Source organism: Balaenoptera acutorostrata, chromosome 17 (genome assembly GCF_949987535.1).
Source record: "Balaenoptera acutorostrata chromosome 17, mBalAcu1.1, whole genome shotgun sequence".
Lineage (NCBI taxonomy): Eukaryota > Metazoa > Chordata > Mammalia > Artiodactyla > Balaenopteridae > Balaenoptera > Balaenoptera acutorostrata.
In genome coordinates, this window is record NC_080080.1 from 30,852,978 (window position 1) to 31,429,693 (window position 576,716).

At 37.1% G+C, this 576,716-nt stretch overlaps 2 protein-coding genes across 12 annotated transcripts in view; one reads left to right on the forward strand and one right to left on the reverse strand.

Annotated features, from left to right (window-relative positions):
- ABRA (actin binding Rho activating protein) overlaps positions 1-4,008 on the forward strand; it is a 7,377-nt gene extending 3,369 nt beyond the window's left edge. Inside the window, exon 2 of the mRNA XM_007188770.2 lies at positions 3,409-4,008. Coding sequence (XP_007188832.1) covers positions 3,409-3,928 — 520 coding nt within the window. The 3' untranslated portion in view covers positions 3,929-4,008. The remainder of the gene's footprint in view (positions 1-3,408) is intronic.
- Positions 4,009-11,799: 7,791 nt separating this feature from the next.
- On the reverse strand, positions 11,800-470,069 carry OXR1 (oxidation resistance 1). 11 transcript variants are annotated; one of them, XM_057531884.1, is made up of 20 exons: positions 469,858-470,068; positions 443,850-443,922; positions 434,655-434,706; positions 388,563-388,736; positions 364,332-364,397; positions 253,731-253,927; positions 90,662-90,744; positions 86,324-86,431; positions 84,787-84,900; positions 76,656-76,808; positions 68,950-69,134; positions 65,409-66,169; positions 61,828-61,996; positions 58,448-58,610; positions 28,882-28,962; positions 26,795-26,920; positions 25,860-26,012; positions 17,081-17,176; positions 15,610-15,683; positions 11,800-13,719 (listed from the first exon to the last, which is right to left on the reverse strand). In XM_057531884.1, exons 4-20 carry the CDS (start codon positions 388,583-388,585, stop codon positions 13,584-13,586), a joined length of 2,688 nt encoding a protein of 895 aa, XP_057387867.1. In that variant the 5' UTR covers positions 388,586-388,736; positions 434,655-434,706; positions 443,850-443,922; positions 469,858-470,068; the 3' UTR covers positions 11,800-13,583. The 11 variants fall into 11 exon arrangements, with proteins under 11 accessions (XP_057387867.1, XP_057387871.1, XP_057387868.1 ...); XM_057531888.1 differs by lacking the exon at positions 28,882-28,962 and having other exon boundaries at positions 469,858-470,069; XM_057531885.1 differs by lacking the exon at positions 443,850-443,922.
- Between the last annotated feature and the right edge of the window lie 106,647 nt (positions 470,070-576,716).

The following is a 576,716-nucleotide window of genomic DNA, read 5'->3' on the forward strand; positions in this document are numbered from 1 at the left end:
ATGGATAACAGAGACAAATCAGGTTTGGTAGAAAGTAGAAATATTCTTTACCAGTAGAGTTTTACTAACTGGGGCTTTACAATGAAAATGATTTCTATTTTATGCTTTATTTTTTAAATATTCAGTGTTTTGATTGTATAGCTATGTGACTTGTTTGGTCCAGCTCCTTTAGACAAAGGAAATTTTACTTCCCATACAGTAATGATGCAATATTGAAATGACAATCACTCATCTATCCTCTCCTCCAAGTTCTGTTTGGCAAAAATACTAATGGTTGAGCATGACGGTGCATTTTATAGAAAAGGGAACTGAGCGCAGAGATGTATACAAGTCATAGAGCTAGTAAGTGATGACATTGGGAAGGCTGATGCTAGAGCCTGCATTCTTAACCACTGTGTTAGACTGATTCTCTGAGGACAGAATGGACTCAAGAAATCAAATGGAGATCAAAGCATCAGCTTAATTAGTGGAATCCCAATAACTCCCAAAATGTAGTGTTTTGGTACAACTATACTGAAGATATTTGCTAGATATGAAGGGGAAAGTATGGCTTTCTAATATTTGCCCCCAATTCTCGAGCTTGGAACCCTTTCCATGGACTCTGAGGACAGTTGCCCATCTGCAAGGAGAAGCACAGGCTTGGCTCCCAAACCTGGTTGATAACAGAAAGGAGAGCACAGTTTTGAATTCAGTCACCCTGCTTCTGATAAATGTGACCCCGTAGATATCAATCTCCCATTAACCAAATTGCCTATACTTCCTGTGGCGAAGGGCAAGCAAACCAGTGGACAGAGGAGCAGATTCTCCCCAGAACTTCCCTGAGAAGTTGGAAAGGGTGGCGGAAGTTCTTCAGTTTACTGACAGAGAAGTGTTCTAGCCTAAGATATGGATGTGGTGCCAGTCTTTGAGTATCGCTTTGCTTCTATCAATGTATACGAGATTGTCTTTCTAAAGCTCAATCTAAACTATTATTCACATTTTTACTTGAAATTTAGAAAAACAGGATAAGCTGATATATTAAGTCTTACATTCATTGATCAGGAGGATACTCAGGGTATAAGACTTTCTAATCCTGATTTAAACCTGAAACTTCCATACTTTTTAAAAATTGGAAATACTAAGACAATATAGAACGTTTATAAGATAGAGAAAATTAAATACTCATTAAGATAAATTTTCTTCTAGTACTTCTTTAAAACAACCTTGTCTATTTCCTAATTCTTGCTAATAGTACCAATTCTTTTGCTTTCCTTTTCTCTTATTACTGGGAATTACAGTTTGACCCTATAACAAATGGAAATTAAGATTTAGTAGGTGCTTTTTTAGATGTTTCTCTTCTTCACAGAGTTATTACCTCACCAACCCCAACCCTTATCCCAAATGACATAGTGTCAACACTCAGGGAATTTAAGTTCCTAATTAAAATTAGAAGAAAAAATACAACATCAATGAATGAGAGACCCATATAACATACAGTTTAAACAAATTACCTCTGGATGATAATTTGAATATTTTTCTATTTTTCTGCTTCTTGTAAATTTTAAAATCAATACAGTTGATGCAAAACAACATGGGTTTGAACTATGTGGGTCCACTTATAAGCGGATTTTTAAAATAAATGCTTGCAACAGTATTACACAATCCATGGTTGGTTGAATCTATGGAGGTGGAACCATGGATACAGTATAAGTGTAGAGTTACAATCGGATTTTCAAGTGCTTGAAAGATCAGAACCCCTCCCCCACCATTGTTCCCTTGAACAACCCGATGAGGATCCTGTAGTACTGTAGTATTTACTATAAAAAAAAAATCCATGTATAAGTGGACCCGCGCAGTTCAAGTCTGTGTTGTTCAAGGGTCAACTGTAATACCAGCATGAAAGAGAATTTTGAAAAAGAAAAAAAATCCACTGCCATCTAGATACCAACATAATTATTTTCAATTGTGCACATGCTCTTGATTTCTTCAGCCTGGTGTGTACATTTTACATTTTACATGGTTAGAATTGTACGTGGTTAGAATTTACATGGTTAGAATTTTACATGGTTAGAATTGTACCATATATACTCAAATGTGGTTTACTCTGATGATTTTCATGAATGTCTTTTAGTGGTTATTCGCCATTCTTTTTTCATTATTGAATATTCAACTAGTACCTAAGAGAGTGTCTGGCACACAGTAGTTGTCATAAGTACTTTAAGAGGGGATGGAAGGAATGTCAAAGTGCCCAGAAGCTCCTTAAAGGGAGGATGTATTATGTTTTATACTATAGGACAGAACCACAGCTGGTGCTCAGGAGACGAAAAGTATGAGTTAATAAATCATGCTATTCTTTTCACTTTCTTCTGAGATGTTTCAAGTCGCTTCTCCAGCAAGATGTTCCAGCCTCAAATGAGGCTGAGCTTTGGGTTTTGCCAGGATGACCCTGGGCTTGCTATTGAAGACTATGTCTGCCATGGATTGCCATCATTCCAAGGGCACTAGGTGTTTACTCTCCTTTGATCATGAGATCAAGCAGCCCATAATCTGAGCAGCTGAACAGGGACAGTCTATGGAGATGCAGATGAAGACGAGGACCAGCAGGGTTGAGGGAAATGCATTCCACTTCAGGGCAGTGTAGCTCCTAGCACTTTTCCATACATGTATGATTTTTTAAAGTTGTGTTACACAATTGTGTAAACAGTTTTTGTATGCTTTTTCCCAATTAACTTTGTCATGTACTTTTGTCCATGTGGTTACAAAGAATAGCAGTGTTATACTCAGCAGTGTACTCCTAGTTTGAATTCTACTGCAATAGTGAAACAATGCAGCAAGTGTAGGACACAAACCACGGGAATTAGTGAAAGGTCGCCATCTAGTGGATGTCCTTCCTCTTCGAAGAAAACAGTGCTGGCGCAAGTATGCTTGCCTCTCTATCCAGAGTGTTAGCCCCCTGCATCTGAATGACCAGACTGCAGAAAGTGAGTTTGGATAGTGAGGAAGACCCACATCTGACCCGTTCCTGGGTTTTGAACAGCAAATTGTGAGAGTTCAGATAGAAGGGGCTATTGAGTTCGAGCATGCCATTCCGATAAGCAAATTCAACCCTGCTCTACATCTCCCACTTCCAATGCTTCCACACATGAAGCCACTCGGAGCTGGGGGGAAGTATGGGTGAGTCACTTGTACGGATGAGGAATACAAATTTCTGACTTTTAGGTAGTCCAAGAGTTCATGCTTTACTCATAAAGGCAAAGAGACCTAGAAAAAATTATTCTCTTATTTTTTTGAATTGTTCATATTTCTTTTATAATGAAACAATTATAGAGTTACATTAAGATGCATATGTACAAGAAGTACAAACAGAAAGCAACCCTTGGGTGTTAAAATATCAATATTTTGATTCTTCATCCTCTCTCTCTCTTTTAGGGCAAACAGATTCACAGAGAAACTCAACTGCAAAGCCTGGCAAAAATACAGCCAAGTGGGCAACCTGACAGAAAGATGGCAACACTGGGCTGATGAACACAGACAATCTCAGAAGCTCAATCCTTTCAGTGAAGAGTTTGATTATGAGCTGGCCATGTCCACCTGCCTGCACAAAGGAGATGAAGGCTACGGCTGTCCCAAGGAAGGAACCAAAACTGCCGAAAGGGCCAAGAGAGCCAAGGAGCACGTCTACAGAGAAATCATGGACATGTGCTTCATCATCCGAACGATGGCTCACCACAGACAGGACGGCAAGATCCAGGTTACTTTTGGAGATCTCTTTGACAGATACGTTCATATTTCAGATAAAGTTGTGGGCATTCTCATGCGTGCCAGGAAGCATGGACTGGTTGACTTCGAAGGAGAGATGTTATGGCAAGGCCGGGATGACCATGTTGTGATTACTCTACTGACTGAACCTTCAACCGCACGGGCCAAACTTGACCCACTCTTGTCTTAATGCTAAATGCGGATGTAGTGAAAAGTAAAATGCAAACTGCTCTGTAATAAGTTGGTAAATATTAAACAATTTTTACATGATTGACTTTTTTGGCACTCTATTTAAGCACACACAAAGCATTTCAGAAAGCACATCGAGGACTATTCGTATACAACAGTATAAATATTTGAAATTCTATTTACCCTTTTAGGCAAAAATGTTTGACTATTCTTTGCAAAACTACTATAAATCTTTAAATAAATAATTATATCTAAGAAAAATGCTGACTTCAGGGAAATATCAGCAAAACATATTACAATGTGTCATTGTTCAGGAAAAAAAAATTCCAGCAAGTTTGGCAAAACTAAATTTAAAATTTTCTAGGAAGCTTGACTTTGTACCATTATTTTTATCACTTCAAAAACAAGCACACAAAATAAGCACACAAATAAAAAGTTGTATTCAAATAAGATGCTGAAATTTCTCTGTGGACTTTGAATTTAATAGGTTTCCAACAGAAATTAGCCACCTTTCTCTGATGTGATTTGCACAAATCACATAAAAAGACATTGCTGGTGGTCTTAGAGCCAGCAGAGAAGGCGGTTTTGTTCACTTTCTCTATGAAAGCAGAGCAAAGGTAAGACATTTAGATTTACCTGCCTTTGCAGGACTTCTTGGGGAAGTTTTATTTTTTCTCAAAACCTTAATGAGTCGTGCTGTTTGAAGTAGAAATACAGAAAATGCTACAATGAATTGGAATGTTGAGTGTAGAAGAATCTGATAGAATCATGGGTAGATGAGAAACAGACTTGAGACATTTTAATTTACTTCATGCTGTAATAAATTTTTTGAAATATCTGAAAGTCCTAAAGCAGCAATATTAGTCCTGCCAAAGTGAAAAAAGTATAGCTTAATGATGACAGACAAATTTATTTGGCACTAATCTGTTACTTGTCAATTGTTCTCAATTAGATTTAATGTGCCTTGTATTATTTTAAAAACAAATTGAATAAAAAATGTGAGATTACAATTCTTACAGAATTCAATGGAAGTTACTAAATGATATTATAGCACTTTGGTGTTAGATACAGAAATTAATGTCAAAGCACAATACCTCAAAGTAATAGACACTCATAATTGTTAGGCGTTAGGTTTAATATAAAGTATGGATTAAACTACCATAAGAGTTATCCTTGTTTTCATGTATGAGTCTCTTTCAAACTGAAAGTTCCAAAAATCTTCTTAAAGAAGAAAGTTTATACATTTTTGTTTCCATAATAGATTTGTTAAATTACAAATTAATGACTAATATTTCTAAGTAGGATTTCATATAAGATGTATACTTTTATCACAACAGTGAAACCTATGTCAAAATTTAAAAACATGGCACAAGAATAAAAGATACTTTCTTGTATTTTATGTTCTTGTTTTTATATTACTATTTTGAAGTTATATTCCACAATACCACTTTCTGGTGTTTGAAATACAAAATTATAGAGTGCAACTAGGGTTACTTCTAGAATCGGTGGAATATTTAGACAAAGAGCACATATTCAACTCTGGACAGTAACAGTTTATGCAAGCATCGATGCAGATCATTCAAAGTTCAGTTTGTCTGAATTTGAGGATGGAATTTAAAAGTCTTCTTCTCAGAGAGCTTACATTAACACTCTTCTGAATAAGGTGTGACTGTAAACTCAGAAAGTTTTCTTAGAGGAAAATGCCTGCTATATGACAGATTTTTATCTTAAAAAAACTCCATGATAGGAAAAATCCATGGTTGAAAACCTTAAGGCTTTTAGACAAAAAAAGGTGAGTAGAACTCAGGTGGCAAACATGTTAATGAAAGTCCTCATATTTTCATAGTCACCAAATAACATATGAAATAATTATATATAAAGTAAATATACTATCAATAGCACTTTACCTTTGGCGATTCTAAATTCCCAGTAACGGATAAGTGTACAGTTGGTTTCCAAATCTTCAGGATTTTTTTCCCAAACTTTCAATCGGATGTTTAAAGAGCTTGGGGTTACTGAAAGGTACATTTTTGCTTTTTTAACCTTTACTGTATGGACCTCCAAATGTTTGATGCCTTTTAATTTCTTTAACTTGAAGTTTTATGACTTCCTGATTCCCAAGTTCACCTTATCACTTTGCCCACTTACATCAGCAGGAGGGAAGTCTGCACTCAGACTTTCTTTCTCGCCAACACTGTGTTGGAAAATGAGGCTGCACCTATATTTTTACTTCTGCTTTTACTTTCCCTTCCCCAACTCAAGTTCTTTTTTTTTTTTTAAATGAATTTTTATTTTTGATATATATATTTTTAAATAAATTTATTTATTTATTTTTGGCTGCGTTGGGTTTTGTTGCTGTACGCAGGCTTTCTCTAGCTGTGGTGAGCAGGGGCTACTCTTTGTTGTGGTGCGTGGGCTTCTCATTGCAGTGGCTTCTCTTGTTGAGGAGCACAGGCTCTAGGTGCACGGGCTTCAGAAGTTGTGGCATGCGGGCTCAGCAGTTGTGGCTTGTGGGCTCTAGAGCGCAGGCTCAGTAGTTGTGGCTCACGGACTTGGTTACTCCGCGGCATGTGGGATCTTCCCAGACCAGGGCTTGAACCCGTGTCCCCTGCATTGGCAGGCAGATTCTCAACCACTGCTCCACCAGGGAAGCCCCCCCCCCTTTTTTAATACTACCAACAGATATATTAGGTACTGTTTCTCACATGATATGGGAATAATTCTGTGTAAAGTAGAATTTCGTTTCAATGGGAACTCATGCTAGAGAAAGTATCGCTGTACTTTATTGTCACTATTTTCAGGGATTACAGAAGCAGGGAACCATCTGGCCCATGTTAAAGTGGCCTCTTAATGCAGATGCCTGCTAGAATATGCATTTTCATTCCCAGTACCGAGGATGTTTCTCGATACACAGTAAGAACACAATGTCTGCAGAAGTATTTAATTTATAAATGCGCCGTATGACCTAACTTCTTGGCCTAGAGGTTTTCAGAGTGCTGTGGTTCAATATCATCCCAGCAAGGATTATCTCATGGCACTGTGTGCCCAGATTTGGGGGACACCCCTGTATCTAACAAAATCACATTGCATTTACTTTTTGACCAATAAATTCCAATCCCCAAATTTCCTTTTAAGATACAACTCAAACAATATGAAAATACATATGCATAACATAGTATACTATTTTTAATTGTAAAATAATGCAATAACCTAATACATATAGGAAAATGGCTGAAAAAAGCATGGTACATACACATGGATGCAGCTCTGAAAAAAGTAAGGAAAAGGTTGCAGGGGAGATTAAGATGGCAGAGAGTAGGAGAATGCTGAGTTCACCTCACCCCAGGAACACATCAAAAATACAACTTCACATAGAGCAATTCTCACTGAAAACAAACTGGAGACTGGTAGAAAGGCTATTCTACAACGAAGCCTCTAAAGAAAGATTCACACAGAGCCAGGTAGGAAGGGAGGAGAAGCTGTCAGATCAGGGCCTGCGCCCTGAGCAGGGAACACAAAGAGGAGGGGGATATATCACAAGCTCGGGGATCCTGCCTTGGAGTGAGGGGCTCGAGACACATATTGGGCACCCCTAGACTTGGAGTCCGACACTGGGAAGATGAGCCCCTTTAGCTGGTTTGAAAACCAGTGCACCTTACCAGAGGGCTGTTAAGAACCGAGACTCTGCTAGTGAAGAGTGCCCACGTGCTTGATTACTTCCAGGAACAAGCCAGAGGAAGCAGTAAATTAGACTCAGTAAAACAGGTGAATGGGTGAGCGTATGGAGGGAGCAGGGCGATGGTCAGGAGAGGAGAAAGAAAGCAAATAGTTCTTTTGTAAACACTCTAGTACATATATTTTGGTAAACAAATATACACAATTACTGTTGGGTACATAGCAAGGAATGAAATTTGCCGGCCAAATTTAGCTTTAGTAGAACACCGCCAAAAAATGTTTTCCAAAGTTATTCCACTTCACATTCCTTTTTAAATAGCGTTTATTGGCTGTTTTAATACTCCTAGGAATTGCCAAAGTCTTCTGCCTTTTTTGTCTTTTGAGTCGTAGTCATTTGTATATTGTGTATATGAGACCTTCATTAGATGTGTGTATTACAAAAACCTTCTACTCTGTTGGTTGCCTTTTCATTTTTAATCATATCTTTTTTTTTTTTTTTTTTTTTTTTTTATTAATGGTTGTGTTGGGTCTTCGTTTCCGTGCGAGGGCCTTCTCTAGTTGTGGCAAGCGGGGGCCACTCTTCATCACGGTGCGCGGGCCTCTCACTATCGCGGCCTCTCTTGTTGCGGAGCACAGGCTCCAGACGCGCAGGCTCAGTAATTGTGGCTCATGGGCCCAGCCGCTCCGCAGCATGTGGGATCTTCCCAGACCAGGGCTCGAACCCGTGTCCCCTGCATTGGCAGGCAGATTCTCAACCACTGCGCCACCAGGGAAGCCCTTTAATCATGTCTTTTGATGAAAAGCTCTTAAAATTTTAATGTAGTATAATTTACCATTTTTTTCCTTTATAGTTAGTGCTTTTCTGTCCAATTTATGTGTATCCTAAAGTCATGATGATATGCTCCTATATTTTTCAACTAAAAGCATTATTTTTTTACCTTTAACATTTAGATCTACAATCTGTAATTAATTTTTGTATGTGGTACGAGATGGGTCAAGATTTTTTGTTCCATACAGACATCCGATTAATCCAGCATCATTTACTGAAAAGACCATTCTCTCCACTAAGCAGCAGCATCATCTTTTTAAAAAATCAGTCTGTTTCTAGACTCTTGACTTTAATCCATTCTTTTGTATATCCTTTGACCAATACCACACTGTTGTAAACACCTTTTTAATAGATCATGATTGTCTAGTATTTAAGACCACAGCCTCATTCTTCACTGTTGCCTCAGCTGTTCTTTGCCTTTAGATTTCCATATAAATTATAGACCAGCTTAATTTCCACAAATAAACCTGGCTGAGATTTTCCCTGCCAATACAGATTGATTTTAGAGAACTGACATCTTTCAGTTTTGTCTTTATATCATGAGCATGGTATATCCTTCCTACTTATCTTTTTGTTATATATCCAATTTTTTCAATGGTATTGCAAAATGACAGTATTTTAAGCTTCATTTTCTAATTGTTGGTTTAGAAAGAATAAAAAGAAAGGTTTTTACTCTTTTTTTTAATATTGAACTTGTCTTTAGTGACCTTGGTAAATCAACTGATTTCAATAGTTTGATCATTTTGGAATTTTCTATGTCCACAATTGTGTCCTATACAAATGACATTTAAAGTCTTTTCTTCCCAGTCCTTATGCCTTTTCTTTATCTTGCTTTATTGAACTGGTTGGAACTTCCAGGATAATGTTGAATAGAAGTGATGAAAGCAGTTATCATTGTTACGTTTCCTACTTCTGGGAGGAAACTTTCCATAATTCACCATTAAAGATGATGCTTCCTGTACATTTTTCAAGGATAATTTTTTATCAGATTGAGGAAGATCCCTTCTTTCCTAATTTGCTAAGTTTTTATCATAAACAGGCACTGAAATTGATCAAATGCTTCTTTTGCTTCTATAGAGATGATCATGGATTTTTTTTCTTTAAATGTGGAAAATAATACCAATTTTTTTTTTTTTAAGTATTTGTTTATTTATTTATTTATGGCTGTGTTGGGTCTTCGTTTCTGTGCGAGGGCTTTCTCCAGTTGTGGCAAGCGGGGGCCACTCCTCATCACGGTGCGCGGGCCTCTCACTGTCGCGGCCTCTCTTCTTGCGGAGCACAGGCTCCAGATGCGCAGGCTCAGTAATTGTGGCTCACGGGCCCAGTTGCTCCGCGGCACGTGGGATCTTCCCAGACCAGGGCTCGAACCCGTGTCCCCTGCATTGGCAGGCAGACTCTCAACCACTGCGCCACCAGGGAAGCCCCAATAATACCAATTTAAAAATAACTACTGTTGCCTTCCTGGAATAAACTCAATTTGGTTGTAATATATTATTCTTTCATACATTGCTAAATTTGATTTGTGAATATTTTACGTAGGATTTTGTATCTATGCTCATACCATGCTGTTCTGTAATTTTTTTGGTAAGGATTGTAAAGTTTTGGTATCAAGGTGGTGATAGCCTCAATAACATAAGTTCTCCCTTTTCTCAGTACCCTGGAAGAGTTCATGTAAGACTGATACTTTATTTTTCCTTAAATACTTAAAAGGATTACCCAGTGGAAGCATACAGACCTGAGTTTTTTGTGGGAAGGATTTTTTTTATTAATTAAGAGATTCAGTTTAATACAAAAATTTTATTTCTTCTTGGGTCATTTTTAATAAATTCTGTTTTCCAAAACATTTTTCTGTTTCATCTACATTGTCAAGTTTATTGATGCAAAGTTCTTCACAACATCTTATCTCTTTAAGGTTCAATGGCTCCAGCGATGTCTCCCTTTAAATTCTTAACAGTGATTTGTCTTTTTCTTAATCTTGCTCGTGGTTTACAATTTCATTATTCTCAGAATTTCTGTTCTGTATGCTTGTTTTAAATTTTACTGATTTTTGCTCACATCTTTATTTCGTTTTTCCTTCTATTTTCATTAGGTTAAATTTGTTACTGCTCTTCTAGCTGCTTGAGATGGAAGCTTACAGCCTTTTCTTCTGTCTGTCACTTAATATTACTATACCCCCAAAACCTATCTCAAGAATTCTCGGGCTTCCCGGGTGGCGCAGTGGTTGGGAGTCTGCCTGCTAATGCAGGGGACACAGGTTCCAGCCCTGGTCTGGGAAGATCCCACATGCCGCAGAGCAGCTGGGCCCGTGAGCCACAACTACTGAGCCTGCGCATCTGGAGCCTGTGCTCCACAACAAGAGAGGCCGCGATAGTGAGAGGCCCGCACACCGCGATGAAGAGTGGCCCCCGCTTGCCACAACTAGAGAAAGCCCTCGCACAGAAACGAAGACCCAACACAGCCATAAATAAATAAAAAAAAGAATTCTCTTTTCACTCAGTCTATAATCTCCAAGGGCATCTCATCCACAGGTTATGGCTTCAACATCTACCTATATGTTGTTGATTTAAACTTTTTTTAATCTATCAGAACAGAATATTAATTCCCCCCTGCCCCCAATCTGTTCTCTAGTTTCTCATGTTATACTATAATAAGGTCCACAACTAACCTACCTTCCCTATCTGCTGCTTGTTTCTACTCTTTGTACATCACCCATCTCGATGAATAATATATTCCTAACAAAAAAACCTGAGAGCTATCCTTAACTCTTTCTGACACCCAATTAATAACCATATCTTGTTAATCCTAATTCCTAAATCCCTTTCAAATCCATGCCTCCTTTCTTATCACTATTGCTACTATTCTTGTTCAGACCTCAACATTCTCTCTCTGGACTTTTCAACAGTCTTATTAGTCTCCTTGTCTCTAATTTGTTTCTCTACTAATCTACTTTGCACAGACATCATTCTAAAGTGGAAATCTGATCATAACATTCTTGCACTCAAATTTTCTTAATCGCTCCTATGAGATTAAAAAAATCTAAATTTCTTGACACTGCACAACAACAGAGCTCTTTATGAAATTAGTCTTACCTTGCTATGCACTCCCCACCAAGAAAACCAGGGACATAATTTAAAAATAACAAATGACTTGCATTTCCTCATGTGCCAAGTACCCAAGTATATCCCCATTTTTTAAACTGTGCTGTTCCCTCTGCTTGAATGCATCCTTCCATCATTATTACTATTACCACCACCACACCATCACCATCGCGCCTAGAACCATTTTTCACATATAAAAGATAGTAGTACATTTAATCAGACTTCTTAAATATAAAAATAACTTGATTATTCAATAAATCCAAACTCAAATTTATATTTATGTATTTAATTTTATTTGGTATACACCACTATGACCTTACTGTAATTGAAATCCAATACAGGATTTTTTTATGATTAGTCAACTCCACAAAGACAATAATACTGCTGTGGAAGACCAAAGGGGGAAAAAAACTGATATATTTATTTACAGTTCCCTATATTGTAAACATTTAATCTATACACTGTTAGTAACTTTTAATGAGAGCTTTACTTAAACAAGGAAACGATGCCCTGTATTTCTATTCATATTCGGCAATAGCATATTAAATAGATTATCAGATTTTCTTTTTCATTAGCATTATGCTTTCTTTAGATAATTATCTAAACTTTCAAAAGATCTAAATATATCCAAGTACTATACAACTAAATCTACTTAAGCCAACATATTTGGCTTATAATTTCATTTTTAGAATAATTTAAAGTGCTATAAACAACCTGGCAATCAACACTTTCTATAAGAACAAAACTACCTTTAAACATTAATTTACAAGATAATATACAATGTTTACCTGGAATAGCTGAAATTTCAGCACAAGGTCACTGTCACATGTATAATGGCAGGATTTTTTTTTTTTTTTTGCATTACATGAAGCTTTGAAATTAACTGATGAATTATTGCCGCAATGGCTTATTATTGGTTTCCTACAAAAGAGGATAAGAACTACTGATATATTTTATCTCTTCTTTGTTTTTTTGAGGTCACTTGACAGTAAGTTTGCATATTCAACAAGTCTACTGAGTTACAATATTCTACTATAATCATTGCCCTTTTATAACAGCAAATGCTAATGGTGATTAATAACATATACCACTCAAAAAAAAATCACAAGTTTTTTTTTTTTTCTTCTTTTAAACAGGAACCTTATTTTGGGAGTTGGTGTGCAACAAGGCTAAAACAACAGAACTATAAAACAGTATACCTGACACAATATGTTGACAAAATATGCATCTGTTTCTTAGTTTTTGTAGTTATGATAATGCCCTGCTAAGCTACAGATATGTAAATAGTATATTTTCTTGCTTGATATATTAAATTCAGTAGAATCATCAAGTTCTCATTCTCCTTTGTCATTTTATAACTCTTTATCAGATAATTCAACGATGAAAGCATATGCCCAAACCTGCAGATCATGTGCACTGTGGTCTATTACAATCGGAATTCTCAAATTTCATTTTTATTAAAATGAAATTGAGAATACAGGCAAAATTAATAAAGAGAATGTTGTACTGTGAATTAAAACTAGAACTCAGTGGTCTATGAAGTATGCATTGTTTTGGCATGTGTTTTTTCCTAAGAATAACTAAGCTGAGCATGTCCAAAAGCCACCTGTGCCAACCTCACAGATACAGTAGTACCTAGTCTTCATTCCCTCAATATCCCAGGTTAGACTACTCTACTAAAACAATCAATATAGTTTAAAAAATAATAAACCAAAATAGGTTCAACAAAAGAGCACCATACTATTAGGAGACTGAGAAAACATGGATTATAGATGAGGTGGTCACTATGATCAAAATGCTACCAAAATTCTGACAAACCCTAAGCTGTTACACTGCAGGGACCCACGCCATGGTCTAACCCTAAAGACCTCTGGGACAGAAACATGATTTTAAAAATAAATTCCAAAATTATAGCTGTAAGAAATGGTGATATGAACTATTTTTAAAGCATGAGTTACATGTTACATTGTATTGCTTCTTGAACTTTCCAAACAATGCTTGTTTGTCCATGTCAGGTTTGGGCCATTATCCTGCTAAGAGAGAGAGCATTATATTCATTCAAAAGCCCAGATTTCAATGTCCTGGATAAAGAAGTCTTCCTTCTTAGAAAGTGTATGATTTCCAAATGTTTTACAAGAATGGCTTCTTCCATGGTAGAGATCTCCATCAAGCCACAGGGCAAATTCTCCCCTGTAATACATAGAAGAAAATAGTTCTAACGAAAATCTTTTAATAAAAGAATAATTGCAGAGGTTGTAAAATATTAATTTAATGAGATACTTCAATATTCAACAACTCTAAAAATCTTTTTTTCAAAACCATTCCCTACTCCTTTCCACACAAAGTGGCACAAGGCAACTTTGTTTTGTTCATATCCCATTATAAAATCACTTAACAATATAGATCAAGGAGTAAGATGAACCCTCTAAAATTATAGAATTAGCTTTTGAGGCAGGTACTACTCTGTTATTCTTTGCCTGGTATTATGAATTTCTTTTTGCTGTTCGGTTTTAATATATTTAACATGAGTTTCTTAGAGACATGAAAACTCCCTATCATCTAAAATAAAATGTTTGGTTTATGTTAAGGGTTCAATCTCTAACTCACAGCTGAGGAAACTTTAGACTTGAGTTGTTCAAGGTCCCACATGTGATTTATGTTGAAGAATTTGAATCAGGTCTATCTGACTCCAAAGCCTATATTCAGTCCATCACATGATTTTGATTTCTTTGGGGCTCCTGTTTGGAATTCTGGAATATCCAGTTCTTATAGCTCCCATTTTCTGAGACTGTACGCACCTTCAAAGACTGTAAACTTGTCTTAATTTGTTATCAACTGACCCAATGGTTAGTTTAGCTTGCTGGAATCATGTTGCATCATTAACACTAAGTTCCAGCAAATATCTAATGACATTGTGTACATTACTTTCAAAGACTGAAGGCACCCTTAACAGCTTGAAATTATAAGCCACTTGCTTGTGAGGCTTTCCTGGAGAGCTAACTCAATCACATGTAAGACCACCATTGGAGTAGGGCCGAATGACTGCCTTCTCCCCAAACAAAAAAGGTGTAATTGGAACATATAAACATTATAAGCTGATTCCAACAACTAAAAATAACATGGTTTTTAGTTACCTGGTTATGTCCTTCAGAGAAGGCTACCATAACCATGGTTAATTTTTAATCACTGAAATCATGTCTTCCAAATACCTATCTACAGAGAAGTTGTAAGAGAATTTGTTAGAATCACTCAGGATGATGAATATTCAGGCTAACAAGATTCTGTGACCTGAATGAATTATTATTATATATCCTCAAATGTGGGAAACAAATAACACTTCTATAAGTTTGGGAACTATTTAGCATACATTATTCTGTTCCTGAAGGATAGAGAGAAATAACAAATGAAGGAGGTTGTGTTTGCTAAGGGCTAGTTGAGAAGTCTAGGCTAGGAGGCAGTAGAGCAAGCTACCTCCAAACACCATGAAGACTAAATGAAGTTGGAATACCAGAACAAAAAAACAAAGTTTCTCACAATGCTTGCTATGCCAAAAGAATCAAATCAAACTGCTGATTACTCATACTCTTAAAAAAAAAGAAAACAAGCCCTGAAAATTTGGGGGCGGGGGCGGTCACTAACATTTTTAACAGGAAAACAGATTTCTATTGTCTAAAATATCAATCCAAATAGTCTCCAGGGTAGAATAACATGAAAAATTTTAGACCTTTTTTATAAATTGAGAGAAAGAACATATCACCACGGTTTTTTGAAAATTTGAGAAGCTCTAAGGGATTAGTGTATTTCTCTTTCAACTATCAAGAAGTCACTAGACTTTAAAAGAAGGGTTTTTAATCAAAAGGGAATCAACTAAACAGCATTTTGAGATGAGCAATATTCTACCAAGAGTTTCAAATACTACACTCAAGCACCTTCTTGCAAATATTATACTTTCTTAGTCATAATATATAAATTAGGATTCTAATGTCAAAACTTTCCAAAGATAGCTGATTTTATAAATAACACAAATTAATTTTTAAAGTTTCTTTCAAAATCTCACAGTTAAATGTTGAAGAGACTTACCCTCCACCACCAAAAGCTAGTGAATCCATGTCTCCTTTGATAAAAAACATATTATCTCCTGTCCACTTAAAGACCTACAAAAATGACAAAAGCTTTAAATATGTAGATGAAAATATCACTATCTATGTGAATTTCTCTTTTCTGACTACAAGAGTTCGATGGTTAATGAGAAAAGTTAAGAAAGTAGAAAATTAGTTAAAAACTGAGTAGATATTAACTTTTATTTTAGCATCAAATATAAATGTACATTAATTTGATAATGTTTTAACATTTTGATATAGGGCCAAGGTCTTTTCTTTGGGTATGAATTTGCCTATCATTATTCTCACAGAAGCCTATAGCACGTGTTTATGCTTTCCAGTTTCAATTTCTTTAAAGAGGAGTGAACATAAAAACACTTGAGAAATTCAAGGGTAAAACTTCTAGATGTTAATATTCTTAAATATTTTTAACCTTTCATGGAAGTTCTACCTAAACCTAATACAACATCAATTTCTAGCACCTCACCTTTATAAAAATTTTCCGAAGTATTCATTATAGTTTTCAATAAAATAAACTTTAGCACTCACTTTTTCATAGATATATAACATTTGTTTAATTACATTATTAGTTACCAGGTAGAAACAGCATCATAAAAAAGGATTGGAAACAAGTACAACTGAAACTTCAAAAATCTGTAACAACTACAAGCTTCCAGGTAGCTGTAGGCATCAGTTGATGTTTTATGGAAGGAATGGAAAGCACTAGTTAATCTGGTGAGCCACTTAAACCCAAATTTGTTAAGAGAGTTTGTTCCTATTTTGTTCATTATAGAAATTGTTCCTAAAGACAATTCTTTTTAAGACCAACTGTGTTGATTCCTATTTTCAAGGTTATAATTTCATCTCTTAGGTACTGTCTGACATGCTGAACCTGACTGTACCAGAGACTCTGAGATTGCACTCAATGCTTGAAACAGTTACACATTCACTAAAATACATGTAGTAAATTTCAGATCTCATTGGTATTAGAATGTATCTAATTTTAGTCAAGTCACAATAAAGAAAACGAAATCAGGTAATCACTTTTGATTTAACCCCAAATAATTTATTTTTTAAGTTTTCAAGACTGACATCATTAAACTTATTTAGTCATTAAAAGTATCTAGAAATTTTACAATGATAATTAATAAACAAAACAGTAATAATGATGTATACTCCTTACTGAGCCCATGATGTCTTTCTGGTACCACGCCAAGTGTTACACATATATGATTCTCATTTAATTTTTAAACAACCTTGTTACATTTTATGATCCCCATTCTAACCACAGGAAAGTTGAAGCTCACAATGGTCAAAAAAGTGCTTGGTTATCAGTTAGTAAAAGGCAGAGACTGAGAGTCAAATGCAAGTATGCAGGACTCCAAAGTGAATGTTCTGTTCAAGATGCCACCTCTTCACAAACTGAATATAACTGGAATAACTGTTCTTACCTCAAATTCTGGACAGAACGTAAAAACAAAGGTCTCTCCAGTACCATAAAAGCCATCACTTACTTTAAGTGGTTCAGATGCCAATGCACCAAAAACCTAAGGATAAAAAAGGCATGTTCAATGACATCACTATTAATTTGTTTCGGTAAGCATTGTCCCATTATATATGTTTAAGTAAAATACAAAAAGTTTAATATAGCATAGTTTTGTCTACTTGTACTTAAAAAGTGAAACATGACCAGTTGTCACACAATTCATATTATTGTCAGGTACAAAGCATATCAGTTTCTCAGTGGGAAAAAACCAGATTTTTCCTAGTTTTGAAATCTAAAAACATGTCTATTATAACAAAAAGATAATCTAAAAAAGTGGTAGCCACATTTCAGCATGACAATGTACACACAGTGAGGACAACATGCTGTTGTGGTACTGTAGCACTTACGACAGCAAAAACCCTTCAGTATGGGTAAACATTCTACTACTAAAAAGGTATGCCAGTTTCCTCTTCATTAGACAGTAAATTCCATGAGGACAGAACTTCAGTCTGAATTGTTTGGTCCTGTAATGCCTTGGCTTTACATAGTACACGACACACAGTAGATACCCTAAAAAAAGAACAAGAGGCCTGGACAAGTCATTTCTTCTGGGTCTAAGGTTCCAGATCACGAAATGGCAAAGTAGAGTTTGATGATCTCTATAGTCACTATCTCTCCTGACATTCTACTTCCATACTCAATTTTTAAAACAGACTTTTCTTATTGTAAGGTGTGTATGTACATACATATATATAAAATATAATCACACAGCTCAATTTGGAATCATCACAAAGCAAAGTCCCATTTAACCTTCATGCAGACCTAGAAACAGGACATTACCAGCACCCCAGAAACTCTGGACCACCACCTCCACCTCCCAAAAGGAAGCTACTAGGTCTGACAATAACAAAGATGTGTTTTGCCCATTTATGAACTTGCTGTTTTAGGAATAACCAAACTTTCTCTTCCTTATCTGGGACTTTGTTCTTGGTCTCATCCTCGACACAATTATCTTTATTTATTTATTCTGTAAATTTTATTTAATTTTTTGCTATTTTTTTAAAAACATCTTTATTGGAGTATAATTGCTTTACGATGGTGTGTTAGTTTCTGCTGTATAACAAATTGAATCAGCTATACACATACATATATCTCCGTATCGCCTCCCTCTTGCATCTCCCTCCCTCCCACCCTCCCTGTCTCACCCCTCTAGGTGGTCACAAAGCACCGAGCTGATCTCCCTGTGCTATGCGGCTGCTTCCCACTAGCTATCTATTTTACATTTGGTAGTGTATATATGTCCATGCCACTCTCTCACCTCATCCCAGCTTACCCTTCCCCCTCCCGGTGTCCTCAAGTCCATTCTCTATGTCTGCGTCTTTATTCCTGTCCTGCCCCTAGGTTCTTCAGAACCATTTTTTCTTTTTACATTCCGTATATATGTGTTAGCATACGGTATTTGTTTTTCTCTTTCTGACTTAGTTCACTCTGTATGACAGTCTCTAGGTCTCCCCACATCACTACAGATAACTCAATTTTGTTTCTTTTTATGGCTGAGTAATATTCCATTGTATATATGTGCCACATCTCCTTTATCCATTCATCTGTCAATGGACACTTAGGTTGCTTCCAAGTCCTGGCTATTGTAAATAGAGCTGCAATGAACATTGTGGTACATGTCTCTTTTTGAATTATGGTTTTCTCAGGGTATATGCCCAGTAGTGGGATTGCTGGGTCGTATGGTACCTCTATTTTTAGTTTTATAAGGAACCTCCATACTACTGTTCTCCATAGTGGCTGTATCAATTTACATTCCCACCAACAGTGCAAGAGGGTTCCCTTTTCTCCACACCCTCACCAGCAATTATTGTCTGTAGAATTTTTGATGATGGCCATTCTGACTGGTGTGAGGCGATACCTCATTGCAGTTTTGATTTTCATTTCTCTAATGATTAATGATGTTGAGCATCCTTTCAGGTGTTTGTTGGCAATCTGTATATCTTCTTTGGAGAAATGTCTATTTAAGTCTTCTGCCCATTTTTGGATTGGGTTGTTTGTTTTTTTGATATTGAGTTGCATGAACTGCCTGTATATTTTGGAGACTAATCCTTTGTCAGTTGCTTCATTTGCAAATATTTTCTCCCATTCTGAAGGCTGTCTTTTCGTCTTGTTTATGGTTTCCTTTGCTGTGCAAAAGCTTTTAAGTTTCATTAGGTCCCATTTGTTTGTGTTTTTATTTCCATTTCTCTAGGAGGTGGGTCAAAAAGGATCTTGCTGTGATTTATGTCATACAGTGTTCTGCCTATGTTTTCCTCTAAGAGTTTTGTAGTGTATGGCTTTACATTTAGGTCTTTAATCCATTTTGAATTTATTTTTGTGTATGGTGTTAGGAAGTGTTCTAATTTCATTCTTTTACATGTAGCTGTCCAGTTTTCCCAGCACCACTTATTGAAGAGGCTGTCTTTTCTCCACTGTATATTCTTGCCTCCTTTATCAAAGATAAGGTGACCATATGCGTGTGGGATTATCTCTGGGCTTTCTATCCTGTTCCATTGATCTATATTTCTGTTTTTCTACCACTACCATACTGTCTTGATTACTGCAGCTTTGTAGTATAGTCTGAAGTCAGGGACTCTGATTCCTCCAGCTCTGTTTTTCTTTCTCAAGATTGCTTTGGCTATCAGAGTGTTTTGTGTTTCCACACAAATTGTGAAATTTTTTGTTCTAGTTCTGTGAAAAATGCCATTGGTAGTTTGATAGGTATTGCAATAGATCTGTAGATTGCTTTGGGTAGTATAGTCATTTTCACAATGTTGATTCTTCCAATCCAAGAACATGGTATATCTCTCCATCTGTTTGTATCTTCTTTAATTTCTCTCATCAGTGTCTTACAGTTTTTGGCATACAGGTCTTTTGTCTCTTTAGGTAGGTTTATTCCTAGGTATTTTATTCTTTTTGTTGCAATGATAAATGGGAGTGTTTCCTTAATTTCTCTTTCAGATTTTTCATCATTAGTGTATAGGAATGCAAGAGATTTCTGTGCATTAATTTTGTATCCTGCTACTTTACCAAATTCATTGATGAGCTCTAGTTTTCTGGTAGCATCTTCAGGATTCTCTATGTATAGTATCATGTCATCTGCAAACAGTGACAGATTTACTTCTTCTCTTCCGATTTGGAGACCTTTTATTTCTTTTCCTTCTCTGATTGCTGTGGCTAAAACTTTCAAAACTATGCTGAATAACAGTGGTCAGAGTCTTGTTCCTGATCTTAGTGGAAATGGTTTCAGTTTTTCACCATTGAGAACAATGTTGGCTGTAGGTTTGTCATATATGGCCTTTATTATGGTGAGGTAAGTTCCCTCTATGCCTATTTTCTGGAGAGTTTTTATCATGGGTGCTGAATTTTGTCAGAAGCTTTTTCTGCATCTATTGAGATGATCATATGGTTTTTCTCCTTCAATGTGTTAATATGGTTTATCACATTGATTGAGTTGCGTATACTGAAGAATCCTTGCATTCCTGGGATAAACCCCACTTGATCATGGTGTATGATCCTTTTAATGTGCTATTGGATTCTGTTTGCTAGTATTTTGTTGAGGATTTTTGCATCGATGTTCATCAGTGATATTGGTCTGTAGTTTTCTTTTTTTGTGACATCTTTGGTTTTGGTATCAGGGTGATGGTGGCCTCGTAGAATGAGTTTGGGAGTGTTCCGCCCTCTGCTATATTTTGCAAGAGTCTGAGAAGGACAGGTGTTAGCTCTTCTCAAAATGTTGATAGAATTTGCCTGTGAAGCCATCTGGTCCTGGGCTTTTGTTTGTTGGAAGATTTTTAATCACATTCTCAATTTCAGTGCTTGTGATTGGTCTGTTTATATTTTCTATTTCTTCCTGGTTCAGTCTTGGGAGGTTGTGCTTTTCTAAGAATATGTCCATATTTTCCAGGTTGTCCATTTTATTGGCATAGAGTTGCTTGTAGTAATCTCTCATGATTCTTTGTATTTCTGCAGTGTCAGTTGTTACTTCTCCTTTTTCATTTCTGATTCTATTGATTTGAGTCTTCTCCCTTTTTTTCTTGATGAGTCTGGCTAGTGGTTTATCAATTTTTTTAATCTTCTCAAAGAACCAGATTTTAGTTTTATTGATCTTAGCTACTGTTTCCTTCATTTCTTTCTCACATATTTCTGATCTGATCTTTATGATTTCTTTCCTTCTGCTAACTTTGGGGTTTTTTTGGTTCTTCTTTCTCTAATTGCTTTAGCTGTAAGGTCAGGTTGTTTATTTGAGATGTTTCTTGTTTCTTGAGGTAGGACTGTATTGCTATAAACTTCCCTCTTAGAACTGCTTTTGCTGCATCCCATAGGTTTTGGGTTGTCGTGTTTTCATTGTCATTTGTTTCTAGGTATTTTCTGTTTTTCTCTTTGATTTCTTCAGTGACCTCTTGGTTATTTAAGAGTGTACTGTTTAGCCTCCATGTGTTTGTATTTTTCACAGATTTTTTTCCTGTAATTGATATCTAGTTTCATAGTGTTGTGGTCGGAAAAGATACTTGATACGATTTCAATTTTCTTAAATTTACCAAGGCTTGATTTGTGACGCAACATATGATCTATCCTGGAGAATGTCCATGAGCACTTGAGAAGAAAGTGTATTGTGCTGTTTTTGGATGGAATGTCCTATAAATATCAATTAAGTCCATCTTGTTTAAAGTATCACTTAAAGCTTGTGTTTCCTTATTTATTTTCATTTTGGATGATCTGTCCATTGGTGAAAGTGGGGTGTTAAAGTCCCCTGCTATGATTGTGCTACTGTCGATTACCCCTTTTATGGCTGTTAGCATTTGCCTTACGTATTGAGGTGCTCCTATGTTGGGTGCATAAATATTTACAATTGTTATATCTTCTTCTTGGATTGATCCCTTGATCATTATGTAGTGTCCTTCTTTGTCTCTTGTCATAGTCTTTGTTTTAAAGTCTATTTTGTCTGATATGAGGATTGCTACTACAGCTTTCTTTTGATTTCCATTTGCATGGAATATCTTTTTCCATTCCCTCACTTTCAGTCTGTATGTGTCCCTAGGTCTGAAGTGAGTCTCTTGTAGACAGCATATGTACGGGTCTTGTTTTTGTATCCGTTTAGCCAGTCTATGTCTTTTGGTTGCAGCATTTAATCCTTTTACATTTAAGGTAGTTATCGGTATGTATGTTCCTATTACCATTTTCTTAATTGTTTTGGGTCTGTTATTGTAGGTGTTTTCCTTCTCTTGTGTTTCCTGCCTAGAGAAGTTCCTTTAGCATTTGTTGTAGCGCTGGTTTGGTGGTGCTGAATTCTCTTAGCTTTTGCTTGTCTGTAAAGGTTTTAATTTCTCCATCAAAACTGAATGAGATCCTTGCTGGGTAATCCTGGTTGTAGGTTTTTCCCTTTCATCACTTTAAATATGTCCTGCCACTCCCTTCTGGCTTACAGAGTTTCTGCTGAAAGATCAGCTGTTAACCTTATGGGGATTCCCTTGTATGTTATTTGTTGCTTTTCCCTTGCTGCTTTCAATATTTTTCTTTGTATTTAATTTTTGATAGCTTGATTAATATGTTTCTTGGAGTGTTCCTCCTTGGATTTATCCTGTATGGGACTCTCTGCGCTTCCTGGACTTGACTATTTCCTTTCCTATATTAGGGAAGTTTTCAAGTATAATCTCTTTAAATATTTTCTCAGCCCCTTTTTTTTTCCTCTTCTTCTTCTGGGACCCCTATAATTCAAAAGTTGGTGCATTTAATATTATCTCAAAGGTCTCTGAGACTGTCCTCAATTCTTCTAATTCTTTTTTCTTTATTCTGCTCTGTGGTAGTTATTTCCTCTCTTTTATCTTCCAGGTCACTTCTCTGTTCTTCTGCCTCAGGTATTCTGCTATTGATTCCTTCTAGAGAATTTTTAATTATATTTACTGTTTTGTTCATCATTGTTTGTTTGCTCTTTAGTTCTTCTGGGTCCTTGTTAAACGTTTCTTGTATTTTCTCCATTCTATTTCCAAGATTTTGGATCATCTTTACTATCATTACTCGGAATTCCTTTCCAGGTAGACTGCCTATTTCCTCTTCATTTGTTTGGTCTGGTGGGTTTTTACCTTGCTCCTTCATCTGCTGTGTATTTCTCTGTTTTCTCATTTTGCTTAACTTACTGTGTTTGAGGTCTCCTTTTCGCAGCCTGCAGGTTCATAGTTCCCGTTAGTTTTGGTGTCTGCCCCCAGTCAGTGAGGTTGGTTCAGTGGATTTTGCAGGCTTCCTGGTGAAGGGGACTAATGCCTGTGTTCTGGTGGATGAGGCTGCATCTTGTCTTTCTGGTGGGCAGGACCGCGTCTGGTGGTGTGTTTTGGGGTGTCTGTGAACTTGTTATTTTAGGCAGCCTCTCTGCTAATGGGTGGGGTTGTGTTCCTGTCTTGCTAGTTGTTTGGCATAGGGTGTCCAGCACTGTAGCTTGGTGGTCGTTGAGTGGAGCTGGGTCTTCATGTTGAGATGGAGATCTCTGGGAGAGCTTTCGCCGTTTGATATTACATGGGGCTGGGAGGTCTCTGATGGACCAATGTCCTGAACTCAGCTCTCTAACCTCAGAGGCTCAGGCCTGACACTTGGCCAGAGCACCAAGACCCTGATAGCCACATGGCTTAGAAGAAAAGGGAGAAAAAAAAAGAAAGAAAGAAAAACAAATTAAAATAAAGTTATTAAAATAAAAAATATATTATTAAAAATAAAAAAATAAATTAAAAAAGAAAGAAAGAAGAGAGCAACCAAACCAAAAAACAAATCCACCAATGATAACAAGTGCTACAAACTATACTAAAAAAAACCACAACAAAGCAAAAAAAAGACAGAACCCTAGGTCAAATGGTAAAATCAAAGCTATACAGACAAAATCACACAAATAAGCATATACATACACACTCACTAAAGGAGAAAAGAAAAAAAAATATATATATATATAAAAGAAGAAAAAAGGAAGAGAGCACCAAATCAATAACAAATCTACCAATGATAATAAGCTCTAAATACTAAACTAAGGTAAACATAAAACCAGAAACAAATTAGATGCAGAAATCAAACCCCAAGTCTACAGTTGCTCCCAAAGTCCACCTCTTCAATTTTGGGATGATTCACTGTCTATTCAGGTATTCCACAGATGCAGGGTATATCAATTTGATTGTGGAGATTTAATCCACTGCTCCTGAGGCTGCATGGAAAGATTTCCCTTTCTCTTCTTTGTTCGCACAGCTCCTGGGGTTCAGCTTTGGATATGGCTCCGCCTCTGCGTGTAGGTTGCTGAAGGCATCTGTTCCCCACCCAGACAGGACGGGGTTAAAGTAGCAGCTGATTAGGGGGCTCTGGCTCACTCAGGCCAGGGGGGAGGGTGGGGTACGGAATGTGGGGCAAGCCTGTGGCAGCAGAGGCCGACGTGACATTCCAACAGCCTGAGGCACGCTGTGCGTTCTCCCGGGGAAGTTGTCCCTGGATCACGGGACCCTAGTAGTGGCGGGCTGCACAGGCTCCCGAGAGGGGAGGTGTGGATAGTGACCTGTGCTTTCATACAGGCTTCTTGGTGGCTGCAGCAGCAGCCTTAGCATTCCATACCCATCTCTGTGGTCTGCACTGATAGCTGCGTCTCGCGCCCGTCTCTGGAGCTCGTTTAGGCAGTGCTCTGAATCCCCTCTCCTTGCGCACCCCGAAACAATGGTCTCTTGCCTCTTAGGCAGGTCCAGACTTTTTCCCAGACTCCCTCCTGGCTAGCTGTGGTGCACTAGTCCCCTTCAGGCTGTGTTCATGCAGCGAACCCCAGTCCTCTCCCTGGGATCTGACCTCTGAAAGCCGGAGCCTCAGCTCCCAGCCCCCACCCGCCCTAGCCGGTGAGCAGACAAGCCTCTCAGGCTGGTGAGTGCTGGTCGGCAGCAATGCCCTGTGCAGGAATCTCTCCGCTTTGCCTTCTGCACCCCTGCTGCTGCACTCTCCTCCGTGTCTCTGAAGCTTCCCCCCACCCACCTGCCATCTCTGCCAGTGAAGGGGCTTCCTAGTGTGTGGAAACTTTTCCTCCTTCACAGCTCCCTCCCAGAGGTGCAGGTCCCATCCCTATTCTTTTGTTTATGTTTTTTTTTTTTTTTCTTTTGCCCTACCCAGGTACGTGGGGAGTTTCTTGCCTTTTGGGAAGTCTGAGGTCTTCTGCCAGAGTTCAGTAGGTGTTCTGTAGGAGCTGCTCCTCATGTAGATGTATTTTTTATGTATTTGTGGGGAGGAAGGTTATCTCCACGTCTTACTCCTCCGCCATCTAGAAGCTATCTCTCACGATTATCTTTAACTTTCTAAAATTTACCCACATTTCAAGACTGTCAATTTCCACTATTTCCCTGAACCTCATTCTTATCTCCCTGAGATAGGAATGAACAATCTAAACACCCCTTTTACTTTTTGTAGGTTCTAACTATACTAGGCATATTTTGCTTGGCTTTAGAGATACTCGCATACTTTAGTATTCTTTTCTACCAGATTATAATTCCTTTGATGGCAGGAACTGTTTAATTATTCATGTTCATATCTATCCCTCTGTAGGACTCAGCATTGCCTTGCATATCAAAAGTACTCAATAATTACCAGTTAAACTTAATAAAATGTACTAATGAAAATTTTTATCAAAAGAACATGCTAACGTTACTGTTACTACCATCTCTTAAAAGGTAAGGTGTCTGTGTTGTTATTTTTCATACCTGCCCATCACTGTCTTTAATCACCATCAGCACTGGAGTGTCTAAACCTGTCATTGTTCGATAAAGGGTCTTCAAGCTTGTACCATGCTTCCCAGTACCATAAACAAGAGTCCATGGATAGCCAATTGTTCTTGGTGGAAGATGCTTGGTAAGCTTTGAAAAATAAATTGTTAACACATACTCAATAGTTGCTTATTGTTAATCTGTACGATACTAATGCCAGTTGGAATTTAATAGTACTTTATAAAATGCAGCCTACAAAAATAACAGTAGAAAATATCATTGTCAAAGATACTGAGATGCTTGAAGAATAACTGTACATTTCTCAGTATGATATATTAATTGTTCATTAGGAAAAGAAACAGTCATACCAAACAATATACAGATTAGAATAGAGGCAAGAAACATGGATTAATTATTGTTTGCATCCTCTGTATCAAATTAACAAAAATATTTGACAAACTGTTAGCTTGATTATTAATAACCTCTCAAATCCAGAGGCAGACTATCAGAATTAGAAATCAAGTTTCAATATGTTATAACTGTATGGCTTTGAACATTTACGTAACCTCTTGGCACCCAAGTTTCTTCACTTACAAAATGTGACAATAAGAGCATCCAACTCCTATGGGGGCTGCAACAACTACATTAGATTACCCATATAAAGCAAGTAACTGGCACACAATAAGAAATTAAATACTGGCCATTATATTGTCTCACCTAAATTGCTACTGTTATTTATTTTAACATCTGCTTACCCAAATCTCCTAATACCTTCTATTACATTAGTTGCTATATTTTGTTTACTTTTTCTTCATTGAAGACTAAGACTAGGAACAATAGCCCTGCTTCTTCAGTTTTCAAAACAACTGAAAACAGGCTATTTTATTCTCTTGGCACACACTCAGAAATGCCCATATGTGGGTATGTCATACCTTTTCAATTTGATCTGGCAGTAAGAGTTCACTGGGATCACTTAGGTTTGGTCGAAAAGATTCAGATTCCAGGTCTGCTTTCACTGGAGTAACCTGCTTTGAATTTATATCTTCCCTTGTAGTAATCTAAAGAAGTAAACAGGAGCAACATATTAATACAGAACGGCAACAAACCTTCAAAAATTTTAGCCTTTTGAGAGAAATAAAACCTTATACCTTAAAAAAGGTGGCTAAAGCTTTAATTTAGGATTTTAGAATAGGAAAAAGATGCTCCATCTAATAACAATGGCATGTCCAATGCAGAAAAAGTTTTTTTATAAGCAGACATTTTTCTCATCTACTACATGAGGAAGGACAGGTATTGAACGATAAACTCCACATTTCTGGTAAAAAGAGGTTAAGTTGCATGGAAACTTTAATTTTTCTGTTCAAGGGCAAAAAATGAGCCAGCTAGCTTGCTTTTTATCTGTGCTATTTAAAATATGTGAGATTATTTTTTCATGGTAAACATAAAATTTGCCAAAAGTAATTAGGAAAACTTCCTGGGTGCCAAAATTTTAATTAAAAAAATAGTACAAAACAGAAAGTATAATGTTTCATTGGTGTGCATGTGTATGTGAATTTATCTGCTTCATTGAAAAGGTTATCATTATTTTTAGAAACGCCTTTTTAATTTTTACTTTCTAAACATGAAATTTTTTTATCTAGCTGAACCAAACAATACATTTAAAAGTTAACTTTTTCACAAACCTATTTTTTAAATTAGAACAATGTGATGCACTAAAAAGTATGTATGCTTTTGCTTGATGGAAATGATCTCACTGATATTCTTAAAATGATAAAAATGTTGATTAAATCAAAACAAATTCTTGTACAATTTATTCTGTTGGCACTTTTTCCTATTAATTTTATTTTCATATGTAAAATGGAATAATATTAGAAAATAAAATATATGAAACAACAGTGATATTCTTAAAGTGACAGAAACGTTGATTAACTTAAATTCCTGTACAATTTATTCTGTTGGCACTTTTTCATATTAATTTTATTTTAATATATAAAATGCAGTAATATTAGAAAATAAAATATATGAAACTACTGTTGATGAAACTTTGAAATTGGAAAACAGAATTCTATTGCAGCAGATAACTAAAATGCAGCAATTCTCGACGACTGTGATTCCACGCAGGAATGAAATCTTGCTAAATTATTTTGTTCCTTTAACAGATTTCTTACCAAACTTAAACAACATATATTTTCAACCAATACATGTTCTAGAACTGTATTGTTTTTTGATGAAAACTATATTAATTCTTTCACATCATCATCATATTTTACCCTTATTTTGATGATGTGAAAGCTTAAAAAAAATCCAAGGCAGCATGAGAAGCATTAAAAGAAAAGAAAAAAATTCAGGAGTTCTAGCAAAGCCATGAAAGCATATCTCATTAAGAAGAGGAAAACACACAGTAATACACAAAGCTGAAAAATGAGGTCAAATATATAGTTCTTATTCCTGAAAAATCACAAAGATTATTTCACAGAATTTTAAATAATTTATCTAGTTGTAGTGCCTAATCTATACTATTCCAAAGTATTTCTAATACCAACCAGGAAAACCTCAAGGACAAAAACAATTCGTCTCATTATGATATTTGATGTAGGGTTGATACAACTGAAATAGCCTTAAAGAAGAGAACCTTGCTTTCTTTTAAATTTTTAAACATTTTCCCACAGTACCACATCTTTCGGATTCCATTTAGTAAAGATTCAACCTCAAATCCAAGACATTCTTCCAATGTAAAATGAAAACTCCTCATCAATCTAAGAAATACAGTACTGAGAACAGTTCTAAAATAACAGAAAATTCCTCTGAACATTTTTCAAATGAAAAGATGCCAGAAAAGATAGTCCTACAGCTCTTCAAGTCAATACTGTACTCTTTAATACAAAAGGAATTTTCTGATGGGGTATTTTAGTGCTGCAGTCAAAACGAATCCTTCAGAAAAGAGATTTGCCCTGACAAAAGACACTGAAAACAGGGAATATTCAATCTCTGGAGGGGTTTAAACTACTGAAGGGGGCACCTGGAGACGTCTGCAGAGTGTGCGCAGTTCTTCAGTATTTAGAGCATCGATCCTGCGGTGATACTCAGCCACTGACACTACCTGAATATGGAGACAGGAAGACAATAATTCCACTGACAGTTGAGAAAAACAGCCAAAACAAAACAAAAATTGGAGAAATTTAAATGGGAAAGAGAACTGTAATCAGGATTTCTTTCCCCACTCCATGCTGAAAATCCAAGAGATTTATATATTAAACTATGGTGAAATACACATGAATGAATTTAACTTATTAACTACTACATCCAACTAACTACTAGTACACAACTTAAGGTTTATTTATAACTACTAGTACACAACTTAAGGTTCATATAGACAGAATTTGACTGAATAAATAGAATTACAGTCGTTTATAAAAGAAACGCTATATAAAACATAACATGCTTTGCTAACATCAAAGATAACATCTAAAATCTGTCTTGCAGTTTACAAAGAAAATGGTAGTTTCAACTCTCCCCTTCAAATCAGTTTAACTCAAACGTTACATCCTAATGGCAATGCTGGAAAAACTTCTTCTAGGCAAAGGTAACAAACATACCCATGCTATATGATCTGTATCAGAACAGAGAAGTGGGGGAGCAAGAAAAAGATATGAAGTACATTTTAAAACCGAAGACAGTAAGAAAAATAAGCTCCAGAAATAGAAAATTAGATTTTTAAAAGCATATCTAATAGCATTCTCAGGCATGTCCACTTAGTCTTTCTAAATGATCCTGAACGGAAAGTTTTTGCCTTTCCTCTGCAGTAATTCTTTGTAGTTGGTACTGTAGCAGTTATTTGTGACTAAAACGTAATGACTTTCCTACACTCTAAATTTCTAAGGGCAATTCTATATCTTCTGTAATTGCCTAGACCAGTCTCTTGCACGGTGCTGAATTTGAAAGCCATGTTTGACAGATAAATATTATTATAAAAAGCCCACGAAAACAGACAAGTTTCCTCAGACTGACACAACAGCTACAGCTTTTTCAGATCATGACATAATTCCCAAAACAGTAAGCATAATATAGTGAACTCTGGTGGTGCTATAAGTATGTGCTGAATTCTCCTGACCTATGACAAATTCCTCTTGTGATCAATCAATTATGTGTAGAGGTTCTGGCCACAAAATGCAGTTAAACCAACTGACCCATAAAAGGTTTAGATTTTTAAACTAACCTAGGTTTTAAAAGGTTCTTGTTCCAGTCAACTAAAACGAATTAGCTACTTCTATGAAGAGCTGCAAACTTGTTGAAAGCAATGAAAGACATGAGGTTAGAAAAAAGGAAAAGAAACCAAACAGATTTTCCATTCTGGCCATTATTATTAGATTGACTTTTGAAAAGCGAGAATGCTTGCAATATGATAGCTGACTCTCTACTTACAAAGAAACCCAAAGTAGTTATGATTTCAAGCTCTGGGGAATCAGATGGACCTAGGTTTTCCCCCTTCCTTATCTATTTCTCCATAAAACAGTGGAAATAATAATAGTACATACTAAATAGGGTTTTTGTGTAAATAAAACAAAGAAATGAAATGCACATAAAGGATTGAGTATAGTGCCCACCACAGACTAAATAGGGGTTAACACTACTTTTACTTAATTTTCCAGCAATTACCCTAAGGACTAAAGGATAATGTTGAAGAGTCTCCATATTTGTTTTTGGTTTTTATTTTTGATATTAAAGTATTTCAGTTTTAAGAACTCAACCATTTTGTATACGTTGTCTATTCTGAAAGTTTAATTTAAAAATATTAAAGATTTTTCAATTAAGAACAACAGAATTTTCAATAAAGATGAAAGAAAAATTAGGTACTAAAAGTAAAAAAAATAAAAATCACAGCTTGCTTTTCTAAGACCAGCAAAAGAAATCTCTACAAAATATTTAATGACCAGTTATATCTTTCTTCCTTTTTCCTATGGCATTCAGTCTGAACGAGAGTTTCCTAGACAAGAATTTTCAAATTATATGACTTAACTATTCCTCTGCATTCTTTCTATTCCTCTACTCAACACTGATCTTACACTGAAAGCTCTTCCTTTTACCATATAAAACACAGTTCCTGGATGAAAGTAAAATTGAATTTGCTCACAAAAGGGATCAGTTATAATCTAATTGTATCAACATCACTTAGAGTAGGAATCATCAGTGAGGGAACCATAAAATGCCATCATAAGTATAAGCTTATAACATCTGGTAGTCATAGTTTCTTTAATGTCACAAATCTACTTTCCTCATTCATTTTGTTTTTTAAACTGTATTCCTTTCTGGAACTTATAAACTCACCACTTCCTTACCTTTAAATATTTACTCATGCTGTGATGAATGATGATATACAATATTGTCAAAAGAATAGGTGAACTAATAAAGAAAAAGGATTTGAAATCAAATGACTATGATCTTGGGTGGCCTCAGCCTGCAGCAGCTTCAAGCAGGATTTCGGTTCCCCGGCCAGAGACTGAAGTCGGGCCTCGGCAGTGAGAGCGTTGAATCCTAGCCACTAGACCACCAGGGACAGTGGCCAGTGACAAGGTCCCTGGCTCGTCGGCTTTGTAGAAATGAATTCCCAGAGATGAAAAGTAGTGAAACAAGTAAAGTGTTTATTAGGAGGAAAAAGGGTACGTATGAATAGACTCACATGGGTGGACTCAGAGAGTCGAGAGTCGTGTGCTCGTAGTAGTTTACCTCACTTGTATGGGGCATTTCTTCTGGGTTCCCTTTGGCCAATTATCTTGCTTTGCCTGGTTCTGAGTCTGTAACTGGTTTATCTCAGGGTCCTCCCATGTGTGCACTGCATCTCTTAGCCAAGATGGAATTCTAGAGAAGAGGCCTATGGGTAGGTTGACATCACTTACTATGGGGGTGATGCCCCCTCCCTTTTTGACCTCTGTGGAGCCTTTCTGCGCACGTGTAGTGGGAAAGGTCTCCTTGACTCTGAGAATGAGAAATATGTGGTCCCTTTATCTTTCATGTGGGAGGGCTTAGCTTCTCCTTCCTCCTGCTATTGTATTCATCTTGGAGAATCTGTCCACAGAGGATAAACTCCAGCTGCTCAGCCTGGGGCCCATCTATCTCCTGCCTCAACTAGAGAAATATACTACCTCCTCTCAAAACAAATGAATAAAGAGATATAGATTCCTAGTATATATGGTGGATCTGGAATTAGTCTCAAATTAATTTTTAACCCCTTGCTAAATCATACTCCATGTACAGAATGTATTATTTTACCCAAAAGATTAAACCTAAGTGGAAAATGGACAGATTGCTACAAAATGTCCTGTATCACACTCCCAATTATTAAAGGTACACAGTTGAGGAAATCAAGACCTTCTAACTAAAACTGTATTCACTGTCTGGCTAAAAAGTCATTTCCTGAGGAGCAAAGTGGTTTGCATATACTGCTAAGTCCCATCTGCAGAAACTAAATACTAATGAACTACCCTCTGCAGAATTAAGTGCTACTCTCTAGTCTCTTCAGTTTTTGACAAAGGACTCTCACAAAGTGAGAGCATTTATTTTCAACAAATTACAAATGTAAAGGCAGAATTAAATCTACCCATCGCTATTACAAAGAGACTAATAACAACAACAACCAGAACAGAAGCTGAAAATAGAGGAAATGTATAGTTGCTGCAAATCCCATGAATAAGAACATGCTCTCCTAGAAAGAAAAGAGCTTCAGTCTAACATCGGTCTAACAGTCCTCCTTCCAGGATATTCCAGTATTTCCCCCTGAGATTACACCATAAACAAGCCAAAAACCTCCCTTCCCCCAACTGCCTTGCAGACTAAAAAAGATATCTGTGAATGTGTAATTTTTATTTCTCACTTATGCCTTACTTTTATTCCTTAGTAAAGGAAGATGGGGTAGAAAGAAAAATGTTACTTAACAATGCCATTTATATTTACTTTGGAATCCAAAAATATTTTTAAAAAGGAGGAAATTAAAGTTGAGCTGTTGTAGCTAACAAAAAAGGGCATACAACAGCATCCTGAAGTTACATAACATTCTGTTCTATATTTCATAATATATGACAAAGTCTTATCACAAAATAAGACCTGGATTATGTTAAAACTCCTTTTTGCCTTAAATTAAAACTACTGTTTTCAAAATACACTTCCGTAACTTAAATAAAATATAAAAGGAGCAAATAGAGAATCATAAATTAGGTAACTAGAAAGTAGAATTAATAGAGGGGAAAAAAGGATTAAATCCAGAATGAATACAAAACAGAATACATTACTGAAGTTTTGATTTGAAGAAATCTTTTATATTTAAAATTACATCCTGTTAAGTATATCCGCAGATGACTCACATAGAATTTCATAAGAAGGCAGATATATTCACTGTTCTTTTAGTCAAAAAGAAACCTGTTAACTACTCAAAACCATTCAATTACAATATGTATATATTATACTAGCCTCATGGAACAATAAACGTAAGAAGTGAATCTCACAAAAAGGGAATAATCTTGTTTTCCCCACAGCATATCAGGGGAAAAGAACACTCATTACATAATCTTGAGATATATTAATTCACTATTATAGTTGGGGACTTCAAAACTCCTCTATCAGTAATTTGCAAATCCGGCAGAAAATCAGTAAGGACATTGCTGAACTGAACAGTATTCTCAATTAGTTGGATCTAATTGACATGTATAGAATACTCCATCCAACAACAGCTGAATACATATTCTTCTCAAGCTCACATGGAACATTCACTCAGATAGAACACATTCTGGAACATAAAACATACCTTAACCAATATAAATCATAAAGTATGCTCTCAGACCACAATGACATTAAACTAGAAATCAGTAACAGAAATAGTGCGAAAATCCCAAATTACTTTAGAACAACACACTGCTAATTAACACATAATCATTAAAGTCTTGGGAGACATTTAAAATATTCTGAACTAAATAAAAACAAAAATATAACTTACCAAAATTTTGGGATACAGTGAAAGCAGGAATTAAGAGGAAAATTTATAGCACTGAATGCATATGTAAGAAAAGAGAAAGATCTAAAATCAATAATCTCAGCTTCCATTTTAGGAAACTAGAAAAAGAAGAGCAAATTAAATCTGAAGTCGAAGAAAAGAAATAATAGAAAAAAATCAGAGTAGAAATCAGTGAAATTGAAAACAGAAAATCAATAGAGAAAACTCAACAAAACCAAAAACTAGTTCTTTGCAAAGATCAATACAATTGATAAACCTCTAGCCAGGCTAACTGAAATAAGAAAAAGAACACACAAATAAATTATATCATAAATGAAGACAGGCCATCATTATTGACAATAAAGGAAAATAAAGGAATATTATAAACAACTCTAAACCTATGAATTTGAAAACCTAGATGAAATGGACCAATTCCTTGAAAGACACAAACCACTAAACTCACACAGAAGAAACAAATCATCTGAACAGCCCTATAGCTACTAAATAAATTGAATTAGTAATTAATAGCCTTGCAAAACAGAAAGTACCAGGCCCAGTTCTAGCCAACTAAAATGAATTAGCTACCAGTAAACATCAAGGTAACTCTATCAAAAGCTATGCAAACTTGTTGAGTGCTATGATAGACATGATAATAGAAGAAAGGAAAAACTGAACAGATTTTCATTCTGGCCAATATAATTATGTTGACTTTTGCAAAGCAAAAATGCATACACCACAGCAGCTGATTTTGTACTTACAAAGAAACCCAAAGTGTTATGATCTCTAGCTCTGGAGCATCTTCAGTGAATCCAGATAGATTCACTAGTGAATTCAATTAAACATTTAAGGAAGAAATTATACTAACTCTCTACAATCTCTTCCAGAAAAACAGAAGCAGAGAAAATACTTCCCAATTCATTCTATGAGGCCAGCACTACCCTAATAAAAAATAAACAAAGACATTGTAAGACAAACTACAGACCAATATCTCTCATGAACATACATGCAAAAAAACCTCAACAAAATATTACCAAATTGAATCCAACAACGTATAAAAAAGATTTCTATACAATGACCAAGTGGGATTTAATTCCAGGTATGCAAGGGATATGCAAGGTATTTCAACATTTGAAAATCAACTGATATAATCTATTACACATAAATAGATGCAGAAAAAGCATTAGTCAAAATCTAACATTCATTATAAAAACTCCCAGCAACCTAGAAATAGAGGGTAACTCCTGCAACTTGATAAAGAACTTCTAACGAAAAAATCCTACAATTAACATCATACATAATGGTGAAAAATGAAATACTTTCCCACTCCTGTTCAACATTGTACTGGAAGACCTAGCTAATGCAGTAAAACAAGAAAAGGAAATAAAAGGTATACAGATTGGGAAGGATGGAATAAAACTCTTAGTAGACGACATAATTGTCTATAAAGAAAATTCTAAAGAATCATCCAAAAACTACTGGAATTAATAAGCAATCATAGTAGGCTTGCAGGATACAAGGTTATATACAAAAGTCAACTGCTTTTCTATATATCAGCAATGAGTAATTGGAATCTGCAATGTAAAACCATACTGTTTATATTAGTATGGAAAAAGATGAAATACATGAAGAAAAGTACAAAATTTTGAAGAAAGAAATCAAAGAAGATTTAAATAAATGAAGAGATATTTCATGTTCATATATATGGATAGGAAGACAATACTGTCAAGATATCAGTTTTTCCCAACTTGGTCTACAGACTCAACACGATTCCAATAAAAATCCCACCAAGTTATTCTGTGGATATAGGCAAACTGATTATTTAAAGTTTATGTAGAAAGATCCCAATGCCAACACAATAATGAAGGAAAAGAACAAAACTGAATGACTGACACTATTCAACTTCAAGACTTACTATAAAGTAATCAAGATTGTGATACTGGCAAAAGAACAAACAGATCAGTGGAATGGAAGAGAGCACCTACATATAGACTCACACAAATACAGTCAGTTGATTTTTGACAAAGAAGCAAAGATCATGCAATGAAGAATGGATGGTCTTCTACCAAATAGTGGTGGAACAACTGGACAACCACACACAAAAAAGTTAATCTAGACAAAGTCCTTATACTTTTCACAAAAATTAACTCAAAATGGATCATCAACCTAAATGTAAAATGCAAAACTATAAAACAACTAGAAGATAATACAGATAAAAATCTAGGTGAAGATGGGTTTGAAGATGCATTTTTAGATAGAACACCAAAAGCATGATCCATAAAAAAAAACTAGTAAGTTGGATTTCATTATAATTAAAAACGTCTGCTCTGTAACAGACACTGTCAAGAGAATAAAAAAATAATCCACAGACTGGGAGAAAATCTTTGCAAAATACATTGCTGATAAATATGTTATCCAAAATATACAAAGAGCTCTTAAAAAACAACAAGAGAACAAACAAAACATGAACTAAAGATCTGGACATGTAAGAATATGAAAAGATGCTCTATGTCCATATGTCATCAGAAAAATGCAAATTCAAATAACAATGGGATACCACTATGCACCTATTTAGAATGAAAGCACTGACAATATTAAATGCTGGTGAGGATGTAGAGCAGCAGGAACTCTCATTCATTGTTGGTAGAGCACAAAATGGTACAGCCACTTTGGAAAACAGTTTGGCAGTTTTTGTTACAAAACTATACATACTCTTATTATACAATCCAGCAGTCACACTCCTTGGTATTTACCTAAATGAGCTGAAAACTTAGGTCCACATAAAATCTGCACATGAATGTTTATAACAACCTTTTATTTAGTATAAGTGTCAAAACTTGGAAGTAACCAAAATGTCCTTTTATAGGTGAATAGATAAACTGTGGTACACTGAGAAAATGGAATGTTAAGTGTCAGCACTAAAAAGAAATGAGCTATCAAGCCTTGAAAAGACAGGGAGGAACCTTAAATGCATTTTACTAACTGAAAGAAGCCAATATGAAAAAGCTACATATGATACGATTCCAACTAGATGATACTCTGGGAAAGGCAAAACTATAGAAAGATTAAAAACATCAGTGGTTCTCAGGTAGAGGGAAGGAGGGATGAACAGATGGAGCATAGGGCATTTTGAAGGCAATGAAACTACATTGTATCATCCTGTAATGGCAGATACATGTCATTCCATAGAATGTGTAACAAAAAGAATGAACCCTAATGTAAACTACAGACTTTGGGTGATAATAATGTATATTAGCTCATAAATTATAACATGTACCACATTAATACAAGATGTAAATAACAGGGGTACTGTGTTTGGAGAGAAAGGGGTATATGGGAGCTCTCTGTACTTCCCATTCAATTTTTCTGTAAATCTAAAATCTAATATCTCTAAAAAATAAAATCTATTAATTAAAGAAAAACAGGGAAATGGCAAACACAAAATTCAAGGAGGTAATAACCAATTTGGAGGTGACATGAGATGAGATAGAGAAAGAACACACAGGATGATGCACTTTCATTGGTAACGTTCTAGTTCTTAAGCTGGGTGGTGAATGAGTGAGTGGGATCACAAATACTCATTTTATCATTATGTCTCACAACTTACATATGTAATAAGTATGCTTTTCAACTACTAAGTCAAATAAATAAAGAAAAAATATTCTACACTGAATATGTGTATATGTCCTTTTTTCAATTATGTTGTGACATAATTAGTAAGCAGATGTTTTATACAATAAGGCATAAACACTAGTTAAAAAACTTCCCATGAATATGTACTATAGGTAGGCAACATAGTATAGTAGGTTTAGCTGTAGAACTCTGTCTTAATTCTGATTCTGTTTAATAGACGTTCCTACATATGCCTGAGGGATTGGTTCCAGAAACCTTCACAGAAACCAAAACCCATGGATGCTCAGGTCCCTTATAGAAAATGGCACAGTATTTGCATATAATCTATGCATATCCTCTCTTTAAATCATCTATATATTACTTATAATACCTAATACAATGTAAATGCTATGTAAATAGTTGTCAGCATTGTGGCAACTTCAAGTTTTGCTTTTTGGAACTTTCTGGGATTTTTTTCCCAAATATTGTTAATCTCTGGTTGGTTGAATCTGTGAATGCAGAACCATCGAATGCAGAACTGCTGGATAAGGAAGTCTGATTATATTAGTTTTGTGAACTTGAGCAACCGTACTTAACCTCTCAATTTCTGGTCTTTCAAATGGAAATAATAATCATATCTTAGGTACTTTATGAGGAATAAATAATAGTATGTGTAAAAAATATATATAAAGTAGAAAATGATACAGCAAATGTACAAAATAAATGTTAATCCCCTTCTCCCAGTCCCAGTTATAGTCTGAAGATTTTGAGAGCATGTATAGCAAAGAATTTAAGGGCACAGCTTACAGCCAGAACAGAATGCCTGGATTTAAACCACAGCTCTGACCTTTATTGGTCAGAGTACGGCTGTTATATGCCTGTTTTGTAAAACGAAGGTGAAAGCAGCAATATTTCACAGGTTGAGGATTAAGTAAAAAACTCATGGTAAGTGTACAGTGTTAGTATAAGTAATTATTAATATTTTAATCAGTATTATAATCATTAGCTGAGGTCACTGAAAAGAGTTTTACATTTAAATTTGTTCTTCTTAAAATTCTACCTGTGAGCTAATTTCTATACAGATGTAAGTAATTCATCATGTCATGTGTTTTCAAATATAAAAGCCTAAAATACAAAAAAAAAAATTCATCTTGTCATATGAGCGCCTAAAAACAACAAAAAAAGGAAAAGATGAGAAAATTCAGTGAAGTATTGATAGAAAAAAATGATGTTGTTATTTAATATTTTGTGACTTTAATCTGATTAAACTTATACCCTTATAAAATGAGCTTATAACCTTCACATAAATTACAATTTATTGACAGACACTAAAAAGGCAGGATATAGTATATGGGTATATCAAATACATAAATAGCTTCAAGTAAATGATTAGAGATTAAAGTTTAGGTTATTTATCGGAATAAACTCTAAAACAGCCTTTAAAAATAAAGAAAACATAGCAAGATGGCTGAGCAGAAAGACCCTGAGCACATGAGCACACCAAAATTACAACTATTTACAGAACAACTATCAGTGAAACAGACCAGAACCTATCACAAAAGATCTTTTACAACTATAGATATAATGAAGATGGGCAGTAGGGGTGGAGTCATGGTACAGTCAAGACCATACCTCCGGTAGGTGAACCAGAAACAGAAGAATAATTATTGCAGAAGTTCTCCCCAAGGAGTCTGAGCCCCACATCAGGCTCCCAAACCCAGGGGTCCTGTGTTGGAAAGACAAGCCCCCAGAATGTTCGACTTTGAAGGCAAGTGGGGCTTCCTTTTGGGAGACCCAGAGGGTTGTAGGAAATACAGACTTCACTCTTAAGAGGGTGTACACACTCTGGGACTGGGGACAGAAGCAGTAATTTGAAAGGAGCCTGAGTTAGACCTGCCTGTTGATCTTGGAGAGTCTCCTGGAGAGGCAGGAGGCAAAAGGAGCTTACCTTGGGGACACATACCCTGGCAGAAGCCATCTTTGGGAGCTTGTTCTACCATGGGGACATTGATGCTGGCAAGTGCCATTTGCAATCTTCCCATTACCTTATTAGCACCTGAACCCAGCCCTGCCCACCAAACCTATAGGCACCAGTACCAGGTGCCTCAGGCCAAGCAACTAACTGAGCAGGGACACAGCACCACCCAACAGCAGACAGGCTGCCTTAAGAACCCCTGAGCCCACAGCCTCCCCTGTACATTGCCCAGCCTACCAGAGGGCCCACCAACCAGTACACAGGCACTAGACCTGGGACCAAGGTAATGATCATGATATGATCAAAGAACTCAGGAGAAAAACGGATGAACAGAGTGAGAAATCATAAGTGTTTAACAAAGAGTTAGAAAATATAAAAGAACAACCAAACAGAGGTGAAGAATCCAGAAAGTAAAATGAAAAATACACTAGAAGGAATCAACATTAGACTAAATGACACAGAGGAATGGATAAGCGAGCTGGAAGACAAGAGTAGTGGAAATCACAGAAGTGGAACAGAAAAAAAGAGAAAGGATAAAAAGCAATGAGGACACTAAGTGACCTCTAGGACAACATCAAGTGTGCTAACGTTCGCATTCTAGGAGTCACAGAAGAAGAGAGAAAGGGGCGGAGAAAATACCTGAAGACATAATCATTGAAGACTTCCCTAACCTAGGAAAGGAAACAGACATCCAGGTCTAGGACACACAGAGTTCCAAACATGATCAACCCAAAGAGGACCACAGCAAGACACACTGTAATTATAATGGCAAAAATTTAAAATAAAGAGAATATTAAAGGCAGCAAGGTAAAAGCAACAACTTATATACAAGGAACTCCCGTAAGACTATGAGCTGAATTTTTAGTAGAAACACTGCAGGATAGAAGGAAGTAGCACGACATATTTTAAATGATGAAAGGGAAAAACCTACAACTGAGAATACTTTACCTGGCAAGGCTCTCAATCAGATTTGATGGAGACATTAAAAGTTTTACCGACAAGCAAAACGTAAAAGTGTTCACCAAATCAGCTTTACAAGAAATGTTAAACGGGCTTCTCTAAGTGAAAAAGAAAAGGCCACAACTGGAAACATGAAAATTACTAAAGAAAAAAGCTCACTGGTAAAGGCAAATAGGTAGTAAATCAACTGCGTAAAAGCTAGTAGGAAGGTTAAAAGACAAAAGTAGTAAAACCATCTACATCCATGATAAACACTTAAGGGATACTCAAAAGAAAAAAGTGTTAAATATGTCAAAAACAGCACACGTGAAGAGAGGAGTAAAAATGCAGGGTTGTTGAAATGCATTTGAAATTAAGAGAACAGCAATTTAAAATAATCACATACATACATAGATTGCTAGCTCACTCTGTGTGTGTGTGTGTGTGTGTGTGTGTGTGTGTGTGTGTATAAAAACCACAAACCAAAAATCTATAACAGATACACAAAAATGAGAAGGGCATCTGCACGTTAACACTAAAGATAGTTATCAAATCACAACGGAAGAGAACAAAAGAAAGGAACAAAAAAGAACTGCAAAAACAATTAACAAAATGGCAATAAGTACATACAGATCAATAATTACTTTAAATGTAAATGGACTAAATGCTCCAATCGAAAGTCATGAAGTGGTTGAATGCATACAAAAACAAGACCTGTATATACGCTGTCTTAAGAAGTCAAACACACACAGACTGATAATGAGGAGATAGAAAAACATATTCTATGCAAAAGGAAATCAAAAGAAAGTCAGGGTAGCACTACTTCTATCAGACAAAATACTTTAAAACAAGGCTGTTACAAGACACAAAGAAGGGCCTTACATAATGATCAAGGGATCAATCCAGGAAGAAGATACAGCAACTGTAAATATATATGCACCCAACATAGGACCACCTAGCACAGAAAATATTAACAGAAATAAAGGAAGAAACTGACAGTAACACAGTAATAGCAGAGGCCATTAACACCCCACTTACATCATCCTGACAGAAAATCAATATGGGAACACTGGCCTTAAATGACACATTAGACCAGATGAAGTTAATAGATATATATGGAATACTGCATCCAAAAGCAGCAGAGTATACATTCTTTTCAAGTGCACATGAAACATTTTCCAAGATACCTCACATGCTAGGCCACAAAACAAGCCTCAGTAAATTTAAGAAAATTGAAATCATATCACGCATCTTATCTGACCAGAGTGATATGAGACTAGAAATTGACTACAAGAAAAAAAGCTGCAAAAAACACAAATATATGGAGGCTAAACAATATCCTACTAAACAAACAATGGATCACTGAAGAAATCAAAAAATACCTGGAGACAGATGAAAATGAAACACAATGATCCAAAATCTATAGGATGCAAAAGCAGTTAAAAAAGGGAAGTATATAGCAATACAAGCTTACCTCAGGAAACAAGAAAAATCTCCAATAAACAACCTAACCTTACACCTAAAAGAACTAGAAAAAGAACAAACAAAACACAGAGTTAGTAGAAGGAAATAAATCATAAAGATAGAAGCAGAAATAAATGAAATGGAGACTAAAAAAAAAAAAATAGAAAAGATTAGTGAAACTAAGAGATGGTTCTTTGAAAAGATACATAAAACTGATGAACCTTTAGCCTGACTCATCAAGGAAAAAAGAGAGAAGGCCCAATTCAATAAAATCAGAAATGAAAAAGGAAGAGAAATCATAACAGATTACTGCAGACAGCTATATGACAATAAAATGGACAACCTAGAAGAAATGGACAAATTCCTACAAATGTACAATCTCCCAAGCATAAACCAGGAAGAAAGAGAAAATGTGAACAGACCAAATACCAGTAATGACACTGAATTAGTAATAAAAGTTCCCATCAAACAAACGTCTAGGGCCAGACGGCTTAACAGGTGAATTGTACCAAACATTTAGCAAAGAGTTAACACCTACCCTTCTCAAACTATTCCAAAACACTGAAGAGAAAAGAACACTTCTGAATTCATTCTATGAGGCCAGCATTACCCTGATACTGAAACCAAAGATATCACACACACAAAAAATTACAGGCCAATATCACTGATAAACATTGGTACAAAAATCCTCAACAAAATATTAGAAAACCAAATCCAACAAAACATTAAAAGGATCATACACCATGAGTAAGTGGGATTTATCCCAGGGACGAAAGGATGGCTCAATATCTGCAAATCAATCAGTGTGATATACCACATTAACAAACTGAAGAATAAAAACCATATGACCATCTTGCTAGATGCAGAAAAAGCTTTTGACAAAATTCAACATTCATTTATGATAAAAACACTCCAGAAAGTGGGTATAGAGGGAACATACCTCAACATAATAAAGGCCATGTATGAGAAGCTCACAGCTAATATTACACTCAATGGTGAAAAGCTGAAAGCACTTCCTCTAAGATAAGGAATAAGACAAGGATGCCCAATCTTGTCACTTTTATTGAACACAGTACTGGAAATCTTAACTATAGCAATTAAACAAGGGGAAAAAAAAAGAGATACAAATTGGAAAGGAAGAAGTAAAACTGTCACTATTTGCAGATGGTATGATACTATACATAGAAAATCCTTAAGATGCCACCAAAAGACTACTATAGATCATCAATGAATTTGGTAAAGTTGCAGGATACTAAATTAATATAGAGAAATCTATTTCATTTCTATACACCAACAACAAGCTATCAGAAAGAGAAATTAAGGGAACAATCTCATTTACCATCACATTAAAAATAATAAAATACCTAGGAATAACCTTATCTAAGGAGGTAATGGTCCTATACTTGAAAAACTGTAGTACACTGATGAAAGAAATTGAAGATGACACAAACAGATGGAAAGATACACTGTGTTCATGGACTGAAAGAATTAATATTGTTAAAATGACTATACTACCCAAGGCAATCTACAGATTCAATGCAATTCCTATCAAAATTCCAATGGCATTTTTCAGAGAACTAGAACAAATATTTTAAAAATTTGTATGGAAACACCAAAGACCCCAAATAGCCAAAACAATCTTGAGAAAGAAGAACAGAGTTGGTGGTGTCACTCTCCCCGACTTCAGATTATACTAAAATGCTACAGTAATCAATACAGTATGGTAGTGGCACAAAAACAGACACATAGATCAATGGAACAGAACAGAGACCCCAAATATTAACCCACATATGGTCAATTTATCTATTACAAAGAAGGCAAGAATATACAATGGGGAATAGACAGTCTCTTCAATAAATGGTACTGGGAAAACTAGATACCTGCATGTAAAAGAATGAAATTAGAACATTTTCTCACACCACATACAAAAATAAACTCAAAATGGATTAAAGAACTAAATGTAAGACCAGAAACCATAAAATTACTAGAAGAAAACTACCAGGCAGAACACTATTTGACATACATCTTGGCATTATTTTTTTGGATCCATCTCCTCAGGCGAAGGAAACAAAAGCAAAAATAAACACACAGGACCTAACTAAACTTAAAGCTTTGGCACAGCAGAGGAAACCACTGACAAAATGAAGACAGCCTACTGAATGGGAGAAAATACTTGCAAATAATATGACTGATAAGTGGTTAATATCCAAAATACATGAACAGCTCATACAACTCAGTATCAAAAAACCAAAAAACCCAATTAAAATATGGACAGAAGTCCAGAATAGACATTTTTCCACAGAAGACCTAGAGATGGCCAACAGGCACATGAGAAGATGCTCAACATTGCTAATCATCAGGGAAATGCAAGTCAAAACCACAATGAGATATCACCTCACACCTGTCAAAATGGGTATCATCAAAAAGAACACAAATTGGGCTTCCCTGGTGGCGCAGTGGTTGAGAATCTGACTGCCAATGCAGGGGACATGGGTTGGAGCCCTGGTCTGGGAAGATCCCACATGCCGTGGAGCAACTGGGCCCGTGAGCCACAACTGCTGAGCCTGCGTGTCTGGAGCCTGTGCTCCACAACAAGAGAGGCCGCGATAGTGAGAGGCCCGCGCACCGCGATGAAGAGTGGCCCCCCGCTTGCCGCAACTGGAGAAAGCCCTCGCACGAAACGAAGACCCAACACAGCCATAAATTAAAAAATAAATAGAATTAAAAAAAAAAAAAAAGAACACAAATTAGCAAATGCTGGCGAGGATGTGGAGAAAAGGGAACCCTGGCACACTTTTGGTGGGAATATAAATTGGTGCAGCCATTGTGGAAAACAGAATGGAGGTTCCTCAGAGAACTAAAAAGAGAACTGCAATTCTATTCCTGGGTATATACCCAAAGAAAACAAAAACACTTAGAAAAGATATATGCACTCCAATTTTCCTAACAGCATTATTTACAATTTAGCCAAGATATGGAAGTTACCTGTGTCCATCAACAGATGAATTCCTAAATATGTGCTGTATATACATATACAACAGACAGTAAAACATTAAAAACAAAAAAAAATTTTGCCATTTGCAACATGGATGAACCTAGAGGGTATTATGCTTAGTGAAATAAGTTAGAGACAAATGAATACTGTATGTTATCACTTATATGTGGAGTCTAAAAAATAAAGTAGTGAATATAATAAAAAAGAAACAGACTCACAGATATAGAGAACAAACTAATGGTTATCAGTGGGAAGAGGTGATACAGGGGTAGGGGTTTAGGATGCAGAAACTACTATGTATAAAATAAATAGGCTACAAGTATATATTGTACAGCACAGGGAACATAGCCGGTATTTTATAATAATTATCAATGGATTATAATCTACAAAAATTTTGAATCACTATGTTGTACACCTGAAAATAATATAATACTGTAAATCAACTATACCTCAATAAAAAACGTATAAGGAAAAGATAAAGTTAAGCATGTTTCATCAACATCGTTCTCACCCAAGCTAACTGGCAAAGGTTTAACTTTATTCCATGTATTTTGGAGCATATTCTAACTATTAGTCCTATTAGTTATTATCTTTGAGACTTTAATTCATTTACAAAATGAAAATAATCTATCTCTGGTTACACAGTTACTGAGCATTTAGAAAACTGTCTTAGTTTACATAAATATATGGCCATATCAATACTAGCTTTAAGACTATTTATTACTTAAGTAATACCATTCTACTAATCAGTTGAGTAAAGTTATGAAGAACTGTAAGAAGTTACAAAATACGAAGTCCAAAAGTGAGAAATTTTATTTGTTCTAAAATATTTGTTATACTCCTAGAAAAATTATTTTTTATTTTCAGTTTTAAAGTGGAAGAGCTCCCTCTCTGGCAGAATCTTAGAGGAAATTTCAATCTACAAAACAAGTAAAAAAAACCTGCTATCGTTTTAATCCGTATTTTCTTAAGCCTTTCTCCTACCCTACAGCTTCTAGGATTTCTACTCCAAAGCAAGGAAAACAGCTAGAAAACTGGGACTTGAGCTTGTCTACACACCAAAACACATCATAATGTATTGTACCATTTTATAAAACTCTCAAAGACATCCTGGTGAGGTAATGAATATGCCAGGGTCTAGCTGTCTCTGTGCTCCATGACAACTTAGTTCAGTAAACCACTCCATATGAATTTTCACCTTTAAAATGGGAAGTAATACTACTGACTTTGTAAGGTTATTGTGAAGGTTAAGTGAAACAACATATATAAACTCTATGTGCAGAGCTGAGGACCAGTGAGAAGCATGCTCTCATATCTGAAAAAATCACATAACAGCTTCCTATGAGGTTAAAAAGGAATTGGTGACTGTAAGTGTGTGATGTACATTATAATGACCTATAAAGTTCAAAATATCCACATTTTGCCTGCATTTGTAATAAATTAAACTATATTACAGTATTAGCAAACTAATGATAAATGTTAATTCAAACTGCACATCAAAAGAATACATGCATAGCATCACTGTTCTTGGTTTAAAAAAAAAAAGCTATGTTAATTGGCTAATCTGATAACCTGATCAGAATTTTAACAAATCCAATCATTTCAGATGCCTAATCCCCTCTGTGCTGATGTTTCATAAACAAAAACTTGAAATCATTCAACTTAAAAATAAAAAGACATAACAAAGTACTCTCGAGCCAAGTTACAACACCACCAATGGAAATCATTTTGATATTTTACATGTTTTACATTTAAGGGTGGCAAGCTGCTTTGGGGGCATCTTCCAAAGTCACTCCTGGTTCTAAGTATATATCTAGTCTCATTTAAATCATCTATAATCTCAGTAAAAATAAAATTAATATTCATAAGGCAAGATATAATCCTAAATTACCAAAGAAAAAACAACTGGCAATACATTTTCTAACAAATAATGCATACATACTTATACTGAAAAATATCTAGGATTCTTAAAATAGTAAGGTTGAGTAAGATATTTCTTTATTAGAATATCATTTAAAGTTCTGTATTAGGCAACAATGCTTGAAACTTTTTGGAAAGCTTAAGAAAGACTTTTCTTAGATTGCTAAAATAATAGTCTTAAAACACAAAATTATAAATGTATTTAGTCTGGGATCCAGTCAATAAAAATTAAAGTTAATTCACTACGATAGTTCTACTAAATTTATTTTTAAGCAAAACAAAAATTCCAAATATTTTCCTACAAAGTTAAATTAAAAATTAAGGCAGTAATAAAGGTTTGATAACTTCCTGTTGATGTAGAACAGGAAAACCAAAACACTTTCACAAACAAAAATTACAGTCCCTTATTCATTTCCTTTTTGAAGATATTTATGATGAGCAGAAATAGCTTAAATTAAGGTACGCTTTTATAATCATACAATTTTGTATTCTATAAATATTCTCTATACTTAAACTTTTAAATTATACAATTTTGCAGAATGTCACCATAAAAAGACTAATAAATATAGAAATTGAAATCATCGATTAAGATTTACCAGAGTATATTTTTGATTAATTGGTTGATGCCTTCTCCCCTTTTTCCCATACCAGAGACGAGACATTTCCTTTCCAGGGCAAATTAAGTTACATCAAATCTCCTAAGAACTGTTTTAAAAAGCATTCTTCCTCTGTCAAAAATACATTTCTAGCACAGGAGCCCTACTACAGTGACAAAACAGTTTGCTGGAGACAAAGATTTGATTGACAAGACAGAGAGCTAATCACCAAGTAGTATCCATTGCAAAGATAGTCCTGAGTGGAGACTGTAAAGCTGGGGAGGGAAGAGAGGATTTCCCATGTTTAAGTTTGGTTGCACTGTACCCAAATGTGCAGAGAAAGGACTCAAAAGCTTAAAGATACAGAGCATGTATTTCCAAATACCAGTACACTACGAAATATACTAAAAATAAACCAGTCATAAAAAAGTAATCAGTACAGTTTCCAGAGTCCCTCCCAAAGTACACAAATGATTTCAATTAACATTTTACTATTTGCTCATAGTCATAAAATTCTGTTCCTCATTTACATCTAAGAGTCCTATAAAATTTCATCTTACATGTATTTTTTAAGCAGTAAAACATCCTTTGAGGACTCTTCAATCCTCAAACTTTTAGAATGACTATGTAAAAATGAAGCCAATCTACTACAAATAAATCCTATACAGATATTCAGTGTGACCTGAAAATTCCTTTTAGTATTAACACAGTCCATTTTTAAACTGCATTTTCTAACATCTAGTTTCTTGAAAAAATACTTATATTTATTATGCCTATGTATATACTTCACTAACCAGGGGTATCCTGAATATAAGTGAATTTTTAAGATTAAATATTATTATGACTATAAACTATAATTACCTATATTACCTCAGTTTTAACTAGAATATCAATGCCATATGATACACTGAATATTTCTTCCATTTTAAGTTAAAACTGCTCCTCCCCCTTTACCTTGTTGTGTGTACACACAAAGCTGTGCACACAATGCCACCCTTCACACACTCACAGCTACCTTTCTAGTATATACAACGCTGCACCATACCCACACCCCCCCATCTCCTTCCTGCACATTCCAGCATGTGCATGCACAAGACACAGCACACCCCCTGATGAATATCCACCCTGCCATGCCACTCATACCAGTCACCCCCCTAACTCCCCCACCAGCTCCACCACACTTACCCTAAGATCTCTCTACCACAGTCCTTTGTAGGCACACTACACCCATCTCCACACCAGCTTTACAACACAGGGTTCTATTATATACACAGTGAACTGTGGTCGCCAACCCCCACCCCTGCACTCCCTCTGCACACACCAACAGCATTAAATAATTTGGTGGTGGTGGGGTGCTCTTTTGAAAACCTATCATTACTTCCAGCTGGATTTTCTAGAATTAGAAATATTATATGCATACCAAAATGTGGTTTAAATGCGATTTTAAAAAATATACACACATGCACCATGCACAGGATAGCCTATTTTGTTGGTTGTCTTACTCAGCATACACCTCCACACCTTCTTCCTAATACAGTTTTGATTTTGCTAAGGTGTCTTTTCAGCCATGTGTTTCTGAGAAGGCTGGCTCCATGCCTAGACAGGATGGGTTCTTAAAGATCTAAACCAGTGGCTCTCAAATTTTAGCCTACACCAGAATCACTTGGAACATTTGTTAAAACAGAATACTGGGCTCCAAAACCAGTTTCTGATAAGTAGACTGCAATGGAGCCTGAGAATGTATTTTTTTATTTTTATTTTTTATTTTTTGGCTGCGCTGCGGCTTGTGGTATTTTAGTTCCCTGAGCAGGGATCGAACCTGGGCCCTTGGCAGTGAGAGCGCAGAGTCCCAACCACTGGACCATCAGGGAATTCCCTGTACTTTTTAAACAAATTCCTAGATACTACTGCTGCTGGTCGTGGTCTGGGGACCACACTTTGAAAAACAACTAAACTACAATGAGATATCACTTCACGCCGGTCAGAATGGCTATTATCAAAAAGACAAGATATAACAAGCATTGGCGAGAATATGGAGAAAAGGGAAACCCTTGTGCACTATTGGTGGGACTGTACATAGGTGTAGCTACCATGGAAAACAGTATATTTTTTGAGGTTCCCCCAAAAATTAAAAATAGAACTACCATATGATCTAGCAATTCCACTCCTGGGTATTTATCTGAAGAATGAAAACACAAATTTTAAAAGATACATGCACTGCCATGTTCACTGCAACATTATTTACAATAGCCAAGATATAGGAACAACCTAAGTGTCCATCAATGGATGAATGGATGAAGAAAATGTGGTATAGATACACAGTGGAATACTACGTAGGCAAAAAAAAAGGAAAAGACTGAAATATTGCCATTTGAGACAACATGGATGGACCCTGAGTTCATTAGCTAAGTGAAATAAGTCAGACAGAGAAAGACAAATATCATATGACCTCATTTATATGTGGAATTTAAAACAACAACAAAAAATGAAGCCCATAGATACAGGAAACAGATTGGTGGTTGCTGGGGGGGTGGGGGGTGGCATTGGGGAGGGCAAAATGAGTGAAGGGGGGTCAAAGGTACAAACTTCCAATTATAAAATAAGTCATGAGGATATAATACATATCATGGTGAATATAGTTAATAATACTGCATTACATATTTGAAAGTTGCTAAGAGAATAAATAGATCTTAAAAGTCTTTATCACAAAAAAGATTAACTAGACTTACTGTGGTGATCATTTCACAGTATATACAAATATCAAATCATAATGCTGTACACCTGAAACTAATATGTTATATGTTATTTATACCTCAATTGAAAAAGAAAAATCAACAGGTCTAAGCTATTTTAAGTGTGATTTTCTGTTTCTTGAAGCCAAATGCTTCCATTTAATAAATACAATACCTACCTAGCAGACATAAAATGAACTCAGTAAATCTCTTTCTTGCCCTTTCTTTTTTCATAATACTCAGAAAACATAATGCTAGGTCATTTAAATTTGTCTAGACACCCCAGGGCTTGAAGCAGATGTCAATTTAGCATTAAAAATGTAAAATGACAGGCTATAAAATGAAGCACTTTTAAAAACATAACCAGCGTAAAGGTTGAACATAATCTGTTCTCATAATTCACATATTCAACTTAATAATGTTTCTTCCTTTACTTTCTTTATCAGGGCTGAAATTACTGAAAGACCTTATACCTGATATCCTCTAAGTTGGGAGTGGTCTACTAGAAGCAATAATACATTATCTACCCTACTCAATATTGAAAGTAATATTTTAATTTTTAAAATCATCAAACAGTCTGTCATTCATTCATCCCTTCTCACAATATCAATTAGACATTTTGTGCTTTAATAGAAATTTTATAGTCTATAGCTTTTGGCTAGTAACTGAGATAGATTATTAATAGGGAAAGCAAAGCATTGGTTCAATACTTTCCTGAGGTAGTTAACATCAGTAATAGTCAAAACAGGCCATAATGACTCCTGGGTGCTAAATGCTAATATGAAAAAACATAATAATAGCCTAGAACCAGAGACCTACTCTACAGCACAGTGCCTATAATAATACTGTACTATATACTTGAAAATTTGCTAAGAAGGTAAATCTTATGTTAAGTGTTCTTATTACAAAATAATAACTATAAAGAGGTGAGAAGAAACTTCTGGAGATGATGAATGTTTATGGCATAGATTGTGGTGATGGTTGCATGGATATATACTTGTCTCCAAACTCATCAAGTTGTATACATTAAATGTGCACAGCTTTTTGTATATCAATCATACCTCAATAAAGAGGTTTAAAAAATACTCAATATAGAAATATTACATAAGACAATTTGTATTAACTCATAAATTCTAATTGTTTTTAATGCTTTTGATTTATGAATTTTTCAGATTTACTAAATTTCTTTGGCATTATGATTTGTAATCCTATGTGATTAGATCAATGTAAAAAAAAGTATATTCTTCTTTAATTGCTTTTATCTGAGAAATGTGACCTTTACGTAGTGACTTAGAGATAGAGACTACTTTCATTTTGAACAAAATCAATTCTGTATGGATTTTGCAGGCTAGGCTAAGAGATCAGGAATTTTGTTTTATATATTGACTCAATTTTAATTTTGACATTACTTGTGCTTTAATTTAAAAAACAAAACAAAAAAACAACCCATGTGTTTAAGAAAATGAACACCAGAATACTCATTGTCTGGCAGCTTAAGAAGTAAAACATTAACCAAACAATTGAAGCTTCTTGATACTGGTGCTTCTTAGAAGTTGCAGCAATACCAAACTGTTAGTCTTCTCTGAGAAACCTAATAAACAACCACGGCAATAACTCTACTTAATTAGTGACAACTAAGAAAACAGAACTGATTCCACATGATGATTACCACATCCTACTGGAAAACCAAATCAATAAGCATATAATATGATACATTTTATAGCCTAAATTGCTAAGATTAGGTTAAATATATTAAATTTATATAATTAAAATGGAGAACACTAAAAATTAATGTCAAAATGGGAAGATCCTATAAATGATTTATAAAATTATCTACGCCAGAAAGCAGATTCTAAAATACTTGGAATAACTACAAAACCTTTGTACAGGTTTATTTAATAAGTAGCCAATATACTTACATTTCCACTTTCACTTAAATGAAAGCTTTGATTATTTGAGAAAATGTGAGTAATGTCAAGCACCTAAAAATGAACAAGTCATATCAGAAACCAAACACTGAATGGAACATATTTTTATCAGTACTTTGGCAAGTGTAAGAAGTAAGAAGTAAACCAGAGTAATCTTCTAATATCAATCATTGCTTTTAAAAATGAAAAGCACTAATATGTTATATAATTTACTATGGGCATATAATTTTAGTAAATCCATATTTTAAAATTTAATCAACAAGGATAAACCTGGGGATACAATCTTAGTAAACTTGTATTTTAAAATTTAACCAACAAACAAGCCTGGGAGGTAAACTTTTAAATAAATCAATTAAAGCTAATTTAATAAAGTCAATTTCCTAGTTGTTTTGACCACTGGATGTTTTAATTAGTAGGTCTGGAGTATGAGAGATACTGCATTACAAGTGGTATAAAATTAACTTTAGAGATGAAAAAAAATTGAAAACTTTTTCTGCCAGCTCTTATCCCAAAAGGAGTGGAATGTCAACCCAAAGGAAGTGGTACAACAAGCAATTTTAACTTCAAAAGTTCTACTTTTGAGGCATGTCATCAAGCAGCAAGACTGGTACACTCAACACATGTGATAAGCTGAAACCTAAAACTTTCAGAGGACTCTAGTATAGTGCCTCCTGAAGTTGGTATTTGGGGTGGAGGGTGATAAAGCCTGAGGGGTGCAGTTATGTGCCATGGTACCTGGTGATAGGATAAAACTGATCTGTATTACTGTAGCATCATTTATATTTCATGATAAGAATTTTAAAAGTTTTTTACGTACATCAGATAAATTAAGAAGATAAATGCAAAATTCACATGAACCTTAAAAATAAAACAGGCTTCAAAGATATTTCAGGCTTACTGTGGTAGGCACTGCTTTAGACTATACCATTGGACACTTGGGTACTTGTCAAGTACATCCAACTTTAAAGCGCATTTGATAGATAAGTTCAAGAGGCACAGATCAATGAAAAAAAAAGTACGTAAGGCCTGGTATACTTCTTGATTTCCCTTTCCTTGTAGTGCCTCTGAGTACATAAGGTGATAGGAGTCCTTTGGTATGTAAGGGAGCTATGCCTGAAGTAACTATGTCAGGATTGCTACTATTGATAAGAAATCTTTTTAAAAATCAAAGCATAAAATGATTAAAGAAACTTTCTCCACTGTGAAGCAAATTTATGTTTTTGGTGTGCAGATGCAACACCAAAATAAGGGGAATATTTTGAAAATGTTTTATACATTGTAACTTGCATGACAGACACTTGAAAATTAAAGTATGTTATGACCAATATAGTCTCAAAGTACCTTTTGTCTTAGCATTATATATGTTTAACACAACACCCAAAGTGGTGGCTTGGGGTAGTACAGTAGTTATTCCACCTCTAATGTACAATGTAATCACCTGAGGAGCTTTAAAAGAATACTGATAAGTAGGTCCCACCCCAGGGGTTCTGATTTAATTGCTCTGAGGTGACCCTGAGTATTAAGATTTTTGAAAGCTCCCCCAGATGATTCAAAGGTTCTGCCTAGGTTGAGAACTTGGTGTGGTAAAAGAGTATAGTCTCTGAATTACAGATTAACCACTTTGAGGATTTTAGCTAAAATTAAGCTTAAGAAACAAGCTTAGAGAAATTATCTGTAAAATAAAGATAATAGCCTATGATTAAGTGGGTTGCACTAGATCTAAATATTGATTTATAGGAAATTCAAGGCAGAAGAACATGTCAGTAAGACTGTGGGGATGTGATCAGCAAAATCCAGACTATGGGACATTCTACAGGAAAAATATGATTTCTTAAAAGCTAAAATTACAAGGTAAAAAAGCAAAGCAAGGCAAACAAATGGAGGGAGAACCTACATCTACAGAGAATTAAGAGACATTTTAACTAATCAAAACATCTAAACATTAGCTGGATGCCGATTCAAACAGCAAACAGTAAAAATACATTCATATTACGTGTATCTTAAACATTTTTATCACATCTGAAGAAATGTGAACTGGGGAAAAGGAAGGATTACAGATAAAATCAGTTGAGAAAGCTGAGTGGCACATGCAAATTCACTATACTACTAATCTCTATATTTATGCATTAATCAAATCAAAGCACAGTCATCAGCAAACAGTATGGGTCAAAATAGGCATCTTTTCCCACCTTTACCTGACACTGCTGAAATGCCATTAGTGTATTTTCCTTTTCAGTGAACATCCATAAAACCACTCCCCATCAAAAAGCAAGTAATATTTCTCACAAAACTGCAAAGGCCCACATAAAACATTATCCTCAGTAAACATGCTCTACTGACTTCTTGCACTGAATACTGGCAGAAACCAGAAGACTCTACAATTGTTCCTTTTCAGTCGCAAGGTAGGGTTATTAAACTACCAACAGCAGAAGAATTCATAATTAAGAAACTCAAGACAGTATGGTTAAAAAAGAAACAATGTTGAGGTAAGCTGACGTTTTATGCTAACTATATTTATATTGACTAATGACTAAACTAGAACAATAAAGAGTACATATTAAATAACATCAATCTGTTACACATCTTCAGTTACATGTACAGTATTTCTAGATTCTTTCTCTCAATATTCAGGAATCTTAGTTCTAATGTATCTTAAGGGATTCTTACTCCTGACAATCTTAAAATTTTATCTTTTCTCTTTGCTAGTAAAGGTAGGTTTCTGCTGCTCTCACTTCTCTCTGGAATTCACTGTACAAATCTCTAATACTGCTCTCCTTTTTTTCCTTTTCTCATCATTTCTAATTCTTGAATTCCAACCTTTTCTAATTATCTTCAGTAGAACTGACTTTCAATTTGCACATTTGGGATCTGAAATTGTTTCAAATATTATAGAATTTTTCTTGCTACAAAAGGTGCACATTTTAGTAATCTGGGGTGCCACAGTGAACGAATCCTTTTAGGGTAATGATGAGGATAGTGTAAGATCAAAGAAGAGTTACTAAAGTCAAACAGAAGTACCAGGGAAAATAATCCTGGTAGAGGATTAAAAAGGAAGATAATAATAATAAATAATTATATTTAATTATATTTAAATATTAATATCTGATAATAAATTTTCATGTTATCATAGTATATAGAAAAAATATGTTGTTATTAATGTGCACTGGAAGGAAGAACAAAGACAAATGTATTAAACTTACAAAGGCATGTTTCTTTAAACTCACTAAGAGAAAGGACTTTCTAACAGAACTGTCCTAAACTGAAAAGTACTGCCCTTTGAGGTAGTAAGTTTCTTATCACTAAATATATTAAAGCAGAACCAAGAATAGTGTAAAATGTAAAATGAGAGAGGCTGAACTGTCAGTTAATTCCAACTTCCAGAGTCTATGGCTTTATGACAAAATATTTACTACAAGTGACATTAAGAACTTATTTTAGGATACAGATCAATTTTTAATAAGTACAAGTTTCATTATTTGTTTTAATCTATGTCCAAATTTATTCATTAATGCTGTAAGTATTTATCGAGGATGAATTATATGCCTGTACTGTTCTTAGCTCTGCAGATACTGTATGAAACCCATAAAACCCTGCCCTCATGCCACTTACAGAGGTAGGGGGACAGGAAGGAAACAGAAGAGAAGTAGTAGAGGAGGTGAGTTTATCATATGCAAAAGTTTCCCCAATGTATAAATTTCATGTTAGCATGAAATAAATTCATAATAAATTCATCCTAAATTCTAAGTCACCTCTTCTCTGGCCGTAGGTAGAAATTTTTAATTACTCTTATTTTATATACATCTCTAGTCAAATTCCTTTTTTAAAAAACATCCTTTTAACATTTAAAATACTTTTTATGTCATTTTACATTTCTTCAAACCCATAGAATGTACAACACCAAGAGTGAGCCCTAAGGTAAACAACAGACTTTTGATGGAAAAAAAAAAGCAACAACAACTTTTTAGGTACTTAGTAGCTATCAGGCACTAGACCAACACTACACAAGAGAAATACAATGCAATACATATGCAATTACAAATTTTCTAGTGGACACATGAAAAAAGGAAAAAAAGTTAAATCAATTTTAATATATTTACTTCACCCAATATATCCAAAATATTATCATTTCAACATAATCAATATAAAAATTAATGATATCTTACGTTTTTTTCTTTCAATTCTAAATCTTTAAAATCCAGTATATATTTTATATTTACAGATTATCTCTATTTGGACTAGCCACATTTCAAGTGCTCTACAGCTACAAGTGGCTAAGGGCTATTGTATCTATAGGAATTAGTATATTTAACTACATCTCAATGCAGACACCAAATTTCATAGGAAATACCTGAACTTACTTAGATCATATTTAGATTTCATGAAACTTATAGTTGAAAGAATAGATTCATATATCCAAGTTGTTCCAAACATATTTAAACGTCATCCAATACTGAATCAAGTATCGGTTTTTACATTTAAATTAATTAAAAGTAAATAGAATTAAAACTTCAATTCCTTAGTTGCATTAGCCACATTTCAAGCACTCGATAGCCACATGTCACTAGTGGCTACTGTATTAGATAGTGCAACAAAATGTTTCTAGACAATGCAGCAAAAAAAGTTTTTAAAATTAAATTTTTTATCATCCATTTTCTTTTTATTTGAATCAATTCTAGTTGAAAACAAGTGAGGAGACTTTTTTTCTTTAGAAATCATAACTTGCAGAGTCTTCCACAAGAACTGAGGCAGTTCCTTTGAATCAAAATGTCAATACTCAAAAAAATAATAATAAAAGTCTATTATTTCCAAAGTTAAGTATTCCAATCCGAAAGGAGAGAAAACTCTCAACTCCCTTACTTGACTGAAAATATTGCCATCCACCTTGCCACCCAAGTTAGAAACTTCACCATTACCTAATTGTCACTAAATCCTGTCTTATTAGCTAGGTAATACCTTTTTAAAAAACTTTATTTTATCCCCTTCCACTCTACCTTCTATTGTTACTACCTTTGATCACCTGGGCTATTTTAAAAGTATCCTAAAGCTAATTTTAAATACATAGGGATTATTTTGCACATGTGAACACCCATGTAAATCATCACCAAGAATAAAGTACAGACCATCTCCAGTACTCTACATAAAGTTCCCTCCTGCCCCTAGCCAAGCCCTAAACTCCCAGAAACAGGTAGTCTGGTGGACTTTTGACTAGTTTTGCCCTTATGAATTTTATGTAAATGGAATTATACAGTATATAGTCTTTTATGTCTGGCTTGGCTTCTTTTATTAAACTATTATCTTTGAGACTCATCCATGTTGTTGTTACCAATAGAACCTTTTTATTGCTATATTATTTGGAATTATATAAATATTCTGAAATTTATTTATCCAATCTCCTGCTGATAGGCATTCAGGTTGTTTCCAGTTTGCAGCTATTGTCAATAAAGCTGGTAAGATTAATAATGTTGGTTTAAATATTAAAATAACTCAAAATAAATGCTCAAAATATGTTAAACTCTTTTCCTCCATTATGTTGTAGTCACAGTAGAAACGGATGCTGTATATACTACACAGAATGGACTTAGGCACATACAAAATCAGGTTTGCATTTTAAACAAAAGACATGCCATGTATACCTTCAATCATTATACATGTTAAGTACATACACAATATATTCATCACATAAACAACTGCAAACATTAACACCACATGGATAACAAAATTTGATTCAGTTTATTATTACATTTTAGCATCTGCTTTGTATTTTCTAATGCACGAAGAGATTAATCCAGGCAACCATAACAAGAGAGAAACCGGATACTGTCATCCTATCAATCCCACAAGACAAAGCATGTAAAAACATAATATGTAATATTAAAAGATGGATCTAAGAGGGGTTATAAAAAGTTGATTAGTGTTAATCTGACCATTTAGACAAGCTCAGTAAATCTGAGCACATAAAACTTTCATTACTTAGTAAAATTAGCATCAGCTTATTTCCCTAGCATTACTGCTAAACTGATGTCAAGGTAATGCTTTATGAGCTTATTAGAAAGGAGTGCTAATTTGCATGAATGTGTTAAATAACTGCTGTACCGCCTCCATGCAGGAGATAACATTAAAACAAATCAGATCTGAAATAAGTATTTTATGAAAATTAGTATAACAGCAGTTTATATTATTCTAAAGTTCATTCAATCTTTTATTGAGCATTTTATTGCTATAGGTTGCTTCTCTAGTATTTTAAAGCAAAAGGAAAATGACAAATAGGAATAAACCAAAGTTACTAATCAGATTTATTCAATAAACATGTATATACATGGACAGTGAACCTTTAAAAAATTACTCTTTTGTACAAAGATCACTTGTACTTTGCCTGTAACTACTATAAAACTATAAATTCACACAAAGCAAAAAGATAAGTGAAATCTTCACATTTTCCCCCTTACCTCCCATTCTCTAGCTGCTGCTTCATTAGTAGAATCCTCATTTGTTTCAGATTCTTCAATCTTTTTTACTACTATAAATCCAGGTTCTCTGGTATATTCACCAGTATCTTCTGCATATATTTCTGGACTCCACTGAATGAAGAAGGCATACAAGTGGTCTGTCCTGTTAGAACAAGCAATTATTAGTAATAGACCTAGTATTCTGTGCTGTTAGCTAGAATTTAAAAACTATATTTGTTAAATATTTTCACAAAAGTTGAAGACTTAAAATACACAAAATATATACCATGCTTTATTTAAAAATAAAACAAAGCCCACTACCAGGAAGACATTAACTTAAAATTTTTTGGCTGTGTTCTGTCAAGCTCTGAGAAAACTACATTAGGATTTTCTTTAGCATGGTTTTGACAAGCTCAGATGCTGTCCACAATACTGTTTCTTTTCTTTAAAGAAACTTAGTAATGGAAAGGAGAACTGAACCCACCATTTTGATTTCATTCACACAATGATCTAATTATCTAAAATATAAGTAAACAACTTACTAATTTTGAAACCTGGACATTATACAGATTTTTTCCAAGTTAATAGAAATTTAGTATGTTTAACTTTTAAATACCAGGAACACAGTGTATTATTGGTTCAGGGATGATCCAACCTTTTAACGCTCTTGTTCCCCTTTTCAATTCTGTTTACTAGAGTAAAGCCTAAATCCCTGATAAACATTATTTGAGGGTCAGCAACACATTTCAAATATGTATGTTTTGTTGGCTTTAATTAGCATGGATAATTGAAAAGTGATTATAAAACTCTCCACTAGCACATACCAATCAATAACCACTGTTCTGGAAATTGTTTCTAATTTAATAAAATTTTTTAATAATGTCATTTCTTATGTGGCAACTAACACTTTAAAAAGGTATTAAGTATCATCTTTCAGATAATTTGTCTCTATGAAACCAATCAATTGTTTTTTCATAAATTACTTAGATACAATACAGTTCAAAATTCTAATAAAACTAATTTTTAATGAACATTAGCCAAGGTGCAAGGACAACATTAAAATGGAAAATTCCATGCAAAAATAAAACCAACAGTAATGAGAATAACAAATCCTTACATTATTTTTAACTAAAGATATAATAGGGTTGAATATTTCATTGTAATCATCTTGGTATCGTTGGCAGATCTGAGTATCTGGCTCTTTGCCTTTCATGTACTCATGAATTATGCAAATCATACCATATTTTAAAATTATTCTAATCACATTTTGTTGAATGCTGAATGTTGTTGTTGTATATTTAGGTGAGGGGGGAGAGAGAAGAATTTTATTATTATATTCCTGAAAGCAACAGTCTTCAGAGCAACATATAAAGACTTTCCAAGAGGTACACAGACACATAAGATAGTTCTAAGGGAAGTAATCTCTTATATTCTGCTTCCATATGTTAATCTTATACTAAGATTATACTAAGCTGCCTGAGAACAGTGTGGTCAAGATATCTTACAGATTGCCTGTTCTCTGCTTTCACTAAAGCACTATCATCAGTCACCCAGAATTTTACATGCCATAAACTGTGAAAACTTCCTGGTTGCCCAAAGTTGGTACTGAGATGGGGAAAAGTTTTAAAAGACTGGATAACAAGTCCTTTGGCATATCAGGTGGTTTCTAATTCACTGATTTCCATAAAACTGGAGGAGTTTTTAATGAAGTTGTTCACTAATGGTCACTAAAAATAATTCTGATGAAAGGTAAGTAATTTTGGAATATAAATAGAAACATGTTTAAAGAATTGAGTGACATTATTATAATAAAAATTTTCAGTCTCACAGACTTTTTTATGAACAAAGCTTCTCAATACTTGTAATAAAAAGAAAAAAGGGAGGGGGTAGAACTGAGGGGCTGAATCCTATCTCATCATTTCAATGAACAATATTCATCAATGGATACATAAACTAATTGGAGGAAAGCCCTAAATATTTTATTAAGGCATTTCCTATATTTTACTTTTTTATATGTAATAATTATGACAATTTATAATTTATGTTGCTTTGATGAATTGTTTATTAGTAATAACTGTAATGATAAAATTTTCTTGTGTTTAATTAACATTTGGAATAATGCAGTTGTTGACAGACAATTTTCTCTTTGATTTCCACATGTATTGTGAGCAGAGGCATTGTGTATCTTTGTTCAGCACTACCTTTTCAAGTATGTTAGAACAGGAAACAAAGCATAGCATAGTTTTAGAAGGCAGAAATAGTACCTTACTCTGGAGCAAAGGGTAACCATGCTTACTGTATATTATAAAAGGTTTAAGTTCCCTAAACTTATGGTTCCTCTTCTTTAACATAACCCATGGCACATGTAGCTGTCACTTGGCCTTCTTCACATCCAACTGTGGGGACTGAAGCTCAAAGAACTCATACAAGTGCTGGTACTGTGACTGCTGCTACTGTGACTCTGTTTTCTGCCAGCATGCATTAAACTGAGGCAGGCCAACTTGTTAGAAAGGTAGGGTAAGCCTTAGACCCTTTACTCTTTTGACAATAATCACAGAAAATTTTTAAATAAAGGTAATTCCAGTACACACACACACACACACACATACAGATAAATGTGTAAGTATAGGTAATTTGTTGCAAAAAATGTAAAAGGGAATAAAAATATAGTACCTTAGAGTAAGATTCTATGAGGAGGTATAATTGAAATACAAATTCAAAGAGAAAAAGTAACGATGCAAATTCTAACTGTTAAAGAGCACATTCAAGTGGTGTTTAAATGGATAATGGTAGAGGGCAAACTGTTACAATGTTTAGATCCTACTGGGTATATTTAAAATATAAATGCAAGTTTTAACTTAAAATGTCAATATTTACAATGCAGTGATGACAGACATCCTTTAGAATTGCTTAAACTTAAGATGAAAAATTTTACTGTGTAGTGGGTATAAAAAATACTTTGAGGACCACATCCTTTTAGTAGCTAATTTAGTGCTATTTATTATATAGTAGGCATTCAGTAAGCATTTGATGACATTTTTAAGAAAGAAATTATACATCATTACCTGCCTTGAGGTAGGGGCTGTACCAGTTAATATTTTGATGAACCTTCTTGATCTAAGACATTTTAAGTCAGTTTCTTTACTACTAAAACTAGGTATATGTTCACATTTTTTGCATCAAACCATGAAGGGGACTAAAATTAGAAATGGGGTAAATTAAAGAGTGTAAAAGAGGAGCTAAATGATTTTGAATAGATTTAATGTCAGGTTTTAATCATAAACTATTTCAATACTTTGCTACAGGTGGGATGTATTATACGAAATAATTTCAATTCAAGGAATCTCAATAATGTTTTGAAGATTCTGTTGTTGTTTTACCTTTCTTGTGGCACAGCAAACCAATATTCATGTTTCTTATCTCTCTGTGCATACTGTTGCATCGTTGCACTTGCTTGAGATACAAATGTTTTCCTCATAGGTTTTCCAACTCTGAGACATAAGAATTTATATAATCGATGCCTCCTCTTTTCTTTTAAAAGTGCAGAACCTAGAATTGAGACACAAACAGTGTTTATTCAATTCTCATACACCATGCTTGAATGATTTAAAATAATTTAGATTAAGTAATGCTTATCTCCAAACTTCTGACAAATAATTACAGAATAAAACGTCAACTTACTGAATTCTCTTAAGTAGCTTGTATTTTTTCCCATCAGAGGCAAAGTGACAAGTACAGCAGGACTAATGAACTAACAGGCAAAGTATGAGCTGACGTTACGTGTTAAGTGTTAGGGAAAAGGCTTTGAAAGATCCAGGAACTGTTGTCAAATTTCTGTTTGTGACAACCGCACTAAAGTAATCACGTACACATGCGCAATTTTCTGCATGTTCTTTATCAGCCTTCTAGAACAATATCTAAATAAGTCTGTAGAATTTTCAAAGGTTTACTGTAATATGGTTGTTACAGACAAAAATTTAGTAAAAAATCTTGTGAAGCTTTTATATGCATATGAAGGTGTGATAAAAACAACAATATGCTAGATTCAGCCATCAGTTTGGACAGCCTGAATTATCTCTAACCCGTCCAACCACAGATGCTGACATATGACACACTGAGAGTCTGACAACATGGTTCAATTCAGGAATCTAGACATTAATTAGCTTACGAAGGTGGCATACTGTGGAAGAAAAAGCACTTAGTTATAGTCAGGAGATCTGGGTACTAGTCATGGCTTTTTTTCTGTGTAATACTGCGCAAGGTACATAATCTATCTGAGCCCCAACATTCCCATCAGGTTAAAAGAGTGAACTTTTACCATTCTTCCTACAATTATATTTGTACATTTTTATATTTATATATTTACAGTTTTATAACTTTTATGATATTATAAAGTCACTAAAGATCAGAAACTTTAAATATTTCCCTATTATAGGATCTCAAGTTACTTAAAATTAGTTACTTAAAACTAAGTTTCTTGTCCCCCCCCTCCATACACAGGTACAAAAAGAAGAAACCAAACGGTAACAATCCAGGAATACCTATCTAAACTATCTACCAATTTTTCTCCTTTTAGTATTTTGTCATAATGGGATGTCCCTCCCATCAAACCCTGCACCCAAACAAACCCAATAAAATAAAAGTAGTCTACTACATTATTGGGTCAAACGGAAATGCCTCATTTTATCTTTTTCAAAGATTTCAAAATACAAGACAACTAGCAGACACAAACATATCAAATAAAGATATTTATGCCAGTATTCTTTACAACGTCAAAGAAATATCTTAATAATATGAATTGTTAATAACAACTGAATGTCTTAATACAGAAATGGCTAAATTACAGAGCCATTAAAAACCATGAAAGAATTATATGGATTCAAGTTGACCCTTGAACACCACGGGTTTGAACTGCACAGGACCACTTATATGCAGATCTCCTTCAAATAATACATACTATAATACTACAATACATGGTTGGTTGAATCCATGTATGCAGAACCACAGATATGGAGGGCTGACTGTAAACTTATACATAGATTTTCGAATGTGGGAGAGGGGTGTGTGTCACCCCTTAACCCCTGAGTCGTTCAAAGGTCAACTGTATAATGACATGGGAAAATGTTTATTACATAATATACTAAGTAAAAAAAGCAAGAAACAACATATAATCCCGATTTTATATGAATAATACACATAAGTAAAGATACATACAAAAACTAGCAAAATTGTATGTGTCTGTGTGTATGTATATACACATACACACTAAAGATCAAAGATAAATACACCAAATATTAACAATGATCGTTTCTAGGTGATGAACTCAAAGTAATTTTTATAAATTTTCTAAAAACTTCCTACATTTGTCAAATGTTCTTTAATGAACATTCATTAGTCCTGAATAAAGAAAAAAATTACAAAAGAAAAAATATTCAATCTTTTATAGAACTTGCTTTGAGTAAATGAATTCATGAACATCTACTGAATATAATCCTTAGGTCTTCAGTATACCTAAATTAGACAATGCAAAGAAAATTCAGTGTTTTTAAAAACGGAATCAAACCTTTGTGTGTTGCTCGTAGGAATGTAAAATGGTGCAGCCACTGTGGAAAACAGCTCAATGGTTCATCAAAAAATTAAACACAGAATTACCATAGGATCCAGCAAATCCACTTCTGGTATATATCCAAAAAATTGAAAGAAGGAAATCGAACAGATTATTTGTACACCAATGTTCATAGCAGCATTATTCACAACGGCCAAAAGGTGGAAACAACCCAAATGTCCATCAACAAATGAACATATAAAGAAAATGTGCTGTGTACAGTAGAATATTACTCAGCTTTAAATAGGAAGAAATTTCTGACATGGTACAACACAGATGAAACTTGAGGGCACTATGCTAAGGGAAATAAGCCACACACACAAAAGGGAAAATATGGTATAATTCCACTTATATGAGGTACTTAGGGTAGAGACACAAATTCACAGAGACAAAAAGTAGAATGGTGGTTGTCAGGGACTGTAGGGAGGAGAGACTGGAAGTTACTGTTTAATGGGTACAGAGTTTCAGTTCAGGAAGATGAAAAAGTTCTGGAAATGGATAGTGGCGATGGTTGTACAACAATGTGAATGTACTTAATGCCACTAAATTTTACATTAAAAATGGTTAAACTGCTAATTTTTATTTTATGTATATTTTAACAATTAAAATTTTTTAATTAAAAAAACTGAAAGTTAATATGTAAATTGGATTAATCTAGAATCAATACTCCGAAAGAATATGAGAAATGTTAGCTAAGATACTTGAGCTATACACCTTTTAACCCATAATGTACTAAGCGGAAGCACTGTATATTAGAAATAAAAGACAAACTATTACTATAATTTTCATAAGTAAGTAGTATGAAAAAACAAAATGGTGTTTTAATTTATCCTTAGTACTGCTTTTTAAAGGAAAACATTTAATCAGACAATGATGGAACTTGTGGATACTTGAAAGAATTTCAGAAATAGATTTTTATGTCTAACTGCATTTTTAAAAAATGATGGGATTACAACTTCGGCAATTGCAAATTGCAATTAGGATATTACATATGCAATTTTAAAAGGTATTCTAATGACGAAACATACCAAGAACTAAAAGAGAAATGGAGAAATCAGAGGCATTATGGAACTTGGGTGCACTTTCAAGAAATAAATTGTTTAAAGACAGAATGCAGTGAGTGAGGAATGTTTAAACATGGTGGAAAAGATGCTCATTATGTGTACAACCCACTGTGGGATAAGAAAAGATAGGAGAAACCAGAGACTATGTACTTGTCCCCAGAGAAACATCAGTCAAGGGCTACTAGATCATCCTTCAGAGTGGCCTAAGATACAGCAGCTTTTGAGTCAGTGAGGAAAGACGGAGACAATATACAATAAGATAAACTAACTTTATATATTCCTTAACACTTACCTTCTATATTGGTTGTTGCTATTTTATGCTTAATTTCTTTTTGTGACACCTGTTGAATATTTTCCCTTTGCTGTTTAGTTTGTTGCATTGTATGGGTTTTCCAGAGTTTCCGTAGCTCTTCTACCTCAGTCTCTGAGTCCTGATTTTGTTCCTTTCTTTGTTTTCCTTTGTTGACAACTGGCTTTTGTTTAAATTCTATCGCTTCCTCACAGGGCATACCTTCTTTTTCACCTTCTTCATGGTGTAATGAATTCTCATTAAGAAGAAAATCCTGGTCTGCATTACCTTTTATACCTGTGCTTTGTTCTTTAGGACCTGATATTTCTTGAAGATTATCTGTAGTCTGATCTCCTTCCTTAGTAGCCATTTCAAGATTATTTAAATCAGTTTTAAGAGAAAGAGTCCCAACTTCACTGGTAGTATGTCCAGAATCGGATTTTAAGTGGTCAGGAGTACTAGCAGCCTCTGTTATGACTGTCAAACATTCTACTCCACTCTGACTGACGGTTTGCACAGATTCTGATGACGCACCAGATGATTTATCTTGTCGCAGCTCATCTGAAGAAACAAGCTCCTCTCGTATAGGAGAGAGTTCTGATTCCGTGAACACATCTTCAGAAAGAGACTCCTCGGTGCTCCTAGGAGCAGTGCTGGCACTATCATTACCTGCATCGCGAATTCTTGAGTCTATTTCATCAGTATTAGTTCTTGTCATTTTCTTTAAATGGCAGAAGTCCCTTCCCGATAACTGATCTATCTCTCTGTCAGTAAACAAAATTTAAAGTTATTACTTTTTAAATTGTAGAATTTTATTTTCCACAAACTTAACACTGAATTAATATCACTAAAAAAGGCTTTCCTAAAAGGATGTAGCATACATCTCTTAACAGCATATCAAAAATTTGATTGATTCCTATAGACCATGTAATTAAGTCAAGTTTTGCATCAACTGCTTAAGATCTGGGAAATATCAATGTAAGATTTCCTGAATTGATCTACCTGAAGAGAAGTTGAAGATACAAGTTCTGGGTGAAGCTATAATTCTAAACTAAAATTTATTCACTGATGAAATATGCAAATAAAATTTTGATTAAAATTTTAAATGTCTTAATAAAATAAAAATACACTGACTGATATTACACACACACACACACAGTGCTTATTTACATTTAAATAGAAATTAAACTAAAATAAATGACTCAAATGCAAAGCTAAAAACCAACCTGAATAGAACTGAGGCAAAAGTGCTTAGAGGTTAGATATTAGTTAGCTGAATGGTTCATCATTACTTCTAGATTTCCATGTTTAATGGCATTTGTATATGCAAGCACTAATGTTCAATGGTTAGACAGTTTAAGTTCTGGAAGGAGACAGTGTAAACACTATATGAAATACAAGTCTGCAATTCAAAATGATGGCTAAAAGTAGTTTCTGATAAACGGAAATTGCATGAGTTCTTAGTGGAAAAAGTATTAACATTTATGCAAGTCTGAGAATAGGAAAGACTGGAAGTAAGCCGACGCACAATTTATTGGCTACCTCTGGATGGTGAAGTTGGGTCACTCTTTTCCTCTTATTCTAGTACTTGATATTTTTTATAATGATATGCATAATTTTCATTGTGCACAGGATAGGTAAAATTTATTTTTAAAAAAGTATTAATTAGTTGAAGTCCAGTCCCTACCTCTGCTTCCCTTGTACTGACTGATTCACCTTAAGAAATGTATGTAAGCATCTAATCTGTGCTATTAAATGTGTAATAGTGTCATCTACTGGTGAGCCCCTAAAACTGCATATATAGGGTCTTGGAACTTGGCAAAAGTTTTGAGAAACTGTACCTGTAGATTTAATAAGACCCTTAGGTATGAGATAAAGTTAAGTAAACCTAACAGTATATAGATTTAGATACGTGTTGCAACCTTATTTTTTTATGTCAATGATGCTGCTATTGCTCAATATAGTTCCTGAACAATACCTTTGCGATTAACTTCCCAAGCAGTGTAAGACAGAAGAAAACCAATCAAATCTTACACCTCATTTTTACCATACATGACATTATCTGAGTTGTTGCCAAATATTGTTTTTAATCAATTCATAAGGCAGCAATGAAAGATATTTCTTTTGGAGTAACTTTTTTAAAGGTTTGGATCAAATAGATGGTCTTTCCAGGTGACGTTGTGAATGATAAAACAGTGATTTACAAGAGGAAGGGCCCTATAGCATCTGTGTAGAATAGTTACGGATCATTCAGCATAACAGAATCCCAAAGTATCCTAATACAAATGGAAAAGCAGGGCAAGATAAAATGGATCTCACCAATGACTGGCAACATATACATACATATAATCTTCTTGTTTCTCTTTTAATCTAATCCTTCACTCCTTCACCTTTGTCTTACCCCTCCACCTGCCACAATAATCTTTATTTGCTGAGACTGATTTTGGCTGATGATATATTAAATAGCTAACATAGAGGCAATCCTAGGAATAATCTGCACCTCTAAGGATGAGACCAAGCCAAAACAGTATCTACTGGGGGGCCGTTATAATGGAGACTGTTTATATAAAAGATTTTATTCTACCATAGGTATTCTAACAACTCATGTAGTCTGCCTCAGAAACAAAAATAATTTGCTCTCCGTCTCTTTTGTAAGTAGTTCTGTCTCACAGGGGTTAATTTTAAAACAACCATTATCATCCCTGTGGGCTATTATAGGGATAGAAATCTCAGTATCAGTTAAACTGAAGCCAGTTTTTAAACTGTTCACAAAGTCATGTATGGAGGAATGGGGGAGTTCTTTTCTATCACACATCAATTTTCTTCTTTTGTCCTTCCCTTCCTTTGTTTGTATACCTGTCTTTTATTTTCTTCTCCTTTTATTTCTTATCCTTCCCTTTTCTCTCTGTTATTCCTTTAGTTAAACACATTACTTTCAAAGGCTATGCTGACCTGTAGCCTCACATCTATGTTACCTGAAACACACAAATTCCCTAACCAGTATATTCCAAGGTTAACTCTTTAAATTTGTGCAATCGGTGGGTCTTCTTCCCTGTATTTTATACTTTTCTGAGAGAAGGGTGCAAACATATAAATCAATAAAAGACAAAGCTGCTCTGGCTTTATTAATGTCAGGTCTTTGCTCACGTGACCTCCCCCAAATCCCACACCCAACTCTTCAGGCTCTTCTAAGGAAAATTTGAAAGCTACCCTTGATTACTTATATTACCTTAAATTACTAATAAAAATAATTTGAATTTACCTGAATAAAATGGGCTGGTAAACATTGAATTAAATGAGTACTATAGGTTACTTTTAAATATCAGGTTCTCTGACCAAATATACAAATATAAACCTAAAACAATTCTTAACTATTCTAGTGCAGTAAGAATAATCTTTTCAATACTACATATATTTCTGTTTCATTAATGATAAAATGAAAAGCAGCTATAAGAAAACTATTAAAAAATACTTCAGAGTTATTAGACCAGGGTCAACTATCTAGATGAAATAAAATTGCAAGGAGTATAAATATCACTCTTACATGGGTAAGGATTCCTTTATTTTGCTATCGAAAATTTCTTTGTACATTGCAGCTGACATCACCTCTTCCATTGGACACATGATGCCATATTCCTCACAGCCATTCTCTTGAACCAAGGGGTCAGTTTTATGTGGATCAAACATTATATTATTTGGTGTAACTAGCAACACACCACTGACTGTGCCCTAAGATGAAAAAAGAAAATAGTGTTTAATCTTCAAAGTTTAAATTTTCAAAAATTATTCTAGATATTTTTATTTCCGACGTTAGGCCACCTACCACATATAAAAGTAGTATAGTCAAGCACTATGGCATTCTCATGAAAATGTTTTTAATAACACTCAAATTTTCCCAGTAAATTCTCCTTGTTAGCAGAGGCAAAATACAAAGAATATCATATTCACCTTCAATCAATCAAGTCAGGAATTAAAATTTGCAGCCTCAGTAAAATGCTGAGTTATATCAGCAAGATAACTTCAGTAATATAAGAAGGACTGTAAAGTCCTTCAAGGCATGAGCCATGTTTTACATTAACTTGCATACAGCCTCCTGTGTTCTTCCGTCACTACAGGTATCAAATCGTTTCATGCACACACTGCAGGTTTAATAAATAATGTGCTGATAACTCAATCCATTATAAAAGGAAAATTGTATAATCTGTTTAAAATATCTTAAAAAAAAAAAATCTCTATTTCACTCGATTCTGCTACTGCCTAGTTATGTGACCTCTGACAAGCAAAGCCCCTGGGGCTGTTTCTTCATCTGTAAAATTAGGTAGATTAGATTACTTCTAAGGCATACAGTAATTATTTTATCATGAAAAGCTATGAAATTTTAAATATATTTATACAAATAGTGATACAAATATAAAGAGTCCAACCCTCTCATCTTACAAATGAGCAAACTGAAGTACGTAAGAAGCTGATCCCACTACTATTAGCTAATGTTTCTTGAATGCTTTGTATGTACCATGCTTTATATATATTATTGTTCATTTATATATATTATTGTTCAATTATAGCTCTGAGATGAGAATACAGGTGGGGAAATTAAAATTGAGAGAGGCTAGGCAATTTGTCCTAAATAATAAATAACACAGCTAACTAATAAGTGGCAGGACCAAGATCCAAAATCCAAGCAGTCCATGCTTTTTCCTATAATATCTTCACATCTGAGTTACAAACAATAATCACTTCAACTCAAGTACCAAATATTCCTTAATCCTATTTATTTATTTTTATTGAAGTATAGTTAATTTACAATGTTGTGTTAATTTTTGCTGTACAGTAAAGTGATTCAGTTATGTATACATTCTTTCTTAATCCCATTTTCAAACTCCCATTCCACTACATCCTGTAAGAATAAAAATAAAGAGCCAGACAGAATTCTAAAACTAAACCAAATAATTACTTCAAAGTTGTCTTTTTTTTCTGAAGCTATCAATAGAAAAACTTAAATCTTGCTTGATTTGGTATCACACCCTCTTTCCAAGTCCATATTCAGCTCTGTGAATTTATCTGATTTAACTTTAAGAATGTAAAACTTGAGTTATGACAGACACTAACTTTAGAAACAAAAAAATAAAAAGAAAAATCCTACTAAAAATGGTCACCCAATCACAAATGAAAAAAAGTTATTGCCAATGTTCAAGATTATAAAATACGCTTATTATTTACAGTAACTGCATGAAATACTGGAGAGAAGAATACGTGTGTGTGTGCATTTTGGTGGGGGAAAGGGAATCAATCTCAAACTCTGACTAGCATTTCTTTTAGTTCAGACCATGGACCTCCTAAATAAGGAGGAACTTTATGTAAACCACAGCCTAATCATCTTTTGATCAATATTTTATTTTATTATTTTTTAACATCTTTATTGGAGTATAATTGCTTTACAACGTTGCGTGACTTTCTGCTGTATAACGAAGTGAATCAGCTATATGTATACATATATCCCCATACCCCCTCCCTTTTGTGTTTCCCTCCCACCCTCCCTATCCCACCCCTTGATCAATATTTTAAACAGATTCATGTACATTATGTATTCCTGGATCACATGCCAACTCAAATCAATGAGGGATGATAAAATATGTTGCAGGGACATTTACACTGCCAGGGATAATCCAAGAAATAAATAATCAAGAGTAGAGTATATACAACATAAAAAAGCTGAAAGATTTCCAATCTTTAATACCTTCCTCTATCTCACCATGTCTACAAGCAAGTTATTTGAGAAATGAAACCAAACAATCAGTAAGGATTAAGGAAAGCAAACTTCAGGTTCTCTGAAAGACTTCTGGTCATTCTTGATTTTATAAATTTCATCTGAGCATTAGTTTTAAATGATGATATAATATTTGGTTCACTGGCATAACACTACATCTTTTGCTTTAGAGGATTTTCATTAAAGACAATGATTACTAGGTATTATAGAAAAGGCCCAGTGTAATAGTAATACTTTAATTCACTATACACATGAGTACTATAATCTTAGTAGTGTAATTATAGAAACCATTTGAAAAGCCTCTCAAAACCGTACTTCTACTACTTGGATTACAAGGGGCTTGAAGCCCTATAGCTTAACACTGGAATGATCAATCTGCTAATGCTACATTCCAGGAATTCACCCTTATTTGCTACTATTGAAGGATGCACTGATATATTCTTCAAGCTTCTTTCCCTCTGCCTTTAGCTGGAGCTCTTTGAGGTATTCTGTGAGATGTCAGGTGCCTCCATAAATCAAGAGAGACAGCCATGAGAAACATTACAACACAAAATTCACAAAAATCTCTTCAGAAAGTAGCCTCTCAAATTCATTTGGCCAAGATCAAGTCTGAAATCATAAACTCATACTAAACCATTACCATTTCATTCTTTTTAAATACTGTTTCATAAATGTAGACATATTTTCAGGAGCAAGAGCATACTGTAAGTAAGAGATTTCCAATTAGCATATCTTAATCCACATGACCTTCAGAAACTTTAAGCACCTACTTCCCTTTAGTATTAGTAACTTCCAATTCTTTATGTGCAATTACTTGACTAATCTTCCAAGAAGGAATTACTTCTATTAGAAAATAAAGTCTATTTCTAAAAGAAAAGTTACCACTTACATTACAATATTTCTGTAAATACTAAAAGATAGAAGACTATGATTTGGGAACTCATCCCAGGAGAAATAAAAGCTTGTACTGATTTTTTTTTCAGTCTTAAGTCCACAGGAGTTTAACCATTACAATAATTGATAAATTTCCATAATTTTATATAATCTTTACTACAATCAACCTGTAAGAAGAAGAAAGAAGATGACTTGTATGAGAAAGCATCTTTTCCTGATTACTTTCTTATAAGAGATTATGTTCCAAGGACACCAGTGCAAGCCATTCCTAACCCTGCCAATGACTTTATCTTTTCTTTGATTCTTAAACAAAATTGTTATTCAAATACTTCCAACTAAAATTTTGCTTCTAGCCAAGAACTAATTCTGCCTAAAGCTACTAAAACACATAAAATACATGAAATAACTCTTTTCCGATACTATAATGCTGAATAAGGGGAAACAAACAAGATGAGATCTACAAATGCCCCAGCACACTGGGTGGAGTTTCCTGGCCACAGACAGAGACAGGAAAGGAGAGAACACTCCCTACTGAGAAAGCTTTGGAGATCTACAGAGGATCCTTTTCCAAGGTTCCAGCTGAGGACTGATTGCCACCTGTGTGAAAGCAACTATCCAAGGATGAGAAAAAAAGCACTCAAAAGAAGCTGAGAAAACAATCCCTAGAGTCCACAGAGTCAGAAATAGTTTGTGTTCTCACCAACCAGAGCAAAAACCCTTGTAATTTACAGCACCTCAATATTCAGAAGGGTATTGTCTCAGTAAGGGGAAAACTAGTTAAAGACTTAAAAGCTGCTCTGGTCATGCCTGACAAAACTTAAAAGCAAGCCATGACAGGATGAAGCTGTTTCCAAGAAACAACCGTGTCACAGAAAAATGCGCAAGAATATGTATAGAAATACAAAAATATCCAGCACCCAACAAGATAAAAATCCATAATATCTGGTATCCAATTAAAAATTACTAGGCATGCAAACAAACAGGAAAATATGGCTCACAGCAATAACAAAAATCAATTAACTGAAACAAACCCAAAAGTGGAAGAGAGAAAAGAATTGGTAGAAAAAGACATTAAAACAATTATTTTAACTATAGTCCATATATTCAAGAATATAGAAGAAAGATTTTGCGTGGTAAGTAGGGACATGGAAGACATAAGCGACCCAGTTTAAACTTAGAGGGGAAAAATACACTGGATAGAATACCAGATTAGATTTGGCAGAAAAATAAATTACTGAACTTAAAGATACAGCAATTGAAATTGTCCAAAATGGAGAGAGAGGAAAAAAAAGAGCAGAGTATCAGTAAGCTATGAAGCACAACATCAAGCAACCTAAAATACGCATAACTGGAGTTTCCAAAGAAGAGGAGATAATGGGGGAGAAAAAACATTTGAAGAGATATGGCCAAAATTTTTCCAAATTCGATGAAAACTATAAACCTACAGATCCAAGAAGCTGAACGAACCCCAAGTAAAACAAATATGAAACGCACACCAAGGCACATCATAATTAAACTGCTCAACAATATCAGAAAAACAAACAACCCAATCAAAAAATGGGCAGAAGACCTAAACAGACATTTCTCCAAAGAAGACATAGAGATAGCCAAAGGCACATGAAAAAGATGCTCAACATCGTTAATTATTAGAGAAATGCAAATCAAAACTACAGTGAGATATCTCCTCACACCAGTCAGAATGGCCATCATCAAAAAAATCTACAAACAGTAAATGCTGGAGAGGGTGTGGAGAAAAGCGAACCCTCCTACACTGTTGGTGGGAATGTAAATTGGCACTATGGAGAACAGTATGGAGGTTCCTTAAAAAAGTAAAAACAGAGCTACTATATGATCCGGCAATCGCACTACTGGGCATATATCTGGAGAAAAACATGGTTTGAAAAGATACATGCAGCACCCCAATGATCACTGCAGCACTGTTTACAACAGCCAAGACAAGGAAGCAACCTAAATGTGCATCAACAGATGAACGGATAAAGAAGATGTGGTACATATATACAATGGAATATTACTCAGCCATTAAAAAGAATGAAATAATGCTGTCTGCAGCAACATGGATGGACCTGGAGATTATCATACTAAGTGAAGTAAGTCAGACAGAGAAAGACAAATATATATTGCTTATATGCGGAATCTAAAAAAAAAAACAAAACATACAAATGAACTTATTTACAAAACAGAAACAGACTCACAGACATAGAGAACAAACTTATGGTTACCAGCGGGGAAAGGTGGGGAGGGAGGGATAGACTGGGAGTTTGGGAGTGATCTGTACACACTACTATATTTAAAATAGATAACCAACACTGTATACTACAGGGAACTCTGCTCAATATTCTGTAATAACCTAAATGGGAAAAGAATTTTAAAAAGAATGTGTATGTAAAAAAATAATAACAATAAAATTAAAAATAATAATCAATTTGCTCAAAATCAGTGATAAAGACATCATCTTAAATGCAAACAAAGAAAAAAAAATATTTTATACAGCACACCAAATACAAAAATAATAGAAGACTTCTCTTCAGAAACAGTGCAAGCCAGAAAACAGTAGAAATTTGAAAGAAACATCTTTAAAGTTCTGAAAGGAAAAGAAAACCCTGTCAACCTAAAATTCTATGCCCTGTGAAAATATCTTTAAAAATTAAAGAAAATACCAAAGCTATACGAATAGCAAATAAGCAAATGAAAAGATGCTCAGTATCGTAAGTCATTAGGGAAATGTAAATTAAATGAGTTACCACTAAAGACCAATAAGCGTAACTAAAATCTAAAACACTGACCATGGTGAATGCTGGTGAGGATGGGGAGCAACAGCAGCTCTCAGTCACTGCCAGCAGGAATGGAGAATAACAGCCACTTTTGGAAGGCAGGTTGGTAGTCTCCAACAGAGCTAAACACAGTCTTAGCACACGATCTAACAATCACATGCCTTAGTATTCAACCAAAGGAAATAAAAACTTATACAAAACCTGCATATTAATGTTTATAGCAGCTATCTTCATAAGTGTCCAAACTTGGAAGCAACCAAGATGCCCTTCAGTAGGTGAATGGATAAACTGTTGTACTGTACACCCACAGCGATAAAAACAAATGAGCTGTCAAGCCATGAAAGATATGGAAGGCTCTTAAATGCACATTGCTAAGTGAAAGAAACCACTCTGAAATCATTCAATCATACTTTATGATTCTAACTGCATGACACTCTGTAAAAGGCAAAACTATGGAGACAGCAAAAAGATCAGTAGTTTCCAGGGGTCCAGAGGAAGGGATGGATGAACAGACAGAGCCCAGAGGATTTGGGAGGCAATGAAACTATTTTGCACGATACTGTAATGGTGGATACATGTCATCATACATTTCTCAAAACCCACAGAATGTATGACACAAAGAGTGAGTTCTGATGTAAACTATGGAAACCCACTTTAAGTATAAGACACAGTCTAAAAGTAAAAAAATGGAAGAGATAACTCAAGTTAACACTAACTGAACAGAAGCTATGTGACTACATTTGTATCCATCAAACCAGATTTCATAGCAAAGAGTTTTACCAAGAATAGTATTTCATAATTAAACAAATCAATTCATCAAGACAATATAAGAATCCAAAACATTTTTATACCTAACCACAGAGTTTCAAAATACACACAAAAAACTGATAGAACTAGAAGGGGAAATAGACAAATCCACAATTATAGAGGTATTTCAACATCCTTCTGTCAATAATTGATAGAACAAAAAGACAGAAAATCAATAGTAACACTCAACTTGATTTAATTGACATTTATAAACTATTTCTCACAACAACAGCAGAACACCCATTCTTTCCAAGTACACATGTAACATGTATCAAGATATACCACATTCTGCACCATAAAACGTTAAGCCTACAAATAGTAGTATGTTCTCTAACCACATGGAAAAACATTAGAAATCAGTAACAGAAAGATATCTTGAAAAACACCAAATATTTGGAAACTAAGAAACTTCTAAATATTCCATGGGCCAAAAAAGAAATAAAGAGAAAGTATTATGAACTGAATGAAAATGAAAATACAACATATCAAGACTGTGGATTCAGTTAAAACAGTACATAGGGGGAAATTTATAGCACTAAACACCTATTTCAAATACCCATAATTTATGAATTACGACTATAAAGAAATGGTTCTCACGTGTGACTTCTCAAGTGGGTATCATACTATAATTACTTTCTTAGCAACACATGGAGTTTATTTTGAACACTATTGTACTTTACTATAATTCCCTTTGCAGACTAGAAGTTCTCTGCTTTAGAAAAGCAGCAACATGTGGTAGATAAAACACAGATTCAAACTGGGTTTGAATTCTAGCCAGGATAGAGAAACCCTGGACTCGTTAACCTTTTCTGAAAGTTTTTTTTTTTTTTTTTCCTGTGAAGAAGGAATAGGACTGCCTATTTCACAAGATTATTTTAAATTGATCATCATGTGCTGATGCTGATGACTAAAAATGTAAATGCAAAACTGTCATATTTTAGTAATAAATAAAAAATGATTAAAAGTTTTTTCTAAAGTTTTATCCATTACCTTGCCACTGGTAATATATCTGCAATTAATTTTAAGAAATTTCTCAGTAAATGCTTCTTCCTCCTCAGAAGTTGAAGATACAACTCGTGCAGGTCGAATACCAGTAAAAGCAGATGAGAGAGTTTCTTCTTTCGGGTGGACTACATCAGGAGTCTTTAAAAAAAAAAAAAAAGATAAAGACACTTCAGAGAACTAAATAAAACTAAGCACATTGTTAAATGCAAATGAATAGCTCTCCCCAGTAAGTGTTTTTCCTTCTCATCACATTCTGTAGATCAGCTCAAAACGTTTTTATGTAAAAAAATATGGGAAAGAATGTCACTTCTTTTACATTTGGTAAAGATCTCTAATACAGCTTAAACTTAAATTTTCAATTACTTTTTTAATGGGAATATATATATACTGGTTATAATATATATATGTGTGTGTGTGTATGTACACACACACATACACATTCAGTTGCTCCTGAATCAAATCACTGGTCCTGATCATTTAATATATCCCTCAGGTGCTGGGAGCAGAGAAAAGGTGAGTGCTTGTCTGTGAAACCTAGGAATTCAGCAGAATCCATTCACTGAAGAGCCTGTTAAAATCTCAAGCTATAAAGAATTTATCAGTACCATTTTACAAAGTATTAATTAGTTAGATCATAGATTCTTTTTTTTTTTTTTCCCTACTTTATTTATTTATTTATTTATTTTTGGCTGTGTTGGGTCTTCGGTTCGTGCGAGGGCTTTCTCCAGTTGCGGCAAGCGGGGGCCACTCTTCATTGCGGTGCGGGGACCGCTCTTCATCGCGGTGCGCGGGCCTTTCACTATCGCGGCCCCTCCCGTTGCGGGGCACAGGCTCCAGACGCGCAGGCTCAGCAGCTGTGGCTCACGGGCCCAGCCGCTCCGCGGCATGTGGGATCTTCCCAGACCAGGGCTCGAACCCGTGTCCCCTGCATTGGCAGGCGGATTCTCAACCACTGCGCCACCAGGGAAGCCCAAATCATAGATTCTTAACTTTTTTGATGCCATGGACCATTCCCACAGTGAAGCCTATAGACCTCCTTTTCAGAATGTTTTTTTTTTTGAATACTCAAAATAAATACAGAATTACAAAGAAAAACAATTATATTGAAACAATTATCAAAATACTTTTTAATCAGAGATATATTTATTTATAGATATATATGCTTCTTTATTAATACATTAAATAACAAGATCTAGTGATGACTCATAACGATAATTTTGAAGTACATGGCCATAAACAACATTCTGTGATATCTACAACAACTCTAAATTGATTTGAAAATATGTCAGTTCTATTGGGGACAAAGTCACAGGTATCCCTGGTGCTTTTCTATAGTTTGCTGCTTATATTCTTAATCTTTAAAAATGTTAGATTTCACTTAAAATTTTTTCTAGCCAAGTTCACAGAACTCATAGTTTTCCCAAAGTTCAATATTCTGTACAAATGTAGGAAGGTTCGACAGATGCCTTTTAATCTTTGTTTTAAATACCTCCACAGAGGCATTTCATACCTTATAAGTAAATGCACAATGCCTTATATAATAGTTTTCATAGTAGCAAGGTTCTTCAGAGCTTTGAACTAAAATCTGCCACTTTGTAATTAACACCTAATAGTTATGATTTGGCCTTCTGTAATAATAAACAAGACTGCTTCCTCTTCAGTCTCACAGACTTTGAGATACTTAAAAAGAACTATCAAATTTTAACCTAACTTTTTCTACTCTAATAAATGGATCTAATTCCTTAAATTCTGTCCTATATAGGACAGAATTTTTAGACTTCCTTTCTAAATTTCATATACCCTTCCTAAAATATAGGGCTGAATCCCAAGCACTTGGGCAGATACTCAACAGACATTTTTTGAAGGTAGACCAGTTCAGAACACTGCAAAACAGCTACATTTAATATAGTTATATTTTTTAAAAACCTAAAATGGAATTATATTTTAACAGCTACATGACACTGTTATAGCATTATTATCAACCTTTTCATTTTGTGACGCAAACTAATAACTTTACATTCATCCTGTTGTCTCTGGCAGTTACTGTATCTAAGAGTTTTACATCATATATAAATTCATTTAGCACAGATAATTAAATAAGGGACATTAATAATAATATTAATTGATATTTATGAATACCTTTATATTTAAGTATATTATAAAGACCATTTCATTTTCAAATCACTCATAAGGTATATACTATTACCTTAATTTTTTTTTTTATTCTTTTTTTTTTTTAATAAAGTCTCTTTATTCTTTTTTTAATTAATTAATTAATTAATTTATGGTTGTGTTGGGTCTTCGTTTCTGTGCGAGGGCTTCCTCTAGTTGTGGCAAGTGGGGTCCACTCTTCATCGCGGTGCGCGGGCCTCTCACTATCGCGGCCTCTCTTGTTGGGGAGCACAGGCTCCAGACGCGCAGGCTCAGCAATTGTGGCTCACGGGCCTAGTCGCTCCACGGCATGTGGGATCTTCCCAGACCAGGGCTCGAACCCGTGTCCCCTGCATTGGCAGGCAGATTCTCAACCACTGCGCCACCAGGGAAGCCCTATTACCTTAATTTTTAAGGAAACGTATGCTTGGCCAAATTCAGTAACTTGCCCAATGAGTAAGATGAACCTGAGAAGAAAACCCAGGTTGCCAACACATGAACTAGTGAGCTTAACTGCACTACTATATGCTTTCCATTTCAAACATTCTTCTAAAAGATTGCGTGCAGAGGGGGAAAAATAAAGCCAATACAGAGCCATCAGAGGGCCCCCTGCAAGCTGGCACAAAGCAATACACAAATTTTGTCTATGACTGTTCAGTTACTCCCAAATCAGGTGACAACAGTATCTACTAAATAACCATATTATTCACAGAAACTGTATCAAGGTACATTGTCAAATATTTTCCTTAAAGATATACCTCACAGAACAACATGATCTCTGAGGTTCCCTCAAAGTCTCAAATTCTACAACTCAGTATCAATAGCAATCCCAACTTGTCAAAGTAATCCTATTAAAAATAATACATGAGATTAGCTTAACGAATGCTCAAACTATAGCACAAAAGAGTATTTCTTTAAAAGGGATCAAAGTTGTTCAGAGAAATCATAATCAGACCTCATTTTAACTTACATACATGTACATGATCCAAAGTATCAGTATCTCTGTACCTCTGTGAATTTACAGATTCTGTTTCTTAATAAGGTGATTTGAATAAGCTTATTTGAGTGCTTTCTGAAGCTTCTTTGTGCAATTTTGTTTTAGCCACTAGGGATGGAAAGGTCCTTAAAAATATAGGATTATAAACATTTATTTACCAAGCCTCAATTGTCACCTCAATTGTTCAAATGTGCAGAAGGAAGCAATGCTATGACAAGTGACCCAAAAAGGTTGACTTATGGTCATCTTTTTTGTACAATATGATTAAATATTATGTAATATAATTTGTAGAGTATTATTATAAATCATTACCATAAGCTAATTAACAACTCCAAACTCTCCTTTTCCCATGTTGCCTTGGTTTTATGGAGTTTTTGTTCTTTAGTGATTGAAAATATGTAGAAATGTTCTCTGGTAACATGTAGGTAAGGCATACAAAATTTGAGGAGGAAAAACCATACAGGCAGAGAAATACCAACATTTATATTTATTTCATACAACATATATAATATATAATCTAAAAGAAAATGTTTATTTTTAAAGCAATGCATACTATGTTTCTTCACTCAATCCAATAAATATGATGGGTACCATTTACTTCCTATAAATTGTTATGTTTAACTATCACTCTCAGAATTTATTTAAACTCCACTTCTTAAGAATTTGAGGATCTTAAAACAAACATACAGAATAAAATACAATACAAATAAAAAATAAAAATATCAGAGTGAAGAAAAAATAAAATGCAATTTTAAGTGTTGTACTTGGAGTTTTGGATCTGACACTGAGCTTTTTAGTAACCAGGTTAAAAAGCAAAGAAGGATCAATTTTTGAATTCTAATTATGAGAACAATGCTTGCTTTCAGAATCTAGAAGAAAACTCTCACCCAGTAATATAACTATTTATTTGTGATGTTACAAATATAGAGATTTCTTCTATATAAAGAAATGTTTTCCTAAAATCTATATAAATACAAAGTCCTACTATGAAGTTCTATGTTTTCACATATTTGAAATATAAAATTTTGTTCTAAGAATGTAAGACTAAGGTATAATTATAGCACCATCATTTAAAACGTACATATTAAAAAATTATAATTCCCTAATAAACTGCTGGTATTTAAGTTTAAAAGCACCAAAGCTAAATTATATTATATAATATACAGGTAACATATAATTCATGTGTTATTTATACATACGGCATTTATAGTTGGTTAACTTTATTTTAATATAATATGTAATATATAAGCTTATGTTTATTATATAATAAAGTATATATACTTACATACGAAAATTTAGGTTTAAAAGCATGAAATTTAAAATTATAATTTATATATTATATCAGATAAAATATATTTTATATATTATATATTTTAGTGATTTTAAATTTATTTTAAGTTTAAATATATAATATTATACACAGAGAGAGAGAGGAAGGAGGTGGAAGTAAGGAGGAAGGGAAAGATGGGAGAGGCATGTTTGTGACTAGTTTAAGGATGGCATATGTGAGAACAATTTTTGAAGCATATGCTATATTTAATCTCTTCAAACTATATTGATATTTCTAACTAAAATTTTTTTTAACTTCTTGCATGTGTGCTATTACTTTAATGTCTGTTTTCAGGTATATAAGTTCAGGATGTCAATGAATTATGTGATTAGTATGATTAAAATAGAGGGAGGTTTATTTTATTAGATTTCACAAATATTCTCAAGATCCCCAAAACCCTGTAAGAAATTAACATCACTCTTTTATATATTATCTCATCTATATGTGAAGAGAATAGTCACTGACTGTCTTTTTAAAAAAAATCTTATTTGACTAGAGCTAGAAAATCTTCTAAAGTTCCCTGACTAAACAATGTGGTTCTCTTGAAATTTTATAAAAGGCAATGTTATGACTTCACTGTGTCACCCAAGAAGATATGCTGAAGTCCTAACCCCCTACCTCAGGATGCGATCTTATTTGGAAATCAGCTTTTCACAGATGAAGTGAGTTAAGCTGAAGTCACACAGGAGGAGTAGAGGGGACCCTTAATCTAATTTAACTGGTTTCCTTATCTGAAGAGGAGACCACTATGTGAAGACACAAACACACAAGGAGAAGACAGCCATGTGACTACAAAGGCAGAAACTGGAGTAATCTGTCCAACAGGACAAGGAATGACAAGGATTGTGGGCAAACACCAGATGACAGAAGAGGCAAAGAAGGATCCTTCCCCACAAGGTGCTTGCCAAAATCTTGATTCCAGACATCTAGCCTCCAGAACTGTGAGGTAAGTTTCTGATTTAAACCACCCATTTTGTAATCCTAGGAAACTAATACAGGCAAATAATAATTTTTTAAGTTACATAAACAGAAGAACAACATATTAAAAAGTCCAGAGAATCTTAAATATTGGAAAAAAAAAAAAGCAATGCTTTTGTTCACCTTTTAATCATTTTAAGCAATACTTCTGATTATCTGCTTTACTTTTATTTTTGCTTTGGTAAGCAAAAATTTGCTACATTACTTCCACATAGCTCTTTACTACAAACTTTCTAGTTTCTACAATTTGGGACACATATATTTTAATTTTAGATTGTATGTCTCAGTCACAGAGAATCTGTACTGCTAATCCTTACCCTTTCATAAATTAGTTCAAAAAGTGGTTAAGAATATAACACAAAACCTGAATGTAGACTGTCAGGGTTTAAATCTCAGCTCTACCACTCATTAAGTATGTGATCTTGTGTAAATTACTCATTCTCTCTATGCCTTAGTTTCCTCATTAATAAATGCATAGTAAGTACTTTTTAAATGTGAATAGTAACTGTAGCAGAATAATTGCCTATGCTTTAAAAGAAGCTTTTAATGTGCCTAAACTCTATTAATGCTTTATATATTTTCTCCTGTAAGGCCTTCTAGGCCTTCCATAGAATCTCTTAGTAGTAGTTTTTTCAAAATTATATTTTCTTATTACCATGAAATATAATTTCAAAATTATATTTTCTTACCACATTATAAGTACTCTACTTTTCTTATTATCTTTTACATTTATTAGGGTATACTAAAGAGTGTTTTATATTAAAGAGAATACAACTATCTGCTATCCCATCTTTCAGTGGAGTATAGTAACATAAGCAGAAATTAAAAACTATTTAAAACCATTTCACTTTTCCATATTATTTATTTTAAATATTTTTTCCTCTGAATTCCATCCTAAATATATCACACTAGTAGTTCTAGCCTAAAATGGCATTAGCATAATAAATACATTTAAGATGCAGAGAGGAGAAATCAAAGGAGGTAAACAAACAAAAAAGGTTTTTATATTTACAAAAGAATGTTACATTAAAAAAATTTTACAAAATGATGATAGTGCAAAAGTGACAGGTTTTACTATACTCACAATGATTGAATATTACTTATCTTTTTGGGTTGGATCCAATTATTTACTGATCAATAGTAGTTTCTGAGCTATCAATTTCCAGCTATAAAGTGCTAGTAAAAAAACCTGGGCTCTGGACTCAGACTATCTGCGTTGGAATCCTAATTCAGGTAAGTAGTCTAGCTTTTCACAATTTTGCTTTAGGGTATGGAACACAAGCTAAATTAACCGAAGGCTACACTGCTCTCCTTTGTCATTGCCCCTTATGAATATATCTCTTTGTTAAGTCCCATGGGAAAATGGCATGGCCATGTTCAAAAAGGTCCAATAATCGTTTGGTCCAGTATCATTAGACACTGACTTCCATTTTCGTCGATGATGAGAATAAATGTAATATATTACTTTCATGTAGCTGTATTCTAAAGTAGTTGTCATTTTTATAAGATAGCCAACAAATAAAACATTTGAAAAAGACCCCATTTCTCCCTCCCTCCCTCTCTCACCACAAACACACAGAAAAAAGTCCCTAGGCAAGGAGACAAATAGTTATTAATAATATCATGTCCTTTACTCCATGAGAGAAGTGGAACTAGTCTAATACTAGAGCTTAGAAACTAATAATTCCTAATAATTTATAGGCAAATTAACATTAATAATTTGTGTTTTGTTACCAGTATGCGATTTGGTATCCTTAACTTTGAGTGCAAATTGAGGCAGAGAAAAGGATGTCTCCTACAATCAGCATAGCAACACAGAAGAATCTCCCACAGGAGTCTAGCCAGTTAATGGAGAAATAACCTTTTACATGTAAACATAATCATTAGGTCATTATGAAAATGGGAAATTATGATTAGTATTAATTTACACAGGAAAGGCACAAAAAACATAATTCCTGTCAGAGGGATTTTAATCAAAATTATTAAATAAAGTTTTCTTCCTTGGAATTCATTTGTAAAATGTAACATATAGAACATCTATTCCTTTAAAATGCTAGATAAATTAGTATACTATTAGTTACTCCGAATTAATATTCTGAAGAACAACTAAGATAATAAATTTTTTTCTTTTCTTTTTTTGTTTGTTTTGGCAGTGCCGTGCAGCATGTGGGGTCTTAGTTCCCCGACCAGGGATCGAACCCACACCCCCTGCAGTGGAAGTGCGAAGTCTTAACCACTGGACTGCCAGGGAAGTCCCCATAAATTATTTTTTTAAAGTGTGCCAAAAATGAACTCAAGAGTTTTAAGTAGTATATAAACATTCACAGAAACTCAAATAAAAATCAAATTGGACATGGACTTCCTATCATGATACACTCATGTTTGGTAAGTAAAATTCCTTTCTTAGTTAAATTATTATATGATATTTATAAAAGGGCTGATGAATATCTTTCGATTACTACTACCACCAACAGTAATCAATTTAAGCTGTCTGATTTAATAAGAATGTTTCACTTTAAAAACCGGGATTTACAAATTTAATTAACAAACTAAAAAGGTAAAATTTCGTTCAAGCCATAGGCAAAGTAGGATTAAAAAAATGATGATATATACAAATACAGTGACATTTCTTGATAGCTTTGAAAAGAAGGGAAACTTACAGTGGTCTTATCAAGTTCAGCCTCGGATGATGTTGGTGACAGAGGACTTATGGGGCTTAGAGACGGGGAGCTCTCAACACTGGAGACATATTCAGGATCAGGAACATATAAAACCTGGAAGAAAATATTCATATAAAGATTTAGTCAAACTAAAATATTAATAATCAGATGGTATTCTCTAAGCAAGCACCATTAACAATGACCTTCAGAAATCAATTTTAAAAATTAAAACCTTCAGATTAAAAGAATGTTTATTACCGAAATAACTGTAACAAAATTTTAAAAAAGATATTTAAATTTAATTTAGATAAGTTTGATAACACAAACTGTGGACAATAGTGAAGGGAAACAATAATTCTTATAAATTATGGGTGTTCCTCTTAAAGGACAATTTGTCAACAGCCAGCAAAATTTAAAATGCGCATATCCTTTAACTGAGCTATTTTACTTCTAGGACTTGACTTTATAGATATACGTGCATATAAAGAAAAAGAGAAACAAACAAGAGTGTTTCCTAGAGCAATGTTTACAATAGCAAAAAAGTAGAAAGTCTAAAGCTTACTGTGCTTGGTTAAACCATAATACAGGCACACCTCGTTTTACTGTGTCACCTTACTGGACTTCGCAGATATTGCATTTTTTACAAACTGAAAGATTGTGGCAACCCTGTGTCAAGCAAGTCTATCAGTGCCATTTTTCCACTGCATTTGCTCACTTCCTGTCTCTGGGTTACATTTTGGTGATTCTTCCAACATTTCAAACTTTTCATTATTATTATATTTGTTATGGTGATCTGTGATCAGTGACTGCTGCAAAAAGATTATGACTCTCTGAAAACTCAGATGATGGTTACCATTTTTTAGCAATAAAGTACTTTTAAATTAAGGTATGTACTTTTTTTAGACATAATGCTATTGCACACTTAGCAGACTACAGTGTAGTGTAAATATAACTTTTATACACACTAGGAAACCAAATAATTCTATGACTCGCTTTATTGTGATATCTGCTTTACTGCAGTGGTCTGGAACCAAATCCACAATATTTCCAAGGCATGCCTATATATTAATAGAGTGCAATACTTTACATACATGAAAAAGTTTGAGATTGAGTTATGCTTAAATAGAACATTTTTCTAGAATCAACATTATTTTTTTTTTAAAAGAAGAAAGAAAGGCTAGAATATTTTTGGAAGGGGATACATATTGGTAACTGTGGTTGCTTCTGGAAAAAGGAAACTGTAAGTCTGAGATAAACTACCTTTAAAAAAGTTTGAATTTTTTATCAGGTACATGTACTGCTTTGAATATTTTTTAAAGCTCTTTAAAACTATATTTGAAAAGACAACAGTTATTTTCAATATGTATTAAGAAAAATTCACATGGATATAAGTGACATTTAATTTTCTCTTCTAGAACCAATGTGATTTGTTCAAAGTATGCATAAAATTACTCTTCTTAAGTTAACTATATTGCAATGGATACTTTCTGTCTTACAACTTATGCTTCTAACCATCAATGCATTAAAAAAAAGATACCTGTCCAGTAACAACTGCACGGGAGAATAACTTATTTAACTGAACAAGTTCGTTGGGCGTTGTATCAAATTTCAGGGCTATACTATTCAAAGAATCCCTTGATTCAACCTGTTTAAGAGAAAAAAAAAAATTAATCTGTTAAAACAGAAAAACTAAACGATGAGGTTTAATGATCATTAATATGTCTATGGACCAATTTTACATTTGACTAATAAGTGGTATTTCCATCTTTAGAGATAGGATAACTTGACAAATTTTGTGCTTGTTAGCAACTGATCTCAACCTATTATGATACAGAGTATATGCTTTATCATAATACATCACAATTACATGTAGGCCTCTACTTCAAGCAATTTCAAAATACAAAATATAATTTCCAAAACACAAACAAGTGATTTTTATTTTACAAAGATTTTAAAACAATATAGTTTGTACAACATATATAACTTCTAGAAACTAATTTTACGTTAGCAAAGTATGCCTGTATTAAAACTTAAAGTGCTGTTTCTAATGATCTTTACATAATCTGCCATTTAAATGGATAAATTAGAAAATATATTTGAACCAAAGCTGAGGAATATGTTTTTGAATCAGTATATATTAATGATCATATTTATAGAAATCTTAAATCATGGGATTTAATTGTCAATTATCCTGAAAGAAAAAGTCATTTGATCAGTCAACGTGTTCCTTTAGAGTTCTCTATACATAAAGCATTATGAGAGCTCTGTAGAGAATGATGAACTCCAACGAAGTGGTTTTAGTGCATAAGGTATTTACAATCTAGTTAGAAAATAAGAAAGACAAAAAAGGTTATATAAAAGATGAAGAGCAATTTAAGTGAAATAACAAATGCAACAGAAGCTCTGAGCAGACAGAGCAACATATTTGCTCCAAATTGTCCAAGAAAGACTTTATGGAAAAGATTTAAAGCTATCTTGAAGAAGGGGTAGGAATTTGAGAAGTAGAGAGAAGGGAAGAACATTCAAAGTGAAGAGAATAGAACTGACATATCAGGAGACAGAAAAGAACAAAACACATTTGTGGGATACTATCTCTTCCTCCTAAACCATCCAGGGTACACTCATGAATTTAGGATTTTAGGAAGGTAAGTCGAGCCAAATCTCAAAAAAGGATGAGATTGAAAGGGCATTTTGTATTAGACTGTAAAAGACTTCGAAAATCAGGAAAAGTAGATATGTATGTGGGGGTAAAAAAAAAAAAACACCAATAAATATATATTTTTTCTTTAATGGTTTTGTAAAACCAAATTGATGCCAAAGACACCGACTAATAATCTAGCTCTGCTCTCTTCTCCCATGCAAACTTTCTCATCTATGAAATGAGATGGTATGTCACCTACCTTATTGAGATAATGGATGTAAAAGCTCTCTATAAACCAATTTTACTTTGCAGAAACATCTGGAAGTTTACAAATTTCATATTAATTAACACACATTTCATCTTCACAGTGATCCTATCAGTTGTGGTAATGAAAGTAATAAAAACACCAATATGAAGCAAGGAAGTTACATGTCCGAGTGGCATCTTAGATTAGTGGCTACAGGTCTATGATTAATGAGACAAGAGAATGGATGCAGAAAAACCAATGTAATACTAAAGCAGCAGATCATCTTTAAGGTAATACAAATGTAAAGAAAGAGATAACGGTATAAGATTTTCAGGTAAGACTCAAAAGAAAACAGGAATGGATTGAATGAGGTTGTAATACAGCAGTAGTTGTACTGTGTCAGAGGTGCAAACATTAATGATCAACTGATGCTAAAAAATTCCAACCTGGATGAACAACAGATTGAAGGAAAATGGAAACAAGAAAATAAAGCATTGGGCAATGATGAAGAAAAAATTGGTAAAAGGTTTGCTATAATTTGTTAAATATGAAGTGGTGGTAGGAAATGTAAGCATCTAGAAAGGTAGAAATAGAAAAAAGTTTGGGTCTTACTTCATATAGTAAAGTTCTTAAGCTCTCCAAGTTGCAGAATGTAAATGGGAAAGTGAAAAGATACAAGGAACCACTCACATTTGGAATCAACAAGAGCAGAACAACCAGTGAAAGAGGTGTAAGATACAGTCAAAATGTTAGCAAGAACAGGGCAATGAAGCATAATGATAGCAAAATGTAGTACAATTAGTTTCAAGAACAAATTGAGAAAGGAGAGTATATAATCAAAGAAATAATGGCTGATAATTTTCCAGAATTTATGAATGGCATGATTCCTTAGAGTGAAGAAACACAATAAGTAAGATAAAAATTTGTCTGAAGCTAGATTTATCACAGTGGCACTACAGAACTGTAAGGACAAGAAGGAAACTTCAAAAAACAATCTAAAAAAAGAAGACTGCCTAGAAATGAACAAAAATAAAAAGGCAACAGAAGGGCATAAGATGATAGATAACTACATTCAAAGTGTTGACAGAAAATAACTGTTAACCTAATAATCTATAGGCAGCTCAACTACCAGGAATGAGGGTGCAATGAAGACTTTTCAGACACTGCCTGATTATCCATTCACAGATCCTCACTGAAAGATACATTAAAGAACACTGAGAAGGAAAGTAAAACCAGAAAGAAGGAACAGGGAGTGTTATGCAACAACAAAGAAAAAGCCACCAGGTTTAATAATTAGAAAATCATTAGTGACCTTGGACAAGGCTTTCGATAGAATGGTACAGGGATATTAAATTAACTAGGAAGAAAATGGTTATGTATAGCATTTTCAAGGTCTACTTGATCCTGCTGAAAATAATTTTATAGTTAAAAACTGTGCGTGTATGTGCATATGTGCATATATAAACACATACGTAATATATATATATGATTTTAACTTTAAAGCTACCTAAGGTACAATGACTAATTTATACTATATTTAGGTTAAATATTTACATTAAATCATCTCTAGATTACTTATAATACCTAATACAATGTATGTAAATAGTGGCCAGTACGGGAAATTCAAGTTTTGCTTTTTGGAACTTTCTGGAATGTTTTTCCCCCCAATATTTCCATCCATGGTTGGCTGAATCCGTTGATGCAGAACCCAAGGATACAAATGGCCAAGTTTCAATGAACCTTTGCCCAAAATAATGGTTCTTAATTTAAATTTAAATTTGCTACCGATAACACAAGTTTTATTGAATTACAAGAAAAAAATTGGTAAACTCCTGAATTCAAAACCAACTAAATTTTTGTAATTCTTCAAAACCACAGGATTACATATGTACATAACATCTTATGCCTCATGCCTACAGTCTTATGTCTTAATAAACGCTGATGAATACATCAAACTACATTACTCAATATTTTACTGTCTGAATTTATATTCTCAATTTCTCAATCATGCAGAGAAGGTACAAGCACACTCAAGTTTATAATATGTTTAAGAGGAGATTCTTTTGATAGTAGTAAATATAATTCTACCCTAAATTATCTGGTTTCAAACCTTTTTAAAATACTTAAAATCTCAAATTGTCAATTATACAGTATATGAAAATAAAGTATAACTCAAGGCTTTGATAATTTGTTCAATTTTTAGAATTTATGAAAAATAATCAAGACTCAAACCAAGATTGGAAGGCTTCATGATGACACAAATGTACAAATTGTTTCAACTTGCTATTTTCTTCTTAATACAGTTACAATAACATATTAGAAAAACACAAAATTAAGCTCAGTTAAAATAACAGCTTTTTAACATGTTATAATTAACTAACAACATTTACATTCAATCAAAGAAGCAGCACACCACAGACTAAAGTAGATTTCTCACTTCAGTTTTCCATAGTAACCAGAAATACGAAAAGCTGACGGCAAGGAAATTTGAGGGTCATTTCAAGAACATAGAAACTAAGCTAAAAATCAGTGCAAATAATCTAATGTGAGAGGTTATTCTGGAAAATTAATATCAACTTGTTTTTTCCGTATTCTATCTGCCATTTTCATTATCGTTAGCGCTGCTGGGAATATAATGAAGATCACATTTCTAAAAAAGTAAATATTTCCCTAAAAGTCTAACCTAATAAAAAATTATTGTACCACAGGAATTTTAACTCCAAGTAAATTATCATTTTGTTAAATTTGTTAGAATAATTATCTTTATATCACACTTAATAAAATTTTTCTTTAAGGAAAAAAAAATCCTAAAATACAGTTAAGAACTGAAGTATCATTATTATTAGTAAAACAGTTATCGAAAGTGGTGTACAGATTTTTAAAATACGGCAATTAGGAACCTTTGTCTTATTTACAGCATAAACAAAGAATGTCTCAAATAAGACTATCACAAAGAGAAATCAGCTTTTTCAAAACAAATAACTTACAGTATATTCAGTAGTCCCTTTGGGTTTCTGAAAAGACATTCTTCTCCCATCTTTCTTGTCTAGGGTCTTCTTTTGGCCAGTGTCTGAAAAAAAAAAAATGATGCAAAACTCTATTAAATTCATTTTCCTTTCACAGTAATGTCAAGGACTGCTAAATAGAGCTCACTGGGCAGATATCTACTGGATTCACCAGTAATACAGCTTGCTACTTAAGATTCTCTACTCTAAAATACAACCGAGTATTCAAAATAAGTAAATGTACTTCCTTCCTGCTTGCTTTACGAACTGACCAGTATGAAACACTATAATAACTGGAAGTCAATTCAAAACCTAAGTAACTGTCAGCTGAAAGGAAGGTATTAAAAAGTAAATTAAGGGCCATATCTTTCAACATATCTAACCTGATTATAATAAAGATATATTTGAAGATTATTATTATTATTAACCAAACCAAGTCTGAAATATGTAACATTAATCTTCACAGAAGAAAATGTCTCTACTTCTACAATCATAGTAAAAGACAGTCGTCTCTATGGAATTGTATTAAATTACTGAATTCCTTACATATACCATGAAGTAGATTAAGATACTCTTTCATATATAAACATACTTTTATGCACTTCATTTCAGATAGAGTGCCACCTATTTTTCACTTGCTTATCAAGACATTTCACTTGAACACATCATTACCACCAAGTTTATGGTATCTGTTTTAGTTCAAATTTTGCATTAATGTTAATCTTCTCATCTATACTTCATGTGACAAAGACTGCACTGAACTTATAAAATACCACTCCTACCTAAACAATTTTAAATAAAATCAATCTCTAAAAAACTAATAAAAAACTCAAAACTGAGTAAGATAGTAAACATAGCAAAATGCTATACTCACACTCAATTTTTACAAGATTAAAACAGTAATTTTCAAAGAAAAATTAGTTCTACCTAAGCCTAAAGAATCTAGAAAATATCTACTTCATTGTTCTCCACCTATCCAATCTTAATTGACATTTTGACCATACTAGAGTTTGTTTATATGTATCTAATTAGCTCAGTTGGGTGAATGGTTCTAATGAAGCATTAACAATAACAAAAATAATATTAATAATCAAGTCTGAATCCGAAAGAGGTCAGTTAGCTCTGCAATACTTAAAAAGGCTGTCCTAAAACCTTCCTGATCACCCAGGCTAAGCCAGATCTCTGTTATTAGTCACAGAGCATCTTTGTCTCCTTCACAGCATCTGGCACAGTTTAAAGTTTCTTTTTACATCTCTCCCACTAAACTGTAACCTGTAAAACACCGGGCTTGCTTTGTTCACAACGACTTCTCAGTGCCTAACAAAGAGCCTGACACAAGGCAAGCATCACATTTGAATGAACTAATGTTTTGAAGCTACAACTTGAACTGTACCTAGAACTGCCACAATTCTTATAGTCATTTTTTTTTTTAAAGAAAAGTGGACAAAGGAAAAAAATATATATATACCGTCTGGCTGTAGAAAAACAGGCATTTTTCTAAAGGTATGGTGAGAATGCAAAATGGTACAATTCTTAGGAAAAGACAATATTTTTGCTTATCACTATATTCTAATTTTTTCTCCAATGAACAGCATATATGTGAATTTGATTTTTTGTGATAAAACATTAAAACTATTTTTAAATAAATTTTAAAAATTAATTTATTTCTGCTATTTCATAAACAGCAGGAGTCAAAAACACTTTCCTCATTTTGCAATTTAAAAGCAATGCAAAATACAATTACAGATTACTTTTAACTAGTAATATATATCCCTTCTTAATTGATTTCAGGAGTAAACATTAGTCTACACTTATTTGTCTAACAGTAGTTTTTCAATCCGTTAAAGAGTTCATTAAACATTTAATCACAATTAAGTTTGCAACTGCACTACCATTTTCAAAAGTTTGCCATGGAGTGCAGTTCAGAGGAAAGAAACTAATATACCAGTTTTCTGCAGTTTAAAGTTTCAAACAAATTGAAAGCATTCACTTTAATAATTTAAAATTGTAAAATAGATTGTAATAATATTATAAAAATAGTTCTAAAATTATTTTAATAACCAATATTAAAACATGTATTCACAAATATAAGTACCAGAGTACAATGAAATACACTGATCATTCTTTTCTATCAATATGAAAATATAATCACAATACTTGAGAGTTGAAAGTGATCACAGTTGTTACCTAGTCCAGTCTCTTACTTGGTAACTTTATAATACCCTTTCTTACATGGTAACTTAATAATACCCTTTTAAAGACAGTTGCCAGCAAACGTGAATCTAGATTGGGAGTATGGAAAGGAGAGGTCCTATTTTTCTTCTTTACAAAAATTATCACAGTTTACGGGCTTCCCTGGTGGCGCAGTGGTTGAGAATCTGCCTGCTAATGCAGGGGACACGGGTTCGAGCCCTGGTCTGGGAAGATCCCACATGCCACGGAGCAGCTGGGCCCGTGAGCCACAACTACTGAGCCTGCGCGTCTGGAGCCTGTGCCCCGCAACGGGAGGGGCCGCGATAGTGAGAGGCCCGCGCACCGCGATGAAGAGCGGTCCCTGCACCACGATGAAGAGTGGCCCCCACTTGCCGTAACTAGAGAAAGCCCTCGCACAAACCGAAGACCCAACACAGCCAAAAAAAAATAAAGAAAGAAAGAAAGAAATAAAAATAAAAGTAGCTATAAAATTTAAAAAAAAAATTATCACAGTTTAGAAATGCATAGATATTTGTCATTTGACAATCAAAATAATAGTTAACATTTACCAAGTGCCTAGCATATTCCAGGCACTGTTCTAAGGACTTTATATTTACTTATTGTCTTACCTAATTCATCAACCTTATAAAGTGGGTATCATTATTATCCCCATTTTACAACTGAGAAAACCAAGGCACAATTTTGGTTATCAAAATGAAGGAGTATTACTGGCATTTAATGGGTATAGGCCGTGGATACTGCTAAACATTGTGTGCTAAACAATGCACGCAACAGTCTCCCCAAAAAAGAACAATGTCACAAAATGTCAACACTGCTGAGGCTGAGAAACAATGCTATATACCCAGCACCTAATACAGTAGTAAACATGACATATGGTAGGTGTTCAATAAATATCTGATAAATAAATGAATACATATGACTTTCCCTGAGATATAATTATCTGGTATAGTGGAAATAGCAGGGAGTTAGATTTTACTCCATCATTACCGGAAGCAAAAACTTAATATATGTAATCTAAAAAAAGAAATTCCTATCTAGACTGCATCCTACAAGTTTTGATACACTGTATTTTAATAATTCCATCCAAAATATTTTACGGCTTCTACCCTAATTTCTTCTTTTGCTATTTAGAGAATATTGTTTAATTTGCCAATCTATGAAAATTTAAAATTTTTATCTTTTGGTTACTGATTTCTAGCTTAATTGTACTGTGGTGAAAGAAAATACTCTTAAATAGTTAAAACCTATAAAATTCGTTGAAACTTGCTCTATAATCACATATAAATTTAGTAAATGCTCCATACGTGCTTGAAAAGAATGTGTATTCTGTACTGTAGGGTAGTGTTATATGCGTGTTTGTGTGTATGTGTGGATATGCATACATACACACACACACTCCTATCTCCACATCCATGAGATTAAGTTTGCTGATTGTGTTGTTTAAATGTTCTACATCCATATTGGTTTGCTTCTGCATGCTTATTCTTTAAATTACTGATAGAGACTGTTAAAATCTCCCACTATGATTGTGGGTTATTCAGGTCCTCCTAAGTCTCCTTACTTTGCTTTCTATATTTTGAGACCGTGATATTAGGTTCATACAAATGAAGAACCAAACACCTACTAATTGTTTTAGATTACATCTTCCCGGTATACTGAAACTTTTCTTACAATATTTTTTGCCTTAAAGTTTGACATACTCTTTAACTATTATGTTAGTGGTCATCCCATAGGTTACAGCCTAAATTACTAATTTTTCACTATCTAATATTAACTAGCACTTTTATCATCTTTCTGGATAATGTAAGGATGTTAAAAACTATGTGCCTTTACCAAGACTTATATGCAATTGTTATTACATACTTTAATTACATGTATGTGTATTTAAAAACACTGTAAGACATTATTATTCTTCTAGACAGTCAACATTCATTTAGTTTTGCCCTCGTATTTACCATTTTAATTGCATCTCTGGGTAATTTCACAGGGGATGGATTCTAAGCTGGTAGGTATTTTCCCCTGCCATTTAGTTTCCACTGTTTCTGTTGAGAAATCAACTGTCAATCTTATCGCTACATCATTGACTACTTGTTCTGACTGCTTTTAAGATTTTTCATCTTTAGTGAGATTTGTATTGATTCCACTAGGGGCCTGTAAGGATGCCTGAATCTGTGAATTAAAGTATTTCATCAGTCTTGGAGTTTTCAGCCATTCTCTCATTAAATAATACTTTTGCCCCCCTTCTCTCCTTTCATTTGGGGACTCAAATATACACACGTTAGAACTTCTAATTAAAACTTTTTTTTCTTTTTTGGCTGTGTTGGGTCTTCATTGCTGGGCATGGGTTTTCTCTAGTTGTGGCAAGCAGGGGCTACTCTTCGTTGTGGTGCGCAGGCTTCTCACTGAGGTGGCTTCTCTTGTTGTGGAGTGACATGTAGGCTCAGTAGCAGCAGCACGCGGGCCCTAGAGCAACCGGGCTTCAGTAATTGCGGCACATGAGCTCAGTAGCTGCAGTGCATGGGCTCTAGGGCGCGCGGACTTCAGTAGTTGTGGTGTGCAGGCTTAGCAGTTGTGATGCGTGGGCTCAGTAGTTGTGGCTCATGGGCTCTAGAGCGGAGGCTCAGTAGTTGCGGCGCACGGGCTTAGTTGCTCCGTGGCATGTGGGATCTTCCCGGACAGGGATTGAACCCATGTCCCCTGCACTGGCAGGCAGATTCTTAACCACTGTGCCACCAGGGAAGTCCCAAGAACTTCTAATTATATTTTGTATTAAGCTTACCCCCTCCTTTATTTTCCACTTTTTTGTCCCTCTCTCTTTATTCTGGATATTTTCTTCTGACCTATCTTTCAATTCACTAATTCTCTCTTCTGTGGTGGCTAATTTGCTGTTAAATTCATCCACAAAGATCCTAATTAAGACCTTTAGATTTTGTTAATCTAAAAAATTAATTACATTTTTCAATTCTAGAATATCCATTTTTCTTTTTTATAGTTTGTCCCTCTACAAAACTCTCAGTTAGCTCAAAATTCTCAACACAGCTATTTCAAATCTGATAACTACAAGATACAGAGTTCCTGTGGGTCTGTTTCTATTTTCTTGTTTTTTCTGCTATCTTGTCAGGTGCCTAATTATATTTTATATACTAGATACTAAATTTGAAAAATGGTCTATAGACAGAATTTGACACAAAGAAAGCTGTATTTCTCCAGGAAAGATGTTTGCTTCTGCCAAATACTTGAGGACACTAGCAATACCAGATCTTATTAATGCAGTTACAGGAATGATAATTTAAAGCTGAGCTACCATCCTATGAGAGCCTAGCCACTTCAGTTTTTCTGTATCCTAAGGTACAGCATTTTGGGGTCCTAAGTGAGAGGAGTTCACCCCTCTCCTGTGGTGGGTCTTGTACTCTGTCCCTGTCTCCTTATACCCAACAGGCTACCAAAAGCACCTCTTAATCTCTCAGCTGTTGCTTCTGGAATCAACACAACCCCCAGGGAAAAAAAGCAATCCCAAATTGGAGCTGCTCCTCCTTGGGCCTCTGTCAGCACTCAGATCCTAATCTAGTCATATCAGTTAGCATTCTAATACCCACAATAAAATTTGTTTTGTTTCCACTCAGCTATTTATTTATAATTGAAGTATAGTTGATTTACAATATTGTGTTAGTTTCTGATATACAGCAAAGTGATTTAGTTATACATATATATACATATTCATTTTCATATTCTTTTCCATTGTGGTTTATAACAGGATATTGAATATAGTTCCCTGTGCTATATAGTAGGACCTTGTTTATCTATTTTATATATAGTAGTTTATTTCTGCTAATCCCGAACTCCTAATTTGTCCCTCCCCCACCTCCCTTACCCTTTGGTAACCGTAAGTTTGTTTTCTAAGCCTATGAGTCTGCCTCTGTTTTGTATATAAGTTCATTTGTATCATATTTTAGATTCCACATATAAGTAATATCATATGGTATTTGTCTTTCTCTTTCTGACTTACTTCACTTAGTATCATAATCTGTAGGTCCATCCAAGTTGCTGCAAATGGCATTATTTCATTCTTTTTTATGGCTGAGTAGTATTTTATTGGGCATATATACCACATCCTCTTTATCCATTCATCTGTTGATAGGCATTTAGGTTGCTTCCATGTCTTGGCTATTGTAAATAGTGCTGCTGTGAACACTGAGGCGCATGTATCTTTCGAAATTAGAATTTTCACCAGATATATGCCCAGGAGTCAGACTGCTGAATCATACGACAACTCTATTTTTAGTTTACTAAGGAAATTTCACATGGTTTTCCACAGTGGCTGCACCAATTTACATTCCCACCAACAGCGTAGGAGAGTTCCCTTTTCTCCACATCCTCTCCAGGATTTGTTACTTGTAGACTTTTTAATGACTGGCCCAGCTTTTTAAATTGTTCTCAACAGGACAGTCTGAATTACCTAGCTTGCTATTACCAGATGGAGAAGTTCCAAAAGATTTTTAAGTAGAGAAATGAGAAAGCAGTATCAGACTTTAAATTAAAAGTCATGTTGGTAATAGAACGGGAAAGGCAAACTGGAAGAAGAAAGCAAGGCTGAAAACCAACAATGAAAACTGTATGAGGTTTTAATATACGAAAAGACACCTAGTATAACTGAATATGGTAATTTTGGTAGTAGCTACTGATAAAAAGTTTGATGATTTAAAAATATTGACATAGACCTTCAAGATGGCGGAAGAGTAAGACGTGGTGATTACCTTCCTCCGCACAAAAACATCAGAAATACATCTACATGTGGAGCAACGCCTACAGAACACCTACTGAATGCTGGCAGAAGACCTCAGACTTCCCAAAAGGAAAGAAACTTGCACGTACCTGGAAAGGGCAAAAAAAAACAAAAACAAAAACAGAGACAAAAGAATAGGGACAGGACCTGCATCTCGGGGAGGGAGCTGTGAAGGAGGAAAAGTTTCCACACACTAGGAAGCCTCTTCACTGGCGGAGATGGGGTGTGGCGGGGGGGGGAAGCTTCGGAGCCATGGAGGAGAGCACAGCAACAGGGGTGCAGAGGGCAAAGCAAAGAGATTAACGCACAAAGGATCAGTGACAACCAGCACTCACCAGCCCAAGAGGCTTGTCTGCTCACCCGCCGGGGTGGGCGGGGGCTGGGAGCTGAGGCTCAGGCTTCGGAGGGAGGATCCCAGGGAGAGGACTGGGGTTGGCTGCGTGAACACAGCCTGAAGGGGGCTAGTGCGCCACAGCTAGCTGGGAGGGAGTCTGGGAAAAAGTCTGGACCTGCCTAAGAGGCAAGAGACCATTGTTTCGGGGTGCACAGGAGAGGGGATTCAGAGCACCACTTAAACGAGCTCCAGAGACCGGCACAAGCCGCGGCTATCAGCGCGGACACCAGAGACGGGCATGAAACACTAAGGCTGCTGCTGCCGCCACCAAGAAGCCTGTGTGCAAGCACAGGTCACTATCCACACCTCCCCTCCTGGGAGCCTGTGCAGCCCGCCACTGCCAGGGTCCCGTGATCCAGGGACAACTTCCCTGGGAGAACACACGGCGCACCTCAGGCTGGTGCAACGTCATGCCGGCCTCTGACACCGCAGGCTCGCCCCGCACTCCGTACCCCTCCCTCTCCCCAGCCTGAGTGAGCCAGAGCCCCTTAATCAGCTGCTACTTTAACCCCATCCGGTCTGAGTGAAGAACAGACACCCTCAGGCAACCTACACGCAGAGGCAGGGCCAAATCCAAAGCTGGACCCCAGGAGCTGTGCAAACAAAGAAGAGAAAGAGAAATCTTTCTATGCAGCCTCAGGAGCAGCAAATTAAATCTCCACAATCAACTTGATGTACCCTGTATACCTGAATAGACAATGAATCATCCCAAAATTGAGGCGGTGGACTTTGGAAGCAACGATATATATATTTTTTTCCTTTTTCTCTTTTTGTGAGTGTAGATGTGTATGCTTCTTTGTGTGATTCTGTCTGTATAGCTTTGCTTTTACCATCTGTCCTAGCGTTCTGTCTGTCCGTTTTTTTGTTTTTTTTTTAGTATAGTTTTTAGCTCTTGTTCTTATTGGTGGATTTGTTTTTTGGTTTGGTTGCTCTCTTCTTTCTTTTTTTTTCTTTTTTTTTATTACATTTTAATTTTTTTATTTTTAATAACTATTTTATATTTTTTATTTGAATAACTTTTTCTTTTCTCTTTCTTTCTTTTTCTCTCTCTCTCCCCCTCCTTTTTCTTCTGAGCCATGTGGCTGATAGGGTCTTGGTGCTGCAGCTGGGTGTCAGGCCTGTGCCTCTGAGGTGGGAGAGCTGAGTTCAGGACACTGGTCCACCAGAGACCTCCTGGCTCCACATAATATCAAATGATGAAAGCTCTCCCAGAGATCTCCATCTCAACGTGAAGACCCAGCTCCACTCAACGACCAGCAAGCTACAGTGCTGGACACCCTATGCCAAACAACTAGCAAGACAGGAACACAACTCCACCAATTAGAAGAGAAGCTGCCTAAAATCGTAACAAATTCGCAGACACCCCGAAACACACCACCAGATGCAGTCCTGCCCACCAGAAAGACAAGATCCAGCCTCACCCACTTGAACACAGGCACAAGTCCCCTCCAGCAGAAAGGCTACACAAGCTACTGAACCAACCTTACCCACTGGGGGCAGACACCAAAAATAACGGCAACTACAAACCTGCAGGCTGCAAAAAGGAGACCCCAAACACAGTTAAGTTAAGCAAAATGAGAAGACAGAGAAACACACAGCAGATGAAGGAGCAAGGTAAAAACCCACCAGACCAAACAAATGAAGAGGAAATAGGCAGTCTACCTGAAAAAGAATTAAGCATAAGGATAGTAAAGATGATCCAAAATCTTGGAAATAGAATGGAGAAAATACAAGAAACGCTGAACAAGTACCTAGAAGAACTAAAGAGCAGACAAACAATGATGAACCACACAATAAATGAAATTAAAAGTTCTCTAGAAGGAATCAATAGCAGAACAACTGAGGCAGAACGGAAAAGTGAACTGGAAGATAAAATAATGGAAATAACTACTGCAGAGCAGAATAAACAAAAAAGAAAAGAATTGAGCACAGTCTCAGACACCTCTGGGACAATGTTAAACGCACCAACATTCGAATTATAGTGGTCCCAGAAGAAGAAGAGAAAAAGAAAGGGACTGAGAAAATATCTGAAGAGATTACAGTTGAAAGCTTCCCTAACATAGGAAAGGAAATAGTCAATCAAGTCCAGGAAGCACAGAGAGTCCCATACAGGATAAATCCAAGGAGAAACACACCAAGACACATACTAATCTATCAAAAATTAAATACAAAGAACAAATATTAAAAGCAACAAAGGAAAAACAACAAATAACATACAAGGGAATCCCCATAAGGTTAACAGCTGATCTTTCAGCAGAAACTCTACAAGCCAGAAGGGAGTGGCAGGACGTATTTAAAGTGATGAAAGGGAAAAACCTACAACCAAGATTACTCTACCCAGCAAGGATCTCACTCAGATTTGATGGAGAAATTAAAACCTTTACAGACAAGCACAAGCTAAGAGAATTCAACACCACCAAACCAGCTCTACAACAAATGCTAAAGCAACTTCTCTCGGCAGGAAACACAAGAGAAGGAAAAGACCTACAATAACAAACCCAAAACAATTAAGAAAATGGTAATAGGAACATACGTATCGATAACTACCTTAAATGTAAATGGATTAAATGTTCCAACCCAAAGACATAGACTGGCTGAACGGATATAAAAACAAGACCCATATATATGCTGTCTACAAGAGACCCACTTCAGACCTAGGGACACATACAGACTGAAAGTGAGGGGATGGAAAAAGATATTCCATGCAAATGGCAATCAGAAGAAAGCTGGAGTAGCAATTCTCGTATCAGACAAAATCGACTTTAAAATAAAGACTATGACAAGAGACAAAGAAGGACACTACATAATGATCAAGGGATCAATCCAAGAAGAAGATATAACAATTGTAAATATTTATGCACCCAACATAGGAGCACCTCAAAACATAAGGCAAATGCTAACAGCCATAAAAGGGGAAATTGACAGTAACACAATCATAGTAGGGGACTTTACCACCCCACTTTCACCAATGGACAGATCATCCAAAATGAAAATAAATAAGGGAACACAAGCTTTAAATAATACATTAAATAAGATGGAACTTAACTGATAAAGGACATTCCATCCAAAATCAACAGAATACACTTTCTTCTCAAGTGCTCATGGAACATTCTCCAGGATAGATCACATCCTGGGTCAGAAATCAAGCCTTGGTAAATTTAAGAAAACAGAAATTGTATCAAGTATCTTTTCCGGCCACAACGCTATGAGACTAGATGTCAATTACAGGAAAAAAATCTGAAAAATACGAACACATGGAGCCTATACAATACATTACTTAATAACCAAGAGGTCACTGAAGAAATCAAAGAGGAAATCAAAAAATACCTAGAAACAAATGACAATGAAAACACGATGACCCAAAACCTATGGGATGCAGCAAAAGCAGTTCTAAGAGGGAAGTTTATAGCAATACAATCCTACCTCAAGACACAAGAAACATCTCACATAAACAACCTAACCTTACAGCTAAAGCAATTAGAGAAAGAAGAACAAAAAAACCCCCAAAGTTAGCAGAAGGAAAGAAATCATAAAGATCAGATCAGAAATATGTGAGAAAGAAATGAAGGAAACAGTAGCTAAGATCAATAAAACTAAAATCTGGTTCTTTGAGAAGATAAACAAAACTGATAAACCTTTAGCCAGACTCATCAAGAAAAAAAGGGAGAAGACTCAAATCAACAGAATTAGAAATGAAAAAGGAGAAGTAACAACTGACACTGCAGAAACACAAAGGATCATGAGAGATTACTACAAGCAACTCTATGCCAATAAAATGGACAACCTGCAAGAAATGGACAAATTCTTAGAAAGGTATAATCTTCCAAGACTGAACCAGGAAGGAATAGAAAACATAAACAGACCAATCACAAGCACTGAAATTGAGACTGTGATTAAAAATCTTCCAACAAACAAAAGCCCAGAACCAGATGGCTTCACAGGTGAGTTCTATCAAACATTTAGAGAAGAGCTAACACCTATCCTTCTCAAACTCTTCCAAAATATAGCAAAGGGAGGAACACTCCCAAACTCATTCTATGAGGCCACCATCACCCTGATACCAAAACCAAACAAAGATGTCACAAAGAAAGAAAACTACAGGCCAATTATCACTGATGAACATAGATGCAAAAATCCTCAACAAAATACTAGAAAACAGAATCCAACAGCACATTAAAAGGATTATACACCATGATCAAGTGGGGTTTATCCCAGGAATGCAAGAATTCCTCAGTATACACAATTCAATCAATGTAATACACCATATTAACAAATTGAAGGATAAAAACCATATGATCATCTCAACAGATGCAGAAAAAACTTCCGACAAAATTCAACACCCATTTATGATAAAAACCCTCCAGAAAGTAGGCATAGAGGGAACTTACCTCAACATAATAAAGGCCATATATGATAAACCCACAGTCAACATCATTCTCAATGGTGAAAAACTGAAATCATTTTCACTAAGATTAGGAACAAGACAAGGTTGCCCACTCTCACCACGATTATTCAACACAGTTTTGGAAATTCTAGCCACAGCAATCAGAGAAGAAAAAGAAATAAAAGGAATCCAAATTGGAAAAGAAGATGTAAAGCAGTCACTGTTTGCAGATGACACGATACTATACATAAAGAATCCTAAAGACTCTACCAGAAAACTCTAGAGCTAATCAACGAATTTGCTAAAGGAGAAGGATACAAAATTAATGCACAGAAATCTCTTGCATTCCTATATACTAATGATGAAAAATCAGAAAGAGAAATTAAGGAAACACTCCCATTTACCACTGCAACAAAAAGAATAAAATACCGAGGAATAAACCTACCTAAGGAAGCAAAGTACCTGTGTGCAGAAAACTATAAGACACTCATGAAAGAAAGTAAAGACAATACAAACAGATGGAGAGATATACCATGTTCTTGGATTGGAAGAATCCACATTGTGAAAATGACTAGGGTACCCAAAGCAATATCCAGATTCAATGCAATTCCTATCAAACTACCAATGGTATTTTTCACAGAACTAGAACAGAAAATTTCAGTTTGTAGGGAAACACAGAAGACCCCGAATAGCCAAAGCAATCTTGAGAAAGAAAAACAGAGCTGGAGGAATCAGGCTCCTGGACTTCAGACTATACTACAGAGTTACAGTAATCAAGACAGTATGTTACTGGCACAAAAACAGAAATATAGATCAATGGAACAGGATAGAAACCCCAGAGATAAGCCCAACACACACATGGTCACCTTATTTTTGATAAAGGAGGCAAGAATATACAATGGAGAAAAGACAGCCTCTTCAATAAGTGGTGCTGGGAAAACTGGACAGCTACATGTAAAAGAATGAAATTAGAACACTCCCTAACACCATACACAAAAATAAACTCAAAATGGATTAAAGACCTAAATGTAAGGCCAGACACTATAAAACTCACAGAGGAAAACATAGGCAGAACACTTTATGACATAAATCACAGCAAGATCCTTTTTGACCCACCAACTAGAGACATGGAAATAAAACCAAAAATAAACAAATGGGACCTAATGAAACTTAAAAGCTTTTGCACAGCAAGGAAAACAATAAAAAAGATGAAAAGACAGCCCTCAGAATGGGAGAAAATATTTGCAAATGAAGCAACTGACAAAGGATTAGTCTCCAAAATTTACAAACAGCTCATGCAACTCAATATCAAGAAAACAAACAACCCAATCCAAAAATGGGCAGAAGACTTAAATAGACATTTCTCCAAAGGAGATATACAGATGGCCAACAAACACATGAAAGGATGCTCAACATCACTAATCATTAGAGAAATGCAAAGCAAAACCACAATGAGGTATCACCTCACACCAGTCAGAATGGCCATCATCAAAAAATCTAGAAACAATAAATGCTGGAGAGAGTGTGGAGAAAAGGCAACCCTCTTGCACTGTTGGTGGGAATGTAAATTGATACAGCCACTATGGAGAACAGTATGGAGGTTCCTTAAAAAACTAAAAACAGAACTACCATAATACCCAGCAATCCCACTACTGGGCATATACCCTGAGAAAACCATAATTCATAAAGAGTCATGTACCACAATGTTCACTGCAGCTCTACTTACAATAGCTAGGACATGGAAGCAACCTAAGTGTCCATCAACAGATGAATGGATAAAGAAGATGTGGAACATATATACAATGGAATATTGCTCAGCCATAAAAAAGAAACAAAACTGAGTTATTTGTAGTGAGGTGGATGGACCTAGAGTCTGTCATACAGAGTGAAGTCAGAAAGAGAGAAACAAATACCGTATGCTAACACATATATATGAATCTAAAAAAAAAAAAAAAAAGGTTCTGAGAACCTAGCAGCAGGACAGGAATAAAGACGCAGATGTAGAGAATGGACTTGAGGACACGGGGAGGGGGAAGGGTAAGCTGGGACAAAGTGAGAGAGTGGCATGGACATATATCCACTACCAAATGTAAAATAGATAGCTAGTGGGAAGCAGCCGCATAGCACAGGGTGATCAGCTCGGTGCTTTGTGACCACCTAGAGGGGTGGGATAAGGAGGGTGGGAGGGAGATGCAAGAGGGAGTAAATATGGGGATATATGTATATATATATATAGCTGATTCACTTTGTTATAAAGCAGAAAGTAACACACCATTGTAAAGCAATTATACTCCAATAAAGATGTTAAAAAAATAAAATTAAATTAAAAATAAAAATATTGAGCTGGGAGTCAATGTTTTCAAACACAATAATATAGATTTTAAACTTTGAAAAGCATCTTCTAAACTAAAAAAATATGGTGATTACTGGTTTTCTAATTAACTGATCCCATCTATAGTAAAATAGTACAGGAAAAAATGCCTGTATTTTCAACTTTTCACTTGTTATTGACTGCTTATCCATAGTCAAAACAAAAATAAACTTTAAAAAATCCCTCAATTTTTCTTGAACTTTGTAACCATCCTCCTCTAGATATCAGCCTGTGTTTCTGCTTCTTTTCATAGTTGAACTTTTGGAAATAAGAGTCTACTTTCACTGTCTTTACTCCATCACCTCTTACTGATTCCACAATGTACTGCAATGTCTTCTGTCTTCCCAGTTCCCTAAACCTGCAAAGGAGAATAAACTAAAGGGCAAATTTGATAGTCTTTTTCAATTTTATTTTATTTGAACTTTATGAAGCACCCAACTAATTCCTTATCAATGCTCACCTTTCCTTTTATTTAGTAACATCTCACACTCCTTGGTTTCTAACCCGTTTTTTGTTCCCCTTTAATGCTCCCTTCCTCTACCCAGCCAAGGAATTTTTGGGTTGTGTGTGGCTCACTTCTAAGTGAAAAGATCCATGATACAGAGTGCTATAGAGCTTTGCTATGTAAAATTGTGTTCCGAGGACCAGCAGCATTGGCATCACCTGGGAGCTTACTGTGAAGGCAGGATCTCGGGTTTCACTCCAGAACTACTGATTCACCGTTGCATGCACAATAAATTTGAGAAGGACTGTTAGTAGAGCTTTTGAAAGGATTAAACTTGCAGACTGAATAACTGACAGAAGAAACAGCCTTCCTTATACAACTCCCTACCCGTGACAGTAACACTAGCATCTTCCAATCTCTGTCAAACTAATTGTTTTCTAAGGTAGTCATTGTGATAGACTACCTTACAGTTACTAAACACTCTGTATTCCTCCCTGGGGAGGAATATAAAATACACTGTACCATCCCACTGATGTCAGACTTGGCTATGTGACTTGCTTTTCCCAAGGAAACATGAACAGAAACCATGAGTCTTTCAGGTAGAAGTGTTAAGACCCAACATTAAACTTCTAAGCTCTTTTTTCCTTCTATCTCAAGACCAGGGCTGTTCCATACAGTGACTACTCTCTAAAAGGCTATTACACGTACACATACCTGTGCACACACATCTAGTCATTCCTGTTCCTGCTCCTGGTTAAATTAAAGTGCTTGGAAAATAAAAGTTCTTCAGGAATTCATGCATAAAAACCAAGTCACCTACTAGGGGAAAAAGAAAACAGTCTAGCTTGCTTAAGACCTCTTTACTGAAACATTATTCAATGCCACAAGAATGAAATTATACTAAAAACTCTAGGAATGATCAAAGGAGTAGCAGGGAGTACTGAACAATTATGTAGTGGAAAAACTATTTGTGACTGTTATGCTATATAAGTATGAGAATTGTAAATATGATGTAATAAATATCAGGAGGTGGGGAGAAGAAATACGGGAGATGACACTGCTCATGTTACCTCAAAGAGTTAAAGAAACCCCACCTAAAACTGAAACAAGAATGTAACAATAATACCAATCTCTTAATATTTTTGCAGATTCTGCTTAACTTTAGACACACCATTTAGGAAATACTTTCTTAAGGCAAACAAATATCTTTCAGTCACTCTTTCCTTCTAACCATCTATCCATCATTTTATACGTATATATTCATAAAATAGATCTTAACAATAATGCCTACCCTAATATTAATGACATCACTATATAGTTGGATTGGAGGTGGCTTTTAAGCTTTAATCTTTATTATGTATGACTTCTTCATAGTTAGCATGCATTAATTTTACCAAAGTTTATAATCTAGCACCTACCCCTCAGTTAAGACAAACCATCAGATAACTGCATATTTGGGTTAACTGTTTTCGTTGTGTATAGAACTGTTTTTACTACCTTGCATTTTGTTGTCACACCACTGAACTACATTAAAGAACGGTGTTAAAAAATAGCTTTTTGAAATTAGAATCTGTATTTACTATAAAGATGATGAGGACACTTTTTGCTATATTAGAATTTCATGAGAATTTTTTCTCTTTATTCTATCAGGAAAAGTTGTGTTTTTCTTACCTGCCTAAGCAACGGGTTTATCTTTATCTTAGAGACACTGTGATTTATGTCTGATCACATTTCCCTTTTTCACTGATTGCTAGAAAACAAAGGCTAATTTTTGGCCTTTCTCTAATACATTAATTTGGTCTTAAAACATGCCCTTTTTTTGTACTAATATTCATTCATTCAAAAAAATGTATCAAGAGTCTCAATGTAAGTTTGCTGATGGCCATTAGGGAGTCTTTATAAACACAGAAAAAAACTATTTGCAGTTACTTTACTTTTTAATTAATGTTTGATTTATTGAAGTACAAATAAAAAAATCTAGTTTTCCTTTAAGCCTTCAACTATAAGTGTATTCTATTTATAAAACTAGTAAATTTAACACACTTTCTAAGGTGCTTTTGATAGTTAATCAACTCAAACAGAAAACAAACTAAATATCCTTAAATACAAACGAGTAATTAAATTCTCTCACATATATATACTAAATTGTATTTATAAATCTACTATCGTAAACACTTTAATTGCCTCTAACAAGAAAACCTTTCTAAAAACTTAACTCTAGTAAATACATTACAATAAAGTGTTAAATATAATGAATGTTAAGTTCTCTTAAACATTCCAATAGTTTCAAAATTTAGCCAAATACTTGCACCTTTTAACTTAAAATCACTCAAAAAAAATTACATAAGTATTCATCTTCAATTAGATTCTTAGACTAATTTGCATGCACTCTAATAGGCCTAATTCTCTGAAATATAACAAATATTTTAGAGACCAAATACACTGATTATTCCTAAACTTAATACAAAAATACTAAGCATTTAACAAACTTCATCATTTCCGTATTTACTTCTAACCTTAACAAGGGTAAAAGACTTACCCACTAAAGAAAGCAGTGATTCTCAAAGTGTGGTCCCCAGATCAGCAGCACTGGCATTACTTTAGAAGTTGTCAGAAATGCAAATTATGGGTCCTGGCTCAGAAGTACTGAATCAGAAACTCTAGAGGAGGGGTCCAACATTTTTAACAAGCCTTCGGGTGATTCTGAGGCACACTAAAGTCTGAGACTCATTGCTTTATTGTAGCCTCAACTACTCAGAGGCAGTTTTGTCCTAAAACACAGATAATATAAAAGCCTTGAGTTCAGCCATCCAGTGAGGTGAGCAGCAATTCTAAAATGGGCAAATCTACTTCATGCTTGAGAACCAATGGACAAAGGAAACAATATTAAGACCTCAAACTTAGCTGGATTTACCATCAGAGCAGATTGAGGTTGTTTATCAAGAAGAGATTCTTCTCCCTCTCACCTTAGGAAATGAGACTAAGACTGCAGACATCTAGAGTTATCCTCTTCCATGAGTAACCAGCACCATGAGTTGTTTTTTTAATAGTAACAACTGGGACTCCAAATCCTATACAGGCACTTGGTCTTCTCTGGGTTCAAGATAAACTATTATCTAACTCTTCCAGACAATCTGCATCTGCAATTTCCAACCTAAAATATATCTAAGTTTTCTTACACCTTCCTTGGATTTTACGTTTTCATCTCATTTTAATATCTTTCTGATTCTAAAGAAATTTCAGTGACTATCAATCCTATCCTTTACCTAATTTAACTTGTTTTAACTTTAACATCACACATGATAGAATTTTGCATTCTTCTCACATTTTTCCCCGTCTGACATAACTTACAAATAGGAAGATAACACTCAAATGGATTCTATATCCCTTATTTCTTTGCTGGCCCAGATTCTTTGTTAGGAAAATGGGATAATAATAGTACCTATCTCACAGAGTTGTTATTAGGATTAAATAAAAATTTCTGCTGGTGCCTGCTCCCTAGAAAATGTTCTTAGCCACTCTTATTCTTGTCATTTCCCCAAAAGATATCGTTTTAATTGGTAAAAGTAAATGAAAAGAAACTTCAAATAGGAGTGAGATGTATTTAAAGTATACTGTCACCAAGTGGGAGAACAGAGTTGACATAACAGGGAAGTTTATGATAAAAACTATGCTACAATTAAGTTGAAACTCTAAATATGTTAAATTTTTTTTACTTATTACCATGTGATCTAGTAACTGGTGACTTTTAAAGGTTACCCAATACAGGCTTATGGTGATGCCTCCAAACCTGATCTATACTCAAGGTCTAAAAGTTTTTTTGAATCAGAACATAATTTACTCTTTAAGCAGCAGCAAAAATTGTGTCATAGTGTATATTCTTTGTAATTGTTATTAACTAGAGCAATGGTGTGATAAGCTCCTTAATGTGTCTAAGTCCCAATTAGATTTTCCTGAGGGGACTATAATGTTGGAGTCAGCAAACACTGAAAACTGGTAAAAGCAAAAGCAGCCACCTTGGAGAGGAGTGAAGGCATCAGTTAACACTGTCAGGTAAGCAGTTTGTTTATAGAAAGAGTTAAAATCAGAAACATATGACCAAAGTTTTATCTGGTCCATCCTTAAACTGTCAATGGTAAAACTATTTTATCAACATCTTTACTGAACATGAAACGGTGAGGGGTAAGATCACAAACAACAAATGGAGTCCTGGAGTGTAGCCGATCTACAAGTATAGAAATGTCTGCACAAGACATACTGCTACAACACACAGGACATTTTAAAGAACTGAAGGAAGGGTGACAAATAACAGGGAACTTAAGCAGCTGTTATAAAAATCTAAAATAAAGGTAGTCACAAGCAGAAAGAGTAGAAGAAATCCTTTAAACAGACTAACAAATACTCATTCCAAAGGACACAAATGTAAAGAAAAACCCTATACCCAAAACCTATCTGGTAGGCAGCTGCCAAGAAAAGAGCTCTCATTTTAAGCAAAGGCTGCCTAAAAATTAATGAAGAACCATTTATTTTTTATCTGTATGTATACATGTTGCCTCTCAAAGGAGTCAACTGAGGAAGCTATACTTATTCTAAGAGTGAGAGGGGGTAATCAAGTTATTGCTGGGGTATTCATCTTTTGAACTACCTTCAGAACTCTGTAGGCATAACTTTATAGACTTACAATGTTTTTAACCCCAAATGCTATTTAATTTGTAGCTTTACCATCTATCAGTTTCACTAATTCTGTTCCAAATGAAAAAAGAGCTCCAGAGTCAAGAACCTCTGAGATCATCCAATCAACCTCATTTAAAACAAGAAAATATACACCCAAAGAGATTAAGTAATTTATACAAATTCTTTCAGCTAGTTAATGCTAGAAAGTACCTGTCCACTGACCTTGGTCATAAACTGACATCACAAGGCCTTTCTAACTTGTGTCAGAGATTTGGGGGCACCATGAATATTAAAGAAAGTGCCATGAGTTCATAAGGCGGCTTCAACAGAAGAGGAATTTGTATAGTATTTTGAAGCTGTAACTCTGAAGGAGCGTGTTTGATATAGCAGTGTGCTCAATAAATGTTTCTGAATCAATGAATCAGATGTATATATTTGGGCATATTTGTTAAAGTATTCATCATATCCCTTTCCAGGTTAAGTTACACCACATATTTCTCAGTTCTTCATCTACCTAGAGGCCAGTCACATTTCAATTGTTTTCAATTAGTCAACTGAGGTCTCATAAAGAAAAAAAAAAAATCCTTTATTCAAACACTTTAAAGTTCTAGTCCTCATCCCTGGTCCCACTTTTCAGAGGATTCTGCATCTGGTTAATATCCTTCAAAGCAGAAACCAAGCATCCCCTTTTTCATTTTTCTAATCCCATAAACAAGAATTGTGAAGAAAAGATATTATGTAAAGTGAAGAAAAGTTAATAAAAGGGACCATGCTAAAATTACATTTTAATATTCAAGTTTCTTCAAAGCTTAAATTACACACACACACACACACACAGATCAACAGATGTCCTCACAGTTTCAGTTCTTTAAAATGAATGTCAGGATGTGGGTTATGGATAGATTTTATATTCTTTGTACTTTTCTCTATTTTCTAAACTAACACACATAATTTACTCTCATAACACCAAAATGCATATTAAAACAGGTAACAAGAATAAAATATGATTAGGAGAGGTCTGCCACTTATTAACTAGGGGAAGCCAACGACATTGGAGAAGTTACCATATGCATGATGCAAATACCGCTTCAGCAAGTGCTTTTAAAAATTCCGTAATATATCAATATCCTCTCATTATGACTGATTCTGTTTTTTAAAGGGCAGTACAACGCCACTACGACGAAAGAAAACTTAACAGGCAGTAGAAATGATAACTGAGGAAAGTTTCCAGGTTCTGCCACCTCAAGACAACACGCAGCCTTTCAAAATACACGACACAAAAATCCACTGGGTTCCCGTGTACGCTAAACATTTCCTTTTCCAAAGCCGTATTAAGTGCTTATGTGAATTCTAACAGTTGGCAAATATCAAATAAAAACAATGACCCAAACCAAACCCAAGTCAAGCACAGCGTTCTTAATGATTTCTAAGAGGGAAAACACGAGCGTCACAATTGGTTCAATATTCACCTCTTCACGGGGAGGGAAAAACGAAGGGATCCTACCCTTGAAATAGTTGGCGGGGTAAGGAAAGTCGAGCATAGGTGAAGAAAGCAGGAAGAGCAGAGCAGGAAGAGCTACGACGCAGACACGAGCAAGTCTTCCGTCCCCAGAGCAGAGCGAGTCCTCCGCTCCTCGCCCCGGTCCCGACGCCATCCCGGCCCGGGCACACCTGCCAACGCCCGGCCCGCGCCCCCCGCCCACCCTGTTCACGCCGGCGGCCCGCGGGGCCTCGCCCCCCGCGCAGCGCCCACCCCTCCACCTCCCCCCCCGCCCTCAGCCCGGGTCGGCCGCGCGGGACGCGAAGGAAGGCTGGGCTCACCGGGTCCCTCCGGGCTGGACGGCGCCGGGGGCCGGTGGGGCGGGGACCCGCACCCGGGGTCCCCCTGGGCGGGCTCCCTCAGGTAATCCTCGAAGCGCACCTGCCGGGCTTCGCCGCCACCCCCGAACCCCCGCAGGCGGTTGGCTGTGCCTCGCAGAAGGCGCCCGCTCTTCCCCGTGAACGTGGTCAGGTAGTCCATGCTGCCGCCGGGCAGGCGCCGAGGAGGCCAACGGTTTCCGCCGAGACGGCCACTCGGTGCTCGCCCACCCACGCGCCCAAGCCGACACTGGGGGCGGTGGCTCCGCACGCCTCACAGGAGGCGGGGATGGGGAAGGGGAGGGGACGTCCGGAACTTGGCCCCGGGGCGGACCATCAGGGAACTAGGCGTCGGGGGAAAAGAAGCTGGACAAAAGTTTTGAAAAGTTTTTCTTGTTGCTTCCAAACGCCAGTTCGGGCCAAACTTAGCTTATAAAGTATATACATACTTCCTGGAACAGAGGCAGCGTCGAAAAGCGGCGGCCTTGTAGCAAGCCGAACCGGACCTACCCGCTTCCCCCCACGTGCCTGGCTCCAATGGAGCAGGCCTGCCCCGCCCTACCCCGCCCAGCCCCGACCCGACCGGACTTTCGGGACTGCTGGGGAAAGGGGAGGAGGCCGAGCTTTGGAACCCGAGGGCAGAGCCGGGTATAAGGATGACCCTGGTGAGGCTCTGCTGGATTTGCAGAGAGTTTGGGGGCCTAGGAGGGCAGTGTCCAAAAGTTTCTGTGTGTCCAAAAGTTTCTGTGAGTCTATGTGTGTTAGGGGGAGGGGCACAATCCACAGGAAACTTTTGCAGTTTGAAATTTTGGGGGGCGGGGTGGGTGAGAGGAAGGAGAGAATGTTAAGTTTTAAGGTAAAACTGCAGTCGTAGTTAACATGAAACAACCCAGATAAAATGCTTCCTAGGAAGCCTTATGAGACCATCTTTGTAAAATAAAGCATTAATCGTCACGTTCGAAGTTCTCCGTGGCATTATGAACTGATGTTAGAGTTTGACATTCCATGACTCTGGTCCTGTAAGGCAAGGTAATTAGGGCTTCAGTGTGCAACTTTATCCTCCTTTAAGCAGAGAAGGAGCAATGACATTTGACGGACGTTTACTACCCGATTTTGTTTCCTGTGAGATCTGGTTATTCTCTTCCCTTCACACCTGTTTATAGCTCTTTTAGTTTTTCCCATGCGGTAAATAAACTGTCTTTCTTGGAATTACCAATTTATTAGTGCATTTGTAGAAAAGGTTTGAATTAGGAAGTTGAAGAGCTAATCATACCAAACAATGGAGTCCAGAAAACATCTTTCAGGAACTTAAGCATTTTGCCAAACCATTAAAGATTATCCTCCGCCCTGCACCGCCCCCCCCCCCCCCCGCTTTTAAATTATTTGACTGATCTTTTTCCCACCATCACCATTTTCAGCTTAAATTCTTAATAGGTTGGACAAACTTCACCATTCTAACATCAGCATCACCTTTATACTTGGTTAAATGTATAGACTGTCCGGGCTGTACCCCCAGCGTGTGATTCACAGTTTCTGAATAAGGACCCAGGAATATGCATATTCAGCAACCATCCCTGTGTTCAGATGTGCTTAGGAAAGCACTGCTCCAGACTTCCTTCTGTACCTCCTTGGAACCCATGTGGTAGAGTGGTAAGTGGCTGCCAGTTTTTCTGCGATTTCCATTTGATAAGGAAGGAAGCATTACCAAGCTTAGCACCACTTCCAAGATCTCAGAGGGGCTCAGTAAGCTTTAAAAATTGAATTTCAATGACTTAAGTCTAATCCTGATTAACTACAGTGAAATCCTTTTTCTAAAATATATTTTACATCTTCAAATTTGCCATTAGTTTGTGATGATCATATCCAAAATAGTGGTTGAGTTTTTTATACCTGATTAAAGCTGCACTTTTACATCTAACCTTAGCAGGAACCTGTACTCTACCAGTTCAAATACAGGTTTACAAGCAGTTAACCCATCAGTTTTTTCTGCTTCTGTTTCATGGAAAGCTAGAGCTGCTGGATAAAAATGTATAACTTTGATGATTAAGTGCTTTACAAGTTTTTATTTAAACTCAGCTAAGCCCTAATGTCTCTAAAATCCTTTTACTCATTTCATCAGCTTTCCTTTTTATTCTTCCCATTTGTTGTCTGACCCATCGCCATCCTCCTGAAGTTACCAAATTCGTTACTCAAACATGTTACTTGGTCTTCTAAATGACTCAAAATCATAGGCCATGAAATATAAACACTCTCACTTTTCTTCCCCTTTCCTTTTTAATCTACAAGCTCATCTCCATATATTGCCTCAGAAGGAAGGAAGTCCTTACTCTTGTCCATGCCTCTCCTTCTCCAAATTAATTCTTGGCCTTAGTCTGGTGTATGTTGTCTGTGACTTGTCAGCCTTATTATTCCTTTGCGTTTTATTATTTTTTCTCTCTCCACTCTGGTTCCTTCCTCCTTATCATGCCATATCACCACATATATTCCTCTCATCCTTTAAGAAAAAAAAAAATATTGTCCTTATATATCGTGCATGCCTCCTCCAGCAACCCTTTGCCTTATTTTTAAAATAACTTTATTGACATATGATTTTACAAACCATATAATTCATCTGTTAAAAGTATACAATTCAATGGTTGTTAGTATATTTACACAGTTGTTAAACCATCACCTAAATCTAATTTTTGAACATTTCTATTACCCGCCAAAGAAACTTCTTGTCCGTTTCTAGTATTCCCTAGTCCCACCACAGGCAAAGACAACCACTAATCTACTTTTTGTCTCTATGGATTTGCCTTTTATAAACATTTCACATAAATGGAATCATACAATATCTGGTCTTTGGTGTCTGACTTCTTTCACTTAGCCTAATGTTTCTGAGGCTTATTCATGTTGTAGCAGGTATTAGTATGTCATTCCTTTTTATTGCCAAATAATATTATAGGGATATATCATATTTTATTTATCCATTTATAAGTTGATAGATATTTGTATTATTCCCACTTTTTGGCTATTATGAGTAATGTTGCTATGAACATCTATGTACACATTTTTTTGTGGACATATGTTTTCATTTCTCTCTATACCCAGAAGTTGAATTGCTGGATTTATTTTTTTGGTATATAACATATTCTAAGTTTAAGGTATATAATGTGATGATTTGATAGGAGTATATATTGCAAAATGATTACCACAGTAGAGTTAATTAACATTTCTATAAACTCGTATGATTACCTTTTTTTGTATATGTGCTATGAGAACATTTAAGATCTACTCTCTTAGCAACTTCCAACTATACAGTATTGTTAACTATAGTCACCATGTTATATGTTAGATCCCCACAAGTTATTCAACTTAAAATTGGAAATTTATACCATTTGAGCAACATCTCACCATTTCCCCCAACCTCCAGACCCTGGCAACCACTATTCTACTCTCTGTTTCTATGAGTTCAGTTTTTTTTAGATTCCACATGTAAGTGAGATCATACAGTATGTGTCTTTGTCTGACTTATTTCACTTAATATAATGCCCTCAAGGTCCATCCATGTTGTTGCAAATAGTATTATTTCCTTTTTATGGCTGAATAATATTCCATTGTTTATCTATATCACATCTTATTTATCCATTCATCCATTGATGGATATTTAGGTTGTTTCCATGTCTTAGCTATTGTGAATAAAGCTGCAGTGAACATGGGGATGCAGATATCTCTTCGAGACAGTGATTACATTTCCTATGGATATATAGCCAGAAGTAGAATTGATGGATCATACAGTAGTTCTATTTTAATTTTTTGTGGAACTTCCATACTGTTTTCCATAGTGGCTGTACCAATTTACATCCCCACCAACAGTGCATGAGGGTTCCCTTTTCTCCACACCTTGCTAACACTTATCTCCTACCTTTTTGATAACAGCCATTCTAATAGGTGTGGGGTGATCTCATTGTGGTTTTGATTTGCATTTCCCTGATGATTAGTGATGCTGAACATCTTTTCACGTAACTGTTGGCCATTTGTATGTCTTCTTTGGAAAAATGTCTATTCAGATCCTCTGCCCAGTTTTTAATTCAATTGTTGGTTTTTTGCTACTGAGTTTTATGAGTTCCATATATATTTTGGATATTAACCCCTTATCAGATAAGTGGTTTGCAAATATTTTCTGCCATTCCTTAGGTTTGCTTTTTATTTTGTTGATTATTTCTTTTACTGTGATGTAGTCCCACTGGTTTATTTTTGTTTCTGTTGCCTGTGCTTTTTGGTGTCATATCCAAAAAGGCACTGCTAAGACCAATGTCAAGGAACATTTTCCCTGTTTTCTTTTAGGAGTTTTATGGTTTTAGGTCTCACATTTGAGTCTTTAACTTGTTTCAAGTTAATTTTTGTGTATGTTGGAAGATAGGGGTCGAATTTCGTTCTTCTGCATGTGACTATCCAGTTTTCCCGGCAACATTTATTAAAGAAACTGTATTCTTGGCTCCCTTATAGTTGATGGTATATGCATGATTTATTTCTGGGTTCTTGATTCTGTTCCATTGATCTATGTGTCTGTTTTTATGCCAGTACCCCACTGTTTTGATTACTATGACTTCGTAATAAATTTGAAATCAGCAAGTGTGATGCATCAGCTTTGTTCCTTTCTCAGGATTGCTTTGGCGGTTTGGGGTCTTCTGCAGCTCCATATGAATTTTAGCATTGTCTGTCCTATTTCTATGAAAAATGCCATCAGAATTTTGATAGGGATCACATTGAATATGTAGAACACTTTGGGTAGTACGGACATTTTAACAATATTAATTCTTCCAACTCATGAACACAGGATACCTTTCCATTATTTGTGTCTTATTCAATTTCTTTCATCAATGTCTTACAGTTTTCAAAGTAGAAATCTTTCACCTCCTTGGTTAAATTTATTGCTAAGTATTTTATTGTTTTTGATGCTATTGTAAATGGGATTGTGTTCTTTATTTCTTTTCCAGATAGTTCTTAGCATATATGAATACAACAAACTGACTTTCTCTGTCAATTTGTATCCTGCAACTTTATGAAATTATTTATTAGTTCTAACAGTACTTTTATGGAGTCTTTAGGATTTTTCTATATACAAGATCATATCATCTGTAACTTTACCTCTTCCTTTCCAATCTGGATGCCTTTTCTTTGTCTTGCCTAAGTGCTCTGGCTGGATCTTCCACTACTATGTTGAATAAGAGTGGTGACAGTGGGCACCCTAGTCTTCTTCCTGATCTTAGAAGAAAAGCTTTCAACCTTTCATTGCTGAGTGTGATTTTAGCTGTGGGCTTATCATATATATGGCCTTTATTATTTTGAGGTACATTCCTTCTGTATCCAATTTATTGAGAGTTTTTGTCATGGAAGGATACTGAGTTTTGTCAAATGGTTTTTCTGTATCTACTGAGATGATCATATTAGTTTTATTTTTCATTTTAATAATGTGGTATATAACATTTATTGATTTGCATATGTTGAATCATTCCTGCATCCCAGGAATAAATCCCACTGTTTGCTAGTATTCTGGTAAGAATTTATGCATCTATATTCATCAGAGATAAGTGTCCTGTAGTTTTCTTTGGTGTTAATTCTTCTTTAAATGTTTGGTAGAATTCACCAGTGAAACCATCTGGTCCTGGGCCTTTCTTTTTGGGGATGTTTTGATTATGGATCCATACTTCTTACTCATTATTGATCTGTTCAGATTTTCTGTTACTTTATGATTCAGTTTTAGGTTTAATTTTTCTAGCAATTTATCCATTTTTCCTAAGTTATCCAATTTATTGGCATGTAATTGTTCATAGTAGTCTCTTATGAACGTTTATATTTGTATGTTATCAGTTGTTTTAGTTTAGACTGTATTAGAAATAATTTCCCTATCTCTGCTCTGTATTTTTTTAAAAGGTATTAGAAAAATGTAAATGCAAAAAGGAAAAGAAAGAGCAAAATAACTTGGGAGAAACCTAAGCCTGTTGCTAGTTATTATTTTTATACCAAAATGCCAGTTTCCAGCTTCAGTCTGTAGCTGGTAATTGGATAGTATTATTTTTGTTTTTTCTTGTTGGAGGGGCTATGGGGGTATTGAACTTTGGGCTCTATCAATACAAGACAAAATGAAGCATGGCAATAAAAATAGAACCTGCCTATAAGTCCATCCATCTCTCTTAGACAAAGTTCTGGGCAGCAATGCCAAGTTCTTATCAATATTCCACTTGTTTCAGCTGGGGTACATGAGCAGAAAACTGGTAAGTGCTAGCATAATATCTGAAAGGAAGAGAACCTACTCCTCTTCTTAAAGTGTATGGGGGTTCCTTGACTCCCCACCTCCCCATCCCAAACAACATTTGGGAAAGATGCTAATAGTACCAGGCAAATTAGCCAAAATCCAGACTGCATATAGGAAGAGAAACCCAAACCTGGATGGTCAATCCTTAAATGATCCAGCACTAGCCAGATAGGTTTGATTTTCAAAAGAGTCATGCACTGGCCATTCTCTCCCACTGCAGATCTACTGTTAGTTCTCACAAGGCAACAGAAACATCAGTAGAACCAGATTCTGTGCTGTTCTAACAGGCATGAAGAAAAGTTTGACCACTTCCAGCTACCTCTCAAGACAGAAGCAGACTAAGCCCACCTAACCCACTCCCCACTCCCTACCCAGGGCCTCTTACAGGAGCTAAGCTGGCTCTACAACCAACACCATGAGCAGTAGTGGCATGAAAAACATTTAATGAATGAAGTGAACAAAGACTGGTTGGAAGCCACTTTGTGCCTACGCTACTAATTTTCTGGAGTTAAGGAAGAAAGGGGTGGGGAGGAGATTCTTAAAACATACAGAGAAAGGTACAACAGCATTGTTAGGCTGCATGATACATAAACACATGCATTTATGTTTGGTCATTAAACCCTACGTGTTGTGTGACATGAAACCTCCCAGCTTTTAGTTTCTCCCCTCTTTAATCATCTCCAACACTGCAGCTGGGTAATCTCAAATCCATAGATCTAATTGTTGCCTTTCCTCTACTTTAAAAACATTCCTGTTCACAGCAGTAATGTCCTGCTGATAATGAGAATCAGCTGTGGAACATTTAAAAAAATACAGATTTCTCTACTATACCCCAGAGATCCTGATTCCGGGGTTGTAGGGTGGGGCTCAGGAACCTCATTTTTTGATTATGAGTCGTGTTTGAGATCTGCTCCTTTACAGTTCTTCTAAGTGCTTTGCATATTTAGTTCACGCAAATCACACATTTACTTCTGAAATAGGGCCACAAGACTAGTTTTGACAAACACTGAGCAAAAGTGATGTGTTTTACACTCACATGTGTAAAGAAACAGCCTCTTTTTAGAGCAGCCAATGCTCTACACTCCATATGCCTCTGCCCCTGCCTCAGCAACCAAGGATACTACCTGCTTCAGGTGGCACAGCTATGAGATGGTGGAGCCGTCTCCAATAACCTGGATGCCTGAGAAACTACGTGGATCAGAGTCCCTCCCCGCAACTTCAGTCTGAATTGGACATGTAATATGAGCGAGAAATAAAGAAATAAACACTATTACAGTAAGCCACTGAGGTTTAGGGGTTCATTTGGCACCATAGCAGAAGCTTAGCCAAACTTGACTGATACAAGGATTTGCAAATGCTTAATTTACATTGATTTTTATCATATATTCCAAGTTAATATACAAAAGACTTCCTGATTTATGTTGTCAAATTCATGCATTTTGTTTTTCAGGCCTCTCTTGCCATTTCTATATTCTGACGAGTATTCTCAGATTCCAAGAATATTTATGAATTTACCATTTAAATGATGTATGTGAATAAGAATTTTCTTGACATTTCACAGCCAAAAGCAAGCAAACAAACCAAAACACAGTGAGTAGAATGCTGAGGTGCTGATGCTAAAAAGAACCCATCAATCATCCATCACTCCCAGTTTAAAACTTTAGTTTCATTCATATCAGCCTAATTCTCTCAATAAATGTCTTTATGATCAGAAAATATTATAAATTTGAACTTGTAAAATAAATGTATGCTCATAAAGTAACAGTTTTATGTTTTATATATTGGTTTTAGGTAAAACTATATTAGAAGAAGTTTAAAAAGAATTGCTTTTAGAGCTATAAAGAGTAAGTCTCAATTCTCTTTCACATGCTGCCCTTAATTTAGTAATAGCAACCCTGTTAGACCTGAGAGAGACCTTGGTGTTTATCTATTTGAGCCTCTTACATTTGCTGATTTGTTAGCTAAGACCCAGAGAAGTCAAGCGAATCTCTCAAGGTCACACACTTGGATAAGAGCAGAGCCAGAAGAACCCAGGGCTTTTCTACAGGGAGTGCTGCCACATGAAGTACTCCATCTTTGACTTGAGCAATGAGCTGTGACTCTCAATTCACCCAAACATTTGTTAAAGTGGCAGGATGTCCCATAAAGTGTTTTCCAGATGTGAGAGCTAGGTCAAACTATTTACTTTCGAGATGTAGCTTTCTTATCTATAAAATAAGAGCAAATAATACCTATCTTGTAGCTCTATTTTGATTAGAAAGGATATCACACATGTTCAGTGTTAGACTCATTGTCCCTTGGCCTTGAGTAAACAAATTTAGATTTATTGCCTTCAAATTTCAGCCTATACTTCTAGATCAGGGTTCAACAAAGTATGGCTTATGGATCAAATCTGGCCTGGTACCTGTTTTTATCAATTCAGTCTTACTGGAACACAGCCACACCAGTTCATTTATGTATTGTCTATAGCTGCTTTTATGCTACAACAGCAGAGATGACTAGTTGTGACAGAGACCTTATGACCCAAAAGCCCCAAATATTTACTTCCATGCTGTTTTCAGAAAAACTCTGCTGACCCATGTTCTAGATTGCTGAGATCATTTTGAAACTACTCTTGATTCTTTCACTGAAGTATCGTTCAAGTAGCTCTTCCCCTGACTCAGCCACAAATTTATCTCTATTCAAGTTGTTCCTAAAAATATTTGGGACATGGGCAAGGAGAGTCCCAGGGCACAGCACAAGAGAGTGCCTTCATGGTTGACAATGATTACCACTCACTGGACACACTTATCTGAAGAAGTATGAATCCACTAAATGATACCATCACCCAGTTTTCATTTATCAACAATGTCATGTATTTGTCAAATGCCTTTCTAATGTACAGAAGAAGATGAGGTACACACTCCACATGATCACTGTTTTCCCCCTCCCAATGGGTTTCAAACCTTTGTTGTTTCTGTATCCTTCAACTCCATTTCAGCCCCATCCTTTGAAATTTGAATTATTCATCTAACTATAGTTTTCTGGCAGATCTCCTATTATCCTGGTAAAGACTGGTTATCTGTCAACAAATCTGATTTTTCTTCCTGGGCATACTATATTTCCCAGCTTTCTTTTTGATCACGGTGCCCAAGTGACTGAGTTCTAGCCAATGAAAGGATTGCAAAAGTGATGTGTGTGGGCTTCCCTGGTGGCGCAGTGGTTAAGCATCCGCCTGCCAATGCAGGGGACACAGGTTCGAGCCTTGGTCCGCGAAGATCCCACATGCAGCGGAGCAACTAAGCCTGGGCTCCACAACTACTGAGCCAGCGTGCCACAACTACTGAAGCCCATGTGCCTAGAGCCCATGCTCCGCAACAAGAGAAGGCACTGCAGTGAGAAGCCCATGCAGCGCAACGTAGAGTAGCAACGAAGACCCAACGCAGCCAAAAATAATAAATAAATAAAATAAATAAATTAAAAAAAAAAAAAAAAAAAAAAAAAAAAGTGATGTGTGCTACTTCCAGGCCTGGCCCACAAGAGCATCCCACTGATGACCCTTCATGGTCTTTTCCTTTCACAGCCTGGAAGCAGATAAGCAGGAAAACCCAAGAAGCCATTTGTTAAAGATGGTAGAGCCACGAGATAGAAGGAACCTGGGTCCCTGAATCTACTCTTAGAGGGGAGCCACCATTCAGGAACACCAATCTTGGACTTGAACAAGAAATAAATTACTCTTGTATTTAAGTCATTATATATATTTGAGGTTTGTTTGTTACAAAAGGGAGTATAATTTTCACAAATACACTATCATTCTCATCATATTACTACCAAAGGGTCTGTGACCACATAGCAAAATATCCTGATAATCAAGTTTTCTGGACAAAGAGGTTAAAAGTTATGCAAAGTGGATGTCAGTGGTCTTTCACTATATCCTCACCTACCTTAGCCTATAAATCTCCATGTCACAGTTTTTGTTTTGTATTTTCTAGTAGCTCAATCTTTTTTTTTTTTTTTTAAATAATGCTCAGGGGTTTGTTTATTGATTCAATCAGTCAACAGATGTGGGGCCCTGACTAGGCACCAGGAAGATGCTAAACCAGACAGACAACCTTCTGCCTCTAGTGCTTCCTGATTTGTATTCGTGAATAACTCAGTGAACACTGCCTAGCCTCAGTTTCCTCAGCTATCACACTGGGGTAGCAATGGTGACCTAGTGTTTAATGAAAACAGTGTAAGTTCATGTCATTTGACACAGGCCTGACATATGATCAGTGCTCTGTTGGGGAGGAAGAAAACTTTCCTCTACCCTTCTAGGTTCTCCTGGCTAGATTATTAAATTGACATGTAGCTCATTCATTCTTAATTGAGAAAAAGCAAAATAGGCACAGTTGTTCTGCCTGTTAATAATCGGTTCAACGAAGCACATCTTCCTCAAGAAGAGAGCCTCATACCGGCTTCTTATTCTCCTTTATTCTAAGACTGCCCTTTTCACAGAATGATCCTAGTTGGCTAGTTCCTTTAGTGTTTCTGAAACCTCGCTCTGTGTTTTGACCTTTCTAACACTCTTTACAGTTTTAGGCCATCCTTTTAGTTGTCCTGGTTAATATGCCCTTCCTACTTTTATCTCTTCTAGGAACTAAACTCAAGAGAACATGTTAAGTCACACTGATTTCTCCCCATTTTGCTTTCTCAATAAGAGTATTGATGACTTTGATTGTTTGGAATGCTATCATCTCTCATGCAGGCTTCAGTTTTAATCTTTGAACTTAGATTAAAACGTCTTATTTATTGTCTGTCTCTCCGTACTAGCATTCAACAAGTACAGGGACCCCCTTCACTGCTTAGAACGTGGCCTGGTGCATCATAGGCGCTCAGGCATTGTATCTATTGAATGAATGAATGAATGAAATCATGTCCATCTTTTCTCTAGATTGGATCCCAACCCAGTTTTCTACAACCCAAGAATCAGAGGTAATTAAGTATAGCTTACTCCCTCTCTTCATTATTAAGGAGTACGAACTATCCAACACTTTTCTCTCAAACTGTGGTTCTCAGCCTTAGCTACACATTTTAGGACCTCTGTGGGTCTTCTGAAATCCCAGTGCTCAGGCCACCTTCCCGATCAATGAAATCCAAATCTCTTAGAGGTAGGATACAGACATCAGGGAGGACACTGCCTAGGTGATTTCATTGCATAGCCAAGATTGAGAATCACTGCTGGGTTCCTGTTGTTTCTGTAATACAGTCTTTCCTGTTAGTGAAAATTAAGTCCAGAGACCAGTAACTATTATAACACCATCTTGTGAGGGATCCTAAGGTAATAATAATGAATATATATCAATTGCTTACTATGCCAGGCATTGTACTAAGGGTTTTTCATACATTATTTCCTTTAGATCTCATGTCAACCCTGAGGGGAAAGTTAATGAACCCTCCCTTTGTAAACAAGGTTACTGGTAACCTCAGAGAGATAAAGGAAAACAACACTGTCAGTCAAGTCAGTTATGAGTCTCTTGGGTGTTTGCTCTTAATTTAGTGATAACTACAGCACAGGGGTTTTCAATCATGGGCAATTTTGTCTCCCAGTAGGGTTACTAAATAAAATATAGGACTCCCAGTTAAATTTGAATTTCAGATAAACAATGAATAGATTTTTAGTACAATTCTATACCAAATGTTGCATGGGACATACTTATACCAAAAAGTTATGTGCTGTTTATCAGAAATTCAAATTTACCTCGGGGTCCTCTAATTTTACTTGCTAAATCTGGCAACTCTACCCCAAGGGAACATTTAGCAATGTTTGGAGATATTTTGGGTTGTCAAACTGAGGGTGTGCTACTGGCATACAGTAGGTTGAGGCCAAGGATGCTGCTTAAGACCTTACAATGCTCAGGACAGCTCCCACAACGAAGAGTTACCCAGCTTCAAATGCCAATAGCGCCCAGGTGGAGAAACCCAGATCTAGTAGATGCTGGGAAAGATAACTGCATTATGCCTCAGGCAACTTCTATAGTTTGTCCTCAAACAGCCTTATTTCATCCTCTGCCTAGCTAAAGTAATATTTAATATTCTTTTACATTTGCATTTTAGTTAATGTTGTGCATGGAGATAGCATGTTTCTCTTGATCCTGACACCTCTCCATCTCATTACAGAGAAGATGCGGGGCAGGCTATGGCCACTTCCTGCCATATCTTTCTGTGCTTTCTCTTTCAGCCCCACATTTGCACTTACTGTTCCAAAATCTGTGTGGTCCCAGTTAAGACACCCTACTCTCTGAAGTCCTGTTTGCACCAATTTGACTTAGCTGCAATTAGCACAGAAAAATCTGGGACTGAAAGGTGTCATAAAAGCCCAGATGGCAAAGGGAGAAGATAGCTGCATGCAAAATAGTTTATTGCTAATAGAATGATGCTTCTGAAGATAGCAAAATTTTATGTTGTGAATACCATTAGCATGAATGGCAAGTATTTGATAACTTCTACAGGTGTGCTACCTTCAGATGTTTTCTCAAAACTTTAGCAAAAGAACATTGAAATGAATTTTACCTCAGTGATTTTATAGAACATGCATTATAAGCCTCTCATGAATAAAAATCTAAGTCAATTTATTTTATAATATGCATATTTTCTAGTTTGATTTTGGAATCTGTAAAAAGCATGCTGGGTATTCTTTCAAGTATTGTGACCGAACATAGGGTGTATTTGGTACAAAGTTTTAACTATTTCTTCAAGAGCTTAACCATTGAATCATGTGCCAGAATTTGAATTTCAAAAGATTTAATTTGTCTTTTTCAGGTGTAACTTTAATACACTCACCTTAGGGTGTTCCTAAAAATTGATTTGCAAGGTAACAGATGTCAATTTTATGCCACAAAAGGTTAGAGCTTGAGTTACTTCCCAAAGTAAAGATCACTTGCCAATCAGGCTTTTAAAAATATATACTTATTTCTATTATTTCTATATAGAGGATTACTGTGTTTTAAAATCATCATACTCACTACTTATCTCTCGCAAAAAGAAGAGACCATGAGTTTTGGATAATATAAAAAGAGCTCTATCCAAAGGTCCTCTTTTTTTTTTTTTTTTTTTTAAAGGATTTTCTTATTTATTTATTTATTTATTTATTTTTGGCTGTGTTGGGTCTTCGGTTCGTGCGAGGGCTTTCTCCAGTTGCGGCAAGCGGGGGCCACTCTTCATCGCGGTGCGGGGACCGCTCTTCATTGCGGTGCGCGGGCCTTTCTCTATCGCGGCCCCTCCCGTCGCGGGGCACAGGCTCCAGACGCGCAGGCTCAGCAATTGTGGCTCACGGGCCCAGCTGCTCCGCGGCATGTGGGATCTTCCCAGACCAGGGCTCGAACCCGTGTCCCCTGCATTAGCAGGCAGATTCTCAACCACTGCGCCACCAGGGAAGCCCCAAAGGTCCTCTTATCCTAAGGTCCCAATAAGGATTATCCGCATTAGCTAGGGATAATCATAATTATCACAAAAATCTAATATACATATACAGTTAGTTGAAATATACACACACACACATATATACACACACATGCACTTCACTGTATGTGTAGTATAATTGGTTCTTAATAAATATGAATTCTTTCCACTCCTCCAAAATTTTGAATGTTTATGAGACATGTACTTGGTATTTCCAGACACACTTTATGTGTCTGTCTCTGAAACTACTAGTTGACTGTCTACGTTAGTATGACTTCACTACTCTACTGTCTCCTGGTTCATTTCAGAAACATCCTGAACGAACACATCAACTCTTCAACAGAAAGCATCAACCGACAGTTTACACACCGGAGCTCTTTGAACCCCTTGCCTCAAAATCCTCATCTTATTCTATCAATTCTAAACTATCATACCATGATTCTTACCCAGTCCTAACCAAGTTGTTACACTGGAAGACCTGCTTTAAATCAAATTTGAAAATCTCAAAAATCTCAGCTATTACTGCCCCTGACTTCTCCTCACCCCCAACACAAGGCACTTAAAAGGCTCTGTTGAGGTGGTATTCTCTCTACCTCAATAAACTCAGTTTTGTCTTACCAAAAGGTAGTCTTAGGGGAGCCAGCTTTTGACATTTCCATTAGATTATGAATTCCTAGAGGGTTATCTATGTCTCATTAATCTTATCTGCGGTTTTTTACAGGGTTCTTCTGGGCAGATGGTTATCAAAGTGTTATCTTCAGACCAGTATCATCAGCATCATCTGGGATCTTGTAAGAAATACAAATTCTCAGGCTCAAGCTCAGCTCCACTGAATCAGAGGATGGGCAGAGCCCAGAAATCTGTGTTTTAACTAGCTCTCCAGGTAATCCTGATGTACTCTTAGGTTTGAGAACTACTGTAGATCACAGCAGATGGTCAATACACAGCAAGTGTATGGAAAAAAGTGTGATGAGTCTCAAGTGGAGGTATGGTAATTCCTAGTTAAAATAGATAAAGTACAACATGGCTTTTTGGAGGAAGTGACAATTGCGACTTGAAGGATTAGTAGAATTAGTAGAATGTAGTTAACTTTGGCTGAAGAAAGTAGGGTTTAAGGGTGTTGAGCTGGAGAACAGAAATTGGAAAGAGGCTGAAGCTAAATTGTGAATGTCTAAGGAATTTGGACTTTTTTGTACTGATAGCAGAGGGTCACTGATAGTAACAATGCACTTAGGGATACAGTATTGTAAGGGAAAAATAATTCTGTGCTTCAGTGGAAAAACTATGCAGTGTCTAGAGTACACTCTTCTGGGTTATCTGCTTTTGATTCTATGGAACCTAATTTACAACTCTATAAAGTGTAAAAGCTGAGAGCTATGCAAAATTATTCTTGTCTATAAACAAAGACATTCTTGTTTATGCAAATTCTGTCCAACAGACTTTGAATTGACTTTCTTCACCGACAGTGGAAGAATGTGTCCCCATCTGCACATTCATTCCAATAAGCCTGTTCTATGTCTGTTTGGATTCTCCTTTAAATTGGTTGTAACATCTTACTGCTTCCGTAATTAATGAGTTAAATAAAATATTTAACGTGTTAATTTTTATATCTGTCTTGATGTTACCTTTTTTGGGGGATAATTATCCTTAGACAGTACTCTCTGACCATCTTATTTCTCTAATAGAACCTATTTGGGATATACACACATGCGTAGACACATACATCAAAGCTTTTTATTTAATATAATGATATTCTTTTAAAATAGCAAAAGGATCTACTATTTTTGCTATATTTATTAATTCTTTGGGCTATGAAACTTTGCATCGTGCTTCCTATAAAGTTCATCTACAGTAATAAAGGTATTTTAGAGCTTTGGAAATATTGTTTTATTTTATAATAATAAACAATTTTAACAGTGGCAACAAGGTTAGCAGAACAAACAAGCTGAAGGGTACAGAGGTGTGTGGAACATGTTTGCAGAATGCCAAAAAAACACAGTTTGCCAATCCAAAAATGGGCAGAAGACCTAAATAGACATTTCTTCAAAGAAGACATACAGATGGCCAAGAAGCACATGAAAAGCTGCTCAACATCACTAATTATTAGAGAAATGCAAATCAAAACTGTAATGAGGTATCACCTCACACTGGTCCCAATGGCCATCATCAGAAAGTCTACAAATAGTAAGTGCTGGAGAGGGTGTGGAGAAAAGGGAACCCTCCTGCACCATTGCTGGGAATGTAAATTGGTGCAGCCACTATGGAGAACAGTATGGAGGGTCCTTAAAAAACTAAAACTAGAGTTGCCATATGATCCAGCAATCCCACTCCTGGGCATATATCCAGAAAAGATGAGAACTCTAATTTGAAAAGATACATGCACCCCAATGTTCATAGCAGCACTATTTACAATAGCCAAGACATGGAAGCAACCTAAATGTCCATGATGAATGGATAAAGAAGATGTGGTATATATACACAATGGAATACTACTCAACCATAAAAAAGAATGAAATAATGCCATTTGCAGCAACATGGATGGACCTAGAGATTATGATATTAAGTGAAGTAAGTGAGAAAGAGAAAGACAAATACCATATGATATCAGTTACATGTGGAATCTAAAATATGACACAAATAAACTTATTTACAAAACAAAAACAGACTCATAGACATAGAAAACAAACTTATGGTTACCAAAGGGAAAAGGTGGGGGGGATAAATTAGGAGTTTGGGATTAGCAGATACAAACTACTATATATAAAATAGATAAACAACAAGGTCCTACTGTATACCACTGGGAGCTATATTCAATATCTTTTAATAAACTATAATGGAAAAGAATTTGAAAAAGAATATATATATAACTGAACCGCTTTGCTGCACACCAGAAACTGACACAACATTGTAAATCAGCTATGCTTCAAAAAAAAAAGAAAAAAGATCATGGTTTGACGAACAGGTTTTTGTTTGTACTGAAGGCTAATGAGCAATATATAAAATTTCATGCAGAGGCTGCCCTCGTGAAAAGAACAGAGCAAGAAATACTAGCCGATTGGGCATCTACCAGGAAGAATAGGAAGAGAGAGAGAAAAGAACTTGTGTCTAAACAATCAAAAACCACACACATCTAACAAAGCAGCTTCCTATAAATAGGGAGGCTCTCGGGGCACAGCCTAAATTAGAGAAGTGTAAGGAGCGGCACCTGAGTGTCAGTCACTCTCTGATTCAGAGTCAGAACCAAAATTCCCTCCACTATCCCATTACTCATTTATTCCTCCAAATACATATTCATCAAAGGAAAACCTTAGATGCTCTAGGTTATTCCATAAAATCCAAACCAACAGACCAAAATATAGTGCCATGTAGGGAAAACTACTTGTGGTTCAAATGGGAAGGTTTCTGGAAGCAAATTCTTGCTCATCCACTGACTCACTCCATAAACACAAGGCACCTACTAAACCAGTCAGGGTCAGTTGTTCACCTGTAAACAGTATAATGTCTACATCTGGGGTTGTTGGCAGAGTTTATTATTTAGTCTCTGAGAACCATTCTTAGGTATCTAGAGGAAGGAGCCAGAAAATATAAAACATATTACCACAAATACTGCCACTTAATAAGCTGCAAAAGTACTTGGTTCCTCTTTTTAACAGCTTGTGGAATTCTCTTTTGCACCCTTTTCCAGAAACAAAAAATGATATGCTGGGCTTCCCTGGTGGCACAGTTGTTGAGAATCTGCCTGCCAATGCAGGGGACACGGGTTCGAGCCCTGGTCTGGGAAGATCCCACATGCCGCGGAGCGACTAGGCCCGTGAGCCACAATTGCTGAGCCTGCAGCAAGAGAGGCCGCGACAGTGAGAGGCCCACGCACCGCGATGAAGAGTGGCCCCCACTTGCCGCAACTAGAGAAAGCCCTCACACAGAAACGAAGACCCAACACAGCCATAAATAATAAATAAATAAATAAAAATTAAAAAAGAAAAAAAAATGATATGCTTTGCAGTGGTTAAGTACATCAAGGGTTTATATGATGTTGAAAGGAATGCCTTTCTATATGACAAATACATACCAGCTTAAAGGGTTTCCTATTGATCACATAACATCAAAAGGCCTTAGTCTGCACTTACAGGCATAGAACTCTCAACAGAACGAGATCAGTACAGGACTCTCTATTAAATGCTTGATTTGGAATGACTATGTAGCTCAACATTCCATCAGTCAACCATTAAAGTGAAGAATGCCACAAGAGAGGAAACACAGGGCTAGAACAGAGGCATCGCCAACTGCTTTTTCTTGTTTTTAAACACAGCTAAGGCATTAAATCTAGACCAATGGTCCAAAGTATTCACAGAGTATAACATCTACCACAGAATCATTTTTGAGAAAGGGAGCTTGGCAGATTTTTTTAAGTCTTCTGGTTTTTACCAAGACTATATCTAAAATTGCCCATAGACCAAAAAATGTGTGCTATTATTTAAATCCTTTGGAGAAAGATTCTCTGACAGTCTGTGAAATGATTAACCCTTTCTACTGTGAGACTTCTTTTAGTTATTTCTACAATTTCTAGGGCATAAGTCCATTTATTTTGATTTTTAAAAAATATTTATTTATTTATATTTATTTGGCTGCATTGGGTCTTAGTTGAGGCATGCAGGCTTCTCTCTAGTTGTGGCATGCAGGCTTAGTTGGCCCGCAGCACGTGAGATCTCAGTTCCCCAACCAGGGGTCGAACCTGCATCCCCTGCATTGGAAGGCAGATTCTTAACCACTGGACCACCAGGGAAGTCCCTATTTTGATATTTTTTTATAAATTTATGAAATATTCTAACATTCAAAAGTAGATAGAAGAGCAGAATGACAGATACAACAATTTTCAAGATTTTGCCACATTTGTATCACTTACTGCTACTGTATTTACCGTGACATTTTAAAGCAAATTCCAGCCATATTATTTCACCTCTACATATCCATATCTTGGTATACATGCCTAAATTTTAAATGATTTGGACATTCATCATTAACCATTAGGTGCTATTATCATACCTAATAAAATTAGAGCTCAGAATCCAAGAACTAGTCCGTGCCCAATTTCCCCAATAGGTGAAAATGTCTTTTTACAGTTGGCTTGTTGAATCATGATCCAAACAAGGTCTACCTATTAAAATTAGTTAAATCTCTAGTCACCTAGACCAGTGCTGCTCAAACTCTAATGTGCAAATGAATCACTTAGGGATCTTAAGATTCAGTAGGACTTGGGGCAGGACCTGAGATACTGTCTGTCTAACAATCTCCCAGGTGGTGTCAGTGTTGCTGGACTCAAAATGGGCCACATTTGAAGTGTAAGATCTGAGCAAAGGCTCCACTGGTTTTTGTTTGTTTGTTTTTTGCATGCTATTGGCTTGATGCAGAAACAGGTCAGTGATACTGGGCTATGTCCCATGGTCTGAATTTCCATGTTTGTTTTCGTGTGATATTATTTAACTTGTTCCTCTTCCATTACCATTACTTTCTGTAAATAATGTTCACTCTAAAACTTGAATAGGTTCAAGCTCACCTCTTTTCATACGAATATCTTAAGGAGTATTATCTGATTCAAATCACTGTTCAATCTGCATGAATATCATATGCTTTATGGTGACTGTTGTGTTAAAAAGCTGGCTCTAGAGTCAGATTTCTATGATTCAACTTCACCTCCATCAGTTACTGTTTATATGACTTTGGACATGGTAATTTTCTCCAAGCCAGTTTTCTCATCGGTAAAATGGGTTTAATAATACTATCCTCTTAGGGGCTTCCCTGGTGGCGCAGTGGTTGGGAGTCTGCCTGCCAATGCAGGGGACACGGGTTCGAGCCCTGGTCTGGGAAGATCCCACATGCCGCGGAGCAACTGGGCCCGTGAGCCACAACTACTGAGCCTGCGCGTCTGCAGCCTGTGCCCCGCAACAAGAGAGGCCGCGACAGTGAAAGGCCCGCGCACCACGATGAAGAGTGGCCCCCACTCGCCGCAACTAGAGAAAGCCCTTGCACAGAAACGAAGACCCAACACAGCCAAAAATAAATAAATAAAATAAATAAATAAATAAAAACAAGTGGATGAAAACTCTAAGAGGCAGTAATTTTAAAATAATAATAATACTATCCTCTTATAGAGTAACTGTGAAGAATGGCACATGACAATTGTTCAATAAGTGCAAGCTATTATTATTGTTATTGATTTTGTAATCTTTTTACTCCAAGTTAAAGTATTTTAGTTTCTGGGATTTTTCTTCTAAGTCCTAAAACTAACTTTTCAGCTCTTTGTTCATTTTTAGGCTCCCGTATAAATCAGCTATAGCTTTTGTCTTCTTTTGTACAGTGCAGACTACAGAACTAGGAAGGACCCTAAGGGAGAGAATATTACTAGTTTTTGGAGGATTTCCTTTTCATGCTTTAATTTCTTTTTCATGGTATCATGGCTTACAAAGCCTACAAATAAGACTTTTAAAAATCTTATATCAACTCATCCGAGTAAGCCTTTCAAAAGCATCAGTTCTTGGCAGTTCACGATAGAAATTTAGGTAATAAAATTGTATAATATGAAATGTTCCAAATCAACCATCTTAAGTGGATGCTGCAAAACTAAGGAAACTTGTTGTTCATTCATATAAATCCTATATAAATTATAGAGCTTTTTAGTGTGTTACCAGTAAGAAACGTTTTGATACTAGGACTAGGGTTTAGTCAGAGAGTAAGTCTTCAAGATTACTGAAGTTGAGCTGATGGGACACTCTGATATTTCCTTATCGTTCTTTTAGCATGTGAAGTTTGGAGAGAATTCCCAAATTAAACTTGATACTTTGGGAAATCTAAGAAGCTAGGGAAGGAAGCCTAGGTCAATCCAAAACAGCACAGTACATTTTGAATTTTTTTTTATGACTGACTGTATGAACATAGCACATGATTTATATGGACAAGAAGTCTGCAACTGTAAGTTGAAGCCATGACTAGTAAATTATTCCTTTCCTTATAATAAATTCCATCAGCACAGAGTCACTTAGAGTCATCTTTCATAGCAAGCAAGCGCTAGCCCGGATGATCAGGGCCAAAAATAAATTCGGCAATGGGCCCAATATTGTTCTACACTTTGCTCTTTTTTCTTTTCCTTTTGAGTCTGATTTTCTCAGATGTCTTTCCTATGAGACAATGAATATATTTGTTTCAGAGATGTATTCTCTTAGTTTAATGATATGGAAAGTAAGACAGGAAGGTAGAATTGGCAAAGAGTACTAGCAGCAAAGCAAAATAACTGAAGAGAATATTTTGAAAGTCAATTACTTTTGAAGAGTTATTAGCAAGACAGCCATATGGTAATAGATGAGTAGTGATATTACCATAATTTTATAATTATGCAGTGTTTTGGAATCAGTATTTACATGTAATGCAAGTAAAGAATAACTAGAAATTGTATGGTAGACTATATAATTATGTCTAACTTAACAAAACACAGCAAAAATTTAAATGAAAAAAAGGGTGGTATATAAAAAGTGTCCCCCCCTTTTTCTGTAGCTATAATATATACACATACACATATAGCACCTAAACCACATGTTACATATACATACACAGACATACACGTAACACCTAAACCAGATCAATACAGTATTAGCATTAGCTAACAGTGACAAGCCATCTATTATCAGATAACAGAGCATTTTATTGGACAACTTCTTCCATTTTCAGACATTTGATTGCGTTTAGCCTGAAATTATTGATTAAAAGCCAAACATAAAAAGGAATTAGATGGAATAAGACCACCTAGAAATAAAGTTGCATTTTATAAACATATTTAGAATTTAGGCCATAGCAGTTTTCCAAATCATCCATATAAAGATAAAAGGCACAGAAGATGTGTTATGTGAGCAATCACTCCAACAATGAATGACATTGCAAAGCTAGGTATGTACTCATATGATCACACCTGAAGGCGATATCTGTTTCCAAATTAAGCATGAAGGACACTCTTATTTGCCCACAACCTTTTACTAAAATCTGAAGGGTAGGCCTAATCGGATCACGTTGTATCTTTCTTCACTGTTAATATTTGCAAGATCTACATCTCCTAGGAAACCTTCTGCCTTTGCAAACTGTATTTAGGTTTAGGGACCATATCAATAACATTTTCTCAATGAGGGTAGGTATTTTCTGTCTTCTTGTCTAGGATATGAACTAAAATATCCCATTAATAATAAAATGCCTCTGATTTTATTTCCTTTTCCAAACTGCAAGTCTTTAGCATATTTTTTTGGTACTGTATCCTGATGAGAGGCATAGTATTATATAAAGTGTTATAATAAACAGCAGACATAGCAATTTTCTCAGAACAGAGAACTAAAACTTTACTGAAGGAATTCTTTTCAGTTGGTGATTAAATCACTGTATCAGTAATATGTTCCAAGTAAATGTGTGTTGAAAATTATTGAATATTTATATGTTCTTATTAAGATCAAATCTTTCTTAGTAGACTGATGATGATCTTCTATGACATGATTTAGCTCATTACTGGCACATAGTAGCCATTCAATAAATATTTGAATTAAGTTAATAAGTACCAACAGAACACAATGAAAACATATTACATGTTCACTAAATGCTCTCAATCTAGACTCATAGCCATGAAATATTCTACCTTTTACAATTCAACTTATAACTACTTAAAATTAAAGCCACAAAGATATTTTGATATATTTTTTGTGTGTGTGCCCAAAAAAGAGATAGATAAATGCAAAACAAAGTGCATAACAATTCAAGGGTGACTACTTCTAAAGACACTTAATTTATCTTAATTTCATGTTCCACCCATACTTATAAAAACAACAGTTGTTAACATCCTCACATAACGCTGTCAAGAATCACTATCAGATAGTTGTAAGATTTTAGAAAACTACAGGTTATAATTGTGTATGTGTAGACTCCAGTCTAAAAAACTTCAAACATTTCCACAAGCTCCCAGCTCTCTTTCCTGCCCTTCATCTCTTACCACTCACATGTTGATCTTCCCTACCTTTCATTGTTGAACCTGTATTCGAGATATTTAATCAGTATTTTCTCCTCCTCCCATGGTTTCCATGCCTGATAACGATTTCCTTTGATCCAGAAGCATCTCCCTTGCTCTCTTGGCCTCGTGGTGTATTCCTCCAGGTTTCACACTTGAGGTCAGGTTCCATTTCATACAGCAAAAGGCCAGAAGAAAATCCTCCAGAGGGAACTGGTCTAATCTTTTCTTGAGCATAATGCTACAGATTATTTGAGAAATTTCCATTTAACTGTCCTGTCCACTTACTGAATACTGGCTCAGCTGTGATCCATGTACAAGCAAGAGGCCTATGGCTCTCCACCCCTCTCCACTCTGCCCCAGGGTCATAAGATAGCTCCTGAGTAAAATAAAACAGTCCAGGAAGTTAAACACAAAAGACAACTTCTGGGTAGTGATCTCAAATCTTTCAGTGAAATAAGTGTCTTTACTACTCTTAGATCTATCCTAGCTCTTAAGGGTCCAGTTGTTTCAATTAGTAGTGTTGCTATAGAGTTCTACTGTTCCTGATATATTTCACTGATAAACTATTTGGCTATTTCTGAATCTGGATCTATATGAGAAGGTTATTGCATGGATGGCTTCAGGACAATTAGTTGATCTCTGAGGTTTAACTTTAATTCTAATTTTGATTACATAGTAATACTCTTGAAACTAAAATTTAACATGATTCCATTGAAAGATACATTTCAATGTAGACCACTGTCAGCCTGACAAAGGATAAATGTTTTTTCACTAGAAAAGTCTGAAGTTCTTGTAATCTTGAATACAAAAAAATACCATTTGGTTTACTTTTAAAATTCAGTCCCCCACTCCCACTCCTTTGTTTGAAAAAAAAATTTTTTTTTTAAAGCTAGCTATCCACATCAGGGATTTCCAGACAGAAATATTTTAACTGTCTTGTCCTACACCAGGCATATCTGACCCAACTTTTTTTTTTTTTTTTTTTATAAATTTATTTATTTATTTATTTATTATTTATTTTTGGCTGTGTTGGGTCTTCGTTTCTGTGCGAGAGCTTTCTCCAGTTGTGGCAAGCGGGGGTCACTCTTCATCACGGTGCGCGGGCCTCTCACTGTCGCGGCCTCTCCCGTTGCGGAGCACAGGCTCCAGACGCGCAGGCTCAGTAGTTGTGGCACACGGGCTTAGTTGCTCCGCGGCATGTGGGATCTTCCCAGACCAGGGCTCGAACCCGTGTCCCCTGCATTGGCAGGCGGACTCTTAACCACTGTGCCACCAGGGAAGCCCGACCCAACTTTTAAAACACTCTGAGACCACATTTGGATTGCACCATGACTGGTCGAAAGGCAAGAGCATGGAGGTCATGGATGTAAGAATGGTTTGCAGCTGGTATATTTTAAGGTTAAATTTTTATCACCTATTGGTATATTGTTTAAATGCCCACCATGGATTTTTAAATAATTTATGCTTATTTTACTCTCACCGATGACCAGAGAAGTGGAAAGGCATGCATTAGAGTCTCCTTCTTCTAAAGCATAAAACTCCTTCCCTTCTATTACCTTCTTAATAAAACTACCTTATATTTATATATTCCATTTTGCTTTTCAATTTGCTGAAACTCTCATTTATTTTCCCCTAGTCAATGCTGCTCTGTCCAAGACTGCAACTACCAAATATCCATTCTTCCCTTCTTCCTTCCTGATTCTATTTGGAATGACAGTATGTTTAGCAAAAAAGCTAATTTTTCACATTCTTTTTCAAGTAGCTTTGGGACACAGTTCTGGACACTGAGACATGAGCTGAAGTCTGCTAGAAGTTCTTCTTCACTGATATAGGTGCCCCTCCTTTCTGCCTCTACCTTCCTCCTGTCTGGAAGATGGATGTGATGGCAAGAGCTATAGCACATCACTTAGAACCATGAGGAAAAGGCTAAGAAAATTTCAAAGAGACCCCAGCCTTGACATCCCGAACCTATACCAGTGATTGCCTATTTCTGGACTTCTTTGCACAGGAGAAAACTAAAGCTATATGTGTTTAGATAAGTGTCATCAGGAGTCCTTATGCACAGAAAAATGCCAACTCCTTTCTATTAGAGTAGGAATTTGAATTTAGGTTCTCAGTTTCCAGCTCTGTAACCTTTCCATTGTCTTTTCTAGATTATGGTGTCTGCTAATCCAAGACTATAAATTTGACTTGTTCTTATTCCTAGCACTCGTGAAATACAGCATTCAATATCAAGTTTTAGGCATGAAAAAAAGGGTAGTGTCATATCTTGGATTTTAATTGGTTACCTCTGTAGCCCTAAGCAAAAAAGCAAAGCAGCCTAAGGCTGTTTTTCCCCCGTTTCTCACCAATTTTTTTTTTTTTTTTAAATGAGCTTCTTTTGCCTCCTGGCACTCAGTAACCTTTGGTATCTACCATTCAACGCCTATCTAGGTCTGCCCTTTCCTCAGGGCTTTTAAGCTCTCGGTTACACTCTCTTCCACCTCTCCACCACCAATCAAAGCTGATGTGATTAGAGGAGAAATGTAGACTTACTGTTAAGGAAGTAATTTATGGGGATGTAAGTATCATTTTAAGAGAATATTTGCATTTCATAAGAGGGACTTGAAAATCCAGCTGAACTTCTAAAATTGGAAAGCACCGAAGAGTCGTTTGTGGGTGAGAGGTCTCCCTGGTGCCCTCATCTAAACCCAGCAGCTACTCCTCTCCCCAGCTCAGCCCCTTGAACTTCCTCATACACCCTCCGCCCACAGCCAGCACAGGTGGCAACACAGCATAAAGCAGGGACTTCGTGTTCACTGTTAAGATCTGCTAAGTCCTAGAAGAGTGCTAGAAACAGGGAAGGCAAGAAATGTGTTTTTGATAATTCTGTAAGTTAAAAAAATATCCTTTGTAGCTATTTTAACTATGTAATACAAATTGGGTAATTAAACGTTTTTCATGTTTTAATGTATGTTTGGCAGGCTATAAACACTCTAATAAATATTCTTCCTTGTACCTTCCTCTTTTCTCATTTGCTGTCATGTCACTTGGCGTAAAAAACCTACTTCCTCTTTAAGATCATTCTATCATAGTCTTTACATCCCTTCCTTGTGTATATCAGTTCTGTGGTGCCTATCAAGTGAAAAAAAAAAAAAAAAAAGGAAGCAAAAACAAAGCACACTCAAGCAAAGGACTTGGTTTCTAGCCTCAGATGTACAACTCACAGGCTAACTGGTCTTGGACACAGCATTTACCATGCCTCTGCCTCCGATTTCTTAGCTGAAAAATGGTGAGGTAGATTCACTTTGGTAAGGTCCTTTTCAGGATTCTATGATTTAAGCCCACATTTACACATATGTCATTAATCTTTGCAAGAACCTTGTGGGGAAGGAGGAAAATGTTACCCCCATGTTGCAGATGAAGAAATGAGGGGTAAAAGAGGTTCAATGACTTTGTCTACTGTTGCACACCTGGCAGGTAGCAGTGCAAGGAACTAAACCCAGGTATTAGCTGACTTTTACATCTGCAGAGAAAGGTAAGCCACCATTTTCCTACGCAAAGAGGAGACAAGGGAGGTCAGATGAGTGAGATGTTAAGGGTCACCTACAAGTTCCTAGACAGAGGCAGGGGTTTCACTCTCTTAAGACATGGGATTGTAATGTGTAGATATACATACTGTATTAGATCACGCTGACTAAGGGAAATTATTACTATTTTCCCCCAGGATAACAAATCTGCTTTAGACCTTATAGTTGTTGAATATCACTTAGGGATGGAGGATCCCACCACACAAGTTAAAAAGAAAAAGGAAAGTAGTTTATTAAAAATAATGTTTACCCTCTTCTTCGCACAGAATAATGATGGTTAATGAATACTTACTTGTTTTATAATTTAAGAAATGCTTTTGTGCTGATATATGTTGGCTCTCTATATTTTAGGGGATAATATAAATTTTAGACATATATCTTTGTTGGTATTCTTGACATAATATTACATGCTAATCAACAGAACATATGCATTTATGAGTTTAAAATTATTATTCTATTAAGCAGGGAAAAATAGAATATGGGCACTGGCAATGACAATGATTTCTTTCCCCAACTGTGCCATCTTCTATTTTTACCAAATCCTTCAGGGGACATGGCAGTAGCTGGATGCGTAGAACCCTCAACTAGTAGGCAGATGATCTAAACTTTATTCCCGGGACTTGCACTGACTCACTCTGTGACCATGTGTCTATCAGTTGATCTCCTCTAAGTTCTCAGATCTTAAAAATTAGGGGTGTTTTCTAATGCACTAACCTCTGAGAAATGTGTGAACGGAGGTATAACTGTGTTTGAAAAATGGAAAAAGGATCAAGGCGGGGAAAGCTTAAGACTTGAGTCTTAGTCAACTTAGCATGAGGCATAACTAGTATCTTTTAAAAAGAATTTAAATGTCATTTCACTATTTCTAAATATTATCTTCTCTCCTTCAATCTTGCCTCTTTCTCATTTGGAGGGAAAAGGGGAATGAAGAAAAAGGAGGATTCATCTTCCCTTCACCCTCTCGGACCTCATAAGTCTGATTCTGCTCTTCCATAATGATCCGGTTGAGTGTTATTTGAAGGGTTAGTGCAGTTACACATTAAATGGAAGGAGGAATTCCTCATTTTTGAGAAAGGAGAAAGCCTCACATATTTCAAACTTCTCTTCAGAGCTTGCTTCACTCCTTCCATTTGTTCACCACTTGCTGAATGTTGCACGTTATGCTCAGCTCCAAGGACACAAAGATAGTGAAGATGTGCTATCTGACCCAAGGAACAGCCCACAGATGAGAGGCAGTAGATACTTAAACGATTATTATACCACAGGACGTTGAGTGTGAAGTGAAAGAGGACAGCATAGAGGAGACTGGAGCATCTAGAGAGAGTCAAAAAAGTGGTTTATCCGTTAACCTTGGTAGGCAATGGAAGCAAGAAAAAAAGGTCATTTTCCAGACACTGTAAGTTTTACAGTAATGGGTTTTAAAAAAATGAACATTTAATCAAGCTGAATTGTACACCAGGCAATGTACTAGGCAGCAGTAAAATCTATAAAAGCATCAGTTTTGGAGTTGGATAGATAAAATTACAACTCCATTTCTGGCTACCCGTGTGACCTTGGGCAAGCTGCCTGACCTCTCAAAATCTGTTTCTTCATTTAATGGAGATTATAGAAGTATCTATACCTCGTAAGTTTGTATAAAAGTATCTACACCTCATAAGGTTGTATGAAGATTAATACACATAAGCACTCAGCCCAGTCTCTGGCACCTGGTAAGATGGTAAGTGTTCAGTAAATACTAGTTATTATTGAGTACTCTATATACAGTTTCTCACTGAAATCTTGCAACAGTCCAGTGGACAGGCATTCCTAAAATCAGGTCAATACGAAGAGGATATAGAGACAGGAGATGCTAGGAAGATAGGTTCCAAACCAGGAAAGACTGTGTGCGCCATGATAAGGAGTTGGCATATATGTAGCAGCCAATGGAAAATCTAAGAGGATTTTTAAAAGAGAGAACCAATCAGTTCTTAGTTTTAGAAGGATCATTAAGATGGCAGTGTGGATAATAGGTTGGAAGGGCATGAAGAAAGAAGGAAGGTTAGAAGTCCAGTTAGGAATTCCTTGTAGTAAATCACTCCGAGTAATAATAGCACGGGAAATTCTAAATGCAACACTACAGACCTTTAGAAAAAATGGCTGGCAGATCCCATGCCCCTCCAACCTCCACCTCTTCCTATATCCTGTCATGGCAAAAGCTTTAGGACTTGCCTTAAGGCTAATGTTTTCAGCTTTGGCTTGCACCAGCATTGACAGTCTTTTCAGATTGGTTGTCTTTGTTACCAAGTGGCATGAGGTTTTAATCATCTCTGAAAAGGCAGCAAGTAAGTCCCTTGCTGGTACTGGAAGAATTCAGTACCAGTGTGATTGTTCCTTGGCTGTAGGGGAGAAGTAGAAAGCAAAACCTCTAAAATCATTTGGGTAGATTGCTAACCTTTATCATTTTTGTCATCTTCATATGTTGATGATGTCATCATCATCATCAATCTACTCAACGGTAGTAAATCATACACAATAGTAGAGTTGATATAAAATGCAAACAGAATATCTCACTTTACATTAATTTACCACCACATACCTAGTTTTTCATCTTTTTCTATTTCAAAAAGCCAATTTTCCTTATCCCAGCATTTAATATTTCTGCTATAAAACAGTAGTCCCCTTCCCCTATTTATGTTTAAGATTATCAACAGTAAAATGTGTGCTTTGAAAGAGAAAGGAATACAAGGGAAGTTTAAAACAATTTGATGGCCACTCTTCTCTCAAAAAAAACAGAAGCCAGATAATTCAGAAGGACTGCTCTCTTGATTATGGACCAGCGTCTGAATGTAGACCTTGAGAAATGTATGAGAAACCAAGTTTTGAAATACCATCTTTTCTATCCTGAAGTCTTCCCTTTCTGCATGTGCTCTGATCCAGTTTTGATTAACAAGACATGCTTTATCAGAGTTGCCTTGATTTCAGTTGTTTGCATAACATGTACATGTACTTTGAGATAAATGCTGTTGCTGATGTGAGACGTAACTATCTGGAGAAAAGAGTCAAGACCTAGAGGGAAAAAAAGGGTCTGAGCATTTTCTAGTTTTCAGTATTTGCAATTTTGAAATAATAAAAGAAAATACGTGTGCTAGCCCTTAAGTTACTGAGTACATTAAAAATCATGTTGCATCTGAAATATGTTAATTATTACACATACTTAAAAATTGGCTTGAAATATTTACATGACAATTAGAAACTGTAAATATCCTAAAAATTTTTTGAAACCATGGAGTATTAATTTAATGTGTTTGAAACTGAGAAAACGTTATCACAACAATAGTGAAAAATAACTGAGATCTTTTCTTCAAGTTTAAGACTTGGTGGTGGCGGTTGTTTTGATTATTACAAGGATCTACAATGTTAAATGAGGAAATCAGCCTTAACTTGGAAGATAAAGCAGAAGGGAAAAAAAGACATCCTTAAATGAAACACTTATCTCAAGTTTTAAAAAAGTGTATGAGTTTTAAAAAACTAAGAAAATGAGATACTTTTAAAGTAAAAAAAAATTATAACCAAGATTTAATCATCCAGACAGATGTGTTAAGAAACCAGAAGACCAAAGGAGAAATAAACAAATTAATTTAAAAATATGAAAAAGGACTTAATTAAAAGAGAAAAGCTGTCAAACTTCAATCAAGGCCATGTCATACAGAGAATGACATTTGTAGGAATACAATTGAAAATATAAATATAGTAAGCAAGAAAGAGGAAATACTAGTTAAAAATGTAATCATCAAATCTACAAAAGGGAAAAAGGGTTTTCTTAGCTAATAGGCTGAGACAGTAAATATCATACCTCTACATAACTTAATTTTTAAAAATTAAAAAAAAGAATATGTGGTTAACTGCATAACCTTGACTTGCCTCTAATAAGCAAGCTTAATATCTGTAGCCCTGAGATATTTCTAATATGTCCAGATTGTTTATTCAATTTTTAAAATATATTTTTGCCTTGAAAGAATTTATGCTACAAAACACACACACACACACACACACACACACACACACACACACGTGCTATTAGAGCAAACCTCTTCTTTTATTCATTGTAGCAGTTCTTTTTTGTTTCTCTTTTTTTCAGCAATGAGCAGCCTTTAGATATACCAAAGTCCCAAGTTCATTTCAATTCTGGGTTAAAAGACAGTTTTGACTCTTGGACAATATTGATGATGCACGTGGAATCAGATGACATGAATGTCTGTAGGTGGGGGAAGGGTTGCTTTGTAGACATCTTTGTAGGCAAGTTATGTAACATTTTTATACCACAGTTTCCTTCCCTGTAAAATGGAAATAAAGTTAGCCCTGTCTACTTCATGGGGATGTTAAGGAATTTTAAGTAAAATGAGGATGCATGTAAAGGTTTTTATAAATTATGCAGTGAAGAGCAAATTCAAGTTATTCTCTACTAGAAACAGTAGTAGATTTACACTTGAGACACACTTAAAGAAGAAATACAATTCCAATGCTCTTAGGCATAAATGAAGGTTAATTATGAGTGTACATCATGTCACTGGCGAACTCTGAGACCTCATCTTGTACTACTACTCTGTCTAGTCGTGTTCTTTCTGTTCTGTGAACAAACCAAATTCGTTTTCACCTCCCAACCTTTGCACTTGCTATCTCTCTATCTGGTTAGCTATTCTCCTGGTTCCTTGTATAGCTTCTCATCATTTGGGTCTCAACTCTAATGACACATTCTCAGAGATACGCCCCCATCATTATCCAAGCTAACTGTATCTCTGCCCACCCCACTCCAGTCTCATGTGACCACATAACACTATACTATTTTCTTCTTAACATTTATTATTTAAATACCTTATTTCTTTTTTACTTGTTTGTGGAGAAATCACCACCATGTAAGGGCACAGTGTCCTTTTTACAGAGAACCTTAGTAACAACCAAGCAGTCTGTCACTAAGCTAGATCAGACTGCCAACACTTTGGATGACAGTCAGGAAGTTCATAGTGACCTTGCCAAATGAGAGACATGGTCAGCTGGAAACCTGACTTTCCAGAGGAACAAGGTGGGTAGGGAAGGATGTGAAATTGACAATTTTCCATATGATGCATTTGGATAAGTAATGATAGATATCCTTTTACTAATTAAATTCAATATGTATTTATACATCCTTCAGATAACTGATTTGCCTGTAATTTCTATTCTATAGCATACGTAATGCTATTTTAAAATATCCTCTCTCACTGAGTCCCATAATCAAAAGCAAAACTGTGACATGTCACATTTATTGCTGGCATTCCCCAACCTCCTCTTTCAAAAAGTGTTTCTTGAGGCATTTAATCCCTTTCCACTCACTATTTACATACTTGCCCCATGACTCACTCTCCAAGGCCCTGCTTTCAGCTGTCAGCAGATCTCTATTTGCTGTTTCTTCTTCTAAATTCCAATTCGGAATTATACATAACCCAACCATGACACTTAACGAAATGCATAATTATAACTGTCTGCATATGTGTCTGTCCCGCTCGTTAAATTCTACTTGCATTACCAAATATGGAGTCCCTGTACTTACTTATTACAGAATATAGTAAACATTCAATAAATGCTTTCATTTTATATTTTTCCACAGTGTTGCCTTTCTTTTTTTAACCATTGCCCATATGTTACTTTATTATTACTATTTGAATGTCAACATGAGTGGAATTGGGGTCATTTGTACATTTTTCTATGTTAAAAATTCATACCTTCTTTTTAGAAAAAAAATTCAAAAAGTGATGGAGGAAAGAGGCTTCACTGTGTCCTGGCTGTGCTAAGCCAGGCAACTCTCAATTTTTCACTTAAGTGGAAGAAAATTGAAGAAATTAATTAATTGATTAATTGAAGAAAATTTTAATTAATTGAAGAAAATCCCAGAGAACAGCTGAATCTACATATAGTTCTATTTTTCCAATTAATCTACTTAGTCACTTAATTAAGGACGTGGAGTGGTCTGAACACAGATTCCCGGAGCCAGGTCTTGGGTTTGAATCCTGATTCTGACCCTTAACTTAGCTTGTTTGACTTTAGGTAAATTTCTTAATCTACCTGCATTTTAACTTCCTCGTTTGTAAAATGGGGGTAATAATTGTACCCAATGAATAGGGTTGATCCAAGGATACAGTCAACAAATATTTATTTAGGACATATTATATACCAGGCTCTGCTCTGGGTACAAGGAATAGAATATGAAAAAAAAAGACAAAAAAATCCTTCTTCACAGGGTTTGCACTCCAGTTAGCAAAATAAATACAAACACACATACATGTGTTAGTGATAAGTGCTAAGGAAAAAAAATAATAAACAAAGAAAGGTATGAACTGTGATGGGGCTGGAGGGATTTAAAGTTTTAGATAAGGTGACCAGGGAAGTTCACACTGAAAAGTCCTGATAAAAGACTGAAGAACGCAAGGGAGCTGGCCACGTCTGTCTCTATGGGAGAGCCTCCGAGGCAGAGGGAACAGTACTTGTAAAAGCCTTGAGGAAGAAAGAAGTTTGTCTGGTGTGTTCAAGGGACAGCAAAAAGCCCAGTGTAGCTGGAGTGCAGTGAATTGTAGGAAGTTGTGTGTGTGTGTGTACTAGTGTCGGGGTGTCAGGTAGGGCCCTGTGCACCACGATGAGGACTTCAGCTTGGCTTTTACTCTGAGAGAGAAGAGCCCTTGAAGAGGTTTGGGCACACAGGAAAGACACAGTGAGATTCATGTTTTAACTGCATTCCTCCAGGTGCCTTACTGAAAGCTGACTGGTAGAGGGGCGATGGGGGAAAGCAAGGGCAGAGGCAGGGAGACCTATTGCCATAATGCAGTTGAAAGGTGATGGTGTCTGGACCTAGAAGGAAGTAGCACAGGTGGTTAAGAGTTGGGCAGATTCTGGATTTATTTTGAGAATAGAGCTAGCAGAATCTCTGGGCTGATCAGATATAGAGTGGAAGAGGAAAAGGAAGAGTAGCAACGTTTCTGGCCTGAACGACTAGAAAAAGGGTGCTTCCATGAACTGAAATACTAATAAATGCTTAATGCATGATTTATGTAATTTTGCTAAAATGTGTTAACCTGTTAATGAGTTAATAAATGGTACAGATGAACCTATTTGCTGGGCAGGAATAGAGACGCAGATGTAGACAACGGATGTGTGGACACAGGGGGAGGAAGGGAGGGTGGGATGAATCGAGAGATTAGGATTGACATACATACACTACCATGTGTAAAATAGATAGCTAGTGGGAACCTGCTGTATAGCACAGGAGGCTCAGCTCGGTGCTCTGTGATGACCTAGATGGGTGGGATGGGGGTGGAGGGAGGTCCAAGAGGGAGGGGATATAGGTATACATATAGCTGATTCACTTGTTGTACAGCAGAAACTAACACAACATTGTAAGGCAATTATACTCCAATATATATATATATATATATATATATATATATATATGTAAAGCACTTAGTATAGTACTTAGTACCAAGTCAGCCCAATATAGGTGTTTGTTGTCAACTACTAATGAATTGAGATGGGAAATGTATTAACCCCCAGAATATTATTAGATGGGAAAATGTTCACAGTAGAGTTAAAACTTTTGGTCTTTGGAAATAAAGTGACTGAAATGAGATACTGAAAGGCTCTCCGTTGGATGTTAAAGTATAGGAGATAAACAGGATTTTCAAGTAATGACCACAATTCCCTCTCCTTCAATTCCCCCTTTTCACCTGCACGTGCCTTTAATACAGTATTTTTCTCTTTTTTACTCCTACCTCTTGAAAGTATCCCTAACTTCAAAAAACAACACATGCACAAAACATATTAACCTTCCAAAAAAAAATCTTTGTGCTTTATACTCACTATAGCAATGGAATTTACATTCAACAATACTATTTTAAGTACCATGGAAGTACTTGTATTTTGAAGATACAACGATGACATTTATTTTTTATTGTTATTTTATGTTCTTGAAACTGTGAAAGCCAATACAATGAAATGTAAGTATTAGAGAATGCTCAAATACATACAAATATCCTAACCAGCTTTTTTTTTTTTTTAAAGCACTTTTGGTTTCTATGCAAAGGTTTGGTTTCTATGTTCTTCTATAGAATTCATTTTTCACTGGCGAATTGTAAGATGACATTTCAAGCTAAAAATATCTGGAATCTTCCTGACGGCAGAAAAAGGGTCCTGGCTATGGAAATAACTATGTGACTGATTCCATTTGATTCAATTAACTTTGCATAATTTCATTTCTCCTTTGTGAATATCTGGGATCAGGGAGTAGGGCCCTTCCATAATTACTATTATGACTTACAGTATTTTTTTCCCCCAGTGGGCATTAGCTTATACCTATAACTCTCCTTCTGTAGGAAGTATGACTCTATTAAAATGTATGCTCATGTGCCGATTCTATTTCAGTTTAAGTCTTTATGTATAACAGGGCCTGGTAAATAAATAACACTGGGGACCCAATAAATAGACAATACGGTTTGGCTGCTTCGACCAGACCAAGCAACTAAAACAAACACAGAAAGAACAATAACTGCTGGAAACCCCACCCCACCCCCTCCCACCGTGTTTTCCTCTGAAGGTGAGGAGTTAGACAAAACTCTTTGTCATATACTGATTCCAAAATCCACTGTTAAACACGCTTATGTTATTTTTTCCAAAGGCTTACTGTAATTTACAGATCGATATGGCTCTTAAATGGAAGGAAGAAAGACAGGAAAAGAACTGGGGAATCTAAGTAACCTCTTTTATTTTTAAAGCCACAGAGGTGCTGTGGGCTGTAGTTCTGCTAATTCAGTAAAGGATACAAGTTCTCAGAGACTGGCGTGCATTCAGCACTGGGACTCAAAATAGCTTGAACGCTGCAAGTTGGAAGTTCTCTGAAGACAGATTTCACAGTTCTCCTTTTAATTCAGGCAGTGAGTTAATGGGTCATATCATCATCTCCAATGATAATTAAAATGCAGAATTTACTCTCTTTAATTTGGGATAAATTCTATAATTTCTCCTTCTTTCCTCTTCCCAACCATCTAATGTTTTGTTTAATGTTGATGCTACAATTGATAGCTGAACAGTACTTCATGGTTTATCAAGTGCTCTTATATACATTTCGTATTCAATATCTTTACTGGTCCAATATTTTTTACAAATCGTCCTAACAACATCATGGTGAAGGAATTATTCATATGATTTCTATTCTTTAGATATGTAATTTGAAACTCTGAAAACAATTCTGGATCACTAAGTACATATAGTTTAAAGGAGCAGAACCATAACTTGAACCACGTCTTTAATTTTAAAAAACTGTACCCTTGGGCTTCCCTGGTGGCGCAGTGGTTGAGACTCTGCCTGCCAATGCAGGGGACACGGGTTCGAGCCCTGGTCTGGGAAGATCCCACATGCCGCGGAGCAACTAGGCCCGTGAGCCACAATTACTGAGCCTGCGCGTCTGGAGCCTGTGCTCCGCAACAGGAGAGGCCACGATAATGAGAGGCCCACGCACCGCGATGAAGAGTGGCCCCCGCTTGCCGCAACTAGAGGAAGCCCTCGCACAGAAACGAGGACCCAACACAGCCAAAAATAAAAAACAAACACACAAACAAAAAACGGTGTGCTCCTATTTAAAAAAAAAAACTGTACCCTTTCCATTTCATTACAGTTAAATATTGGTAATTATATTACTAAAAATTCTCTGAGTATTTTCCAGAGGTTTTCAGTCAAGACAGTTGCCCAAGAACAGGGAGAACCACAGCGCAAGGGAATTAGGGTGGAGGAAGGTACTGAGAAGAGACCAAAATTGGCCATGGATAAGCTACATAACAGAAAGAGAATACTCTTACAGAGTTTGAATGTGAAATGCACAGCATTTAGCACATTATACAAGTAATGCATTTATCTATAATTTTTACTGCCATATTTCATCAAGACTGCATTTATTATAAGATGCACCACCAAGAGAAAAAACAAAAAACAAAAAACAAAACCCTGTCAATTAAACCATGATAAGCCATTGATCATAAGATATTTTGAGATTTTAAAAAATCAAAATGTGAAAAAAGGTACATCTTAGAATCCAGGAAATATAGTACTGGTAACTGCGGAGGGTATGGGAATTCTCAAAATCAGTCAATATAACCTAACTAGACAATCAATAAGCATTTATTAAGTGCCTATGGATGGGTATAAAGAAGCGAAATGCATAATCTCAGTGAAGAGGCTTAAGTGCTACATATGAAATATTAATTGCTATCCTTCAGTTTCACAATGATGACCACTGGTTGGAGAAAACAAATCTGCCTGTGCAAAAAAGATGTCTGGGTGTGCAAGTGCCAGGGGGTTATGAGGTATAGGAAGGAGGAGGAGATAGAGGAATAAAGAGGAGGAAGCAGCTGGGGGAGGGGAGGATGGCTTGGAGGACCGGTAGGAAGAATGGAAGGAGGGGTCTAACCTCTCCAGGAGCTTCACTGAAATTCATGAGTGGTCTGAATCCTGTGCGCACAGATCTCCTGATCCTATTAATTGCTGGGCTGTATGTGAAATGATTCTTTGAAACAACAGCTTTGAAAAAGGGCTTCAAACATTTTTGTAACATCTAGAGTCTAACCCTGAAAATTCTTCCATTCTTGTATACTGTTTAAATCACAAAGACTGAAAACTTGGACACTTTTGATACCTCTCAAATTTGAGCTAAATGTAACTGCTTAAACATTGGGCATTGCTTGGAAATTAAATTTTGTTATGACTGGTTATCAACATTCTTGATGACTTAAAAGTTTTAGATTCTGTGATTAACGTTAAAAAGTTGTTTGGGCTGAAACCAATCATCTAAATATTTAACTTGGGCATTTTGCATATTATTATGATTATAAGCACAAAATCTGTGTGCTGAACTGGAAAAATGAAATTAGATTGTTTATTTCTAATTAAAAACATTTCTGTTTCTGCAGTGAGATTTTCATAAATAAATTACCCTGTAATATGAAATAATTGCTTTTGCAATTAACCAAATAAGAAGAAAAGATACTCAACCTTTTAGCCATGCATTATATGCTCATAAATTTATTGCTAATTTGAAAGGGATAATATCCTGTAGCATCATTAGGCTTCAAGACTAAGTGATAAACTATATTATACATTCTGATACTGTTACATAGTTGCTTGTGATTGAGGAAAAAGTAACCTAGCAATGGTAATTACTTCTTTTAAAAGGAACAACTATAAATAAATAATAATGCAGAGCAATTTCATTTTTAAAAGTCAATAATAAATTCCATCTGCTGCACGCCATTAAAAATCAAAGAGGTTACTTATGTGCCTCAGATCTTTTTATATCTTTATGCCTTCCATTTAGAAGTATAGGTCGACCCATCAATGATAATGTTATTTTGACTTGTTTGACCAAAACTTAAAAAAAAAAAAGACAAAAACCTCCTATTGATTTCCCTCCGCATTTCTGTGGAGCCTAAAAGACTTATTTCAATAAAATGCCAAAGGAAAACAAAGATATTTAAGCAAACTTTTAAGAGGATGGTTAGGAGAGCCTAATGAAATGCATTACCAGTCTTTGAAACCCAGAGAACACGCATAAGCGTGTGACTTAATCACTATCATTACCCTAGTTGTGCACAACCTTTCAGTTAAGGGCAAGATAAGGCAATATGGAAATCTTACTGACAAATTTCATTTCCTATGAATGAATGAAAGAAGTCACTAATGACATATATAAATGGCCACTGGACATGAAAACAGACCCAATATCACTATGTTTGAATCTATTTCTGGTAGGGCCTCCATATAGAATCACAGCAGCTGCACCTACAGCAAATCCTAGACAAATAATGTAGTTGCACAGAAAGTCTTTTTCATATCCTATATTCAGATTAGTATTTTAACAGAGTCACTCCCTCCTGATTGCCCCCAGCAAACATTCCCTTCCTGGAGGTAGTAACCAACAGATCCATATAGCTCATCTGGATTTTGAAAATATAACAAAGTCACCTTTCTCTGACCTTCTAAAATGACTTGTTTAAAGCTGAGAGCACTTACACATACCTTTACGTGCGCAGAACATTTCTGAGGTCCTCCCTTCAACCCCTACTCAGCCAGCAAAGTGCTGCTCTCAGGAAGAGAGGACGGGGATTTTGGTTCCTGTGCTTCCCCGGGTAATACAACACTTCCTTTCTGGGAGAGTGCCCTCTACTCCCGGCCCTGACCTCTGGTGGCAGTGTTCGAGTCTCAAAGGTTTCTGTTTCTGCACACGGTAAACCCACTGTATCGCCTCCTGGCTGCGTAAGCCTCCCTCTTGGTTCACTGAACATTCTCGAAACAGTGCCAGCATGCTCTACATAATACACTACTAAGTGGACCCTCTAAGTCTATCATGGAGTGAGATAACAGAACTCAGTATCTAACTTCTGTACGTTTCTTATCTTAAAGTGAATCAATGGCTCAGCCACCTTTAACAAATCTCTATTATGTACTCCTAACAGCACTGAGACTCAGCAGATCTGATAAGGCTGGGTCCTAACCTGATTGGTGTTTTATACCTTTACAGATATTTAAATGCTGTTAGCTCACTGTCCAAACCTAAGTTTGATTTTTTTTTTTTTCTCCAGAACCTCCATCTGCATTGTCATGATATAGTACACACTACTTTGCATTACAGTTATTTCCTTCTGTGTTTTTGCCCTGTTAGGACAAGAAGAGAGAACGTAACAGCACCTGTAATAGTGTGGAAACTTAGTAACTGAATGAATGAATGAGTCATAATAACTCCCTCTCCCTACCTGCCGCCCACCTCCCCTTAATTCACATTCTGTGTCAGTCCTTTAAAAGCAAGTGGCACGGTCCACAGCCTGGCTCTATTTGACTCCCTGTGCATACACTTAAACTTGAGAATCCTGGAGAAGATTTTGGTGGATGTTTCCCTTTTATTCTCCCCGGTCCTCACATTTTTATGGAATCCTTCAATGGCAGCTCACTGAGATATAAACATATGATAATACTGTATTCTATTTGGTGCGTAGGGATTATTATCATCAGGAAGAGAAAATGTCAACTCAGTAGATAAAAACCCTTCGCAAGTCCAAGGTCTACTGACTGCCAAAATAGGCGGGCTCCAGGGGCAAGTTAAAAAAATATACAAGTCATTGAAAACTGCGTGCAGTACATTGTGATGAACTGACAATGATTATAAAGAAAACGGAGTTCATATTACCACCAGTTCATGACACTGGCATCTCTATGTAATACAGTAAGACCAAGATTTTGCGTGCAGCACAGAACTTACGGCCTTTGCCAAGTTCTGACAGTTCCATAATAAGCTATTCATTGGCTAGTAAAGAACCGGATCAAACCAACATGATTTCAGAGGAAAATGGTATAAACTGGCAATATAATTCATTCTCAAATGAAAATTATGATATCTCATCTTCTCTATGGAGCTACCGTTGTATCCACCACAAACTATTTGGCTCCTTTAAGGGTTCCAGCAGTATTCCATATGAATGCTATTAATTAAATAAGACAACCTATGTAAAACTTCTGGTAAAGTTCCTGGCACTCCGCTATAAGTGTTTTAACAGCTATTAATTTCTATTCCATTCCTTAACGATACGACTGGCTTATTCCAGTCCTAGATACCATTCTACATAAGAGTAATGCTAATGCTAAACAATGCCTTACATGTAGGTAAGGCTTTATCATTTACAAGTGCTTCAACTAATATTCTCTAGTTATACACACAACCACCCTGGGAGATGTTGCTTATTCTCAAAGTTTTGTGGAGTTAGCTATGTATAGAAACTTAATGACAATGTATCCTTGCAGCTTTATATGGTGAGCAAAAAGAGAGGGCAGAAGTGTTTTGAAGTTGCTCTAATGTTCACCTTCAAATAATTTAGCATAGCTGCAGACTCCTGGAAACAACAGCAAGCAGGTAGAAAGCAGGAATGAACTGGCTCTTTTTTTAAATCAAGACTTTATATTAGAAGAAGAGACTCACAAAAAACCCTAGACAAAACATAAACATATGGTTTTCAGGATCTGCAGAAAAAGGAAAAGGGGGGCTTTTATACATTTACATCTCACATAGATGGTAATGCTATCTATATCTGCATTGTGTTTGAATTCAAATAATAGAAGTATAAAGACGTACACACATATCAAATACACTTGTAAACTGGCCATATGAAAAGTACTTGTATAAACAAATATCCATATCTATATACATTTCATATCTACACAAGACATATTTCCCAGTATTTTGTCATTTGCGCTTTCGTATTTGCTTTCACTAGGAATCTGATAGGAACTAGATTTGACTCACTTGTCAGCTAAGTGTAGTTCTTTCAAGGTTTTGTAAGACCAAGTCAATCTTTTAATTGTGCTTAGAACCGTCCGTTAGGCAACTGATGACATAGTTTCCAAAGAATAAATACTGGCTCTTGGGCATTGCTTCCTCTTAGCTGTCCATCAACTTTGGGATCCAGGCTGCTAAGAAGCTCTGTTTTTAAAATATTTTTAGTGCTGTGGTCAGGAATGCCACTGCTTCTACATAACCTCCAGTTTTTATTCTAGATTCTTTTTCCAGTTTTTTAAAAATGTATTTCCTATCTTACTTCTTGATTGATTTGCCTTATATTATACATCATGTAGTTTGATCAATTCGTGATAATGAGACATTTTATTTCGTTGAAAGGTTTTTTTTTCTTCAATTTTATTGTGGTAAGAACATAACGTTCTTACCACACAGTCTAGTTCTTATCAGATTCCTAATGTGAGCAAATAAGAAAGAGCAAATGACAACATACTGGGACATACGTACTTTGTGTAGATATGACACATATATAGATATTTGTTTACATAGGTACTTTTCATATGACCATTTCACAAGTGTGTTTGATATATGTGTGTCTCTTATTTGAATTCCAACACTTAACATGTTAACATGTAAAATTTTGCATACAGTACATTATTGTTCATTATAATGTGACTTTTTTCCTTATTAATTTATTTTATTTTTTATTGAAGTATAGTTGATTTACAAAGTTGTGTTAGTTTCAAATATACAGCAAAGTGATTCAGCTATATATATACACACACACATATATATATATATTCTTTTTCAGATTCTTTTCCACTATAGGTTATTACAAGATACTGAATTTAGTTCCCTGTGCTATACAGTAGGTCCTTGTTGTTTACTTTATATACAGTGGTGTGTATATGTTAATCCCAAACTCCCAATTTATGCCTCCCTCCCTTTCCCCTTTGGTAACCATAAGTTTGTTTTCTATGGCTGTGGGTCTATTTCTGTATTGTAAATAAGTTCATTTGTATCATTTTTTAAAGATTCCACATACAAGTGATATCATATGATACTCGTTTTTCTCTTTCTGACTTACTTCACTTAGTATGATAATCTCTAGGTCCATCCATGTAGCTGCAAATGGCAAAATTTCATTCTTTTCTATGGCTGAGTAATATTCCATTCTATATATATACCACATCTTCTTTATCCATTCATCTGTTGATGGACATTTAGGTTGCTTCCATGTCCTGGCTATTGTAAATAGTGCTGCTATGAACATTGGGGTGCATGTATCTTTTCAAATTACGTTTTCTCTGGATTGCTGGATCATGCGGCAGCTTTATTTTTAGTTTTTTAAGGAACCTCCATACTGTTCTCCATAGTGGCTGCACCAATTTACATTCCCGCCAACAGTGTAGGAGGGTTCCTTTTTCTCCATACCCTCTCCAGCAAATAATGTGACTTTAAATGTAAAAATTTGTTGTTTTATTTCTATGAGATGGATAAATCTGCTTGATTACACAATTAGGGCTTGTTCAAACTGAACTTTTTTTTGAAGATGGTAAGGATAGGATCCTTTGCTAAAGGAAAATTAATGAAAAAATAGTCTTTCCAGTACTTGGGTAATTTCAGAATCTTGTGGTCTTCCTATTTATAGATGTTAATTGTTGGCAGGTAGGATTATAAAAGCACTTTTGCTAATATCACATTACAATGCCAAGGATACAACCTTAACTTGAGATGTGAATTTTACTTGTGGCGTGCACCCTTATCAAAATGCATGCTACAGAACACAAAAAGAACACTTTCCTCCTCAGGTGAACTGCCAAACAAATGTGGTTAAGATGTTGAGTGATCAGTGGTGTCAGTTCTAAAACAAAGGTTTCCCAGGGGATGAATGCAAGGAAAGGCAATGTTCCCTGGTGGAGAGAAAATATCCACTTCTCTATGAGAAAGGCTACTTATCAAGTATTTAATTTTCTTTTAGAAGAGAAAGGGTGTTTAAGAGTGATTTTTAAAAGAAAATTTGAACTGCTTACAGTAGCGATTATTGTTGGGTATATGTAGGGTATTTCAAGTGTACTAGTCTTCATGGAAATAAATGCCTCATAAGTTTAGTTTGCCTAAAAGAGCTTTCACCAAACCAGATCAGGTAGCACGTAACAAAATTAATGCTGTTTACTGAGCAACTAGTGTTTGAGGGAAGCCTTTGCCAAACACTGGAGTTACAGTGGCGATTCAGTAACCTGATATACACAGTCTTTTTAATTTTCTTCTTTCTCCTTGTGAACATACTTTCTGACTGAAGGGAAAAAAGCCCCAAGTTCTGTGTTTTTCCCTTGGGAAAAATGTCTCCCATTGAGCAGGGAGCACAATTTCTGTTCTATTTTCCCCTCCTGTTATATTTCTCAGCAATCTGCACTAAATGGTCAGCTTGTCTCCTTTCTCTGGGCTGTATCAGCTAACGTAAATATTGCAGAGTGATCAACAGTTAAGACTCTGGAGCCAGTCTGCCTGGGTTCCAGCCTCCACTTTCCAGCCATGAGGCCTGGGGTAAATTATTAACCTCTCTGCCTCTCAGTTTTCTCACCTGTAAAACTAGGATTTTAATACTTCCTACCTCATAGGGCTGCTATGAGGATTAAGTGCTTTAATACATAAGAGAAACTCAGAATAGTACTTGGCATGGAATAAGTACTCAATAAATGCTAGCTTGTTAAATTATCATTATAAAGAGAAAGCTATAAAAGTAGGTGTAGGTATTTCACATATTGCCAGCCGTATCAAGATAAGCCATGTTAATACAACATTCTTTATAATATAGAAATTTATTAGGATGAACTCTTCAAAACAAAGCTTTCCTTAACTACCTGATTTTGAAATTTCAAAATTGTCATAAGAAAAGAGATGCAGAAAGGAAATAAAGGAAAAAAACCCTCAGTTCATAATGACAAATGAGTTTTAAGCTTGATTTCAAGCTCCTATAATAAAGTCTAACCAAGAAAATGAATGATTCCACACATAAAAAGTTACACAGTACATGAAAATTATTATAGCCTAAAAGAATTATGTTAAGGTTAGTGTTTGATTAAAATAGTTACATCAATCAGTGGTGCCTTGGGACTTCCCTGGTGGCGCAGTGGTTAAGAATCCGCCTGCCAATGCAGGGGACACGGGTTCGAGCCCTGGTCCAGGAGGATCCCACATGCCGTGGAGCAACTAAGCCCGTGCGCCACAACTACCGAGCCTGTGCTCTAGAGCCCGTGAGCCACAACTACTGAGCCCGCGTGCCACAACTACTGAAGCCCGTGGCGCCTAGAGCCCGTGCTCCGCAACAAGAGAAGCCACCACAATGAGAAGCCCGTGCACCACAATGAAGAGTAGCCCCTGCTCGTGGCAACTAGAGAAAGCCTGTGCACAGCGACGAAGACCCAACACAGCCAAAAATAAATAAATAAATAGATCGATAGATAGATAAATAAATAAATATTAAAAACAAATCAATGGTGCCTTGGACATTGTCTAATAGTGTATATCTTAAACTTTTACTTTATTATAATTATTAAAAAATTTCCCCAGATATGAACTATATGCCATATAATTGTTTTTCAACAAAAGGGAGACAATCATTAAGATTATGGACATTGAGAAGTGGAAACAACAAAGATCAAGCAGAAGATTATAAAAGAGAAAAACAATGAAATGATTAGTGACTGATCAATAAGAAAAGGAAATGGAATAGGTATCATTTAAGAATATAATTCAAGATCTCTCAGTCATGTTGGTCAGAAACAAGTTAGTCCTCTTGAAAATCAGAATGACCTTTTAGCTTTTGTTTTCACATATGTTTACCATATGTAGTGTAGAAATTAAAATTACACTATATTTGATCTATTTAGACTATGTGGCTGGAAATTGATGTAAAAACTGGAATTCATTATTTTATTTTTTAAAACAATCTATTACACTTCCTGACAAAAGTCATTTCTATAGTTCAAAAGCAAAAGTACTCTCCATCACCATTTAATGGCTGGAAAAAAAAAAAAGCCTAGATTTGACTAAGCTAATTTTGGAATAGTCAGGAAAGAATGGGGATGGGAAACAGCAAAAGGAGGATATTTGGGATGTCCAGGCTGTCTGCCCAGCACTGCTACTTTATATGGAACAAAGGCTTTGCTCCACCAGCTTGAAAGAATCTTTTTGTGCCTTGTAAATTATACTGAGGATTTGGATTTTAATCTGAGGGCAATAGGGAGGTACTTAGGCTTTTAAGCAGAGCACCTTTTGACATCACCCTTACAGTTCTCCAGGGTCTGTCCAATTCTGGCTCTTTAATTCTCTTTAAGGGCAACATCTTTGAACTAGATGGGACTCTCCTCCCATTGTCCTTGGTCCCCAATATCCTTTCTTCCTCACAAAATGCAATCTAGTTTGTGTTCTCAGTCAAAGTAGAGAACCATGAGGACAACTGAAATCAATACTCAGACAAAATCAGACCTGACAGAGTGGATTCACTACTCACAGGATCCGGCCTAAGAACTCATTTCCATCGTCACCCCCTCTTGCTCACTGAGTTTAACATATGCAGCCTTTTTGCTGTTCTTTGAACACACCAAGCATGCTCCTGTCCTAACACTTTTTGTACTTGTGGTTCCCCTTTCCTTAGAATGCTCTCCCCAGACATTGGCCTGACCTTGCTCCCTCATCTTATTTAAGTCCCTGTTCACATAGCTCTTCCTTAGAGAGGTCATTTCTCACGACAGTATCCAGGGAAGCACCCCCTTACATGTTGTTTCCTTCATGACACATCACTAACTGATATGATACCTTTATATGTTTCTGCATAGTCCCCCCTACTAGAATTTTTTTTTTTTCAAACATCTTTATTGAAGTATAATTGCCCCACAATAGTGTGTTAGCTTCCGCTCTACAACAAAGTGAATCAGCTACACATATACAATACGTTCCCATCTCTCTTCCCTCTTGCATCTCCCCCCCTCCCACCCTCCCCATCCCACCCCCCTAGGCGGCCACAAAGCACCGAGCTGATCTCCCTGTGCTATGCGGCTGCTTCCCACTAGCTATCTATTTTACATTTGGTAGTGTATATATGTCCATGCCACTCTCTCACTTTGTCACATCTCACCCCACCCCCTCCCCATATCCTCAAGTCCATTCTCTAGTAGGTCTGTGTCTTTATTCCCGTCTTGCCACTAGGTTCTTCATGGCCTTTTTTCTTTTTTTTTCCCTTAGATTCCATATATATGTGTTAGCATACTGTATTTGTTTTTCTCTTTCTGACTTACTTCACTCTGTATGACAGACTCTAACTCCATCCACCTCACTACAAATACCTCCATTTCATTTCTTTTTATGGCTGAGTAATATTCCATTGTATATATGTGCCACATCTTCTTTATCCATTCATCTGTCGATGGACACTTAGGTTGCTTCCATGTCCTGGCTATTGTAAATAGAGCTGCAATGAACATTTTGGTACATGACTCTTTTTGACCTATGGTTTTCTCAGGGTATATGCCCAGTAGTGGGATTGCTGGGTCGTATGGTAGTTCTATTTGTAGTTTTTTAAGGAACCTCCATACTGTTCTCCATAGTGGCTGTATCAATTTACATTCCCACCAACAGTGCAAGAGTGTTCCCTTTCCTCCACACCCTCTCCAGCATTTATTGTTTCTAGATTTTTTGATGATGGCCATTCTGACCGGTGTGAGATGATATCTCATTGTAGTTTTGATTTGCATTTCTCTAATGATTAATGATGTTGAGCACTCTTTCATGTGTCTGTAGGCCATCTGTATATATAATCCAAAAATGGGCAGAAGATCTAAATAGACATTTCTCCAAAGAAGATATACAGATGGCCCCCTACTAGAATTTAAGCTCTAAGAATGTTCATTGCTATAGTCCCCACAATCAAAACAATGTCTGGAACATTGAAGGGGACCAAGGAATATCTATTCAATGGCCCAACTAGAAGTTGCTGGGCATATAACAGACGTCCAATGAGTACTTGTGGAAAACCTATTAAGGTTTAGACTGAATGAATGTGTACATGCTTTATGCTAGATTAAAAATATGTATTCATAATAATAATTCTATTGCTATTTTATTTTAAATTTGCTTCTAATTACTGATGTGCTCAGACTTGGGGTGTCATGAGTCTTTCCTAGAGTAATGTTGTCTAAATTGAGATTTAAAGAGAGAAATAAATTAGGCAAACAGGATCATGTGTTGAAAAGGTAGGTGGGAACAGGGGAAAGGGAAAGTAAGTACTCAAGGCAGAGAGACTACAGGGGAAAAGGCCTGCTGAGGAAGCTTCAACTGCAAGAAGTCCAGTGTGACAGTAGCATGCTATAGGAGAAGATATGATAAATTATGGTACAGAGAGAGGAGAGATATGAGATTAGGGAAATAAGCAGGAACCAGGGCCTTCATGTGTCCTGTAAATTACACTGAGAATTTAGATTTTAATCTGAGGGCAATAGGGAGAGCATTAATAAGATCAGACTTGAACTCTAAAAATTAGCCCCAATACAGGAGATGGATTGAAGGGGGACACATCCTGAATGTAAGAGTGGTCTTAGGAGGTGATGATTATAATCCATGTGATATATGAAGCTCAATAATGACAGAAGGGACTGAAAGAAGTGAACCAATCGAAGACATTTTACAGGTTAGAATAGCTAGGATTTCTTGAGTGATTATAGCTGTGTTGATGGCGGAGATGTGCTTGGGGTGGTAGAAGAAAGAACCTATTTTGGTACCAGAGAATACTGAAGGGAGCTCAGCTTTAAATGGGGGCATTAGAAAACCAACTGTGGAAAGGTTGGTTTTGAAATACCTGTGGAATATCCTAGTAGATGTCTAGTAAACAGTTGTAGGTCTAAAGTTTATGATAATCTTCTCAGCTGGAAATTTAGATTCGAACATAATCTGCTCATGGATGTGAATTAATATTGCTTAGGGCAAACATATTCTCATATATTCTTTACCTAGATTCAGCCATTGTTAATATTTTATCCCATTTGTTTTACATTTGTGCTCTCCCTCTCTTTCTCTTCTCTCTCTGACATATATGTATACACACACACACACACATAATGTATATATTTGTTGAACCATTTGAGGGTAAGTTACATGCATCATGGCTTTGGCCCTAAATACTCAAGTGTATACTTCCTATGAATAGGGATATTCATGCATACCCATGAATATGCAGTTTTCAATTTGGTCAATTTCACATTGACAGAATACTTTTATATGATTGTTGTCTGCAGTCCAATTTTGACTACTGACCCAATAATGACTCCAGACAGCATTTTTAATTCTCAAGTTAAGGTTGATTTCTTCTGCTAAGTTTGGCTTTCACAATTACACAAAAGTCTAAGAGTCACGTTAAGTAGTTGATTTTGTTTGATTTTCCTTCCTATAAAAGAAGTAATAAGGTTTGAAAGAATATTTCTTTATGTTACTGAAGTCCATCTCCTGCAGCTTTTTTTTTTAATTCTATGAGTCCTATCATCTACATAAAGGCAAAGCTATCACATGAATAAAAAAGAGTTGTCCAACTGACCTCCTCTGTATAGTATTTGCTTTGATGCTTTTTTATGAGCAATAAAGCTTCTTAAGCCCCCAGGGAACATTCTTCCTGTTCTTAAGATCACCTAATTTTTGTTTGTTTCTTTTTTGTTTTTTGTTTTTTTTTGGCCTCGAGGCTTGTGGGATCTTAGTTCCATGGACTAGGGATTGAACTTGTGCCCTCGGCAGTGACAGCACTAAGTCCTAATCACTGGACAGCCAGGGAATTCCCAAGATCAGCTAATTTGAGTTATATATATTTTTTTCTCCCTTTAGGAAAGTAATTGATAAGGAAAGGATGGAGGGTAGTGGTGGAAGGTGACAAAGTCCATTCTGTAAAGTAGACTTTACTATTAAAGTCACCTTTAAGAAGTATCAAAATTATAATTCTAAAAAATGTAACGCACCAAAGTATCAGCTAGAGCTAAATTCAGTAGGTTGTCAGTAAGAGCTCAGAGTAGGACGATATAAACCATCAGCATTCCAAACCTAACAGGACCAGAGCTGCACAATGGGAGGCTTTATTTATAGGAATCCTTTCGCACCCACTTGCAAAGTTGCTAAACTGGTTTCTGTTTCCTTTGTGGGTGTTTTGGTCAAAGAAGAGAAGCGTGTTTTGGCTTGTCACTGAATGTTGATCTTTAATGGAAAAGAAACAGATTTATCAGAATTATTTACCTCCACAATAGTCCTGACTTCACATCGTTCAAAGCCACCCATAGCTGTGCAAATGGCTTCCTCGCTTCCCATCCCTCTTTTTTTAGATATGAGAAATGGACCTGGGTTAATCTGCAAGCCACGTCAAAGGCAAAGATTTGATACGTCTTAAATCTCTGATAAAAAATAGTACACATAGCAGTCCTTATCTGCCCTCGGAAACCACCACCAAGATGACCAAACCATGATACGTTTGTCATTAGGCTACTGGAAGATTTGCCCCAAAAGTATGTGAACTTGGGTGTACCTTCATAAGGTATCTGTTTTAGAACCTTAAAAACAAAATCAAATGGTGGGGCTCCAGTATAAAGCTGTAAAATTAGGGGCTTTGAAATCAGACACTTCTGAGTTTGAATTCTCTCTCTGCTGCTTTCTGTGTTGCTTTGGCTGAATTACATAAAGCTCTCTATCCCCCAGTTGCCTCGCTAGTAACAAAGGAGAGATAGCACGTACCTGCCAGGGCATTAAATTAGGATTAAATGAGATAACATATGTAACATGTCTAAGTGCAATATCTACCATATGGTAGGTGCTTAAAAATAATTCCCTGAGCCCTTCAGCATGCTGACAAGGACTGATTTACTACAAAGCAGAAGGCCTGATTCAAGGCAGAAGGATTGATTTAAGGCAGAAGAGACGGAGAGGAGGGACCCGAGACTTCCTGGAAGCGGTGACATACATCAGTGAAGGAAGGAAAGCAGGAGACAGGCGGCTATGTCACGGTCTAGACAAGGGCACAAGAAGCTCGAACTTGGATAGCACCAGTGAGGAAGACGACTGGAGAGGACTTGTGAGAGTGTCAGGGAGCACAGGAGACACGTGACTCCCAGTGTTCACGTCTGCGGGGCAGAGAGAGTGATGTTGCCCTTGCAACCAGCGGGCAGGAAGAGATGGCTTGAGTCAAAAATGGTCATTTGAATTCTCAGGTGTTTCCGGGGACCCACAGACTCTTAGGGGGCAGTCGCTCAGCTCCAGCTGGACGTGTGGTGCCTTAAGCTTAACAGAAAAGTTAGCACCCAGTTCTATTTTGGGGGAGTCAGCTACATACAGGTGAGTTGATACCACTGCAGAAAATATCCTCAAGAAAGGAAAAAGTGTAGAGAAAGAAGAGAACAGGAAAGCTCTAGACCATGTGTATTTAGGTCAGACATAACGATCCTGTTCTTTTTCAGCTTTAAAGGCAGAGTGCCAAAACTATGTTTGTAGAAGGTGTTGAAACACAGTGTGGGAGGTTCTACACTCACCTGGTCTCTGGGACATTGGTCAGTTGGCGTCTTCTTATTTAAACAACAAAAAACATTCAGAGAGGGTTTCTTTCTTTATGGGGGATCAAGAATAGCAAAAACTAACATTCCCTGTGTTGCTTCGTGGCAGGTACTCTGGTGTGGTAGGTAGAATAATAACCCCTAAAAGTGCCCTTGTCCTAATCCCCCAAACCTGTGAATATGTTACCTTAAGCAGCTAAGGGGAATTAAGGTTGTAGATGGAATTGAGATGCAGATGAAATGAATTAAGGTTGCTAATCAGTTGGCCTTGAGATGGGAAACTAACCTGGTGGGCCCAGTGTAATCACAAGGGTCCTCCTAAGTGGAAGAGGGAGACAGGAGGGTCAGTGCCTGTGTGATGCATGTGAGAAAGACTTGATCGGCCATTGCTGGCCCTGAAGATGGCAGTGGGCCACCAGCCAAGGGCTGTAGCCAGAAACCTCTAGAAGCCTCTAGAAGCTAGAAAAGGCAGGAAAACAGATCCTCCCCTAGAGCCTTCAGAAAGAAATGCAGCCCTCCACACATACTGACTTTAGCCTAGTGAGATGCATTTTGGACTTCAGACCACCAGAACTGTTAAGATAATAAATTTGTGTTGTTTTAAGCCACTCACTTTTTGATAATTTGTTACAATTGCAACAGGAAAACTAATACATCTGGTAAATAGTTCACATACCATACTTGAGGTAGGACCTATTATTACCCCCAGTTTACAAAGAATTAAAATGAAGAGAAGTCATACCTTGGTCTGCTACCAAAGCCTGTGCTCTTAGTCACTACATTTCCCCCTCCAAATTCTTCCAAAATATTGGGTTGGCCAATAAGTTCATTCGGGTTTTTCCATAAGATTTTCGGAAAACCCAAACGAACTTTTTGGCCAACCCAATATCTAGCGAGGAGCCTCAAGTCATCAGCTTTCGTTTTTTACAAAATTCCTCAACATAGTTCTACTCATCTAAAGACAACTACATCGTATTATAATGGGACAAGAATGGATTATAATCGCACCCAATAAAAACAGGATGACTGTCTTCTTGTTAGGATGACTTTGTATTAGTTGCTTTCAGCCAGGAATGTAAGTAGTGCCTTGTCACAAATAACTAATTGCCATTCCTTGAAGCTTAGTGTTTACGCTGTTTCAACATAAATAAGAAGTAGGAGCTATCTGACTTGAGGTCTTTAGCAATGCCCTTGTTCACATTAAATTCTAGCTATTTCTGTTCTGGCTCCTCCCCTCCAGAAGGTGGTTGGCTCAATTAAAACAGGTCATTAGGTAAGCCTAGGCTGAGTCTTGCTGGAGAAGAAGGAAGAACACCTGACCTGTACAAATAGACCTCAGACAGAAACCAGGTCGGCAATGCCGACAGCCAGCCATACCCTATCCTTGTGTTTTAATTTAATTCCTGTAGTTGTAATTTTGATAAACAATTCCTTTTAAAAAAATTGTAGTTTTCAAGTGCAAGATAGTACAGAGTTTTTATCTTTATGAATTACCTTATACAGTAAACGTTTCTAAAAGCTTGCCTTTCCCATGAAATCGTTCTCCTCACTCCCCTTCAGCACAAAGGAATGATTTTGCCCTAGTGCAAATCAAAAGTCCCAGAATCTCACCTCCTTCATCTTGTAACATTTCAAGAAATCGAAGCTGAAGAGAGCATTATGCAGCCTCTGGTCTATTAACTGACTGTAACCTGATGCGGCTTTTTAACCAGAATGACATCCTGTACTACCTCAAATCCTTTGTGCAAAGAGATGTGCGAGTCACATGCACACACGTGTGCACAGGGCACACAAATACACGCACATCTTGTACACAAACATGAGCTGCCTAAATCATTTCTGAAACGCTTACCTCAATCATAGTACATAAACTTTTTGAAAACCACTCTCAGAATAAATAAGAAAAGCTTATGTAACAATTATCAAAAGGTAGGGACTGCCTCTATCTTATTGCACACAGCTGTACAACCATTTGTTAATCAGCTGTGTACTGGAAAGGCAGTAAACAGTTTTATTCAATAAACCTCTTCCTCTCTTTGCCCTGGTTTAAAATCATGTAATCCGACACTTCAGTAAAGCAACTGAGCTTTGTTACTGCATAAATTTCCACATCTCTCCACAAAAACAAATGGATGAGTTCAGAAGCAATGATTTTTAATGCTGTTAAGTCTTCTTAGTAAGAGCAATACCCATAGAAATTTACAAAAAGCTGAAAACCAATATCATACCTAATTTAGAGGACGTCAACAATACTGTATATGACAGAAAGGGGAAAGATGGTGGCACCTAAGTGTTTTTAAAATTCACATAAATATGCATATTTGTCCAACAAATTATGTATTTTGTGTTTGTTCCCTGTTAAAAGATGGTACCAAACCATGAACACAGGAAACAAGTTTTGCAGTCTCTCTCCATTAATAGCAATGACCTTGTCCCGATACAGCCGTACTTTCCTGTTCTGCAGTTCTTGGCTATTAACAGCTGATGTTTTTCAAATAACTCAGCAGTTCATGACTGTGGATCACAACAAACCTTATAGATAAATAACTGGGGAGAGAAAGAGCAAGAATAGAAGTCCAAGTATTTTGGCTCTAAAACTAATTGGTTGCATAAACCTTAGAGAAGTCTTTGAAATTAAACTTAGTAAGAACTCTTGCTGCTCTAACATCTATTTAGCAATATAATTAACTAAACTAATGAGATCAAATATTAGTCAGCACCATCTATAACTCAAAATAGCTATATTCCATTTGGAATGACGAATGAAAGTGTTACCACATGGAGGACCGGCTTACATGGCGGTAATTTTTAAGCCTACGGGGAAGAGCTGAAAAACATGTATTGTCAAATTTATGATTGAAAAAAATCATTAAATCACCCATAAATATGGTATGCACAGTTTTGTGTATATACCACATGTAGAGAAATTCTTAAGCACACTAAAGCATGTTTAAAGGAAGAACAAAAGGAATGTCTATATGCAGATGTTTGGACATTCAAACCATATTGTCTTTAAGATAACTATGAAACCCTAGTGGTGAATGGGGTGTGGATGGGGGATTACAAAGTGTTTCTGTTTGCTTGTTGGTATACTGCTTTTTAGTTTTGTTATTCATATTAAGCTCTATAATTTTAATAGATTTATTTATCATGAGGTTTAGATGACAATAATGGAGGCACATTCTACACTTTATGTGGGTTTTGGGTCTGAAGTCCTTGAATAAGTTCAAGGTGGTATGATTCCACTGCAGCTGCAAGTGGTAGACATGTCTAGGGATATCACCAAAGTCTACAATTTCCTCTTGTTGAAGAGGTGGACCCATGTTGGCATATGGTTCTCCATGACCATTTCCTTGAGCTGACTGGATAATGAGGTCTCCACTTGACACTTGACTCAAGGGCTGTTCTTCCATGGGCAGACAGTCTGGGCAATCAGATACTCTCTCAAAATGGAACTGAGAGATGAATTCTGGAGCTCAAAGACCATGTTCTTAGAGCCTAATTGAAGTCATAATGACAAAAGCCATCTGTAAGCTAATGGATAAGGAGGGAAACTAGTCTATACACAGGAGAATGGAAAAGACTTGCACAGAAAAATGGAAGTCAAAGACCTTGGGGAAGCAGGGGAAGAGAGAGACAACCTTGGCTCGTGATTTTCTAGGACCAAGTTCTATGTTCACAAAGCCTGGACTGTGGATGTCACTGTTTACCCAATCATTACCATCTCTATCTAGTAGCATTGGACAGTTGTAACTTCTTATGACTCAGCCTTGACTAGAAAGAACACTACCATTTAAAGAGTATGAAACATTCCGCTGGAAAAATTTATACAGTTTTCTCATTTGACCCTTACTAAAGCTCTGAAAATTATCACTCCTATTTTATAGGCAATAAAAAGGAAATAGGTAGGTTTTGTTCAACACTGTAGAGCTTTGTCCAACACTGGGATTTTCAACTGGGGACTGTCCATCTCTATTATTCCATCCAACCACCACCATCACGCCCAGACAGTTTCTTCCCAGCAGAAATTTCCTAACAAATTTCCTAACAAAATTTGTCCATATTCATAAATGTTCTTGTTTTCCTAATAACTGACACCACGCCCAGAATTTCTGTAGAATGGTGGAGCTCTCTCACCCCTAACACAATGGTGCCAAACTTGTCATTGGCGGTTTTAGCCCTTATGCTAATTCTGTAAATCTGATAGTACTGCATACAGGTGTTGGGGGCATAATGGGTAAGTGGATTCTGAAGGTAAAGGCTATTTTAAAGAATCATAAGCTTTTCAACTAATCCTTAAGCACACTGAAGGTTATTGACATTTAAATCAATGTACTTTAAGTGAAGCGACTTCGTAATGTAGACAGGCCATATCAGCTGAAGGCCTTAAAAGAAAAGACAGGTTATGCAGATGGCCAACAGGCACATGAAAAGATACTTAACATTATTAATCATCAGAGAAATGCGAATCAAAACAACAATGAGATATCACTTGGCTATCACCAAAAAGAACACAAATAACAAATGTTGGCAGGGATGTGGAAAAAAGGGAACCCTCCTACACTGTTGATGGGAATGTAAATTGGTGCAGCCAATGTGTAAAACATTATGGAGGGTTCTCAAAAAGCTAAAAATAGAACTACCATATGACCCAGCAATTCTACTCCCGGGTATATATCCCCAAAAAACCCAAAAACACTAATTTGAAAAGATACACACACCCCAACGTTCACAGCAGCATTACTTACAATCATCAAGACATGGAAGCAATCTAAGTGTCCATCAACAGCTGAAATGGATAAAGAAGATGTGGTATGTATATATATATAATGGAATACTACTCAGCCATAAAAAAGAATGAAATTTTGCCATTTGCAACAACATGGATGGACTTGGAGGATATAACGCTAAGTGAAATAAGTCAGAGAAAGAGAAATACTGTAAGATATCACTTATATATGGTATCTAAAAAATACAACAAACTAGGGAACATAAAAAAGAAGCAGACTCACAGATATAGAGAACTAGCGGTTACCGGTGGGAAGAGGGAAGTGGGGAGGGGCAGTACAGGGATAGGGGATTAAGAAGTACAAACTGCTATGTATAAAATAAGCTACAGAGCTATATTATAGAACACAGGGAATATAGCCAATATTTTATAATAACTATAGATGGAGTATAACCTTTAAAAATTGTGAATCACTATATTGTACACCTGTAACATAAAATGTCGCATATCAACTATACTTCAAAAAAATTAAAAAAAGAAAAGACAGGTTTCCTGAAGAAGGAATTAGGTCTCAAGACTACAACACAGAGACCCTGCCTGAGTTTCCAGCCTTCCTGTCTTGTCCTGCAGAATTAGGATTAAAGACTGCAACATCAACTCTTACCTGAATTTCTACCCTGCCAGCTTGCTTTCAGATTTTGGAAGTGCCAGCTCCCACAACTGTATAAGCCAATTCTTTAAAATAAATCTCTCTAGATAAATAGAGAGTTGGATAGATTATATATTTTTAAATTGTGTGTGTGTGTGTATGTGTGTGTGTTTCCTGTTGATTCTGTTTCTCTGGAGAACCCTGACTGATACTTAGGGTTTGCTGAGGTTGTTGAGGGTGGGAGAATTTGACTGCGGAGGCGTTAAGGAAAAAACCGTAGTTTAAAATCTGCAGGCAGTCCTTTGTAAAGGTGGCGGTAGAGATCCTGAGTGGATGGCACTTGGCTTAGCAGAATATCTTAGTGAGTTATTGAAATACGAACATAGGACCAGAGCCTAGACTGGCGAGGGATGGACAGCTAAATAGCTGTGTGATCTTCTCGGTTTGAGGGAGCATTGGAGAGTCGGGAAGCCAGGTGGGGGTTATAGAAACAACCTGCAGAAGAAAGGCAGAGGGTCCAGCAATGTGTCCAGAGGCCTGAGTCTGAGAAAGAAGTCACCTGTCGTGAGGAATTGCTGGTAAATTCCCAGGGACAGTAGCGTCTGATACTGAATTTTAGTTGTTTCCTGCTCTTTGCAGGGACCACCTTCACCACTTCTCTCCCCACCTCCAATCTCCAATAAAGTGTGTCACACTCTTAATGTTGTTTTAGTTGTTCTTTGGGAGTCAAAGGAAGAAAGTGTGGGTTTCCAGCTTGAAGCAAAGTGGGCAGAGAGTGAGGTTCTGCACCCACCAAGTGCCTCAGTGGAGGACAGCAATGATTAGAGGTGATAATGGAAGAGAAGTAAGTTGCACATAGTCTGACCCAAAGACAGCCAGTCTTGAAAGCAGTGGAGGTTAAATTGCTTATATACTTGGAAGAAAAACAGTTTAGATAGATAGTAGGCTAAGGATTACAAGTAATAGCTAAGAGCAAGAATTAGGAGTAAGACAATCCCGAGGTTAAATCTTACCCTCTCTGTTTACCAAGGGGGGATATTGGGCAAGCTATCTCTCTGAACATGATTTCCTCATTTATAAAATCAGTCAACTTATAAAAAAATTCTGTAAAGTCCTCAAAAATCAAGTGCATGTAAAGCACAGAGCAGACTACCCAGCACATAGAAAAAACTCAAACAAAAGATATTATCATCATTAACAAAGAGAAGCCTGTAGGTCTTTTAATATGGTTTCCAAATGCCATTTAATAACTGACATATGTGCTTGATGCTGAGCCGTAAAAGGCTTTCTTTTTTTCTGAAAGTCAAGCTTCCTGATTTCACGGCACCCTGGCTTATCCCTTCACCAAAAGGGACTCTTAGCCCTTTTGGCAGTTTTTTTTCCCTGACCCATTGTTGTTTTTTAAATAAATGTATTTATTTATTTATTTATTTTTGGCTGTGTTGGGTCTTTGTTGCTGCACGCAGGTTTTCTCTAGTTGCGGCAAGAGGGGGAGCTCCTCTTCGTTGCTGTGAGTGGGCTTCCCAATGCGGTGGCTTCTCTTGTTGCAGAGCACGGGCTCTAGGCGCGCGGGCTTCAGTAGTTGTGGCACGCGGGCTCTGTAGTTGTGGCTCGCGGGCTCTAGAGTGCAGGCTCAGTAGTTGTGGTGTACGGGCTTAGCTGCTCCGCGGCATGTGGGATCTTCCTGGACCAGGGCTCGAATCCATGTCCCCTGCATTGGCAGGCAGATTCTTAACCACTGCGCCACCAGGGAAGTCCCCCTAACCCATTTTTAAAAGGTGTTTAAAATATACATATTTAAAGGATGGTTTAGGTTTTTACAAAAGTATAATTGTTGGTTTGAGGTCAGGGGTTCTGGCATACAATTACACTGTACAAGCCTGCGTTTTCAAGAGTTTTTTCATTTAATCACTTCAAGTGTTTAGGTTGCTTCTGTTTATTCTTGATTTTTAAAGCAGTTTCAAGGAATTGCTTTCTAAGACATCTTAGGGGTTTTTTTAAAATTAAAATTTGAAGTTCTATTCAAATCTTTATTTTTAGAGAAAATTACACGTTCAATATTAAACATCTGGACAATATAGAAAAATGATAAAAATAAAACAATCACTCATCATAAGCCCATCACCCATAGGGAACATTATTAAATAATATACACCCTCATACATGGAATACATTTTAAATTATTGATTCTTGAGATATACTATAGACGTTTTAACTGATAGTTTTAGCTCAGAAGGATAATATGGTAGTATTATCTACCATATATTATTTTAAAAATATAGAAAAACAGGATGAAAAACGTTAATGGCATTTTTTTGTTCTTTCTTTTATATAGAGAAACTGTATAAAAAGTATTTTACGGGCTTCCCTGGTGGCGCAGTGGTTGAGAGTCTGCCTGCCAATGCAGGGGACACGGGTTCGAGCCCTGGTCTGGGAGGATCCCGCATGCTGCGGAGCGGCTGGGCCCGTGAGCCACAATTACTGAGCCTGTGCGTCTGGAGCCTGTGCTCCGCAACGAGAGAGGCCGCGATAGTGAGAGGCCCGTGCACTGCGATGAAGAGTGGTCCCCACTCGCCGCAACTAGAGAAAGCCCTCGCACAGCAGCGAAGACCCAACACAGCCATAAATAAATTAATTAATTAATTAAAAAAATAAAAGTATTTTACACTCTGTGTTTTTGGAGGAAAGCTAATTGAGAATGAGGATAGCACTTGATTCTAGACATAATTTCAGGAACTATATCAGAGAAAATTAATTATCTTGCTTTTCGTCTGTTTCCCTGACTAGACCGTAAGACTAAGGAAAGCACAGCCCTTTGTGTCTTTTTTCCATTGTATCCCAGTTCCTAGCTCAGTGCCTAGCACCAAGAAATTGCTCGGTAAGTATGTGATGGGATGAACAAATGCTAATGGCAAATGGGCCTTTCTAAGATCAGCCTATATGACATGAGCCATATAAATAAACATGGAATAATACGGAAAATATGAGGACCTTTTTTGCAGTTAAGGAACTATATGTATCATCCATGAAGCAAGTGTTAAAACCCTCAACAGTGACAGACTCTCAAGTGACAATCACAAAACAAACTTGGCAGCTTCAAAAGTTGATGAGTTCTTATCACTGAAATTGTTCTAAGAGAAGTGAATGGCCACTTCGCAAAAACGTTCAAGAAGGGATGTGAGCCTTGGGTAAGAGGTTGGAAGAAACTGCTGTTTAGGTTGGGCTAAATCACGAGGGAAGCAAATTGGAGATCCATAGGCCATGTTTGTTTTGTGGATGGGCTTGTTTGGAAGGCAAACAATATTTATTTTTAAGTTGGTTTGAATATCTTCAGATAGGGCATACACTCTCGAATTCCCATGGTTTCCATCACTCTTATTATTTGCAAATGATGTATATATTTATTTATAGTAGCTGCTTGACCCCAAACAAGCCTATGAGTTTTCTGCTCTTGGATTCTCTAAGGTCTCTTTCAACACTTGATTATAAAGCACAAAGTGACATGTTAAGAGAGTTGTTGGGAGGGAGGGATATAAACTTTACACTAAGAATAATCATCACTGTGTGACTTGCAAATCCTTTCTCTACTCTTTATCCTTGACATTCTAGCCTATGAAATCCAACTCTCATTACATAAGCTTGTGGCTCACTTCGAAGATTTTGTCTGTTATCAAAATATTAACTTAACCTTTCCCATAAGAAACTTGATAACAATCCAACACATCTGTGGACCAAAAGAAAATTAATCTTTTTGTTCCTGGTTGAAGAATAAATATGACCCAGTTCAGATATTTGAAGGAAGATATGGAAAGTAACAAGTCTCTCTAATCATGTAAATATTGAATTCAGGCTCAATGTTCTTTTTGATTTCAGGCCATTGAGTTGCAACTGTATGTGATTTTATCAGTGCACATTGTAAACCACTGTGGTGGACCAACTTTGTGTCCTACCACTGATTTTTACTGTTTGAGATGCTGAACTAGTATCTGATAAAGGGAATGCTGACATTTTCTCCTTTCAGTAATAAACAGCAACTAGGAAGAAAGAAAAGTGTTCATTGTGTGCGAGGAGGTAACACTATCCTCTAATCTGCCTGTCAACTAGCCTCCTTAAATGGAATATGGTCTACTAAGCGAAGCCACTGAACTTGATTCAAAGTCCCCTCTTTCTCATTTGTTTATCATTTTCTTCACAAAAAAATCCATATTTTGTGTCAATTTCCCAAGTTTTATCATATGAAAACTGGAAAAAAAATTTTTTTTAAATTGAGGACATAAGAAAAAATAATTTTTTTCATACAATATAATAAAATTTACACTAAAACTCTCAGATTAATAAACCTGTACTTGGCATTTATTTCACTGATGCGAGCCTAAGAGTGATCAATGAATACCTGAAAAACTTAAACACTAAGGCATTATGTTAATTCTTTTAACGCCATGGTGTCATTTAGCCAATTAGTACTTGGGCCACTGAACAGTCAGAACAAACAACTCAGCTTCTTGTTATTACAGAAATAGTCTATCACCTTAAAATTAGGGAAAAGGAAACAACAATGCTATTTATATAAAGTAAAAAAGTAATTTAGGATATTACTTGTATTTGAAGCCCAACTTGCCTATAATCTTTAACTGCCTAAATACCGTTTAAGTGGTATTAAATCTAAACTCATATTTTTTCTGGAATAACAGTTTTTTAAATACTGAATAACAGGCTTGAATATTTTAAATTTTTGTGGTATTGGTCAACTTTTTGAGCCAACAGTAAACATCATCATCTACATTTTGGTTACAGAGTAAGTAATCAAACAGATAACCCAAATTTTCTTTTCATAGGTTGTGTTTCTATTGTATTTCAGGAGATTGGTTGTAAAACTTTGTAATAGTTGCCTAACAGTGGCTTTATTTTACCACATCTGAACATACCCCAAAGCACATGGTAGTCTTTCATACCAGTTTTCCTGAGGTCTAGTAGAGTATAGGTTTTCATTTTGGTGAGTTAATAAGTCTTTATTTTAGTTTTACTATTACGTTGCTTTTTACATCCAGTTAAGTAAGTCCAGAGATACCCTTGGTCTCCCACTAACATCAACCTCTGATGGTAGAAATCAACTTCTCTCTTAGTTAAATTATAGTTAAGTATTAGTTATAGTGAAGGCACTTTCTTCACAATACTCCAAAGCCCCAGGTGTGGAGGGGACATCATGAAGTTGCCTCTGATAATTCTTAGATTCTCTCCTGACATGGGGTCAAGTGGGAGACCTTGTGATTCTGCAGAGTCTGCCAAGTTGTCTTACCCCCATGGCTCCTTGCAAGACAGGAAATATTACCTTGAGACCTGTGTGTGCTTATGCAGAGAAGTGTTCACCCTTGTGCCTTCCTGGGCTGCATGGGGATTGAGTATGCTGAGTACAAGAACAGAGGCTGCAGGCAAAAATTGTCTTGAGGAACAGCTGAAACTAGTGGCAATCTTGGAGGATGAATGAACTTCAAAAATCATATTGTAAACTTGATCCAATATGACTACAGTCAATTAGTCTGTCAATTAGTGATCCATAATCCATAATTGATCCATAATTGATACTAACCCAAACGGTATAACATTTTGCAGGGAAAGATATATTCTTCACAAATTCAGCCTCAGTTTAAGGTAATCGTATTTATAAAACATGAGCCACCTGCAAGATATTACATAGTTGTGAGATTAAATTTTCAAGGACTATTTCAAGGGCAAAATTTATACTAGAACTTCATCCTGAATGCATTCCACCTGGATTATGTAAATATGAATATTAAGCACTTCAAAATTAGCAATAGTTCTGCTCATGAGTTTTGTTTTGATAGATATTTTTATGCTTTCCAAAAATACTAGAAGGTACTAGTTGAAATTACTGTACAGCTATGTAACAAATACCTTAAAAACGGTTGCCTTTTGAATTCTGCAACCTTTTGGTTCACTTAACACAAAATGTTAAACATAAGTCGAAATTAAAATATAACCCGATAATCATGAACAATTTTTGTTTCATGGGATACATTTGAGTTGCCAGGGATGTATTGTAATTTCACACATTAATAATTATGTGAACTCTAAGTATCATAGACTTGCAGAAAAGCAGACTTGCCTAGGTACCTGATTATTTTTAGAAAGTGATCTAAAATTAAGAGATTAAAAAGCACATACAGTAAGGACTCAGACACAGCATATACATCTATGAATCACTAACATCGTGCTGTATGATAATATTTTTCTTTGGACCAAATTTTATTTATGATTAGATTGAATATTTATATATTGCTGGCCCTTGCTGCATTATAAAAAAAAAAGTTTTGCTTTTGGTTTTTTCCTTCACTGCATTTCAAGTAGTTAAATTTCTACATAAGAAAACCGAGGCACAGAGTAGTAGCTGGAAATTGCCTCTTTCCACTATACTTCTCTGAATTGCATTTGTTGTTCTGAAAATCCAGTTAAGCAAAATTATCTGTACGTTCTGGTTAATTGAAAGTTTTCCGAAGATTAATTATGAGGATTTAAGTAATTTGGGCCGAAATCAGAATGCTTTAAAAACTCACAATGAAGAAAAGGACTAAGCAAGAGTAATGGATGAAGGAACTCTCTACTGGACAGGCTCTGGTCCCATGCAATGTCCCTGGCATTAAAAAGAGGACAAGTTCTCTACGGGTATGAACTGTATATAAACAAGAGCTAATAAGAGGTGGTTTGATTTAACAGGGGAAGCACCTGGGCTGATGTCCTGGTTCTGCTACTTCTGTGTGACCTTGGGCTTAAAAGATGATGACTTTTCTAAGCCTCTTATGCCTCATCTGTAAAATAGGCCTCATGGTTTTGTGGAAACCAAATGAGACAATGTGGGTCAGAGGGCTTTGTCTACTTGAAGGCCCTTAAGGAAACCTGATATACTAACAGTCAAATTTTCAAATTAAAATACTCTGGTGTATTTTTCCCCCCACGGCAGCCAGCAAACTGCCACTATTATACTTGGAGCGGGTGATCAAGCATAAGAAGATCCCAAAGTTGTATTTCTGCTGTGAGTGAAAAATGGAAATAACTGGGGAATGCTGGTACATTCTGGGCCAAATATATATGGCAGGTGAACTGGACGACGATGCCAATGATCTCTACGATCTCCCCCCCCCTTTTTTTTTTTTTACATTAATTAATTAATTTATTTATGGCTGTGTTGGGTCTTCGTTTCTGTGTGAGGGCTTTCTCTAGTTGTGGCAAGCGGGGGCCACTCTTCATCGCGGTGCGCGGGCCTTTCTCTATCGCGGCCTCTCTTGTTGCGGAGCACAGGCTCCAGACGCGCAGGCTCAGTAGTTGTGGCTCACAGGCCCAGTTGCTCCGTGGCATGTGGGATCTTCCCAGACCAGGGCTCGAACCCCTGTGCCCTGCATTGGCAGGCAGATTCTCAACCACTGCGCCACCAGGGAAGCCCTATGATCTCCCTTTTAGTTAATGATGCCTACTGCTAATTGTTGTGATCAAGAAAGTCTCAGTCATTCAGATAAACGAGACGACTGTGGACATTTTCCACCCATATGCAAGATCAGTGCTTAGCAAAGAGAAGATGAAGCAGCAGGTAACTCCGAAAGCAGGAATCAAACTCCAGTGAGCACACTCAGTTTACGTCCATGGAGTGAAAGGGGGGCGGTTGGAGCAGGACTGGGAAAGTGCCAGATGTTGGTGAGTAATTATCAAAACTAGAGGAGTTCTAGAGAGGCCTAGAGACAGAGAGGAAGGAGTTATCTTTATTTCTGTAGTGACCGAGCTGTGACAAGGACAGGAATCACTTGGCAGAAGGAAACTGAAGTTATTAGCAGAAGCGGGGAGCCAGAAGGAGAACCCTGATGAAGCATTATGCTTGCAGAGGAGGCACGTGCAAAGCAATTAAGCTATCACCTTGGAAGGTCAAGAAAAAATGTGGAGGGGCTTCCCTGGTGGCGCAGTGGTTGGGAGTCTGCCTGCCAATGCAAGGGACACGGGTTCAAGTCTTGGTCCGGGAGGATCCCACATGCCGCGGAGCAGCTAAGCCTGTGTTCCACAACTACTGAGCCTGCGAGCCACAACTACTGAAGCCTGAGCACCTAGAGCCCATGCTCTGCAACAGGAGAGGCCACCGCAATGAGAGGCCCATGCACCGCAACAAACAGTAACCCCTGCTCGCCGCAGCTAGAGAACAGCCTGCGCTCAGCAGTGAAGACCCAACGCAAGCAAAAATAAATAATTAATTAAAAAAAAAAAAAGAAAAAAATGGAAAGAGGGAGGGAAAATTTGATCTAGTCAGATTATGGATTTCACCACATCCAAGCTGCAGGACTCCTCTGGAATAAGTTTAAAAAGTTTTGATGAAGGCTGAGGGTCACTGTGTAGGGCTCTGAAGAGGAAGTGCTGAGACAAATTACAGGCACCAGGAGAAAGCTATTGAAAGACCCGGACCTAGAAGATTTTGCATGAACTGCAGCTTTCCAGAACTGCAGCTTCCTATGTGGTCTGAACAATTGATTAATCATGTTGTTCATTCATCAGCTGAAAGACCCCACGTGTAAAATAGCTAGCTAGTGGGAACCTGCTGTATACCACAGGGAGCTCAGCTCGGTGCTCTGTGATGACCTAGATGGGTGGGATTGGGGGCGGGGTGGGAGGGAGGTCCAAGAGGGAGGGGACATATGTATACATATAGCTGATTCACTTCGTTGTACAGCAGAAACTAACACAACATTGTAAAGCAATTACACTCCAATAAAAAAAATTAACGAATGGACGAATGAAGAAAAAAAACAAAGAAGGGGAGGATTTATACAAAAAAAAAAAAAGAAAGACCCATATGGACCATAAACTGTGCTAACCACTGGGGATACAGTGATGGAGAAGACATAGTCTCTGCCCTCCAGGAGCTCACCAGACAAGCAATTACAGAAGAAGCAGTTAGTACTATGGTAAGGAAAAGCATGGGGTGCTGGGGAAACACATAATTGCTGGGGTACAAAATTCAGCTTTGGTGGAATCAGGGAAGGCTCATCAGAGGAAGTGCTGCCCAAGTAGAGACCAGGAGAACCATGTGAGGGTAGCCAGAGAAGGTGATGGAGAACCGCATGTGCAAAGGTCCAGAGGCAAGAGGGCTTGGCAAATGGGGAAAAGGAAGTAGCTCGGTATGGCTGGAGTGTGGACAGTGAAAGGGAAATTGGCAAGAGATGGTGTGAGAAGGTAAGCAGAAGCCAGATCATGAAGGGTCTTGTGAACAAAGATCAGCGGAATGAGTAATCAGAGGGAGGCAATGAGGAACCACTGAGGGGTAAGGAAATCAAGCAAATCTTTAGGCTTCATTACTTCACCTAAAAAAAAAAGGAAATCATCCCACCTGTCCCAATGAGTTATAATGAATATCAAATAAAAATGTATGAAAAGACCTTTGTATACAGTAAAAGCTTTATAAAAATATATTTATAATAATATATATTATTCCCTTCCCTCAATTTGTAGAACTGTTTGTATTAAATCTGTCTTCTCTTCTTTGCATTAAAGATACGAATTCCATCAGTATACATACAATGTGCCAGTTCTTTATCACTTAGCTTATACTGCTTTGATAAATGGAAAAAAAGAGTGGTAAACAATAAAAAACACCTATCTCCTCTCTGTATTGCTCAAAAGTCACGTAAGGCCCTCCCTGACCTGCCTATTTAAAAATACAATGTGCACACCCCCATCCCCGGTCCCTCTTAGCCTGCTCTACTTTTACTTTTTCCATTGCACTTATTTCCTTCTAACATACCAGGACATTTATTATTTATTAGTTCTGAAATATAAGCTCCTTGAGAGCAGGATTTTCATCTGTTTTGTTAAATGATGGATCCCTTGTACCTCGACGGGTGCTTGGCACTAGTAGGTGCTCAACAAACACTTACTGAATTAATTGAATAAATAACTAGATGAAAGGGAAGTTCAGTAGAAATTGTTGCTAAAATGTACATTTTCAAAGTAATTACAGTAAGTAGAATTTACAAAATTAAGAAGAAACATTTGGAATGCATTTTCAAAATCTAAAGCCTATTCAACACTCTGGTTTACAAAGGTTTCTGTTAACTAGTCTCCTCTGACCTGGATCTCATAACAGCCAGTAGCTAGATATGCCATAGATCACATTTCCAGAGTGCGTATTGAATTCTAATTTCAGCAGGTTATTGAGAATTCAACTACTTCTCTAGGAGTTTTATTTGCCACCTTTATTGAATATGTCTTGTTCCTACTATGCCTGTTGGCTTGTTTACAAGCAAGGAGGAAAAAGCCACTTCTATCATTATTACATAGGTAAAGTGACCATAAAAACAAGACAAATACTGTCTTTCTTATTTTTTTTACCCCATGAGGTACAGTGTCGGTGTTCTTAAAGGACATAATGCCTCTGTTTGAACAGATAATGTAATGATGCAACTGATTGTTATAAAGCAGAAAGCTAGTTCTGTGCATGCTCTTTTTTCAGAGTCTAGGGACCAGGAGCCTATTATAATTTTAAAGGAAGGGTTGCAAAACGGTGGTCCACAGCCCACATCTGGCCCCCACCCAGAAGAGTATGGTTTTGACTATAAGCTTCAAAGCTATTTTTTAATTAATTGCTAATACTTAAAGAACATGAGATTTTTCACAAAAACCCAGAATGCCAACCTCCATTGAAAAATCTGGCAGCAGTGGGGCAGGCATTTCTGCAAAGCAATGGCCTCCTGGAGCTAAAGAGGAGCTGCTGTTTGATCACACAGGGCTTTCTATTCCAGAATCTCCCATCGGTCACTACCCCTCCCCTGTAGTACTTGCCCCTGCAGGCACGGAGGATTGTGTAAAGATCGGACACCTTTCGATGGAGGAGAGACCGGTTCTGGTTCATTTGTGCCCACTCTGCTGTTTGTGATTCATAGGTCTGTTCTGAATCTTAGCAGCAATTTGAGTCAGTCCGTTTTTACCAGTGTCTTTGGGCTCCAAGTTCTATGCCTCATATCACCCCTGGCTGGCATCCTCATATTTCAGGTGCAAACGATTTTTGTTCTTTTTAACTAAACTTGTTCTTCGAGATTTTGAACTCATTCATATTGAAGGCAAAGACAGATGAGAACTTCAAGAAGTCTCCAAACAAGAGCTATAACACAAATGCATCATTAAGTTCTCAAAATGAAATAGCAGACAACTAGGCAGCAGTTAGGAATGGGGGTGTGGAAGAGGTTTCCAAGGCTTCTGTGGAGGCTCGACATCATTCTTCCATTCTTGTATGTAACAAAGAGGACCACTTTTACAGACTGATAGATGAACTTGACGATGAATCAATTTAATTTTTAATTAATTTAAGAGATGAGATTTTCTCTTACATAGCAATATTGATGCTGGCGTGCCCCTGTTACGGCTTCGCTTTATAGGGAACAAAGAAGAAACCAGCCCTCAAAATAGAGCCATATGCCCTATAAATTGCCAGTTAGAGAAAAAACTAAATCCTCAGCAATTTAACAGACACCTGTATTTTACTTCCCTTTGAGATTGAGGTGGGGCTTGGTAGGACACCCAACTTCATTCCTTTCTGCACTCAGCCTTGGCAAATAACCAACACAGACTCTAAACCTTGAATTTGTGGTCTTATTTTCCACAACTGGACTTAGTTAAATCAGAATCAACTAAACCAGGTGGATTAAGCACTTACTATGTAGATGCTCGTGTGCTAGGTACTTGGTGCTGTTTGGGATGCAAAGATGAGTGAAATCAATGCTGGACCCACTACTCTACGTGGCACCTTTATGCAAGTTAGACAAAAAAGGAAGCCTTCTTGGTGGATGCAGTCCTTTGCCATGGGGCTCAGTTTAGCAAGGAGAACTCAGTTGGATTTTAGCTATGAATCACAGTGTTGGTTGGGTGCCCTTGTGAAGGGGTCAGCATACACCCTCATACCTGGTGGCCCTGCAAGTCCTAGTCCTTGATCTCAAGATTATAATGTAACAGTCAATGAGACAGGTACTTAATGAATATCCTAGGATAGAGGTTAACACAGGAAAACTATACCTGGAATACTACAGAGTTCAAAGGATGGAATTATTATACAGTTGAGGGATCAAAAAAAGCTTCACAAAAGAAATCTTAAAAAAGGTTGCAATGGAAAAGAGAAGAGGGTTCAAGGGGGGATTCTAGGTAGAAAAAAAGCCCTGAAAAATGAATAGGACAGGGGAACATGGGAGAATATTTAGGAAACATGAAGTGGCTCAGTATTTCTAGGGTTTCTGTAACGTTTACATAAATGGTGGAAATGGGTGGTGATGTGTAACGTTTACATAAATGGTGGAAATGGGTGGTGATGCTTTAATAATACATTGGGTCCAAGATTGCGAAGGCACTGAAGGCCAAACTGAGGATTCTGCTTTTAATTCAGTAGCCACCGTCTCAGATGTTCTTGAGCAGAATAAAGATAGTGATAAAGAAGGCATTTTGCTGAACGCTTGGCATGCATTATCTCATTTAACTCTCATGACAATCCTGTGGAATATGTACTGTTATTACCTCTCATTTTACAAATTGGAAAACTGAGCCTAGAAAGATTAATGTTCCCATGGCTTAGTAGGCAAACAAATGGGAGAGCTGGAGTCAAGCCCCTTTACGATTACAAAGTCCCTAAACATAAGTGTTCTTCTCCTTCGACAAGTCAGAGCTATGTTTTGGGAATAGTGGGTAAAACGAGTGAAAATGGAGACAAGGATAGAAGGACTATTGCATTGTTCAGGTGAGAGGCAATGAGGACCTGAAGTGGTAGTGGAAATGGAAAGGAGAAAGCTTGTCTGACATTTCAGAGGAATATTTCAGACTTAGAAACTGGATGTTCAGGAGAGAGAGTGCTGATAACATAAGTTTTAAAGTTGGGTGCTCAGCAGAATGGTAGCAGTACAGAAAAAAATGTGAAAAAGGGTGGAACAGGTTTCCATGGATAGTTGAGCTTGATGGACAAAAGGAATGTTCAGGTGAAGATATGCAGGAGGCATGATGGCTGGAATGCTAGCAGCCATGTGAAAGATGAAAGCCACGTGCTAAGGAAGGCAGAACAGAAAGACAGAGCCCAATGACTTTGTGGAACCTGAACTGCCTATCTTTGGTCATTCTGCATGAGTATAAAGGTTTAGTTTGACTAAATATTGTAGTTGTGTCTCTGTTACCACAAGCTAAATGTACCTCTTTTTTGATACAAATATTACGTATATTTTCACTGACATAATGAAAAAATTAGTTCTGATTGCTATAATTGTTTTCACTGATATCCACAACTTATGGAAACAAGGTTGGGGATTCTCTATCATTCCATTATAGACATTCTGCTGTATTTATGGAACAAAGGGTTTTGTTCTCTCATAAAGTACTAATCCAGATAAAGTTGATGTAAAGTAGGTAAAGGGTTTTAGAACAATTTATGCAAAGTTTGGGCAAGGAGAAAAAATTTTAAACTAACAGGAAATCGAAAGTATGTAAAATTAAAAGTACCGTACCTTATTGCTGGGAAGAAAGCTTAGGAACAGAAAAGGATTTTCTAATTAGAAACATGAGAGTTGGTCTTCCTATTTTTCTAAAATGAGGTATCAAAAGAAATCTGTTGCTAACTACATGATGTGGGATTCTAGGTGTTGAAAGGATCAAGCTAAGGACATAGGGAATCAGTTGGCCATAAATCCAATCTCATTCCCAAATGGGTCACATGAAGGAGGAAATCAGAGGGAGCTTCCAGGTGCATCTGATGACATGACACATGACTGAGGGAGGTGACTGTTTCATTGCCTGATGAGATTTGGAGTAGCCTGCCCAGTGCTGAGTGTATAGGGGATACTGGCAAACCAGAGAACATCAGAAGACAACAAGGCTGAAGGCTATGGTGAGAAGAAGGGCTGGGGAACTCGGAATGTTAGGTCTCCTGAAGACGAGGCCCAGATGGGGCAGAAGTTACCGATCTCCTAACTAGTTGCCCTTTAACAGCTCTCGTTCTCCTATAGTCTGTTGTCCTTTCAATATCCAGAGTGAGCTCCTTAAGTCAGGAATAAGTTTACGTCTCTGATTACCATTCTCCAATGGCTCCCTCTTGTAATTTAGAATAAAATCCAAGCTCCTCAGTGTGAACTGGCCTCTGTTACTTTCTCTGCAGGCTCCTCTAATATAGGGTCTTTTTTTTTTTTGTACCTTGACATTCCAGACTCACTTCCATTTCCTGGCCTTTGCACCTGCTATACCTTCTGCCTGGCTTGCTTTCCCCTAGATCTTCAAAAGCTTGGCTTCTCCTCTTCATTTCAGTGTCATCTCCCCAGAGAAGCTGACCCTAAGCATTCCTGGAGTCAGAAGTGGTTTTGTTTCAAACCCTAGTTCCACCTCTTAGGATCATTCTGGCCTCACCTCAGTATCTTCATCTGTAAAGTGAAGTAGCAACTTGGAGTTGCCGTGAGAATCAAATCACAGAAAGCCTTTAACTGAACAGTGCCTTTAACTTTCTGTATTCACCATGACCCACAAATATGAATTATCATCACTGTTGTTTAATGTATCTATCATAACCTTAAATTATTTTATTTATTGATATTTTCCCTATTTTTTTGGTCTGTTTACTCGTGCAAGAATATGAATTCTGTCAGCGAAGAAATCTTGGTTTTCTCTTCTCCATCTTCAGTGCTTCTGACAGCATCAGGCTCATAGTAGGCACCCAATAAATAATTTGTTGACTTTCAATTTAATGGGGGAGAGGCAATATGACAAAGCAGGGAGAAGTGAATTTTCAGTAGCCTAAACCTGAATCTTCCACCATCTGTGTCATCTTGGTCACTTTTGGGGCACCTTAGTGAGATTCTATAATATGGGATACAGTTTTGTTAATTTTATAAGGGTCCCACGTGTGAAAAGGTACAATTATGTATCAGGCAGCAGGGGGCAGCAGTGCACCAAAAAATGCATCTGCAGCTCTAGTCCAGGTATCCTCTGTTTTCCCTTGAGCTGAGTAAATTGTATTTAAATATTCCATCAAGTTATTACAACCTGTGAGATAAGGAAAGAATTGATATCTTGAGAGAAATGATGTGTAAACTGTCTTTTCTTTTTGTAAAAACTGATTTCAATTCAAGGATCAAGAAAAACTCACTCTTGACTTCTGATTTTATTTCCACATGGGAAGCAGTTAGTCATGGGACGCATAAGAATTGGATTTAAGAATTGGGGTGATGGTAGGTGATACTTTCAGTTCTACCTTTTACTAGCTGTATGGCCTTAGGAATGTTGGGAATAAGTAGCTAATGATAACTTATCTATAATAATACTATTCAATTCTCAGGCCAACCCTATGAGCTAGATATTAAAACACCAAACAGTGAGAGATTAAGTCATCTGCCTAAAATCACGCAGCTGAGATATACAAGCCCTGCTAGAAAGCTGTTAACTATTATGTTATATTATAAGAATTTGCTTGGTTTGAAAGTAAACAAGGGACCATATGAATTTCTTGCAAGTAAATGAAAACTAAGAAGCAAGAAAGATTTTCTTCCTTGCTTGAAAAATTAGATCATTAAATAAGAGGTTCAGTATTCAGTTAATTCAATACCTGGCAGATCTACCAATAGTAACTGAAGATAATTTGAGACTCCTTATGAGACAGATTAAATTTCCACGCGATCATCCTACTTTTTTTTTTTTTAATATTTAGATCATAGTTCAGCTGGCCTTACCTTCATGGGTCTATCCTGAGTAAATTCTTATCTAAATCTGTAACTTTCCCTTCTCTGTTCTCAGGCATTCTATTACCTTTTTTGTTTGTTTTTCTTTTTCCCAAGCTCAAAAATAATGCTAATACACATCAGTTCAAACATTAAAATGTCCATCTAGAAATGTCATAAGCAAAGGAAATACATGCCAACGAGAGAGGGAAAGGAGATACAGAAAGGTTTCAAGAAGAGAGGAAGGAGAAGAGCCAGGTCGTAATGTTATATAGGCACACCCATGGCCGTGTGTGCATACGTGTCAAAGAGAAACGCGCGGATGATTATACTTTGACCTCTTTGGACTTCTATGAGAAATCTAGCCTATTCTTTGAGAACATTCTTTATTCAAAATCCATCTTAGAAGAAGAACCATAAAGATCCCTCTTATTTTCAAATACAACTACACAGTCACGATAAGCAAGCTTTCTAGAGATATTACTGTGAACTTCAAGCAGACCCATAGTGCTGCCTGGCATTTGTACTACATTTTCCTAGTTATTCACTCTCCCACTCTCCTAGAAGGTGACTTCACACCATTTCCTTTTTCCTAATAGCCCGAATAAACTCTTCCTCCATCCGTATTCTCAGATGATGATCTTGCTACCTAATTTACTGAAAAAAGTGAAGCATTCCAAGGAGGACTTCCACAGATCCTCAGTATCACACTGACCCACCTCCCAGCATCTGCACCCACCCATTCAACCTCTCATTTGCTCCTATTTTAAGCTCATTTATCTCCCTCCCCTACTACTTATTCGAAGATAAACCTTCTGACGCTCTCCACTCTCCTCTACTTTGTCAACTGCTTCCCTCTCTGCTGGATTACTCTCATTCACATAAAAATATGATGCTATGTTTCCCATTTTAACAAAGCCTTCTCTTGACCCACTTTACTCCATGGATGAGCACCCCCTTATGCTGCTCCCTAGGCTGAAAAAAAAAACAACTCCTTGAATTTTTCCATATTCACCATTTCTAACTTCTCCTTTCCCATGTTCTCTCCTAAATCCACTCCAACAGTGGTGGCAGGCTCACCACTGCACTGGTCTTGTTAAAGTTATCGATGACCTTCGCCTTGAGAAAACCAATGGCCATCTCAGTTCTCACTCAACACAGTGACCTCCACCTCCTTCTCCATACACTTTCTTCACTGGGCTCCATGACATCACCGTCCCCTGGTCGTCCTCCCACTGAGCTGGTTACTCCTTCCATCTCTTCTGTCAGATTTCTTCTTCCAACACTGGAGACCTTAGGCCTCAGTTCTTGGTCATCTGTCAATGCTTACTCTTTTGGTGAGCTCATCTATGGCTTTTGTTACGTCTATGTTGAAAATTCCCAAATTAGTATTTCCAACATAGATGTTTTTCCCCAACTCCAGATTCATAGAGCCAACTTCCTGATTTTCCACTTGGAAGCCTAGGTAACCTCTCAGATGTAACATGTTCAGAAATAAACTCATGAATTCTCTGCAAACCTGTTCCACCCATGTCTTTCCCACCTTACATAAGGGAAAATCCTTTCATTTGCTTTGGCCAAAAACCTTAGCAGAATACTTGACTCCTTATTTTGTTTGTTTTTTACTTTCTCTCTGTTCTTTCACACTTCATATTCTAACCATCAAGAGAATCTGTTGGCTCTACATTTAAAATATATCCAGAATGTGACCACTTCTCACTACCGCCATCACTGCCATCTTGGTCTGAAGGACCATCATTTCTCACCTGATCAGAACAACAACTTCCTAAGTGGTGTCTCTGCTTCCACCCTTGGCGGTCCCCCAGTCTATTCTCCACATTCCATTTAGAATGAGTCATTCAAAATGTAAGTCAGATCTTGTCACATCTTTTCTCAAAATCATTAATAATGCTTCATTTCACTCTGAGTAAGAGCTATACTATAGTCCATTAACCCAGAATAGAAGTTTCTAAGATGCCATATGATCTGGTCCATTATCTCTCCAAACTCATCTCCCATTTATTCTTCCCTTGCTCACTTCTTTCCAATCACACTGACTTGGATGTTCTTGAGACATATAAAGCAAGCTCCTGCCCCAGGGCCTTTCTTCCCTTCTTCCTGGAATTCTACTTCCCCAAGTACCTGCTCTGCTAACTCCTCAATTCCTTAAAGTCCTTGCTCATCTTTGCCATCTTCTCAATGAGGCTTACCCTTACTACCATTGAAGAAAATTGCAACACATCCCCTTCCCTGGCACTCCTGATCGCCTTTACCTAATATGACATTTAACTTACTCATTAGCTCTTTCACTTAATTTATTATACAATTTACTTATTTACTATGTTCATTCATTTTTTTGCCTTTCTCTACTGATATATATGCTCCATGAGAAACTGAATTACTATAGTATATAGAATGGTAAATAATGAGATAATGTAAAAGTTTTTTTTAAAGTATTAAATTCAATCAGGCAAAAAAGATAACTGCAAACTGGATAACAGGTATATACCTAGTAAATTAGTTCAGACAAAAGCTGCCTGAGGTGATAGGAAATAAATGAATAAGGAAAGATGTGACTCACTAGGTGGTAAGAAAAGGGATGGGCTTTAAAAGTGACATTAAAAGAAGGGACTTGGCTTGTCAACCTGTATTTGGACAGAATTTTCCTAGAAGTAGCACTGAGAAGTCCAAGAATCACCATCCACAACCAAAATCAATGACCACAGTTGCTGTAGGAGAGTGGAGATGACGATAAGTCTCTTTGGTTGAACGGCTAACTTTTAACATGAGGAAAAGTACATCCGAAAAAGTGCAGAGATGCTGAAGAAATGAATATTGCTCAAGTTGGGTTTATAGAAACTTGTGAATTTTCTAATCAACATGATGATTTGATTACACTTTGTAAGTTTAGTTTTAATTTTTATCAAAGTTCCACATGAGCTAAAGGAGCCCATAGTTAGTTCTCCTGGGCTTCTTATAAAACAGAGCAGTTCTTCCAATCCCTTCTTTTTTCTACTCCCTAGAGACAATCACTTTGAACTCTTTTAATTTGGACCTGCTCCAGCCTGGACTGTTGTTATCTAGGACAGCTGTTAGTGGAACTGTCCTTCAGAAGATTCCTTCACTTCTCCCTTATGTATGGATATATCCTGCTTTCTGAATGCCATAACATTTTTTTTCTTGTTTTATTTTCTAATAATGATGGAATATCCAAGAAAGGGGACGTGGGAGGGAAATGTTAAAAATGTGCATTACGAAAATGGCTTTATTCTACTCTCACATATTATTTATAATCTGAGTAAAATTTTTGGTAGGAAATAATTTACATTAGAATTTTGAAAGCAGGAGTCCTATACCATTCTGATTCTTGATCCATTGATTACATATGTCACCTTGAAGATTTGAGGATCTTTTCCTATTTTTATTTATTGTTCTTGGTACTAGGATCTTTCAATTTGGAAACTAATGTCTTTCAGTCAAGGGAAATTTTGAGTTAGTTCTCTGACTTTTCTCCACTCTATTTTTTCTTTTGTATCTCTTTCTGGAACTCCTGTTTGGATGATGGACTTCCATGACTGGTCCTCTAATTTCCCTTTTTTTTTTTTTCCTTTTATTTTCATCCTTTATCCTATTGTCTTACTTTTGGGAAGATGTCCTTCAAAGCTTTTACTGAGTTTTTAATTTATGGCATTGTATCTTTAATCTCTTAGAGCCTTTTTGCTTTGTTTTGTTTTCTAAATATTCCTTTTTGTATCTCCCTATTTTGGTTTCATGGATACAATGTATTTTATCCTTTTGAGAATATTATTGATGTCTTTTAGAAGTTTTTCTCTCTTCCTGTATATTTTACATTCTTTACAATTCTTTTTTTTTTTTTTTTTTTAATGAGGATCTTGAATCAGATGCGTATGTTTTGATTGATTGATTGATTGATTGATTTTTTGGCTGTGTTGGGTCTTCGTTTCTGTGCGAGGGCTTTCTCCAGTTGTGGCAAGCGGGGGCCACTCTTCATCGCGATGCGCGGGCCTCTCTCGTTGCGGAGCACAGGCTCCAGACGCGCAGGCTCAGCAGTTGTGGCTCACGGGCCCAGCCGCTCTGCGGCATGTGGGATCTTCCCAGGCCAGGGCTCGAACCCGTGTCCCCTGCATTAGCAGGCAGATTCTCAACCACTGCGCCACCAGGGAAGCCCACATTCTTTACAATTCTTTTCCTGTGTGTTTGGTTTGGTCAGTGCTATCATATTGAAAAAAAAATTTTTTTTTTGGCTGCACCCTGCATGGCTTATCTTGTGGGATCTTAGTTCTCTGACCAGGGATTGAACCCGGGCAGTGAAAGCACGGAGTCCTAACCACTGGACAACGAGGGAATTCCCTTAAAAACTTTCTTAATTTAAGCCTGCTTAAATTAAGAAACATACCTCAATAGCTTTCCTATTTAAGAGTGGGACACTAAAAAAGCTGATTGGAAGTGGGGCTTGGTTAGTTGCAGTGTTTACTGTAAGAAGCTCTAGTTGAGCTGATTCCTAGGAGGATTCTTAATATCAGTAACGAGGTCTTTTCTCCTGGGTCAATCTACTTTTTAAACAGATATTATTTTAGTTCTACATTTATTCCTACTTTCTGAAATACTCAATATCACCAACTGCATTTCAGGAGTTCTGCACCGTAAATTTTGTGCTTCTCACTTTTCCCAAAGTTAGCCTTAGCTTTCTTGGGTCTGCTAAGCCATCTGCTTTCCAACTTCTGAAATATTTTAACTGTTATTTCCTCTCTATATTCCTTTTAACCTATAGTGCCTTCTTAAAAAAATAAAATCACTTTACTGTCATTTTAGTTGAGCATCAAAAAGGAACAGACCTTAATGGCTGTGTTTAATCTGCCATCTTTAACTGGAAGTCTTGTTTCCAGTAATGACTTCAAGATGTTTGAAATACTTAGGAGCATCTAACTTATTGCTTGTTTTTTTTTAATGTAAGTTACTATTTTTAGAAATTGAGGTATAGTTGATTCACAATATTATGTAAGTTTCAGGTGTACAACATAGTGATTCACAATTTTTAAAAATTATACTCCATTTTTAGTTAATATAAAATATTGGCTATATTCCCCATGCTGTACAATATATCCTTGTAGCTTATTTATTTTATATATAGTAGTTTTTATCTCTTAATCCCCTACCCTTATATTGCCCCTACCCCTTCCCTCTGGCCCACTGGTAAACTCTAGTTTGTTTTCTATATCCATGAATTTGTTTCTTTTTTTGTTATATTCTCTAGTTTATTTTCAGATTCCACATATAAGTGATAACATACAGTATTTGTATTTCTCTGTCATATTTCACTAAGCATAATACCCTGAAAAGTCTGTCCATGTTGTTGCAAATGGCATTATTTCATTCTTTTTTATGGTTGAGTAGTATTCCATTGTGTGTGTGTGTTTGTGTTTGTGTGTGTGTGTGTTTGTGTGTGTGTATGTGTATGTGTATACATATATATATATCTCACATCTTTTTTATCCGTTCATCTGTTGATGGACACTTAGGTTGCTTCCATATCTTGGCTATTGTAAATAATGCTGCTATGAACACTGGAGTCCATGTATTTCTTTGAATTAGTGTTTTCGTTTTCTTCGGATATTTACCTAGGAGTGCAAATAAATCTCTTCGGATATTTACCTAGGAGTGTAAATAAATCTCTTCGGATATTTACCCTGATCATATAGTAGTTCTATTTTTAGTTTTTTGAGGACCTTCCATATGGTTTTCCACAGTGGCTATACCAATTTATTACATTTATAGATTTGATTATTAGTTTTACAGGAGTTGAGTGCTTAGAAAGTATTGGCTTATTACATTTTAATTTGTCCCATTAAGCATTTATAATGTTTGTTAAAAACAACATAAAAATCATGATTTGTTAAAAATCATTTGTAAGTGTAGTTTAAAATGTTTAAAGAAGCTTATTTAACTAGATTTGTGAATGATAGCAAATTTCAGGGGAACTTAATCTGTTAAATTTATGACTTAATGGAATGAAGTGACTACAGTTTTATACAAAACACCTAGACTTATGAATTGTGCTTAAATCTTAAGGAAAAACTATGCTTTCTAATTAATATTCAGTTTATAAAAGTTATTTATTTAAACACAAATAACTTAAAAAAGCCTTTTTCACAAAAGACTACCCTTCCTCCCAACTGAAAACCTCGTTGATGAACCTGAAGGACATTATGCTAGGTCAAATAAGCCAGATACAGAAGAATAAATACTAGATGATCCCACTTACGTGAAGAATCTAAAATAGTCAAACCCATAGAAGCAGAGAGTAAATTGGTGGTTACTAGGACCTACGAGGAAGTAATAGTCAAAGGGTACAAAGTTTTAGTTATGCAAGATGAATAAGACCTAGAAACCTACTGGTCAACATACTACCTATAGTTAACAACAGTGTATTATATACCAAAATTTTTTTCTAAGGGGGTAGAGCTTATGTTAACTGTTCTTATCATAAAGAATAAATAGGGCTTTCCTGGTGGCGCAGTGGTTGAGAATCTGTCTGCTAATGCAGGGAACACGGGTTCGAGCCCTGGTCTGGGAAGATCCCACATGCCGCGGAGCAACTAGGCCCGTGAGCCACAACTACTGAGCCTGCGCGTCTGGAGCCTGTGCTCCGCAACAAGAGAGGCCGCGATAGTGAGAGGCCCGCGCACCACGATGAAGAGTGGCCCCCGCTTGCCACAACTAGAGAAAGCCCTCGCACAGAAACAAAGACCCAACACAGCCAAAAATAAATAAATTAATTAGTAAAGCTTAAGGCTAAGGCTTCTAAATTAAAAAAAAAAAAAAAAAGAATAAAGAAGGTGGGAGAAAACTTCTGGAGGTGATGGACGTTTATGGCATAGATTGCGGTGTTGCTTTCGTGGGTGCATACTTATCTCCCAACTCATCAAGTTGTATACGTTAAATGTGTACAGTTTTTTCTTTTTTTTAAATGCAGGTTTAGGTCTACAGATTTGATTCTGAACACCTGACAATAGCCAGCTCCTTAGTCATTCTCTCCAAAGGAGTCCCCCAAATGATGGCTGTTTGGGGGTTAAAAGACTTCCTCAGTGATAAGATATTGGATATAAACTTGTTTGCTATGTTCACAGAGTGAGCAGGGATGTATCCATTGGTACCACCTGGCTCTTGTGTAACTTTTTTTTCTTTCAGTTTTACTGAGATATAACTGACATACAGCACTGAATACATTTGAGGTATACAGCATAATGATTTGACTTACATACATTATGAAATTATTATCAAAATAAGCTTAGTGCACATTCATCATCTCATATAGACATAGAATTAAAGAAATAGAAAAAATGATTTGTGATGAGAGTTCTTAGGATTTGCTCTCTTAACAACTTTCCTATGTAACATACAGCAGCGGTAATTTTATTTATCGTGTTGTACATTACATCCCTAGTACTTACTTATAATTGAAGCTTGTATCTTTTGATTGCCATCATCCAGTTGATGACAGACCCTCCCTCCGTCCCCCACCTCTGGTAACAACAAATCTGATCTCTTTTTCTATGAGTTGTTCGTACATTTGTTTGTTTTTGAAGTATATTTGACTGCAACACTGTACTAGTTCCTGTTACACAACATGATGATTTTTTAAAAAATACATTTCAAAATGATCATCACAACAAACTCATCAAGCTGTATACAGTACCTATGTACAACTTTTTGTATATCAATCATACCTCAGTAAAGTATTTTTTTAATAAATGAAAAATAGTATAAGTACATCATGTCACAGAAGTGTAGAAGCTATAGAAATGAAACTTTGTTTCAGTTTTGGCTGAGGATCCTAAGGCTGAAGATTGTGGAGTGGGTATCAAATATCTCCATATCCTGAAAGTGATGCAGAGACTATAACGTTGGTTTGGCCCATCAGGTACCTGAAGGGTATGAAACAGTTGCTATGGAAGTCACTGAAAGAGAACTTCTTTGGAGAAAGTGGTCAGTATATTGTGCTTTCACCACCCCCCCCCAGTCCCACCCCCATCTGGTGTGGGAAGAGGGCTAGGAAAGCTTCTTCCTCATGTCAAACCAAGTGAAAGACTTCAGGGTGCCTAGTTAGAACCTGGCTGCAGCTGGCTGGCCAGAGAAAGTAGAGGAGGCTGTGTAGGCATTGGGCTGTATTTCCACCAATGGCAGAGCAAAGCGGTCTATCTTCTGGAAACCAGATGCCATGATAAGTAACTACCAAGATATCATGGTAGCTAATTCCCTGGAATTGTTTGATTGTTAACGTCCCTCAAATAAGAGGGACACCTAAGGAGTGAAAGGGAACCTCAGGGAACGTCTGAGGGGCTGGCAGTTTGGAGTAACTGTATGTAGTTAGACATCCTCTGGCGTAATTACATAGAACTCCAGAGAATAAGTATATCCACTACCTGAAAGGAGTACTGTAACAAAGTGAGTCTAATAGCTTGTTGGGTCTGTTAATTAGGACCCACTAGGTAATAGTGCCATGTTGTTATTTCATTGGCAAAAGACTCTGATAGACTAGAAAGAAAAAAATACTGTTATAACTATGGCTGGACATTACTTACTACCTCCAACTATTATTAAAAAGATCCCTATGAAAGTCAAAGGTCTTTATTTTTTTCTCTTTTACGTCAATATTCTCTAAGAAATCTATTTGCTTTGCAACCACTTTGTGACTAAGTCCATGGCCTTCTCCATAGTCTCATTGTTTTATATATTAGTGATTCCTTCATAAATTAAGCCTGCTGGTCAAGTGATAAGCTTTAGTTATTTTTTAAAAACAGGAACTAGAACACTGCTGTTGCTTTGTAAGTTATTGTCTCTACTTTATAACATGTGGTGTTTTCCCTCTAACTTTGTTATTATTAAGCTTTACTCATAAACTCAGTAAGGAATTTGGCTTTTTAAGGTTAGCAAAGGTGAAGTTAAAGTGTTGTAGAAGACTTTTTATGTAATGCTCTCCATTGTTGAACACTTACCCTTGAGAAAGAATATACAGTAAGCTCTACAATGACAGGGCATTTCTGTTTTGTTCCCCATGCTAGACAACCGTAACAAAGAATAAATATGTGAAAGAAAATTTCACTGTCCCCAGGTTTGCTATATTTAGCTGCCACACAGAACAAATGCCTTGTTTTTGGCTCATCATTAACTTTCACTCTTACACTTCCACATAATCTTGTCTTATCCACTAGGTCTTTGTTACATTTATTTCTCTCTAAGTAAACTATCTTGAGTTTTGAGCAATATTTGTTTTTCAATATATTATAAAAGTCTATTTGTCTCGCTGTGTTTTTTTTATCACTTATCTGATAGTATTAGAAAATTTATCAGTCACTGGCTGGAAAATGTTAAATATTCTGATTTTTCTTCCATACTAGCAATTCTTTTGAGAATCTAAATACCATCAGCTTATAGTAAATAAACGTGAGATTAAATTTTTATAATTTTATTTTATTCACCTGTTCTCATGTTTAGAGTGAAAAAAGATATTTGCTTCTAGACATTTCTACTAATGAAATGAGAAATGGAAACAAGAAAAATCAAACAATATTAATAGAAATAAGATAAATGTTTTAAATATTTTTTAACTTATATCACAGAATCAAAATATTACAGATAGCTAACATAACTACTGCTCTTAAAGTCCAAGGTTAGCAATTTCTGGTGCTTATTCCATAGAAGGGCCACTATGCAAATATCCAAATCCATTCTTATTTGCATAAGATTCTACCATTTGGTTAATTTCCATTAACCAAATGCTTCAGTAGCAGGATTCTGCTTTCCCCAACTATGACTGACATTTCAAATAAATGAGAAATTAAAAAAATAGGCATGATTTCAGAAACTTACTTCTCCACTTCATGAATACTGGGCATATTTTTTTGGAATTCAGCCTTCTGCAGTAGTGGGCTGGCGAGTTGTCTTTCAAACATTCTTGCTATTTCATTGGGTTTATTTCCATTCCAAATTCTAAATCTCCTAGTACAGAGTGCCTTTGAATAGCACCATTTTTTCTCCATCTTTAGAGAGTATTGAAGTGAGAAGTCTATACCTTCCCACTTGTCTTCCTCTGACTAATTTTAAGAAGATTTTAAAGTTGGGTAAGACAGTGGCAGCCAAAAGAATGAAGAAACAAATATGTGTTTTAGGTTCACAAGAGCAAGTTATTCATTTACTCAAGAAATGTTCTGGGAAGTATTTAGCTTCTTAGATTAAACACATTTTAGAGGGCTGGAAAACATTTAAATATGTTAGTCCCAAATTGTTTCTCACAAAGTATTAGCTTCAGTAATATTATATTTTCTGAAATACAAAGTATATTTCTTCATCAAAACATGAAAAAGATAACAGGAAATAACAAGTGCTGGTGAGAATGTGGAGATATTAGAACCCTAGGGCACTGTTGGTAGGACTGTAAAATGGTGCAACCACCATGGAAAACAGTACGTAAGTTTCTCAAAAAATTAAAAATAGAACTTCCATAGGATCCAGCAATACTACTTCTGGATATATATCCAAAAGAATGGAAAGCAGGGTCTTGAAGAAATATTTGCATACCCATGTTTATAAAAGCAGTATTCACAATGGCCAAGAGTTGGAAGCAACCTAAATGTCCATCAATGGATGAATGGACAAACGAAATGCAGTGTATACATACAATGGAATATCATTCAGCCTTAATAAGGAAGGAAATCCTGTCACATGCCACAATACAGAGGGACCTCAAGAACTTTACGCTAAGTGAAATAAACCAGTCACAGAAAGACAGATATTTTATGATTGCACTTACATGAGGTATCTAAAGTAGTCAAATTCATAAAAACAGAAAGTAGAATGGTGGTTAACAAGGGCTAAGGGGGAGGGAAAAAGGGAAAAAATAAGTTTTATGGTTATAGAGTTTCAGATATGCAAGATGAAAAAGCTCTGGAGATCTGTTTCACAAAAATGTGAATATACTTAACGCTACTGAACTGTACACCTAAAAGTGGTTAAGATGGTAAGGAGAAAGCTATGTTTGAAAGGCTTCTTATTTAAATTGTTCTCTATCATTCTGTGTATTTAAAATCACAGTGGCTGGTCAGTCACACAGGAAGAAAATGCTGGTCATTAGGATATGTTTTCCAAGCTACATCATGAATAATGATTTCAGGCAGCTGGCTGGAAGCGTGGGGTCATTCAGAATGCACACACTTCTGCTATGAGTCTGGGATGACCACAGCATTGGGGCTGCTGCTATGAGACTAGTGACACTTTTTGGAGTTTTAACCATTCATTACTACTACCCCAAACTTCACTGAATTAAAGAATTGCGCGGGCTTCCCTGGTGGCGCAGTGGTTGAGAGTCTGCCTGCTAATGCAGGGGACATGGGTTCGAGCCCTGGTCTGGGAAGATCCCACATGCCGCAGAGCGGCTGGGCCCGTGAGCCACAATTACTGAGCCTGCGCGTCTGGAGCCTGTGCTCCGCAACAAGAGAGGCCGCGATAGTGAGAGGCCCGCGCACCGTGATGAAGAGTGGCCCCCGCTTGCCACAACTAGAGAAAGCCCTAGCACAGAAACGAAGACCCAACATAGCAATCAATCAATCAATAAAAAAATAAATCTTTAAAAAAAAAAAAAAAAAAAAAAAGAATTGCGCAGCTCATGAAGGCTAAATTTTACAAAATCAAGCACATAGATAGCATAGTGATTAAGAATATGGGCTCAGAACTCAGCCTGTCTGAGTTTGAATCCTGACTTCCCTACTTAGAGGCTGTATGGATGACTTTGGAAATTCGTAGCTTTTCTGAGCTGTACTTGCTTTCTCTCATCTGAGGAGTATAAAAAAAAAAGTTCTAAGTTCTTTGTGAGGCTCTCCAGAGCAGTACATCCGATGAGGCGTGCAAATGCTTACTGCAGTGCCTGGCACGTAACACTTAAATCTTGGCTATCATTACAACTTTTTCTTTCTTGGAGAAGATATTTGAAGCTAGAGGTTTTCTTCTCAATATTCTGAGTGAGAAAATGAATCAAACTGTTTGAGTGAGTCTCTGAAACTAGGCTTTATAATTACTTTGATTTTGTAGATTACTTGGTTCCTTCAAATACTAAGGTATTAAATATTCAAATATTAATAGTATTAATTTTTACTGTTGTTACTTTCAAACTCTATGACATCCTTTGAAGTAGTAAGAGGGTTTTGGCATCACCTTAAGGTAACAGAATAGTAAATTTGGAGTAACCATATGAAGGGGTAGATATGCTCTTGACTACTAGCTAAGTTACATTGGACACGTGTAAACTTTACATTTTGTGTCAATATCTTCATATGGAAAATGAGATTAATTTCTATTAAAACCTTGAAAGTTAAATGTGATCAATTGTAATCATGCTTACCAAAAAACTCTGTAAACCCTAATACTGTACAAATGTAATAAGTTCTTTAGAGTTATTTGATAATTAAAATATATGGATTAAGAATCAAATATATATAGGATGTATATTATTAGTAACTGTTCATTGTAGAGTCACTGCACAGGGGAAAAAAAAATCTTAGCCAATTACACGCAGGTTTGCCTTGACAGATGAAAATAGTATCTTTGTCTCGTACATAGACCCAAGTGTAAACTAAGCTAGACTGTTAATTGCTTAACCCAGCAACTTGGCTGGAACAGGCTGTTCTAAGGTTTCCATTCTAGTCACTGCTTCTTCCAGGTTCCCACAATCTTTGGGCCCTTCAGACACAGACTGAAAGAAAGATTTTATTAATAGTGATCTTTCTCCCTTCTTCATTTACGGAAATAGATGCCACATAAAAATGGAGGGTTCAATAATTGTGTAAGGGAAGTTATATGTATTCAACCATCCTCTCAATGATTGATAAGTCAGGATAGTAGTCATTTAGACATGATATTCAATTTTAGATATCAACAAAATCATCAAGTATCACGATTAATACAACAAAGGCTAACATTTGAGTGCTTCTTCTGTGTTGGACATTTCTGAGCAATTTGCATGCTTTATTTCAGTTAATCTTTACAATGGTTTTTGAGGCAGATATGTTCTATTCATATTATACACAAGGAAACTGAGGTATAGGGAGGTAAAGAAACTTGCCTAACGTCACACAACTAGTAAATGGTTGAACTAGTTGTGTGAGCTCAGTCCTTCTGACTCCAGCGCCAGCAAACTCAGCCACAAGGCTTTCCAACATCCTTCCCCAAATACCCTGAGATGAGCACAGATGCAAAAATAGTCGCTCACTTCTCCCACTTTGACCTAGCTTTCCTGCTCAGTTTATTTAGCTAGAGGCTGGCAGGCCCAGGAATCAGCAAGGCTAGGGCTAACCCTGGCCTCAGGTAAGGTGAAAGGACACACAGAAGAACCAGAAGTGTGGGGCGAATCAGAGGTAAGGAGTTTCAAGGGTCAAAGAACAGCAATTACAGGATGTCAGACAGGAAGGGATGAGTTTCAAGTGGTCACTGTATAACCAACTGCAGCCATAAACAGAATTATAGCAAAAGCCAAGCAGCAAGCCAGAAATGTGGTCTGGGGCAAGCCAGGAACCCAGAGTCAGCACAAAAATCCTGGAATCGAAACAGTCACAGCTAGAGACAGGCAAAGGAGTAGGGAGTCAAGAATTTCAGGAGCTAGGAGGGGTCAGTCCAAGTCAGCGATAAAAGAGGTAGCATTTATTTCAGGAGGTTTTGGTATATTTTGTTTCTATGCAAGAAAAAGACTGAGAAGATTATCTGGGTAGTAACTAAGGTCAAAGGTGTCATGATAGTAGTAGTTGAGTTCAGATAATGGCAGGACCCAGGAAGAGAGTCAATGGGAAATCTGAGACAACCTTGTTGATAAGAACAATGCAAACACCGTGTAAACACTTTTGAACTGATGAATATGTTACCAGATGTGTTAAGTATTTTGCTAACTAATGAATTTAGTACTCAGAGTCCAGACCTCAGATACAAGTGGTACAGTGAAACTTAACCCATGTTACAAATGAACAATTGACCTATTTTACAACCACATTAAATGTGTAAGTTTTTCCTTCCTGTCACATTTTTACAATATACATAAAAACACACACACATATATGCATATATACATATATACACATATATGCAATTATATACATACACACAAAGAGTATATATGGTAAGTTTTTAATTCCTTAAAATGTTGACAAGGAAGCTATGTTGGCAAATGAGAAGAACTGACTGGTTTGTATTCCTGAACCATAAAGAACTACTTATATCCTGTACATGAACTTATTTCTTTGCAAAGTAGACAAAGTTCTGATAGCCTCTATCAGAGTTACCATATGTACCCACGTTAATTTATTAACTAGTAGGAAAATTATCTTATCAACTCCAGTATTTCTGCTTTAGGAAATTATGCTGTCTCAGTTAGTGTAGCCAGGAGACAGAACATGCAAGGAACAGTTTAGGTATGAAGTAGATAACACCAAGCTATCACAAAGATAGCAATTGCAGAAAGCAGCTCCTACCTTGGGCTGGGGAGCAAAAAGAAGTGGTTGATACTTTTAAAACAAAGGAACTTAGAGAAGGGTTGTTATTGGAATGAACCCTGGTTGCCAAAGTTAAGGGTAGCTGGGTAGCTACTCATAGGAGTAGCAATCAGCCAGGAAAGAGATCGTCTCCCTGCTTCAACCTTGCTGTCTCCCTCTGGCGCCCCCTATGGGCAGAGAAGAAACTTGGTTCACAGAGACCCAGCTGCAGCCGTAATGGAGCTGAGCCCAGAAGAGTGGGTTTGGATCTGAGAGGCAATAACTTACTTAAAAACCGGTACATGTAGAAATATGTTCAATGTAACATAATTTAATAAAGGAAATCATGTAATTACGTTGTTCATGTGATTAGTTTAGAAAATCTGCAGATGATCAGTTTCAAGCTATTATATTAAAGGAAATATTTCATACATTTAGTAATTTTCTAGAAAATACTATGAATTCTTCTAAGTAAAAGTAGTAAAAGTTACTCTCCCAAAATACAAAGAAAAATAATTTACACCGAAGAATGCTACAAAAACAGTTTAAATAAACACTCCACTCCTACGTGCAAGATGAGTGTATATGAAAGAAATTTAAATACACTTTATGGTTTAAATTGTTGAAGTTCTACTTATGCCTGAAACATAATTTTAATTTGTCAAATGTCTGCAATATTACTTATATAGCAAGAGCACTCTGTCTAAATATATAATGATGCTTGACTTAATCTAATTTAAGAATTTCCTTTCTAATATCATAATGTATGATCAATCATTATGATCATTACTTCATAGAACAAATAATTTAAATAGTATCCAAGAGACATCCCCAAAAGACTACTGACTAAATAATGATTTTTTTACATCACTACTAATTATGTGTTTTGCATCTCATCTAGTTTACATTTCATATATTACAAATACTGCATGTTTATTTTTACTCTGGATAAAAATCTTTCGAAAAGAGATTATACTTTTCAGGTCTTCTGCAGTAGAGTCTGTGGAACCAAATTTGACCTCTTCTTGTTAACTTGGCTACCACTGTAAGCACAAATTATTGTATAATTCTATATGTTATCAATAAGTACAAAATAATAATTTCTATTCTTAAATTTTCTGGAATATTATTCCAAAATAACATAACTTTAATTCTCTTTATTAGAGTAATACATATACTTTTTAGAAAATTTAGAAGATACAGAAAAAAGTAGGAAAACTTATCTTACCACCCCAAGAAAATCAGAGTTCATATCTTAGTGCATTTACTTCCAATATGTCCCTTTTCAATTTTTAAAATGTCTGTGATCAAGTTTTATGTTCAAAGTTATATCCAGCTTTTTCTTATTATAAATGGTATTTTTCTGTTATATTAAACCCATAAAAATAATATGTAAGGCCTTCTTAACATACTTTCAATAGGTGAGCTATAGTCTAACTAAACACTAGTTTTGTTAAAAAGTTACAATTTTAAAAAGCAGAATTTCAGGCTGTTGTGTGTGTGTTTGTGTTATAAACAACACAAGATCTCTCTGTCTCTCTCTCCCTCCTCATTGTCAACCTCTTAGCTACCATTATTTGTTGTTAAGGTGTCTGCTGCTCTTTTCTAATCTGTTTTTAATCTGCTATTGACTTGGAAATCATATAATCAAGTGTGTCAGGATTTTATCTAACTTCAGAGTTAATGTGCTTTGAAATGAGGATTTGAAGTCTCCCCTCTGAGAAAATTTCATGAACTCTGGCACAAAAATGAGGTGTCATTTATTTTAGCAATTCAATACTTGCTTTCCCTCTCTCTCTTTTTTAAAATATGCTCTTCAGGATTCTTGGCTAAATCAAGTTGGTTGGTGTCATTAAGTGAGATACCATACATTCACTTCGTACCTGCTTTAGTGACTAACACAGTTGGGCACATGATAGTTTATATTTGCATTAAAACAAAGGATGAATAAAAGATCAATATAATAGAATTTAATGTAGACATGAAAACATTGCTGGTACATGTGAAACCACACTCAGGCTCATCAGTCATCAAGGGCCTGTGAATGTCCTTTTTCATGTAACCAAGTGAGACAAATTTATTTAATTATAATGTTAGTAAGAGTGATATGAAAGAGATTAATAGAACTAGTAGGAGCAATTTTCATGACTCTTTGTGAAAAGTGATTTAGCAATATAAATCTAGAGCCTTTAAAATGTTCTTACCTTGTGATTCAACCTTATTTTAAAGACTATTCTAATAATTCAAAATGCAGGCAAACATTAATGCATGAAGATGTTCACAGTAACATTCTTAATACCAACAAAGACCCAAAACTCTTAAGTATTTGATATTGGCAACATGTTGAATAAATTCGGGTACTTCTACAGGTTAAGTTAATGCAAACATAAAAAATATTTAGAATCACTTAATATTTCAAAGATGTGATAATAATGTATATTATCTGGTTAAAAAAAATGCAAAACTGTGTCTAATTGTCTACATAAAGAGAAAAATCTCATGGAGAAAAGCCATAAAGTAAATGCGCCAAAATCTTAACAATGGTTACTGCCGCCTAATGGAATTATGGTTGATTGTTACCTTCTTTACATTTTTCTGTATTTTCCAAACTTTCAAAAATATGCATTTAAAAAAATCAGAAACAAAAAGTACATGCTATAATGATTTTAAAGGCTGGATTCTGTAACCCATGGTAACTGAGGTAGAAACTATTTTAGTGTACAAAAATCTTATATTCTGTCCATTATAGTTTATATTTGGACAAGCTGGGGCACAAACTGGGAGAACTGGACAGATGTAACTTAGCCTGGGTAGATAGGGAGTCATGCAGCCTCCTTTCTTCAGAGACTCTGTGACAGAGCCTGCTAGTTTTCTCCCTAATATCTGTGCTTGTCTCCTACAGAGACACTGGGTTTAACTGGGCACTAGGCCATCCAGCAGAAGACTCTGTCTCCCAGCCTTCCTTGGTTCTAGGGGTGACCACATGACTAGTTTCTGGCCAGTGAGAAATGAACAGAAGCAGTGATGCGGCAACTTTTGGGACGTGCTCCTCCAAGGAAGGGTTTTGTCCCATCTTTCTGTTTCATCTCTTCACTGGCTGAAATGCAGATGCTGGAGTGGACACCAGAGAAGCCTTTTTAGACCAAGAGATGGAAGATGAACATTAATATGTCAGAGGAACTAGAATGAGTCTCTACTCTTGACACTAAAAACCTGCCCAGGACTCCTTACGCTCAGGCTGTTGTATGGGACAAAAATAAAATCTTTTGGCCTTTATTATAGTAGCAGCCAAATGAGTATCTTAACTAGTGCTGCTTCTATCCGTCAGAAGCAGCTGGACTTAGTTGATTACTTTTAGAAGATTAGGTCACCATTAATGACACTAAAACTAAAATCACCATAGTTCGTATCCATTCCCCAACATTTAAAGAGCTCATCTTAAATAACCCATTCTGTAGGCCAATTAATACAGCTATTTGAGGGTTCAGAGTGGCATGCTACTTGAAACCAGATGTCCCAGAAGCCATCTAAGGTCCTTCAAAGAATGAATGCCTTTTTTTTTTTTTTTCAAATTAAAAGTCACTCATCATATGCCATTTGGCTCAGACTCAGTTGCTGGAGAAAAGTCAAAGTATTCATTGGGATACTGTTGGGAGCACTTTCAGGTCACATGACTTTTGACACCAGCGCTGAAATGAGAGTCAGCTTCTCAACTGTTCACAACAGAACGTCAGGCACTTCAGATCTGACATCTTAAGCATAAAGAAACCTTGCTTTACTTCATATCTTAGATGCTGTCCCTTCTCAGAGAACTGAATCATGAATTGACAGCAACTGAATACTGTTCAAGCATTTAAAATGGCTTTATTTGAAAGACTAATGGATATACTAGAAATCTATTCTAGATTCTCCAAATCATGTCTCCAATTAAGTTAAAACATGAAAAAACAAAATATGTATATAAAAGGTTAGTACTTGACTGGTGTTTCTTACCTAATCTAGCAGAATTATTACTGAATATATTGCCTCTGTTAAATAGTTTTTTTAAGACAATAATCAATTCAATAAAGTCTTCCTCCAATTTCATTTTTGGAAGTATAAGATGAAATTCATTTCCTTTTTTTCAAATATACATATATATTTTTTCCTTTTTTAATATATACATATATAAAACCCAAAGTTTCCCCTTCACAGCTACTCTGGGGGATACCTTCCCTTTAGCCTACCAGCATATATTCCTCTGACCCTTGGTAAAAGCACTCCCATTCTTGTACTGGTTCCACTCCTCTCCAATACAGCCCATGTCCTTCAAGGGTAACTGGCTTGACCTCCAAATTAAAAGTAGAATCTATGGCTCAGGCCTAAAGCAATTCCCCTAACCTAGATCCAGCCACATGTATTGAGATAAGGGTGGGCAAGTGCTCTAAGCTCATTAACTTAGGCTAAAGCTCCGGATTTTGAGAGTAGGAAACGTGTACTCTTTGCTGAATGAGAATGAGATTAGCATATATGAGATTCAAGTTCAAGTTTGCAACCATTCACAATAGACTGTTAGCTAATGCAGATCTGACGCCTTAGCCGTAAAGAAACCTGAATGTGAACAAAATAGCCATCTTGGGACTGAGGTGGGCAGCTTGCACAGAATGGAGTTAGCACTAAAGAAGCGGAGTTAAGAAATGGAGAGGGCATAAAAATGGGTCCTTCTCATGTCATTTAAGTAGACAGATCAGGCCTGGTCTCAAGTCATTTTACCTCCAGATCTCAGTCACACATGCCTATGAATTTCTTTTATGTTTAAATCAGTTTGTGATAGGTTTGCTGTTGCTTGTAACTAAAAGCATCCTGGTAGAGACAGCGAGAAATTGAGACAAATTCAGGGTTTAACCGCAACACTAATTTCACCTCACATTCCTGATAATGCCAATTCCCTCTCTTAAAGGTGGTCCTTGGTTGTTTAACTTAATTACACTATTTACAGTATGTTTACTTTCATAAACCTCTGCAGACCTTCCCCACATTGAGTGGGAAGGTGGTGGGAAAGAAATCTTTATTAATTCTCTGCCTACTTTGAGTCAGGCATTCAACGTATACTATTTTATTTAATTCTCAACACTGAGAAGGTAGGGTCTCCATTAATAGATACAGAAAATGAGGTTCAGCGAAGATCCCCAAGGTCACACAGCAGTTAATCCAGCTGCTGGGAATTGAATCTTCAAAGTTCAGTCTCTTTCTTTCCTATTTTTTTTTTTTTAAGATTTTTCTTTTTTTTTTTTTTTGATGTGGACCATTTTTAAAGTCTTTATTGAATTTGTTACAATATTGCTTCTGTTTTTATGTTTTGGTTCTTTGGCCGCGACGCATGTGGGATCTTAGCTCCCCAACCAGGGACTGAACCCTCACCCCCTGCATTGGAAGGCGAAGTCTTAACCACTGGACTGCCAGGGAAGTCTCCCTCAGTTTCTTCCTATTATACTAGGTTGCTTTAGACAAGTAATAAATTCCAAAAACATAAAAACATTGAGATATCCTTTCATATGTGAATTTCTGAAACATTGGCCACCGCCTACCTCTTTAAATTTGTATAAAGTTTGAAGACTTAAAATTTTGTTTTGGAAAAATTGAGAATTTTCCAGACCGTTTAGAGATAACTTCAACGTCAAAACAAGGCAGAGGGCTTCCCTGGTGGCGCAGTGGTTGAGAATCCGCCTGCCAATGCAGGGGACAAGGGTTCGAGCCCTGGTCTGGGAAGATCCCACATGCCGCGGAGCAACTGGGCCCGTGAGCCACAGCTGCTGAGCCTGCGCGTCTGGAGCCTGTGCTCCGCAACAAGAGAGGCCGCGATGGTGAGAGGCCCGCACACCGCGACGAAGGGTGGCCCCCGCTTGCCACAACTAGAGAAAGCCCTGGCACAGAAACGAAGACCCAACACAGCTATAAATAAATAAGTAAAATTAAAAAAACAAAACAAACAAACAAACAAAAAAAAAACAAGGCAGATATCACTGACTCTTAAAAAGAGAAAAACATGAATGTGCCAATTTGAACAGTCTGGAAACTAGTAACCATTTTCCCTCAATCTTTATCATCAGAAGGCACATGTGTCTCAAATGATTATCAAAGAGCTATTTTCAGAGTTCTTCCCCATCTCTCTAAGCTACCCAGAGTCCCACAGTTCAAATCTATCTCTATTGTTAAAGCAGGATTCTTGGCCATTCTTCTACTTTCTTACTGTAATTTTTCCTTTGATTTCTTGGTAACTTTCTTTTCCACAATAACCTTCTTCCCTTGCAGGTAGAGGTCAGCTTCTTTGTCTACTTTATATCATCTCTGTCTAGGAGGCACTGAAGTCCAAGTTTCCCATTTTTTCTCTCAATATCCTGTTTAACTCTTCTTTTTAAATGCTCATGCTGCTCCTTTCTCTAAATCTTCACAATATCACCCAACCTCTTTCCTGATTATTAATGTCGTCAATTCTCTCTCTTTGAGCTGCTTCTTAAATAGCAAAGTCATGTCTAAACCTTTTGGTAATCATTAACTGACCACATCAAATTGAGCTCTATGCAATACAGAAAGTACAAAGCCATTGGCTCTGTACTTGCAAGACTATGTAGTCTGGAAATATCTTCAAGGGGGAAAAAATCTCACATCTGGAGACACAGACACAGTGGCAGCGGCATTAATGATTTTTCTGAATGTCAAAGTCTGAGCACACAAGGAAGCAGAACTGGATATTGTCATATTTGTTGTTCACATAAGGGTGGATAATAAAATTGTGAGCAACAATCATGGCTGGGGGTAAACTCAGATAAACCATCAAAGCTGAACCACGACAGCGTACTGACAAGAGTGCAGTAGCTGTGAAAATTCTGTAAGACCACATTCAGTTGCAATGTGTTCTGGCTGTTTCAAAGTATTTGCACCTAGAGATATAAATAATGGTCTATTTACCTTGGAAAAACAGCTCCCACACAGATTTTTCACATTTGATTCCATAAGGGGAGAACGCTGAACAGGCTACAAACATTTCACAAAGTTTTACACCATTTCTGGGTTTCGTAACAGTTTGGGATTGATTTAAATGGGCACTGTCAAACTATACAAATGTGAAAAATGATTTACTGAAAATGATTTTAATGTAGAATGGTGGCATGTCAAAGTGAGAGTACTGATATGAATATCAATGGAATATTTATGGGAACTTTCTTGTCATTTCTCCTAATTAACCAAATCAGTGAAACAAACAAAACAGAACTTTCCTGACACTGTTTTAGGAAGATTTGATCCTTTCTGGGTTATAGGATCTTGTATCTCAGAAAAAGTGCTTGGAAAGATGTCCTGGGCTGGTAAAATAGCACGCAGAAATAAATATTCTCAACATTTAGTATGCAGTGATCTACTTTTTAAACTGATTTTTAGTTTTTTTCAACATAATTCCTAATAATCTGTGAGAGTGAAGGGAAAGAGTCAGTCTCCGTTGACTGGATTGTGAACTGACACAATCTTCTGGAGGGCAATTTGGCAACATGTAATAATTTTCTAAAATTGTGAGTGGATGACTTGAATTTGGTGATTCCCACCTTTACAAATTTATCCTAACAAAGTCATAAAGAAGAAGAAAGGCATAGGTTTAATTGCATGGATTTTGATTAAAATACTGTTATAGGTAAACACGAACAAACAAAATCTGACAAGTCCAATAACAGAGAATCTAATTAAGTTGCGGTATATCTATACTGTAGTATACTATATAATCATTGAAAATGATGCTGCAGAATCATACTTATTGGCACAAAAGATATATAGAAATATAGTAGTTAAAAAAGAGTATTGGGTATATACTCTGTGATTGGCGTGTTCTAGATGTTTGAACAAGAGCAGTGAACAAAACCAAGCACATCCCAGCCCTTACAGAGCACATATACTGGTGCTTACCTTAGAACCATATAATATCAACCAATTTTGTTAATGTGTAAACACAGTTTACATGTAGTTAGAAAATCTGACAAATTATACAAAGTAGTTCTCTCTGGAGAATGTGTTTATGCTTCATTTCTTCTATTTGTTCATACTGTCTGTACTTTGTATAATGAAAAAATAATCATAAGTTATTTTTAATTTAAAAAATTGGGATATACAACAGCCAGCAATAACAAAAAATTGGTGAAAAGGAGCAATGAGAGAAGGTTGTCTACAGCAACATGGATGGACCTAGAGATTACATACTAAGTGAACTAAGTCAAAAAGAGAAAGACAAATACCATATGATATAACTTATACGTGGAATCTACATTATGACACACAGAGGGCAGACAGCAGAAGCAAGAAGAACTACAATCCTACAGCTTGTGGAACAAAAACCACATTCACAGAAAGATAGACAAGATGAAAAGGCAGAGGGCATGTGCCAGATGAAGGAACAAGACAAAACCCCAGAAAAACAACTAAATGAAGTGGAGATAGGTAACCTTCCAGAAAAAGAACTCAGAATACTGATAGTGAAGGTGATCCAGGACCTCAGAAAAAGAATGGAGGCAAAGATCGAGAAGATGCAAGAAATGTTTAACAAAGACCTAAAAGAATTAAAAAACAAACGAACAGAGATGAACAATACAATAACTGAAATGAAAAACACGTTAGAAGGAATCAATAGAAGAATAACGGAGGCAGAAGAACGAATGAGTGACCTGGAAGAGAGAATGGTGGAATTCACTGCTGTGGAACAAAATAAAGAAAAAAGAATGAAAAGAAATGAAGACAGCCTAAGAGACCTCTGGGACAACATTAAACACAACAACATTCACATTATAGGGGTCCCAGAAGGAGAAGAGAGAGAGAAAGGAACAGAGAAAATATCTGAAGAGATTATTGTTGAAAATTCCCTAACATGGGAAAGGAAATAGCCACCCAAGTCCACGAAGTGGAGAGAGTCCTATACAGGACAAACACAAGGAGAAACACACTGAGACACACAGTAATCAAATTAGCAAAAATTAAAGGCAAAGAAAAATTATTGAAAGCAGCAAGGGAATAACGACAAATAACATACAAGGAAAATGCCATAAGGTTAACAGCTGATTTCTCAGCAGAAACTCTACAAAAAAGAAGGGAGTGGCATGATATACTTAAAGTGATGAAAGGGAAGAACCTACCACCAAGATTACTCTACCCAGCAAGGATCTCATTCAGATTTGATGGAGAAATCAAAAGCTTTACAGACAAGCAAAAGCTAAGAGAATTCAGCACCACCAAACCAGCTCTACAACAAATGTTAATGGAACTTCTCTAAGTGGGAAACACAAGAGAAGAAAAGGACATACAAAAACAAACCCAAAACAATTAAGAAAATGGTCATAGGAACATACATATCAATAATTACCTTAAACGTGAATGGATTAAATGCTCCAACCAAAAAAAACAGGCTTGCTGAATGGATACAAAAACAAGACCCATATATATGCTGTCTACAAGAGACCCACTTCAGACCTAGGGACACATACAGCCTGAAAGTGAGGGGATGGAAAAAGATATTCCATGCAAATGGAAATCAAAAGAAAGCTGGAGTAGCTATACTCATCTCAGATAAAATAGACTTTAAAATAAAGAATGTTACAAGAGACAAGGAAGGACACTACATAATGATCAAGGGATCAATCCAAGAAGAAGATATAACAATTATAAATATATATGCACCCAACATAGGAGCACCTCAATACATAAGGCAACTGCTAACAGCTATAAAAGAGGAAATCGACAGTAACACAATAATAGTGCGGGACTTTAACACCTCACATACACCAATGGACAGATCATCCAAACAGAAAATTGATAAGGAAACACAAGCTTTAAATGACACAATAGACCAGATAGATTTAATTGATATTTATAGGACATTCCATCCAAACACAGCAGATTACACTTTCTTCTCAAGTGCACACAAAGCATTCTCCAAGATAGATCACATCTTGGGTCACAAATCAAGCCTCAGTAAATTTAAGAAAATTGAAATCATATCAAGCATCTTTTCTGACCACAATGCTATGAGATTAGAAATCAATTACACGGAAAAAAACGTAAAAAAAACAAACGCATGAAGGCTAAACAATACGTTACTAAATAACCAAGAGATCACTGAAGAAATCAAAGAGGAAATCAAAAAATACCTAGAGACAAATGACAATGAAAACACGATGATCCAAAACCTATGGGATGCAGCAAAAGCAGTTCTAAGAGGGAAGTTTATAGCTGTACAAGCCTACCTCAAGAAACAAGAAAAATCTCAAATAAACAATGTAACCTTACACCTAAAGGAACTAGAGAAAGAAGAACAAAGAAAACCCAAAGTTAGCAGAAGGAAAGAAATCATAAAGATCAGAGCAGAAATAAATGAAATAGAAACAAAGAAAACAATAGCAAAGATCAATAAAACTAAAAGCTGGTTCTTTGAGAAGATAAACAAAATTGATAAACCATTAGCCAGACTCATCAAGAAAAAGAGGGAGAGGACTCAAATTAATAAAATTAGAAATGAAAAAGGAGAAGTTACAACAGACACTGCAGAAATACAAAGCATCCTAAGAGACTACTACAAGCAACCTTATGCCAATAAAATGGACAACCTGGAAGAAATGGGCAAATTCTTAAAAAGGTATAACCTTCCAAGACTGAACCAGGAAGAAATAGAAAATATGAACAGACCAATCACAAGTAATGAAGTTGAAACTGTGATTAAAAATCTTCCAACAAACAAAAGTCCAGGACCAGATGGCTTCAAAGGTGAATTCTATCAAACATTTAGAGAAGAGCTAACACCCATCCTTCTCAAGCTCTTCCAAAAAATTGCAGAGGAAGGAACACTCCCAAACTCATTCTCTGAGGCCACCATCACCCTGATACCAAAACCAGACAAAGATACTACAAAAAAAGAAAATTACAGACCAATAACACTGATGAATACAGATGCAAAAATCTTCAACAGAATACTTGGAAACAGAATCCAACAACACATTAAAAGGATCATACACCATGATCAAGTGGGATTTATCCTAGGGATGCAAGGATTCTTCAATATGCGCAAATCAATCAATGTGATACACCATATTAACAAACTGAAGAAGAAAAACCGTATGATCATTTCAATAGATGCAAAAAAAGCTTTTGACAAAATTCAGCACCCATTTATGATAAAAACTCTCCAGAAAGTGGGCATAGAGGGAATCTACCTCAACATAATAAAGGCCATATACAACAAATCCACAGCAAACATCATTCTCAATGGTGAAAAACTGAAAGCATTTACTCTAAGATCAGGAACAGGACAAGGATGTCCACTCTTGCCACTATTATTTAACATAGTTTTGGAATTCCTAGCCATGGCAATCAGAGAAGAAAATGAAATAAAAGGAACACAAACTGGAAAAGGAGAAGTAAAACTGTCACTGTTTGCAGATGACATGATACTATACATAGAGAATCCTAAAGATGCTACCAGAAAACTACTCGAGCTAATCAATGAATTTGGTAAAGTAGCAGGATACAAAATTAATGCACAGAAATCTCTTGCATTCCTATATGCTAATGATGAAAAATCTGAAAGAGAAATTAAGGAAACACTCCCATTTACCACTGTAACAAAAAGAATAAAATACCTAGGAACAAACCTACCTAAGGAGACAAAAGACCTGTATGCAGAAAACTATAAGACACTGATGAAAGAAATTAAAGATGATACCAACAGATGGAGAGATATACCATGTTCTTGGATTGGAAGAATCAACATTGTGAAAATGACTATACTACCCAAAGCAATCTACAGATTCAATGTAATCTCTATCAAATTACCAATGGCATTTTTTACAGAACTAGAACAAAAAATCTTAAAATTTGTATGGAGACACAAAAGACCCCGAATACCCAAAGCAGTCTTGAGGGGAAGAAACGGAGCTGGAGGAATCAGACTCCCTGACTTCAGACTATACTACAAAGCTACAGTAATCAAGACCGTATGATACTGGCACAAAAACAGAAATATAGATCAGTGTAACAGGATAGGAAGCCCAGAGATAAAACCACGCACCTATGGTCAATTAATCTATGACAAAGGAGGCAAGGATATACAATGGGGAAAAGACAGTCTCTTCAATAAGTGGTGCTGGGAAAACTGGACAGCTACATGTAAAAGAATGAAATTAGAACACTCCCTAACACCATACACAAAAATAAACTCAAAATGGATTAGAGACCTAAATGTAAGACCGGACACTATAAAACTCTTAGCGGAAAACATAGGAAGAACACTCTTTGACATAAATCACAGCAAGATCTTTTTTGATCCACCTCCTAGAGTAATGGAAATAAAAACAAAAATAAACAAATGGGACCTAATGAAACTTGAAAGCTTTTGCAAAGAAAAGGAAACTACAAACAAGAGAAAAAGACAACCCTCAGAATGGGAGAAAATGTTTGCAAATGAATCAACGGACAAAGGATTAATCTCCAAAATATATACACAGCTCATGCAGCTCAATATTAAAAAAACAAACAACCCAATCCCAAAATGGGCAGAAGACCTAAACAGACATTTCTCCAAAGAAGACATACAGATGGCCAAGAAGCACATGAAAAGCTGCTCAACGTCACTAATTATTAGAGAAATGCAAATCAAAACTACAATGAGGTATCACCTCACCCCAGTTAGAATGGGCATCATCCGAAAATCTACAAACAACAAATGCTGGAGAGGATGTGGAGAAGAGGGAACCCTCTTGCACTGTTGGTGGGAATGTAAATTGATACAGCTACTATGGAAAACAGTATGGAGGTTCCTTAAAAAACTAAAAATAGAATTACCATATGATCCAGCAATCCCACTACTGGGCATATACCCAGAGAAAACCATAATTCAAAAAGACACATGCACCCGAATGTTCATTGCAGCACTATTTACAATAGCCAGGTCATGGAAGCAACCTAAATGCCCATCGACAGATGAATGGATAAAGAAGTTGAGGTACATATATACAATGGAATATTACTCAGCCATAAAAAGGAATGAAATCGGGTCATTTGTAGAGATGTGGATGAATCTAGACACTGTCATACAGAGTGAAGTAAGTCAGAAAGAGAAAAACAAATATCGTATATTAACGCATATATGTGGAAGCTAGAAAAATGGTACAGATGAACCAGTTTGCTGGGCAGAAATTGAGACATAGATGTAGAGAACAAACGTATGGACGCCAAGGGGGGAAAGCGGAGGGGGGAGGGGGTGGTGGTGTGATGAATTGGGCGATTGGGATTGACATGTATACACTGATGTGTATAAAATTGATGACTAATAAGAACCTGCTGTATAAAAAAATAAATAAAATAAAATTCAAAATCAAATAAATAAATAAATAAATTTTTTAAAAAATTAAAAAATAAAATAAAATATGAGACAAATGAACTTACCTACGAAACAGAAACAATTTCACAGACATAGAGAACAGACTTGTGGTTGCCAAGGGAGAGGGTAAGGGAGGGATGGACTGGGAGTCTGGGATTAGCAGATGCAAACTAGTATATATAGGATGGATGAAGAACAAGGTGTCCTACTATATAGCACAGGGAACTATATTTAATACCCTGTGATAAACCATAATGGAAAAGAATATGAAAAAGAATGTATATATATATGTATAACTGAGTCACTTTGTTGTACAGCAGAAATTAACACAACATTATAAATCAACTCTATGTCAATAAAATAAGTTAAAAAGAAAAAGAAAAGGTTGTCTGTCATTTAGGAAGCATGTCACTTTCTCATGATTCAGCTATATCTCATTTACAAAAAATAAGGCCAGTACGACTTCATAGACAAAAAGAAAAAGAAATGTCAGGCAGGACAACTGTTTTCAATAGATGCCATTATTTTTTTCACCAAGACAACTCAGGAGAAAAACCAAATTAGCTTTTAGGTCTTATCTGCCATGGTTCTATATTTTACCATCCTTCTAGTACAGTCTCCAGGATTATAACTTTTTCTGTAGGGACCAGAGGTCAGAGGCCAGAAGATTTCATGGAAAAGGCAGATTTGAGAGTTCCAAAATGATGCAGGATAAGAAAAGGAATACAGTTGATGGTGAACCTGACGAGCTATAAGTGGAGGATTCTGTACTTGGAGCTTTTTACTTCCTTACTTATTTATCATCATTCCACCAGGTAGGTGTTCTCCATTTGTTACACATCAACAATCTTGGAAAAGGTATCTTGTTTATGTTCACACAGTTAGGAAGTGAGGAGACAAGATTTGAATTCATATCTGGGTCCAAAATCAGTCCTTCTTTCATTGACTCATTAGGCAGGGCAGAAGAAAACAAGCTATAATAAAGCCAGTGACCTAAAAAATCACAGAATTTTAGAACAGGAAAGGATCTTGTAGATCATTGGTTTCAATTTCCTCATATTATAGATGGAAAGCCAGAGACTCTGCGAGGCTAAGAAACTTGTCCAGGGTCACAAAGTCCCAGCACTAGAGAGAAATGATCATAAAATATCAAAATGTGAGTCATGAAGCAATAATTCTACTTTCTTTTGGCCATTATTCAGTGGCTGTTTGCAAATTATTCAGTGATCACACATCATCCAGGTAGCTTCATGCAGTGAATTCCATTTACATTTTAATTGAAGATATTCTGTGTTTATTAGCAACTGGAATGGAAGGTCACAAAAATTATTTTTAAATATTATTTTGTTTTCATTACCTTTACTTAGTTTTCATTACCTTTATCAACTCTTCCTGAATACTTTGTGTTTTGAAGGAATGCATAATAGTCATGGCTTTCAAATTATGCAATATATTTACTACTGTGACAGACTAACAAGAGTTTCCAAATATTACCCATTTTAACAGCATTTGTATTTGTTATTGCAATGAAGTTTGGCAGACCAACTTCAGAGAAGTAACTCCTTATTTGGGTAATTATCCGGTAATGGGCTCATAGAAAACACTGTAAACAGATGAGGCTAAAAAATGTATTTGAACTCTTTCCTTACTGTGGTAAGCACAAGAAGAAAGCCATGGCATCAAACTAAGTATCTCTCCTTTTTGAGGCAGCATCTTTATACAGCATACACTGCTGATGAAATTGCAGAGCATCTGGTGAAGCCATGAGTAATCTTTTTAAAACCTGAGGAACTTACCTAAAGTGTTTGGTCCACCTGTCTTGAATCTAAATAAATTCAACATCCCAGATATCTCTATATGCATAACAAGCATTTATAAAAGACAAAATCCCTTCTTGCCTCTTCTTCCTACACCTAATGAGATACGGAGAGTGTGAAAACAAAATGATCTCATGAGAGGTAAGATATGCAAGTTCTTAAGTCAAGTTTGTTGTAGCAAATTGAATAAAAACGTGATGGGCTGATTAGAGGGTGGGCTCTACTTATCATGGCTCTTAGCAAGTGGCCAGTGACTTTAACAGAATCTGGAGCCCAAGGCATTCAGGCTGATACCCCTGCTTAGCAGATGGGACTTCCAAGGCATGCAGGAACTTCAACAGAGCCCCGACAGGTTACCTGTCAAGGTTCAGGACAGGAACTACCTCTGGATGCCTGCTACGAGCGATCTTGGCCAGCTTTATACAATTCCCAAAGAGGTAAAACGAAATCACTTGGGAGCATCAGTGTTATCAGGACAGGTTTAAGGATGGGACTATGCAAAAAGAGCTCAGAAGAAAGACCCTAACCAGTTTATGGGACAGAATTCCGTATCCAGTGCATAGCTCAAACTTGCCTTAGTAAGCTGACATCCCTGTGTTTTACTAAGGTTAGTGCCCTTTTACAACTGCATTTCCTCGATACAGCAGACCATCTGTAGCCAATGATTTTCCAACTTTAGTGTCAGTAAGAATGATCTGTTTAAAATCAGACTCCTGGGTTTCACCCTAGAGATTCTGGCTTTCTCCATATTACCTTTAGTTTTATGTTTCTCAATGTTTTTAATCCATGGTGCCTTTTGAAATGGGGTGTGGGTCTCTTCCTATTTTGAGCATTGTGTGTTTGGGCAAATCTCTACCAACTTTTATTATCTATTATGATGAAAAATAATTGGACTTTTTGTGTCCCACTTGACAAATATGATTATTATAATATTGGGAAACAATATTTTTTTCCAAGCCCATTACTGCCATCTTTTCCCCAATTAAGAATCATTGCCCTATTTCTAAGAAGCATGTATAAAACTTGTGCTTGCTATTGATGTGGGCTTATTGGAATTCGGGAGAGGTGAGATGGAGAGACACATGGATGTAAGCAGTATCCTTGGTACCAAGATGAAGGGGGCACTAGTGCTAACTGCAAGGTACAGTATATTAGTGATAAGATATCAAGAGCTTGGGGCAACGTGGCCAGGAAGAAGATTATAATATGGATGGGGCAAGGCTAACATTCACCAGTGTGTATCAGAAACACTTTTGTATTGGCTGATCTATAGCTGCTGCACCAGTCCCCCAGACAGCCCTCTCCCTCGCTGTCCAGCCTCCCCAGCTTGGCCCCTCAGACCAACTGATCATCCAGGAACTAAGTGATTAACAATCACCTTGCAGGGGGCATCCAGCCCTGCAATTGCACTTGACTGGTCTGAGCTGCTGCCAAAGTGATTGCTAAATATTTTGAATATCACTATTTTGCAAAGGGCTATAATATATAAACATTCATAAAAATCAATTATTTTGATTGAGCCAACTGCAGGAGCATGAGAAGCAGGAGAGCCCAGATGAGGCCTGAATAATCACCCTGCTCAGTGTTACCTAAATTGGAAGAAGTAACTTCGATAAATGGTTGTTGTTTCAAGCTACTGTCTTTGGGGTTGGTTTGTTAAGCATCAGTGGCTAACTGATACAAGAGGGCTATCTATGGCTTTAACTTCCAAGAGTAGGAAGTAGGAAGCTTCAAGAAGGAAGCTAGGGGCTTACCTGGTGGCACAGTGGCAGAGAATCTGCCTGCTAATGAAGGGGACACGGGTTCGAGCCCTGGTCTGGGAAGATCCCACATGCCGCGGAGCAACTGGGCCCGTGAGCCACAACTACTGAGCCTGCGCGTCTGGAGCCTGTGCTCCGCAACAAGAGAGGCCGCGATAGTGAGAGGCCCGCGCACCGCGATGAAGAATGGCCCCCGCTTGCCGCAACTAGAGAAAGCCCTCGCACAGAAATGAAGACCCAACACAGCCAAAAATTAAAAAACATAAAAATAAATAATTTTTTTAAAAAAAGAAGGAAGCTAGTTTTTCCCTAGCACATGTCCTAGAAATGGGAGTTCATATCTCATATAATTTTGATAGTAACTCTAAGAAGTGACTTATTTCCACTCTGAATGTGAGAAAATGGGCTTTTAGACACATGAAATGACTTCTTCACCAGTTACAAAATCTCATCAGTGGTAAAGCCAGAATTCAAAGTCAGTTACATCTGACTTCAAATCACTGAGGTGAACATCTGTAGTAATGTGCAATATAGTTTAGTCTGCTGTTGTGTCTTCAATTTTCAATTCGGTTTCTTAGTTACACTTAAATTCCTCCTTATTGATTCTTTGTTCTTTATTAAGATGGAGCCTTTTCTCTTAAAACAAATAAGAGGAGTCCAACAAAGATCCCACTTCAGATAGGAGGGTCTGAAACCAACATGAGTGGCATTCGACTTGACAAGTGCACAGAACAGTAGCTCTACTTCAGGACTGTAAGTGTTTATTCTTGCCACATTTTAGCTTAGCTCAGCCTTAGTTGCCTGCAGAGATGGAGAATAAATGCTGAGTCCCAAAGGATCCTATGTGATAAATTCAATAAGTGGAATCTAGGGGAAATATTTGCTTCTTTCTCTTCTTGGGAGCTACCTGTAATAAGGTAGTTCCCAATGAATAAGTAGAATTCCACAAACCATAGTTTTATTGAGAGTTTTGGTATCTGCTAATTCTGTGCCTCAGATAAACATGTCCAGGAAATATTAATCATTTGACTTTGCTGTCAATGCCAAGTGATCATCATTTAGAAGAAACCCAGGCCAGAACAACAGCCTCTGTGGGTAACATAACCCTTAACTGTATGCTTTATATGTCTAAAATTGCATTTTAAACTGAGTGCTAGTGTACCGCTATGTATGGATTTATTTCCCATGCTTCAGCTACCTTATTACGGCAAGAAATTAAAATGGTTTTAAGTACCATAAAGGGGAAAGTTTCTTTAAATCCTACTGATCTGCTTTTCAGGTAATGGGTTATGCCTTCTTCATTAGAAAAAGAAGAAGTCTTAATTAATCGGAAGGGCTCAATATAGAAAACGTTTCATTAACTACAATTAGAGCCAACACTAAGAGAAAAAGGAATTCAGGTTTCCGTGCATGTGTGAAAAGAAAAGGAAAGAATTCTATTCGTATGAGTTTAGAAAAAAAAGAAAACTGCAGGTGGGTTTTTGCTCAGACTGCTTCAATAGCTTCAAGGTTACAAAATTAATGAGGGAAGGGAATTGCTCAGTTTCAGATGAGAGAACAGGAAGCTGTGGCCTGAAGCTATGGAAGGAAAGATCAGACTAGCTGTTAGGAAACACAGTGAGTTAGAAAGAACACTTAGCAGTGAAGCATACACACAGTCAAGTGACTGTGAGGCAACAACAGCAGAGACATTGCTTAATCAGTGAGGAAAGATTACATAAAACATAGGCCTGGCATTCGACGGTCATCTTGCATAACAAGGGGCTTCTGGGTAGCCTTTGCTGCAGTCAGTTTTTTGTGTCTCTTGCTTTTCAAGGACAATTTGATGTCCTACTATACTCAGCTGTTGATGCATGATCTCATTTAATTATAAGAATCTATGAATTAGGAATTACCCTGCTTTACAAATGAAATAAATGAAAGGAGAGATATTAAGTACTCAGCCCAGCTCACAAAGAAAATAAAGGCAGAACCAGGATGTGAACACAGATTCTGTCATTTGATATGAACGCTTATGCTCATCAGAGCTCTACAGCTTCTGATATTGACATAATAACATAATCTTAAACATAAAAATGTGTATTCTTCAACACTGCAGAACACTGGTTTGTTCCTCCTGCAAATGCCTAAATCCAGAGTCTTAAATGAAAGCACAATACAGAACAGGTTTGTGATGCCTCCTCATTACTCCCTAGCCTTCTTCGTTGCACCCACAGTCAAGTAACAAGGGCCTGGAATGCTGGGGGTTAAATCTGCTTCTTCCTGCGTCCCCAGCCTACTTGTACTCTTCTCTGGGCTTTACAAATTCTATTATTAACAAGATAGCTCTCGTGGCTAGGCAAAGGTTATGCCTAATACTTTGTTTTGCAGAGTTCTCAGATACTGCCCGTGCTGACAAGAATATGCATTCTCCTGCAAGGCTTAGAGAGTTGGTATCTTTGGGGAATTACTCCCTGCTGCATCTGTTAACATTTCCCCAAACATTTTTTTCTCATTACAATCTCCAGCCAAACTCAGAGAACTTCCACTGCTCTGTTTTTGTTCTTTATTAACCCTACAGTGGAATAGAACTTACTTTCCAAATGGACACGGCAAATTTTCCTCAGAGGCAAAGTCTTGGCTTAAACAAATGTGTGGACATCTTCATATTATAGCTAATTTCACCTTTTTCCTAGAAGACTCTACTCATGTAGTTTTCCAACATAGCAGGTGGCTTGAAGCCTAGTCTGAGGGAGTCCCAAGATCAAAGAAAAAGAATGTTTTCCATTCCATGGATAATCATCCAGTCTTAGGAATGATACACTGATTTATATCATATATATATATATCTATATATATATCTATATATCTATATATATATCTATATATATAGATATATATATCTCCAAAGGAAAAAATTCATCCATACATGAACCATACCAGTATACCAGTAAGCTGAGGGACTTGTAAAACTTAGGCCAAAATAAATAATAATTTAGAACTGCCTTAAGTAGAAGGGAAAATTATACCATGTCGGTCTCTATTCAATATCCTGTTAGATGAGCAAATGTAACATTCAAATATATTATGTTCTACAGCATGCCATCAGTTCTACTAATCCCCAACTTCCTCAATATTTCCACTGAGGAAATAAGTAAGTCAACTCTTACTCTGTGGCAAAACTTTATTTCAAAACAGAACATGCAGTTAAGGTCAGAATTTGTCCTAAGGTATTTTATTAAGCTCATCATAAGCAGAGGCTAGAAAGTCTTCAGTTCACACTTAATTGAAACTTTGGAAAAAACCTCCTTAGCATCATTTGAGAAAACTGAGCCTAAGACCCATTTATTATTATGACCAGCATATTCATTACATTCACATTAGAACTGATCCCATCAAAAAGCTGCTTTAGTAAAATGTGCACTTGAAGTAAAATACTTACTTTTATGAGGGCAATTAATTTTTTTTTCAGGGCATCAGCTACTCTATAGCAAAATTCCAGTTCTAGAGCATTATACAGTAAGCCACTGTTTTGCAAAAGGAAATTTACTTAGTATGTTTAATTCTCAGAGTTTATTTTACTCAAATTGTATCATTATTACATAAACCAAGAATGGAAATAGATAATAAATGGACAGATAAATATAGATAAAATATAGATATGGATATAGATATAAATTATTTTCTCAGGTTATGGGGCTATTAAACAACACATATTGGCAAAATGTTTTTGTTTAACAGACACAGGAATGAATCTAGACGTAATATATTAGTTTAATACATAGTTTGTATGAGCAGAGTTTATTTTCTCTGCACAAAAGGTAGAAAAGTATCAGATTAGACCACCTTCTGACAAGGATACTTATTATTCCATATTTATCAGCATAGTGCTGGTTGTTTTTCAAAGGAAAGAGACTGGAAAATTATTTCCACTGAATATGGAGATCACAAATTCCCTCAAATAACATGCCGAACTTGTTTTCACACATTTTTCATTTTAAACACCAATGGTAAGAACGAATATATTTTAATAAGGATGGAGGAGCCATGCTCCTCCTTTGTAAAGATTCCTGATCAGATTTGCCGTTGTTACAAAATGACAACTTAGGGAAGTGTAGTTACAGCTGTGCTTCTTCCCAGATGCTGTTAGTAATAAGGGTAGCTGGCAGGAGGCATTCTTAGAAGGGAAGCTCTATGATACCACTTCCTCAATAAAAGTATTGCTATTGAAAGAATAAAGGGGAGGAAGAGTGGTGGGGACCACATGGCCTTTCCTATGCTAGGAACTGCCAGGCTTTCCTCCCCAAGGATTTGCAGATCATCAATCACTGAAGTTCAGTGGTGGGAGGGAGAAAAAAGGACTTGTTGTTCAAGGAAGGGGTCAGTGATGCCTCTGCAGGGCTGTCATCTAATGAGCTCTTAATGAAGAAACAGGTGTTCACAACCAGATGTTCACAGGATCTGCAAGAGGCAGGGAGATAGCCACCAGTGGACCTGGTCTGAGTGATGTCTACGGAAAAGCATTGATGTTTATCTCAGTTATTTATTTCTACTCTAACTCCATGCATTTGTGCATAAGAATTCAACACCCATAAAGAATCTTTTTTGTAAGTATTCAGCTTGATTCTAATTCCCAAATGGCTGCAGGGACACAAGTAAGCCAGAAAAAAAAGACACTTTTTTTTTAAATTAAAAAAAAATTAATTTAAATTAATTAAATTTTAATTAAATTTAATTTAAATTAAACAAGACACCTATCTCAGTCCTTAGAACAAAGCCAGTCATGACTAGTAATTGAAACAGGTACTCATCGTCAGCATTTAATAATTCAATGTCTAAGATACCCTTGACATTGATCAAGATAAGACAAAATTCTCTACGGCCACCAAGATACCTTGGAGCTTGAGAGGTATTAAACATATGTATTCTCCCTCAAAATTCCCCTCCTATCCGAAAATTCAGCCCTATCCGAAATGGGAAAACAAACATGCTCAGATAACACCAACCCCCCAACCTGTTCCTCTTTCCTACCCTCACATCTCTACATCTATTCCATCAACATGCCTTCAAAAGAGATTCTGAACCCATTTACTTCTTCCTCTATGACTATCACTCTACTCCAAGTTACTATCTTCCCTGCTACACTGAAATAGCATCTTAGCTGGTCCTTCTGCTTCCACCCTTGTCTCCAAAAATCCATTTTTCATATACACTAACTTAAAAATATAAACATACATGTATATATATTTTAATTATATATATATACGTATATATGTATGTATATACAAACACATATATGTATATATACACACATATATATGTGTACATATATATATATATATATATATATATATATAGTTAGTTAGTTAGTTAGTTAGTTAGTTAGGTTCAGATGATGGCTGTTAAAACTCTATAAGCTCCCATATGCCCTACCCCAATTGTCCCTTATAACTTCATTCACTCTTCCCCTCCCTCACTATGCTGGCCTTATTCCCTTCCTACAGTATGTGTAGCTCATTCCCACCTTAGGGCCTTTGCACTTGCTATTCCCTGCATTTGGGATTCTCTAACCCTTGATGTTTACATGACTGGCTTCTGCTATCACTTAGGTCTTATTTCAAAAGTAACTCCTTGGGCAATGCTTTCCCTGGTGGCCCAATCTGGAGTATCCATCCACCACCTACCTTTCTCTATGATGTTGCCAGATTAAGTTTTTACAACTCATTACTATTTTTATTGAGCTATAGTTCACATAACATAAAATTAACTATTTTAAAGTGAACAATTCAGTGGCATTTAGTGCATTTGCAATGTTGTGCAACTAACCTCTATCGACTTCCAGAATATTTTCATAACTCCAAAAGGAAATGCCATATGCATTAAGTAGTTGCTCCCCATTTCACCTACCCCAGCCCCTGGTGATCAACAATGTGTGTTCTGTCTCTAGGGACTGACCTTTTCTGCACATTTAATACAAATGGAGCCATACAATATGCGACCCTTTGTGTCTGGCTTATTTCACTTAACATATAAGGTTTTCGAGGTTCATCCACATTGTAGCACGTATCAGTATTTCATTCCTTTTTATGGCTGAATAATATTCCATTGAATTTATATACCACAGTTTGTTTATCCATTCATCTGGTGATGGACATTTAGACTGTTTTAAAATTATTTTAAAGTGTAATTTATCTGAAATACCATCTTCACTTATGAATTTACTTGTTTATCATGTGTGTCCCTCTACCACTGGAATGCAAGTTTTGTGAGGTCAGGTACTTGCCTTTCCATTACTCTTTCCCCAGTAAATCACTATTGAATAAATAATGTCCAAACATATTCTATCCAGGCTGGGGGATTTATCATCCATGGATTTCCTCTGAGCCCATCGTTTATACCCCTCCTTCTCCTGCTGGTACAATAAGGAAAAGTCTCTCTCTGCAGGGCCTCAGCCTTCACTGCCAGAATCTAGACCAACTTCAGTACTTCCAGATAACTTGTAATGTTTCCCAAACTTTTCTGATCATAAAATTCACTTTGGCTGAATGTTAAAAATTCTTATCTCCTCTGAATATTGATTCAGTAGGTTTGGAGTGGGGACGTCTATATTAAAATGCTCATGGACCATTGTCATGATCATGGAACATTCCAGGATATGCTTATAATCATGCACATTGGGGAACATTAGCCTAGAGCAGCAATTTTCAACCATGCTTTGCATAGAATTACTTCAAGAGCTTTTAAAAAATACCAATGCCTTTGTCCAAGCCCTAGATATTCTAACTTAATCTGGGGTAAAGACTGAGCATTGGGATTCTAAAAAACCTTCCCAGGTGATTCTAATGGACAGCCAAATTCAAGTACCTTTGGTTTAGAGCACTGGTTCTCAACTTATCTGTTCACTGGAATCACCTGGGGAGATTTTTAACATCCCAGTTTCAAGGTCTCAACCCAAAAAATTTAAATCAGAACACCTGGGAGTGACATAAGTGACTTTTTACTTTTAAGTAACTGTAGATTTACAGTCAAGTTGTGATAATGGTACAGAGTATTACCATACAGCCTTCACCCAGCTTTCTCTAATATTAACACCTTATATAACCATACTGCAGTCATCATAATCAGAAAATTAACAATGATGGAATATTTTAATTAATCTGTGTCTTTTTCAAATATTACCAGTTTTCCTACTAATGTCCATTTTCTGGTTCAGAGGACCCTGCATTAGATCATGAAAATAAAGGTGAAATTCGTAACATAAATTTAAGCATGTTGAAGCATGCCAGCCAATCATTTCATAGAATACCACTCAATTGGATCTGCCTGGCGTTTTCTCATGATTAGACTGGGTTATACCCTTTCCAGATGCATTCCACAGAGGTAATACTATAGCCCACCTTAATACATCATACTGGGTGTACAGGATATTAATATGACTTACTATGAGCATGAGTATATTTTAAAACTCCTCAGGTGATTCCAATATGCAATCAAGTTTGAGAACCATTATTAACACAGTAGAGATTATAATGTCTCCAGAATCTATGGTAACTTGATAAATCCTGGGATTTGGATATTACAGAGAGGAAAACAAGAAAAGAACATTCCCAGATACTGAAAACTGGTGATACAAATATAAATGGAGATATAAACAATATAAATATAAATATGAATAACTAGCATTTAGGCTTAAAATTTTTTTACTGAGTGTTCACTACATGCCAGGTATTGGGAAACAAAAATAAATAGAACATAAACTTAGCCCTCAGGGAGCTTAAGGTAATGGGGAAGGAAATATTTTTAGCATAAAGTATCAAATTCTAATACAGAGGTATTATGATGGCTTTCTGGAAGTGATGCTGCTTGAATTGAATCTTAAAAGAAAAAGTTAAAGTTAACTGATGAAAGGTGAGAATAGCCTTTAGGCAAAAGAGGAACTTCATGAATAAAGAATTGTAGGCAAGAACAGCAAGGTATACAGGTGGGGTATGGAGGGAGTGGCTATATACATTTTATTGTTTATATAATTCAAAAATATATATAATACAAGAAAATAAATTGCAATAGAATAAAATGGCATTAAAAGTTTAGCTTGGGTTGTGTTTTTTAATGTGCAACACTTTAGGGTTATTTTTCTCTAAATAAGAATACATTTCTAACTTTTTATAAAAAGTTTTTCTCCCTTTGGGTTTAGAAACATTTTCTTTCCTAAGATGCCAGCAAATGCTTATAAAACACTAACTACACACCCAGCGTACTGATCAATGCCGAGGGGCAATTAAGAGGAGAATAAAACAGTCTTTGATACCCAGGATGCTACTATTTATTTGGAGAGAGAAGTTCAAATGATCCACCACCCATGTCCGCACTCAGGTTTACAGAAACTGTGTGGAACTAAAAAAAACTGAGAACCCATCAATGTCATTACTGTTAAGAGAAATTAAATATTCATACTAATGAACTTAGTGCATTTCAAATGAACTTCATATCTGAAAAGCCAAGGTTAAATATAGTCTCTGTTACCTCCGTGCCCTGGAAAAGTTATGTGTTTTATTTTTTGCAAATGCAAGAGTCACTGAATCCTCTCTCAGGAAGACACAGAGAGTAAGTGGAATCACAATGCACTTTTACTTTCTGGTTTTTCACAGATATATCTGGCCAATTAGCAGCTAAATTTACAGAATGCTATCTATCAGGAAGGCTTAATACTGAATGTGTAAAGTCCCTATGAATTTCTAGGAGGAATGAATATACTGACTCAATTTTGATTTTTAAATGCAACAATAGTTTCAGCCTGAAGTCCACATATTTACACCGCCTAAGAATAGAGAACAGAGCAGCCCACACAGAATACTCATATGGAGCTTGGGAGATATGATCAAAATTTATTTGCTTGATAAACAGAAATGGGACTACTCAGAATAGATTCACGAAAGAAAGCAGCGTCTGGTTCCTCATCTCAGCTGCAACTCTTCCGGCATGGAGTTCAGCCATGCACTCTGCCTACAGGCAAGCACTAAAAGGCGCAGCAATTTTTTCACCAAAAATAAAGCTTTAGCATCTCAAACGATATGTAAATCCTTTCTGCCGTCTGAACACTACCATTCCCCTAGTATGAGTGATTCCCCTGGTACAAAGAAGTCCCTCTGACTCTCTAAGGCACTGAACTCAGACGTGACCTCAGCATTCTAAACTGAGCTGTTATCACAAAAGCAAACCAGAATCAAGTAGCTGATGGGCATTTCATTTTAGCCTCTAAGGGCCAAAAAGTGAACCCAATGCTAAGCAAATAACGAATTAACAGTTTTTATATTTTTGCACTTAAAAAATACAAAACCACTTTTGTACACAAACGTGCATGAATAGGACTTTAGAGTGGTTTTCCTGGGGCTCATTTCTTTTAACTGTTGTTTCCACTAAATTTTGCTTATTTCAACAAGAAGTATTTCCTAATTACAGCAATTATTGAACACTACATAACTGGTAGTTGGTTGGATACTATGTTTAACTATTTCCTAAAATAAGTATAGTACTCTGGGGTGAGTGAATTTTCCGGATAATTTACATACTTACTTTAAAATGTAACTGCTCTTGATCAAACACTATCTGAATTTCATTACTCCAATTAAATGCCCAAGTAAACAAAGGTACAACAGAATGGGGGCAGAGAGAAAGGAAAGATTCCTTTGGGGACTGGGAGAAGGTTTCACAGGAGAGGTAGCATTTGAATTAAGTTTGAGAGCATGAAAAGGCTACTAATTACCTGAGGGTTAGAAGAGAGGATCATTCTAGGATAGAGAAACAATTGAGTGCTTAAATGTGGTCACAGCTGTTTGCTCCTCTGCTTGGGCAACTTCACTGAGTTTGGCTTATCAAGTGTTGTAGGCAGGTGGATGTATTTCCATCATGAGTGAAATCCAGATGGGTGAGGCTTCTGAAGTCTTACTAATGACAATATGGAATGCTGTTATTTATATACTGTGATTTTGGCCCTTGTTCTCTGTCTACAGTGTAATCTGAGTGTTTTGAGAGCTGCAACTACAGTATCCTTCTGCACTGGAATCCTCTCCTTAGAGAAAGAGAGCAGTTTGAGTCTATCATATTAGCAGCAGAACCCAGGACTAACAGCACAGTTTTACTAACAGCACAGTTTTCCTAGTCCCACTTCCTTTGTAGCATTGTGACTTTGGGTAGATATTTAATCAATTTAAGCCAAGGTTTTCTCATATGTAGTATAGGAATGATGGCAACATCAAGCTCATCGTACAGCATTCTTAAAAGGATTAAATTAGATATCTAGGGAAATCTTGTTAGCATGATGCCGGGCAAATAGTAAGAACTCAGAAACACCACTTATTTTTATTCAGGGTGACCATGCTACACTATGTTCTTCCCAACGGCAGTAGTAACAGGACACAGGAGGATCTCCCACGTGGATAGTAAATGGTTGACCCTTATCATTTATACCTTCAGCCTTTCATCTGGGCGCTCACACCATTTTACAAACAGATATAATGGGGAGTTAGTAAGAAAGAACCCTTGGTGTCATGTGCAGAAATAAAACTCTAGAGTTTAAAACAATTAGAACTTTCCCAATCATGCTCATATACATTTGCTAACATTCGTTTACTCACAAAGTCAGCAAATGTTCATTGAGTGTTTCCTATGTGTCTAGCCCTGAGCAAAGTGCAGGGGAGACAATGATGAACCAAGCAGCCTGGACTCCTGATTTCCCGGAGATTATGGTCTAGATAAGGATGAAAGTCACTTCAAAAACGTTTGATGGGTCTTATGGTGGGAAAATCCAGGGTGCTCTGGGAGTTCTGCAGTCAGGTTGGTGACATCACCATTTCCTTTGCTTCACAGAGCATTGATTCTATGCAGGCTGTTCCAGTTCCCTGGAGGCGATGGGCACCCAGAGCTGAGATTTACATCACTGCTGCTGGTTTTCTCAGTGATAGCGACTTTGAGGCAGGTGTATTCTGCACTGCTGCCTTATGTTGCTTTAATATATTCATGAATGTGCTGGGGTTATTTTTGTGTTGTGATTCCAGTGAGGGGGAAGGATTCTGTGATTGGATGTTTACACAAGTAGTTCTTTTTCTGTAGCTGGTTTTAGGCTGCCAGAAAACGGCACATTTTATAATATTCACAGACTACATTACCTCTGAATCACGAAATATTTTGAGAACTCTAAAAATCAAATCCAAATCTCTTCATATTAATAGAAAATGACAAAGCAATAGGCAATATACATCCTATGAATATATTCAGTTCTCTTTGACACATAGCAATTTCCTGAGAACTACTCCTTTGAGGCCCCAAATACACAGTATACTAATAAATTAAAACCTCTTCAGCTGGTTATCAATTCACTGTTGAGACCAGAGCGTAAATTACTTTTTAATTCACCATTCTTTACTGGTTTGTGGAGAAAACAATATTTGTTCATGTTTCTTATTCAGCTTTTTATATAACTTTTTTATTGTGGTAAACACTTATCAGGACATCTACCCTCTTAGCAAAACTTTAGGTGCACAGTACAGTATTGTTACCTATAGGCACATTTTTATAGTTATTTCCTCCACAGTCTCATAATTTTCCTGCTATCTCTCTTTTTTTATAGTGAAAGATTAGAAAATGTTTAGCCATAAAGCAGGAGAGAGGCAACGGTGAAATTAAAATGGAAAGTTTCTGGTAGGTCCCTCTTTGTGTCTACTTGTGTAACCAGAGGAACATGATGGCTTGGTGGAGAAGCAACAGACCAGGAGTCAGGAAACAAGTTAAGTAGCCACTTAACCTGTGCTAAGTCCCATGAATTCTCTGACTCAATGTCTGCTTATGGCAAAATGAGTGAGTCAAATCAGATAATTGCTAAGATATAAAAATGAATGATTCATACCACTTCATACCCTTTAGGATGCCTATTATAAAAAAAAAAAAACAGATGAAAACAAGCGCTGGCAGAGGATGTGGAGAAATTGGAACCCATGTGCATTGCTGGTAGGAATATAAAATTGTACAGCCACTATGAAAAACACTATGGTGTTTCCTCAAAAAATTAAAAATAGAATTATTGTATGACCCAGGAATTTCACTTCTGAGTATATACTCAAAAGAACTGAAGGCAGGAACAAAAACAGTTGTACATACATGTTTACAGCAGCTTATTCACAATGGCCAAAAGGTGGAAGCAACCCACTGTCCATCAATTGATGAATGGATAAACAAAACATGGTAAATGCATACATTAAAATATCATTCAGTCCTAAAAAGGAAGGACATTCTGATAAATTTTACAACATGGCTGAACCTTGAAGACATCATGCTAAATGAAATAAGCCAGTCACGAAAGGATAAATACTGTAGGTACTTACATGAGGTACCTAGAGTTGTCAAATTCAGAGACAGAAAGTACAATGAATGGTGGTTGCTAGGCGCTGGGGAAGCAGGGAATAGGGAATTACTGTTTAATTGGCATAGAGTTATAGTTTTGCAAGATGTGAAGTGTTCTGGAGATGAATGGGGGTGATGGTTGCATACAGTATGAGGTACTCAATGCCACTGAGACGTACACTTAAAAATGGTTAAAATGGTAATTTTTATGTTATGGGTATTTTATCACAATTTTAAAAAATATAAGTATACTTTACAAATAAATCCACTGTGCTAGAGCCTGGGAATGCAGTGATAAAAGTCTCAAAGAGTGAACTGTTTAGCAGAGAAGAGAGCTAAGTAAACAGAAACTCACGATAAATGCTAAGCTCATCCTGGTGTGGAATTATATAAGAGCGGAATTAACAGAGACAGCAGAAGTCAGGGGAGGAATGGCTCTGGTAAGTCAGGGGTGAATGTCAAGTGCGCTGGTGAAGGAGAAAGAACAGGCCCTTGGGTAGAAGGATAGCCCACAAAATGGCATAGAAGAGTCAACACCTATTTTGTTGAAATGTAAAGTGTGAAGGATTTAACATTTTTCTTTCAGATGGTTAACCAACTGTACCATAATCATTCAATAAAATTTCCCTCCTTGGGCTTCGCTGGTGGCGCAGTGGTTGAGAATCTGCCTGACAATGCAGGAGACACGGGTTTGAGCCCTGGTCCGGGAAGATCCCACATGCCGCGGAGCAACTGTGCCCATACGCCACAACTACTGAGCCTGCGCTCTAGAGCCTGTGAGCCACGACTACGGAAGCCCGTGAGCCACAACTACTGAAGCCTGAGCACCTAGAGCCCATGCTCCGCAATGAGAGAAGCCACCGCAACGAGAAGCCCATGCACCGCAACAAAGAGCAGCCCCCTCTGGCCGCAGCTAGAGAAAGCCCGTGCGCAGCAACGAAGACCCAACGCAGCCAAAAATAAATAAAATAAATAAATTTTTAAAAATAAAATAAAAATGAATTTAAATTTCCCTCCTTTACCTTCTGATTTGTGATGCTACCTTTCAAAACTAAATTTTTTAAATGTAAATTAGGTCATTTTGAGGCCATTTATTCTGTGCTACTGGTCTGTTTGTTAGATGCCATGTCAGTGTACCACTGTTTTGATTATTATAGGTATAAGGGATGCTTTAGCAAAAATATTTTCATTCCTTTCTTTTTATAATGTCCGTACATTTCTTACTTGTGGTTTTCATAGGTTTTTGTTGTGTGTTTGCTGCCCATTACAAAAGGGACACTATATTGCATTTCCTAACTTGTTTCTGATGGTTATTGATTTTTGTATGTGTATATATATATATATATATATATATATATATATATATATATATGTATGTAGTTTTGACTAGTTTATTGAAGTCTTTTGTTCAAATAACTTCTCAATTCAATGTCTTGGTTTTACCAGGTGAACAATTATCTCAAATAATAATTTTGTCTCCCTTTCAGTAGCTGTTTCTAATTTCTATTTTGTATTATATTGAACTGTCTAGAAGAGTGCTTCTCAACCATAGGGGACTTTTCTGCCAGGGGATATTTGTCAATGTCTGGTGACATTTTTGGTTGTCACAACTGTGGGTTGTGCTACTAGTACCCAGTGGGTAGAGACCAGGGGTGCTGCTAAATCAGCTTTTTGCCCCCATTATTTTTATTTGCAGAGGAACACAGAATACTTTTACATACTTTCATGCCAGTCAAAAAGACTCTGACACCACAAGAAAAGCAGCACTCATTTCTGTGAGGTTCCTTCCACCGGTAATACGTATATGCTTAACTGCTCTCATCAACTGAAAACAAATCAGATACACCTGAAGGCGCATTTCCATCATGGGGATAAACTTTTACCTTCTAAAACAAGATATAACCGAAAATATTGAAAAATGTTCCTGCTTGCTTCACCTTTTAATGTGATCCAATTTGCTAACCAAAGTACTCATAAAAGGCTAAGGAAAGCTGATTTTGCCAATATTGTTGGTTGCTAGGTAACTTCCTTATTACCTGTATGTTGCACATATCTGTTTCCTTTTGGATTATACACTCTGACAAGCACACCATCTTGTAAATGGAAGTTAAAAGCTTGTCCTCTCTGCAATTAAGAGGCAGGATAAGAAAGGATATGTAAACACTTAGAATGCTAACTCACTCCACATTACTCAAGCTAGTCCTCTGGAGAGAATGCAGAATTCCACCTATGACTTATATGAACTGACAGTGCTCTCTTTGTTATAGAGATATCAATGCAGTCCCATCCCTGACCTTTTAAGTACAGTGACCCAAAGCGCTCGAAGCCTAAAACCTAGATTTTTCTCTATTCTCCTGTAAGTTTTCTATTTAGATTCCATCGATGAGAGGTATTCATAAAGACTTGGAAAGGAGAAGATAAGGAGACTTTTCTTTCCTCCATTAGTGGCAAACATAGACTTATGGGTAGATGGCAATGTGAAGTTTTCAAAGGCTTCTCCCGTGTCTCTAAAATCATTTATTTCAGTGCTGTAGACAGCTGAGAGCTTGCTTCCTGTCAAATTGGCACTCCAGGTTTTTCAAAACCAGAAACTTCTGTCTGCCCTTCTCTCCCAGCCTTTCCCATAGCTTTGTAGGCATTAATTCCTTGTAGTAAGTCCTTTCTTGCTCAAATACCTAGAGTGGTCTGTTTTCCTAAGCAAACCTTAGCTGACACTCTATAGTATCAGCTGACTAATGAGTATCTATAGGGAGAAATGTACCTACTTGTGTCTGAAGAAATAAAATCCTGTCTAAGGAAGGCAGTAGCTTTTCATACATTTTTAAAGAAATCACTTCTGGCTAAGAATTACATAATTTCTACAGAGTTCTTTCTTTTTGGGTCTTTTCTTTTGTTTCAAGTGTATACAATGTTCATTACCTTCTCTCACGGGAATCATTAATCAACCTCTCATCCCCACACACTGGTCCTCAAAAATGAAATAATCCATCAACATAAAACCCAGAAGAAAAACAAAGATAAACTGACTGCATCTCAGGTGGGGATGTTTAAAAAAACTGGGTATAAAAACAAAGGAATGACCATATGGATGGGACAGGAATGACATAGCTTAAACTAGTTCAATTGAAGTAATTTCAAAGTAGGGTACTTGACCAATAAGCCTTTTATGAAATTCTGTGAATGATGAGTGTCATGTCCATTAGATTGCCTCCTTCTCCTTTTCCCCATCCTGCTCTGTAGAATCCCCCAATGTCTGTATTTGGAGCCAGTCACTGAGGATTTGCCAAGAAGCACAGACATGTAGGAAGCCTCTTCTTCATGCTTACAGTGCAAAAAGAATTTGCAAATTTCTGTAGGTGTAGCCCACTTACCATAAAAAAGTCATAAAAATGGGACTTCAGACTTGTGAGTCTTAAGTCAAAAGCTAACAGACTTACGAGCCATATCTGAGATCAATTACAGGGAAAAAGGAATTTACCATACCCTCAACACTTTTGGGGGAATTGTTGACAAAAACGGTATCCATTTATGAAAAACAACAACAACAAAGCAGAGTTTGATGGTTTGCTAAAAAAAAAAAAAAAGGACAAATCTTCTGAGATACCAGAACTAATTTACACACAGTTTCATTTCTTTTTTTTTTCTCATGACCTTAGACCTCAAGCCAATGTGAAATTTAGTTTCTTGTAGTGATATCACTTTCTGGCTATTGCCAACAGCATGATACATTTGAGACATTCACTTAAACTGAATCTATTTATATGCAGTAACGCTACTACAGTTTTATTGAAGGGAATGGAAATTAAAAAAAAAAAAAAGCCTAACTCACAGTGGAAACTTACTAACAGGAAAAAATTTTATGATTGTATATATGTGAACACATGAATGTGTAACATTTTCTCAATAAACCTTGGCAGAACTACAGATTGGGAAGAAGAAATCAGTTGTTTTTGTGATCTTTTTAAGTTCTGAATACGAACTGAATGTTTTGGAAGCTTTGTCTCCAAAACTTCCTAGAATTGGAGAATATATTTCCCCCTATCAGGTGCTCCACCCATTTAGTAAACACTTGTTTTAGGCTACTTACAGTCTGTGTGCTTTCTTGTGAACTTATTTCATTAGGACTTCAGGTTGGGTAATATTCATAGTAATCTCCAATTATTATATAATCTTAGCTGCTAGACAATCTCTATCAAGCTAAAGAATTCTTTCCAAAGGGCTTAGGAAGATCACCTGTGTCCCTATTTCAATGGTGAAATAAGTTTGCTCTGTTTGTAAAAGAGAGGCTCATTTTATTCATTCAGTGACAGAGAGTAAACAGATTTCTGCTCTTGTACAGAAGGCAGACTCAAATCCTTGGTTTATTGGTTACTAACTGTGGGATCTCAGGCAAGCTACTTAACCTCTCTGAGCCTTAACTTGCTCATTGGTTAAATGGAGATAAAAATACATAACTCATAGGGTATGCTCAAGATAATATAGAATGATACATATAAGAGCCAAGAGCCAATACAACAATAAACTTAGGGCCTAGATAAAATGTTGGTATCTTAGCCCCACTTGGTATAATGTGTTTCTTCTCTATCGCCTTTGAGATCTCTATTCACTCCCTGGGACCCCTCTGGGACTGCTCTGCCTTTCAATCACTCAAGTGTTAATCCTTGCCCTGCTTCTCTAAGGCTTGCTGAAATCAGCGGTTTCCATAGCTCTTCACACCTCAGGAAACCGCTTCTGTGCTTCTAAGATAGCAAACACCAACCTGCTAAATTCAGTTTTGCCAAAGTGCTAATCAGCAAGAATCAAAAGTATTCCCTTTCTTCTTCACAGGTGGATCAGTGATTCCCTGGAAAAAGTCATCTCTTCGTTTTATAACTTGTGGGTGATTTTCATAGGGGGGCTTTGGGATCAAACCGAAAGAGAAAATATTTGGGGGTAGACATGGCTTTGATAGCCCTCGACTCACGCAGCCTGCTTTGGCAACAATGATGAACCTCATTTTCTTCATTTCTTCACCACTGTATCTCCCTTACTAAAGATTAATGTAAAGAAAAATGGTGAAATGAATTTGTATTTCCTGCAGAAAAACTTAGGAGAGCATATAGCCCGAGTTTATGCTTGTTGGTAGAGGTACAAGGATTGGGAATAAATGATTTGTGCTGCATCCCAGGAGCACCATTATACCAATTTGTTTCACACTAACATAATAATCATTCACTTTTATTTATCTACTACTTACTACGTGCCTGACACATTTCTAATTGTTTTAAAAACATGAATTATCATACTCCTGCAAATTATTATTAATGGGTATTTGTTAAGCACTTACTTATCATATTTTATTTGAAATTACTAATTGAAAAAACACACTATCTACATTTAATGCTTAGAACAGCCTAGTGATGTAGACAACATCTTTTTAGAGATGTAGAAACAGAGGTTCAGAGAAATTAAGCAAACTTCCCAGTATCACATAGTAACTAGTAGAGCCTAGATTTAAATCAGGCTATGTTTGGCTTTATAGTGAAGGCTTTTACCCTCTTCTACACTGCCTCTTACTAAGGGGCCCTCCTAATTGAGGGCAGTAATGCTGAAGTACTACAAGAAAAAAGAAATCATTCAGAAGTCTATTAAAATGCAAACAGAATTTGACTGTGGCATTGCATAGTCTAAAAAATGGAACAGTACAGACATTACCATGGTTTTATGCAAAAATGAAATATGAATGTATTATTTTAAAAAACAAAACAGATTAACCGTTGGGCAGAGTTACCTTAGAATCCCTTCTTTTTGCAGTCATATTTTCATATAGTTCTTCTTTATATTAAGCTAAAAAGTGGTCTTGGAACTTCCACCTATTGGTTTTAGAGCTATCCTTGGGAGCCATGTAGATGATCCTTCTTCCTTAAGGTAGGAAACAGCTAGCAGGTATCCCTGAGATCCTGACCATTCAAGATTGTATTCCCCTTTTTGGCTTGCAATGTCGCATTACTGACAGTCTGCTTCTAAAACTAAAATCCATGGATCTCTTTTTATCCAAATTGCTGTTAAATCGTTTTCTGAAATCTGTACATGTACAGTTGACTTTTTCAAGCAGAGAAAAATTAACACTTAAACTTATTAAATGTTAATTTTTCAATTTGAGTCAATCATTTCAGGTGAACTTATCTTGTCATATTTTGATTTCACTCAGCATTGTGTCAATTTAGAGCTTATCTGTATGGGTCAAGACAACGGTGAAATGTGAATGAGACAAAGTCTTAAATTCAGGCCTTATGGCCCAGTACTAGGAAACCATTCTCTAAGCTGACCCCTCATTATTAGTCATCCTCAAAGCTATCCACAGAATCATCTCATGTTTATTTCTCTCTCTGTTTAACTGACCATCATAAGAAATTGTCAGATGGCTCTGCTGAAATCAAGATATTTTCTCTATGATATTTTCCTAACTCTTAAATCTTCTCTTTAAAAAGAAAAGGTTTGTTTGACATGAGTCATTCTTAAAAAACTCATAGCCAATTCCATTGCATGACCTTTTAAATTAATTTACCATTTTTTAGCAATATGTTTAGTGAACTTAGTTTTGGTTCCTGTCAAAAAAAATTGTAATTTTATCAGTTCACAATACACTAGAGCATGAAAACAAACAGGACAGAAGTTCAGTTTAGATTTTACTAAAAAACCTACACACATACACACACACACTCCATAATAAGTCCCAAGTTGAATCATACAATGAGTTTTCAAACATTGCCAGTATTCCACTTTCATTGAGAAAATATGAAAAGGGCATGTACCGTGCTTCAGTGGGAACAATACATTAACTATAAAATGCTATTTCAAGTACACAATATGAGAAGTAAGATTACATGAGCAGGACTAAGTGCATAATTGTGCCTATCTATTATTTATGATTGTTCCTTAGGAATCTAAAATGACTTATCCAGTTTTATCAATTATAGCGGTAATAAGTCACAGCTGTACAGCACTTTACAGTTTATGCAGAGCTTATACAGGCATCATCTCATCTGTTAAACAGGTTGCTATGAAAGAGTAGAACTCTTTGGAGAAAGTGAAACTTAACGGAAGAAGATAGATAGGTTTTGGAGTCCAATGTGGATTTAAATCTTTGTTCTACCCCTTACGAGTTGGACGACCTTGGGAAAACCGTGCAATATCTTTGAACCTCGTGTATACATGTACACATATGACCAAAAAAAACCTATCACAAAATTTTTATGATAATTAAATGAAATGATAATGCATAGTGTCCAGCACACACATGTGCTTATAACTGTTGGGATTTTTTTCTCCTTCTTCTTCCCCACTTTGAAGAAGCTAGCTCCACACGCGTTTTTGCATGCTTAACTTTAACTATGCTTTATTGCACTCAAAACACCTATTTCCATGCTATTCAGAATGGTTGAGTTTGTGAGAACTATCTGGGGTCATGAAACCAAAGCAAAGAACATAGCCACTGAGAAAAGATTCCTTTCTGTAAATGATTTAATTAGTATAAAGATTGCTCCTTTTAACGCAGCAAAACAATTATACTAAATAAAAGGAGTTTAGGAGGCTGTAAAAAGACAAATCATGATGAATGGTTTGAATCATGAACAGGAAATAAGCAGTTCCAACCTGAGACTTGTACATTTTGGTAAAAGAGCCTAGCCTAGGTTTTGAACAAACAAATCTCATGAAAGAATACTAAAAATGACAGAAAGGACAAGGTACAAGTAACTGCAGCTGTTTTTAAAAACAAATGTTGTTTTGTATTTAGATAGGGGTTATGCCGAAAAAATTCAATGCTCAAAATAACTTTGAAGGGAATGCTAATAAAAGGCACCTCAGTTAAAAATATTAAAATCCATGTATTAAAGGCTCAGAGGGGTTTTCCTGATCATGAGGATAGCAAATTCCCTAGTTTTTCAAGTAGGAGTTAGAATTCTGGGAGGATAAGTGACCCAGGTCCAGGACCACACCTTTGATTAGGAGTAAATGTGGGAACAGTTTCAAAGTCATCTGATTTTTGAGTCGCCTCTTTCCACTATTAACGATGATCTGTCTGACCCTAATGTCAGGGGTGGGTCTCTCTATCCTATGGGTCTGTCAGATCTACCTATTTCTGCCAATTCAACCAGGACAAGGAACTTAGTCTTTCCATCCGTTTCCACAGGAAATCCTATCACAGACAAAAATGTCTTGATTTGTATAAAGTGTGCTGAAAGTTCAGGAGTCATGGGGAGGGGACGGGAGGGGAGGAGGGGCATCGGAAGGCCCAGGATTAGCCAAAAAACTGGCATCTAGGTAGAAGGATGGCTGAGTAAATAAAGAGCTCTGGAGACAGAGATTTATCTCCCTGGAGCTATGTGTTTATATTTCAAAGGAGGCTTAAACCCTGAGCTATCTCGTTCGTTTTGCCAAGGGTTATAAAAATTCAGGGACCAGAGAAGATTCATACACATTACGGACAAAGATTTCTCTCCCTCTTTCTAGAGGGGAGCAGGCAGCTCTCCAGCTCTTGTATAAATGTCCACATTGATATTTCAGGCTTCCTGCAGTACAAACTCCTACAAGCAGGGTCGACATTGCCCTTCATCAAGTTGCTGCCAGGGAAGGGGAATCGGTGCTGTTATTGCTGTAGGTAATCTTAAGTCTGATGCAGAAACCTCATGTTTGCTTTCAGGACAAAATTAATACATATAGACATTAAAATATATCAATAACGGATTTTCCCCAAGCTAAGACTACTTATTATTGATTATTACTGATCGGCTATTACTTTCCCATTGACCTCTTTCCATTTTCATTCTCCTTCTTTAAAGAAAGAGCAACTATTTGTTAAGAATTTACTAACCAGATTCAGTACTAAGAGCTTTACATGCATTGTTTTATTTAATACTCACAAAAAGCCTATAAAGAAAGTGTTTTTATTCCCATTGAATAGTTGAAAAAACTGATCAACAAACTTGACCCACACAAATGGTGAATAGCAGAGCTAAAACAGCCAGTGAATTGCTAAATTCTAACCTGTCTCTTTTGTTTCAGAACCTAGTTATTTCTCCTGCTCTGCACTAAATTATATGATAATGTCCCAATTAGCACCCTTGACTAATCAAATTCAGAAGCTGCTAACACGTGGCAAATTCTCTGATCTTAACCAAACAATTTTATCTATTACTACTTTAGAGTAATTTGTGTATCTGATAGTATGAAAACTATGTGTATGCATGTGTGGGTGTATCCACATTCTTATTCTTACTCTGAAAGTTTCTAATAGCATAGGTATTAAGGGCTTGGCGTAGCAGGAGTTTGTTTCAAGAAAGGAACATAAGTCTTCAAGATATATTTTTAGTCCAGGATGATAACTTGGGTCCAAATGCTGAAAAATATTTTCTATGTGTTGCCTAGTGAAGACGCCTGCAGGCTCTTTAGACCAGCCTTGCCATTCATGGACCAGGAGCACCTGGATGGTTGTTACAAATGCAAAATGGTGGGTCCCACCCCAGGCCTCGTGAGTCAGCCTCTGCATTTTTATAAGATTCTCCCATTTAAGAAGGGATTCTTTAGAATAGTCTTAAGGCTTTAAAGCTTTCCTTTCTGAGTCCTGCTGATGAAAAGTAAAACCAAGCCTTTCCCCTCTTCAGGTGGTGTATCACGGAACCGCCTTGAAACCCTGAGTCATTTGCTGTCTGCTGCTTATCCTGAAGTTTTCTACAAGTCCCCAAATAAGGCAGTAGAAAGTTCTCAGACTGTGTGATGTGACATGACTCTGCAATAAGTAGGGTGTTTAAACAGAATGAATCACAAGTGTGATTTACACTAAGAGGACAGACTCATGAATACTGATTCAATACTGTAAAAAGATGTTTTCGGATGCATTGACTTTCCTCTAAATCAGATAAAAACCATTTGCCTTTAACATCAAAAGGTTTCTGATGAGATACTTAAGACATCAATCCCAGTTCATCCCATTTTTCTTGACAGATTTTATTACTCCAGTAGACTTACATCACAGAGGATGACCAAAGAAGGGAACCAAAGAGAAGTTGCTGTTCCCTCTCTCTTTGACAAAGAATATTCCCCCTCCCCCTCTTCCAACATAGCTTTCTTGAACACCTTTATTCCTGAATCCTAGGATGTCAAGGCCCCATCATGATCATCTTTTGCATGTTTGGTCATGTGAATGGCATAGTTTCATTTCTTTCCTAAATAACTAGTAGAGGCAACAAGGGGACAATTTATAGGATTATAGAGCTTGAGGAAATCACAAAGATTCCTCCTATGTCCCTGTTCGTCCTTTCTCAGTTTCCTTTGCAGCCCATTGGTCTGGTCCTACCCCTTAAATTTTGGGGAGGACTCTTTTCTTTATCACTTTATTCACTCTTCTTAAGAAACTCCGTTATACTTACATGCTGATTTGGAGTGACATCTTCATCCTAAACCTACCTCCTGTGTACCAGAACTGCAGATCCAACTGCCTATCCCTCCAGGAATCCCAAAGCTCAACCGACCCACAGTCAAACTCAATATCCCATCTCAATAGCTATCCCCTGAGCATTTCCCATCTTCGCAAATGCTAACCCCACGCACCTAGATGTTCAAATCAGAAACTCAACAGTTATCCTAGAAGCCTCACACAAATCATAAAGTCATTTTAAAAACTAACAGTTTTTTTTTTTTCATTTTCTCTAGTGAATTCCTCACCCAATTGTTGATTTTGTTGACTTTCTCAGTTTTAGCTTTCCTTGTGTACTTCAATTTTAGTTTCAGACTCCTCTTGAGAGGGAGCTTTTAGGTTTCACATTTTTTTTCTCTCTCTAGTGCCTTCACTTCTTCTAGCCATTTTGCTCTTAGCTCAACTTGCCCCCGAGACTTCCATTCCAGAACAAGGTCTTGTATTGGCGGCTCATGGCGAGAAAATAGATTCAGCTGTGGAATGGAGGGATGGCTTCTCCCAGGTCCAGGTTCCAAGCCTCTCTCTGTTTCCTCTGGCCTCTGAAGCTTACGCTGAGCCACAACCCAGGGTGGGCAGTAATCACAGCTTTTTCCAGCCTTTCATGGTTGGGAATCCCTGCTCAGGTGCTAAATTTGAAGAAGTAAGTGGGGCTCTGTTCTTCTAATGTGCATGGTACGCATTTTTTTTTTAAATAAAATTTTCTATTTGAGAAAAGTTTTTAGATTTACCGAAAAATTGCTAAGATAGTACAGAGTTCTCATATACCCCATACCCAGTTTCCCCTATTATTGACCTCTTATATTGATTAGTTACATTTGTTATAATTAATAAACCAATACTGATATATTACTATTAACTAAAGTCCATACTTTATCCAGACTTCCTTACATTTTAACCTAATGTCCCTTTTTTGTTCCAGGATCCCATCCAGGATACCACATTACATTTAGATATCATGTCCTCTTGAGCTGTTCTTGACTGTGGGTTCCATGCTCCTTTATTGCTATGTGTTTTTGCCCCTTTTCTGGCCCACAGAGGTATTTGTTTGGTTTAGAAAAGAAGATATACCTTAATTGAAAAATGTCAGCTATCATTGCTTCAAGCATTCAAAACTTGAAATCATAGAACTGATTGGGAAATCTTCTTCTTTTTAATTTCCAGCCGGTCACCAGTTCCTCTCCATTTATATCCATCACCTCTCTGTAATCCTCTCCTCTCATATTGCCTCTGACTTAGATTAGGACTTTGTCACTCTTCATTAATATTATTTTGATACTTTACTTTTTATTTAACTTCTACTGTGTGTTACTCTGTGCCAGGATCTATTAAGCAATTTGTACACATTACCTCATATAAACCTTATTACAAACCTGAGTGGTACAGGGTAATATTCTCATTTCCCAAAGGAAAATCAGTGAGGTTAAGTGACTTGTCCAAGGTCACAGAGCTACTTAGAATGGCTGTGCGGGTATCCAAAACTAGATCTGTGTAATTCCAGAGCCAAAGCTCTTAAGCCGTACAGCATAATATCTAATTAGCCCTGACACTTATACATCTAAAAGATTATTCTGTCTCTAGGCATGTATATCCCCAACCCATTCTCCATATGATGCTCAAAACATCTCTCTATAAAGCAACCTTATCAAGGTACTCCCCTAGGCAAAAACCTTCAACAATTCCCAAGGTGTCATGATTAAGTCCAAATTCTATAGTACAGCCCACAAGACCCCCCATTATCTGGCCCCTCATCTTTCTCAAGCCTCATCTCCAACTGCCAATTGTCAACAGTAGTCATTCATTTATTAAATGAATGAATAAGCATTCTTAAAACGGACCACTGAATTGAGATTTAGACAGGCTTATTTAGGGGTAGAGGTGAAAAAAATAAATGAGAGCATGGAGAGAGGGAATTACTATTGATATTCCTCTTTTTCTTATTTTAGTGCGACTTTTTGGCTATCCCTAGCCCATCCCACTCACCCTATGTTTATTTACAAGAATGTTTCTCATATCAAGAAAGATCTGTAACTTGAGAGAATTATTTAAAGTAGGAAGTGAAACTTTGTAGCCTCAAATAGCACACCAGATATCCTGTTTCTTTAGTTAGAGTAAACAGTATTCTGCTGTTCTGCTATATAATGACTCACTTGAAATAATACTTGAAAAAGACCTCAAAGACACTAAAATTACCTAATTAAAAAGGAAATTGTTTTGAACTGGTTTATGAGACACTCAATAAACAGAGTCACAAGGTAAAACTCTCTGTGGGCACCTATGATATTTTATTTCCAATATACTATTGATGATAATTTTTGCCTCCTCTGGCTCAGAGAACTAGGAGAGGAAATCAATGTCCTTTCTATCAACATATTAAAATTTAAGCAACAAAATTAAGTCCAAGGATTCTTGAGTGCAAATCCTAGCAAATAAAAAATATTGTGATGCAGCAGGTAGGCTGGCACTGTTTAAAGTCTTACTGATTTCTCTGTGATGGACTATCCTCCATATACTTAATGTGTAACATCTTAATACTTAATGTCCATAAGACTGAATGTACCAGAAGACTTAAGATTCCAACTCATGAAACAGGCTGACCAAATAAATGACCAAGGAGAATGGAGGAAATGGGATGCTAAGATGTGTCAGCCATGATTACACAGACAATATAGGCTTTCTCCTCCAGGAAACATCCATCTAAATAGCTAAAGACTTATTCAGATAATATTTTGAAGGTATTTAACTTTGGTATATTCAAACATACATGATAACATGAAACAGGTTAAGTATTAGATAACATTACTTCAAAACCATTACATGAATTTCTCTTAGCAGGTATTTTTACCTACTAAAAAGCTGTTAAGCTAATTTGCTGAACATAGTATTTTCTGTATTCTGAAATCATGTTTCCACTAAGAATTCACATAGCTTTTTATTCATAGATTATACTGACACAAAGGCTTTGTAGGTCATAGTCTGTCCAGATGATTCAAGGTTTGAATTAGTGAAGTTTTAAAATAGCTCACTAAAAGCTTGCTTGCATGTAGATGTGCACATGATTTATAGTGAATCCATTAGGAATGGTCACTGAAACATTTATATTTGGGTTATTCAAAGTAATTAACTATAGTCAAAGTCATTTCAAAACCTCTGGCACAAATAGCAAATAGAAGCATTTCCCTCAATTGTGTCTCACTTTCAACTATTTTCACATTCTTCTCAGTAATATTCTTTTGGTCAGAGTGTGAACATGGTCAAAATTTTGTTGAGGAGCATGAATCTTACAGGTTTTTTTAATGTGTGAAAAATGTCTTTAGATATGAAGTAGGAAGAAAAGCCATATCCTAAAAAATCAGGAGATATCAATTGCTTCTTTTAATATATTTTTCATTGAGGTATAATTGACATAGACATTATATTAGTTTCAGTTGTGCAACATAACAAGGGGCTATCAATAGCTTTATTTCTGAATATTTGCAAGATCCTAGAAACTCTTTAAATTGATGCTTTTTAAAAAAATGGAAATACAGGGGAAATTTGAACATATTTCACTGCTCAAAATTCCATTAATTCTATCCCTTAATGTTTAAAACAAAGTAGGTATTTCTTAATAATCTGTCATTTTCTTCCCCTGGCCATGGTTCAGTGGAAAGGAACATTCCTACAAGCGTTGGTGGGTGGAAAGGGCAAGTTTTGATGGCTGGCAGCACTGAAGGATTTATTGTCATAGGAATTTAGCAAATTTCAAATAAGATCATGATTATTCCTCCACCACGAAACAATGTCTGTTTAAATTATTACACAATTTTAACCAGTATAGCTTCAATTAGCCTGCTTAGAAATCATTAAATAAATTGACAGGTATAATTTGTTTCTAATAAGTTATAAGTTATGCTGCAACGCAAATACCAAACCAACACCAGTAGCTCAGGGAAACCCTGGGGTACTGACATTTCTTAATCCATTGATCACAGCCATGATTAAGCTGTGTTTCTTGGTCCTGGGTTGATTACCTCTGACAGAGAACAATAACAGAATCAGGGCGAAAGAGAATAAGGCAAATGTACAAAATATGGTGGTAACTTTGTAAATTAGAGTTGGCAAGCTTATCTAGCATGTTACGAACATTACCAATCTATAGGGGTATCAAACAAACATCTTTTTCTTCTTTCTTAGTACACCTCTACTGCTTAGTAAAATTTAGTTAAAATTGTATAAATGCTTAGTTAAAAAATCTAATTTCTCGGGCTTCCCTGGTGGCGCAGTGGTTGAGAATCTGCCTGCTAATGCAGGGGACACGGGTTCGAGCCCTGGTCTGGGAAGATCCCACATGCCACGGAGCAGCTGGGCCCGTGAGCCACAACTACTGAGCCTGCGCGTCTGGAGCCTGTGCCCCGCAACGGGAGGGGCCGCGATAGTGAAAGGCCCGCGCACCGCGATGAAGAGCGGTCCCCGCACCGCGATGAAGAGTGGCCCCCGCTTGCCGCAACTGGAGAAAGCCCTCGCACGAACCGAAGACCCAACACAGCCAAAAAATAAATAAATAAATAATAATTAAGATAAATGGTGTAAATAAAAAAAAAAAAAAATCTAATTTCTCTTGAAAGAAATAAAGTGTTCATATTTATTCTAGAGTGGAAAAGAAGTTTTCATCTGTGAGTTTTCCTAGGCCTCATGTTTTATAGTGGATTTTAAATGGAATTTTTTAAATGACATGAAATAAAAACCCATTCAAATACCCCTCCAGCACATATACACACACAGACGCAGATTCTCATGCACTGAATCCCAAGGTCTGCTTACCCCACAAGTAAACAAAAAAATTGAACTTGGATTTTCAATATCTTCAAATTCCACTATCTTAATACAAATGGCCCAATCTAATGCAATGTGGGTCAAAAAGAAAAGGCACTTCTACATGTGCAGCAGTCTTTGAAATCTGTGAAAAGCCCAGGTCCATTTAGGGAAGTCCAGATTCCATGTATAACAAGGAACCTCAGCAACAGAATAATTTTCCTTAAATAATCTTGTGACCCAGAAAGTATAAGAAGTCATCAAACAAACTTCGATTCAAAACAAAGTCATTTTTCTCAAGAACATAATTTAATCTGAACCCTCAGAGCAGTTACCCATTTTAGTTTCTGTGCTTACAGACAGTGACCTGTGTGCCAAGTTGGTTCTTCTCATTAAATCAGAGACTTCCTGCTTTTACATGAAGAATCTTCTAGCATGGAGGGAAGGTTCTGGTTCAGTGGTGACCTAGTTTCATGCTGTAGAATGTGTCACCTCCAGCAAGATTAGTCTTTTCCTTTTTTTTCTTTCTCTCTCCTGCTACAATATTTTCACTTTAGAGTCGATCTTTTTTATTCTTATAATTAAAAAGTCTGGATTCAGAAGGAGAGGCATATAAGTTATGTGGTGATATTTTAAAATGCCTGGTGTATTGCAATTAAAAAGCAGTTAAATATGTGTCTTGCTTTTCCCTTTTTAGAGTTTCCAAACTAGTTATTACTGTTTTAATTTTGCCAACTACTCAGAAGAATTCCCAGGGAACCCCTAATTCTGTAGGCTCTCTTTTCAATATGTAAGCAGCCTGGGGTTAGTAAGATACAAATTTGTATTTACCTGCACTTCATTAAGTTTGGAATGTTGAAGATATTCTATTCTGAAGGCAGGGCAAAGGACAAGATCAGTGGATGTCAGACTTTTACAATTTCACAGAAGAGTAATATTTCAAAAGAATATTTGGGGGACATTTCCTAACTTAATTTTGACAAGTGAGGAGATTTAAAAATAACACATCTTATTAAAAAATTGTACAAAAGCAATATATATACTATGCCATCATTTCACAGAAGGCAGTCCATTTTAACACGAGGAAGGAGGTGAGAAAAGAAGAAAAGAGAGGAGGGGAAGAAGGAAAGAAAGAAGGAAGGATGAGCAAAAGAAGGAAAAGATGGTCACTTTAATAGAATAAATGTAATTGCATGAAAAACTAGTATTCTTTTTTTAATGCATCTGTTTCACCATCAATGGTATGGACTAGTGCTTTTGAAACCACTTACTGAGATCTCTGTCAATGATCTAATTTCATTTTTGTTTTTGTTTTTGAGAAGAGAACTGACCTGAAAACATGTAGAAGATAAACTGTTTACCATTAGTTATCAATCTACTTAGATTCTTTCCTTGACTTTGCCACCATTTCCAGTGTGATCATGAAAAAATCGTTCAACTTTCAGAGACTCAATTCCAAAGAATGCTATATGGTGGCCATAATAAATATCCTACTCATCTTTTAGGAATGTTATAAGCATTCACTGAATTTAACATGTATTTTTTAGTCACCTAAAAAACTGACAATGCATATGTTAAAATGCTTTGAATCTATTCATGTTGATCAAATCTGGGGGAGGTGTGGCCAAGTATGAGGGGAATTTGGATGGAATCCTAACACTGTTCTAGGCAGAAGGAAACACTTCCATAAAGCCCATCATACATCATACAGAAGGACACCTTTGGGAAACCACAAGGAGCATGGCTAGAGTGTGGGGCTGGGGTCTGAGACTAAGCTGGAGAGTAAACTGGGGCAGAGCATGAAAGGTCTACAGAGCAACAAACAACCTTATCTTGTGGGGAAAGAGGAACCACCTGCTAAAAACCAGGGGGTAAGTGAGCATATCCACGAGGATCAGGGCAGGAGGCTAGCTTCATATACGCAGGCGGGCAGCGATCATGACCTCTCATTCATGCCGCATCTTTAATGCACGACGACAATAACAAGCTCACTAATATTCATGGAGAACTTCCATGTTCTAGGCACTATTATAAGCACTTTACACAGGCTACTTCATTTACTCCTCACAACAGCCCTTTCAGGAAGCATCAGTTTTATTTCCTTTTACAAGTGAAGACACTGAGCTTTGAGATTCTAAGTGCCTTGTTTATGGTCACATAACTAGCAAGGGGAATGGGATTCCAACTTAGACATCAGATTCCGGAGGCCAAGTTCCTCACCATTGATCCATCCTGCCTCTGGGACCAAAAGAAGGAGCTCAGTAAGCACAGTGGAATGAATGACTACCCTTCTGCCTTCCTGCCACTGATCAAAACCATTTAGGATCTTGGAGAGCTGATCGGAGCACTTTTCCAGGCAAGTTGATGCCTAAACCACTCTAAAGACGTTAACGGCTGTACTTTAGAAAACACAACGCAAACTTCCCCAGTAACAGTGCTCAAATTGTTACATTCCCCCAATATTTAATTTTTATATTCTTTGCTACAACTTATTCTTTTCTTGGTAGAAGTGAAGAACATCTAGGCACCTCCTCTTCAAAACAATGCTGGGAAGCTTGAGGATCATTAAGTTTCCCCTCAATCATTTTCTTCTTCATGCTGCAAATATCAATTCCATTAGTCTTTTCATAAATTAATTCTATGCCAAGCGAAAAACAACTCTTTGAAAAATCTATTATTAATGTATCGAATGTCCTGTAATTGAAACCAGCCTAACTGATTTCTCAGAACTGTATCATTTATCTGCTAGAACGTTTATAAAAATTGTATAAGATTTAAACACATTTTACAGAGTAACTTTTCTATCACCTTCCTCCATTAACCTGTTCTATTGTTCTTTAAAAACTTACTACTCGGGCTTCCCTGGTGGCGCAGTGGTTGAGAATCTGCCTGCTAGTGCAGGGGACACGGGTTCGAGCCCTGGTCTGGGAAGATCCCACATGCCGCGGAGCAGCTGGGCCCGTGAGCCACAACTACTGAGCCTGCGCGTCTGGAGCCTGTGCCCCGCAACGGGAGGGGCCGCGATAGTGAAAGGCCCGCGCACCGCGATGAAGAGCGGTCCCCGCACCGCGATGAAGAGTGGCCCCCACTTGCCGTAACTAGAGAAAGCCCTCACACGAACTGAAGACCCAACACAGCCAATAAATAAATAAATAAATAAATAAATAAATAAATAAAAAAGAGGAAATATTTAAAAAAAAAAAAAAAACTTACTACTCATTGACAATGAATATCCAATTGCTTATTTATACCCTGTTTTTCCCACTAGAATATAAGCACCTGAGTGCCTGGACTTGGTCTTATTTTCTCTTGTATTAGTGGCACTTTGAACAAGGCCTGGCTTGTAGTAGGCATTTAATAAATATTTATTTAATTAATAAGTGAATAGGTTAATAAATGAAGGAACATATTTTCACATATGAAAAAGTTTGAGTTAAACACATCCACCAAATAAACCCAGAATTTGTTTATCTGAATATAACTGGAAATTACTGTGTAGAGGACACTGACCGATTCATCATAGATGGTATTCAACAAAGAAAAGGTGATACTTTAATACAGAAAGGACAAAAGGTAGAGACTGATCCATGAGGGCAAACAAGAGATTAAAAGGCGTGAACAGACTGTTAGTTCGCTTGACAAGGTGAGGACCTGCACGGAAGTCTCAACTGAAGGAAAGTTCCAGAGGTATTATACAGACACCTGTTATCCAAGGAGCCCCCTATTGGCCCTGTTTGGAAGCCCTGCTGAGCCAGGAGCCTGGGAAGGCTAACTTCAACCCTTTTCTGCCTTGTCTTTGAACTTGGAGAGAGCATTTAAATAGCATAATAAAAGGGAGCTTTAAATATAATACATGACACCATTAAACTCCTAGAAGAGAACACAGGCAAAACATTCTCTGACATAAATCATAGCAATGTTTTCTTAGGTCAGTCTCCCAAGGCAAAAGAAATAAAAGCAAAAATAAACAAATGGGATCTAATCAATCTTATAAGCTTTTGCACAGCAAAGGAAACCATAAACAAAACAAAAAGACAACCTAAGGAATGAGAGAAAATATTTGCAAATGATGCGACCGACAAGGGCTTAATTTCCAAAATATACAAACAGCTCATACAGCTCATTATCAAAAAAGCAAACAACCCAATCAAAAAAATGGGCAGAAGATCTAAATGGACATTTCTCCAAAGAAGACATACAGATGGCCAACAGCCACATGAAAAGATGCTCAACATTGTTAATTATTAGAGAAATGCAAATCAAAATTACAATGAGGTATTACCTCACACCAGTCAGAATGGCCATCATCAAAAAGTTTACAAATAATAAATGCTGGAGAGGGTGTGGAGAAAAGGGAATGCTCCTACACTGTTGGTGGGAATGTAAATTGGTACAGCTACTATGGAGAACAGTATGGACCTTAAAAACTAAAACTAGAGTTACCATATGATCCAGCAATCCCACTCATAGGCATATATGTGGAAGAGACAAAAACTCTTAATTTGAAAAGATACATGCACCCCAATGTTCACAGCAGCACTATGTACAATAGTCAAGACATGGAAGCAACCTAAATGTCCATCAACAGATGAATGGAGGGACTTCCCTGGTGGTCCAGTGGTTAAGAATCCACCTTCCAATGCAGGGGACGCAGGTGCGACCCCTGGACAGGGAACTAAGATCCCACATGCTGCGGGGTAACTAAGCCTGCACATCACTGAGCCCGCATGCCAAAACTAGAGAGCCTGCGTGCCGCAACTATAGAGGCCACATGCTCTGGAACCCGTGCGCCACAACTAGAGAGAAGCCCACATGCCCCAGCGAAGAGCCTGTGCACCGCAACGAAAGATCCCACGTGCCTCAACTGAGACACGACACAGCCAAAAATAAATAAATATTTTTTAAAAACCCAGATGAATGGATAAAGAAGATGATATAAAGAAGATGGATAAAGAAGATGTGTACATACACACACACACACACACACACACACACACACACACACACACACAAAAGGGAATATTACTCAGCCATAAAAAATGAAATAATGCCATTTGCAGCAACATGGATGAACGTAGAGATTATCATACTAAGTGAAACAGGTCAGACAGAGAAAGGCAAATATCATATGATATCACTTTTATGTGGAACCTAAAAAAATGGTACAAATGAACTTATTTACAAAACAAAAATAGACTTGTAGACACAGAAAACAAACTTATGATTACCAAAGGGGAAAGGGGGGAGGGATAAATTGGGAATTTGGGATTAACAGATACAAATTACTACAAATAAAATAGATAAACAATAAGGACCTACTGTATAGCATAGGGAACTATATTCAATATCTTATAATAACCTATAATGGAAAAGAATCTGAAAAAGAATATATATATATACACACACACACACACACACACACACACATATGTATATATATGTATGTAATGTAACTGAGTCACTTTCCTGTACAACAGAAATTATCACAACACTGGAAATCAATTATGCTTCAATTAAAAAAATAAAAAAGGGCTTTGTTAAATCTAACCTTTTTCTTTTCTAACAGATTTAAAAGTTGTAGATCTTATTCACTGTTCTCCACAGCAGGGGTTCCAATCCTTCTCTCATGCCCGGAAGTATTCAAAGCTCTTTTTTACACTAAGCTCTTGGCCCATTTCTTCCCTCCTCCTCCACTGAAAAGGGCAAGGTTCATCACCACTACCTCCAACAACACCCCCCCCTCCCTCCTCTTTGCCATCCCCAAAGTTTATTTAGCGCTTACTGTGTGCCTTACACTGTACTCAGTGTTAGGATTAATGACATTAATACCATCCTTTCCTACTCATAAGAATTGAGATTTGGTATGGAGACATGCTAACACAAGAAGATAAGGAAGACAGCTAAGTGCTAGATGCCAAGGCAGCGAGGAGAACGGAGGGTGATGAAGGGTGACTAGATCTATGAAGCCAATAAAGAGCCCCAGAGTGCCTTTAAGGTCTGATGTGATTTCTCCACCTTCTGGATTCCACAGCACTTCGAGTGAACCTCCCCTGCCCTCCGCTGCTCCTCACTCATCTCCCCTACCTCTGGCCCCACCCATGGCATTGAGAGCATCTGTCTTGTATTCTACTCACTGGTGTGCCTGTTTTAACCAAGCACTCCCTCCCCCCAACACACACGTGATGAACACCTCAAGAGCAGGGATCTCTGTTTACCCTTCTTATTCTGACCAGCATCTTCTATGAGGCCTTCACACAGCTGGGTCTGATCGAGGACTAGTCAGCATTTGGTGTGTCACTGAATGACTCTGATTATGGAGACATCTATTCAAGACCTGTCCCACTTCCTAACTGTCAAGCGAAAAAAGTCTCAGAATGGAAAGACATCAGCACATTTTACTAATAGTCACAGAGGCTGGAGAGAGACGTACGAACTCTGGCTTTAGATTCTGAATCAAGGAATGAATATTACATGGACTTACAAGCCCAGCTTAGGGAGCGTTGGGACACTGTTGGATCCTGCATGCCCAGTCTTCTTCACTATCTCTACATCTGCTTTACAACTCTTTTCAGAAGTCCTTACATGTAGTTCTCTAAATTAAATGTAGAGAATACATGGAGTATTAAAAATATGAGTCTACTATTTGGTTTCATCTTCCATCTTTAAGTAGGGACTGTGTTTCTGAAGGATATAGGTTTCTTACACACATTGTTAAACTCAAGTAGTTTTATGGAGCACAAACAAAAATTGGAGTAGGGAACAATTCTATTCTGTTTTCATCTGTTTACCCATTAGAGCTAGTCCACTAATTTAATATTATATTATTCTAGTTCTAATTAACACTTTTATTTTAAAATAATAATAGAATTTTAAGTACCTGAAGGACTTCAAGTATCTAGTCCAGTTGTAGGTCACAACTCATTAACAGACCATGTAGTCAATTTAGTGTGTTGAGATTGCATTTAAAAAAATGAAAATAACGATCAGAATGGAGAGTAAGGAAATGTTTTCAGGAAATTTTTTTCAGCTATGTTGGTGGTTGAGTGTGCACTGGTAAGTGTTGTAAAATGTGTTAGGCAGAATTCTAAGATGGTCCCCAAGACTCCTCACCCCTGTTATGTACACACGTGTGTGATCCCCAGGCCTGTGAATATGATGGACATTACACCCATGATTAGGTTTTGTTGACTTTAAAACAGGGAGATCATCTGGGTGGCCCTGACCTAATTACATAAGCCGTTTAAAGCAGAGAGCTTTCTTGGCTAGCCCAAGGAGAGGAAGTTAGAGATTCATAAGAGAAGGATTTGACATGCAGTTACTGGCTTGAAGATGGAAGAGGCCACATGGCAAGGGGAAGAGAGTAGCCTCTGAAAGCTAAGAGTGAGCCCCAGTTGACAGCCAACCAGGAAATGGGGGCCTCAGACCTACCACTTCAAGGAACTGAATTCTGCCAACAAAAGGAATGAACTTGGAAGCATACTTTTCCCTAGCTGAACCAACCTCCAGACAAGAACTCAGCCCAGCTAACACCTTGATTTTAGCCTTGTAGATACCCCGAGCAGAAAATATAGTCATGTTTTGTGGACTTCTGACCTACACAGCTGTGAGCTGATAAATGGGTGTTGTTTTAAACAGCTAAGTTTGTGGTAATTTGTTTCACAGCAATAGAAAACGTATACAGTACTTCATACGGTCAACTGTATAATAAAAAGCGAGCAAGAAAAAATACTCAGAAAGACTGATTTGGTCTAAATCTATCACTGTCCAGATGAGAAGGTTAAGGTCAAGTGATGGAAAATAACCGTGCAAGATTATGCAGTTGGTGACAAAAGCAGCACAGAACAAACTCTTTCTTTAGCCACAGTCCTGATATAGTGGTTACTCTCCTTTTAATTTAACTGAAGATTCATATATCTCACACCAATAGAGAACAGCTTTTCCTCTGCTTATATCAAAACAATGAAATTTTATTATACTTCTTATAAGATGGATTGTTTTCCTATAAAAAGTAATGAGTTTATGCCGTGCCATTTTTTTTTTTTTGCTGCTATAATTGGTTTAACATGTTTTTGTTATTAGGAATAATTAAGGACCTAAATCTATTGTCTATACAAGGAGGCAATCATTTCTATTTCCTAGAGTTCTCTCAACAGGAAGTAGATCCTATACATAAGTGCATGAGGGATAAAAGCTGTGAGATCAAAAGAAATTTCTAGAGAAGCTACTGCAGCCACTCATTAGCCACTAAGAGACATTTAAATAACTCCAAAATTTTCTAGTTCTTTTTTTTAATTTAAAAATTCTTCAATTCCCAGAATGATTACTTAAATATAGTACTGCACTTCATTGCTAAATTTAAATGTAGTAGCAACTTGGCCACAAGAGGGCTCCCAGGTTTTTCCAGTTGTGTGAGCTATAAATTGAGACATTGAAAGATACCTTTAAATGAAAGAGCATATTGGCTGGTGGATGGGTTAGTTGGCATGGTTTCCTTAAGTGAAATTTTCTGGGGATTGCAGTGAAAATATCACTCCACTGTATCACTCACAGAAACTCCTCGGGCTCACCTCTCTAGACAGGGATGGTACCCTTCCGAGTGACATAGAAGGCAGACTCTAAAATGTCACAAGAAGGTTAATTTCATTCGCAGAGTTGGCTATCTCTGGCTCACAGTTTTTTCTTTAATTTCTTTAAGGTTCTATCCCTCATTAAAAAAAATGGAGAGTATAATACTTACAAGAGTTGTGAGGATCAATTGAGAAAGAAGAAAGGAGCTTAACTTGTGCCTAGTATTTGGAATTACCAATAAATGGCAATTATAATTGTTGTTGTATTTATTACCAATACATTTACGAAGGGATACTGAAATAGGCTTGTTTTGTGAAATGATCTTTCAATACAGGTGATTACATGGTTGCTAATATTTCAGCCTTGAAAATGTCTCCAGGTCTATTTTAACATATAGACATGCCACTGACATTGCTTATGAATCAAACTGTTGCAAATCCAAAAATTAAACATTCACTAGTTGTAGGACTATTTAAAATAACTTATAGTTCATCTTTTTGCAATCCAAACTCACCATTTAGAATTCTATTTCTCAGGCATAGTTGTTTATTTACATTGGCCAAGCTGGGGGTCAATGTTTTACCCTCATTTCTCATCTTTAAGGAATATTGAGTTTATAAGATAAACTTTATTTTCTGAAGGCAAAATACTGTCTTCTTATCCAGTTAATAAATCAGAAAAGCAGTAGATGGTAGTGGATATGTGGGAGGAGAGGTGGGAGGAGAGGACATTGGAAAATGGAGAGAGAAGCAGTTATGTAAATGTCACGGGCTTTTCTAGTTGATTGATTTTTAGAACTCTGCTATCATAAGTTTTAAAAATGGAAATATGTACCTGTCTATACTCTCTTACATCAATTCTCATTATAGCTGACCACTGATATCCTCAAAGACACCATGCTTGTTGCCTATTAAAAAATAAGACTTTAACATCTTCATCTCGAAAAAAGGAAACCTGAGAGTAGATATAGGAAGAAGATATAAAATGGTAGGAAGGGAAAGCATGGTTTTAGGAGACAAATCCTGAAATACTACTAGACATACATGGAGGCATCTCTTCAAGTGTGCAGTAAGTAATTTAACCCAAACACACAGGAGAATGACTGGACAAAGTCACACAGAAAATTGGTATGGGAATCAGAACTAGAAATCTGATCTGATTACATTTCTAGATAGAGGCACTAAAATATCTGAGAAAAAATTCCAAACATCCCATAATGGGGTGGCGGGGTGCTGGATACCAAGAAAAACATGACCCCTTTGATGTAACTTTGGTAAAGCCATTAAGCCAACAGTGTCTACTATTAAGGATTTTGGTGATGAGCAAATCTCTCCAAATGAAATAATAAGCAACACCGAAGCATCCATCTTCTTCCTGGTAGATTGATCTCCCCTACGCATCACCTCTACCATACATATGTTTAGCAACTTTTGTCTCCATTAGACCTAAAACACTGAAAATTGTTATTGTGAGTTAAAAATCAAGGCCAAAGACATGATGAACAAATATTGGTACATAAAAGTTGGTAATTCAACTTATTTGAATTGATTACCTCTAACACTCCAATTAAGTGTTAATGTTCAAAATTACAGGATATTATTCTACCTGGGAAAAAGGAGGCATAATGTCTGCAAGACCCTATCCACAGCCTACTACCCTGTCATACATTGGGATCTGTATGTGATTCAATCTCTCCAATGTGAAGTAAAGTGCAAGGTAAAAACGGACCTACAACATAATTTGTCCTTCCTCAGAACGTAATAATTTTCTATTTTCTTAGTGGCTTTGTTAGTTACAGGCTGGCATCAACCACTGTCTCAACAACCTGACAGAACAGGGTCAGCCACTTGAAAGCCTGGAGGGAGAATGAAGAGAGCAAAAACCGAAAACCAAAAACAAAAACGGCTCCTGGCTAAAGACTGGCAAAAATGAAAATAGTAGCACATAAGCTTAAAACTTGGAAAACCATATATATGTAATGTACTTCTCTTAGGCAGGATATAGAAGGTCCTCAGGCCTACTCTCTTACTTAACTTTGCTGAAGGTGTGCAGTATTTTTCCAACTCCATGTGCAGACGGTATGAGAAGATGTTCACATAAACCATCAGAAAGATATACAGTCGGCCCTTTGTATCTGCACGTTCCACATCCACATATTCAACCAACCAAGGACTGAAGATATTTGGGGGGGAAAATCCAGAAAGTTCCAAAAAAACAAAACTTGAATTTTCTGCACATCCAGTACTATTTACATAGCATTTACATTACCTTCGGTATTATAAGTAACCTAGAGATGATTTAAAGTATATGGGAGCGGGCTTCACTGGTGGTGCAGTGGTTAAGAATCCGCCTGCCAATGCAGGGGACACGGGTTTGAGCCCTGGTCCGGGAAGATCCCACATGCTGCGGAGCAACTTAGCCCGTGCGCCACAACTACTGAGCCTGTGCTCTAGAGCCCACGAGCCACAACTACTGAGCCCATGTGCCACAACTCCTGAAGCCCGTGCGCCTAGAGCCCGTGCTCCGCAACAAGAGAAGCCACCGCAATGAGAAGCCCATGCACTGCAACAAAGAGCAGTCCCCGCTCGCCAAAACCAGAGAAAAGCCCACACGCAGCAATGAAGACCCAATGCAGCCAAAAACAATAAATAAAGTAAAATAATAAATAAATAAATAAATAAATAAGTAAAGTATATGGGAGGATGTGTGTAGGTTATATGCAAATACTATGCCATTTTACATAAGGGACTTGAGCATCCTTGGATTTTGGTGTCCCTGAATGGTCCTGGAACCAATCCCCGTGGATACTGAGGGCGGACTGTACACGTTATATAAACAAGGGGCATTTAACCACAGCCCTGCACATTCACTGTGCTGTTTGGATCGACCCCATCTATTCACTTGCATAAATCGTGGTGCTCACCAATGGTGTAGAACCGCTTCAGCTCACTCCTTCGGGAAGGATGCTTCTGGGAATTTGCTGCGTTGTTCTGCTCTTCTTCAATGATGGGCGTCTTGGGTGTGGTGGGTTTACTGGCCTGTGGCATTTGCTTTCCTGCACCAGCCAAAGGGTTGAACCCTGGAGCAGTAATATCCACCGACTGGGACCTTTTCTTCAACCTACAGGTAAAGAATACCACATGCTGTAATTACTGACTCTAGAGAAAGACACACTTTCTTCACATTTATCTCCACCATAATTTCTTTCAACAACTGAGTTATACTCGGCCTTGAAAGAGAACAAGGTATATACAGAAATTACAGACCTTCCCTACAGTATTTTAAATTCTTCAAATATTCTTGAAACTAGTGGGGAAGAAAATCTTCTGTCTAATCATTCTGAAAGGTTTCACTAAAATATATTAAAATGTAAGGTGATAAAAAAAGACCTTTATTTTTTGAATAGCAAATAAAATGTAACTTCAGACAAAGACAATGCATTTGACTATTGCTTGTAGTTTTGACAGGAGTGTTTTTTAATGCTATAGTAAAACATTAGTTAGAAATAAATAATTTCAACCCAGAAAAGAATAATGAAATGCTTATCTGTATAACTAGAGGCTGCCAGTGCTTTTCTGTTTCATCGGTAACAGCATCTTAGCTGGAAAGATTATAGCGTTTATACTGTTTCTCCAGATACTCTCAATGACAATAAATGTATTGCTCACTCCTGCATTTTAGAGAGCTGACATCAGGCCTAACATGGAAAGCAAAAGGCCACTTAAGCATGAGAACATTTCTCTTGGTATAAAAATAATTGGTAAATGATATGAGGTAAATTCAAATACTTCAAGCTACACAACTTGATATTTGTAATGTAACTGAACCCTAAGCCCAGCTTACTCTGGACCCTTGGTTCTTCTGGAGGGTAATGTTAAGTGTCATTTTTCTAGTCTTAATTCCCTACAGAAAGCTGGTTGGCAGTTTTCTTTATCAGTTATGGTAGTCACACCTGTGCATTTGGAATTTCCTGAAAGTTTCATACACCTTCACACCTGCAGGTTTTATTCAAGCTTTTCCAGTATATTAGCTTCCACTTTCTGCCCCACGGTCAGACCCTGCTCCTGCTTCTAGACTCGGCTTAGATGTGGTCTCCTCTGGGTAGCTTTCAATGACATAGATCTTGGTGGCCTGACACCATTCTGCATGGGAGGTTATTCATAATAAGCTCTCAATAAGCGTTTATTAAATTCAATTTACCAGAGCAAAAGCTTTGTTAAAGAAATAGAATATATCAATTAGTAGAAGATTCTATAATGAAAGCAGTGTTTACTCAATTTTAGTCATTTAATTATCACCTGTAGGATATCTGCCATCTTCACATACCACCTATGTTACCTACTTAATATTCATGAAAATTGACTCGCTTTATCCAAATTGCCAACAAATATATTAACAAGTGCTCAACAGCACTAGTCATGAGAAATACAAACTAAGACCACATTGCACTCATGAATAGATCTACCAAAAGGGCTAAAATGTCAAAGACATGGCATGAAGTATGGTGATAAGGAGCAACTGGAATTCTGGGACACTGATGGTGGAGACCACTTTGGGCAAATGCCCGCTTAGCTGAAGGCATGCATCTTTTGACTCACCAATTGTATTCTTAGAATTTATCCTACACAAATATAGGCGTGTTCACCAAAAGACCCAGTTGAGAGTATTCACAGAAGCACTATCTGTAATACACAAATATCAAAAACAGCCCAAATGTCTTACCAACAGTAGAAATGCATAAGTGAGTTATGATGATACTTACATAATGGATTTTATACAGCAATGGAAATGAACAAACTACAACTTCTTGCAACAACATGGATGGTTTTCATAATGTTCAGAAAAGGAGACAGATACATAAAGGCACATGCTGTAGGATTCCATTTATATAAAGTTCAGATAGAAGCAAAACAATCTATGATATTAGAAGTGTGGATAGGATAACTGCTGGGGAGTTATGACATTGATAGAGACATGAAGGGCTTTCTGGGATTCTGGTACTACTTTGTTTCCTGATCTGGGTTCTGGGTACCAGGATGTATTTACTTTGTGAAAATCTAATGGTCTATGGTTTTTGCATCTTTTTTGAGTATACCATATACTCCAATAAAAAGTCTCCATCTGAAACTGACTGAATTTTTAACTTATTCATTTACAATGAAGATTACATATAGTTACTGAATGGCTGCTTGCTACAAAAAGGTGACAGTAGAAAGAAATAGAATGAAAGTCTTGTCCTCTAGCCTCCCAAAGATGGCCAAAGTAGAGTGACTCTAAAGAAGGATCCTTTCCTCACTGGGGATGGCTATTCCCTATCCCCATCCCCCTGCTTTTCATGAACTGAAAGGGACAATTCATTCATTCCTTGAATGGCTACCGTGCACCAGGTACTCTCCTGGGCACCACGGATACACAGTGAGCAAAAGAGGCAAAATACCTGTCATCATGGAATCCTCATTCTTATAGAGGGAGACAAGTAATAAGCAAAGAAAGAAACCAATATATAACAAATCAGGTGGCAAAAAGTACTGTGGATTAAAATAAAGCAGAGTAAAAGGGATAGCGAACAGAGGTGTACATGCATACTATTATATAAAGGAGAGCCAAGGTAGTGCTTTCACACCATCAGACTTTTGAGAAGAGACCTGAAAGAAGGAGCCACGAGCATATTTGGGGAGCAGCATTTCAGCAAATGGGGAACCAGTTTTTTTGTGTTAGAGGAACAAAGTGGCTGGAACAGAAAAAGGGAGGGGAAGAGAAACAGGAGATGAGGTCAACAAGATGGCGCTGGGGAGCAGGGGAAAGAGGACAGATTATACAGAGCTTCAAGGTCATTCAAGAATGAGGCCAGGAGAGGATGTGAGCAAAGGAGAAAAGGCACGATGACTGTATTTTAAAAGAATCACTTTGGTTGCTTTGTTGAAATTAGGCTGAAGGCTGTATTTCCAACTTAAGCAAACTGCATGCAATGTCCTTCAAGGAATCACCACCAAAAATCACCTACAACATACAAATCAACATACAACCAAGTATGTCGTAATGTACAACATACTTAAGGAAACAAGGGTTTACTTTGTACAGGGTTATGTATTTATTAATGCCTTGGTCTTCCAATAACATCATTCTTGTTTTAGTCTGGAGTTTGTAGACTGGAACTAAAAGTTAAGGGAGTACTATATGCAGCTCAAGAAGGCATTAAGATTAACAAGAAGTTAAGAAATAAGCTGGGGGTCACCAAAGCAGCATCGTTAATTTGTCCCAACGTGGCTTTCTGAAAACTGCACTTAGACACAAAGACTTAGACTATACTAAAAAGATCACACTGAACCCTACAAACTCTAAGAAATCACCAATATTTGACCATTTTCACTTACAAAAAGGTTAATTTTCTAGAGTTCATCCTATAAACTTTATTTCAAAATTAAATTTGAGTTTCAGTATAAAGCAAGTTTTCCGGGGGGAGAGGGGTGCAGAGGAGTAGGGATTGAAAGGAAAAGTGCTAAATTTTACTGAAAGAAATTCAGCTGCTCTCTAATTCTCAACAAAGATTATTTTCAAAATGTAAATGTGACAAGTTTTATTTCCAATTCACATAGCAGATTATTTCATCACCAGAAATTGCTTATATCTTATGTTGGTCTGTTTTAGAATTGATCAGAGTTACTAAATTTATGTGTCCCATTGGAGGATATCAACAATGGATCTTATGTTTGATAAAGGGCTAGATACTATAAGTAATGAAGTTCTCCAACACTTCAAACACCTAAGTGTCCCACAACTCCTTTTATCGCCTCTTTGGAATGAGCAAAGGACAAAGGCAAGCAGCCAGTAGCTTTTCTGTATTTTCCCTCTTCTTTCTGCCCTTCCCCAACAGACACTCTTTCCAATCAAGACTTGAAAGGTATCATGTTTTCATGTTGTTGCTGGAGTCTGGAATACTGCTAGAAGCTTTGTGGGCTTGCTTAAGAAAAGACTTCCATTTGCACGATCTTAGAAAGCAGAACTGTGTGGGTAATTGAATTACTCATTTAAGGATTCTAAAAATGACTACTGTGGTTGACAAGGAAACCTGCTAAATGCTACCTTCAATTTCCAAATTTCATGAAAGGGGAAGTCTTTTTACATTTTTAACAATGTTCTTAGTTAAATGTGTTAAACAAATGTAAATATAGCATAATGGCCTATGTAGTTGCACATGAGATAAAATACCCATTGATGATAAATGAAGCACTACAAATAGAGACAAAAATAATCCCTTAATAGGCACTGAAAGGATCTTTGTTTAATGTGCTTTGCGTTTCCAAAGGAAAATAAGTGTCGACACCTTAGATGGGGAAAAGGAAATGAATAGAAGGAGCCATCCTTCTTGGCATGGCTCTGATAGGCAGACCGTCTGGTGTTTCATAATCTTTGTCTTTTCTTGTTCCTCTGTTCTTGAACAAAAAAGAACTATTCCTACTCCTCCAAACTTATATCCCACTACCTCCTTTCAGCATGGGAACAATGTTGGACACTTCTCTGAGACTCAGTTTCCTCATCTATAAAATGGGGATAAAACATACCCAGGAAGGTTCTGAGAATTAAGTCAACATCCTGTAGGAAAGTACCTAGCATAGCACCTGTACAGGATGCAAGTTCCAATCTCTTTATGATGATGTAAGGGGATATAATTTTGTTCAAACTTCTATGAATGCTGAGGAAATTATATCAGTTTCTTAGGATCCTTCCCTGCTGCACAACTTTAAACACTGAGCCTATAGGGATTACATTACATTCTGTAGGGGGCTTCACCTTTTCTGGAGTGTGGATTTTGGTGAAGGAGTGGAAGATAACAAGAGAAGACACGTTAAATGGGAGTCCTTTGGGTGGTGTGTAATATGATATTTTTCCTGTGAGAGCCCCCAAATCTTCTGGAAAACAACTGAATCCATTGGATAGTTCACTTGAGTTATACATATTTTTAATCTGTGTGGAGTGGACCTAAATTAGCAAACTCGTAAGCAGAGGTAGAGACCAGGGAATTAGGAGGAAGTAAGGACAAGCACTAGAAAGCAAGTGTGAGGAGGGTTTTTGCCTCTCCTACTCTGTAAAAATAGGGTTCATGCCGATTTCAACCAGTTCTCCAAGGAGCAGGAGAAGCCCTGTAGGCGGATGATGAAAGGTGCGGTCACAGGAACTAGAGAAAAAAAAGGAATGGCAGAAAACTTTCAATTCCAACCAATTTAAACAGAATTAATCTCATAGTCATCAGCTAAATTTTTTTCTTGCCTAACTTATTTCGACTTTACCAGAAACATAAGAAATCTTCCACTCATTTTCAAAATCACGGAGTAGAATACATGAATCTTCTGGCTTAAAGGATTTAATGGACATCTGGAGCCCAGGACTTGTGCCGACAGTGAGTGAATGTGGCTTTAAGCTGCTCACCACACAGGACTTCTCCCCAAGATGTGGGTCAATCCTCTATTTCAATGGCTTTCACCATGGAGAAGCTTTCTCTAAGCATGTTCACATTTAGATGTTTATTACTCTGGTTTATTACCTGTCATACTCTTTTGGTCTTACCTTCCCTTTCCCTCTCACATTGTGGGGATTTTCACCTTCCCACTATCTCCACCCTTCAATCATCTTCCCTCCAAGTCATAGCTAAGCAATGCTTTTCATCTTTCTTTGCCTGTCATGCTCTGCATCTTTTAACAGTTTTGTTAACTTGTTTGAATACTGCATAATAGAACTCTACCTTAAGCCTAAACTAAACCCTGGTATGACTTAAATACATAAGAAAAAAAAATTCATTTAACTTGAGTTCTTAACTGGAATTACTTCTCCCATCAAGTGAATTTAAATCGTACATTTATTATAACTAATTGGATATGTTCCTGAGCTCTGTAGCTATGTGGGGGAAAAATGAACCTTCTATTAATCATTTACTATATATTGTTAGGATGCCCATAGCAATAATAGCAACAGTTGGGAAAATCTACTACAGTATAAGGGGAATATTCCCTAGGGCATACGAAAAGTTTGGTTGGGAGGCTAAAAATTAGGGAAGCTGGAATCCAACCAGGACATTTTGACCAAAAAGCCATACTTTAGAATTACGAGACAGAGATAAATTTCAGCTCTGACACTCATCAGTCATGTGACTTTGGACAAGAACTTGGACTGTCTGGGTCTCTACTTTCTTACCCACAATGGTGGCATTCATGCTATCTGCCTACTTGACCCAAGAGAGTTACTGTGAACAGAAAATGTGTTAATTTCAATGAAATTACTTTGTAAAATTCCACAGAACTCTGCAGTACCAGTAGCAGCTATACGAATTCCCTCTTTGCCCCATTTATTTGTTGTATACTTACACAAATGTACATGTACACATACATACGTGGATGCATGTGAATGGCTATGCCCCAAAGACTCAATGCTTGTAGTCCTTTCCAGTAATTTCCAACCAGAAGACCATCTGTGATTTGCACAACTCATTACTGTTAGCAAAGCTGTCTCCTTGCTTCCTAAAAGAGCTAATGTAAGGATATTTTTTAAAGTAGTAAAGCTGCTGAGAATGTAGATTTTCAAAGTTGGATACTGTGTGCTGCAAAAATGTCAAGTCACTCAAAAAGAGCTTTTGAGAGTGAATGCCTAAAGAATTTTCACGCTGCAAAATTAAGGGCTTTTGTTGCCCCTGCTGTAAAGTCTGACTAAAAATCAGCAGCTAAAAACAAAACACAAAACCATCAAAAAACAAGCATATTCAGAAGTCCAAGCAGAAGAAATGACAGATTGGAAACCTATGCATTAAAACAAGAAAACAATCCCTTGGGGTATGGGGTATGCCAATTACAGCCTCCTCTATAATTGCTGTGGCCAATCTATTCTTCGTGTTCCTAAACACAAGGATTAAGACAGAAAATATCATTAACATGGGATCAGGAATTATACAGTCTTCTTTTACAATTCCAAACCAATGCAAAAAGTTTCAACAGAATTATCATTTGGGAGTACAAACTGGTATTGGAACAGTTAATGGGACACCAAAACTAGAGACCTTGTTATAATAAGATATTTCTAGCCCTGTATTCATTCTAAGAGATTTATACTTTCCTATCTTGGAGATTCAGAGCACAGAAAATTCAAGAATTGAGCCACAGGTGCAATGATATGTAGAAATGGTTTGCTAGAAATTCTCTTGTTAAATGCAATTGAATTCACCTCTGTGAAGAGCAAGGCCAGTGTACATAATATCAACCATATAGAAGCATACATGAATTCATTACTATCATACCTAATTTTGTAACAAAAATACTAGAAATTAAATCCAAAACCAATCTGCCTCTACAGAGTTCAATAAATCCTAATGTAAAAGGTTAGCCTTTCTTATTGACCTTTCATGAAAAAGACATCCAAGTCCTTGAAGTTTGCCAGCTGGTTTATTTATATCCCCATGCTTATGCCAGCCCAGAGAAAACAGGTTGGAGGGAAGCATTTTTCATCAGGAATACTCACCACCAGATCAACTGAATTCCTGCATTCACAGAAATTCAGTCTGTTCACCACTTCATTCCTAGGACTTAGCAAAGTTCTTGGCATATAGAAGGCACGTCATAAATAGTTAAATGAATGAGTGGTTTCATAATGGGAAAAAGCCACAAGGGATAACACAAAAATGCAAGCAAGTTCATGTATAAAATCCATGAAAACAAACTAAGAGAATAAGTAACTTTGGACAGTTTGGGAGCAGATATAATAATCAATTTAGTACATTCACGTAATATAGCCTCTTTCCCATCCGATCATGGTAATGTTTTGAAGCTTAGACAAAGGAAATTATTCTACCTCCATTATCAGTAGTATGATAAATCTGAACAGTATTTCACTTCTTTTTTCACTAAATTCAGCTTTGTAATTTCTAAAAATACACTCTGTAGTCTTGATAAATTGACATCCCCATGCAAAAAATTTCAGTGGTGGCATGAAGAAGTGAAAAGAGCAAGGACTCTGGAATCAAAAACTGGGGTTCAAGTTCAGGATCTACTGTTTTAAAGTAATCTAATATTAAATAATTTTATTGATTTGAAAGTTCTACTTTATATTTTTGATCACTCATTAAGAATTTTGCATATTATCTTTCTCCTATCAAGTTTCCAAAAATTAAGTCAATAGTAGTAAAATTTTATGTTTCCCCTTCCATGTACTTTCCAATTATACCATTATATTGTAAGCATTCACTTTGAAATTACACAGACTTCCAATTTATTTCAGTTTTTGCCTTGGAACTTCAAAGCCTTTCGACTGGAAAATCCTGAAAGTAGAAACACATTATGCAAATCCAAAGATTAGCGCTTGAAGGATTTGGAAGTCAAATTCTTGTAAACGTTCAACAGTCTTCTGTAATAACTCCCAGAGATGGAATTTAATTTTATTACCTTTGATGAAATGATTTGTAACTTGCTATTGCCACATCGATTGCATTCTGTTTATTCATCTTAGGAAGAAGGAAATCAGAATAAATAAGACTATTTTAAGACTTTAGGCTTCTATCCAACATTCCTGATTAAAGGAATCTATTTTTAACAGGGCCTATTACAAACTATCGTATAAAGCATATGTAGTTTTGCTTACGCACAACATAAGGCAACTCCGTCAAGATAGCTTCTGCAGGTAACAATAATCTGGGCCAAAGCGCAATGGTTTATAGTTAAAATGCCAATGTAGCACAAAAATCTCCCATCTTAATTTCCCCAAATGAATACATGAGAAACAGGAAAAGAAGTTCAAAAATATAGGTCTCTTATTTACATATTAATTCAGGAACTTGGTGGATAACATCACTTCATTTAATCCATTGTTTCTTTACCTCTTTAAACCAACCCATCCTATTGTCATCCTAAATATTTTCAAATGAAAATGATGCCTTGTTGTTTTTAAGTGTAAGATTGCATTACTGAGGGTATTCCTGATTGAAAAGGATTTTCTTTAAACTGTCCTATATAGACTCCAATTAGCTACCCTAGAATAGGGCAACCATGTGCCCTCTCCCAGTTTGAAGATCGCTGGGGAACCTGTTATAGTTTTCTTCTGTTCAGATAATAGTCATTTAACACATGAGGTCTATGAAGTGAGCCCCCAATACAGCAAAGTTGGATTTCAGACTTTCTTCAGATAAACATACTATAAAATGTTTAAAATTACATTAAAGAAGTCACTGTCTTCTTCCCAATGGCAACTCTATAAACCTACATTTATCTTTCCCTATTATTTAAAACATTTTTCCTGTTACAGAAAAGGGTATGGTCCTCCTCTTGTTAAAGCTAATCTCTCCATGTGTTCTCTGAATCCAACAGCATCCTCTCTCTATACCTGAGGTTTTAATGTATTAACTACTGTCTTCCCTCTGTAAATCCTGAACCAACTGAGAAATAAAGACAGGAGTCAAGGACTCCATTACAAGCTGGCAGCTTGGAGAAGCAGTATCCCGGTGAAGCTGCTCCATGTTCAGAGAACATCACAAAGATGCTGTGGGTACCACATCCCAAAGAGAGAAGGCAGAGGAGGTGGGGCCAGACCTCTGCAGTCCTTTTCACAGTTTGAGAAGTTGCTCTTCTTCCTTTGGAGAGGCATAGATACAGAGAGCCAAAGGTCTCTTCTAAATCCTTCAGAAAGGAAGGAAGTTTCTATTTTACACACACAGGAAGGGATGCAGGCAAGGCAGACGATGTTCCTCCTACATCACTTTCTCAACTTTACTCCTAGATTATCTGCTTCCAACCTGGTCATGAATCTCCCCCTCTTTGCTAAACCATTCCCACCAGCATTCAACCAGGTGCTGAAATCTCTCATCCCTTCAAGAAGCTGTTTTCTTCCTAAGGCTACCATCCCATTTCTTGACTTCCCTTCTCTGTTCCACAGCACTCGGCTTCATCTCTTCATCACTGCACAACCCTCTCCAATACCACTCTCACAAAACAACTCATTTAGGTTTTCAATCATTTCACGCAGTCAAAAGTTACTGTTTTTGGTTTTCATCTCTTTTTTAGTCTTTTAGTCACAGGATGTGTTTGTAGAGGTGGATGGCACAAAGGGTAAGACTCTGGAGTTAGAAGCCTGCGTCCAAAATTTGGGCAAATTGCTTAATCTCTCTACAGTTTACTCATTTGTAAAATGAGTTTAATAACTGTACTTCCCTTGAAGGGTTATTAAAAGGATAATATAACATCATCCATATAAATATTCAGCATGATATGCACTGGTACATATAAGTCCTCAACTTTTTTTTAATGGCCCCTCTATGTTGAAACATCCTAGCTTAGAGCCCCTGACACACAATACTTCTAATATTCCTTTTTTTTCACTATTCCTTAAAGAGTTCCTTTTTTTCCCTTTCAACCCTAAATTCTGGAATATCCAGGGGCCTAACAGAGCTGGGCCTCACTTCGCTTTATGTTCACTGTCTCCCTAGATGGTCTCATCCATTCCCTTGGGAAGAAATATTTGTATGCTAAAAACTCCCACATTTATACCTCCAGCTCAAACTTTCCCCAGAACAGCAAACTTAAATATACAACTAGCTACTTGGCATTATCGATTACCTGTGGCATATCTTAAACTCACCATGTCCCTAAACAAATTCTTGATTCCTAAATTTGCCTCAACCTTCCTTCCTGTCTTCTCCATCTTTGCAAGTGGCACCAACACCCACAGTTATTCAAGCCGGAAAATTGGAAGTTATATTTGTTCCCTTCCTTTGCAGCACTCTCCAATTCTAATTCATCAACACATTCTCTCCATTCTGCCTTCCCGAATTATACCTTCAGCCTCTCCACTTCTCTCCATCTCCACTCCCACCTCCCTAGTCACCAGCGCTCTGGATTATTGCCACAGCCTCCATATTGGTCCCCCTATTAGACTTTCCTTTTTTCCTACCTATTCTTGCAGCAGCCATAACAAGCATTTAAGCCAAAAGGAGATAGGCTATTTTCTTGCTCCAAAGAACTGAACAGCTCCCCAGTGTGATCTGATGAATTTCTCAACTGCTTTCCATGGTCCGTAAGTCCCTGCATCTCTCCATCTCCTACTTCATCTTGGGCTATTCTTCTTGCTCATGTGCCAGTCCCCTTGGTGTCCTTCAAGGTTCTCGAACACGCCAAGCTCTTTCCTTCCTCAGGGCCTTTGCACATGCTATTTCCTCTGACTCTTTGAGTGGCTGGTTGCTTCTCATTTTTTAACTCTCCTCAGAAACCCCATCCCCCATGATTCTAAGTAGGTTGTCTCCCATCTCCTACCTCCCAGCCCCACTCAAGCTGTGCTTTAGCACTCTGCTCATCTGCTTCTCAGGGTATTTATCACCAAGTCTAATGATACATTTGTTCCTGTTTACTTTTCTCTCTTCTGTCTCTCTCACTTTGCTGTTCACTCTGGTGGGCCTGGAAGCACATCTCCTTTATCCATCTACCACGTGCCTTGCACAGTATGTGCACACCAAAAATATTTACTACACGAATAAGTGAATCGATGAAGAAATATGTAAATTATCCCTCTGCATAAATTCCAGACATGTCTTCACTCAGAAGACTTACAGGGCATGAGGTTATGTTTATTTTCTCCCTCTTCTTTCATTTTTAGTTTGGACCAGTCACAATGTCCCAAATCTTTCTTAAGAAATTACTGTCACATCTCTTTGGTTAGAAAACCACAATATTCATAACAGTTGTGTGAAAAGAGAGCTGTCTCCAGATCTATGAGAAGGACTAATTTTAAAGGCTGAAAATTATGGTTGAATGCATCATCTAAGAAATAGGCTTGGGCTAGAAGACCCTTTAAAATATGTGTTGATATAGTGGCATTATGCTAATGGGCATTTCACTCCTGTATTTTCCGGGCGTCATATTTCTGCAGGTAGTAAATTACATTAGGAGAAAAATCAAATGGAAATTGAATGCACAGAAGCAAAATATTACATATTAACAAGCCAGGAAGAAAAGGGCAGTAGAAAATAATATATCCATATATGCTAATGTTTAATTACATTAAAGACTGATAGAAATACCTACATAACTCTATTTAAAATAGTATATTCAGTCAATCATCATTAAAGAATAAGAAATGAAATCTGATGATGGCAAAAAGTAGCAATCTATACTTAATTGTAGATTGTAGAACTCAGGGAAGCTGAGTTCAACCACTTGATTTCACAGTGGCATTACTGGAACCAATATTTCTTGAGCTCATGCTATATATTAAGTAAATGACCAATTACTGCCTTTAATCTGTACACCATAAGCTACCTGAGGTCAGGGATTGTCTTATTTATATTTGAACCACCAGTGCCCTGTATCCTGCCGGGCACACAGTAGTCACCATTAAAGGCTTGACTTCACCTAAGGATAAACCGAATAACCAGGTACATACAAGTACCCCAGGAAAGACCACCTTGGAGTCTTCTTATGAACTCTTAGTTGCTTTACATCACAAACCTGGCAATGGCCACACAGTGCTGTGCTGAGCACCTATTCAGAATAGTGCTCTCGACTAGATTCTGCTGTAACTAGGACTAAACCTGACTTAACACACTGAACCTGACCTCATCATTCTCATCTGTGCCATGCTGGATATTACCCCTGTGATATTTGCCCAACAAGTTTACATTCTTTGTGTTCACCGAATATCCGCTGATTCCCATCTATGTTCCAGGCACTGTACTATGTTCCAGGGATCTTAGCTGTGGGCATCAAAGCTCTGCCTTTTGTTAGGTGTTTAAAGCCACCTCTTTCTCTCGTCAGGTGGGATATTTCATAGGTTCTTTGTAATCCACTCCTCACTGGAGATCCCTCCTCTGCAGTTTCCTCTCTTTGAGTGAACACAAATCTTCTCACTGGGCCCTAGTAGCTCCTATACCAGCCCTCACATACCCTGCCATGTTATTTCCCCCAAACAGCCCTCCTCGACAAGATCTAAGACCCTTTCAGGCCAGGTCTCTCTCTCTCTGCCACATTTTGCCAACAAGAAACAAACATTCCTTGACCTGTAGGTTTCAGCGCACTCGCGAGATAGCAGCTCTTTGTATCCCTGTGTCAGATTCTCCCTACTCTTTGATTTCTCATGGTTGAGTCAAAGTCTAACCCATTGTTTCCCCAAGCTCTCTGGGTTGTCCCAATGAAGCCCCATACGCAGATTTAAGGTGAGGCTGGGGGTTGGGATAGGACAAGATTCCCAGAGCGCCAGCAGCTCTCTCTAAAAATCCTGCTCTAATCTCCAAACTGTTATATCAGCTGGTGGTGGGTGCTCAGCTAGGAGTCACAAAACAGTCCCTGACCATCAGCTTCTCAAATCTCCATCTGGCGGTTCCACACCTCATTTCAAAATGTGTTAGTATCGGGTGTCTTAGATCCAGATGAACCAGAGAAGATGTCTAATTTTAACTTCCTGCTACAGATGCAATGCACCTTTATTAACCCTTCTTAAGGTGATAGAATGGAGACACCCCTCCATTTCAGGGACATTTCCAGTTAAATATAACATAATATAATATAATATAATATACATTTTTAAAAAATTTATTTTCAATATATTCAATTGAAGGCTTATTGAGCCTAATGCACGATGCTAAGTGTTGGGGATACCAAGATGAAAACTGTTGCTTTCCTTTAGGACACAAAAGGGGATGGATTTATAAAACAGAATTATAAGTACTCTGGTTACAGGAGGGTAATCTCTCCTCCACTTTGGATTTACCTATAAGTTCTAATATTCATGTGAATTTATTTCTGATTACCTTTTACTCAACCTTAAAAAATTAGGTTCAAGTATTTGTGAACTGTGTGTCATTGCTATTGGGAATAATTAGAATAAGAGAAAAGTGAGGTTGGGATTAGAAAAAAAGAGGTAAAGGTAAAGCAGAAGACAGGGATAGGATGCAGCGTTTTGTTTGTTTGCTTGTTTGTTTTTTGTCAAGAAGCATTAGGCTGAAATGAAGTGGTCAAGTTTTATTTTATAGACGTGCTTTAAAATAAAAAGTTCCTACCTGCTACCAATATGTTACAAAACAGAAAACATGTTAGACCAAAAGTGGCAAGATTAGTCTAATTTCAGAATAAAGAGCAGACCTCTCAGCTGAACGAATTTACCTTTACAAAAAACTGAGGGCCTCCTCGTCCATGTTCCTATTTTTCCACAGAGAGGTAAAAATCAGGTAGGCGTGGACTGAACACAGGCACTTGAAAACCACTGGACTAGATTATCTCAGATTCTACAGGCAATGAATTTCCTTTGCCAGAGAATCCCTTTATTCAAACGTGCTCCACTCCTTCCTCTACCTCTCTATGCCTGACAGCAGAGGAATAGATTTTCATACAGTTTTCCAAGCTCTGTGATCAGGGCCAGCTACATAATTTGTGGTTCCCTGTGCAAAATGAAAATGTGAGGTTCCTTGTTTAAAAATGTAGTAAGAATTCAAGATAGTGACAGCAGAGCATAAAACCAAGTGCAGACAGGCACAGGCCCTGTACAGCTGCACAGGACACACACCCGAAAAGCTGGATCTGCCTGTGTTGCCTAACACAATCCCTCACATTGATTTCCCAAAGCAGAGCTTTTTAAAAATGATGCTTCAGCACCTAGGAATCGTATATAAGGAAACACTTCCAGAATGACAGTCCAGCTTGATGAAGTCTTTCTTATTGGTCAGTAAATCGTATCTTGCAGGTCATAGCTCAACCCCACAGTACTGCAGATTATGAATTTAAATACTGTCTTAACCTCCTGGCAGTTGAAATGTCCTTAGTCAGCTTACGTTAATCTTTGTGTCTGTGGGGTTGTATTGGAGCTTAAGAATAATATTCTACATGTATACAATTTGATCGAAACCACCTGGATGGTTCAAAATAATCTCCACGTGGAGAAAAGGATACTGAGATGGGACACAGCTCTGGGATGGGAAACAGCTGCAGAGAGTATGCTATCCTTCCCTTTTTTGCATTGAAGCAGAAAGTGTTTAGATGGATAACATTTTTATTTTGCAGAGGTAAGAGGCATTTCAGAGCAAGGATAATTCGGAGAGTCCTGAGAAGAATGTCCTGGCCGACCCACCATTATTCCTTCTTTGGATGCCACTGCGGCCTCCTACTGCTTCTGCTTTTTCCTCTCATTCAATCCATTTTCCTCACAAAGAGCAAATTGCTGTTTTAAAAACATAATTCAGATCAAGTCAGTCCTTCCCATAGGGCTTCTCATCTTCACTGAATAGATTTTAAACCACTTACCAAATCCTGCAGGACCCTTCACAACATGGCCCCTGCCTATTTCACTGTCCTCATCTCTACGTTCCTCCTCATTCACTGTTGTGTCCACACTTTTTTCTGTTCCTAGACACTTTACTAGTCTCAAAGCTTTTGTACTAGAAGCTCCCCCTGCTTGAAACGCACCTTCCCTAGAAATTCACGTCTGGTTCCTTGTCATCCAGGTCTCAACTCAAAAGTCTCTTTAGAGAAAGACCTTCTTTACCACCCAACCTGAAGTTGTCAATTCCTCCCATCACCCTATTTTATTGGTATTTTCTTCAGACTATTTATTGTAGGTATACTTTCTTGTGAATGATCTGTGGTCCTGAACCGCTTCATTAATGATGTGAGAGCTGAAAGCTCACCTGCCTTGTTCGCTGACAGATTTCCAGTGCTTAGAACAGAATTTTAGACGGTAGAGCAACTGTGTCACAACTCAAATACTTCATTCTGCATTAACTAAGAAGGAAACACTAGACACATCCATTTAAAAATGACAGTTTACCTACAGAGATTTTTAACTAGAAGGAAATGTTATATGCTTTCCATCATTTAAAAATGACAACTTCTCTACAGAGGTTTTTACATATACAGGAAAAAGACTGACATCTTAAATGTAGCACTTCATGTATAGTATCTGCTGTGTTTTTCCTTGATGATTGTACTTTTCCTTTTTAAAGAAATTCTTTGGTAATTTCTCAGGAGCTCGATTAAGTAGTCTACACACAATGACAACTTGCACCACAAAAATCCATAGAGCACTACAGCCAGCAGCTAGACACCAGTGGTCATTTATGATTCCTGGGTCATTGGTTTTGTCACAGTAAGCAAAGGAAAGCTCAGTGACTACATTTTTAACATTCATTTCTCACTTCACAGGCAAAAAATACTGCCTTATTATTCAGACAAAGCTTTAAAATGGCAAGTCACTGCTGAGACAGTGACGAGAAGGTCAGTTTTAGGGGAAGAACAATTCTTTTTCTGCCACATATTCCCCTATTTAACTTCACGGGTATTGCTGGAGTTAGAACCCAAATATTGCTTTATCTCACTACATATATCAAACTACTGTAATTATATTTCTATGTTTCCTTTCTACCCCAACAGGAAACGTTGAATAAGATTCTATGTGCTACTCAAGAATCAAGGAAGAAGAAGGAAAATTGTGAAACATGTTCATAATTCTTGTCATGCACTCAGCTGATTAAGGGCAGCAGCAATTTTGGAGACAGTGATAGGTCCATTGCGTGTTTTAATCTTTCCTGCACAGTGGAAGCAAATACTATACAGGTTTTGGGGAAAACAATCCTCTAGGCACACAGAGCAGAATCTATTTTGTTACTTTAGTGCTGACAACACAGAATAGAAAAAGCAAAACCATGCTACACAAAGGTTTGGGCCACAGAAGGTGAAGATATTAAAAATGAATATATTTCATATTAAACACATGCTTTTTTTCTCCTGACTTAGGATGACCCTCACGGACTGGACTTCAACAGAGACCACCAGAAATAATAACATTTTTCATGAGAATAAGTATCAGCCCAAAGCAAAAGTAGTAATTAACAAGCAGTTAATCTGGTAATTACCTCCCGGGCAAAATTACAGTTGTCAAAGAAAACAGGACACTACATACTTTAAAAATATCTACTCATTCTTTAGCCAAAGAGGAAAAACCTGCATCAGTTGGTTTCTTGCCATATAAGATGATCAAGGTGAACTAATGCCAAATGAAATTGTCTTGGAGAAAAAATCAGCTCCGAGCATTTTTGAAAAAGTTTTTCAAGTGACATACTACAATGAATCCCAAGATGCATTGTCTAATTTACACACACACACACCTTAAGATGTGAGGAGAATGGAAACTAGAGATGCAATCATGATTTAAAACAAGTCTTAAAGTCTGACTTAAACTGCATTCCTATGGTCTATGTTGCTATTTAAAAGTTTCTGGATTTCATACAAAGGTTTATTTGATTGAAGCTAAAATATATGGGCTCCAAACTATCTCATGAAATTTGTTAGTAAGCAAAAATTTTATTATTTCTGCAGATAGCATTTTTTAAAATTATATCTGAAATGCTCTGTTGATTGATTTGTTTATAAGATAGAGTGTGTTGGGATATGTTTAAAGGAATAGTCCATGTGTGGATTTATTATCTAGGCAGCAAACCTCAAAACCACATTGAGAAAAATGTTTGCTTTTAATAAATGTAAAACCGGATGTTCATATACTTGTACCATTTTCTTAAAATTTGTATTTTATTACAATTTTGCAAAATGGAATTCGTAGCAAACAATATATGCCAATTTCCAGGAGTGTCTATAAGAACTTTCGGTGGCTATTGCTTTAGGACAATTATCAGCTAGTTTCTAGCAGAGAACTACAATAAGAAGACACAAGTCATATATACAAAAGTCAGAGATGAGCCAGGACATTTGAACTCAGTTAAAAGTATACTAACTAATCCCATAGAGTTTTCCTGTGCAATACACACATGTTTTTCCCCCTGGGAAAAAACAGGGCGACAAAGTGGGCAGATATTATAATGTGTACATTTCATAGTGAGAAGGTGAAATATTCTCTACCAACATATATGTCATACCTCATTCTCAGACATTCAATAAAGATACCCCCTCAAAAAATATATTGTGACCACATAAATTCTTCTACAGAAGCTTTTTCTCCTTTGGCGAGGGACTTAATCACCTACTGGTACATTACAATGCAACAGAAAAAAATCGTGGTTACTAAACACAAATGTAGCATTTAATTGCAGATTTCAATCTTCATCAAATGCACATTTATGGTGGCATAGTGGCTAAGATATTTCCAAGAGGGTCAAGTAATAAAATCTTCACCAGATGAGCCAGGCTTTTTTTTTTAACAAGACCGTATTAGATCAACTTTTACTGTGACTACTTTCTCATCATTACATGGCTAATAACTTCTCTTTATTTTGAGGCAAACGCAGGGCAAGTAGAGAACATTGTAGAAAAATGCCAGCTGAATGTAAGATTTTATAACTGATGAGAAAGAATTACCTGTCACAATCACAAAGAAATGATTAAGTACCAGTGACTCATTCCTCCATTAATTGAGTCCCAATATGAATTTAGAAAAACCTCAGACCTATAATCTTTCTAAGTCAATATGTCAATTTAGTCAGTGCTGAAGTATCCAAAGAGTTTATTTTATCATCATCAAAAGCACTTAAGAAATCACCCTTTAAAATGTCCTGCATTAAGTGCTGAACTAGTGCACTTTACACAGACAACAGCTCTGGTGGATATGAAGCTTACTCTACAATCTCAGGTGTGTCAGAAATAGGAAGTTCAATCTCAGTCACTCTTGTATTTTCCTTCCTTGCCCAGAGTTGTGCAAAAGTCCCTGGGTCTTAAGCATCACCAAAATAAAACGAAGTGCCCCCTCCTTTGGCCCATCCCAGTCATTGGTCTACTTTGTCATACACTTCGTGGTCACATTGGTTCACACTGGTCCACCCACTGTTCCAGGCTGCATGGCTTCCTCAGGGCCTGTGATTCTGCTTTTTCTGTGCTTGCTACAAACATGGGAATCATTGGAGTGGCTGTGGGGTGTTAGTGGGTCATCCTCTCTGAGATCTCGCTGTCTCTTGATAATGTGTTAGTCATCCCTAGCTCCCTGGCTTCTGGGCACTTCCTGTCCCCCAGCCATTGGGTAGAGCCTCGTGATGAGTTCTGGCCAATTAGTGGTTAGTGGAAGTGCCGTGTATCACTTTTGATCCATTAATCACCAGTGTGAGACCCTCCATTTTTCTTTCTCCTCTGGCACTAATAATGCTGGAGATGGTGGCTGTTCTGCCACCCGGATCCCAAGTGAGGAGACATGGAGTAGAATGAACCCACCCTAACCGTGATGGAAATTCAACTTGAGTGAAATCAAAAATCATGCTCTTTCCTATGGATACTACTGAGATTTAGGACTAGTTTGTTACTAAAGTATAACTTAGTTTAGTGCTTCTCCAGCTTGAGCATGCATCAGAATCACCTGGAGGGCTTGTAAAAACACAGATTTTTGACCCTGTTCCCAGAGTTTCTATTCAGTTGGACCGGGGTAAGACCTGAGAATCTACAGTCCTAACAAGTTCCTAGGCGATGCTCATGCTACTGGTTCAGGGACAAGACACTGAGAACCACTGACCTAGACTCTCCTGACTGATAAGCGCTACCTGGGAGTGATGCTCAGTCCTTCCTTTGAACCTGGAGATCACACCAAAGGGTTCCATAGACTTGGATGGGAGAATGTTCACATCTTTATTGTCACTAACCTCTAAGTGAAAATGTACCCTTTCCTTCTATTACAAATGTAGGCAATAAACTACAATAGTATTGGTATTAGCAGTGCCTATAAATCCATCATGAATAAAAAGTAGAGATATTTTATATCACTTCATAGCTAAAAATCCATGCTCATCACTATATCGAAATCAAGGTAATTATTAGTTATGCTTCCAGACCTTATTATTTTATACATTAATAAATAAACATATATATTACTATATCGAAATCAAGGTAATTATTAGTTATGCTTCCAGACCTTATTATTTTATACATAATAAATAAACATATATATTACTATATCTCAATCTTAAAAAGTGTTTTGATAAATGAATTTCAATACTTTTCACCAAACTACTGGAGGGGACCACGGCATAGAAAAAAATGAATAATACCTACAGCATCATCTTCTCAGCTTAGACTGAATTCTTTTGCCTTGGGAAAAATTCTTTTTCCTTTAGCTGTCCTCAAAAGAACTCTTCTCTCTTCTACCCTACCCCAGGATACATAGCATAATCTCTTCAAGTTTAGGATTTTATAATAGAAAGAGCAGACTTTCAGCAACTTCTGTTTTTTGCACTGCAAAATTCTCTATGATAGGAAAACTAGGGAACCGGATAACTGCAGTTATCCGGAAACTGGGGGAAGGCTTCAAGGGGAATAAAACTTAAGGTCAAATCTCAAATAATTATCCTACCAAATTCCATCTACATGAATTACCTTCCTCTCCTTCTCTTTCTATATTTATAAAAGTGTTTGTCTTCACTCAAAACTAGTTCAAATTCTATTTCTTTTCTGAAACTTTCAATATTTGCCCAATTTCAAGAAGTTTTATTGTAGTTGTCCATAACACTAATTTGACATGTATTATTGTATATTTACAACTTGAGGTTGATAATATATTCGTTCGAATGTTGCTATTAGGATAATATACACGATATCTAAATATTATGTATGTATGTATATTACCATTACCTGTATTCAGTCATTTATTGAATCACAAATATTACTGAGTACTGGGGTGTGAGGAGATGGGCTTTCGGCTGCAGCTCACCCACATGTGTTAGGCGCTATTCTAGGAGCCGGGAATACGGTGATGATCAAAGTAGAAAGGTCTGTGCTCTCACAGAACTTTAATTCTATTGGAGAATATAAGTAAGATGTAAAATAACAAAAGAATAGGAAATACCAATAAATGTTAGAGAATTAAAAGAAGAATGGGATGCCATAGTGCTTCTAGAACTTTAATGTGCCTAAGAATCAGCTCTTGGTCCATGGTCCAGCAGCACCGGTGCCACCTGGGAGCTTGTTAGAAATGCAGTCTCGAGTCCCATCCTAGACCGAGTGAACCAGACTTGACATTTTAATAAATCCCACGTGATTTGTGTGTATGTTAAGGTTTGAGAAGCATTGTTTTGTGACTACATAGCAGCGCATAGTAGGTACTCAATATTCATTCATTTAGGGGCAGTGAATATCATTAAACTGACTGGCATGCTATAGTTACAAGTTGATAAATCAAGATACTGATTAAAGGTGGAGAGCATTATGGTTTACAGATTCCTGTCTTCAGGCTTTAAAGAAAATTAAATTATTTTCAGGGCTCATTTTGTTCCTCACAATGCACACCGACTATGTGCACTGAAAGGTCATCAAACACAATTTTTTTTTTCCCTTCCATGGGAGAAAGTCATTGTTTTCAGTGAGACCATGAACAATTTATTCAGCTTGAAGTTTCACTAAGTGCTAGTGGTGGGGCGGGGTGGGAGAGAGAAGCAGGAGGGAGGCAGCATTAAAATCCTAACACTGAAAAAATCTGATGCTTCAGAACCCCCAGCTTCTAGACAGCCTCCGAATACCTAATAGGAAAAAGGAAAGAGGCAGATGGGGGACGAAGGTGCCTTCTGCTCCTTCTATTTACGAACCATGATCTGCAACAGGTCCCTTACTTCTATCCTCAATTGTCCCTTCTGTAAAATGGGGCTAATGATAACCAATCAGTGTTTATTATTTTCAGAGATCTAAACTCTTTCAACATATTCTGATTCATAATTTCTCATAACAACTATTTAAGGTGGATATCATCATGCCCTTTCTAGAGATGAGGAACTGAGGCTTAGAGTGGCTGAGTGTCTTAATCCAGATCCTATGAACACTACACGGGAGAGTCTGACAGCAGGTACAGAGGACAGACTTCAAAGAGCGTGTTCTTACCTTTAGCTCATACTGCCTCATGGGCTGGTTTTGGTAATGTAATGCTATACTGACCTTTATTCCTACTTCCATTTTTCTTTCAATCTCCTCTCCTATAATGACTGTAAACATTAACATAGGATGTAAAAAAAGAAAAAAAAAACAAAAAACGGTCTTGGTATTCCATCAGCAGACCCTGAGTCCCCAGAAGCAATAAGCACAGGTCAGGAAGATAATGACATCCCTGGAAGGGAGGCCAGCGCATTTGAGTGCAGAGTCCCCAGATATGTGGATATGGTGATAACAAAGAGTGTGTAAAATGGGCAGAGGGGAGAGAGTGAGAGGAGATGACTGAAGAGCCCTCTGGGGGGCAGGGAACACACGTGGGGCACACAGGCAGTGTGGATGCGATCAGCACACATTTGAACCTAATGGAGACAGCATGCGATGAAATAAATGTGTACCAGCTTGACAGTCCTGCAGGCTGAAGGGGCTTTGCCCTAATCTGTAAAGTAGTGGCAACACAGTGTGACCTTAAAGCTCCTCACTGACCACACGCCTATCTATAGCTACAGCACATAATGTTGCCGAACAATCTGTAATGCATTTTAGAAAGATTTATTTTTAATTCTAGTTTAATGTAATTCTAGTTTAATGTAAAAAGTAACTTAGCTCGAAGGTCCACTCCAGCTCCTTCAGTATATGTAACTATATCTTTCCAGAATGTAGGAAAAACGTATGAGGCTTTTTTTTTTTTTTAATTCTTTTTAACATCAATTCATATGTAAAAGCTCTTGTCTCTATGTATCCTCCAGCTCTTCAGGAACCTAGACTTTACTGTTTAGTAGTCCGGACTGGTGAAGTTTTGTTAAATCATTAGCAACACAGTTTGGTAAACATTAACATATAATATAATATATAATGCATGATGGGTTAATTGGCCTGGGAGCTTACAGGTCCGGTGAGGCAGTGCTTCCTTTCTCCAAAGACTTAGCTAGCTTTTTACAAGCAGCCCAAATACCTGCGGGTGGCAACTTGAAAGGTATGGAGGCATCTGGAAGACGGTGAGTGGACATTGCTGTATTGCTGCCAGTTTCCAGAGCCTGGGGGGTGGAACAGTAAACATCAGGCTTTCCTTTTACCTACATCATTGGGCAGGCGACCTTCGGGTAACTTCTGCTTGGCACACCTGCAGAGGAGCTCCAGGGAACCATAAAAGCAGGTATTCCTAGGTTTTAAGGGCAACTGTGATTGACACAGTGAACACACTGGAGAACTGAGTCTCTTTTTCCTTTACGTTTTGCTTTAGATTCTCCGAGGCCTTCAGGCACACAGCAGCACTTTACATGAAGCCCCAGCTTTCTTTTTTAGGTTTCCCTCTAGAGGGCTTTCTGAGCTAACTCCGTGTAGAGACAGATTAAAGGTTTTAGAGAGGGGGAAGTCATGAATCAGCATCACAGAGCACTTGCTGAATGATTATGAAATAACAGGTAGAGGTAAGAGCTAAACAAGTAAGTACCCTTATCATTTCCAAATTGTGCCCCAAAATACATCAGGGGCTGCAGCAAACTCACAGAGGGTACGCGTGGAGGTTGGGAGGGATTTAAAATTTTCAGGGAAAACACATCGACAACTGGTGGATATCATGCAAATGTGGACAAAGAACGCAGCCTGTCCTGTCAGTAAGCAAAGGATGCTGTGGCCATCAAGCCATCAGCCACCACAGCTGCCCCCCTATCCCCCCTAACAGCCGCCCCCAGCTGTGCACCCTGAGGGGATTCAGGAGGGAGAAAAACAGGATGCTGGCCCCAGACAGTTAAGGTGCCTATCAAAGGAATGATTTAAATGAGCCCAGACTCTTGCATCTTCCCATACAGAGAAAAGCGCTAAAGTCATTAACTTGAGATATCTGGGTTTTCCTTAATTAACAGTAATCTTTTGATGTTCTGACTACCTCAGTTTTGTTGCCAAACTCCCTATATATCCTGGCTCCTCCCTTACCTCTTCGGAATAGTCCCTCAGAGCCATCTGAGAGCCTGTCTCCTGGGCTTACGTCCTCAGTATGTCCGCTGAATAAAACATAATTCTCAACTTTTAGGTTGTGTATTTTTTTTTCCAGTCAACACAAATGGCAACCTTTCCATGGTTTGGACTCAATTAATTAACAAACTATTAGGTATTTATTTCAGTCTAGGGGCACCATGAGAAAAGCCTGAGATTAGAGTGAACCCAGGATGTTTGAGAACCTCTGGTGCATCTCATGAAATATAACCAGATAGTATTTTATACCATTTCCACTTTTTTAAAAATTTGCTTTTTCATTGTTAAATCTAGAGGAAACAAAAAAAAAAGGATGACCACATAGATACCTTAGGATGTGCTAAGCATTGATCTAAATATTCATGCAAACCATTCCAATCAATCCTGGAAAGTCTGTTCTTCTCGGCCTCATTTTACAGGTAAGGAGTGGGCAGAAGAGGCTGACTCGCTTGAGGTCACACACATTCAGGGCAGGCAGTAGGTGTGTCTGTGGAGCGAGCACTTGTCACCACGAATCTGCTGCTTATCACAGGCCGGGAGCATAGAAAACAGTGTGACATGGAGTTCATTCAACAAGCCTCTGCTCTCTTTCACAGGCTTGAAAACTGGAAATTTCACACTACCGATATTTTCGCACTTCTAAAATGTCACAGATTTCATAGGAGCTTTTTGGAGGGGTGGGAAGAAAAGATACATCATCACATTAATTGTATGTACTGGTTACAATATATATTCTGTTGAGATTAGTTAATATGTGGGAAAAAAAGTGTTTGTGGGTCAAGGAAAATCAGTGTACTCATACTGCTGCTTGTGTGTGTGTGTGTGTGTCTGTATGCAAATGACTGTTTGTCTACACACACATATGGATTTCAGTCCTATTAACCAAAATAAAATGCTAACTAAGAAATGAGGGGAAAAACCCATAAAAGACAGCAAAAATAAACTGGGGGCAGGAAGGAAAAGAAAGGAATGAAAAGAAAATTAAGGCCAGTTATCTAGGCAAGATTGGGCAAAAGAATAATTCCTTCCTGAGGGTACGAAGGCAGAGCAAGTCTGTTGGTATTGTATTTACAATCAGTAGAAATCAGGAGGCTTATATATTGAGTACATTCACCAGGAGAGCAGACATGAAAGGAAGGGAGAAAAATGAATAACCCCAGATTGAGACATTCGGCCAGTATAAAGGCAGAGAGGACAGCCAGGACAAGAGAAGGGGCTGGGACTATCATTTGTTTAATAATAAACACATCATATTAAACATACATTCCTTAGGTTGGCATACAAAGCCCTCCATCATGCCATATGGCATTAGCTCCTCCACACATGGGCTAAACCTGCCAAATCCAACTCATTCTTCCCCTGTGCCTCTTCAATCTAAGATGACAGAAGACTTCCTCTCACTCAGGGAAACTGCCCCAGGGAACCTCCTGCTTTACATTTCTGTCTTCAGTTCTTTTAACCACCCCTCCAGGCTCACCTTCAGGAGGAACACGCTTTTTAAATACTGCATCCTCCTACCTCGCATAAGATACGCTTTCTTTAACTCTGCACCTCACAGCATTCTAAATCTTCTTCATGACACTGAACATATTCTTCTACTCTACTCTTTTGGTGGTTTGCAAGCATTTTAAGTCAGGTAATACATTGTTTATGTGAAAATAAATAAAATTCATCAAAGCAGAACACAGCTGGTTGGTGGTGAAGGAGAAGGCTGGTGAAAGGAAAATGTATTCCTTTTTTTGTATCTTTGGTTCAAAGAAAAATGTCTGGCATGTAATAGTCCTCAGGAAGTATTAGTTGTGTTTAATGAAAACAGGGCTACTGGTAGAGTGATCACACATTCCATTCGCCTGCAACAGTCTAGTTTAAGCCAACTGTCCTGGCATAATAACTAACGGTGTCCTTATTCTCTCTCAAGTGTTTCAATTTGGACACAAATTATATGGTCACCTTAGTTACAGGAAAAAAAAACTGTTTGATAGGTGAGAAAAATATGTTGTAGGAAAGGTTAAATTAGCTCCTCAAAATCACAGAGCGTATGATTAGTCCATAATCTAGGACATAGCCCTAAATCAACAAGAGGCAAGCATCTTTCATAAAACTAAACATCTTAAGTACAGAAGACAGCTTGATGAAACACATTTTATCGTTAATAATTAGAACATTTTTGAAATTATTATTCGGTATAACCATGTCATAACAACTCTCCTGATGTATCTAAATAATGTTTTGTGTTGGCTACATCATCATTGGTTTATTTAATATTCTCAACTATCGATACCAATCCTCAAATGTCAAAATCAAGCAACTAATAAATATTTACCTAGTGTCTATTCTACAGAAGATAGTAAATAATATGTCAGATACACTAACATAAAATGCAAATACTTATTGCACATAGACTTAATTATGAAAGGAAATCTATCTCCTGGGAAAATTTGCAATGATGAGTTTTTCTGGCAACTGCCCAAAGTCACCCCAGGGACGGTGCTGCATTGGAGTGGGTCCCCAGCGCTCCCTCTGCACCCTTCATCCTGACTCCAAGTCACACACCAGCACGAGAGGAACCTGGATTCATATTCAGGAAGGTTGCATAATACGTGAGATATTTTCTCACTATGACCCAAAGCTGCTGTTTACTTGAACTTCAAGAACTTTTAGGTTAAAAATTATATTGACATTGAAAACATTATATAGTAATTATAACATTATAATATAATAACCTCTATCTGGTCACTTCAATAAGCAATTATGCATATGAATTTAACTGAAGTACTAGACTGGGAATCTACAAATTCTACTTCTTCGCAGATGATAAAAGACAAGATGAAAAGTCTCATTTTACGCGTTAAACAGGCATATAAATAAAATGTGAAACCATGAAAAGTCTCAAAAACTCTTAATATAAACAAAATAGGCTTATTTCCTACAGGTCCAGGAAATTAACATATAAACATACATTTTATTATATATGTAATTGAAAAGAAAAGGGAGAACAGCACTGTTTTTTTAAAAAAAGCACAAAACTATCAGTATTTTTCTCTAATTCATTCTGTATGATTACACAAATTTAGGAAAGACAGGCAGGATTTGAGAAATTTTTTTACCAAGATCCAGTTTCTTAATATATCTTAATTCTTGACATAGTTGGCTCAGAGATCTAGAAGGTCATATCTGAAAGAATGTATACATGCACAATTGGCTAAAAGAAAACCAATGTGAAGCTCCAGTGACATTAGCTAAACATAGAACATGAAAGCGGAGGTAATTAGAGGGTTGTTGTGGTGACATTTCTTTGAAGCGTGTAAGATAGGTGTTCTTAGACCAACAGTCTGAAATAGGTGGACAGTTTTCTTTCACTTGATTAATTTATTCAAAAGCCGTTTATTGAATGAACTCAAAAACATTTATTGAGTTGAGAGCTTATGGTGGGGTCCCATCCCAGACACTACAAAACAAATAATATGAAGGAGGTATGGCGGTTCTGCTAACCAGGCTTAAAGATATAGAGGGAGGTAAGGAAACAGACAATTATCATGATGATAACGACGGCAATGCTGTTATCAGAAATGCCATAATGTGCTGAATGCATACTACAATCTATGCAATATGTTAAGCAAGAGGGCAACTCATTTACAGGTGAGAAACCCAGAATTCAGAGAGGTTCAGTACTTACACAACATCACTCAGGTAGAATCTGATAAAGCGAGAATTAAAAGTCACACTCTCAACTACATGGAGACGATTATGAAGGTGAGGAAAAGGATAACAGGAGTGTGGTGGGCAGAATACAGCCCCAAAAGGTGTCCAAATCCTCATCTCTTGAACCTGTAAATAGACTACTACCTTGCACAGCAAAAGGGACTTTTCAAATGTGGTTAAGTATCTTCAGATGGGGGAAATTATGCTGGATCTAAGTGGGCCCGATGTAATGAAAAGTGTCTTTAAAAGTGGAAGAGGCAGGCAGACGAGGAGCGTCCGGGGGATTTATGAGCACAGTAGAACAGGAGTAAGTGACCAACAGTGGAACAGAGATTGGTGGCTTTGAACATGGAGGAAAGAGAACATGAGCCAAAGAATGTGACTGGCCTCTGGAAATGAAAAGGCAAGAAACAGATTCTCCCATAGTGTAGCCAAGCAGGACCCCATGGGACCTTCCTGGGACAGACCGTTCCCCCCCATGTCCTCTGCCTCTTGCGTGTAGAAAAGCTGTAGTCTCCCAGGCTTCCCCTGAGTCACAAAAGCCTGGCTCAAGAATGAATGATTGAACGGATGAGAACATGTAGTGACAAAAGTAGCAGTTGGGCCAGGAGAACTGGTAACAATTTAAACAGTAAATCAACCATATGGCAGTCACAGAATCTTTAGTTCCTCCCTGAAGTACCTAGATAACTATCTCATGCACATTTCCTGAGCTGTTTTACAGATGTTAAAACCTCCACCAAATGGAAGAAGTTAACTACTTGGTGACCATAAGCACATCGCCCAGACCTACTGGAGCCTGAGGATTGATAACGTTAACCCCTATGACACCACCCTGTTACCTCACCATCAACCAATCAGAATTGTGTACAAGCTGATCACAAACCCTGGGATGCCCCTCCCTCACCTTGCCTTTAAAAATGCTTTGGTGAGGGCTTCCCTGGTGGCGCAGTGGTTGAGAATCTGCCTGCCAATGAAGGGGACACGGGTTCGAGCCCTGGTCTGGGAGGATCCCACATGCCACGGAGCAACTAGGTCCGTGAGCCACAACTACTGAGCCTGCGTGTCTGGAGCCTGTGCTCCGCAACAAGAGAGGCCGCGATAGTGAGAGGCCCGCGCACCGCGATGAAGAGTGGCCCCTGCTCGCCGCAACTAGAGAAAGCCCTCGCACAGAAACGAAGACCCAACACAGCCAAAAATAAATAAATAAATTTATTAAAAAAAAAAAATGCTTTGGTGAAACCCATCAGGGAATTCAGGTATTTTGAGCACTAGCTGTCCTGAACTCCTTGCTTGGCGCCCTGCAATAAATGCTGCACTTTCCTTCACCACAATCCAGTGTCAGTTGATTGGCTTTACTGCACGGGGCCAAGTGGATTCAAGTTTGGTTCAGTAACACTGGAGACACCAGAAAGGAAAGCAGCCCTGCTCACATCTTGATTTGAGCCCAGTGAGATGAGCGTCAGGAACTGTAAGATAACAAATTTGTGCTGCCTCGAACCACTGAGCGTGTGGTCATTCGTCACGGTAGCAACAGAAATCTACTACAAGGGGCAAGACGAGAACCAGATGGACAAGGGGGATAATACTAGAAATCAGAATAAAAACATTCAGAGCTGCAATTACAGCATGGCAGTAGGAATGGAGGAAAGGGACGTAAGATAGAGACCAACTGGACCTGATGGGAAGAGGTGAGAACGGGAAAGGACAAGGACTGGGTCTACGGCTTGGGGAACTCCATGGTTCCATTTGCTGAGATTGGGGTGGGAGCACTGCCACGACAGGAGCAGCTGAGCAGGGCTTGCGGGGAGGAGAGACAAGGGGAGATGCCTAGGCTGGTTGGATATACGCTGTGTCCAAATGGAAACTTGCAGCAGGTGGTTGGCTCTGTGTATGTGGCGTCTCTAAGATCGTACTTTCTGTATTCACTCTCTTGAGAAGACAATCATGCATTCTTAATGTTGAGCAGATATAACAAAAGCCTTTTCTCTCCCTCAAGGTCCCTCTAATTATCTTCTAAACGGACAGTGGTTGTTCCCCTCCTTGTCTCTCCATTTTCTTCTGGAAAATGACTGACACCCCTCCCCACCCTCCCCTATCCCTCACATAGGCTCTTGTCCTCTGGCTCACCAGAACACTCCATGCCAGTCAGAGAACCCAAGGGTGCCATGCTCCTGAGGTTTCTCCCTCACTCCCTGTGGGAAGAAGCATACAGAGTGTCCCCTCAATAAGCCCACTCAGTCCCCTTCCCAGGGCAGGAATGTAGTGCCCTTGTTGCTCGTATCTGCATTTTTAGCAAGAGATGCTGTGTAAATAGAATTGTTCGCAGTCCTTCCATTGTTAAAGATTTGTTGCTTCACTTGACTACAGTGCATTCATTACCCACTGCTTTGGGAACTAGATTTTAGTTACCTTGACAGCTGAAGTTAGTGCTTAGGGAAAGAGACACACTCTACTTATTACAATAACGCCAGGAGGAAGAAAATGCTGCAGGAAACTACTTAATGCACAGAGCAAAGCCACTGGGCAAGTCAAGGCGACCTTACATGAGACTGCTAGATTTTATTGAGGTATAACTGACCAAAAATGGTATATATTTAAGGTGTACAGTTTGAGCTTTTATATTCATATACATTGTGAAAAGATCACCAAAAACAAGCTAATTAACATAGCTATCACCTCACTTACTCTTCTTTCTTTCTTTTTTCTTTTCTTTTCCTTTCCTTCCCTCCCTCTATTCCTTCTTCCTTCCTTTCTTTTTGTGGTAAGAACATTTAAGATTTACCCTATTAGCAAATTTCAAGTATACAGTTCCATATTGTTAACTCTAGTCACCATGCTGTATATTAAATCTCCAGAACGTATTTATCACGAATAACTGAACCTTTGTGCCTTTTTGACCAACATCTCCCCATTTCTCCCCCGCTCCAGCCCTGGCAACCATCATTCTACTCTCTGCTTCTCTGAGGTTGAACTATTTTAGATTCTGCAAGGAGTAGAAGAATAAGTGAGATCACACAGTATTTGCTTTTTACGTGTCTGGCTTATTTCACTTAGCATAATGTCCTCCAGCTCCATCCATGTTGTCACAAATGGCAGGATTTCCTTCTTTTTAAAGGGCGAATAACATTTTATATATATATATATATATATATATATATATATATATACACACACACACATACATATACACATATATATATACACACATACACATACCACATGGTTAATAAGTATCTTTAAATTTCGATCTCATAGGTACCATAAGAAACCTGAGAATCTATCAAAGAACATGTTACGTTAGGAAGGACAGGGATATAAAGGAGAATGACCTTAAATAGTCTTAAAAAATAGCATTGCCTATTATCTATATATAAAATAGATTTATAATTTTATAAAGATTATTTACCCATGTTGACACTGGAACAGAGTCCACCACTAAATTAATGACTTTATTTCATATGTTTAGATTACTTAGAAGAAGGAATTTTAGTCTATCAAAAGCATTAAAAAATGGGATTGAAATTTAGAGTGATTGAGGAAAAAAACTCCTGACTTCAAATCCAGTTAGACAGGCGATGTTTTTGAACCAAATCATTCAGTTTATGAGCCAGGAGGTGCTTTGCAACAAGATCAAGCATTTTCCTTGATAAAACAATGTTGGTAACTTTCAGTACAATGTAAATCCAGTTATTTGGCCAAATCTTTGCCAAAAACAAGCAAGCAAACTAAAATGACATTTAAATCAATAAATTGGTACAACCCAATGATGAACTAATTGATAATTTAACAGTTGAAATTTTGTGCTTTGAAAATTAGTCATACCTTTTAAAATTAACTTTAATTGTATGTTCACAGAAAAATCAAGCAGAAGGAACAGATACTCCCTTCTACTCCTTGCATCCCCCCACTGCAGCCTCCCCCATTATCAACATCCTCCACCAGAGGGGCACATTGGTGACAACTGGTGAACCTAAATTGACATGTCATTATCACCCAAAGTCCATAGTTTACATTAGGGTTCACTCTTGGTGTTGTGCATTCTATGAGTTTGGACAAACACTAGAGTATCATACAGAGTAGCTTCACTGCCCTAAAAGTCCTCTGTGCCTATTTATCCTTCCCTCTCCCCAGTCACTGGCAACCACTAATCTTTTTACTGTTTTCATAGTTTTGCTTTTTCCAGAATGTCACAGAGTTGGAATCATACAGTATGGAGTTTTTTCAGATTGGCTTCTTTCACTTAGTAATATGAATTTAAGGTTTATCCCTATCTTTTTTTGGCTGATATATATATTTTTTTAAGTGCAGAGGAATGTTCCATTGTATGGAAGTACCACAGTTTAGTTACCCATTCACCTACTGAAGGACATCTTGATTACCTCCAAGTTTTGGCAATTACAAATAAAGCTGATATAAACATCCATGTGCATGTTTTTGTGTAGACATAAGTTTTCAACTGCTCTGGGTAAATACCAAGGAATGTGATTGCTAGATCACATGGTAAGAGTATGTTTAGCTTTATAAGAAACCATCAAACTGTCTTTCAAAGTGGCTGTACCATTTTGCATTCCTGCCAGCAATGCATGAGAGTTACTGTTGCTTCAGAGCCTTGTCAGCATTTAGTGCCGTCAGTGTTCTGGATTTTGACCCTTCTAATAGATGTATAGTGGTATCTCATTGTAGTTTTAATTTGCATTTCCCTGATGATGTCTAAACTGCGGCATCTTTTCACATGCCTATTTGCCATCTGTGTATCTTCTTTGGTGAGGTATCCATTAAGGTCTTTGGCTCATTTTTTAATTGAGCTGTTTGTTTTCCTATTGTTGAGTTTTAAGAGTTCTTCATATATTTTGGATAACAGTCCTTTATCAGATATTTCATTTGCAAATATTTTCTCCCAGTCTCTGGGAGACTTTTCATTCTTTTGACAGTGTCTTTCGCAGAGGAGAAATTTTTAATTTTAATGAAGTCCAGCTGATCAATTCTTTCTTTCATAAATTGTGCCTTTGGTGTTCTAACTAAAAAGTCATTGCCAAATTCAATGTCAAATAGATTTTCTAGCTATGTATTTTTTTTTTTTTTAATGTGGACCATTTTTTTTTTTAAGGTCTTTATTGAATTTGCTACTATATTGCTTCCGTTTTATGTTTTGGTTTTTTGGCTACAAGCCAAGTGGGATCTTAGCTCCCCAACCAGGGATTAAACCTGCACCCCCTGAACTGGAAGGCGAACTCTTTAACCACTGGACTGCCAGGGAAGTCCCTAGCTATGTATTTTTAATAAATAGAGTAAGAGGCTAAAGCCAAACCAAATCTCTTGATCTGATCCCTTGAAAATCAAGTCATTGTAGTTGAGTCCAGGATAGGATGGCTTCATTTTGAATGGAAAGGTGTTAGCAAAGATGTTTGGGGAAGGCTGGCTGGCTCTCCAGATAAACTGGCCCCCTTAGCTTGTGATGACATCACCATTTCCCAGAATCTGGTCCTCAGCTTGTGGGCTTGGAAATTTAATTATTCATCCATGCAAGAAAGTCTACAGGTAATCAGATTTCCAAGAGACTAATACATTAAGATCACAACACTAAGCCATGAATTTATAACCAGAAATGTTTTCAGGTGGACCAGATACTCCATTGGCCTATATGCAAGCTAATAATTCATAACCAACTTATAACTGGAAGCTTCCTGATGGGGATAAAGATAAGCAGATGATTTTAATGGCTACTTTCATGGCATTACTGGTGCATAGTTTTTAAAGACGAAATCATGTTCAGGTGTCATATCACCACCCCCTCAGGATGGGGCTAGAGGTGCTATCAGGCATTCACTCACTAAGTCACCGATTTTTATTTTCAATTGCTATCACTTCTATTTCTTGTTTCCTTCCTTCCTCCCTTCCTTCCTTCCTTCCTTCCTTCCTTTTTTAATAGAAATGCCAATACCTTCAAGTCAAATCTTGCTCCGTGAATCTTTCTCAGTTGACTGCGCTCATACATAGTATTGGTTTACAATTTATCAGCCAGAAAGCAATCTTATTTCTTTATTTCCTAGTCCCCAGGGACTGGAACTACCTGTTGCTGCCATGTTTTCCTACAGGTGTCAGATGACCAAGTGACAGTTTTATTGCTGGACAGTTTTCTATTTACTTTCACCTGTTCTGTTTCATTAGCTGTGAAGACTTTACCTTCATAGTGATTTCAGGCCCCAACAACTAAACATTAAGGGAACCAGCGAGGCACATTCTGCTCATTACGAAAATAATTGGTCTAAATGCCTTCACATTCTGACGTGTATAAAGCCACAGCTCATTTGAAAGAATCTTTGAAGCCTGGAGAAGAAGATCCATAATGAAGTGAAATCCAAATGAGTGAACGAAACAAATTCCACAGTTAATAACAGAGATAAAGAAGAAGACTTTAGCACTTTCTCTGCTATTCGAGTCTATGGATATATGACAAATTGAATACCCATCGAAGTATCTAGTAATAAGGAAATTAATATTTATTAATTGTCTACCATGTACCAGGAACTATGCAGGACATTATATAATGAGCTTGAGAAGTAGGTATTTTTATCTCTACTTTAAAATACAAAGTTGTTCAGGGAATTTCTGTAGCCTTCTAAATGTCACTGAGCTTGCAGGGGCTACAGATGGGATTTGAGCCCAGTTTCCACTGATTCCTAACTCTTTTTCTTCCCAGTATTCTACACTGCCTCAACATATCATCCACTCATTGTTGAATGATTTACTTGGCTGGAACCCTTGAGAAGGAGTTTAATTTCTGCACTGTGCTCTTGTCTTCCAGATAATTTGGGGGCTCAGAGTATGCATGCCCAGAGAATAGTCTTTCAGAGCCCCCATAACTAACACTCCATCCACCAAAATGCAGTAATATAGAGAAGCCATGGGAGTACTCTGATCTTACTCTAAATTTGTTTGTTTGTTTTGCAGTTGTGTATCTTTTCCCCATGAAATAGCCATGATTCACTTAAAGGTAAGTCAGTATGGTGTCTGTATCAAATTTTACACATTCATGTGTTTAATGAATGAATGAAGGCATCTATGAATGTTATGTGCATATTATTTTTACTTGCCCCATTATCCTCTCCCCAATTTTCTGACAACAATACCTCAAATTTCTCATCCTGTATATCCTACTCATGGAAGCCTAAAAGCATCATAAGCATACAGGAAAAACAGAGTTAATTACTTAACCTACCCATAATTCATATGCATGGCAATCAGAAGGAAGATGACACAGAATAAGATTAGCATGAAGACAGATATTAACTTAATAGAAATCATACCAGGAATCCACCAAGGGTATGTTTAAGATATATTTTTCAAAATAAAATAAAACAGGTAAAATGTGGCAAATTGAGTTGCTCCATGTAAGAATGATTTATACTTTCCTTTCTCAAAAGCTATTTGGATGTAGTCTTTCCCCCCATGGCTCTTCTTAAGAATTTATTCTGGGGTTTCCCCGGTGGCGCAGTGGTTGAGAATCTGCCTGCTTATGCAGGGGACACGGGTTCGAGCCCTGGTCTGGGAAGATCCCACATGCCGCGGAGCAACTAGGCCCGTGAGCCACAACTACTGAGCCTGCACGTCTGGAGCCCGTGCTCTGCAACAAGAGAGGCCGCGATAGTGAGAGGCCCGCGCACCGCGATGAAGAGTGGCCCCCGCTTGCCACAACCAGAGAAAGCCCTCGCACAGAAACGAAGACCCAACACAGCCAAAAGATTAATTAATTAATTAATTAATTTAAAAAAAAAAAAGAATTTATTCTGGTTCACTAGCCTAAAGACACTTCATATTTTTCCTCAATTTCTAGTTCACTTCAAAAGAAGCCAGTAATATATTCTTACTAGAGCTACCAAAACAGTTCATTGGAGAACTATGCAATATTGCCTTAGAAAGTATTATTTATGTTTACAAAAGGATCAATATTCTAAACCTTCTGTATCTGGTTATGTTTCTGGTATCCAGCCTCTCCCTATCGTTGGAAGTCTTTAATGCAGGTTTCTAGAAGTCTCCTAGTTTAATCTATCATGTAGAATTAAGGAGGTAGCAGAAAACCGTTACATAACTTCAACATAGGGTCTTCCAAGAAAACATTCAGTGTTCAGTCTTTAACATTACTCATCCTGTGTGTCACACATGGCCCAGTTGTTTAAGACTCCAAGATCCAACCATGCTTTGCTAAACCATTTGCCTGTCTTAGGATCAGCACAATAAAAAAATTTTCAAAGAAATGAGAGGCTACTGTCATCCACCTCATTGTTCTTACTTAGCTCTAGTCATGGCCTCCTTGCTATCTTCATTTACTTGGTAAGCTGCCTCAACACTGATGGAGATGATTATGTAAGATTCCCAGAGATACCAATTTATTTCACTCACTGACCTGAAACAAGGGAGCTTTTGAACAATAACTGTCACCTTAATTTAGTTAGAAGTATTCAATCACTCTCTTCCTTAAATTCACATGACACTTTATTGGTCTAAATTTGTTCATGTACATTAAATAATTTAATCCACATAACCCTTTGTAAGATAGGCAAGGAACTTTATATTCCTATGAGCAATCTAAGGTTCAGAAAGTTTAAGGGACTATGAAAATTTACACAGCTAGTGATTGACAGAGAAGACACACAAAGCCAGGTCCATCCTCCACTGCTGTAGCACATATTACTGTGCTACATCACGATTGTTTACTGAGGGCTTACCGTGTACGCACATTCATTCCCAACACTCACTATCTAGATCAGGAAATAAGAAACACAGGGAGGAATTAAGCAATATTATCACTCAAAACATCTGGGACTGAAATATTTCTATAGTTTATTATCAGCTAATATCCAGTCCACCCATCAAAGTGCATCAATAGGACAAAAGAAATAGAATTTTAAGAAAAAAGGCATTAGTATACTCAGAGCAGTTATTATTTCTTCATAAGCCTAATTAATGTAAAACCTATTTCTATCAGTACTTTGCTAAAAGGAATTGAGAAAAAATGCAGAAAGTGAAATAGCTATACTAGGTTTGAATTTTACAAGCAAGATGATTTGAGAAATAACACAAGGCAGAGAAGCGAAATATCGGGCTGGCTCTGCATATCGGGGGTAATGCTAACAAAATCAAGGTGACCTTTCAGGGTTTCTCTTTTTCTTCATCTTCTTCCCATCCTTTCTCAATTGTTTATCACATAGAGCTTGATAATTAATGAACAAAAATTAGTTCTTTGGAAACTACTGTGGGGGAAGAGCATTCCAGAAACTTAGGCATTGCTACTACAGTTGTTAAGAATATAGAGAAGTCAAGAAGTGGCAAAATGTTTTAACATACTGACTATCACAGCTCCTACACCTTCCGCCTACATAACTAGCCAACTTCACAACTGAAAACACTGCACTGTAAATAAACTCAAACTATTTACATTCCCAGTAAAGTCTCTTGTTTGTTCTGTAAATCAAGTTAGAAACTTTAATCTTTTGTGATTAAATTCTAGAGTACAAATCTTTACATTCTCAAGTGCTTCTTGTAGTTTAGGAATAACTATAAAGCTACAGTTTTTTCTGTATTCAAATGTGAATACTGATTAAATTTACAGCAACTGAGTCATGTAAGTAAATCCTGGATCTCTACGCAAAAGCTAGTTTATATAAAGTAATTGGCCAGCTCTAAATAGTAAATATAAATATCCAAAATTTAAGTCCTCTATGTTTGGGTAATGATGGTAAATGGCTGCCATGTATGGCCACGCAGGTTGTGCACTACACAATCCCAGGGAGACAATGGTGCCCCCTGGAATTATGTAATGTGGCAGCCCTGTAAGCGAATTTAGTTTAAGCAATTGCTTCCAACTAGCAGTTGAGAAAACATGATGAGAAAATCTAAAGTGATACTGGAGAGGGTAATAAAAACTTACTAGGTAGATAAGACATTGCAGAGAACGTCAATGGGAAGTGAATGAAAGATTTTGATTTTTGATTCCATAAGGCATAGCAGTATGGTAGCATGCATAAGTCCTCAGCAGCATATGGTTAGTATCAATATACAAAAATAATTTAAACAAGTACAGTCCTAGAGAAATAGACAATATAAAATAGATACTGATATAGTACTATTCAGAGTATACACTAAATATTTAGACCAAAAAGCTAATTATTGATAATACATATTTTTAAAGGCAGTGTAATATTAAGCTAGGATAGAGCTGTAAAAGTGATTAATCTAGAGAAAAGTCACCCTTTTTCTCCTCTTCTGAGGAGGTGGGTATTGAATTGCTATAGTACTCAATAAAGAATATCTGGAAATTGTCAAACTTATAGGACTGAAATTAGATAAGGAATTTAAACTGTCATATATTATTTAAATGCAGTTGAATTTAATTTCTTACTTTAGAAGTATACACACACTCACATACACATAACGCACATATTCTTCAACTTTTCTTAGAAACCAATTCTAATCTTTAACTCTCACTTGAAAGAAAACTTTTTCTTACTGATAAAAGTTACAATGGTTTTATAACAAAAAATAGTAGGAAAAATTACATAACAGCTCTCTCTTATAATCAAATTATTTTTTAGAATTAATCATATAGATTATGTTAAATTTAACTATTAACTAGCTCCAAGGCATCAGGGACCACTGACTAACTTCTCATGCTATCACACCCACCCCTATCCTAAACTATTCTTTTTCTGGACTTAATAAGTCCAGTGTTCATCTCTAAACAAAGAGTCTCTTTCAACCAATTACTGCACTTCATCTTTTTTTAAAATAGGTGCTCTTTCTGTCAAGCATTTTCTTACTGTTCAGACATGAAAGAATTCAACTAGGAGATATTTGTACTGTCCTTTTATTCTGCTTTGCAAGTGTGAATTAACTTTCTTTTCCCCACACATCAACTTTTGGTGATTTGAGGTGGCCTAAAGTATAGAACACAGTAAAAAGTAATTTACTCGGGATTTCCCTGGTGGCACAGTGGTTAAGAATCTGCCTGCCAATGCAGGGGACACGGGTTTGAGCCCTGGTCCAGGAAGATCCCACATGCTGCGGAGCAGCAAAGCCCGTGCGCCACAGCTACTGAGCCTGCGCTCTATAGCCCGTAAGCCACAACTACTGAGCTCGCGTGCCAGAACAACTGAAGCCTGTGCGCCTAGAGCCTGTGCTCCACAATAAGAGAAGCCACCGCAATAAGAAACCCATGCACCACAACGAAGAGTAGCCCCCGCTCACCGCAACTAGAGAAAGCCCACGCACAGCAACAAAGACAAATTGCAGCCAAAAGATAAATAAATAAATAAAGTAATTTACTTGGACTCAAATAACTTTAAATTAATTACAATTTGGTTAGGGGCTTGTCATTTTATTTACTTATTTTTAATAAATTAAGGATGGTGTGCTATGTGAAATAACAGTATAAGTGCAAAAATGAGGAGCTCCTTTGATCACACTCAACCCTTGCAGAATTGCTGGTTACATAAAATTCATACACATAATAAACTGTTCTCCCCTATTCATATAACAAGGTCACTTACAGATATTGCTAACTAATTAATAGTTACTTTGTCGAGTTAAGGTTAGTGTCACCAATGAATTTAAATGTAGAAATAAATATTATATATTAATCCTATGCAAGACTTTTCTAAATTACTTCCCTTCTACTCCCTTTTATTCTGACAACATTCCAATCCCCAGCCAACATGAGAATTACAGATACATCAACACAGTATAGCTGAAGATGTGCATACTCAATAACAGCTAACATTTATTGAGTGAGATGCCCTAAACTTCACCTGGATTATCTCCTTTAATTCTTAAAATAATCCTATAAGGTAGGTAAAAACAATCACAACACTACCACCAACAGTGATAAAATTACAGCAGTAACACCAGATACTACTTGATATTATTCACCTGTGTTAATTTTTACAGCAACTGATGAAGTAGGTACTAGTACTACGTTTTCCTTAGTTCACAGATAAGGACACTGAGGCACAGAGCAGTTATGTAACTTGTCTAGGCCAAAAGCTATAAATGGCAGACCAATATCAAACTTAGTTTGGCTCCAGAATCTATGCTTGTAACCATTACACTATGCTGCCTCTTTATTCTCTCACGACAATTCTATGTCACAGGTACTAGTTTACTAACCCTATTTTACAGATGGGGAAACTGAAACACAGAGAATTTAAGTGATTTAACTAAGATTGCCCAGCTCAGAGGAAGGGAAACTTTTTCTATAAAGGGCCAGATAGTAAAATTTTTGGCTTTGCAGAACGTAGGGTCTTTGTTGCAACTACTCAACTCTGGTAATGTAGCACAAAAGCAAGCATAGCCAATACATAAATAAATGAGCATAGCCATGTTCCGATAAAACTTTATTTATGGACACAGAAATTTGAATTTCATATAATTTTCATGTGTCACCAATTTTTTTAAAAAAACTTTTCAACAATGTACAAACCATTCTTAAATTGCCAGCGATTCAAAAACAGGCAGTAGGCCAGATTTGGAAGACCAGCTATAGTTTGTCTACCCCTGACATAGCTTGGGATTGTTGGAGCTGGTATATTAGGCCCAGGTAATCCATCTTCAGAGTTCACATTCCAAACCACTGTAATCTAAAGAAGTGCTTCTCAAACTTAAAGGTTCATAAGGATCTTGTAAAAATTCATTTCTTAAGATTACCATAAGCCTTCCTAGTCTGAAATCAAATTGTATGCTGCTGTCCATAATCAGGTGTTGAAAAGCTTATGCCTTCCAAGAACACTTTGAGTAACAATCATTTCCTGGCACATGGGGGTGCCAATTTACCTGGTAAACAGAAAAATTCTCTAGATTACATAGTCCATAACATTGTCAGTCCTAAGGGAACACTGGTCTGAAATTCACATGAAATATAAAATACATATATATTTCTAACTGAATTCATGATAGCAAAGTACAAATAAGTAATCAAAGTTTTGCTTTCAAATTGGACAACCTTTCTGCCTTCCACTGGCAGGTGTAAGGCTCCTGTCAGTGGCAAGGAAAGGCACAGGCAATATGAAAGAAAATAGGGGCTTCTCATCTGATTTTTCTTAGAGTATTGAATAGACAAGACTGAAACATCTCCCTCTGATGAGACCCCAGATATTAAATGTATAGAAACAATTTGGTAAGCAGTTATTTTTAAAGTATTGCAATAATTTTTTATAATACTCAAGCTTACCCCCTAAAGAATAGGAACAATCCTCTTTAGTAATTTCTTCACTTTCCACTAGAAATGAAGCACTGTTAACTTCTACTTTATTCAAGTGTCCGTTTTTTCCCCTATAGATGTGTAATCATAGCATGTGGCTCTTTTTTAGAGCCCTCTAGGAAATAGAAAGACATGCACTTTGTGTTAAAAGAAAGCCTTTATGGTTATCTTAGGAGTTTATTATTTTACATAACAAAAGGTTACATTTAGTTCTCTTTTAAACCTAACAATCTACTACTCAGAACCCTAACATTTGTTTTATTTTTCTGAAGAAACCTTGAGATGCCTAATGAGAGCATTTGCTGCCTAAACAAAACACATATTTTTTATAGTCTTTTCAAGTGGTGTTTTCAAAGGCACTAGGAGAAAGGCTGATATTGTGTGATGACTACCATTAGGGTGCAGTGATATTCTTTGACCTTTATTTAATCACCATCATCAAAAGGCATTTATCTGGTGCCCAGTTGTGGCAGCAGCTTATTTGTGCTGCGGCATTAAGTTCCATCCTGCCTTAGGGCTGGAAGAAAACCTGAGTGGTCATTTTATCCAACATGATCTTCCAACCAAGAATACACTAAACTATTCAGAGAGAGAGTATTCTTTCTTCTTCTAGTTGGTATAAACAGAATCTTTATAACCTTCCCTGTCAATCATTTCATAACAAAGTCAACTGAAAATGAGTGAAAAAGCAGATTTTATAGGACATACCAGTGATGTATAACTTGAGTAGTACTACAAAAAAAAATCACAGAAAAACACATTGCCTATCCTGGTTAGGCAATTTGTAACATGGCTTACTGCTAGGAAAAAACAAACAAACAAAAACCTCAGAGTACAAAGTTAAGAACAGCTCCAAAAATTTGGGCATGTGCAGCTTAGACCGGAAGAACATACAGAGTGAGACTACTTATTAGTCTGGCTTAATAAGGAGTAATTCCTGAGAAATATGAGCAGTGGACACTGATATTTAGATGACAGGCAAATGTGGATATTAACTTTAGAAGAAAAGAAGATACATCACCATGGAGTGATGATTTAATTCATATAATTTAATTGTGTAAGTCTCTTACATGATCTAAGCATGGGATAGCAAGTTGTTTGAATATACTTTACTAGAGCAATCAATTTGTCTCATATGTTGAGAAGCATTTACCCTCTAAATTTAAACCAATTCAAATTTGAGGGTTATAATAAATATCTGGGTTTTTTTTTTACATTTAGCATTCACTTACCCTCCTTCCTGTAACCGCATTCCTATATTTCCCTCTGAGGATCAACCCTTCTCCCCCTCAGTCACGTGCCTCCAGTGAAACCTGCTCTGCGATCCAAGCCTAAGCCAATCCTACCATCGTTTTTCCCTTAGCCAGAACTATTGGTTCAGTAACGAGCATGTGACTTAGACCAAACAAGATACGGGAAGATATATGCTATTGTTTCTGAGAAAGTGATTCTTCTTTTCCAGTGTCCCTAAAAACCAAGACGATAGAGACAGGAGTTATTGCTGCTGTTTTGCTAACACATGAGGACTGGGACTAAAGTTGACAAAACAGGAGGCATTGACAGGAGATGGAGAAGAACAAAGTATTGATGATATTTTTAAAGCCTTGAAACCAGAACATCCTGAGATATGGGCTTTTCAGCCTATACAAGTCAATAAAATTATTTTTTGTTTAAGTCATTAGAAAGAATCAATTGATTCAATGACTCAAATGATAGCGTAATCCTCTTTAATATGTTGTTTTAATATGCTCTTTATTTAATCTTTTGTGCATACACATTTTAATAGTGAACAAAGTCAATCAAATAGTGAACAAACTCTCTATATCTTGCCACCTTAGCCTGATTGTATAGTATTTGAGGTAAAGGATTATGGCTTGTATTTCTTTGTATTTCCCAGGGCACCTAACAGTATATTTTTACTGCATATTTTCAGAATTTTTCTGTTTGAATTACTGACTCACCCTTTTATTTGTGAATGGGAAATCCTCAGTAGATCTGAATTGGGGAAAAAGTATCAGCCCAAGACTGTTCAAAACACAGCCTTTAAGATTATTTATGTTTATATATGACATATTACCACTTTTTGAACAAATGTATCCTAGGCTTATATATTCAACAGAGTATTTTCCTGCATATCCTGAATCCAAACATCAGGAAACATCATTCAAACATTCTACAAAATAACTGACCATTGCTCTTCAAAAGTGACAAGGTCATGGAAGATAAGACTGACACAGACTGGGGATACGACTGGACATAACAATGGAATACAACAAGGGATCCTGCATTGGATCCCAAGCCAGAAAAAGGACAGTAGTGGAAAACTGATAGAATTCTAATAGGGTCTGTAGATTAGTTAATAGAATGCTATATATACCCATTTTCAGGTCTCAATAATCAAAATATGATAATGTAAGAAATTAACATTAGGGGAAGCTGGGTGAAGGGCATATGGGAACCTGCTCACTATTTTTGCAGCTTTCCTCTAAGTCTAAAATTATTTCAGAATAAAATAGTATAAAAAAGAGTATTTTACTCTTCAAAGTAGCTTAAATATATCCTACATGCTGTTATTGCTTCAACTAATAACATGCTATTATTGGAATTTATCTCCCAGAACTGCCTTTAGAGCAAATTTTTAAAACAAAAAAGCACTCATTACTTTAAAATCAGAGTCCCTAGCTTGGTAGTCTGCTTTATTCATGTGAGGCCCCTGAAGAATCTTCAGCATTGGGAGCAAGCTAGAGTGTGATCCAGTAAGTCTGGGTTGTAGCTTAATCACCAAGGCTAACTAAATTATTTGAATCAAACTGTAGACTTACTCAGTGGCAGGGTTTCATCCCCTCTTCATTATTCTACTATATCTACATTTACCCCTTTATATTTAGTACAGAAATGTATTTCATTTGGGGAAATATTAGTAAATATAAATTGAATTGGAAGTAAATTATATCTAATAAATGAAATTTATAAGGATGAAAGTAATTGAATTGAAAGCAACAAAATCGAAAGGTAATCATGTCATTTCTAAGTTAAAGTTTTAGCTTGCAAAGAATAATCAAGAGCATGATCAAATTATACTATGTCTGAATAAATTATTTGGGTTAAAAGAATAGTCTTTGAAAGAAAAGTTCCTTTTCCTTGCCACCCTCCCCCTCCCAAAAATGTGGCTCAATTTTTCAAACCAATAATATTAATGCTCCCTTCCTATTCCTATAATATATTCCAAGCTTATACTATGAAGATTCAATTTCATGAAAAAATGATGAATGTTCATCTTTTTATTAAGTTAGAAAAGCATGTAAAATAAGCAGTTATGTGTCTAAACTGTTATAGTGCAGTATCAAAATTATTCATAAGATAAAAATTCATAAGATATAAGTTTTTCTCTCAATTGAGGAGCACATATTCTAGTAAGGACAACAGATATGGCAACATATAAAATATAAACACATAGAATAGCAGAAGTTTATACAGGTATAAAGTAGGGCAGTGGAGAAATTGATTAATATTTTTTGGACAATGACATTAGAGAAGGCTTCTTAGAGATGCCTTAGTCAGTCTCATTTAAGAATAAAGTAAGTTTGAGACTTAAAGTGGCTTAACCTACATCACGGGGCTAGTTTATGGAATATTCAAGAATAGAACTCAAGTCCCCAAACTGTCTCTTGGATAAAGTACAATCAAGTACCATAACTCTACGGTATCCTATCACTATGTTCAAGTTGTTGAAGTTTTCTATTCTTAATCTATGGGAGAGAGAATGATGACAAGTAATGATGTTCCTCAAATTGTTAATGACAACTTGAGTCTTCTAGGTGCTCAAGTCAAAAACTCTGATATCATCCTGATCCTTCTCTTTCTCTCACATTCTACAACTGGTCCATCAGCAAGTTATGCAGGAGGTACTTTCAAAATATATCCATAGTTTGACCACTTCTCATCCTCCCAACACCACTACTCTGGTCCAAGCCAAGATACCCTCATCTGGTCTCTCTGCTATGCCTTAGTCTATGCTTAACATAACAGCCAAAGTGATTCTGTTAAAATGTCAATCAGATCACATCATTCATCTGCTCTGTACCCTCCAGTGGCTTCCCATCTCACTTAGAGTTAAAGCCAAAGTCCTCACAATGACCCACAAGGCTCTACATGCTTTGGCCTCTTTTTGCCTTTCTGACCTCATCTCCCACTACTCTCCCTTGCCCCCATCTACTCCCTTGACGACTTCATTTCAACTGCATTTTCCTCTTCAATATTTTTCAAACACACTGGGCATGCTCCCACCTTAGGCCTTGTACTTATTTTTCCTTCCACTGACATCCACAGCTGGCCCCCTCACTTCTTTCCTGTATTGATCCAATAATCATCCTCACAGTGAGGCTTTCCATGGCCAAATCATCTCAAATTTCACCCACCCAACATTCCCTATCCCCTTTTCTGTCTTATTATCATTAATACTGAAAAAAAGTTAACATACTATATATTTCATTCAAGTATCCCGCTTTTCTGTCTGCCCCCTCCTTTCAATGTGGGCTTCATGAGGGCAATGACTTTCATCCTTTTTCTCTACTACTTTATCCCTAGTGCCTTTATAGTAGCTACTGAATAAATACTCATTGAATGAATAAATGAGTGTAGATGTCATGACAACAAAGAACAAGCCCATGTTCAGTGATGCAGAAAAGGGAACCAGATAAGAGATGACAATCTCCATGGTTACTGTATAAAGAGGCACCTCCCTGCCTGACATATCCTAGGTGTCCTATATTTGTTGAATAAATAAATTAATAAAAAATAACATAAGGAGATTTCTTCCAGCTGCAGGATAACTGAGACCTGCCATTTATCAACTATGAAGTCAACATCAAAAAAAGCCAATAGATGCACTGCTAAGAGTCTCTCTCACTGACACTTACACTGTACTAATGTCAAGGAACCTGCGGACATCTAAGGGTGGCGGCAGCAGGCTGACATTTGCCATATCAAAAGTTCCTCCTCTCGGGAATTCCCTGGCGGTCCAGTGGTTACGACTCCACGCTCTCACTGCCGAGGTCCCTGGTCAGGGAACTAAGATCCCACAAGCTGTGCAATGTGGCCAAAAGAAAAAAAAAAAGTTCCTCCACTCTATGAAGAAGAGAAAAAAGGAATAATAGAAGTGAAGTAATGAATGGTTCCTTCTTTATGTCTTTTTTTTCAGTTTTTCAATTTTTGCATTTTTTTTTTGTACAAAACACTGCACAAGGGACAAGCCTCCTCTCTTCCCACAAAGGCACATATATAATCCATTAATTCGTGTGGTCTAGAAATAAACAACTTGAATAAACAACTTAGCTTAATTTTACTCCATTAACTTTGCTATCAGTTTTCTCATCACAAAATAAGAATAAAAAAATACCTACAGCACAAGATGTTTTAAGGATTAGTGCAACATCGTGCTTGAAAATGTTTTGTAAAATATCAAGTGCTACTATTATTCCAGAGGAAACATTTGTGGAAGACAGTACTTTTCTATGAAGATTCTAGGTTCAACTCAATAGGCTACAATCAAACAAACAATGAGAGTACAATCAGGGAGTTTTAGAAAATATTATGTTAAAACGTAATAAATACATAAATAACAGAAAAAAAGATAGATAGGCTCACTTAAGTGTGATGATAAATAGGTGAGGCCCTGAAATTACATTCTACAATGCAGAAGCACCTGTGGTTTTGAATAAAATCAATTATATTATATATCGATGAAGAAACTGATATTGCTATGAGCAATAACCGACTATATGCTACCCAGATGACTCAGGCTTAGAGCTCAGGTTTTCCTGGTCTAATCCAGGACTCTAAAATATAGCTATGAGCTCTTACTATATGCCAGTATTGCCCTAAGTACTTTATATGCATAATACAATGATGCTGGTGCTCTTATAATTCCTGATTCCCTGATAGGTTAGTTGAGACAAGCATAAATTAGGTAATTTAACAAAGTCACACAGCTCAGAAGTGGTTGACCTAGGATTTGAATCCTAGGTCAACCAAGGCAGGCTGACAGCCTTGCTATGTTCTCAACCTCTAAGCCACTTCTCTAAGCAGAACGAGACTGCCTCGCCTTCCATTATGCATTTCTCAATCTCATGAAAAACTAGTTCATGGGCTCTTATTATACTTTTAAATAGTTTATCCAAGGTTTTGGATTGCATTTGCTATTCATTCAGAGAAGCAATGTGTTCTCCCAAAGCTCCCCACAGGAACTGAAGAGTCTGTGAATGGATAGTGATTGAAACAGAGGTGGAAAAATAAACTAACACATTCAATGCAGAAATAGCGATTAAGAAGTTCAACACAATATCCTATTTACACCTTTACATGTTGCCTAAAGCATAACAATCAGACAAAGCTTGTGTCCTTTAAAGGTTAATAAAGACTACTGTAGAAATGTGAATATATAAAGCTGAGAAATCTAAATTCATTTCTCTGAAATGATTTTAATTTGGCTAAATTATTCGCAGAGGTATACTTTTCTGGAACAGATTATTATCCTTTTCCAAAACTTCTTTGAGACACACAAAATAGTCCAATAGACTAACCAACAAACAAAAACCTGTCGGTAAGATCACCCAAGATCTTCTATATAACAGAAAAATAATACATTAATACAACTAAAAAATAAATATGAAAGGGAAATAAATCCATCTGTATCCAAGTCCCTGTAAAGTGAGTCGGTACACTTTTCTCTAAACGTAAGTCTGAAAAATACAAGTTCATGTATTACCTTTAGGTGTTTTAATTTGGATGTTTCTTACAGATGCTAATGAATAACTGTGGTATTAGTCAGATCTGATTCACACTCATTAATGAGTAACTTCCTTTCGCACAACAGAATTACTTATTCTTTATATTTTTTTGCAACACTTTGTATATACCGTTGGCCCTTGAACAATGCGAGAGTTTAGGGCAAGGGTTAAGGGTGCCGATCTCCATCCCCCCTTCCCCCCCCCCCGCAACTCCTCGCCCCGCAGTTGAAAATCTGTGTTCTGCTATCTCTGCCTCAAAAACAAAGCAACTGATAAATGATTCACCCAAGGGCAGGAAGCTGAGACAGTCTGTACAGAATCAGTCCTCAAAACCCTAGTTTTGATTCCATGTATTGTGATCTCTAATCAAACACAAACTTTTCCCTTACACTTAAAGATCTGTAAAATGAAAACACAGGTGTTATATTTATTGAAAAAAAATCCGCACAAAAGTGGACCCATGCAGTTCAAACCCATGTTGTTCAAGGGTCAGCTGTATTATCTATTCTCCTCTGTACAATAACCTGTGAGGGGAAAGTCACCTATTATTATTTACAAATAAAGAAACTTAGAATCAGCAAGAAGTCTATATTTTTGGGTTTAAAATAACTGTGAAAGCCATCTATCTGAACCATACACCCAAAGATTGACCCCCCTCTAAAATTCCTATTTTATACGTCAATACATCTAGTGAAGGGAACTCATCGTTTCCCAAAGGGGATTACTCTTACCTTGGCCAGTTCTCAATTTGGGAAAAATTTTCCTTACTAAAATCTGTTCACATAATCTCAAACCACTGGCCCTAGCTTACCGTTAAGGACACTTAGGACAAATCTAACAACTCCTGGATAAACAGATTCTTAAACATATGTGCTTGGCTATTAATGGCCCCCTAGTGTTTTCCCCTTCAGGCTAAACATTCTGCTTGTTTAACTCTTCTTTGTGTCTTAAGTATATATAATATAAAATATATAACTAATACATATTTTATATTAATTTAATATACTTACGTATTAAATTGGTATCTCACTTTACATGTAATAAATATGTAATATATTAATATACAGTATATTATACAATTATACATATATTTATATAAATATATATAAACTTTTTAATACAAATCTATATACATAGGCCCCAAACACTGCATTTCTCTGTGAGATTTTATACAAGCCTATGGAGGTAAAATTGAATGTCATTCGACTGCATTGTTTTACCAAGTCAATACATGTTTGAGTAATTACTGTGTACCCCAAATTTGAACAGCATCTACAGAAAAAAATAAAGTGGTATAACATATGGGAACTTTTCTCAATCAATTTATAGTCCAGTTGGATTTATCTAATTTTAAAAGTATATGGACTAATTCAAGTAAAATTACCATTCCATAATCTGGTACTAATTATAAGTGTAGTAGGAATTTATAGGATTATCACATATCCTACGTATATGTTACAGGTCACACATGCTACAACTTCTGTTCCCTTGTCCATGGCAGGCATTGCTAAGAGATCACTGAACTGAATGCTGAGTATGGATCTATGACTTCAGAATCCTTCTCTGGGAGAAGTAACCTTAAAAGAGTAATTGAAGATACATTTGGGGATTGTAGCCCAGCAGGATGCTATGGGGCCTTCCTGGGACAGACCCCTCCCCCATATCCTCTGCTTTAGCTCCTCTCTGAAGTACCTAGATGATAGCATCTGATGCACATTTCCTGAGTTGTTTTACAGATGCTAAAACAACCACCAAATGGAAGAAATTAACTACTTGATGATCATGAGCTCACAGCCCCCAGACCTACTGACACCTAAGGATTGATAATGTTAACCCCTGTGACACCATCCTGTACCTCATCTACGACCAGTCAGAGAATTGTCCACGAGCTGATCATGTACCCTGGGATGCCCTTCCCTCACCTCTCCTTTAAAAATGTTTTGCTAAACCCCATCAGGGAGTTCCGGATTTATGAGCACTAAGCATCTTGAACTCCTTGCTTGGTGCCCTGCAATAAACACTGCACTTTCCTTCACCATAACCCAGTGTCAGTGGATTGGCTTTACTGCACACGGGCGAGTGCACCCAAGTTTGGTTCAGTAACAGGATTACTAGTGGAGTTCATCTATACAATGCTAAGTTTGCTCTTGGATAACTGAGAAAATATTTTTAACTGTGCCCTGCCATATTTTTCCTTAGAATTTATTACTGATTTTATTATTGTTATAGATTATTGTTATAAGTTCTGGAGAAATAACTTGTTTGTTTTTTTTTTAATTTACTTATTTTTATTATTTATTTATTTTTGTCTGTGCTGGGTCTTCGTTTCTGTGCGAGGGCTTTCTCTAGTTGCGGCAAGCGGGGGCCACTCTTCGTCGCGGTGCGCGGGCCTCTTCACTATTGCGGCCTCTCTTGTTGCGGAGCACAGGCTCCAGACGCGCAGGCTCAGTAGTTGTGGCTCACGGGCCCAGTTGCTGCGCGGCATGTGGGATCTTCCCAGACCAGGGCTCGAACCCGTGTCCCCTGCATTGGCAGGCGGATTCCTAACCACTGCGCCACCAGGGAAGCCCAAATAACTTGTTTTTAAGTAGAATTCCTTTTAAGACGTTTGACTCATGATAATAACATGCTTTAAGTAAAATTCCTCAAGGCCCCATTAAAGATAATTTATACTCTTCTTTTTCACGTTTCTAAATTTACAGTTTAGAAATGACTATACTAATTGTTTGCTCATCAATAATGGTAGAGGCACCTAAATAAACTTCTATAAAACTAGGAACACTATGGATCCTCTTCCTTTTTCACAAAAGAAACAGTAAAGAAAACAGTTAAATATTTTCCCCAAGGTCACGACTACATACACACATACATTTAATATGCTCAATAATTTGATGTCACTCTCAGATATTTTATTTGCAGAGTAAATAACAACAAGATATCTCAGTTACTTTTTGGTGTTTCCTTGGTAGGGACAGAGTTTAGACAGGCTGAGCCTCAGAAAATGTGGAATAATAAAAGATGTTGAATCAGAGTTAGTGGCATTTTCTTTGCAAGACTGTTGGTGGCTCTATGGTTAAAACTTCAGTTTATGTCTGTACAACAATCCTGGCCATAGTGTGTATGGGAGGAGGGGATAGATTCAAAAGAGGCAAAAAGTGACCGCCCAGGGGCAGTCTAAAATCACTGCCCTGAAAGACAAGGGGAGGGGGGTTAGCCTTTGTGACTGTATCTGCACAGTACAAATATCATACACCTGTACCTGGGAAATATCTGAATTTCTTTGGGGATACTTTTGGTTCATCTGCTAATCACCTTTCTTAGGCCAGTGTTCATGGTTGGCACATTCTGAGTACAGGGAGATTCTGCCTTACAGAAAGTCTTTTCCTTAACAAGACATATTAACGACAACGTATCTCAAACTCTGAAACATCCCAGAACAGTGCATGCTTATTAACTTACTTTTATAAAATGATGATAATTACACAAATTGTTTCACCAGCAGTGGACCTGATTTGGCCCAGGCATGAGGCATAGAGATTAGATTACTTTTAGAGACTGCTTTAAAGCCCTTTAGCTACCACTAGAAATGCTTCTGAAACCAAGGCTGTGCGTGGCCCTATCACTTGACTTGGTACAAATGTTTTCAAAATGCCAGGAAATGGCATGTAAGAAACAACCCAGATTCCCCCATGCTGTCTTCCATGCAATTCCAAGATAACTGGAAGCAGAATACAGGGTATTGCGAGTCACATTTCTTATACATAGAAAGATGATGATGGCATTTAATTCTGCACTTGGAAACTGACAGTGGCAGCTCTTGAAGGACAGGGCAGCCTCAGATAGTGTACTGAAAGTCTTTGCAAATATTTCCAGGTGTAGAGAGATTCTTGGTGATATTTCCAGGTGTAAAGAGATTCTCAGTGATTCTCTGGGTTACTGTCAACTTGTGAAGGCACTGATTTACAGCACTGGTGTCAAAAGTAAATTTAAAGTAAGCTGCAAGTGACAGACTGGAATCCACAAGGCTGGGACCATCTCTGCCTCATGAACCACTGCATCTCTTGTACCCAGTACTATGCCTGCCACAAGCAAGCACTCAATATGCCCTTTATTTTAAAAGGAATGAATGAATAAATGAGTGAATGTCTATGATGAGCTGACAGTCAGCTAGCTCTACAGCTCGAGGAAAAGAGACACCTATGAATGCTCCAACTCCCCTTGATGTTGGCACGTGCAGCCCAGCTGGCTTGTGACACTGGGTGAATAATGACGGTTAACGATGGTATGGTTTCTCTGACAGGCTTCAGTATATCGCAAAGATTGTCTTTTATTAAATTAAAAGATTGTTTTAGTGAAGTAAGAAGGACACATGGTGGCAACTGCTGCAACAGGAAAAACCTGGCATGTATTAATGAGGCCATGTCATTACAGACATATTAAGCTAAATGAACAGAAGATATGCTAGGTCCTGGGCTTTTCAAGATATTGACCCACCTTCTCCCTAGTGAAAGGCTCCTGTATAGGTCAGAAAGTGGTTCATTTATTATAGATGGGAACAGGAAGAGAGACAATTATTCCTAACAAGTGCTGCCACAAGCCCAAACTATAGTAGTAGAAAAGCAAGCTGGTTGGAAGTAAGTATCTTGCTCGCCTGAGTCCCACTGCCGAGCACCGTGCCTGGCACACTGGAGGGATTTAGGACATGTGTGTAATCAGTAAGTAGATGTTAAATGAGTAAATCCTAGCTTCAGAGGTGGAGAAAGACTGAAAATTTTGATGGAAACTGCCTAAAATATAACAATGATACCCAGTCAGAGGTCTTAGCCACTTAATTAGGGGTCAATTTAATGATGCATTTTTGTATAAAATGCTTACAATAAGTATAACTGCAATTTACAGGAACACACACACACACACATACACACTCACAACGTTTATTTATGTGGTCTCTTGGATTCTTGAGTCTCCATTTATCTGCCATCCCTGGTTGACATGGGACTCTGCTAAGAATCCAAGTAAAGGAGCGGCTGGGCAGAGGGATTAAGTAGGCTCCAGAGGTAATCAAACAGCTGACTAACTTACTGTTATGGAGTTTATGATGGATAGATGTAAATGCAAAGAAAAATGCAGGTGAAATTGCGGTGTGGAGAAAAAAAATGAAGGTGAAATTGTGATGTGGAGGAAAAAATACTCACAATACCTCATCGAGATGGAGTCAATCTGTCTCTTTCCTCCAAACTACAATGTGATGCTATTAAACAATTTCCAACATAATTATCCTATCAATAGAAACAAAGTCAGACAATAGTGCTAGATGTATTCAAATTCAACTATTTATTTTTTCAAGTTCCTACTGTGTAAATAACCCAATGTCTTTTTTATTTTTATTTTTTTTAGTGAGTAATGCTTATTTTGCCGCTGCTGAATATACTAGAAGAAGCCCAGAAAATCCTTACTGAAAAGCTGTTCACACTGTTTCACAGGAGCATGATCATATGACGCAATGACTAGATTAAGAATCATCAGAGGAAGGAGGAAGTGGGTAAGGTATGCAGGACAACACGTACATTCTATTCCCAGTTAGGCAACATCCTCTGGGTGACCTATGATGACTCAGATCTCTTTCTAAGTGTGTGCAGTGACTCAGAATTGTTTTAAAAGTTTTCTGTTTCATTCTATACCACAGATCATTTCCTCTGGAAAGCGTACAATACAAAATGATCCTTTTTAGTTCTTTCTTCCATCTGTATTCACAGTGAGTTATTAACTCCCCATGTATATAGACTGGAGTGAAATGGCATTATGCTTACAGCATTTCATAGTGAAAGGCTAATGATGAAAATATTCTAGAAAATATTTTTCAAAGTTTTTGAATTATGGGACCTAAGAGTGCTGACTTTTACAGCCCAGAAGAAAAAGTCCCTATTGGAATTCGGGAATTAGTCTAGGATTACCAGGTAAACAGTAAATATATCTTCTGTGGTATCAGATTCAATGGATCAGAATCTAAAATCACATATTCTCAAGCTTCTGTGCCTATAAAAATTACCCAGAATCCAGGGAATCAGAAGCTGAGGCCCCGTACTGCATTTCTATCCAGTATCCCATGTGACTGACGCAGGCTGGAACAGACAATATTTTCAGTAACACTGTTCCAGAAGGTCATCACCTGTTCCTTTGTCAGTATCTCTTTGAGTCACGTTAACATCTATATATATATTGTAGAATGACTCATGGCTAACATTAGGGATTTGGACATAGACTCTTCGTTTTGACACTTGTTAATGAAATGAGGAGACACTTTTAAAGAACAGGCATTGGACCCTGGCTAATGTTTTTTTATCAATACACAATGTTTCAACTGAGAATTTAAATTTGCTCTTAAAGGTTCTAAAATTGTTTTTTGTCTTTTTCAGACTCTGATCTCTGGTTAATTGTAGTATAAAAATTGTGAGTGTATAAATGATGTTTAGCAAATAGGTTGTACAATTCTGATGAAATGTACACAAATATTGGATTAGTGAGTTTTTGTTTGTTTTGTAAAATGTAGGTCTTGACCAATGCAGAATTTAGATATTCTATCTAAAGCAAAATACTGGACCAAGGGTACCAGTCATATAAGAGCATTGGTATCACAAGTCCTCCCAGGGAAACTTTGGAACAACGTTCTCTCACTTCATACCATTCCACAGTCAAATAAAGGAATGAGATATACCAAACTATATTTATTCAAGTTTCACTGAAAAATAACTGTGTGCAACAGTAAGAGGATAAAGAAAAATACCACATGTTTGGTCTTTATCCTTAACCATGTCATCAGAAAAAAATGTGAGAAGTATTCAAATGAGTGTATACAAACTGCTCAGAGGGTACTGGAGAGGCAGAAACAAAGTCTACCTGGGGTAGTGAGGAAGGCAGGCTTGGAGATGGCATTTAAATTGGATCACGAAGAGCTAGTCTGAGTTTGAGAACAGAGAAGAGAAGTCAATTTCATGCTGAGTGAATAGGAATGAATGCAACAGCACAGAGTTGCAAAAGGATCTCCTCCCATTCACAAAGTCTCTCAGTTCAGAGAAACAGTGTGTGGGATTGAGTGGTGGGGAGAGGAGACTGAAAAGGTAGGTTGGGAGCATTATAATAATAGCATGCATTCAGCCCGTGCATAATTCACTTTGTTCATCAATTCTGAGACGTACCTTACCGTTCTAACCTTTTAACAACACCTCTGAAATCAGGACGCAGCTGGACAGCTGGCAGTTAGGATCTTGTCACTACCTATGAATGCACATAAGAACTTGCAAAGTGGGTGGAATAAAATAACTCTTCTAAGACATGCTTCATCACTAATACTCTTGATGAAACAGAGAACGATATTATGTGGAACAGAACACAAATGTCGATGACTCTGAGGTGGTAAGAGATGCAGAAAAGTCAGGCTTTCATTGCAAAGTTGTAAGAATAAACTTAGCCCATTTATTTTGCTTACATCTTGTTTTTTATTTATGTACCAGAGTGATAAATAATAAAAACCTGCTTTTATCTGAAGAAGTCTCAAAAGTCTTTCAGGAAGAATAAAATAAAAATTCAAAAGCATATAAGAAAGAAACAGTTGTGCCACATTAGAATTTGCAGATTTCTTTTCCCTTAGTGGTACACAAAATAACGCTGTGTTTTGTGATCACTGACATCTTAGATTTCATGTAATAGGTTATCCTAAGATAGCACATGCATTGTAAGACATGCCAATCACTCTGCTAGGTGCTGGGGTATATATAATGTTGAACAAAACATGATGTGTCCCAGATCTCATACCGTTGCCAGGCTACAGTCTTAGATGCTGGGCCTGGATTATGTATTATGATAGGGTGTGCCCAGGGGGTTTTAAGAACAGGAATGACCAGATATGTTTTCAGGAAGTTAGCTCTCGCAATGATATATAGGCTGGATGACAGAGAAGGGGACTGATGGTAGGGAAGACTAGTTAGGAAGATCCTGAAATAGTTTGTAGGAGATATAACGAGGGCCTGAATGAAAGGCTGGACTAAGAAAGAAGAGGATTTAAACAACATGATTCCCACTGCTCAAAGTTCATAATCAAAGAAAATCCGTACTCAATGTAAAGCGCCTTCACATTGATGGAAGAACAGTATAGCATTTGAGAGCTACTTGATCATCAAAAAGAGGATCACTTTCAAAATGGCGCATACACTGTAGCCTTAAATCACCCAACACGGAGGGCAAGGTACCGTGCTGAGCCCTGGGAATACAAAGAAGAATTGAGTCTTCCCAGGTGAATGGGAGAGAGAGATGGAAAGGTGACGTGATCGCACCAATGTGATTATGTGCAGCGACAGAAGGGCAAACTCGGCCTGGGACAGCTCAAGCTGAACAGCACTGCCTGGAGATGGGAAGGACCTCCAAGGGGGAGGCACATTTACCAGACACTTGAAGAAGTACTAAAAAGCCACAAAGTGGACAGTCCAAGAAAGGGCATTCTGGGCAGAGGTAAGCCTGTGCAAAAACAGAGAGCTGAGAAAGAGAAAAACACATATGAAGCAATTTTCAATATATGGGTTTGCCTATGGACAGGAGGGAGAGATTAGTGTGCATATAACACAGGGGGCTTTACATCACGTTAAAAGGTTTCAATTTAACCCTAGAGCACTGTAGACTCACTAAAGGATTACTTATATTTCGCTTTATGTTATTTAAACAGGCCTTCAAAATTTTTATCACTCTAAATTGGATTACACATAAAAACAAGCCCGAAAAGGGTTTTCATTAAGTTTCAAAATAAACAATAAAAAGCTAGGGAAGAGATTGCTAATATGTCCCCATTAAAGTAGGCAATTAACTTAAAATGCTTCTCAAAAAGTGAAATGCCAGGAGCAGTAAATCGTTGACCAATTTAAAAGAACAAGTCCAATATCAAGTAGAGAGGGTGGCAGTGTTTTCAGAATTATTCCATGATGTACTTGGATGTAATAGAAAGAAAAGGTGTCTATAGATACTGAGTGGCCTAAATATTTTTTTTTGTAAAGATAACAAAATATGGAAAAATTTTCCTGTTAAAGTTTTTCTTTTATATTTATGAGCATAGTATATTTAATATATATACACAGTAAATATAAACAATATATAAATATGTATATAAATGAATAGTTAATTTAACATCAACATTTTGCTTTGCTGTCATGTTTATAGAGTAGATTTAAAACACTGCTGTCTTTAAGTCCATATTTACATGCATTTCACAAATTTAACAAGCCGCAAGAGAACAAAAAATTCAGCTAATATCACGCTTCTCTTTTGAATATCAGTGGGGTTCAGCACCCATCTTCTACCATTTTAAAATTACCATTGAAGAATAAGCCACATCCTTTTCCTGTGTCTTTCATTACACACATGACCCTACTAGAAAGAAACCAAATGCAGATGGAGTAAGGAGCTAGACTTTGGTCCGTGCTTTACACATGAAATGTTTTTGAAATATTTGCCAGACTCCGGGACCCCGAAATGAGTACACAGTGGGCATTCAGTCAAGTATGCTCTCTTTCCCCAAATCACCTCATGGCCTCGTGTTTTTAACGCCCCACTGTTTGAGCACATAGCAGCCTTCCTGATGTTATACCAAATTAACATTTACACGTTTAACTCTGAGTTTCACCCACTAACCAGGAAAATCTGGAGAGCTACAATTGCGTTTTATTCATTTTTGAATCTTCTTATAACAAAAAGTCAAATGCTTTGCAAAAAATAAAAGCTAAAGAAATCTATGTTGAACTAAATTACAGATATATGTACAATATTTAAAATTTTTATTGCTAGTCTCAACAGATATGAGCACTTCTGGAAAACAATTAAAATTTTATAGTATATAAAGCTTTGTCTCTTTGTGCTATTTTTAAATCATTAATATTCCAACCAGCATACTTCAGCATCATCAAAACCAATATATAAAAAACAAAAAGAAAAAAATTCCTATTATTCTGAATTTAAAACAATCACATAAATTGCTTTGAAACTGAACTGGCTTTGAAGGGAATGACTATACACATAATTTCTCAACAGGTCAAAATTATAAGAACAAATCCTTTATTCTGAATAGTGTATATTTAAAGAACAACTACCATGATGCAGTTTCTGGATAAGTTTTTGTTTCTAAGTGGGTAGAATTCATGTGTATGAATAATATATATATTAGAGCCAGTGTAAGCACTTGTAAGATTTCCAATATCATGCACTCAGATGTAGCCCTGGATTCCAGATGGTCCAGAACAGAACGCTCAGAGTATCGACGTGAAAACTCCCATTCTCAGATGACCACGTTCTTGTCATCACCTCAAGGGCATATATGTATTTTTTGCACTAAACCCTGAGCAGATAAACACAATGCAAAATTTCTTTCAGACATTTAAGATGTGAATTGAGTCAGGCTCCACATCTCTAGCTTTGATGGGTTCCACAGGAGCACAAAGAGTGTGTTATAGTCTCTCTTGTTTCCCAATTTATGACGGGGACAGTACTGAATGTCACTCTTTGCTGCTTTACAGAATACTGCTAGATAAGCAAACTTGCTTCAGTTCCAGAAGCAGGAAAAGTCAAGCAGATATCTTGATGAGCTGCTTGTTCTTGAGAAATAAGAAATGAGGAATCATTTTTCTGAGGCACAAAAAGGAAGTACTAATCACTGTAGAAGATTTGCTTTGTTTTCAAACTCAAAGAGAAAAAAACTCTCTTTCAGGGCTCTATAAAATGGAAACATAAAAGTATTTAAGGACTAACTCTCCTATGCTCAAGGGGTACTCAGGTGGCTTAAAGATGCCTATTTCATTCTACACGAAATATGACTGGTGCAACAGGAGACAAGGACCTTAAAGGGTTGTTGTATACAGTGTACTGCTGTTCAGTTGGCCATGGAAAGCATATTCTTATGGAGAATATCCCAGGCAATGTGTTTATTTCAGAGCTGCCTATCCTTCGTTATTGCTTTGATTGATTGCTTTTGTCTTTTTCTTTTCAAACCAAAATTTAGAACTGCAATGAATTAGTGTTTTTACTTTTCCCATCAGCAAAAATTTAACAGGTATAGACATTTCAATTTTCCCATGTCCTAAGTCCTTCTGGTTTGCTTCAAATAATCTAAATTAAGATATTACATAGAGACAAAGATGATGAGATCAATTATAGTCTTTAAGGCAATGGGGAGCATTTTAAGAAGTGTGTACTTGGGATATAGCCAGGCATAATTTTGATCAAGTAATCGTTAAGAAATTGCAGTATTATGAAAAACGTTCTCATAATCAGACCCTACCTTTGGTTAAAGTACCTGGCTCATCTCACTCTTTCTGTCAGGTGTCTACTTCAAACACTTAGGCAATTGATCATTCACTTATCTGAACATCCATCATAACATGAATAAATTATGGTTCATTCATCCCATGAAATATTATGCACCATCGTAAAGCTGAGCTGTAACTCTACTGGCATGAAGCATGACTCTATCGTGACGTGCAATTTGATGAAATACCAAATTTCAAAGTAATGTTTATAGGATGCTTTTATGTTTGTTTAAAAACATGCATGCATGTGGGAGAGTGCACGTGTTTGTTGCTTAAGCATGAAGAAAACTGCAGGGAGATATTCTCTACTGTCAGGAGAGTAGGTTCAGAAAGGGGACATGGCAGAATTTTTTTCTTCATACATTTTTGTGCTATTTGATTTGTATCCATAGCATATATTTTGTAATTTGAATATCTAATGAAGAAAATATAAGTGGAATTTTAAAAAATTAATCTTGAACTGGATTTGTTTTAATTTTTTAAAAATCTATTACCAAGCTACGATGGACTCTACTGCCACCATTAGTAAATGTGTGGTGCTGAGAAACTTATTTACTTTTTTTACTTCAGTATCCTAATCAGTACAATAGGAATAATAACAACACCAAGCTCACAGGAGTGGTTGTGATAATTGTGTTAATACATGTAAGGCACACAGAATAGTGGCCCATATTAAACGATGAACATCATTTTCTAGTATAAGTGGTGGTACATCTGGGGTTATTTCTAAAGAAATAATTTTGTTAAGGTTTCTGAATATCTCTATTGGTTTTGCAACTAAAGCATTCTATGTAGCTGCCTGCTTTTGCCTCAGAACTTTGGATGGTTTTCCTCATTTAAATATTGATGGAAGGAAGGCAAGAAGAACTGCCAGTTTTTCTCATTATTAAACAAAGAGTGAAATTGGTCAAAAGGGAAACATCTGTTGAAGCAGGTTAATTCTTAATTAGGAAATTTCAACCCCTAAAATATTTCTATAATGCAGGCAAAAATCTATATATTTTAAATTAAGTTTCCAGGAAATTGTGGTTTTCTTGCTTCCAAGATGCAAATTTGTGGTCAACTTTAATTGTCAAACCAGGCAGCAAAGTGCTAATTAAGTAATCTGGTTAAATACTCAAGTTTCAAAAATTATGTTTTTTCCCACCTACCCATCTGTAAACTCCATATCAGAAGGAAAAAATAGCTTTAATTACGTAAAATAATATAATTTTGATACTTGAATGATGTTAAAAACTACTAATGCTGTAGTCCACATCTTACAGAAAGAAAGAAAAAGAAAACATAATCTTATGGTTTAAAAAAGGGATTAGGGATTAGGGACTTCCCTTGCGGTCCAGTGGTTAAGATTTTGCCTTCCAATGCGGGGGGTGCAGGTTCGACCCCTGGTCAGGGAGCTAGGGTCCCACGTGCCTCGTGGCCAAAACACCAAAACATTAAAAAAAAAAAAAAAAAAAAAAAGAAGCAATATTGTAACAAATTAAATAAAGACTTTAAGAAAAGGATTAGTGAGTAAAGGGAGTTAGTTTATTTCTCGGGGTGAAAGACAAGTGTCTGTACCTTTGCTATGTCAGATTCTGTAAAAGATCACATGGGCATCTACCACTGCCCATAAACAGTTGAAAATTGAGACTATTCGAAAGATATTCTATGTTGTTAGACCGACACCACTGTTAGTTTAAAATACAAAGTGCTTGAAAAACTATTATTCTCAGAAAAATACAATTTTTCATGACTCACTTTCTCAAGTAATTATTTTAAAATGATTTTAAATAATGTATTAAGCTAAATACAACATACTAAAATATATAATAAACGCTTAAGATACTTTTAATGGAGAACAAAAAGTATGATTATCTCCCCACGCCATTTAAAATCGTTTAACCCATCAATAAGAGGTGCTAGTCAATGATTGGTAGTGCTAAGGTAAAATTAGAAAAATAGCATTAAAAAATTACAAAGCACTATGGTTTTGAAAGGGATCAGAAGTAATGGATACAGCAAACCAAGCATGTCAGAAGGTTTTCCCTTTCTTTAATACCTATGCCTTTGGCTGCCTGCCTTGTTCATGGTCCCATTTTTCCAGGAAACAGCCACAGAAATCCATCTGTTTGGTCCCATAAACACAAAGATTTGATTTCCCACTTGCACAGAAATCAGAGATCTGATTCCATTTGCTAATGGAACTAGGAAACGTTTTCTTCATAATAACAGAGGAAGTAACAACAGATGGAGCTGGTAGATCTCACCTAACCCTGGGCTGTTTTGGTCCTTCGTCATTTCAGTGCGGGAGAGCAGGCAACCTTAGAGCTGTGTGGGAGCCCAGGCGGATCCGAGGAGCGTTGTGTTACCTGTGAGTCCGGGACTTGGTGTCTCGCAAGCTCCGCCCACACCTCCACCAGGGGCCCGGCTGCTGGGGGGAGGGGCTGGCATGCGGAAAAGCATCCGAGGAAAAAGGAGACCCTAAAGTCCACACAGCAAGCTGTTATTCCCTAAAGAACATGCCATTCAGTGAGTACAAAGAAGGCGGGTGTTAAACGCAATTGCTCTTCGGTTATGTATGTGAGAAATATGCTTCCATAAGTGTATTTTTCTTTGTGGCATATCATTTAAACTACACAATAAGATGTGTTAGTAAATGATAGGTAGTGCTCAGGTGAAATTTCGTCCTAGCATACAAAACAAACAAACAAGCGATTTAGAGATAGTGTCCATATCAGACTTTCAACCTTCAAAGAATGCAATAATACTGACGTGGACACGGCTCTTACTATAATGCATTGTGTTCTTACTATGCTCTAGGCATTGTGGCAAATGCCCTAAATGCATTGCTTACTCCCACAGTGGTGCCTGTGAGGTAGCTACTATTCATATTTCCACTTAACAGAAGAAAGAATGGGAAATTGGCAAGGTCGTGGAATTTGCTCAAGGTCAAATAGCTAGTAAGTGGCAGACATGGGATTTGAACTCTGTCCTTAAAGACTCCAAACACTGACCTGTTGACCACTTTATCCCATTTCCCTCACTTTATTACATTACTTTAGGTAAAGCCCTTCATACCACCAGAACATTCTTCCTCAGTATTAAAAGAGAAATACTTAGATAAGGTAGATTTTGTAATTTAATGTGCAGCATTACCAAAGATAAGCCTCAATTACTGTCAAATTAATACCCTAAAAAAGTTTAAAATGCCTTCAAAGAAACATTTAACTTTTAATGATTTTTCAAAATCTTGGATGTCGACGATGATAATGTATTAAAAATCTGTAAACACAGTCCTTAGGTGTAAATTACCTAGCATCCTAACAAATAGAAGTAGCAGAAAGAGTCAAACATGTTATTTAAAGGATATGTTGGGGATGGGATGAAAACTTAGACTGCTGCTACCAGAGATCACTGTAAAAATTCAATTTCGAAGTGAAGAAGCTCCCTGTGGATTCAGAGAGGCCAGGAAATAGGAAAGCCCCAGGGCATTGCCACACCTAGACTCGTGAAGAGAAGCAGAAATGAGTTAGAGCAGCTTCCTCAGAGGACAAACCAATCTGTTAAGGAACCACATTTGGACACACGAAGGTGTCCACCTTGCCAGTTTCTAGAGGGTAACAGTGAAGGGCCACCTCTCATCACGCTCACGCTTTTCACTTGTATCCGCCTGCTTGGGCTGCAGAAGAAGACTGTCACAAAGCCATCCTTCAAGAGAGGAGGCTGGGGGGCTTCCCTGGTGGCGCAGTGGTTAAGAATCTGCCTGCCAATGCAGGGGACACAGGTTCGAGCCCTGGTCCGGGAAGATCCCACATGCCGCGGAGCAGCTGGGCCCGTGAGCCACAACTACTGAGCCTGCGCGTCTGGAGCCTGTGCTCTGCAACGAGAGAGGCCGCGATAGTGAGAGGCCCGCGCACCGCGATGAAGAGTGGCCCCCGCTTGCCGCCAACTAGAGAAAGTCCTCGCACAGAAACGAAGACCCAACAAAGCCAAGAATAAGTAAATAAATAAATAAATATTTGAAATAAATAAATACAGTCAAGCTATCTCTTAAAAAAAAAAAAAAAAAAAAAAAGAGAGGAGGCTGGGCCCTGCCCAGATAAGAGATAAAGGACCACATATTTCTCATTCTCAAAGTCAAGGAGACCTTCCTGACTACACATGCACAGAAAGGCTCCTTGGAGATCAAAAGGGAGGGGGCGTCACCCCATAGTAAGTGATGTCAATTACCCACAGGCCTCTTCGCTAGAATCCACTTTGGCTAAGAGATGCGCATGCACACAGGGGAGGACCCTGAAATATACCAAATACAGACTCAGAACCAGGCAAAGCAAGATGATTGGCCAAAGGAAACCTGGAAGAAATGCCCCATAAAAGTGATTCAAACTACCACGAGGGCGAGACTCTCTCTGAGCCCTCCCGTGTGTCTTTCCACACATACTGTACTCTTTTTCCTCCTAATAAACACTTTACTTGCTTCACTACTTTCCATCTCTATGTGGAAATTCATTTCTACAAAGCTGACAGGCCAGGGCCTCGTCACTGGCCGCTGGTCCCTGGTGGTCCGGTGGCTTCAGTCTCTGGCTGGGAACCGAAATCCTGCTTCAAGCCGAGGCCACCCAAGACCACTTCTGTTCACTAACACCCATAACCCAGGAGAAATTAAGGCCAACTTGCTTGTAAGGTAGAACTAAACCCAGCCCAACAACAACAAAAATCTACTTTTGCCACTCCCTTTCAGGAGGAGCTACATTTTTATTGTACTTTTAGAGAAATAGTAAGATATGACTTGCCACAGGTGGAAATTCTTCCCGAGCCTTTGCAATCTGAGTAGTGCTAAGCTGTGAACTAATAAGCACGTGTATCTTTTCTTTCTGTCCCTAACATTTTTATTCAGGTAAGATCTGATTAAGTGGACATCTAGAGTAAACTTAAAAGGTAAGTGAAGTCTAAAAAAGGCAATGGATAATGGACATGGACAGAAATGAAGGCGGATGTCCTACGCCTTGGCAAAAATGGGGAGAGGGCACATAAGGACCAGGCACAGCAATAAGGCTGGTCTTTTAGCACCGGCTGGATGTGATGCCATCTGGGGGCGGGGGGTGGGGCTGCCCTGAAACATGACCAGTTAATAATGAGCGGTTCCCAAACTATGGGCAGCAGGCTGCTAGGCTCAGTATCCTGCCAATGGATTTGCCTGGCACTAGAAAATGCTCATGTTTGGACGGACTCATAATTTAGCAGTTAGGCCTAATGGTATTTTTTACTTCTTTGTTGTTAGTATGTCTTATAATGATTCAGGGTTCACTTACTTGGGTATTGAGTGCCTAAATAAGCCTCTTAAGTGACTACAAACTTGTCACGAGCCCATGACGTTATACTAGAAATAAAACAGGTGAGATTAGAGTGTTTGTCTACTCCACTGTGCTGTAAGGCTCTTTAATAATAGGAAAGCGGGTGGATATTATCAGGACTGCTTTAGTGGTTTCCGTTTAATTCCCTATAAATAAAGGGCTCTGTTGGTAGACTCATTAAGACAAAGGATTTAGAAACATCAGAAAAAGAACTCTCCTTGAATTCTTAATGGCTATTGCCCAAGGTCATATCTAAAGCATTTCATATTTGTTCTAAAATACTGTGATTTATATTAAATTATCCTAATTCTAACATCTGTGTGATATGTATAGATGGTGTAAGTGTCTGTGTGTGTGTGTGTGTGTGTGTATACATAAATTTTCTACAAGAATTTTGGAATTACATTTTCAGATGATACTTTCTTTTTAAAAAATTCAAACAAGGAATGAATGTATTTAACAGATGTTTAAAGTCCGAGCTCAGCTATAAAAATAAACAATAGTTGACAGTCACACTGGGAAAATGTTATGAATGGGAGGGTACTAACTACCTTTATACATTTAACCTGAGAATATCAACTGGTGAAAAATTCTGATCATCTAGGTTAACATGTTGCACTTGATATTTTAATTTCAATTTGGCACTGCTTTCTATTTTACTAAGTTTTTCTAAGGTGAAACATAAACTTTGATTTTATTACATTATAGATTATATTATTTATTTATTTATATTATTTCTTATTATTTAAAAATTCCAACTGCCAGATATTCTTTTCAATATTATTTTTTAATCTGCCTTTATCCAAAGACGTAAAAACTACAAACCAAACCCTGTGCCTCCTTGAAAAGAAACAAATGAGAGCAGAAACTGTGGATAGTATGTAATCTATTCAACAGTGGCCCGATATTTTTTAGGTACATGCCTCAAAATTTAACAGTAAAATTTTAATGAGTTGGAAGTTGTTCTGTCACCCGGAACTAGAAAAGAATGCTCTTTTACTCCTAACTACATACCGTATAGTTCTTCATTATTGAAATCAGCAGTGATTTCAGCATGTAAAGAAAAAAAAAAAAATCACAATTTAATCGGGGGTTGTGACATTTATTAGTATTAAGGACAAACTGTGCAGTGGTCCATATGGCATGCCTGACCTCAGCCGTCCAGGAAATGTTGCACTCCTATCTTCAGAGCAGAACCTATTCAACCAGCTTTTGGAGGGTGAGCATATAAGAATAAACCAATAAGTTATAAATCTATAATCTAGACAATACACTAAACTTTCTAAAACTGTTGTCCACTTTGAAAACGCAGTTCCATTGATGAGGGGCACCACTATGAATCCCCTCTATGACAGAGAGAGCAGATCTTTTCTCCATTTTATTGAAGATGAAATAAAAAGGTCAACTTATTTAAAATGAGTTAAATTTTATTCATGCCCCCAAATAATATCAGCCACACTAAAACCTCACTTATCCAGCGTTTTCAACTATCCAGTACACAATCGCTGATTTACAGATTCACAAATTCTCAAAGACGTTATTCATAGGAGAATTCTATGTGCAGAACCTACTTAGAACTCTATCTAAATCTTTATTTTTATGATTAATCTAATAGACATGGCTACCTGGTTTCTCATTCATTTGACAAATTTATTGAATGTGGCATTTTGCTAGGTTCTGAGGATTCAACAGTGGGAAAAAAAAAAGTGATTTCTCCCCTCTGCCAGAGGGATTTCCAAGGAAAAACCCACAATGTTTGCATGGAAAGTAAGAAGCTGGTTGAGGTGGGGTGGGTAGTGACTATTAAAGGCTAGCGCATGGGGCTTCCCTGGAGGCGCAGTGGTTGAGAATCTGCCTGCCAATGCAGGCACGGGTTCGAGCCCTGGTCTGGGAAGATCCCACATGCCGCGGAGCGATTAGGCCCGTGAGCCACAATTACTGAGCCTGCGCGTCTGGAGCCTGTGCTCCGCAACAAGAGAGGCCGCGATAGTGAGAGGCCCGCGCACCGCGATGAAGAGTGGCCCCCGCTTGCCACAACTAGAGAAAGCCCTCGCACAGAAACGAAGACCCAACACAGACAAAAATAAATAAAATAAATAAATTAAAAAAAAAAAAAAGTCTAGCGCATGCATCCCTTAGCTGCATGGAAAGAGTCTAAAAGGAATAAATTCAGAAAGCACAGTGGTTTAGGACCCCTAAATTTAAAAGCAAATATCAGGAAATAGAACAAAAACAGTTAAAAAGCTAAAAGAATAAATAAATATATACATATAAATACAATTTTGAAAAACAAATGTCTCCTGAATATTAACAACAGTAAAAGCAACAATGCAACTATCATTTTCCATTATTTTGCTCCAGGTGGGGTTCTAAGCAACTTTCATGCATTATCTCATTTAATCATCCCAACAACAATGGGGATGGGACTCTTATTAAACCCAATTCATATGTAGGTGGGGACTGAGGCACAGGGATGTAACTGGCCCAAGGTCACACGGCTGGCAAGTTAAGGGCACCAGAGCAGTGCTAATCTAATTTCATACCTATCAGACAAGCTATAGGGCCTGAACCAACATGCTTATCCCTGGCCCTGTATCTTAAACATACTGCCATCATTTACTGAATCCTAACTGTGGGATGGGCACTAAGTACTTAATAAATATCATTTGGTTTAACATTTAGAACAAACCTGTGAGAACAGCATTACTCTCATCCGTACATTACAGATGATAAAACTGAATCTCAGAGTAGTTAAATAATTTGCCCAGCTACAAAGCAGCAGACTCAGGCTGAGAATCCCAGGTTGGACTCCAAAGCCCTCACTCTTTGTCTCTGTAAATACCTTGGTGTAAATATGTAAATACCTTGGTGATTTCCTAACACTCTAGTACTCAGGCAGCACTGGTTTGGTAGCAGAACTTGGGGCATACAACATAGTATATAGACAAGCATCTATTTTGGAATGAGAAGGTCCTGAGTTTGATTCTGCTATTTGTGCTCTCTGGACCCAGGACAAGTTACTTCATCTGAATGAGCTTCCTTTGAACGGAGGATAAGAACTCCAACTTCATATGGCAGCCCAGAAAAGAGTAGGTGCTCAATAAGTATTAGTTTTCTCACACAATTCCCCCAACACATTTTGTAATTAGTGACCAGGCTTTAGAATAAAGGTATCTAGAGCTTGCTTACAACTTGGAATTGAGAACTGGTAGAAAATGGGATTCATAAAAAGCATCCTCAGTTCCTGATCTGGTCAAGTTAAATACTGCTCTCCAATAGCCATATAATATAAGCCATATATGTTTAAATTTCCTAAAGGCCACGTCAAAATAACTAATTTTTATAATATTTTACCCAATGTATCCAAAATATTATATCGTTTCAAAAGGTGGTCAGTATAAAAATTATTAACGAGATATATTTTGCATTCTGTTTTTGCATATTGAATCAACATGTATTTTTCATTTACAACACATGTTGATATAAATTAGTGCCTCCTGTATATTGTAACACTATAACACATGAATGTTATGATCATTTCTTTGTTTGTGGTAGATTCCCCTTTTCCTTTCCTTACATAATCCACTCTGGATTTGGATATACTTGGTCAACAATCTGGTCCTTGTATACCTACCTTGACTGCCTGCATCTACCTTTACGCTGATATTCATGGAAATAAGTAGGTTCACTCATATTACAAGGTATGTGTAGACAGTCCCTAATGGTCTGAACTGCTCACCAGAAGTTAAACGCCTAAAGCACTTCTATTCACTTGGCACACTGTATATGCTGCCTTGTATATTTATCTTTCTTTTTGCCCATATCTCTCCAGGTAGACTATAAGCCCCTTAGAGCTCTTCTGTATATCTTTAAGGTCCCCTCTTCTAGCACAGTGTCATGTACCTATTATGTAATCAATGCATTTTAGGGAATGACAACAGATTCCCTTGAAGAACCATCTTGTAACTTTCACCATATCTACCACAGTACTTTGCCACAGACTCTCAATCCATTTTTGTCTGAGTGAATGAATTTTGACTTACTGGCCAATTTGAAAAGCTCTACTGTACCCAGTGTGAAAATAGAGCCATTAATGAGATTGTGTAAGAGGGTTATAGGAGATCATCTCAGAAAGTTAGGAACTAATTTGCTGTCCCTCGTTCCTGATTCCTAATCCTGTACTCTTTCCACTGGGTTACATTATTTATTTCTGCCTACACTTTTCTACTTAATTTTTCCCAAGGGAAGAGTACTGTCCTCAAAATGTGAGGTCAAAAACACTGAAATAAAGATTGTTGAAATGATGATAAAGGCTGTTTTTGTTGTTGGGAAAGACAGAAAATAGTAGTGCAGCCTTAAAATGAAAGATGAGGAGAAAGTCCATTCTATGCCAAATATCCTTTATTTTGGAGATGTGATGAGGGACATTTTATTCAATGCAAAAATTGTCATGAAATTAGACACTAAATCATTGCATTTTTTTACCTAAACTTTAGAGAATCTCTAGTTTCTAGAAATAATATTTCCCTTATGTTGACAGAGTTATTTTTAAGAGATATATCACAAGTATGCTGGTGCTTTTAAACGTCATTTCCTTTTTAAAAAATGGCATTTTTTTTTTCACAGAAGTACAGGAGATTTTGAAATTATCTCACAATGGATTTTTAAAGACAATTATCTGGAGATGAAGATCAGCGTAAAGGGTAAGAGAAAGTGCTTTGGAGCCTTACAGATCTGAATTTGAGTCCTATCTATGTCACTAAGCACTACTGGAGCACAGGTACATGTAATGGACAGATGTTATGTGGTTGTTTTGTTTTGCTCACCCCACAGTCATCCCCCCTTTCTGGGGGTGAAGGTACAATGGACTACTTCTCTCTGTGGATTTGGGTTGTGTTGAGCCTACTTCCCTGCCCCAGGGGAAGGACGGGATTCAGACTCAGCCAAACAAGGAACATGCTATTCAATTCCAGAAATGTGTAGGAAGTTCAGGGAAAGAGGCATGGCTGGCCTGCTAAGGACTGGTAAGCGGAGAGGATGTTAGCCTTCAGCAGTTGGAGGCCATTCAGCCACCTCCACAGGGAAGAAGGCTGTGTGTGAAAACAGCCGACAGAGAGGAAAAGCACAGCAAAGACATGGAGAGAGGGAGATTACATCCTCTGGGCTCAGGCATAATGGAAGCCAGTTCTGCCCCTCAGCTTTACATGAATTATTAATACCTAGGTCTTCTGTCTCTTGAAATTGTAAGGTCCTGATAAAACTGTAAGTTATGAAACTTCGCTCAACCTCATTTTTTTTTAGTGATAAAACAGGCACAAGACACCCATTTTATTAGGCTGTGGGGAGGAGTAATTGAGATTATATTCACGAAGTCCCTGAAACAGAGTGGGATGCAAATAGTCAATGGTGCTATTTTTATTTTAAAAAGGGAGGAGAGTGAGGTGGTTGAGAATTTGAGCTCCTGAGCCAAAGAGATTATGTTTGAAACCTGGAAGTGCTACTAACCTGCAAGGCAAATTTGAGCAAGACTACAGAACCTCTCAGTTCCAGTTTCCAAATCTGTAAACTGGGGATAATAATATGCATTTGAGAGAAACATCATACCATTTGGAAATAACCTATGCAAGGGCCTAGCTCACTGCCTGGTACATGACCAGCAGCCATGAAATGGTGGCTATTTGTTTTGCTATTACCAATTTCAATAATTACTAACTTTAATATATTTTATGTCAAAAGCATTATAAATAGTATCTGTTTTAGTTTTTAGCCAAAAAGTCATAATTATTTTTACTCTTTCCTTGGAGAGAAAAAAAAAAAAAAATGCCACGTGCATTTCAAAAAAGCCAATGTGATCGTGAACAGTGAAAATGGATGTAACATCCAGAATAAGTGAAGTAAAGCCCCACTTTACTCTTTATCCGTCTGACTGATTTTGGAGCTTAATTTCACGTTTAGGACCAACCATTGGATATGGTTGGTCATGCAGATATGCCTAACGGCATCCTACAAAGCAGTCAGTAATCAGAGCACTGAAGGGTGAGGAAATGTGTCACATGGAGAGTGGCTGTCATATCTGGGGCTGCTGAGTGTATGGAAGACAGAGGGTATTTGATAGGGGCACATACCCCAGTGGCTAAGAGGGGATGGTTCCAGAGGACCAGACAGAGAAGTGAAGGAATGGGGAGATAGTTTCCATTATTTGGAGTCAAAATGTATCTACTTTCCATAGTTTTATGATTACCTCTGCTTCCTCCACATCCTACATATAGAAGAAGTACTAGCTTTTCATCTGGGACATAAAGTCATACCCACAAGTCCCCAACGTACTTATAGTCACACACACATACATGAATAATTCAGGACTTTATAAATGATTAAGCAGATGTACTGATATTTATCAGGAACAGGTACTTTCCTTTCACAGTATCACAAATCCTCATGACTGAGGGTGATTAAGGAGAAGACCTGACTGAATAACTGACAAGCCCAGATTAGTAAGTAATTTTATATTCTATATTCAAGTAGACTCTGTAAATAGCAACAAAACCAGCAAGTAAGACGTCATTGCCAAACAAAGCCCTTCAGGTTCTGCATTAATAAACCGTAGATAAATATCATTTGCAATGAGAATATTATTTACAGGTAAATGGGGGTCATATACAAGAACCAATGTCTTCTTTTTCCTGAAATTTCTAGATCTTATCAGTCAGTAGGTCATGTATGCTCTACCACCAGATATATATTAAATATGGCTTCTGTCCCCCATCTCCAATACTATCCCCTTCTCAGTTCTCAATTGGGGCCAGTTTTGTTCCCCACCCCCACCCCGGGACATTTGGCAATGTATGGAGATATTTTTGGTTACACCTGGGGCAGGGAGGTGGGCAATGACACTGATATCTAGTGAGAAGAGGCCAGAGACGTTGCTAAATATCCTACAGTGCACAGCACACCCATTCTTGTGTGGTTGCCCCAAGATGCCAATAGTGCCTGGGTTGAGAAATTCTGCCCTCAGCTAATCCACTACTGTGTTTTTTCCTTCTGAACTACTAGCAACCCTGCCCGTGCTCCTCTTCAGTGGTTACCCTCACCCACTAGTGGCCCCTTACAATCCATTCTCCAGGTAGTAGCCAGAAAGGTCATTAAAATATAGAAATATATAACATATATATAAAGACGCAGACATAGAGAATGGACTTGAGGACACGGGGAGGGGGAAGGGTAAACTGGGACGAAGTGAGAGAGTGGCATGGACATATATACACTACCAAAAGTAAAACAGATAGCTAGTGGGAAGCAGCCGCATAGCACAGGGAGATCAGCTCGGTGCTTTGTGACCACCTAGAGGGGTGGGATAGGGAGGGTGGGAGGGAGGGAGACGCAAGAGGGAAGAGATATGGGGACATATGTGTATGTATAGCTGATTCATTTTGTTATACAGCAGAAACTAACACAAAATTGTAAAGCGATTATACTCCAATAAAGATGTTAAAAAAAGATATAGCATATACATATTGTATTATATATAATAAATGTTATATATTGTACTATTAATTATATTGAAGGATGGCAGAGTGGGCCACCCCCAGGTGAGCCATCTTGCTGTAGGGATGGTTTTGGGCTGGAGGCACTTTAGAAAGAGTCGATGCAAGAAGGATATTCCAATTTCCCCTTTTCTTCCCGAAAACAGGACATAAAAACTCCCGTGGGAAAGATCCCCTCCCCGTACCAAGAGAGAAAAGAAACATTCTTCAACCAGGAGTCAAGGCTGAGAGAATTCTGTGCAAACAGACCTTGTAAAAATCATTCTTATCTTCTCTTAGCCTCCCTGTATATTTTAGGTGCTTCTCCACAATCGCCTCTCTTTGTTCAAGCTGGTGTAAAAGATTTAGGTTTTGCCACTTCTTTGGGTCTTCATTTCCTCACGAGGGCTCCCATGTCAGGTAAAACTTACAAGTTTTCTCCTGTTCATCTATCTGATGTCAGTTTATTTATTAGACCGAGCTGAAAAACCCTAAGAGGGGAGAGGTAAAATGGTGCCTTCCTTACAATATTATTATAATTAGTATGTCAATAATTGTTAATAATAATATAATAGGTATTATGTATGTCTAGTATAACACACACACACATAAATCTGCCATGCCACTCCCCTGCTAAACCTTTTCAGTGGCTTCCTAGAATACCTAGGAATTCCTAGCTTAAAATCCAGCTCCTTACCAGGCCTCCAAGGCTCCTAGCTGTCCCACCAACCATATTTTCTGCCCCTCTCTCCCTCACTTCCTCAGTCACACAGACCTCTGCAGTCTTCACACACAGCAAACTTGCTCTCACTTGCTGTTCCTTTGACTGCAGAGTCTTTTGCTGGATGTCTGCATAATTGATGCCTCATGCAGCTCTTAGCTCAACGGTTACCTTCTCAGAGGTGCCCCCAGGACACCAGAGCTAAGGCAATTTTGACCCCCTCTCTGTCCCCCAGATGCACTCACTTTCAACCACACTGCCCTGTGTTATGGGCTTCACGGCACGAGTCAGTTCATAGTGGGGCATCATCTCATTTAGGTATGAGTTTCCTTGTTTATTATCTCTCCTACTACTAGTATGCTCAAAGGAGTAAAGACCTCAAGTATTTCATCCATAATTGTATCCTGAGTATCTGGAATAGCACCTGACTCCTAGTAGGCCTGCAATAAATAACTGCTAAATGAATAAATTATATTTCCTGAATCCAACTATTTTTCCAGGTTTATTGAGGTATAATTGCCATTCAACCCTAACACTAGTTACTTGATAATTTTTCTTAGCACAGATAAACTTTTTAAAATGTTGACATTTAGATTAACTTCTCTCCAAATTGTTACAAATTACAAATTAAGTAAATTGAACTCAGCTTTTTTTCCTTTCTGGAATTATTTAACAAGGAGCAAGGCAAAATGATCACCCCCAAAAAGCAATGTTTTCTTATCTGTTTTAGTTGCATTCATAGCTTCACAGTCAAAATGTATGATATCTAGTAAAATATGCTGTTTCAAAGCATATTGAAAGCTCCAGTTCTTCTGGAAATTGTCTATATTATATCTTAGTATTAAAGCTCTTAATGAGTTTCCCGGTGTTTTTTCTCATCACCTCTTTAGTTTAACAAAGTTCACAATTTTGTAACAAAATTGGCTTGTTTTTAACTTTAGCAAGCAAAATGCAAAACTCTCTGAATAGTTTCTCTCTGATTTAGTGGAATATTAGGGTTGCTTAAACTACTGGGAATATAGTAATTCAAATGATCATATTGCTATATATATATATATATATATATATATATATATATATATACACACACACAACCATGCAAACGTGCAGGCACATAACATCAAAATGAAATAATTTAATCAGAGGTAACATTATATTCTAGTTTTAACAGCAGAACATATTCATCAGTAGTGCACGATGTCAGAAAAGTATGAGATTTAAAAGGTAAGTAGAATATTAAACTTGTTCTTTAAAAAAAAGTTTTGTGACATTGTTTTTCTCCCCACTCCTAAAATGACTTTTACGTTTGCACAGGGACATTTGGTGGATGACAGACGAATCCTGTAAGCAAAAAACTAATTTCTGTGCAATTACTTTTATAGATGAATTTAACTGCTAGGTGAAAAAACTCAGAAATGTTTATTCTGTTATGCACCTACAAGGAAAAACAAACAAGAAAAGTATATTTTAAAAAATGTTTCTTTCAGCATTGTTTAGAAAAGTGAAAACTGAAAGTAATCACAATCTAAAAATAGGGGAATAGGTAAATAAAATGTATGGAATAACATACCACAGTTAAAATGATTGGACTAGATAGATGGATGGAATATAGTGTTCTGTGTATATAAATTATATGTATTATATATATAAATTATATATAAATATATATATAAATTATATATATATAATTTATATATAAATATATATATAAATTATATATATATAAATACATATATATTATATACACAGAACACTATATTCCTATATTTCTTCATTCAACACATTTTGGGGGCACCTACTTTATGTCAGCCATTATTCTAAGCCCAAAAAAGATGAAATCAAAGAAGGTCCCTGACCTTGCAAAAGCTTATAATCTACTGAAGGAAGAGACAGCAAAAACAGATAAATGCATGCATATATACATACATACATGTGCAAATTCTGTCAGGTCGTGGTACATTTTATGGAGAAAAATAAAACCTGGTAAGAGACCATGAGGGCAATTCAACTATAGATTGAATGGTCTCCCCACCTCATCAGGAGATGACTTTTGGACAAAACCTGAACACAGGCAGTGATCTGATGGAGCCTCAAGAGACAGGCCTGTGGGAAGGGCCATCCAGAGTGAAGGACGAGCAAACGCCAAAGCCCAGAGATGGAAATGTGCTTGACATGCTCCCTCCACAGCAAGGAGGCCAGTGCTCCTGCAGCACAGGGGGGCAAGGCTGAGAGCGGGAGGCCTGGAGGCTGGAGGGCGGATCATACAGGGCCTTGGTGAACAGGGCAAGGACTACGGATTTTATTCCAGTGGCAGTGGAGCCCCCATGGGCTAGGAGGAGGGAAGTTACATGATCTGATGTATGCTTTTGAAGGATCAGTCTAGCTGCTAGGTGAAGAAGAGATGGAGTATGTCGGGATGACGCTGTGAGAGAGAAAGCAAAGAGCAGTTAGGAAGATGCTGCAGCAGCCCTGATAAAGGATGACAGGAGGCGGACTAGGTAAGTAGCAGGAACAGGTGAACGGGGCTTGGGACTCTGATATACTTTATTTTGAAGGCAGAGCCGAGCAGGTATATTGTTTGTGCACACAATGATATATAGTAAAAGCATAAGAATTTACGTGTTGAATAGTGACAGTATTGCCTCTAGGAGAGGAGAAAGGCGAATAGGAAAACATAGGCAGGTTCAACTTTCTCTCTAATAATTTATTTCCTTTAGAGAAAAAGAAAACTCTGATGTGAACATGGTATAATCTGAACATTTGTTAATTCCTGGTTTAGGGTACCCAGATATTTACTATATTATCTTTATAATATTCTGGCTTTCATATTTTTCCAGAAAAATTACATTCTATTCAGAAAGAGTAATATCTATGCCTTTTTTTCACTGTGAATCATTGATTCATTCCTTTATTCAACAAATATTCCTTGAGCACCTACTCATGCCAGACTCTGATTGCAGGTGCTATGGAAGCTATAAAGTAAAAAACAAAGTCCTCGTGAAGTTTATAATTCTGGGGAAGAATGCAGACAGTTGAAGAAACGGATATGTAATATTAGGCCATTTTGGATCATGGCAAATGAATAAAAATGAAGCATGATGGCAGAGTTATTTTAAATTGGTTCTAGCTTTGTTTTCGTATAAGAGAAATCTAACTTATTCAGTTTTATTCCTGTGGTTATAAATCATAAATTTAATGAAACATAACAGGAACACAGGCAGCTGACGTTTACAGGGAGGTTAAGAGCACAGACTTTAGAGTCAGAACCCCTGTGTTAGAAGTTGGTAAGTGTTCCAGTTATCTGCTCTGGATTAAAACAACAATTTATCACCATCATCACCTTATTATTTTATCTCATGAATTTTGTGGGTCAGGAATTTGGTCTGGGTGGAGTGTGGACAGCTTATCTCTGTTTCATGATACTGGAATTTTAGCAGGGATGGCTCAGAAGTCTGGGGCTGAAACAACTGTAGGCTGGTTTAGCATATCTTGGGCTTCCTTATAATATGGTGGCCCCCCCTGGACTGCTATGTCAGCTCAGGGCTCCACGAACAACTATCCTTGAAGTTGTGGGCAGAAGCTGCAAAGTTTCTTATGACCTAGCCTCAGAAATCCTAGAACATCGCTTGTGTCACATACTATTGGTCAAGCAAGCCACTGAAGCCAGCCCAAACTAAAGAGAAAGGAATTAAACTCCACCTGTCAATGGGAGGAGTAGCAAGGAATTTAATCTACCACAGCGAATGACTTTATTTAGAGATGCATTAATTAACTCTCTAAAAAAATGGAGCAATAATGCCTGCCTCAGAGAGTTGTAAGGATAGCAAATAATATGTAGAAACTGTCTACAGCAATGCAGGGTTTAGGGACACCAACCCTCTGTGCAGTCAAAAATCTGTTTATAACTTATAGTCTGCCGTCCGTATCCATGGTTCCTCTGCGGTTCCACATCCATGGATTCAACCAACCACCTGTATACTGTAGCAATGTAGTAATTACTATTGAATTACTAAGTGAATTCTTGATTCTTAGGCTTATAAAATCAATAAACTTTCAATAAATCAGTAAATAAATCAATAAATACTTTCTTCCTGAGGCAGCTGTTAAAACCAAGGTATTTTGAACATAGTAATAAATGTTCCTTTACTTAGCTCTGAAATGAAGTCAGATAGGTAAAGAGCACAATCTACATTTGAAGAAAGTATGGGATAAACATAACTTTCATTCCCATCTGTGCTGTATACAATTGTATTTTTTAAATGCTAACTAACTTCATCCCATCGGTTCCCTTTTAAGACTAAGCAAACTAAATTGGTCCATTGGTTTATGTAACACATAAAGTTCCTTTCAATTCTTTGCAATAGGCCTTTGGATGTTTGAAAAATACATTCATTTTATAAGGGATTATGACTTAAGGAAAAATGCTTAAAGAAAACAAAAGATACCAACCTATTATGTAAATGAAATCACTAAAGTTCCATAGAAGAGGCTACAGAAATCCTTCTATGCTTAGTTTCCATTTTAAGGGAACATAAATCTCTATAACCATAATTCAAAGAGAGACATTATTACAGAAATTATATTACATTACATTATTACATTATTACAGAAATATTACAGGAAAATATTTACACTGAACATGCATAAGCTTTAAATATACTGAATAAAATACTGGAAGACATTCACAAACTTACCTACATTTCACAATTATATTTTCTTAGCAAAACTGAGAAGTCCAAAGCAGTCTGGAAAAAACTCAACCAGATAGAAAACATATATATATAATCTCATAGTCCTCCAAAAATGGGAGATATATTGATCTCTATCATAGATTGTTTGATAAAGTAATTATTTCTTAAACCTCTACTATGTTCCAGATGTTCTGCTGAGATTTAAAGATAATTAGAAGAAATTCTTAATTCTAGAGAAGCTCATAGTCTTGGGCAGGTAGCCTTGCCTCCACCATTGAGGGATAGAGGGTGGAGATTTAGGCTAGGGGCCAATTTTTATCTAAGGGCAGCCATTATTAACGAATTTCCAGCAGGGAACAAACATGAGCAGAAACAGATCATAGAAAGATCACACAATAAGTGAAGAAAACAGACTGTGAGCCCAGGGCTGGGTGTCTGACAGTCCTCACTGCATCCTACTGTGGAGAACTTTGGCTTGTTGTCAATTCAGATTGATCTGAATCCTGACTCTGCCACACAGTGGTTATAAAGCTGTAGACAAGTACCTTAATCGCTCCAAGCCTCAAGTTCCTATTTTGTAAAAGGAGGTTTTAAATAGCTGCTCATGGTTGAGAGGATAAGTATTCATTTTGGGAGGGGGGTCTTCCAGGGTGACCCATGGGCACATACGGCACCAAACCATGCCTTCCACACATCCCAAAACCATGAGATGCCTGCATATGTTGACATTTGAATTTCTAACTCTAATATCTTTATTTCCTTAGTAACATGCTAAGTTGTTTTCAGTACTTCAAAGACCACTTACATTAGTCAGTTTTCCTTAAATGCAACACTCTGTTCTCATCATCACTCCAATACATCAAAGTCCTAGTCCTATACTCTACAGTACTAAACAGTCTTGAAGCCAAAGTCTCGTGTCATCTACAATTTGTCACCTAGATTTTTGAAAAAGATATTGACTACTCGAGGCCCATAATTGTGGCATTCCATAGGACATGGAATTCCATAGGATAAGTAGCGAAATGTCTGCTATGGCAAAATTGTAGACCAGTACACTCCATATCCTTTCCAACCTTCTCCTCTTTTTGCTTTCTCTGCAGTAGATGCTGGTAAGAGAAATACGTGGACTCCCAACCTCTATTGCAGGCAGGGTGGTCATGTGACAAGTTCTAGCCAATTAGAGGTGGGTGAAAGTCTTGGGAATAACGCAGAAGGGCCTCCTAAAGTGAAGGCCTAATCTTCTACCCAACTTCCTTCTTTCTGTGTTGAATACAGATGACATGCCTTGGGGTACAGCCATCTTGTGACCATGAGGATGAAAGGGCTGTGAATGTAGGGCTGCTGAGGCAGAAAACTGAAGGAGCTCATTTCCTTAATAACGCCTGTAAGCACCCACACTATCCCTGCATTTCCTAGTTCCAGATTTCTTCTTATATGAGAAATAGACCTAGTACTTATTCAAGTCATCATTTATAGCTGTGCTCTTCAATATGGTAGCCGCTGGCTACACGTGGCTTTAAAATTTTAATAAATTAAAATTAAATAAGATAACAAATTTGGTTCCACAGTGCTGGACAGTGCAATTATAGAACATTTCCATCATCACAGAAATTTCTACTTAAATAGCACTGGAGAAGATGTTGTTATTTGCAGCCAAATATACTGTAAATGTTACGGATGCTAATATTTTCATCACTAAGCTAAGAGCAGAAACATTTCACTCCCTGTCTCTCAGCTAAGCCCACATGCCCCCAGGTATTTGATTGTTTATTCCATATTGAAATATCACACATTGATTTATCACTAGCCTTTCATCCAAGAGATTTCTCACACTTCTTAGAGGATTAGATTGGTCTGTCAGAACATATTCTTCACATGTCTCCAAATAATCAAGTACTCTCCCTAGAGATAATGGCAGAATTAAGAAAATTAATATTCCTGTGCTAATATTTCAGGAAGAGAGGAAAGCCACAATAATGTCACAATAACAGCATTTGCCAAGTTGAAGCAATTCACCTCAATATATGGCTATCTCTCCAGTGGTAGCTCTTGGCCCTTTCAGAATATAGCAGTCTCTTTTATTATCTTAAAAAGTATTACAGAACGAGCACTAAATCTGAGACCACAGAGTTACCCGTAGCTGCAAGCGTGACTGTTTGAAGCTGTGTCCTGCAGTCTTTGATTGGGCTTCAATAAGTATAATCACGAATCAGTCTACCAAACATAGAGGCATATCACAGAATTCAAATCAATGGGAAGAATACCTGATGAGGCAATTTCTTACAATTTTAACTTTGTTATAGCAAAAGAGGGGCAGATGATAAAAATTTCAAAAATATTTCTGACAAATTTCCTAAAGTATTAATTCCAATTTCAGCTTATTTATTTACTTGTAAGTCACAAAATGGTGATAATAATAATAGTATCTAATATTTATTTAGTATTTACTATGAGCCATGCAGTACTGCAAGTAATGTTCATAAGCTTTAATCCTCGCAAATGTACTCTGAGATAGGTACTGTTATCATCCTAATTTTATAGATAAAGAGACTAAGGCACAAAGAGTTTTTAAAAACTTGCCCAAGGTCATGCAACTGAGTAAATGCTGAAACTCAAATTCAGACCCACAAAAATCCATCCCCAGGGTCTTCCTCTTAGTCACTATATTCTTTTAAACTGATCAAGTTCCTACAGAAATAAATCAAGAATTATTCAGTGACGTTACGAAGAGAATATCACTTTTCATCCAGGTACTGAGATCCTCCAGAAGAAGTCTAAGACCACACTGAAATTTTTCTCCATCACTTATACCCCTTTTTCTTGAAGAACAGAAAACAGCAATTATTATTATTATTTTGGGCCATGCCACGCGATTTGTGGGATCTCAGTTCCCTGACCGGGTATTGAACCCAGGCCACGGCAGTGAAAGCCTGGGATCCTAGCCTCCAGGCCACCAGGGAACTCCCCAGAAAACAACAATTATGAAAATGAATATTTTCTAACACATAAAGTTACTTTAGATTGAGGCATGATCTTCAATTATTTTAAAAGAGTGTATAAAAGAAGACATATAAAAGAAGAAAAGTAGAATAGATTTGCCAGAAATTAGAGGTCTGCAGAATCTGTGTAGCAATTTAAAAAATAATAATATCCTCATTATTCTTTAATGACCTATATGGGAAAAGAATCTAAAAAAGAGTGGATATATGCATATGTATAACTGATACACTTTGCTGTACAGCAGAAACTAATGCAACATTGTAAATCAACGATACTCTAATAAAAATTTTAAAAAATAATAATAATATCAAAAAGCTACTGAACGCTTAAAGTGCCAGGCCTTATTCTGAGCATCTCGGTCGTAACACCACATTTTATCCTCACAACATCCTAGTGAGGGAGGTGTTATTGTCCCACGTAAGAGGTGAAGCAGCTGAGTCACAGAGATGGTCAGGCAGATAGTAGGTGGCAGTTCCAGGCAACTGGCTCCACAGTTGACCTTTCAGGCCTTTTGTGGTCTGGCCCTTGACCTCTTTGCTTTTATTTAATCCACTAAATAAACAACTGTTCAGGTGAGCTAAATTAGCATAACAGAGGCTTAGAAGGTAAACCTAATTTAGAAGCATCTTGATAATAACTCATTTACCCGCCAGAATTTAAGCAATTTATTCTCTCAAATTGCTTCGGGAGTTTATCCTAGCCATAGTTCCAGAAATATAGAAATAGCTCCTTAAATAAAGCCCAGTCCCTTAATTTGAATTACGGTTTCAAAACTGAACACCTAAAATTGCTTTACCAGTAAAGTAAGGATGGTCAAAAGGATACTTGATAACTATGCTTTAGGACGGACCTTAAATCTGAGGGTACTCATCGGGTGCACTTTGAAGGTGGCATATATCATTTTGAAAGACTGAGTCTACAGTGATAAGAGCCATGGTCCCTCCTGAAATGTTTTGCTTTCTTAATTTTTATTCAACTAGATGCTAATCTAATCAATTATAATAAGAAATCACACTCCCACAGGGCCTGACTACTTATTGATTCCTTGTGGGGGGAAATAACAATGAAACAGCGCAAACACAATCAGGGTTGGGTCAATAATATGACTAACCGGTTTTGCGCTCTGAAAGTCAGAGGCTTCTAGAACCCTAGGGAAATGCTAGATATTTATGCTAACCAGCCAGGGGGAACCTCTCTCCTGGGCAATACCAAGAGCCATTTTGACCCCCTCTGTAGGCACCATTTAGATCACTCACCTCTTAAAAGATCTCTATAATATTAAAAACCCATTAATATTAAGTGCTTTACAGTGTAATGATTAAGAATAAAATTAAGAATATAGAGTGTAGAACTTGGTGTCAGAAAGAAACGATTTCAACTTCTGATTCTTCTGACACTGATTGATTGTGACCTTGGGCAAGTTACTTAGCCTTTCTAAATCTTTTATTAATCTGTAAACATAGCTACCTCACTGAGCTGTGAGCACTAAATGAATGCTCTAATGTGGCACAAAATGAGTGCTCCAACAATGGTAGTTAATCACCATAAGGGTGAATACGCACTCCTAGAATCCATCAGCTTTTATATTTGAAATCATACAGGTGGAAAACACACGGAAAATCATAAAATGTGACTTAAAATGAACATATTATTACTATTTATCTTTTTACTATTTTATAATGTTTTATTTTATTTATTTATTTATTTTTGGCAGCTCCACACGGCATGCGGGATCCTAGTTCCCCGACCAGGGATGGGACGCACGCCCCCTGCAGTGTAAGCGCAGAGTCTCAACCACTGGACCGCCAGGGAATTCCTATAATGCTTTAACTTAAATACGCAAATGTTTTTGTAAGACAATAACAGAATCTGTGACATTTATAAGTTCCCTCAAAAACAGATACAACCTTGCCATTCAGAATTAACTTCTTTTTTCATTGAAGAGAGGTGTTCTCATTTTTTTTCTACTTTGGGGGGTACTTGTTCTTTAAATAATATATGTGTGTAATATACATTACAGGATACAGACTTCTACTGTGTATTTTTCGAGGAATTATCAATTTCTAACTTAAATGATAGAATTTTATCACATTTCCCCTTTAGTTTTAGACCAACGCTTCATGAAAAGAGGCTTAACTTTCCATATGCGAAACAAGTGAGTACATAATTACAACAGTCACAATTACACTTTTCCTGCTTCCTTAGAGCTGAGACTACCCAAGACATTAATGACGAAACCCTTTGGAAATACAATCTTAAAATTTAACTTCAACTTCCAAAGAGCTGAATTATAAAAATGAAACATCTATAACCTCTATGGCCAGAAAATTACCCTAAACACTGAAATAATCAGAACACTGAGGTATATTTGGCACTGGCTACTCTTACAGCTATCTAGAAATTATCAGTCCATTTGCATGTCTTAAACAGAAAAGAGACTTTGTGTTGATGCTGTAGATTGACAGCATTGATGGCCCCACCTCTCGTACCCATGCCTTTTACTCTTTAATTGTGTATTGCCTTCCCAATCTGATGCTGAGACCGATCAGCATTTGCTTTAGCCAGTGAGATAGAAGCAAAACTGACGGAAGCAGAGGCTTGAAAAAGCATTTGGTCATTTGGTCATTTGCTTCCAATCTTGCTTCTCTGAGATCATGGTGAGAACACACCCAGTCTCGCCTTCTGAAGGAATGTAATAGACAAGCACGTGGAAGGGAGCCCAGGTGTCCCAACTGAGGCAATCCTAGTGCAGTCCATAGCTAGACACGTGAGGGAACCCAGCCAAGATCAGCAAAACCGCCTCCCCAACCTACAGCTAACCACAGACACAGAGTGAGCCCAGCTGAGCCCAGAAGAACCATCCAGCTGACCTACAGACACAGGAATAATGATAAATGCTTATTGTTTTAAACTACTATGTTTGGGGGCAGGTTGTTACTTGGTATTGTTTTGGTGATAGATAACTGATATACCTGTAAATTAGTAAAAAGTTTTCCAATTTTAGCTTCCTATTATACAACTCAGAATTATTTAAAGAGGTCTAAGGAAGAGCAGACTTCTATAATAATGTTCTCCTAAGTGTGTATGTTTGTGTGTGTGTGTGGGGGGGGGCACACACCCAGATGTTCCACAGAATCATCTGTTTGGGAAGGGTATGAAACATGTTAACATTTCTATTTGTGTTAAGAACTCTATTTGGGGAATATGTTTTATCATGTAAAGAGCATATTATTATCATAGCTCATATATGTAAGTTATTAATAAATACATGCATATGTATTGGAGGCACATATTTTATCAATAGGTATGCACCCTCAAAAAAGTTCAGAGGCCACTGATCTTGACTGTTTACATTTGGTAATTTTCTTATCTAGTGTGGGCTTCCATGGTGGGTCATCTCTTCAGAAACAAAATGAAGGCATATTCATTGGCTAGGTGTCACTCTTCTCTTCTGAATATGATGCAATTTTAAGTATTTTTTAAAATTATTAGTATTCTATTAAAGGAAAATGAAAAATAAGGGTAGTGACTGTATAGTGGTTTCTTTTTTGAACATATGGTCAGTGTATAGAACAGCTGCAGGGGAAAACACAACACAGTCTCTTTAGCTTGAGACCATTCCTCAAATAGTAACATTTTAATTTGCCATACCAATTTAGTGTGATATCATATTAATATTTTGGATATAAAATATTTTCAGATATAAGGTATTTTAGATGTAAAATTTAGATATATAATAGTTTAACTACAAAATATTAACAAGAAGACACAATTATTTTAATGAGTATAAAGATTTAGGAGTTTTGATTTCATAAGAGATTGTACATATTAATGGTTTACAGTGATTTTAAAATACAGCTAATTTAGCTAATCACATAAACCCCCAAATAACTCCTTTATTGGAACTAATATTACAAATATATCTATTAGTAAACTAGTAAGGAATGATGTATTTATTTCTCAGATATAAGGAAATTTATAAAAAAGATATATTCTTCATGACTTCAGAGAGTAAAGATAAATGTTAGAACGTAAATTCTACAAATTAACGAAAAAAGATGTATGACCTTCAATTCATGACCTATTTTACAATGTACTATATCTTTAAAAGGAGAGTAATTTAAAACTGTCAGCTTTGCTTCAGTATGGCTTTCTTATATATTAAATTCTCATAATGCTACCACATGTATTTTTCTTTTCCTCTTAGATCATTCTGCCAAATTCATACACATTCATATTTAAAGGTATTTTTAAAACACAAGTGATTTTTCCTCCCCTTCACATAAAATGCTTTCCTTCTTTTCTGCCCCAGAGAGTTAAATATTCTGGGCTACCGATTTTCCTGAGAGCTCAGTTTTAAACCTTTAAAAGAAGGTTGGAATAGTCTGTATGTGTTTATTCAGGTTGAGTCGTATTCTTTCTGAAAAAGAAAATAGCTTAAGTGTAAAGTCTGATTTGCATATTGAGTTCCATAGTGTTTTGAGTTATATCTAATTCCATAAAATGAAATAAATCTACCACTCTACACTACTGCAGTTGGACTGGCAAATAAAAGGTCCAAATTATTAAGAAAATCCATTGAATTATTGCCCAAATAAGAAACAAAGAACCAGAGGGCAGCGAAGAGATTGCCCCCAACAATACAGCAATCCGGACAGATGCAAAGCTGAGGGATGCAGTGCCCCAGGCTGTCCTGAAGGGGGACCCTCTGCAGCCCCACCAAGGAGTGGGACATAATGCAGCAAAACAAGTCTCCTCACAGACTACGTGGATTTCAGCTTTTCATGCCTTTAGCCAAATAACGAGCTCATCTGTCACCTATTTAGCTTTTGAACTAACAGGCTATTGACTGGATCTACGCTCTAGGGACAATACTCACCATGTGACCACAATCAAGCCAATCAATACACCACTCGGCTCTTCAAAGTTCCCTTTCTGCAAATAGAGGATAAGAAATAGCCTGCAACCTATCTAAGTGTGTGCTATTTTGCAACCTGCTTTTTGCACAGTTGTTGTGGACACCTATTCCTCTTCCATAAATAAACAGATTAATAGCACAATTTTCGATGGCTGCTGCATTGTGCTCCATGGCAAGGATACACTGTTTTATTCTGAAAAACAAGCCACCAACAAACAACAGAAGGGAAGTTTAGCACCATTTCAAAATATCCAACATTTTGTTATGAACAAAGGATCAGGAGATGACAGAGACATTACAAGAGAGAAGGACATGGAATATAGAGAAAGATGGTGTGAAGAGATGAACACATTAGTATATTTTCAAATGAATCTTGTATATCATATATATATATATACTGAGTAGTCCATTTACAAAATGAAATAAACACTAAAGATTACGAAATCCCAAATTTGCATCATTTATTCACAGCCTCAGATGAACCTCCTCCCCATTGATTTACTGTCTTTTCTTTTTAACTTCCTTGTAATCACATTCTGTAAGCTGCCATTTTTGTCAAAAGTTAAAATTTAAGGTGTTCCTTTACTAAGCTGGCCACTTGATAGTGAGTGGACAGTTGGATCCACCAGAGATGGCCGCAGCTAGAGTGAAGCAGCCCTTTCCACAAAGCCCTCTGTCTCCGTCATCCCTGGTCACTTCATGCCTAGGAGTGATAAAGCCCCCTCTCACCACCACTGTCCCTAGTCCCTGGAGGTTACTGTGCTCTCCCTAGTGGCGCCCTACATGCTGGTGAACCCTTTGTAAGTCATCCCTTTATTAAAGTCTTCTCAAATTACACACTCTGAGCGTGCCGTTGTTTCTAGACAACACCCTGACTAAACCATACGTATTGCATAGGTATAAAGACACTACAGTAATACTGATGCTACACGGTAATAGTTGGAACTCCTCGTGGTTCCTTTTTTTCACATCACAAAATTTGGCTGACGAGAAACTTAAAAATTTCTTCTGTAAACAGTAATAGTCTTATAGATAGCAGCTCTGTATTATATTAGGAAGAGACAATTTGATAACTGAGTTCATTGGCCTCAAAGACCCATTTGAAATTTACTGAGACTATTAGGTGTTTTCTAATCATGCTTTAAACAAAAGAATTTCCTCGGTCTCACAGAGTGAAAGAAATTGTACCTGAATTTAGAAAGAATTGTACCTCAGAGTAAAGACTATACATAACATATTGTAGTAAACCTTGCCCAGATCTGAGTAATAAGTCCATAATTTTAAGTAGTACACATCCTCTCTTATTTTTACAGGTTGTCTTATTTGCACAATCATGTCATGTTTACATAACAGAAGAGTTTCAACAGCTAACACTATTGGAATATTTAATATCTGACAGCTACCATGTTAATTAGGTATATTATACAAATTACTGTATAATTCTCCAATGACTTTATGACATAGGTATACTATTAACATCATTTTTTTTCAGATGAGGTCACATAGCTGGTATAAGACAAAGGTGAAACTTGACAGTTGTAAACACTGTTAAGTATAAGACACTAAAAATGATTCATTCAGCACACAGAAATATATTTGATGCGTACTATTCCTATTAGTCTTTTTATAACACTCTTCCTTCCTATGCATCAACCTTGTTTCTTTGTAATGTTAATTAACATTCTAAGTTAAGAGAAAACTCGATAAACCCTAAGTCAAGGCCCCTTCCAAGTCTTACCAGCCACAAACAGCTAAGCCACCCAATAAAGCAAAATCTTCAAAGCTGCTACTTGGAGTTTAAATCTGAAGATAAGAAATGGCTAAATAAGTAGCACTTTGGCCCAAGTGGTAAATAGTACTTAAAAAATAGTAGACCACAAATATTAGGCTTCAAGAGAATGTTGGCCAGATTTATGCATTGCTACCAGCCCTGATGTACTTCATGCTTTGGGTCTTTGCCACAATTACAAGAGAGAACACTTCATAATACACACCCATAATACATATTGAGTTCTTATATTTGCCATGTGGTCACTTTGCATTAGCTCACTGAAAGTTCACAGCGACCTTAGAAGTAGGTACTATTATTATTATTCTTACATAGATACTAGAACTCTAATTCCGTATGTGTTCTAAATGTGCCTATAAAGTCAAAAATGACAAAATCGTGCCATTTCAAACCAAACAACCATTTCTTCTTTAAAAGAAATGGCAATGGGTAGCCACAGTAATTGACTTCCTTAGAATTAGCACCCAATTACTTTTAAATTGTAGCTTCGAATTACGACATAGAAATCTTAGTGATTGAGTGACCTGATTTTGGGTGTTACCAAAAATACCTTCAGGATCTGGCTCCAGCTTTTCCGATTTCCTCTCCTCCCATGGTCATACTACGTTAGCAGCAATGTCACCCCACCAGGCCCATGTTTCACACTCAGGCCCATGTACATTCTAACTCTCTCCTGCTTTCTCATCCTTATGCCTTCCCTTTTTAAATTGTATTAAAACTCAGATAAAAGGTCATCCCCTCTAGTAAGCCATTCCCTTACCCCAAGGTTGTTTCTACACTATACCTACAGCAATCACAACACTTACAGATTATATTGTAATCATCTGATCATTTGTCTGCAAGTTTTTAAAGAGAGGGGACTGTATTCTGTTTATCTGGCAAAGTACTTAGGAGCGTCTCAAAATCTGTTGAGTGAATGAAAGCCCAGGCAAGACTGTCCTAAGATAGGAAAGCTTCAACAGTATGGGGATAACTATTTGAAGATACACGATGAGCCAAGTGCCATGCTTTGCACCAAATGTATAAATATGTTGTCCTCCAGAGACACACAATCTAGTGAGGGGAAAAAGGGCAAAAAACTCACCATAATATAATATATAAAATTACGTAAGTTCAAAATAACATTGCATTGCTGACAAGGGAGCAAAAATTTCTCACTATTAAGGGTGAGAGTAATCACCATAATGTATTAAAGAGAAAGTGTTTTATAAGAAACTTAATTATGCAACTTTTTTGTTTGCCAGGAGTTATTCCACAGAAGGAAGCAATATGATAAACATCTAGTCCTTTCTCTACATACTCATATGCATGGTCTCTCTCACTCTCACCCCCTTGCTCTCACATGCATGCACGCACGCACGCACACACACACAACACATGTAAACACACAAATACACACACACATAAAACACATTAAAAGCCTCTTAACCAAAAGATAAAGGAAACTTTACCTTACATAAAGATTCTTACGTAGCCTACTCTCTAAATAAAAAAAAAAAATTATCCTGGTTGCTAGAACTGAAATTTGAATATTGTCTTCTAGTCAACATCAGCTGTTAATTCAAACTGCAGATAACATAATGATGGCTTCCCTTTTGGCAAAGCATACGAATACCAATAAAAGATGGCAAAGCATTATTATAAGTAATAAGACAGATGGCAATAGATTTTAGGCCTGCTGAAAAGCCATAAAAATACACTGAATATTGACAAGGAAGAGAGGTTTCAAAAATGGTGAAAAGTAAATCATGGTCCTGTTAAGGCATTTTAACAGTGCGCCACTGTGGTGTCACATAAAAACAGGAGACTCCGAGGAGACATGTCACCTGTCACTTCAGATATTTGTTTACAATTCTAGGAGTTCATACTCCATTATAAAGGATGACTCAGATTAAATTCAGGCCATCATCCCTCACAGTAATTAGTTTGCTAATTCTGCAGCACAGCTTTTGGCTTCTGCTCAGCAGTTGGCCTACGGTTATAAACTGGACTATTTATTAAGCTTTATTAAGACTGCTGTCAGCTGTAATCATATTGCTCCTCCACACAAAACCTTCAGTGGCTCCCTGCTGCCTTCCTAATTAAGTCCATACTCCTTGTCTTGGCATTTCAAAGTCCTTTACAATATGTTGCTAACCTTCCTTTCCAGTCTGTATTTTCACCACTCCAAAGGTTGTTCTGGTCTGGTCCAACTAAACTTCTTCTTGTTTCTCACACACCCTTTCTGATATCTATTCTTTACCCATGAGGTTCTGACCAGACTGCTCTTTCTGCTTCCCATTTTTAACATCCCATGCCCACCCATCCCTCTATATGACCACAGCTTTTCAAGCTTTCCTGATGTATCTCAAAAATACCCTGTCTATTAAAGAATGTAAGTGGTATAAGTGGGAAAAGTGTCACATTTGAATGAGATAGATTGGATTCTGAATTCTAATTTTTTTCTACTGGCTGATGAGCTTGAGGAGGTTAAATGAGATCCCACATGTAACAATCCTGTTATAGTGTCTGGCACATGGTAGAAAATCTATATACACTGGCTTTCCTTTCCCTGATTTCTCCAATTCAGTATGGTCTCTTCTTTCTTTGAATTACATATGACAGAAAACACTCCAACTGTGTCACCTGGGAGTTGTTCATGATCCCTTAGCACTTGTCATATAGGAAATATGTGCCTTGTCATCAGTGATAAATCACTGATGGCACATTTACAAATCAAAACCCATCAATTCCAGAAAACAAAGTCCCAAATATCATAAATCAGTTTGTCAAATTCAGAAATTTAACATAGCCTCTTAACTCCTTATTTAGAAAAAAAATATTATTGGTTAAGAAAAAAAAAAAAGCACTGTGCAGTTCTAACAACAAAATAATTACAAGATATTCAACCAAAAGTAGATACAGCATTAGCTATAGTTTCATCCTATTCTGTTACTTACAATCTGCTAACCACCGTGTATGCAGTGAGAACTGGGTCTACTTTGAAAACCAGAAAACATCTAATTAAGAATATTTTCTAGATAGCATGGAGTTATTGAATAAAACAAAAATAAAATCTAATTATTGACCCTTAACCAACCTGTTAAAACTCTTTTCAGTGTTACTGAAAATTTGTCTTGATTAGCTCTTAATTCAATTTAACAATGTCTAATAATCACTAACTATGTCTAGGAGACCGGAAAATTTTTAAGATTTTAGAGCTTAACCAGAAGCCCGATAGACATTGATGTCTTTCTACAATTATTAGTGCATACATTAATAAATCACAGTGAGTACTGGAAAGATATTTAATTCTGAGAAGAGTGCTTGGAGAGTACAATAGGATTTCCGGGATCAGGTACCTGCATGTGCACTGAATACATGTTTTGGCCTAATGTCAAATGACCATGTATTTAAAAGCAGTGTTATATCAAAGTCAAATCCAAAGCTAAACATTATCATAGAATGAAAATACTAAAAACAGGCTTTATATATGATGAAGACAATAGATCAGTAGCAACCCTAGAAAAATAAGGTATATATTTAAAAAAAAAAGAAAACTAAATGAAGGCAAAGCTGAGCCTTGTCTAAAACAAATTTTTCCTTAGTTATTTGTCAAAAAATGTTCTAAGTCAGTCGTAGACAACCAAATGGATTCCCTGGCAAGCAATGAAAACTCATATGGTATTTATCAAGATTAGCTTTCAGAATAATGCAAGTTACCATCTATCACTGAATTTCTATAACATGTTGAGAGTAAGTATTCTCTTTATAGGGCAATACAAACAAATAGGATTACAGAAGAGATAAATATATATATCATCATCCTGTAATGAAATATATATATCTTTTTTAAAAGAAAATGATTTATCTGATAATATAAATAATACACATTTATTATAAAACTTTTAGAAAATTTAGGAAAACACCAAAATAAAAGAAAAATCACCCCATTACATATAAGAATTAAAGTTCAATCTATTAGTTAACTAATAAAAATAGAGGCTCACATTGCCTAACTTGATCATTAGCATAATTCTATTTCAGGACAGAGTTTTAGGTCTAAAACCTCCTGACTCCTTGTGTACTTCACCTTGAAAATGATAATATTTGTTGAGGAACTTTCTGTGCCAAAATAAACTAGGTAATGGGAATTGATAAGAACGCTTATGTAGGAATTGCTCATAGCCCAAAGGTCTGTTTGGTTTTAATGCTGTTAAGAGGCACACTGTTACGTGTGGTGACAATTTTAAAGAGGTCTGGAAACTGTTTCCAGTGCTGGGCCTTAAACAGCTTTCATATTTACAGCTCAGTTTGAGAGGTGAAATGTTAGCTCACTTTTGGTCCCAGAAACACCTTTTTCCCCATCCTAGCATTTGCAGGACAGGTTGCCTTCTGGGACACTGGGGATTGATTTGCATGCTATTGGATATGGCTAAGGAAATTTCCTGAGAGACACAAAAAGCCTGAGAGAGGCTGATATAGTCAAGAGTGAAAGTTGTCAAAAAAAAAATCTAAGTTCAAATGCTAGAATTACTAGTATCTCAGAAGAATTGTGAGAATTACCTAATATAACAACAATAACAACAAAGGGAACATTTTTGAGTGCTTAATATTAATATGTATTTAGAGTATACTAAGAAATTTATAGAAATGTTTATAGTCAGTCCTCACAATAATCGTATGAAGTAGGTTCTGCTTTTCTCTCCATTATACTGCTGAGAAACTGAGGACAAGAAAATTAAAATATCACAGTGTTAGTGAGTAGCAGAGTCACTACTGCATCCTAAACAGTTTGGCTCCGAAGTGTTCAATTCCTATACTATTAGAGTAATAGGTAGTATGCAGAGTGCCTTTTACAGTCCAGCACTTTAACTGTTCTGAACATAATACAGGCTCCCTTGGTGACACTATATCTAAGATTATATAGTTTAACCATAAAGGGTCAATGGCAGAAGTAGCCTAAAGCCTTAAACTCTTTAGATGCCAAAAGGCCAATGTTCTGAGACTCAAAGAGTTGTACACAAATCAGGGACCTTGGATAAGCAAAGCCTTATCACTGCACTATGGATATTTATACAAAATTATGCAATGAACATATATTTACTACTGAGCACAAATCTGTTGCATTAGAGACAGGGGATAAAATGAAAAGTAAGGGAGACTCTGTCCCAGAAAATTCACATGGGAGAAGAAGCATCACGCATATGTCTCCTTTATGACACTGAGGACTTCTTGAATGAACCAACTATAACTTTCACACTTTCATATCCTTCACGGTGCCAATCATGTACCATCATGTGTCTATTATGTGACAGTTGTATACTACACAGTGCCTTCATGGTGTAGGACATAATGGGTATCCACTGGATGAAAGTCAGCATGTTTAACCTGGTCCAAAGTGCTGTGCATGCTCTGCCCTTGCCTCGTGTCACACCATTCTCTTCCCTCACTTCTTATCATTCTTGACGACATCAGCACTTTCCCAACACAGGAAGTTTGCCCACATGCAGCTGTCAGCTTAAGTGTCACTTTCATAGAGAAATCTTCTCTCTTCTGTACACTAGGTCAGGTGAAAATTCCCTATAAATCATTCTCATCTCATAAGATACTTTTCCTTCTTAACACTTTCCTCAAATATAATTAAACACTTATTTATGTAATTAATTGCATAAGGGCAAAAACACTGTAAGTCTTATTTGCTGCTATAATCTCAGCAACTAACATAGTATCTGATACCTGGTAGATGCTCAATAGTGACTTATTAAATGAATAAATGAATGAATAAGTGGATTAATAAGCACTTCTGAACAAATGAATCCTTTCTGGAACACACATATAATGATTTAATCATTTCTGGAGGACCACAGATGCAGTTAAGTTGATAAATACTGGGAAGCTTAGAATTTAGTACAAAATAAAGTTATCAGAAATGATTGCCCTTTTCTCTGAGACACTCATGGTAAAGTTAGTTGTTGTACACATTCCATTACTCTTCTTTTCCTTATAACAATCAGTCATCCATACAATGCTTTCATATTTTTTGAGCCATATCCCATATCAGGTTATCCACATCTTAGGTTTTCAAGTCAAAAGCTTTGATCCTCGTTGCTATGTCTATAAACACTTGCGTCCCCTCTAGGCTCAGCACCTGTTTGCAGGAATCACCTTGGAATTAATTCAATGTTCTAAGAGGCCAAGGCTCCTTCTGAAGGTGCAGGGCTCTTTTTGAAAGAAGGTTCTGGGTTGATTTTGTACTAATGAATTGATTTACAGAATAAAGAAAGAGTCACATCTTTCTTCTAAGAATGTCACTAACAGCCAACATCTACCATTGTTCCAAATACAAAAGATATTTAATATATCACCATTGGATTTGATTAGAAAAACAAGAAAGTAACAGGATTTTTAACTTTCAAGCTAAATCAACTTCGTTTAGTTCTCTCTTCTCTGACAAATTCCCTTCATTGACAAATGGAATATTAAAACTGGAAAGATGCTTACAGAGAATCAAAACTGTTATTCAATCTACAGAAAAACTGGTATTTATTATTCCTTTTCCTCCTAGAAATAAATGAGGCCGAGTGCAAATGCAAACTCAGAACTTTTCAGCCATCTAGACCTTAGATTGTTACTGAAATAATAGGAAATTATATCTTCATTGGTGGTTTTTGGATTGCATTTTATTGGTAGTTTTGAAAAAGTTCATACTTGTACGTGTGTGTGTGTATTATCTCCTATAGGCATTAAAAAAAATCAATCCCAATAAATCAAAGAAGAAATTCTTCAGTTTGCTCTTTAGTGGGATGAGACCTTGCCACATACTCTCCGAGGTAAAATATTTTCAAGATGACTCTCTAAGAAAGGAGAAAGATTAAGAAGTATATACAAAAAAAAATCATCTAATTCACTAAGCTCAATTTAAAGACAAGATGTAGTTGTTTTGTATATTCCAAGAAAAGAAAGCCTATCTAATTCTTTTTCTATCATTAAGCCCAACTATAAGCCTTTCATACAATACAACTGTATCAACCTGCTGCATAAAGCTAGTGAGTGAATCACAAATATTCTTAAATATTCTCCAGGAGTTGTGAATTAATTTCCGTAAATGTAACCCCTGTGAGCTTTACTTAAAGTTACTCTACGTGTTTCAAGTTCTGTATTCATTACTTTCATAATTTCATTGGTTTGTGTGCCAAGTACATTTAAAAGTCTACTGTTTCTTAAGGAAGATAAAACTCAATTTAATTTCTTTGGAAAGAAACCATTTTCTCAATTTTGACTCCTTCCCAGGCCAAATAATCGTTTTCTAAGAATTAGACACTTACAGACAAGGAAACATGGCTGTACCAAAAAACAGATTTTTGTTGTGTTTAACAGTAAAATAATCTTTCCTTTCTTTTATCTGAGAAAAGCCCAATGATGCTTCTGATTTCTCTGCTTTTGCAAAATTGACCTCCAGAAGTGATTCAGGAAAAGCTAATTATCATGGGGGAAAGTAATGCATGATCTTTTCCCTCTCTGTGTGTAGTATCAGTATATATTATTGTATGCATGAGGCATGCTAGGCACTAGAGAGAAAAGCTCAAGGGTTTCATAGTCCAGGGGAGAAAATGAATCTATTACACAACTAAATACCACTGCAGTGATGGAAACTTTTCCTGTAGGGCCCCTTGGTTAAATCTCTCTTGAAAGGCCAACTTCCCCTCCTGCTCTCCCTATCAGCTTCCACCAAAACCTCACCATAGAATATATGATCTTGACCTATTCTAATTGCTTTCTGTTTTCCCTCAACTAAGTCATACTAACACCTGCATGCACCTTACCTAGAGAGCAGCGAAAATTGAAGAAAATGTAAAGTTAATTTGCTGAAATTAAGTTGCCACCAGTGAGGTAATAGTTTGCTCTGATCAGAACCCCATATTCTACTTTGGAAGAGAGAAGATAAAGGAATAGAACCATCCCCTACCCACTCCCCTGAAGCAGTGAGTAAAACCCCATGTGTCCAAAATCTTCCAAATAGGGGCCCGGAACAGGAACAGGAGGAGAAAGAAGAGGAAGTGGGGGAGGAGGAAGAAGAGAAGGAATCTCACCAACAAAAAAACTGAAACCCATGTGAATCATATGTGCATATGGTTGAATACAGTTTTGAATTGAAAAAAATGGAAAGAGCAGTGAAAGAAACCCTATGAATTAATATATATCTCTTAACGTCTTGAACTGGCCATCTTACTGCTTATTTTAAAAGAACTAAAAGTAAGTCTATCCCAGAGAGAAGAACCGTCTCTGGTACTGGCAAGCACCTAAGACAATGCTGTAACTCAGGGTTTCCCAAGAGCAGCGCTATGGATATTCTGGCCAGATCATTCTTCGTTGTGGAGGGCTGTCCTGTGCACTGTAGGGTGTTTAGCAGCCTTGCTGGTCTCCACGCACTAAATACTAGTAGCAACCTCAAGTCATATCCTTCAGAAGTGTCTCCAGACATTTGCCATGTGTCCCCTGAGAGACAAAACCACTCCTAGGTTGAGAACCATGGCTGTAACTGATGTGTTGTACAACCCTGGATGGTGGGGACATAGTCAACGGTACCTGGGGACATTAGTGAAAGCTTCCCAAACAATGTGATACTTGAGTTGAGTTTTCAAGGGTAAGCAAGAATTTGTTCTGAAGGCTAAAATAAACCCTTTGCCCATGAGTAAATTTAATTGGAGATCTCAAAACTGGGAACATTCAGGGTCAGTACTAGCCATTCCTGGGCCAATCGATTCTCCAAACTGTACATGAACCTTGCTCTGCTATGCTTCCCTTCTCCACCATAATGCATTCTGGACACTGTGCACTGCTGAAAGACAGTATAACTTAATAAATAATGGTACTGGCTCAATCACTAGCTATGTGATCTTGAGGAGTTACCTAACTTTTGGGCGTTTCAGTGCCCACATCTATAAAGTGAAGGTGTTCAATTAGTGTTTGACCTCCAGGGTGCCTTTGAATTAAATTCTTTAATAAATCTTTTCTGTTTTTTATGGTAGTCTCTCTGCTCATTAAAATGGATACCCTTCATATTATATTGATTTGTAGTGGACACTAATCAAATAACAGTTCTAATAAACTGGGTACTGAAAACTGATTACAAATGCATCCTCACTTTTCATGCCCCTCTGGTGAAAATATTCAGATTCAAAGGAGAAATCATTCACCATTTACACAAATCCCAGCATTACTGCACTGACAGTGAATTAAACTGCTCAGGATTCACTTTCAAAGAGTTACAACCTTGTCATGTCACAGATGTACACAAGTATCGTATTTTTATTTTATTTATTTATTTTTATTGGGGTAAAGTTGTTTTACAATGTTGTGTTAGTTTCTACTGTACAGCAAAGTGGAGTTCCCTGTGCTATACAGCAGGTTCTTACTAGTTTTCTATTTTATACATTTTAGTGTGTATATATCAATCCCAATCCTCCCAATTCATCCCACCCCCACCCTCGACCTCCCTCTTTCCCCCCTTGGTGTCCAAACATTTGTTCCCCAATGTTCATTGCAGCACTATTTACAATAGCCAGGTCATGGAAGCAACCTAAATGTCCATCAACAGATGAATGGATAAAGAAGATGTGGTACATATACACAATGGAATATTACTCAGCCATAAAAAGGAACGAAATTGGGTCATTTACAGAGATGTAGATGGACCTAGAGACTGTCATACAGAGTGCAGTAAGTCAGAAAGAGAAAAACAAATATCGTATGTTAACGCATATATGTGGAATCTAGAGCAATGGTACAGATGAACCGGTTTGCAAGGCAGAAATGGAGACACAGATGTAGAGAACAAGTATCATATTAATATTCTTCAAAAATCCTGAATGTTTCCACAAAGAGAGAAATGGAAGAGTTGAATTCAATATATAAACTGTAGTCTTTTTTTTTTAAACAGACTTTTTTAAAGAGCAGTTTCAGGTTCCCAGCAAAACTGACCAGAAAGTACAGAGAGTTCCCATATACTCCCTGACACCACAAACGCACAGCCTCCCTCACTATCAACATGCCTTACCAAAGTGGTACATTTGTTACAACTGATGAACCTACACTGACACATCATTATCACCCAACGTCCATAGTTTACATTAGGGTTCACTCTTGGAGTTGTACACTCTATGGGTTTTGATAAAGGTATAATGACATCTATCCACCATTAATAGAATCATACAGAATAGTTTCACTGCCCTAAAAATCCTCTGTGCTCTGTCTATTCATCCCTCCTTCTCCCTAACCCTTGGAAACCACTGATTTTTAAAAATTGTCTCCAATAGTTTTGTCTTTTCCAGAATGTCATAGTTAGAACCACAGAGTGTGTAGCTGTTTCAAATTGGCTTCTTTCACTTAGTGATTTGCATTTAACTTTCCTCCATGACTTTCCATTGTTTGATAACATTTCTTTTTAGTGCTGAATAATATTCCATTGTCTGAATGTATCACTGTTTATCTGTTCACCTACTGAAGAAATCTCGGTTGCTTACAAGTTTTGGCAATTATGAATAAAGCTGCTACAAACATCTGTATGCATGTTTTGTATGAACATAGTCAGATACTCTTTAAATTGTAGTTTATGTATATGAATAAGCAAAGCCGAAATGGGTATCGCAGCTTATATTCTCGACTCAAAAGTAATTCAACTTCTATTGCGTAAACTTCTAACTTACATGTTTCTGAATAAACTTAGCAGTTATGTTAGAGAACCAGAAATAACAGCTATTCTTGGGGTAATAATTAAAGACTGTTTTCCAGGTATTCATACAAGTGCAAAAGCAACAGTAAGACAAGCAGGCCCCAAGACAAGATTAGATCAATGTAAGATACAGAGAGGAGGATTCTAAATATGTTCTTCCAACCGTGCAAATTGTAAATGTTTACTAGTTCCTTAGGAGGGACAAGAGATTGACTTCAGAAGACTTTGAATGTTTTTCAGAGTTCACTGTATATGAATATATAGGAGAGAGTTTTAACACCATATTTACTATTTAGTTTGTTGTGCTGTTAAATAACTCCTCTGGTGTATTGGTTAGCTACTAGTGCGTAACAAACCACCCTGAAATGTGGTGGCTAAAAACAACCACTTATTTAACTTATGATTCTCTGGATAAACAATTCTGGCTGGACTCATCTGGGTGGTTCTTTTTTCTCAACTGGCCTCCCTCATCATCTGCCATCATGTGCAACTTGGCATTGCTGATCTGTTTTATACTCTCTCACATCTCTGTGACTGTGGCTGAGACAACTGAGCTGACACAGCTCTGGCCCATAGTCTCTCATCCTCCAGCAGGTTAGCATGTAATTGTTCACATGATGTCTGGGTAGGGTTCCAAGGGAGTGGAAGCATGCAAGGGCTCTTGCAGGCTAGGCTCTGAACTTCCACAGTGTCACTTCTGCAGGATTCTGTTGGCTGAAGCAAGTCACAGGCCTACTCAGATTCAAGGGAAGGGGAAACAGACTTCACTTCTTGATGGGAGAAGCTGAAAAGTCACTTTGTGCAGGGCATGGATTAGGAAAAAGTGAAGAATTATGCCATTTTTTTTTTTTTTTTTTTGCAATCTGCTACATCTGGGCTATTAGACTAGCAGAACAACATTGTGGTTTAAATTCTGACCTCTGGAAATCAGCCACTGAAGCTCAAAACCCAGCTCTGTCATTCACTAGCTGATTAGTAATGACCTCTTTAACCCTAAATCGCCTTATCTGTAAAATGGGGATAATAATGGTAACTACCTTATAGTATTATTATGAGTGTAAGCATACTACCTGGCACACAGAAAGCATTCAGTGATGGCTTTCCTTGCTTACTATTCTATTATCATTACTATCTGTTATAAGGGAACTTTACCTCACTATAAGAAACACAATTATTGCCCAGTTTGGGAAAATGAGATAAACTGCCCTTCCTCCTCAAATAATTCATCATTAAGTCATTTCTTTAAGTACACTTCTGAGTACAGAGAAAGATCACGGAGCTATTTTTGGTTAGCTTTTATTTTTATACTAATGAATGCCTTTTTTCCCGTCTTTATTGACAAGAACAAAAACAATCATCAAATTCTCCTTTGCTAAATAGTTTCAAGTAAAACAATTTTTAAATGCTTAGCTTTCCATCTGTCTTTAACTTTTCATTTTCTTAAATTTAGTATTCACTAGAGTACTTGGTAACACATTGAAATTTTTGAGTAGTAGCTACTCAAATTTTTGAGTAGTAGCATCTAACTTGAATTATGAAGTCAAAAGGATCATTTAATCCTCCAAAACACACACCTACTTGCATCTATCTGTCATAAATCCATTCAGCAGGATCATGATACCTTTGAGCATGCTTTATTTCCATATCAAAATTAGATATTCTGTCTCTAAGTGTGATTCATAATGGAACCTTGTTATGGAGATATTTTATTACAGATGTTTCCTTTTTAATGAAACAAATTTAAAACTTGTTTATTTTCCTAATCCAAATTGGATGTCATAACTCAGTAGTTCAGTCACTCAAATAATCTGCCAACTCTGGCTATAAAATCATAATACAAGACCAATTTATGTTAATTTTAAAAAGGTTTTAAAAATTATACTGAATCTTTTACTACTCTTGGAAAAAGAAGAAACTGATTTGAAAGGAATATTTTTGTTAATGTTGGAGAAATGCTGGGATTCTTTCAGTCCAAAAATGTTCCTGCTATGTCATTCTCTTTTGAGGATGCTTTTAAGAAGGTAGCCATTAAACCAGAGAAAGAAAACCCAGAGTTGAAAACCCAGAGTTGAAAGAGATCGCTTTGCTATACATATATAGAGAGTGCTTTTATTCAATACGAACATGATTTCCAGTTATTCAAATGAAACTTCCTTTACTTACAGCAGGAAGATTTGGCATTTAATAGAAAGTACTTGTGAGCATCTACTAGGCACACTCTGGTGGTGACACAAAGGAAAAGAAGGTAGTATTCCTGATTTAAGAATGTTGGAGTATGCTTGAGAATATGAAGCGTGGGACATTAATGATGTAAGAATACATACAGAGAACAGACATTCAAATGGTCATTAAAATAGTGTAAGATATGCAACTGCTAAAAGACAGAGTTTAAAAAAACATCAAAATAGTTGGAAAGCTAATAATCAAGAATTTATTTTGAAAAAATAGTGAGTCTTGGAAGGGCAAAACACAGGTTATGAGAAAAACTAAAGTTAGGGATGTTGACAAAAATAGAAGAGAATGAAGATAACTCATATCATTGCTTTACATAACTGCCTGGTGATGAACTTCCTTAACCAGACACAAGGAGACTTGACATAAGGAAAAATACACTGAGATCGTCTATAGAATCCTATTTTATTGCAGAGGCAGAAAAGCACAGGAGTTAAGAGCTTGCAATCTGGAATCAGACTGCCTGGATCCAAACCTGATTCTGCCACTCAGGAGCCAGGTGACCTTGGGCAACTTACTTGGCTTTGTGCCCCAGTTACCTCATTTGTAAGACAAGGAAAATAAATGCACCTGCTTATATGTTGGACTGTGCCATGGCAACTTGGTTAAGGTAGGAATTACATTTCCCAGAACCCCTCCCCTGTACGTTGCTGGGTTATTCTTTTCAAAAGTAAACTTGCCGGAGATGTGCAGAGTGGAAATGAAGCAGTGGTCATTTAATCTCTGAATGGCTTTGTGGTCAGATGTGATGATGGACAGATGCAGAGATGCCCGGTGGTTTTCAGCTTGTCCTAACTTTCCCTCACTGCCCCACTCAGAGGTTCTTCCTTACTTGTCATGCCGCTGACCAAGAGCAGACTCAGAGCTGCCAGCAGGCACTTGACTGAGGACCCACGGAGGCAGAAGTTACAAAGAAACCACAGCTTCTCTCTCTGAGCTCCCCTTCCTGTTGTCATTTCCGTGTCTGGATGTACCTGGCTTCTCAGATTGATTGGCATGTGACTTCTCTGATCCTCTAATTTCCTCTTCTGGACCTTCATGTCCCTCCCACAATTGATCTAATTCTTTTTTTTTTTTTTTTAATTATTTATTTATTTTATTTTTGGCTGTGTTGGGTCTTTGTTTCTGTGCGAGGGCTTTCTCTAGTTGCGGCGAGCGGGGGCCACTCTTCATCACGGTGCGCGGGCCTCTCACTATTGTGGCCTCTCTTGTTGTGGAGCACAGGCTCCAGATGCGCAGGCTAAGTAGTTGTGGCTCACGGGCCTAGTTGCTCCGTGGCGTGTGGGATCTTCCCAGACCAGGGCTCGAACCTGTGTCCCCTGCATTGGCAGGCAGATTCTCAACCACTGTGCCACCAGGGAAGCCCTGATCTAATTCTTTTAATAAACCCTTTATGCCATAATACTTATTGTGACTGATCTCCTGAACAAATGTTTACTGATACTCTTTCTCATAGAGCTTTGTGAGGATTATATGAGTTAATAATTGTAAAATGCTTGAAACAGTTTCTAGCATAAATACTTATATAAGTATTTGTTAAATAAAATAATCTCTAATAAATTAGTGTTAGGCAATTGAGGAAGAAATTTTAAAAGTCTGTGAAGGAGAAGGATGACAAAATGCAATACTTGCTATGACAAATACTATTTGGGGTAACAAGGACATAGGAATTCTGACACATCATGATATGGTGAGTGATACACAAATGAAACAATCAGATAAGAACTTCTGACAGAATAATAGCTAATACCTACTGAGTGCCTTCTATGTGCAGGTACTAATCTAGGTCTTTAGAATAAATTATTTCATGTAATCTTCACAAATGCCCTGTGAGATACACACTCTCCATTTCGTAGAGGAGGTTAGTGAATACTATAATGAGATGTAAATAGTAAACCATATGTAAAGGAAATTAACTCCCATGACTACAATTATCATTGTTGGAAAGTGGGTCTAATATTGTTCTTTCCCCCTAGTTCATCTTAATAAATTCCGTTACAAATTGTACTGCGGCCTGACAATCTCATATCTTACTAGAGATTCTGAGAGGTTCTGTTCTGAGGAACACCATTGTTACTGATGGTTGTTCACATCTCCTGGGCAAAAGAAGCTATAAGTGACATGAAAAAGTAACATTCTGACATAGGGGAAAAATTCTGGGGTTCTGGTAACTAGAAAAATCTGCATGTGATCCCTGACTTTGTTCCCTCTTGTGTGATTTTGAGCTAAGGCCTTAATACACCTAATCCTAATTTGCCTCAAAAGTAAAATGGGAGTAACACCACCCTAAAAGAACTTTCATAAAGATTTATGAAATAACACAATAATATTTGGACACTGTCTGGCATATTATTAGGCACTTAGTAAATGGCGACCAATATTATTATTTATTCTCTAGATCTCAAGGTCTAAGAAAAAACATAAACAAAAAGAAAATTTCAAATTCTCTGAATTTGTTCTTGTTAAAAATAATACCAGTGATCTATGACTCCCATACATAAGACCTGTTGATTTCCTAATTACTCTTGAAATAAGTTAATGTAGAGGTAATGAATATCTTATCTGAAATGCAATAATATGAAAAATAGGCACTTCATTTACAGGGGATCATATTAGGGATAATGTGCACTTTCCAGCATGTTGAGAGAAAACACACAGATGGCATGCCAAGTCATTAAACTAGTAGACATGTTTGATCATAGAAATTTTAGCATAACCGAAAATCCTGATAACATACATATTAGAAAAAAGAATAGAAAATTAAATAATGAAGGCTCTGTTTATATCTCCACTTCAAAGTTAGGTATATACTTAATATAAAAAACTACTCGGACTCCTTTAGTCATAAATGCCTATAAGTTAATGGAAATGTATTGCAATTTACCTCTTATTTCACAGCAGGGCAACACTCAAACTTTCCTGAACTAACATATAATCAAAACAGGTATGTCCTACCTAGGATAGAGAAAATTATATATAACTGAAAGAATTATAAAAAGGAGCATGATTCATTAATTTTTATTATTCCTCTCTGCTGTATTAGACAGGGATTTGGCAATTACCCACTCATATCACTATATACACTCTGTTTCACTATTTAGTGTTTCATGGCTACATTATGTAAAACACTGTATATATTTGTACTCCTAAGAAGAAATGGTATTACTCATTTCATTTTTATTCCATTTTAATTGGGTTATTTATTTTTCTTTTCCTTTTTCCTGAATCCAATGAAATACTAGGAAAAGAAGAAAAACAGGCCTTCTAATCACAGTCTGAGTGTCTAGTAGAAGCCTTCAGAAAGGCTTCTTTTGGGATAGTGAAATGATATTTTAAATAATGTTCTTTAATTATTCACATCTATGGCTATAGCACTCTTTTCTGAATTATGAGTTTAAAAAAATGATATACTGGATCAGATTATAAAGCCCAAGATGAGCTATAACAACTCATTTTCATTCCAATTGTTCCCAGCCAGGTAAACAGCTGAGAGCTTAGATGAAATAATGATAATAAAATGCTAGGATTGCTATTTTCACAGCTATATCACTGAATACAATAAAAACTACTGAGCTAGAGTATTTTATATTTCCCAAGCCCTCTTTACTATCTTTATTCATTTAATCTCCACACAAACAGAATGAGTGAACTGACATAATTATGAAATTACTATATCAATGTCAGAGATGGGGAAACTGACTCAGGATTATTTAGGAGGTTTAAAATCTAACTGGTAGTTGCTTCCATTTAAATTTCAAAACATTTTAGTATTTTCAACAGTTTAGTATTTTCAAGTGGCCTTTGGGGCATCAAAATCATTATGGCAGGTGCAAATAAATAAAGACAATGGAGACAAAAGTTAAAGATTCAGTATTCCAATTTGGATGAGACTATTTAGTGGGTGGGGGGAGAGGAGGATTAAACTGAAATTCTAGAGAAAATGAGAAAAAAATTCCCAGATGTGATGTACAAGGAATATTCTTAGAGAACAATAAGAACTAGTAAAGCAAAGCTGTATCAACAGAGAAAAGAAGCGATGTTAACACTCACATATCTAATATTGTAACTCAATAACAGCAACAACAAAATCAATTAAAAAATAGGCAGAGGAATGAAATAGACATTTTCCCAAAAAAAGACATCCAAATAGCCAAGAGGTACATGAAAAGGTACTCAACATCACTAATCAATCAGGGAAATGCAGATCAAAACCACAATGAGATATCATTTCAGACCTGTGAGAATGGCAATCATCAAGAAGACAAGAGATAAGTGTTGGCAAGGATGTGGAGAAAAGGGAACACTTGTGCCCAGCTGATGGTATTGTAAACTGGTGCAGCCACTATGGGGAACAAACAGTTTGGAGGTTCCTCAAAAAATTAAAAATAGAACTACCATACAATCCAGCAATACATTATGCAAAGGAAATGAAAACAGGTTACTGAGGAGTTTCTATATTTCTGAAAATATAGAAATGCCCTCTTGCTTATTTGTAACTTATTTCTCTGATAGTGATAAATCTGGCTCCAGTTATATGCAATTTACACATATACATACACATCTGAAGTAATTTCAGAATTGCTACTGGGTACTCCTGGGAGAAACAAATTTACCAATTAGAATACAATGTTCATGCATAGTTCTTTTCTGTCTCCAGCTTGATAGCTTCCAGTCAAAACAGTGTTTTCTAATTATTTAGGTAAACTACTTTTTCCCCATTACGATCACTAAGGTTATGTCATACATTTGTAACAAGGTTAGATTTAGTTTTCTGTCTGCATTCTATGCCCTGGGATCCCCCAACATCGTGGTTGATCTTTTTAAAAAATGTATGTACATACATTGAAGTTCACATTTGTGATATACATTTCTATGGATTGTGATAAATGCACAGTGTCCTTTATCTGTCACTGGACTAGAATACAGAACAGTTCATCACCCTAAGAACTCCCTTGTGAGCCCCCATTTTATTCAACCACTGTCCCCTCCTCAAAATTCAGACAACGACTGATCTGTTCCCCATCCCTATAACTTTTCTAGAATGTCAAACAAATGGAACCATGCAATATGTAGCTTCTTCAGTGTTCTTCTTCAGCTTTTTCACTTAACAAAATATAGTTACAATTCATCCACAGTGTTGCTAATATCAATAGTTCCTTCCTTTTTTACTGCTGAATAGTATTCCATTGTATGGCTACATGACATTGGCTTATCTGTTAACCAGCTGAAGGATATTCAAGTTGTTTCCAATTTTCAGTGATTATGAATAAAGTTATTATAAAAATCCTCATACAGGTGAATATTGGTTTTAATTTCTCTTGAGTAATTATCTAGGAGTGGGGTTGTTGGGTCATATGTCAAGTGTATGATTAATTTTGTAGGCAACTGTTTTCTTTTATCTTTTATTTTACTTTATTTTTAATTTTTTTGCCATTCCAAAAGGTATGTAGCAATAAACATATCCTTTTAAAATGTCCTCTAATTTTAAACATTTCATTTTTCAAAGCTAGCAAACTTGTCATGATTTGTGGGTGGCTGTGTGTCAACTGCTTAGAAATATGTCCCTTCCACCCTCAACTCTTAGACTAAAATATTGTGTCTCAAATGCCCTGTCATTGGTTATTTAATCATCTAACGGATGAATCATCTATTCATCTAATCTTTAGAATAATTATGGTCTGCTTTTTTAGGTAGAGATTCCATTTAAAATGATTTTCTACTCTTTTCCTAAAATATATGTTCTACTACTTTCTTAAAATGTATTTTAAATTGAAATAGGTAAAATTAGCTAAAGAATATGAAAGTACTACTTTTTCTTTGGCCAGTAACTTACTGTATTTCTTTCCTACCTCGAATCACCCAACTTACCAATCTTATATTAACCTTCTTAAAAGAGCCTTTTTTAAAATGGAGCTACCATATGATCCAGCAATCTCACTCCTAGGCATATATCCCAAGAAAACCATGGTTCGAAAGGATACGTGCATTCCAATGTTCAGAGCAGCACTATTCACAATAGCCAAGACATAGAAGCAACCTAAATGTCCATCAACAGATGAATGGATAAAGAAGATGTGGTACATATATACAATGGAATATTACTCAGTCATTAAAAAGAATGAAATAATGTGTGACAACATGGATGGACATGGAGATTATCATACTAAGTGAAGAAAGTCAGACAGAGAAAGACAAATATATGATATTGCTTGTATGTGGAATCTAAAAAAAAGTGATATAAATTGCTATAAATGAACTTATTTACAAAACAGAAACAGACACAGACTTAGAAAACAAACTTATGGTTAACAAAGGGGAAAGGCAGGGAGGAGGGATAAACTGGGAGTTTGGGATTGACATATACCCACTACTGTATTTAAAATAGATAACCAACAAGGACCTACTATATAGCACAGGGGGACTCTGCTCAATATTCTGTAACAACCTAAAAGGGAAAATAATTTGAAAAAGAATAGATACATGAATATGTATAACTGAGTCACTTTACTGTATACCTGAAACTAACACAACATTGTTAATCAACTATACTCTAATATAAAATAAAATTTTTTTTAAATCTGCTAAAAACAACAGGCAATCCACATAATAGAAGATTATTTCCTTAGTTCTAAGTTCGTATCTCCAACCTTATCTGTTTCTCTGTCCTTCCCTTTACCTCAGCTAAACTTGCAGACTCACGGTCTCAGTGTCACCCCACCCTTCTCAATGGTTGTTCACCTCCAGGGATGCCTCCTATCCAACCTCCTTTAAGACCAAGTACAATTCCCAACTTCATCTTGACTTGGCGGGGAGGCCAGGAGAGGGAAAATAGTGTAAAGGCAAGAGAGAGATGAGAAAAATCTCCATTATTGCTTCTCCACAACTGAGGGTATTGACATAACAAGCAATTCCTTTGGGGGGGGCCCTTCTTAATTATGTAGGTTTATTATTCCTCAAGACAGTGTCTGTTACTTTTTTGCCAGACACATTATCTCCCAGAAATTCAGTGCTTTTTGTGAGATGGCTAACTCAGCGAAGGAAGAGATAAACTCTATTGAAAAACCGGCTTAAGCAAATGTATGAAGTCTCTCCACTCTGCTCTGTTCTGGTCCTTGATCTCAAAAATCATAGAATTTTAAACTTGAAATGAGCCTTCCAGTTCAACTTTCTAATATTGGAGGAATGCATTGCCTCTAGTCAACTTTCCAGTACTGGAGGGACACCAAGGGTCAAAGAGATGCTTGGATAATATCCCTTTATAGACTTGAAGACCTCTGCATTAATCAGGGTTCTTGTTCACGGGGAATGTAATCTAGCTTGCTTAAGTAGAAAGTATTTTACTACAGGGTAGTACGTAGTTACAGAAGTTCCCAACCACATGACAAGAATTTCATAGAGGAATTCTCGCTGTTGCTGCCAACCCCCTGCTCAACAGCTATGATGTCAAAGACCAGACCAGTAACTACAGGAGAACAAATGCCTTTGCTGCCTTTTCTGCACCTCGCTTCCACACATCCGAAGTCTTAGTCAACAGAATCTGCTTGGCAGAGCTCGAAGTGCGAGTAAAGCTCTGGCTGCCAGGGAGCCTTGAAAAGGTGCTCTTTGAGTTTCCAGGCTCTATAGCACAGGAAGATATGCTAGAAGGGGAGAAGAGTGGGTATCAAATGAGCCAATCTGCAGCATCCTCCCCATGCACTCACCATACAACGAATGAGTTTGCTTCTCTTACGGATAACAAACTGGATAATGAGGCTGTGCAGAGACTTGATTAAGAGAGCAGGCCCTGGACTGAGACTGCTAAGGTTCCAATCACATCTCAGACACCATTTGTGTGATCTTGGGCAATCACATATTATTTCTATGCATTTATTTTGTCTATAAAGGGGATATTTGTAATTCTTCACTCCCCTGATTAGTATAACGATTAACGGCATTAAAATGTAAAGTGCTTGAAACACTGCCTCTCACATACTAAGTGCTCAATTAATGTTCGTTATAACTATTTCTATGAAATTGTGGCTTTTTTTGAATTTATGTAAGCTGAACTAAGATCTGTGTGCATCTTTATCAGAAGACAGTTTATATGAATTGCAACAAATGGAACATATGATACCTGCAAAGTACCAATGAAAATTTTCTCCCGAGACTTTTTGCCAGCTTTTTGTAATATTGCTATGAAAGGATGGAAAGAAATCTGTTATTAACCTGCCTCAAATTAGGTAATTGTCATAGCCTATGACTGCTGTCCCAGGGAAGGTAATGAAAGCTTTCGGATACCTTTCTTTGAAGGAAAAACCCTGCCCCAGTGTGTTTACTTTGAGTTCTGAACAGAACTCTCTATTTCTATCCCTGAAAAAAAAATGGAGAATCCAGACTGGAACTAGCATGGGAAACAACAAAATGCTCCTTAATAATTTTTTGAGTCAATAATTTAAAGACAGTAAAACAGCAACAACAAAAACTTTTGACAACTTTTAGTATCTTAGATAAATGGATATCTCCATTCCATTAGGGCCAGACCAAAGGAAAGAGCCACTCTTGATTTTGCATATACCTAAAACAGCTCCCCTGCCACTTCTTGAGCACCTCTGCTTATTAGAAAATTCTTTCACACAAAGGTTTGAGAATCTGTCTGCCAAATTTAACCCGCTGGCTAGTTCCACACCCTGGCACTGTACAAAAATCACTCTCTCCTCATGCAAAGCGGTGTAGTCCCAGGACAGCGCTTTCAAGGACAGGCAGCTGTTTACAAGTGGTAACACATGGCAATATCATTAAGGACATGGACTCAAGTGTCCCTCTTCCTGACTGTGTGATCTCAGGGAGGTGCATGAACTTCTCTGTGCCCATTTTATTCTCTGCAAAATGGGTGATAGTAAGTATCCTTACCTCACTGGATTGTGAGAACATTAAATAAGATAATGTAATAAGCATGAGTCATCATTAATGATATCCTCATCACCATCATCACAGACTCCATATTGGTCTTAGCGTTATCTAACATTTTCTAATGAAAGCATCTTTATGAGATGTAGTTCTATTTTTGTCTACCTTTAATAGACAGATTCATTTTGTCAGTCTCCTCCACAATGTGATTGTTGGAAGTGTGCACTACCCTCTGCGCGTGATTTAATTAGTACAGCAGACAGATGAAGTCTTCTCCCTTGCCCACTTGTTTTTGCTCTATGCTTCTATTAATGCCACCTATTATAATAGGTATGGGAGCTCATCACAACTCTGGTTTACACTGACTTTATGGACAAATAAAATCCCTCGGTCTTTTTCCCGAGGAGCTATTATGCCAACTGTTTCTCATACTACGGTTTTATGAGTGATTTTTTTTTTTAATCCAAAGTGCTATATGATAAAAGAATTCTGCTTAGGGACAGCTTTGACTTGGTTTGTGTGATTTATGGGCAAAGACCATTTTGGTAAATAGGATAAACAAAATAAAGATGATTCCCATGGTGCTGAAAATCCAATCATCTCTCTGGCTCCTCTACCAGACTATTAGCTAGATGAAGCCTAAGATTCAGTCTTGAGCATCTGTTTATTTTTTGGTCAAAAGTGTGCACTCAGTACATGATGAACTGCCAACCTCTACAGTAATGATCTGCTCCCTCTGTTTTCATCAACCATGTGCAAGATAATCCTGATAGATTTGTGAACACTGCCTCAATTTCTACATAATACGGTACTTCAAATGATGCAATGACAAGGCACACATCTGGTTTACAACCAATGCTTCATTTTAATGCAATCTTGAGGCTGCCTCGAGGATGTAATACCTGTCGCTGATAATACATTTCCAAACTAACGCAACATGGCGTTATTACAGGTACTGAAAATAAATTCAGATGTAAAGACACCAATGATGTTAACTATGTAAAATGCAGTGGAGTTTTACACAGAGAAATTTAAAAATACCTTTTATGCTATAACCTAATTAAAACACTGATCAATAGTGTTGTTGCCTCATTACACAAGCAACTCAAGGGATGACAACTGCTTTTACGATCATTTATTATTAACAATGGGAAAACATGATTTCCATTAAAATAGACACCTTGAAATGAAATGAGCATGCTCTCCAGAGATATGTGTATCAATCTTTCCTTCCCCATATACTTCAAGTCTCTTTCCTCCCCACCCTTCGAGGCATCCAGGGGAAAAAAAGAAAGTGAAAAGAGCATTAAAGTTCTTCCTCCTAGGTAAGCCCAGTATTCTTCCTCCCCATAGTTACTCTAGATGTACAAAAACAGAGTAGCAAAGAGCAAAGACTTTGGATGTAAGCTGTCAGAGGTTCAGCCAACCTCCCTCCACTTACTTGGGTAAGTTCTTTAACCTGAATTAGTCTTAGTTTCCTCATGTATAAATTGGTGATGACCCAATTTCCAGGAAAGGCATAAAAATGTATTGAGATTAAAGGGAATTCCCTGGCGGTCCAGTGGTTAGGACTCAGCGCTTTCACTGCTGGGGCCTGAGTTCAATCCCTGGTTGGGGAACTAAGATACCGTAAGCCATGCAGTGTGGCCAAAAGAAAAAAGAAAAAAAATTATTGAAATTACATGACAGAGTACCTAGCACAGTGCTTAGTATGGAAAACGTTCCCACAGTCCCCCATCCACATCCCCACAAAGCAAAACAAACAAACAAACAAACAACAAAACTCACTGTAGTTCACAGACCTGGATAGGAGAATTTGGAGGAGAGAAGAAAATACCAGATTGCTGGGACCCTCTGGTATGGCTGGGCTGTGGGGCGAGAGTGCAGTAATCACAAATGTGGTTCACATGGAGAAGGAGGTCCAGCAAGTGTATAAATGCTGTTCAGGAGGCCTGAGACTGGGCCAGCCTGGCAAGCGGCTCTCAATCAACATTACATGAAAAGATTCAGGACAGGAAGGAAACATCAGGATTTCTGTTAGAAGGATTTGCAATCAATTAAAAAAAAAAATCATCAATGAGAAAATAAGATAGTATGCTGCATTATACCTTTAAATCAGAATGGTATACATATATTAACTTGGAGATCTGGATTAGCAAACAAAGAGAGAAAATGTAACTCCAAATTTACATAAAGACTCACAAAGTAACAAATCTGGAAGCCACTTTCGATTTCATTTTGACCTCATAATTTTCCCATGAAGAAATAAGGTGTCCAGACTGTGATTTACCCAAGGAGACAGTTAGTTACTGCAGAGGGACTTAAAGTTGGGTCTCCTGGTTTTTGGTCGGTTAAAAGCTGATTTCCGTACACTTATTCTCCAGCTATTGATATTAGGTCGATGGGAAAGCTTCATATATAAACCATAAAAACAAAAAGAAAATCATCTGAAGGAAGCTTGTAATTTAGAAAGAAATGTTTAGATTATTGTTTGTTAAGCATCTAACATTTAGAACAGTGCAGATTATTTATTAATTTTGCTTTGGCTAAGAGATTAAAATTAGTAACCATTTCACAGATCCATAGGCACCTGGATTTGTGGTGTAACTAGAGGTATATATAGGCCGTTAAAATATTGAACTGTAAGGGATATCAGGTGAATTTTTCAATTAAAAGCTTGCCTCAAACAGATTGTCACTGTAAAAAAACTCAGTAACACAGAATATTCTATAATAAGAAACATTCTTCATGAACAAATCAACCCTGATGATTTGATAGAAGCTTCAGATGAACATATTATGAGGAGGGAATGTGATGAGAGATAGAAATCTCATTCAGACCAACAGAAAACGATGTAAACAGTAAAGATACAGCCTGTTTGTTTGGGTCCCACATCTGAGAATGGTGGTGGAGCTTAGAGAGGTGGCCTGACGGCCAATAAGGAACTGCTCCCCTTATGTTTTCTATTCTGCCCTGCCCTACCTCACTGAGACTTTGCAACCACCCTCTCCTTTATGGTCAAACAATTGTTCCCTCTCCGCACACTTTCTATCCATTGCCTCAAACATGCTCAAATCTCTCCAATCTAAAGACCCTTCTCTTCCTTGTTCCTGATTCCACTTCATGACCAGCCTCCTCTCTCCTACTCATCACATGCCAATTTAATAAAGGCACATGCATACTGCCGTCATGTCCTCCTTCTCCCTTACACATAAGCTGAGTGCATTATGGTTCTTGCCCCATTATTCCAGAGAAACTGTTCTCTTGTGTCACAAATAACCAGGATCCTAATTTCCACAGCTTATATTTAGTTCTCATTCTGTTTGAACTCTTCATTATTTGGCTATCCACCCCTTATGGAAACTCTCTTTCCCTTAAAACTCTGCATTGGTTTTCTCCTCAACAAATTTGAAGCAAAATCCCTCAGTTAAATATCCTAGATAAGTAACACTTGAAGTTGATGTTGAATTATCATAGCAGTGACCACTGCTACTCTGTTTCATTGAAAAGAAAAGGCATGTTTTCAAATCTCTCATTAATCTCCATCTCCATATATAGAAATCATATCTAGTCCTTCAAGGCTTTATCAAAAAAAAACAACAACCATGAATCATATACCTGATAAGGACCTGCATCTAGGATATATAAAGATACATAAAGAATTTTTTATAATTCAATACTGAAAAGTCAAATAACTCAAAATATGGGCAAAGGATCTGAACAGCATTTCTCCAAAGAAGTGGCCAAAAAGCATATAAAAAGAGGCTTAACATCAACATCATTAATCATTAGGGAAGTACAAATCAAAACAATGAAATACTACTCATACCCACTAAGATGGTTAGATTCAAAAGACAGATAATGGACTTCCCTGGTGGCACAGTGGTTAAGAATCCGCCTGCTAATGCAGGGGACACGGGTTCAAGCCCTGGTCCGGGAAGATCCCACATGCCTTGGAGCAGCTAAGCCCATGCACCACAACTACTGAGCCCACGTGCCACAGCTACTGAAGCCCACGTGCCTAGAGCCTGTGCTCTGCAACAAGAGAAGGCACCGCAATAAGGAGCCCGCGCACCGCAATGAGGAGTAGCCCCCACTCGCCGCAACTAGAGAAAGCCCGCATGCAGCAAGACCCAACGCAGCCAAAAATAAAAATTAATTAATTAATTAATTTTTTAAAAAGACAGATAATAACAAGTGCTGGCAAGGATATGGAGAAACTGGAACACTCATACATTGCTGATGGGAATGTAAAATGATGTAGCCACTTAAATAGTCTGGCAGTTCCTAAAGAAATTAAGTACAGAGTTACCAGATGAACTAGCAATTCTAGTCCTAATTCCTACCCAAGATAAATGAAAATAATGTCCACACAAAAACCTGTACCATGAGTGTTCACAGTGGCATTATTTATTCTAAAATGTGGAGACAACCCGTGTCCATCAGCCGATGAATGGATAAATAAAATGTATATCTATTTATATTTTAAAATACCACCTATATTTAGATATAGTATATATATATTTAATGGGCCATTATTTGGAATGATTTGAAATAATGAAAAGGACTGAATTACTGATGCATGGTACAACATGGATGAACCTTAAAAACATTATGTTGTCAACATTATTACCAGTGATAAAAGACCATATACTGTATGATGCCATTTATATGAAATGTCCAGAATAGGCAAATTTATAGAGACAGAAAGTAGATGAGTGGTTGTCTATGGCTGAGGGGGGAGTTAGGTAAGGGAGTGGGCGTTAGGTAAGGGTGGGGGGGTGGCTGCTAAGGGATACGGGGGTTCTTTGGGGGGGGTGAGGAAAATGTATTAATTGGGGTGACGGTTGCACAACTCTGAATATACTAAAAGTTATTGAATTGTACATTTTAAATGAGTGAATTATATGACATATGAATTCTATCTCAATAAAGCTGTTATATATTTTTTAAATATCAATACCATGAAAACCAGAATGGGCAGGAATGGCCTCCAGCAACACACATTCCTCTTTGAATGTTTTAAACATTAAGACATTAGAATTATTGTTTTTAACATGTATACCAAAAAATTGCTCTGAAATTTACATCAATTGGATGCCGCAGGTAACAGGAAAAGAAGCATGATCTTATATGCTGACAATGTTCTCCTCCTGTCAAAAAACAACTTTAAAAAAACAGCTGAAACTGTTAGTTAAATATTATCAGAAGGATCTTTTGCATATCAATTATTCCCAAAGTCATTATTTTTGGCAGTCACACTGTAAATCTAGACTCTGGAGAGACAATTGTATACCCATCTGTTCTTAAACTTGAGCATGCACCAGAATCACCTGGAGGGCTCGATAAACTACAGATTGTTGGATCCCAGGCCCAGATTTTCTGATTCAGTAAGGTTGGGCTGGAGCCTCTAACAAGTTCCCAGGTGATGCTAATTCTGCTAGCCCAGGGACCACACTTTAATAACCACCCACTATTCTACACTAATCTATTTAGTTTACTTGTGGTCTTACTTAGGACTAACTTATCTCAAAGATAGTTATCAAAAATCAAACCTGTTACATGAGCCATATGGTAGATTAGAACTGCCATAGTAGAAGAATTGCTTGATTGAGAGAAAGTTATTGAAATAAGATAGCAGTGCACTCAATGGGCCACCATTTCAGCTTGAAATATATGGGGAGACTTAAGCAGTGGTAGCAGGTACAGAATCGGAAGGTCACAAGTAAAGTCAGGCATTGTTAAATTAGATGAATACAAAAGAACTAGAAGAGAGATCAGTAAAGTTTTGCTCCTTGGTGCAATGAGATGACAGTCACTAGGGCATCAGTGCATCCTAATTGGCCTTCAGTTCTTTTTTTAAAATTAATTAATTAATTTGTTTATTTATTGGTTGCATCGGGTCTTCATTGCTGTGCGCCAGCTTTCTCTAGTTGCAGTGAGTGGGGGGCTACTCTTTCTTGTGGTGCGCAGGCTTCTCATCGCTCTGGCTTCTCTTGTTGTGGGGCACAGGCTCTAGGCACGCGGGCTTCAGTAGTTGTGGCTCACGGGCTCTAGAGCGCAGGCTCAGTAGTTGTGGCGCACAGGCTTAGTTGTTCCGCGGCATGTGGGATCTCCCCGGACCAGGGCTCAAACCTGTGCCCCGTGCATTGGCAGGCAGATTCTTAGCCACTGCACCATCAGGGAAGCCTGGCCTTCAGTTCTTGAAACACATTCTCAATTTTGTGAGGCCCAATAGTCCTGTTGTCTCAGTGTTCCCCTGATACTTTCTTGTGTCACTGTTTCTGCAGTACAGCAAGCTGTGTAGATGAGATAACTGTCCTCATTATTCCAGACTCATTCCTTCAATAACCTAGCCCTACTTAGAACAGACTTCAGTGGGTAGCTTTCCTCAAAAGTCCAATGAACACATTTCCAAAAAGATCTTAAGGTCACAGGTTGATGGGCCAGCTCTAACAAGATGATGCTTGATAAGAGATGTGCACTCATTATAGACTCAGAGCTTGTCATATTTGACAAGCACGTGATAAAAATGGCAAAAACAAGGCACAGCAAAACTAAACAAAAATGAGCTCCTCTTGCACTTATAGGAATATACACCCAGAAAAAGAAGATAGCAGTCCTACATTGCACGAGGTCAAGCCAAACCTGGTTTTTGTGTTCATTTATTAGCCATATTTTTAACGGAAGCTAAAGACAAGCTAAGGCATGTCCGGGGTAGAGCAGAAGGGACTGGAAATCATGTAACTGAGTAAGAGTTAAAGGAATCAACGTGTTTAGTTTGTGAATCTTTAAAGAAAGGCAGAGAAGGAGAAAAAATAGCTTTTATCTAATGATTTCAGTGCTGCCCCTAATAACACCAGCTACAAGAAAGAAAAAAAAAGGTACCGCAGTCCAAATTTGGGAAACTCAGATTATTATATCTTCCTCTTAAATATCTCCAGTATAGATTAGAATATAGAACACTGCCTGCCATGTAGTGGATGCCCAATAAATATTTGTTAAATGAATTAGCCCAATAAAGAATTTGTGAAGGGACTTCCCTGGTGGCGCGGTGGTTAAGAATCCACCTGCCAAGGCAGGGGAAACGGGTTCGAGCCCTGGTCTGGGAACATCCCACATCCTACTAAGCCTGCGCTCTAAAGCCCGCAAGCCGCAACTGCAAAAGCCCGTGTGCTGCAACTACTGAAGCCAGTGTGCCTAGAGCCCGCGTTCCGCAACAAGAGAAGCCACCACAATGAGAAGCCTGTGCACTGCAGCAAAGAGTTAGCCCCCGCTCGCCGCAACTAAATAAAGCCCGAGCCCAGCAACGAAGACCCAACGCAGCCAAAAATAAATAAATACATAAATAAATTAAAAAAAAAAAGAATTTGTGAAGTACTGAAATTAATCAATCTACTGGTTTGAACTATTGCTTCCCCAAATAATCTGTCTGTGGTTCCCCCTCCTCCTCATGATACCTATTAACACATACCTTGGAATTACTGGTCTTTAGAAGATACTTGGGAAAATGTTGTATTAGACGCAGCATATATGGCTTTAGGTAAAATGATAAACTAGTAATTAGAGTAGTAGACTTAGAGCCAATGCAGAGGAAAACTTGTACTAATTAGAAAAGCCCAAATTCATATGGGCAGCCCATTAGGCTGGGGACTCACAGGAAGGGTGCTGAGAAAAGGCTGAATTATCACTACTTAGGATTTCTGTTGATGGGATCCATGGCTTGGGTAATTATCGGAACTAGGTCAGTAGTTCCCAGACTCTTAGATTCATAGAACCATAAATCTGAAAATTAAAATTGGACATCCACTTAGTATTTTAGGCTAAATACTTCTGCTTTTCTTAATTAGGGATAATGATTATTATTTATTATCACCTTCTTTCCATAAAAGAGAGACCATTTTAATATCAAATAATCATTTCAGATGAAAAAAAGAAATTTAGCAAAATTAGTCTGATATTATCTTCATTTTTCTCATTTGGTAACAAGATGGTTCGTCACTGACTGCCCTGTGTCCGTGAACCCCAACTCTGTAACCAATGCCCTACGTGACCTCACAGCTTCCTTCTCAAAAATGTTCTATGATTTTAGGCAAATACTGTGCCAGTGCCAGCCAATAATTTATGATGACGTGAAAAGGCTAAGAGACAGTCAGAAAGGGCAGAAGATGACAGAACACGGATCTGAGGAAATTTCTCCAAAGTGTAGAGGTTAAAACTCAAGATCTCAGGATGGGAACAGAGCTGTTTTATTTTCTCAAATATCAGGAAAGTTCTTACATTATCATACATTAGACACAGACTAGCTTTATGACAGTCAAATCACTTTACCCGCTGTTCCAATGTTGGACTTTTTTTTAAACAAGATTTTCCACCCATACTATATATATCCTGTCCATTACAGTGCCTAGGGAATTAGACTGAATGCTCTGGTGAACATTCAGCTAGCTATGAGTGCAAAGCATCTGGTGAGTACCAGGTGCCAACAATGTGCAAGATGACCTCATCTCTGTCCTAGCAGTTGGCTGTCCAGATACATTCTAACTGGGAAGCTGAAGTTTCAGACATCTCATAATATATGTTCTGGTAACAGCTATAGCTCAATGCTTCAATCAATCACATTTACAACTTGCCAAATATAGTATGTACTTGATATGTCTGTTTTATTCTCCAAATGCTTAGAACTTGGAAAAATTATGGAGGGATGTCAAGCAAATCCTTACCTCAAGAAAATTACTTTCTCTTACTCAGTTCATGAGAACCCAGAAGTTAATAAACATAATGAATGCTTTTACCATGCAGACGAATTAATAGATGCCTTTCAAATCTTTTCATATCATCATCTTTACAGTCACTTCAAATATCTAGCTAGTTTTCCATAAAAACACTAAAAAGATTATAGATTGAAAAAGATCATCAAAATTTCAATGAGCCTGATTCTATGCAAATTCTGTATCTGCATGTAAGTTTATGATACTATAAAAACCTCAGGGAAAATGTCTAAATGAAAATTTACCCGGGGACATCACTTAACTTGAATTTCAATTTCTTCTGTCATATTCATGAAAGCACTTTATATCAGTAATCTAAAACCAAAGAGTAGTTAACCTAATCTAATTTCTTTGTCAAATGTTGGCGTAAAACCAATTTTCGGTTACAGCAGGAGTCCACAAAGCTAGTGTGCATAAAGCTGAAAAACCATCTGGAACAACAGCACCTCTCCTGTGTGAAATGTACCAGTCAGAAAAGATGGTGGAGTGTCAGAACTTGCACTTTCTACCATGAGCTCTCAACTGAACAAGGGAGGCCTGGTGCGCCTAGCTCTTTAGAGAAATCATCTGTCAGAGGAGGTTATTCTCTCTCTGCTACTGTCGCTGAGCTGGCCTGAATATTTAGCACGGAAGTTGTAAAATCATGCACCATTTTATCTAAGCAGACCTAGATCAAAGGAAAATGTTCACTTGAATTCAACGTGGTTTCTATAATTAATAGTTTCAATTCACCAGATATCATTTATGTGACCTCTGTCAATGTGAATGTGAGAGCAGTTAACTTTACAATTCTGGAGACTCAAAACACATTCAAAAGTTCAAGTTTAGTTATTATGAAATATAGATATTTCTTATTACTTGGGAGTAGCATTAATAAGTTAAGTAGCATTGAGCAATGAACTAACTGATTTTGTTCATAATAAAAAATGAGTTTGTGGAACCACCAGTAGAAAAACTTTGTTATCTGATAAAGAAAATGTAATTATTAAAAGGAGAAGGAAAATGCATAAATGTTAAATATGACTAAAAACAAATTGCAGGAAAGTGGTAATTATAACCCTGCAGAAATACTTCCTAGACATCAAATAGTACGTCCAAGAAGAAGGATGGATTAGCCATGCTTCCTTATATAGGTAGAGGCTTGCATAGGTCTAGCAAAAGAAGAATCTTGGATTCTTGGATATTATATGCTTGTAAGACCATTTTATCCCGTGTAGGCAATAAAGTCATTTTCAAGCTTTCTCAATACACTGAATCTACACCTCTATAGTGCCAAATGAAGGTGGCAGGTATCCATGATGATTTCTTCTGTGACCTGGATCGATATGCCATTGACAATTAATACTTTGGATTGGAGCCAGTTTGAAATAAATCCCAGTACACCAGAAGTTCCTGACTTTTTGATTTTTATGGTCCAATTTAATTAAAACACACACACACACACAGGCACACACACACAAGATGGGGGAGGAGTGGGATCAACATTGTCTCCAACTTTAATTTTGCCAAGTAAAGACATAAAAAACAATAACCTAACTTACATCTATAACCAGTACCATAAAAGAAATCATACTGTACCACTAAAAGGGTAGAAAGGTCATAATCTTAAACGTAAGTATTTTCCAGAGAAAGAACATCTAGTACTTTAATACAAACATTCTCTCCAAAACACATGTTACCACATGGATGAATGTTGTATTATATCTGATTCCTCACTAAAACCACACACATAAACAACCAGTATAAAACAGACACTTCATTGTTTAATGGACTTTTGTGTTTATAAATTAGTCAAAGTTTATTGTGGGGGGAGATTTAAAAATAAATGTAAAATATAAGTTGGATAATTGATATTTTTTTAAATTTAATTTTATTTTTATACAGCAGGTTCTTATTAGTTATCTATTTTATGCATATTAGTGTATATATGTCAATCCCAATCTCCCAATTCATCCCACCACCACCACCCCCTCCCCCCGCTTTCCCCCGTTGGTGTCTATACGTAGGTTCTCTACATCTGTGTCTCTATTTCTGTCTTGCAAACCGGTTCATTGGTACCATTTTTCTATATTCCCCATAATGCATTAATATATGATATTTGTTTTTCTCTTTCTGACTTACTTCACTCTGTATGACAGTCTCTAGGTCCATCCACATCTCTACAAATGACCCAATTTCGTTCCTTTTTATGGCTGATAATACTCCATTGTATATATGTACCACATCTTCTTTATCCATTCATCTGTCGATGGGCATTTAGGTTGCGTCCATGACCTGGCTAGTGTAAATAGTGCTGCAGTGAACATTGGGGTGCATGTGTCTTTTTGAATTATGGTTTTCTCTAGGTATATGTGCAGTAGTGGGATTGCTGGGTCATATGGTAATTCTATTTTTAGTTTTTTAAGGCACCTCCATACTGTTCCCCATAGTGGCTGTATCAATTTACATTCCCACCAGCAGTGCAAGAGGGTTTCCTTTTCTCCACATCCTCTCAAGCATTTTTTGTTTGTAGATTTTCTGATGATGCCCATTCTAACTGGTGTGAAGTGAAAACTCATTGTAGTTTTGATTTGCATTTCTCTAATAACTAGAGATGTTGAGCAGCTTTTCATGTGCCTCTTGGCCATCTGTATGTTTTCTTTGGAGAAATGTCTATTTAGGTCTTCTGCCCATTTCTTGATTGGGCTGTTCGTATTTTAATATTGAGCTGCATGAGCTGTTTGTATATTTGGGAGATTAATCCTTTGTCTGTTGGTTCGTTTGCAAATATTTTCTCCCATTCTGAGGGTTGTTTTTTCGTCTTGTTTATAGTTTCCTTTGTTGTGCAAAAGCTTTTAAGTTTCATTAGGTCCCATTTGTTTATTTCTGTTCTTATTTCCATTACTCTAGGAGGTGGGTCAAAAGAGATCTTGCTGAGACTTATGCCAAAGAGTGTTCTTCCTATGTTTTCCTCTAAGAGTTTTATAATGTCTGGTCTTACATTTAGATCTTTAATCCATTTTGAGCTTATTTTTGTGTATGGTGTTAGGGAGTGTTCTAATTTCATTCTTTTACACATAGCTGTCCAGTTTTCCCAGCACCACTTATTGAAGACTGTCTTTTCTCCATTGTATATCCTTGCTGCCTTTGTCATAGATTAGTTGACCATAGGTGCGTGGGTTTATTTCTGGGCTTTCTATCCTGTTCCACTGATCTATATTTCTGTTTTTGTGCCGGTACCATATTGTCTTGATTACTGTAGCTTTGTAGTATAGCCTGAAGTCAGGGAGTCTGATTCCTCCAGCCCCATTTTCTTCCCTCAAGACTGCTTTGGCTATTAGGGGTCTTTGGTGTCTCCATACAAATTTTATGATTTTTTTTGTTCTAGTTCTGTAAAAAATGCCATTGGTATTTTGATAAGAATTGCACTGAATCTGTAGATTGCTTTGGGTAGTATAGTCATTTTCACAATATTGATTCTTCCAGTCCAAGAACATGGTATATCTCTCCATCTGTTTGTGTCATTTTTGATTTCTTTCATCAGTGTCTTATAGCTTTCTGAGTACAGGTCTTTGACCTCTTTAGGTAGGTTTATTCCTAGGTATTTTATTCTTTTTGTTGAAATGGTGAATGGGATTGTTTCCTTAATTTCTTTTCTGATCTTCTGTTGTTAGCGTATAGGAATACAAGAGATTTCTGTGCATTAATTTTGTATCCTGCAACTTTACCAAATTCATTGATTAGCTCTAGCAGTTTTCTGGTGGCATCTTTAGGATTCTCTATGTATAGTATCATGTCATCTGCATAGTGACAGTTTTACTTCTTCTTTTCCAACTTGTATTCCTTTTATTTCTTTTTCTTCTCTGATTGCCATGGCTAGGACTTCCAAAACTATGTTTAATAATAGTGGCAAGAGTGGACATCCTTCTCTTGTTCCTGATCTTAGAGGAAATGCTTTCAGTTTTTCACCATTGAGAATAATGTTTGCTGTGGGTTTGTTGTATATGGCCTTTATTATGTTGAGGTAGGTTCCCTCTATGCCCACTTTCTGGAGAGTTTTTAACATAAATGGGTGTTGAAATTTGTCAAAAGCTTTTTCTGCATCTATTGAGATGACCATATGGTTTTTATTCTTCAATTTGTTAATATGGTGTACCACATTGATTGCTTTGCATATATTGAAGAATCCTTGCATCCCTGGGACACACCCCACTTGATCACGGTGTACGCTCCTTTTAATGTGCTGTTGGATTCTGTTTGTTAGTATTTTGTTGAGGATTTTTGCATTCATCAGTGATATTGGTCTGTAATTTTCTTTCTTTGTCTGGTTTTCATATCAGGGTGATGGTGGACTTGTAGAATGAGTTTGGCAGTGTTCCTTCCTCTGCAATTTTTTGGAAGAGTTTGAGAAGGATGGGTGTTAGCTCTACTCTGTTTGATAGAATTCACCTGTGAAGCCATCTCATCCTGGACTTTTGTTTGTTGGAAGATTTTTAATCACATTTTCAATTTCATTACTTGTGATTGGTCTGTTCATATTTTCTATTTCTTCCTGGTTCAGTCTTGGAAGGTTATACCTTTCTAAGAATTTGTCCATTTCTTCCAGGTTGTCCATTTTATTGGCATACAGTTGCTTGTAGTAGTCTCTTAGGATGCTTTGTATTTCTGTGGTATCTGTTGTAACTTCTCCTTTTTCATTTCTAATTTTATTGATTTGAGTCCTCTCCCTCTTTTTCTTGATGAGTCTGGCTAAAGGTTTATCAATTTTGTTTCTCTCATCAAAGAACCAGCTTTTAGTTTTATTGATCTTTGCTACTGTTTTCTTTGTTTCTATTTCATTTATTTCTGCTCTGATCTTTATGACTTCTTTCCTTCTACTAACTTTGGGTTTTGTTTGTTCTTCTTTCTCTAGTTACTTTAGGTGTATGGTTAGATGTTTATTTGAGTTTTTTCTTGTTTTTTGAGGTAGGACTGTATTGCTATAAACTTCCCTCTTAGAACTGCTTTAGCTGCATCCCATAGGTTTTGGACCATCATGTTTTCATTGTCATTTGTCTCTAGGTATTTTTTGATTTCCTCTTTGATTTCTCTTGGTTATTTAGTAACGTATTGTTTAGGCTCCATGTGTTTGTGTTTTTTACATTTTTTTTCGCTGTAATTTATTTCTAATCTCATAGCATTGTAGTCGGAAAAATTGCTTGATATGATTTCAATTTTCTTAAATTTACTGAGGCTTGATTTGTGACCCAAGATGTGATCTATCCTGGAGAATGTTCCATGTGCACTTGAGAAGAGAGTGTAATCGGCTGTTTTCAGATGGAATGTCCTATAAATATCAATTAAATCTATCTGGTCTATTGTGTCATTTAAAGCTTCTGTTTCCTTATTTATTTTCATTTTGGATGATCTGTCCATTGGTGTAAGTGAGGTGTTAAAGTCCCCCACTATTATTGTGTTACTGTCGATTTCCTCTTTTATAGCTGTTAGCAGTTGCCTTATGTATTGAGGTGCTCCTATGTTGGGTGCATATATATTTATAATTGTTATATCTTCTTCTTAGATGGATCCCTTGATCATTATGCAGTGTTCTTCGTTGTCTCTTGTAACATTCTTTATTTGAAAGTCTATTTTATCTGATATGAGTATTGCTACTCTAGCTTTCTTTTGATTTCCATTTGCATGGAATATCTTTTTCCATCCCCTCACTTTCAGTCTGTACGTGTCCCTAGGTCTGAAGTGGGTCTGCTGTAGACTGTATATATGTGAGTCTTGTTTTTGTATCCATTCAGCGAGCCTGTGTCTTTTGGTTGGAGCATTTAATCCCTTCACATTTAAGGTAATTATCAATAGGTAGGTTCCTATTACCATTTTCTTAATTGTTTTGGGTTTGTTTTTGTAGGCCCTTTTCTTTTCTTGTGTTTCCCACTTAGAGAAGTTCCTTTAACATTTGTTGTAGAGCTGGTTTTGTGGTACTGAATTCTCTTAGCTTTTGCTTGTCTGTAAAGCTTTTGATTTCTCCGTCAAATCTGAATGAGATTCTTGCCGGGTAGAGTAATCTTTTTTTTTTTTTTTTTTTTTTTTTTTAAAGACATGCAGTTTGTAATTTCATGCACTTAATTATTTTTATTATTATTTTTTTGTCTGTATTGGGTCTTCGGTTCGTGCAAGGGCTTTCTCCAGTTGCGGCAAGCGGGGGCCACTCTCCATCGCGGTGCGGGGACCGCTCTTCATCGCGGTGCGCGGGCCTCTCTCCATCGCGGCCCCTCCCGTTACGGGGCACAGGCTCCAGACGCGCAGGCTCAGCAATTGTGGCTCACAGGCCCAGCTGCTCCGCGGCATGTGGGATCTTCCCAGACCAGGGCTCGAACCCGTGTCCCCTGCATTAGCAGGCAGATTCTCAACCACTGCGCCACCAGGGAAGCCCGGGTAGAGTAATCTTGGTTGTCGGTTCTTCCGTTTAAATATATTGTGCCACTCCCTTTTGGCTTGTACAGTTTCTGCTGAGGAATCAGCTGTTAACCTTATTAGAGTTCCTTTGTATGTTATTTGTCGTTTTTCCCTTGTTGCTTTTAATAATTTTTCTTTGTCTTTAATTTCTGTCAATTTGATTACTATGTGTCTTGGTGTGTTTCTCCTTGGGTTTATCCTGCCTGGGACTGTCTGCACTTCCTGTAATTGGGTGGCTATTTCCTTTCCCATGTTAGGAAAGTTTTCGACTGTAATCTTCAAATATTTTCTCGCATCCTTTCTCTTCTCCTTCTGGGACCCCTATAGTGCAAATGTTGGTGCATTTAATGTTGTCCCAGAGGTCTCTTAGGCTGTCTTCTTTCTTTTTTCATTCTTTTTTCTTTATTCTGTTCCACAGCAGTGAATTCCACAATTCCGTCTTCCAGGTCAATTATCCTTTCTTCTGCCTCAGTTTTTCTGCTATTGATTCCTTCCAGTGTATTTTTCATTTCAGTTATTGTATTGTTCATCTCTGTGTGTTTGTTCTTTAATTCTTCTAGGTGTTTTTTCTTTAATTCTTTTAGGTCTTTGTTAAACATTTCTTGCATCTTCTCGATCTTTGCCTCCGTTCTTTTTCCAAGGTCCTGGATCATCTTCACTATCATTATTCTGAATTCTTTTTCTGGAAGGTTGCCTATCTCCACTTCATTTAATTGTTTTTCTGGGGTTTTATCTTGTTCCGTCATCTGGTACATAGCCTTCCACATTTTCATTTTGTCTATCTCTCTGTGAATGTGGTTTTCGTTCCACATGCTGCAGGATTGTAGTTCTTCTAACTTCTGCTGTCTGCCCTCTGGTGGATGAGGCTATCTAAGAGGCTTGTGCAAGCTTCCTGATGGGGGGGACGGGTGGTGGGTAGAGCTGGGTGTTGCTCTGGTGGGCAGAGCTCAGTAAAACTTTAATCTGCTTGTCTGATGATGGGTGGGGCTGGGTTCCCTCCCTGTTGGTTGTTTGGCCTGAGGCACCCCAGCACTGGAGGCTACAGGCTCTTTGGTGGCAGACTCTGAGAGGGCTCATGCCAAGGAGTACTTCTCAGAACTTCTGCTGCCAGTGTCCTTGTCCCTGTGGTGAGCCACAGCCACCCCCTGCCTCTGCAGGAGACCCTCCAACACTAGTAGGTAGGTCTGGTTCAGTATCCTGTGGGGTCACTGCTCCTTCCCCCCTGGGTCCTGATGCACACACTACTTCGTGTGTGCCCTCCAAGAGTGGAGTCTCTGTTTCCCCCCAGTCCTGTTGAAGCTCTTCAATCAAATCCCGCTAGCCTTCAAAGTCTAATTCTCTGGAAATTTCTCCTCCCATTGCCAGACCCCCAGGTTGGGAAGCCTGACGTGGGGCTCAGAGCCTTCACTCCAGTGGGTGGACTTCTGTAGTATAATTGTTCTCCAGTTTGTGAGTCACCCACCCAGTGGTTACAGGATTTGATTTTATTGTGATTGCACCCCTCCTACTGTCTCATTTCGGCTTCTCCTTTGTCTTTGGATGTGGGGTGTGTTTTTTGGTGAGTTCCAGTGTCTTCCTGTCGATGACTGTTAAGCAGTTAGTTGTGATTCTGGTGCTCTTGCAAGAGGGAGTGAGTGCATGTCCTTCTACTCCGCCATCTTGAACCCAAAGGTCCGATAATTGATATTATATTCTTAATTTCCACAATTTACAAAAGCATTCATTCACCTTCTTCTGAAAGGCTCCTTAATGCAAGATAGAATATTTCTGTAGATGAAATCTCTTTTATATCATGCCCCTAATTATTCAGATGTATTAGATTTGTTGGATCTTTTAAAATGGATGGTAAGGAGACACAGGCTATTTTCCTGAAAAAAGGTTTTTCATTAAAAACCTTTCATTATTACATCTCATTAATCATATCTGCTGTACGTTTATATTCAGAATATAATATAAACTGTTTTAATAAAATTTGTAGATCACAGAGAGGTCCTTTTAAATAGAAATCAGATTAAGACTCTGGTCTCAACACTCAATTCTTCCCAACACTGAATTTCTCTAAATTTATATTTTATATGAACTTTTGCCTATAATGTGGTAAGTGAGGGCAAGGTTTCCCATCACACTTAGAATATAATTCAGTCTTTCTGGTGACCTACATGGTCCCTGCTACCTCTCCAAGCTCAGTCAGTTCCTAGGACTCTCCCCTCTATTGGTTGTTTCCACCAAACTAGCTTCCTTGATGATTCCTCAAACACACCAGGTACATTTCAGTCTCAGGGCCTTTGTCCTTCTGTTTCTCTGCCTGAAATGGCTTTCCTCTGGAAGTTGTATAGCTCATTCCCTTTCTACTTAAGTGCCACCTGTCCAAGAGGCTTTTCTTCACCAATTCCCCATGCCTGCCATCACTCTATATTTTCACTCTGCTGATTATTCTTCAAAATCCTTACCACTATCTGATATTATAAAACATATTTGTTAATTTGTTTATTTGTCTTCAGCACTAGAAGGTAATATTAATGAGAGTAGGGGCTTGTTTCATTTATTATTCTATCCACAGCACTGAAAATTGCACATTGTAGGCACTCAAAATATTTGTTGAATGAAGAAATGGATGAATATAACCATAAAAAATTCTAATTTACATAAAAATAATGCAATTAAAATATACTAATTTATCTCTGTACAGGAATTATTTTTAGATTCCTATACAACTCATAACAATAAACCTATTCTTTAGAAAAAAACATAAAAGCAAGTATAAATGAATAAATCTAACTCTTTTTTTTTTTTTTTTTTTTTAAAGGATTTTCTTATTTATTTATTTATTTTTGGCTGTGTTGGGTCTTCGGTTCGTGCGAGGGCTTTCTCCAGTTGCGGCAAGCGGGGGCCACTCTTCATCGCGGTGCGGGGACCGCTCTTCATCGCGGTGCGCGGGCCTTTCTCTATCGCGGCCCCTCCCGTCGCGGGGCACAGGCTCCAGACGCGCAGGCTCAGCAATTGTGGCTCACGGGCCCAGCCGCTCCGCGGCATGTGGGATCTTCCCAGACCAGGGCTCGAACCCGTGTCCCCTGCATTAGCAGGCAGATTCTCAACCACTGCGCCACCAGGGAAGCCCAAATCTAACTCTTTTAATGACAATCCAATTGACTTGAAAAGTGTTTGATTTTTTTTTTCTCAGTTGAACTGTAATAGTTTTAAAATCAAGCTGAACTCCATCATTCACAATAGCCAAGACATGGAAGCCACCAAAATGTCCATCGACAGAGGAGTGGATAAAGAAGATGTACCTATATACAATAGAATACTACTCAGCCATACAAAAGAATGAAATAATGCCATTTGCAGCAACATGGATGGACCTAGAGATTATCATACTAAGTGAAGTAAGTCAGAAAGAGAAAGACAAATACCATATGATATCACTTATACGTGGAATCTAAAACATGACACAAATGAACTTATCTATGAAACAGAAACAGACTCACAGACATAGAGAACAGATTTGTGGTTGTCGGGGGTCGCGGGTGGAGAAAGGAAGGGCTGGGAGTTTGGGATGAGCAGATGCAAACCATTATATACAGAATGGATAAACAACAAAGTCCTACTGTATAGCACAGGGAACTGTATTCAATATCCTGTGATAAAGCACAATGGAAAAGAATATGAAAAAGAACGTATATATTTATACATATACTCTCTCTTCCCAGTACCTTAATATACTAGTCATTCATTCAACATTCACTTACCACACTGAGAAATACTCACAGTATCTAACCAGCTAAGCCTGTCCTATCACTCAGAAGCTCTCGTCTTTTTTTCAGTTCAAAGTATTAGCTTTATATTTATGTGTAACCTTTTTATTTTTTCCCTCTTCTCCAATAGTAGGCTGTTGACAATTGACTTTTAACCTTTACTGTAAAACTCAGGGTCAAAACTTCCCTTGCAATCTCTACTTAACCACATTTTTTCCCCCTGTGAGTTCTAATCCCTCCAAAAATAGAGACAATTCAAATCTCTACTTCCTCTGCCACTGCAGATCCTGTCCCTGAGAGCCTACTATTTAACAGTGTAAATAGGACAAGTAGTTTGCAGAAGAGTAGCTAAGGCAATTTTTTAAATATTTATTTCTTTTTTTAATTAATTTTTATTGGAGTATAGTTGCTTTATAATGTTGTGTTAGCTTCCACTGCCCAGCAAAATGAATCAGCCATACATATATATATATATCCCCTCCATTTAGGACACTACAGTGCATTAAGTAGAGTTCCCCGTGCTATACAGTATGTTCCCAGCAGTTGTCTATTTTACACATAGTATCAATAGTATATATGTGTCAATCCCAATCTCCCAATTTGAGGAAAGATCCTGATTCTTCCCCTTCTCCCCCTTCTTTAGAATAAATAGGTTGCTCCATCTCTCCAGAATATTTTTTTCTCTTAAATGCAGGTGCCAAAGAATGATATGGAATGATACATTTCTTCATTTATTCATTAAAGAAGAACTTAGATAAAAATATTATAAATAATGTAAATAATCTGACAAACCAAATTTTGCATCTTTCTCAATTCTAGGATTCTAACACACTATATTTGGATAAAGAAGATAATTCAAATTAGTTTTAATCTCCTATTAGAGCATTACTGAACTTCCCCACATTCATAATAGCATTTTATACTACAAGCATATTCAATAAAAACCATTCACTGCTTCTAAATTTAGTCAATATATCAATAACTTACAGAATTCAGACTTTTGTTATATTTCCAACCTATGGGCATGCGTGATAGAATATTTTGTTGACTTTTGATAAAATTATATTAGTCAAATATAAGAAAATATTTCTTTGACAATTACCAGCACATTTTCAATGTTTATGAGGTTAAACATCTGGTGACAGGGTTAGCGTACATGATGGGTCCTTTTCTAAAATAAATAAGGAAATGAGTTGACAAGACACTTTCTCAGAAATCCCGTATTTTCTCCATAGCCTTGATGTCTGCAATTCCAGGAGCTGCAACAGGATAGGGCCTCGCCAGGTACTCTGAACGGCACAGTACCTTGTGACCCAGCAATGTTTGAATAATTTTCATCTCACGAGAAGTATCAATATTTACAATAGTAAAAACAAAAATTAGAAAACATACGAAGGTCCAATCTGGATGGCTGAAATAAATAACAGTACTGCCATACAATGTCACCAGACTTTACACGTGATGATGTCACTTTATACCCTTCAAATAGAGAGATGGCTGTAGAAACTGTTCAGTGAAAACAGAAGATGGCAAAATATCATGCATGGTTTGAGTCCATTTTTGCAAAAAGATGTGAGTATATGTAGAAAAGAATATATCTCACATTTATAACAGTGGCTTTCTATGAATGACAGGATTTAGTTCATTTTTTATTTCTGCTTTATAATTGTATAGCGTTTAACTCTTTGTAATTAGCATATTTCTTTATTTTTAGGAACAAATGCAAGAGGTGCATTTGTATTTCTGAAAAACAAGGCATTTCTTCCCAAGCAGAAAAAACAAATATCCATTTTGATTTTCAAAACACCCTGGACATCCTCTTAGAGCGCTTATCACATTAAATCAGTTATTTGATTATAGTCATCTCCCTCGCTACCTGCAGGGGATTGATTCCAGGACCTGCGAAGGATATCAAAACCCACCAAGCTCAAGTCCAGTAGTGGGCCCTCACATCCACAGTTTCCACATATGCAGATACCGAAGGCCAACTGTATTTATTGAAAAAAATTCCCATATAAGCGAACCTGGGCAGTTAAAACCCACGTTGTTCAAGGGTCAACCTCACTTAGTCTTCCTGGCCAAACTATAAGCTCCTATAAGAGCAGTTATTACTTTCCACCAACACTGCTCTGTGTTTAGCACATGGCACAATGCAGATGCTCAACTGATTTTGACTGCCTATTTGGCTTCTTACTTTCATCCACTGTCCTCTTCCTCCCCTACCTGGCTCTAGTTGAATTACCTTCACCTGTCAGGTGTCATAATGTCTTTAAGATACCATGGGGCAAAAGCTGAAGTGTGTGCAGACATCACAATGAAAAATAATTTGGGGTCAAAGAGATGTCATTTGGCAAAGTAAGCTGAGCCACTACTAGAATCTCTCTCTAAATACTGACCTACATATGTACAGTAACACTAAAATAATGCAAGCTGAGGGTGCAAGATGGTCTGGGGAGATAGAAAGTACTGGATTTAGTAGTGGAGGGTCTCTATGAGATGAGCACTTGAAGAGCCATTTCAGCTGAACTACAGCAAAGAGCTGGCATCTCCTTGTTGTGCTTCTTTGGTATTACGTTGAAAACCTGACAATTTCTAGCCTGTAACATAACAAGTGGAACTAAGATTTATATTTAGTAGTTTATATTTATATTTAGTAGTTAGCTCACTTTATGGAATTTTGGAAGTTCAACTAAGTTTCTGCTAGCAACAACCTCCTTACCGCCCCTCAGAAATCAGGGGGCTCATTCCACATCCTGCCTCGCTAATGCCTGCTAGGGTTCCCGGTCCGCACACTCTCTTCCTTCCAGGAGAGATTCCAGGATATCCCTATTGGAGGATATTAAGGGAAGCATTCTGGTTGGAAATGGGAACTAGGGCGCTTGCTTTGAAGCCACACGTGCAGAGCAGGGATATTGTTTTCACACCGAGAGTTTTTGGACGGGTAGTTTAGTGGTTAGGAGCACTAAATGGCTGCCCGCCTTCATTTCCTAAATCTGCTACTTAGTGGCTGTATCATATTGGGCAAATTACTTAACTTTCTGTGCCTAACTTTTCCATTTGTGGAAATGCAAATAACAATATTACATTCCTAAGAAGGTTGTTGTGAGGAGTATATGGACAAAGTATCTTTAAAAAAGTGCCTAGTACATGGTAAATGCCATGTAAATGTTCACTCTTGATACTATTTATTTAGATTGCATGTTGTAAAAAGTGTATGTTTTAAAACATTACATACATGTACATATAAAATGTTTATATATATTATATATGTACATATATATATCTTATAAAAACATTTTTAAACGGAGGGATCGAGGATGATTATCAGGAAAGGAAGCACTGTAAGTTCTTCCAAGCACTTCTCGGCATCATCGTTTTTCCCTCTTTGTGCTATAGACATAGGATCCTTTCTCAACTCTTTGTACCTCCTCGTGTCCCCTGCTAATTATCTCTGCTACCAGCAACCATTCTTTCCCTCAGATCATAGCCTGGAACCTCTCACCTCTCTGTGGACATCTGCAATGGATTCTGTACATCCCTCTGTCTCTATCTTAACCAACGTCAACTCAATCATTGTCTCCCTCTGGTAATTATTTACTAAAGATGAAGATTCACGAAACACCCGTTTTGTGTCCCTGTGTGACTCGTAACCAATTCCCACCAACCTCCTTGCCTGATTGACACTGCATAATTTCCCAGAAATTTGGAACTTTCCTAGATTGTATTTCTTTTTGAGATTCTGCATGAAAGGGCCAAGTTATTTTATATTTTTTAGGGGTCATACACATAACTTCTAGAGCAAGAAATTTTTTTGTTTTTAATATGTAAAAAGACAATTTTCTTATACTGGTATTTCAAAGCTGGGAGGATTGCTTGGATAGTTGTAAATATGAATGTAAGTATCTTAACCTATATTTTCTAAATTCCTAGGTTACGTGTAGGGATCACAATTAGGCATCCCTTCTCCCATTAGGCCTCAGAGTTAAATTTTAAGATCAACACATGGTTATGGTCAGGTATGTACAAAATCATGGTAGGCAGAGCAAACTGTTCACAGATTGAAGTAAGTTTTGACGATAAATGCAGTGCTAACATTAATGAGAAAGCCAAGCTGAGGAGAGTCTGGCAGACATGGAACAGACGAATCAGAGTGACAAACACTGACAGTGTTCCTCTAACTCCTAGCCATGAAGGAGCTGCGCTGAGAAACAGATGGTGGGATGTGGCAGATACATCCCTTATTGACAGGTAATCCTGCCAGGCGCAGCCTATCCTGTTTCCTTCGAACTCTGGAAGCATATAACTCTCCTTGCCATGACAATGTGACATCAGCCAAACTTCTGATTTAGATTCTCAGATAGTTTTCTGTAACAGTTAGAGGATGCACTGGTCAGGCCAAAGCAAGCGTCCCGCAAACTTAAAAATTACCTACACATTTTATTTAAATTAGTAGTCTGGCAACCCAGTTTATTTTCCAATGTCAGTATTTTCACATCTTAGTTTCTGGATTTTAAAACAGACAGCCAGACCCTAGACTATGATAATTTCACTAAATTAATGTAGATCTGTGAGAAATTCTCATAGAGAATTGATGAGTTACCACGCATCTGTATTCAAATATTTATAAGATAACGTTTCCCAAATTGTAGATGAGAAATGTTAGGAAATATAGAAGAATTACAAAGGTTAATGTGAAAAAAGAAGATTAATGATTTCTAAACTGGGTGTGAGCGAAATAAATCAATGATTTGTTTTGCATATCTTAGATTTCCTTTCCATACTCCTTTCTTGCCAGTACGTGGGGAGCCCAAATTCTAAGAGGGAGAAGGGGGCTTCCCTGGTGGCGCAGTGGTTGAGAGTCTGCCTGCCGATGCAGGGGACGCAGGTTCGAGCCCTGGTCTGGGAAGATCCCACATGCCGCGGAGCAACTAGGTCCGTGAGCCACAACTACTGGGCCTGCGCGTCTGGAGCCCGTGCTCCGCAACAAGAGAGGCCGCGACAGTGAGAGGCCCGCGCACCGCGATGAAGAGTGGCGCCCCCTCGCGACAACTAGAGAAAGCCCTCGCACAGCAACGAAGACCCAACACAGCCAAAAATAAATTAAAAATAAATAAATAAATAAGAGGGAGAAGGGAAGTGCCAAATGGCACACAGCTGTATGAAGGGGTGACACTGGTAAAACAAACGAAGAGCTCCCTATGTGGAAATCTAACGTGGAACATCAGTTGTGGCCAGAATTAAGGATACCATCGAATGAAAATATCCAAGAATTATCTCTGTAAAATTTGAACCTTTAACATGGAAAGAATTCTAACAAATTTCAGATATATGAAATCTATAAGATACTCTCATTTAAATTTTAAATTTTAAATTCTCTTCTCGAATACAAACATTAACTTCCCATTGAATGACCTGCTTTGCATTTTTTTTTTTTTCACTCATTCACACAGCACAAATTTATAGAACATCCACTAAATTCTAAGAGCCAGGCTGGACAATTGGACTGGAAACACAGGATACAATCTCTCTCTTTGTGTGGAGTTCACTTACATCAAGGTATCTGTTCACTGAGGTACAAACCAAGGACAGGCTCCTGTGTCAGCCTTGTCCTGACTCTGTGAACCAGGCCACATCACAGCCTACCTTGAGCTATGACAATCACATGTGTGTTTTAATCTCCCTCCCCCCTCCCGCTTCTTACTCATCTTCTCTTCCCCCAACCCTCTCCCTCCCCCTCCCCCTCCTCTCCCTCCCCCTCCCCCTCCTCTTTCTTTTCCTCTTCTGTCCCCTCCCCTTCCTCCTTCTCTTTCTTTTTCTTCTTTGGTATGCAGTCTTCTTTTTGAGGATTCACCTCCACCACACACGTCTGCCAGGCGTATAATTCTTTTAAATACGTGTGTCCTTAATATCTCCCAGGGGTTTGAATGGGTTCACAAGTTTTACAGAAATAGTTTAGTTTTTAAATTTTAATGATAATTTTATTTTCATAATAATATAAAAGGAAACATTTTGCAGTAATAATTCATAACTTAAATGTTTTTTTTCATTTAGTTTTACAGAATATATTTCAGCTTCTTCAATTATTTTTTTTCAAACTGAGATCCTTAGCACCCAGTAGGGACCCAAGGACATAGTCTAAGGCATCCATAAAAATGGGTCCCTCAGAAATACTACTCTAAATCTAAACAAATGATTCCATCCTCTGCCCTAAAGAAGTTGCTTACTTAACTAAATGTATGGAATTACACTGCAGAAACTAGTCTTTAATCTGATGCTATCTATGGTTCCAGCACAAATTGAAGACAAGGATGAGATGGGTTCTTAAGGAAACAGAAAAGATTATCAGGTTTTTCTGACATTCACATATTGAATACTGTGAATTTGTATAATATCACTTGTTCAGCTCTTTATATACAGAAAAAATCCAAGGTTCAATAAAACGGCTTAAAATTCATCCCTGCTAGTACTGCTCTTCATTGCCAAGGAAAAGTTGTTGATTATTTGCCAGAAAAATATCTTCATGCTTTTTTAAAACCACGAACAGCTTTTAAACATGAAGTGTAAGTCAAAGATTATTCAGAATGCCAGCTGTTTAGAGGTATGAATCTATAAAGGAAATTTCTCTTCCATATTTGAGTTCTACTCAGTTTAATTTGGGTAGGTCTGTTGAAATAGGAAGTCTGAAGAAGAGTATTGATGAGAAAATGTCTATCCTACCCTTAGAGCCACGCTTACAGCTTGTTAGTCCTGAATCTGGGCATATGACAGAGGATATGAATGTTGAAAGGATATTATATTCCTATCCCTCTCTCCCCCAGGGTGTGCTGAAAAGAAAGGCAGTGGATATCACGTGGATTCAGTGGGAGGCTTGAACCCTTTCCAGAGTCCGCAGACACCATGGTTCTGAAAGTGTCAAACTTTTAATTCTAGGTTGCCTTCCTCACCCTAACACAGGACAACAATTTCTTGAAAACAGATTTTTAAGTTCCCTCCCTGTTTTAGTTCTGACCGTACAACTTATAAAATATTGATTCATGATATACATGTATTTGCATTTAAAGTTAGGAAGTCATTCACTTACCATGATAAATTAGATACAGACATTGTAGCGATTTCTGGAGGAGTCTTGTGGCACAGTCTTCTCTTGGTTTCAGAGTAGGGAATGAGTAGATCAAGCAGACAAGGCCGCCGGGAACTTTAGCTTGGCTACCGCAATGATGCACAAACCACTTAGTTACTCACAGTTTGAGAAGACCTGGAAAGAAAAGGAAGAAAATGATATCTTTAGTACCTGATCTATATAACTTTTCACAGATTTACTTCATCCAGGTCAATAGTTTTGTCATGGTATAAGTCACACAAAAGAAAATATGAATTTTTTCTTAAAATATAAGACATGTCATAAACCAAAGAAAATTAAATCGAGTTTGTGATGAGCTGAATGCTTTTTCTTGAAAATAAATTGAAAGGTTAATAAAATGTTAATTCCCTGAAGTAGAGAATACAAGGAGGGAAGAGAATATATTTTTTAGAGGCACTGAATTTTTTCCCCATAGGGTCAATCAATTATGCTTTCTAAATCAGTTTTATATACTTGTGATAAAAAGATCAGATCAAGATCTTGATTAGTCAGTAGCAGATACTGAAAAGAAAAGTTCCTTGGCACAAATTGTTGTCATATCCAAAGCTTTAATAAAAAATCATTCATTACTATATCTGAGCAAATGAGAATTTATAATGAGCAACACATGGGAGGTAAGCAGTGTGTTTTTACGTAACAAACAGTTCCACACACTTTTTTGCAGCATATACTGTGTACAGTGTTCTATGATCTTGAGCCAAAAATTTTCTGAGGGTGCAATTAATTCCATGATACTATCTTAGGCACTTTCATTAGTTCAGGTCATTAATCCAGTAGTGTTAACAAACATTCATTGAACATATACTATGTGCATTTAGTCTATCCTAGGTACAGCTCAGGGATAAAGATAAATGGCATATGAATAAGACATTGTTCCTGCCCTCAAAAAAAGTTTTATGTAAAAAAGATACTTGTAATAAAATAGGATAAGAAAGGTTTACACAGAGTACATGGGAGCACAGAAGAGGGGCTTCCAACCCATTCAAGAGATTTGGGAAGGATTTCTAAAGAAAACATGCCCCACACTACTACCACTAGGTTTGGCTGCAAGTTTCAAAAACAAATCTTGAGTCTTAACAAGTCCAAGGTGCATATAGCAACTCCGTGGACACCAGAGATGTAGGCTCCTTTTTTGTTGTTTCATCAGTCTCAACACGTGGTTCCCCATCATGCTCCAAGTGGCTGCTGAGTCCAGGGAGTGTGTCTGCATCCAGCCAGCAGAAAATAGGAAGAGGGAAAGAAGGATGCACCCTAAAATTTACGCATGAAATTTCTACTTTCATTTCATTCACTGGAGTGTAGCCACATGACCACTCCTATTCTAAGGGAGACTGGAAAATGCAGCCATTATCCTCGGCAGCCATCTGTCCAACCACAAACCAAGGTGCCTATTAGAAAGGAAGAGGGGGGAAGTGGGTCTTGTGAGAAAACTAGCACTGTCTGCCATCATGTTTGAGACTCTGTGACCTTTACCCCCAATATTTTATGATGCTGCACCTACTGCAAAGTGACAAACATGGGACAGAGGGGAAGTGGAACTGATCCATTGTTCACTGGTAATTTTACATTATTTGATATGTAATTTTAAATATCAAACTTCTTCAGTTTTCTTAAGTCATTCCTAGAATCAACAAAATGTTTTTTGTGCCCTATTATTTACAAGGCCGTAACTAAGTACTAAGGACACAAAGATGAATAAAATATAGTCTTTGCTCACAAAGAATTCACTGTCTAACACAGATGCCATCACGTAAAAAATAAAACAAAATAAAATGCATGCTGAAAATCGTTGTGTACGTTCAAAGGCATACAAGAAGCTATAGCGGAACAGAGAAAGTACCATAATTCTAACGGATTCTAATTTTAATAGACCCTGACTGCTTGTGGTGTAAGCAGCTAGAAAGTCCGTATCTTAAAGCATTTTACAGTCCAAGAAGCTTTCAAGTCCATCCTGCCGTTGGGTAATTGTTAACACATATGGGCTTACATCTATTAAGGATATGGGAACCCCAAATTCTGCTCCCCAAACTGGTAACTGCAAACTCTCACAATCTGTATTACCTGATTCTTATCAAGGGTTTGGTTACCACCCCTCCCCTCCCCCCCAAAAAGTATGTAATACTGTCTGACACAATTCATCCTTCTAGATATTCTTAATTCTATCTTTAGAGAAACGTATGTCTGGATGTTATTATTTTAATACCTAACTAAATTACTTTTACTGAATTATACTTTGGTGTTTGGCCAAGAGTTTGCACTGAGGGACATCACTGAAGAAAATAATAAGTAAACAAGCAAAAACCAGGCCTGTGATATCAGCTATTAGCTATCAGCTAATAGCTATCAGCTATTAGGTGAAACATTAGCCAACACAAAAATATTGCCCTCACAAGTACTCAATGGAAAAACGTGTCAGATCTCAACACCGGGAAAACCATTGTCCTAAACGTCTGGTTTGCTTCAATCTGGTTTGCTTGAACCCTATTCAACAACAGGGGCGCATTATTGCAACTTATGCTTATTTCCTTGCTTTAACTTATGGGAAGCTTTGAAACAAATTTATGATATTTCTTTAAGAACTATATAAGGCCTTGAGGTCTGCTTTTTTAGTGCTAATCCATTTTTGCATTTTGCCAACTTTAATTTTTAACCTCTTTTTGATAAACACGCACACGTATACACACTATATTTATGTAAATACATATAAAACCATCCCCAACTCTATTTTAGAGTGAGAAAGGGCATAACAAAGACCACAGTTCCAGATATGTTTGCTTCTGCAAAATTAAGAAATAACATGCAAAGAAATTTGATCCAGGATCTTTGATCAAGCCATATGAAACTGTTGTTTTTGTACGTCAAAAATGGTCAAATATTGTCGGTGTACATGGTACTACTTAATATAAGTGAAGAGTCGACCAAGACAGCCTCTTATCATTCCCTTCAGCCTGACTAAACTTTAGACAGGCTTTTTCTTGACTGTGGGCCACTGACATCCCCTTTCTTAGAGCATTCACCTTAGAAAAACTGCCATCGTAAATTCATTCTCTGCCCTTCTTCCAGCCTCCCAGACCAGTTTTACAACCCAGGAATGTTCTTCTCCAGGACCTGAGAGCCATCCCTTTGAAATGTAAATGTAAAGGGAGATAGCACTCTATTGCCCACTCTCTGTGGGAGGACAGGAGCCTAACTTCTATAAGTACCAATCAGCAAAGACAGATGCCTAATCACATCGACCAACCTCCCCCTAATATCCTCCAGTACTTTTCTACTAGCTCATCCCAGCACTTAAAAACCTTCCTGCCTTTTGTTTCAGCAGAGTTGAGTTCAGTCTCTCTTCCCTATTGCAATAGTCTTGAATTAACTCTGTCTGGTTCACTTTTCTTTGAGAGAGTTTTTGTTGTTGTTGTTGTTGTTTTATCTATCTATTTATTTATTTATTTATGGCTGCATTGGGTCTTCGTTGCTGTGCGCAGGCTTTCTCTAGTTGCAGCGAGCTGGGGCTACTCTTCTTTGCAGTGTGCAGGCTTCTCATTGTGGTGGCTTCTCTTCTTGCGGAGCACAGGCTCTAGGTGCTCAGGCTTCAGTAGTTGCGGCATGGGCTCTAGAGCGCAGGCTCAGTAGTTGTGGCGCATGGGCTTAGTTGCCCCGTGGCATGTGGGATCCTCCCAGACCAGGGATCAAACCCGTGTCCCCTGCACTGGCCGGCAGATTCTTAACCACTGCGCCACAGGGAAGTATCTGTTTGCATTTTTATGATGCAGAGTTTTTCAAAGGCCTTGTTAGTGGGCTTGTTATTCTCTTAAGTGACATTTAAACGATTCATTGCTTATCAGTGCAAACGTTCCAGAGGAAATATCTTTATGATCTTCAGGCAAGTTTAAATTTTCTGTTTATTGTGATGATTCACAATCTTTATACTAATCCCAATATCAGTCTCCACACTGAAGTATGAATTTCTAGCTTTCAGCCAAAATTCTAGCATTACTAAGAGCCACATTCTGCCCCTTTGTCAAAAGGGAAAAAGAGTATGTCTTTATGGCTATAGCAATGTTTCAAAATATATGGAATGATTTGACTTTCCCTGAATGCCCAGCCAGGATTGTAAGTTATAAGCAAATGCACAACTGTACTCTTTAGGTTACTCTTTTAGCACAATGTTAAGGAAAATGGTATGTGAATTTAATACAAGACCCTTCACTTGGCAGATTCATTAAAAATGTGAATAATACTTGAACAAAACAGTGGATTATTGGGATTATACTTTATCAAAATAATTCTTTTATTGGTTTTTTATTCATTTTATTCATGAATAAGATTCTAGGCTTCAATTCCAGCTGAAAGGAATACTATATTCTCATATGTTCATTTAGTTGAAATTACTTTGCCATTTAGTTATATAGCATTAAAGAATTTTTGTAAAGTGATTTGACTTAAGCAAAAGAAGTGTTTTCATAACCTAGTCTATAAATACAGATACTTTTGTATCTTTAAGATGTTAAAATTCCATGAATATCAGTTTAAGCAATCTACCATACAATAAAAGTATGTTTTTATATATCCCATACTTAAGACAGTAAACCTATAAAAAATACTTGGAATAGGAAAGGAAAACGATTAAGCGTTTTTGACCATAAACACCATTGCGTGTACATAAGTGAATCACATTGCTTTGCCTAGAGAAAAGAGAGCTTGGAGCTCAAAGGTGATACTAAACATTATAGGATAATTTCAAACTGGGTGAGACCATTGGATTTTGTTTAAATGATGTATTGTGCAGGTAATGAGGTACACATTATGTACTCTAATTCCACTAAAGGCATTATAAGAAATAATAGGCATAAAGTGAAGAATAAAATGTATTAAGGATAGAAAGAACATTTTTATGCCAAAGATTCAAAATAAATGTTAGCAAAGAGAATTATCAAGAAGATATTAGAATATTTTGAGTTTTACAGAGTGGCTTCCTCTTTATTATCACATCGAATCAAAGGCCTTTTCCTTGCTTTCTGGTCCCCCTATAAACTAACATTGATATTTCCAAACCCAGATTCCCTACCTCTGGTTGAGCTTGTTTGCTTACAGTGTCCATTCCTAAGCCCTGACTGTACTACAAAGTTCCGATTCTTCTCCGTGGCCTGATGTTTTCTTTCCCCTCTGATTGCATGTATCCAAATTCTTCAAGGATCAATACAAGGCCCACATATCCTGTGCATTCTTGTCTCATAGTTTCAGGTATCTCTGATCTCCCCTCTTCCCCTCTTTCTGAACTAACCTACATCCAGTTTAGCAATTAAAATATATTGAGCATTAAAATGTATACATAACTTTTCATGTATATGTTATTTTTACTTGCTTAAATAAACCATAATTTTGCAAAGGTCAGGAATTGCCTTTTATGTCTAAAAGTATCAAGTATTCTCCAGGTGTTAATAAACTAGTGGACAAAATGCAATACCTTAGCAGCAATATGATTTGAATGACTGAAAAATAACAGTTTGAACATTAACTTTTTTTCTTATTTTATTCTCTTATTTGTATTACTAATTTCAGGACCTCCAGGACTTCAGGAGAATATAAATTAATCTTTATCCTTAAAGAGATATCCTATGGATTTCTATCTATATCAAACTCTCTCTTTCTCTCTACCTATCTACTATAGGTAGCTTACATACACACTTTTTTCCTGTACCTTGCTTTTTCACATATGTACACACTTTTTCTGCGCCTTGCTTTTTCACATATGTACATAATTATATGTCTATATACAATATTTCCTTATCAATTCACATATAGAGATGCCTCATTGCCTTTAAGGATTATAAAGCATTTCATTGAATGGTTTTACTCTAATTTATTAGCCTGTCTCATACTGAAGGAGATTCAGTTTGCATCTGATATTCTGCAATTACAAACAGTGCTGCAGTGTATATATATATCTATCAATCAATCTATCTATCTATCCAGCTATCTATGTTACAACGCAGATACATGTTTGTGGATAAATACCTGGAAGTAAGGTTTCTGGGTCAAATCTACGCATATTTTTACTTCTGAAAGATACAGGTAAATTGCCTTTCATAGAAGTTGTACCAATTTGCACTCCTACAGGCAGTGTAGAAGTTTAATCTTTCTGACATTACTGCTCCTTAGAGTACCAATAAACCTGGTAGATTTTACAAATACACTTCTTGAAGTGTATTCATTGTTCAAAACAGAAATACTGTTCCACACAACCAATTAATCCCTAAGCCTGGTTGATTCTACTTTTGAAATATCTTTGGAACATGTCCACTCTTCTCCATTCATACCACCTCTGTCCACTGTCTTCTGATGCCTGAATAATAACAATGACTTCATAACTAGGTCCCCTTTCTAGTTTAGCCTTCATGCAAAACATTCTCCCGCAGCACACTATGGGCTGAGTGGTCTTCATGGAATGCACTCATTTTCTACTTAAGAGCAGTAGAGAATACAGAAGCAGAGACGATGATGCCAGACAAATCTGGGTATGATTTCCATCTATGCTCCTTGTAACTTACGATCTCAGGAAAATTAAGTACATTCTCTTGGTTTTCTTTATTTTTAAAATAGGAGTGTTAATAGTCTTTTTCTCATAAGATTATGGTGAGAATTAAAATAATAATACATAAAAGGACTTAATATTGTCTGGCACATAGTAAGAGGTGAAAAAATGATAATGGTAATGATGATGATAATGATGAGGAAGAAGAAGAAGAAAGAGAAGGAGACATTGATCATAATAGATGTCTGTCTCAATACTCTTTAACTGCTCTACTTTGCCCTCATAGTAAAGCCCCAATTCCTTGATATTGTTAGCAAGACTTCGAAGTGATCTGATATCATAGATGGTGTTTCTTCCAAACTTTCCTAATCCTCATTAGGTGTAGCCTTCTGTGTTCCCTCATAATACCTTGTTCTTAATCCATGATAACTTTTAGAAACAGTGGTTTAATTCCTTGATGCGGGTCTATATTTCCTTCTAGATTGTAAGTTCCTTGCATAACCTAGTAAACTCAAGGCCTATCACAGTGCCTGAGACACAGACGATATGTAATAAATATCTGTTAAAAAAAAAAAGAATAAATGTCTGAAATAAAGAAACGTAAAATTCTACAGAATGCTGAACTAAAAGCAGTGTCTCTTTTCCTTTTAAACTATAAAAATATTATTTCTTTAATTTTGGTCATATTTATAGGTTCCAGACTTGTCAAATGTTATTATTTTTTAAACTGATTTTTTATATTTCTTTGAAACTTGTATGTTATTCATGAAATATTAATTATGGAAACTTTGAGTGGAAGTCATTCTGTTTTTCAAATCTATTTTGCTCCTTGATTTTATCCAGACCATGGTTTAGTAGCAAACTAAGATCTTTCTGTTTAGACATGCAAAATGGAATCAAACAATCCTGATATTCTAGCTACTTTTGCAATCATCACACAAAATTTCTAACAGGAGACAGGTGTGTCTCTCTAGAACAGGTCAGCATGATTCAGGTCAGCATGGCTATAGACCAAATAGCACAATTACCTTCCAAGTTGTTTTTATACCCGACTGATACCTAGCCCAAAAATACAGTCTTTGCAGAGGGTTGAGAAATCCCACACGTTGAAACTCCAGATTAGCACGGATGGTAACCTTGGAGACAAGCTAATGCAAAGCTTTATGTATCCTTTCGCTGCAGTGCAGCTGTCATTTTACTTGTATTAAAGCCATTTCATGGGAGGTATTAGTATTCAACTGAGCATGTCAGTAATTGGTCTAAAAGCATTTATCAGAGAGACTTGGCTATATTTATGATTATCATAAGTACCCACTTCCAAAATATCCCCTATGTTCAAATTATAGGAAGCACTTATCATAGGCAGAGAAATAAAGGGTTATGTGTCTTAGAGTAATTTTTAAATAAATTAACACACGAAACGAAGATCCCCTTAAAACTGTTTGAGATTATTTTCTTCAGAATAAATGACTGTACCAGACATGGTTAGAATTTTCTGAGGAAAATTCATTTTACTCTTATACGAACTATAAGGATGGCTTTCCCACCTGTGCTTTCACGCTTTGATCTCATCTTCTCTCGAATCATTATGTAGTCATAAGTTTCTCTGTTGCCTGCATCTTCCAACTCCATCTCTTCGTGGTTCTACTCTGTGTCCCTGATTCTTTAACTCTTTCCTTGTTGTGAGTTCAAACTATTCCTTTTTCTTACTTCTTTTTACTGACAAACTCCACAAAATATTACCTATATTCACTGTCTTCTCTTTTTCATCACCCTCTTTTGCTTCCTGGTTTCTACTCCAATATTCTCATCACCAGTCAACTAGCCAATATTTAATTCCAATAGCCTTCTGTCGGGTGCCACTCTCACTGTTCACCTGTCCTGAACTCTCCTTCTCTGACTTCCAGGATGCGGAAACATCCAGGCTCTCCTAAGTCTCTCTGTTCTCCACTAATCTATCATGATTCCTCCATTTCCTTTTATGTCAAAATTCTTCAGAGTTTTGTCCAATGTGACTTTCCCAGTAGATAATTCACAAAGTTCTACCTATGGATCTGATCTTTTTTTCTGAGTTCCAGAATCATTTTTTCTTATTTATTAAACAGTTGCCAGATCTTGTGTTGTTGTTGTCGTTATTGTTGTTTTACTACTTAATAATATCAAGTCATTGTCTACTTTTTATTCCTCCTACCACCACCCAAGTTCAAGCTCTTTTTATCTTTTGTCTTAACCATCTTTTTTTTCAGATATTTTAAAGCATCTAAAAACATATCAGCAAATAAATAATAAAGCATATTCAAAATCTTAAGATGCACCAGTATTCTAATTGAAAAATAGAGTAAAAAAGATGTTCTTTGGACAGTTTAGTGTTTGATGAGGAACATGTCATTTTCTGGAAAACACTTGAAGACTCTCCCCTGAGCGCTAGTCTTCTCTGGTACATAGTTTTCAAATCACTGGTTGGAAATGGTTGCATTGGCTGTGAACCTGTCTCTCACCCTCAATCCATATTAGAAATTAACTTTATTAAGGCAAAGCACTTATGTACACAAATTCCTTGTTTAGGAAACCTCGAATGATTCCCTACCACCTGAATACTACCCTTGACATCTTCTCCCATATTGTCTATCCTCTATTTTCTGGCTTGTCTTCACTCATGTTGGATTACCATTGTTCAGTGAATTTGTTTTCACCCTCTGCTGTAGGCCTATCACAGCACTCTGTACACATTGGAACTAGTCAAAAATACTAAATTGAATTCTCAGTTCAAAACTCAAAATTTTCAGGTGTACATTATTGTACTCAAGGGTAGCACTAAACAAATAAGGCTTTTAAAAAGTATGATACATCGAAACTGCCTAAGGTTTTTAGAATTTACAATACATTTTGATGAGTCACTAAAGGTTCAATCTAATGTGGATTGCCTAGTAGAAAGGACTGCCAAAACTCAGTTTAATTAAAAACAGAAAGAAACAAAGCAGCAGAATTTTTTTCTAAATAAATCTTTCAAGTGAAAAAATATCTTAGGCACACTTAACAAATCTTCCTGTAGTCTCAGAAAATAAGCATTTTAGTATTCAGAATTAACTTAGGAGAACTGGGGAAAACCAGCCCGTGAACACAATGCAGTCTAGGAATGTAATATATAGTTGTTGATTTTCCCCTGAAGACTTGCCAGGCATGGCTTCAAGCCTCTTTATGGTTCAGCTCAGGTCACCTTGTTGATCCTCATCTCAAGCTCCCCCAACCCTGCCCACCCCGCTAAGGCCTGGCAACACCGTGCTTCGTTCTTTCCTGAGTAAACTGAACACTTTCATGCCTATACGTTTCAGAACTAACAGACTGGTCATTATGTTCCCACTTCTGGGAATGTCTCTCCTCCCGGTCCTGCAGATCTATTTTGCCAGCAAAGTGCAGCTCAAATATCAATAGCCCTGTTATTTAAAACTTAGTAGAATGATGACCCCTTCATATTTGTACCCTTCTCATGATATACATATTTCTACTGCAATATTTATCACATTTCACTAGTGTTATGGTTTACCTGTCTATTAAAGGTGAGCATTGCATGTTAATAATATGATATTATTTAACTACCTAAGAAATAGTTAAGAAACATGGACTTTGAAGTTTCTAGCCACGGGTATGGGAGCACCCTGTGTTACAACAAATGGATAGACAACCAGAGAGGAGATATAGTAATATTTATTTAAAATATATTTGTACGTATTTTAGAAAAACTACCAAAGCCAAAGAAATCCAGTAGTTATTCACCTATCTGAGTCATACTATTTCCTTAAGAGAAATAATTATATCTTACTTTTTTTTTTCTTCATTCTTGTACTACTTAACCTGGTTTATTATCTAGAAGGAACAATCAATAAGTATCTGTTAAATTGATCTTAGTTGAGTTGCTTTATTATTATGGTCATGCAAATTATTGACTTTTCTTTCTGATTTTTCTTTTGTTTTTCCTTTTGTTTGACAGTGAAGTCATCTGCATATCAGAGACTCAAATAATAGATATAAGGAAAAACAGCCTACTTCCAAGAGAAGAAATCTTAAATGTTAAGACCTTCTCTGTTGATAACCACTAGTCAGCCCCTACATGTAGGCAATACCTATTTCTTAAGGAATATAACATCTTAGAGTGAGGCATTTTTCTCAGATACGGATTACAAGAAAAATATTTGCATGTCATTCTTCGCTAAGGCAAATGTTTTCTTCTTTTGGACATTATTTGAAAATACCCAACATCATCACAAATCAATTCATTTCTTTAAACAAGTCCTTTCGATAAGCCTGGAGAAGAACTGACTTTTCTCTAATAGCCTTTGACTTTCATTTTGCAGAGATCGACCTCCTTAAACTGAGGAACTTCCATCTTTTGGAGCTAAACAGAAAGTGTCTCTAAACATCAGAGAGTATCACAGGAGGTTCAATGAAGTACACAGTCACCTTTGCAGAGGGATGATGTCACCACTGGTGAAATGAATTAGCAATGGAAAAATAGTTCAGATATCCTTCTGAGATGGAAAAAAAAAAGCATTTTCTTAGCTTATCATCCAAATTCTCTTTCTTCACAGCAGCGCTTACTCAACAACCTCTTCATCAACTATTTTATTAAATAAAAATTAACTCAAGTCTCAACCCCAATTCTTTATGTTCTTCTAAGAATTCACACACTTAAGAAATGAACGGTCAGAAATTATGACTCCTTGAATAATGACTGAATGCCTCCTTTGTCAGCCAAAGTTTTATGATTTGAGGACCATAGACTAGGCAATTTACTCTTCAACATTTCCTTGGGGTATTCAGAGTTATACAAATACATAAGATTTTTGTTTGTTGAATTGTTTGTTTTTAAACATTACTTTAAATTCTCACTTAAATGTATGCCAGCTTATCTTTGGATATTTAATGCCCCAGATATTTTTTTCTTATCCTTTTAAAATGCCAAATTTTATCAAGAAAATTAGTATTTATGAAAATTTGTTAGCTCCTTTTGTCAATTGTTTTCTGTAGTTCGCTGGGAAAAAATGCTACAACCTCATTACCAAGAAGCTGCTTCCTCTGTGATCTTCAAATAATGCTGTCTTGCATAGTTTTTAAATCGTTTGTACCATTTTAGGCTTGAAGTTGAAACTTGACTTCTTCTTACCAGATGATCAATCTCTTTCAACTTCTTCTTCAGATCTTCAAAGGTGTGTAGTACCTTCAGTAGCATCTACCCGGTTTCAAAGATTATGATGATCTACACTGCATGAGACAAATTTCTAGCTTTTCAAACATACCATATTATGCTTGAGTGACACAGTGAAGCTTTCCAAAACCAATAATCATAATATAGCACTGTGATAGATGTTTTCAAAACTAGAAAAAAGCCTATGCGTTATAGATGGAGACATACACATGACCAGGCTTATATCTTGTGTTCACCCCTCTCAATATACTTCCAATGTTCCTTCTAATGAATGGGATTTCCTAGACCTTTTGTGCTCACGAACTTTCTTCAAAGGCTTTTCCATTTCCTTAGAAGACCCTGAAATGACCCTATAAAGAGAACAGCTAAGCTACGATGGAAGAATACATTCTCCTACATGGACCCACTTACAACTTAAAACATTTCCATTTTTGCACTATATAAACTTGTTAGTTGAATTTCTATTTGGATAGTAAATTTTTGGTGAAAATTTCATACAATGTTATAGCACATATTTGGATAGCAAGAGTCCAGATAGTGAGGGCTATCTGCTTTGCAGGAATATATGTGTTTAATAGTTTCTAATTTAAAATCTTAGAGTAAGAAACATTGCCCAACTCATTCCTCCTATCTCTAGCCAGAATTAATTGCTGCCAGTTAAGAGCCCCTATTATTGCCTGTAAATGTTTAAAAACCAGAGGGGGAACATCCACCAAATCTTTATCATATAAATAATTCCACTACAAGGGGGGGTGATTTCAGTCTACCAATGTGGCGTTATTGAAAGCAGAGTTGGGAAGGGATGCTCACGATCAGCTCAGGAGCCCTGCTGGTGTGGGCTGGCAAATAATCTGGATATGGGGTACAAGTTGTGGAGAAAGAGCTAGCAGAGGGAGGAAAGTTAACACAATATATAAAAAATGGAAAGAGAAGCACTGAAGAAAATTCTTGAAGAGACGAGATCAGGTGAATAATAGATGGAAGGATGAAGCCAGTACAGAAAAAAAGAAAACTTCATCTGAGCCTTGACAAAAGGAGGTGAGGCTGGCTATAGATAGAGGAACATTTTTAGGTATAGCAATGGGAAATTGTGGTACTTAAGACTAAGAGAGTTCAGAGTTTCCAATCCCTTTGAAAAGTAGGAAGCTAACAATCAGGCGGCACTGGGCAGTCAAGATAGAAGAGCTCACGTGGGGAATAGGAGCAGAGGGTGATCAGGGGCAAGTACTAAATAAATATATGTGTATGTGTGCATGCATATATTTGATGTTCCTACCTATCTTCCCCCACTACACTGGAGTTCCCCTAGAGAAATAAAAGCAACTTACTTACCTTTGTCTCCCTGACATATATCCTAGCTCTTTTAGTTTTCTTTTAACATTATTATTTGTTGATAGGTAGGCATAGGTAGACTGGATGATCAAATAAACATGGAAAAATATGTAGGTATTTCTAAAAGGATGTACTATTTTAAATATTATTTATTTTTCAATCTCATGCAAACCCCATTAACCTGAATTTAAATATCATATTTAAGGTATTTGTTGTTGTTGCAGACAAGAGAGCGTTTATTTGGGGAAAAGTCACCTTAGTCCCAAGACAATAATTTTAAGTAAAGGTGCTGGTTATAATAGAGATTATATACACATAGATGACATAAATACTGGAATCCCTCCCTGCTTTTTTACAGGATATGTAGAACAAAACTTTTAGCGTAACAGTTGAATATTTTCAATGCTTTTGAGTCAGATAAACTACCTAAGCTTAGGTCTATCACTTAATATCTTTATTCACAGTTTATGTTTGCTTATTTCTGCAGTATGGATAATGCAAGCTTATCTAATGTATCTTTGAGATTACAGTAAGATTTGCTATAAACGTTTTGCAAATATCAGTAAAGGTTGAATAAAACACGCTTTAAGAGAAAAAGTTTGAGATTTCTAAGATTGTAGTAGGCAGTATAACTTTATAGCAGTTTAAGTCATTGCTTCCTGCTGTGTTCCTTGGTGCTTTTATATTCTTTATTAATTCATCCATTCACTGATTCTTTGGTCCATATTTAAATGACTGTCACATGAGAGGCATTGTTCTATGTGTTAGGAACATAGCAAAAAAATAAGGAAAGAGCTGCTGTCCTCATGTGACTTATATCATACTGTAGGAGAAAAGCTACAAGAACAAAATAGTAAAGGGATATATATATATAATATCAAGAAATGATAAATGCTATGAAGAAAAGCAAAGCAAGGCAAGGGGCCAGTGGGTGATGGGGCCACTATTTTAGATATGGTGGTCAGGGAAGACCCATCTAAAGAGGTGATATTTGGACAAAAAATATAAAAGGGAATGATTTTATCTCCTTTCTAAAGTACTTATGTATTTTTATGAATTTTTTTTAAGTTGTATCAAAAATAAAAGTAGGGGATTCAGCAGCTCAGGTAAAACTATACTATTACACTTACCTTTGCTTTCTTAAATAGAATAAAACAAAGAGAATTTATTGGTGACTTGGGTGGCAGATCATTATTATGATCCATTTAAATCAGAAGCTTTTTTTTCCTTTCCCCCACTGACAGCTGCTCCAATCACCACCTATCTGTTGACTGCTGCTAATTGCTATGGTATGAAAATTCAGAGCTATGGTTAAAAGGACTCAGTGAAAACAGTTAAAATATTCTGACTGATGGTTTTAAGGCTTGCCTACAGAAGAGGTTTTGGTTGTAGACTTACAAAAGTTCTTTCATTAGCTCTGAGAATTGTGTTTTATAAACTAACTCTGGGAAAAGGAACATATAAACACAAAAGGTGATTTACATATGAGATCACAAAAGCTAATATTTATTAAGTGCTTACTCTATTTCAGACGTTGTTCTAAGCACTTTATCTCAATTCTTCCTTCAAAAGCTAAGCACACTCTCTCAGTTTTTTTGTCTATAAAATGGGGAGAAAAGTAGTACCTTGTTCAGAATTTTACTGATGAATTTATGATTCCCTACATATTACATTTAGCAGAGAAAGAATTAATTTTTTTTTTATCAGAAGGAAGATAGAATAACATATAAAGACTCTGAGACAGAAATGAACTTATTGCGCTCAAGGCAGAGGAAAAGGCCAGTATGGCTGATTCAGTACGTATATCTAAAAAGCAGTATGTGCTATTTGCCAGAATATTATTGGTTATCTGTTGTATCTGTTTTATCCTTTGTTAAAGTTGTCAATGCCTACAGCTGAACACATGCAATGAGGGGGAAACTCCCAAATAGCAAGATTTCAAATAAATTTCCTGACATGGAAACAGGAAACGTAACTCTGTTCTTACAGAGAAACATGAAATCCAAAATATGAATCTCCCTTTAAGAAGAGAAACAGCTTTAACTAATAGGAAACCAAAAAAAGCAATCACTTTTATTTCTATGCTGTGTGTAAATTCCTTCTTTTGAGGATGAGGGTAACTTGAGAGGACAGAGTACTGACAGCCCTATTTGCTAAAAAGTCAGATCAAGACCAGATAGGAAGTTAAAAGAGAGAAAGAGGAAGAGAGAAAGAGACAGAGAGAAGCAGTATGATAACAGAAAGCACATATTTCCTTTCTAAATAGTCAATCTTTGAATAGATTTCAAGAAGAATAAAATATGTTTTAGAGAATTACAAGTTATAAAGCATGGATGGTTCAGGATATATTGACATTTCATGAATTATACTTGTAAATCATTTCAAACATAACAACTTACACTGAAAACTCTGAGATTTCCCACTGAAGAGATCAGGATTTGTTCTCCTAAAGCTATAAAAAGCCAAATTAGTTTTTAGTTTTTGAGATAGTTATTACAACTTTATGTCTTCCTTTTGTGCAATTTTAAATATTGAAATACAAATGCTTCTGAGAGTACTTAAAGCCAAACATGATTTGGAGTTCTGTTCATACTTCAACATAAGATAAAGGTGATTAACTAAATTTCCAACTGAGACTTTATACTTCCACTCCTTTCCTTGCAGGAATATTTTATTTTGTCCTTTACAACTTGATGGAAAAGGTATGATTTCAAGAACGTTTATGTTGGTTGAGGATTTCTGCGTCTATGTTCATCACTGATATTGGCCTGTAATGGAATATTACTCAGCCATAAAAAGGAACGAAATTGGGTCATTTGTAGAGATGTGGATGGACCTAGAGACTGTCATACAGAGTGAAGTAAGTCGGAAAGAGAAAAACAAATATCGTATATTAACACATATATGTAGAATCTGAAAAAGTTGGTATAGACAATCTTATTTACAAAGCAGAAATAGAGACACAGGCGTAGAGAACCAACGTATGGATACCAAGGGGGAAATGGGTGGGTGGGATGAATTGGGAGATTGGGATTGACATTTATATACTATTGATACTATGTATAAAATAGATAACTAATGAGAACCTACCGTACAGCACAGGGAACTCTACTCAGTGCTCTGTGGTGACCTAAATGAGAATGAAATCCAAAAAAGAGGGGATATATGTATACGTATAGTTGATTCACTTTGCTGCACAATCACACAACATTGTGAAGCAACTATACTCCAAAAAAAATTTAAAAAAAAAAAAGAACATTTATGTTTGGAACTTCGAAACATTTAGGAACTTGTATCGGTCTCTATCTGTGAAACAAGGAAGTTGAACTACATCACCTGCCTGAAATATTTCATAAAATGTCAAGCACTATTCCAATAATCTTTATTATTTATTACCATTGTTACCTAAGTTAACAAGCTTTAAGATTCTAGAATTGTGCTATAATGCTCTTTGGAAAAATTAATAAATTTTAAATCCCCAAATATGAAATTGTATTCCATATAATATTAACATTAAATGTATTTTGTTGTATTCTAGTTATTAGGTATATAACAATCTGTTTATCAGATATTTAATTATTTAGAATGCCTTAGTCACAAGTCACGCTTTAATAATAACCTGGTTTACTCTGTATCTCTCTTTCTGTCTTTCTCTGTTTCTGTCTCTCTCTTTCTCTCTCTCTCTTTCCACACACACACATAAATATATTCCTTCCCTATTTTTAGAAAAATTAGTAAATCAAATCTTTAATATTCTACTAGGTATGTCCTATGTTTCAGTGACAGTCTATATTTAGAAAATTCTCTGATTTTTATGATAAACTAATCTCCACAAATGTTGGCATATGTAGCTGAAATATACATTAAATAATTGAGAAAGAAATTTTAATTTTTCTTCATTGACTGACTTTTATTCCCTCTGTATTTCTCAGTTTATGTTACTGTCACATTTTACATAAGATCTTACTTTCAGTTTTCTTATTTTAGTCAATAAGCCAATACCATGTGCAGAACACGTCTAGACTATAAAATTATTTTCTTATAGTAATAATTTCTTCCAAACTGTTTGTATTCATTAAATATGCCATCTGATAGAGATATTTTGGACTTAAAAAATCATAACTAAAATCTCATCAGGAAACAACAAGAACATTCATGAATTATCTTTGTACTTCTATGTTAATTACAAAACTAAATATTTTAAGCCATGCTTTATAACTCAGAGATATTTCCCAATTAGAAAATTGACTAAGCATAGCTTCTTGATGTTAAATTTAAACACATTTGTAAAATACAAATACAGTTTTATTCATGAAGGCTTTATAATATCCTATCATCGTGTTATAGACATTTGCCTAACAACATTTAAATTAAGCTCTTTGCCTAAATGACTCTTGCTGGCATAAGCCATTGGTTTATGTCAACATTCCCAGGTCATTAAGGAGTCATTCTGGTCCAATGTTTATAATATGAAGTAATAGGAAGTTTTTTCAACCTGCCACAGTGCCCCAAATCCTCCAATTTGGTTTTCATCCCCTAAGAATAGCTGTAGAAGAGTTCAACAAGAATAAAATACCTTCAGAAGAGGAAGGTGAAGTCAATGTAGTGGGCCTTGCCAGTGTCCCTCCCCACATCCAGTTAGTAATGACACCTGGTCGTGGGGATGGGAATGCAAAAACCTGTGCTCTAAATTAGTTAAAGCTGGTGGATGCAATTTCAATGCATCAGTTTGAATTTAGGCACAAGTTTACATGTGAAATGTGTAAGTGAGGTAGCAATATATTTCAAAGGGATCAGTGGGTTAGTTATGCCTGGGAAACCCAATCCCTTAATGACTAGAGCCAGGTCCCTTGTCCCCCAAGGGAGCGACTCATAGGCCATCATTCAGGGCAGCCTTAAGAAACACACCCAGTCTCTGACTCTGCCACTGCTGAATGCTCGCATCTCAATTGCTATTCTTCCCAACAGCACACAATGAAAACCTCAGTGTCCTTGGAAATCCAAGGGATGGATGTCATATAATGCCTGCTCCTCTTCTACACTGTCAGTCTGCACTTTGCCCCACCTGCATAAACTGTGATCCTTTAATCTGCTTTTCGACTAGCCTTCCTCGCCTCTCCCTTCTTGCCAATGGGTCTAAGGAAAATGAGATTGGTATTAAAGTCAACTTTTCTATTCATATCTTGTGAGTCTGCATTATCTGGGTAAAAACTCACTCTTTCAGAGAAAAATCAAAGGCCCTGAACCTGGTTCTAATTCTTGACCCAGAGAATTAGTGTTCAATCAGATTAGGAACTAAATAATCCAGGAATCATTTAGCTCAAGTTACTTGCTCTGATTTTACTTCAGTGAACAGAGTACTATAGTGACTGTAGCCAACTGGGTATGATGGGCTGAAAGAGGGAGAAGAGACGTTAAAGGTCCAAATTGTCATGTCCTCTCATGGAAAAAAGTATAAGCAACATGCAGTCTTTAATTATGGATGGCAAAGAAGGCAGTCTAAGGACAACAGTAGACATTCATTCAAATATTTTTCAGCATTTACTGCAGATCATTGTTCAGTTTGGGACATCCAGAAATCAAAGAAAGATCTGATCTCAAGGAGCTCAAGGTGCAGGGTGGGTGACAGAGATGAAAATGAACAATTAAAATAACACACAATTGTATGCCTGAGGATTAGAAGAGGAAAGTGGAGGGTATAAAGCCACGGATCAGGGCAAGGGAAGGCAGATCTGGGTGAGCTTCCTAAAGAAGTTCATGTCAGAGTTTTTAAAAATTGCCAACTGAGGCACTTTGAGTGAGGGAGGAAACATACGCCAAGGCCACAGAGAGACTATGGCATGTTGACATGGTTAGGAATAGGAATGGCTAAGGCGTAAAGGGTGTGTGTGTGTCTGTGTGTGGGTGTGTGTGTATGTGTTTGGGGTAGGACATGAGATGAAACAGGAAAGGTAGGTCTGATGTTTCAAAAAAGATGATAGGCAACTTTTTTTAGATATAACACCTAAAACACAAGCAATCAAAACAAAAATAAATTGGAATTTTTCAAAATTGAAAAACCTTTGCATGTCAAAGGACACTATAAAGAAAGTGAAAAGACAATCCACAGAGTGGGAGAAAATATTTGCAAAGTATATCTGTCAAGACTTTAGCATTCACAAAAGAAAACTAACCCAATTAAAATTTGGGCAATTACCACATTTAAATATTGGCTAGAATGTTTAGAAATTGGAGCTCTCGTATCTTGCTGATGAGAATGTAAAAGTGTGGAAAACAGTTTGACAGTTACTCCAAAATTTAAACATGGTGTTACTATATGAGCCAGCAATTCCACTCCTAGGTATTTATACAAGTGTTGAAAGCATGTATTCACACAAAACATAAATATGCATAGCACTGTTTTCATAATAGCCAAAAGTGGAAGTAAGTTAAATGTCCATCAACTGATAAGTGGGTAAACAACATGTAGGATACCCATACAACCATACAATGGAACAATATTCAGCCATAAAAAGGAAGGAAGTACTGATACACGCTACAACACAGATGAACCTTGAGAACATTAGGCTGAGTAAAAGAATAAAGACAGAAAAGGTCACATATTGTACAATTCAATTTATAGGAAATGTCCAGAATAGGCAAATCCACAGAGACAGAAAGTAGATTATGGTGACCAAGGGCCAAGAGAGGGAGGAGAAGAAAGTGACAGCCAATAGGTATGGAATTTCTTTCGGGAATGATGGAAATGTTCTGGAATTAGCAGTGATGGTTGCACAGTTTTTTGAATATATTTAAAAAACACTGAATTGTTCACTTTAAAAGGTGAATTTTATGGCATGCGTATTTTATTTTGATTTTTAAAAAATTTAATGTGTTGCCAAAGGAAATGCAAACTCTACAGACATAACATAGTAGGCCTGGGTCTCAATTATCAGGTACAAGTCTCCAAAACCCAATTTTATCTTTCTTAGCTTTTCCCATGATCAGCCTTTGTACTATAAATGCATTCCTTCCGACCAACAAGTTATGTAGGAATCAGTAAAAATCTAATTCGTTATGATAAGTATTGTAAATTTTTTCTTTTTTATAAGAAGACTGAGTAACATCCAGAAAACGACAAGATACACATTAATTCCAATACACTGCAGAATGGGAAAGAGCACAGAAACTCTGATGTTGCACATAGAAAGTGTTAAATATCGAGTAGCCATGAATTAAAGACCCAGGAGGTGACTTCGAGTAGTGCTACCCCCCAGTATGATTCATGGATCTCTGCCAGTCGACGAAATGTTAGTTACCAGTCTGCAGTGAGATAGGAGGTTGTAACAGAATGTAAAACATTAATTCGTTGTGATAAGCATGGCAAGTTTCTTAAATATACATGGCAAGATCTTAAGTGTCAGCTTTTCTTCGATAATATTTATAAAAGTGGAGATCCAACTGGAAGAAGATCCAACTAGATGAAGAAATACAGCAAAAACAGATTCTTAAAACAGTATATGCACAGCTCAAATTTTGAAGCTGTTAATTTATCGTGTTAGCCCACATTTTCCCTTGATACCCTCCCATATCTGCTTCCCAATTCCTCAACACATGACTTGGTTTTATAAACTCCCAAATCCAAAAAATGTTATCACTTATTTTATTGAAAAAAAGAAAAAGAAACTAATGTGTGGGGAGTTGGGCGGAAGGAGAGTAGATGTATATACACACATACACACACACACACACCCTATCCTTTCTAAGAAATAAATATAACAAATGGTGCCAAAAGCATACCACTAAAGATATTTATGTACTGTTTCCCATCACAAATTACAAAGAATAAAAAATCTGTCAAAATGGGATTTACAGAATTTCCTTCTGCAATTCTCACAAATAACTTCCAAGCCATCGCTTATTACATTTTATTTTTACTAAAAAGCTAATACAATATCTGTTTAAAGTAATTTTATAATTTATTTCTAAGACACATCTAAGACTTTGTAATTGTAATGAATTCGTAAAGAAAAATGTATTTGTATAAGTGTTTCCATGACAAATTAATCTATGGTAGCAAAAATTTTAATTGTGAAAAACATTTGAAGCAATTTTTCAAATATTTCATTTCAATCAACAAATGGAAAACATCCAACCATATTTGCATAAGTTAATTTTAAAATATTTTGTTGATATTATACAATTAGAATATACTACTCTTTTTTGTCACTGGATGAAATGTTTGTTTACTTGAGGATTAAAGTTAAAGTGAACTTAAATATTTATAAAGTAGGGCAAACAATATTGGAGTAGTAGTTCATAAACAAACAAATAACGAGTAGGTCTTGAACAAGACAGTCATTTATTGTACTTCTGTGATTCTGGGCAACTCACCAACACTGAATCACTGCAATATGCAAATACAGCAACTCCAAAGTCTAAGAAATGTTTACGATGAACCTTAGCTCCTCTTAGCACTTCATACTTTGCCCTTCTTAACTGCATTTTTAAAACCAGCTGGTCACCCCTTAACAAAACTAGCTTCTGGAGATCAGAGAAGAATTATTTTTTCTGAGTCCTTAGAAAAAGTTGCTGAGAAACAGCTACACGTTTTTGTAGTAGAAATGTTCCTAATGTATTTTACTGTGGTCCAATCACTTTGGTTGAATGCTTCAAAACTGATCAAAATGAAAGTGCCACTAGCTCTTCACACCTTGATGACACAGCTGGACGAACTCAACAGCAGTGACCTGCACTTACATTGAATCATGCTGGTTCTCTCCCATGCAGGAAAGGTGGGGTCTTGAGAGAACGAGCCATAATCAAGGAGTAATTCTTAAACCCCAGCAGTCTTAACCCTATCCATCAGGAAAACAAAACACACCCGGAGAAACTTCTGCCCATGAGATGATTTTCTTCTTTTCCCTTTTAATTCCATGAATGAGCATATTTTCCTTTCTCAAAGTATCTAATGTTAAATCGAGCCTGTTGTAATAGATGGTCTGGTCAGAGACAACTGAAAAGGGTTGTGAAAAAAAATCACTGACTTAGCCCAAAGAACCTATTCCACAACACTTGGATACCCAGGACCCTAGTGTGAAGTAGTTTTTTCCAGCGAGGCTTCTACATTACCCCACTATAACGCCAAACTAAAAGCAAATACTTGAAGAACCCAATTTTATTTTGAGGAATGAACAGCTGTTCTCATTCAACATTATTTCTTACAAGTCTTCAACAAGGTGCCTGGCATTGTGTTAAGAATAGTAAAGACAAGTAATATATAATTACTGATCTTAAACCATTCAATCTAGTGGGGGAAACAGAGGAAGCAGAATGTATAAAGGCCAAGAAATATAAAACAGAATGGCAATTCAAGAACCAAGAAGCTCGTGGCTAAATCGCAGGGCAGACATAGGGGAATGGCCAAGGATGGGGCTAGGAAGAGAGAGAGAATTCACAGTGTAGCCAATATTTATTAAGACCTAACTATATGCCAACAGTGCACAAGGGTTCCCTTTTCTCCATATCCTTGCCAACATTTGTTACTTCTTGTCTTTTTTGATAATAGCTTGGTGAAGCCACATAGAACACAATATGGAGGTACTTCAAAGAATTAAAAATAGACTTACCAAATGATCCAGCAATTCCACTACTGGGTATCTATCTGAAGAAAGTGAAAACACTAACTCAAAAAGATATATGCACCCCTATGTTCACTGCAGCATTATTTACAATAGCCAAGATATGGAAACAACCTGTCTATCAATGGATGAACGTATAAAGAAGATGTGGAATACACACAATGGAATACTACTCAGTCACAAAACAAGAATGAAATCTTGGCATTTTAGACTACAGGGGTGGACTTTGAGGGTATCATGCTAAGTGAAATAAGTCAGAGGAAGACAAATACTGCATGACTTCACCTATAAGTGGAATCTAAAAAACAAAACAAACAAAATAAAACAAAACCCAAACTCATAGATACAGAGAACAGACTGGTGGTTGCCAGAGGGGAGGGGAATGGGGGGGGGTGAAAAGGATGAAGAGGATGAAGAGGTACACACTCCCAGCTATAAAATAAGTTAAGTCATGGGAATATAAACTGGAGCATGGGGAATATAGTCAATAATACTGTATTAACTTTGTATGGTGACAGATGGTATCTACACTTACTGTGGTGATTATTTCACAACATATATTGTACAAATGTCGAATCACTATGTTGTACACCTGAAACTAATATAATATTGTATGTCAACTGTACCTCAATAAAAAATTAACTATATGCCAGCTGCTGTGGTAAATATGTTACATACTTTTTTCTCATTTAGTCCTTACAAAACAAGTCTGTAAAGCAGATCTTATTTTGATCACCCCATTATAGATGAGGAGGCTTAGATATAAAGAAGGTACGTAAACTTATACCTACGCGACCCAGCTAATAAGCAGGAGAACTGTGATTTGATTGCAGCTCCCAGATTCCAGATTCTACGCCTAATATAAAGGGTCTTGTGTAGAAAAACAAGTTTCGCTTTTTCCTGGTAGATGAAAAGGTGTCATGAATGAGTCTTACAAAGTAGCACAATTAGTTTGACTCCAGAGAATGGTGACCCTGACCCCAAAGTTGAGCATGAACTACAGGGGACAGACCATGGAGCAGGCAGATATCCAGGGGGCCAAAGTGGTAATCCAGGCTGGAGATGATGGAGTTGTGAATTTGGGCAGCAGAAACGAAAAGAAGCAAGGGCTCTACTGGAGCACTGGTTCAATTAGATATACTTAAATTTCTAAATAATGACTCTGAAATGAGAAATATGCTCTTGATAATCCCTGAGAGTCATTCAATGTCCTGGTCTGAAAGGGTGACAGGTGATTAGGAATCCTGTTACGGTACTATTCCTGCTCAGAGCTTTTCTTTACTCCTATTACTTTCTTCCTTTTTTATCTTTTATTCTTGGCTCTGAAACAAAATTGTCATGCTTTTGATATGTGAATCTCAGAAAGCAGGCTGACCAACACTGAAGTGTAACATCTCCCCTACAATCAGAGGCCGGCACAGTTGTGTTTACATTTCACTACGCGGCCTTTCAGACACATCCAAGAGAACAGTTGTGCCTCCTTTGCTTATTACATTTATTTTTAATTTTTAACGTGGGATTTTTTTTAATCCAAAAGAGGATTTCACTAGATCGGAGAAAAAACAAGCAAATAATAAACATGTCATCACAATCTTCCCCTTTATTATTATGAAACAAGTGAGGCTACTCTACAAACATCAAGGCTCCTTCCACTTCCCAAATTCAAAAGGGCCCCAAACTACTCATATCAGGATGCTATCTTATGATTCACATCTTGCACTTTGACCCCTTAGCACTTTAACACTTTAAAGAATACTACCTGATAGAACACAAACACAATACACACTCTACTACAATGTAGTTTGCTTATATTTCTCTAGGAGCTCTGAATACCCAGGATAATTAACTGTGGAGACAGTGATTTGAATGGAGGGAAAAAACATGCTCCTACATTTTGAGAGTCTTCGTATCTGAGCTGTTCATGGTTTCCAGAGATTTAGAAGATCGCTTTGAAGAAGTTCTAAAATTTAAGTAACTAACCTAAAGAACTGTTGTTAGTAGAGAGACCCTTGGCCTAACACTCGGCATCAAAAAGACCTGAATTGGACATGGGAGTTTGTTATCGCTGCTCGACTTGCTTCTCCTGTGTAAGAACCTCCCGTCCCTTAACCAGGCCATTTCACCTTCCCCACCTCAGTAAGGCACTAACTCATATTAATCAGAGCTTCTCATCCCTCAGGATGAAAATTTATCCAGGGTTTTGCACATGGCGAGAATGGCCAAATGTAACCCTTCTGAAGAAATTATAAACATTAGGGGGAAGAGAATCATGGTCTTTTCTTTGGAAATGTTAACTATGAGGCCTCGGACTGGCAGCTGACCATCTTTGTTGCCACCTGTTACTCAAAAATCATGCCAAAATAAGAAGTTAGTAAAGGTAAGAGAGACACACATACATCTAGAATCCTAGGCTACCACACGAAGCCCTGGATCTACTGTTTGAATCGACCCTACATACATCCTTTATCCTTCCATTCCTTTTTCAATTAAGCTAATTTGAATTGAATTTCTGCCACTTGCAGCTGAGAGAGTCCTGATTCCCAAAGCAAGAACAGCAATAAATTAATTTTCTCTTTGAAAACACAAAATAATAGAATATTGGTTAAAAACAGCTACATTATATAATGAAATAAACTCAACTTTGCTTATCAGTAGATTAACTTAAGAACTAACTGGTTCTCACGGAATTATGAGCTGGTACTTATAATTCCTTTGGCACTGAGTAACCAACTTTGGAGAACCTTGAGGGACAAAACCAAAAAGGATTCTTTTTAGAAGAACCATTTATAAAGAAAGCCAATGACAAAGACTAAAAGAGACTTTCTCGAAAGTATAGAAACAGTAGGAATCTGTAGATTTCAACAACATTTAAAACAATGCGGGGAGCTGCATTTAGCAGGGCACATTTTCAACTGAGCACAATGGAAAACACGAGTGAATATATTTCATGAATTATGCATTATATCAGAACCTCACTTGGTAAGCATTCTGACCTCTGCTATTTCTGTGCTGGTGTCTGTTGTACTCCCAATTAATCAGGAAAGAAATTAGCATGGTAGATAAAAGATAATGCTAGAATTAAAGACAGGAAGTTGAAAACCCTCATAGTAATTTAACATTTAAAAGCATGAAATTAGTTTTGAAATTAAAATGAAATCAAAGAGCGGGAGCAAGAAGTAACCTCTTTCTGGTTCAAGCTGTAATTTTTAAGAGGACATAAAATTGCTCTCTATATGTTTATTCTCCACAAGTAGTTCGAATGTGAATGAACTAAATATATAATAAAAATACAGAGAACAGTGAGTCGATCAATGTAGACCTGCAATGAAACTGAATATAGCACATTAAAAAATAATCTGGTGGTTAGATACAGGAGAAAACTTTTATAAAGGACACTTCATTGTTGAAATTACTATAGGCAAATATTTTCATCATAAATGGGAAATTTAAACGATTATATGGGTATGTGTATGAATTTTCCTAAAAGTTAAAATAATGTAATGATTTCTATTGTAAAGTATTCATTATATATTAATTATAAATTAATTTCTTTTACAAAATAGTCACTCTTTTATAAAATAGAAAGTTCCAAGCAGAGAAATAATTCAAATGACACTATCTCCTAAAAATCCTATAAACCTCTCACGATGTCCCTCATTCTTGCCCACTACCTTCCTGACTTTATTCCCTACTGCTTTCCTCTGTTCACTCTGCTCCAGTCCCACTGGCTTTCTTAATGCTCCGCCGATGCTACAGGCCTGCTCCAACCTTGCATGAGCTGTACCGTATGCCTTGAATGCTCTTTGGCCTGATATTCACATGGCTCACTCGTCCTTCAAGACTTTGTTCAAGTTCAATTTTCTCAAGAAGGCCTACCTTGACCACTCTATTTTAAATTGCCCTAAAATACCTGTCAGCTCCCCTTACCCTGCTCTACTTCATTTTCTCTTTCCTTTTACCACCTTTTAGCAAACTATATACTTTAATTTTTACTATGTTTTTGTCTAGACTCTACCTAGGCTACTCATTCCAGAAAAATGACTCCCGGCTTTGCTACTGGGTTAAACTGTTAGTGAAAGGGTGATGTCTTTTCCCTAGGAAGTACCCCAGTTCCTCATCTAAATGCATTTCACAATAGTGGTTGTCATTTTCCTTTCAACACACTAGAGGGACATTCTTCTATTAGTAAGACTGGTTCACCTTGGGAATGCTGCTTGGAAAGGTGAGAGATGGAGGGAGACGTATGGATAAATTGAACTCTTGACAGAGGATGTCGACAAAGATGGCATATTCTCACCAAATATTATACTTATCAGCAGTCATAGTCAAAATTCCTCTAAACCTGTTATAAATCCAAAGATGCCAAAACAACTGACTTACCACAGTTGATGACCACTGGCTGTGCACACATCTCCTCTCTACTTTTATTTTATAAGCAACACAAAGGAATTGTGATAGATGACATCATCTAAATGTATTCTTCTACAGACCCTCATATACAAATGCTTTCACCTTTAAAGAAAATTTTATGTTGTAGCAAACAAGAAAAATGGTATAAATATTTTTACAGAGCAATTAAAATCAAAATAGTCTGCATATTTCCACAGAAATGTAAATGTAAAATATATTTTGAGGTTTTTTCTGTATGGACATCTTCATAAAACATTATCCAAGTGAAAAATATAAATCAAGAAAAATAAATGTGATTGGCAAATTTCGGGGTGATTCAAGAGTTGATGTGTATTAATAACAAGAGTGATAATAGACAACATTCCCTGAGCATGCACAAGAGTAACCAGCACATATGCAGTGGGTGCTGTCATGTATTAGCTCATACAATCTTCACAGCAACCCTATGTCATAGACACTATTATTGTACCCACTGTACAGTTGAGAAAACTGAGGAATAGAGAAGTTCAGTTATTTGAAAAAAGTAAATGCCAGAGCTGGAGGTCAAAACCAGGAAATCTGATCCTAGCTCTAGGGCTCTTAACTACTGCACCATTATATCATATCGTCTCCTACAGGCAGTAGGTCTTTTGTAAGAAAAATATGCAGATAGGGAGTTCCCTGGTGGTCTAGCGGTTCGGATTCAGTGCTTTCACTGCTGTGGCCCGGGTTCAATCTCTGGTCAGGGATCCCCCAAGCTGCACATGTGGCCAAAAAAAAAAGAAAAATATGCAAATAAACAAAGGAAAACACAGGCAGATTACTTCTGAAGGGAAAATGTGTAGATTCAGAGAGAATATTAAAGAAGCAAAGATACTAATGTTTCTTTACATTATTAGCAGATATGTTACATAACAATACAGTAAGTCCCCTACATGTGAACGAGTTCCTTCCCGAGAGCAAATGCAGAAGTCCAATTTGTTCGTAAGTCCAACAAAGTTAGCCTAGGTACCCAACTAACACAATTGGCTATACAGTACTGTACTGTAAAAGGTTTGTAATACTTTTCACACAGATAATACATAAAAAACAAACACTAAAAATATAGAAAACATTTCTAATCTTACAGTACAGTACCTTGAAAAGTACAGCAGTACAGTACAACAGCTGGCATACAGGGGCTGGCATCAAGTGAACAGGCAAGAAGAGTTACTGACTGGAGGAGGGAGAGGGGGTGGGAGATGGTAGAGCTGAGGATCGTCAGCAATAGGGACGGAGGGCAAGCTGCAATTTCATTCATGCCTGACATCGATGGCACAGGTTCTGGTTCCTTTCTGGATTCAATTCTAGCTACCCTCTTGAAAAAACGATCCAGTGATGTCTGGGTAGTACTGTACCAACTACATCACCGCTGCTTTTACCCTTGCTTCCAGACGTCCTGGGCTTGAAATAAAGATACTGTACTACTGTACTCTATAGAGTACTGTAAAGTACACAAAAGCACAACCACTTGTAGAGGGTGCACGCAGGTGACAATGTACGCCAGACACATGAACTAACTTACATGACTGGACATACGAACGCATGTTCACATCTTTGAGAGTTTGCAACTTGAAGGTTCGTATGTAGGGTACTTACTGTACATTAACAGTCAACCAAACAATATTATGACAATGCATTGCTCTATTGGGGGGGGGGGAATTTCTATGAAATAAAAAAAATTGAAAAATTCTTTCCAAGGTTTCCTTCCTCTTTCGTCTTTTATTACTTTTATTCTTTTCCTAAAGGTCTGTTATTCACTTAGAGATGATAAATGCATTTTTGTTTTTACCTAGAAAATTTCCTTTATATTTCAGGGGGCCATTCTGCTAGCAGGAATTATGGAAAAAATACAAGATTTGAAGTTAAAGGATGTGGATTATATTTCTAATTCTTTTACCTTGTATTGTGTGCGTTTTATCCAAACACAACACATACTGTCTTATGGCTTATTTTGCACTACATCAGCAGAGATGAGTAAATGTGACAGAGCCCTTATGGCCCAAAATGCCTAAAATATTTACCATCTGGCCCTTTACAGAAAAAGTTTACCCACTAATGAGATAGCCCACAGGTAAAACACTTAGAGTGTCTGGCCCATGGGGATCATCACTCAGTACATGTGAGCTCAGCACGGGGGGCAGAGGGTGGCTGATGTCAACTGAGGGCACCAGCTGCTCTGAAAACCGAAAGGAGACACCCCTGCACCCAAGGACAAACCCAGGATGCAGCACATCTATCAGCAGGGATTTCTAAAGCTTTTTTTCTCTTTTTCGGTACAACACCTTCTTTCAAATAAAATATTACATTGAAACTCAATACACAAAATGAATAAAAATGATGCTGGGAATGGGGATGGCCAAGCTGGGATTCAGGCATACCGGCTCACAGCCTTTGGCCCTTTCCTTGTATCACATACTGTTCCTTCATATAATAATGTTTTGTTATTGCTCAATTTTTATTTGCATAATAAAGATACAGTTGTATAAAGAGGTGCTCTAACAAATCTGTTTTCCAAGTAATAATCTAGGGCCTTCTCAACAAAATGTGGACCTCAAAACATCAAGCACAAGAGATATTTGGTAGCTCCCAATTAGAGAGTTGGTTATTTCACAATGGTAGCATAAATCATCATTCTAGAATATAACCCTTGTCAGGGAAGCTGAAGGCAACTTCTAACCTCATTTCAAACAAACTCTGGGGTAGAATCTGGGGTCTGCCTTTGGTTGGGGGGAAAGCCTGCGTGTGAAGGAGAGGCTGCACTCTCATCTCCTCTTCTACCTCATCACTCTTACTTCTCACTGCTCACCTAACATCTTTTCAAAGCAGTCTTAATGCCATTTAGAAGTGGGAAAAGGTGCTGCTTTGTACTGAGTAACATCTAGGTTTGCTTGGTTAATCTGTACCTTTCCCAGGACTACCCCCCTCCAACCTCAGCATTCACCTCCAACTTTTTCTTCTCACCTGCTCCTGCTACATACATTATTGCTGGTCACAGGCCCACTGTCAGAGGACCCTCCTCACTATAAACACTTCACTTCATTAACTGAGGGAGAAAAAAGAATATGGTAAAAAAAAAACAATCGAACTATCAGATCTATTATATATTTTTCTTTGAAACATGAATTATCAACTCAAAACATTTAATATGGGAAAGATGTATTTAAATCCACTGGTCCCTCTCTCAACAAATAAAATTGTTCACAAAGCTGTGTTTTTGTAAACTGTGATTCCAAAGGCCATTTTACCTAAAAATGATTATTTTCAACACATAATTTGAAGAGGTAAAATGAATCCTAGATTTGAAGAAATTTCGTTCCTGTCACATGAAGTACTACAGACTTGTGTTACTAAATCTTATGCATTATTAATCAATAGTTCCAGTTGTCAAAAGCCATAAGCAAGTAAAAACAGTTGTCAAGGATGACAGGGGAGAAGAGAGAAAGAAAAAAGAAAGAGAGAGAGAAAGAAAGAATGAGAGTTACAAACACAGAGTGATTTCATAATTATCACCAAGAAAGTACTTGTGGAAAGAAGTAGATGCTCAGTAAATTCTCAGCTGATAAAATATTATCTATTTTGCCCTAAATCCTAAATGAAAGGGCATATCCAATTAGCATCATTGTAGCACAAGGCAGCAGAATCACGGGATAGGCTAAAATGTTAGTTTTCATAACCATTCCCACTTCTCCCCTTCTGAGGAGGATTTTTGCTATCTTGTCTTTGTGGGCTAATCAGAGGTAAAGAGTACAAACAAATATTTGCAGAAACCTAAACCTATGACAAGGAGATCCTGAGGGCAGACGTGGGCAATGGGAGAGAGGACAATGCCTGTGGGGAGAGTAGGGCAAAGAAGTGAGGAACAGGAAAGAGGAGAGTCCCAGAAAATGATGAGGAGAGATTTGAGCACCTACGTACAGTCTCAGAGAGAGGATTTTATGTGATGTGTGATATGACTGCATCATTACATTTCAATAATAGTCACTACCGCTCCAAGCCCCGCAGCCTGAGAGACAATTTCCTGACAAAGGGGAGGAACTTCACTCAGCTTCTCAACCTCACCCCAGACCATAAGAGGTCACCTCTCAAACTGCCTCCAACTTGGAAATAGAGAAAAGAACCTTAACCAGGCACAGGGACCCCCTGCAAAACTTCAACAACTGGGACATGAAACACTGCAGATGAGCAACTATTCCTTATCAAGAGTTTGGCTGATTTTTAAATTGGGCTAACCAGTCAAGCCACAGAAGTGCCCAGGGTATAAAAATAAAGGATTCACCTTGATTTCCCCTGCCCAAGGCTACTGAGGAACCCATTTATCTTCAGGGAGTTATTCTCTCAAATATTCCCCCAGCATGTTGCCTAAGGGGAAATGGCTGCAGCTGCTTCTTAATGCATTTTTTTTGGTCAGGAAAATAAGTTTCCTCATTGAAAGAGTAAATGGAAGAAGAAAAGGCTCTGCAAACTGTCATATTTCACAAGCAAAAGGCCTTTTAAAACTCCCTGGGAGTTTGATTTTCTCTTACAGATCAAAAGAGCTTTAATTGCCCTACTTCAGGATGGGCAAGACAGGCCTTGTTTCTACAGTCCAGACCTAGACAAAAAGTTTAATTCTCTGAAAGGCCACTCCTCTATTAAATAGCTTTTCTTCTGGATATAAAGTTAGCCAATCACCAGTCTGAAAATGTGCTGCCTTTAGTGGAATGTGGTTTTCTTTAGTCAAAAGAAAGTCACTTTTCAGCTTGTCCTTCTGGCTCCTTGGCAAAGGAGTAGTTAGCCTGCTTCTTTCTTTTTCTCTGGCTCCACTTCAATGCCATCAGCTATACAGAAGGCTTTTGGATAGACACCAACCTTAAATTACTTCTGCTGGAAGATCTTATGGAAACAAGAGCCTGTAAAGTAATAAGTTTCAAGAAAATTTTATGATATATTTTAGCTAGTTACATTAATTTTGTAAGGAATCTTTAGGAAGCCCACAGGTAAGACTTTAAGCTATGGAAAAAAGTGGGAGCAATGTAAATTACCTTGGGAATATACAGGCTACTAGAAATACCAACTATTCAAAGAATCCATCCACTTAAACATTAAGATTAATACACTCATATAAAAGAAAAAGACATTTTGGATATTTTCTCATTTATTAAATGGCTGTTGACAGCTGTAAAAAGATCCGTGATTCAATTCATTTATTTACCTCTTTCACCATGCTAGGCTCTACTGATGAAAAGATAAACAATATATTGTATCTGCTCTCCATAAGATTAAGAAACTAGCAGAAGAGCAAGCATCCTTTAATAACAGTGTAATATATGCCACACTTGTGATGTGAATAAAGAAAGAAAAGGAATGCAGAGGAGGAAGTAAATAATCTGGCCAGGAGACAAAAGAATGAAAGATACAAGAAGCCTTCACTTGAGGGGAAATCTGAGCTGAGCTTTCAGAGTAATCAGAATTTGCTAGGCAGTTAAGTGATGAGGGGGCATTTCAGACACTGAAGTCTATATCACATTTGAGGAAAGGCAGAGAGCTCGGTGAGCACAGGAAGCAAGGTGAAAGGGTAGGAGAAGTGGCTCACAAGCTAGGTTTCTGTAAGGCCTTGAATACCATACAAAAATTTAAAACTTTCTTTGAGGCTCCGAGGAGTTGTTCAAGATTTCTGAGTAAGGACAAACGCACAAGCAAAACTACTGGCCAGAAAAATTACCTCTGAGACAAATGATAACTGTAATAAACATTATACAACATAGTATTTAAAAAACATTTTCTTATACCTAGATTTTAGTTAATCAGTTCTAGGGTGGGAACAGAGAAGAAATCCTAACCAATTACTTCAGATTTTCCATTTTGTGAGTGTGTTTACGCTGATAACAAAACAATAGATACTTTTTTTTGGAATTTTTTAATTTAATTTTATTAATTTTTTATACAGCAGGTTCTTATTAGTCATCAATTTTATACACATCAGTGTATACATGTCAATCCCAATCTCCCAATTCATCCCACCACCACCCCCACCACCCGCCACTTTCCCCCCTTGGTGTCCATACGTTTGTTCTCTACATCTGTGTCTCTATTCCTGCCCTGCAAACCGGTTCACCTGTACCATTTTTCTAGGTTCCACATACATGCGTTAATATACGATATTTGTTTTTCTCTTTCTGACTTACTTCACTCTGTACGACAGTCTCTAGATCCATCCATGTCTCAACAAATGACTCAATTTCGTTCCTTTTTATGGCTGAGTAATATTCCATTGTATATATGTACCTTATCTTCTTTATCCATTCGTCTGTCAATGGGCATTTAGGTTGTTTCCATGACCTGGCTATTGTAAATAGTGCTGCAATGAACATTGGGGTGCATGTGTCTTTTTGAATTATGGTTTTCTCTAGGTATATGCCCAGTAGTGGGATTGCTGGATCATATGGTAATTCTGTTTTTAGTTTTTTAAGGAACCTCCATACTGTTCTCCATAGTGGCTGTATCAATTTACATTCCCACCAACAGTGCAAGAGGGTTCCCTTTTCTCCACACCCTCTCCAGCATTTGTTGTTTGTAGATTTTCTGATGATGCCTATTCTAACTGCTGTGAGGTGATACCTCATTGTAGTTTTGATTTGCATTTCTCTAATAATTAGTGATGTTGAGCACCTTTTCATCTGTTTCTTGGCCATGTGTATGTCTTCTTTGGAGAAATGTCTATTTAGGTCTTCTGCCCATTTTTGGATTGGATTGTTTGTTTCTTTAATATTGAGCTGCATGAGCTGTTTATATATTTTGGAGATTAATCCTTTGTCCGTTGATTTGTTTGCAAATATTTTCTCCCATTTTGAGGGTTGTCTTTTCGTCTTCTTTATGGTTTCCTTTGCTGTTCAAAAACTTTGAAGTTTCATTAGGTCCCATTTGTTTATTTTTGATTTTATTTCCATTACTCTAGGAGGTGGATCAAAAAAGACCTTGCTGTGATTTATGTCAAAGAGCGTTCGTCCTATGTTTTCCTCTAAGAGTTTTATAGTGTCCAGTCTTACATTTAGGTCTCTAATCCATTTTATTTTTGTGTATGGTGTTAGGGAGTGTTCTAATTTCATTCTTTTACATGTAGCTGCCCAGTTTTCCCAGCACCACTTACTGAAGAGATTGTCTTTTCTCCATTGTATATCTTTGCCTCCTTTGTCATAGATTAGTTGACCATAGGTGCATGGGTTAATCTCTGGGCTTTCTATCTTGTTCCATTGATCTATGTTTCTGTTTTTGTGCCAGTACCATATTGCCTTGATTACTGTAGCTTTGTAGTATAGTCTGAAGTCAGGGAGTCTGATTCCTCCAGCTCCATTTTTTTCCCTCAAGACTGCTTTGGCTATTCATGGTCTTCTGTGCCTCCATACAAATTTTAAGATTTTTTGTTCTAGCTCCGTAAAAAATGCCATTGGTAATTTGATAGGGATTGCATTGAATTTGTAGATTGCTTTGGGGAGTATAGTCATTTTCACAATATTGATTCTTCCAATCTAAGAACATGGTATATCTCTCCATCTGTTTGTATCATCTTTAATTTCTTTCATCAGTGTCTTATAGTTTTCTGCATACAGGTCTTTTGTCTCCCTAGGTAGGTTTATTCCTAGGTATTTTATTAGTTTTGTTGCAATGGTAAATGGGAGTGTTTCCTTAATTTCTCTTTCAGATTTTTCATCATTAGTGTATAGGAATGCAGAGATTTCTGTGCATTAATTTTGCATCCTGCAACTTTACCAAATTCATTGATTAGCTCTAGTAGTTTTCAGGTGGCATCTTTAGGATTCTCTATGTATAGTATCATGTTAACCGCAAACAGTGACAGTTTTACTTCTTCTTTTCCAATTTGTATTCCTTTTCTTTCTTTTTCTTCTCTGATTGCTGCGGCTAGGACTTCCAAAACTATGTTGAAAAATAGTGGTGAGAGTGGACATCCTTGTCTTATTCCTGATCTTAGAGGAAATGCTTTCACCATTGAGTTTTTCACCATTGAGAATGATGTTTGCTGTGGGTTTGTCATATATGGCCTTTATTATGTTGAGGTAGGTTCCCTCTATGCCCACTTTCTGGAGAGTTTTTATCATTAATGGGTGTTGAATTTTGTTAAAAGCTTTTTCTGCATCTACTGAGATGATCATATGGTTTTTCTTCTTCAATTTGTTAATATGGTGTATCACATTGATTGATTTACATATATTGAAGAATCCTTGCATCCCTGGGATAAATCCCACTTGATCATGGTGTATGATCCTTTTAATTTGTTGTTGGATTCTGTTTGCTAGTATTTTGTTGAGGATTTTTGCATCTATATTCATCAGTGATATTGGTCTGTAATTTTCTTTTTTGGTAGTATCTTTGTCTAGTTTTGGTATCAGGGTGATGGTGGCCTCATAGAATGAGTTTGGGAGTGCTCCTTCCTCTGCAAATTTTTGGAAGAGTTTGAGAAGGATGGGTGTTAGCACTTCTCTAAATGTTTGATAGAATTCACCTGTGAAGCCATCTGGTCCTGGACTTTTGTTTGTTGGAAGATTTTTAATCACAGTTTCAATTTCATTACCTGTGATTAGTCTGTTCATATTTTCTATTTCTTCCTGGTTCAGTCTTGGAAGGTTTTACCTTTCTAAGAATTTGTCCATTTCTTCTAGGTTGTCCAATTTATTGGCATAGAGTTGCTTGTAGTAGTCTCTTAGGATGCTTTGTATTTCCACGGTGTCTGTTGTAACTTCTTTTTCAATTCTAATTTTATTGAGTCCTCTCCCTCTTTTTCTTGATGAGTCTGGCTAATGGTTTATCAATTTTGTTTCTCTTCTCAAAGAACCAGCTTTTAGTTTTATTGATCTATGCTATTGTTTTCTTTGTTTCTATTTCATTTATTTCTGCTCTGATCTTTATGATTTCTTTCCTTCTGCTAACTTTGGGTTTTGTTTGTTCTTCTTTCTCTAGTTCCTTTAGTTGTAATGTTAGATTGTTTATTTGAGATTTTTCTTGTTTCTTGAGGTAGGCTTGTATAGCTATAAACTTCCCTCTTAGAACTGCTTTTGCTGCATCCCATAGGTTTTGGATCATCGTGTTTTCATTGTCATTTGTCTCTAGGTATTTTTTGATTTCCTCTTTGATTTCTTCAGTGATCTCTTGGTTACTTAGTAACGTATTGTTTAGCCTCCATGTGTTTGTGTTTTTTACGTTTTTTCCCCTGTAATTCATTTCTAATCTCATAGAATTGTGGTCAGAAAAGATGCTTGATATGATTTCAATTTTGTTAAATTTACTGAGGCTTGATTTGTGACCCAAGATGTGATCTATCCTGGAGAATGTTCTGTGCGCACTTGAGAAGAAAGTGTAATCTGCTATTTTTGGATGGAATGTCCTATAAATATCAATTAAATCTATCTGGTCTATTGTGTCATTTAAAGCTTCTGTTTCCTTATTTATTTTCATTTTGGATGATCTGTCCATTGGTGTAAGTGAGGTGTTAAAGTTCCCCACTATTATTGTGTTACTGTCGATTTCCTCTTTTACAGCTGTTAGCTGTTGCCTTATGTATTGAGGTGCTCCTATGTTGGGTGGGTGCATATATATTTATAATTGTTAAATCTTCTTCTTGGATTGATCCCTTGATCATTATGTAGTGTCCTTCCTTGTCTCTTGTAACATTCTTTATTTTAAAGTCTTCTTTATCTGATATGAGTATTGCTACTCCAGCTTTCTTTTGATTTCCATTTGCGTGGAATATCTTTTTCCATCCCCTCACTTTCAGTCTGTATGTGTCCCTAGGTCTGAAGTGGGTCTGCTGGAGACTGTGTATATGTGAGTCTTGTTTTTGTATCCATTCAGTGAGCCTGTGTCTTTTGGTTGGAGCATTTAATCCATTCACATTTAAGGTAATTATCTATAGGTAGGTTCCTATTACCATTTTCTTAATTGTTTTGGGTTTGTTTTTGTAGATTCTTTTCTTTTCTTGTGTTTCCCACTTAGAGAAGTTCCTTTAGCATTTGTTGTAGAGCTGGTTTGGTGGTGCTGAATTCTCTTTGCTTTTGCTTGTCTGTAAAGCTTTTGATTTCTCCATCAAATCTAAATGAGATTCTTGCTGGGTAGAGTAATCTTGGTTGTAGGTTCTTCCCTTTCATCACTTTAAGTATATCATGCCACTCCCTTCTGGCTTGTAGAGTTTCTTCTGAGAAATCAGCTGTTAACCTTATGGGAGTTCCCTTGTATGTTATTTGTCGTTTTTCCTTTGCTGCTTTCAATAATTTTTCTTTCTCTTTAATTTTTGCCAGTTTGATTACTATGTGTCTTGGCGTGTTTCTCCTTGGGTTTATCCTGTATGGGACTCTCTGCACTTCCTGGACTTGGGTGGCTATTTCCTTTCCCATGTTAGGGAAGTTTTCAACTATAATCTCTTCAAATATTTTCTCGGGTCTTTTCTCTCTCTCTTCTCCTTCTGGGACCCCTATAAAGCGAATGTTGTTGCATTTAATGTTGTCCCAGAGGTCTCTTAGGCTGTCTTCATTTCTTTTCATTCTTTTTTCTCTAGTCTGTTCTGCAGCAGTGAATTCCACCATTCTGTTTGCCAGGTCACTTATCCGTTCTTCTGTGTCAGTTATTCTGCTATTGATTCCTTCTAGTGTAGTTTTCATTTCAGTTATTGTATTGTTCATCTCTGTTTGTTTGTTCTTTAATTCTTCTAGGTTTTTGTTAAACATTTCTTGCATGTTCTCGATCTTTGCCTCCATTCTTTTTCCGAGGTCCTGGATCATCTTCACCATCATTATTCTGAATTCTTTTTCTGGAAGGTTGCCTATCTCCACTTCATTTAGTTGTTTTTCTGGGGTTTTTTCTTGTTCCTTCATCTGGCACATGCCCTCTGCCTTTTCATCTTGTCTATCTTTCTGTGATTGCCGTTTTTGTTCCATAGGCTGCAGGACTGTAGTTCTTCTTGCTTCTGTTGTTTGCCCTCTACAATAGATAACTTTTAAAATTTATCAATTTTGTTGTAATTCTCAAATTTGGGTCTTTATTTACAGTGCCTATGTGTATTAAGTATCACATATACTTAGTATTCATAAAATTTATGTAAGAGGGATTGGAATTTAATAATGTAATCATTATTATTTGTCAAGGTTGTTTGGACTATATTAATTTTATCTTTTCACATTTAATATTATTCCTTACACAACAGGTTTATTTTCTTTATTAGTCTTTCTTTTGTGTCCTCTTTCATGAGGGATTAAAGTTTAGAATGTCAATGCACTTTATTGTGGCTGGCCGCAAAAAGAAAAGTTTTTACTAAGTGTTAATTTTTAGAAAAATGATACAAACTTTACAACTCCTTTTTTTTGTTATTTGGAAAAGATGAAAAAAGGGGGGTGGGTAGAGAAAGAGTGAGAGAGAGTTCTACAGAAAGGTATTCTGAGGCATCCTGCTGTGTCAGTTAGATCCTACAGTTGCTCCAAATAGGAAATATCCGGAAGCACTGTGCTGTGTAATGGGAGAGAAGCTGTCAGTGTTTTAACTGTCTTGCTCCAATGGTGTCCTAGCTAGAAGGTCATCTGGGGGCATGAGCCAAAGGAAAATACACATTAAGGTCACACTTTATGGAAAATGCATTAATATGATCAACATTTAAAATCAGACCTTAACCTTAGAATGTTCACATGCACAAAAATTTATATATGTGTGTGTGTGTGTGTGTGTGTGTGTATATATATATATATATATATATATATATATATACACACACTTTAATATGAAAAATACTAAGGTATGTTGCAAATTTGGTCACAAATTGCAGTTAACATACTGCAGGTAACAGTAATCAAGACAGTATGGTACTGGCACTAAAACAGAAATATAGACCAATGGAACAGGATAGAAAGCCCAGAGATAAACCCACGTACCTATGGTCACCTAATCTATGACAAAGGAGGCCAGAATATACAGTGGAGCAAAGATACCCTCTTCAATAAGTGGTGCTAGGAAAACTGGACAGCTACATGTAAAAGGATTAGAAATTAGAACACTCCCTAACACCATACACAAAAATAAACTCAAAATGGATTAAAGACCTAACTACATGTAAGGCCAGACACTATAAAACTCTTAGAGGAAAACATAGGCAGAACACTCTTTGACATAAATAGCAGCAAGATCTTTTTTGATCCACCTCCTAGAGTAATGAAAATAAAAACAGAAATAAACAAATGGGACCTAATGAAGCTTAAAAGCTTTCGCACAGCAAAGGAAACCATAAAGAAGACAAAAAGACAACCTTCAGAATGGGAGAAAATAGTTGCAAATGAAGCAACTGACAAAGGATTAATCTCCATAATATACAAACAGCTCATGCAACTCAATAGCAAAAAAACAAACAACCCAATCAAAAAATGGGAAGACCTAAACAGACATTTCTCCAAAGAAAACATACAAATGGCCAACAAACACATGAAAAGATGCTCAACATCACTAATTATTAGAGAAATGCTAATCAAAACTACAATGAGGTATCACTTCACACCACTTCACACTGGTCAGAATGACCATCATCAAAAAATCTACAAACAACAAATGCTGGAGAAGGTGTGGAGAAAATGGAACCCTCATGCATTGTTGGTGGGAATGTAAATTGATACAGCCACTATGGAGAAGAGTATGAAGATTCGTTAAAAAACTAAAAACAGAACTACCATATGACCCAGCAATCCCACTACTGGGCATATACCCTGAGAAAACCATAATTCAAAAAGGCATATGCACCCCAATGTTCATTGCAGCACTATTTACAATAGCTAGGACATGGCAGCAACCTAAATGTCCATCAACAGAGGAATGGATAAAGAAGATGTGGTACATACATACAATGGAATATTACTCAGCCATAAAAAGGAATGAAATTGGGTCATTTGTAGAGACATGAATGGACCTAGAGACTGTCATGAGAGTGAAGTAAGTCAGAGAAAAAAAATATCATATATTAATGCATATATGTGGAATCTGAAAAAATAGTATAGATGATCTTATTTACAAAGCAGAAATAGAGACACAGACGTAGAGAACAAGGGTATGGACACCAAAGGGGAAGGGGGATGGGATGAATTGGGAGATTGGGATTGACATATATACACTATTGATACTGTGTATAAAATAGAAAACTAATGAGAACCTACTGTATAGCACAGGGTACTACTCAGGGCTCTCTGGTGACCTAAATGAGAAAGAAATCCAAAAAAAAGGTGATATATGTATACATATAGCTGATTCACTTTGCTGTACACTATAAACTAACACAATATTGTAAAGCAGCTGTACTCCAATAAATTTAAAAAAAAGTTTTTTACTCTGTCTTTTCAAGGAGAAAACAAATATATCAAGCCACTACCCTTTCCTAGCCTAATGTTTTACTTAAGTTTCGAAGGGAGAGAAGTTCAACACTGAATCTTTACAGCGAGCCAAATAAAATAAAGAAACAGGATGTGATTTAATATTGTAGGTTCATTTATCTTCTTTTGTAAAAATAAAAAATCACTATAAGTAAATGGTTATAACCCTCAAATGACCAACAGAGGTAGGAAGATGGCAGATAAATGCAAAATGTAATGAGGCAGGATTGTCCAAAAAGCCCTGCCTGTCTTTAGTCTAGATTCTTTTCAATAAAGATTGATTGTAGCCTTCAAGGCAGAATGTACGTCATTATTCTTCAGATATCCCATCCTGGGCGGTTAAACTCCACCCTAGCGATTTTTATTAGCCTTCGTTTGTGTATACCTGACACAGAAAAAAAGAAGCTTTGAATCATGTACTTTATAAATTTACCCTTATATAACCAAACAACAGATAACTTTGCATTAGAATATAATTATCCAATATAGGTGTCTATGTTTCTCCAATGGTCAGATTTTCCTTTACACACCCTGTTACTTCAATGATACAAATGTACTGTAGATTTACTACAGCTTTTTATTTGACACAAATTATTATCATGTCACACCAACCTTTCAAGACCAGCTACCTCTCCAAATGGTCTATCCTACATATTATCCATTTCTAAAGGCCTTTGAGAAATGCATTTCATGATTCTTCTTCAGTTCACATCAAAGTTTAAAAATAATACACATACCAAAAAAAAAAAAAAAAGGTTTTTTTCTGATCTACTCTACGTGCCTCTTGTTTCCAATCTGGCTCATTTGGAGTTATTCTTTGTGGAATTACAGACTAGTGTTAAATAGAATGGAATCAGAAGTCCTTTCTATACCCACTGCTCTGTGGGCTTTTGAGCTTAGGTTTCCTTTTAATGAAATGTAGAAAGTAACATTTGCATATATGAGCAGTTACAATACTTCTCTTTGTTACCTTACCCATTATGTTTTCTATGGTATTTCTTTGATTCTAAGGTGTCATTGATTTTAAGTCTCACTAGTGAATTAATAACAGCTTTTCTGAATGTCGTTTCTGAAATGTTAAATGAGTAAAAACATGAATCTTAGAATCAAGACAAAAGGATTTTTCAAAAGTAATTTTCAGCCAGGCTTTAAAGATCTCCAACTATAAATCAGTATGTCAAGAGGATGCTATCCAGTTGTAGAAAGTCTCATATGTTTTATCTTGTGTTTAAAAAAATACATAAGTTAATTTCAATAACAAACTTATTAAATATTACTAGCATAGGGAAAAGGGGAAGAAAATACCATTTATTTGATACTGGCTACTTGTGTTATGTATGTGCTGTATATGAGTCCTTTCATTTAATATTTACAACAATCCTATGAAATACATAACATTTTTCCCATTTTACACTGAAGAAAACTCAGGCTCCAAAGAGGTTAAGCAGCAACAACAACAAAAGCTTGACGAAGGTAGGAGATTTAGTAAGTGGCAGAATGGCAAGTCAAAAAGTATAAGACCCTTTCTACTATAATGCCTCTGCAAGAAATGCCAACTTGACAACTTTACAAAAAACAACATCTCTGCTAAAATAAACTTTCATATGTTTAAAACAATTTGCTGAGAAATGTACCTTTTATATCATCTCAACCTAATTCTTCAGGGATATTTACTCTCTAATCACTAACCCTAAAACCAATGTCATCCCCTGGAGATAATTCTGAGTGACTATATTGTTACAGTCTAATTAAATCATCTTTTCTAAAATTCAGTTAAGACCCCATTATTTTCACATATATCAGGATACTCTTTCTTTAATGAGACGAAACAACAGATTACTCACGTTCTATCCATGACTGTATTTGCCAGAGGTAGTTAGGAGCTTGTGTGAAGCCAGGCTGGGCTGGTTTTGAGCCCCTGCTTCACTATGTTACTAGCTGTGGGACTCCAGACCACTTACTGAGCTTCTTTAAGCCACAATGTCATTATCATTTAAGAGTTCATGTTCAGAAAGCTCTGAGCCCACTTAGCACAGAGTAAGCTCAGTTGATTCTTTCCGTAAATATTTTAAGTGTTACTGAGGTATAAAGCCTATGAAAGGGAATTCAAAATCTCAACGTATTTAACTTTAGCTTAGGCAGTGAGCAAAGTGCGCTCAGTGTCTTACATACAGAAGTAATTAAACCTAATTTTAGACTCAGGCATATCATATTCAGTTCCTTCAATAATTAACAATCAAACATTGCCTTCCCTTTAGAATTGGAGAAGCACTGGTGAAAATTCCACAATGGTCCATAATACACAGGTTTAGAGATCACACCTTGATCAAAACATCAAGAATCAAGGTGAACTTCAGTTTGCAATGAATGAGAAATACCTAAAAATGTGTTTCCCAGAATTTGTTCCATATATACTAACCTCATGACATACTCCTAGAAGGAAAAGAGCTCCCTGAAATTTTGGATTCCTACTGTATAAAATATTCCCTTCTGGTCACACATGATGATCAAATGCTCTGTGACCACCTATATAGTAAGGAAGCCTGTTTAACGCTACAAATTTATAATTTCCTGAATTTGTATGATGACAGAATTTTTTCTCTCCATATAACACCTATTAAACCAAGTTCTATGGAAAGATAGTCCGGGATTCAAGAGACCTTACTGGAAAGTTCACCAAAAAACTCTTCTTTAATTTTTTTGTTAAAGCAATAGCATTATGGATTTCCTCTTCAATTTTCAGAAAAATTCTGCTACAGAGGCATGGAGTTACATGTTAAAAGTTCAACTTATTTAGTATGGAGGGCTCCAGGATGAGAATAGCATAGGGCAGTGAGTCTTATACTTCATATTAACTGTTTTAGTTCCATAAAAAGCTTTATGATTTAATTTGGCAATGGATTCCTGCCACACAAAAAATATATCTTTAGGCTATGATATGACTGGAAGAATTCATTTTGTCCTAGGAAGAGGAAACAAAAAAAAATTACATTGGACTAGAGATTCTTCCTCATCACAAAATACCAATCTAGCAATTCATAACTGTGCTTGTTAAGAGAAAAAAAAAATTCCACAGTAAAACATGGTGTGAGCTTACTGGTCACCCATTTAGGAAAATCTCATTAAATTCAAAACACCCAAATGAAAATCAAACAACCACGGAAAACAATATGCTTTATTTGCATGTTTCTGAAAACTACTGCAAGACAGAATATGCTGTACCCTAATTATATTGGTTTCCAGTGGATTTAAAATTTAAATTACAACTTTCTTGAAAAAAATGTATGTACTTAGGGAATTTTAAAAGTTTCAAGAATGAAACTACAGCTCTGACAACACGATGTAAGGTGAGAGTAAATTTTCACCAATCTTGAAGGCAGTCATGATAATAGCAATTATTTTTAACAAGGGAGAGACCAATATTCCACCATCTTGAAATAATATTTCACAGCATTATGACTACTCAGAATATTAGTATAGAAATACAAATGTATACTGAAGAAACAAAAATGAAGATCCTATATACCCTTCTTAAATTTCACCTTGCCTAGTGGTCTCTGATGTTCTTTATTATCACATGTTTCTAATGACCACTTTTTTAAATAAGAAAATACCTCTGAAATAGTCTATGCAGTTCAAAGGATTTGCTCTTTCAAACAGAAGTCTCTATTTTGGTGTGATCTGACATCTGATTGTCTTGCCTAGATAATCACCATGAAACACCGGATCTACACACAGTGTAGGCACCCCTTATTAACATCTGAAGGAGTAATTTTAAGTTCAACCCATTGAGTCCTGTGTTAGCTGACAACCAAATTCACATTATATAACAAATTGTATAGGTTGCTGGATTAATCTAAGCTTTGTAAATGGCTTTCAAGAAATAAACAATTTTATTTTGATTCTTCACAGGTAACACCATAAAATTTAGTGCATCTCAGTGTACCAATCTGAGTCACTCAAGCTTGAGAGTATTATAGACTGAATGTTTGTGTCCACCCCCCAAATTTATATGTGTTGAAATTTAGTTACTAATGTGATGGTATTTGGAGGTGGGGGCCTTTGGAAGGTGATTAGATCACGAGGGCAGAGCTCTAACAAATGGAACTGGTGCTCTTATAAAAGGACCCCAGAGAGCTCCCTTGTCCCTTCTGCCACGTGAGGACATGGCAAGAAGAGTGTCATCTATGAACCAGGAAGTGGTACCTCATCCAACACTGAGTCTGTTGGTGCCTTGATCTTAGACTTCCTAGCCTCCAGAACTGTGAGATATACATTCTATTGTTTATAAGACACCAAGTCTATGGTATTGTTTCATCAGCCATTATATATGAAGATAGAGAGCAATTTAACCAGGAAGGGAGCTGGATAAATATCCAGTGTGGTAGCCAACTTCCAGTATGACTGGCAGTGATTCTCACTGTGCATCCTCTCCCACAAAGAACAGAGCTAGCTGACCTCTTTAACTCATAGAATGTTGAGGAAATGAAGCAGTATGGCATCTCAGGCAAGGTCATAGATGATTTTGTGGCTTCTGCCTTGCTTTCTTGACTTGCTCGCTCTGACAGAGCCAGGAGTCACATTGTGAGGACACTCAAGCATAGAGAGGTCCAGATGGGAAAGAACTAAGGCCTCTTGCCAACCACTAGCACTGTGTGAATGAAACATCTTGGAAGCCATCCCAAGTCAAGCTTTCAGATGACTGCAACCTTGTCTGGCAAACTGACTCAATCTTGTGACAAACCCAGTCAGAGAATCCAGCTCAGCTGCTTCTAAAGCCTTGACCCATAGAAACTGTGTGAGATGCCAAGTATTTGTTGTATCTTTAAGCTATTATATTGTGGGGTGATTTGTTGAATGATAATGGACAACTATGAACTTGTGGGATAATTTAATGCACAGTAATGGGTAAGTATACCCAACACTGCCAATCCACAGTGTTTTGTTACACTTGACTTGTTATAATATATCTGTTTTATAAGTAAGGTATATGCTCTAGTGGTAGGCATTAAGTGAGTACAGACTTTCAAAGAAGTTAGGCATCTCTCTCAAACGTCAAGGTTTCATTGTACAGTGAGTAACACGTAGCACACAAGCGTAAGTTCCATGAGGGCAGGTATGTTGTCTGTTTTATTTTCTGCTGTATCCCCAATGCCCAGAAGAGTGTCTCTATCACATAAGGTGCTTAATAAATATTAAATGAATGAATGTATGCAGAGTTGAGGTTACCTCCCATGTAACTCTCATTGAGAGAGACTACCTATCTATATAAGTTATTATATATATCTATATATAGAGAGAAATTATTTACAACTTGGAGGTAGGAACTAGAAAGACAATTTTTCTATTTATTTTTCTGAAATGTTTCACTTATTATAAGAACTTCAACTTAACATATATCTGTAAGTTATAGATAGATTTTTATGAGTATTATTTTGAATAAAGAACATGGCTAAATATTTAAATGAATATGTAGATTTTGGAAAAATACACTTATTCTAAATTTTGAAGTTTTTAGTTCCAGAGGTCACTCACCATTTGTTTTCCAATTAAGTATACTGACTTCCTTGATGATGAACCCAATAACCTTTAAGAAAGAATATATTACAGAATAATTAGAGATTTCATGAATATATTTATATTTTACTAGCCAACAATATAGTTTTATTTCCAAATAGATTGAGAATAGATTTTATAACAGAAGCAGAAACTGCATCATTTAGTAATCAATTCAAGTGATCCTTTCTTGTATGAGACCATCTTGCAAATACTTTCTGTAACCAGATCTCTAAAGCTTTTCAGGTCATACAATTGAAATCACATATTGACTACATCAAACTGAGAAATATATATGTTCTTCTTTGTCACTAATTTATAAATAATAAGGGTAATAAGCAGGTAAATATTTAGTATTTTCCTGGCAATACACACATTTACCTGGCTTTCAATTTTACTTTGTGTAGATCTTGTATTTTATACAAGAGAGAGTTTCTAAATGCATTCTAGCATTAAAAAAGGAGTTTTTAAGGCATTAATCAATAGAGGATTAGGTTAAAGCTTCTTGTTGTGTGGATATTCACTTCTTTGATTTTAATATAATTGGAAAGCATTAACAGGAAGTATTAACTAATACAAAGGGCAGGGAAGGAATTCTTGAACACTTCTTCTAGGTCTGGCCAGGTCAGCACTGGATTAGTGACTTACAGTAGATCCCACACATTGTCAGAAAGTAGACTGACAATCACCGCCTTTACTATATATCCTCAGAAATCTCCCTCCAAGAATTTGTACCCATTGACCTAGCATCTTAAGAGCTGTCTACAGACTATCATTTCTTAAATTCATGGTACTATTTTAACAATTCCAACTGTTCATTAATTTAAAATATATCCCTAGAATCAACCACACCCCAGGCCACTGCGCTACCTGTTAAGGACGCAACCTTCAAAAGGACACACATAGGGTCCCTGTCCTTAGGAAGCTTACATTCTAGTGGGAGATACATATAGATAAAAAGTTAGGGGACAACAAACAAGATCAAAAAATCCTGGAGCAAGTGAGCATGAGACCCAAGAAGTCTGAGCCACAAATCTTGTGGAAGGAGTACTTGAAACTGAGGGAAGTGCACGTATAAAAGCCCAGAATGAAAGAGAGTAAGATACATTTGGAAACTGGAAGATTATGGGTGGATGAGGAATGTAAGAAAGGGAGAAGGCTGATAAAAGATGAGGCTGGAGAGGTAAGTGGGTGCCAGCCCGTGAAAGATAAAGGTTTTGAATGTTACCCTAAAGACAAAAATACCCATTTTTAAGTAAATTTAAATATAGGATCAGTGTCTCCTCATCCTGCTGTGTAAGCTGAACCTACAAGTGCTTCTTCTTCTCTATCCATCTTTGGGAGGTGTTGGCGGTATAGCGGTTAGCACAGCTGCCTTCCATCTTTGGATTCTTTTTACATCTCCCTTTGGCTGGCTAACATTTTCCTTTTACTATTGCAAATTTGTTAATACCTACATTCTGTTTGGAAAATCTCCATAAAATGTACATAGAGTGAAATGCACAGATACTAAGTGTACAATTGGATAAGTGTTAGCAATGTATACACCCCTGTAACCAACACCCTAGTCAAGATACAGAACATCTCTATTATCCCCAAAAGTTCTCTCACTTTCCCTTGTAGAGTAGTCATTTCTCAACCCCCATAGGCAACCCCTCTTCTGATTTGTTATCACCCAGATTAGTTTTGCCTATCCCAGAAAGTCATAAAAATGGAATCATACAATATTCCACAATACAATACTATTCTTTCACACAATATAAAGTTGTAGAGACATCCATGTTTGAGTGTGTATCAGTACTTCATTTTTCTCTATACTGCTAACTAGTATTCTATTGTATGAATACACCACAATTTGTTTAGTCATTCTCTTGTTGGTGTACATTTGGGATTTTTCCAGTTTTTAGCTATTACAGTTAAAGTTACTCTGAACATGTACAACTATTTCTGTAAACAGAGCTTTCCATCTGTTTTGAATAAATATCTTGAACTAGTCATAGGCTAGCTCTATGTTTGAGACACAGTGATAATGGATTCCCACAGCTTTAAATCCCAATTTATTAAGAGTAAAGATGAAATAAAGTTATTAACTTTGAGGATTTATACATCCGTGCTTTGTAAATCTGAAATTGTTGAATCTCACTTGAAGATGAAATCTGAACACTTATGTCTCATATTGCAATTTAGGAGCCATTAAAGAAAATCATTCCTTTGATGTCCCCAAAGAGGAAACATTTAGTACAAGGAAATTTTAAAAACTAATTTGTAAAATAGTATCAGTAGCTCTTCAAAATCTAGGGAATCAGTTCATACCGCATTTTAATGAGAGAAAAAAAAAAGAGCATTGAAGGTATGGGGCAAAATACACAGTGAAGGTAGCCTAAAAAGTAGGAAAAAACTCACTTCGCTTCCTAAAATCTAAGCCCTTTGGACAACATTTTACCCTCTCCTGAGGTATTTAAGTAGATTAGCAAAAAATCCTTTAGCTTTTGCTTTGGAATACAAACTGTGGCTTCGAGTGAGAAACAGCAATAAACACCTCTCTATATCAGTTACAGGTAGGAACAAAACAGAAGGAAAATCCAACTGACATAGTTAAACAAATGGCAATGGAGCAAAAATACAGAACAGAATGAATCTGAGACACAGTCGCTGCTAAGGACATTGGATTTAGAGAAATCAAGTGGTACACTGGCAGATAAAAAGAAAAACATGAGTAGCAGCCATAGCAGAAAATAGGATGGGTGTTTAGGGGATGTCTGAAGGTAAAAATAGACTTTGGAAATTATTATCCACATAGCTAAAAAAATCATTAAATATTACTTTAATCGAATATTTCTCAAGTAAATGTAAATAAATCTAAGATCATCTTTATTATAGTGAAAAAAGAACTATTAGAGAAATCATGAAAAAAATTACTTAAAGCTACTTCCTAAATTTAATTTAAATTTATTTAATTGGAGTGGTTTCCTTACCCAGAGCTATTAACACTTAAAAGTATATTTGCTAAATCTGACTCTCTGAAGTAAATAATATTTGAAAGCATGTTCTTTTACACATGTTGAATCTTAGGCTGGAACTATATATAAATTCTTCTGGCTATCTTTTTATAAATTATATCTTGGAGATTAAGAAAAAATTTTAAGATAACACAAATTATAGTACCAAAAAAAAGGGTATAAAACATAGAACAAAAAATTATTAAAATACAATTAATTGGTAGACTGAGTGCATGGGAAAAAAAGTACTGTAACATCTTCAATTGTAATGAATATAATTTTTTTCTATATAATAGTTTTACCTTAGCCTAACATAATTTTTTCTTCTCATTTGGAAGGCAAAAGCAAAAAAATCTCTGAACATAGTTTTACTCTTTTCTGTATAAAATACTATATTACTTAAAGTGGCATGTAGCAAAAGAGAGGTAATTCTAGTAGACATTATTACACCTTTATCTCAGCTGCAAATAAGGAAAACCAATTTAAACTAGGCATGTGGGTTTCTATCTATATATTAGCTGAACTGCTAGCTACTGTGAATTACACTGTGATCACTCCAGACAACTGACCCAATTAACAGTGAAAGTTCTCTTGAGTCAAAGTACAACCCGCTGAGAGATAATCCCCAAAATAACCATTTAGACCTGAGTTGTCCAATATGGTAGATACTACCCACATGTGGCTATTAAGTACTTGGAAAGAGGCTAGTGCAATGGAGGGGCTGAATGTTTTTAATTTAATCAAGATATGCTGTAAGTGTAAAATACACACTGGATTTCAAAGACTTAGCATAAAAATGCTAAATATCTCATTAATACTTTATTTTCCTTACAGATTGAAATAATAATATTTCTGACACACTGGGATAAATAAAATGTATTATTAAATGTAATTTCACCTGTTTCTTTTTACTTTTTTAATGTTACTACCAGGAAATTTAAAATTACAAACATAGCTCACATTACATTTCTACTAGATAGCTCTGGTCTGAATTCTTCAAAAGAAAACAAAAACAGAGGGTCTGGTTCTGATAGGTTTTAAAAGCTATGGATTCATTTGACTTTCTTCAAATTAAAATGCACAACAATTAAGTCCAGTATTTTGGGGGACTAACAGGTTGGTTCTTACAGTTTAATAAATAGGCATAATTCTAGGCTTAGAATTTAGACAGCAGGAAAGACCAAACTCAAAACACTTATCCAAGAAAATGTGTCTTCAAGCAAAAGACATAGAACATAAAATAGGATGGAAAAAGTCCAGTCGTTTGCCTTTTAAAAGAAGTACATGAAATATTTAGGCATGACGGTGATGACTAAATATTTTGGGTTACCAAAGAAGTTGTTACTATTTAGAGATTAGAACTAAATTGGAGAGGATGTGATTTAAAACAACTCAAATTTAATCAGGATTTCAATCACTAGCAGAAAGACCTGACTGAATCAATTTTCCTGAAAAAGTAATTAAAAATAATGTATACTAATGTAGCCAGACAATTTTATTTAATGAAACACATAAGGCATTTTATAGTAGTGATTCTTACTATTATAGAAAAATCTTTCAGTAATTTGCACAGCTAAAAAGAGAGAGACAAATAATGCTATTTATTTCCATTGTTTTTACCAAGATAAGTGAAATACATACTTGTTAAACTACTAGTAGATATTACAGTTATGAAAGGTGAGCTACATACTCAAATATATTTACCTGACAGGTATTGAAAGGGAAAATACACCAGTTTTAAAATATTTAGTTAAAATTTTAATTAAAATAAGTTTATGTATTACACATATTTTACTCCAATGTATATTAAGATATTTCATTAAATAGATATTTGTGTTTTTGAGCATGTGAACCATAAGTACTAAAAATGCCACAGTGACTTTGAATCCTGGTTTTCAATCTATCCAGTAGGTTTACTTGAATGAAGTAAGGGAGTAATGTAGACAAATTTCCAAGTTAATGGCAGAGTAAACATCCAATAAAGTTTATTCCTTTCCCTATAAATGTGAAATGTGTACACTTAAAACAATCAGAAACAAATTCAGAGAAGTCAATATAGAAAATTAAAGTATTAGGCTAACTTACTAAAAGTTAACTTACTAAAAGCCCTTACTAACTAAAAGCCCTTACTTACTAAAAGCCCTTACTTACTAAAAGCCCTTACTTACTAAAAGCCCTTACTTACTAAAAGCCCTTACTCAGGGCTTTCCTTTTCATGTTTTTAATTTAGAAAAGACAGGTATGCATTCCTTTTTCCCTTCTTCTCTCAAAATATTCAATCTATAGCTTTTTTCCCCTAGTTATACTATACTGTCATATTTATGTCATAGTTTCTAAATGATTCTCCATGTTTTTTTAAGGCATAGGCTCACCCTTGACTATGAAATTTAATAAACTTAGTATTATAGAAAAACAAATTGCTGAATTCGAATACAGTCAGAACTTCTTCTGCCCGAAGAATGATTCTAGAACTTGGGACAAAGAAGACAGACAATAAACTAGGGGAAAGTAGCAGGAGGCCATGAACTCTTTATAAAGTTATGATGCTAACATTCCCATGTAACTTCAATCTGGCCATATGTAGGTAGGTCCTTCTTTAGTTATTTCTTTCTTATCCCTATCATCAGTAATTTAACAAAGTTGATTTTTATGTTTGTCTACTCTGCTTTTAATTCTCTCATGTGATAGAGACTTTTGTTCTCTCTTAGAAGAAAAATATGCCAAAACTATATTTTAATTTCTGCTTCCTAAGATTTACTTGAAATGTAAACAAGTTATCTTGAATAACTGAGGTACTTACTGAATCCTTAAAATAAGGCTCAAAATTTGTACATGTTCTCCCATATAATTCTTAGACTATCTCTGCAAATTTCTAAACCTTTCTGAGGAAGTTACTATTATTCATTCACCTTTTTAACAGATAATGAAATTAAAGTTCAGAGAGGTTCTTACATAACGTGCCCCAAATCACACAGCGACTGTGATTACTAGGTTCTAAGATGGGCTTGTTTCACTCGAATGCATCCCTGAAAACAGGATACTATTTAAAATCAACAGTGTCTTCATTTGATGAAATTCAGTAAGAAAAGCATTATGGCAGGGATCTGGACCCCAACTGGTTTGTTCAATCCAAACCCTCTTGCTCCTCTACACAATGGCATTACAATGGCTAGATGGATCTATACTCAGAGTTCAACATTTGATTGAGTTCCCAGCCCCTGTATATTTCAAAGCCTGACTACATTTTTATATTCCTACTGATTGAGCACTGAAATCAATCCTCCAAAACATAAAAAATAAATTAATACAAGAAAATTTTAAATAGATATTCTATATGTATAACATGAAGACACCTCAACTCAAATTATATGGTTCAACTTTCTAAGTAGTGAAATCAATACATAAGTATAGCTAAAATATACAGTGGTTATAAAATTTATAAACAACATCCTATCAGTAATGAACACTCCTCCCTCAAATCATTTGCCTCCAGGTAACATTCATCATCCCTAATTTGGGGCAATGTTACAGTTATGCCCAAACACTATAATGAAAGTCAAGAATCCTGACTTTAGATCTCAGCTTTTATATGATGAGTTTTTATCACTTCATATTTTTGGACCGAAAATTGTCACACTTTACAACATAAGGGTTTGAATCATCTTGAAATATTCTGGTTCTAAACCCAAACTATTCATTCTCTAACCCAGATATAAAGAAGAAAAAGAAGGGTGAGGAAAAAGAATGAAATCATCCAACAGAAATTATCCAACAGGGTTTCGGCAGAGATACCCTGAAAGGCAGGGTATGATGAGATTCTTTCTCCCTGGTGGAAAGCACAGCATTAACGTATAGTGTTCCCCACCTCAATTTGATCAAACCTTTTCAAAAAGGTAACGCAGAAGAAGTTCTTTGTCAATATCTGTCCCTCTGACTTTTATGAAAAAGGAACTGAAGTGGTGATGGTTTTCCTTGCAGGTTACATTTTGATCTGTCTCTTAAATGTCTGTACAACACAGTCCTTATGCCACAGATGAGTCATTGCATGCCTTGGGTTGAATATTTGTAGAACATAATAAAAACAATGATTCATGGTGCATTTCATGATGCAAATGACTCATTAATTCATTTTTCTAAACACATTAACTGAGGGATCCATGTATAAAAGGGAAAATTGTATAAGTTGAACAAAAATATGGAAATCCACATAAGGAATTAATTTAGAGGAGAGAAATGTTTTAGGTGACTCACTAGGACAAGCTCACTCTATGCAAATGGAATAAGCCATAAAACAAAGAGGCTTAAATGCAAATCTTAGACATGGAAAAAGGGAAAGATCAGGGGCCCAAATTAATCAAAGGTAATGGATGCAAGGAAACCCTGGGACTCGACTGGGACATTGCTCAACTGAAAAGGGGAGTGAAAATAACAGAAAAGGCTCCACTATCGGGGCCAGGGAGAACACTGAGAGGTTCAGGAAGGCTAATCTTTCTAGGTAGATATGATAAATTCTATCAAATAAATCCACCATTTCTCTTAATCTATAGACCCAGTCTTTAACTATGCTTTCCCCAAACTCTATACCTTAACTATAAAGAACTACTTGTATTTTTCAAAACTGTTTTACATTTTTTCCCCTGTGCCTCTGCTTTTGTTTATGCTAGTTACTTTGCCTAGAAGGCTTTCACGCCACTTCTTCCTTGACTTTTAACAAACTCCTATCCAACTTTCACAGGACAGGACATATCTCATCTACAGTGCCATGTAATGATTCCATTCCCCAAGAATCTACCTTTCTCTTCTCCATGTTCCAAAGCACTTGGTAAACTCTCCTTCAACAAGTCTTTTCCACAAGACTGTGATCTAGTTTCATTCACTGACTACAATGCTTACTTAATATACATTTTTTAATGAAATACTATTTCCTCCAGGCTTTAAATCACTAAGAAACAGCATTTCTGAATGAGATCAAGGTCTGATCAAGCACATGGTAGTGTGCCTGGCACAGATGAGGTTCTCAATAGATATTTGATTGAAAAATATTCAGAGTGAACTTTATAATATAGAAATAGTGACTTAATGTCCTTAATAATAGAATGAATGGAAATATGAAAGGGTTTTTTCTGGGGGGGAGAGTGGGAGAGGATATGAGGATAAATGAGGTTAAAGCCATAAAGCAATGTTCTGTTCTTATCTATTATTATCTCCCCAACCACCTGGAAAAAACACCTAGGAGTAGATGTACCAATTCCTGTGGGTACAGTTACATTCTGAAAACTACAGTGCATTCACTGTACACCAATACTCCCCCAACAAATACAGAATTAGTTTGTGTATCACTATATTGGGTTATCATATTGTAGTCGCTTGCATTATCATTCAAAAATATCGTTGCAGGAGGATCATCTATACTCATTCCATGCTGATATCAGGCTTCAGCATGACTTTCTTTGACCAATGACATGTGGGAAGAATTGATGCATGTGGGCAGAAGCTCTTGGATGTATTATAAGGTCTGCCATGTTATTTTTTTCTCTCTGTTATGAGCTAAGCAATATTCCAGATATAGGCTGAACTGTCAGCCTGACTCCAGAGTAAAACTGAGTAAAGGAGAGCTGCAGCTGACTTGCAATGGACATGCAGCATGAGTGACACACTTCTGTGGTCTACACCACTAAGATTTGGGGGTTGATTGTTAACACACCATAGCCTAGGTTATCCCAATTCATTATACGTGTGTATATATATGTGGGATTACATAAGCAGGGTAGCACATATAAACACATACATACACAAAATACACACATATATGTGTAAACATGGTTTTCTCATGTCTTGATTTTCAGGGGTTTCACAGTCACTAGAGGGGAAAGAAAGGTATGTCAGTATGGACAGATTAGTAAGGTTCTTATTCTTCTGTCAATAAACAAAATTGCTTTTGTTATATTTTCTCCCCCAGAAGGGTCTCCTCTCAATAAAACAATACACATAAATACCATTTGATACTCCATATCAAGTCAGCTATGTGCATATTCCATCTTTGTATAGTTCTGGTTCTGATTATCCGCCTTTGCATCATTTTCTACTCAAGTCCACTCTATTCTATTCTATTCCACTCATCTTTATAAAATACTGCATAAAAAATAGGTATCATAGACATGGAGACAGCACTCACCATGACTGACCAATTGTCAGGATTTATTCTCTCCTAATCCCTACTTGATATGCATCGATGAGCAGCAGCAAATCTGACAGAGAAGGCAGAAGAGCACATAAGAAAAGATTTTGTTGCCTATCTACAGGTTTTTTTCACAATATTCCTTTGCAGGATCACCGCCTCCCACAGTGATAAATTTTATGTATCTGCTAGGGCCACAGCTTGCCATCAAAAATCGGTTCTCGGGCTTCCCTGGTGGCGCAGTGGTTGAGAGTCTGCCTGCCAATGCAGGGGACACGGGTTCGAGCCCTGGTCTGGGAAGATCCCACATGCCGCGGAGCAACTAGGCCCGTGAGCCACAACTACTGAGCCTGCGCGTCTGGAGCCTGTGCTCCGCAACAACAGAGGCTGCGACGGTGAGAGGCCCGCGCACCGCGATGAACAGTGGCCCCCGCTCGCCGCAACTAGAGAAGGCCCTCGCACAGAAACGAAGACCCAACACAGCCAAAAATAAATGAATAAATTAATTAATTAAAAAAAATCGGTTCTCCATGTCAAGCATCTGTGCTGTATTCATGAAGTACCCTCACCAACTTTTGTTTATTTCCTTTATCTTGTAGATTTCTCCCTACTACTTTCCCAAGGTGTTCTTGGACAGAGATTTGTATATCTGTGAGAAGACACTCTCAGTGAGTATTTACACAGAAACAAAAGATTGGTGAAAGTAAGAACCTGTATGCAAACAGTTAGCTTAGTATTTAGCAGATACTTAATAAGTGGTGGTATCCCTCCCCTTAAGAAAATTATCTAATTCAAGACAAAATAGACAAAAGAATATATCTACTTTAAGACACAATAAAATTATACAACCCAAGACAAAATAAAATAAAATCTTCGAGTCCATTTGTCTAATATATTGCAATCATGGGGCCCAAATCACTTTACTTCGATAGTAAATGAATGAGAGATGCAGTTATCAGCTTTGGGAATGCTGTATGGATAATGCAGTGGAATCAACCTCTTAAAATTCGTTATGAGGATTAAATGAGACAATGCACATGAAGTAGGTGGCAGTTTCAGAGTAAATGCCCCTAAATATTAGTGGTGATGACATTGAGTGGAGCCATCATCACAGATTTAGAGCGTGCTTGGACTCCCCTGGCAGGTGAAGAATAATGTTTTTATGGCAAACCAGTTGGCAACACAGCATCTATTACCAGGTCAGGTCAAACTAAGTAATGGAAATCATAAGCCAAGATTTAGGAAAACTGTAACAGCACGGGATAGGAATTAAGTGTTAAGGTCTAAGATTACTCTTGCCCCAGCTTTATCATTTCCCTCTTGAACCTGCCTTGGCCTTTGACCCAATCTTGGGGACCATGCAGACAAATATTCACTGCTTGTCCAAGGACAGAATGAGAGCCAGAGATTATATTTAGCCCACAATATGTACACTGGCCTCACCACTCCTCGTCAACACAATCCAGGGCATCACTAGAGTTTAGCCAATCACCAGGAGCTAATGGGAGAACCGGAGCTCTATCTGAGGCTCCTTTTGTAGGTGCCTCCTATTTGGTGGTAGGAACTGAGGAGGGTGATGGTCAAGCTACTTCTCTTTGCCTTGGTTACTCATCTGCAAAATGGACATAATAATGATACTTTCCTTCTAGAGTTTTTATAAAGAAAAAATGAGAAAATGTCTGCAAACCGCCTGGGTCAGGGACTCACCTATAATAATAATCATCATCTATTATTAACTAAAAGGAGAAAGATACATGGTAATAGTGATGTGTGTCTGTGTTTGTGTGTATGTATGTACGAGAAAGTGTGATATATAAATACACGCACATATATATAGAAATTCATGAAAATAGTAGAAAATGTGGTAGCCATCTTTGTTTTTTTTTTAACTTGCCAAAACCATTTCACCATTTTTCTGGCAATAGTTCCCCCAGTTTGGAGGAATTATTCTTTTTCACTCAAGCCATGAGGGTTTCCCAGTTTCTACACATAGGCCTGAACACGTGGCCCGAGCTGAGCCAATAAGAGCCTCTGTTCCCTCCAGTCACAGTGATTAGCTGAGAGTCGAGGGAATCGACATGGCCCGTTCGAAACTTTCCCTGGAATTTTATGATTCAAGCTGGGAGAGTGACTAAGTCATTTTTATACGTGCTTTTAGGAACAGCAATAGGAAGAATATCCTCAGGCAGCTCACCTATAGTCAAGTGAGAGTTGATAGAACCTTTGATTGCCTCAAAGCAGAACAAGGAAATGAAAGGGGCGGGGTACAATGCAAATTGATGCTAAACCCATTAGACCCTATAAGAACTGCAGACTGGAGCAAGCAGCAAGAGACTGAGAACAACACTGGCTCTGAAAATTGCTGCCATGGCTGAGATCTTCCTGATGAGCGGTACACCCAAGGGAATAACGATCGCGAGAAGCGATGGAAGCACCACCTCGGGGAGCAATCACTGGGAAGAGCAGACAGGGTCAGGGTAGAAGACTTTCAGGCTCTGCGATCTCCACCAAGAAGGCATGACTTACTCTCCAGGGAAAGGGGTTCAGTCTGTGTTATTTTATAACACCTGGAAGTTATGTGCAGCAAAAAGATTGATGATATCTCATTTTACTCCTCCTTAAGGACAAAATCCATGTCTGATTCATCTTTCTATTCCCCCACAGCACCTAGCACTTTAACGGCACCTGGTACTTTCTGTTGAATGAAAACAAATTTTTAAAAATTTTAGCTCCAAGTATTCGGATTGGTTACAAAACCTAGAGTCCCTGGAGGGTGACCGGTTCACTTGTAAACTGTAATCAGACCTTAAGATTTTCAAGGGATTTTGCCAAACATCACATCTGAACTCCAGCTAACAAAGAAAGAAAGAGAAATTGCTGTTGATAGATCCCACCACCTCAAATTTGATTGTGACGTTGTTTGTGGTATAATGAGTCATTCCCTCTACAGTGAGATTATTATAATATATATACAGAAGTGTCCTTTATATCTGAAATGATATCACTCATGCCAATTGCTCTCTTTTAATAGATATGGTTGACAAGTCCAATGTGCAAAACTCATTTAACTATTAAAAACTCTTATATATTTGAGGCTACAACTGATATCATTTACCTCAAATTTTGGTTAGCTTAGAAAAGTCTTTGCTTTGGTAGCTACCCCAAACTTGAATGCTAACTATTATGCCCAGCAATGCACACAGTATCCTTTTGTTCTTTGAAATTATGATCACGCTATATAGCGTATACAGTTTAATTGGATATCTACAATGTTCCACACATTCTACTTGCTACTGGAGTTATAAGACACAGCCCTTCCTTCTCCTTCCTTACAGTTTGTGGGGAGGCAGGGAAAAGTCAGCCAACCATTCTTGATTTATAATAGCGCTATGACAAAGGTAAAGCACACACAGTGCTGTGAAAACACATAAAAAAGACAGATATCTGAATGGTTAGATGATCTGGAAGGCTGCCTTAAATATAGTGCTAAGCTAAGTTTTGAAGAACAAGTATGGTATAGCTTGAGTTGCCCTGTGACCCTACTTCATAAATGAGTTAATTTGTTCTTTTAAAAGAATGCTCTCCTAAGCCTGTTCTCTTACGCTTGCCTACTAATCAAAAAAACAAAAACAAAGCTAATGAAAATCTAGAAACCATAACTTTAAGAAGGTATTGCTCCACAAAGTATTTTATAACTTATCTGCGTGCAGTTCTGTTAACTTTGGCCACCACAGCACACATGTACAACTACTACAAAATCAGCAGTTCTTCAAGAACATGCCATATCTGGATAACCCTGAGAACTGGGTCATCAAGGTTTTCACTGATGACTTTGTCTAAAGCAAGGCTCCTCAGAGTGAGGGCCACAGATAAGTCTGGTCTGGAAACTCTTTCCGGTCTACGGCAAAAGAAGGAGCTTGTGCTAGAATTTAAATCAATGCACTGCTTCCTTCCTTGAGAAAACCAAGCTATGCAAAAGAAATTCAGCTGATTTACGTTTTGGCACAAGCTTCTTATGTTGTCACAGACCAGTGACGACGAAGTCTGCACCCCAGTACTTTGCGTAGCACTCATCTAAATGAAGATCACCCAAATAGGACAGTTCTCTTTCCCTCACACCCAATAGCGAATCCAACTCTAGGTCATATGTGTATGAGCATGTTTGGTATCCTACCTTCCACCGTATTTTGTGCATATCCCAAATGTAGCTTCTTTGACCACTTCTACCACTATAATCATAGTCCAAACAATCCTTATTTCTCACATCCATTATTGCAGCAGCCCACTAAATGGTTTCTCTTCTTCTGTCCCTGTCCTGTGATAATCCTGCCTCCTTGGCAGCCAGGATGAAACTTCTAAAATCATCAGTTGGGTCAGGTCACTGTTGGGCTTAACAAATGACTTAGCCACTCTCTAAGGACTGCTTCCCTGGTTCTCCTGCTACCTCACTGGCCGCTGCTCTCCAGGCGCCTTGCTTTTTCCTCCTTTGCTTCCCATTCTCTAAATTCTCTACCCTGAGCCAGTCCTCAGATCCCTCCTATATTTAATCTATGTACTATTATTGTTCCTCAATCTCCAGGCTTGTCATACTCTTTCATATTATCCACATTATTGGAATATCTTTTCTTCAAAGCCTTTACCTACATATGTGCTTAACTGTTGATTGTTTCCACAAACTAGACTGTAACGTCTGTGAAAGCAGGGATTTCTTTGGATTTATTCATTATTTTTTTTCTATGTTTGGCAAAGAGTAAGCAATCAATTTACGTACTGAATGAAAGAATGAATAAATGAGTTGGGACTCCTCAAAATTAATATGAAATGAAAACTACCATCAGTTTATTATACAGTTAGCTGAAGTATATTATGCAAAACTATGTATTTGGAGAGGGGGGTTCCTACACATCAACTCCAATCAGATGCTCATTCATGCCAGGCTGTAGGAAACGTCTGGACTTTCCCTGTACTTTCGTCACCCAGATGTTGCTGCTCTGTGACTTATGCTGTTCTGCACTGGAACAGTCCCTTCCCTGTGTCAAGGGCTGTACTGCAAACAGCAGAGAATGCTCAGGTTTTCTGTCAGCAATTGTACCAAGTGCAAGGTTCATAAATTCAGAGTCGCCACTTGAACTTCTGTAGACCTAGCTCTTCCCTGTCTTAATTTCACAAAACTGAAGGAGTCTCCTCATCTTCCAATACACTCTGCCTGCCACAAATCAATTTTCATTGCCCAGGAACCCCATCTGTCTGCATGGCCCATCTGTCCCTGGGCTGCAGCTATAGGTCCCAGAGAGCAGCCTCTGCATTCCACATGGGCACGGCCAGGGCAACAGGATGTGCTTCGTACCTCACCCCTTTTGGTAGAAGAACATGCAGACTGAGAGTCAAATGCACAGGAAACTCCACTGCACTGAAGTGTGCATTCCAGACACTTTCTGTGTGAGACTACAAAGCATCCATCTGGCTGGAACCGCCCCCAGGGGGCTCTGTTCTCTTAGCTATATATACTTACAGAAATGATAACCGATAACAAACCGAATACTTGGAGGCAAACACCAAATTTAGATGTGTGTGCTAATTTGTGTTTACTAATCAATCTCTTATGGATACAAAGGTGAGAACTGTTTTGGTTCTTGTTTTTTTGTCACCAAGGAGATAGTTTATTAAGCCATCGGTTCACTAAACACAGCACAACAGAGTTTCATTACCCTCACGCTACTTTCTCTTGTGCGGCATTTGTCTTTGGAAAATATGATGTTTTTCCCCATTAAATTACCTGGGAAGGAGAAATCTAATTTTTTCTATTGCAGGAGCACAAGGGATAATAAAGGCTTCAGTATATTCTATGATCTCTAATGGAAAACTGGTGTTTGTTGTATTTTCTCTTCTAAATGGAAGAGAGCAAGCTAACCAAGATGTTTCTTTACATATTTGGAGACCATTCAGGCCATTATCTTGGAAGACAATGTCTTCTGGTCACTGAATTATGATATGCAGAGTACCTCTTCTTATAGCTTAGTAACCAGGTTCTATTATTAGCTAAAGGGCTTGTGTTATAACCCTTCCTAGCACAAATTATTATCCACGAGACAAGCATCAATGTAAAATGAGACGAGTCTTAATAATGCCTCTGATTCCCCTCGCCTCCTTTAAGCCATGAACAATCTTAATTTATAGATGTTTCATGTATCTCTTCAGAAAGAAATCATGAAAAAATAATCCACTGGCATAAACTTGTACCAGAAATGTCATTATAGATCCTCCGCTTTTCTGCTTTCCACTTTAGGTTCACAGGACACTTGAAATGCTCTTTTTCATTACCATACTGTGTATTTGTTCCTACCTGTCTTTAAAAGGAAATGGCTGTAAGAAACCAATACCTAGGATGCCAAATGGAATGAAGATGTTGCAGAACTGTGCATGCAAAATGACTGACTCATATTTTCTAGCTATTTAATGTCCAAATGCTGAGTTACTAGAAGTAGAGGATAATTTGTCTTTTATTATTGTTACTGCTTGTCCTTCTAATCTTGCTATTCATGTTAGAGACCAGTAATGACTGGCGTTGTAACATCTTATTTGTTGAACAACAGACCTTAGAATGCCTCATGGTAAAAGCAAACGCGTAACACATAAATGTATCCATGGATTTCAGATGGCAAGGCTGTAACTAGGAATCAGCCAGCCACCATTAATGTTTGTTTCTGTAATACACAGCAACACTAAGTCTCCCATTTCTGCACTTGAAAAAGACTAGGATGTTACTACCACAGAATCTAGTTTAAAAGATCCAGCGCTATTTAAAGGAAAGGGCATCAGGAGGGAAAAGTGAGCACATCCTTTGGTCTCTCTTACAAACTTTCTGCCTCAGGGCAATGGAGATTTTCAAATCCTTCACTCCACACCAGAGGACATCTTCAGACCTCTCCCTTCCTGCTGCCACTTTGTGCAGGGCCAGTTTATGGGCTGCTTTTATGCTTTAATTATTTTATTTAAAAGTAACAAAAACCGGGACTTCCCTGGTGGTCCAGTGGCTAAGACTCCGTGCTCCCGATGCAGGGGGCCCGGGTTCGATCCCTGGTCAGGGAACTAGACCCCACATGCTACAACTAAGAGCTCACATGCCACAACTAAAGATCCCGCACACGGCAATGATGATCCTGCGTGCTGCAACTAAGACCCGGCGCAGCCAAATAAATAAATAAATATTAAAATAAAATAAAATAAAAGTAACAAAAACCTAACTTAAATTAGCTTAAATGGAAGTGAAAAAAATGGGCTCATGCAGCTGAAACACTTGGTAATCTTACTGATTTCGGGTGTGGTGAGATCAATAGGCTGAAGCGTGCCTTTTCATCTCATCTCGTTTCTATTCTCCTTGGACTAGCTTCATTTTCAGGCAGGCTTTCTCCATTTGATAACAAAGTTGGCCACCAGCAGCTCTAGGTACAAATCCTAACAACTCTGTAAGCCCCACAAGAAAGAGAGCATCATTTCCGTGTTCTGTCAAAATCCCAGGGAGTGCTCTCATCATCCTGCCGGCTGAGATCACACACCCATCCTTGAACAAATCACTGTGGCTGCAGGTGGGGGCCCTTTGGCTGGCTGGGTCACATGCTCACCCTAGGTGAACAGGAGCAAAGAAGGCAGGCGAGCTCCACACCACCTGCAGGACTGAAAACGTTAATTCTAGGGGTGGGGGCAGTCCACACAGGAAAGCTGCACAGATAAAAGACACATTTTCATGGGAGCACATTTTCAAACGAAGAACCTAAAATACAGAACAAAGGACTTTGATGTTATGCTTAGGCTCTGAGGCTCTTGTTGACATCATGTGTAAAAATGCCAAACACACAAAAGAATAATTCTCTGTAACTGCTTTAGTCACCTCCTCTAAATATCCTTGTCTCAAGATCCTTCCAAAGTCCTTCACAGTGTAGAACCAATAAGTATCCTCCTAGATCTTCCGTGTACTAGGTAAAAAGAACTGGGGCATTAATAATGAGCCACTTAAGTCCAGGTGGATGCTGGCCATTTCAGCACATGCTGCCTTAGCTTCATGTGAAACGTTGCAGAAATCGCACATAAGGGGACACACAGATCTTGGCTTGGCAGCTTTAAAGGGAAGAAGTTCATGTCCAATGCCTCCACAAGAATGATACAATGATCTGGTAACTAATTCATCCCCACTGGTAGCTAACAATAAAATGAGGCAGAGCTGCTCCAATTAACTTCTGGACAAAATATTACCATCTCAAAAAGTATATACATGAAATAAAAACTGTGTTTTACATTCTTACTCAAATGATTTAATATTGCAAGAATTTTTAATTCAAAGAAGTGGTTAAAAAGGCCACATAGTCATCAGTGTTCAATACTACTATGGGCCATATTTTCTAATCAAATGGAAAATTCAAAATTAGTCTACAAAGGTAAATGTAGCGGAGATAACCATCCCTAAAAAGTGCAAGTCAGTTCAATTCAATTATAGCAATAATACCTCCAGCCTTTTATAATGAGGTCCAAATAAACAGGTAAACAATGGCAGCTAAAATCGCAAGCAGATACCTGAGTGATTTTAATAGCCCTTTTTTTAAAGATTGAAGATAATGTTACAACAGCTTTCATAATGGAAACTTTACGAAGAAGTCTTCAAAGGCAAATGACAAAGGCAAGTGGTTTAGAATTCCCTCAGCTCAGAACCTCAACGAAACTAGTAATTTAATCTTAACACTGATACCAAAAGCTTGCTACTGGAGGTGAAGGAATATCTGTAATAATGTACGTGTATTACGGTGCATGTGTCATGTCCAGTATTTAAATAGCAAACTTTTTATTTTTTTAAGTTGAAAGGCATTCTGCTTCTGCTTAATGCTATCTGTTCTCTTGGAAAAGAAACAGCATTACCTTTGGGTCATTGTGTCAATAAAGAATAGTTGATTATGTCACTCCCTGTTTCAAAGACCAAAATCCTCAGCCTGGCCAAGAAAATCCTGTACTGTCTGACGCTAGCTTACCTTTCCACCTCCATCTGGTCCTACCCTCACCCTTGACTCAGCCACACTGATCACCTTCCATTGCCTCATAAAGGCCAAGCTGTTTCCTCTGCTCGGGACACCCCCCTATTCCTGCCCGCAGCTCCACCTAGGCGGCCCTCAATTAGGGAGCCCCCCCTTTCACAGGGTCATGTCACTCTTCTGTAGAGCCTCCCACCCCACCTACTTGGTGTGCCGAGCTCCTTCCGGCACTACAGCTAACACACTCACCCCAACACCCACAAGGGCAGGGACACATCTGCTCTGCCCCTTATTATATATACCATCTGTGTTCAGCTGAGTGCCTGACACATATTAAGATCCCAAACATTTGTTAGAAAAATGTTCCATTGCAGCCTAAGATTAATGTCTCCCAGAAAGTATATTTCAGTCATAATATACTTTGGCAGATTTCACAATGATCTGCATTCTTTGAACACATCAGGAAGGTCACAGTAAGAGCACTGTAGTAACTTCAGGAAATTTAATTGTGAGGTTTTGCAGACCAGACCTAGCTCAGTGATAGAAGTTAAACAAAAGCAGATTTTATTCCAAAAGAGGCAAAACTTCCTGTCAGGGTTGTCAAAAATGAAATACGCTATCCTGAGATATGTAAAAAACTTACCTTCATAATGGATATGTATCTAGCTGCAAAGTATAACCCACAGGGAAGCAATCCTCCCATTCCTCGGGCGTCCAGGTGGATGCCCATTTGCCTAATATCACTACTGGCATTTAAGTCACCCAAATGGTTCACTCTGGCATGACAACATTTAAAATAAAGTTTAAAAGACAATAAAAGTAAAAATATAAAAATCTTGGCAAGGGAGACATGTTCATTTAAATCTTACACTACCTGCCAGGGAACTGAATCAATACTAGAAAAAGAGCCCTGACCTATGGCTCTGAAGTTAGACATCAGTCCTCCTGGAATTCACAAACATGTAAGTGGAACCCACAAGACTGACCTCTGTTAGAGCTGCCTGTCTTCCCACCAAGGATTCCAGAGGCCCAGAGCCATGAACATGGGATGGTGCTCTAAAACCTAGGCCCCTAATAGGCAAGGTTAAAATGCATGACACCAGGTCCTTACTTCTAAGGCTGCACCGGCCCCACTATAGGAGAGCCTTCTTAAAGAAGCCACAGAGAATCTACAGATGCTCAAAAACATGCCCATTGCCCTCACCATTGACATAAAACCTGCTAGAACCACTATTCCCTACGGAACGGCACAGATGGCATCTGGCAGATCAAGCACACGTGCAGAGTGTGAGAACGCACTCAACAGCTCCGGCTTTCTGGACCAAGCCATCTGCGCTGAGTGGAATTTATTGCTGACAGTCCAAGAGAGGTTCCAGGTTCTTCTGTGATGCTGCGAATCCCTCTAGGAGTCTGCCAAAGCCTATGACCTCTTCTAAGAATGAGATACACAGGATTACAAAGGAAATGAAAAACAATAAAACAGTCATCAAATTATAAAAGAATGAATTCGTGACATGGTATATGTGTTTCTTTTTCTAATACTCTAAATAAAAAGATCTAACAGCAGATCTAATAATAACCAAACTTTCATCTATGCTCATTTCAAAGGAATGAGCATAGATGATTTTTTTTTAACATCTTTATTGGGGTATAATTGCTTTACAATGGTGTGTTAGTTTCTGCTTTATAACAAAGTGAATCAGCTATACATATACATATATCCCCATATCTCCTCCCTCTTGCATCTCCCTCCCACCCTCCCTATCCCACCCCTCTAGGTGGTCACAAAGCACCGAGCTGATCTCCCTGTGCTATGCGGCTGCTTCCCACTACCTATCTATTTTACATTTGGTAGTGTATATATGTCCATGCCACTCTCTCACTTCATCCCAGCTTACCCTTCCCCCTCCCCGTGTCCTCAAGTCCATTCTCTACATCTGCGTCTTTATTCCTGTCCTGTCCCTAGGTTCTTCAGAACTGTTTTTTTGTTTTTTTCTTTTTAGATTCCATATATATGTGTTAGCATACGGTATTTATTTTTCTCTTTCTGACTTACTTCACTCTGTAGGACAGTCTCTAGGTCCCTCCACCTCACTACAAATAACTCAATTTTGTTTCTTTTTATGGCTGAGTAATATTCTATGGTATATATGTGCCACATCTTCTTTATCCATTCATCTGTCGGTGGACACTTAGGTTGCTTCCATGTCCTGGCTATTGTAAATAGAGCTGCAATGAACGTTGTGGTACATGACTCTTTTTGAATTATGGTTTTCTCAGGGTATATGCCCAGTAGTGGGATTGCTGGATCGTATGGTAGTTCTATTTTTAGTTTTTTAAGGAACCTCCATACTGTTCTCCATAGTGGCTGTATCAACATACATTCCCACCAACAGTGTAAGAGGGTTCCCTTTTCTCCACACACTCTCCAGCATTTATTGTTTGTAGATTTTTTTGATGATGGCCATTCTGACAGGTGTGAGGTGATACCTCATTGTAGTTTTGATTTGCATTTCTCTAATGATTAGTGATGTTGAGCATCCTTTCATGTGTTTGCTGGCAATCTGTATATCTTTGGAGAAATGTCTATTTAGGTCTTCTGCCCATTTTTGGATTGGGTTGTTTGTTTTTTTGTAATTGAGCTGCATGAGCTGCTTGTAAATTTTGGAGATTAATCCTTTGTCAGTTGCTTCATTTGAAAATATCTTCTCCCATTCTGAGGGTTGTCTTTTTGTCTTGTTTATATTTTCCTTTGCTGTGCAAAAGCTTTTAAGTTTCATTAGGTCCCATTTGTTTATTTTTGGTTTTATTTCCATTTCTCTAGGAGGTGGGTCAAAAAGGATCTTGCTGTGATTTATGTCATAGAGTGTTCTGCCTGTGTTTTCCTCTAAGAGTATTATAGTGTCTGGCCTTACATTTAGGTCTTTAATCCATTTTGAGTTTATTTTTGTGTATGGTGTTAGGGAGTGTTCTAATTTCATTCTTTTACATGTAGCTGTCCAGTTTTCCCAGCACCACTTATTGAAGAGGCTGTCTTTTCTCCATTGTATATTCTTGCCTCCTTTATCAAAAATAAGGTGATCATATGTGCGTGGGTTTATCTATGGGCTTTCTATCCTGTTCCATTGATCTATATTTCTGTTTTTGTGCCAGTAACATACTGTCTTGATTACTGTAGCTTTGTAGTATACTCTGAAGTCCGGGAGCCTGATTCCTCCAGCTCCGTTTTTCTTTCTCAAGATTGCTTTGGCTATTCGGGGTCTTTTGTGTTTCCATGCAAATTGTGAAATTTTTTGTTCTAGTTCTGTAAAAAATGCCATTGGTAGTTTGATAGGGATTGCATTGAATTTGTAGATTGCTTTGGGTAGTATAGTCATTTTCACAATGTTGATTCTTCCAATCCAAGAACATGGTATATCTCTCCATCTGTTTGTATCATCTTTAATTTCCTTCATGAGTGTCTTATAGTTTTCTGCATACAGGTCTTTTGTCTCCTTAGGTAGGTTTATTCCTAGGTATTTTATTCTTTTTGTTGCAATGGTAAATGGGAGTGTTTCCCTAGATGATTTTTTAAAATATCTGCCAACAACTGTAATGGGATATGATATTATCTGTGACTTCCATTGGTGACAAAGTCACAGGTACTGCTGATGCTACTGTGGTTGGTAACCTACACCTATAATGAAGGACAATGCTAAATTTCAGTTAGAGGTTAATAACAATAAAAATGTCATTTTTCCTTACCCACGTTTGTGTACTAGCTGAATTCTATCCATGCCTGTGACCTACAGGTTAAGAACCCCAGTTCAGAAGGATATTAGATGAATTCTAAAGATGCTTTAACTTTGAAGAATCTATGACCAACTTGACGTAAGTTTAGGGTAGGGAAAAAACTGTTTATGTATTTATAGAGGGCTTTGAGGTTCAGAAGGAGAGTAGTTTATAAATCAATAGTATTTTATGTATCATAATGAAAAAAACCCTCAGATCATATATAGGACTGTCTTCTTGCTGAGCAAATTATGACCTCTAAGTCCCTCCTAGCCTCACAATCAGCCCCTCTAAGTACTCCTGCTTTCTACATAATTGTCTTGATCTCCTTCCCAACCTTTACATTTTCTTAAGTGCCATGTTTTTCATGAAATATTCATGGCTGTCTCCCTGATGGTTACTCTCAGTGAACATTGGCACAGTGGTGAAATCAGCACTTTCCTTTATTCCTTTTTATTGTCCTGTAGAATTCTATTCTATGGAATACCACCACAATTTGTTTACCCATTCCCCAACTGATGGACCTCTGCGATGTTTCCAATATTTAGCAATTATGAATACAGCTGCTACATAAACGTTTGAGTTCTCTGGGTCTAACCTCACTCTTAGGCGCTATGAACCTGGGCCTTGGGCTGGCTTTTCCTCAACTTTTCTACAGATCTCTACTTTGTACCAGTGCAGGATGCTGGGCTCAGTGGGGTTTCTGCCCCTCCCCCAGTGGCAAAAGGCTTTTGCCAGTAAGAGAAGAATCTGGGGTTGGAGGTGGGATTTTACACCTGTTTCCAGGGGCAGCCTCTCACTATGTGCACACCTGTGGAACCAATGGGGTTTCTGTCTCTGGTTAACCTCCTTACCCCCAAACTCTCTGGTAAGCACTGAGCAGAGGCCCATGGGAAAGAACTTGTCCACTTATATGTGGAATCTAAAATATGATACAAATGAACTTATTTACAAAACAGAAACAAAGTCAGAGACATGGAAAACAAATGTATGGTTACCATGGGAGGGAGAGGGATAAATTAGGAGTTTGGGATTAGCAAATTCAAACTACTATATATAAAATAGATAAACAGCAAGGTCCTGCTGTATAGCACAGGGAACTATATTCGATATCCTGTAATAAATCATAATGGAAAAGAATATGAAAAGGAATATATATATGTATAACTGAATCACTTTGCTGTATACCAGAAACTAACACACATTATAAATCAACTATACTTCAATTATAAAAAGAGAAAGAACTTGCAGACTCCCCTTGCATCTACGCTCCCAGGTATTCTCAGCTCTCCTGCTAGTCCTCACTTGACTTTCCAGAATTTTTTTAAAGATTTTAAATCTTTCTTCTTATTCGCTTTCTAAAATATTTTTATTATTATCTTTAGTTGTGGTAAAACACACATAACATAAAATTTATTATCTTTACCATTTTAAGTGTACAGGTCAATGGCATTAAGTCCATTCACATTGTTGAGCAACCATCACCACCGTCCATCTCCAGAACCTTTTCATCTTGCAAAGCTGCAACTCTGTATCCATTAGCCAAGAGCTCCCCATTTCCCCCTCCCTACAGCCCGGGACAGCCACCATTCTACTTTTCATCTCCATGAGTTTGACTATTCAAGGTACCTTACAAAGTGGAATCATATAAGAATTTGTCTTTTTGTGACTGGTTTCTTTCACCTACATAGTCTTCAAGGTTCATCCATGTTACAGCATGTGTCAGAATTCCCTTCCTTTTTAAGGCTGAATAATATTCTATTGTATATGTATATGCTACATTTTGTTTATCCATTCATCCATCGATAGACACTTGGGTTGTTTCTACGCCATGTCTACTGTGACTAATGCTGCTATGAACATGGGTGTACTCTTCTTATTCTCTTTTATGTATATTATTTCTTCTTCCTATGAGCTGGCACAGGTAAAAAAGTGTTCATGTCCCATATCTCCTTAGAAGGACTTGTCCTTTTTTGGACTTCAGTTCACTTGCTTATCTTGTGACCTCAGCTCTTGATGGGCCCATGACAAGTTATGACTTTATATAATATACAAAATCCAGCTTTTTGTCATTGTGATAGTCGGAGTGATTTCTTATGAATTTCTCCATCTTAAGTGGAAACCAAACTTCTGAACTTTATTTCATCAAAAATGAAAATAAAAGAAAGAAATAATGTTGGGAAGAGTGGGAATATGGAGGAAGAACAAGATGGAGGGAAGTTAGTGAAAGAGATATTAATACTCATCTTCCATATCTTCTAATCTAGGAAGTTACCAGATAAAAGCAAATATCAAGATCTAGAACTCTATGTATTTAGGAATATGGAAATAAACACCAGAAAAAAAGTGGTTGCTTCCTATGAATAAGGAATTGGAGATGGTGAGCAGTGGAGGAGGAAACTACTAGTCTATATCATATGCCTTGTAGAAAATTTTGACTTTTTAAACATGCTCATGCATAAAATTGGCTGAAAAATTTTTTAATTCCTTCAGTATTATAATTGATTCCCTGAGGTAGTAAAATGTAAATTAAAAAAAAACCTGTAAAAAAAAAAATCTCCTTTCTTCTTTATGAAGCCTGGGCCCTATCACAAAAAGAAAGGAAAACAAAAACAAATACAATGGAGAAAGAATTACATAAATTAAAATTAATTCAACATTTATTCTATCAATGTACAAATCTACCTTAAAAGCCAGAAAAGAAATTTTGAATTGCTTTTAAGGATAGTTCAGAAATACATAGTACCTAGGCACTATAAGCAACGCAAAGCCATATTTATATGCACAAAGTTCCCTTTCTCTGGGCCAACAGGTATCTTGTGAACCAACACAGAAAGGGAGGACTCTTACACAGAACAGCTGCTTTCAGGTGTCCACAGTGCAAAGGAGTGTCAGAAACAGCAAGGAAGAAAGTCCAGACATATGAATCATCAGGAGAACTTTGACATAGAAATTTCCAAGTCTCAATCATCTATATATATTACCTTCTCGATTTTTTAAAAATATCATACCATTAAAAATTTAACTGCATGAATTTTTAAAGGAAGCTTTGTGTCATTATTTTATATGGAAACTAGCACTTAGCATGAAAGAAAATAAAACAAAAATGAATACAATGAAAACAAAATAGTTTTACTGGACTTTTGAAAGCTTGGCAACTGAAGCCTACTCTGTTAAAAAGGGAGCTAAAACTAGTATCTCGAATACATGTTTAACACTAGCACCAAACTGAAACTTCCTCCTTGCCTTAATAAGAAACATTGGAAGAGAACAAATTCAAAATCCTTTCAATTCAGTTCAATACATATCCATACACCACCCAAAGGCATCTCGGATAAAATCAATCATAGTGTCCCACACTCTGGGAAACACTGCTTTAGCCAAAGTCCGCTCCAGTCTTCACATTAACACATGAACTTCAGAGGTTCAGGGCTGCCTCTGTTGGCAAAGACAGCCCAGAGGCGGAAAGAGATTAAGGGGGAAAATCACTCCCCAACTCCAACCCTATTTTTAAGATGGTAAAAATGAAACAGAGAGAGGGATGATATATGGACAAGGTAATCCTATACAGCCAGAAGGCCATGGAGAAATCGTATGAAGGAATATGACAGTACTGATAACTATCAGGTTAAGTACTCCAGGTAAACAACTTGAACATGTATTTGTAAAGTAGACTCTGATTAAACAATACATTTACTCAACAAGTAATTACTAATCTTGTGCTTTGTGCCAGATACTTTACAGGTTCCTGGATATGTACTATCACTACCATAGTAGACCACTGAAATATTTATCTACGTAATAACCAGAGACTATGCCACCAACATATAATACCATGCTTCATGCTTAGTAAATGTTTGGGGGACCACTAACGTCCTATGTATTCCTAGAAGAAGAGAATCTTAAACATGGAACGTTGGGCAGTTATCTAATCTAAGCTCCCTGGATATTTAGAAATCTCTTCTACCTCATCCATAGCAAATATGGATAATGAGCTTCCGCTGAGTGCTTCCAGAGATGGGGACTCCTGAACCACACTTATATAAGATTGCTCTCGCTTACAGTGAGAGAAAATCGGCTTCTCTGAAATTCCCGGCCACGGGTCGTAGCTCTTAAGCGAGCAATAAAGATTACATCTTTCTTCCTTTCAACAATTGGAAGCTCATATTATATTTATCTTGAGCTCCTCTTTGCCAAGTTTATGGTCTGTAGTTCCAAAAAACTGCCCTTACAAAGCAAATTGTTTTTCCACTAGTTTTCCAGGGGACACATGATCATCTGAAAAGGGGTGCCTAAACCAGGCATGATACTTCAGATAGAGTTTTATAACAGAATAATAGGATAGTACCCCCTTCCCACCCTTTAGACCTAGCTATGTGCAATGTTGTTTATTTTATCCACATTACATCAGTACTAGGTTGGATAGTGTCTCCCCAAATCTCATGTCCTTCCCAGAATCTCAGAAGGTGACCTCATTTGGAATTGGGTCATTATAGATGTAATTGCTTACATTAAGATGAGGTCATGCAAGAACAGTATGGGCCCTTAATCCAATATGACCAGTGTTCTTATCAGAAAAGAAGAGACACAGATTCAACACAGGGGAGAAAGAACACCATGTGATGATGCAGGCAGAGATTAGAGTGATGCCTCTGTAAACAGAGGAACACCAACGATTACTGGCAACACCAGGAGCTAAGAGAAAGGCATGGAACAGATTCTCCCCCTAGAATCTTCAAAGAGAGAATGGCCCTGCCAACACCTTGATTACACACTTCTATCTTCCAGAACTGTGAGAGAATAAATTTCTGTTGTTTTTAGTCACCCAGTGGGTGGTAATTTGTAAGAGTAGCCTTAGGAAACTGACAAGAGTATTTTTGTCTCGCACATGGATTCTCTTTAGATAATATACTCGTTTTATTTGTTGTTGCTGTTGTTTTGTTTTTGTTTTCCTTTTTTTCCTTCTAGTAATTCATCATCACTGAAGCAAGTTTTTCCCATCCTAATCTATGTAGTGGACATGAGTTGAGTATGCCTGCCCGGTATCATCTATTCCCCTCCTTCTGGTAGGAGCAGATTAGAGACTATGCCTTGGTAGCCCCTTGGGCCCATGAAACACAATGTTGGTGGACTGCCAGTCAAGATGCCCTGTTCTTTCTCTGAACTGACTCTCTCTTTCTCTCTCTCTTAGAATTCTGAGTCTTGGGCACAGTGACACAATGACGGAAAACAGCTAGAGTTGACTCAACCCGACAGCGGGGCATCCTTTCCAAGGTCTTGTTCTTCAGCATTTCCTTCGATTCCATGAACTACTCCATGACCATATGATGAATTCCTTTCTGCTTAAATTGCCCAGAACCAGTTTCTATTTAATTCAGTTAAGGAACTCTGATAAATTACAAAACTGAAGCTTTGAATTTTGTTCTGCTGTGTTTTACTGCTTATCTTATTTTGACTTACCACTATTAGTAGGTTCCATTGAAATTTCAGCTTCACTCCATTCCCTCCCACAAAATAATCTATGTAAGCAGCTCGAAACTTTTCTACGTACAGCTATCTATAATGGATTTATTATTGTTTTTGCAAGGCTGTGTGCTTCTGTCCAAGAAGAGGAAGCTATTGGAAGACTTAAAAGAAATTAATGCATAGTTTCCAACTGGACTACTAACAACCTTTTCATTCTCACTCACATTAACAATGAACTAGTCACATGGTTTGAGCCTTAAATTAGATCCTACCTGGAGCCAGATATACTCCCCTATTTTACTCAGTTACACATTCATGAAGTCTCTCTCTCTTTTTTTTCCCCCTCAAGTCACTTAAAATCAGGTTTTCTGATTCTTTACAGTGAAAAACTCTGAACTAATTCAAGTATAAATAATTACTTTCGAGGTATAGCTGAAGTACGGTGAATTAGCAGTGTACCAGGACAAAGAAGCATGCCAGGCATCATGCTAAGATCTTTACTTGCTTATCTTACTTAATCATCACAAGAATCATACTTGTAATCTGGTGGGTGTGATTCACAAAAGACAAGAGAAGCTGGAAAGTCAAGTAATTTGTCCAGGTTTTCACAGCTAGTGACTAAAAAATGGAGATTTGAATTCAAGTTTGTCTGATTCGAAAGGGAATGTTTTTTCTGTCCTGGCTTTCAATTTTAAGTCTTTCATTATTGCAACTGATAATATATCTTTACCATAAATTACAAATAAGACAACATACATAATATACTTTACAACTCACAAAGTACTTCCAACACATGTAGGTTTTAACATTTTCATTGAATCTGAAACTCTTCAAGAAACCACAATGGCAACAGCACTGATTTAAAACAAAAACGAAACTATTAATTTAGCAACAGAACCATCAACAAGGGCCAATCTTCAATTTTCTTGTCATTAATAGCAATAACCTAGTTTAAGAACATTATCCATAGTGGCATTTTTTTTTGTTTTTAAAACTCTAGATAAAACTCTACTAATGTTCACCCCAATTAGGAAAGAATAAACATGTACTTGATCATCTTGATCATTTAAGTGAACAGCTGAGTTGAACTCCTATACAAATTCAATTAGAGATCCATTGATGCGTTCTTCAGTTGCCTATAAAAGACCTGGAATATAACAACTGAAAAGAGAGGTTCTTGAGCTGAATAACCATTTTTAGATAAACAGAAGAAACATGGATTTAACCAAGAAAATAAGTGTGCTCTTAAGGTGGAGAATGTTAGGAGACTTTGAAAAATTGTAGACTCAGCTGAAATGATGCAGCATAACCTTGGGCAAATCACACCATAATCCTGAGTCCCCAAGGCCCCATCAGTCAAAAGAGGACATCAGACTACTTCACCTCCAAAACCCCTTCCTATGATCCACTCCCACTGTCCTTTTCCATCTCATCTTGCTCACCAATGGTCCCACTACTTCCACTTCCTAGATGGTAACCATTTAAATTCCAGCACTAGAAGGACATATAAGCACCACCATCACCAACACTATTAATACGCACTTCTGCTTTGAAAATATTTCCTCTAATCCTATAGTGAACTCTACAGGAAAAAAAAAAAAATCTCCATTTCAAAGATGAGGAAATTGGAGCTCCATGAAGTTAAAAAAGAAAAACAAAACCCCATCTAAAGTCACAAATCTACTAAGTAAGAGTGCCAGATGTGACTGCAAATCTCTTGATCCTCCTTAAACTGCTGTACCTCCTTCCTGGCAATGGGTGGCGAGTATTCTGGCTCATCATTTGGTCTTTTCCGAAAACATCAATTGATTCACAAGCCTGGTCGTAGCTCTGGTTCCAATCAAAATTGTTAAAATCAGGCTTCATAATCCAGAAGACTGAGATCTATGCTTTGGTCAGTGGAGTCCCAGACCAATGTCCAGTACCAGGCATGTCTGTGTGTAAAAGAGGCTGCTTCCAGCACCCATAACTGTGCTCCCAATGGCAAACAGTATATCTCTTCCACCTTCTTTAAAAGGACAGAGACAACTCTAAATCACTAAATTAGAAGGGATTGCACCAGCCAATTTAGCCCAGTATTCAGATTCCAAATGATATCACATAACGAATATTCTAGAGATAGAAGAGACACGCTATTTACACTGAAGGCTGAAAGCCTCAGGATATGTTCTAGGCTATTTGCTTCTTAAGATGAACAAGCATTTATGAACAAAAGTGAAACCTTCCACAGGCGAGGTTACCTTTTTCATGCATTACTGCTGCTTGTCCTTAATAATCAGCTAAAATGAAATTAAAAGCAGAAACTCTCTTTGCCTCTGCTATAGCATGAACTTCAAATTCCTGCTTTTGTTGTTCTTTTTCTTGTTCTTGAATTCAGCAAGGACAGCATATACTGTTTAATCAAATTCCCAGCCTTGACACTACCCTTCTTCCAGTTGGGCAATGACCTGCCACAGTGGCCCGCAAGTTTGTTCATAGGTAAGAGAAGCTGCCATATTATTTCATTCCCCACTCCCAATACTTATACTCTGATAGTTTAAAGCATAGATAGTACCTAGTAGCCAAATCAGCAGAGATGTTCAGCTCTGTAATCTTTATATTAGTCTCATCAAAATAGTGACACGGTATGCTCAGTTTTTGAAAGTGAGCCTTTGTCACAAACATTATTGACAAAATTGATTTGAAATTCTGCTTCACTCTAACCATCATACTAGCCAGCCCACTGCCTCCTACTATGGCTATCAGAAGTATAAAAGGGCACAGATCCATTCAACAAGTATCTGTGGGGAAGGAAACCATCTCTCCTTCCTCAAATGTCAAACAAAATCAATAACTATTTCCTAAAGAAAGGAAAAGGGAGATAAGAACTGACCCCTTTCACCTCGGATTGCTCACTCCCTCCTTGTCTGATCTATAGAGAAACACATGTAACTGTTTCCCCCCTAATGGTTTCTTTTGCCTTCTGCATATCAACAATGTGTTCTGAAGTATTTTTAAGAATAAGGCTATATATCTCTATAGCCTCTCCAACTTTAATGAAAACAAATACCCATCCTGTGTTTCTTTTTATAGATAGACTTTGAGACATACATGAAATATATGCATATTACTCTAAATGAACTTGGTTTTGCAAACCGGTTGCAATGCACAATGCAGCTCGGCATTGCAAATGCAGAGCCCCAGTGCCTAGAACAGAACCTGCTACTGTTGAATTTACAAATGCTTGTCGAATTTACAAATAGGATTACCATTGGTTCAAATCATATTCTTGAGGCTTCATACAAGCCCATGAGAGGTGCCCTCTATCAACACCAGTGCGGCTCACAGTGAAGTTCTGTCTTCCTCAGTTCTTTCACTGTGTCTTTGGGAAGAGGAAGCCTTCCTAAAATCAAGAATATGCAACTGAACAAACAACTGAACAAGACAGTTCAAGGATGCAAGCAGAGAAACTGAGGTTGCCTCTGTGGAAAACAAGGACTCTCCCCACTGCCTTTTTCCAAGAGAGACACAAATCTCTTTTCCTCTTAGAAGCAGGAAAGAGCTGTTTGTCTTTGTACACACAGGAGAAAAGGAGAGGTTACTGGGTGCCCCAGAAACTAAGCAGGAGACTCTTCTGCTGCATGAATTCCTGAAGGACTGAGGGATGGTGACGGCCAAGGATGGAGGGAATGGTTATTAGAACAAGAAGGGAAGTAAGCAGTCCTAATGAGGATCCCTTTAGAATGAATTCTGAAACCGACCCACCAACAAAAGTGCTGGCAGGTGAGGGAGATGGAGGGGAGAGGGTAGAAATACTGACTAAATCTGTTTAGTTTCTCCAGGCCTCAGTGTGATCATGACAAAGGTTTTATCAAGCAAGCGTTCTGAGTTCCTGCACACAGGTGTTCTTAGAACACTTCCCTGATCTTATTACATCCAAGAGTGTAAGCTATTGTTTCCCCTCTCCAGGCAGTGTATTGTGCTGCAAGCCAGAAAGGTTTGCTTCTCAATACATGCCTTGCTGTCGATTTAAAACTGAAACTAAATGCACGAAAATTATACAGGGTTCTTACCTTCCTGGGCAGAGGTCTACAAATACTAAGGTTTCATTTTGGAACACTTCATGAGGCTTCTAATAAGTGTTCAGCTAACATTTTTCTCTGATTCGGTTCAATCCCTCACTACATGAAGAATTTATTAGTTGTAATTTAAATTAAATTAATTTTAAAACTATGTATTTTTAAAAGCAATTACCAAACAAGTACAGTGAAAAATACAGTGGCAGAACAGTTTTAACTTGTTTTCATCAAAAAAATGTTTACTCAGTTCCTACGCATACTATATATGTCTTTTCAGACATTCCCAATCTACTTTAGGACTTTTTTTTTTTTGAAGGCTGAAAAGAAGTTCTGCTAAAAGGAAACCTCTTTAATTTCCTTAAAGCAACTGTTTTTGAATATGGGGCCATTTGCAAAGAAAGTCTCTTAATATTAACTACTCTTGATTTTCAAGATAGACTTCCAATAGGAATATGTGAAAGCATCCTGACAGGAGCTGCTTTTCATTATAATCATACCTAGTTCTAAGCCAGGGTTCCTTATCTTCAGCACTACTGACATGTGGGGTTGGATAACTCTTTGTTATGGGGGACTACCCAATGCCTTGTAGAATATTAGCAACATCCCTGGCCTCTGCCCACGAGATGCCAGTAGCACCCCTCCCCACCCAGTTGTAACAACCAAAAACACCTCCAGACATTGCCAGTGTCCCCTGGGGGGCAAAACTGCCCCTGTTGAGAACCACTGTTCTAAGCCTATCAGTAAGATCCATCCCTGAGGCAAGAGAAAGTGATTTCTCTTCTTCCACTTTGGTTAATATTTCTCTCACTCATTATTCTGCTTCATCAAGCCATTTCACCACTTTTTTTTTTTTAAATGACTTTACCTTAAGGCTGCAAAGAGTCCATTGATTATTTCCTAAAGTGTACCTAAATTTAGGGAACAATCCTCCAGGAAAATTATTAAGCTAGGCTTCAGAGGACTAGGAACCAGCCCAAGGGTACAATCCTTTGTATTTCAAATGCAGGAGGTGAGGAGTGGAGACAGAAGGGTTTTCTCATTTTGCACTGAATTTAGCATTATATAAATGAAGCTTTCACCTCCACGCACGCAAAAGATCTTCAGGTGCCTAAACTCTGCCTTTATTTGACATCTTAATCAATTTGCCCAACTCTCCTTCCTCCATGACTCCCAAAAACAAAAAACAGGCAAACATATTTGGTTATATCTATTTGAGCAGCAGTCTGGGGAGAACAGGATTCATGGGTAAGATAATAATTTATTTTACCTTCACCACATGTTCTAATAATAATCAATGAAACAAACGTAGTAATAGAAGCAGAAAACGACAGTATATGTCTTTTTATGCAAACTTTTCACCCTACAGATATCCAGAATCATGGCCATATTTCAAAAGGTATTTTTCAGTTGTATCTGTACTAGAAACTGGGCCAGCCACTGTCCTATGGAATAAGACGATATGCCCCTGGCCATTAGAAGCTTGCTGTTCTTTCTGCTGTGTCCCTCCACAGGTCAGCGATCCCCTTGCAAGACAACCCCAAACTATGGTCCTCATCACTTTTTTAGAGTTTCTCACTTCCCTTCATCTGAGTCTCCCCCCTGCAATTTGGATGTTCAGAATGATTTCTGATGTCTGAACACACAGTCTCAGAGCCCAGCCCTCTGAGATATCTGGCAGACAGTAAGCACAGCTCTCGCTCTCCCTTCTCTGAGTCCTTCCACAGATGGCACAGGTTTCCAGAGTCGCCTTCATCCTCATTTCCTGTATTTGGTAAAGTCTCGCTTAAAATATGGCACGGAGGACAGGAAATAGCAAGCTGGACGGAGTCTAAGAAGCCGTGGACATGGTGACAACTCCCGCTCCGCCGCCCCCTCCCCTCCAGTTTCAGATGCATACGCTGTAGAAGCTTCTTCCCTTCTTGTGGTTGGAGGGTAAAATATTTGTTACTCTAAGAGGCGCTTTTACATAAAGCTTTTTGCCCTCAGTGCTTGTTTTTTCTACTAATCTGATCTTTTTCTTTTTAAGTTAAAATCACCTGTGGGGAACTCCGGGGAGACCCACCTCGCGAGAACCAGTAAGTGCTGGCTATTTGGAGCCATCACTGGGATCCGTGGGGCAACAACACTGCGTCACCTGCAGGGGCAGCAGAGTGAACTGAGGACCCCCGCAGTGACGCCCCAGGGAAAGACTGGTGGATTCGGGAGCCCCTCTAACCAGCGGGACTCCTCGGATTCCCTCTGGCAGAGGAGGGACAGCAGCGTCCTCCGGGGTACCGAATCAGAGGACAAGACCGGCGTCAGGTTTGGGATGTGCAGGAGTCGGGGGAAGAGGTTAGAGAAGAGCATCATTGGACGAGCAAAGAATGTGACCCTAGGTTAAGGAGGCAGAAGAGAGGTAGGAAAGCACGTTTCCTTTAATCCCCTCCCCGTGCCGCCTGTGGAGCCCTGGATCTCCTCGTCATGGAGACAGACTGCAGCAACACACGCGACCCCGGGCGGGCAACACGCGCACAGGCGCGCACACACGCATACTCACACGCCCCGCCGCGAGTTGCTCACTGCAGACTTCTGCCTGACTTCCCGGCCCCAAACACCGTACCTCCCGGGCGAGACCGCGGATTCCTGTGGCCTAGAGCAGAAATTACCCTCCCCCACCCCCTGAAACACACACATTCAGACCCTATATTGCACCCTGAGGGTGCTGGGAACCACTCAAGGGAAGCACTAGCGGCTCCCCTGCAAATGACTACCTTCCCGGTGGCTTAATCTGTCCAAATCTACAAGCTTGCCTAAAGCGAGCTGCCCTGTTAACAAGCGAGGTAGAAGATGAAGGAGGAGCCTGGCGTGCAAGTAAACCTCAGAGAACCGCTACTAAGTCACTATTCAGGGGGACCGCACGTAGTAGCCTCCAAGCCTTTCCTAAGCGTTTTAGCCCCACCAGCAGCCCCGTTCCTCCGCTCGATCTCTGCACCGCTCCCCTCCTCCCCTTCACCCAAATCCCTCGGCGATTTTCCTACTGGCCTTTCCAGGCCACTTTCTGCCTCCATCCTCTGTCCAGCCAGTTCCCAACATTTGGCCTCGCGTATTCGCTTCGAAGACCTCGATCCAAGGCTGTCCCTCTCCATCATTATATCGCCCTGACCTGGTACAGACTCCCCAAATTATTCGAGTCCGCTCGTTTCCCGGAGCCCACGGCCCCTTCCACCGGCGTCCTAAGCTCTGGTTCAAATCCGCTTTCCACGCGCCCCACTTTCCATCCATCTTCCCTCCCGCTCCTCCGGCCAGGACACGCTCACCCTCTACTATGCCTCCCACACGGCGCTCTCAACCCTATCCCCCCGGAGACACCCGGCTTTCCCTCTGCGGCTGTTCTCAGCCGGGAGCCCGCATCTCAAACCCATCCCGCACCAGCCCGCTCTCTCGCTGCGCGGTCCTTCCCTCTGCCCCAGTCGGCCCCCTCGGCCTCCGCCGGAGTCAGTTCAGACTTCCTGCTTTGCCGGCCCCCCCTACCCCGCTAGAACATCCCAGTGGCCACTACTTTCAAATTGGCCAAGAGGCTCGCCGAGGCGCCGGGCACCTGGGGCAGCGGCCAGCCTGTTCTCCGGAGCGCCAGCCGTGCCTCCCGCCTGCCAGCGTGGGCTTCCCCGGGGCGCCAAGCCCTCGCCCCACCGCCCAGCCGCCTCACAAACTTACTTGCGGGTCGCCAGGAGGGGGCTGCGGTGAGCGGCGGCGGGCCCCGCGGCGGCGAGTGCGCCCCTCTCGGCGGGGCTGGGCGGCGCGGCGTCGGCGCTGCGCTCCTGCGGCCGCGCGGTGAATGGGCTCAGCCTGACGCAGCCTGGCTCTGCCCCCGCCGCCGCCGAAGCCGCCGAGCGCTTCCAGACATGCTCAGTTTCCAGACCTGCCCGCGTGGACGCTACCAAGAGCGAGTGACGGCGGGGGAGACAGGAGGGAGCCGCGGAGCGGCGGCCGCCCGCCGGAGGCTACCAAGCCGGAGGCCGGGGGAAAGGGGGGCGACACGCCGCTAAAAATAGCTAGTGCGGCAGCCGCCGCTCGGGCTTAAAGCGCCCGCCCCCGGCGCGCGCGCGTCCCCGCCGCCAGGGACTTTGGCCTGGGAACCTGAGCGAGCGTCCTGCTAGGTCCCTGCCGGCACTCTGAACCCCACCCCGGGGGAAAATTAGCTTCCCGCACAGGCACCTGAGGGTTTCGCCGGAACTAAGACCCACGCTTCCCCGATGTAGGGCTCCAGCCTGTCGGGCAGCCCTGATTTCAGGTTCTCGCCAAAGAAACCAAGGAAAGTTGGGTTAAAGCAGTGAAAAAGCTCCGCGACTGCGAAATTGGCTTAGGACTTCTGGAGAAGAATTAAAGTTTTTTGGATGCTTACTTTTGCTGGAAGGAAAAAGGAGGAAAGGAGGGTGATGATCAATAGCCGGGAGAGGGGACCAAAGGGTGGCAAGCGGCAGGCTGTAGGGGACTCTGGAAAGAGCTTCTAAAATTAAAATGTAGAATTCTTTTCAGGGCGTTTATGACTCCTCATTCCGCAGGATTTTGCAGAGTTCGCTGACACCCACCCTGACCTTGGTGATTCTGTTGTTCTTGTAATCTGAACTGTAATTTTTTTAACGCACGTTTTACCTCCACCCTTCCTCCTCCAGTCCGACTTTAAGTTGCAAAAAGAAAAGGACGCAAACTGGAGATGGATAGATTCTGACACCTAAACTGGAACCGGGCCATTTGGTGACCCTGCGCAGAGAGGGGTCGGTCCTCTTGCCACGTCGGGCCAGGAAGCGTCCTAGGTGTCCTGAGCATCCGGCTCTTCCAGCCTCGAGGTCTCAGAGCCGCCTCACCTGCAAACAAACTATCCCCGCTCTTCATTTTCAGTGTATTCTACCTTAATTCCTGATCATCTACTTTTGAAAATTTTCCTCCCTTAAAATGAGAGGTACAAAAGTTTCCTGGGTCAAATTCGCGTCTGTATTTAACTCACCCCTCACAACCATCCCGTAAGAGAATCATTATTCTTCCCATTTGACAGATGAGGACGTTGAACTTCAGAGACGCTCCTCTGTTGCCTGGAGTAATAGTGTTGAACCCAGAGTCTGCCTGACTAGAAACTTCCATGGTTTCCGCATAACCTATTCCCCTGAATCAATAGCTTTACCTGATAAGGGCAGAAAAAAATTAGATTTTTCTCTGTGGAGTGCTCAGAATAGGAAAATGCCAAATATGAGTTTTGTTCTCCATTATTTTACCTCTAATTTCCTTCTCAACATTCACAGCTTAGATTGTGTGTATTCTATTGAAAGTGATGTGTTTTATTTTTATTCATTCATTCAGAGAGCGTTTACTGGGAATCTTCTAAGAACAATGCAGCCATTGGGGATGTATTTTATATCTCACAGTTCAGATTCTTTGTAAGCCTGCTTTCTTTTACCATTGTTACAAATTAATGAGGTTTTGCTAACCCTACTAAGTAATGTAGTTGTGCTTTTTCACAGAACTGAGTGGAATGTGTGTATCTGGACCAAGTTGTCCTCCCTCTTAAGTTTCCTCCTTCCCTCCCCACTTAAATTTAGTGCCATGTCTAGCCCAAAACAGATGATTAGTTAATGTTTGACCTTTTATTTGCTAGTCTCCAGCTTCTTGACTCCTTCTTCCTTTAGTGTGTGCCTCCGATAGATGTCATCTCCAGGACTAGAGCCACTTTGTAATAACACCATTTTCCTAATTTTCCATGAGCAATTCATTGGGAAGATCAAAATGGAATTTCCCTTAGAGTATCAGCACAACTCACCCATTCCTTTCTGTAGGTAGTGAAAGAAAATGAAAAATATACTTTATTTTCATCCTGGTTGTGTTTCTTCTTCCTTTCTCAGTAATTAATCTTAAGGTGGGTATGATTATCTGAACATCTTCATGCTATAGCATGCATACTAAGCATAATCATGAAATGGGCAGATTTTGATTTCACAGTAAAGACTATGATTTCCTACCCAAATGTGTAGTTCAAAAACATATTGCATTCAAGATTCTTAATAGCAAGTGACAGAAACTCAACTCTAACTAACTTAGGCAAAAAAGGAAATTCCCTGGGCCATGTAACTCAGAAGTACACGGGGTGGTTGGGCTTATCCAAGGCTTAACAACATCAGCTAGAATGTGTTTCTCTCTCTCTCACTTGCTCTCAGCATTGCTTTCTGGTTTGGCTTCATTCTCCATCAGACTGTGTCCAGAGTGCAGTTCCAGCCCTACACAGATGCCAAAGTTTGCGATCTTACAAAGAAAGCAAACCTTGTGCTCTGATGAGCAGATCAGTCTTTGTCAAAGGAGTCTGGTTGGCTATCCTTGTGCATCCTCTAGGGGAAGAAACCTCTCAAAAGGAAATAAAGTATCCAGTCAGCGGAAGAGGGGATAAGGGATGCTTGCAAGATAGAAATAATAGGTATCTACCACAGGCAGGTTTCCCCATAGAACAAAAAGGACAGCAAGCCCCTGGTGGGATATCAGTTGATTTGAGTTATTCAGAAAAGAGCAAAAGGATAATGATGCTTAGAAGTGATTTTTTCCTATCTCTTTTTAGGAAGAGGTGCTTTGATTTGCCTGCCTAAGGGTAGCAGTTAGTCCGTCTTTGTTGCCTTTTAGTCTTTATTTCGGGGCCATAGATACTTCCAAGGTGGTACCACTCAGTAAAGTCTTCTAATGAGCCTTCGGTCAGCTGAGGCCTCCAGTAGATCATCTGTCTCTATGGGAAAAGGACATTTTCCGTATCCTTAAAGCCCATCCTTTCTTTTTTGATTTAACATACCTGATAATTATGTAAACCATTGGACAATAAAAAGTGAGATATTTCTCTTTTGCCTCCAATCCTGAACATATAGAGGAGAAATGCTGACCTTCCTATAGTAAATGTATTATGTCTTCATATGGATCACTGCAATTCGCTTGTTCCCTTTTTTAGTATTTGTTTATGAATAAATGAATGCAATCAATGAATCACTTCATTTAAACTGCATTTTATAGTTATATTAAAATCATCAAATCCATATCTTTTCCTTAATCTTCTTCCTCATTGACTTCTTTGCACATGGTCTTCTAAGGACTCCTCACTCAGCATTTCTCACACCACACCTTCTTTTATTTTTATTTTTATTTTTTTTAACGTCTTTATTGGAGTATAATTGCTTTACATTGGTGTGTTAGTTGCTGCTGTATAACAAAGTAAATCAGCTATACGTATACATATATCCCCGTATCCCCTCCCTCTTGTGTCTCCCTCCCACTCTCCCTATCCCACCCCTCTAGGTGGTCACAAAGCACCAAGCTGATCTCTCTGTGCTATGCAGCTGCTTCCCACTAGCTATCTATTTTACATTTGGTAGTATATATAAGTCCATGCCACTCTCTCACTTCATACAGCTCACCCTTCTCCCTCCCCGTATCCTCAAGTCCATCCTCTACATCTGCATCTTTATTCCTGTCTTGCCCCTAGGTTCTTCAGAACCTTTTTTTTTTTTTAGATTCTATATATATATGTGTTAGCATACAGTATTTGATTTTCTCTTTCTGACTTACTTCACTCTGTATGACAGACTCTAGGTCCATCCACCTCACTACAAATAACTCAATTTCGTTTCTTTTTATGGCTGAGTAATATTCCATTGTATATATGTGCCACATCTTCTTTACCCATTCATCTGTCGATGGACACTTAGGTTGCTTCTATGTCCTGGCTATTGTAAATAGTACTGCAATGAACATTTTGGTACATGACTCTTTTTGAATTATGGTTTTCTCAGGGTATATGCCCAGTAGTGGGATTGCTGGGTCATATGGTAGTTCTATTTTTAGTTTTTTAAGGAACCTCCATACTGTTCTCCATAGTGACTGTATCAATTTACATTCCCACCAACAGTGCAAGAGGGTTCCCTTTTCTCCACACCCTCTCCAGCATTTACTGTTTGTAGATTTTTTTTTAACATCTTTATTGGAGTATAATTGCTTTACAATGGTGTGTTAGTTTCTGCTTTATAACAAAGTGAATCAGCTATATATATATACATATATCCCCATATTTACTCCCTCTTGCATCTCCCTCCCACCCTCCTTATCCCACCCCTCTAGGTGGTCACAAAGCACCGAGCTGATCACCCTGTGCTATGCGGCTGCTTCCCACTAGCTATCTATTTTACATTTGGTAGTGTATATATGTCCATGCCACTCTCTCACTTTGTGCCAGCTTACCCTTCCCCCTCCCCGTGTCCTCAAGTCCATTCTCTACGTCTGTGTCTTTATTCCTGTCCTGCCCCTAGGTTCTTCAGAACCATTTTTTTTTTTTTTTAGATTCCATATATATGTGTTAGCATGTTTGTAGATTTTTTGATGATGGCCATTCTGACCGGACACCACACCTTCTTAATCCACACTTCTGATTATTCCTCTTTTCCTAGTTCTCCTTTATCTCACCAGTGCAGTTCTTTGTCCTTCTCTTACACCACTCTCCCATTTGCTTTCATTATCTATATACTTGTTTTTCCTTCCCCACTGAAACACAAGTTCATGGAGGATTGGGACTATGGCAAATTTATGTATGTGTGTATTTTTATCTTCTTCATTGTTCTATAGATGTTCGCTGATGCATTAATGGATTATAAAGGGAGATGAATGTTTAGGTCTGAAACAATGGGTCTAAGCACAAAGTCCCCAGTTTCATGAACTGGAGAAAGGATGGAGGGGACTGATGCTGGGGGTAGGACGACATGGCATGTAGACTTTGTCTGACTCACCATTTTGTCTGGGGATAGCTCAGTATAGCCCCTTCTTCCCTCCTTGATGTTTTCTTACCAAACTTCTTGGTAACTTGAAGTTGGAATGCCTTCAATATGATCTGTGCCACACTGCCAAGCATCTCTAATTTTCCCAGATATTGGCACTGACCGCTGAGCATATTCTGCCTCTATTACATAGAGAGAGCCCATTTTAGACACTTGCACACTGGGCTGCCTCTCCCTTGCACTTGTTTCATACTAAATTTGCTTTTAGAAAATCAGAACTAAATTAGGAATGTGAAGTAATTCATAATTGAGTTCTTTAAGAGAAATGGAAATATCATGATGGCTTCATTGAAGAGCTATTAAAAGCTTGTCTTTTTGATACCTGTTATTTTCCCATTGTGAAAAAAAATGTATAAAATGGAGAATTAAATGGGAGTAATCAAAGTCATTAATGCCCAAATTATTCTTTCATTTCATGACCATAGATAAATGTCATAACAGATCAACTAGTGATAAGTAATAAAGATATAAATGTTCATTTTCCCCTCTCTCTGCACTTCAAGGCTAAAACTGCTCTAGGTAATAGTCATGGGACATTAAGGATGCTCACAGTATATGTGAATCAAAAATGCTTCTTGACTAAAAGACTTAGCTCTGATGGCCCTTTCCTCGGGGAAAAAGAATGTGGATAATTATGCACTTCAAATATCAGGCTGCTCTTTTCTTGCCTCTAATTCTAACACAAACATGACTTAGTTATTGAACAAGCAGCAAGGTCTTGTTATAGCTGCAATTCTTTTCACTTCTCATTGAGTCCAATGCTACAATAATAAATATTCTTAACATATGATCTCAGATTTTCAAGTATTGTCAAGAGATTCATGACCATTAATTTATTTCCATAATACATGTTAATATAATAGATTCAAAATACTAATCTGCATCAGTTAATAATAATAATATCCAACATTTATCGGTACTTCTATGTCTCATTCTGCAGTAGGCACTCACTTTGCATACTTTTTATCATTTAATTCTCATAGCAATCCAGTGAGGTAGTATGTTACTTGGCATCTTTTTAACTGTACATATAGAAATCCAACCTAAACTAGTTTAGGTGAAAAGGGAGATTTTCTGGCACAATAGTGGTACAATAGTGGTGCCCCCCAGAAGGCAGGGGGCTTCTCTGAACCTCAGGGTGTGGAAATACTATCATGATTCTGTCCATTTCTCATCAACATCTCTCTCCTGTGTCAGCTTTATTACCCACCTCGCAGACAGCCTTCCTTACAACCTGCATAGTCCAAGGATCCCTCCTTTAAATATATGTTGAATCTATTCCACTTGTTTTAGCTTTAAAATTCCCAGAGAACTTAGTGACTTGCTTCCATAGAATAGAATATGGAAAAGGGAAAGTAGCAACCTTCCAGTGGGCACCACCTTAACCAAATGACGAAGGTTAACATCACCAGTGATGTCATGTGGATTTTTTTTACCTCCTGATACACTGTGATAAAAAGGACACTCATCTCTGTAGAATTATTTCCCCAAAGTTACAATTCTACAAAATATCAGACAAACTCAAAATGAGTGGCATTCTGTAAAGTACCTGAACAGTATTCCTCAAAACTGACAGTCATAAAAAACAAGGAAAGGCTAAGAAACTGTCACATACCAAATGAGAACAAGGAGATATGACAACTAGTTGTACCCTGGATTGGGTCCTGGAGCAAAAAGAGGAAATTAATGAAAAAATTAATTGGATCTAGAGTTTAGTTAATAGTAATTAGCCACATGCCTACATAATACAATATTTGGCTGTTATAAAATTATATCAGCAAGATTCAGGGGAAGGAAAATGTGCGTGTGTGTGTGTGTGTGTGTGTGTGTGTGTTCTGAGGTTGCTAGCCCAGGGAAGAAAGAGGGACGTAATTTATCAATGTGGGAGTAATTATCAGAGAGTCTGCATTTGATGTACAAGCTTGAATAGGGGGGAAAGGTTCTAATGGTTTGTTCACTTGGTTATCTAAATCCTGGTCTTGACAGGTACTATACTGAATGAAGTTGAGATGCTAGAAGTTCCTGTGTGTAATATAAAGGGTATGTGAGAGGTTATGGAGCTAGGGATATTAGAGTGGCATTATCAAGGAGGATTGGCTCACCTTCTCCCTATTGGTCCCTGAGAAGACCCAGAAGACTATTCTTTCATCAAGACACTGACTGCTGCATTGTCTCTCCTCTTTGGCCACGAATGAAGGTGGGAGATGTTGACATTGAAATGGTTTCTAGGATTTAATGGAAATAAAGGATTATCAGGGTGGAGGAGGCAGGTAGCAACTTAACCACCGGAGTCAAGGTGGGTGATTCTCATAGTGGATGATAAGGCTGAAATGGTCATAGAAAGTGGGACACACAGCAATCTTTGGAATTGGCTAAAAAGTCATGGTCTCTTTTGGACTGAATACTTGGGTATCACAGTAAGGTCCTACTTAATCTATAGGTAATTTCTGTGTGGTGAAAATGGACTTGACTTAAATCACAATAGAAAAATCATGGCTCTTCACTTAATTTCCAGACCTGAGTTAGAGCACTGGAGTCTGGGTACACTCAGAGAGGGATCCTCCATCACAAGTACTTAATTCTTTCTCCTCATTTTTCCCCAAAGGACCTGCAATTATTTACCAGAGTGACTATCATAGGAAAAGGGAAATACCCAGATCTTTCTGGGGATTGTTGCATTCTAATTCTAGCCCAGAGTGCACTGTGGTCCCCTGGCAGGGGAATAAATAGAAATTTTGTTCTTAATCAGCGTCACAAGGGGCGCTGTGGTTCTGCAAACCCATTCTGTACTTAATTTTCCCCTTTCTGAGTGAAGAGTTAGAATACATATACTCAGCAGCTGTTATTAACTCTCTGACTTTATCATGAAGGCTTTCAAGGCAGAAAATCACCCCTCAAAACACACAAACAAACCAAAATACTCCCCAAAGACCTAGACCTTAACCTCCCTAGCAAAGTAATAAGAAGTGAGCCAAAGCAACGTCACATCGCTAGGGGAATCATAGAGAAAAGTGTTACCACCGAATACTTGAAGGTTGCAAGGGTAGTGACTGCAATCACATCCCCCATTTAACTCACCTGTTTAATTTATGCACAAGCTATACGGATACTGGAAAAAGACAGAGGATTCTCAAAAGCTTAATTAGGTGATTGCACCAACTGCAGTTGATTTTTCAAAGGTGACCTCATTACTGGAACAACTCAAGACAGCCCCTGACACCTGGTATGCATCTATTTATTGGCCACACGTGTTTTTCATTGTCTCTATAAACACAAAACTGCAGAAGGTATTCGATTTCTTTATTTGATAGAAAAGCAGGACAATTTACTGTCTTGTCTCAGGGCAAGATCAACTCTCTGGTTCTGCACCATAACATATAATCCAGAGGTCCCTTGACTATGTCATCATCCCCCAGGTTTTATGCTGGACAACTACACTGATGACACTCTCCTAGTGGGATCTGGTGATCAGAAAATAGGAGGTGTACTAGTTGCCTTGATAAGACATCCAGGAGATAGGGAGATAGATTCAGATAAAAATCCCATGTATGTAAGTATGTATTTATGGATATATGTACTTATTATCCAGTTATTTATTTAATGTTGCTCCTCTTGACTAGAATGTACGTTCCAAGAGAGCAAGGATTGTGTCTACCTTGTTGATCATCATATTCCCAGCACAATCTTGGCACCTAGAATAAATGAATGTTCAATGGATAGGTGTGTTCTTTAATGCACACCCTCTCGTAAAGAATGGTGAGAATTTTATAACAGCTATCTTCTTCAGCTAGAGATGAAGTTTTTACTGGTAGACATTATAATTCAGAAAGGTTTTGAATTGTGCTAAAACAAGATTTGTTGTGAAATCATTTGGAGGAGGAAGCATGGTTTGGAATAGGTAATAAACATTATAAATGTCCTTAAATCTCAGTGACTTGTGTTTGAAAGAATTTCCATTTATGAAAAAGGACAGAATAATTACTTACTTTAAGAGATGCTAAGAAGATACTGGTCACATAGGGCAAATATGATATTCTTTTGTGTATTTGTTGTTCGTTTTACCACTTACTATTGAGCAAACAGTTCATGAAACACCAAAATGATGCATATTTAATAAGACAGGAGGTCAACAGAACAAAAGAAAGAAGAAAAAATGAAACATCAGTAAGGCACTATTTTATATCAGATCTTTAAAGAAGTCATTAAGGAGGGAAATATGTAATGTTTTGGGCTTATCCAAATAATAGTTGGTGAAAATTTTTGCATTTTACTATTAAAATTAAAATTGTGTTGATTTGAAGCTTCTAGGGTAAGATGGAATGAGAAGAGACTCCTTCCTCAATAACAAATACGTTATGCCAACAGAGAAAAATCTACACAGGAAACCAGGAATGGGTCACTTACACGCCGTATTTTGCTAGTGCAGTTCAGATGAATTTGCTTCACCTACCCACCTCCCATCATCTTTCTGGAATCACTGATACCCCATCCCCAGCACTCAGAGGTGGACTGGATGCTCTTCCTAAATACTCTCAATTGATCACATCCTACTCATTCCTCTCTAATACTTCATGGTTGCCGTTGAGTAATTTCTCATCTGATACCCAAATTGAGAGAAGGCGTATATCGTTTCAGATAATATCTCCAACACTTGCACAGTGCCTAGGCACAAAGTAGCCTCCAATAAATATGGATTGAATGAACAAGGACACTCTCTCTAGAGAGCATTGTCCCAGATTTGAGGGAGAAGGAACTGATCTTGATGATATTTTTAATTCAGAGAAGCAAATGTGGAGGTGAGGATTGACCATGAGGTTAAAAGGCCCATATCCTGGACTTACACATTCTTCTGAGGATCAGGATCATTTTGACCCATTCAGCACTAGGAGAAAGCCTTGTATTTTGACTGTAGTGCAAACTCTTGTACAATAGAGGAAGGAGTGCAGTGAGAGGGTTTTTGAAGGCATTCCCTGTTGTAGCTATAGAAATAATCAAGTTCTTTCCTCCACTTCCAGAGGTTGTTAAAAAATTTTTTTTTTTCTTTTAGGGTTGGTACTTTTTATGTACTGTCTGCCCCAAGACTCTAAGGCCCTATATTTTTAATGTGTTGTAAATAGTATTGCTATTTTAATTTCATTTTCAATTGTTTGTAGCAAGTATATAGAGATGTAGTTTCTTTTGTATATTAATCTTGTATCCTATAAACTAACTTATAGTTCTTAGTAGCCTTTTAATAGATTACTAACGATTTTATATGTAGAATATCCTGTCATCTGCAAATAGACAGTTTTACGTCTTTCTTTCCAATGCATGTCTTTTTTTTTCTTTCCTTAATGCTGTGGCTAGAAATTGAATTACAGTGATGAACAGAAGACATGCTTGCCTCTTCTCAATCAAATAAAGTATACCCTTAGGTATAGCATCAAACATATCATGTAGTACGATATTTTGTCAGTATTAAAATTTTATTATGAATTGTTAAATGCTGGAGAGGGTGTGGAGAAAAGGGAACACTCTTGCACTGTTGGTGGGAATGCAAATTGATACAGTCACTATGGAGAACAGTATGGAGGTTCCTTAAAAAACTAAAAACAGAACTACCATACGACCCAACAATCCCACTACTGGGCATATACCCTGAGAAAACCATAATTCAAAAAGAGTCATGTACCAAAATGTTCATTGCAGCTCTATTGACAATAGCCAGGACATGGAAGCAACCTAAGTGTCCATCATCAGATGAATGGATAAAGAAGATGTGGCACATATATACATTGGAGTATTACTCACCCATAAAAAGAAACAAAATGGAGTTATTTGTAGTGAGGTGGATGGAGTTAGAGTCTGTCATACAAAGTGAAGTAAGTCAGAAAGAGAAAAACAAATACAGTATGCTAACACATATATATGGAATCTAAGGGGGAAAAAAAAAAGGTCATGAAGAACTTAGTGGCAAGATGGGAATAAAGACACAGACCTACCAGAGAATGGACTTGAGGATATGGGGAGGGGGAAGGGTAAGCTGTGACAAAGTGAGAGAGTGGCATGGACATATATACACTACCAAACGTAAAATAGATAGCTAGTGGGAAGCAACGGCATAGCACAGGGAGATCAGCTCTGTGCTTTGTGACCACCTAGAGGGGTGGGATAGGGAGGGTGGGAGGGAGGGAGATGCAAGAGGGAAGAGATATGGGAACATATGTATATGTATAACTGATTCACTTTGTTATAAAGCAGAAACTAACACACCATTGTAAAGCAATTATACTCCAATAAAGATGTTAAAAAAAACATTATTATGAATTGTGAAATACATTGATCAATCTTTTGAAATCTGGATCAAGCTTTTATTCCTGGGATGAACTGCACTTGCTAAAAATGCATTTTTTTTTTATGTTACTAGAACCAATTTGCTTGTATTTTGTTGAAGATTTTTGTGGATCCAGGGATATTTGTCTATAATTTGCCTATACTGTAATGTCTTTGTCAGGGTATCAGAATTAGGATAGCCTCAAAAAATGAGTTGGAAATTGTTCTCTCCTTATCTATTTTCTGAGAGAATATGTGTAAGATTGATGTCATCTGAAATGATCTGGATCTAGATTTTTCCTTGTGGAAAGCTTTTTTTATTATCAATTAAAGTCAATTAATAGGTATAAAGCTATACAGATATTCTAGCTCTTCTTGAGTTTTGGTAAGTTATATTTTTCAAGGAATTTTTTTATTTCTTCAAATTATTGAATGTATCAGCTTAAACATATTCATAATCCCTTTTTATAAGTTTAATACCTGTAAAATTTGTTACAATATTCACTCTTTCATTCCAATGTTATTACTTTGTGCTTTCTTTTATTTGATTAACATTGCCAGGTTTTTTTCCCCATTTTTAAAATCTTTTTAAAACAATCTTTGCCGTTGACAAAAAGTGACTCAACTGGATCAGATAACTAAACGTAAAATATAAAACTATAAAACTACTGGAAGATAACATAGGAGAAAACCTAGATGACCTTGGGTATGGTGATGCCTTTTTAGATACAACACCAAAGGCATGATCCATAAAAGAAATAACTGATAAGCTGGACTTTATTAAAATTAAAAACTTCTGCTCTGTGAAAGACAATGCCAAAAGAATGAAAAGACAAGCCACAGGCCGGGAGAATATATTTGCAAAATACACGTCAGTTAAAGAACTATTACCCAAATTATACAAAGATCTCTTAAAATGTAACAGCATGACAAAAAAACCCCCAAATAACCAAATTAGAAAATGGGCCAGAAGAAAAACTACAATCCTGCAGCCTGTGGACCAAAAACCACAGTTACAGAAAGACAGAGAAGATGAAAAGGCAGAGGGCTATGTACCAGATGAAGGAACAAGAAAAAACCCCAGAAAAACAACTAAATGAAGTGGAGATAGGCAACCTTCCAGAAAAAGAATTCAGAATAATGATAGTGAAGATGATCCAGGACCTCGGAATAAGAATGGAGGCAAAGATTGAGAAGATGCAAGAAATGATTAACAAAGACCTAGAAGAATTAAAGAACAAACAAACAGAGATGACCAATACAATAACTGAAATGAAAACTACACTAGAAGGAATCAATAGCAGAATAACTGAGGCAGAAGAACGGATAAGTGACCTGGAAGACAGAATGGTGGAATTCACTGCTGCGGAACAGACTAAAGAAAAAAGAATAAAAAGAAATGAAGACAGCCTAAGAGACCTCTGGGACAACATTAAACGCAACAACATTCGCATTATAGGGGTCCCAGAAGGAGAAGAGAGAGAGAAAGGACCAGAGAAAATATTTGAAGAGATTATAGTCGAAAACTTCCCTAACATGGGAAAGGAAATAGCCACCCAAGTCCAGGAAGCGCAGAGAGTCCCATACAGAATAAACCCAAGGAGAAACACGCCGAGACACATAGTAATCAAAGTGGCAAAAATTAAAGACAAAGAAAAATTACTGAAAGCAGCAAGGGAAAAACGACAAATAACATACAAGGGAACTCCCATAAGGTTAACAGCTGATTTCTCAGCAGAAACTCTGCAAGCCGGAAGGGAGTGGCATGAAATACTTAAAGTGATGAAAGGGAAGAACCTACAACCAAGATTACTCTACCCAGCAAGGATCTCATTTAGATTTGATGGAGAAATCAAAAGCTTTACAGACAAGCAAAAGCTAAGAGAATTCAGCACCACCAAACCAGCTCTACAACAAATGCTAAAGGAACTTCTCTAAGTGGGAAACACAAGAGAAGAAAAGGACCTACAAAAACAAACCCAAGACAATTAAGAAAATGGTCATAGGAACATACATATCGATAATTACCTTAAACGTGAATGGATTAAATGCCCCAACCAAAAGACATAGACTGGCTGAATGGATACAAAAACAAGACCCATATATATGCTGTCTACAAGAGACCCACTTCAGACCTAGGGACACATACAGAATGAAAGTGAGGGGATGGAAAAAGATATTCCATGCAAATGGAAATCAAAAGAAAGCTGGAGTAGCTATACTCATATCAGATAAAATAGACTTTAAAATAAAGAATGTTACAAGAGACAAGGAAGGACACTACATAATGATCAAGGGATCAATCCAAGAAGAAGATATAACAATTATAAATATATATGCACCCAACATAGGAGCACCTCAATACATAAGGCAACTGCTAACAGCTATAAAAGAGGAAATCGACAGTAACACAATAATAGTGGGGGACTTTAACACCTCACTTACACCAATGGACAGATCATCCAAAATGAAAATAAATAAGGAAACAGAAGCTTTAAATGACACAATAGACCAGATAGATTTAATTGATATATATAGGACATTCCATCCAAAAACGGCAGATTACACGTTCTTCTCAAGTGCACACGGAACATTCTCCAGGATAGATCACATCTTGGGTCACAAATCAAGCCTCAGTAAATTTAAGAAAATTGAAATCATATCAAGCATCTTTTCTGACCACAACGCTATGAGATTAGAAATGAATTACAGGGAAAAAAACGTAAAAAAGACAAACACATGGAGGCTAAACAATACGTTACTAAATAACCAAGAGATCACTGAAGAAATCAAACAGGAAATAAAAAAATACCTAGAGACAAATGACAATGAAAACACGACGACCCAAAACCTATGGGATGCAGCAAAAGCGGTTCTAAGAGGGAAGTTTATAGCTATACAAGCCTACCTCAAGAAACAAGAAAAATCTCAAGTAAACAATCTAACATTACACCTAAAGAAACTAGAGAAAGAAGAACAAACAAAACCCAAAGTTAGCAGAAGGAAAGAAATCATAAAGATCAGAGCAGAAATAAATGAAATAGAAACAAAGAAAACAATAGCAAAGATCAATAAAACTAAAAGTTGGTTCTTTGAGAAGATAAACAAAATTGATAAGCCATTAGCCAGACTCATCAAGAAAAAGAGGGAGAGGACTCAAATCAATAAAATCAGAAATGAAAAAGGAGAAGTTACAACAGACACCGCAGAAATACAAAACATCCTAAGAGACTACTACAAGCAACTTTATGCCAATAAAATGGACAACCTGGAAGAAATGGACAAATTCTTAGAAAGGTATAACCTTCCAAGACTGAACCAGGAAGAAATAGAAAATATGAACAGACCAATCACACGTAATGAAATTGAAACTGTGATTAAAAATCTTCCAACAAACAAAAGTCCAGGACCAGATGGCTTCACAGGTGAATTCTATCAAACATTTAGAGAAGAGCTAACACCCATCCTTCTCAAACTCTTCCAAAAAATTGCAGAGGAAGGAACTCTCCCAAACTCATTCTATGAGGCCACCATCACCCTGATACCAAAACCAGACAAAGACACTACAAAAAAAGAAAATTACAGACCAATATCACTGATGAATATAGATGCAAAAATCCTCAACAAAATACTAGCAAACAGAATCCAACAACACATTAAAAGGATCATACACCATGATCAAGTGGGATTTATCCCAGGGATGCAAGGATTCTTCAATATACGCAAATCAATCAATGTGATACACCATATTAACAAATTGAAGAATAAAAACCATATGATCATCTCAATAGATGCAGAAAAAGCTTTTGACAAAATTCAACACCCATTAATGATAAAAACTCTCCAGAAAGTGGGCATAGAGGGAACCTACCTCCACATAATAAAGGCCATATATGACAAACCCACAGCAAACATCATTCTCAATGGTGAAAAACTGAAAGCATTTCCTCTAAGATCAGGAACGAGACAAGGATGTCCACTCTCACCACTATTATTCAACATAGTTCTGGAAGTCCTAGCCACGGCAATCAGAGAAGAAAAAGAAATAAAAGGAATACAAATTGGAAAAGAAGAAGTAAAACTGTCACTGTTTGCGGATGACATGATACTATACATAGAGAATCCTAAAACTGCCACCAGAAAACTGCTAGAGCTAATTAATGAATATGGTAAAGTTGCAGGTTACAAAATTAATGCACAGAAATCTCTTGCATTCCTATACACTAATGATGAAAAATCTGAAAGAGAAATTATGGAAACACTCCCATTTACCATTGAAACAAAAAGAATAAAATACCTAGTAATAAACCTACCTAGGGAGACAAAAGACCTGTATGCAGAAAACTATAAGACACTGATGAAAGAAATTAAAGATGATACCAACAGATGGAGAGATATACCATGTTCTTGGATTGGAAGAATCAACATTGTGAAAATGAGTATACTACCCAAAGCAATCTACAGATTCAATGCAATCCCTATCAAATTACCAATGGCATTTTTTACGGAGCTAGAACAAATCATCTTAAAATTTGTATGGAGACACAAAAGACCCCGAATCGCCAAAGCAGTCTTGAGGGAAAAAAATGGAGCTGGAGGAATCAGACTCCCTGACTTCAGACTATACTACAAAGCTACAGTAATCAAGACAATATGGTACTGGCACAAAAACAGAAACATAGATCAATGGAACAAGATAGAAAGCCCAGAGATTAACCCACGCACCTATGGTCAACTAATCTATGACAAAGGAGGCAAAGATATACAATGGAGAAAAGACAGTCTCTTCAATAAGTGCTGCTGGGAAAACTGGACAGCCACATGTAAAAGAATGAAATTAGAATACTCCCTAACACCATACACAAAAATAAACTCAAAATGGATTAGAGACCTAAATATAAGACTGGCCACTATAAAACTCTTAGAGGAAAACATAGGAAGAACACTCTTTGACATAAATCACAGCAAGATCTTTTTCGATCGACCTCCTAGAGTAATGGAAATAAAAACAAAAATAAACAAGTGGGACCTAATGAAACTTCAAAGCTTTTTCACAGCAAAGGAAACCATAAACAAGACGAAAAGACAAACCTCAGAATGGGAGAAAATATTTGCAAATGAATCAACGGACAAAGGATTAATCTCCAAAATATATAAACAGCTCATTCAGCTCAATATCAAAGAAACAAACACCCCAATCCAAAAATGGGCAGAAGACCTAAATAGAATTTCTCCAAAGAAGACATACAGACGGCCACAAAGCACATGAAAAGATGCTCAACATCACTAATTATTAGAGAAATGCAAATCAAAACTACAATGAGGTATCACCTCACTCCTGTTAGAATGGGCATCATCAGAAAATCTACAAACAACAAATGCTGGAGAGGGTGTGGAGAAAAGGGAACCCTCTTGCACTGTTGGTGGGAATGTAAATTGATACAGCCACTATGGAGAACAATATGGAGGTTCCTTAAAACACTAAAAATAGAATTACCATATGACCCAGCAATCCCACTACTGGGCATATACCCAGAGAAAACCGTAATTCAAAAAGACACGTGCACCCGAATGTTCATTGCAGCACTATTTACAATAGCCAGGTCATGGAAGCAACCTAAATGCCCATCAACAGACGAATGGATAAAGAAGAAGTGGTACATATATACAATGGAATATTACTCAGCCATAAAAAGGAACGAAATTGAGTCATTTGTTGAGAAGTGGATGGATCTAGAGACTGTCATACAGAGTGAAGTAAGTCAGAAAGAGAAAAACAAATATCGTATATTAATGCATGTATGTGGAACCTAGAAAAATGGTACAGATGAGCCAGTTTGCAGGGCAGAAGTTGAGACACAGATGTAGAGAATGGACATATGGACACCAAGGGGGGAAAACTGCGATGAGGTGGGGATGGTGGTGTGCTGAATTGGGCGATTGGTATTGACATGTATACACTGATGTGTATAAAACTGATGCCTAATAAGAACCTGCAGTATAAAAAAACAAACAAAACAACTAATACTAAACTTTCATTGGGTTATTTGTATGGAAATATGTTAATATAAATGTTTCAGACATTACATGAAATTTCTAAAAATCTTATATTTGTATTTGTATGGAAATATGTTAATATAAATGTTTCAGACATTACATGAAATTTCTAAAAATCTTATATTTGTATTTGTATGGAAATATGTATGGAAATATGTTAATATAAATGTTTCAGACATTACATGAAATTTCTAAAAATCTTATATTTGTATTTGTATGGAAATATGTATGGAAATATGTTAATATAAATGTTTCAGACATTACATGAAATTTCAAAAAAAAAAATAAAAAAGAAAATGGGCCAAAGACCTTAACAAACACTTCCTCAGAGAAGATATACAAATGGCAAATAAGCATATGAAAGGATGACCCACATCATATGTCATCAGGGAAATGAAAATTAAAACAGTGGTGAGACTCCAATACATATCTACAGGAAAGCCCAAAATTTGGAACACTATCAACAGCAAAAGCTGGCAAGGATATGGAGCAACAGGAACTCTCACACATTGCTTGTGGGAGTGCAAAATAGTACCTACACTATTATTGTTTTGCTTTAAACAAAACAGCTAATTGTTTGTTTGAGGAAAAATGAGGGAAAAAAAGGCCACCATTTTTACAGCTACTTACTTACCATTCATTTCCTGTAGGTCCAATTTTCCACCTGACATCATTTTTGTTTAGCCTAAAAGACATCCTTTCCATCCATGGCCTAAAAGTCTATTTCTGTCTACAAGATCACCTATGTCAAATACCCTAAAAAGACAATATGATGGGTTCAGCTAGCCATTGTTGGATCATTTGTTTTTATCAATTCATATCAGCTTATGGATTAGCTGCAATTAGGTACAGAATCCATACTTGACTTAATGAGCTGTAGATGATGTTTGAGGGTAATCTAGGACCAAATATTGCTGACTAGAACTAACTCTTCAACAGAGGCTATAGTGCAATAGTTTCTCCTGGAATAATATTAATAACACCTATTAGTCACTGAAAATTTATGAGTTTCCAGTCTAGTTTAGTGGTTAACAGAAGAGATTGTTTTATCTAATCCTTACAGTTACCTTAGGAGGTAGTTATTTTTATGTCTCAGATATGTTAAATAAATATCCTAAAGTCACAAGATACTTATTGTAGAATTCAAAGCCTAAGCTATGTGACCTAAGAGCAATGCATATTTTTAAAAACCACCATGCTGTGCTGCTTCCTAGAAAACTAAACTATTTAGATATATAGAGCTAACTCTAGGTAGTTGTTCTACATATGGTTACAAAGTTAATTTTAAATGTGTTTTTTACCAGGAAGATACAACATGTAGTAGAAATAGATGACAGTGATTACAATTATATAAATGTTCCATTTTCTATGAAAGAGCATTTAGAAAATTTTGGTCTTTTAGATAGATAACGGAAAGAATGAAAGAAAAATAAACCTGAACCTAAAATTCTGAAGTGGTGATCTCTGGATTATGAAGTTATGTCTCATTTATGCCATTATAATTTTCTGTATTTTTTAAAAACAATAAGAAAGAAAAACTTTACTATAAAATTATATTTCCTTTTTGATTCCGTGAAAGACTCAAAGCACTTGAAATATGTAGCAGCTATGATTTTTATTCCAAAAATGCATCTGTGCAGGAAATGTTTCCTTTGAGTCAACTTAATCCAACCAAATCTCCCACCCTGCAGGGCTAATGGGAATTGTAGCGTTAGATACACCTTGAACTCTCCCTACAACAGAATTCTGCAACAGCCCTGAATGTTGTATGTACAACACAGCATCTGAAGGTCCTACTTTTCATTGATCTACACTGGTTACTGCTCAACTAGCTAGTGTCCAGGAAGATCTGGGTCCTTGAAGGCCAAAGAGCTCTCACTATCCTGCCACCTAGCATGTAAGAAACTTTGCCATTTTCTTGAGGTCCTGCTCTTCATAAAATTTATGGTTCTCTTCTGCTCCTTGGGCTAGAGGGAGCTCGTCCTCTCTCTGCTCTTTCCCTCAACTCCCTCAAAGCACTTAACCTCTCTTCTTTTTCCCTTGTGGGATAATTCTCTTTTCAGTTAAGGTTTTCACAAAAGATAGGAAGAGATCTTGTCTTTGGACATTTAAAAAAAAAAAAAAAATCTCCATTTTGTTCTTTCTGATGAGTAGACAGCCAAAGATTTTTGGCCGTTAGTGCAGAGAAAAACTTTTAGCTAGGTGCTGGAGTTGAAAGGAACTCAGCCCAGTTGGGAAGATACGCCACCCATACGGATAAATAATCAGCCAGAGAGCGCCAATGCATAACTTAAGTACAAATTGGTGGTCTTGGTTATATTGTTATCTCTTTCGCACATCTTTAAATCTTTTCTACATCTTTTTACTTCTCCCTCCTTTATCTGGGCTTTTCCCCCCACCACATGTCCTTAATCAGTATCCTCAGTCTTTTCCCCCAAATGGAAACAGACAGATTTCTTCCTTCCTACAGTTTACTCAGTGGGTATGTCAGAGAGATTTTGTTTTTCTCACAAGGCAAATCAGAATTTTGAAATGTCAGGTAGACAGATGTGTTAAATGTTCTTTCAGGTAGAGGAAGAGAGATGTGAACTAAATTCACAACAGAATTTAGTTCTATTATGTTCTAGTGAGTATAAATCTCATAAATTACAGTTCTGAATTATTTCAATAAAAGTCTGTCCTTTTCAAGGTTTCTCAAGAACACCCCCTTGTTAAAAAAGTAAAGTGATACCACAACACAGTTGGCTTGCTCTCTCATTTCATCCTCTTGAGTTGTCAATTTTATGAGCATTTCTTTCTTCTCTAAATGTGCCTTCTTTAATGAAAGGAACCTAAGTCTTTCCTAAACAAGCTAGTTTGTCCAGTACAGCATAATCTCATCTAGCTTTCCTAGTCACCTCAGTGTCTGTCTTTTTAATCCATCAGAGAAAAAAAATGTAGAGGAAGAAAAAGAATAAGGAAATATATAACTATCCACAATCCTCTAATATCAGAAGATTGGAATGAAACACAGAGAAAGCCATTTAACCCCTTTCTTTCCCCCAAATATTGCCTTATGCTCACCTTTCTTATGACTCATTGTTATAATTTTAAAGCAGACACTGATTCTTAACATTTCCTATTTTCAAGAGCTCAAGAACACATGAATAGTGTATACTAAATGCATATTGAAATATGCTTCACTGTTCTGAGCTGAAAGAAGCTTTCTCCTTGGACATCACAGATTTAGTGTCAAAAGACTTGGGTTCTAACTCTCACTTCTCTTCCTAGACAAGTGATGTTACAGAAGTGACAGCTACTCTGTGTTTCAGTTTCCTCATTAGTAAGAAGAGGAAAAGAATAAGCATCAAGTTCCCAGGATTGTCGTGAGGGAAAGAAGAGGTACTACAACGGTTGCAGAGTCTGTAACATAGAAAGTACATCTTTGGAATTTTAAAATGCTTTCTTGAATATAAAGTAAAAGAGCAACTAGTTTATGAATAATATTTCGAGGTTTGGGATTTGTCTATACGTTTTCCTCTCTTTGAGTGTATGTCAGATGCCAAGAGGCAGTACCTGAAGAGCTTTGGGGAGAGCCTTTTAAAACTAGCAAAGTTCTTTGAAGTGCCCTCTGCCAAACATATGAGTTGCTTCTACCATTTCTTGACTTTGACTTCTGCTCATAACCTAACTGTAATATCTTTTGGTGTTTTCCATTCAATTCCAAATGGTCAGCTGCACTTTGCTACCCTTTATTTTCCCCTCCTGACTTTGAGTGTGCTTGCCCAGGACAAATAGCTTTGCTCTTCTTGCCTTTAGAAATTACCCTGGCAGTGTTGTCTGGCATTGTTCAGGACTGTGCTCTCTAAAGAAGCTTGGGAAATAATTTAAAAGCCGTTTTGGAGGCAGAGTTAAGGGATCAAGTGTTAGTAAGACAATAATATTAAAGGCTAGCACTTTATAACTAGCTTTTTGTATTTGTTTACTTATTGGATTCATTTAGCTCTTTTCCACAACAGAAAGCAAGTTTCTGAAAATTCTTCACTCCTAAAATGCAAAAGAAACCCTATTTGAATTTTAAAAGCCAACAAAAGGCTTAGAGTGGTACTAAGATAGTGTTTGCACTGACTACATTTGTTTATTTATTCTTCCAATTTTAGGTAAGAATCTAATAAAGGAAATGCATTAGATGCTGTGTGGGTACAAAATTGAATCAGATGTAGACTATGTCTTAAGAAGCATTACATGTTGAATAAAGAACAAAAATGTTAGAAAAAAGTGAAATATTAGAGAAATAAAGTCTCATGGGAATTTAAAGGAAGCGGAGATTATTTCTAGCTGCAAAAATCCAGAAAGTCTGCATGTAGGAGGTAGTTGTCTATTTCTTCTTTCATTGTAAATTGGTATTTTGTCATGGAAAAAAAATCCAGTGAAGGCTAAGAAATGAAGAAATGCCAAAGGATAAGTACAAGGAAATAAATGTAATGAAATAAAACTTTTACCTCCGAAGTTTAGCAATGGAAAGGTGAGTTGGTGAAGTTTGCGGCAAGAGAGAAGCTCAGCTGTAGCTTAACAAAGGCAATGCCTTGGGCCATAAAACTGTAAAGCCCAGAGGAACGTTAATTTCATGCATAACTGGATACAGGTGCTCAAACAATGTCATCAGGCTCACCTGATGTCATCTCTCTCAGCCTGTTGGCTGTGCTTTCTTTTGTATTATCTTTAAATTCAGGGAAGCTCTTTACACAGTGGTCATAATGGCTGCTGGTTATTCTAAGCTATATGCAGACAGGTAATCAAGTACAGTGGAAAAGGTGTATGTGCTGCTTGTTTGGGTCCTTTCTGACAAAACATGGGTTTTGCCTATCCCTAAGCCAACTACTATGGCCCGGGGAAGGTGGTTCTTTGACCAAGTCTGCATTATGTGTGAGCCCTTAGAGCCTGAGAATGGGGTCAGCCCCAAAGTACCCCTCAGTCTGAGAATTGAGAGAGGTAGTTCAGCAGGAAAACCAGGGTGTGGTTAGCAGAAGGATGACTGAATGGTGGGGCGGCAGGAACACACTCTATGCCGTTACCAAGGGGAAACTCCAGGTCCGGGGGGGAGAGCGTCTGACTAAGCAGCCGTGACTGTCCCCCAATCACTGCAGTCATCTTTCTGGCTCTGAACACTTCCTTGTTTGACACTCTGGTTAAAGTATATTTTTTAAAAAACAAGCAAATCTCGATTGTGTCTCCTTAGCACAGCTGAAGCCAACTGAGTCTTTAAAAAAAAAATAAGAAAATGAAAGGAAATGAATACTGTTAAAAGATAAACTGAGGCATATTAAAATTTTTGTTTATTTGAGCAAAGCTCAAATTGGTTGTCCTTGGGTTTCACTTTCTAACCTTGAGGCATTTACAAGCTTAGATTGAGGTTTGTTTTCACGGATCACCACAGCATGAGAGACACCTCCATCTAATAGGCCTCCTTGTTTAATTTAACAATACAAAGGAATATAAAATTAGTACTGTATCACAAAATAAAAATTTCTCTATTAAGAAAATCATCGAGTTGGGGAAAATACTGGTTGCCAGCATCCCTTTCCTGATTCCTTCCTTCATGATAATACCCAGAATTTTGTTCCCATATGCTCATCTCTCCAATAGCGTCCCGGTACCTCAAAGGAAGCTGACTGCTTCCTTGGCAACAGAGGAACTGACATAAATGTCCTCACCGAAAGGCATGAGACCTCACTGACATGTGGGGAAGGATTTCCTGGGTTTTCTGGAAAGATGTTTCCCCCTTTTTTAAGCATAAGCCTCCAGAAGAAACACTCTTTCTTTTTAGAACATGGTGTGGAGACATTAAAACTTAGTTTTGTTACTATTACTTTGCTACCAGAAGGGAAACCCCCCCTCTTTCCGTCCCCTCCTCCTCCTCCTTTCCTCCTTCTCTCCCTCCTCTTTTTACTTCTTCTCTTCCTTTTTTACTCCTTTTTCTCTTCATTGAACAACAACAACAAGGTCAAAACCAATGGAGACTTATGTCTAAAATATACTAGCTTTTAAATACGGGCTTATCTAGTCTGAGTGCTACCTGAAAAAGGAGCAGCGTCAAAGTGTGCAGCAAGACAAAAACCATGGTGCTTATTCCCCACGCAGCCAGGTCACCTGATTTTATGTTTAGAGCTCAGTCAGTGTGATCTGATTGTTTCATGACAGATTAGATTTGGCCTATTCATTCACAAAGATCTTCAAATTCCATTGGTTAAAACATTTATCATGGGCTTCCCTGGTGGCGCAGTGGTTGAGAATCTGCCTGCCAATGCAGGGCACAGGGGTTCGAGCCCTGGTCTGGGAAGATCCCACATGCCGCGGAGCAACTGGGCCCGTGAGCCACAATTACTGAGCCTGTGCGTCTGGAGCCTGTGCTCCGCAACAAGAGAGGCCGCGATAGTGAGAGGCCCGCGCACCGCGATGAAGAGTGGCCCCCACTTGCCGCAACTAGAGAAAGCCCTCGCACAGAAACGAAGACCCAACACAGCCAAAAATATAAATTAAAAAAAAAACAAAAGACATTTATCATGGACACATCCATTTCTGCAGGTTTTTCTCCCTTCAACTAGATTAATTACCCAATTACCCACATTTAAATAAAAACAATTATCTACCTTTTTATAAATAGTTTCATGACAGACATTCTTTAGGGCCATAGTCTTACAGGTAGAATACCTTACTTCCCTTGGCTTTCTCTTTTGTTAGAGTCACTGTGGATAGCCACATGTCAATTACCGTATCTGTTTGGATGTTCAGAGCCTGACTGACATCATGGAAGTAGAGAGTGGAACAGAGCGTGAAAGGTCAGGTCAAAATTCATTTTGCTTTGTAATGATGAAGGGGTAGGACGGCTGAAGTGATTGTTTGCTCACTCCTCTCAGATAATACTGACTGTGATATGTGTTTTTCCACTAGTGTGAAAATTTGTCAAAAGCTTGATGAGAATAAATAGGATCGAGCAAAATTGATACCTGGAAAGAAAACACTCCTCTACACCATGAGTCACTCTTTGCACCTATGAAAATCACATACTGTGAAACCCAATTATGCCTATATGAAAACATACCCGGGGCACCCATTAAATCCATAGCATAGCTTCATGCTGGCAGTGCAGTTTTTAATAATGAATCAAGATAAGCTCACTTAGAATAACTTGTAGTTTTTCACATTTTGGGGACTTGTTTTCTTTCCAAACAGTATAAATAGTGTTTGTACATGACATCATGCAAATATTTGAACCGTACATGGGTTTTAAATGAAGTTTGTGTTATTGTGCTTTTAACCCTTTGTTGCCCTTATCTTTGTTTTGGTTGTTCATGTGGTAGTCTTCAAATTAAACCCTGTGATGGTTAATTTTGTGTCAATTTGGGCAAGCCACAAGAGTGCCTAGATAAACATTGTTCTGGGTGTGTCTGTGAGGTGTTTCCGGATGAGATTAACCTCTGAACCCTTGGACTCAGTAGTCTGCCCTCCCCAAAGTGGTTGAGCGTCACCCAATCCAGCGAGGCCCAAACAGAACAAAGCTGTAGGAAGGAGGAATTCAGCCCTTTTTCCTGTCTCACTGACTGAACTGGAACATCTCGTCTTCTCCTGCCCTTAGACTGGGATTTACGTCATCAGCTCCTCTGGTTCTCAGGCCTTTGGACTTTGACTGAATTACACCACTGGCTTTTTTCGGTCTCCCACTTGCAGATGGCAGATCATGAGACTTCTCAGCCTTCATCCTTGCATGAGCCACTTCCTCATAATAAATCTCAGTCCCCCTCTCTCTCTCTCTAACCCTACCCCCCCCATCGTGTGTGTGTGTGTGTGTATGTGTGTGTGTGTGTGTGTATATATATATATATATACACATATTCTCTGGAGACCCCACTAATACAAACCCTATATAACAATTTTCCACAGTCTGTCCCCTGGACTCTGAGGTCTGAAGGAAACTACTAAATTCTCTCTGGAAGAGGAAAGTTTTCCAATGTCTAATAAGTTTAGGAAACGTCAGGCATTACAAGACAAAGAAGCTTCTTTACTTCAGCACTCTTTGGAGACTCCACTAAGCTAACATGCATAAAGACTCCCATGGGTCTACATGAGGGTGGATCTAATATGAAACATTTCCCTAACTTATTTTATCACCAAAGTTTTGGTAATGAACCTCTTACAGAAGTATTGTTCTATGAACACTTTGTGGCAACAGATTATTGCAAGGCCTTCAGGAAGTGAGAAGAATTACGGATGGCGACATGCTTGTTTCCTTTTGGCTCTGACCTTTGGAGTCTCTAGTAAGTAGGTAAATTCTGTACCTCCAATTTCAACTACTCCATTTTCTTGTTTCCTGCCAGGTCAAAGTTCCATATAAAAAAAGTCATTATCAAAATGTCACACTCTAATAGCTCATAGCAATTTAGAAAAAGTCTTGTAAAACAATACATACTTTTAGAAGTTTGAAGTCACCAAGAATTTTTTAAAGAGAAAGAAATGAAAATTTCAAAAAGACTTATGAATTTTAGGAATAATGTACTTTAATTATTTGCAACTTATTGGAAATCATGAAGGTGACCTGTGGTGACATCATGGTCTCTAAAGTATGTTCTGAAGAATTTCACAACCAGTGTGTGTAGAGTGAACTGCTACTTTAAACTTCTAATGATTTTTGAAATAAGTCAGATAAATATTCTGCATTTTCACACTGAAACTCAGAAAGAATATTTACCAGATAATTTTTAAGAGTTAGATTTGTTTTTAAGTTAGGATTATTTTAGCATCTTTGCAAATATAGACCTTGCTGCCAGATAGTTGCACTTTCTTGGAATTTTACTTCACACTTCATTTATTCATATATTCATTATTCATATGGAATGACATATACATGAGAGAAATTTTTATTAGCATACTTTTTGTGAATTCAAAAATAATCATTTCTATGCATTCGTCCTAGCATAATTTCCTCTTCTTCCCCTGAGCTGAAAATATCTGAACTACAGTTCAGGTACTTATAATCTTCTTGTGGCCTTACTATTATGTTTAAAAATTTTTAAAGAAATATAAAATAATATTTTTAAAAAGCTTCAAGACAATTAATGGTATATGAAAGACAAAAGAAAACTCCAGACTGTTCTTATCCTTGATAGTCTAATACTCAGGGAGTCCCTCCCTTGGTTCACAACAGCCCAAGAGGGAGAGAACATTGCCGTCCTGTGTCCTGTCCAGCCGGTCAGCCAGCATCTTTGTGTGCCACCAATATGTCACTCTGCCTTGTCATCTCTGGGATCTCACTGTGGGAATTACTTCCTGGTCTCTAGTACAATAGATACACAGGCAGCCCCATCAATTGGTGCATGGTATTAGCAATTGTTTAGTTCCTTGAATTACTGTAATATCTGCTGAACATGTAATTTTAGTTTCAGCAGAAGTGAGAGGAAAAGTCACAGCTTCTTTCTCTCCAGATCACCATATCAACTTCTAAATTTAGGCTTCTTTATTTCTTCCCTTTTTATTTCCTTTCTCTCTTTCAATTCACACCCACCATTGTGTAGTCCCTTCTGTTCTCCAAAGGTATGATGGGTTAGTGGAAAGAGTTGTCTTGGAATCAAATAGATCTAGATTTGATCTCCTATTAGCTAGCTGGTCTTAAAAATTAACTTAGACGTTGTTTCTCCAATGGCAGAATAATAACAATCTTACAAGTTTTTGGAAGAATCAGATGAGAAAAGTATCTATTAAAACCCTGGGACATAATGGACATTCCATAAATATTAAGCTCAGATGGAAAACGTTCCCTTTCTGTGCAATCTCCATGCACTTTTCTGCAATGTCTCCTACTCCTAGTGAAAGCAGCAGAGTCAAAACTATTTGCTGGTCATTGCATTGGATTTGTCAGTGCAATAAAATAAATAGGAATTAGTTTATTTAGCAAATGCAATCCATGTACATTGGACTGTGATGGGGATAGTATAAAGAAATTTAAGAAACAGCCTCTACTTTCTAGAAGAAGCATTACATCTATTTGGGTAGATAAGAAATAAAACAGCAAAATATCAATTCAAAGTTATGTATATATAATTAATTGCAAAAAAATGAGTGCTATAAGTGGTGTGGAAAAACTGGAGATCTTAGTGTAAGGATATTTGGAGAAGGCTTTTTGGAACTAAGTGAAATCTAACCATCCACAAAAGGATGCTTTTGGTAAAATGATCCCATAAGGCTATTTGTTTTCTGTTTTAAGCTTGATGTTTTGAAGTATTCCATGTTTGATATTCTGAATATTTTATTCAATTTCCCTTGTGACAAAATCAAAGGGTTGTTTCAGAGTTAAGATGGCTTTTAATTCTGTGGGAAAATAATCACCACTTTAACCATAAAATAAGAGATTATTTTTAAAATGTTTATCTAAGTTACAAAAAAAGCAAGAGGCTATTGTATTTAGACACATAATAACTTTTTAGTAACATTTTGGGGATAACTATTTTAAAATTAAGTTATTTCCACTATCATAAGCTCTAGCCATCCCACTTCTGGGTGTATATCCAAAGGAAAGAAAACAATTTGTCAAAGAGCTATATCACTCCTGTGTTTATTGTAGCATTATTCACAACAGCCAAGTAATGAAAACAACCTAAGTGTCCATCAGTGGATGAAGGTATAATGAAGATATGATACACACACACACACACTCACAATGGAATACTATTCAGCAATGAGAAAATAGGAAGTCCTGCCATTTGTGACAAAATAGATGGACCTAAAGGACATTATGTTAAGTGAGATAAGTCAGAGAAAGACTAATAGTGTTTGATATCCCTTATATGTGGAGCTCAAAACAAACAAACAAAAAACAAAAACAAGCTAGCAAAAAACCAAACTTGAAAAAACAGAGTGGATGGTAGTTACTAGATGCTGGCTGGTGGGGGAATGGGAGAGATGTTTAAAGGTACGTACTTGCAGCTAGTATATAAATAGGTCCTAGAGATCTAATGCACAAAATAGTAATTATAGACAACAAAACTGTGCTGTATACATTAAACTATCTAAGAGACTAGATCTTAATTGTTCCCATCACTAGGAAATGATAATTATGTGACATGATAGAGGTGCTAACTGTTGCTACAATGGCAATCATATTGCAATATAAATTGATCAAATCTATATGTTGTACATCTTAAACTTATAAGTCAATTATGTCTCAATAATAAAAAAAAAACCCCAGCAGGATCAAACTGGAAAAAAGCCACCAAATAAAATAAAATAAAGTAAAATAAAGTTATTTAATATTACGGTTTAGAAATTACCATGCTTCAACACTATAATTCCTTTTTGGTGAATTCATTCATTCACTCAATAAATATAATAAGTGTCTTTCACAAATTAGAGATGGCCTGCCCTCCTGGAGCCTCTTACTTAGTGAGGGAGATAGGTATTTAAATACAAATATGTAACTAAATAGACAATCACAAATTTTAATGAATGATAATAGAGGACAAGAATGAGTACAGTATGAGAAAGAATAAAAAGGGGAACCAAATTTAGATTTGGGAAGGTGTCAGCGAAGGTCTCTCCAAAGAAATGACCGGTAAACTGAAAGGTAAAGAATGGAGTTTGCTAGTGAAGAACAGAAAAGCACAGGGAATAGCATGGGCAAAGGCTCAGGAGTTAGAAAGAGCCTTAAAAAGGCCACTTAGCTAACAAATAAAGAGCAAGGGCAGGGTGGCATGAGATGAGATTGAGGAGGGTCTAGGAGACCATGGATTTTATTGTAAGTAAAAGAAGAATCCATTAAAAGCTAAAGGTAACTTTTCATAGTGATCGTTATATAATATATAGCATGTAACAAACATAGTAGCACGTTGTCTGATTCTCAGCAAGTGCAAATAAATGGTGACATTACTATACCATTATCAACATGAAATGAATTAAATCTAAGAATTCAATTCTAAGATGAATTTCTTGGAATTTTAATTGCTGTTCCTGAGCCTCTTGATTCTACATGTTAATATAACAGATTATGACCTAGTTAATATTTAATTTTTAGGAACTAGTTCTTAGAGATTCTAGTGTCCTGAAGACTCAATGCCCTAAAGATACCAGGATTCCTCAGTGAATCAAACCATTCGTTTCTTTAAATAGTAATATCAACACTTAAAATACTTTGGGAGTATATTTCTTAGAATTCAAAAATTTGAATAATATCATTATTAATAGCATATATTTATTAAGCACATACTGTTCTTAGGTACCTAAGCTTAGGTACAAAAGCATATAAGAAACAACCCTGGAAGAGTTTAGAATCTGAAAGATCAAGTCAAAATACGCATGAAAAGATAGGAATAGGCATATTGCAGGAACTCAGGGAGTTATTACCAAGAATGGAAGCAGTCTGAACTTTCCTTTCTACTCCAGCAGTTGAATTTCAGATTAGAATTGAGGAGAGGGCAAACTTTTCAAACAATACACTCAGATTGTCCCTGTAAGATATTAAATTATTGGTGCCAAATGCATTATTCAGAGAAATAAAAGTCTCCTTCCTACACTCCTTGTTAGTGAGAAAATCTACAATTGAGGAAATTCACTCAGATTTGATTAACAGAAATTCCACACTTTAATTAGAAGCAGCAGCAAACATGAGAATATCTATTTTGGACCAAATTTTATCATTAATAAAGACAGAGTCTTCCAAAATAAGACTTTTTTTTAAAAAGGGAACAGAAATGATAATACTTCATTAAATCCTACTGTTTATAGCCACAGACTCATTTAACAGGTTTGATTTTGCTTAGCTCTGTACAACTAATGTTAAAGTCAAAAGAGGTTTACTTTTAATTTCCTAGACAGTAATTTTAATTATAATTTTTACCTTATATTTTGATATTACTTCATATCAAAAAGTATAGGGGCTTCCCTGGTGGCACAGTGGTTGAGAATCCGCCTGCAAATGCAGGCGACACGGGTTCGAGCCCTGGTCTGGGAAGATCCCACATGCCGCGGAGCGGCTGGGCCCGTGAGCCACAACTACTGAGCCTGCGCGTCTGAGCCTGTGCTCCGCAACAAGAGAGGCCGCGATGGTGAGAGGCCCGTGCATCGCGATGAAGAGTGGCCCCCACTTGCCGCAGCTAGAGAAAGCCCTCACACAGAAACGAAGACCCAACACAGCCATAAATAAATAAATAAATAAAAATTAAAATGGAGATTTCTTTAAAAAAAAAAAAAGTATACTTTCCTTTTAATTTTTTCCAAGATTTTTTCAAGGGGAGTCTCCTTATCCAGGCTCTGGTGACCAAAGTGACATCTCCTTTATTCATTCCCTACAGAATTTGCTCAGACAAATCTGGGGGAAAAGTATAGTAGTTGTCCCTCATCTGCGGTTTCACTTTCCATGGTTTCAGTTACCCGTGGTAAACTGTGGTCCAAAAATATTAAATGGAAAATTCCAGAAGTAAACAATACAGAAGTTTTAAATTTGCACCTTTCTGAGTAACGTGATGAAATCTTGTGCCATCCCGCTCTGTCCTGCCTGGGAGGTGAATCATCCCTTTGTCCAGGGTACCCTGCCTGTTAGTCACTTAGTAGCGTTATCAGTTATCAGATCTACAGTTGCGGTAGCACAGTGCTTGTGTTCAAGTCACCCTTATTTGACTTAATATGGGCCCTGCAGCACAAGAGTAGTGATGCTGGCAATTTGGAAATGCCAAAGAGAAGCCATAAAGTGCTTCCTTTAAGTGAAAAGGTGAAAGTTCTCCGCTTAATAAGGAAAGAAAAGAAATCGTATGCTGAGGTTGCTAAGATCCATGGGAGGAACGAATCTTCTATCCCTGAAATTGTGAAGAAGGAAAAAAAAATTCATGCTAGTTTTGCTGTTGTACCTCAAGCTGCAAAAGTTGAGGCCACAGTGCATGATAAGTGCTTAGTTAAGATGGAAAAGGCATTAAATTTGTACCGTAAGATAATTTGAGAGCGAGAGACCACAGTCACATTACTTTTATTATAGTATATTGTTATAGTTGTTCTATTTTATTATCAGTTATTGTTGTTAATCCCTTATTGTGCCTAATTTATAAATTAAACTTCATCATGGGCAAACACATAGTGTGTGTGTATGTGTGTGTATATATATATATATAATATATGTATATATACACATATATGTTTGGTACTATATTTCGTTTGAGACATCCACTGGTAGGGGTTGGACCCTAAACACCACAGATAAGGGGGGACTACTATATTGTCTATTAAAGAAAGTATAAAATGGACTATGGGAAACATTTAACTGACCTTTTAAGAAACAGACTCAGAGCTTATGAGTCAACCTATTTTCATTCCATATTTAAAAATTAATAAACTCAATTTTTAAGAGCTGTTTAGGTTTACATAAAATTGAGCAGAAAATACAGAGAATTCCTATATATCCTCACATCCTTTCCCTCCTTCTCACACAGTTTCCCCTATTAAGTTCTTGCTTTAGTGGTGCATTTGTTACAATTGATGAACCAATATTGTGGGGGTTTTGCTGTTTTTTTGTTTTTGTTTGTTTTTTTGCTTTTGGCTGCACCACTTGGCTTGTGGGATCTTAGTTCCTCAACCAGGAATTGAACCCGTGCCCTCAGCAGTGAAAGCTCAGAGTCCTAACCACTGGACAGCCAGGGAATTCCCTGATGAACCAATATTGTTACATTATTATTAACTAAAGTCCATAGTTTGTGTTGTGTAGTCTATGGATTTTGGCAAATGTATAATGTGACATGTATCTACTATTACAGTATCATACAGAATAGTTTCACTGCCCTATACACCATCCCCTGTGTTCCACGTATTCATACTTCCCTCCTTACTTCAAATTCTGGCTGCCACTAATCTTTTGTCTTTTTGACTTTTCCAGAATGTCATGCAGTTGGCATTGTACAGTAGGTAGCCTTTTCAGATTGGTTTCTTTCACTTAGCAAGAGGCATTTACGTTTCCTCTATGTCTTTTCATGGTTAGATAGCTCAGTTCTTTATATTGCTAAATAATATTTCATTTTATGAATGTAACACATTTTGTTCATCCATTTACCTGCTGAAAGGACACCTTAATTACATCTAAGTTTTAGCAATTAGGAATAAAACTGCTATAAACATGTGTGTCCAGGTTTTTGTGTGGACATAAATTTTATATATAAATATAAATATACCTGAAAGCTACATATTATTTGACTTGATGTTTCACAAAATGTCACTTAAAGGGACAATATAATTAAATATATTATGATTGAACATATTAATGATAAACAACTCTTTTTCTGATTTTTTGCCTTTCAGTCTAGGTTATATATCAAATTTTAAATAATATTCATCACAGGGATTTGATCATTTTGTGTACTGGTTTTGCCACTTAACAGAAATATTACCCATATTCATATATATCATTTTAACAAGTGCATAATATTCCATTTAATTGATATATCACTATTTTCTTAACCATTCCCTCATTTTTATATTTTATTTATTTATTTATTTATTTTTTTAATTTTATTTATTTATTTATTTATGGCTGTGTTGGGTCCTCGCCTCCGTGCGAGGGCCCTCTCCAGCCGCGGCAAGCGGGGGCCACTCCTCATCGCGGCGCGCGGGCCTCTCACTATCGCGGTCTCTCTCCCTGCGGAGCGCAGGCTCCAGACGCGCAGGCTCAGCAATTGCGGCTCACAGGCCCAGCCGCTCCACGGCACGTGGGATCCTCCCAGACCAGGGCTCGAACCCGTGTCCCCCGCACCGGCAGGCAGACCCCCAACCACTGCACCACCAGGGAAGCCCTATTTTATTTATTTTTATAAAGTTTTTAAAAAAGGCCAGGAGGCCTGGAAGGCCAGGGACAAGTACAAGTCCACAGGCAGGAGTGGTTGTGTTCATCATCTGTGGGATTATATTCTCAGCTTTTTGGGGGGTTACCACTCCCTTGCTACTCACATAAGTCCATGGAAATTATCTATCTGTCTGTCTGTCTATCTATCTATCACTACTCTGACCACTTCACCATCCCTGGGCACTGGTGATTGGTTTATGAGCAGACATAGGTGTCAGGTTGGATGAATGAATCCTTTCCAAGGGACTTGGGATGAAAGAGAGCATAAGATCAATTTCTTCCCTGGAATTTGTAGTTCTAAGAGTAAAGTCCGGAAGTTGTGGTTGTGCAAATATTCTGTCAAGGGGAGCATTATATAAAGGGATTGTTAAAAATGGAGGAGCAGGTGTTTGTTTCTTGTGAGGGTCCAAATTAATTTCTAAGTTATTCCAACAAGGAAATGAGTGAAAGTTTGAGCATACTAAAAGATAGTTATCAGTCTGAAGGGTTTTCCAGCCAAGCTCCTTTATTTTCTTCTCAAGTAAAAATACGTTAATAATTTGATTGTTCTTTCACTGGCTTCTCAGAATTCTACTTGTGAGCTCATTGTCCTTGTTTTAAAGATTCAATCAATTAAAATATCCTCACTGTCTCGTCAACCACCTGTTTCAGAAGGAGAGGTTAGATAAGAAAGGATCTTTTCTAGTTAAATTCTACAAACAGTTCCCACCATGGCATCTCCCTCTTGAGATAAAGTCTTTTTCTTTTATACCCAAGATGATTAATTGACAGTGATGTTGGCTCTAGTGAATTGTATTAATTTTTTCCAAAATATTGGTGACTCTTTCTATCAGACCCTTGTTCACCAGGCTTCTCCCTGATATTCCTCCTTGGAAGAGCAGTAGCCTTCCTGCCCAGTGGCTGTCCAACTTGCCATGACTTCCTTTAGCCAAGAGAATGTGAGCACAGGGGATATATGCCAGTGTGAGCAGAAAATTTAAGAACCATTTCCAGGTTCTGTCATTGTTCGTTTCCCTCTGCCATGATAATGGCATATTCCAGGTAGGGGCTGCTCCTTTATTCTAAAACTTCGAACAGGGAAGACACATAGAGCAGAGCCACAGCTGACCTCCAGGCAACATGCAACATGGACAAGAAATAGACTTTGTTATTGTGAGCCACATATATTTTGGGATTGTTTGTTGCCCTAGCATAATCTAGTGGAAGCTGACTATTTTTCTTCTCTCACTTGGGGCACAGAGGCAGTCTTCTATTCTCTAATAGAGAGAGCCTGAAACAGCTACATGCAAACATTCTCAGGATATTGCGCAAGACAAATACTTAAAAATATCCTATGCTTTTATTTTATTTCCCTTGTTATGACTTAGGTAAATTAGTTCCTGGAGAAAACCTGGATTAAGCACTGCCATACCATACCCCCTTCATGGTGGTTTACCAATGCCATAAGTTCAAAAACGAAGAAAGCAAAGTCACATGACAAATAGCTTAAACCTCTGTCAGTCTGATGTGGCAAGAATGGCCAAGAGACGATGGCGTATTCCACATCTCAATTTTTTTTCCTATTGATTGTGAACAGATGGGAGCTATACTATTTAAGGAATAGTAAATCCTGGTGTTTGGCCATTATCCAAAGCTAAATGAAAGAAGGGGGCGGCATTCACATGGCTCAGTAACAGAAGACAAGTAAAAATAGGCACCCAGCCCAAACATAGCAAGGCTGCGAGTTGCTAGGCAAGAAGGCATTTTCCTCAGCAGCTTATGGTCCTCCATTCACAAGTTTTAAATTGCCTACTAATTTGTCACATTTATTTGTTTCATCATTGTGCTCATTTAACATCCACCTCTATGGCCTCTTATATATATATATATATATATATATATAATATATATATATATAATATATATATATTTACATATCCATGTATCTATTCTTTTTCAAATTCTTTTCCCATTCAGTTTGTTACATAATATTGAGCAAAGTTCCCTGTGCTATACAGCAGGTCTTTGTTGGTTATGCATTTCAAATATAGCAGTGTGTACATGTCATTCCCAAACTCCCTCACTATCCCTTCCCCACCCTTCCCCCCTGGTAACCATAAATTTGTTCTCTAAATCTGTGAGTCTGTTTCTGTTTTGTAAACAAGTTCATTTTTATCTTTTTTTAAGATTCCGCATATAAGCAATGTCATACGATATTTGCCTTTCTCTGTCCAACTTACTTCACTCAGTATGACAATCTCTAGGTCCATCCATGTTGCTGCAAATGGCATTATTTCATTCTTTCTAATGGCTGAGTAATATTCCGTTGTGTATATATATACCACATCTTCTCTATCTATTCCTCTGTTAATGGACATTTAGCTTGCTTCCATGTCCTGGCTATCGAAAAATAATGCTGCAATAAACACTGGGGTGCATGTATCCTGTTGGACCATATTTTTCTCTGGGTATATGCCCAGGAGTGGGATTGCAGGATCATATGGTGACTCTATTTTTAGTTTCTTAAGGAACCTCCATACTGTTCTCCATAGTGGCTGCACCAATTTACATTCCCACCAACAGTGTAGGAGGGTTCCCTTCTCTCCACACCCTCTCCAGCATTTATTGTTTGTGGATTTTTTGATGGTAGCCATTCTGACTGGTGTGAGCTGATAATCTCATTGATGTTAACATTGCTAATTATTAGAGAAATGCAAATCAAAACCTCTTTATTTTATATTAACCTAAGATATAGATTAAGATGATTTATACACTGAAACAGGCCCTTTTTGCTCAGTCCATTGAGTTCAAGAATGATACTACTGGCACTCAGTGGTTTCTATCCAAACGCTCTAACTTTATTCTGAAAATTAACATTTCCTGTAGTTATAAAAGTTACACTAAGGGTTACTGATATAAACATTGGATGCTCTAATTAAGTTGCCACTGATTTCTTGAGCAATTGTTAGAATTGCTAAGTCTTTTCCCGTAGATAGAGGAGTAGTTGAATATGTAATAACAGGCTCTTAGAACAGAGCCAGATTTTCCTATTTCTGCTGCAGTGACTATGATTTTAGACTCCTGACCCAGAGGAGTAAAACAACCCACTGAGCACTAGTGTATATATAAGCATAGTGCCGGCAAGTGGGACAGTTTATTGATCGGAAGATCAAAAATGAACTGGCACTCCTGAAGCTCACAAGTGGCTATTGTACCATTCTCAGCAAATCTCACTTTATACACATTTGAGATGCTATCGATAAGATTACACCCTAAAATGAAATAAACAAACTACAAGAACATGAAACTCTTGTAGTTTCATGGAGGAAAGATGGAGGAAACTCAACAAACATAATATTGAACAAAAGAAGCCAGATACAAAAGAATACATGCGTACAAATTCATTTATAAAGTACAAAGCCAGGTGACATTAATCTACAGTGTTAGAAGTTTGTCTTTTCACAGGAGGCAAAGGCTAAAATTGGAAGGATCATGAGGTGGTCTCCAGGGATGGTAGTCATATTTTATTTCTTGACCTAAGTGGTAGTTACATAGATGTGTTCCATTCATGATAACTCATCTAAGTGTATATTTCTAATTTGTGCACTTTTCTGTAAATAAGCTATACTTTAATAAAAAGGGAAAAAAAATCATACTCCAGAACTAAACACACAGTCTTGGGTGGTGGGGTCTCTTTTTTTTTTTTTAGGTGGTGGGGTCTTAATAATTTATTTTGAGAAATTTCCTACTTCCGTTTGTCCATTAAATCAAGTTTCACTCCTTTGCTATTCTAACCAATCAACAACCTCAGCCTCTTGAACGTGGGCAAAGTCTGACCCACAATGAAATGTTGACAGACTTACATGTTTCAAACCACATTATAGCATTGTTCATTCATTTAGGCAGTCTCCCTGTCCCTGAAGCCAAGCTGATTCTTATTCAATTTGACCTAGTTCTTTATTCCATGGAATTTTTAAAGTTTGGATGACCCCAGTGAAATCCAGACAAATTTTATATCCAAATATGATTTAGTTCCATGTAGAGTCTTAAAACAGCCTAATCTCCTGTGCATACCCAGCAGGGTTTGATTCTTAACCTATGTACTTCTCCATTTATTATTTTAATTATATTAGACTGATTCTTTATTTCACTTGAGGTTTTTAAAAATGAAATTTATTTTGAGACCTCCACCACTCAGAGTACCAGCAAATGCTTACTGAATATTTTGCGTGTTAATAGAAACATTTATCGTTAGGCTTTGTTAGATAAAATCCAATGTACTTTTAAACTCAGTCCTGATATCAGGCACCTCGAGACCGACTTAAGCTTTATGCACATCAATTATCATTAACATTTGTTTTTCTTCATAGATTCGATTTCCCAGTAACCATGGTAGAACAGTCTTTCCCCTCCTGCAAAGCTGTCTCCACCTACAGATGCCATCCAGATGTGTGATTAGATGTAATTAATATTTAAGGGTGTCTGTAGCTGGTCTCTGGTGTGGAAACTGAGGGTTGCTTTTTTTTTAGAGAGCCTCATGAGTGCTTTCCAGATAAGCTCTAAATAAAGATGGCTTTGCTTTCCAGACCCCATGTATACTTGTGATCAGAGAAATTTGGGTAAATTAAATCAAAATGACAGCCATGATCAAGAGTAGCTTATCATCAGAATGAATAGGACTGGGGACCCAGACTGGAAAAGTAAAACTTTTCTCAAGTAAAACTTCTTAATATTAAATAAATTGGGGGGGGGGGGGTAAAATTATATTTTTCTTATACTTGTTCAGTTCCACATAAGCTTTCCTTGGGCTCTCAAGCATTACCTCTTTCATAATTAACCCATAAATTGCCTCCTATTTGGTCAAAGGAAATTGTCATTTTTACTTAATATTTTTGGTGGATCATAAAGTCATAAGTCCTTGATCTGGTTTAATAAGTGGGAAATCTCATGATTTTATATTATTTTTTATATATTTATATTATTATATTATATTATTTTTTCAAATTTTTAGCTTCTATTTTCATGAATCATATATATATATATATTTTTGGAAAAATTCAGTTAACAAGCAAGATTTACTTTTTTTCTTCACTTGGCTTCAACAAAGAAATGTTCAAGTCTTTTATTTGTAGGACCTTCATGGTGATTATGACAAAATATACCTGGAATGGGACAGTGGTATATATTATATATATATATATAAAATGGGACAGTGGAATATTTTATATTCTTATAATACACCCACTTATAGACAATTTTTGTTGTAAAATTTGTTCCCAAAGCAGATATTTTGGGACCAGGGATCCTGTATATTTGAACAACATTCTGCATAAGACTACTAACGGTGGCTGCATTAACCAGAAAAGTGATCCTATAACCTGAATGAGAATAATATACAAATTTATTTTTTATCTGGGTGGCATAATATGTCCCAGCAATAGACATACAGGTATTAGTATACATATGAAAAGATACTAAACCTCATTTATAATAAGAGAAATGCAAATTACAACCAAACTGAGATGCTGTTTTTCATATACAAGACCAGCAATATCAAAACATTTAATAACATTATTTAATGAGGGAGGGAGTATAAATTGTCACAACTTCTATGAAATGTAATTTGACAGTAGCTATCAAAATTACAAATGCACTTATGCTATGACCTAGCATTTCCCTTTCTAGGAATTTATTTTACAGATGTACTTGCACTGTGCAAAATGACGTGTATAGAAGAATATGCATTAAAGCATGATAGCTGTAAAGGCAAAAGACTGGAAGCAAATTTAACATCAGTCAGTCTGAAAGCAATGAACTATAGAACGGTACATTCATACAATGGAACAACATGCAGCCATTTAAAAATAATGGAGAAGTTTTTTATGTGTTGAAATGAAATGATTTTTAGGATACATATATTATTAAAGCAAGATGCCAAGCAGTGTGTGTAGTATACGACCATTTATGCAAAAAAGGGCTGAGACTAACAAATATTTGTTCATATGAGGAAAAAACATCTGTGATGAGATATGTGAGAAACTGATAACACGAGTGGTCATAGAAAAAGGGTGGCTGGGGGATGGGGGTCAGATGGAGAGTTTTCATTCTATGTCCTTTGGTGTGTTTTAAATTTTGAAATTTGTGACTAAATTATCTACTCAAAAAATAAATGCAGTTAGAAAAAAAATAAAAGAATGCATTTTCCTGATGAGCAATCTCATCCAATCAAGATTTAAAATACCATCCTAATATTAGAAGTAATACCAGGCCCAGGACACCTGCAGTTGGCACAAGCTCATTTAGCTTCCCATGTCTGCAATTAATCTGCAGGACCTGTCAGTCTTCATATTAGACCAAATTGCCTATTTAAAAGGAGAATCAGTTGAATGGATTACCCAGTTCCTCTCACTCTCAAGTCTCAGCTGCGATTTCAATCGTTCCTTTTGGGTCCCAGTACAGTTTCTTATTTATAATTGTGGTTCATGGAGGAGTTCCAGAGGTTTCTGTTTCTATCCTGTTATAATCCTGCACATTATCTGCGTTACACATCCCAGCCAAAATTCCTCCTTCCTGCAGTGTTACTATCAGTACACACTCAGGGAGAGGAAAATTTACCCCGGGGAATATCTTTAACCAACAAAAAATGTATCACAACTCATAAACTCTGAATCCTTGCTTCTCCAAATCCTTCGTTGTTCCAAGGGCTGTCTCTCATTATTCTGGAATTAGTGCTTCCTCTGAACCTGTATCTTAAAACCCCTGAAATGATTATATTTATATATTTTCTCTGAAATACCTGGACTCTGGCATAGGATTAACATCTTTCTGGGAAGACTCGATATTCCATATGGAGAGAAGAAAATCAGGCTGTTTATGTTTCCCCTTAGACTGATTAGGCTAAACAAGATAAATTGAAATTAGTTTCCCTTACTTAGCTTTACCCCTTAAAATTGGAAGGGAGTGCCGGTAGGGTCAATTATTAAACCACTTTTCCTGTTTGCTGGTTATGGACACACAAAGTCTAGAAGAGTATGCAAACCTTTAATTCAGACTCAAAAATCCCATTCCTAACCCATATTGCATACGCAAGAGTTGTGAGGTATTGACAAGGTGGAGTCTGGAAGTGGCTCCTTTGTTCTTTTCAAATTATTCCCAGTTCACCAGAAGACCAGGGTCTTTTGGAAGAGACACTAGACAAGGCCGTGTCTCTCACAATTCCTAGGGAACAAATCCACCTCTTTGGACATCATTTCATTCCATTCAGTTCCACTCTGGGTGAAAAAGGTAGGATGGGGGCAGGGATCCTGGAATCCTGCCAATGGACTATAGAAATAATCAAACCTTCAACAGTGGGCCCCAAGATTATCTCCTATGACGCTGAAACAGACTTTTTCTTCCTCTGCCTTGGCTTCCATTCCTAAGTGCTGTTTTTTCCTCTGTTTTCGGTAGGTGCTAGGGCTGGAGGAAGGGGAAAAGCTTCATGCTGCTCTACACTTTTTTTTAGGAGAAAGAGGCATCCCACATTTAGCCCTAGCCTGAAAGCATGCCTGTTTAATCCAGAGTCAACTTAACTAGACAGCTTTAGCTTTGGCTGCCTCTGAATTCTCCCTGCTCCTTATGCTTCTCCTTTGAACAGGAAAAGTATCTATCTTCTTTACCAGCTTGCCCTCCGACTCAGCTCTTTACTTAATATGAATGATTAAAACCATGCAACTAAGAACATCAGAAAGCCTACAGTCAAGCTAATCTATTTTAATTACAATTTGATTCACAGAGTTCAAACTGGTCCCACTAGACAAAAATATCCAGTGAAATGCAGAAGATGCTTTGGGAGCCTGGAGAAGGTCAGCCAGCATTTCCAAGGATTAATACCAATTTAAGATCATTAAAATGACCTTAGGGAAAGTAAATAGCAATTATGAAATAGATATAGATATTGATGTCTATTTCAATGTTTGGTCCAGTGGGACTGTAGACTCCTCTGGGCTTCTAAGTTGAACAAGTCTGGAAAAATCATCTATGTATACATATTTTAAATGCATGTGCACAGTTGTAAATTTGGGGGTCCAAATTAATGTTAAGGTAAAAATGGGTATCCTGCATCCAAGAGCAGGGATGGAATGCCTGCATTATATGGAAAAGGAATCCCGTATTCTATAATTATAATTTAATTTAAAAAAACCATCTCTGTAGTAATTGTATATTAACCAGCATCAGTCTGTTATTGGAGCCCTTTTTACAATAGGATCATGTCCTAGATTTTCCATCTATTTCATTCCAAATCCCCATGGCAATGTTAACCAGTCAGACACTCAATTCTCTAATGCTCTCAGACACTGTGTACTAGCTTAAAGCAGTTTATGATTATTTTAGGTTATTCAAAATTGTCCATAGTGAGTAAATCTTTCTCAGCTACGGTATGCCTTGTTAACTGCCAGTTGCTGACTAACACTGCATCTTCTCAAAATAGCTGATTCTACCTTGAATTGAGTGGAGTCTCCTAGGACTTTTGATTGGGCCTCACTTTTAGCTGGTTATTAGGAAAGGAAATGAACCAGATGTTGAAAACTTCCCGTTCCTGTGGACTTAACTGCTACTCCTGGCATACACAAAGCATTAAAATATTCATATATTTTGAATGAAGGGTGAGTGAATATCTGATCAGAAATATCTTTCAATGATGCTTGTGATTTATGGCTTCCATTTGACATCCTGCTGGACCTTGTACCTAGCCTTTGTTTTTATTTGCTTCTCTTCTGTAGGCCATACAACACAGTTACCACACCTTTCATCCAGTGGAGATGGGAAGAGAGAGAGGCAGTCATTATAGCCACAACTTAAAATGGATTTACAAAATTGCCACATATGTGAAGCTCACATTTGTATAAACTCAAATGTACTATATTTTACTAATAGGGAAAAATGTAGTTGAGACATAGAGAAAAAGGAGAAATAATGGAATAAATAGATAATAGAAGAAATAAATCAAAAAGAGAATTATGGTTAATGTATTTTCTAAGTATTCTTCACTCTTGCAGCATTAGGGCAAGTTCTGCCGTTGGCTCTGAAAAGCCTTTAGAGATTTGAACAAAGTAGAAGTGATGGTCTTTACTGAAATTTTTCATTTAACAAGACAGCCTGATGTACAGTTATATAAAAGAAAAAATAGCTAGTACAGGCCAAGTTGGTGTGTGACTTAATTTGGAGAAGAAGACCCAGTGGATTTCATCTCTCCAAGACCATAACTTGCTTGAAGATAATAGGCTTTGTCTATCCACTCTGTTTCCTCGCCAGGGCCAGCATTATGACTTTTGTAGGTGCTAGGCATTTTTGCCTTTGTGTGTCCCTTTCTCTATAAAAATACTAACAATTATATTTTCAACGGATATAATGACAAATATGTTAATATTATTAAAGAGTTTTCTCTAACCTATATATTCTTTTTTTCTTCTGATTAAAGAAAAGATCAAACATTTTGATTTGTGAGCCCCTAAAGGCATTGTGGCCCTAGGCACAGTGCTTTCCTTGCCCTATGGATGGTTGGCACGAAATGACTCAGTGCTGGAGCTGGAAGGATCTTTAAAGTGGAAGTTCAATGTTTTCTTGTACTGGGCCAAATAACATTACATTGAAATGAAAAGTAAACTATTGGAACATTTCTAATTTGTGCAGTTCAAGGATGGATGGTCTTTCTTTAGAGATCTTACATTTGAATGAAAAGTCAGAGCTTTGCAAAGGCCTAGCTGTGAATGGGTACATGCTAATTAAATATCAGCATCTTTAAAAGTAGACTTTGTATTAAAGTATAACACACATGTGGCAAAGGACACATATCAAAAGTGAACAGCTCAGTGAATTATCACAAAGAGAACATCCTCAAGTAATCGCAACCGGAAAATGCTATCAACATTTCAACACAAAGAATATGCAAGATGCACTTCAGAATTTGGGGCTGAAAATATTAAAAGAAACATGGTTTAATATTTACTTTGATTCTAAGAATAAATGACTCTGAAATAACTTACACATTTGTGTTAAGTGTTCAATTTTATTTTGTTATCAAGTCATGTTTATAACAGCTGCCCCTCATCCTATCCCTGAATTCTACTCTTGATCCTTCATTCTCAACTCATTCCTGAGCTGCATATTACTCCTGACCTCCCCTCACTTTGTCACTGACATGTCCACTCCTGGCATTACCCTGTCATTCATTCATTCACAAATATTTGAGAACCCATAATGTGCCAGACACTGTGCTAGGACACAGCAGTGAACAAGTCTAGACCATCCTGAACCTTCAAGTTTAATACAAGAGACATAGACATTTCGTGAATAACTATTAAATTCAATTATACTAAATACTAAAAGGGAAAAAGTACAGCATGCCATAAGAGTGAATAATACGGAGACCTAATCTAATTCTGGTGGTAGTTTATTCATTCTTTCCCTTTTTATTAAACTAAAGATGGTCATGGTCATACTAATGACCAGTGACAGCTAGGATGAGTATGAGAGTTTGTATAAGAAGTAGAAACAGTTTCATGTTATACAATGAATGATATTGTTGTAAATCCTTATACTATTTCTATTGAGGGTGTTAAAATGTTTGGATTTTTATCTTTCAGAATTGCAGCATCAAAACAACAGCATCTTAATTTCCATGCTATCCAGATCACTGTGTCAAATGCCCTTCCGTATCTTCTCCCTCTCTCTCTCCCTCTCTCTCCCGCCACCCCCTTCTGTCTCTCTGTCTGTCTGTCTGTCTGTCTCTCTCTCACACACACACAAACACGTCCCACAGCAGATCCCCAAATCACAATTTTAAGCAACTCTCAGATCTCCACAATTTTTTCTCTTTATTTCAAGAAAGATGCAAGATTAAAACATCTGGCCACTTAAAAATCCTCATAGATTTATACCAAATGAAATCAGAAGGAGGCAATTATATCACTGCCTGATTGATCCCTTCAGCCACCATTTTTTTGTAAACCTCTAAGGGGAGATAATGCATGAAACCACATGTGCATTTCATGGGTTCCTCCATGTCTAAGCTCTGCTTGCCTATCAGCTCTCCGTGCCCAGATAAGGCAGGCCAGCTTGAATAGCGCTCCTCTTCATGCATGCAGTGGGCCCTTTGTCCTCAGAGACAAATGCATTTTCAATTTTTCCATATATTTCTTTCTCCTTATACCCAGCTAATGGAGTTATGGCTTATCACATTCTTGGCTTGTTACTAACATCAGAGTTCTCTTTAGAAATATGCCCTGTGACTTTTTGGCTAGCACTGTGTGGAACTAAATAATCTTACCACCTCAGAAACATCTCTAGCCTATGTGGACAGAGAGAGAATAGAAACTTAGAGGCTGCCCCTCTCCTTCATCAAGGCAACTCATTCTCTTGCCCACCCTATCTCATAACACCTTGAAGCTAATTGCTACCATTTGGTGATAACCTTCTACTCGCCCATGAGTCTTTTTTCCCCCCTAAGTCTTCTGCTTACAACTTTTCTTAATGTTTATATTTTTAGTCCTTGAATAGGCTTGCCTTCCTGTTCAATTTCAATAGGCTTGAGCTTGGCCATAATTAAGTGAAAGACAGTTACACAGAGTGATGCCTCCCAAAATACAAACATAACTCCTGAAACTCATGAATATTTAAGTATGATTATGTCAGTTTGCTTCCCCCCCCACCCCAGATATTATTTCCCCCCCCAGATATTAGATCCCTGAGAGCCTGGTACCTAGCAGGGACTCAGTAAATATTTGCTGAATGAATGAATTTGTTTCCATTCTCTCCCCATGTAGTCATTGCATCAGCATGACTTCCTCTTCAGAAACTGGGTTGTCTTAGGTAAGAAGGTTTAATGTGTGCAGGGGCCCAACTTTTGGCCATGGTTCCCTGACTATAGTTTCCACAGTCTCCTGAAGGGGTTCTTCTCATGTTGAAGGTCTCATGGCAAACTCTCTTCCTCTAGCATCATTGTATTTATAAAGAAAGATTTTCTTTTGGTTTGTTTGTTTTTATTTTGCATTTTGGCTAACAATTCAATAATTTCCTCCTTGGGTTAATTAAAAAATTTCAGGTAGCTACCATCTGATCTCATGGATTTAACTGCATTTGGTTTGTTCACAATTACCAGAATTGCCTGGGCATTTGCCAGTGTTTGATTAAGCACCTCTTATCTGTACACTTCAAAAAGCAATTTGGGAGTGAGAAAACTCTTAACTTCTTCCCTAAAAATATTGACCAATAATTTGTTTAACCTCCTGCTATCTGTTCTTTTCCTTTAATATGCCCTGCATGTTGTGATCATCATGTGATTATCTTCTGTTTCTAAAGACATAGCTTTCACATTAGAGCCCCTGAACAGTCCTTTTAAATCTTCATTTCTCATTTATACCACACCTGGTACATTGTAATATGCTAAAGTTCTTTTTACTTTGCCTAGATTTATTTTTTAAAGGGAATATTCCTAGGATAATTCCTTCAAAATTTCCAGCTAAGGATGGCAAGGGTTTTTGTGTGTGTTTTTAAGTATATAGCCATTTTGATAGCATATTTAATCTCAAGATTTTAATCAGCAGTCTTGAAGAACTTCTAGAATTCTTACAGATTAATGGATTTTATGTTGTTTCATTGAAATTTTCTATATTTGTTCCCTCATTTATCAAAAATACCTGTTTATAGGGGAAATGTGTATATTAAAGTATAATGAATTTGAACAAGACGTATGACAAAATGTTTGATGGAATAAATATGGGCAAATACTGGGATTGATGATTATGTAAATCTTACAAGTTGAAGAGTCTGAGGATGGGAAAAAATGTCCTTAAGTGCCTTTGAACGTAACAGGCATGAAATAATTAAGGAATTGAGTCAACCTTAAGGAAGGTCTCTGGAGTCAGGCCACAGGGCTCTGCAATTGACCTTATTCTGGCTGAACAATAGTTCACATGAAGAACTGATGTAATCTTGGCTACAAAAATAGTATAAAAAGAAAATGAATCAGTTTTTATTCTTATCACATCTGTAGTGTGCTCTTCCCCCTGGTGTCAGGACTTTTTAGTTTTATTAATTTAAGAAGGACACTGTCAAACTGTACTATAATAGGACAAGTATTACTAAATGACAACTAGCTTGGAAACAATGAAGAAAACAAGCAGAAGTGGGAACATGAAAGATGACTTCAAATACTTGTGGGATGACACGGGAAATAGGGATTTATCCCAATTTGACTCTAGAAAAAAAAATTACCTAGGGTCAATAATTGAAACTTAAGAGGCTTCCAGCTTCAGTTCAATATAAAAAAGTTTTTAAAGGTTGTTCCCACAAAGTAGCGATGTTGCGTTAAGTTCCCTATTGCCAGAGCTGTTAAACAGACTCTGAATAAAGCTGTCAGAAATCCCATCAGACTGGAGGTTAAAATAACTTCATAATTTTCAGCTCCAAAGCAGAGATGCTTCCAGTTTGATTAATTCCATTTTTTACAACTAGAGAAGTAAGGCTGCTTTTAAGTGCTGCACTCACCTTTAAAACCCATTGGGAGGAACTCCTCACACTTACCAGTTCCAGCAATTCCAGTTACCCAGATGGCTGTGGGCTAACATTCCCTGGGCTCTAATCTCTAGAGGAAATGTTAAGGAACACAGCATACCCACTGGGACCTGAACCTACTGGGACCTGAACCTGATCCTGAACCTGAACCTGTGTGGTGGTTGCTGGCTGACCCCTTTCTTTATCAGTGATGCAAAAAACATCTGCTGGTGGAGGGCCATTTTTACAATACAGATACTTTTGCTTCGCTGACCCACCTATTTCCAACCCTCTTCCTGACCTCCTTCTGGGTTGTCATGAAATAGAAGCAGAGTTCTGTGGTGAGATTCCTGGGAAAACCATTGCTTTCCTGATCCAGGCATTGCCACTTCCTCCTTCTTCAGGGTTTAATCATGAACACTGAGGATGGAATCACAGCAGTTAATGGACAGCCATGAGGAAAAAGCCCTGGAGGACTGTAAAGACAGCAGCTCTGACAACTGCCTTACAAATACTCTCCTCCTATTTATTTAAACATTTCTGCTCAGAATTTTTTGATGCCAGCAGCTGAAAGCATTCCTGACTGAGACGTGATGCTTCATGATTTCCCCCCTTGGGAATGCAGTATTTCTAGTCATATGATTGCTTAAGCATCTTGTACAACTAATTCTTTAAAGCAACCCTCATCTGTAACTGAGAGGTCTGAGGACCATATTGGATGTTTATGGAATCACAGAATCTTAGACTTAGAAGGAAACTTCAGAGATCATCAAGTTAGAAAAGTTCACAAGTACAGGAATTTTCTAAGAGCCCTGGTAAACGGTCATGCATTCATATAGGGATTCGTGCAATATTAATTGAGTGCCTACTAGATTGAAATGCCTTCATTAAGGATCTCAGTACTTATCAAGGTAATCTTTGAACATCTCTGATTGATAGAAATTCTTTTGTTTATGAACCAAAGTATTTTGATTTTATAAAGGATATAAAAAAATTTTTTAAATTTAAAAAATCTTGGTTTTATAAAGTATATGATCTCTGAAATAGCTATTAATATAATTTATTAGAAAATGACTTGCCATGGTAGAAACCACATGAACTTTGAAGTAGAAGATAACAGTTTGCAGGATCTGTAGGCACTGCCTCTTACTACTTGTGTGACCCTGGGCAGAGTATTTGTGCTAGAGATTCTGTTTGCTCCCACCTCCCTCCATCCCTCTTACCCTCTCCGTTCTGAACTTCTCAGAGTGCATCACCTAGGCTCCCTTTCCTTCTGTTTCTGGGTGGGTTTGGTCAATGGGAGGCACATGCAGGAAACTGAAGGATGGGAGGAGAGACAGTAGAGGTCAGGGTATCTGCTCCCCCAGTAGACGTCCTCCGTTCCCTGCGGCTTTGCGAGTGGCTGCATTCCTCTACGGTTCAACTCCTAGAGGATGGCCTTTCTTCCCTCAAGGCTTCGTGGGCTCTGATAACATCCATCTCTTCCCTTTTCCCGTTGGGTCCAGGTGTGGTGGTGGCGCCCTGCTATTGCACATCCTATTGCCATTATTGTGTATCCTTCCCACATCCTTCACCTTCCCTTATAGATTTCCTTATCTGTTTCCATCTTTGAAAATTGTCCCTTCTGAATATGTCATCTGTTTCCTTTGTCAACTGCTACATTATTAAATCTCTCTGAGCCTCCGTTTACTCACATGCATGGGGATACGAATAGCTACCTCAAAAGAGTTCCCGTGAGGGATTAAATGTCATTACCTCTGTACTACAGTCCAGTGTGTGGCACACAGTAAGTGTTCCGTAAATGTAAGACTATAAATATTATAGTTGAAGACGTAATTAGCATAGTTAGCATAGGAGGGAGGGAACCAAGAGCATTCCCATTTTTACATACTGGCAGGAGCCTTTTTCCGACATAAATATAGACAAGCACATAGGAGTAGAAAGAATGTGCAATAATATCAATGGCTGTGAATGTCACAAGGAGCAGTGCTTCTGTTAAGGTCCTCCCTCTCCACTACCTAGCCCATCGATCTTTCTCTCCCTGAGGGTCTGTTCATTCAAGGATGAGTAATAGGTAACACTTCACAAGCTGAAAGCAGAGCACCTTCATTCATTTTATGACCAGTCTAATTACCTGACTAAAACCAATTTAAAACACTGTATCACCACCATTGATTCTGTTTCTATATAGGACCAAATTAAATGCTTATTAGCATGTACACACCTTAACAGAAAGAAAATCTTTACGTACCTTCTTTCCAAGGTGCATATCCTTCCCTTAGAATTTGCACATACTTCTATGTATCACTTATGAAACTGTTTTGTAGTTAGTCGCTTGCTTGTTACTCTTCTCTGTGAGACTTTTTTACCCACAGCACCTTGCAGAGTTACCCTTAACATAGTAGGCACTCAATAAATGTTTGTTGAGTGAATGGTGCCTATGAGTTAGCAGGGACTATTGCTTTTATTTAGGTTCTGGAGTAAGACACAGATGGCTTGGCAGATGGCATGTAAGGTCATGTGATGCCTTCCCAGGAAGCCTGAAGTTATTCACAGAAAGCCATTGCGTCACCGCTGTGACCAGCTTGAGCACTCCCGTGAATCTGAGCAGACACATTAGCCAGCAATGGGATGATTAGTGGGGAAAAGTTCAACATCCTGCTCATTTTGAAAAGACAGTATAGAGAAGTAAAAGAAATAATGGCCTGAGGACACCAGCATAGGTCAATGAGAGCCACATCTCAAGTTGAATCACGATCAGGGTCAAGTGCACGAAAAAATGATGTAGGAGTTTTTTCTTCCTGAGATCTTTTCGAGTTAAACGTGCTAAAATAACGAATGAAACAAACAAACAAAAAAGGTGATTCTGAACAATTAGAAGTCATGGTTGAAAACATATCAGCAAAAAAATTTAAGGTCTACAGAGAATTCCTTCACTGAGATCACATTCTTTTATATTGACTGTTGTCATTCAAAAGATGTGCAGTGATTTAAACAGTATAGGAACTTAATATTTCCTGATTGATTGGTCACAGTGCAAAGGGAATAGTCTTTACTCTCCAAACCTTACCTCTGATATCGAAAAATCTCTAGTGTCAAATGCCTTGCAGTGCACTGAACGTGGCATACTTCATTACATCAGGCTTCTGCCATGGCTGTTCCCCTGCCTAAAATGCTCTCCTCTCCTTTTTATCTATCTAAATCCTGAATGTGAAGCCTTCCATGGTTATACTAAGGCCAGGGTCATTACCCTCCTATGTGCTTCCACTATGAAAATACTTTTGCACAGTAGATTTTGGCAATAAATAGTATCATCAGGCAAAGTCACATATTATTTTGAAATAGTCCAGTCATATAGGGTTCCTCTCGTCTTTCATTATTTTTTTCCCAATAGTCACGGTAGTGCTAGAGGTACCGTCAAGAATATCTGCCTCCATTTATATTCTTCCCCGTTCCCACTATGAAGCAGATATCTCCTTTTGGATGCTTCGATGTAGTTTACAGGACATAAAATATAGGCCTTATGCACTCAGCTTCTGGTAGTACTGCTGGGGGGGCAGCCCACACCTGTCTACCCTCTTCTTTGGAGATGGCCTCAGCTGAAGAGCGCCACCTGACGACGCTGGCTTTCTGTGGTGACCCAGCCTCCTTTCTCCAACTTGGGACAGCTCTGAAGGGTTTGTTCCAGCTTCAGGACTCCCCAGAGGGTTGACTGAGGCTTTGGCCGGGGCTGTGTTCCTGTTTCACTCTCCCTCTTCCCAGTTCTGCTGGCTTCCCTCCCCTTCCCTTACACAGCTATTGAGCCAACGAGGTCTTCCTAATAAACCTCCTGGATGCAAATCTCTGTCTCAGAATCAGGGAACTCAATCTGTAAGAGTTGGTGGTAGGAGGGACCCAAGAGAGCCCACACAGGGATAGGATTTGTGGCAGGATCACACGGCTGCCCAGCAGCCAATGAGGACCCCATTAGTGGTGGTAGGCAGAGCACAGAGAGCCGCTGGCACAAGACAGTGTGACTGTGAAGACTTTCGCCTTGGAAAACAGGGATGACATACCGGTAGAAGGGAATGCACTGACTGGTGTGATGTGTGAAGTGCTTGAGACATAAGAGGAACATAGTAACTCCCAGGAGGATGGGACTGGGTTTGGCTAAGCTTGACTGATGCTTTGGAAAAATACAGCAAAAATCTGAGAATAATTAATATTCACTTAAAAGCTGATTTTGAAAGCCAGAGGGCCCTTTTGGTAGCATCAAAGAGACTCTCCTCTTCTGCAGCAGAAGGACAGAGAAATTGAGGACTACAGAGTAGTTGGGCTTTAAAAAGGTTCAAATCCTTTAAGGGCAGGTCTACTGCACCAAGATCAGGACTCTGGTTGAAGGAAAAAAAAAAAAAAAGGAAACATGAAACTTGGAATGGAATTGATGTGCTAAAAATCTTGAATTCCCATATCTCATTGAGTCCTTTGGGCCTACAAAAAAGGCTTATATCTCCCTGTTAAAGACTAGGAATGTTCCTCCAATTGGAAATAATGTAGAAGCCTCTCCCCTCAAAGACAATGTGGGTCCCTCCAGTCCCCCAAGATCTGCCCTCAACTCCCTTCTGTCTACTAGGCAATAACTAAGATTGAGTTACAACATACCTGCAGCTAGGGATGTGCTGAGCTTGTTAAGGAAGGAAGGGACTACAGCTCCAAATTGCCACAGGACCTGCTAACATGTACCCCAAGGACTGGGGGAGTACAGAGGACCCTGGATTCTGGGAGCATTTGATCAGGTTGGGAAAACATAAGGGCTAGATAAGGGAGAGTTTATTTAATTATCTGGGATCACTCTCCTGGGATAGACAACTGAACACCTTGGTAAGGACTTGGGAAAATAGTGAGGACAAATTACTAGCCATGGACCACATATGAAGTATGGATGCCAGAATTTCCAGGACATACAGGGTAAGAAGGGATTAAAAGGCTCAGAGATGTGGGTGTGGTAGAGAGAATACACTATAAATTTGTTATGTAAGGCCAGAATTCTCACAGGGGACTATGTTCCACAGAAGAGCCCAGAGGATATACTGTTCACCAAAATGATACAGAATGTCCTGGTAAGAGTGGTACCAGCATCAGTTAAAAGGTCAGAGGTGGCCGTCTCCTGTAAGCTAGGGTTAATAGCAAGGTTTGTAGTGGGGAGCAAAGATCCTTGAAACGACAGAGTTCAGTGGCACCATTTAACGGTTGACAGTCAGGTAGACACATTTTAATGAGTGGCAAATTTGGAAGGGCTTCCAGGTGGGGTGTGACTTTCAGAGAATTACAGAAGTTGTTAATATAACATGGTGTCCCTAGGCATGCAACATAAATGGGCAGCTAGTAACAGTACTACTCAAAGTGTGCACTTAAGAGACATTAAGAATGAATTATTGGGAAGCTGAGGACGGTTGCCCTCCAAAAAGTTACAATACCTTGTCTAGACCTGAGGCAATTGTTGGACCTCGATACTACTTACTGAAAGAGAGGCCTGATTGCCAGAAGGAAAGACCCTGAAATACCACAGCAAGTGTCCATGTTATGATTCTCCCAGGTTTTCCCCTGTCCTTAGTTTTAAGCTATTAAGTTTGGGGGTGGCTTGTTACCCAGCAATAGATAACTGATACAGCTACTTCCGATCACTCTGTGCATGAGCCCACTGAACAAGCACTAGGGTGAATCATCTTTCTTCCTAATTATGAAATACCTTTTCCAGAGTGGGAGGCTTTGGTAAGAATTCATATGACAAACACTTATCTTCATACACTGGGTCTATCCATAACTTTTCCCCAAATTTATTTGTCACTGATCCCTCTTTATTTACCCCCGAGTCCATGACCATCAAGTCAAAAAAGTTGTTCTTCACAAATTGGTGTAGATTTGTTTTAGGACAACTCTCCTTTTATGCAAAGAGGACAAAGACATCTACTGCCCAATGTTTTGCCTTTTGATAAGACCTGCCTTACCCACTGCCTTTTAAGTGATGCTTAGTGGGGTTGTAAGTCTAGCTGTCCACTTCCAGCTAATGCCAGCACACTGAGCAGAATCAGCTCTAAACCATGTAGCTGTGGGTGGAGGAGGAGAAGGAGGTGGTGTGCCCGGACTGACACACAGGCCCATGCCTTGAGACAAGAATTTGGGGTTTGAGTGTCTTGTTTGATTTTTCAGCTGACAGGTGCTATTAAAAGCCCTCAGCCCACCTGACTCTACAGTCATTCGAAACCTCATGCCCTTCATATGCCATCAGTCACACTGACCACCAAAATTTTATTTTTGGTGGGAATTTTATTCTAAGGGAACTCAGGAGATACTTTTATTAGATGTTTTGTCATGGCAGGTCCTAGGCTATCAGCTTTCTATCCCTTATGCATGACTGGATGTTCTTTAACTCCCAGATTTCCTGGAGCTTCAATGCTGCAGCCATTCCTTGTACCATTTTCTGTAAAGTCAGGATTCTTACTTACTACCAATAGAAGCTGACTTTGGCTGAATTAAACTGAAGAATAATTTATCGAATAGATATTGGGTTATTTGAAGAATTTTTGGCAAAAAAAAGGAATCAGTCAGAAAATGGGCAAGTCTAAAATGTGATGGTGCAGCCAGAATCACAAAAGGAAACCAGTTTTGAGAAGCAGTCCAGTGAGAAGACTAGTTCTGACGCCACCAGGCATGGATACTGCAGCGTGCACCCATACTGCTGCTGGCACTGAGCACTAGCTGTCACCATGGTGACACTGCCCGTCCTACCTCTGGACACTGGATGTTGCTGCTACAGCTTCTGACACAAAAATAATCCCCCTGCTTCTAGTTCCAGACTCCAGATCCAAGTCAAGTGCATTTAATTGGCTGAACCTGGATCACAAATCTGAACAGTAGCTGCCTCAGAGGCTCAGAAAGAAATGGTCTGGCATTTTGGCTTTTATAGTAGAAGATAGACTCTGCGTGTTACTAACACCCATGTTCAGAGAATTTCTGAAACGTAGAAGGGAGGTCAGATGTTAGACAAGGAAGAAAAAGACAAATACCTTCTATCTAAGATCCCTGTGCTCTATTTGTCCCTGGTTCATTTCCCCACTATATTATATGTCAGTCTTCTTCAGGGATCCATTGATGTTTTAGGATTTGGGAAAATAAACTTCCTAATCTTGAACATGCTACCCTGCAAGTTGAACTTCTGATGTGCTCTGAAGAATTACAAAGCTTAATAACCAAGTAAGGAATTACATTTTGTTTCAGGTGGAGAACTTTGTACAAAAGGAACTCCACGTTACAGGAATACACAAATGTTTTGAGTTCAAGAGTTATTTGTTTCAATAACTAAATAACTACGAGCAGTTTCAGAGTTAGAAATTGGTACTCTATTACATGAATAAGAATGAGTTATGAAAAAGAAGTGCATAAGAACTATTAGAAATGAAGTTTAAAAACTCAGATGAACAAAACTGGGTGACTATTTTGAAGATATTAGAATCTGAACTTAGGGTCTTTCATAAAAGAGTGGGTCATAATGAATGAAAAATAATGTTACGTCTTCTGAGACAACTTCAAATGAGATGCTTAAATATAATTTGGCCTCTGACCTCCTTTTCATGTGTGAACCATACTAAATACGGAGCAGAGATGAATCCCTGAACCCAGACATTGTGGAAGAGAGAAACGATGGATTTTTAAAATTCCTTTTACACATGGCTGATGGCATTAATGGCTAAAAGAAAATGGCCACAGATCTATCTTATGACCTGGCTTGCTTCACCATTCTGCTTCAAGCAGATGTGTCGACAAAGGCTGTGGTTAGGAATTTTTTTCTGTATGGGTATATGAAGTGAGTGGGTAGTCGGATGTTGAGCAAATCTGGAAAGGTCATGGTCCTTCAGAATCATTGCAAATACCATGCGGTGCACCTGAAACACAGGTTCTAACACGGGGATTATGCAGGGACATCATTGATAGGCATGACGCATGCTCACAGAAACCACAGAGTCCTTAGAGAGCAAACTTATGGTTACTAGGGGGGCTGGGTTGGGGGAAGGGATAGTCAAGGAGTTTGGGATTGACATGCACACATTGCCATATTTAAAGTGGATAACCAACAAGGACCTACTGTGTAGCATAGAGAACTCTGCTCAGTATTATGTAACAACCTAAATGGGAAAAGCATTTGAAAAGGAATGGATACTTGTGTATGTATAACTGAATCACTTTGCTGTATACCTGAAACTAATACAACATTGGTAATCAACTATACTCCAATATAAAATAAAAAGTTAAAAAATAAGAAACCATAGGGTCTTCAGAATTATTCTTCCCAGGCTTAGTCAAGCTGCTCTCACCAAGTCACCTACCAGTGTTGTTTTCAGGTTCATCTATCATCTATTCTTGTAAGAGTCTCTGTCTCTCTCATTATCTATCTATCTATCTATCTATCTATCATCTATCTCTATCATTATCATCATTTATCCATCATTTATTACAGAGATATACAACCACAAGCAGAAAAAGAATATAATAAACCTTTATATACCCATTTTCCAGCTTCAATAAGGATAAATTTGTGGCCACTTCCACCCTTCCCAAATTATTTTTAAGCAAATACCTGACCATATAATTGGATCTTCAAATATTCTAATAGATATCTCTAAAATCTAATAACTTTTACAAAACATAACTGTAGTACCATTATTACAAATAAAATTAACAATGTATCCTTAGTATTATCAAATATCCAGGCAGTGTTCTAATTTCCAATTATCTCATAAATGTCGTTAGTATGAGTAAGTTTTTGCAGGAGGGGGTGGAATCAAAATCCAGATAAGGTTTATACATTATGATTGGTTGATATGTTTCTTTAGTCTTTCCCCATCTATAAGTTCCCCCTTTATCTCTTTCTCCCCTCCCACTACTTTGCAGTTTATTTGTTGGAGTAACCAAGTCACTTGTTGAGTTTCACAAAACACCTGTAGAGTTTCCTAGTTTGGAGCTCTGGAATTTTTGAGAACAAAAAATAGTAATAGGGCTTCCCTGGTGGCGCAGTGGTTGAGAATTTGTCTGCCAATGCAGGGGACACGGGTTCGAGCCCTGGTCTGGGACGATCCCACATGCCGCGGAGCAACTAAGCCCGTGAGCCACAATTACTGAGCCTGTGCGTCTGGAGCCTATGCTCCGCAACAAGAGAGGCCGCGATAGTGAGAGGCCCGCGCACCGCGATGAAGAGTGGCCCCCACTCGCCACAACTAGAGAAAGCCCTCGCACAGAAACGAAGACCCAACACAGCCATAAATAAATAAAATAAATAAATAAAAATAAAATGACTAATACTCTAAAAAAAAAAAAAAAAAAGTAATATATGAGGTGTGAATGTTCACAGCCTTGTGCTTCTGGCCCCTAAAAGAAGTTTGACTTTGCTGTGAGACTTCTTGGAGTTTCATGCCACAGAATTGGGCAATAACAGAGAGCAATGGACCTGGGAAAAGCCAGGATGGGGAATTGACCTCCAAAACCGACAAATATCCTTGCCCTGGTGCAAGGAAGAAAGAATGAAGGGGAAAGACAGAAGGGGAAAGAAAAAGAAGCACTAGAAGAAGCTTAGTCTGTGACTGTGAGCAGCTGTAGGTTGGGAGTTAAAACTGGGAGGAAAAGAGGTTTGGAGGAAGAACTAACATTTCTATGGAAAAGGCTGAGGTCACAGAAATAGAGAGGCTTTAAAAAAATTTTTTTTGATGTAAATTAGATACATGCTAATCTCACCCCAAACATTCATTTGTTGTTGTTGCTTGTTTTGTTTTGTTTTTTTAGAAGCCAAGGAAATATTGGAATTTTTTCCATCAGTTGTTTTTTTTTTTTTAATGTGACACTGAGTAGAACCTGGACGATGGTGGGGTCCCAGCCACCTTTCTCTGATTTATTTCTTCAGGTTCCTACACCCAGAAGCAAGCACAGAGTGGTGTATTTTTCACCCACTCTCCCTACCCACAGAAGCTGGAAATCAACTTCTGTCCCTTAATCTTTTCTCAGTAGGGCCCTGCATCAGTTGATAAGCTTTTGGCTGCAAACAATAAAAATCTTAACTCAAAGTCATAAAAATAAAGCAAATTTATAATGCCATATTAAAAGGAAGTCTGAGGTAGGGTAGTTTATTTAAATATCTTCAACCAGTTTTTTATCCCAAACAGCTCAGTCATGCCCTTCTTTACTCCTTTCCTGGTCTTAAGATGGCTGCAACAGTTTCAGATAATCAGATCTTCACCAGACAATATCCAGAGGTAGGAAACAATAATTTTTCTTTTTCTGTGTTTCTCTTTAAGAGCAAATATCCTTTTTCAAAAAGCATAGCTCCTTTAACAGTCTTCCCCTTTTGTCTCATTCTCTAGAACTGCGTGCCATGACTCATTCTAAGCCAATCACTGGCAAGGGAAATAGAATTAGCACAATTCCATTGGCTTGGACTAATCAAGATCTGCACTCTTGAGGCTGGGGATTCCTACACATTCTGTGAGCAAACAGAGAGAGCAAACACCGGAACAGCAGTCTGTCATTATGGGAGGCTGAGGTTGGGGGACGATCCATTTGCTGGGGCATCCAGCAGTGTCTGCTGTGGGCCTTATCAGGCACCAAAGACATAGGAATAAAAATCTACTATAGACATAAAAACATTCATAGAGAGGAAAAGCTTCTTATTAGAGACTTACTGGTATCCTCTTTCCCCCAAATTCCTGCCCCGGACATCCCCCCGCAAGCTTTAAGTATCTTAAAAGTAATAAAGTCTAAAACATTTTATTTATGGGAACGAAGTGATTGAAGAGATTATGATACGCCTTTTACTTTTATCGCTATCAGAGCAGCACATTGGGGGATAAGCCTAGGGAAGGTATATTTTAGCCTGGGAGGTGGGAAGTTTCAGCTTTTTCAGAATTAGAAGGGCCAGAACTGGGCTCAGAGGAGAGAAAGCAAAATGAAGGTGGGTAAAGAAATCCTTCGCCTGGCAGTCATGCTCAGCATGGCAGGGATTCAGAATAGACGGTGTGATGAGAAATGGAGGAGGCGCACTTGAGTGGAATATCTATTTTGTTGTATCTCTTGGAACCTTCGCATAATGATTAGCAGCTGAATAGGATAGAAAGGAAGTAGAGAAATGGAGGAAATGACCCTCCGGTGTGGCTGTCCAGAGGCTTTCTCAGGTGTAGTGGCGAGGGAGAGGAAGAAAGTTTTGACAAATAAGCTTGATCGTGTAGGCCTCTGGATTCCAGAAACAATATTTAACATTTCTCATTCATTCATTCAACAAATGTCCCCAACCCATCCCCTGACTACTTCCCCCCTACCTATGTTCAGTCTCGTTTGTATGAATAAACTAAGGTCTACTTCTGCAAGTAAGGTACTTATATCTATTCTCTGTGTATAGAGCTCATTATCTCTTTGGTCCTGGGCGAATCAGACTCTGTATTGAGACACAGTTCTTCTTCTATCCCTACTAAAGCATTCAGACATGTACTAAATAAGATTATTTCCTCCACTATCTCTTTTTTTTCATGCTACAAGCTTTCTCTGGATATGTTCACCCAATCCCAGTCTTTAAACTCCATTTACCCATTGATGACTTTCACACTGGTATGTTTAGCCCAAACTTCTTTCCCATTAAACTTCTTTCACATTATTAAGCCTTCAAACCAACTGCTAAACGAACATGTATACCTGAAAATCTCACAGGCTTCTCATATTCTCAATCTCCAAAATGGATCTCCTCATCTTTGCCCCCTACTGGATCCTTCGCATGTAATCAGAATAGAAAACATTTGTTAACTCATTTATTCTACCAAGCTTGATGCTAAATGCTTTGAATAATCAAATGATGCATACGATATACTTCCCTTAAGACCTTAGTCCTTGAATTTTCACCTTCTAATGAAAAAAGAAAAGAGAAATCAGTGATAACTCTCTTCCTTGTTTTCTAAAATTCTGCATTCTTGTCAACATATTTAAAAGGGCATATGTTTTAATTAGTGTAGGTTTAAAAAAAACAACACTTCTGTTTTTATTTCAACAGAAATGGCTTAAGAATTGGAGTTATGCCGAATAAATGAAGTAAATTACTTAAAAGATAAACTGGCATGATGAAGCAATGTTACTTTCATCAAGATGCCTGGTGTGGTTGGTGGTGACCTTGAAAGCTTTCATAAAAGTTTTAAATTGGCATAAATTAGGGAGACAAGATGGAGAAAGCAACGGTTCATCTGTATTAAGTGGGAAAATGTCTTAAGAGGAGAATTCAAGTAGGCAAAGCATGAATTCAGAAAGAAGACTTGGATCACATAATTAGCTTTTAGGGAATCAGTCTACTCTCATCTGATAAAATCTTTCATGCTGATATGATATGACGGATAGTATTCTCTGTTATTTCTAAGTATAAAAAGTACCTGTACTATAATTTCTTAATGAAGATGACTTGTGGATAATGCCTAAATTATGATTTCTGGGAAATGGTTCTATAGACATGGGTTAGTGATAATCACAATGCAAATGAAAGTAAAATATGTAATATGACTGAATAATAAAGACTAAGAAAAAGTGAGTGTTTATGAGGAAGTCTTCAAGCACACAGAGTCTGCCCTCTAAGCAGGTTAGAAATGAGTAAGGAAATGAGTCATACTCACAAGCTCCTTCTATACAAGGTACATGTTGATAAGTTCCACAAAATATAAACACAGAGCTGTGAGAATTCAAATAAAGGGAGTTCATATTTAATAGGTAATGAGGAAGTCTTCATGGGAAAGGAACCGCTTGAGCGGGGTCTTGAAAGTGAGCTGAGCAGCCAACGCAGGCCACACGTGGGCCTCTCTGCTGGATCTTGATGCTGGTCCGTGGAGGGCAAGGCAGGATGCAGGAGCGAATTGAGTACGGGGACGGCACTGTATGTAATACAGTTGTGTGACAGCAAAAGCCAACTGGTTTGCAACCGAAGGGCTAGGTGATAAGTGAGGGTCATGGCGCAAGGAAAAAACATTATTGGAGAAATGAGTACAAAGTGTGGGAGTAAGGTGATTAAAGATCTAGATAAGCTTCTCACCGGATCCCTATGTGAGTTTCCATCACTGAACCGTGTTTATTCGCGGAGGATAGGTCAGAGGTCTGTTTCAGAAAGAAGAGCATGAAACAGAAGGTGAATTTGGAGAAAGACCTGACTAATTTGGAAAGCAATAGCAGGTCCATTTTGACTGACATTTAGTGTATGTCTAGATAAAGAGCTATCCGGTCAGGAATGGTTGCATTTACATATTAGGAGGAACAAGAGGAGCCAGAAGAGAATCAAGCAGTGGTCAGATGTTACAGGAACACCAAGAGATACACAAATTGGGGAAAATGACCTTTGAAAGACCAGCTTCACTAAAGGAAAAAGCTAAATATCAATGTGGGATCCCTACCATTGGGGATACACATAAGCATAATAATCAATAATGCAGTTCTAACTACAGTCACAACTGAAGCTATTGTGTTATTAACCCTTATTTTATTCTTGATAGTTTCAAAAATACAGAAGGAGTGGTTTCTGCTATTTATTAAATTTATTTGTTTTGAAAATGTTTACTTAGAAATTTGGTATCTTGGACAAAAATGACAAGTACTCCTTTCCCTGGAGCTCTCAGCTCCATTGGAGTTGTTCAGAATCAGTATATGGGGCTAGAAAAAGAACCATAGGGGGAAAATTTCAAAGCTAGGCCTAGAAACAGAAAGAGAAAGAAAGATGACATCTTTCATTGGAGACAGTGTCTAGTCTTCTACTGCTGCATAACACCCCTCAAAACTTAGTGTTTATAACAACTGCCATTTTATTATTTCTCATGATTCTGTGGGTTGCCTGGACTCAGCTGGGTAGTTCTTCTGTTCTACCTGAGATTGGCTGGGAATGCAGTCATCTAAGGACTCCATTGAATGCAATGTTCAATATCTCTTATTCATGGGGCTGGAAGTTAATTCTTGCTTTTAGATGAGAGCTCACCTGGGGCTCTCAACTGGCATATTTACATATGCCCTTTCATGAGTCTTGAGCTTCTCATAGTATGGTAACTGGATGCTGAGATGAAGTGTCCCAGGAGCAAGCATTCCAGGAGGGGGGAAGCAGAATCAGCTACCCTCTTAAAGAAGAGGCTTAACCTGGCACAGTGTGTCACTTCTACCACACTCTACAGTTGAGCAAGTTTACAGGGCCAGCCAGATTCAGAGGAGAAATAAAGTCCACCTTTCTATGGGGAAAATGAGATAGAATTTGCAGCTAACCTTAATACAGCCAAGTGCAAGAGAGTTGATTAGGTAGTTAGAGAAAACAAGGCAACATGCTGTGAGTTCTTTACTGTTTATACACACTGGGCAGGAGGAATACCATGAGATAACCAAAAATACATGGAAAACTCCCTTAGCTAAATAGCATATTGTACTTAAACCAAATTTGGTCAAGAAAAGAAAGGGCTTCCTACCTAAAAGGACCATTGTATCAAAAGCAAAACGTATGGGGGGTGGGTGGGGGAATCAGGTTTTTTTTCACCACTAGAGGGAGGAAATCCCCAAAACAAAGGTTCTCAGGAGAGACTACATAATAGTTTGCCTGGGTAGACTGTGGCTTAGAATTATTTCAAAATTTGCTGTCAAAGTGACTTTCACTGAGAAGTGAAACAGAGCGTTTGATGTGATTCTTTTTTTTTTTTATTGGAATATAGTTGCTTTACAATATTGTGTTAGTCTCTACTGTACAGCAAAGTGAATCAGCAATACGTATACCTATATCCCCTCTTTTTTGGATTTCCTTCTCATTTAGGTCACCACAGAGCACTGAACAGGGCTTGATTCTTATGTATATATTTCATTTCTAACTGTGGGTTAATATTTTCTGCATGAAACTAAGGCATTGCTATGGCAAAATCACCAAAGAACACTATTCGGGTGAAATTAAACCATGAAAAGAATGTTTTGTGTGTAGGAGTAAACGTAATTAACCGTTAATTATGTCTCCTTTCACCGTTTGCATGTCATCATTAAAAATATTCCTGAAATTGCAAGTCAAATAGAACAGGAATTTTATTTTTAATAGAAAGCTCTAAAAAGCTGACTCATTAACATATTTAATCTTTGAAGATATCTTCAGTAGGATAGATCCAAATTCAAACTTAGAAAAATAGAGTCCTTAAAATCATATAAATCATTACAAAAAAGATCAGCAATCCATCAGAAACATGTGGGAAATATATAAATATGCAAATTTGAGAAAAAATATGATGGTCAGTAAATATATTAAAAGATACTCAACAACACAAGTACTCAAGGAAATGGAAATTTTAGAAGTCTGGTGTTAGTTGTTATTACTAAATATTGGTAAGGGTATATGGAAAGAGATATTCTTGTGTTGGTATCCATTAAAACTGGCTACTTTAGAGATTCCACTTCTAGGAATCTACCTAGGAAAAACATGTACACATGTACACAGGAGAAATGTACTTTATTTAATCATTCACCTACTAAAAGATATTTAGAGTGTTTCAGGCTTCTCATAATTATAAACAATGCTGAAATAAAGTCATTCCCACAATTCCTGAAAAAAAAAAAAAAAGAAAAAGAAAAATAGAGTCCTGAGGGCTTCAAATCTCCAGGCTTGGGTATGAGGTCATATAATACATTGGTTCAGCAGGTTACCACCTACATTTATCAGCATGCAATTGAGCCATCCATCTATCCATCCATTCATTGAAACACTTCTTTATTGGGTGCTGCTATACTGCATGCACTGGACTAGCCCTAGGTGTACATTGGTGGGTGGATAATAAAGACATATTTCCTAACTTCATGGAGCTTTTAGCCTCTGGGATTCAGGCCATTGTGTGGATAATAACACAAATAATTATAATTAAAATTTTAATTAAATAGGTCAAGCCTAATTTTAAAAGAAATTGTACAAGAACTAAATTAATAATAATAATAAACAATGCAATTATTCTTTTGCTTCCTTTTTAATCCTGTCTCATGTTTTGAAATCTTAGAATGCTATTATCTGTGAAGGCCGTGTTCTCTATAGGGTACCTAGACACAGTTTTTTTTTTTTTTTTTTTTAATTTATTTATTTATTATTTTTTTTATTTTTATTTTTGGCTGTGTTGGGTCTTCGTTTCTGTGTGAGGGCTTTCTCTAGTTGCGGCAAGCAGGGGCCACTCTTCATCGCGGTGCGCGGGCCTCTCACTATCGCGGCCTCTCTTGTTATGGAGCACGGGCTCCAGACGCGCAGGCTCAGTAATTGTGGCTCACGGGCCCAGTTGCTCCGCAGCATGTGGGATCTTCCCAGACCAGGGCTCGAACCCGTGTCCCCTGCATTGGCAGACAGATTCTCAACCACTGCGCCACCAGGGAAGCCCCCTAGACACAGTTTTTTAAAAGTGTGTCATCTTTGCTGTATTTGGAATTCTACCACCTTTTCTGCCTGTCCTTTTCCTTATCTAGAGTGCTTAACACCCACCTCAATTTACCTAAGTGCATTCATGTCATGCTGTCCTAATGTCTCCGCTCAGTCTCTCTAGAACATATAGAGAGTTATCTGCTTCTTCTTAATCATCCATCTATCTCATGGTCGAACCCCAAGGCTTTCAGTGCAGTTAATAAGAGATACATGTTAGGAGTGTCTTTAATTGCTCTGAATATTTATCTCCAGCTCAGATCTCCCCTGTACTCTACTATAAATCTAGCTGCCTCTTTCACTTTTCCACTTGTCTACCACAAACTCACCATTTTAAAAGCATAGCTGACTTCTCTATGACACTTGCAGCTGAGATTCATGTCCATATTTACCAAATATTCCTTGAGTATCTACTGTAGTCTATGGAGTGTCCTAGACTCTAATCAGATCCTATTACAACCAGCTCATTACTTGTCAGTCTCCTTCTCTGCATTCTGACATAAACCTCACTGATTTTCCAGGTCCGTGTGCAGATTAGGAGAGCACTAATATCTACGTTTTTTGGACAAAAAAGCATGAGTGGTTTTTCCAGAGGATTATTCATCTCAAGGCTCCTTGCGGTCATCTTTTCTCCCCTGTCTTCGATTTCTCCAAACTTTGCCATTTGTAGTTATCCTCAATTTATCTTTCCATCATCCAGAGACATTCCCTAGTTTATCTGTTTCTATAGGGTTAGTAATTACAGATTGTGAAGTTTCTATTTCTAACACTGAGTGGAAATTTAGCAGTAGCTTCTTGTAGGCCAGATCATAGAAGAAATCTTTAGCCATTATGTACCAAGTACGGACAGGTACTTAGTGTCTCTGTGAAAATAGCTTTTAAAAATGTACCTTTGGAGGGCCCAGTGTTGTGCAGGCCTATCCATACAGATGAAAAAGCACTCATACAATGTGAGAAATAACTGGAAGAATGGACTTGTTTTCAAAACGTAATTCTCAGGTGGTAAAATACAGAAAAATTGCATGCAGTTGGAATCAATGACAGTTCAGCTCTTAACGTCATGACTTACATAAAGGTAACTTGTGAAAGTTCTTATTTAACATGTAAGGGCTTTATATAGATACATTTATAAGTGAAATTAAAAGAATATTCTTTCCTTTGGTTTACCAGTGCTACGATTTACTTGTTACCACTGAGGAATTTTTTCTTTTATATCTATGTTTGAGGAAGGACAGATTGTTTAATAAGAACCAGGGCTGATTTTGGCTTACTAGCAAGATATATGTGGAAGGATGTATAGTTTAGATCACTTACTCTGTGAAAGAGTTAATTTCTTAAACATTATGCTGAAAAATATCTTTGGTACAAAATAATTTAACCTCTTTATTTTACCAGATTTTTAAGAAAGGAAATGAGGGCTTAAGCAATTAGGTGACTTACACAAGATGACCCAGCTTTATTGGATAGGAGCCATGTGGTAGATTTAAACTATGCTGTAAGCACCATGAAGTAGATAGTATGTCTGTCTTATTCACCACTGTATCTTTAGTGCTTGCCATATTGTCTGGCACAGTATGAGTATTTAATACATATTTGTTGGATGAATGAAATAGTAAAAAGTGAGTGACTTCAATCTTTTTCATATTTTTCCGAAGTTACTAAGTCCATGAAGTCTCTTCAACCTCAAATATATGCATTTGTCTTTCCTACTTACTTATTATAACTAAGGTTGGTTTTTTTTTTTTTAAGCGAAACGGTGGGTTAAAGGAAGCATGGACAGAACCTAGAGACTATTGAGACCATAAGAGCCAAATCAGGTGAAGAAATAAGCCCTCCTCACAGGAGAAGGAGGAAACCATTCTGTCTGCATCTGAGAATCCAGTAGGCAATAGAACATGGGTGATGGGTATGAAGGCAGTCCTACAGAAGGCGAGTTTGAAAGTATTTTTCTTGGTAGTGTGTAGAACATGATATTAAGGCTCTTTGGAACCAGATAGTAGGCTAAAGGCCACAAACAGAGTTCTTCACTGGCTGTTTGGCTCCCTGGTCATTGGTCTGGGGTTCAGGGTCAAGATTCATATCCCTAAAGAACAATGGAAGTCCCTGTGATTATCAGAGAAGAAAGGAAGTTGAAATTCTAGTTTACCAAACCAGGGCTAAGCATTGTATGACCCAAATGGGGACTGAAGCACCGAAAAAATAATGAAGTTATGGCTCCTGAACAAACTAAATGTGAACAATGAAAATTATAAGTAGGTTAAAGTTTTCACATAAACTTGTTGGGCTCTGTTGGAACACTACCCTTTTGTGGTAACATTTTCAAGAGAACATGTTCACAGGAAGGCACTGAGGTGTTACCCTCAGGATAACACAATATTCAGTAAGAGGGAGCAGGTAAAAACTGTGGCACATAAACCAAGGCCTCGATTGAAGGGCAGCAGATCAAATAGCCAAACAGACTTCCCATTTCATTTTGTTGGAAATTTGGGATCTTACTGTAACTCTCTTGGCCATGGATTACACCTTTGAAATGGCTTCCTGTGGAGCTAATACAGCAAGCTACTAATACAGCAATTTACTAATTAATGCTGATTGTTGATGAAGTAGGTGGCTGTAGGGGGGTTGCGGGGGATTACTGATCTGATAAGATGCCAAGGAAAGGGAGAAAACTGTAACAGAAATCCAAGGTCACTCAAGACAAAATCCCAACATCCTCGTTCCCCGATTTTCTGGCCATTATTATCTGACAGTTTAAGTGACTTGAATGATCTGATTCACCTACTTTTTTTCCCACTCCACTTTGCTGCTAGAGGCCTGGATTCACAGTTGTAGGCAGGGGTTAAAGTTTTCAGGGGAGCAGCATATGGAGAAGTAGAAAGGTAGAGATTTATCTGCCCCTGCCTTTTGAACCTCTGTCTTCACAGACACCCCATTGTTCCCCTCTGTGGGCTTAGCCTCCAACAAGATTCTGAGATTATTTCTCTATGTGTTGTGATTTAAGAAACTCTAGTTCAGTATTTCAGTGGAGAAGAATCAAGTCAGCCTTGTAGCTAGGCCTGCTCTGACACTATTCCCAGTTCTAGAACCTAAGCCTTCACTCAGTCCTTGTGAATAAACCTCCACTTATGCTGCAGTTCTTGAGATACTGGCATATATCTGCTCAGAGGAATAAGAGTCAGGCTCAAGGAACAGAGTAAAGATCCAGTAACAAGGTCTGGGACCTGAGGCAGGATTCACTTCAAGAACGAAAAATGGAGCTGGAGGAATCAGGCTCCCTGACTTCAGACTATATTACAAAGCTACAGTAATCAAGACAATTTGGTACTGGCACAAAAACAGAAACATATATCAATGGAACAGGATAGAAAGCCCAGAGATAAACCCACGCACATATGGTCACCTTATCTTTGATAAAGGAGGCAAGCATATACAGTGGAGAAAAGACAGCCTCTTCAATAAGTGGTGCTGGGAAAACTGGACAGGTACATGTAAAAGTATGAAATTAGAACACTCCCTAACACCATACACAAAATAAACTCAAAATGGATTAAAGACCTAAGAGTAAGGCCAGACAGTATAAAACTCCTAGAGGAAAACATAGGCAGAACACTCTATGACATAAATCACAGCAAGATCTTTTTGACCCAGCTCCTAGGGAAATGGAAATAAAAAGAAAAATAAACAAATGGGACCTAATGAAACTTAAAAGCTTTTGCACAGCAAAGGAAACATAAACAAGACCAAAAGACAACCCTCAGAATGGGAGAAAATATTTGCACATGAAGCAACTGACAGAGGATTAATCTCCAAGATTTACAAGCAGCTCATGCAGCTCAATAACAAAAAAACAAACAACCCAATCCAAAAATGGGCAGAAGACCTAAACAGACATTTCTCCAAAGAAGATATACAGATTGCCAACAGACACATGAAAGAATGCTCAACATCATTAATCATTAGAGAAATGCAAATCAAAGCTACAATGAGATATCATCTCACACCAGTCAGAATGGCCATCATCAAAAAATCTAGAAACAATAAATGCTGTAGAGGGTGTGGAGAAAAGGGAACCCTCTTGCACTGTTGGTGGGAATGTAAATTGATACAGCCACTATGGAGAACAGTATGGAGGTTCCTTAAAAAACTAAAAATAGAACTACCATACGACCCAGCAATCCCACTACTGGGCATATACCCTGAGAAAACCATAATTCAAAAAGAGTCATATACCAAAATGTTCATTGCAGCTCTATTTACAATAGCCAGGACATGGAAGCAACCTAAGTGTCCATCATCGGATGAGTGGATAAAGAAGATGTGGCACATATATACAATGGAATATTATTCAGCCATAAAAAGAAATGAAATGGAGGTATTTGTAGTGAGGTGGATGGAGTTAGTCTGTCATACAGAGTGAAGTAAGTCAGAAAGAGAAAAATAAATACAGTATGCTAACACATATATATGGAATCTAAGGGGAAAAAAAAAGAAGGCCATGAAGAACCTAGTGGCAAGACGGGAATAAAGACACAGACCTACTAGAGAATGGACTTGAGGGTATGGGGAGGGGGAGGGGTAAGATGTGACAGGGTGAGAGAGTGGCATGGACATATATACACTACCAAACGTAAAATAGATAGCTAGTGGGAAGCAGCCGCATAGCACAGGGAGATCAGCTCGGTGCTTTGTGACCACCTAGAGGGGTGGGATAGGGAGGGTGGGAGGGAGGGAGATGCAAGAGGGAAGAGATATGGGAACATATGTATATGTATAACTGATTCACTTTGTTATAAAGCAGAAACCAACACACCACTGTAAAGCAATTATACTCCAATAAAGATGTTTAAAAAAAAAAAAAAAAAAGATTTTAAGGAATAAAATGCCATCCCAGCCGGTAGAGTTGGACATCAGTCCTGTCTGGGCAGAATCCCCAGCATATCTTACTTAATACTGAGTATCTGGAGTGTTCAAAAGGGTCTACTTTAATCCCTTCTGTGTGGGGAATACAGACTTGGGTTATAAGAGAGGATCAGGCTGTCTCAGTAATGAGGAAAGTATTTGGGTAGGTAGCCAAACATGCACTAGGACACTTCATACACTGTGTATTTTCAATTACTTGAGCTGGAAAGAGGCAAAAAGACTGAAAGAAATATTGCTATTCTGCACCTCAGCTACATAAGTCAGCAAAACATAAGTAAATGATTGAACAGGAAGTGGACCCAGCATGTCATCTGTTTAAAAGGCTGCATTAGAAAATTGGCATAACCTTCTCTGCCAGTAACTGAGGATACAGTTATTAGAGGTCATTTTGGCCGAGATTCTGGTCTAGATTGCTTCTGTACACGTGTGCATGAGCATATGTTTCCCTTGATGGAATTTTTATATCTGAAGAGGGAGATTTTGTTTAGAAAAACTCTGAAAATTGGAACATCTTAAATCTGAGTCTTCTTGGTCCTAAATCCCTGCATCTCTGCCCACCAAATTCTGCACACTGCATTTCTGGGCATGACGACTTCTGAGGTCATTCTTTTTCATATTTCATGTATGACTTTTCAGTAATATAGAGATTCCCAAAATGTGTTTATAGTAAATATTAAGCAATAAAGCCATTCTCTGGTCAAATGCATGTAGGAAATGCTGGGCGAATAAAGTTAAATGTTTTTCTTTATTGTGGGATTTTGCAGAGCCTTAAAAATGCTGATAGTTGCTAATCTCTGAGAAGAATTAAAGTGTTGGATCTTTATTTGAAAACAGAACACTTCCTATTTTTTCCCATCCATAAGGAGCTCTGGGAACTATTTTGCGTTAGAGCATATTTTGAGAAAAGCTCCTGTGGAACCCAAGGGAAAAAGCTTAAATAGGACTTTTTCATCTTGTCGAATTTTATCAAGTTTGTTCCTCCTTTGCCGCTCTGAAAAATCATGAGGAAATAGTCCAGATTCCTTGGGATGAGCAAAAAGCAGATCTTGGAGTTTTAACTTTGCATCCCTGTTTCTGTGTCTGGCCCTGGTTCCTTTCCTTGGAGGCATGAATTTTCCTTTCCTAAAATAGAATGGGTTGCTGTAATCAGTGAAGCACAATCATGGCTCTGAAAGGATCATTTTTAGATACTATTTGTTATCGTAGACATGACAGCTATATGCTAAAATCTACTGGAGACATTTTTATAAAAAACAACACTAGGCAAGGTAAGATTATTGAATGTTTGACATGTTTACTTTAGGTACTAAAAGTGCATAAAGTAATAAGTACAATAAATAACAGCAGGGAGATTAAAGTATGATATGAGCTATAAATTAATGTTAACCAGTCTTTATGGCCAGGAAGGGCATGTCTTTATAAACTAGTGTAATGCAGAAGTGTGTGAAAATTATGGGAAATTTTTATAGAATTCATAATAAAACTCTTCACATTAATAATTATTATGTTACCTTCTAATCTTGATTTGATTGTTTTGAAAATCTACTTATTTTATTTTTTTGTTTGTGACAATAGTAATTAAGATTTAATAGATCTTTATATAGTAAAAGGTACAGTGGTCTCAAAACTGAAAACTCTGTGAGGTACGAATAATTAATCCCCTCTCAGGGATAAAAGAGAAGATGTAGATAACTCAGTTGTAGCCAACTATCAGTACATCTTAGAGCCAAGATATGGATCCACTTCTTACAACACCAAATTCAAAAGTCCAAGTGCTACCATCTGTACTGTTTAAATAGCTTTAGCATTCAATGTATATATTTAATGTATACAATGATTATATACTTACTACTTTGAGTCTTCATCTAAAAATTTGTGAGCAAAGCATCCAATTATATGATTGGCAGTCACATTTCAATTAAGTTGATGGTAAATCTTTTAGATTATGATTATTTAAAATTCTTTCCACCCTATTCCTCTTGCTTTTCCTACTCTTTTTCCCATTTCAATGCACTAGAGGAAAGGCAGAGGGTACATTTCATAGGAGATGATAGAGAAGCTGTTCATCTAGTCTGTTCACAGAGTCTGCTGAATAATTTTGCAGTATATCAATGTGACATGCTGGGTCATCCAGCATTCCAGAAAACACAGGGATCACCTGACACATACCTCTCGAGCAAATGCCAGAAGATTCCCGGGTATGTAAATGTGCCATTCACCTGGATAAGTAAACCATTTTGTTAACACATCTGGTCTCCAGTTGTTTCTATCCTCCTTTTAAAGGATCATGCCTACCTCTCAAGCTCAGGTTAAGGCATCTAAAAACCTGGTTGTGACCATTCAGAAATGATATGTTGATAAAAGCATACTGAGGGGCTTCCCTGGTGGCGCAGTGGTTGAGAATCTGCCTGCCAATGCAGGGGACATGGGTTCGAGCCCTGGTCTGGGAAGATCCCACATGCCGCGGAGTGACTGGGCCCGTGAGCCACAATTACTGAGCCTGTGCGTCTGGAGCCTGTGCTCCGCAACCAGAGAGGCCGCGATAGTGAGAGGCCCGCGCACCGCGATGAAGAGGGGCCCCCGCTTGCCACAACTAGAGAAAGCCCTCGCACAGAAACGAAGACCCAACACAGCCATAAATAAATAAATAAATAAATAAATAATTCTAAAAAGCATACTGAGATGACCACAGCTGACCTATGTCACATGGCTAGATGTCAGAGACGTACTTTGGTCTATTTCCAAGACAACTACCTGTGTGGTTTCCTTCTTTTCCACACATCCCTTTCCAAAGTTGGTCAGGGTTCCCCATGAGAGAGGTAAGGCAGATGGTGACATTATTTCTTCCCATTCTGACCAAAGATTTTACCACTTGCATTTCCTCTTCTCCCCACTGTTGTCATCAAGATTTATATAGATGAGGAGATGCTTTTCTTCCTAAAAAAAGATCTCCTTCTGCCAATGACAACATACCTATAATAGTCATGAGATCATAAATATACAATTTGTTTTGAAATATTTCACATGGATCCATATCAACCAGACCTACTCACATCTACAAATCATGTTATATTTTTTAGAGGCTGTATATAACTTACTGCCTGCTATAAATTCATTCTCAGTATTCCACACACGCTGGCAGGGAAAAATATCATATATTAGATTCTCCCCAAGCTTTATTGATTAATTCTCATTAGATTTATTCTCACTTTTTTTAGGACCAAAGGCACATGCTCCACAGTTTATTTCCACGCTAATCTCTAAACATAATTTTATTAATTTAAAAAATATCTCCATTAAGGGTTAGATAATTTTATGGATGGAAAAGCTGGGCCATGAGGAGTTAAGGTTAGTATAAAACCACAAAGCTTGAATAGACAGGTAGGAACTGAACTTCTATATCCTTGTTCTGCTTTTGATGTTTTATGTTCGACAGAATATGAAAAGCATGGTAAAAACCATGAGTAATGGGCTTAGATTTAAGTCTGAGCTTGAATACCAGATCTGCCAGTCACTAGCTGTGTTAACTTACTAAATTATGTGACCCCCTCTGGGTTCAGATTTCACTATCTGGATGCTCAGAGAGTGTAATTAACTTAGAGAGTTCATAGGAGGATTAAGTGAGATTGCCTATGTGAATGGACCTGGCATTGGTAGGTACCCACTAAGTGTGAAATGGTATTTATAAACTTCCCATAAGAAGCTTCAATGAGGAGAAATAACACTATCAGCCTCATTTATGTTAAGTGGTTATTAATGGAAGAGGCATTCTGGTTTTAAGACAAGACTGACGTGCATCAAAGCAGATTAATTCACCAGTCCAGAGTCCCCCATTGTGGACATGGGGAAAATATCCATGCTAAGAACTTATCTTAATGTGGAAAAGATTGTCTGAACAATGCAACCCAGGAAATGAGGCCAAAGCACTGAGCAATTTAATCACATTCTCAAATAAGAAAGAGGGAAAAGAGAAATGAATAAAACTCACAAAGAGTCTAGGAAGAGAGGTGCTTTTTTGTATAAGGGAAAGAAATGGATAAAAATTGGGCCACAGAAATGGAATTGAGAATAAGGCAGAGTAGCCCCAAAGAGAGGATTCAAAAGGCAATGTCCTCAGACAATAATGTCAGAACACACAGTAGTACCAGAACAGAAGAGACCTAAAGGGCTCCACTGTCTCCACTGAAAACCTGTGGGGAGCTTCTGGTCTGCACATGCCCCACTGTTAGGGGTCTCATTACAAGGAAATGGCCTGGAGTCAGGAGTTTTTATGTTGAGGTTTTACTAACTATATTGTGTTGAAAGGGTGTAAAGAGTCTGCAGAAAACTGGTCCAGAAGCATGGTCAGATTCCAGAGCTGAAGCAGAGAAGAGTCAGAAATAATTAGTTCAAATAACTCATATTCTAATCATTCAGCAAAACCTCCTTCTTCTGAGATTTGGTAATGAAAGCATCTAATTTTATTTGTCTTGTTGAGCTAACAAGACTATCTCAGGCTTGAATTGTTGACATTTGTAATGTGAAATTACCATAGTTCTACTAGGCCAAAAATTGTTTAGCAGGGGAATGTTGATTGTGAAAGAGTCCTTCAGGTAGAATAGAAAACAATAAGAGACTGAATGTCAATTGACATCATTGCAACGTGCCATTACACTGTTGTGGAGAACAAACCTCATTTAAACTACATTATACTTGACGTTTTAAGATGTAACTACAGAGAATTAGGAAAGTCTGATCTGCTATTAAATCTTTAATAAAATCATGTAAGGCTTCCTTTTCCTTTCATGATATATTTTAATGCTGAATTCAAATTATGAAGAAGTTGGAAAAAAAAATCCTATTCCCTGAAATACGTTTTATTTTAAGCAGGCATTTACACAGTTCTGCAGCATGACCAACAATTTATATAATCTCTTGTGAGTCACCAAGGGAAGCTGGCATGATTGACCTCACTGCTTTTGATGTATAACAAAGGAGGCAAGGAAAGTAAGGAAAATGTGTCTGGAGCCCCATGATAATGTTTACTACTTTGGGAGGATTCTCTCCTGGGTCTCCTTTGCAAGACTCACTTTACACCATGTTGATCACGTAAATTACTATAATTAAGATTAGACTTGAATCTCATTTTTCTCTGTTTCCTCATTTTGATGTTCGGGAGTGCATTTTATTGAGTATAAAGCAATGATGTGACAAAGGTACAAAGAAAGAAATAGAAGATAATGACTCATACTATTTAAGGTGTTTTCTTGTAACAAGTTTTTTTTTTTTTTTTTTGGTTTGTTTTTTTCATCTTCACACTAACGCTTTCTGGCCCAGGGGAAAGTCAGTTTTTTTCAAGACTGCATAAAGTTCCTCATTCTGACAATTTGCAGGACCCTTGGGGATTATTAGTCAGGAAATGCTGGCTACAAAACTATAAGGTTTTTAAATTGTGATGGATTTCCAAAAAAGTCACAAAAGTTGTAAATGCTTCTTACAAATAATTTAAACAATTCTGAAGTATCCACAGTAATCAGTGAAAATTTGTCCTTAATCTCCTGTTCTCTCTCGCACTCTTAAGGAAGTTTTCTCGCTGTTAATCCGACCACATATAGTAGCTGTGCTGTTGTTGTTACAAAAACTAAAATAGAAACAGATTATGTATATGTTTCTTCCCTGAACAATGTTAACTTTGAAACTGTTCCTTTTTAGAACTTGGAGAAACATCTCATTCTTTTTAATAACTACCAAATATCCTGCAATATAAATACACCATAACTCATTTAATCCTTCCTCTATTGATGAACATTTAATTCTCTAATTTTTTAATTTTTCTTTTTTTTCCAGAAATAAACATTTTGTACACATGTCCATAAACAGTACTGTAAATATTTCTGAAGGATAGATTCCTAATGTGAAATTACTGGATAAAAGAATTGAGTATTTTAAACTTTAATAATTGTCCCCCCAAAGAGGGCCTGCTTTCTCACATTCTTGCCTACCCAGAGTAATCTGTTATTAATCTGTGATAAATTAATAGATGGTAAGTGACATATAATTACTGTTTTAAATTGCCACGAAAGAAACATCAGTGCGATTCTTTTCCCTTTATTCACTTGTCTTTTCTCTTGGTCAGTTCTCAAGAAAGAATTATTTTATACCCACATGTTTTTAATACTCCCTGAATTCCCTTTGGATATATTATTGATGTTATAGAATCACAGCAATTCACAGTGGGAAGGGGCCTTGGTAGAAATCTATCCCTTCTACCCATCTGGTGCTTGGTTAATATCACCAAGACGTCTTTGATCAGTTTGTCCTTGAACACTTCCAACGATGGAGGACTCATGACCTCATGAAGCAACCTGTCCCACCTTTCAATATTCTTTCACTGTATGAAAGATTTTTCTAAGGAGCCAAAAGTTCTTGCCCTATAGTTTCTACCCATTATATAGCTCATGAGTTTTCAATGTGAAATCTAAGGTCTAGATGGTTCCCTCTTGCCCTGGAGATTTCTTCTGAGGGTGCTTTTCCTAATGCTGCTGTGCATGTCTATCAATTAGTTCAGATTAATTGCTAAATGGAAGTCTTGATTACATTCTCTGGGACACTACAAATATCACAGACTGGTGGTTATTTTCTTCTTATACAGTCAATGACACTATCTCTATCTCCACGCCTCCTGTCATTCCTATTGTTAGTGGCTTGATATGCTATAGCATCAATGTGTATATTTTCTGAGATCAAGAGAATAAACAGAGGCATTCATAGAAAGCCACATACTTCTAAAAGATATTGCTTACAGTTAATTAGATTTGTTTTTTGGGGAGTGGATAAAAGTTAACTAAACTGGATATGTTATAAAGAATCAAAGGGGATAATTTACAAAAATGAATTCTCAGGTTGGGTCTAGACCAGAGACTAGAGAGGCTTTTTGTTTTCTTTTTCATTTTTTTTGGCATTTAAACCTCTCTGCATTTATGCTTTCTTACTCCATGTATTTAAGATAAGAGATATTTTTATCTGGGTTGTCACTACTTCTTGTTTTTCTTTTTTTTCCAAACAAATTGGATCATTTAAAATATATATATTTCAGTCTCCATTCCTGGAGTCAAGGAAGGAGGCCTTCCCCTCACTTGGGATGGAATGGGAAGGGGAAGTGTGTGGTCCTAGCTCTTTTTATCTCGTCCCTCTGAAAAGCAACTACCAGGTACCCAACTTGACAATTATGGCTGTGATAGTGTTTCCTTTTTCTGTTCTTTATTTATGTCATATTCCAGGTAAGTGGAACATTACTATAACTTTGGTGTTGGATGAAACACTTTCAGATTTTGTATTTTTTTTCTATTTCCAAATTTAATAGCTACATAAAAGGAATCAGGTGGTATGGAGATCAGGATCTTGGGGAAATTTTAAAATTGAGTTCAGTACTTCCAAGTTGCTCCCTGACTATTTGGATCAATCTGTAGAAAAGCTGCTTAAGTGAAAGAACAGGTGGCAGAGTTATTGAGATATAATAAAGAAGTAAAAAAAGCTATCTTAGGTTTTCTCCTACAGAAAGTAGGGCTGGATTCCATTTCTATTGAAAAAATATTTTAATATGCATAAAAGCAAGGTACAAAAACTCAAATAGAAAAGAAGCCTCATTCAAGCCCATTACTCTTAGAAATGTTCTCCAAAAATCACCATTTGAAGAAAAAAGAATCTCACACACTGTACACAATGGTGAGTACTATGGGTTTGTGAAAAAGTTTCAAGTAAAATTCAATTCCAAATATGATTATAGATAGTTTTAGAGGTAGGGAGTTATAGGTAAATATTCAAGTTCTGTCACATTGACTGTGTAACTTTGGAGAAGTCATTTAACTACTTTCAGCCACAGTTCCCTCATCCATTTGATGGAGATAATTATAGCACTTGCTTCATTAATTTTTCTAGGGCTTGTGAGGATTAAATGACATGGGTTATGAAGGCAAATGAGATAAGTGATTAAAAAATAATTTAGATCAAGTTATATCACTTCTCAAAACATTCTAAAGGTTTCCAAATATAATTAGATTAAAATTCAGTTACTTTATCTTGACGTGTAAAGTCTTGTATGATTTAGACTAAAGACAGTTTTCCAATTTTTCTTCTGCAGTGTTTGCTCACATGTCTTACACTGCCACCATGCTGGCCTTTTTTTTTTTTTTTTTCCTGACAATTCCTTTAACATGGAAAATGTGTTTCTACCTTAGAGTTTCTGAATTTACTTTTCCCTCTTTCTGGAATGCCCTTTTCCCAGATATTCTAGTATTGATTTTATTCAGGAAACTACTTAAATTTCATTTCTTTGGGGAGTTTTTCCAACCTATCTAAAATAGTACCTGTACTTCCAGATGGGAGGATGAAGCATGTACCAGAAGCCTCAGTAATAATGAATTAAAATAGCTGCCAACCTAGTGTTCTATATCCAGTGAAAATATTTCTTGAAAATGAAGGGAAAATAAGTGTTTTCAGACAAACCAAAAAAGGTAATTTGCTACCAGAAACAACACTTTTTTAAAAAGCAATATTCTAAAGAAAAAATTTCAATCAGAAGGAAAATAATCACAAACAGAAAAATAGAATTTCAGAAAGGGCATATTTATGTGTAAACGTAAATGAATATTGACTATATAAAACATTGACTGAAATATTTTATAGAGTTTATGTACAACAAAAAATGTACAACAAAGAAAATATATGTACAACAAAATGCATATGATAATACAGAAGAAAGGAGGGGGTAAATGGTATTTAAAAGTCTTAAATATTTATGATATAATTGAAGGAAGAAAATAACTCCACAATTGAATTTTGTGATTTTGAAACTACTCTCTCCGTAACTGATAGAGCTACTGAACAAAAGATCAGCAATGGCAACATTGATCCAAACAATCCCCTCAACCACCTTGATCTAATTGATATTTATACAACAACACATACAACAATCCCTAAACAACAAAAAAATTTTTTTAGTGCAGATAGATCATGTCTTGATCTCTCAAGATAGATCATGTACTGGCCCATAAAACAAACCATAATACAGTTTAGAAGATTGAATAATTCTGGGTATTTTGGAGGGGGGGGGAAGAAAAGTATACATCAATAACAATAAGATATCTAGGAAATCACAACATACTTGGAAATTAAATAACATACTTCTAAATAATCTACTGTAAAAGAGGAAATCATAAGAGTCACTAGAATATAGTTTGAACTGAATGATAATGAAAATACAGCATATCACCATTTGAGGGATGCAGCTAAAGCAGTGCTAAGAGAGGAAGTTATAGACTTAAATGCTTATATGAGAAAAGATGAAAGATCTAAGATCAATGACTTGAGGTTCTACATTAAGAGGCTAGCAAAGAAGAGCAGAATAAATGTAAATAGCTAGAGGGAAATAAAGAGGTAAGAGCAGATAATCAATGAAATAGAAAGTTAAGAATATATTTTGAAAAGATCAATGAAATTGATTAATTCCCAACTAGACTGATCAAGAATAAGTGAATGAAGACAGGTTTGTAAACTTGATTTAACTTTAGAAAAATCAATTTAATTCACATTATTAACAGAGTAAAGAAGAAAAACAATGTGATTATCTCAATAAATGTAGATAAAGCATTTGACAAAATCCAACATCCATTTATGATAAAAACTCTCAGGAACTAAGAATAGAAGGGAACTTCTTCAACATGATAGCATCTACAAAAAGCATACCAACCAACATAGTACTTAATAGTGAAATACTATTTCTAATATTTCTCTAATATTTGGAACAAGGCAAGGATGCTCACTCTCATCACTTCTATTCAAAGATGTACTGTTATTGAGTAAGTGATTAATTTATATACAATGTTGGTCATATAGAAATCATATAGGACATGTTAGCTATTCTTATTCTTTTTTACACCACTTACTGGATCATGCTGTATGCATTTGGGTAAGAGTACCGTTTCACTTGTTTTATTGGTCATGTCCCACCTGATTAAATGAGAACTTTAAAAGAAGGGACATGCCACAGAAAGAATACCTCTCATCCTACCCAACATCTTAACCACCTTACAGATGGAGACTGAAGGCAAAAATATGGACTTAGATTCTGATGGAAGCCACTGCCACTGCAGGAAAAGCAACTGCATGTCAATAATGAGTGTTCAGTTTAATTGTTTTTATTTACCAAGAGGCAAATGCTTGTGAAGTATTATGTTAATTTTGTTTGCATCCCTGCTGGGGTGGGTAAGAATGTTTGTTTCACACAAGAAGAAAAATGTCAACAGCATTCTAGGTATAAGAAGTATAACACTTTTCAATTGTTATAACATCTCTCAGCAAGACTGTATTTACCTGCCTACATCAAGTCTGGTGCAAACTGACAATTAAAATGCCTGCCTGAAATCCTACTTTAGAAGTGATAGTTCCTCACAAAACAATGGTGAAGGGCTACCACATGTTATAAGAAGATGAACAGATATCAGATCCAATTGTTCAGTTGTTTTGGAGCATCCTGTATTTACCAGGTCTAGGATTTGAGTTACAAAAAAATATCAGATTTTGGAAAAAAAGTATTTCTTTTCATAAATTTTGCATAGGAGTCACCCGTGAATAGTCAAAGAATATTTCCAGATGAAAATTGTGTTATGGAATGTATAGTAATAGCAATGTGTTTTGTTCCTCTATTTCCTTTCTTTTCCCTGCATTTCAGATAACAGAAAGACTTATTTCTGGTAGTAAGGTGGCTTAATGAATCTATTTTTGCCCTCACAAACATTTTGTTATTAATCTAGACCAAACTGGAAGCCAAGATTTGGGGAGCCATCTACAAATAGGTTACGTTACTTGGTGTTTGACTGTTGCAAACCTGGGTTTCTCTTTTGTTTTGTTTCACTAAAAATATTTCAAGTCAATGTCTTCAGGTTTCTGAGATCTCAAGTTCAGTTTTCTCTAGAAATAAATGCATCAAATTAAGAATGGGGACCAGTCTTGGGAAGTATCTCTCTCCTCTCTGCTTTGCTGTTTATTTACCTCCAGCTCTCTCCTGCTTTAGCCTCTGCTTTCTATACACTAGATTCTGAGGAAAAGGCTTCTGATAACAGAAATGAATTTCATAACCTCCTATTTTACTGGTGTCATTTCAGTGGTATCAAGAATTACAAAAAGAGAAAGTAGGGTGGAGAAAGGATACAGGGCCTTTCCAGAAATGGAGTTCACTCTTCATCCACTCCTGAAAGCAAGTCCAGAAACTGAATCAATATTTCAGTCCTGGGATGGGGTATGGGGGTATACGTATGCATATAGGTGATTCACTTTGTTATACAGCAGAAACTAACACAACACTGTAAAGCAATTATACTCCAATAAAGATGTTAAAAAAAAAACTTCCTCTAGAGATTACTATGACATCTAGATTGAAGAAGAGTACTCATAGTATTAAGAGCCAATTTTCATGTCACAAATGCTCTGCACATTTTGGAGAAATATGTTATCCAAAAAATGTATTGTTACCACTAGCATATTTAATACCAATAACATTGGAAAGCTAAAAATTTAGCATTGTCATTATATTTGACTGTAACATCTACCCACATAAGATACAGAAGTGTAGGTAGCCATGGATAAAGAATACAGACATTTATAAGGGGCAAAATTACTTCACTTATATATAATTCAAAATTGTTGCATATCATCTTCTTAACACCCTATTTATTTCTGTAATGGTTCTCTTCTCTTAATCATAGTTTCCCCATTTATTTAAAATTAGAATTTTGAGTGCTTAGTACGTGCAAGGCTATGCTCTAAATGCTTTTAATGTATTAACTCATGTAATCCTCACAACAATTTGAATACATAGTTAGTATTATTGTCCTTACATATGAAGAAAACGAGGCACAGGGGAGTTAAGTAACTTAAGTTTATACAACTAGTAAATGAAACAGCTGAAATTAAAACCAAGAAACCTATCTCTGAAGACAATATTCTGAGTCACTACATTATGCTGCACATTTGTGGGCTATTTATTCCCATTAAAGATATATGTCATTTACCCCTACCAATTTTGGGACTACCCTGCTTGGAGTTTGTTAAGTTTCTGGGATCTGAGTTTATATTTTTTGCCAAATTTTGGTCATTATTTCCTTATTTTTTTCTTGCCTGCATCTCTCTTTCCTCCTGCTCTGGGATTCCAATTATACATATATTATGGAATTTGTTATTATTCTATGGGCCACTAGGGCTTGGTCTCTCCTTTTTTGTCAGTCTTTTTTTCTCTTTGTACTTCAGTTTGAAAAGCTTCTATTTAATTGTCTTCAAGTCCACTGATTTCCCTCTTTTCCAGTGTCCAATCTGCTCTTAAGTTCATCTAGTGAATTTTTCATCTCAGATAATATATTTTTTAGTTCTAAAATTTCCATCTGGTTTTTACCTTTCCATTTATCTGCTCTGATACCTCATATGTTCACTCATTATGTTAATCTTTTACTTTAAATCTTTAAACATATTTAGAATAGCTTTTTAGATATCCTTTTCTGCTAACTCCAAAACTTTTGTCATTTCATGGTCTGGGAGAAAATGTAGAGAAATAGCTTCAGGCAAAGGCTGGGTGCTTTTGTGCGCAGATAGTGGTTTGGCAGGAGATTTGAGTAGTCCATGTACACAATGGATTTGTATACAACCATGAAAATAAACAATCTATAGCTAAACACAACAACATAGATAAATTCTTGTAGCATAATATGGAATGAAAAAAGCAAGCCATTGAGGATTTTTCACCATATTGTACCCTTTCTTAAAAATTGAAAAACAGGTAGTATCAGATAATATACTGTTTAAGTATACATATAGGCAGTAAAAAGCAACAGGATGAGAAACATTTAGGATAGTATTTAAGATAGAATGAGAAACATTTAGCCACTTGGGGAAAATTGGAGGAGGAGAAAATAGATAATGCTAATTTACAAGTTTTATTATTGTTTTGGCTAGTGGTTTATGGATATTTATAAATTATAACATAAAAAAAATAAATCCACAAATTAATAAACAAATAAATAAAGCAAGATAAAGGAGGTTCATTATACCAATGAAAATGGTATAATATATTGTGAGCAACGAACTATAATTACATATTGGGCAATTCTGTGCCCCTGAGGGACGCACCAAAAAATTTAAAAGAAAATTAAGAAATAGGCAATGGGAAATAATGCTGGAAAGGTAGAAGATATCAAATCATAGTTTTCTCTGTCTTTTTCTATCCTTGGAACTCATGGTTGGCTTCATTTGTAAGCAATAAGAAACAGATTCAATCTTCATTTGAATTTTGGGGTCCATCCTTTCTAAAGAGGAAGTAACTCAATGAGCTTGGCATCCCAACCCTCTATTTAGAAGGGCTTCCACTTATGAGTTACCCATATCTGGGAACCAGGAGATCAGTCAGAATGACAGGTCTCCTTAACTGGCTGACACATCAGAAATCTCTAGCTCTCTGAGGTCACCCGGTACACATACATAGCCTCCATGTGCCTCTCGCCATTTTTGTCTTCTCTGCTACCAACCATCACCACTCCCTACAACACTCCTCCTGCCTACAAACCCACACATGTGTGTACACACACATATGCACACATCCATGGGGGTGGGGGGGTACTTCATCGGTCTCTATTACTAAATTGTTTGTCCACTATTCTTAGTTTCTCAGTTCCCTTTCAAGATTGGATCCATGCCCAGGTCAGGAGTTCTGCTGCTCTCACGTCATGCTAGTCTTTAGCTTTAAAGCTGGAGCTTTGTTCCGTATTCTCAGTCTTGTGGCTAAGGTCCTACCATTGTTTGATTTCCATGTCTATCCTGTCATCTGTCTCAAATGTCACGTTCTTTGACCTTGCTACCTGGGTATAGACTGGGGAAGAATTTTTTGAGTATTTAATACATAATAGGCTGTAAAGCATTTGCAGAGAAAGGAAGAATTTTAGTGACGAGAAGAGAAAAATACTTTTTGTGGAATGTTGCTATAGGATATAAATTGAATTTCTGATACTGTTTTCTAAGAACATGTAAAGACTGAAATTACTTTTGAATTACTGTCAACCACTTGACTTAAAAAAATTACTCCATAAGAGTCCTGCCTTTTTTTTTTTTTTTTGGTTATGTTGTGTTTAAAATCATCTGTGGCTCTGTGATGCTCAACTTAGATTTCATATAGGCCCCCAGCATCTGGATTGTGCCTAGGCACATATATACGCAATAATCTTGTCAGGGAATACAAATAAATTTTGCTTAGGGTTAAGTTCCAAACAGGGAATGGATTTTGTTTTAGGTGCTGTAGAGAGGCACTGAGGGTTTTGTTTTGTTTTGTTTTTAAGCGGAAAATATCTGGATTAGATTTCTTTTAGTACTGGTAACTATGGAAACAATGTAGAGGATCATTTGGATATGAGAAGAGAGTGGAAGGAGTGAGACCTCTTGTGAGGCTATAACAATGGACAAATAAATAGAGTTTATGTGGGCTTGAACTGGAATCTGTAGGAATAAAAGTGGATGAACAAGTTATTGCATGAGCAGAGTTTTGAGGACAAGCATCAACTTGTAGGCATCTTCAGGAGCTTATACTTGATCTTTACATCTGCTATAGCATGTGAGAATTCCTTGTACTTATTTAGAGTTAAGTCAACAGTTAATAAGGGTGGGGATAGGTCATGAGTTAGAGGGATACATGATAACACTTGTATTATGAATCTTAGAAATTAAGATGATGAAGTAGTCATTTATTGGGACCAGAAACACAGAAAGAAGGAGGAGAAATAAGATTAAGATGTAAGATGATGTCTTATATGGAAAAACTTTGATTTTTTTGCTCTATACTACAACCATGTGGGATGCACAAAGGGTGTCTGGTTTGGAGCTTGAAAGACGTTTCAGGCTTCAGACATTTTATGTGAGAATTGTTTCCATGGGCTTAATCATGAAAACTATGGAAACAGTATTTCTAGTGGGCTAGCACATAGATCATAGTGAGAAGCATGATATGCTAAGGTGTAAACTCTGGAGAACACACATTTAGATGTTGGGCAGATAAAAGCATGCTAGAAAAGAAGCATCAAAAGAAATCAGAGGGCTTCCCTGGTGGCGCAGTGGTTGAGAATCTGCCTGCCAATGCAGGGGACATGGGTTCGAGCCCTGGTCTGGGAAGATCCCACATACCGCAGAGCAACTAGGCCCGTGAGCCACAACTACTGAGCCTGCGCGTCTGGAGCTTGTGCTCCACAACAAGAGAGGCCGCGATAGTGAGAGGCCCGCGCACCGCGATGAAGAGTGGCCCCTGCTTGCCGCAACTAGAGAAAGCCCTTGCACAGAAACGAAGACCCAACGCAGCCATAAATAAATAAATAAATAAATAAATAAATAAATAAATAAATAAGGAATTCCTAAAAAGAAATCAGAGAAGAAGGATTAGAACTAGGTCACCACAGGTTGAAGGGATGCCAAAGGAGGAAAGAATTTTAAGGAGGATATGGCCAATAATGAGGAACCCTGCAGAGGTCAGTATAAGCAGAAGGAAAAGTTGAGAAAAGGCAAAAAACTAATGGCAGCTAGAGACTTTAGTGGTCAAGCAGACTGAGGCCTAGGAAAAGCCCATTTAATTTAGCACAATATTAGTGAAGCTTAATAAAGATTGGTTAGAGGTGGGAACTGTGTCCAGATTACATGAACCAACATAGAGAAAGGGAGAGAAAGTGGAAGCAATAGATAGTGATGCTCTTTTGAGAAGTTTCGCAGTAAAAGGATGAAGCTAGCCAGTTTGGAGAGGAAGGGGAATTGAAGAGATAGATTTGGAGCCCTGTAATTTGGGGGAAGGGAGGAAGTGGAAAGGGAGAGTTGGAATATGTAATGTATGTACTGATGCAGCAAGGTCCTGGAGAAGCCAGCAAGGACTGAAAGGTCCCATAGGAATATAGCTATTGAGGGCATACATCCTTCTCAAGAAATAACATTTGAAGGTGAAGAAGAAGAAAATGAAGGGAATTCATATCACATGATCTCAATCATTCCTGGAAAGTAGGTATTCTGATTATCTGCCAGTTGAAGGATTCTGGTAGTGGTTTAGGGTTTCATGGTGAATAAAAATAATTTCAGATTATCTCCTTTTGTACATTTCTAGAACAGCTTGGAGGCTGGTGGTATATCTTGGAAATCCTTTCAAACTCTTTGGAGAGTATGTATTTTATAAAGATAAAATATTACACTTATTTTAGCCCTCAAATGGATTTATCACACTTCATTCACCTTGGAAACTGGGAAGCTGTTCACCCTGAATCTGTGTATTTTGCAATAACCATTGCAATCAGATTGTTCTCTCCAAGTGATAATTAGTCCTTCATCAGTTTATTTTCTGCCTATGACATTTTGCAGTGAGTTTTCTGTAGCAGCCCTGGGTGAGTGAATGTGCAGGCAGGACCAACACCAGCTCCAGGCTAGACTGCCAGCAAACTATTCCCTACTAAAATGTCAATGCACCTAGTAATCAAGTCTCATCATACATCATTTTAAAAGGACATTTCTCTGTAGATCAGATCAAAGTCAGATGATATTATTCCAGACAAATAGCCTAGATTACAATTGTCATTGTACCCCTAAGAGTGTTATATATCTAAGTGAACTGTATTTATCTATTTTTTACAATTAATAACTTTAGCTAAGGAAATCTTTTAAAGTAAGGCTGTGCCATCACCCTTAAAAATGTCCATGCTTTTTACTCCATGTAGGAACTGGATTCCTGGGTGGTCCTGGCATTTGGATTAGAGCTGCAAGCATCGTCAATGTACTGGTCAAATTTTGAATGAGTTCTGGTCTAATATACATGTTGTATCTTATATGGTAAATTAGATAGATTTTGTTTCAGGTATGATTGACTAAACAAAGAAATAAACAACAACAACAAAAACAGTGGTTTATAGTGGATAGAAGTCTGTTTATCTCCCAGTCAAAAGTCTGGAGTTCTGCAAACCATGATTAGTATGGCAGTTCTGCTCTGTGAAGTCCTCAGGGTCCCAGGCTCTGTCCAGGTCAGTTGGGCCCTATGCTTGTAACCCAATATGGAAGAGATCACATTCCAAATAGTATGATGAAAGAAGGCATAAAAAAGAAAGTGAGAAAGAGATATTAAAGAGAACTCCCAAATTTTGCCTCATAGAACTTTTGCCAGAATTCAGTCATGTGACCAGCATTTAGTCACATGACACACCTACCTATAAAAGTGATTGAGAAATACTGACTTTTTCTAGATATTCAAGTGCTAAACTAAAATTTGGAGGTTGTATTACTAAGCTCACCTAGGAGTCTTGGCCACAGTGGTATCTACTATTCTGTGCCATGGAGGGGAATATTCATAAGCATGATTAGCAAGGAGGCAACCTACTAGGTGATAGAAGTAGAGTGAGGAAATTTCTTTCACCAGGAACTAAATGAAAACTAGCTCTATGTTCAAAGCACAGTTAGGAGTTCTTTACCATCCCTCTCTAAATACAAATTGGTTAACACCTTCTTCAGTGCCATCTTCACTTTTACTCTGATGTGTGTGGTCTCAAGATTATAAGTATGATCATCAATGCTTTGAAAGGACAACCAGAGTTGCCTACACCCTGCTGGATAGTGACTCAGCTGCTGAGGGAGGTGTTCAACACTGGCTATGGAGGGACAACTTTGTGTATGTAATTGTTAAGTGGAAAACATATGTTCTACATATACTCATTTAGTATAATAACAGCCTGGAGAAGTTAATACAGTAAACTTCGTAGTTAACTTGGGGTTAGGAACAAAAGAATATTAGTTCCCAGAGATTAATATTTTTGGGGGTATTCTAGTATCTTCTACTTTTAAAAATATTTTTTAAAGTTTTGACTCAGAGTTAAATGATAAGTATTAAACCAATATTTAGTAATTGGATTGTAGCTGTTATACATGAAAAATTCTTGGTAGGGAAAGAGGTTGTAGCATTTACTGTATTTCATGAACATGTTATTTAAGTACCCCTTAGTATTTAGTCCCCAACCATCCTAAAGCTAATGAGTCTGTCAATATTCACCCATTTTTGTAAAATACATTACAATTAAAGGAGACACAAAAAGACCCCAAATAGCCAAAACAATCTTGAGAAAGAAGACCAGAACTGGAGGCATCATGTTCCCCAACTTCAGACTATACTACAAAGCTACAGTAATCAATACAATATGGTAGTGGCACAAAACGGACATAGATCAATGGAACAGGATAGAGAGCCCAGAAATAAACCTACCCAATTATGGTCAGTTAATATACAACAAAGGAGGCTAGAATATACAATGGAGAAAAGACGGTCTCTTCAATAAGTGGTGCTGGGAAAACTGAATGGCTACATGTAAAAGAATAAAATTCAAACAATCTTTAACACCATATACAAAAATAAACTCAAAATGGATTAAAGACCTAAAGTAAGACCGGATAGTATAAAACTCCTAGAGGAAAACACAGGCAGAACACTCTTTGACATAAATTGCAGCAATATTTTTTGGATCCATCTCCTAAAGTAAAGGAAATAAAAGCAAATGGGGTGTAATTAAACCTAAAAGCTTTTGCAATTCAAAGGAAACCATGAACAAAAAAGACAACCTACTGAATGGGAGAAAATATTTACAAGTGATATGACCACTAAGTGGTTAATATCCAAAATATATAAACAGCTCATACAACTCAATATCAAAAAAACAAAAAACCCCATTAAAAAATGGGCAGAAAAACTGAATAGATATTTTTCCAAAGAGGAAGTGCAGATGGCCAACAGGCAAATGGAAATATGCTCAACATTGCTAATCATTAGGGAAATGCAAATCAAAACCACAATGAGATATCACCTCACACCTGTCAGAATGGCTAGCATCAAAAAGAACACACATAACAACATAACAAATGTTGGTGAGACTGTGGGAATGTAAATTGGTGTAGCCACTGTGGAAAACAGTATGGCAGTTTCTAAAAAAACTGAAAATAGAACTACAATATGACCCAGAAATTCCACTCCTGGCTATATATCTGAAAAAAAAAACATAACACTGATTCAAAAAGATACATGCACCCCAATGTTCATAGCAGCATTATTTACAATTTCCAAGATATGGAAGCAACCTAAGTGTCCATCAACAGATGAAGGGATAAAGAAGATGTAATAAACACACACACACACACACACACACACACACACAATGGAATACTACTCAGCCATTAAAAAAGAACGAAATTTTGCTATTTGCAGTAGCATGGATGAACTTGGAGGCCATTATGCTAAGTGAAATAAGTCAGACAAAGAAAGACAAATACTGTATGATATCACTTATATTTAGAATCTAAAAATTACAACAAACTAGTGAATATAACAAAAAAAGAAGCAGACTCACAGATATCAAGAACAAACTAGTGGTTACCAGTGAGGAGGAGGGGGGGGCAATATAGGGATGGGGGAGTGGGAGGCATAAACTATTGGGTATAAAATAGGCTCGAGGTTGTATTGTACATCACAGGTAATATAGCCAATATTTTGTAATAACTGTAAATGGAAAGTAACCTTTAAAAATTGAACAAAAATTTTTAAATAAATAAATAAATCTTGCAACCCTTTCATTTAGTACTTTGTTCTTTCATTATTATAGTTCTAAGTCCTTACAATTGACTTTGCTACTGACAAGTAAGAAACAGATGAATTGCTGGGTTTCATCTCTGCAAGGGTAGGAAGGGGAGGAAATCTATAGTACTTGTCTTGCCATTGATTACTTTTCTAATCCTGTTTAGCTGCCTGCCTCACCATGCTGACAGGCACTTCTCACCTTTTCTAGTGCTGAACAGCAATAAAAAGAAAAACAATCGCATTGCCTCCTTCCTTCTTTCCTTCCTTCCTTGCTTCCTTCTTTCCTTCCCCCTCCTTCTTTCTCTCTCTCTCTCCCATCCCTCCCCTCCTCTTCCCTTCCCATTCCTTTCCTGCTACTCAAACTTGAAGCAAGGAAGTTCATTCACGTGGTAGCAAGTCAGACTTTGCAGCGTAAAGATAAGTATGAATTAAACTTTAGATCTGAGTCTCTAAATTCTGGATCTGTTAAAAGATTAGATTAATTAGGCAATCAATGAAAACAGAGTTAGGTATTTAAAAAGAGAGAGAAAGAAAAGAGACACCAAAACATACAGAGAAGACAATAAAAATAGTTTTTCTTTTATTTCAAAGAGAAAGTCAGCTTTATACTACAATGGGTCAAGTAGTAGTTTCAAAAAATTTTGATTGTGTATTTTATCAGTAAAAATTTTTGAGCTCTACAATATGTTTATTTTTTAAGTTTAGTAATGATGTACTTTGGCATTCAAATATTAAAAATTAGATATTTTCAAGGGTTAAATACAAAATAAATATGATTGTATTTTTTCCTACTATTTTCCTACTCTTCAGCTGGACTCCTCCTCTCTCTTTTTGCCCACTCCATTTCAGACATCTGAAGATAATGTATTTGACATGAACACAAGCTCTGAAGAAACTTAAACTTCCCAAATACCAACTCTTAAGCAGTGATTCTCACTCGACTGGCTGGGTTTTTTAATCTACTGGGACTATACAATTAAGAGTGCCTGATAATTTGCCCACAGATTCCCAGAGCTCAACTGAGTAATTTAAGATAGTATTGGTTAACTGGAATGCAGTTCTTCAATTCTCATAAGGCAACAGGAAGGGTGGGCAGTGGCATTTGTCTCCTGGGATGGAGGATGGTGGGTTAAGACTCCATAAATCTCTGGATGTGATCAACTCATCTGGAAGAGTTGAACTCTAGTGCAGTTAAGAGAAACTGTCAAGTGAAAGTTTATTACATTCTCTATACATTCTGCACAATAGGACTAGCCAGTATATACAGTATTTAGTAAAATATTGATGGGACTTACTCTCTCTAACATATTTATTGTCACCTTCTATATTTTAGAGCTGCATTGGATAATACGGAAGTAAAAAATAATTGTCATTGTGACATCTACGACTTCACAAGCAATAATGGAACTGGACACGAAAATAAAATACAGGAGAATATGATGTAGTCATGAGTGTTGAAAATAAGTAGATAAAAATAATTAACTTCATAGAAAGATAATGTAAGGAAGGTAACATCTGATCATCCTTTTGAAAGATTCCAGGTTGTAAGAACAATATGGGGAAAAACACGGAGATACATGACATGGTTTTGGTTCCAATTTCAGCACCAATTAGCTGTATTGACTTGGCCAGAATATTCACCTGTCTGGCCCTTCATTTTTTAATCTTCAAAATAAGTTATTTGGCTTTCTGGTCTTAATTCAAAAAATGTATCTGTGTACCCACGGCATTTTAGAGGAAACAACAATGAATAAAACATGATACTTTCCCTTAAGGGGCTTTCAATCTATTAGAGGAAAAAGACAAGTAGGCAAATAACCAGACTTAAAGCAGTCCTCATGAAAAATCTGATAGCCTAGAGAGTCAACAAGGAAAGGATTGCCTAGCAACAGGAAGAAGACATATGTGGTTAGGTCAGATTTATCTTAGAATAAGTGATGACGATTACAACAGCTAACATTTCTTGAATAATTATATGTGCCAGCTCTATGTGCATTATTCAAATTACCTCACTTAATTCCAACAAAAAGTCTATGGGTTTATTATTATTATTATTCCACTTTATGAAAGAGAAAACTGAAGCACGGACAGACAGGTTAGGTGATATGCCCAGGTCACAGAAAGGTAGTGCCAAAGTTGATATTTGAGTGCAGGCAATGCAATGTTAGACTCTGAGAGCTTAATCATTATATTTTGTGACCTATTTCATCATGTTCCATAGCTTTGATTATGGACACTAGCCAGGACTGTAATTTGCTGAGAGCAGGAAAATAGTATAGCAGACAAGTGCTCCACATCAGAGAAACTTGCAGTTAATGGAGACCCAACCACAAGAACTAGGGTTGAGGGACAGGACTTTAGATTCTTTATCAATTGAGGAAAGATGGAAATGTGGGTACAAATCTAAGGTGAGGATATAGGCTTTGCCAAAGGAACCAGAAGCCCATTTACTGAAACTGGAGCTCAGTGCAAGAATTAACTACTAGGAACAAGTCACAAGCCCAAGTCATGGAAGAGGATACAAGCTTAGAGAAACACCAATGGTGAGTTGTGGTAGAGAAGGATTGCTGTTATGCCGTTAAGTAGAGCCTCTGGATTATCCTGAAGCTTAGAATAAGTTATATTCTGTGAGTCACAATATGGCATGTTGGTTGAGAATACTTACTTCAATATGGCAGACCTGTTTTGGAATGCCATTTATACCACTTACTAGCTGTAAGCTAGTATTATTTAACTTTTCTGGTAGAAATTAATTTTTCTCATATAAATGTAGGCAAGCTCAGAGTTGGCGTGGCAGCTCCAAAATCATCAAGTACCCAAGCTCCTTTCACTCACTGCTCTGCTATGCCTAGCTATCTTCCAGCTTACACTTTAAGATGTACACTCCAGCTCCAGCCATCATCTCTGAATTACAGCCAGCGGGAAGGAGGGTAAAGGAACTTCTCAGAAATTGCCTATACCTTCTTTTATGTTTTATTTGTCCCCAGTTAGTCGTGTGGCTAAACTGGTCACAAGGGAGGCTGGGAAATGTCTTTAGTCCATATAAGCATGCCCAAGATGCATACTGGGTGTTACATTACTGTAGAAGAAGGGGAGAATGGATATTGGGAGACAAGTAGAGTTTCTGGCACCCTTTGTATTCAGTAACTGGTAACATCAGTAGAACTACTTTAGTAGTTATAGTACTAAATGTTGAAGTACCAAGACCCTCCATCTGCAGAAATTATATGAAAATTCCTGAGGGAACTGGAGTTTTGAAGAGCCAGTACTGAAGGAGCCCAGGTCTTGCACATAGGACTTCTCTTAGCAGAAGTCAGGAATTGGAGCTTGATTTTTGTAGCTAATAACACCTAGCTAATCACTAAACCTGTTTCCTCGTCTTACGGAACTCACAGACTACGTTTTTTCTGTTTCCCTTGAAGTAACGGATGATTATGATATGGAGTTCTAGTTGATGAAATATGAGAAGAATCATGCTCCTCCCAAGCCTGGCACATAAAATCCTTTCATGTGTGAGCTTCTGGGTTCTTTTTCCTTCTAAGGTGACCTGGGAAGTCACTTATTTAAAGTGGCAGAACCCTTCTTACTCCCCCAGCATGCTGACCTGCTTCTGGAACATGGTAAGTTCATCCCTATTTCAGAGCCCTGTTACTTGTTCTGCTTTCATGGCTGAAACTCCTTCTCTTTATTCAGGTCTCAGCTCTAGAATTCTTTCCTAAGACAAGTTTCTTCTTGTACCCAGTCACCATCTTTCTTACTACTTTTTAACTTTTTCTTTGATTTTTGTTGCTGACTGCCTCCTTCTCTCAACATCTATCCATCCATCCAATCTCTTTAAATTAGAATATGACACGCATGATGGCAAAGACCTTGAACAGTTTATTCGTAACTGTATTCTAGCACTAGGGTAGTGCTTTGTACATTGTAAGTATGCAGTAAATATTTATGAAAAGATTCAGGAAGGAATTTTATTGTTTATTTTTCAAACAGCAACTTTTTCAGTATTAAATATAGGAATTGTTTCTCCTGCATCATGTGATTTAGGGATACATAGTCTTGTAATAGATGGAAGAGCACAGATTCGTTTATGTGCTGTGTGCTGTAAACGCTTGATAAACAACATAGATGTTATTTGGAATATATATACCATATATATGTATATATATACACATGGTACAGTAGATAGATACAATATATAGCAATTGTGAATTAATATAAAATGTAGACATTATCTCTTCATTTACACTGCAAATCCCTTGATTTCAGGGCCATTTCTTCTATACCTTTTTGGTACCTTGCAATTAGTATTTGGTAGATCTGTTTATTAACTGGAGAGGCAGACTTTACTAAGATTTTATTTTTTATGTGACTACTCTAGCATTATCTCCATCAAAGAAACAATTGACTATCAGGTATACGGTAGCACTGCTTTTTTTCTTTTTCCTGTGGTATTAAGCTCAATCCATGATGGCATCCCGTAATACTTGCCAGTACAGGGAGAAAAGAATGTATAGTGTGGAGAGTTCTGGAGGTTGGGGTCTTATGTTTATTGAGCTATGCAGTTAAGGATGATTTGCTTATGCAGTTGATCTTTTATACACAAAAGGGATAAGGATATCATGCAATTTAGAAAAAGATACCAATTTTTAAAACAAATAAATTAAAAATTAAAAAATAAAAATGCCAAAGATAGAACTAGTAAAAAGTTGCCCCCCAAATCAGCCAAAAGACCTGTATACCAGACACAATACCAGACTTCCAGATGATGTGCAAAAGTTCTCACCAATGACCTCAGTTTTCACATCCAGACTGCTGCTTTACTAGGCCACGGCCACCTGTACCACTCAGAATATAAAAGGATAGGTTGGTAGTTTGGTTATGCCAATATTTTGTGACATATTAGGGGTAACTGCTGCAGGAGCAGGATGTCTTAAACTTGAAACCCTAACCCAGGAGAAGGCATAAGGTCTATAACGTCTTTGTGGCCATCTAGAGGTTGCTGTTCTGAGTAGAGCAGTCAACCCTACCCCCTAGTTTTATTGGACCAACGGGAACTAAAGTTAACTTGAGACATCTTAGAATGTATTTTACTCTGTAATGTTCCAGTGACTCTAAAAAATCTATATCTACCTGAACAGTGTATCTTGTACTATTAATGATGTGCTTGGCACAGAATAAACAGTTAGCAACTTTTGAATGAATTTGTTGGAACTAGCCTGTCTGCAGAGGTTAGGACCAGTGAGAGAAACCAGGTGGTGTAGTTCAATACCTCTTAAATTTGAATGGGCATATTAATCACTTTTTAAATTGCGGATTCTGACTCAGTAGTTTTGGAACGGTGCCTGAGATTTGATATTTCTCACAAGTTCCCTGATATTGACAATAATGCTGGCCCTCAGAGAACATTTTGAGGAGCAAGGACCACTGCCCTGGTCCTCAAAAACGGCCACACTTTGGAATCACTTTAACTTAGGGAGCTCTAAGAAATACACGCGCTTGAGTTCCACTTCCAGAGATTTGATTTAATTAGTATGGGGTGTGGTCGGGTCATTGGGGGTTGTTAAAGCTCCTCACAAAATGAAAACCACTGATGCAAAGGATAAAGACGAGTATGAGGGGAGCACAGCAAAGTTGGAAGAGAATTTTACCGTACGAATTCTCTAATGTATGTGGAAATTTACTGGTAACAATAGTCCAGAACATATTGTCATTTCACCTTTGGATATATCTGTTATGAGCAAGAATAGTTACCCTCTGTCAAGGCAACAGGGTCACCTGATCACTGGATTTGCACCTGTTCTTGGCTAGCAAAGCAGTTAATGTTCTGAAGCTCCCTGAGTTTAAAGAAACAGAAAACAAATTCTCTAGTGTACTTTTTCATGATCTTTTAAAAAACATAGTCGTATGCTGCTCATCTAACTCTTAACGACATGGCTTCCTGAGGGTTTTTTAGTTTTATGGGGCAACTGAACTGAGGTTGCTCCTGAGAGAAATGCAAACGTGTTCTTTTGTAAGGGGCACATGTGCTGGCTGAGCAAGGAAGCTCTGGCTCATCTTTGATAGGTCCAAGGAAAGTCAATGAGTCATTAAGATGAGCAAAGCTCTAGACTGTCTGCTAATAGGGGAAAATCCTGAGGAATCTATGTGTGAAATTTAGCAAGTATGATTTGGACAGATTTTTAAAGTATAATGCAGTGTAAAAAATAATGCAGAAAATGGCTAGAGCCCTGAATATTTAATTGAAAAATACTCTTTGAGGATGAAGATCACAAACATCCATCATTCTAAAAACATTTAATTAGTGACTTATTTTATTTGGTGTAGGCATTGTGCTAGGCCTGAATATACAGTGGTGAGTAAAATAGACATGATTTGTGCCTTCTTGGAGCACAAATAACATTTAGAAGGAAGAGACAAACTTTGAAAAATATTTGGGAGAAGTACTCTGGGAAAATGGTGACTCAAACACAACTCTCTATCCCTTGTTCCTATAACCTAAACCCAAGATATTTACCTCTACCGATACAAATAGCTACAGGCAGATGTAGGCAGATGTGCATGAATGATGCTCTAGGCTTTGCTGACATCCTGGTGGAAAAAACTGGTACTGAGATTTCTTCCCTACTAGTTTGGAGAACAGTTGGAGAATAGTATGCATCTCAATGTAAAATCTTAGAGTAGTAGATCCTGGTAAGAGCTTGGTCCTTAGAGAAGTATAGATGCTTGGGTAGAAGGCTCTCATTCTCCCTAGAATCTTCCTGCAAGTGCCTCATCAACAAACTGGCAGGCTGCCTGCATGTATACCATCAGCTCATGGGGGGAGGACATTTTACCTTCTACTACCAGTGAGAACGCTGTCACTTCGGAAACTTTAATATTGGCAGCAACCTCATTAGCAGACAAAGTGAAAAAAAACCCACCCATCTAAGGGGGCCAAAAGCCAGAAATAGGAAGACCAATCAGAATAAACAGGATCCATCCCAAGTGAAATAGAGTTCCTGGAAGTGACAAAAAATGAATTGAAGAGAAAATAAGAGCACTGTTTTGGAGCTGAAACATGATTTTAACAACTGTACAATTCAGTATATAAATGAAGGAGAGGATCATTTCTGCTGAAGCCTGAATTATTAGCCTGAAGATCAAGTTTAAGTTCTATTCCAAAGCACAGAGGGAAGTATTAAATAGATTGAAGGTATAAAATGGAAAGTATAAGAGAATTAGTGGATAGGTCCAAGAAGATTAAAACATGAAAAAAAGGAATTGTAGGAGGAGAATGGAACAGATGTAAGAGAGGGGATAATCAAGAAAATGGAAGATTTTTTTTCTGAGCTGAATAAAGATCTGCATTGCCAATTGAAAGGACTTAATAAGTTCAAGACAGGATGAAGGAGAAAATGCACTCACCTAAGCGAACTCTGGCAAAACTCTCAAGCTTACAAGCACCCATGCAGAAAAAATAAGTAGTCTACAGAAGAATAGAAAATCAGATGGTTACTAGACCTCTCATTCACAACTAAGCTGAATGGCAGTGAAATAGCTTCTATAAATTACTAAGGGAAGAAAACTACAACACAAAATCCAAACCCAGCTAAGCTACTATTTATTCATCAGGACAAATCTTGAATGGTAAGACTTAATATCATAAAATATAAGTTCTCCAGAAATTAATTTACAAACATTATGCAGTTCGAATTAGAATCCCAACAAGTTCTTTTTTGTAAGTAGAGAAGATTGAATAATCTAACCTTAAATATATATAGTAGGGCTTCCCTGGTGGCGCAGTGGTTGAGAATTTGCCTGCCAATGCAGGGGACATGGGTTCGAGCCCTGGTCTGGGAAGACCCCACATGCCACGGAGCAACTGGGCCCGTGAGCCACAATTACTGAGCCTGCGCATCTGGAGCCCGTGCTCCGCAACAAGAGAGGCCGCGATAGTGAGAGGCCCGCGCACCGCGATGAAGAGTGGCCCCCACTTGCCGCAACTAGAGAAAGCCCTCGCACAGAAACGAAGACCCAACACAGCCATAAATAAATAAATAAATAAATGCAGCCTTTCCAATTAAAAAAAAATATATATATATATATATAGTAGATTCAATGTCAAAATATAGCCAGAACATATTAATTAGAAGAATAATGCGAGTATGACTCTCGCCTTATCAGAGATCATAATACTAGAAAATAAAGCCTTTGTAATCATATCAATATAATATTAACATAGAAATAGACAGAGTGGAATATAGAAATTCAGAAATAGATTTATTAAATATAAGAATTTATTACATGCCAAATAGTAGTTTAATTCAATGGGAAAAAGATAGGTTATTTATTAAGTTATGTTGAATCAACTGGCTATTCATCTTGGAAGAAATAAAAATGAACCCACATCTTATGCCAAATACAAACATATTACAGGTGGATTAACATTAAATACAAAAGATAAATGTAAAAACATTAAACATCTTAGGAGAAACACTAAAGACTACATGTAAAACCAAATGTAGGGGATGCTTTCTTAACCAAGAAGAGAAAGAAGACGTGTATGAGGAGGTAAACATTGTGACAACTTAAAAGTTGTAACTTTTTTTTTTTTACATCTTTATTGGAGTATAATTGTTTTACAATATCGTGTTAGTTTCTGCTGTATAACAAAGTGAATCAGCTATATGTATACATATATCCTTATATCCCCTCCCTCTTGCGTCTCCCTCCCACCCTCCCTATCCCACCCCTCTAGGTGGTCACAGAGCACAGAGCTGATCTCCCTGTGCTATGCGTCTGCTTCCCACTAGCTATCTATTTTACATTTGGTAGTAGGGACAAAATACAACAATGTTGATACATAAATGTTTGATTTGAAAAAAACAATTATAATGCATTTAATGCACAAAGAACTAAAATGTATAATATACCAAAATCATTGACAGAAAAAGAAAAGCAATGAAAGGAAAGTAGGCAATATATGTGGTTAGGCAATTACACAGGTGAATAAATCCAAATAACCCACAAATTCATAGAAAGATTCCCAGTTCCACTAACAATGAGGAAAATGCAAATTAAAATAACCATGATATATCACTTTATTCTCATTAGACTGGAAAAAGTCTATATCTATTGCTAGTGGGTACATGCGGAAAATGGAATTCTATAGGTTGCTTATAGAAATATAAGATTTTGCAGCTTTTTAAGAACTTAATCTGACCACACCTATTACAATGTAAAATACATGTATTCTTAAAAATAGCATGCAGACCCTTAGAAAATAATTCCTGGAAATAAGAGCATTATCACATAAAATATGTAACATCTATAAGGACTTTTATTGTAGCTTTGGGTATAGAAACTAAAAACTGGCAACAAATTTAATGTTCAACAATAGATGAATGATTGGATAGATTAGGATTCATCTGCACCATGACATACTACCTGGCCATTATAAAAATGGCAACCAGTTGACTTAGAAGACTTTCCTAGGGCATTATTGAGTGAGAACAGCAAGGTGCAGAAAGGTGTATAAAACAACAAATTAAATATTGTAAAAAATGATTTTATATACATATGAAAAATGTACTATTGTGATAAGTGCTATAAGGAATTTCAGGGGGCTGAGAAGACATATAAGATGTGTTTTCCCAGAAGAAGTAGCATTTAGAATAAGATATGAAGGATACGTCCAAGTTGGCTGTGTGAAAAAGGAGGAGAAAACTGTTCTAGATGGACAGAATGGTACATGAGAAGGTTGCATGTGGGAAAAGAGTTTAAACTGGCATCTAGGAGGAACTGTAAAGATTCTAGAACAATGGGAACTTGATAAGAGAAGAGCAACCCAGCTCAAGATGAGATTGCAGGGCAAGGCAGGCAGGCAGGACTTCAGCATAAGAGCCTCGGTTTTATCCCAAGATCAACGAGCAGCCATTGAACAGTTTAAGTAAGGCAGAAAACACAGCATACTGGTATTTAAGAAGACCACTCTGGCTATTATATGGAGTTTGAATTATAGTGGGCAAAAATGAATGCAGAATCTTTGATTCAGAGGCCTGAAAGAAGAGGCCATTCAAAGGTGAATTGGCCTGGGACGGTGGCAGAGAAATTGGAACGAGAAAAGATTTATATATAGTCAATAATTAAGGGAAAATAATTTACAAGCATGATATATTATAGTGTTAAAATGGGTAACATTGGAAACAATTTAAATTTGGAAAATGGTAAGGTAAATTTTGGTATATCATTTTGACATACTATTTGTATTTTTCAAACATTAAAATCATGTGAGCAAAGAAAATATAGTGGTAAGAAAAATAATGATGATAACATTTTAAAGGCAAAGTCTGTACAGTATATATTGTGATCTTAGTTATATAAAGGGAAAAAAAGCATTTTTATGTATGTATGACCCAAAACATGTATGTGAATCTTTAGATGAAAATAAACCAAAATGAGAATAGTTATTTTATGTTTGGTGTGACCATGTTAATTTCCCTCTCATTATAATTTTTTATAGTTTCCAAGTTTGTCCATTGACTACAAATTACTGTGTTAATCAGAGATTTAAAGAAATGGGATAATAAAAGTTTTGTCATAGAATATTTTCTGATGTTTATTTAAATGCTAAATTAACTTAATTTTATTTTCTTTATTTAAAAACTGTCTTCATCTGATTCAGATTGAGTTATTTTAATTGCTATTTTCTTTAAACATTTAAATATGTAAAAAAGTTAAATTAGCAAAAGTATATACAGATTTTAATTAACCTCAGAGTTAAAGCTGTTCTTTTTTTTTTTTTTTTTTTTTTTTTTTTTTCCACACACACACACTGTATTTTATTTTTACAAGAGATAGATAGACTGACACCAAGCATTGTACATGGATGACCACAACAAAAGCAACAATGATTGCAATTACCAAACATGAAACACACTTATACTATGTCATAATATTGACATTCAGTCCAGTAATCCTCCACTGTAACAGCTCCTTTACTTTGCAGTGAAAATTGATTTGTATATTCTTTTCCTCTGAGTCCTTGTGGGATTTTTTTTTTTTAATTCAGACAGAAAGTCACAAAAATTATACTCATCCTCATCAGTTCACTCAGTCCCATGTAATTAATTTCTTTTTTTTCATCTTGATCTTTTGTTATAAAGCTGTTCTTATTTCTAGTTTGCTAGGCTGAAATTCTGGAAAGTAGTAAATTCAACATATTATTAATGTTTAAGTTTAGATTTCCATGAAAACTTCAGTTGTAAAATGTTCAGAAACAGTGAGAAACATTGGTGATAGTGGGAGTTTAATAAATCATAATTCTGAAATCTGTCTATGTAAATAATAAACTTGTATTCTTAATGTAGATGTGAAAAGATTAAGCTGATATGTGTGTAGATAAGATAGAATTTCAATCTTAAATACCAGAAAAGGTCAGTTTTATTAGATAGGCTTTCCCAAAGTCTAGATAGAGCTGGGGTTTGATCAAAGGAATAATAAACTGGGAAGTATATATATTTTCATTATGTGAAAAAAGAGAAAAATGTATATATTATGAGATAAGTGTTTATAATGCATATAATACCTACATATTAAAGTATTACATATTTTAAAAAATTTTCCAAACTCTTTATCTTTCAAAACTTTTAAGATATCTTTGACTATGGGAATATATCCATTAAAGTTAATGAGAAGAAGAGTACTGTTTTACCTATAAAGGTAAAATAAAGGTTTATTTAAAGGTATAAATCAACATTTCAACATTTTACTTTCATTTTGACATAGTAGGTACTCCATATTGTTAGGGTTTTGCATCTAATTTTAAATTATGTTTCTGTAGACATCTCTTTCTAGTTTAGAACTATATATTTATGGTATTATACAGCAAAATAAATTTCATATGTGTGTCCATATTTTATGTGATTTTTATATTACTTGGAAGAAGAAAGTAATCCTCATGTGAAAGCTGAGCTATAAGAAACACACAAAATATATTTTTTTACTACCTAGGAAAAGATTTTTAGTTGGCGCACACACACACACACACACACACACACACAGACATATCTATGAGTATTTTATGTACTATATTTAAATTTTATAAGTATTTTAAATTTGTTATAAGTATTTAAGTATTTATAATTCTTATACATTTAAATATCTATATGTAGAATTAAGTAAATTAGTAACTAGGCAAAGATGCTGAAAAAAGTTTAATTAGCTAACTCCTTGTTTCTCTGCAAATACTGCACTTAAAGGATTTTTTCCCCAAATTCCTGAAGCAGTTGACTGTCCTTAACCTTTAAGCAGATTAAATGGTTCTCTTATCTATACTATTTAATCTTAGCAGTTTAAAAAATGTTATCTATGAAGGTATATTGAAGCTCAAACTGTTCAAACTATGACATATCCCAAAATAATAGTCAGAAAATAATGAGATTTTGCTTAATTATATATTACTTGGTTTCACTATAATGGTTTGGTAAAGGTATATTTGATTAAGTTAATTCATCATGTGGATATTCAGTAAATGCCAGTGGGATAAAGCACGACTGAGAGAAGAAATTGTGAAAGCAAAACTTTTCAGTTGCTTTACTTCAAATTTGTAATTTCACATCTAAAACTAGTGGTTAAAATATTTGAAATTAAATTTATACTGTGTTGACTTGATGGAATATTTTGAGAAATACAGTCTATGAAATGTTTTAAATTTCAGCTTATTCAGATTTAAGACGGTTCACATTCATTTTGCAATATTATACGCTACCCTTTCCAGCCTAAGATACCTTAATGAATTGGATGACATGCTGTAGCCAAACACATAGAACACTGAAACACAACAAAGTAAAGCAACAGCAAAAACCTTCCTAGAAAGTTGTTGGAAAATATAACTAACCCAGAAGATAGTAGAACACTTAGATTTTATTCATCCTCTTTTGGATTGGCCAACAGTCAATCTAATAACTAAAAAAAAAAAAAATTCCAACATTTCTGATTTTTATCATTTTTGCTGGTAATAGAAAACAAATTGGAGCAATTTAGAGCCAAGTTTGGGAGCTGGTCTAGTCATAGAATACTCCAGCTGAAAAAAGAGACCTGTTGGGTCCACTGGCTATTGCTATCATTTCCCACATGAATAGATTAGACTCAGAGAGTTGGCTGACTTCAGTTTGAACACCAAATCAACGACTGAGGTGAGAGTTGAACCAAAATTTTCTTATTCTTGGTTTCACCACTCTTTTGCAAACTCATGGTGTTCCATTTTTAAAGACCTATTCATACAGATTAACTATTCTCCATGTCAACCACAGTGTGGCACATTAGTGGTGACATGGTAAAATGATTTGAGATGGTAAACAGATAAGACATTTTAGTAGTTAAATATTTTAATATGCTTTAGAAAAATACAACTGGCACTCTGAATTGTGGTTTCATTGATGTTGCCTAGGATGAGGCTCATTTTGTGAAATTGTTGATTTAATGTTGCTTTAAATAAAAATACTATAAATATAATAATGCAGATGATAAATCTATGGCAAAAAATTACAAGCCTGGTTTTGAGTAAAGTTTGTGAAATACTGTTTTATGCTAAAAATGTCCTTAGAACTCTGAAGTTTCTAAGTTCTCTAGAAATCTAAATTACTGAGCCAAAAAAATAATAATAAGTGAAAGATTAACAAAATTAATTAGTTAAATTAACATGTGTTCTTTACTTTTGCCAAGAGTATGCCTTTTAAAAGAAAAAAGTGATTTCCTTTTTATTGTGTAAATTAGTTGCCTTCTTTCCACCTCTTCATCACTTTCCAGACTCTCATCATTTCCTTATTGGACTAATGCAAACATCTTCTGTTTTCCTTCTTCCGGTCTTTCCTTCTTCCTTCTCCAGAATACTTATAAGAATGATTAAAAAAAAACATATTTGATAACTTTAATCTCCAACTTAAAAAAAAATCTCAGAATGGTATTATTTTGCTTGTAGAATAAAGTCATAAGTCCAAGCTACTTAGCACAACCCCTCTCCCAATTTCTCACCCTTTGCCTTCTCATCTTCCCTCTATCCTTTCTTCTCTTAGACTCCAGACACATCGAAGAACTTTCTGTTTCCTGAAAGGGCCCATCTCTATATCTTGACCTGAAGCCTGCTGTATATCAAGACTCAGCTCATTCATGAATTATTTCTCTCATGAACAAATACTCATGAGTGCTCCTTGTATATTGTGTATTGTGCAAGACAATGCATTTTTCCTGCCCTTACGGAATTTACAGCTTAATGAAGAAAAGACATTAAATAAGTAAAAGAGTAATTATATAGTTAAAGAGGTATTAAAGTCTATGAAGGAAAAACAAAAAAACAAAAACCTCAGGTGATATAAGAGAGTGGGAGCAGAAACGTTTGTATAAGTGACCAGTGACAACCTGAAGTTGACATTGAATGTGAGACTTGAAACCTGAAGCGTATCTGTATTAATCTCCTACTGCTGCTGTAACAAATTACCACAAACTTGGAGCTTAAAACAACACAAATTTATTATGCCACAGTTCTGGAAGTCAGAAGTCTGGGGATATGTGGGGCTAAAGCCAAAATTTGGCAGGCCTGTGTTCCTTCTGAAAGATCTAGGGAAGAATCTGTTCTTTGTCTTTTCCAGTGTCTGCAGGCTGCCTTCTTTCTTTGATTTGTAGCCCTTGTTCATCTTCAAAGCCAACAAGCACATCACTCTGACCTCTGCTTCTATCTTCACATCTCCTTCTCTTTCTCCTGCTTCCTCTTTCCCATAAATGCCTTTGTGATTACCTTGGGCCCACCTGGATAATTCAGGATAATCTCCCCATATCAAGATCTTTAATCAACTCCTGCAAAGTCCACATGCCATGAAAGGTAAAATATTCACAGGTTCCAGGGATTGGGCATGGGCTTCTTAAGGTGGACATTATTCTGCCTGTCACAGTCTCTAAACATGCATCACCTGCTCTCAGCTTCCTTCGCTTGTCTCCCCTGCCCGGGTGACCTGGAACTCTATGTCCTCCCTTAGGGTTCTGTGCAGTCCTATCATAGCCCTATACCACATGGCAGTGTTCTGTGTATGAATCTGCTTCCTGTGACTCTAATATTCTGGAGGGTCATGCCTGGTGTATTTTCTGAGTCCCAGCAGCATACAGTCTCTGCACATAGTAGGCATTTTATAATTATTAGTTAAAAATTAATGTCTGGTTTATTTGAAAGCATCGTGAATGCTGTCAATTGCTGACAAAAAGATAATAAACTTCAGCTAGAAGTTTCACCACATGTAGGTTTTTAATAAATATCATAGATCTTAAAAATTCATCAGAATTTTTTCCCCTTAGGTATAAAATAGTGGTTAAGTGTGTGGGTGCAGGTATCAGACTGCCTAGTTGGAATTCCAACTTTAATACTCACTAGCTGTGTTATCAAGAATATTTGGGGAAAAAACCCCCAAAAACCAAACTTTCGATGCTTTAGTTTCCTCAAATGTAAAATGGGGCTGGTGATGGCACTGATCTCAGAGGACGGTGATGAGGATTAAAGGGATTAATAATATAAAACTTATAGGCTGCTGCAATGAGTATTAGCTGCTATTATTATCATTAACAAATATTTAATGAGTTGTGATTATAGTTCAGGCAGGGATTCAATTGAAATTTCACCAAAATCTGATTTCTGTACAACTAATCAAGATTTCACGGAGAGGAAAATGATCTGAGCTAAGGTCAACACACTCTTATTTTTACTAGCAGACTTGAAGCCCTCTGAGAGCTATGTCATGCACCTACAAGTACATGGGGGACTGATGTTCAGTTTCAGCATATACATTTTTACCTGCAAAATGAGATTCTAAAAATATATATTAAATTAATAACTGATTTGTGGTAAAACCTAACATTTTCAGAGGTGAATAGCTTGGCTCTGGAGCTGTGGTCAAATGTCATCTAGCCTTTGATAATTTAATGGAAACTTATCTCAGTGATAAAAATACAGGTTTTTCAGGGACAAAGTTTGATTTAGGGGAATTGGAGGGGCCTGGCCTTGACCACAGATAACAAGACTCCCATTGTGGACTGTCTTTGAAAGGTTAACACATATTTCATTTCGTGTTCTATCCTCATATGAATCCTTCTTGGCATTCTCTTTTAATTGGTGGCGTTATTCTTTTCTTATTTGCAGATAAATTACATTTTATTGTGGACATTTTCCAAGATTTGTGGCCAGGATCTATGGTCTATTATGTACTTTCAGTTTTCTGTCAGGTTTTATATCATTTAATCTTTGGAATTTCAACAGATGGTGACACTTTCTGGAGGTTAGATGAGCAATTAAAATGCCGTCTGGCTGCTGTGTGTCAGTGCATATGCTATTCACATTTCATGCTAAATGTGAACAAACCACACAGCCTTCTTTTTGCCTTACTTTCCTCTTTGGGAATTTAGGAATAGAAATATTCATTCTTCCTGACTGCTGTGAGGAATGAGTCAGAGGAAAGATGTGACAACTAGCTCAGTTAATATCCACCAAAGCCAGGCAGAAGCACAGACTCTCAAACCTGCTCCTAAAAGTAGTTTTACCAATAACTGTCCTCAAAGGGGGTTCACTGCACAGAGTCAAATGATGTTATAAAGGCAGGTTGTAAATTAACCTTTAGAACAAGAAATTCATTACCTAGAAATACTCCTCTGTGTGCTGTGAAGACAAATGTGTCATCCTGTAGATATTATCTTCCACTTTGTCAACAGTTGATATCCATTTTCAACTTTGTTGAATATTAGAGAGACACAGAAATAGCATTCATTCTAGCCTCACGACCTGGATTTCTATTAAAAGTTAAATGAGATGTTGAATTGTACTGGAACCATACAGGTTTTGATTAAATTTAACAAACTTTTATTGCACATCACTTCTTTAATGGATAAATTTCGATACTTGGCATGGAGGATCAATCTGGGAATCAAAAAGATAAATGAATAATACAATCTTTGCCTAGAAGGAACTTACGATAAATTTAGAGCAGGCAAATATATTGCCATCGCTTAGAGGGCACTCAATAAATGTTTATTAAACAAATGGGAGGGGTAAAGGATGGGTATGGATCACAGAGTAGGGATTGATTTTGAGTGGGACTGTTAGGGAAGGCTGGACAGAAAGGACAATATTTATGATTGACTTTGAACAAAGTAGATTTAGCTCTTGAGAAGAGGGCTTCTTGGTATTGGGATTGGCACATACTGGGTTACAGATATAGGAGACCGTTTATAATTAGGGAGCTATGAGCAGCTTGGTGTGGCTGGAGATTGTAGTATATAGGCCATGCAGACGAGTGGGGTATGGGGCCAGAAAGGAAGTCAAGGCCAGGTTATAGAGGCCTAACATGCTGTGAAAGAATTTCAATCTAAAAAGAGCTGGAGGATGTAAAAGGAGAATCTTACATGTGCACTCAGGAAGACAAAACTTAAGCATTAAGAGACTGATTTTCCATAAATGCCTGATTCACAGAAAACTCCTAGTGTCAGAATTTTCTTGGATAATGGAAGGCTGATCAGAGGGTGTCTTATATCACCCTTGGCAAGTTTTGCCAGAGGCATGAATGGAAGATGACCCAGGTCAGGTTAAGTCTCACAAAGTGGGCTGAATTGAGCTTTGTTTGTATTCCTGGACTGACTGTCTGCTTGGGACGTTTTCAAGGCTGATCTCCATTTGCTTTTTATTTTAATTGACTCTAACTGAACTATTGCTCATTACATGCCCTACCCATAAATACAACCCACCCCAAGCCCTCAAAAGACACGCCTGTGGCTGGCTGCTGTTTGCTTGTCTCATATTGAAATCCCTCTGCTATCCCCAAATAAACTCATCTTTTTGAGCTTGTCTTGGTTTATCTCTTTATTTAGGTCAACAGTGCTAAAATGCTTTAATCTTAGGCAATGGAAAGCAACAACATTTGAAAATACAGGCAGTATTGTGTCGTTAAACCTATTCTCTAAACAAAAGAAAAGCCTGATTTGTAGAATCTGCCAATTTTCATAGTGTAAATTCTCCCACTATGACTGATTTCAACCTACCAACCTGATATCACTAAACTCAAAGCTGGGAAGAGATGCACATCAGCCCTTGCCAGCCAGTGTGAGCTGGTTCCCAGCACCATGCTCAAATAGCTATTTCTGAAAGGTTATCTTGGCATCTGCCTTGTGAACAGATTGGAGACAGGGGTCAGAGAATGGGTTGGAAGACTAAATTATAAGTCAAGTGAAAGATGAAGAAAATTGAAACGTGGAGTGGGAATGGAAAGCTGAGACAGATTAAGGAGAAAATACTTAGTAGGGTAGAGTTTTTGAGACTGGGGGTCAAAGGGTGAATTCTGTGAACACCCTGAAACTGTATGCACTTTTTTGTTTAAGTGCCCTTTGGGCATGAGTTTTATTATATTTTCAATTGGTCGATGAGCCCCACCCTTAAAATTTAAGAACTGTTGTTTTTAGACAGGATAGAACAGAATTTGGCAAGCAGTTGTGTGTGCAAAAGAAGATCATGTGATGAAAGAAAGAGAGTAGAGTTGCATATAATTTGGAGAATTATAACTTGGGCAGTTAGAAAAATTTTATAGCATTTTCTGAGACAGAGAAAGAAAAACAAACACGGGCAAACTCAGAAGATTAGACACCCTTACTAAGAAAAAGTGATCTTTTGAAAAAGGTTTTTTAGAGCAATTTTAGGTTTACAGCAAAAGAAGAAATAGGTGCAGAGATTTCCCATATACCCCTGTCCCAACACATACATAACCTCCCCCATTACCAACATGCCCCACCAGAGCGGTATATTTGTTACAATTGATGAAACTACACTGATATATCATAATCACCCAAAATCCATGGTTTACAGTGGGGTTCACTCTAGGTGTTGTACATTCTATGGGTTTAGAAAAATGTATAATGGCAAGTATCCATCATTATAGTATCATATAGAGTATTTTCACTGCCCTGAAAATCCTCTAGATTCTG

Bases quoted from the DNA above. Each gene is read 5' to 3' on its own strand.
- OXR1 (XM_057531886.1), bottom strand. From the start codon at position 388,585: ATGTCTGTATCTAATTTATCATG. The intron at 364,398-388,562 runs GTAAGTGAATGA...CTCGCCCCACAG, and splicing joins TCTGTATCTAATTTATCATG to CCCAGCCATACCAGAGGGTC. The intron at 86,432-90,661 runs GTAAGTTATTTG...TCTCTTAAACAG, and splicing joins AAGGGACTACTGAATATACT to GTTGAATCAAGGGATTCTTT.